The 540,339-nt window shown below is 40.1% G+C and overlaps 5 protein-coding genes, 3 long non-coding RNA genes and 2 other non-coding genes across 25 annotated transcripts in view; 3 read left to right on the top strand and 7 right to left on the bottom strand.

Annotated features, from left to right (window-relative positions):
• Positions 1-38,733, bottom strand: part of SPTBN1 (spectrin beta, non-erythrocytic 1) — a 213,146-nt gene extending 174,413 nt beyond the window's left edge. Inside the window, exons 1-2 of one of the 6 annotated variants that reach the window (XM_061432377.1) lie at positions 37,411-37,615; positions 36,679-36,721 (exon numbers count right to left, since the gene is read on the bottom strand). The gene's annotated coding sequence lies outside the window, so the exon portion shown is untranslated. Of the gene's footprint in view, positions 1-12,379; positions 12,664-20,768; positions 20,858-36,678; positions 36,812-37,410; positions 37,750-38,577 lie in introns of those variants that run through there. The other 5 variants (XM_061432375.1, XM_061432374.1, XM_061432379.1 and 2 more) reach the window with 5 other exon arrangements.
• Positions 36,845-38,581, top strand: LOC133257017 (uncharacterized). The gene is made up of 2 exons (XM_061432382.1): positions 36,845-37,372; positions 38,274-38,581. The coding sequence occupies exons 1-2, from the start codon at positions 36,845-36,847 to the stop codon at positions 38,316-38,318; spliced, it is 573 nt and encodes a 190-aa protein (XP_061288366.1). The 3' UTR covers positions 38,319-38,581.
• A 47,867-nt stretch (positions 38,734-86,600) lies between the features above and the next one.
• LOC133257015 (uncharacterized) lies at positions 86,601-221,623 on the top strand. Of its 2 annotated transcripts, none has more exons than XR_009739370.1 (4): positions 86,601-86,836; positions 212,138-212,277; positions 219,427-219,483; positions 221,421-221,623. It is a non-coding gene; the product is annotated as an uncharacterized LOC133257015 (long non-coding RNA). The 2 variants fall into 2 exon arrangements; XR_009739369.1 differs by lacking the exon at positions 86,601-86,836 and adding an exon at positions 189,052-189,292.
• Positions 112,002-119,134, bottom strand: LOC133256522 (uncharacterized). Its single transcript, XR_009739238.1, has 3 exons — positions 118,532-119,134; positions 115,042-115,156; positions 112,002-112,380 (listed from the first exon to the last, which is right to left on the bottom strand). It is a non-coding gene; the product is annotated as an uncharacterized LOC133256522 (long non-coding RNA).
• Positions 153,046-179,501, bottom strand: C11H2orf73 (chromosome 11 C2orf73 homolog). Of its 3 annotated transcripts, none has more exons than XM_061432362.1 (5): positions 179,341-179,501; positions 175,112-175,316; positions 167,688-167,841; positions 155,339-155,454; positions 153,046-153,566 (listed from the first exon to the last, which is right to left on the bottom strand). In XM_061432362.1, the coding sequence occupies exons 1-5, from the start codon at positions 179,364-179,366 to the stop codon at positions 153,198-153,200; spliced, it is 870 nt and encodes a 289-aa protein (XP_061288346.1). In that variant the 5' UTR covers positions 179,367-179,501; the 3' UTR covers positions 153,046-153,197. The 3 variants fall into 3 exon arrangements, with proteins under 3 accessions (XP_061288346.1, XP_061288347.1, XP_061288348.1); XM_061432363.1 differs by having other exon boundaries at positions 175,169-175,316; XM_061432364.1 differs by lacking the exons at positions 167,688-167,841; positions 175,112-175,316; positions 179,341-179,501 and adding an exon at positions 161,396-161,555.
• Positions 204,251-383,367, bottom strand: ACYP2 (acylphosphatase 2). 8 transcript variants are annotated; one of them, XM_061432369.1, is made up of 5 exons: positions 383,249-383,367; positions 367,610-367,626; positions 365,832-365,941; positions 208,017-208,121; positions 204,251-204,874 (listed from the first exon to the last, which is right to left on the bottom strand). In XM_061432369.1, the coding sequence occupies exons 2-5, from the start codon at positions 367,610-367,612 to the stop codon at positions 204,760-204,762; spliced, it is 333 nt and encodes a 110-aa protein (XP_061288353.1). In that variant the 5' UTR covers positions 367,613-367,626; positions 383,249-383,367; the 3' UTR covers positions 204,251-204,759. The 8 variants fall into 8 exon arrangements, with proteins under 8 accessions (XP_061288353.1, XP_061288349.1, XP_061288351.1 ...); XM_061432365.1 differs by lacking the exon at positions 383,249-383,367 and adding an exon at positions 382,989-383,216; XM_061432368.1 differs by lacking the exon at positions 383,249-383,367 and adding an exon at positions 382,989-383,223 and having other exon boundaries at positions 204,789-204,874; positions 208,017-208,098.
• Positions 240,218-240,345, bottom strand: LOC133257898 (U6atac minor spliceosomal RNA). Its single transcript, XR_009739756.1, has one exon. It is a non-coding gene; the product is annotated as a U6atac minor spliceosomal RNA (small nuclear RNA).
• On the top strand, positions 257,304-260,460 carry TSPYL6 (TSPY like 6; the record flags this gene model as incomplete). The annotated part of the gene is made up of 1 exon (XM_061431314.1): positions 257,304-260,460. A coding segment is annotated over one exon (1,176 nt), but the record flags the coding sequence as incomplete, so codon positions are not given.
• Positions 383,368-464,402: 81,035 nt separating the features above from the next.
• On the bottom strand, positions 464,403-509,976 carry LOC133257012 (uncharacterized). The gene is made up of 3 exons (XR_009739368.1): positions 509,715-509,976; positions 506,049-506,211; positions 464,403-465,017 (listed from the first exon to the last, which is right to left on the bottom strand). It is a non-coding gene; the product is annotated as an uncharacterized LOC133257012 (long non-coding RNA).
• On the bottom strand, positions 472,209-472,281 carry TRNAC-ACA (transfer RNA cysteine (anticodon ACA)). Its single transcript has one exon. It is a non-coding gene; the product is annotated as a tRNA-Cys (tRNA).
• Positions 509,977-540,339: the final 30,363 nt, after the last annotated feature.

The raw sequence follows: 540,339 nt of genomic DNA, 5'->3' as shown, positions 1-540,339 counted from the left end.
ACCATAGCCTTGACTAGATGGACCTTTGCTGACAAAGTAATGTCTCTGCTTTTTAATATGCTGTCTAGGTTGGTCATAACTTTCCTTCCAAGGAGTAAGCATCTTTTAATTTCATGGCTGCAATCACAATCTGAAGTGATTTTGGAGACCAGAAAAATAAAGTCAGCCACCATTTCCACTGCTTCCCCATCTATTTGCCATGAAGTGATGGGACCAGATGCCATGATCTTCGTTTTCTGAATATTGAGTTTTAAGCCAACTTTTTCACTCTCCTCTTTCACTTTCATCAAGACACTTTTTTAAAATTCCTCTTCACTTTCTGCCATAAGGGTGGTGTCATCTGCATATCTGAGGTTATTGATATTTCTCCCGGCAATCTTGATTGCAGCTTGTGATTCTTCTAGCCCAGTGCTTTTCATGATGTACTCTGCATAGAAGTTAAATAAACAGGGTGACAATATACAGCCTTGATGAACTCCTTTTCCTATTTGGAACCAGTCTGTTGTTCCATGTCCAGTTCTAACTGTTGCTTCCTGACCTGCATATAGGTTCCTCAAGAGGCAGGTCAGGTGGTCTGGTATTCCCATCTCTTTGAGAATTTTCCACAGTTTATTGTGATCCACACAGTCAAAGGCTTTGGCATAGTCGATAAAGCAGAAAAAGATGTTTTTCTGGAACTCTCTTGCTTTTTCCATGATCCAGCGGATGTTGGCAATTTGATCTCTGGTTCCTCTGCCTTTTTTAAAACCAGCTTGAACATCAGGAAGTTCATGGTTCACATATTGCTGAAGCCTAGCTTGGAGAATTTTGAGCATTACTTTACCAGCGTGTGAGATGAGTGCAATTGTGCGGTAGTTTGAGCATTCTTTGGCATTGCCTTTCTTTGGGATTGGAATGAAAACTGACCTTTTCCAGTCCTGTGGCCACTGCTGAGTTTTCCAAATTTGCTGACATTGGGTGCAGCACTTTCACAGCATCATCTTTCAAATAACTTGATGATTTGAAATAACTCAACTGGAATTCCATCACCTCCACTAGCTTTGTTCGTAGTGATGCTTTCTAAGGCCCATTTGACTTCACATTCTAGGATGTCTGGCTCTAGGTGAGTGATCACACCATTGTGATTATCTGGGTCGTGAAGATCTTTTTTGTACAGTTCATCTGTGTATTCTTGCCACCTCTTCTTAATATCTTCTGCTTCTGTTAGGTCCATACCATTTCTGTCCTTTATTGAGTCCATCTTTGCATGAAATGTTCCCTTGGTATCTCTAATTTTCTTGAAGAGATCTCTAGTCTTTCCCATTCTGTTGTTTTCCTCTATTTCTTTGCACTGATCGCTGAGGAAGGCTTTCTTATCTCTCCTTGCTATTCTTTGGAACTCTGCATTCAGATGCTTATATCTTTTCTTTTCTCCTTTACTTTTCACTTCTCTTCTTTTTGTAAGGCCTCCTCAGCCAGCCATTTTGCCTTTTTGCATTTCTTTTTCTTGGGGATGGTCTTGATCCCTGTCCCCTGTACAATGTCATGAACCTCTGTCCATAGTTCATCAGGCACTCTATCAGATCTAGTCCCTTAAATCTATTTCTCACTTCCACTGTATAATCATAAGGGATTTGATTTAGACCCATTTAAACTCAGAACACATATAGGCATATGGTTTATAGAATATAAAAGTAATAAGGAGCCTAGAGAAAATTATAAGAAAACTGCTCTTTGGCCCTATCTAAACTTCAAAGGATTGGGTTTTCTGGTAAATATTGTATTAAATATTTTGAAGATGCATTAAACTGAATAATAATTTTCTAAACATAGTTTTAAAAGAATCTGTGTATAAAAGCATAATAGAGATAAACAGAGTCTGACAGCTTTTATTATTTCTATTAACTCTGCTGCTCTAGTTGATATAAGCCAATAAATCTCATTCTTATTCCACATGAAAAGAAAGGAAACCCACCCAGCAGAAATTCAATTACATTTCTATTGGAGGCTAGGAATATCTTTGCTTGAGACATAAGACACTTGTCCATGTGTCCTCAGCATGAAAACCACTGATTTACATTGGGCTTCCCTGGTGGCTTAGAGGTTAAAGCGTCTGCCCGCAATGCGAGAGACCTGGGTTCGATCCCTGGGTCAGGAAGTTCCCCTGGAGAAGGAAATGGAAACCCACTCCAGTATTCTTGCCTGGAGAATCCCATGGATGGAGGAGCCTGATGGGCTACAGTCCACAGGATCGCAGAGAGTTGGACATGACTGAGCAACTTCACTTCACTTTACTTCTCCAGAAGCAAACCTTTTGGAGAAGGCAATGGCACCCCACTCCAGTACTCTTGCCTGGAAAATCCCATGGACGGAGGAGCCTGGTGGGCTGCAGTCCATGGGGTCGCTAAGAGTCGGACACGACTGAGCGACCTCACTTTCACTTCTCACTTTCATACATTGGAGAAGGAAACGGCAACCCACTCCAGTGTTCTTGCCTGGAGAATCCCAGGGATGAGGGAGCCTGGTGGGCTGCCGTCTCTGGGGTCGCAGAGTCGGACACAACTGAAGCGACGCAGCAGCAGCAGCAGCAGCAGCAGCCTGCTTAAGTTTGAAGGCATCTGCCACACAAGTCAGTCAGTCAACACAGGGGCAGTAAGATACCTGCAAGGAGATTACTGGAAAGCACAGCTTTAGAAACAGGTGTTAAATGAAACTCTTTAGTTTCAGCAATTCTTGTCTTAGGCATGTATGGGAAAAGCTGAATTTGGATAAAAATTTGAGTGCAATGATGCTCACATCTTGTACTTTTTATAGGGGCGAAAAAATTTGAAGACCACTTAAATCCCTAATAAGGGATCTTACAGTCACAGAAAAAAAGTTTTCAGAAAACATTATTAACATGGATACAACACATAATGTAACAAAATGAACACGATTTAAAAAGTGTTAAATAAGGACACAAGTGTGTGTGAGTAAGTTCAAATAAGCAAGACCAGGAAGAAGTATACTAAACTGTTAAAAGGGATTATAGAACTGTATTGCTATCATAATCAGAAGCTAATTTTAATTACAATATACCAGCAAAACAAATATTTTACCAGTTTTTTTAAGTTCTTATAGTACCATGTTATTTCTCTGGAAACATCTAAAGAAATACCTAAGTTCCCCAGTGATGCCAGATGTTAATTTCTTCAAGGGCCTGTAAACAAAGGCTAATTGGAAAATCTGGATTTAGACAAGAGAAAAATAGGAAGAAAATTACATAAAAGCGATTGTTTAAACCACAGAAGTTTCAAAAGGGTTAATTTAAATGCTGCACGTTCAGAGGGCACTTAAAACACAATGTTCAAAATTTTACTTCACGTACAGCTCTTTAGGAATATGTTACTCCAAAAAATCATTCTAACATAATACGACTAAAAATTTCTGACCAGTTCTTCACCAAGAACGTTGACTACTACAATAGCTCAAGTCTTAATATCTAGTAGGTGATGAAAATTTTTTCTACCTAACTCTACAGTAATCAGAAGAGAACACATTTGAAAATTCTTGAATCTTATTAATCATGTAGGAAAAATCTTCAACTTTTGAATATGGATCTGGAGACTCTTCATAATATAGGACTATGTGGGAGAAAAGGTCAAAATGGAAATGGCAACCCACTGCAGTATTCTTGCCTGGAGAATCCCATGGACGGAGGAGCCTGGCAGGCTACAGTCCATAGAGTCACAAACAGTCGGACATGACTGAAGCAATTTAACCCGACACCCTCACAGTAATGGACCATGATGCCCTGGGATACAGTTTTTCCTGTCAGTCAGGTTTATTATTAGCAATTTCTTTGGCTCCCCCCAAAATTATGAACTATAACCTTGACTTTGGTTAGAGCATTTCTTGACTTAATTATTGCTTACTCTGCCATTATGCCCACTAAAATTCATCCTCTTCCATACTGGAGCTCAAGTGAGCTTTGAAAAACACACAAACTTGCCTAAAATCTTTCAACACCCTCCCCCTTTCGTCTTTTGGGAAAAACTTCCTTTCAAGGTGTACATGACCTTATGTCTTGCTTCACTTCTCTTTATCCTCAACATATTCCCTTTGTTCTAGCTGTAATAGAGCCCTTTGACCAAAGCATACTATCTTCTTTCTCCTTCCTTTTATGCAGGGAGATCCTCCTCTGCTTGGGACCTCCCACACCCTTATTTTTCCAGCTAACACCATTCATTCTTCAAGAGTCATCTCAGGCATCATCCTTCTTCAGAAAGGTGTCCCTACACCTATCCATCACCTACCTGCCCAAGATACAGCAGTTCTGTGCCTGCAGTTTACACCGATCAGGACAAAGACTTATTACTGGTTCCCTGTTTCCTCCCTGAGCACTCGCCCCATAAGAGAAGAACTGTCTTGTTTCTGGGCCCAGGTGCCCGCACAGAGTCTGTAAAGGGAAGTACTCAACATTCTGACTGAAGCTCCACGTCCACCAATGACAGTGAGGCAGTGGCCCTACTAAGTCCCATAAAACACCTCTGCCACTCAGAGGAAACTCAGACACTGTCAGTTTATCACAGTATCCAGTTATCTTAAAGGGCTCATTCTCAATCCAAAATTTCTGGAGAAACTGCCTTTTGAAAGAACGTGCTTATCACCATTTCCGTGTTGAAGACTGTGCAAATGTCCTATTTTCCCTTTTTGGTGGCCCCTACCTGAATTAAAGCATTACCAGAGGAGACCCCTTAGATACTTCCAGAATTAAAAAGATCTGTTTATAAAATCTCCAAAGAGTTGTTTTCTATTCTCTGCATCATCAACCCAGCGAAAGTAAACAGATTTGGGGTGGCCTGAGAGATTATCTTGAATCTTGAATGAGGAATGCTGAGGTACTCTCATATTCCTATGGAAACACACAGCTAGGAATAAATATATTTTAGGCTTGAAGAATAATCACAGGTCCTCTCCTTGATCCAGAAAAATCCAACTAATTAAAGACCCCAGTGAAAAGATCATTTCAAAGAACATTATCTATAAATAACCCACATACTATTTTGCAAAAAAGTCCCAATTAGGGATTTCAGTATGCATGCTCTTTGCAAAAGCTCTTAATCATCTGAAAAATATCAGCTATCAAATCAGGATTGTGATTTTTAAAAATCAGTACCTTGGGGAAATGGAAGGGAGGTTCAAGACGGAGGGGACATATATATACCTATGGCTGATTCATATTGATGTTTGGCAGAAACCAAATAGAATTTTGTAAAGCAATTACCCTTCAACTAAATAAATAAATTTAAAGTTAAAAAATCAGTACCTTACATCTGTATATTGCCATGTATTTTTCAAGGTACTTTCAATTACGTCATTTTATTTGATCCCATTTTTGGCACTCACTTTTCAATGACAAATCCAAGGATTAAAATTTTTTGTTAATTTTCTATCTCTAGAAAATTGGACTGTTATTTTAACATCTGGTGTTAAAGATGTAAAAGAGTAACAAATTATGTAAAGATTCAAGAGTAACAATTCTCTTAATTTTTGCCAGTAAAATTAAATGCTGTATACAAGTGCATTTGTTCAGTGCTTAGTCTCTCTACAGAATGAGTCCTTTGTAAGATTAATAACTTCATCAAAATTGAAAGCTGGAAAATAATTCATGGAGAAAGTGTGAAAAATTCTGTTATTTTTTTCCCTATACAAAACATACCATCTGGAGTTATTTTTGCAGCCAAAAATATATCAGGAGATAGGACTTTTTATTTTAATGCTGAGAAGAAATGGTAAATCCCAAAGTGTCTCACTGCCACTGGGATGAGACAACGAATGACACTGAAATCTGAGAAAAGGGGTTCCAGAGATCACCCTCCAAGCTCACACCAGCTGTGTGACCACACAGGACCTATAACATGCCACCTTTTAAAATGAAGAGAAAAAAAAATAGGACTCTGGGAAGGAAACGGGAGCAGAATTCAAGACAGCCAAATTTTAAAAATAACGTGAAGTCAATTTCAAAAAGAAGACTACAGAGTGAGGTAGACATCACATCTGACTAAGGTGAAACTGGAGAATCACTGATTCTTGGGGGTGGTGGGGGAGACTTAGGAAGGTCCCTGGTCTTGTCATCCTTCTGGCTGCCAGTAACAACAAGGAAATCAGTTCACCTCCCTAGTCCTCAGATTATTCTTCTGAAAATGGAAGGAAATGGTTCTCAAACTTGGCAACTCACCAAAATCACCTGCTGCTGCTGCTAAGTCGATTCAGTCGTGTCCGACTCTGTGCGACCCCAGAGACGGCAGCCCACCAGGCTCCCCCATCCCTGGGATTCTCCAGGCAAGAACACTGGAGTGGCTTGCCATTTCCTTCTCCAATGCATGAAAGTGAGAAGTGAAAGTGAAGTCGCTCAGTCATGTCCAACTCTTAGCGACCCCATGGACTGCAGCCCACCAGGCTCCTCCGTCCATGGGATTTTCCAGGCAAGAGTACTGGAGTGGGGTGCCATTGCCTTCTCCGACCAAAATCACCTAGGAAATCACCTAGGAATTTTAAACACAGACTCCTGGGCCCATGTCTATAAATTCTATTCACCAGGGATGTGATGTGGTCAGAACCTGTGATTGTTTAAAAAGTTTCTCAGGTGATTCTGATGTACATGTCTGGAAACCACCAAACAAGAGGATCTCTAAGGTACCACCTCATCTTTTTAATTGCAACCTAACCTCACTGTCAAGAATCCAGGTCTATTTATTTTCGGAAGATTTCTCAGTGTACTTAGTACACTAAAAACTGAAAGGTTACAGTATTACAGAACACAAATTTTCCATAGTTTGGGGGTAAGTTTCCTACTTGCCCTTTAAAACTCAATTCTATAAAGACCTCTGAAATCCACAAGCAAAAGAGGACCAGCTGCACTCCATGAGTTACCAGGATGGCTTCCTACTACACAAGATATTGATGAATCAATGCTTGCTTTTCTATTAATCTTCTTAGCATTTATTTTTGGTCTTTCTAATCTACCATTTTCCTGCTTTTTTAAAAAAGTTAACATTTCCTTTCTAGCTCTCTGAGCTTAAGAAAAGAGAATACAGAAAATCAGGCAAAGTAGGTGTTGGATGGAGTTCAAAATAAAAGATGAGCATTAATAAAGTGTGTATAAACTACGGACAACGGGACAAAAAGAAAACATACCTCTTTTCCAACAGTCAAAGGCAGAGCAGACACATGAGCCCTCATTTTCACTGTAGCACCATTACAGAAGCCAAGACACGGAAACAACCAATCAACACAGGAATGGGTAAAGAAGTTTTGGTACCTATATACAATGGAATACTACTTAGCCATAAAAAGAAGGAAACGATGCAATGCATTTGCAGCAAGACCTAGAGATTATCCTCAGTGAAGTAAGTCAGAGAAAGACAAATATTGTATGATATCACTTTTATGTGGAATCTAAAATATGATACAAATGAACTTACTTACAAAACAGAAAAACAGCCACAGATATAGAAAACAAAATTATGGTTACCACAGGGGTAAGGTGGGGACAGGGGGCAGGGATAATTTAGGAGTTTGGGATTAACATATACACGTTGTTGTTGTTGAGTTGCTAAGTCATGTCCGATTTTTGTGACCCCAAGGACAATAGCCAGCCAGGTTCCTCTGTCCATGGGATTTCCCAGGCAAGAATACTGAGTGGGTTGCCATTTCCTTCTCCAGGGCTCTTCCCAGGGACCGAACCCTCATCTCCAGCATTGGCAGCTGGATTTTTTTACCACTGAGCCATGAGGGAAGCCCACAGATAAACATTATTGTAGAAAAAACAGAAAACCAACAAGGACCTACTGCACAGCACAGGGAACTATACTCAGTATTTTGTAATAATGTATAAGGGAAAAGAATCTGAAAAAGAATACATGTATGTATGTATGTATATATAAAACTGAATCACTGCACTGTACACCAGAAACTAACATTGTAAATCAACTATACTTCAATAAAAATCCTAAAAATTAAAAATAAATAAAATATTAACCCCTCCTCCAAAGTACAGAATGTAAGTAATGGGGGTGGGGGGGATGTCCTGACCACTTACTCCACTGGGGCAAGCAGGCAGTGCTGTGTGGTTATAATTTGGTAATACAGATATTTAGACGCAACCATGTCAAGAACACTTACCTGGCAAGTGTCCCAAAGTGAGGAAATGAGCCCTGTGACAGGCATTGACACTTCATCCTGATTTAACAGCAGACAATGACAAATAACACAGGAAAAACTCCAGTGACTCAGAGACCCTATTGACCCTATTGAGACACACACACACAACCAGGAACCACTTGCATTCTTTTGATTCATGTGTTATCAGAGTTCTTCCCGTTATCAGAGCTCTTCCCGTGCTTGCCCTGTGCCCATGAATACTTGGCATTTTCTTTTCAGTGGGCTCACAGAAACCAACAGAAATCTGTTCCTGGGGAGGTGCTAATGTCCAGAGAAACATGAGAGAGAGGGCTCAGGCTGGAGGGTACAGACAAGACCGCCAGCCTCATGGCAGCCTCTCCACCTGGCAGGTTTCCCACTCCTGCAGAGGACCTGCCCAAAGGGAGAGTGGTTTGGAAAATCCAAGCCTTTAGCGTCCTCCTCTTTTCCTCTATCCCTTTTCTTTGCCAGACCCTACCCGACTTGGCTGTCTAGGTGAGATGTCTGAATAAACGTGATTTCATTCTTCCCCATCCTCTCAAGCCCTATCTCCTCAATGCTCCAAGAACACAGGGGCCCACATGGAACTTTATTTCTCTGGAAATATGTGCCATTACCACCCTTCTCTCCCACATACTAGAGATGAGCCATGAGAGGCAAGGGACTGAGGCAGGTGTCTTTTGAACAGAAGGGACAGAAGTTACTCTACCCAGTTTTACCCCACATATCAGGCTTTGGTCCCTAAAAGAGCCTTTCCTTAGCTCTGCAAGAATAAAACTTACTTCTCCCCTCCCTGGCCCTGTACTCCCCAGGGCTCACATCTTCCTGCCCTCGGAGCTTACCACACCCCTTCAGGCTAGCCTGCTCTAAACCGGACCTTTCAGCAAGATGTGATACCTAATACATCGCACCAACTGTGGCAGGGCTTCTGGTGCCAAAAGACCATTGACAAAAAGGCTGCTAAAAATGTATGTGGCAATTTGGTACTGGCAAGTCCTGCTGGATTCGCTCTATTCCAAGCCTGTCCTTCCTGTGTCAGACTTCTCAAATGTTCACAGCTTCCCCACCCCCCACCCCAGTTCTGCTGACATCCTACGACAGCCTAAATGCAGGCTGTCTACCAGAACTTTCTACCATGCTGCAAATATTCTGCATCTGCAAAATCCATTACAGTGGCTCTCAGTTGTATATGACAACTGAGCATCTGAAACGTGGACCTGAGGCTTTCGTTTTCCTTAATTAATTTAAATATTAGTAGCCACACTAAGGCTCCTAGCTTCCCTTCCAAACAGCACAGATTACAGCCATAACTCTGAGGAGACCAAAGGCTAATGTGCAAACTTGGTTAGAATCACCTGAAAGTGTTAGTCGCTCAGTCACGTCTGACTCTTTGTGACCTCATGGATTGTAGCCCTCCAGGCTTCTCTGTCCATGGAATTTTCCAGGCAAGAATACTGGAGTGGGTAGTCATTCCCTTCTCCATGAGATCTTCCCAACCCAGGGACTGAACCTGGGTCTCCTGCATTGGAAGTAGATTCTTTACTGCCTGAGCCACCAGGGAAGCCTCAGGATTACCTGGGGAATCCTTAAAAGTCCCACAGTGCCCATTCTGCACCCCAGATAATTTAACCAAATTCTTTAGGGGTGGGACCCAGGTTTCTGCATTTTTAAAATCTCAAGTGGATTTCCAATATGGTGCCAAGATGGAGAATCACTGCTCTAAAAGGTGAAAATTCCTACCATGAAGAGCCAACCTTCATCCAATCAGACACCTCCAAGTACTAAGCCATTTAAACAACTAGGTCGAATATGCAAGCCATCCTGCAAATTAATTCTACTACAGTCAGATAAACCTCAGGCTTGTTGTAGCCTGAGAAGCAAATTCTGTCCAAAGGCAAAAGGCCATCAAAGGTAATGAGGAGACCAGCTCTGAAAGGAAAGAAAGAGTTGTTCCAAATAATCATCAGCATTCAAAGCCTAGCTAGCATGAGTCCTTACACATAAATAATTTATTTTCTGGAAAGCTACCAGTTAACGATAAAATCCACCTCAAAATCGGATACTCTGAACAAACAGCTCTATAATTGGATTTTTTTCTCCTTGGCTAACCCACCCACACACTATCTGTGCCTCAGAGTAAGCTCTCACCACTGTGCATTTTTCTTCAAAAGATAATCTGAACCCTGTGCTTTTTCACTGTGTATGTTAAACTTTTTAAATGGTAGCAATTAAGATGCCAGCATTGGTCCAAAACCCATTCGCTCTGCCTCACTGTCCTCCAGCAGACAGCGGCAACCTTCACTGGCCATTACTAATCTCACCCAGTGTATCCTTAACCAGGTGAAGCTTTTTCTCTGAGACTTGGCTTAACAGAGATATCATACCCAGAGTGCAAAAAAGAAAAAATACAAGACACTCAGGTTTCTGTGACCTCTAATCCTCCAATCAGTATTTCCCAAAGGTATGCAGGACCCTTCAGGTTGAATGCTAACAGAGTTCCAAGGCTGATGCAAAAACCTCACCAGCATTTTCTAGACAGCACTGCTGCTGCTGCTGCTGCTAAGTCGCTTCAGTCGTGTCCGACTCTGTGCGACCCCATAGATGGCAGCCCACCAGGCTACCCCGTCCCTGGGATTCTCCAGGCAAGAACACTGGAGTGGGTTGCCATTTCCTTCTCCAATACATGAAAGTGAAAAGTGAAAGTGAAGTCGCTCAGTCATGTCCAACTCTTAGCGACCCCATGGACTGCAGCCTACCAGGCTCCTCTGTCCATGGGATTTTCCAGGCAAGAGTACTGGAGTGGGGTGCCATTGCCTTCTCCAAGACAGCACTATGGGAAAGTAAAAAATCGGAAGAAGTGATTTTAATGGGAAGAGTATTTGAAGGTCACTCTTAACAGCTATTGCCTCTACAAGTGAAATATAAATGATCCAAAGTTAAATCCCTTTCCCAAATTATTAGCAAAGTAGTTCAATCTCAAACTAAGAACTCTCCAAAATCAGTCAAGACTTCAGTAAGTCACCTTAACAAATGGACTCCCCTCCAAGGAGAAAGAGCTGGACTGAGTCCACCCACACTCACAGCCAAGAAGTTCTCATGGAACAAATGTAATCCCTGAGGCTGTGGCAAACCAGACTGAAGTCCTTTTTGTGTTGGTCTTAGTGGATACCCAGCAGCAGCCACTCAGTAACAACTTCTCAACTGTCGTTTCCCATGGAGGATAAAAAACATGGACTTTTAAAAGCTGACACGGTACTTCTAATAGGAATGGGATTATACTTTTGTATACACATCTGAATGTGGGTTACAGGATAAAAAACCTTTCTCAACTATATAACTGAACTGCCAGATAAATGCAGGATGTCAAGTTAAAGGTGAATTTCAGATGAACAATGAACTTTTAGTACAAGTACACCCCATATATATTCCATGAGACATATTTCCACTAAAAATGATATGCTGTTTATCTGAAATCTAAACTTTAAGTAGTCTTGCTTGTTTTTCCTAAATCTAGCAACCCTACATATCAGTATGCTGGGAAAATTCAATTTGAGAGAGGCAAGGAAGAAGTCTAGTTTGGGAACTCAAGCACCTAACCATTCCTGTATCTCAAGGTCAACTGTGAAAACTGTGCCCTCTAGTGCAGCTACTAATTAGCCACCTTCTGATAAACAAGAGTCCTAATTCTATGCTTCTCTGGACCACAGATGCTAACTATATAAAACAGTGCCAGGGGTAAAGGGCTCAGATATAACAAGCCATTAAGTATGATGGTACCCTAAATGGAAGAAGTCATTAGTAAATGCTATTATTGATTAAATAAAATTAAAAGCAAAACTTGCTATGGAGAAATCACATGAAGACAACAGAAAGTAAACTGAATATATAAGGGATTATTATGTGAATTAAGCACATAACTTATTGAACTAACTCTAACTAACTCTATTGAACAATTACAATGTGCCAAACAACATTCCAAACCCCTTACATGCGCCAGTGCACTTAATTCTAATCCCCTAAGAAGTGAGTACTGTTATCACGTCCACTTTACAAGGTGAAGAAACCAAGACACAGAGATTAGGTAATCTGATAAGACTAGGGGGATAATATTTTCTAGCTTGCCTCAGACAGTTCCAGTTTATGCCCACTGTGCTGGTACAGTTGTTAAAATGCTCATGAATTACCCAGTGTGGATGATGGGCACATGGTCACTTACCAAAGCCCCACAGTCAGTAAGTAGCAAAGGCGGGGCTCCATCTAGGCAGTGCAGCTCCAGAAGCAGAAACTAGCCACTGAAACACAGGGATCCAGTCCTAACTTCCAGGAAGAGGATTCCAAAATGAGATGGGATTAACCTTTTCCCGTCTATCCATTATACCCTAGGCTTCCTACATGGTTACAAATCAACGTGGGGTAAAGGCGGGGGAGAGGTGAGGGTCATGTTTTTCACATCTGTCCCTTATCTGCCTTTAAATCATTGATAATACCCAGCAAAAATCATTTGTGAGCAGAGAGAATTCCTCAGCTAAGCTATATCCACATCACAGGGTCTGAAAATTTTTAAACTAACTTAACTAATCAGAGTAATATTTAACTAGATCTTTTTCTATTTTGGAATGACCTTCATCTTCCTTCAGCTGGGTCCAGGCAGCCAGAGCACGGTTGTGGCTATTTTTATTAAAACAAAGGTGAGCACACTGTTTGTTTAGTCGCTCAGTCATGTCTGACTCCTCTGCACTCGAATGGACTGTAGCCCACCAGGCTCCTCTGTCCATGGGATTGTTTAGGCACAAATACTGGAGTGGGTTGCCGTTTCCTCCTCCAGGGGATCTTCCTGATCCAGGGATGGAACCCATATCTCCTGCAAGTCTCCTGCACTGCAGGTGGATTCTTTACCACTGAGATACTGTGTGTGCTGGTTTTTAGTTCCATACACAATGAACTTCCTGTCTTTCCCTAATAATAAAAATTTTTTCTAATAAAATCTTCGATAAAACATGATTTTCCCAATAAATGCTTCCCAATAAACATTAATGCTAGTTTGACAGCATGAAGAAAGTGAACAGGAACTTTTATAACCTGTAGGCTCCCCTCATATACCTCATTGTGAAATGCATGACAAGTGGTCCCATTAAGGACAGGTAAGATGCCCCTCAAGGCTCAGGACAAGGAAATGGTCACAAGCAGACTGAGTGTTCCCACACAGTTGCAAATTCTTCACAAAAACTGTCACCCACTTAATGTGGTAATTTCAGCCCTTAACGCTTCAAGTTGTATGACTCCCCCTGGCCTCTCCCAGCTTACCTCCTCCTTATACAAAGGAGAGGATGGACTAAGGTCCACAGGGCCCAGCCTGATTCTGAAACTTCTGATTCTATGTGCTCCCTTCAGTCTTCCTGACCGTGTACTGCAACCTAGCAGTAGTAGTGAAGTCGCTCAGTCGTGTCTGACTCTTACGACCCCATGGACTGTAAGCCCGCCAGGCTCCTCTGTCCATGGGATTCTCCAGGCAAGAATACTGGAGTGGGTTGCCATTTCCTTCTCCACTGCAACCTACAATGTAAAAACTCTGCTCCACCACAGACTCTCCTAACATCTGGCTTCTCAGCTGGCCGGTCCACAAGGATGGTCCACGGAAGTACAGCATTACCTGGTGGCTCAGACAGTAAAGTATCTGCCTGTAATTCAGAAGACCCGGGTTTGATCCCTGGGTTGGGAAGATCCACTGGAGAAGGGGGATCTATCCACTTCCATATTCTCACCTGGAGAACCCCATGGATAGAGGAGCCGGGTGGGCTACAGTCCATGGGGTCGCAAAGAGTCGGACACAACTGAACGACTAACACATTCCCTTTTTTCACAAGTCCCCAAAGGTGAGGAAATCAACACTCCTCTCTTAAAAGCAGACTTAAACCAAAGTTATTTTTGTGGAAAGCCAACACAAGCATCTGAGGGGGTCAAACACCTTAAAGACCATAAGAGATGGCAGTCCTGTGACCTGGCCCGGGAGCAGCCTTTGGTAAGCAGTTATGTTCTTGTGTCTGTCGTACTCGCTGATACATTAAGCCTGACTCCGGTCACCCCCAGGCCATGTGAAAAATGGTTTCCAATGTTTATTTTTGTGACGGGTCATGAATGCTTTTTCTACAATGACAGTAAAATCAACAAAAAGGACAAAGCTAGGAATCATGGCTCCAAAGCAGCTTTTTTCCTCCTGCCTCAAATCCTCCCAAGTCACCTTCAAAAGGCATATACACTGGTCAGGTCCTAATTGTAACAGGAGTGGGAAAGGGCTGGGGCGGGGCCTGCTGATTCAACTGATAGAGTTAAAAGTGTGTTTTCTGTCACGTAACAGCAATGGCCCTTCATGTCTTATCACTCACAAAAGGAAAAAAAAAAAAAAACAGAAAATAAAAACTGAATTCTCAGCCTGGATTTCACATGATTTTTTTTCACAGAAACTGAATTCATTACTTAAAACAACCCATAAGCTCAACGCTCTGGGGAGTTAGTAATGATAAAGTTCTACTCACGCATAGTTATGAAACAGGAGGAGCACCTTCTCACCCGAAGTTTTACCACATGAAATTTACATTTCAGTGAAAACTTGCTTATTGAGATTTGTTACATTTGCAGGCATAAAATCCCTGGCAACAAGCATCATGTTTAAACTAAACCAAAGCCTTCTGGTTAAGAAATAAGTAATACCTCTTGACAAAACCTGTCTCTCTGCTTCTTATCAGAGCCCTCATTTCAGTAGTGTTGAAACTTCCAGAAAATTTGTATTGGAAAGTCAGAGAGAATCAAGAAAAATGCAGAAACCGATAAACAATTATATATGTTTAGGCCATCTGCTCAAACCAATTTAGGCTTTTATCACCACAAAGACGTGTGGTCGCGGTTTGTTTACCTTTCTCTTTTCAATGGTATGTTTAGAACACAAAAGCAACTACATGAAAACAAAACCTTACAGATTCAACACAGGCATGGAATCAATAGACTAAAATTTTAAAACAACACTGCCTGTGATTTGACTCATAGTAGCAGAAATCAGACTCTTCAATCAACTCTTCTAGCAAAGGATAAAAACAAAGCTTCTTCTCAGCATATGTAATAATTAAAACATGATTCTAGTAGCTTTGCTTTGTAGGAGAACAGAGTAGACTAGAGCATCCCAAAGTATATCCTATGAAACCCTGATCTAAGAGAAGCTATGAAAAAAAGAAAAAAGAATTCCAAAGTCAGTGAAGTCTGGGAAACATACATCATTCTTCTTTCTACAACGCCTATTTATAAAGGGTCTGAGAAAGAAACCCATTACAGTCTGTTTCGCCTGGCATTCTCTTTTTAAATAACACGTTAACATACTGCAAAACTAGTACTTCGAAGAACTTGATAAGGAATGCCAAATTAGATCATACTACCTACACTATCATATACTATTGGTCAGAAACTTTTAATGCCCACACATACCCAATCTCTTCTCTTTCTGGTCACATGGGTATCCATATTACACTTGCCTTGCTCCCCTGCACCTGGGCAAGGTCATGTGACTAGTTCTGGCTACTAACTCATATGGACCCATCAGTCAGAGTTCTTGAGGGAGAAAAAATGGGGGAGAGCCCCCTGCCATCCTATGATGGGCATAGAGTATGAATGAGGAATGCACCTCTGTGTCACTGAAATTTTGGAGATGTTTGTTACTGCAGCACCAGTTAACTTGCCTAATACACTTTGTGGGGAGACGCGGGGGTGGGGGGTGGATTTTCTTAAATCAATGAGTTGACTTAAGAGACAAGATACATATAGAGATAGAAATATTTGAAGGATGGTAAGGTAGATATAACAAGAATGCATCTTTAAGAAGGCCACTTTGGTCTACAGAATCTTAAGTCAAGAACAAAAGATCAGTGAGCTAAAAGTAAATACCATGGCATGGACTAAACTGAAGTGGCCAAGTTTAGTTTGCCTGCAGTTTCGTTTGTTGGTACAGGTGGGAGTGAGAGCAGTAACATCACTCAACCAGTGCCCATACTGTGCCAGACTCAGAAACAGTGTACAGACTGCTACTTTTAATCTTGATTCTGCGATAGTTGGTAGGTAACTTTTCACATCATCTCCCTTTCACATGAGAAAACGAAAACTCTACTAATTTGCCTAAGATCATACCACTAATAAATGGTATTTATAGAACTATAGGTGTCTATATTCTTTTTCTTATATTGCTAGTCTGAATTAGTAGAAATATCTAAATCAGGAAACTTAAAAAAAAATAATTTGGAGTATCATTACTCTAATGCACCTTGTAAGAATGTAAAAGTATTATAGAATCAAAAAGGCCCAAACTTTCAAATGAAAGACCTTGAGCTTTTAAAGAATAAACAGGATGTACTTATAATCAACATACTAACTGCTTACTAAGGATAACAGGCACTTCTCAAAAGAAAATTTTTTTTTTCAAATTATAAAAGAAAGATGTACTCACTGTAGAACAGTGGAAAATACAGAAAAGCACTGACACAAAAGCAAAAATCACAAGTCACCCTATCACTCTCCCCTCAAAATTAATATTTGCATTTTTCTTATCTCTTTTCCTTTGTTTTTTTCTTTTTTTCTTTGTTTTTCTATATAGTTGGAATCACATTATATATAAGGCTGTGTTCTGCTTTCTTCCCCTTATTTTAAAAACTTTTCCATGTTATTAGGAGGTTTTCAATAATAGTATTTTTATCAGTCTAATAAGAACTAATAGCTACTTATTTGCCAGGTATTAGACTAATCGCTTCACTTATATTAACATATTTAATCCTCACAGTAACTCTCCAAGGTCTGTACTACAACTGACCCCATCTTACAGATGAGGAAACTGAGACAGAGTACGGTTAACGACTTGCCCAAGGTCACAAAGTGAATCCGTGGTAGAGTTGGGATCCAGACCCAGGCAGCCTCTGGGTGAGCACTCTAAACCACTATACTGTACTGTCTCCATAATATTCCTTCCTCTTATTTACCAATGACAGACATCTGGGTTATCACCATTTTTTTCTAATATAATAATGTTACAATAGACATTTTTATAGGCATCTGAAGCAGTATTTTATCTAAGCCTATTCAGACAGCCAAATTCTTCCCATTTCAACAAGTTCAATTTATTTTCAGCTGACAACAGCTGTAGAAACATCTAAGGCAGCTAGCATTTCATAAACCAACTCATTGCTCCACCTACCCCTGGTATGAACTTCCATGTGGTCCTCACCTGTCCACCCCACTGCCATCTACAGCAGATGTCTGTAATGTTTCCATCTGCCTTCACAGGGCACAAAGAACCAATTAAAACCATGGGTATGTTCTGTGCATCTCCCAACATACATAAGCAAATGCTTGTAAATTTTTATGTCTGCAATACTTTAAATGCTAACCTTATTTGTTCCTAGTCTTATAAGCTCTGACAATACAAGGCATACAGAGAGAGATAAAATGCAATATGCATGTATAAAATTGAAACGAATAATTTTCTAATTTAGACCATAACCCAGAAAAGGGATATTCAAATACTTTCCTTTTTGCTTGCTTTTCACTGTTTACAGAGAATAACTGAACTCTTCTGCCATATTAAAGGAATGATTTGAAATGAAAACAACCCAAAATGGAATCTCGCAAGCAGATCAGACTATGGTGTACGTAAAAAGGGAAGGTTGCCGGCTCTGGCTCACATTTCACACCTTCTGAACTCAACTTACCAGTAAGGCTATTCAAGAGCATGTTTTAAAAGACACGGAATGTGTAAAAGAAGGGAAATGAAAAAACTAATTTAAAAAATTTAGAAATCATAAATTTTCCAATATGTCAACCATATCACATAGAGAATTCATTTGTCATTTAAGAATTAAAAAGATCAATACTTCTGAGAAGTATCTCCACAATTTCTACAAAACTTTTTCATGTTGTAAAAAACCAAAATGTTCTTCAAAGATTCTGAAACCACCTAGAAAAGCAACCCTAACTCTATTAACCAAACGCCTAAGAATTATTAAGTATCTGCCTCTGTATGAGGCACCTACATAGAGCCAGAAATGATGTCTCTATACAAGGAGAAGCCCTCTGAAATAAATGTAAGATACTAAAAGTGGCAAAGCAAAATTCAAAATATAAATCTGAAGATGGCAACATAAAAGAAACAAAGCCATTTGCACGGTGCCCTAGAAAGCTATAAAACTATTACAATTAGTTCTAAGTCCAGACTTCTAATGGCTTTTAAATTAGAGAATAATTAAGATATCTGTTAAAACAAACCTTTAGAAAATTCTTACTAGGAACTTGGTTTGTATATAAGCCCTTTAAGATAAAGTTCATTCACTGTTTTCATATTATATTTAACATCGAAATCCTCCATTTTTATTTCCACTCAGTAATCCAAATATTGTATCAGAAAATTTCATCTTCATGGAACCCAAACTGATAGGTTGTTCAGATTATCCACACGGGCAGCCCCCTGCCTTCATCCAGCCCCCTCAGCTCCCCCATATGTGCTGTTCATGTCACCATCAGGCTCCAAATGACCTGCACAGCAAGACTGCACATCTCCACCCCACACCCACCTTGTTTTTATCATGTTGACTTAAAAAAACAAGACTTTCAATTAAAAAAAAAAATTGAAAGACTACAGTTACAAAGCACATCAATACACATAAGAATCAGGTACTGCAGACAAATGGCCAATGAACAAAGTCAAAAAGTGAGTAATCAAAGAAAAAATAAAATTTGCAGGTCAGACATGAGGGAGAAACTTCACTTTCACTTTTCACTTTCATGTATTGGAGAAGGAAATGGCAGCCCACTCCAGTGTTCTTGCCTGGAGAATCCCAGGGACGGGGGAGCCTGGTGGGCTGCCCTCTATGGGGTCGCACAGAGTCAGACACGACTGAAGTGACTTAGCAGCAGCAACCAATGCCTTTTGCTTTACTTCTACAATGTTTTAGCATCCAACCATCAATAATTCATATCCAAATGATTATCAGATATATAAAATATAGGAGTTTTTTTTTTAACTTCAGGGTCCCAATTTTCATTCAAACCACAAAGATTGCATATTTTGCCTTGAGTGGAAAAGGTGGGGTAGAGGATGCTCCACATGAGGTCTCATTAGTCCAGGGAAAACCACTCAAGATTTGATGTTACACAGAAATATTTGCCTCCATATCATCACAAGATTTAAGGTAACTGGAACAAAAAGATAAATCAGTAAAAATAAACCTTGCTAAACTGAACATGAAAGCCACCACCTCTGTTTCACTTATTTGCTCAAGTGAAATGACAAGTTTCAAGATATTTTGTTAAATGGTGGCTATTTTAAGACAGGACAAAGACGCATCAGTGCTCGTCACACAGCTTGCTCCTAATCTTGGCAGTTCTCCAACACATTCCAACTTTTTATGCACAGTTTTGCTGGAATCTCACCCCACTTAACTTTAAAGACACACTAAGTAAAATGTTGCCACATTATACAACCAACCTGCCATTTATTCCCATCCGTTCACTTTGCCCAATGACAACAAAAAATCAGACCACCATCTGCGTGGATGCAGCTAAATCCACATGATCTAATTCACATGGGTTCCCAAAAGATGGATCAGAATATTATTCAAACTGGGAGGAAATGCTGTGTGACAGTGTTCTGAGGAAGGCTGATTACACACTAGCCCAGGAGGAGAATTGATACTGTAGGACAAAAGCAAGTTCAAACCCTGACTACAGATGTTAGACCCCAGGCATGCTGCCACTGTCTACATTTTGAGGCAGATTATTAATCAGAGTGTATTTTAAAGGATAATCTCAGTATTTAATGAGTCCTATTACCTCCATAAAAAGAATGATTTAACATAGCATTACATTCTCTAAGTCAATGTACTCTCTAATTGTTCATATTTGGCCAAAAAAAAAAAAAAAAGTCCTCTTCAAAAACAAACTGGAATGGTTAACCACACGCTGTTACATTCCATTCTTGCTTAAAAAAAAAAAAAATGTAATTAGCACATTTGATCCTTATGCTCTGCACAGCTGCACAGCATTCCAGTGATAGGCCAGCTATCGACACAGGCTCTACATGAAATAACTACTCACTTCAAAAGTTGAGAAGACTGTGAAGCAGTTCTCAAGCATGACCCACTAAAGATATATTTATTTCATGGGAACAAGTTCATTTCTACAAGGGTATAGTCCAAAGGAAATCTATACTATAATTTAGATTAAAATATTCATGTAAATGTATACTAACAAAATCATCCTTCAGAGCTGGAAATATATATTTATAAATATATGCATATAAATATATATAAAACTCAACTGACAGACAAGAAACAGTCTTCCCCAGGAACAAGACAATAAATTAGCCTGATCTCTAATTAAACTTTCATCCTTTCTGAATCAGAGGAGATTTTCAGAACTAGGATGAAAGCTGATGTTCTTACTGCGAGGAACATATACTTCCAAAGCAAAACAATCCTTTCAAAATGAGAAATCACCCTGATTATCAGGGAAACTCAGGAACTCTTTTAGCAGCGGATCCCAATGTAAAACCAGCAAACACACACACACACAAAACCCACCTTAAATAAAACAGAGAATAAAACACAAAGTGTGCCCTGGTTTCTCCTCTGCTCAAATGGCACACAAATGTCTCTGCTCCAGGTTCAGGGTGCTTCCTGGACTCCGCCCCAGGAGATAAGATGGGTATTTAAGGACAGCTGGCAGCAGAGTTGTCAACCTCACTGTGAGAAGGACCAGACCCCTCTCAGAGAAGTCACCCGACTGATATCGCTGACCAATACCTTCTAAAACAGTGTCAGGCATGCTCACCCAGTCAGAGGGCCAGACAATGCTACATTCCAGCCTCCTGCTCTCCCCACCCTGGGGTACCAGGGCCAGGCTCTGGGCGCTGTCTCCGCTCAATGCCTCCCCTCGTGTCAAGACTCAATGTCTGTAGCTGCCTGTAGGTCAGCTGAGATCCCTCCCAGCTCCACGCTTCGGTCAGCCCAGGCACATTAACCATCAAGCATTTGGCCACCCTCAAAGAAAATGGTTCCCATCAGTTTGGGAGTTTCTGAAGAATTCCTCATTTGGAGAGAGTTAAGTTCACACAATGTATCTGAGTTCCATCACCCAAACTTGCTCCATCCATCTACTCACCCCCATCCATCATTGGGCCCAGCTCAGATCTCCCCTCTAAATTGCACAAGGAGCTACCACTGGCCTTAGTGTATAAACATGGGAAGAAGGTCATTTGCCACTTTTCCTTGGGGCCAACCAACCCAAGTGAGAACCACAAAGAACCTCACAGAAATTGATGGCAAAGGCTTTCTTTCTCTTCCAATGAAAGGGCATTTCTCCCCTCTTCTCACACCCTCATTCCCTCAGCACATGAAGAAATCATTTTACCACCTTCTTCAGGAGTTCAAGAGGCCACCTACTAGAATTAAGGCAACAGAGAAGCACCAGCGAGTCATCCGCATCACATCCATCCATTGGCTGCCCCACGACTCAAGGAACAGGTCTGCATAATCAAGTATGCAATACTGCCTTTTCTCCTATAAATAGATTCTGGATCCAAAGATAGAATTCTCAAGAGTTCAGCTAACAGAAAGACCCTAGGAAAGCGGAGCCCTACTGTGTGCCTTCAACAGCTACCACCAAACCCAGCCCCGTAAAATTTATTACATTTAAAACCACCTCCATCCTATCCACCACACTTTCTAGGGTAGCTGTTTCAGACCCTGAAATCTGAAGACAGAAATAAAATCAGTTGTTGTCTGAAGCATAGAGGGATCTCGCTCAAGGGAATTCATGCAACTCTGATGGGAATTCCTCTCAAAACAAAACAGAAAGCACACAGTATCTAATGAGAACTTGATTTCTGGTACTTTTCCACTGTAAAACAATTTTTAAAGAAAGTATCTATAATAAACACATGTGGGGTTCTCTAAATCTTTGCCATTTTCCTTAACACCTTCACCACTAAAACAACTCGGGGAAACCGACAGTATCCATAAGCCAGTTTTAAATGTGAACAGTAACAATAAGATATTATGTCCTGTCATGCTTTGTGTACAAACTGGAAAGGTGATAAACACCAAGGGATGATTTAGACTGTGAAAAATTCACATACTGAGCTTAAGGTCTGAGAATTGATCTTCATTTATGAGATGAACAAATACGTACAGGGGGAAAAGGGGTTTAAAAGACAAACATCAAAATGACAACTGCATGTTTCTGGGGTCACCAAATGGAGTCAGTAACTTTAATTTTCTTCTTTGTGTTTATGTTTATTTTCCATATGCTCTACAATATTTGTTATTTTGCTAATAAATATTATTTTGAAATTTAAAAAAATATTTATTGGGCTGCATTAGGTCTTAGCAAGAGAGTTCCAGAAAAACATCTACTTCTGCTTCACTGACTAAAGCCTTTGACTGTGTGGATCACAACAAACTGTGGAAAATTCTGAAAGAGATGGGAATACCAGACCACCTGACCTGCTCCGGAGAAACCTGTATGCAGGTCAAGAAGCAACAGTTAGAACCGGACATGGAACAATGGACTGGTTCCAAATCGGGAAAGAAGTACAGCAAGGCTGTATATTGTCACCCTGCTTATTTAACTTATATGCAGAGTACATCATGAGAAATGTCAGGCTGGATGAAGCACAAGCTGGAATCAAGATTTCCATGCTATGCTATGCTATGCTAAGTCACTTCAGTCGTGTCCAACTCTGTGTGACCCCATAGACGGCAGCCACCAGGCTCCCCCGTCCCTGGGATTCTCCAGGCAAGAACACTGGAGTGGGTTGCGATTTCCTTCTCCAGTGCATGAAAGTGAAAAGTGAAAGCAAAGTCACTCAGTCGTGTCCGACTCTTAGCGACCCCATGGACTGCAGCCTACCAGGCTCCTCCATCCATGGGATTTTCCAGGCAAGAGTACTGGAGTGGGGAGATTTCCGTGAGAAATACCAATAACCTCACATATGCAGACGTCACTACCCTTATGGCAGAAAGTGAAGAGGAACTAAATAGCCTTTTGATAAAAGTGAAAAAGCAGAGTGAAAAAGCTGGCTTAAAACTCAACATTCAAAAAATGAAGATCATGGCATCTAGTCCCATTAGTTCATGGCATCCAGTCCTATTAAAATGAAGTCGCTCAGTCATGTCCGGCATTTGCGACCCCATGGGCAGTAGCCTGCACCAGGCTCCTCAGTCCATGGGATTTTCAAGGCAAGAGTACTGGAGTGGGTTGCCATTTCCCTCTCCAGGGAATCTTAGATGGGGAAACAATGGAAAAAGTGACAGACTTTATTTCTTGGGCTCTAAAACTGCTATAGATGATGACTGCAGCCATGAAATTAAAAGACGCTTGCTCCTTGGAATAAAAGCTATGACCAACCTAGACAGCATATTAAGAAGCAGAGACATCACTATGCCAACAAATTTCTGTCTAGTCAAAGCTATGATTTTTCCAGTAGTCATGTACGGATGTGAGAGTTGGACCATAAAGAAGGCTGAGCACCAAAGGATTGATGCTTTTGAACTGTGGTGTTAGAGAAGACTCTTGAGAGTCCCTTGGACTGCAAGGAGATCGAATCAGTCAATCCTAAAGGAAATCAGTCCTGAATATTCATTGGAAGGACTGATGCTGAAGCTGAAGTTCCAATACTGTGGCCATCTGATGAGAAGAGCCAACTCATTTGAAAAGACCCTGATGCTGGGAAAGACTGAGGGCAGGAGAAGGGGACAACAGAGGATGAGATGGTTGGATGGCATCACTGACTCAAAGAACATGAGTTTGAGAAAGTTCCAGGAGATGATGAAGGACAGGGAAGTCTAGCCTGCTGCAGTCCATGGGGTTGCAGAGTCGGACATGACTGAGTGACTGAACAACAGCAGCAAAGGTCTTCGCTGTGGCATATGGATCTTCACTGCAACACAAAGACTGTTACCGAATTTTGTTACTATGCGGGGATTCTCTAGTTGTGGCACCAGGGCTCAGAAGTTGTGGCACCAGGGCTGAGCTGCTTCGTGGCATCTGAGATATTAGTTCCCCCATCATAGACTGAATCTGTGTCCCCCACACTGCAAGGCAGATTCTTAACCACTGGACCACCAGGGAAGTTCCTGACATTTAAAAAATTTTTATTTTGTGGTGACTTTATGCTAATTTACATTTTTTTGAAAGTATATATTCTTCATAAATTGTTCAGAAAAAACTATGCATACTGCATAAATTAGCAGACACTGTCAAAAATTCAAGGATTCTAAAAAGGTGGAAAAAATGAATATTTTAACTTTTAAGACAATTGTACTATCAGAGCACTGCCATGCTACAGGTTAAAAAATACAAAGGAAAATGTTTAAACATCACAGAGAAAAATAAATAAAAATTGTCTTAAGGAAGAATCTAGGTTTTCCTTCCCCTTTAAATAAAAGGGGAAAAAAGCCGTAAAGCAGAATAAAAATATGTATTGTTCCACCCCGAAGTCTCTGTATAGCTGGTGAAGAACATTCCAGAAAAATGTGCAGTCCATGAATATTTAGATTTGGCTTTGAAGCAAACATACCTGGACAAAAATTATCCCTGAAACAGCCACCCAAGAGGGTAGGAAAACAACAAAAAAACATTTCATCCAGAACCAAAGGCTTGGCCTTCAGCCAGAGGATGCTCCTATCACGCTCCCCTGTGGCCCAGTTTCTACATCTTTTCCCACACTCTACAGAAATGGCAAGGCTCTAACAAATTGCATATTTAAATGAGGAATGGAAAAATCTTTTCAAAACTTCAGCATTCTTTACACCTTCAGTACTATGAATGCTGCATTTCTGAAAGCCCCAGTAGAAACAAATAGGGCATATATTTAGCCAATTAATTATTTCATTCATTAGTCTTTATCCAGCTAAAATGAGGTTTGTTACAGGAAGTGTCAGGATGTTCTTGATAAAGGCCAAAAGTTTATTGCTAAGTATTTTCCAAAATATGCAGAGATGAAATTAGAATTCCTCCACAATCCCATACCCAGAGATAATCAATGTTAGACTAATGAACTTACTAAGCAGAGACATATTTTATTATACAAATTAAACACTGAGCATACACACTTCAAAAGAATGAATTCTAATTATATACCATTCTAAATTTCCTAGTTTATCTGTTGGGTAAAAAAAATTTGTAGTTATATTCTGATACAAATTTTATTGACTAGCTAATGGCTTCAAGTTAATGTATTAAAAGATCAGAACCAGCAAGGCACTCCAGATTCTAAAGCAGAGATGCCAAATGGTTCTAAAGCCATTTGGGTGTTTACTTGTACTGTTAAGAGTTCACAAAGAATGGAACTATGATGCCTATGTACATGGGCCAATGTTATAGCAATCTTGAAATTATAACATCTTACTTTCATATCTCAAAGCACACTTCACCTGAAACCCTTCTCAATCAATCATTTAAAGTTCAAGGTGGAAAAAACACAAAATTCCTGAATGTAAACTAAGTTCATTTTTCTAAGCTACAATTTACAAAGTAAAAAGCCTTTGACTGTGTGGATCACAATAAACTGTGGAAAATTCTCAAAGAGATGGGAATACCAGACCACCTGACCTGCCTCTTGAGAAACCTGTACGCAGGTCAGGAAGCAACAGTTAGAACTGGACATGGAACAACAGACTGGTTCCAAATAGGAAAAGGAGTATGTCAAGGCTGTATATTGTCCCCCTGCTTATTTAACTTATATGCAGAGTACATCATGAGAAAAGCTGGGCTGGAGGAAGCACAAGCTGGAATCAAGATTGCCGGGAGAAATACCAATAACCTCAGATATGCAGATGGCACTACCCTTATGGCAGAAAGTGAAGAACTAAAGAGCCTCTTGATGAAAGTTAAAGAGTGAAAAAGTTGGCTTAAAAGTCAATATTCAGAAAACTAAGATCATGGCATCCGGTCCCATCACGTCATGGCAAATAGATGGGGAAACAGTGGAAACAGTGGCTGACTTTATTTTTCTGGGCTCCAAAATCACTGCAGATGGTGATTGCAGCCATGAAATTAAAAGACGCTTACTCCTTGGAAGGAAAGTTATAATCAACCTAGACTATTAAAATATAATTAAAATATAAAATATTAAAATAATATGACCAACATAGCATATTAAAAAGCAGAGACATTACTTTGCCAACAAAGGTCCATCTAGTCAGGGCTATGGTTTTTGCAGTGGTCATGTATGGATGTGAGAGTTGGACTGTGAAGAAAGCTGAGCACCAAAGAATTGACGCTTTTGAAGTGTGGTGTTGGAGCAGACTCTTGAGAGTCCCTTGGACTGCAAGGAGATCCAACCAGTCCATCCTAAAGGAGACCAGTCCTGGGTGTTCATTGGAAGGACCGATGTTGAAGCTGAAACTCTAATACTTTGGCCACCTGATGCGAAGAGCTGACTCATCTGAAAGGACCCTGATGCTGGGAAAGATTGAGGGCAGGAGGAGAAGGGGACGACAGAGGATGAGATGGTTGGATGGCATCACCGACTCGATGGACATGAGTTTGGGTGAACTCCAGGAGTTGGTGATGGACAGGGAGGCCTGGCATGCTGCGGTTTATGGGGTCGCAAACAGTTGGACACGACTGAGCGTCTGAACTGAACTGAGTACATTTGAGGGCTTGGACCATAAACCAGAAAACATTAATAATATTATTTCCTCTCTAACATTTCCCTCACCGGCTAAGGACAAAGTGACTCATTTCTGGGATTCACCTTCAAACCACTATCCCGATAAAATTCCCCACTTAAAAAGTCTTAAAATAGTCCTTTGTCTCCCTTCATGGCTGAGGATTTTCAATCACACACACATCTCTTTCTCATTTATGTGACACACAGACAAAAAGATATCATTATATGCATACAGAAATATCATATATAACATTATATAAGAATCTCTTTTCATAAAAAAGGACAGTATTAAAATTCATTCCTCCTACTCTTAGACTGAATATTCTCAAAATGCCAAGAAACCATTAATTGGAAGAAAATCTAAATCGGAAGTCATATTTATCTTAACATTTTCACTTGGATTTTTTCTGCATTTCTGACCAATTCCAATGAAACCTGATGGTCTAATGGTTACAAAATGAGTTCCAGCAGTAGTGTTTGGGCTTCTGCAAGTGAGAACAAATATGTCACAGAATTCCACTGCTCTCTTCGAGCAACTGTGCAGTTTGGACATAATAAGAGAAACCTGGTCTTCCCCACTCTTTAAACTGATGCAGACTGTGAAGTCAAGCTAGCATTCCAGCATATGTGAATGTTCTAGCCCTCTCAAACTCATTCAGAAGTGACTTACACATGCTGATGTTCTCCCACTGCTCCACATAAGAGCAGAAGACAGATATGACAATCCTTTGGAATCTTAAACTATTCCCTAACAATAATCTACAACTGGCCAGGCTTACTTTTTTCTTTCTTTTTTTAAAAATTAAAGGGTTGATTGATTTTTTTGGCTAAGAAAAAAATGATCCTCATGGTAGTCTATTATTTATTGCACTCTTATTTGTAAAATATTTTAAAACTCCAAAGGAGAAACATTAAGTCATAGGAATTTCCTTTCATACAAGAAAGGAAATCATCCATCAACCTACCATCCAAAGCAAACCATTAACATTTTCACGTATTTCCTTCCAGGCTTTTATTTAATATAACAAAATAGGAGTTACACCATATTATACAGCTTTGCATAGAGATATTTCCACTGAATATTATATTATTAGCATTTGCCCTTTTCAGTAAGACTCTAACAAACCATTCAGTACATTGAATTCCATCCTATGTACTGCTCCATAATATATTTGACTATGCCACATTTGCTTTTTCACTATTAATATTGCTAAGAAAATTCTTGTTTAAAAACCTGTCCTTATTTTTAATTTTCTTTAGATTACAGAACTACAAGGGGAATTTCAGTCCAAATGGTATAAACTTTTATGTTTTTGGTTATATATATATATACATATAAATACATGTATATTATTATTACTGTACTAACAATTGTATCGGAGAAGGCAATGGCACCCCACTCCAGTACTCTTGCCTGGAAAATCCCATGGACGGAGGAGCCTGATGGGCTGCAGTCCATGAGGTCGCTAAGAGTCGGACACAACTGAGCGACTTCACTTTCACTTTTCACTTTCATGCATTGGAGAAGGAAATGACAACCCACTCTAGTGTTCTTGCCTGGAGAATCCCAGGGACAGGGGAGCCTGATGGGCTGCCGTCTCTGGGGTCACACAGAGCTGGACACGACTAAAGTGACTTAGCAGCAGCAACAACTGTATTAATCCAAATATTCTTCCAACAGGTGATGCAGAGGTCCAATCTCACAGCATCCCAGAGAGCATTACCTATCTACCAGTTTAAGTGAAAAATTAACTGTTCTAGTTAATATTTCATATTACTGCTGAGTTTGAACAACTGAATATGGTTATTGGCTTCGTTGTTACCTTCTTTTATAAACTATGTTCCTATCCTTTCCCTAAGCACTAGGGTTTTAGCATTTTCTTGTTTATTAAAAATAAGTATTAATTAGGTTTTCCTTTCCTATAATTTAGACATAGGGACAAGTTTAATATAGACTAAACTTAGCATTATTTAGGTGCAAGATGGTATTGCTTATGGGAATGTATCTTTTCTGAATAAATCAAACTACTTATTTGCAAGGAAGCATAAAGGTGACACAAACTAAGCAAAACTTCCACATTTTATGACAATTAAAATGTATTGTGATGGGCACTGGATTATTCCACTCAACTTTCTTAGTCCTTTGTGACAGAAACTTAATGCTACCATTTTGCAAATGAAGATACTGGGGCTTGAAGACAGGTCAAGGCAGCTTGCCCAGGGTCAGTGGATGGAGTGATCTGGTGGAGGAATTCCAGGGCCTAAGGCTTGGGACCCCCGCATCCAACAGCCTCTCACCAGTCACCCTAGCCCTGACCTGTCTCCTTCAGTTTCTCAAACATTATCTCCACTAAGAGTTCTTCCAGAGCCTCAAATTCAGCACAGTTAAAGAAAACTGATTTTCTTCCCAATGAGATATCCACTCTTCCCCTTCACTTGTCTATGTCTCTCATCGTGATGACGACCATGTTCTTTGTCATTATTCAAATATGAACTCTCTATTTTAGCTCTCATCCACTCAGGACCACTCCCATCCAGTCATCCTACAAAGAGTCAGCAAAGGATCCAGTCTTCACAACCTTTCTCCCAGCCCTCCCCTCCTCATTCTCTCAGCCTCCAATCATCACTTGCTCCCTTAACCTCTGGACTCACACCATCACCTCGTTCCTGTCTCCCTGCTTCTAGCTTCTGTTCCATGTGTTTTGAACATGGCTGAAGTGTTGTGTTATTCAACTATCATCACAGAATTTTAGATGTACAGGATCTTAAAAACTAAGTAACAGATACGATCAGCTGGTAGTTCCGGATTCAAACACTGTGTGGAGAGTTTCTGGAGCTCTAGATCAGCTCTGTGGAAAGAGTGCCCTGACTGATTTTCTATGCCGGCTAGGGACACAGAGAGTGGTGCCCTTGTGGCAGATTTTAACCTTCACTATGGAAGATCCCCTGGAGAAAGGAATGGCAACCCACTCCAATATCTTGCCTGAAGAGTCCCATGGACAGAGGAGCCTGGCGGGCTACAGTCCATGGGGTCACAAAGAATAGGACACAACTGAGCAACTAACACTTCATTTCTTCATGATTTCACCTAAGTTTTTCATTTTATAAATTTAGATCTGAGACCAGAAGGATTAATGGCTTGCTGAAGTCATATACCTGGTCAGTAAAAGATCTTTTATCTTCTACACATACAGAGCATATTCTTTTTTTTTTTTTAAGTTGAAGACTTTATTGCATGCAAAAGGAAAGTACATGTTGGAAAACTCCATCGTGGGAACTTCCTGTACCCTGAAAGGCAATGCCAAAGAATGCTCAAACTACCGCACAATTGCACTCATCTCACACACTAGTAAAGTAATCCTCGAAATTCTCCAAGCCAGGCTTCAGCAATATGTGAACTATGAACTTCCTGATGTTCAAGCTGGTTTTAGAAAAGGCAGAGGAACCAGAGATCAAATTGCCAACATCCTTTGGATCATGGAAAAAGCAAGAGAGTTCCAGAAAAACATCTATTTCTGCTTTATTGACTATGCCAAAGCCTTTGACTATGTGGATCACAATAAACTGTGGAAAATTCTGAAAGGGATGGGAATACCAGACCACCTGATCTGCCTCTTGAGAAATCTGTATGCAGGTCAGGAAGCAACAGTTAGAACTGGACATGGAACAACAGACTGGTTCCAAATAGGAAAAGGAGTATGTCAAGGCTGTATATTGTCACCCTGCTTATTTAACTTCTATGCAGAGTACATCATGAGAAACGCTGGACTGGAAGAAGCACAAGCTGGAATCAAGATTGCCGGGAGAAATATCAATAACCTCAGATATGCAGATGACACCACCCTTATGGCAGAAAGTGAAGAGGAACTCAAAAGCCTCTTGATGAAAGTGAAAGTGGAGAGTGAGAGAGTTGGCTTAAAGCTCAACATTCAGAAAACGAAGATCATGGCATCCGGTCCCATCACTTCATGGGAAATAGATGGGTAAACAGTGGAAACAGTGTCAGACTTTATTTTTTTGGGTTCCAAAATCACTACAGATGGTGACTGCAGCCATGAAATTAAAAGACGCTTACTCTTTGGAAGGAAAGTTATGACCAACCTAGACAGCATATTCAAAAGCAGAGACATTACTTTGCCAACAAAGGTTCGTCTAGTCAAGGCTATGGTTTTTCCTGTGGTCATGTATGGATGTCAGAGTTGGGCTGTGAAGAAGGCTGAACGCCGAAGAACTGATGCTTTTGAACTGTGGTGTTGGAGAAGACTCTTGAGAGTCCCTTGGACTGCAAGGAGATCCAACCAGTCCATTTTGAAGGAGATCAGCCCTGGGATTTCTTTGGAAGGAATGATGCTAAAGCTGAAACTCCAGTACTTTGGCCACCTCATGCGAAGAGCTGACTCACTGGAAAAGACTCTGATGCTGGGAGGGATTGTGGGCAGGAGGAGAAGGGGACGACAGAGGATGAGATGGCTGGATGGCATCACTGACTCAATGGATGTGAGTCTGGGTGAACTCCGGGAGTTGGTGATGGACAGGGAGGCCTGGCATGCTGCAATTCATGGGGTTGCAAAGAGTCGGACACGACTGAGCGACTGAACTTAACTGAACACCAGTGTCCAAACCTGCTCTTCTGTAAGAGCCAGGTTGTCTTGAGGCCGGCGACTGTCACAAGGCGTCTAGCCCTCCTCCCGGCTGCCCTGTGACCTCCTCAGCCTGGCTCAAGATGGGCAGGGTCCTCCATCACAGCAACAGGGCATATTCTATACAGTAGGAGTATACAGTCCTTGGATCAGAACTGATTCTTACTCAACTGTAGGTCAGCCCATCATCCTAACTCAATCACAAGTCTTGGCAAGAGATAGTACTCAATAATTATTTACTGCATTAAAAATCATACTGGAAAGTAACTTTAGAGTAGGAGCAAAGGCATTACATTCATATAAATGCTTCTTGGTAGAAGAAGAAGCACTCCTTTCAAGAACAGGAAACTGAACTGAACTGACAAAGGGTTTTCACTAAGTGGTCTTGCACAGCCTGTGTTAATCAATATAAAAATTCCACTGGTAACAGAATATTTTAAAAAATAAAAGAATAAAGCTCTTTTGACATAAAAATGTTAAGGTAGTTTTGAGAAAACACTCCAAGAGGGGGTTAGTGGCTTGTACAGCTTGTAATACAAAGAGAAAGGAATGGAACTGTTATCAGCTAAACACGTACTAGGTGCCCAGGACTGTACGCTGCTGTCTCACAACTGTATGAGGAAGTATTATTCCCTTTTTACTTATGAGGAAACTGTGGTTTCAAGAATAATGAACTAACCCAAGGACCTAGATGTGAGCACATGGCTGGTATATAACAGCATTTAGGATTTGAGCCCAGATTGATTTGACTCTAAAATCTAAGTTCTTCCCAAACTAAGGGAAGTTATTCTGTAATAACATAATCATCCCCACAAACCTTAAAGGACAAAACCTGATTATGATTCTCCTGAAATTATGAGTGATTGCTCATCAAAAGAAACCACAGTTTAAAACAAAACATAAACTGGGAAGTAGTTTTTACAACGCATGAAATCCACAACGGATTATAAGACAATCTATATTAAATCAATCAATAAGAAAATAGCTAAAAGAAATACAGACAAATGACTAAATCAGGACTTCACAAAAGAAAGAACCCAAAAGGTCAATAATACATACTTAACTTCCAATAATCAGGGAAATTTCAAATAAAGAGCTTAATGAGATAACATTTCACAAGTATTACTGGACAACATTTTGAAGTCTGGCAAGGTTGTAAAACAACTATAACAGCTATATACTTCTAGTAGGAATATAATCAGTACAATCACTCTGGCATTATCTAGTAAGGTTGGTGATACACATACCCTATGATCTGGCAAATTTCATTCCTGAGAAGGAGAGAAAAATAACATGTTTGTGTGCATATGCATGTACGCCTACATACTTAATAAGAGACATGCAGAGGACCCATTCATAGCTGTCCTTTTATAAAAGAAAAAAGAAAAAAACTAGAATCAATCCGAATCTCCATCTACAGTAGAAAGAATAAATAAGTCATGATGGAATACTACACAGCAATGAAAATGAATGAACTACAGCAACGAAATGAATGAGTCTCAGGAATGTTAATCTAAAAGGACAAGTCACAGAAGAATACATAAAGTATAATTTCATTTATATAATATAAAGTTCAGAAACATACAAAAATAAGTAAGAATTTTAAAAAGGATAGCCCATAAAGAAGATCAAAGGAATGATAAACACAAAATTCAGGGCTGTGGTTGTTTCAGATGGGATGATAGGGGGGCACATGGGTGACTCTGAATGTATGACAGTTTCTTCTTCTTGAACTAGGTGCTGACTGCCTGTGTGTTCACTGGTTTATGATTCAGTAGCATCTTTGATGAGCATTATTCTGTATATACAAATCACTTAATAAAAAACAACTGTAAGGGGGGAAAAATGAGCCAGAAGGTCAGGATATTGAATATACCAGGAAAAACCGCTGATAAGAAAAAACAAGATGCCAGAGGTAGAGCTCAGGGGTTTAGCCTCCTGGACTCCAGTTTTGCTGTCTCAAAGCTAACACCATCTTCTGGAGAAGGAGGAGAAGATTGTTTTTTTCAACTTTAGAGGTGTTTTAGAAAAGAACCTAAAGAAATTGACTAGTCTAAATAAACATAATATTAATAAATAGAACTCTTCCACCTAAAAGTTACAGAAGAACTTTAAAAAGTATTTCTGTATTATATATAGTATGTGTATCAATTTCTTAATGATGCAAGGGGGGAAATGTGCTGATACTTCAGCAAAAGAGAAGTAAGATACTAGAAGGAACCTTTTGATATGGAGGTCCCTTAGCTGAAGGTGTAGAGCAGTTTTTTTATTTAATGTGCATACAAATCACTTAGGGGTCACGGTAAAATGCAAATGCTATTTGGGAGGACTGGGCCTCTAAGAATTTGCATATGCAACAAGCTCCCATTTTGTAAATGATCCTGTGCTGAACCTCAGGATGACAGTGAGACATCATGAAAATGCCTTCTCTGGTGATGTTTAAAAATGTAAATATAAGAGTAGAGATAGTTTCATTCTGCCCCCAAAGTAGAGACTGATGACGTTATTCCTACATTACAAAAACTTGGATACAGGACATCTCTATCCAAAAATCAAGAATACTTAACTAGGTCTTTTGCAAAGAAAAGGTGCTTTGGGAAAATAGCAAAGACTGAAAATTTACAAGAGAACTCCATGAGAGGTTTTACTCACCTCCAGAGATCTAAAGAAGTAGCTCTTTCAGCCTAGGTATTAGCTCTTTTCTTATGGAATAATGGTTTACATTCCCAACAGTCTCAATAGAAGAAACCAGGACAACCATAAACGATATTCACAGAGCATTAATTAAGCCTTGATTATGATGCAGATAGTGGTGGCGAGAACAACACAATTATGGAGCATCACATCACTGCATGTAAAAAATATATATGTTGGGCTTTAAAATTCTAAGAGTATGCTTTTAAAATGAAAAGTTTACTATCTCAATAAAAATATCAAATAATTTCCACCTGTCATGTCTATGTTTGTTTAGTAGTACTTAAAATCCATACAGCAAGACAAAATAACCACTTCAATACTCTTCCAGGGAAACTCTGCCACTGTCAAGTCTCTGCTAAGGATGTGTCTGTCACAAGGGGAGCCAGGTCTTGTCCCTTGCTCCAACAACATCACAGACAGTTGTTACTACTCTCATCCAAGGGCTGCTCTTTACTGAAAGCCTGCACAGCAGGAGACCACCAAGTGACAGCATTTTCTTCACTGGCCTGATGCTTCTCATTCTCTCTGATGAAGGTTCTGGTCAGACCAGAGCCAACAGAGCTACAAAGAGCTTGACCTAACAGAATTCTGCACCTGGTTAAGTCAGAACAGCTAAACCTCTGGTGACATCAACACAGGATATATTCTTACAACATAGTAAATCCAAAATGTTTGGATAATCCATGGAAACAATACTCCCAAACATTTCAATGCAACATGATTTTATACAACCAGCACAACAACGAAGCCCAAATCTAAAAAATTCTATATTTTAATGGCCCTCTATTACTGAAACTCAAAATGAGGCACGTAAACCACACAGTCTGCAGTAGATTCTACTTCTGTGACTGGTCTACAGAAAATCAAATGCCATTAACCTAGACTAATCAGAGATCTAAAAAATAAAAGCAGACACACCCTTGCTTTGAAACACTGATCTTCCCTTCCAGTTAGCATACTGAAATTCCCTTTTCACCTCTACATTCTAGAAAGGGGAGGGGGGAGGGGTGCACAATCTGAAATGTATCCCGTTGGCCATCCCACACTGAACTGTAGAAGTGGCATTTAGAAGGGAAATTCCTTGTGTACTACCCCATACTAAATAGACAAGGACGCTGGAACGTCTCCTTCTAACCAGATAGAGCCACACAGGCCTTAGTGGTCTGCCCTTCTCCACCCGGTCCCCATCTGCAAAAAAAAATGTGCATAAAAATATACATACATATAAACAAACAAACGCAGTCAGTTACTACCACAATCCCACTATTCATGACGGAAGACAACCCGTCTATTAAAATCAACCTGAATACCAATGTACCATCAATCATAACACTCATTTACTAAATAATCCTTAATAAAGAATCCAAATATGTCATTGTATTTGAATACAGAAAAAGCAAACGACTAAAACAAAGCAAATACAGGTTAAAGAAATCATTTACCATCTGTCAAAAACGTATGTAAATTCCTTTTAAAACAATCTACTGCATGTTAATATCTTTTAAAAATATCTCAGGGACATATGAACTAAAATATATCAATTGTTTCATTTCAAAAAATGGTTTCCTATAGGAAAAATTCATACTCAGTGTTGATCAAAGAGGTACTGTAATCCCGTAGCTGTAACGCTTCAATTAATAAATATCAACTTTCCACATATGATGAAATTGATGGAGAATTGGGTTGTGGTTTACGGATTACAGGTGATCCACCAAAAGACGCTGAGACTCCCAATATAGAGTGCACCATGGCCTCCGCACACCGCTGGGGCCGGGTCCTCTCCGCAGCCCCTCCCTACCGAGGCTGAGGTCCCTCGGTTAGAGATTACATTCCGGTCCGCAGCCGCAGGCCGACTCCCTCTGCCCCGCATTAGCACTGCAGGACACCCCTTCATCCCAGAACGGCCAACAGGCGAGGCAGCCGGGGGTCACCCCAAGAGAAGCCTCCCCCCCCCCCACAGCTAGGTGACCTGGTCCTCCTTACGCTCCATCCAGCTGAAGCAGCATGACAAGGTAGAAGCGGCTCCGGGTCTCAGCCAAGGGCAGCCCTGGGCCTGGGTGGGGCCGGGCGGGGGCCGCAGGCGCCCAGTGGCCGTGCCAAGCCCCGCCAGCGAGAAGCAGGGGAGGCTGCGATACTGCTGCATTGTGCTGCATCACGGCGAAGGCAACGGGAGCCATCCATCTTGCCAAAAAATCACATCCCCGTCCAGATAAACCCTACTGAATCCATTTTCCTCCTCCGCCGAAGCACCCCCCACACTCGCCCTCTCCTCACTCACTATCTCGCCCAGCTTTTGACTGGAAAAATAACGGGCACAGCTTGTGTACCGAGCCCCACAACACTCCTCCTCCCCCCCACCCGTATCTGATGGCAGGCACTTGGCATCTTTCCTATCACAAAAACAAAGGGAAGGCTCCCCGCAAAAGAGGGCCGCGGGCGTGGTGTGAGGGCTGATGACCAGAGGGGCTTTCAGCTCACCTCCCCAAAGTCAGGCCCGGAGGGTCCCCGCGTTGGCACAAACCTGTTGAAGAGAGGGTGGCAGGAGCTGAAGGGCGGGCGCAGCGGCAGCTCCGCGCCCCGAGGCGGCTCCCGCCCAGCCCTGGGAGAGCAGGGACCGCAGGGAGGGCGGGGGGCGGGAGTGAAGATGGGCGGGAGTGGGGGCGCCGGGCCGCCGCCTCCGGTTCAGCTGCAGCGCGGCGCAGCCGGGACCACGCCTGGCCGCATCCCCCGTACCGTTACGCTCAGAGCCCGGCCCTGTCAACGCCGCCCCCGCTCGCCACCAGCCGGGGCTAGAGGGAGGGCACCTGAAAATATACCCTTGCGTCTGCCCACTCCGCAACCACCCCCGCGCAGCGGCCCCCAGCTGGAGGGAAGAGGCGGCGGAGGGAGGAACGAGGATTCGGCCCCGGGGATGAGGCTAGGCGGCCGCGGTGCGCACCGCAGATGTGCAGCCACCTCACTGAGAAGCCCGCCGACCCCCGCCCCGCACCGCCCGAGTACTCAGAAGCACTGGGGACCCGGCTCCCCGCGCCGCCCCCGCCCGGGTTCTGCAGTTTCCCTGCCCCCACGCCGCTCCCCGGGCGTAGGGCAGCGGCGGGGCAGCGGCGTCCTCCCGGCCTGGGCCCGCGCCCCTCCTCCCGCCGCCCCGGAGCCAGCCCGGGAGGCAGCCCCAGTGAGTTGGCATCTTCCAGCCTCCGGCCCCCTACCTACCTCCCGCGGATAGGGGGGGTGGGGGCGCCGGGGTCCCGTCCTCCTCCCGCTCCTCGGCGGCCGGGCGGGTGGGCCGGGAAGCGACTCCGCGGGGCTGTCCGCGGCTGGGGCCGGGGCTCACAGGACGGGACCAGTGGGCGCTGCTGCGCGGGGCTGCGCGCTCGCTCCGGGCGGAGAGGCGGCCGAGGGAGGGACTGGAGGAATCCGCAGCCTGCACGGCAACAGCTGCACTGATTCCGGGGGCTGGGCTGGAGCGCGGGGCGGGGGGAGGAGGGGAGGGAGCTGCAGGGAGGGGGCGAGGGGCGGGGAGAGGAGCGCGCGGACGCGGACGGGCGGGCGCCGGGCGCGCGCACACACGCGCGCTCACACGTTCTCTCCCGCACACCCTCCACCCCGCCCCTGCGCTCCTCCCTCCTCGTTTGCTCGCTAGCGCCGGACCTCTGCGCTCGTCCAGAGCCCCGCAGTCGCCCACCCGGCGCCTGTTCCGCGCGCGACCCGAACCTCGGGCGCGTCCACGCTCTCCCCGCGGAGGCTCTGCCCTGGCCAAGCGCCAACCTTGTCCCCTGCCGCCGGTACTGGCCGGGGCTGGCCTGGGCAGGGTGGGCACAGACGCCGCGCTCTCCGAGCCAAGGGACGGTGGTGGCTTTGTCCCCACAGCCGGCGAAGTCCAATTTCACGTTTCATTTGAGGCTAATTCGATTATCGCCATGGAAAGGGGCAGCCTAATTTTCTACGTGACTTGTGCAGCCTCTTTTCGCCCGCGACGTTAGCGTTTGAAACGCGATGGAGAGAGCGTGTGGAGGGAGGCTTTGAAAAGTCGTTTGGTTGGTTTAGTTTTAGATCTAGCTGGTGATGCCTTATAGGTTCTGCCCGGCCTGATGAAGAGCGATGGTGACGAACCTGGGTGATGGAAGGAGAGCGGTTGTTGCTCGGCGAAGTCAACATCTTCGTCCTTCATGAGTGATTTTTCACCCTTTCCCTCGCGGTAGCTGTAATAGACCCCACAAGTGGTTCGTGCAACTCTTGCCTCCCTCGCCTGACGCCCCAACGCTCACTTTAGCCTGGTTGGGTGCCCTTCCCGAGCCGCTCCCGCGGAGTGGGGGCGTCCCCGGTGCACTGGCGACCCGGCGATGGCGGGAGGGCTGAGTTCTCCTCTTACCCACATACCGTGAGACGGACACCGGACGTTTCCTCGAGATTCGGCGAGTGTGCGAGCAGGTTCTCAACCAGTTTGCTCACCCTGTCAATCCCTCGGGCTATGTAGAAATTCTGGAACCGCCACTATTGAGGAGAAAAGATGGTGTCATCACCAGGACCACAAATAGAAACGCTCTTCAGAAAACAGTCTGGAGAAACTGACTTTCTGCCTGCTCTGTAAGTGCCCAAGGCGGCAGTGTAAGCCTTCCGAGGGAAGAGGCCTTTCTCCATTGTTTGTTTTTAAAGCCTTAAGGCTTTTCTCCTGAAGATATGACCCTCAAACCCTAAATTAAAAAAAAAAATTTTTTTTAATAATAACAATAATAATAGACCATGAGAGATCTATAAATCAACCAGGTCCACTGATTTGCGATCATGCTTATATCTCAAATCAGTGGACCTGGTAGATTTACTATATTTTTGTATGTAGTTTTAATGAATATTTAAAAATAAAACTAAACAAAATCATCTCAGCAAAGTGAAGATGATCCTTCCTTTCAGGCCTTCACCATATGTTTGAATGTTTGACCAAAGTTTATATTTGAACTGTATGAAAAAAATTGAGGAAGGCAAATAATTTAACATTTTTCTCACAAGGCTGATCACCACAGCCAGGTGAACTCTCAAAGGGCAGGTTTCTTTGTCCATTGTTTATACATAGTAGGCATTTAAAAGGTACTCAAAAAATACTTGTTGAATTGGACAGAATCAACATGTCTGTGGCTGCCCTTATTAGGTAAGGCGAAATCCGACTAGAAATAAAAGTTGTTTCCCTTTCACTTATTTTGTGCCAGAGCCCCTAGCCCCTCCCCCCCCCCCCCCACACACACAATGTTAATGAAATACCAAAGAAAACAATGGCAGTACTGAGAAATGCCTGTTTAAATTCTTTCAGTGTTATTCTGAAATTGTGACTCTCAACTGTTTCCTTTATCACAGATAACAGTATTCGAATAAATCTTCATTTGATGGATGAGTCACCTGCCGTACCCCAGTCTACTCCCCCTTACTTTAAAATTTTTTCCTTCAGAAAGGGAAGCCAGACATATCTTTAGCAAGGTACTCCAGTAAAGTGGCAGCAAGTATTCAAAAAATGTGAAAGACAAGGATTTAGAGTTTCACTGTAAATACCTGATAGCAACCTTTGGTGGGAAAAAAACATCACCCAGGAGAGCCCAGGGTATCACTGACCAGGAAAAATTAACATGTCCCCCATCCCCAAAAAAGTCAATCTGGAGAGATCACTGAAGAAGGCACATATCTCTGTAGAAGGACAGAACCGAGAAAAAGAAAAAACATTTAGGCAATAATAAAGGTAACTCAAAAGGATTATTCTTAAGTATCTCAGATGCAGCTTTGAAGTCTTTCCTCATATTAGACTTAAGGTTGATTTAAAGGAACCTAAAACTCATCAGTGTCCTCTCTGTAACTTCCTACTCTCCATTTTCAAAACCTTGTGAGTATATATGGCTTTGTCGCCAGGCATTATTTGTCTCCAATAAAGTGGATATAGCACTTTATTTCAAAAATTTTTTACAGATATATATAGTTACTTTAACTTTCCATTAGAAATGTAAGGGGAAATCTTGTCAACCTACTTATTAGTATAGACTAGGTTATGATGCTGTAACACCCAGTCCCCAAATCTCAGTATAATATGCTAGTTACGAATCAGCAAAAACTTTGTTGCTTGTACACAGTCAACTGTGGTTCCAAGAAACTCTGAGGAAGCTGTCTTCCAAATGTCAGCTCAGCATTCTGGAATACTTAGATGCTATGGTACCTTCATATCAGAAATACTTCTGCCCAGAAATGGCACAAAGTTTTCTCCACTTGCATTTTACATGACTTGCTTTGTCAGGTGACTACAACTAAAATCAAAGATTGATGAACAATAGTGATGTCTGCCACCACTTGTTTTATTTAGAAAAGAGGAAATGGTACTTTATTTACTTGATTATATTAGCCCAACTAATACCTGTATACCTACAAACTATTATGTATAAAATAAGCTACAACGACATATTGTACAACACAGAGGATACAGACAATATTTTAAAATAACAAAAAAATTATTAAGATTATAAACTTTAAGTTGTATATATTTTACCACAATAAAAATTTAGAAAAAGAAAGCCCATCTTTTATTGTACTAATTAACATGCTAAAATTTTAAAAGGACACATTTTGAAAACTTGAATAAATTTTTTTCATTTCTAATATTCTTAAACTTGACTTCCTTGTCACGCTGAACTAGTCTGAGAAGTCTCCTCATATTAGAAATGTTCCATCTGGTGATTTACACATATTTATTTTGCACTGGGGAAACCTCCAGACTTACATGTTTCAAGTATCATTACCATTAATGAATAGTTTCTGAGCACCAATAGCACATTTATTGCTCAGTAAAATAATTCATTCTTTCAATTATTCAAGAAATATGTATGCCTTAATCTGTTCTGGGCTGTGAAATAAAGCAGTGGGCAAAACAGTAAAAAAAAATCACTGCCTTCAGGGAGCTTCCATTGTAGAAGAGGGTATGATCAATAAGTACAATATATGTATGATTATTAATCTGACTATATGGTAATATAAATGTTTAGAAACAATATTTATAACATGATCAGAATAAATAGTCTCAGCTTTCTATATAGGATCTTCAAAATTTTCTGTTAACAATGGTAAGGATCATGTGTGTGCGTGCTAAGTCACCTCAGTGGTGTCCTACTCTTTGCAACCCTATGGACTGCAGCCCACCAGGCTCCTCTGTCCATGGGATTCTCCAGGCAAGAATACTGGAGTAGGTTGCCATGCCCTCTTCCAGGGGATCTTCCTGACCCAGGGATGAAACCCGTCTCTCTTGTTTCCTGCACTGGCAAGTGGAGTCTTTATCACTAGCACCACCTGGAAAGCCCAGTAAGTAGCAACTATAAAGTACTTTCCAGTTTGTACAGTGTTTTAGCAAATAACACAGAGAAGGCAATGACACCCCACTCCAGTACTTTTGCCTGGAAAATCCCATGGACAGAGGAGCCTGGTAGACTGCAGTCCATGGGGTCACTAAGAGTCAGACACGACTGAGCAACTTCACTTTCACTTTTCACTTTCATGCATTGGAGAAGGAAATGGCAACCCACTCCAGTGTTCTTGCCTGGAGAATCCCAGGGACCGGGGAGCCTGGTGGGCTGCCGTCTATGGGGTTGCACAGAGTCAGACACGACTGAAGGGACTTAGCAGCAGCAGCAAATAACATACTTTCTTGTCCTTTTGTCAGTTCTGTGAGGTAGATATTAACCCCATTTTATAAATGAGAAAACTGAGACATAATTTGAGTTTCTAAGTTTACACAAGTGCTAAGGACAGTGATATCTACTTAGAAACTAGTACATCAGAGCCGTGTGCTTGAGCATTGCATATTAATTATTAAAAAGTAGTTCTCTTTTCCAGATGAAAAAAGTTCTAGAGATGGATGGTGGTGATGGGGGCACAACAATGTGACTGAACTGATGACATTGAACTGTACATTTGAAAATGGTTAAAGTGCTAACAAATGGATAAAGATGTGATACATATAAACAAAATATTACTCACCATGAAAAGGAATGAATTTGACTCAGTGGTAGTGAGGTGGATGAACCTACAGCCTGTTATACATAGTGAAGTAAGTCAGAAAGAGAAAAATAAATATTGTATACTAATGCGAAATAAATAGGGAAACAGTGGAAACAGAGTCAGACTTTATGTTTTGGGGCTCCAAAATCACTGCAGATGGTGACTGCAGCCATGAAATTAAAAGACGCTTACTCCTTGGAAGGAAAGTTATGACCAACCTAGATAACATATTCAAAAGCAGAGGCATTACTTTGCCAACAAAGGTCTGTCTAGTCAAGGCTATGGTTTTTCCAGTGGTCATGTATGGATGTGAGAGTTGGACTGTGAAGAAGGCTGAGTGCCGAAGAATTGATGCTTTTGAACTGTGGTGTTGGAGAAGACTCTTGAGAGTCCCTTGGACTGCAAGGAGATCCAACCAGTCCATTCTAAAGGAGATCAGTCCTGAGTGTTCTTTGGAGGGAAGGATGCTAAAGCTGAAACTCCAGTACTTTGACCAATGAAAGAGTTGATTCATTGGAAAAGACTGTGATGCTGGAGGGATTGGGAGCAGGAGGAAAAGGGGACAACAGAGGATGAGACGGCTGGATGGCATCACCGACTCAATGGACGTGAGTTTGAGTGAACTCTGGGAGTTGGTGAGGGACAGGGAGGCCTGCCATGCTGCGATTCATGGGGTCGCAAAGAGTCGGACACAACTGAACGACTGAACTGAACTGAAGGCATATATATGGAATCTAGAAAAATAGTGCCGATGCAGGGAAGGAATGACGCAGACATAGAAAATGGACTTGTAGACACGGTAGGGGAAGGAGAGGGTGGGACAAATGGAGCAAGTGGTGTTGACATATATAAACTATCATATGTAAAAGAGACAGCTGGTGGGAAGTTGCTATATAACACAGGCACCCTAGCCTGGCGCTCTGTGATGACCTAGAGGGGTAGGGTGGGGGGAGGGGAGGGAGGCTCACAAGGGAGAGGATATTTGTATTATTATGGTTGATTCAAGTTGTTTGGCAGAAACTGACACAACATTGTAAAGCAATTTTTTCTCCAATTAAAAAACAAAAAGCAGTATTTTTTAAAATGTTTAAAATTATTTTTAGTACTTTATAGACTCTTTTGTCCATTGACTGTTAGTCAGCAAACGATGAAGACATATCAAAAAATAAATAAAAATGGTTAAGATGGTAAATACTATGTATATATTACTACATTTTTTTTAATTCTTAAAGTAATTCTGAATTTAGATTTCTACTCTGGAATAGTAGATTAGATGTTCTCAACGATTCTTCACTTAACCCACATGTTAGATTACACTGTTTACTTGCTGTGTTGTATGCACACTGATGTCTATGGTACAATAAACACACCCTGCTGGAAGGCTTTACTCTTCTATATCTGTGTATTTCAGTTCCCACCAGTTGTGTTGTGTATTTACCAAGGCAGTTATGTCTCTCCTCAAACTTGTTTACGCCAGTTATACTTACTATACCTAATAATTACATTTATTATAATTAAGCATTATATAAACCAATTAAATATGCGTATGAAAGAGTTCTTTCAGTGGAAACGAAGTGGTGTATTTTTGAAATGTCTGATGAAAGGCTAAAAATATTACCATCAGATTATGTGTGGTCAGTTCCATTCAATTCAGTCACTCAGTCATGTCCGATGCTTTGCGACCCCATGGACTGCAGCCCTCTAGGCTCCCCTGTCCATGGAATTTCCCAGGTAAGAATATTGGAGTGGGTTGCTATGCCCTCCTCCAGGGGATTTTCCCTACCTGGGGAATCAAACCCACGTCTCCTGCACTGGCATCTGAATTCGTTACCGCTGCTACACCTATGACACCAAAAATATGAACAATAACAAAAATAGACAAAATTGATTTTACCAAAAATAGGCAAAATGGAAACTTTTGTGCACCAAAGGACGTATAAAGAAATTGAAAAAAATCTACAGAATAGGAGAAAATATTTGCAAATCATACATCGGATAAGGATGTAGTATTCAGAATATATAAAAACCTTTCACAACTCAACAACAAAATGACAAACGACCCAATTAAGAAATAGGCAAAAGAGTTGAGTAGAATTTTCTCCAAAGAAGATACATGAATGATCAACAAGCCTGTGAAAATATGTTCAATATTATTAGTCATAGGGAAATGAAACCACTAGGATCGAGGGTAGCTTTAATTAAAACAACAACAAAAAAAAGTAAAATGAAAGAGATGAAATTTGTGGTCACGAGAGATGTTGGATGTGGGGAAGGTAGACAAAGATGATCAAAAGGTACAAATTTCCAGCTATAAAATAAATAATGTACAACATGATGACAACTGCTCCAGGATGTGTGTGAAAGTTTTTTTTTTCTTTTTTTAAATTTTTTAAATTTTTTTCGTATACATGTGTTCCCCATCCTGAACCCTCCTCCCTCCTCCCTCCCCACACCATCCCTCTGGATCGTCCCAGTGCACTTTCTGCGTCCCAGAAAGTTTTTGAGACAGTAAATCCTAACAGTTCTCATCATAAGACAAAAAAAAATTTTTAATTTTGTATATTTAAGAGATGATGGATATTAACTAAACTTGATATTTACATAATCATTTCAGGACACATGTAAGTCAAGTCACTACGTTGTATACCTTAAACCTATACAGTGCTATATGTCAATTATATCTCAACAAAATTAGGGGGAGGGAACAGAAAATAATCATTACTGGTGAGAATGTGGAGGAATTGGAATCCCATGCATTGTTGGTGGGAATGTAAAGTGGTATAGCTGCTGTGGGAAACAGTTTGGCAGTCCTTCGAAAAGTTAAACTAAATTACCATATGATAATTCCACTCCTAGCTATATTCCCGGAAGAATTGAAAACAGGTACTCAAACACCTGGATACAAATATTCATAGTAGCACTATTCACAATAGCCAAAAGGTGGAGACGATGCAAAAGTTCATCAGTGGATGGATACTGTGTTGGATACACACAGTGGAATACTACTCATCCATGAAAAGAATGAAACACTGGTACATGCTACAGTGTTTTGGTACATTGTACACTTAGCATATGAACCCTTAGCATAAAATGAAAAAAGCCAGGCCCCAAAGTCATATGTTTTATGATTCCATTTATATAACATATTCAGAATGGGTAAATCCATACAGGAGAAAACAGGTTGTGGTTACCAGGGCCTGGTGGAGGCATGGGGATGAGAATGGGATATAACTGTTTAATGGGTATGGAGTTCTATTTTGGAGTCATGAAAATGTTTTAGAACTAGATAGAGGCAATAATTGCATAACAGCAAATATACTAAATATCGCTGAAACAGTTGCTTTAACATGGACCAGTTCAGTTCAGTTCAGTTGCTCAGTCATGTCCAACTCTTTGCAACCCCGTGAATCGCAGCACGCCAGGCCTCCCTGTCCATCACCAACTCCTGGAGTTTACCCAAACTCATGTCCATCAAGTCGGTGATGCCATCCAGCCATCTCATCCTCTGTCGTCCCCTTCTCCTCCTGCCCCCAATCCCTCCCAGCATCAGAGTCTTTTCCAATGAGTCAACTCTTCGCATGAGGTGGCCAAAGTACTGGAGTTTCAGCTTCAGCATCAGTCCTTCCAATGAACACCCAGGGATGGAACACCCTTTAGGATGGACTGGTTGGATCTCCTTGCAGTCCAAGGGACTCTCAAGAGTCTTCTCCAACACCACAGTTCAAAAGCATCAATTCTTTGGCGCCCAGCTTTCTTCACAGTCCAACTCTTACATCCATACATGACCACTGCAAAAACCATAGCCTTGACTAGACAGATCTTTGTTGGCAAAGTAATGCCTCTGCTTTTTAAAATGGATACCTTTATATTATTTGAATTTCATTCAGTTTTTAAATGTAAATAAAAATTGAAAAAAAATTTATTCCCCATTTAGCATCATTTTTAACAACCAACCAACCACTTGTCACATCAGGTGAATGGGCTTCTGCATATTCTTTAACACTTTCCTGCATGCTCCTCTTGAGAAAGGGTTTATCACAGTTAACCTCTCAGATATAAACTAGTTATTCCACTTGCATATTTTCAGGCAGCTTGATTGTAATTATCCCACCACATGAATATAAAAGCGATTCTGAGTCCTTATTGTTTGAATAAAACTAGAAATTTTAGAAAAGAGTTTCTTGGAATCTCCTTTTGGTCAGTAGCAGCTGAGAATGAGGAGGGGAAGAGAGCAGAGTGCAAAGGCTCCAGGTAACAACCTGCACTTTTCTTCTTCTTCTCAACCTGCACCGTCCAGTACAATAACCACCAACCACACATGGCTCGGAGAAGGCAATGGCATCCCACTCCAGTACTCCTGCCTGGAAAATCCCATGGACAGAGGAGCCTGGTAGGCTGAAGTCCATGGGGTCGCCAAGAGTCCAACACGACTGAGTGACTTCACTTTCACTTTTCACTTTCATGCATTGGAGAAGGCAATGGCAACCCACTCCAGTGTTCTTGCCTGGAGAATCCCAGGGATGGGGAAGCCTAATGGGTTGCCGTCTATGAGGTTGCACAGAGTCGGACACGACTGAAGCGACTTAGCAGCAGCAGCACACATGGCTAGTGAGCACTTACATTTTATGAAATTTGTATACATACTAAAATCAGAGACTTAGTTTTTAAAAAGTGGAAATATCTCTGTTTTAAAAATATCAGTTGTATGTTGTAATGATACTATCTTGGATATGTGCTGTGCTTAGTCGCTCAGTTGTGTCTGACTTTTGCGACCCCATGGACCATAGCCCACCAGGCTCCTCTGTCCATGGAGATTCTCCAGGCAAGAATACTAGAATGGGTTGCCATGTCCTCCTCCAGGAGATCTTCCCAACCCAGAGATCGAACCCAGGTCTTCCACATTACAAGCAGATTCTTTACCATCTGAGCCACCAGGGAAGCCCAAGAACACTGGAGTGGGTAGCCTATCCGTCGTCCAGGGGAACTTCTGGACCCAGAAATTGAACTGAGATCTCCTGAAATGCAGGCAGATTCTTTACCAGCTGAACTACCTGGGAAGCATCTCAGGTATAATGGGTTAAAAGTTTTTTAAATTCACCTTTTCTTATTTTTTTTCAAATATAACTATTGCAAAATTTTAAAATTATGTATATGGCTCACATTATAATTCTATTGAGTAACTCTGTTCCAGACATTTTCAATAGGGACCTCAATCACTGGCATCCTGACTATTTAAGTTTAGGAAACTGAAGAAAAGCAACTAGAATTTGGAATATGCCACAAAACAAAGACTCCAAAGTGAGGTCGTTTCCAACTCCCAGGCTTCCCATAATGCCTCCATCATAACGGCCTTGGTATCTGTGGGCAGCAAGCCATGATTCTTCTTGAAAGCAGAAGGTAGGCATGGCTAATGCCTTCATGACTGGTGTCATTCTTTTGGAAAGTCCAAAGATGACCTTGGCAATGACATCATGCCATTGCCTCAAGATAAACCGCCCACCCACCCCAATTTGACATATTTTACCAGCCTATGTAAAGGATTCCAGAAGTGGACTAGATTCGTGCCTAGAATTCATTCAAGAAATGGCAAAAATTCATAGGCTGATGGATGAGGATTCCTGGGTTGGGAAGTTCCTTTGAAGAAGAGATAGGCTACCCACTCCAGTGTTCTTGGGCTTCCCTGTTCCCTGAACAGTGTTAAGTGTTCTTCCCTAAAGAATCCGCCTACAATGTGGGAAACCTGGGTTCAATCCCTGGGTTGGAAAGATCCCCTGGAGGAGGGCATGGCAAACCATTCCAGTATTCTTGCCTGGAGAATCCCCATGGACAGAGGAGCTTGGCGTGCTACAGTTCATGGGGTCGCAAAAAGTCAGACACGACTGAGCGACTGAACTGAACTGATGGGTGAGGAATGAGAAACAGAGAGAAAAACCACTTCCCTCCAGAGGTCAGAGAAGTCTAACATGTAGCTGGTCTGAGGGGAAACTCTTTGGTCTGGATTTTGTGATTGGATCTTGTCCCCCTAATCACACTTCTGACATCGGGGCATCCTTATTTCCCATCCTGTGCCCTCAGATACTGGGTGAGTGGGGATGTGAGGTTACAGCACAAATGTTACATCTGATTCTCAGAACATGACAAAAACAATATCTGAACATTTGCCTTAGAGGCAATGAAATTCTGACCTTGCCTATTCTTCATGGTATGCAGACTGGTTCTGGGTTCTTTATTTTACACACATATTGGAAATAAGAGTTCAATTTTAATAATAAACCTTCATTTAAGACTGAAACTGAGGCCCTTAAAAAATCACAAAAAGAAATATTTGCTAAATTTCAGTTAATATGCATTTTCCTCAAATGCGATAAAAGGTATAATAATTTTTTGTTATCGCTTTAACATTATTATTTTTACAATGTATTTATAGGCATGGGTTTCCCTGGTGGCTCAGCAGTAAAGTATCCATCTGCAATGCAGGAGACTTGCAGATGTGGATTTGATCCTTGGGTCAGGAAGGTCCCCTGGAGAAGGAAATAGCAACCCACTCCAGTACTCTTCCCTGAGAAATCCCATGAACAGAGGAGCCTAGCAGGCTACAGTCCACTGGGTCACAGAAGAATCATAGATGACTTAGTAACTGAACAACAACAATTTATAGGCACTCTGTTAAGTACTTTACATGTACTTATTTAACCCTCACAACTAATCTATATGGTATGTACTAATTGTCTCCATCTTATTGATGAAGAAACTGAAGCACAAAGAGGTTGGGTTAGTTGCCTGAGGTCTTAAAACTAACAGGTGATGAAAACAGAATTCAAACCCAGGTCCATCTGACACCAAAGCTGTTTCCAAAAGTTTGAAAAGAGAAATAGGATCTTAGTCATTTTACTACAGGCTTTAAAAGCAAACAGTGATTCGAGATACGTGGTCAAAGTCATCTTAAAAAAAAAAAAACTGACATAGTTCTAATAAAACGTTAAAAAGATATTTTTCAGGCAAAGGCTGTAAGGATGTGTCTAAGTTTGAAAAAATGTTAAGCACCTGGATTCTTGTGCTTATGTTTCAAAGTTCACCCAACTTGAAAGTCATCCGTTCCTTAATAAGTGCTGCCAATGTGGAATAAGAAAAAAATACTTGAAACAGAAAACCCCCCTGTGTTTAGTGAACAGAGCTGTATTGTTGTTTGTTTTCTGAAGGGGACAGGAGGATGGAGTAGAGGTGGGAGTGTTTGTTTTTATGAGGTCTGCTTTGAAAAGCTCTTCTGAAGTCTTCCCAGGAGCAGCCAGGCGGGATGCTGGGGTTTGATACGGTACCTGCTGGGTCAGTATGGGCCCTTCTCAGCTGCAAGTAATTGACACTCAGGAGTCTCTCCAAAGAGGACCTGAGACCAAAGCAAGCTGAGAAAAATCATATACTGGATTTCTGATTGCTGCGGGACTCTGGTAGGAGCAAAAATATTTTGAGGTCTAAGTTTCTTATGGTGGTGGGCTAACTGAATTTGAGAACTGAAGATTTACCCAGTTGGTGGGAAGATTTATGCAGAGGGGTAGATTATATGGGGAGGTTATCCAAAAGCTTTCTCTAAATTATGTTTTGGTTATCAGCAGGTAGGTGCAACTGTCTCCTGTCCATGAGAGAAGAGCCGACTCCAGTCATAAATTCCTTTAATTTGCCCTCCAAGTGGACCTGAGAATTTGCTTAGACTGACCCTGTCCCCCTCCTTAACTGAATTCTCCCACATCTTCCAGAAAGGGTAGGGGTGCTGATGCTGGAGTCAGGGGCCTTTCACACAATGACTGGCCACACCCCAGACAGCTGAAGGCCTCTGGTTTCCGAGCATCTGTGTCAGAAACTGGACACATCATGTGGCTCACTGGAGAAAAAAACTCCAGGAACATATCAACTGCCAAAGTTTCTTCTTTCCAATGACAAGCTTGCCATAGGGATTTATACCCCAGTACAAAGCTGTGGCAATAAATTGGTAAATCATTCCTTAGTTCCTTCCTAGCCTCACTGAAAACTGAAAATCAACAAGATAAATATCTGGTTTTGTTTAAAATACAGTCACAGTCAGAGTCTTCTCTTTTAACTCTAGCTTTTTCTTTGCCAAAGCAATACAGTCACATTTTAAAATAAACAAAATGGTATTGAAAGGTATAAAATGGTATTGAAATTCTCTCTCTCACTCTGTCCCCACTCACCTCACAGCCCCACCTCCATTTCCCATGGGTAACCACTTTTATTTTTTATTTTTTTTTCAGACATAATCATTAATCATATTATCCTGAGTTATCCAGGAATATTTGTAAATCTTTCAGATTTTTTTTTAACTTTACAATATTGTATTGGTTTTGCCATATATCAACATGAATCCACCACTGGTATACACGTGTTCCCCATCCTGAACCCTCCTCGCTCCTCCCTCCCCGTACCATCCATCTGAGTCGTCCTAGTGCACAATCCCCAAGCATCCAGTATCCTGCATCAAACCTGGACTGGCGACTCATTTCATATATGATATTATTCATGTTTCAATGCCATTCTCCCAAATCATCCCACCCTCTCCCTCTCCCACAGAGTCCACAAGACTGTTCTATACATCAGTGTCTCTTTTGCTGTCTCGTATACAGGGTTATTGTTCAGTTCAGTTCAGTTCAGTCGCTCAGTCATGTCCGACTCTTTGCAACCCCATGAATCGCAGCATGCCAGGCCTCCCTATCCATCACCAACTCCTGGACTTCACTCAGACTCACGTCCATTGGGTCAGTGATGCCATCCAGCCATCTCATCCTCTGTCATCCCTTTCTCCTCCTGCCCCCAATCCCTCCCAGCATCAGAGTCTTTTCCAATGAGTCAACTCTTCGCATGAGGTGGCCAAAGTACTGGAGTTTCAGCTTTAGCATCATTCCTTCCAAAGAAATCCCAGGGCTGATCGCCTTCAGAATGGACTGGTTGGGTCTCCTTGCAGTCCAAGGGACTCTCAAGAGTCTTCTCCAACACCACAGTTCAAAAGCATCAATTCTTCGGCACTCAGCCTTCTTCACAGTCCAACTCTCACATCCATACATGATCACAGGAAAAATCATAGCCTTGACTAGACGGACCTTTGTTGGCAAAGTAATGTCTCTGCTTTTGAATATGCTATCTAGGTTGGACATAACTTTCCTTCCAAGGAGTAAGCGTCTATTAATTTCATGGCTGCAGTTACCATTTGCAGTGATTTTGGAGCCCCCAAAAATAAAGCCTGACACTGTTTCCACTGTTTCCCCATCTATTTCCCATGAAGTGATGGGACCAGATGCCATGATCTTCGTTTTCTGAATGTTGAGCTTTAAGCCAACTTTTTCACTCTCCACTTTCACTTTCATCAAGAGGCTTTGTAGTTCCTCTTCACTTTCTGCCATAAGGGTGGTGTCATCTGCATATCTGAGGTTATTGATATTTCTCCTGGCAATCTTGATTCCAGCTTGTGTTTCTTCCAGTACAGCATTTCTCATGATGTACTCTGCATATAAGTTAAATAAACAGGGTGACAATATACAGCCTTGACGTACTCCTTTTCCTATTTGGAACCAGTCTGTTGTTGCATGTCCAGTTCTAACTGTTGCTTCCTGACCTGCATACAGATTTCTCAAGAGGCAGATCAGGTGGTCTGGTATTCCCATCTCTTTCAGAACCATCTTTCTAAATTCCATATATATGCATTTGTATACTGTATTGGTGTTTTTCTTTCTGGCTTACTTCACTCTGTATAATAGGCTCCAGTTTCATTCACCTCATTAGAACTGAATCAAATGTATTCTTTTTAATGGCTGAGTAATACTCCATTGTGTATATGTACCACAGCTTTCTTTTTTTTTTTTAATTTTATTTTATTTTTAAACTTTACATAATTGTATTAGTTTTGCCAAATATCGAAATGAATCCGCCACAGGTATACCTGTGTTCCCCATCCTGAGCCCTCCTCCCTCCTCCCTCCCCATACCTCCCTCTGGGTCATCCCAGTGCACCAGCCCCAAGCATCCAGTATCGTGCATCGAACCTGGACTGGCGACTCGTTTCATACATGATATTATACATGTTTCAATGCCATTCTCCCAAATCTCCCCATCCTCTCCCTCTCCCACAGAGTCCATAAGACTGATCTATACATCAGTGTCTCTTTTGCTGTCTCGTACACAGGGTTATTGTTACCATCTTTCTAAATTCCATATATATGCGTTAGTATACTGTATTGGTGTTTTTCTTTCTGGCTTACTTCACTCTGTATAATAGGTTCCAGTTTCATCCATCTCATTAGAACTGATTCAAATGTATTCTTTTTAATGGCTGAGTAATACTCCATTGTGTATATGTACCACAGCTTTCTTATCCATTCATCTTCTGATGGGCATCTAGGTTGCTTCCATGTGCTGGCTATTATAAACAGTGCTGCGATGAACATTGGGGTATACATGTCTCTTTCAATTCTGGTTTCCTCAGTGTGTATGCCCAGCAGTGGGATTGCTGGATCATAAGGCAGTTCTATTTCCAGTTTTTTAAGGAATCTCCACACTGTTCTCCATAGTGGCTGTACTAGTTTGCATTCCCACCAACAGTGTAAGAGCGTTCCCTTTTCTCCACACCCTCTCCAGCATTTATTGCTTGTAGACTTATGGATCGCGGCCATTCTGACTGGAGTGAAATGGTATCTCATAGTGGTTTTGATTTGCATTTCTCTGATAATGAGTGATGTTGAGCATCTTTTCACGTGTTTGTTAGCCATCTGTATGTCTTCTTTGGAGAAATGTCTGTTTAGTTCTTTGGCCCATTTTTTGATTGGGTCATTTATTTTTCTGGAATTGAGCTGTAGGAGTTGCTTGTATATTTTTGAGATTAGTTGTTTGTCAGTTGCTTCATTTGCTATTATTTTCTCCCATTCTGAAGGCTGTCTTTTCACCTTGCTAATAGTTTCCTTTGTTGTGCAGAAGCTTTTAAGTTTAATTAGGTCCCATTTGTTTATTTTTGCTTTTATTTCCAATATTCTGGGAGGTGGGTCATAGAGAATACTGCTGTGATGTATGTCGGAGAGTGTTTTGCCTATGTTCTCCTCTAGGAGTTTTATAGTTTCTGGTCTTACATTTAGATCTTTAATCCATTTTGAGTTTATTTTTGTGTATGGTGTTAGAAAGTGTTCCAGTTTCATTCTTTTACAAGTGGTTGACCAGTTTTCCCAGCACCACTTGTTAAAGAGATTGTCTTTAATCCATTGTATATTCTTGCCTCCTTTGTCAAAGATAAGGTGTCCATATGTGCGTGGATTTATCTCTGGGCTTTCTATTTTGTTCCATTGATCAATATTTCTGTCTTTGTGCCAGTACCATACTGTCTTGATAACTGTGGCTTTGTAGTAGAGCCTGAAGTCAGGCAGGTTGATTCCTCCAGTTCCATTCTTCTTTCTCAAGATAGCTTTGGCTATTCAAGGTTTTTTGTATTTCCATACAAATTGTGAAATTATTTGTTCTAGCTCTGTGAAGAATACCGTTGGTAGTTTGATAGGGATTGCATTGAATCAAAAAGCTATATATGACAAACCCACAGCAAACATTATCCTCAATGGTGAAAAATTGAAAGCATTTCCTCTAAAGTCAGGAACAAGACAAGGGTGCCCACTCTAACCACTACTATTCAAGATAGTTTTGGAAGTTTTGGCCACAGCAATCAGAGCAGAAAAAGAAATAAAAGGAATCCAAAGTGGAAAAAAAGAAGTAAAACTCTCACTATTTGCAGATGACATGATCCTCTACATAGAAAATCCTAAAGATTCCACCAGAAAATTACTAGAACTAGTCAATGATTATAGTAAAGTTGCAGGATATAAAATCAACACACAGAAATCCCTTGCATTCCTATACACTAATAATGAGAAAATAGAAAGAGAAATTAAGGAAACAATTCCATTCACCATTGCAACGAAAAGAATAAAGTACTTAGGAATATATCTACCTAAAGAAACTAAAGACCTATGTATAGAAAACTGTAAAACACTGGTGAAAGAAATCAAAGAGGACACTAATAGATGGAGAAATATACCATGTTCATGGATTGGAAGAATCAATATAGTGAAAATGAGTATACTACCCGAAGCAATTTATAGGCAACCACTTTTAAAAATGTCTGTGTACTCTAGGGATTTCCTTGGTGCTCCAGTGGCTAAGACTCCATGCTTCCAATGCAGGAAGCATGGGTTCAATCCCCAGTCAGGGAACTAGATCCTGCATGCCTTAGCTACAGATCCTGCAACTCAGACTCACTGCAGCCAAATAAATAAATAAATAAATTTCTATGTATTCTAACAGGGAACCTCTCTCTCTAAAAGAGATACCTGCTCAGCATCTCTTTGTGCTATGTTTAGTCACTGAGCCACGTCTGACTCTTTGTGACTCCATGGACTGTATTTCGCCAGGCTCCGCTGTCTGTGGGGATTCTCCAAGCAAGAATACTAGGGTGGGTTGCCATGCCCTCCTCCAGGGGATCTTCCCAACTCAGGGATCGAACCTGGGTTTCCCACATTGCAGGCGGATTCTTTACCATCTGAGCCACCAGGGAAGCCCAAGAATACTGGAGTGGGTAGACTATCCCTTCTCCAGGGGATCTTCCTTACCTAGGAATCAAACTGGGGTCTCCTGCATTGCAGACGGATTCTTTACCAGCCAGAGACCAGGGTCTCTTTAGGCGTGTATAAATAAGACTTGCCCAAGATTACAGAGTGGTTGTTCTGGGACCAGATTCCAGATTTCCTGATTCCCATCCTGAAGTTGCCCCTGATAGATCACACTGTTCAGTGCTCTCTGTGTGTGTGTGTGTGTGTGTGTGTGTGTGTGTGTGTTGCTCCTCTAGGAGCATAAAATTCCCTGGATCCAAAGTGAACATGACAAAAGCCACTAGAGAGCTATGAAGCCCTGAGGAGAGTCCTTTGAAGAGGAAGATAACCAGGTTAAGGGAAATCTGGCAAAGCTTCATCAGGAAGGTAGTGTTCATGGTTGGGTCTGGAAGAATGGGTAGGATTTCATCAGATAGAACAAGGTTAAGAAGGACATTCCAGGTGAAGAGATCAGCAAGAGCAAAGACCTGGATGTGGGAAAGCATCAGGGGTAAGTTTGGGTATCCAAGAGCCACATATGTCTGGAATATGAAATATAATTAGAAGATAAAACTACTGTAGCTTGAATGAGATTATTGAGCACTTCAGTTCAGATCAGTCACTCAGCTGTGTCCAAATCTTTGCGACCCCATGGACTGCAGCACACCAGGTGTCTCTGTTTATCACCAACTCCTGGAGCTTGCTCAAACTCATGTCCATCGAGTCAGTGATGCCATACAACCATCTCATCCTCTGTTGTCCCCTTCCCCTCCTGTCTTCAATCTTTCCCAGCATCAGGGTCTTTTCCAATGACTCAGTTCTTCACATCAAGTGGCCAAAGTATTGGAGCTTCACCTTTAGCATCACTCCTTCCAATGAATATTCAGGACTGATTTCCTTTAGGATTGGCTGTTTGACCTCCTTGCAGTCCAAGGGACTCTCAAGAGTCTTCTCCAACACCACAGTTCAGAAGCATCAATTCTTTGGTGTTCAGCTTTCTTTATGGTCCAACTCTCAAATCCATACAGGACTACTGGAAAACCACAGCTTTGACTAGACAGACTTTTGTCGGCAAAGTAATGAGCGCCTTACACAAAGTATTATTCTGAGTGCTTTATCAGTGTGCTTTAATCTTCACAATGCTTTGAAGCAGTTACCATTATTAGCTCCATTTTCCAGGTGGGAACACTCAAGCAAAGACAGGGTAGGTAACTGGCCTTAAATCACAATTCATGCAGCTAGTAAGTTTACATTCTAGACAGTCTGGCTTTAAAAGAGTGATAATATTTATTCCTGTTACTGGGAAATGAGACTGAACAAAAAAGTGGTTGTTTTAGAAAGGATATTGGAACACTTGTTGAAACACAGATTTATTCTATCATGAATTACAAAGAAAAGGAGGTAAATGTTTATTAAATATACACTATATCTTCAAAATATGACAGATCGATTTATTTTCTTTTTTAAATTAAATTTTAAATTAATTTAAAAAGAAAGATCTTAGGGAGCCAGCAATGCTACAGAAACACAGGATTAAAGGCTTACCTGGAGAAAGACCCTAGTACTGGCAGAGAGATTAGAGGGACTGTGAGTTTAAAGTCTGAGATCTAAAGAGAAAAGAGTAGACTAGCCAGTGGTTACCCTCCCAGGCCATGCTTGACCTCTGCTTGGGTTCATTCCAGGAGGAAAGAAAAGGGCAGGGAGGTAGGGGGCTTCTCAGCAAAGCTGGCTTCAGCTCTAGTCGTCTCACTGCTGCTGCTGCTAAGTCGCTTCAGTCGTGTCCGACTCTGTGCGACCCTAGAGATGGCAGCCCACCAGACTCCCCCATCCCTGGGATTCTCCAGGCAAGGACACTGGATTTGTCTCACTACCCACCCCGTTTAAGGAGTTCCAGATTAAGAGTTTAACAACATATGGCACCTAGTCTGTCAATCAGGAGAAGGGAACTCATTCCAGGTTCCCAGAAATCTACCTCAGATCTGAGAGTGTCCAGGGCTACAGTAGAGCTCCTCTGGCCAACCAGCAGTCACTTGGTCGGTCGTGTGACCTTGACCCCATTTCCAGGATGGGATTTAGCCAGAGGGAGTACAGGGATCCCAGCCCCAAGCCTTTTGAGGTTCTATTAGACAGACAGGGCAAGAGGGAAACCGGTGGGGGCAGCAACTCTGGCTGGACAGAGTGAAGGCTAGACACAAAGCAGAACCATGGTGTCTAGAGCATCTAGAATTGCTCCCCAGCCTGTCTCAGCTTAGCCTGGATCTCGTCTTCACCTGGATCTCGTCTGCTCCTGAGCTGTCCCTGTCATGGCAAGTCGATCTCTGGCCCCACCACCAAAGACCCAATGTGAGTCAGGCGGACAAAGTTCATTGGTTTGTTAACTGTAGTACAGTCAATCTGTCACCTCTTCTTCAGCAGGGGTTTCTCTATATATGTCAGCCCAGTTTGTCCCCAAGTTCACTCATCTTCCCATTTGGTTACAGGTTCACTCCTCTGCCTGAGTCACAGAAGGCTCTTGCTCCGGCGCCTTGACCACCCACTCCTCACTTCCCTCAGGTGTAACAACATCCCAGGTTTACTCAGCTGGATGGGTTCTTGAGCCTTTAACTGAGCAGTGAAGGTCAGCATCTCAGATCCTGAGACACCAGCAAGGCCAGAGAGCAGGGCAGAAGGGCAGGCAGGAGGTTATTTATGTCTTCCACAGACTTGGAATCCTGTGCTACTTGGACATCAGGGTGTCTGAAGGCAGCTGGTGCCGGCTCCACTGGGTGTCCACCAGCATGTGGGTCCCAGGTTCACTCCTTGGCACTGTGGTGGAGCCGAGGGCAGGTGGGCAGAGCTAGATTTATTCTCTACATAATTTAAATGGGAAAACTAGGACCCTAAGAGGGTCCATTCATGCTAAGTCGCTTCAGTCATGTCTGACTCTGACCCTCATGTGTGACCCATGGACTGTAGCCCACCAGGCTCCTCTGTCCATGGAATTCGCTGGGCAAGAATACTGGACTGGGTTGCCATGCCCTCCTCCAGGAGCTCTTCCCGACCCAGGGTTCAAACCCGCGTCTCTTGTGTCTCCTGCCTTGAAGGTGGGTTCTTTACCACTAGTGCCACCTGGGAAGCCCCTGAGAGTGTGAATTATTCAAATTCTCAAAGTTGTCAAGGGGCAGAGAAAGCCTTTGAAGACCCCATGTACCAGCAAAAGCCAGTGCTCTTGCTCATCTAAACATAGCCCACAGAATGCTAGTCCAGGGCCTAGAGAGGAATGGGCTTCTGGGGTGAGCCTGGCTTGGGAAACGCTCAGATGATCCAAAACAGACCTTAATACAACTGCAGATTTTCTCAGATGTCAATACACTACCATACTTCATAAGGTATATGTCTCACATTTCTGAAGCTAATTTTATCATGATGTCCTCCTCTCCCACCACTCCCAAGCCCTTTGTTCAGATCACATTCAGTGGAAATGGCCCTGGGAGGTCACTGACTAGTTTGGGAAAGCCTACATAGAGCATCCCGAAGAAAGGAAGGAAAGGTGTGTTTCCTGATCACCTGGGTCTGTGGCCTCTCTTCGTAGATACACAACACTGAAATACAAAGGGCACTTGAATCTTACTTCCTGAGAACTGCACAGAAAAGACCTTATCTAAACTTCCACATCTCAGAAACCCAGTATGTTTGGGTTTTTGTTTTTGTCTTTGTTTAATTGTTTGCTTTAGGGATCAAAATGGAAAAACTTGATATGCTTTCTATGGTAGAAATCTCCCAATTCCTAGTCTAGTTTTTTCATACTCTAAGTAAATGTGTTTGGATGTCAGAAACCAAAAAATATATGTAGATCATGCTGGATTGGGTTATCCCTGTGAACTTAATTTCCAATTAGCTGGTGGTTTAATATGTAATCCACGGTTGCTCTCTTATCACTATAGTGATATGATAACATGTCCAAAAAAGAATACCTTCACCCTCTCCCTTCTGAAAATCCTCATAAAGTATAAAACTTACACATGGCATGACTGAACTAAGCAAAATTTTAGGCATTAAGAAAGGATTCTGTCAATCTTAAACACTGTGAAAATAATACTCTTTGACTGGCTACACATTCTACCTATCAAAGGACATTTTTGTAGGCAACTGTTAATACATTTAGTAAGTTGGGTGGAGTTTCCTTTTCAATTTTGGTAGTATTTTAAGAATTTGGGGAAGGATTGTTGGAATGACCAAAATGCTATTGATGGTGGTTTTATTACCCAATGTGCATGAATGCTAAATCGCTTCAGTCGTGTCTGACTCTTTGTGACCCTATGGACCATAGTCTGCCAGGCTCCTCAGTCCATGGGATTCTCCAGGCAAAAATACTGGAGTGAGTTGCCATTTCCTCCTCCAAGAGGATCTTCCCGACTGAGGGACTGAACCCACGTCTCTTACGTCTCTTATATCTCGTGAATTGGCAGGCAAGTTCTTCTACTACTAGCACAGCCTGGGAAGCCCTTGTTACCAATAAGCTGACCTAATTTTAAGAATAAAAAGGCTACTTAATAACATTTGTTCTTATTTTGAAAGCTGGGGTGTGGGTTTCAAATTTTTGCAAAAACTTATAGAATCACTTGTAGTGTTATTTTGTAGTCTAGGGGATGTTTGAGAGTGATCAGTTTAGGTATAACAACTGTGCATGTGTGCGTGCTTAGTCGCTCAGTCGTGTTCAACTCTTCACAACCCCGTGGACTGTAGACCGCCAGGCTCCTCTGTCCATGGGATTTTCCAGGCAAGGATATTGGAGCAGGTTGCCATTTCCTCCTCCAGGGGATCTTCCCGACTGAGGGATTGAACCCATGTCTCTTATGTCTCCTGCTTGGCAGGCAGATTCTTTATCACTGAGCCACCTAGTAAGCCCCAAGACAGAACTGAGTGTTCTTTTTGTCTTATAAGAAATTTTTTGTAATAAGTAGTTTACTGCTGCTGCTGCTACTGCCACTAAAACTTAATTTTCACCACTCAAAGCTGTGAAGTCTAGGCTCCCTTTTTTATCAACTGCATTATTACTAGAAGGTGGGATGTTGAGGTTTATCATCAGTTCATTTTTTATCCTTAGCTTATATGAGAAAAGGAGCCCAAAGGAAAATTCAAATTAAAAAAATGTGTTCATTCATAATCTTTCTTAGGCCAAAGTGAATAGTATATAGTAAAGGAAATGCTGCTGCTACTGCTGCTGCTAAGTTGCTTCAGTCGTGTCCGACTCTGTGCGACCCCATAGACGGCAGCCAATCAGGCTCCCCCGTCCCGGGGATTCTCCAGGCAAGAACACTGGAGTGGGCTGCCATTTCCTTCTCCAGTGCATGAAAGTGAAAAGTGAAAGTCAAGTTGCTCAGTCATGTCCGACTCTTCGCGACCCCATGGACTGCAGTCGACCAGGCTCCTCCGCCCGTGGGATTTTCCAGGCAAGAGTACTGGAGTGGGGTGCCATTGCCTTCTCTGAAGCAAATGCTAGTGAAGCAGATTGGAAAATGGAACAGGAACTGAGGATAATGCTAATTGCAACAGAATACAGATCCATCCCTAACCTAATTAATTACCACTATAAATATCTTTTTTCTCTTGGAAACCATATCAGATCAGATCAGTCGCTCAGTCGTGTCCGACTCTTTGCAACCCCATGAATTACAGCATGCCAGGCCTCCCTGTCTATCACCAACTCCCGGAGTTCACTCAGACTCACATCCATCGAGTCAGTGATGCCATCCAGCCATCCCATCCTCTGTCGTCCCCTTCTCCTCTTGCCCCCAATCCCTTCCAGCATCAGAGTCTTTTCCAATGAGTCAACTCTTTGCATGAGGTGGCCAAAGTACTGGGGTTTCAGCTTTAGCATCATTCCTTCCAAAGAAATCCCAGGGCTGATCTCCTTCAGAATGGACTGGTTGGATCTCCTTGCAGTCCAAGGGACTCTTAAGAGTCTTCTCCAACACCACAGTTCAAAAGCATCAATTCTTCAGTGCTCAGCCTTCTTCACAGTCCAACTCTCACATCCATACATGACCACAGGAAAAACGATAGCCCTGACCAGACGAACCTTTGTTGGCAAAGTAATGTCTCTGCTTTTGAATATGCTATCTAGGTGGGTCATAACTTTCCTTCCAAGGAGTAAGCGTCTTTTAATTTCATGGTTGCAGTCACCATCTGCAGTGATTTTGGAGCCCAGAAAAATAAAGTCTGAAACTGTTTCCACTGTTTCCCCATCTACTTCCCATGAAGTGATGGGACTGGATGACATGATCTTCATTTTCTGAATGTTGAGCTTTAAGCCAACTTTTTCGCTCTCCACTTTCACTTTCATCAAGAGGCTTTGTAGTTCCTCTTCACTTTCTGCCATAAGGGTGGTGTCATCCGCATATCTGAGGTTATTGATATTTCTCCCAGCAATCTTGATTCCAGCTTGTGCTTCTTCCAGCCCAGCATTTCTCATGATGTACTCTGCATATAAGTTAAATAAATAGGGTGACAATATACAGCCTTGACGTACTCCTTTTCCTATTTGGAACCAGTCTGTTGTTGCATGTCCAGTTCTAACTGTTGCTTCCTGACCTGCATACAAATTTCTCAAGAGGCAGATCAGGTGGTCTGGTATTCCCATCTCTTTCAGAATTTTCCACAGTTTATTGTGATCCACACAGTCAAAGTCTTTGTTCGTGACATTGTACAGGAGACAGGGATCAAGACCATCCCCATGGAAAAGAAATGCAAAAAAGCAAAATGGCTGTATGGGAGGCCTTACAAATAGCTGTGAAAAGAGGAGAAGTGAAAAGCAAAGGAGAAAAGGAAAGATATAAACATCTGAATGCAGAGTTCCAAGGAATAGCAAGAAGAGATAAGAAAGCCTTCTTCAGCGATCAATGCAAAGAATTAGAGGAAAACAACAGAATGGGAAAGACTAGGGATCTCTTCAAGAAAATCAGAGATACCAAAGGAACATTTCATGCAAAGATGGGCTCGATAAAGGACAGAAATGGTATGGACCTAACAGAAGCAGAAGATAGTAAGAAGAGATGGCAAGAATACACAGATGAACTGTACAAAAAAGATCTTCACGACCCAGATAATCACGATGGTGTGATCACTGACCTAGAGCCAGACATCCTGGAATGTGAAGTCGAGTGGACCTTAGAAAGCATCACTACGAACAAAGCTAGTGGAGGTGATGGAATTCCAGTTGAGCTATTCCAAATCCTGAAAGATGATGCTGTGAAAGTGCTACACTCAATATGCCAGCAAATTTGGAAAACTCAGCAGTGGCCACAGGACTGGAAAAGGTCAGTTTTCATTCCAATCCCAAAGAAAGGCAATGCCAAAGAATGCTCAAACTACCGCACAATTGCACTCATCTTACACGCTAGTAAAGTAATCCTCGAAATTCTCCAAGCCAGGCTTCAGCAATATGTGAACTGTGAACTTCCTGATGTTCAAGCTGGTTTTAGAAAAGGCAGAGGAATCAGAGATCAAATTGCCAACATCCACTGGATCATGGAAAAAGCAAGAGAGTTCCAGAAAAGCATCTATTTCTGCTTTATTGACTATACCAAAGCCTTTGACTGTGTGGAAACATATACATTGGAATGTTTCTCAAGTATAGGCTATTGGGATCCACAACCCAAGAAACATACCAGCCTAGTAAAAAAAAAAAAAAAAATCCTCATTTTAGGAATCACAGGAATTGGAACTCTGTACAATTCTATTGATTTCTTGTTATGGAGGTGGGTAGGCAGTACTCTTGCCCGGAAAATCCCATGGATGGAGGAGCCTGGTGGGCTGCAGTCCATGGGGTTGCTAAGAGTCAGACATGACTGAGCGACTTCACTTTCACTTTTTACTTTCATGCATTGGAGAAGGAAATGGCAATACACTCTAGTGTTCTTGCCTGGAGTATCTCAGGGATGGGGGAGCTTGGTGGGCTGCCGTCTAAGGGGTCGCACAGAGTCGGACACGACTGAAGCGACTTAGCAGCAGCAGCAGGCTGTTTTCAAGATATTAGATGAAAGGAAAGTTGACATGTCATCCTGAATTGTAACCTTGACACCACCCTCCTGTGAGCTCAAACAAATGACTTTATCTCTTGTGCCTGTTTTTTTTTTTTTTTTCAATCTCCCAATTTCTCTTCTTCTTTTGTATCCAGAGGAACATGTCATCTGAAGCCTTTGCCACTTTGCATAGTAAATCAGGAACAAATCCAGGAGAGAGTATGAGACAGAGACCAGTACTTGGTTTCTGCATGAACTTTGTGCTAGGTTTGATGACCCTATGGTAATGAATAATATTTCATATACTGCCCTATGTCTTATCCATTTATACTTTTTCTCTTGACTCTTGGAGAACTGAAGTCTCTGTGGAACATTCCATGAATGATCATCAGCATTACATTCTACTAAAATAACTGAGACCTATTTATAAACCACAGGAAATTGTTCTTGCTCAGGATACAGTCTGAATAAGTAATTTAGAAAATGGAAAACAGTCAGTCATCCATATGTTTTCTTCATCTACTATTTTCCAAGCTGGCCCTGAGCGTTCCTATCCCTACACCTTTGCTCATGCTGTTCTCACAGCTTAGAATACCCACTCCACTTTTCCTCCTCGTCTCCTTTAAGGGTCAGATGCCACTTTTGAGGGGGTACCTTTTTGACATGGCCCCTCACCTCCATAGCCCAGAGATCTCTTTCTTTTCTCTTGCACCTGTGATTCACTTCTAGACCCTCACACCTAGCACTTACGTGCTACCCTAGAGCATTCTCTCCTTTTTGCCATTAGAGAAAATGGAAATTTCCAGAGAGAATATAAACTCTTGGAGGAGAGGTTTCCACATGAATAACTAAGATAGCATCTGACACCGAGCTGAGAACATAGACGACACTTAGTGCTGTTGGTGTCAAGGGGTGCTTTTCAGGTGATCTAAAGCCAAATGAAAGAAAATCACAGAAACTCATTGTGCAAAACACACTCAGGTTGACCTACTGTGGTAGAAGTGGAGGTAAAGGTGGGTACTTTGGCATCCGGTCTGCTGGCTCCACTCTCCGCCTCCTCCAAGCAAGCTCTGGAGCATGCCTAGGGTGCAGCCTCCCTCTGCCTCCTGCCCTGTTGGTGCCTTCTGTTCTCAGGCTGCCATGCTGGAAACTTTGCCTTCCTTGGAACCCAAGCTTCCTCCATTCCATTCTCTCCAGGCTTATGCATGACTGTCTCTTGGCTGAGCTGTTAAAGCTCTTGAGTGTGTGCTGATGTTCCCTATCCTTCCCAAAGCAAATGCATTCTCACAGAGTTTTTCTAAAAAGAACACCTTGGCTTGACTCACGGATCCCCAACCAGTTAGTTGGAAAACTCAGTGAGGCTGATCACGGGGCAATCCTTCTGGCTGCATTCCCCATTTCCTGCTGTCCCAGCAGATTCCAATAGGAATGCCTGCAGGATCAAAATTCTGGAATTCTTTTTGAGACAAATTTCTTGTCAACACTAACATACAATCTTCCCCATAAGCAAACATGTCCTTTCTCCTTCACACTCTCAGTTAATTGCCAGGAAACAGAGGAAACAAATATTCTGGTAGAACTTTTGATGGCATAAGACGCATCGCATTTAGAGCAGTAGGAACAGAATGGAGAGTGGCCGTACCATCCACCCTTTGATTCTGGCATCACTCTAACCCATCCCACCCCAGCGCCATGTGGACATCTCCAATACTGACAACCTTGGCTGCTTCCCATTGGGGCTTTCTGCTTCCATTCCTACTCCTCCTTTGATTTGATTATTGGAGCAGCAATGGGTTTATCCTTGAGTTTACATCATGCTGATCCCCTTTTCTGTGGGGATCCAGTTTTTGTTCCAGACCCTAATGCAGGCCCTGGTGCTTTTAACTATTGTTCACTGACCAGTGATTCTTCCAAGTCCACCTGATCCTGTTTCAAGACACCAGGTCCTGACAGTCACAGCTGGTGAGCCATGTATGCCAGATCAAACCTGGGACTGTTTTCCAAAAAACCTTGCCTGGCTCTGAACTGTCTGTCCTACAAGCCCACTTCCATTCAGTTCCAAACCCTTGAGGCAGCAAACCCAAGCTCAGTTGACTCCTGACTTGACTTTGTATATGTTCTTCCAGTTATTTGACTTGGACTTCCCTCTACAATTGTTAGCTTGGTCCACCTGTGTGCTCTCTGTGTCATCTAGAGACTTTTGCCTGACTCACGCCAGTACCTGCCCCCCTACAAGAAGTCACAGTTCCACCACCACCATTGTGGGACTCCTGGAGAGGATAAGCCAGTCAGGGAAATAATTTTATGGAGAGGAGCTTTTTGATTTTCTTTAATTCACCGTGTAGGTCAGGAGATTATTTCTCAGAAGGAAATATAAAATAGGGGATGTAAACCTGGAGTCTTGGTCTAGTCAAGAAGGAGGTACAAACATTTTAAAGAGAAAAAGTGATTTAATCTCTCTCCTATCATTCCGCCAGATGGAATGAAGTCCTCTGGGAATGTCGTGAGGGAAACATTTATCAGGAGGATAGTAAAGGATTTAGGATTATTTTGTTATCCACCTTCTGTAAGCAAGCACTTCTTTTTGCTTTTGTATTTTTTTTTTTTAATGGAGAAAAAAAAGTGTTGGGTGGAACTCCACGTGCTTTCTTATGTAATAAAAAAGTCAAGCAAAGGGCATGTCTTGGTTCGTCTTGGACTCGGCAGTCTGCCGACATTATCACAAGTGCTGGGAGGTGGAGGCTCTATGCGCTTTGGGGATTATCACGCAGTTTCTTTCTAAGTGTTAAGCCTCTTTCTATGCAGAAAGGGCCCATCACAGGATGGACCATTATGATCCCTAGTCCCTTGTTGATGTTTCAGCAAGAGTTCAATAATTCTACAGGGTTTTATTTAAGTGTACTCAATTACGGCAAGATTTCCAAAACCAGTTTTCCTTCTGAGTATGGGTACCTCATAGCCCAAATGGGTCCCTTTTTTCCATCCTTAAAAACCATGAAAGTTGGCCATGTCATCTGAAAGACACCTTCTAGCTCTGAAATTCCCCAAGTGTTCGATCTCAGTAGTGTTCAACTTTCCAACCCCATGGACTGTAACCTGCCAGGCTCCTCTGTCCATGGGATTATCCCAGCAAGAAAACTGGAGTGGGTTGCCATTTCCTCCTACAGGAGGTCTTCCAGACTCAGGGATCAAACCTGCGTCTCCTGCAGCTCCTGCATTAGCAGACAGATTCTTTACCACTGAACAAATCCTAGCTGGCATGTAGGCACTAATTGGAAATCTGTAAACCAGTTAATATATTCTGGAATTGAATCTATTGGTATCCCTTGGAAGTAATAGTAATAATTAAAGTTTTAGCTCCAATAGGAAGTATCTTCCTCTCTTGCAAGATAATATATCCATGGGACCATCTGGCATTTACAGGCCACCAATACATTTCAGTTAAAGGGGCATCTCCTATACTAATATTTCCCAAAATATAATTCTAGAAATCCTATTCTTTCACTTGGATTCACCACAGCAATTGTGTCCTGAAAGGTCTTTTATAATATATTTTATGCATGCAGGATCCAATCAAAGATCACAAACTGCACTTGGTTATTAGTTCTCTTTATTCTTAATCTAGAAACAGTTTCTTCCTATTTTTCAAAACACTGATAAATTTGAGGAGTCTGGCCTGGATGTCTTGTAGAATATTACATAATCTGAATTTACGGGATTGTCTCCTCAAGTTGAGATTCAGATTTAATATTTGGCAGAAAAATGACTTCAGTGATGTTCATACTGTTATTTTAAAAACTTTTTTATTTTACCTTTTAGATGAGATCAAATATTATAGAAATACATAAGGAGAAATGGAAGGTGCTACAAAATGCCACTCCTAGAAATAACCAGTATTTATATTTTAGTACATATGCCATTAGATTTCTTTCCTTTGGATATAACAAAAATGGAACCATTTCTATGTCATTTTTGTAACTTTCTCCTTTTACTGGTTGCCATATCTTAGAATACTTTCTGTGTTCTACGTATACCTCATTTTTTTTTTTTTTAGGGTTTGTTTCTAGCTTCTGGCTATAAGGAACTATGCTGCAATCATCATTCATGTATATTTGTGTACTTATGTGAGTGTTTCTGGTTACCTTCCTAAGAGTAAAATTTCTGGGTCAACTTTGATATTGCAAACTTGCCACCACACAAACAGTACCCCAATCAATACTTTCACCAACAATGCATGAGAGTGATGGTTTCCTCACATCTTATCCTGGTATTACTACTCTTTTTAATCTTTGCTAATGGGAAGTAAAAATTGCTATCTCATCACCATTTGAATTTTTAAACTATGAGCGAAGTTGAGTAAATATTTTTACATGCTTATTTCCTGTTTTTGTTCCTTTCCCTGAACGATCTGTATATATCCTTTGCCTATTTCCCTACCGAACTGTTTTTTTTACTTATTGATGTCTAAGACTCATTTTTATACCAAGGAAATTAACCATTTGTTTTCTGTATGTATAAATAATTATTTTGTCCAGATAATTAGAATACTTCAGTAACATCCTATGAAATGTGCTCCAAAGAATATGCCTAACTTAGGAAGACACCATGTTTAGATCCTTCTCTGTGAACTCTCCACATAGGGAAAAGAGCCTGAACAGCCATTTGATTTAAATCTCTAGTGTGAATAAAATAAATGTTATGTATTCATCTGAAGAAGGGAATGGTAACTCACTCCAGTATTCTTGCCTGAAGAATCCCATGGACAGAGGAGCCTGATGACCTAAGTCTGTGGGGTCACAAAGAATTGGACATGACTGAGTGACTAATATTTTCACTTTTCACTATGTATTTATACACATACATATATTATATGTATAATTGAAAGTGGGTAATGTTTTCTCTGTGGTCAGTTTCTGTCAAAAAAATAAACGACTTTAGATTCTTTAAAATCGTGCTGTGGTGGGTTATAAGGTAGAAGCAGAAATTGCTCTGAAGCTGGAAATAGGATGCAAGGAATTGAATCCAATGTCCACAGATGGACAAATCCCCTCTTTCCCCCTTCCCCCCACCCCCCTGCAATGGCTGGGCATAGTTTGGAAACCATCACTATGGAAGGTCTCAGAAAGCTCTGATAAGATGAGCACCCTCTAGAAAAGAAAAAAAAAGAAAAAGACAGCATCTTCAGAAGGTAGACTCTGTCCATTTAATTTTCTGCTGGGTTTGGTTCTGGGGTGGCATTATAGCAGCCTGCAGATCTTGCTGTTAGGTGCACCGTAGGCCTAAGATTAATCTTTAGAAATCTTTCCAAACAGAAAGGACATGTGGACCAAAATTTTGTTGCTTTCATTTTGTCTTTCCTATCCCAATCAAGTTGGAATCCTTTTCTCACAATTTGGATCATGTCATTGCATTTCCTGTGAATAAGATTGTTAGCTTCAGAGATGCCTATATTTGGGATAGTGAATTATGGTCAGCAGTTTTCACAATGTTCTCCCTAATCATCTCTCCCGGTCCACTGGAGGTGCTGGCTCTGTGCCCAGTACACAAATTAAAGGTTAGTTAACTGGATGCACTAGGCACATGGCCGCCAGCTCCATTTAGGACACGTGATTCACTCTTACCTCTCCTAAGTGCTGCCTGCCCTTTTCTGCCCTAAAAGTAATGCAATTCTTTCTTGTTTAATACTATTGACTCCTTTATAGAAAGAAACAGAAAGGGGAAAATCTCCAACTTTGGATATCTCAGAGCTGGATTTGTCAGCAATCAGAAATACATTCAGTCTCCAACAGTAAAATATTTTCGTATGTCATCTAGAGGGAGTTAGAATATGTTACTTCAGAATTTGATTTCACATATGTAGGCAGTTCATGGGGTGGCAAAGAGTCGGACACGACTGAACAACTGAACTGAACTGAGGAGGTTCATGAGGGCAAAAGTAAGAAAACCACCCCCACCCCCAATACAGCCACAAAATAGGAAACAGAGAAATAAATACATACAGCCAAGGAATAGGAAATAAGGAAACAAACATACTTTCTGAGTGATAAACCATGAAATCAACACATAATGGCACTGGGCCGAGACAGTAAAATCTCTTTAAAGGGACAGAAGTCAATTATCTAGCCTATGCCTTTAAGGCTTGACTCTGTCCACTCAAGCCTAAACACATATTCAAAGAAAAAAATGCACATTATTTGTAGAAGGAAATATGGAAATGTTACACAGCAGCCTTTTCGGTTGTTATATAATATGGACATATTAATTTTGTCTCAACACTGCTATTCTTCCCATCTGCCTTTTTCCCCACGGGAGACACTGAAATAAAAATATTTTCCCTTTAATTTTTTTTTAAGTGCTCTACTTGCTAACATAGCTTCAGGGCTGTAATTAAACACATTCATCTGACTCTGTTGGGATAGAGCCTCCAATACCTTCTCAGTTTAAGCTACAGCTGAAATATTTTGATAAGAAAAAAAAGGAAATTGCTTTACAAATAAACAAAGGTACATTCAGGATGGAATAAAAACTTTTCCTTCATGGGAAACAAACTAGCAATATCTCTGTGTTTTTGTTTTTTTTTTTTTTACAGAAAAGAGCTGGTATAATATATAGCTTATAGTACTATTGTTAAATTTACTCTAATTAGGTCTTATGGATGAAACATGCTAATGATCATATCCTTTGGTCGGACTTCTCACACTTGATCTTAGCCAAAAGGCCGAGAAGCAATGGTCGGACTTCTCAACAGCTGTTCAACAAATTAGGCTTCATAAACAGAATATTGAGAAAAATAATCCTGCTGCTTCACAGACACACCCACGACACACTCGTACAATGGTCTCCCCACACCCTGGCCTTACACACACTCTGTGGTATACAGCAGTCAACAATCAAATACATGTTGTTGTGATTGTGGCACAAGGACATCCATCCTAGCTAGTACTCTTTGGGGGATCTTTATCTCTTAAAAACTTTTAATTGTCAGAGATTTTGAGACTGAATTTTGACAATCAGATTCAATGTTCTCCTATCACCTCACCAGTTAAAAGAAGGAGAAAAAAACACAAAAAACCCAAAATCGACTGCACTCCTCATCCTTGTGATTTGAGTGATTGTGCCATGATGACTTAATATGCTTTTCATACTTTGTGGAGCAATTTAAATAGCTCAGATGTTTAACTCTTGAAAAAGTGGTTACTAGTCATACATAGCAACTACTTCCTTTAAGAAATGTCACAAAGATGCTTATAATTTATTGCTGGACTCATTCAGCATAGCATGCAAATCAACTTACATATTTACATCCAGCTTCAAATTGGATCTTAAATACACTGCTCAAGCCAATGAAATCAGGTACTTCCATTGGCAATGCTTTACCTCTCTCTAACATTTTCCAAGCTATTCAAATAATCCCATTCCTATGATGTAGCAGTGCATGTATGTGGTCAGAACCATCCAACACAATCAAAGGTGGTCTAGGCACCATTCCATGACTGTCCATAGAGCTCAAAGTTGTTGACCTAATGTGAAGCGAAGTTCAAAGCAAAGATCTTGCTGGAAACCATGGCCACTGGTCACAGCTTATAGGCCCTGGGGAATAGTTGTAATACTGCCCCCTAACCACAGTGATGTCAGTGATATTGTGGAGTGATCCCTAATATAATACCTGAAAGTTAAAATAAAGAAGCATCAAGACTGAATAAATGGATCCTGAGATGAGAAGGACTTTGGAATAGGCCTGTGGTTCCCCAGGACCACTAATGTGATAATAACCCTCTCTAACTGCTAACTGCTGTCTGAAATCTCCTTATTTCTTTGGCTTAGGGCATTCCTAAGTCTTTCTAAAATGAAAATACTTGAAATAGGTATAATACTGTATGCTGTTCTGAGTTACTCATCTCTTAATATGAATAAAGAATAGCATGTTGCTGAGATAAGTGTACACAGAGCTCAAGGATATAGGAAGAACCTGCCTGCAATGAACATTTGGGCTCCTCCCGGTACCCCTTGTAAGTTTCATTCCCATGCAGAGCACCAGTGTCTGAGCTGCCTCTTGGGTCGATGATCCTTCACAAAGCTAAAGCAGAGTGAGCTGCCTGGGTCTTGAGCAAAAGAAAGAGCTGCTACTTCACAGCAGCAGTGTTGTGTAGGAGTAAGAAATGGGACTTGCAGGTGGGAGACACTTTTGTAGCTTACTCTAGCTTATAGCTTCTTCCTATACAATCAAGTCTCCTCCTCAGGAAGATTACCCCTCTCTAGATATTTACAAAACTAATATTTTAAGTTAATTCCCAAAGACAGCCTAGCCCTGAGTGCCTGCCAAAACAAGGGCTGAAGAAACTCGTCCATAGCGAGGAATGGTAATCTGTGGATTTCAGGAGAGGGGTCAATGTCCCACCCCATTCTTCACTCACTGCCACCACCGTGTCTCTGCCCAGAGACTTAAGATTTATTTTGCACCTTTTTGAGTGGATCTCAAAGCCCTTCACAGAGAAAAAGAAGGGTTATCCCAGGACAGGACTCAGTTTGTATTCATCAGATTACACTTGGCCAAAGTAACAGTCCCAGTTGGAGGCAAGAACAGGCTTCATGCTTCCTAAGTCTGGTAGGGATTTTGAAATCACAGGATGAGTCTGGAGTATGAGGCAAGTCTCAAAGTAACTAAAAACTGTGCCAGAGGCGTGTTTCACTATGACCTACAAACGGCATATGCTGTTTCCTTTAATCCCGTCATGGGCAGTGGATAATAATAACAGTAACAGCTAACATTTACATAGCATTTACTATGTACCAGACACTGTTCCAAGACTTTGGTACGCATCAACTGATAAACACCTATAAGACAGGTAGGAATAGTACCGTCCCACCTGGCAGATGAGAAAACTGAGGCACAGAGAGAGAGTAAATAACTTGCAAAGGGAATATAATAATAATTAAACTAACTACATTTTAAATTCTCAGAGTAACTATTACTAATACTGCCTTTATTTTGCAGAGAAGGAAGTGGAGGCTCAGAGGCAAGTAACTGATTAAAGATCATACAGTGTTGAAGTGGTGGCAGAGCCCACCCCTAACATTTGGAGGATTGTAGCAAAAGTACAATTGGGGACTCATTTGTCTAAAATTAAATAAAATGTGTTCTCTTCTCTTGCTTTGAAAAATAAGTCTCTGAAACAATCTGGAAAGATCAGATTCAGATTTAGTTTTCAGACTTCTTGGTTTGATCCAGAAGAGGTGGTGCAGAGAGTTAGATTTCAGTCCTTGGCCTAGTGCCCTTCTCTTCTCACCGCTGAAACTCACATACAGATTCTCCAGCATCCATGACCTACTCCTGTCCATACTCTACAAACAGCTGCCCCTAAGGCATCCTGAAATCTAGGTGATATGACCCTTAGGGAGGACACACCTGGAAGGAGCCTGCCCAGGTCCTGGAAGCAGGCTCATGGCTACTGGCAGGGAATTCTGGTGTTTATTAAGGTCTAGAGCCGGGGATATCGGCTCTGGGGGGCATATTTTTTGACCTGCATTTTGTCCTTCACTCTATGAGATGAAGCACACCTTGAGAAGGGCTGCAGTGGAGCCCTCTAGAGCTCATGGCCCAGAGAAGAGGACCTGCTTGTCTGGATCTGACAGTAGCATTGGTCATAGTACCAGAGTGAGAAATGGAGTATTTCCTGCCATATCAGTAAACAAGGCTGTCACAGTCATCATCCATTTTGGCCCTCCAAATGTGAATTTCTGAGCCCTAAGGGCAGCTGGGAAGGAGAATAATACCTGTTATCCAGCAGCCATCAGGTTGCAGCCACTCCCTATAGTGAGCACTGAGGAAAAACTGCAGGATACTGACCCCAGATAGTGGAGATGCATATGAAAGGAATGCTTTCAGTGAGCCCAGACTCTTGCATCTTCCCACACATCAGTTTAGTTCAGTTGCTCAGTCATGTCTGACTGTTTGCCACCCCAAAGACTTCAGCACGCCAGGCCTCTCTGTCCATCACCAACTTTCAGAGTTTATTCAAACCCATGTCCATTGAGTCCGTGATGCCATCCAACCATCTCATCTTCTTCGTCCCCTTCTCCTCCTGCCTTCAATCTTTCCCAGCATCAGGGTCTTTTCTAACGAGTCAGCTCTTCTCATCAGGTGGCCAAAGTATTGGAGCTTCAGCTTCAGCATCAGTCCTTCCAATGAATATTCAGGACTGATTTCCTTTAGGATGGACTAGTTGTATCTCCTTGTAGCCCAAGGGACTCTCAAGAGTCTTTTCCAACACCACAGTTCAAAAGCATCAATTCTTCAGTGCTCAGTTTTCTTTATAGTCTAAGTCTCACATCCAAACATTGACTACTGGAAAAACCATAGCTTTAACTAGATGGATCTTTGTTGGCAAAGTAATGTCTCTGCTTTTTAATATGTTGTCCAGGTTAGTCCTAGCTTTTCTTCCAAGGAGCAAGTGTCTTTTAATTTCATGGCTGCAGTCACCATCTGCAGTGATTTTAGAGCCCAAGAAAATAAAGTCTGTCATGGTTTCCATTGTTTTCCCATCTATTTGCTACGAAGTGATGGGACCGGATGACATGATCTTAGTTAAGTGCTAAATTCCTTAACTTGAGATATCTGGTTTTCTTTAATTCACAAAAATTCTTCCGATGTTCAAATTTCTTGCCGTTTGTTGCAAACTTCTATATAACCTGACACCCTCCTCGTTCTCTCAGGGTTACTGGCAATATTGTCTCCCAGGCTTGAAGTCCTAAAAACTCCGACAGAATAAAACATAACTCTCAACCTTTAGGTTAAGACTATTTTTAAGCTGACAAGGGCTCCAAACACGTCTGCCCAGTTCCAATGTCTTTACCCTACTCAACCACCATTAATGTCTCCCCTCTGCCTCTGAGACCAATTTGTAACTGGAAGCTGAAGAGGAATGCTGTGAGAAGCAGGGAACCCTAAGAGTAGGAAGCACAGAGATTTCCCCTCACCCGCACTCACGTTTCCCCTTTTCCACTGGGTCCTGTCTGGCAGCTGGCCGGGTTGCATAAACATCACCCAGAGCAAATCCAAATCCTGACCACACCCTTTCCTTGTTTATGGACACCAAGCCTAGAAAGAATAGGCACCGCCTAGAAAATGGTTCTTTCAAAAACTGTCCATTCTCTCTTACTCTGGAAGATAAGACTTCTGAAAATATAATTTGCTAGAGAAAGTCCTTTCTCTTTCTTCAGATTTTAGGACAGCCAATGGGCCTGCTGGCCTAGCCAGTCCCTCTAAGGAAGTTACTTCCTGGCACCTGGCATAGGCTGTTTACATGGATCTAGGAAGGATCCTGTCAATCTGTCCAGGCTTCTAAATTTAGTCTCCATACATAAATACAATTTCCTGTGTCAGTTATCTTAATTAAAATTTTCCACAGGCTCAATCTTGTATTGTTGATGCTCAAATGTCAACATTCATAATGCCTTGCTCCTTTTTTTAAAGAACCACAGTAACACCCCGACAAACCAGCAGTTTGGAAGCCCCAGCGCTCAGAGCTAAAACTCCAGCCAGCAGTGGCTGTGGATCTAGGCTCATTCACACCATCTCTCCTTTTCTGAAAGCACTGGGGGAGTGAAGACAGACCTACCCAAATACCAATGCTTGTGTCCTAGTCCTGGAACCTCAGAAATCCACCCACAGCAGCATGAACAAAACGTGGTATTTTGTCGAAAAGAGCAGGCTGGACTTGCACAGGGGATATATCAGATCTTTCCAGAGGCTTGGAAAAAGAAATAGGAAAGGTGTCAGGAACTGATCTTTCTTCTTGCCAACCACTCTCCCGCCATGATAGTTTATTGTATCTCTCCCTTCTCTCTGCAAACCACTTTTTCTGCTTCCCCACTACCTCACACTCCAAATAGCAGGGCGCACGGTTCTGCACATCCTCTGGCTTGGAGCCCTGGTTTAACTGCAGCTCAGTTCCAAATCCAGAGCATCTTATTGGTCCAGCCTGAGCCAAGTGACCATGTCTGGTCCTATCAGCTGGTAGCTCAAGAGGATGTATAGAGTAAGGGATAGTACACATCAGCCTTTAGGGGGATCCTTGGGGTGGAGAGGGTGAGAAGTCCTTGCGAAGAGCGGGTGGGTAAATGACCTAAGGGTAGGCCGAGGTTCACTACCCAGATTGTACATTTATTAAAATAGTTCGACTCCTACCTCTTTACCTTTGCCGTAACATTTTTGGATGACAAGCAGTTGGGTTCCCACCTGTGCTTGTTGTTGCACTTTGTGTACCTTTATTCACCACAAATCGTCGTCATGGCAATTTCTCCATCATCCCACCTGTCATCACTAATGCCTTTTCTGGCTTTTGATTATGGAGACTTATGAAGCCGAATCTGTCACCCAAGCTTGAAAGTAAAAAGGCGCACTGTTATGAATCAATATAATCACTGCTTGGCATTTTGCTTGGTTTAAGTCTGTTTTAAACTTGCACAGAAAATGACTGTTGTCAACCAGGTTCGCTTTTTGGGCCCCCAGCCCAATCACAGCTTTCTCTGCATTTGCTTGACTTGTCTAATACATAAAACAATAGCCTGTTCTACACTCTAAAATATTATAAACCTCTCAGTCCATAAATCCCAGACTGCGTTATCTGAGGAATTTTTGGCAGATCCACCAAGCAACATGGCCAATCTAGATGTCAGAGGAATTTCTTGAGTTTCAAGCCAACCAAGAACATTAACACTTCACCCATATTCCAGAGGAATGCAATCATTTTGTACAGTTGGACAGTCTTTAGGGAATGAGCAATATTACTATTATATGTTTTAAGAAACGTGTGTTTCGTTTCCCTGACATGAATGTTCAAAGGGAACAAAGAAGTCGTTGTGAATGAAATTTTGGGCAAGGTGTAATCTATACCAAACTAGTTTTTCTTTCTTTCTTTCTCTTTTTTTTTTTTGTTAGAATGACTGAAGAAAAATTCTGTGCCCAAATGAAGATGCAAGGGGAATTTCATTAATCTTTTTATGAAGTCATTTGCTGTTCACTGGGTATTTGCTATGTGCTGGACACTATTAGATGCTGCAAATGCAGAGATAAAGGACACAGTCCTTGGTCTCATCACACTCACAGTCCAGCAGTGAAAACAGATGCATAAACAATAAATGACAGTGCCATGTAGTAAGGGTGTACGTACATAGAACGCTGAACGAGGACAGAGCAGGGGCTCCTAACTCAGCGTGGGTTGAGTGGAGTGAGGAAAAGCCTCTGAGTGGAGAATGAGGTCTGAGCTGACTTTGAAAGTTGAGAAAGGAGTTAACCAATAAACGAAGTGAGGAGAGTATGAAGGCAGGGGGAGAGTGTGAAAGAGGGAGAGCATCATGCCTTGTGTGTATTGATGATGGCTTATTTAGGCTGGAATTTAGGCCCGGAGTAGAATAGATAGGGCTGGCGAGGTTGGCCTGGGACCAGGTCACAAAGGACTTTAGGCCAGGCTTCCCAGATGGCACAGGGGACACAAGAGACGTGGGTTTGATCCCTGGGTTGGGAAGATCCCCTAGAGTAGGAAATGGCAACCCACTCCAGTATTCTTGCTTGGAAAATTCCATGGACAGAGGAGTTTGATGGGCTACATACAGTCCATGGGGTTGCAAGCATTGGGCATGACTGAGCATAGACACAAAGTATTGTAAATTTATTCTGGGTTGAAATGGAATCTTCAGAATATTTCTTTTTTCAAAAAATTTTTATCGAAGTATAAAATATGTGCAGGAACACGCACATATGACAAATGCTCAGATGGATGAATTTTTACAACTTCAACACAGTTTTGTAGTCAGAAACTAGGTCATAATGTAACCAGAACCCCTGAAGCCCTTCTTGTTCCCTTCCAGTCACTATTTCCCTCTTGAAGGGGGGCTACTGGCCTGACTTCTAACATGAGAGATTTGTTTTGCCTGTCTTTGAACATTACTTAAAAGAAATTGTAAAATATGTTGTCTTCTGGGCTTCCCTGGTGGCTCAGATAGTGAAGAATCTGCCTGCAATGCAGAAAACTTGGGTTTGATCCATGGGTTGGGAAGATCTCCTGGAGAAGAGAATAGCAACCCACTCCAGTATTCTTGCCTGGAGAATCCCATGGACAGAGGACCCTAGTGGGCTACAGTCCCTGGGGTCACAAAGAGATTGACATGACTGAGCGACTAAGCACATACGCATGTGTTTCCTACCAGCCAGCATGATGTTTCTGAGAACCACCTGTTCCATTCTATAGAGATGTGGTTCATTCAGTCTCATGGTTGAACAACACCTCATTTTATAAATTTGCCATAATTTTATCATTTCTATTATGTTTCAACATTTGAGTACTTTCCAGTTTTAGACTATTACGAACAGTGCTGCTGTGAACATTCTTGTCCATGTCTTTTGGTGAGTATATGTACTCATTTCCACTGGATAAAATACCCAGGAGTGGAATCTCTGGGTCACAAGCTGAGTAGATATCCAGCTTAATTGGATTCTTCTGGCTTTACAAAGTGGTTGGACTAATTTAAAACCCCAGCAGCCGTGTATGACAGTACCAGCTGTTCCAGTTTCCAACAATTGATATTGTCCTTTTCATTTTAGCTATTGTGTGCGTGTGCATGTGTGTGTAATTGTTATGGGCTGAATTTTGCCTCACCCTCAAATTCATATATTGAAGCCCTAATCCCCCATTGTGGCTGTATTTGAAATTAGAACCATTATAAAGGTAATTATGACTAAACTGAGTCATAAGAGAGGGGCCCTAATATATAATAGGACTGGTGTCCATAAAAGAAGAGAAAAAGACTCCAGACACCTCTCTCTCTCTGCACACACACAGGCACAGACACACACACACACACACACACACACGAAACGCCATGTGAAGACACAGTGAGAAGGCAGCTGACTGCAAGCCAGGAGGAGAGTCCTCATTAGAAACAAACACTGCTGGAACCTTGATCTTGAACTTCCAACCTTCAAAACTGGGAGGAAACAAGCATATGTTGTTTAAGCCACCCAATCTGTGGTATCTTGTTATGGAAAGCCAAGTTGGCTAATAGAATAGTGGCATCACATTCGAGTTTTAATTTATATGTTACTCCTCAAAGTTTTTTAAATAGGGGAGGGAAGTTATCAGATTTGTACTTTAGTTGCAGTACTAGAAATATGGAAACTAATCAGAATGCTACAGGAATAATCTCGGCAAGAGTTTAAGAAAGCCTGAACAAACTTAGAACCAGCGGATAGGATAGGAGGGGTTGTGTCAATAAATGAGAAAGAGATCAAATTGGCAGATCAATGGGGAATAAGGAAAGAGAATTGCCAATATAGCTATTGTCTATAAAAACAATAACACTATAAAAATATAGCGTTTTGTCTAAGAGTGGAGCTGAAGTCAGACTACATGAATCCAGACACATCATTTCCTAGCTGTGTGACCTTGAGCTACATATTTTATCATACTAAACTTCTATTACCTCAACTATAAATTAAGGAATTAATAAAAACAATAACTTCCTTTTAGAATTATTATGAGAACTAAATGAGCTAATAAAAAGTACCTATTTGGAAAAAAGTTCATATAAATCCCAAATGGGTTTCCCAGGTGGCGTTAGTGGTAAAGAATCCACCTGCCAATGCAGGAGACCTAAGAGACTCGGGTTTGATCCCTGGGTCAGAAAGATCCTCTGGAGGAGCGCAAGGCAACCCACTTCAGTATTCTTGCCTGGAGAATGCCATGGACAGAGGAGCCTTGTGGGCTACAGATCATAGGGTTGCAAAAAGTCAGACATGACTAAAGCAACTTAGCATGCACACAAAAACCCCAAATATATTTGATTTAGCCTTAATTAAAACTCAACACTCAAAAAACTAAGATCATGGCATCCGGTCCCATCACTTCATGGCAAATAAATGGGGAAACAGTAACAGATTTTATTTTCTTGGGCTCCAAAATCACTGCAGATAGTGACTGCAGCCATGAAATTAAAAGACGCTTGCTCCTTGGAAGAAAAGCTATGACCAACCTAGACATCATATTAAAACGTAGAGACATCACTTTGCCAGCAAGGGTCTATATAGTCAAAACTATGGTTTTTCCAGTAGTCTGTACGGATATGAGAGTTGGACCATAAAGAAGGATGAATGCTAATGAATTGATGCTTTTGAACTGTGGTGTTGGAGAAGACTCTTGAGAGTCCCTTGGACTGCAAGATCAAACCAGTCAATCCTAAAGGAAATCAGTCCTGAATATTCATTGAAAGAATTGATGCTGAAGCTCCAATACTTTGGCCACCTGATGCAAAGATCTGACTCATTTAAAAAGACCCTAATGCTTGGAAAGATCAAAGGTAGGAGAAGAAAGGGATGGCAAAGGATGAGATGGTTGGATGGCATCACTGAGTCAATGGACATGAGTTTGAGCAAGCTCTGGGAGTTGGTGATAGATAGGGAAGCCTGGCATGCTGCAGTTCATGGGGTTGCAAAGAGTCAGACAGGAATGAGTGACTGAATAACAACAACAAAATTAAAGTTAAAACCAGAGGATACAATTTATTTATCATTAAAATGTATTTGTTTATTATTATTATATTTGCAAGACTGAGAACAGTTTTAAAAAGTCTCAGCACTTATTTTCTATCATTTTCTTTGTGAATACATGCAACTGTGGAATATGTATAAATATTGTATCATATTCTAAATGCAGTATTTTAGAGAATATGAACATGTACTTTATTGAAGATGATAAGATTACATCTTTCAGTTTTCTTTGCCCATATTTAGTTGATAAAAAATTTGGGAGAAAATATTCAGAAAGTCTTTAAAGCTATAGTTAGAACAGTCCAGGACAAGGGGACTAGTAAATCAAAGGTACTACTAAGTGACAAGTATTTTGTTTTGATTTGATCCTTATGAAATAAGTTGACTAAATGTACACATATTCTATATTGTATCATAAAGTTGAGATTTTCTCATAAATAAAATGAAAGATGATTTTAATAAATATCCTCTAACACAATGCAGGATTTGTATTTTCCTTGACATTAACTCAGAGCAAGGTAGGCACTAGGCATCAGGAAACTTTACTGCCATCGTCATCATCGCCACCATACCACCAGCAGTAGTAGCACATTATCATTATGGAGGTATCTAGGATTACTTCTGTGGTAGAATGAAAAACTACTGCACTTCTATATCGCTCTACATTTCTACATCACTTGTAATTTGACTTTGCAGTTTCTGCCATCAAGAGCTGATGTGCTCCATCCCTTGCGCTTGGACTGGCTTTGTGACTTCGGTCAATAGAATACAATGAAGGTAATGGTGTGTTCATTCCTGTCTTAGGCTTCCAGAAGCCTTGAATAGTTTTGCTTTCTCTCTTGGAACTCTGCCCGTCTGCCACGTGAATAAACTGAGGCTAACTTGGTGGAGGGTGAGAGAGCATGAGGGCCCAAGTTAGTCCAGTTGTCCCACCCAAGCCTCCAGACACAACAGAGCCCAGCCAGGATCAGCTGAGTCTGGTTCCAGTCAGCAGAAATGCCCAGCTGACCCATAGACTTATGAACAATAATAAATGACTACTGATGACTATTGAATTAAGCCATTGTTTGGGAGTGATTTGTCAGGCAACAGTAAATAACTGATATGACTTCCAAACAGATATAAACTGGGAGAGAGGATATAGGAGGGCAAGCCCACGTGAAGGTCAAAGAACTCTGTTTGAGACACATCAGATCAGATCAGATCAGTCGCTCAGTCGTGTCCGACTCTTTGTGACCCCATGAATCGCAGCACGCCAGGCCTCCCTGTCCATCACCAACTCCCAGAGTTCACTCAGACTCACATCCATCGAGTCAGTGATACCATCCAGCCATCTCATCCTCTGTCGTCCCCTTCTCCTCTTGCCCCCAATCCCTCCCAGCATCAGAGTCTTTTCCAATGAGTCAACTCTTCACATGAGGTGGCCAAAGTACTAGAGTTTCAGCTTTAGCATCATTCCTTCCAAAGAAATCCCAGGGCTGATCGCCTTCAGAATGGACTGGTTGGATCTCCTTGCAGTCCAAGGGACTCTCAAGAGTCTTCTCCAACACCACAGTTCAAAAGCATCAATTCTTCGGTGCTCAGCCTTCTTCACAGTCCAACTCTCACATTCATACATGACCACAGGAAAAACCATAGCCTTGGCTAGACGAACCTTTGTTGGCAAAGTAATGTCTCTGCTTTTGAATATGCTATCTAGGTTGGTCATAACTTTCCTTCCAAGGAGTAAGCGTTTTTTAATTTCTTGGCTGCAGTCACCATCTGCAGTGATTTTGGAGCCCAGAAAAATAAAGTCTGACACTGTTTCCACTGTTCCTCCATTTATTTCCCATGAAGTGATGGGACCAGATGCCATGATCTTCGTTTTCTGAATGTTGAGCTTTAAGCCAACTCTCTCTCTCTCCACTTTCACTTTCATCAAGAGGCTTTTGAGTTCCTCTTCACTTTCTGCCATAAGGGTGGTGTCATCTGCATATTGAGGTTATTGATGTTTCTCCCGGCAATCTTGATTCCAGCTTGTGCTTCTTCCAGCCCAGCATTTCTCATGATGTACTCTGCATAGAAGTTAAATAAACAGGGTAACAATATACAGCCTTGACGTACTCCTTTTCCTATTTGGAACCAGTCTGTTGTTCCATGTCCAGTTCTAACTGTTGCTTCCTGACCTGCATACAAATTTCTGAAGAGGCAGATCAGGTGGTCTGGTATTCCCATCTCTTTCAGAATTTTCCAGTTTATTGTGATCCACACAGTCAAAGGCTTTCACATAGTCAATAAAGCAGAAATAGATGTTTAGAGTTTACTATACCTAAGAAACACAGTGTAGAGGTGTTGAGAGGTCAAGTTTCATCTGAAGGGAAAGATTCAACAGTATTCAGCATTCGATGAAAGCAGATGCCCCAGAAATGAGTTTCTTTTTCCAGGATGAGAGAAAAGAGAACTGAGGAAAGAACCCTGGGGAAAATCAATATTTAAGGCATCTGTAGAGGAGGACTGAGCGACTTCCCTTTCACTTTTCACTTTCATGCATTGGAGAAGGAAATGGCACCCACTCCAGTGTTCTTGCCTGGAGAATCCCAGGGGTGGGGGAGCCTGGTGGGCTGCCGTCTATGGGGTCACACAGAGTCAGACATGACTGAAGTGACTTAGCAGCAGCAGCAGCAGTAGAGGAGGAAGAAAGTGAGAAGAAACAACCAGAGACGTAAGAGGAAAACCAGAAGAGAGTGGTATTGAGTTGGCCAAAAAATTCTATCAAGTTTTCCATAACATCTTATGGAAAAATCTGATCAATTTTTTTGGCCAACCCAATATAGTAGAAGAAAGGCATGAGAGTTTTGCCCACAGTTTTTCATTTCTAAAAACTGAGATAACATTGGTTTATAAGTTTCATGTGTACAACACAGTATTTCTACTGTATACTCTACAGCATGCTCACCACCGAATATTTAGTTTCTGTCTGTCACTATACAGTTGATTGCCTTTACCCATTTTACCCTCCTGCTCACCACCCCTTTCCCTCTGATGACCACTACTCTGTTCACTGTTTCTATGGGTTTGTTTTTGTTTTGTTTGTTTTTTATATTTCATGTGAACGAAATCCTACAGAATTTGTCTTTCTCTGTCTGACTTATTTCACTTAGCATAATATTCTCAAGGTGCATCCATGTTGTTGCAAATGGCAAGATTTCATCTTTTTATGGCATACATATACATATATATGTATATATATATACACACACCATATCTTCTTTATCCATTCATCCACTGATGGGCACCCAGGTTGCTTCTATATCTTAGCTATTGTAAATGTGGCAATGAACATAGGTGTGCATATATCTTTTCAAATGAGTGCTTTGTATTCTTTGGATAAATATCCAGAAGTGAGATACTGGGTCATATGGAAGATCCCTTGGAGGAGGGCATGGCAACCCACTCCAGTATCCTTGCCTAGAGAACTCCATGGACAGAGGAGCCTGGTGGGTTACTGTCCACTGTGTTGTGAAGAGTTGGACATGACTGAAGCGACTTAGCACATGGTGGTTCTATGTTTAAATTTTTGAGAATCTGTATACTATTCTTCATAGTGGCTACACCAGTGTGTACTCCCACCAACAATAAAAGGCATGAAAGTTTAAAACCATATTATTACGATAAAAAAAAAAAAGAAGATAGGGCAAAGGTCCAAAGTTCTCTCCTACCTAGCTGACTCTGTGTGAAAGAGAGGAGAGGGGAGGATGACCGGAGCTGAGAAAGACTATCAAGGATCCCACACACCAATCCAAGGTGTCTGGATTTTATGCTGAAGGATTTTTAGCAAAGGAGTGACTTGAACTGGTTTTTGTTTGAAGATCTCTCTGTAGCAATGTGGTAGATGGCCTGATTGGAAGAAGCAAGATAGAAATCGGGGAAGCTAGTTGGGAGGCTTTCAGAGAAATCCGTGTGAGAAAGGTTGAAGGCCTGAATGAAGGAATGACTGTGGGCACAAGGATGGATTCAAGAAAATGGTGATGGCACTGCCAGCACTGTGTGACTGATTATCCGTGGTGGGTTAGATACGATGCAGAATGATACCTAGTTTTGAGGCTTAGGCATTGGGGTAAATGGTCTGATTTAGATAAAAATAAACGTAATCCTGAAAGAATACGCTGGCCCCACTAGCCTGTGGAAAGTGATTTTTTCCTTAGTCTAGCTAAACCCCTATAGCAGAGTGCCTGCCCTGAAACCACTTGCTAGAAACCAGCTCCTGTCAGAGGGCCTTGTTTGTTATTTCTGACTGTGTCTTTAAGCGCCTCTCAGTTGAGTCACAGAGCAAGTCTCTTGGGTTCTTCCCCTCTAACCTTCTAATCTTACTGCTTCATTGCTGCTGCTACTATTCATGCCCTTCAGAGATCAGGACTTCAGGATCAGATGACTTATGAGTATGGCTGCCTGTGGACCCCCATTCCAGCCAAGGAAATGGGATGTGCCCTCCAGGGACTAACTATGTCCACATTTGCTGCCTCAGTCTGGCAGTCTGCCTCAACTTTCCACAAGTTGCCCCCCAACCCCCACCTCCCCACCATTCCTCCTCCTCTTCTTTGTTTGTTTGTTTGTTTTGCATTTCCAGCCTCCACGTTACTGCTAGCTAAGAGACTTGATGTTAACATTCACTGCCTCCATGTCACAGCACCAGTTACTCTGCTGGTGCTAGTGAAATGACTCTGGACTTCTCTGTATCTGAGGTTCAGACTCAGTTGATCTTAAGTCCTATAGCTTTGTTTCCTCTTCCAGTTCAAAGTATTTCCCCTGTTCCTATTTCTTGTCCTAAGAAAAGCCAGTTCACAGGATGATGGAGAAAAAAACATCCATTCTCTCCTGAGGGAAACTCCATATCTACCCACCAGCCTGTGGTTGTATTCTATTATTGCTCAAAAGATGCATTCACACAAGAGCTTAAGGCTAGCATATTTCCCATAGGCTTGGGAAATCATTCTTAATCACAGTTACCATAGGAAGAGCTTCCCTGATGGCTCAGATGGTAAAGAATCTGCCTGCAGTGCAGGAGACCTGGGTTTGATCCCTAGGTTGGGAAGATGCCCTGGAGAAGGGCATGGCAACCCACTCCAGTATTCTTGCTGGGAGAATTCCATGGACAGAGGAGCCTGGTGGGCTACAGTCCATGGGGTCACAAAGAGTTGGACATGACTGAGTGACTGAGCACAAACCATAAGAAACATGGAATATGGGAAAAGTTTTACAGGAAGATTGTGTGTCCATTTTGCCTTTGATGATGTTAAAAAGATATGACATTCAAGTAGATTTGAGTTTGGTACCAACACAAAAGAGAGAGGTTTGAGCCTGTAGGTGGTAGTTAGCACTGGTGGTGCAGTGGTGTGTTGGAGCGGACTCATACAGACGGGAAGGGCTGACTTTGTGCATCAGTTCCCAGCTCCACAATGATTGGTAGCTTGGGAGGCCTGGCATGCTTCGATTCATGGGGTCACAAAGAGTCCGACATGACTGAGTGACTGAACTGAACTGAACTGAACGGAATCAACGGTGGAGAGAGAACGCATGTACGCTACAGAAATCAGCAACCACTACAAATCTGGGCTTTTTTTTTATCCTCCTGGAAGAGCTGCTTGTTAACATTTACCACACACTATTGTGGGTTGAGGGTGAAATCATCCAAAGAAGGCAAATACAACAAGAGAGGAAAAGTTCTGAGAAGGAGCGCTAAGAAAGTAATATGTAGGGAGTGGGCAGACAAAGAGGCGTTGGAAAACAGAGCAAGAAGAAGCATCCAGGATGCAGCAGAAACGCTGTGCTCTAGGGGAGAGTTTACAAAATAACCATGTGGGACTCGTGTCTCAAGATATCCATGAACAAGATCAGATTATGTGATGGAGATCAATGGATTGCTGTTCTTTTTTTTTTTTTTTTTAAGCTATCTTAAGCAATCAAACAGAGAAGGCAATGGCAACCCACTCCAGTACTCTTGCCTGGAAAATCCCATGGACAGAGGAGCCTGGTAGGCTGCAGTCCATGGGGTCTCGAAGAGTTGGACATGACTGAGTGACTTCACTTTCACTTTTCACTTTCATGCATTGGAGAAGGCAATGGCAACCCACTCCAGTGTTCTTGCCTGGAGAATCCCAGGGACGGCGGAGCCTGGTGGGCTGCTGTCTGTGGGGTCACACAGAGTCGGACACAACTGAAGTGACTTAGTAGTAGTAGTAGTAGTAGTAGTAAGCAATCAAATGGGCTTCCTGGGTGGCTCAGACAGTAAAGAATCCACCTGCAATGCAGGAGACCTGGGTTCGACCCCTGGGTTGGGAAGATCCCCTGGAGGAGGGCATGGCAACCCACTCTAGTACTCTAGCATGGAGAATCCCCATGGACAGAGGAGCCTGGCAGGCTGCAGTCCATGGGGTCATCAAGAGTTGGACATGACTGAGCGACTAAGCACAACAAAAAGAAGCAATCAAAAGGACTGCTTCATGGTCATGTCTGTACTGCAGGCAGACACTTTACCTTCTGAGCCACCAGGGAAGCCATGGTCATGTCAGTGTTACTGAAATAATCGACCAAGCTTTTTTTTTTTTTTTTTTTTAAATCTAGTTATCCTGGTCATTTCAAATAACTGAGTGATATTGCCAATTTATTCTTGGGCAACAGACCTGTTCAAACTTTGTGTCCAATCACACAGTTACAAACATCAAATCATATCATTTTGGAACTAGAAAGAATCTTAAAGATCACCAAGGGACTTCCCTGGTGGTGCAGGGGTTAAGACTCCCAATGCTTCAGGCAGGGGTTTGATTCCTCATCTGGGAACTAAGATCTGGCACGCATGCCACAGTGTACACAAAAAAGACAGAGAGAGAGAGAGAGATCTCAATACCCTAATTACCCAGCCAAGGAACGGAAAGTACAGTGAAAGTAAGTGACAAGGCCTGACCACCACCACTAGCCTTGCTTGCTGGTCCAGGCAGACCAAATCCAGGTCTCCTGACTCCTTCTCTCTCCTGTCTTCCCTCGCTGGTCACAGAGACTCTCCAGGTGAGTGAAAGACTAACCTGAGTTCAGCTGAGATGAATTTTGGAACAAATGATAGAAATCTCTGAAACCTTTTTACTAAAATTCAAATAGGTCAGGGTCTTTGGGTCTGTTGTCTTCGGCTTGGGAATATATTGGGTTGGCCAAAAGGGTCATTCGGGTTTTTCCCCTTAAGATCCAAATGAACCTCTTGGCCAACCCAATGTCACGGACAGTACGCAGTATTGAAGCCCACGAAGCGCACTGACTGCGGTAACCAAGGGAAACCAGAAGGTCTAGGAGCCATTTTGTTTTCACGCTGTTTCCAGGGGGAGCACCCAGGGCGGAAGGTCTCTGCTCCAAGAAACTTGGTACCAACTGTTTGTCCCGAACAGCAGTAAAAGGCTTGCCTCCTTGTTACGTCAAAAGGTAAGATTTTGAATTTGCTTCTAAGTCACAAATGTAGTAGTACAATGTTTATTTAAAATACAATTTATACTAGAACTAAAGAATTGCTTTGGTGTTTGTTCTTGGGCGTTCCAATCTATCTTCTGGTATTATTTTCCGCTTAAGCTCTTCGGGGGACGTGTGGTTCACAGTATCAACTTACTGAATAGCCTCATTTCCTGACTGCTGTTCAGCTCAGAAGACACCCCTACGGCTTAGAGAGTGTGTGGGAGAAAATTCTCCTCCTTTCCCGCATCCGAGGGGGCGGCGAGACAGCTGCTAATTGAGTTTTCTTACTTCTTGACTTGAGTGGATTATGCGGCTGCTCCTGCAGAGCTGGAGTTACATATCGGAGCCGTTATTCCTCTTATTATTTTCTGTTATTGTTGTTATGTATCTAGATAGCCAGACACCTAGTCCCTGCTTACTGCCCTCCAGGAGCCGTAGGTCAGTGAAGTAACCAGAACACGTAGTCCTTATTGTTATTTGCTTATTTGTTTGGCTACAGTCACCCAGTGCTCCCCTGAGCCTGAATAATTCATTTCTTAAAGTGGCATCTCGTGCGCTGTGACACTGGTCCCAGCCACCCCTGCTTCTTTCCTGCACGGGCTTGGCCGATGCCTCCTCGCCCCAGATCTTTCTCTCCTCCTCCCCTTCCAGTTTGTTTCTGTTCACTGTCATTTGTGTCCTGCATATTCTCTGCAATCAGCTTTTTCTCTTTTCATATAAACTAAATCACCTGAGGAAATTATTCATATTTCCATTTTCAAAATATATTCTCCTTCTCATATGAGTTTTTTATTCCTGGAGAATTGGTTCAGCAGTAAATGTGAAGAACCCTTGAGATAAATATATATATATATATATATATATATATTTTGCTTGTCTCTGTTATGTGCTCCTTTTAATCTTACTCTTTTGAAAAAATATTTATTTTAAAAACAAGTTACAGTAAAATGAAAGAAATTCTATTTTGTATTTTATGTAATGGAACTATGATCTGAGATGTCTTGGTTATTAATTTAAGTAGATCTGCTGATCTTTTTTACGTATTACCACTATTGATCCACCACCAACTTCTTTATACACACATGCACACTCACACACCCATGCAAGCACACTCACATATTCATTTATTTATTTCAGATACTTTCCTTTTTTTTTTTCGCATGCCTGCCCCTATCATTGGTTAAGGTATGAGAAAAATTCTAAGTAACATTTCAATGCCAAGTTTCTGAGGACACATGCACATTACAATGCCCTAGTAGAGAATATTTATCAGAGAGCTTTACTTAGCCAGAGACATGTCGACAAGTACAGACTTGGGAAACTTCCCAGTGATTCCTTATTGATCTTAACCAGTCATTTAAATCAGTGTTTCCCCACAGTGTCCGTGGTGACCTTTCCAAAGGACCATAGAGCAATGAGAGAAATAGTCAATATAGAAAGTTTACATGAAACCAAGTTTATTCAGCTTGAAAAAAATGTGAAATTTACATCTTTTCTACTCTTTGGAAATTAAATGTCCTTTATTTTATGACAGTGGTGGTGACAGTAGATGATAACGTTTCCCCTTAATCATTTTACTTGGCAAAATAAATAAAATGATTATGTCAGTCTCTTAGTTTTCTGGGCCTTTAGGAATTATTGGAATCTCAGAGTCTGGAAATTGAACAATTCACTTCCTTGTGTTCTGTTTGCTCCCCCCTCCTCCCTTCCCCCTACCCCCACACACATCCTCTGCTCTCCTCATCACCCCAATGGCATTTACTAACTCTGAATCAATTTAGAAATTCAAGGTCATAACTGTACTGGTATCTTCTTCCTTCTCAGTCATCATGCATGCTTTTTGTGATAATTACGCTCCAGTTTTCCGGAAAAACAGATCTCTAGAAGTGCATTTTTTGCATGTGTGTATGCATACAGTAACAATTTATTGAGTTCCTAGGTGTTGATAGAATAGCAGTGACTAGGACATATGAGTCCCACCTCGCAGAGGCTCATTTTCTGTTGAGGTGGGGGCAGAACTTGGGGGCAGGGGTCACAAGTCAACACTTAAGTAACAGATGTCCATATGGTGATAAATCTGAGGTTATGGAGCAGTTTCCAGGTCATCTCCAAGACTGCTGGAATGATCTGTGCTGGGGAAGGGAGAGCTGCTTCAGATGGAGGCTCAGAGGCAGCTCCCTGAAGGAAGTGATGTTTGGACAAGATCTGAATGAGTGTTCCATGAATGATTGTGAGAAGTCCGTTCCAGGCCCAGGGAAGAGCCTATGCAAAGGCCCTAACCTGAAATTTGTTCTCTAGGGGACAGGGGTGTGGTGTGAAAATCAGAACTCTGTCCTGAACATACTCATTTTAAGTTGATCATTGGCATCTGATGGAGATTTCACATATGCAACTGGATATATTAGTTCTAAGTTCAGGCAAGAGGTTGAGGCTGTTGGGAAGCCTTAGTCTATGAATGACTTTTAAATCAGGTAGGGGTGAAAAGATAGGGCCAAGGAATGAATGACTCTTGTGTGAATAGACACTGAGGAATTAGGGGCAAACAATCAGGAGACTGAGAAGGAACAGCTAGAGAGATAGGAGGAAGTCCAGGGAAATTTGAAGACAAAAGAATTGCACAAATGAGGGGCCATCTGTACCAAAATGCAGTGTCGGTGAAATTTTTAAAATACCAAAACCCCTCTTCATTTATGTAGTTTTAATAAACCCACAGTTGTAGTACATGTACAGGTAGTTCCTCTTACTTGATTCAGGCACTGCTTCATCTAAATTAACCCTGGCTCCATGCTCTCCCCTGCTTGTGCTTCTGCCTTCCAGAAAGGCCTGGGCCTCTGGTCTCTGAGCAACATGCTAGGTTTGGTTACTTTCCGGGTTGAGGGCATTACAGCACGTTCAGTCCAGTGGCACAGGGATCGTTCTCAATTACCCTCTAATTCTGAGAGCTTACTTTCCTTTCATGCCGAGAAAAGAGAATATAAAATATTCAGAGATGCTGAGTCTGCTTAAATTCCAAGATAGATTCAACTCAGTCTCCCTCCACCTAATCAATATAGATTACCTTTATGTTGCATAGAATAGTTTTGATTTTCCACTCACCAGTTTAGTGAAATATCAGATTTCCCACCTTATCCCTTTGCTCGACCATTGCTGTCTTGTTAAAGAGTGTTCTTTTCCTCTACAAGTTTGAAAATCATTTAGAAAAGTGGAACATTTGAAAGCAGCTTCACATGGTGTTTCTCACATTCCTCTTTGATTGAGTGATGGCTGTGAAGATAGCCTGGGAGCTGCTAAAGCCTGAGAGAGGAGGCCTTATATTCTTCATTGTTATTGTCCTATCTTCATAAATCATTTGCACAAAGGCAAAAGATAGAACAAAAACTACAGGACTGGAATTTGAGAAAACCAAATTCTGCTCCTAACTCTGGGCAAGTTGAAATCACTTTTGAGTTTCAGAGTTCCTCAGTAAATGGGGCAGGCCTGTCTGAATTAGTTAGTATGTTACAATATAAAAGGGTAAAACCGTATCTCTCAGTCAAATATCATATGAATACATGTCAAAGATTTTATTTATTGAGGGAACATTAAGATGTTAAAACTGGCTCAAAGAGCATTAGAGCTATGTGTACACACACATAGCTCTAATTTAATTAAAAATAGATTGCCAAGTTAGACACAAAACAGGTTAATGTCCAACATGACAATGAACTGTAATCTTTGTGCTTATCTGCCCTATTAAACAGAAATTATTTGCATCTTTGGACTTCCTAGGGGGCTCAGTGGCGAAGAATCTGCCCACAATGCAGGAGATGCAGATTCGATCCCTGGGTTGGAAAGATCCTCTGGAGGAGGAAATGGCAACTCACTCCAGTATGAATCGCATGGACAGAGAAGCCTGGTGTGCTCTAGTCCATGGGGTTGCAAAGAGCTGGACATGACTTAGTGACTAAACAACAACACAACATTTGTATCTTCACCTTCATGTTAGCCTCTGCACAGCGGAAAATCAATTCCATTACTGCCCTGAAAGAAGGCCCAATAGTCTCTATTTTCGAGTGAAGTCACTTAGTCATGTCCGACTCTTTGCGAACCCATGGACTGTAGCCTACCAAGCTCCTCTGTCCACAGGATTTTCCAGGCAATAGTACTGGAGTAGATTGCTATTTCCTTCTCCAGGGGATCTTCCTGATCCAGGGATCAAACCTGGGTCGCCTGCATTGTAGACAGACACTTTACCGTCTGAGCCACTAGGGAAGTCCTCTATTTTGGAATGCTAGATAATTTTTCTGACAAGCACATGTAAAAATAATACTTGGCTAGTGTTTCTTAAGCACTGACAATGTGCTGGGCAACACTTGACATGTATTATCTCTTTGGATGCTCACCACAGCTCTGTGAGGTAGGTACTTTTATTATCCCATCTGATGGGAGAGAATATTGAGGCTAAGAATGGTTAACTAATCAGCCCACGGTCATACAGTTCATAAGTGGCCAAGGTGTCAATCAAACTGAGGTCTTATTCCAAAACTTTGGTTTGACCTGCCTATTATAATTGTTATTGTTAAGTGTCAAAAAGAATAATAAATGTGTACATGCTTTAAAAATGGTTAGTGTGCTTTAAAATGAAAAGCATTATTGTTACATCAGGATCATTGTTAAAGAATAAGGCAGTAAGACTTATTGCCAGCCCAGTGCAGAGGGAGATGTGTCAATTATGGAAAAAGTCTATTGTTCAAGGAATGCCTCTGAGACTTTATCTTAAATCTGTTCCCTTGTATTGAATAGATTTAACTCAGCCCACTCTTTCCTTCCTCTTTTTTTTTTTTTTTTTGAGGATGGATTTTATTGAGAGGGTTTCTTAGTCCATTTCTTATTATGTACCTGAAGAGGAATCCACTCTGAAACCTGTCCTCACTTCTCTTTCTGTTTTCTGTTTTGCTTCCTAGCAGAAGTGGAAAGAACAAGGTCTTAGGACTGGAGAGACCTGAGTCTAAATTTCAGCATTGTGATTAACTCAGTGTAAGACTTTGGACACATTACTTAGCCCAGCTTGTTGCAGAGCCTGTCCAACTGCACTGAAATCTCTTGGAGGAGAGGGGAATTGCTCAGCCAACATACAGGAGAGGGTACTGAAGAGTCTGAAATTTCAGGGCCCCATTGGTGAGAGGGCAGTAGCGGCACATACCTTGGAGGCAGTTTTGAGAAGTAATATCTAGTAGGATATCAGAAATGTTCCCTTCTTCTCATCTTTTTTCCAAAGAAGTCTCATTCATTTGCCCTTCTTCTCTGCTCCTGTTCTCTCCATGGTTCTGTTCCGTCCACTCCATTCCTTTCCTCTCCCCTCCTGTCCATCTGTCCATCCTCTGTCTCTCCTCTTGTCCCCCATTTCCTGTGCCTCCCCTCCCTTTCTTTGTGTCTTTCCCCATCCCCTCTCACCCCCTTTCCTTCCATCACCTCCTGAAGTTCCCCTCCCTTCCCATGTTTTTTGTAGGTCCCCTCCTCTCCTTCCCCTCCCCTTTTTTCTCTTACAAGGAGCCTGAGACCAGATGACTCCTAAACAGAAAGGCCTGGTTCTCAACCTTACTAATTTAGAGAAACTGTGGAATTTCAATTAGTAGCAAGTCCTGTGGGCTCCTTCTATTCCAACCCTCACTTTATCGGTGAGGGAACTGAGAGCAGAGGCTACAGCCAGATCCTGATTCCTGGGTCAGTGCTCCACCTGCCACATCAGCAGGTTGCCTCTGTGACTGAACTTGTAACACCGTGTTTCACAGTTACCAGGAAACTGGGCGGAATGAGGTGATAAACTATTCTGTTGTTTGTTTGTGAAGAGTAAGGCCTTCTAACCCCTGGGACCACTTCCAACGTTTGAGACACCTAGTGACAAAGAAGTCAAACTTCACCATCAAATATAGTGTCCTCCTTAACTGGTCAGGAGAACACGACAAACCCAAATTGCAAAGAAACTCATCTGTGGTCATTTCCACAGGGCACTAGAGCGTTTACACTCAATGTCACCAAGAAAGGAACAGAACAGTGTCCTACAGGAGATAAGGCTGGAGAGGAAAAGAGTTAATCACTTAGGTGAAGGCAGCCAGAGGCCAAGCCGCCCCATGAAGCATGCGGCCTCCTGCAAGTGCCAAAGTAGAAAAATGAAAATGTACCGTGTGTTTCCTTTGTGTGTGTTAGCTCAGGATGGTGTGCTTCCTGCCCTGCCCTCGTTTTCTTCTCATGCTGGTTTTCACTGGTCCTGCTCTCTTGGCTCTTGGTATATAAAGAAGGAAGCTGGGGGTGGAGGGGAAGCTAAGCTGATGCTCACCTGAGGGAGAAGGGGCTCAAGTTGGCTTATGACCTTGAGCGCCCCACAGAGCAAGCTAACTCTTCCGGTGGCAGAGTCTTTAGTTTCACTTGAATCCATGTTGAATTCCCCTGTAGTCTGTCTGAGGCTTTAATGGATGGTGTTTACTTATGTTCAGTCAGCGGCACTCCGGGGAGGGCCAGCACATCAAATAGATGTTGCCCCTGGTCACCAGGCCTGGGGAGAACAGCAGGGGTTTGGGAGGCTACTCCAAGGGCAAAGTGAGGAGGAACAGGCAAGTGTATAGACACAGGAGGTAGGTCAGTGGTTGCCAGAGGCTGGAAGGAATGAGGAGTGACTGCCGATGGGTTCTTTTTTCAGGTGATGAAAATGTTCTGGAATTAGTGGTGAATTTTGCACAACTTTACGAATATATTAAAAGCACTGGCTTGTATACTTAGAATGAATTTTATAGTATGTGAGTTATATTTCAATTTTAAAAATTGAGGACAAAAGGGAGAAAGGGGAATTTTGGAGCAATGCTTAGGGCTGTCGAGGCCAGCCGCTCTCCCCTAGGTATCCTGCCTGCATATCGTAAATGTTTTGAAGTGTCTTATGTATTTTTCATGTGGGATAGTGGTCCATTGTGTATCATAATTCATTAAGAGATATTTCCAATGTTGGTGATTTAAGAATGTTCCTTTTTTTTTTTTTTGGCGATTACAGATGTTAAACAAGGGCAATAAAATTCTTTTTCCACTCCGTGCACAAATCTTGGTTTTCCACAAACTTCTTCCTGGAATCTCTGTTCCCATAGTACTGGACCACTCATTGTCCCTGTGTTAACTCTCTTTGCCATTTTGACTGGAGTTTCACCTTGTCCCCTTTGTAAGCCTTTGCTTAACCCTGCCTGCTCTCTGCTCACCTACCTCACTCATCCCCATCATAAAAGTCTAGCTTACCTGACAGCACCTGTGGGTTTTTTGCTGGACTTACTGAACCATTTTGTAATGCAGCTATTTGCCTACGTGCCTCCTCTGCCAGACTATGAGCCCCCTGAGGTCAGATACGGTATCTTATTAATTTCTGATTCCCTGTTGCCTCTGCTTGGCAGGTGGAAGGTATAAAATATATGCTAATTGAATTTAATTGAATCACCAAGGCTCTGAAGAACAGTGCTGAGGGTGTTTCTTTGCTTCTGTCAAATTATGCTCCTTAGTACTAATTAGAAAAACTGGAATTAGCTGGGTCAAAAGGCATGAATGTTTCTCGTGTTGCCATAGTGCTTTGTCAAAGGCAGTACGAGTTTGCATTGCCACCTGAAATGAATGAGTGTGCCAATATCACTGTCACCTTGCCAGCCCATCTTTTTTAAAAATAATAATTTAGTAGGTGTCAAATGATATTTCAAGGTTGCTTTAATTTGCATTTCTTTGATTATTACCAGGGCTGAACATTTTCTCTTGTGTTTATTTACTGTTTTTCTCCTTGGGGGAATTGCTGGTTTATGTTCTTTGCCCATTTATCTATCAGAGCAAAGATATATAGCTAATACATTTAAATAAACTCCCTTTATATCTTATTTATGACCCAGTCACTTGTTACCTATGCTATAGATTTTTCATATTATGTATTTTTTATGTTTTTAATATTTTTTATTGTCTAGAAGTTTAAAATTTATATGTGAATATGCCTATCTTTTTCTGTTTGTGATTCCTCATAAAGTTTTAAGGAAAAAAGTCTCTTCCTCACAGATTTGCTAAATCTTTATTTAAATGAACTTCATGTTGTAGATCTGAGACTTGCCTACCTACTTGTTGATCTAATCTCACCTCTATCAGTTAGGCTGGGTGTGATTGTAGGTATCAGAAAACGCAAGCCAAACTGCCCTAGATAAGAGAGATTCACATCTCTGAGGTTAGTTCGGCAGCTCTACCAGGTAGTAAAGGGTTTAGTTTCTTTTTAGTTCTTCAGTCTGCAGGGCCACATAACCTTCCTGCTGAGGCTGGTGGTCCTTGTGGTGATCAGCGACCAACAGTATTGATTAAACACATGCCTTTCTTTATTTATATCCATTAAAGAGGAGACAGCGTTTCTTTTCTAGACCTTTCCCCATTTCTCCCCTCCTCTTTTCCACAACATCTTTATCAGTCTTACTGGCTTAGCTTATGTCTTTGTTCACCCCTGAACCAATAACTGTGGTGAGGTCAGGTGGATGGGGATGAAGTGAGGTTTGAGTTGGAGCTTTGGAATTGTTCCCCCAAAGCTTGTGGATACAAATATTACTCCACTCCAGCCAAATTAGAGCAGTTACCAAGGGTTAAACAATAGATGTTCAGAAGGCAACCATAATGTCCACCACACTTTAGATGTCACTTCCCAGGACACCTGCCCTGCCTCCCTAAGTAAGTCCAAGTTCCAAGACACTCTATGATCTTCTACATACTACAGTAGATCTGCTTGTTTACTGTTTTCTGTGGGACCAAGAAAAAATAATGTATTTATAATCCTCTGCTCTTCATGACCCAGATAACCATGATGGTGTGATCACTCACCTAGAACCAGACATCCTGGAATGCGAAGTCAAGTGGGCCTTAGGAAGCATCACTACAAACAAAGCTAGTGGAGGTGATGGAATTCCAGTTGAACTATTTCAAATCCTAAAAGATGAAACTGTGAATGTGGTGCATTCAATATGCCAGCAAATTTGGAAAACTCAGCAGTGGCCACAGGACTGGGAAAGGTCCAATCCCAAAGAAAGGCAATGCCAAATAATGCTCAGACTACCGCACAGTTGCACTCATCTCACATGCTAGTGAAGTAATGCTCAAAATTCTCTAAGCCAGGCTTCAACAGTACATGAACCGTGAACTTCCAGATGTTCATGCTGGATTTAGGAAAGGCAGAAGAACCAGAGATCAAATTGCCAACATCTGTTGGGTCATCGAAGAACAAGAGAGGTCCAGAAAAACATCTACTTCTGCTTTATTGACTACGCCAAAGCCTTTGACTGTGTGGATCATGACAAACTGTGGAAAATTCTTCAAGAGATGGGAATACCAGACCACCTGACCTGCCTCCTGAGATATCTGTATGCAGGTCAAGAAACAACAGTTAGAACTGGACATGGAACAAGAAACTGGTTCCAAGTTGGGAAAAGAGTACGTCAAGGCTGTATGTTGTCAGCCTACTTATTTAACTTATATGCAGAGTACATCATGAGAAATGCTGGACTGGATGAAGCACAAGCTGGAATCAAGATTGCCGGGAGAAATATCAATAACCTCAGATATGCAGATGACACCACCCTTATGGCAGAAAGTGAAGAGGAACTAAAGAGCCTCTTGATGAAAGGGAAAGAGGAGAATGAAAAAGCTGGCTTAAAACTCAACATTCAGAAAACTAAGATCATGGCATCCAGTCCCATCACTTCATGGCAAATAGATGGGGAGACAATGGAAACAGTGAGAGACTTTATTTTTTGGGTCTCAAAAATCCCTGCAGATGGTGACTGCAGCCATGAAATTAAAAGATACTTGCTCCTTGGAAGAAAAGCTAGGACTAACCTAGACAACATATTTAAAAGCAGAGACATTATTTTGCCAACAAAGGTCTGTATAGTCAAGGCTATGGTTTTTCTGGTAGTCAACGTGTGGATGTGAGAGTTGGACTATAAAGAAAACTGAGCACTGAAGAATTGATGCTTTTGAACTGTGGTATTGGAGAAGACTCTTGAGAGTCCTTTGAATTTTTTTTTTTTTTTTTGAGTCCTTTGAGTTGTGAGGAGATTCAACCAGTCCATCCTAAAGGAAATCAGTCCTGAATATTCATTGGAAGGACTGATGCTGAAGCTGAAACTCCAATAATTTGGCCACCTGATGTGAAGAACTGCCTCATTGGAAAAGACCCTGATGCTGGGAAAGATTGAAGCCAGGAAAAGAAGGGGATGACAGAGGATGAGATGGTTGGATGGCATCACCGACTCAATGGATGTGAATTTGAATAAGCTCTAGGAGTTGGTGATGGACAGGGAAGCCTAGCATGCTGCAGTCCATGGGGTTGCAAAGAGTTGGACATGACTGAGCCACTGAACTGAACTGAATCCTCTGCTCATCTTATAAGGAAGGGTATCTTGCTAATAAGAAGACCTTTGGTACTGGAGATGTAAGACTTAACTAGTTTGCATAAGGAAGGAGGAACCAGGGCCTGTCCCTGGGCTGGGAGGCTGGGGGTAAAGTAGAGTTGGGTGAGTAGGTTTAGGGTTGATCCGGTGGAAAAAAACAAAGAGTTTGTGGGGGACTTATGGAGAGAAATTCTGTGTGTTATGCAATGTAAACTTCTTCCCCTATGTGTTCTCCAGTCAAATATCCTTTTCTTCCTTGCCTGATAGAATGGATTTCTTTTAGGAAGATGAAGAGAAGGGAAAAGGCTTGCATTCAAGGTGACAGAGCAAGAATGGGAATATAATAACCTTGGGTTTTACCCGACTGTATTCCTGTCTATGCTCCGTATCCTGTGAGGACAGGGAACAGGTCTGTCTTATTCTCCTCTTTGCCTAACTCAGTGCCTAGTACACAGTAGCTTAGTTAGTACTTGTGAGTGAATGAATAAATGAATGAATGAACAAGCTTGGTAAAATCAGAGAAATCTTTGTCATATCCCAAGTCTGCCACTTTCTGCTCTGTGGAATAGGGAAAATGGCAATCACCTTGTAATCTTGCTGTGAAATTTAAGTCCAACTGAATAAATGGCAATCGTGATCATGATAATCAGCTCTTTGCAAATTCTACCAGCTAACCTACAGATACTAACAACTGCTAACATCTGTTGAACACATTCTTTGAGCAAGACCCTTGAGCAAGCACTTCACACATGTTACCTTTTTAAATATTAATCCTTTCAACTACCTTGTAATTATCCAGGTGTCATTTCTTCCTCCAGGACTTTTCACATGCCCAACATCCAGCCATATCTCCCATCACTCAAAGGCAGCAAAATCTAATGAGGCAGAGAAGGAATCCTTTGCTGGCCTGTTATTTGCTACTCCACTCTAGAGATAGCACAGCTCATCTGCTCTAACAAGATTGGGCCAATGTAAGTGACTGGCAGTTTCCTTATAACAGCGATGGATTCATGGTTGTTGTAGCAACAGAGACCCCCTGACCTCAAAGGCAGGCAGAAGCTGAGCCTGAGGTCACCAGAGATGGGAAAAGTTGAGGGTGGATTTGTAAGCATCAGGAATCAGTGGGCTTTATTTTCTGGCAAGGCCTATTCCTGGAACAGCTGAAAATCCTGAGGGCTAAATTCAGACTCCAGGATGAGAGACTCAAAGATTGCCTGATGAGAGGGCAAAGGGAGAACAGGACTTTGTTCTTGTTCATATAGGTCCTCTGGGCATATTAACATGTGAGGATGTTAGCTTTCTCGTTTCTAGAATAGGAATAGTAATATCTGATTCCTCATCTCTCATAGGAGTCTTTAGGTGTTTAATGAAGTGATGTTCAGAATCTCTCTACAGAAAAATGCTATGGAGACACTTTCAATAACTAAATATATATGAGCCTCATGTGTACTCTGAAAAACTGAAAGATAACACAGACTCATTTAAGATTAATTTCTCCATGAGTTTCAGATCTGTGTTGTGCACTGAAATTTCCATGATAATACACTTACAAATCTACATATACATATATAATATAAATAAATGTACTCATAACGTGGATACTCTGAGATGCGGAATCATGTGGTTGTTGCTGTTCTTAACTCCTTAGATTTGTCTTTTCAGAAAATATCAAGTGATCACTTTGACAATATTCTAACACTATCATAATGAAGTTGTCACTTGCTTTATAAGTCAAAGGGATCGCTCAAAGCTTAAAGCAGCTGGTAAAGAAATGAGGTAACAAGAAAAGCTCCTCTAAGGATTTCAGCTCTTTTAGGCTAAAATAACTCCACTCTGCAGAACTGTTTTAATCAAAAGCAGTAGAAGATTTTAAACAAGAGTGATAAATGATGGTGATAATGATTGTTAGTAAATTTCCCTGGTTAAAAAGAATAAGCTTTAGCTATCTGAGAGAGATCCCCTGGAATGGAATGTTCAGTTTTCTAACTGTAAGCTTTACTCTAATTCTTAAGAATTTGGCATTCGGAGACCTGTGCTCTGGTTTAAGTCTTGCCACAGATTTGGTAGGTGACCTTGAGAAAGTCACCTAATCTTTGTGGATCTCTGTTTTCTCATCTGTCAAGTGAAGAGAATGGAGTGATTAATCTCTGTAGCCCTTTCAGCTATAAGGCATTGTGATGACTTTCAATCATCTCCAGAAAACTTAGGGCTTATATTTGGAAGACTGCTAAGCAGTGGCCTGAAATGAGAGCCGAACATTAGGTGAGACTCACCAGGGTTACAGTAAGAGTTCACACTGATAGTGTTGGGTGATTACAATGTGCCAGACCTTGTGCCTCATGCTTTGCATTTACTGCCCCTTTAATCCTCTCAGAATAACCTCAGAAATACCAGAGCGTTCATCTCCAACAAGGAATTACAGCAACTTGTGGGAACTTCCAGCTACCAGCCAACTAGTCCTTACTTACATAAAGACAGATCCGAATCCTCCCAGTGTTACTTTGGAAGCATCTGGGGAGAGGTGGTTCCTGGGGTTGCTTTTCATGCTTTGATCCACCTTGGGCATGTGGGAGTTTACCTAGCACTGGAACATCACTCGCTGCAGATCAACATTTAGTCTTCACCTCACTAGACTTTTTGGTAGCATTTGACATGGTTAATTGCAATAGTCCTTGAAGTAGTGTCTTCCTCTGGCTTCCAGGACCCTGAACCCACCAGTTCTCTTCCCACCTCTCTGGCCACTCCTTAGTGACCTTGGCTGGATCCTCCTGGTTGTGCCAGGCCCCATGTGACAGAGAGCTGCTTCTCTTCTCCACCTGTACTCACTCCCTAGGTCATCCCATCTGGGCTCTTGGCTTTAAATGCTACCTATACCTGATGATTTTGAAATTAAACCTCCAGTCCCAGTTTCTGCCCAGGACACCAAAGAAATATATTCGACTGCCAGCTCAACATCCTCAATGGAACTCCTAATCTCACACTTAAGAGAACCGAGCTTCTGATTTTCTCGTCCATACCTGCCCCTCCCTCAGTGTTCTAGAGTGCAGTACAAAGGACTATAGATTCACCTGGCCAAGAACCCAGGAGTCACACTGGATTCCTCCTTTTCTCTTGCTTGCCACATTTAGTCCATCAGCAAATTCTGGCCGCTCTATCCTGAAAAATCAGGAATCTGACAGCTGTTCACTAGCTCATCACCTCCGCCTCAGTCCAAACCCCTAGCTCCTCTCACCTAGACTATTGCAATAAGTCTCAGCTTTCGTTTTTGCCTCCAGCATCCCCCACCCCCAGTCTAGTCTCCAAACAGCACCCATGCATGGTTCCTTTAAAATGTAAGTCTTTGCAAACCCGACTACTTTTCCCATACTGGGAGCACAATCCCAAATTCCTACCTTGGCCTGTGAAAGCTATGGGATCTGGCTTCTAGGTTTCTCTCCAGTCACATCTCTTACCACTTTCTCCCTCACTTACTTGAACACATCCAGTTCACTCAGATCTTGGGAGTGCTTTCCGCTCGCTCGCTCGCTCTCTCTCTCTCTCTCTCTGTCTCAGTCTGGAAGACCATTTGCTCAGGTATTTGCATACCTATTTTCTCCTTTCATCCAGGTCCCTTTCAAATGTCACCTCTTCAGAGAAGCATTCTTGGACCTGCTATATGAGAGAGAGACTTGCCTCTTCTGCCAGACACGCTCTATACCATTGTCCTTCTTTTCCTTTCTTTGTGACAGTCAACCTTCCTCTCTGGTTAGGGACTTTATGTCTGTTGTCTTTAATACTGCATCCTAGCACTTACCACAGTGCTTGGTGCATAAGGAGTATTCGACAAACATTTGTGAAATGAATGAATATAATTACAAAGGCAGGTTTTAGGATGTGAATAGATAATTCAGTCAAGAACAGTAACAGTAAGAAGACGCGTAGGCAGTAATCGCAGGTACAATTTGCTCTTCCTTCCATAGTCTAAAGATCTGGTTTGTCTTCTGCCTTGTCTCAGAAGCAGCTGTCCCTAAGCCCTTGTTTCTAGCTTCCTGACTGCTGATCTGGACACTGGTCTGTGTGGACTCCCCAAGCCTTGGCTGTATATCCCATCTGTGTATTCTTAGGTTCTCCACGTTCTGATGACTTGTTTGGACTCTTTTCTTTGCTTACACATCTATGACAGTGCTGTCAAAGTTTAACTCATTGAAAGTGAAATAATATATTGTAATTGCTTAAATACATATAAAGTAATTCTCTCTCTCTCTATATATAGTGTAATTAGAAAAAAACATGGCAGGAAATAAAAATCAGACAAAATTTCTCTCACATACTTTTCAGAAAGATTCAAAAGATTTTTAGCATTTTGGTTTAACTTAGCTCTGGGTAAGAAACTGTCTTGCTCCAAAGGTAGTCAAATAAGATCTCGCTAGCTTAGTTCTCTGGTCTCCCTGTCAGAAAAAATGAAAATAATGGAAATAAAATATAGTGTTAACATTTTATAGTTGGTGAATCAGTGATCAAACAAACAAGCATCTAAATAATGATAGCACCATGTTAGGCTGTGATGAAATTTGCATATGTGTATATATATAATTAGTAGTATTTTAAATTTGAACAGTCATTCAGATTGAGATTATGACATTTTAAAAGTTATAAAAATATTCATAGTTTTTGAGGCACAGTTGATATATAACATTAATTTCTCATATACAACATAATAATTCTATATTTGTGTCTATTACAGAATGATCACCACATTAAGTCTACTTAACATCTGTTACCATAGATAGTTAAAATTTTTTCTTCATGTGATGGAGTGTTTAAGATTCACTCTTAGCAACTTTCAAATTTACTACTATTTTAGACTATAATCACCATGCTATACCTTACTCCCTATGACTTTGTAGTTTTTTCAACACTTAACCTCCTTGCACAGAAATGTATGCACAGAAAGATGCTATTGCACTATAATCTATATTAGCCACAAAATGAAAAGTCAACTGAGTTCAATAATAGGGACATGGTTAAGTAAATTGTGATGTATATTAGATCTTATAAAAATTTATTTTTACATTAAAAATTATAATTATGAAAAATATATAGAAAAATGGAAAATAATTATGATGTGATAGTAAATGAAAAAGTACAAAATTAGTTTGTAAAAAGGTAAAAATGTTTATAAGTAGACTATGGGCAGTGAATATAAAATAATACACAAAAAGGAAATCTTTGTAACAAGGATAGAATTATGGGTGATTTTTCTTCTATTTTTTTCAAAGTACTATTTGAATATATTTACTACCGTTATAGTTTTCATTTTTTTGTTTTGTTATGAAAGGACACAGAGAGCAAATAAAATATGAATTGGTGATCTTTAAAGGCTTATACTCTGTGGCACATGTTTGTGGCCTCCCCAGCAGCTGTTTCCAATGCCCTTCCTCTTTGCCCGTCTCCTATGCACAAGGTTGAAAATGCCATGTTGGATTTTCCAGCCCCCTTTGCAGCCAGTGTGTGCCATGTGACCCATTCCTGGCCAATGAAATCCAAGAGGAATCCTGCTAGGCTGCTCTTGTGAAAAGTTTCCTCCTTGATAAAGAAGTGAGACCCATAAACAAAATCCTTTTTGCTTTGTCTTTTTGTTTATGCGGACTGATTCTGGAAGCTGTGGCAGCCATTTTGAAACATCTCCAACTGTTTGAGGAGGGTGGTGCCGGATGATAGAAAGATCCTTGATACATGATGTTGTCTTACAGCATCACCGAGTCACTGAATAAACTCCAGGACAGACTGCCTTAAGACTTCTTGATAACAATAAATGTCCTTGTGGTTTGAATCACTATTAGGTTTTCCGTTACTTGAAACTCAGTGCATTCTAAGTGATGCAGCCAGACAAAACTAAAACCTATTGGCACACAGAGCTAACTGTATAGAAACCACACAAGAACAGGAAACATCACAACAAATATACAGATTAATTTGAAAAATGTAGTTCTCTTATAGAAGGAAGTGAAAAACTAATAACCTGGTAAGAATTTATTTGTTGCAAAGCTCCCTGGATCTGTTAATATTTCCTGATAGAAAAAAATATATATTATTTTATATTTCTACTTATTATAAAACAAGCATCCAGACACCTTTTTGGCTTATAATCTTTTTCAAGTTTGTACGTGTCAGGAAGCAGCCTCTTAGAGCATGAGGTGGTGGTGGTTTCTCTCCCTCCCTGCATCCTCCGACCTCTTTGACTAGCATAGAATACTGCTGAGTTGTTAGATGGCACTCCCTGGGAATTGAGGATACACCACTTAAGGGGTGAGAATATGATTTCTTTATTACTCTATAATATCAGGAAACTCTTTAACTCAGCCTCTGCCTCTACTCAATACAGATCTGGTTTTGAAGGTAACAATTTTGGAGGTTTTTTGAGAAAGCAATTGGTTGTCCAAAGCTGGAGACGTTGGTGACCAAATAACTTATTCTAAATGGACTCTCTGTTAGAAGCACCATTTCAAATTACCCCGTTTTTTCTAAATGGTAGATGACTTAGCAAGTTAGACGATTTTTGGTTAAACAAGAAAGCCAGGACAATGGACTCTGTGATCACTGTCAGTGAGGTGGTGGCTTGGTATAGGCAATGAAAGTGGAGTTTAAATATGTGGGTGACAAGAGTGAAGAAAAGGGCTCTGCCCCACAGTGTAATTGAGTGAGGATGGGGTGGGGCTCAGGCGGCCACAGATTTCATCCCTGTGGTCTCCCGTGTTACTCTGTGTGCTCTGCTGGCTGAGTGGTAGAGGGAAGGGAGGGTGAGGTGCCTCCTTCCTCCTTTACTGCTTTCATGAAATTCTCTCCTGAAGCTGCCTGGGAAAACAGCTGCTGTTAGTTCAGATTACAGTTATCTGCAAGTAACAGAAAACAAAAAACCATCTCAAAGTGTCTTACACAAATGTCTTTCTGTCTTGATTTTGTTTTCCCACAAAATAGGAAACACAAAAGTAGGCTGAAACTTGTTTAGCACAGCTGATCACAGTACCACCAGGCACCTAGTATCTGTCACACCATCCTTAATGTGCCAGTTTTCATCTTCATCCTTGGCTCTTTGTAATTGCAAGATGGCTACAAATCTATCATTTCCAATCTGAGGAAGAAGGGAGTGGGAGGAGAGCATGCTAATAGCTTTCTCTCTCTCTCCCTCTCTCTCTCTCTATATATATATATATATATCTTTTAAGTTTGAAATATTTCACAGAAAAACTCAAGAGACTTCTGTTAATGTGTCATTGGTCCAAATTGTGTCACATAGCCATCCCTTGATGCAAAGGGGCTGGGGAAGACTATAGTTAGCTTGTTATATTGCCTACCTGAGCAGAATTGGAATTGTGTTAGCAAGATGCTGCCACTAAAGTCTACAAAGAGTAGATAAATTCTCTCCTGCTTTGAGGAAGATCATGGGGTTCCTTGACAGCTCCAGAAGTTCTGGTGGAACCTGGTAGAAGACTGAAGCAGAGCTCAGGAAGGGTGGCAGTGTCCCAGTGGAGGAACTTCCCTAGAACAGTATCTTGGTCTCTCTCCCTACCCCTTACTCCACTATCCCCGCGAGAGAAGTAGACTCCTCTGATGGGGGATTTTTGGTGGAAGAACTAGGCGTGCTCAGCTCATTCCTGCATTCTCTTGGGATCTCCTGACTCATGTATTCCTGATTATGCAGGAAGCTTAGTGGACAGCCTTTGACCCTGTGCTTGAGGACTGAGGTTGTCCAGCTGTGCCTTGACTGGGACAGCATGGAATAAGCCTACTGTTGCACAACCCAGCTGTATCCTCTAACTTAGACTTAATCAGTGATGAAGCCAGTAATTTTATTGTTATTTTTTCTGAGACCTGTGTCTAGTTCTTAATTTTTTTTTTATTGAACTCAATTGGGTAAAGATATTATGTGTGAAAAACCCTAAATGCATGAAATCCTCTATATCCTCAGCCTGGTATAGCCTGGGGACACTCAAGTTTCTAATGACCCACACTGTTAAATTTGAATATGGAGCTAGCATCAAAAGATGTAGTCCCATTTATTTGGGTAATGTTTGACTTCCATGTCTATTAACTTTTTCCTGCCAGAATCATGTAGTTGAACATGTATAGGCCTAGCTGGACTGATTTTAGTCTTTTTTCATAAGCCATTTTATTTTATTCATTTTTTATTGATTTACAGTATTATATTAATTTCAGGTATACAGCCTGGTGATTCAGCTTTTTCAAAAATTCAGGCTTATTTTGCAAAAATTCAGTGATTTTTTTACTATATATATATATACATATATATATATACTTCATTATAGGTTGTTACAAGGTACTGTCTGTAGTTCCTTGTGCTCTACAGTATATCCTTGTTGCTTATTTGTTTTGTCCAGAGTGGACTGTATTTGTTAATCCCATACCCCTAATTTCTCCCTCCCCACTTCCCTCTCCCCTTTGGTAATAACAGGTGTGTTTTCTGAATCTTTGTTTCTATTTTGCATCTACATCCATTTGTATTATTTTTTAGATTTTACATGTTAAATGATACCATGCAGTATTTGTCTTTCTCTGCCTGACTTATTTCACTAAGCATAATATGATTTTAGTCTTTTTTCTCGAACTTACACAAAATGAAGCAAGCATCATTTAGCTAAGGTGTAAAGATGATTAAGGCAGTAAAACTACCTGCAAATTATTTCAAGGATGGATATTTGGAGTTAACAAAAAAATAAGTCTTCATTCTGGGATTGAGTGAAAAACAAACTCCAGGAGGAAAGAAAACAGATTTCTGAAAATATCCTTTCCTTCCCTTCATAAAAAGAACATTGGCAATCTTCTTTGTCAAGCAGCTGTGTTTGGGAACTGCCCTTATTCATCTAGGTTTGAGATTATTTAAGATCCAGTACGAGTCATGACCCATGCACCTAAGTGGATCCAGAAGAAACTCTTGTTTATTAAAAAAAAAAAGAAAAAAAAAAGGCATTCAAGAAAGTTCAGCCATGGGAACAATGCTGAGAATTTCCTGAAGGGTTTTCCAGATCCCACCAACTCTGTGCATAAACACACATATAACCAAAATGTATTTTTGTGGCTTTGGGGCAACGCTCTTAATTTAAAACATATCCTTTAAAATCAACAGAACCACCCACGTAGAAGAGTCAAATGAATTCTCACTGCTTGGCTACCAAAGGAGATTACTGTTTTCCCTAAGAAGCCCTCTTCTTAACCCATCCTGTAATGTGGGGAGGCTTATTGGGCAGATCAGAGGGCCTTGTGGTGCCCTGAACTGCCCAGCCTCAATAAAAGACTGGCGGCAGGACACTCCCAGCAGTCAAGATTATACTTGGGCCTCTCAGTACTCCACTACCCATCCCAGAATCGTTCATGTCGGAGAACCTAAAGAAAAGTTGCTGGGAAAAAAAACATTTAAAATGTTCTGAGTACTGGAATGGAAGCTCAACTACATCCAAGCCTCCAACGCTGGATACAGGGGGCCTGCAGGATAAGCTGGTACCCTCTCTCACAGAGAAGCATGGACTTGGTCCTGGAGTCAGAGAAGTTGACCCAGGAGACTTAGTGGGATCCAGAGGAGCTGTGGGCCAGGCCACTGCCCCACCCCAAGCAGTGGGACCAGCGCATCTGCGATGACACCTGTGAGGGGCAGTCACACCCCACACCAACATCAGCCCAGTTGAGCATAAAAGAATATGGCTGCCTCATTCCCACTTTCTGAATCCCAAACAGAGTTTCTCTTCTGACCCAAGCCAACTGTGTAAGGAAGAGAATTTCTGGGACATGTAGTTCAAGCTTAGCTACATGGACACAATACACATTCACCACAGAGAAAGGCAGCTGAGTAGACTATAAAAGCATTAGTGTCCTGCTTGTGTTTCTACACATGTTTCTATAATGTGCCTTATAGTCAAGCAGCCAGCTCAATTGATGGTGGGAAAATGTGAGCATTTTCCCTTGACATGATAAAAAGACTCTGAGATGGAGCATATAAAACTAAAAGCCCAGCATAAACTATTCAAAATACAAAAAGATGAGAAAATTAATAGACACCTGGAGTAGAATAAGAGTGGTCAAGGCACACAAACTGCCCTGGGGGGAAAAGAAGTTTCCTTGAGTCATCTCAAGTAGCCAGAGCAATAAGAACTCCGGCTGAAGTTAGGTCTTCACTGACTTCCTCGAGGTGGAGAGAGGGGATGTGCAGGAGAGAAAACCAGGGAGTTTCTTTGCTTTAAAACTTCCGCTGAAGGAAAGTTCCCTGTTGGCCAGCACTTTTGGGTTAATTCTGTGACTCTAGAGAAAGTGCCTCTGCTAAATCATCCTAAGGGGTCAGGTGAGGCAAAACACACGATACATGATCTGCCATTAGCAGCCTGGGTGCCCAAGGGTGCGTTTATGACTGGGCTCCTGGACTTCTTGTCTGTCTCTCTCTCACACATACCTTTTTCAACCCATATAATTTTCTCTAATGGGAAACTAGAGCCTTCATTCACGTCTAGATTGGTAGAATGAACCAGCGACTCACTTCTACAAAAGGATGTAGTAGTTCTTTAAAACCATCACTGTGGTAACTGCTAATGACAGACACACTAAACTGTTCCAGGGAAATTTGGAAGATGTATATTTAGCTAGAGAGGCTTATGGTATTTGCAGCTGTCACTTTATCATTAGACACTGCATCCTGCTAACTTCACACATTCAGTCACCCTCAAGTGCGTTTACCCTTGACCTGCCCACATTATAATTATTTCAGATCCATGTGCTCTTCTCATCTGAGCTGTGACTTATCCTTCCATCTCTGAATTGCATACCAAGTTGCTCCTCACAATTTGATCAGAAAGCTAGAAAGCATTATATTTGGGGTTTTTAAATAATATTTTAAGGATAGTAGAATTTTAACTAACATGAATGACATAAAATATAATGATTAGACATTTGAAAGGGAAATTAATGTCTTGAAAATTTAAGGTAAGAGGGAAAAATAAAAAATGCATGTTTAATTGGTAAAAAGATAGACTTTCTTGTTGACCATGTAAAGAAACAAAATCTTTCCCTGAATATCCTTCATTACCCTCAGAATGTTATTTTTAATGTTTGGTAGAATTTAGGTCTCTACATTTATAAGATACAAGTGCAGTTTATATTGACTATATGTCATTTCTGTAATTTCTGACCAGTGTGAAATGGAAACATCTTTCAAGCACAGAATATGTATTGATTATGGAACATCCCAGCAACATGAAAAATATTGAAATAACATTAATATACAGATTGTAGTGTTTAACCAGAGTATTCCATTGATTTTTTCAGGATCTGTATAGTTCAAATTCATTTCTACCCAGAGATACATGTAGTGACCCTTCTAAGGTTTGAAAGTTTTGACACTAAAAACAGCATTTTAAATAAGAGCGCATAAGAAACAGAGCCTTAAATGCTTGTGTGTGTGTGTGTGTGTGCACACGTGTGTGGATGCATGTGCTCAGTCATGTCTGACTCTTTGCAACCACATGGACCAGCCAGGCTCCTCTGTCCATGAAGTTTTCCAGGCAAGAATGCTTAAATGCTTAAGATCTCTAAATTGAAAGGGATTGAAATGTGGTGAGTTCCATCAAAAATGGAAGGTCCCTGACAAGGTCCAGAAAGCCAAAGACCTGCCATTTGGTGTGGAGGGCCCTGTGTTTAAGGACAGCTTCCTTTCAGTAATTGAATGCTCACAGACCCCTCGGTGTGGAGAAGTCTAAAACACAGGTCAGCCTCAGAAGAAATCTCTACCTAAAGCCTTCATTAAAGTAAGTTGGAGGTGGAGGGACAGGTAAAGGTTGTAGAGGGCAGATGTGGTCAGATGAGGAATTAACACTTTCTCCAGAGATAACGTCCTAGTGACCTCCTTTCTTAAAAAAAAAAAAAAATATATATATATATATATATTAGAACAGGCATGTCTTCCTCCCCACCCCCACTCCTCTTTTCCTTCCTCCTGACAAGCAAACAATGAAATGGCCATTTGAATGAGTGCTTTGAATGCCTCCTCTCTCACCTTTATATATTACCACCTGGATGGGTGCAGCCCATTGTTCTCTCCCTCTTTTCCTAGCTCCTCACTGAAAGAACGCTGATACAAGTGCTGATACATTATTCAGGAGGATTCAATACCCAGCCTGTAGTTTAATAGATTAGAGCAGTTTCCTCTCTGGGTAAAAGCACGGCCTTGTTTGAGTTGGAGAGGGACTCAGTCTCTTTCTGGCAGCTCCACAGAATCAGTGAAGGCATCTTGATGCCAATGTGGGTTTGGGTGGCGGTGGGGCCTGGAAAATCCATGCCTGTGTAGCTGGTGTTCTCCAGCAATCTGCTCTCTGTGCTACCCTTGGCTTTGAAGGGCTTGACTGAAGATCCTGGACAGTTCCTCTGGATGCCTTAGGTTCCAATGGAACACCTTTCTCGTTGACTTAGACACCATATGGACTCTTTTATTTTAAATTTTATTGGGAGGGTATATATAGACTCCTGAGAGTCACTTGGACTGCAGGGAGATCAAACCAGTCAATTGAACAGGAAATCAGTCCTGAATATTCATTGGAAGGACTGATGCTGAATCTGACGTTCCAATACTTTGGCCCTCTGATGCGAAAGCTGACTCATTAGAAAAGATCCTGATGCTGGGAAAGATTGAAGGCAGGAAAAGCAGACGACAGAGGACAAGATGGTTGAATGGCATCACTGACTCAATGGACATGAGTTTGAGCAAGCTCTGGGAAATGGTGAATGACAGGGAATCCTGGAGTGCTGCAGTCCATTGGTTGCAAAGAGTTGGAAATGACTGAGCAACTGGCGACTGAACAGCAACAATAGTTGCTTAACAGTGTTGTGTTAGTTCTGCTGTACAGCAAAATGAATCAGCTACACATATACATATATCCCACCTTCTTTAGATCTCCCTCCCATTTAGGTCACTACAGAGCACTGAAGAGAGTTCCCTGTGCTATACAGCAGGTTCTCGTTAGTTATCTGTCATATACATAGTAGTGTATAGGCACCATATGGACTCTTCAGTTCAGTTCAGTCGCTCAGTCGTGCCCCACTCTTTTCGACCCCGTGAACCGCGGCATGCCAGGCCTCCCTGTCCATCACCAACTCCTGGAGTTTACCCAGACTCATGTCTGTTGAGTCAATGATGCCATCCAACCATCTCATCCTCTGTCGTCCCCTTCTCCTCCTGCCCTCAATCTTTCCCAGCATCAGGGTCTTTTCTAATGAGTCAGCTCTTCACATCAGGTGGCCAAAGTATTGGAGTTTCAGCTTCCACATCAGTCCTTCCAATGAACACTCAGAACTGATTTCCTTTAGGATGGACTGGTTGGATGTCCTTGCAGTCCAAGGGACTCTCAAGAGTCTTCTCCAACACCACACTTCAAAAGCATCAATTCTTCTGTACCCAGCTTTCTTTATAGTCCAACTCTCACATCCATACATGACCACAGGAAAAACCATAGCCTTGACTAGACAGACCTTTGTTGACAAAGTAATATCTCTGCTTTTTAATATGCTATCTAGGTTGGTCATAACTTTTCTTCCAAGGAGTAAGTGTCTTTTAATCTCATGGCTGCAATCACCATATGGACTCTTGCTGCTGCTAAGTTGCTTCAGTCCTGTCTGACTCTCTGCAACCCCATAGGCGGTAGCCCACCAGACTCCCCCATCCCTAGGATTCTCCAGGCAAGAACACTGGAGTGGGTTGCCGTTTCCTTCTCCAATGCATGAAAGTGAAAAGTGAAAGTGAAGTCGCTCAGTCGTGTCCGACTCTTCGTGACCCCATGGACTGCAATCTACCGGGTTCCTCTGCCCATGGGATTTTCCAGGCAAGAGTACTGGAGTGGGTTGCCATTGCCTTCTCCGATATGGACTCTTGGTGGCCCTTAAATCACCAGAGGCCTCTAGTTTCAGAGAGAATCACAACAGAGCAGTGTGATACCAGCAGTCCCCAGCTCCAACAGAGGACTGCTAGTCACAGTAACACATTTCTTAAGCTTCTCCTTTCCCTCTAAAAGCCCCTAGCAAGTAAGCTAGGGCCTGAGAAGCAAGAGGCTGGCGGTGTCAGAGCCAAGTCTTATCCCCCACACCCAACACACACAGACACACACACACAGAAGTACACACTCCAAGCCTATCCTGGGGAAGGAGAGAAGAGCTTTGAATCCCTTATGAGATTAGTTTGGAGAGGTTTTAATATCTAAAAGTGATCTGAGAGATATCAGATTTGCTTACAATGACACTAAGGGATGGAGAGAATGATTGGACAGGACATGGTTGAAAGCAGTAATAAAAGGAGATATCAAGCCTTTTTCTTATGTATCCTTCAGTTTGAGGGTTTTCAAATAAACTGGTTACCTAAAATGTTTATTTAGCGCATAGTTTCTGTAAATTTTAAGTGTAGAAATAAAATAACACCATGGAGGGAAAAAGATATAGGCAAGAAATTTCACCTTTTTCTAGCTTTCTCCTCTGAGGATGTTTCGTCTGTCCCTGAAAAGGACACCTTGGCAGCCCAGGGTCTCTGAGCACTTGGCAGGGAGGCATGAACCCGGGGCCCTGGCTGCAGCAGTGGCTCAGCTGCAGGCTCTGTGAAGCCCCCTGCCTCTATGGTCTTGGTTTCCTCTGCATCATTGGCATCCCAGGTGCTCCCAGGGTCCCCTCGACTTGCTCGTCAGTGACCCATAACTGATCATGTGAAACACATCAAATGTAGGTTCAATACAACTCCAGTAATTTTCCCACATAAAACACTGGTTATGTAAGTAAGGAGAGTCCTTCACTCCAGAGTTTGTGTTTCTCCAGAGGTCAGATTAAATCTCTCTTACGTTCCAAAGTGGAGAATGGACATAGATGATGTAACAAGAGCCTGGTGTGGTGGCTGTGGGATGGGCAACCTGGGAGCCCTGAAGTCTCCACCCATCAACCAATGGATCCTGGGAGCTGGCAGCAGGCTTCTTCACCACAGCTGTTTCGCCATCTCAGTATTAAAGGATTCGAGGAAATACACTGAAGCTCCTGTTGAAGGAGATGCTTATGGCTTCTTTATTTGCTCCTTAGAAAGTTTTTTAATAGCTAATTATTAGAAGAAAAATAATAAAATTTTTTTAAATTAATTATTCAATATTTTCCATGTATGATAAGATACAGATAAAACTAGAACAGCACTCATTTACCTATACTCAGGTTTTTAAATGAACATTTGGCCACGTTTGCTTCCAATTTAAAAACAATTAAGAAAAGGCAGGCAGGGAGGCAGGAAGGCAGGTAGAAAGAAGGGAAGGAGCCAGGAAGGGAAGGAAGAAGGGAAGGAAGCAAGGAAAACATCTAGTTGCAGTTGAAATGCCTTCCCAATCTCATGTGAGAAGATAATTACCACTCCTCAAAGGTAGTAACTTTCTTATTGTTCATGCACGGTTTTTCCTGCTCACATTTTTATATTCTTTCTACATATTTGTTTATCAGTATATATATATTGTTTGTGTTTTAATATTTTCCATAAAGGGTATCCTACTGAAAACGATTTTTTGTAACTTGTATTTTTCATTCAGTGTTACTTTTTAGATTAATCTGTGTTGAAATAGGTAAGTGTTATTTATTCATTGTAACTGGCCAAACTATTTCATGTATGGTGATGAAACCACAGTTCTCTCTTCCACTCTTGGAGGATGGTAACCTTCCAACCTATTCACATTACAGCGAATGCTGCAGTGGACACCCCTGTGTTGTATTTCCTTCAGTATCTGAGCAGCATATACCTGAAAGGGAAACTGACTTCTTGAAGGGTATGCGCGTCTTCTACATTACTATTTAGCAGATATTAAAAACTGCTTTTCTGAGTTATCGTGCAGGTTTATACCCCAACAAGTAATAGAGCAGAGTTCTCGTTCCTCAGCATCCCTGCCAACTTTTGGTATTACCAAACATTTGGATTTTAGTAATTTTGCTAAGTGTGAAATGGTATCGATCTCATTTGTGATTATCGTTGGCATTCCCTGATCACTGTCAAAGTTGAAGATCTTTTCATATATTTATTAGTTTATCAAGGCTACTCTTTAAGTAGCTGTTTATAGCCTTTGCTCGCTTTTCCATTGGGTTGTGGCTATTTTCTTACTGATTTGAATTTCGAGCTATGAATGCTCTCTTTGTTGAAAATATGAGTTGCAAATATATTGTTTATTCCGCTTCCTGCTGGTAACTGTGGCTGTCCTTCTTGTTGGAGTGGTAACAACTGAGACTTGGGTTCAGATATGGGGATGGAGAGAGAGTTAGCTCTTACTTGGCTTTGATTTTTGGTTGTTCAGGTGTATGCCAAAGCACTCATCACTGGCTCCAGCCCAGCTCACTACAAGTACTGCAGGGAGACTCGGGGCCCAAGCTGCTGGTAAAGAGTTATCTGTTTTTGTTTTCATCTCCGTGTACCTCATAGGAAAGGTAGTACTGTTTAGGAGAGCTTGGGATCCCAGTATCTGTGTTTCATGGCTCCCTGCATTAAAATCACCTGACGAAGTTCTAAAAATAATATTTTGGCCTTACCATAAAACCATTTAATCAGAATTTCTGAGGCTAGATTCCAGGAATCAATGTTTTAAAACTTTCCAGGTGATTCTAATGTGCAACCAGGGTGCCGAACCATTGCCTTAGACAGATACCATCTTCACCAGGTCCCATGAGTATTTCTAACACTTTGAAGTCAAGACACCTGCCCTCATTAAGACTTATTAATTAGCTTTGGGGATAGGTTGAGTTCTTTATGCAGATATGAAATAACTATTAACACATGTGTTTTTAAATGCCCAAGAGACTGATTTTTATGTGATCCAACAAAGCTTCCAGATCTCATGCAGTGTCAAGGTCAATAAGCTAGAGGGTCCTGTATTCCCACTGCCCACCCCCTCCATTATTTGATCTTTGTTTGGTCTCCTTGAAAGACAAAGATGCTCAGTCTGTAGCATTTTTGCAGCTGGAAGGGTGGTCCCTGGAGCCTGAACACTTCATTTTATTCTGAGGTTTGTAGTCATGACCCTGCAGGATTTACTGTGTTTTTGTGTCCTAATTACTCCCTTCTCTATTTTCCAGTGGATCCATCAACTCAAAATCATTTCCACTGTGTTTTGCTGTGTTTTGGTTCCATGGAGGATCCTTTGGCTCTGACTACCTTAGATCCCATTCTCCAGGGCACCTATGAGCTCCCCTCAGCTGCAGAGCCTTCTTGAAGGTTAGGCCAGAGGCCTCCTGCACACATCACAGGGGAACGGATGTTCTTGGGTGATGCTGGTTCTCCATGGACAAACTGTTGCCACATTTGCCTCTCAGTCCACTCCATCCCTTTCTCTAGGGCAAGGGACATGGTTTCCTCTTTGCATTGGTAGACTGTTCAAATGCAGTCCCAGGGCTCCTTGGGGTACATGGGCTTGAGATAACTGGACTGTTTCTAAAAAGACGTGTGACTAAACCCTTGAAAGGAAATGTCTGCCGATGGGAACGACTAGGCTCTCCCTCCATACTGTTTGACACTGCCAGGTTGATTACAGGAGGCCCACAGGGTCACTTTCCCCACCAGCCACCTTCCAGGTCTGCTGACTTAGGGTCTATTCCTCCCTCAACAGCATTAATTTAAAAATTCTACTCAGCCACACTATTTAGCCTCTTCCCATGCTAGGGGCTTTTCCTTGATCTCGTTTTCCACTTCATTTGTTTATTTTTTTCTTAAAAAAAAAAAAAGTTATTCTTTACCTCATGCTAATTATTTGCTTTGAGACTTGAGTTTCCTTTAAAATTTTTTCTCGATACTTCCTTCAGAAGGCTTATCCCACTCTGTAACCATTGGTGTTGCCTCAGAAGGATGGATCTGGAGGGGATAACAAGATTTTCACTTTTTATTAATAAAACCTTTTTTAATATGGGCACATATTACTTCAGCAATTAAAATTATTTAAAAAATCAATTCAGTCATGAATAAAACTTAAAGTGCATCCTTTGGAATGTATGCAAACCCGTAATATATACGTTTTATGATAAACGTATATGTACATATATAAATACATGCATATAAATATGTTCGTGCTTATAAAGCACTTAGGACACCACTGAGCACCTAGTAAAAACAAATGTGTGCCACCGTTTAAGGAAGCAAAGTGAAAGTGAAGTTGCTCAGTCATGTCTGACTCTTTGTGACACCATGGACTATAGCCCACCAGGCTCCTCCATCCATGGAATTTTCCAGGCAAGAGTACTGGAGTGGGTTGCCATTTCCTTCTCCAGGGGATCTTCCTGACCCAGGGATTGAACCCGGGTTGAACCCGGGTCTCCTGCACTGTAGACAGCCACTTTTACTGTCTGAGCCACCAGGAAGGCCCAAGGAAACAAACGGTTTGCCCAAATCTGTATGTGAAAGGAAATTTTGAGATAGGGGTGAAAATACAGTGCTTAGCCCAGTATGAAGCCTGTCATACTGCTGACGTATACATTCCGATGTTTTCTTTGTTCTCATTTGAGAAACTGGAATGAGTTAAAGTCAAGGAGCATGCTGAGGTTTAACTCATAACATAGTTCCAAAGTGACACAAGGCATGATTTAAAGCCAGACAGCCTCCCCAGGTTTTTAGTTCTTAGTGGAAGTTGTCATTCTTTGATTGATGACACAGGACTAGGGGTTCTGAACACCCATTGTGACCGACCCAGGGCTGAATGCAGCCAGGCAGATAGTTTGCTGTGTTCTCCATACTTTTTCTGGTCCCAGTTTAAACCCTTGAAGTTAAGTAGCTATGAGGTTGATCTAGGATGAATCCATCATCCACTGCTCTGGCCCCGAATCATCTGGGCTATTTCCAGGCCAGAGCAGAACATCCTGAACTTTGAGAGTGACAGTGGGCTTTGGGCCTTGACCAGAGCTTTGGTCACGTACAGAACTGGAGTTGGGCTCTAAGCTAAGATTCATTGGAGGTGGGAGGCAAAGTCACCCTGGAGCAGTCACAGGTGGGTTGGTCTGAATCAGACAGATTTCTGCTCAGACTACTGCCCAGCAGGGAGGTCAGGCTGGACCTGCTCTGACCCCAGCTTGGTGAGTTCAGCAGACTCTGAGTCAGCTGTTGTTTTGGCCCAGTTGAACTGGTATCAGTGTGGCTCTTCTAAGTTAGTTTTCCTTGAAGGCAACCAAAAATAGGATAAAATTGCATTTGCAGTATATTTTTTGCAAATAGATTTTTCTGTTCTTTTACTAATACTCTTAGCTGCATTTCTTTTTTATTATAAAAATTTTCTGAATATTAAATAAACAAAAAACTGTATTAAGTGGTTACTTTGGAAATGGGGCTCTTGCAAAATTAACAAAAAAAAAGTGTAACTTGCCTTTTTTGGAATGAGAGATTCTTCAGGGACTTGTGAAAAAGTACAGGGTCTTCTTTCGTGTTCATAGGCACTAATTCAAAGAATTCAAATGTTCATGGATCAATAATGCTACAACTATTATAACTTCTGAGAGAATTCACCCTGCTGGGGTTTCTTTAAGGGAGAATATTTTTATGAGGCTTTACTTCGATGGGCGAGAATTAAGTGTGGATTCATGATTGCTTAGGGAGGGGTAGTTTGGGAACTTTCCTGATGACTGCATTCAGAGTGAGAAGCCAAGTCCAGCCCCTGGGGCCACAGAGTCATGTCCTTCCGGCTGTTCTAACTGTGGAGGGAAGTCCAGGAGCACCTCCCGTCCCTTGACAACTGGTAGGGTGGGGACCAGTCAGAAATACAAAGCGAAAGTACCAGAAGCTCCTGCCATCCATGTCCCCGGCTTAAATTCTTACTTGGCTTGTTCAGTTTCTTTTAGCCCCATGGGTTCCCTTTGAGGATCTGGCTTTTCTAAAGGGATAGGAGTTTATTTATAATGACTTTAGGACAAAATCAGTCATGCTGGAAGTGAATTGTATGTAGGTTTAATATATAAGATATTTAAGTATGTCAGTTTCATTCTCATTTCATGTAAGTTCTCCGAAGACATATCCTGGCCAAAATATTGATTGTAATATTTCCACATGGCCTGAGTACTTCTATTTTTTATTAAGAACAGATGTGCTCCTGGTTGGAGTGTGAGTCCCCTTATTTATAAGCTGTGTATACTTGATAGCATAGCAGAAATTCAACAAATATCTGTTAAATGAATAAAGAATAAAGGATAGATTCCATTGTGTTTTGAAGCATTTATCAAGTGCTTGTGTGTCCGTGTATCAAGTGTCTTGATCAGACACAAACAGCTACCCCTAAATCTGGCCAGTCTCAACCTCATGCATGGTATGTCATCCAAACAGGAGAACACCATTCTCCTGGCTCCTATTCTAATGAGTTATTCTTGAGCATGACTTTAGGGTGTATTTCCATATTATACAATGGAGTTATCATATCTATATCAGGGTTTCTCATCCTGGGCACTATTGGCATTTTGAACCAGATAATTCTATGTAGAGGGGACTTTCCTATCCACTTTGGGATGTTAGCAACCTCCCTGGCCTCTATCCACCAGCTGCTGGCAGGACCCACCTCCCTAGTTATGACATCCAAAAATGTTGCTAGGTTGCCAGATTTCCTCTGGGGAAAAATCAACCTGTTAGAAACCATGGATCCGTATAAAAGAGTAATATATGGTTGTACCACCTTAAGCAATATTAAAATCACAGGAAAAACCCCAATAACCCTTTGTTGTTGTTCAGTAAAGGTATTCTGTAATATTCTGCTGCAAGAAACACACTCAGTGGACTTTTCTCTGAGAAGCAAGGCTTCTGTTTAGGGAAACAAAAAAGTGTTAGGACAGAGATGTGTAGTTATGAAACTTACCCCCAAAAAAGCATATTTGACTTCTTTTGAAACAAGTAGAAAAATGAAGACCCAAAAAGTTATGAATGCTTCACATTAATAAAATTAGTAATTAATAAAATAATAGTTGAGTAATGAATATGAGAAGGTAAGAATAGAAAACAGATATCTCTGTCTTTCTGCTCCAATCTCCCTTTCTCTTCCTAGAGCCCACCACTTTCAACATTTTTCATTTCAAGGAAGAAAATAAAAGTTTACAGTAAGGAAAGTTTAAGCTTTACTTAGGGAGAATTGGAAAAGACAAAAGTGTGAACTCAAGGTGGCAAACAGGGTGCCGACTTGCAGTTAATGCCAGTTCCAAACAAATCAGAAGAAGGCCTGGGCTTTGCTTTCATGAAGAGAGTTTGAGACTATTTCTTACTTACCTCCCCTCCCTAGGAAGGCAGAATCTTCTTTTCCTCATGGTATACTGGCTACATATTTTGGAGATTGAGCTGTTTTTAGTCTAAATCTGATTGAATTTTCTCTCCTGGAGGGAGCTTACTGTGACGGGTTTTTTTGGCCAACAGCTCTGTCCCGCCTTTGTTGAGGCTGACCTGTTGTGGTGATGCCAGGGACTCATTTACAGCCTTTTCCCTCGGAACACAGGGCGCCCACTCTTCACTGCACTATCCCGTTGTTCTGGAGAGAACAGTCCGGCCTTTGTCCTGCTGCTGAGGTCCCTGAATGGATTCGGGTTTCTGGTGAAGTGGGGGCCCGTTGTTACAGTAGTTACTGTCCTCTCCTTCAGAGGTGCGTGCGGATTTCAGCTGCTTTGCTTACTGAGTCGGCTCTTGAGAAAAGTCCTCAATGTGTTTGATGTCCTGAAGCTCTTGTGGCTCTTTATCTGAAAATGTAGACATTCTGAAGAATTTCTTAGCCTTTTCTTAAGCAGGCTTTTTATCCACTGAATGACTCTCTTTATGTGTCCCAGCCACTAACACCCTAAAGTTCAGAGGCATACAAGTAAAAAGAGACATTTGTATGAGGAACAAAATATTTCAGGACAACAGAATTTTTCATTATTTGTGACCTTTCATGATATTTCCCCTCTTACCGTATTTCCATTTGTTTCTTAACTCATGTAGCTGCAGGCATTAATTAAGCAACAGCTGTATACACAATACTTCATTGGGCATAGTGTGGGATACAGGGGTCCCTGGGAGGAAGGGAATCACAGTGGCCAAGATTTCGAATTTGGGGATCTGAACACGTGCTGGGATTTAGAAAAGGCAGAGGAACCAGAGATCAAATTGCCGAATCATCAAAAAAGCAAGAGCGTTCCAGAAAAACATCTCCTGCTTTATTGACTTTGCCAAAGCCTTTGACTGTGTGGATCATGACAAACTGTGGAAAATTCTTCAAGAGATGGGAATACCAGACCACCTGACCTGCCTCCTTAGAAATCTGTATGCAGGTCAAGTAGCAACAGCTAGAACTGGACATGGAACAACAGACTGGTTCCAAATCGGGAAAGGAGTACATCAAGGCTGTATATTGTTACCCTGCTTATTTAACTTATATGCAGAGTACATCATGAGAAATGCTGGACTGGATAAAGCACAAGCAGAAATCAAGATTGCCAGGAAAAATATCAATAACCTCAAATATGCAGATGACACCAGTCTTATGTCAGAAAGTAAAGAACTAAAGAGCCTCTTGATGAAAGTGAAAGAGGAGAGTGAAAAAGTTGGCTTAAAACTCAACATTCAGAAAACTAAGATCATGGCATCCAGTCCCATCACTTCATGGTAAATATATGGGGAAACAATGGAAACAGTGAGAGACTTTATTTTTGGGGGCTCCAAAATCACTGCAGATGGTGACTGTAGCTATGTAATTAAAAGACTCTTGCTCCTTGAAAGAAAAGTTATGACCAAACTAGACAGCATATTTAAAAGCAGAGACATTACTTTGTCAACAAAGGTCCATCTAGTCAAAGCTATGGTGTTTCCAGTAGTCATGTATGGATGTGAGAGTTGGACTATAAAGAAAGCTGAGTGCCGAAGAATTGATGCTTTTGAACTGTGATGTTGGAGTAGACTCTTGAGAGTCCCTTGGACTGCAAGGAGATCCAACCAGTCCATCCTAAAGGAAATCAGTCCTGAATATTCAATGGAAGGACTGATGCTGAAGCTGAAACTCCAGTACTTCAGCCAGCTGATGCAAAGAACTGACTCACTTGAAGAGACCCTGATGCTGGGAAAGAATGAAGGCAGGAGGAGAAGGGGAAGACAGAGGATGAGATGATTGATGGCATCACCAACTCAATGGACATGAGTTTGAGTAAGCTCTAGTAGTTGGTGATGGACAGGGAGGCCTGGCGTGCTGCAGTCCATGGGGTCACAAAGATTTGGACACAACTGAGTGACTGAACTGAGCTGAACACATGTCAGCTTTGCCTCTTCTGGGCTATGTAATCTTGAGCAAGTCCTTTAACCTCTCTTAGCCTGAGTCCACATCTGAAATATCAGAATACTAACAAAATCTACTTTATTGAGTTATTGTGAGAATTAATTGAGATACGCTGGCAAAGCACATACTGCCACGCGTGAGCATCTTTTCATTGCTCATTTGATACTAATCTTGAAAAGAAAGCAACTTGTGGACCAGAATAGAAGAAAGACATTTATGCACAGAATTATATCATGTGGTAAAGAACAATACATTCTAGGAGAAGTAGAAAGGAGGGTATATCAGTAGAATAAATAACACTAGCTACTATAATGTATAAGCCTCAGGCCTGTGGTTTTGCATGGTAGGGATGGCTTTCCTCCAGGGGACTGGGTGGTCCTTGCTTCTTCCATCTTGTGGTCTTCTAGAGCTTTCGAATGATTCACTTCAAGGTACATAGGAAAAAAGACAAGGAAAGTAGAAAGGTGGGAAGGGAAAAGGAGGGTGTGTGCATGTGAGATACTGCTTGGGATGTTTTGTGGCTAGGTATGTCTCTATTGACGTGTGATAAATTGTTCCAAGTTAAGTAGCTTAAAACAGCACATTATCTCTTTGGTCAGAAATTCTGGAGCAGCTTAGCTGTGTGGCTCTAGCTTTGGGACTCTCACATGTCAAGATTTGGCTGGGTTGCAGTCATCTGAAGACTTGAATGAGGTTGGAGGAGCCTCTTCCAAGACAGCTCACTCACATGGCTGTTGGCAGATGGTCTCAGTTCCTTGCCATGTGGACCTTTCCATTAGGCTGTTTGAGAGGCTGTTTGAGAGGTCTTACAACATGGCAGCCGGCTTTCCCCAGAGCCAGGGATCTGAGAGAGAACAAGGAAGAAGTTCTTATGCCTTATGATCTAGTTTTGGCAGTCCCATCCTGCCATTTTTGCTATATTTTTCACTAGAAGAGAATCACTAAGTCCAACCCACACTCAAGGGGAGAGGAATTAAGCTCCAGTTTTTCAAAGGAGTATTGAAGAATTTGTGTACCAAATATATAAAGAGCACAGAGCTCCTGAAACCCTTGGAATTTGCTAAGTGATAAGAGCAAAGTGAAAGGAATGTCTTTTATTTATAAGAAGCCCCTTTCAACTGCACCTGAGCTTATTTTAATTTTTAATGTGGTGTGGTTTTTTTTGAAAGCCTCTGAGGATGAGGGGCTGGTTGCCAGGGGAACCAACTTTCAGCCTCATTCCTTTCAATCTCCAGTCAAGGGAGAAGGGCTAAAGGTTGTGTTAATCACCAATCATGGCTATAGGATGAAGCCTCCATAAAAGTCCCTAAATTATGGGGTTCAGAGAGCTTCCTGATTGGTGAGCACATCCATGTGCTAGGAGGGTGGTACAGCCCAACTTCACGGGGACAGACACTCTGATGCTTGGGACCCTTCCAGTCCTTGCCCTATGTATCTCTTGATCTGGCTGTTGATCTATTTTGTTTATAATATTATAAACTGGTAAATGTAAGTAAGTATTTCTCTGAGTTCTATGAGTCATTCTAGCAAATTATCAAACCTGAGGAGGGGGTCATGAGAACTCCAGTTGATAGCCAGTCAGTCAGAAGTGCAGGTGATAACTGGGACATGCAGTTGGTGTCTGAATGAGGGGGGAGTTTGTGGGACTGAATGCTAACTCCAGGTGGACGGGGTCAGAACTCGTCAAACTGCAGGATGCCCAGCTCTTTTGGGATAAAACCCACACATTTGGTCACTGCTGCTGCTGCTAAGTCGCTTCAGTCGTGTCCGACTCTGTGCGACCCCACAGACGGCAGCCCACAAGGCTCCCCCGTCCCTGGGATTCTCCAGGCAAGAACACTGGAGTGGGTTGCCATTTCCTTCTCCAGTGCAGGAAAGTGAAAAGTGAAAGTGAAGTCGCTGAGTCTTGTCTGACTCTTAGCGACCCCATGGACTGCGGCCCACCAGGCTCCTCCATCCATGGGATTTTCCAGGCAAGAGTGCTGGAGTGGGGTGCCATGAAAGCAAGTTTTCTTTAACAGCTTCTAATACCTTCTTTGCTCCTCAATACCTTTGTGTCCTTGGGCAACTTAGTCTGTTTCAGCTTCAGTTTCTCCATCTGTATAATAGGAACAATAATATCTCTTTGAATAGGTATTAGGAGGATTTGAGAAAACATGCATAAAATATTTAGGGCAGTAAATGGTAGCTCCAGTGGTCAATGGAGCCTTTTTATGGTGAAGGAAGAAACAGGCTGAGAGAGTTTTTAACAACTTGTTCCAAATCACATAGTAAATTAGGAACTGGATTAGAAACCCACATTAGAACCTCGCATGAACAAAGGCATAAAGGTCAGAAATATCACCTGGGCCTGGACCAGAGGTGGCAGAGGAAGGTTTGGGCAGAGTGGGGCAGGGCAGCACCAGCCCTTGAAAGCAGGAGACCAGCTTGAGATGGTGGAGAAAGAAACAGCAACGCACTCTAGTATTCTCTGCTGGAGAATCCCATGGACAGAGGAGCTTGGCAGGCTACAGTCCATGGGATCGCAGGAGTCTGACACGACTTAGCAACTAAACCACGCACCACCACCAGCTTGAGATGAAAGCTACTCAGTTCTCAGGCAGGGTGGTGGTTTATGCAGACTTACTCTGAGGTTGGGTTGCAAATAGATGAATGATATAATTAATACAATAGATTTTGAATCAGGGCTAGGAATACAGTCATTCAGCCACCATACTCAGTGGAGAAAGATCTACTGAACAGCAACCAGAGTCTTTTCATCATTCTCAATCTGTAGTCAGGGAAACAAGGAGACTAAAAAAGACTACCAAAGAAACACTGTTTTGAAAATATCCATAAAGGAAAGAGGGGAACTAGCTACGTATTCTGTGCCCATGTTCCCATGGCAGCACATGTCTGAATAGGACATTACACCCCAAAGCATGGGCATAATTGTGTGTGTGTGTTTGTGTGTGTGTCAAGGCAGGTATGGACAACCCACACCCAGCTCACATGAGTTGCAGTTGGGAGAAGGGGTGATAAGCATGTGGTCCCCTGTAGTATTCCTTGTGGGTGAGGAATCCCCAGGAGCTTTTATTTTTCTTCTAAGACCCCCAAATGTATACTCAAACCCAAACTTCTTTTCTGAGCTCCAGACCTAAATCCGACCTGCTTAGCAGACATTTTTATTTTCTTTAAATGTCACACAAACATCTCAAATTTCACATCCAAATCCAAAATCATGATTAAGAGCCCTTTTCTTATTAAACTGATTTATTTTTATTTTTTATTGAAGTATGGTTGATTTACAATGTTGTGTTAATTACTGCTATACAGCAAAGTGATTCAATTATGTATATATCATTCTTTTTAACGTTCTTCCCCATTATGGTTTATGCTAGGATACTGAATATAGTTCTCTCTGCTATACAGTAGGACCATGTTGTTTATCCATTTGAGACATAAAAGCTTACATCTGCTAACCCCATCCTCCCACTCCATCCTCCCCAAACCCCCTCCTTGGCAACCACCAGTCTGTTCTCTTAAGTCCATGATTCTGTTTCTGTTTCATAAATAGGTTCATTTGTATTGTATTTTAAAATCCATATATAAGTGATATCATATGGAATTTGTTTTTTTTCTTTCTAACTTACTTCACTTAGCATGATAATCTCTAGTTGCATCCATATTGCTGATGATTGGCATAATATTTCATCCTTTTATATGGCTGAGTTTAAACTGATTTTTAATCTAGTCTTCAGTATCTTATTAAATGACACCACATCCATTCAGGTATTCAGTCCAAATACCTGAACATCATTTATGTTCTTCCTTTTACTTCACCAAGTCCTATGTTCTTATACCCCAGATATAAGTGGCCATCTTCTAATAATCTAATCTCAGAAGTGACATACCATCGCTTCTGCTGTGTTCCGTTCATTAGAAGTGAGTCAGGAAGCCCAGACCACATGCAGGGGAGGGGGATTCCACGTTTGGGGGCCATTTCAGAGGCTGCCCACAGCACTCCACCACTGTTGGAGCAGGTTCTAACCCTATTGTGCTCCTCCAAGCCCCACCAGGATCTTCCTTCCCCTCATCCATGAGGCCTGCTGGAAGTAGGGTGAATACTTCTTTTGGAGTCCAGTGGTTGGCAAAGGCCTTAACAATGCTCTGCTGAACTGAGTTGAATTGTCCTCTCTAAGCCCTGGTCAGAGTGTATAAACTGTGCTGATTGTTGGGACTAAACTGAGGAGCTTCTTGAGCTTGTATCTCTTATGGCAAATGAGCTGTGGAGTAGCATCTCAGAAGTCATTTGGGGTGAGTATAGGAAACAGCTGGAACCTGGGGTCTTGCATGTGAACAGATGGAAGGTGTTTTGGGTGGGGGTCAACTGTGTGTTGTCATGGAAGGAACTGAGGACATGGAGTCAGCTGAACTCTGGAATCACAGTACTCACTCACTGAGGGACCTTTGGCAGTTTGTCTTATCAATACATGAGCGTCTGAGATTCATCACTGAAAGAAACGTAAGATCTACCTTTACTGTTGTGAGAATCAAAGGAAGCATCTGGCATGTGGAGGCCACACATTTGTTTTCCTTCCCTTCCTTCTCTTCTCAATCAGAGAGTCTCAACCTTTAGAGTCTCAACAAGCTGCCTGGGAGATTGCCAGCCTTACTTCACCCCCAAGAATCTGATCCAGTAGCCTGCAAATGGGACCGGGAAACCAGCATATTTAGATAGGGCCCTGGTGATCGATGAGGTGACCCAACAACCACACCTTGAAAAACATTTTTCTGGAGGACACTGGAACTAGAGAAAAAAATAGAAGTCAAAGGATGAGGTCTCAGATGAATAGCAGGGGTCTTTTTCTGGCTACTTTATTATCTGGGTGGATGAGGAGAAGTTGTTAGGAGCAGCCAGGCTACTTTCCAGGGATGTCGGTCACAGTGACCTGAGGCCAGAAACCATGTTTATAGTAGAAGCCTGGTTTTTAAGCTCAGTCAATGCAGTCTCCTTGTGTAAGGCCATAGGAGGAAACTGAGGGCCCCGGAAGTTGTGCGTTACCCAAGTCCAGAGGTGTTCATTTGTGGCTTAATGTGTTCACTTATTCATTCATAAAATGAATGGCCTATTACATTGAAGCTTATATAAAAGTACAGTACAGGTTCTCTGCCCTCAAAAACAGATGTTATAATATAACAATTTGAATCTCTATAAAGGATAACAGTATAGAATGGAGGAAAATATAAACCGGGCAGTAGAAGGAACAAATTATGTAGTTGCAGGAATATGGGAGTATGAGTGCTTGTGTGCTTAGTCGACTCTCTTCTTTGCGACCCATTGGACTGTAGCCTGCCTTGGCTTGTCTCTATATCCATGGGACTTTTCGGGCAAGAATACTGGAGTGGGTTGCGTTTCCTTCTCCAGAGGATTATACCAACCCAGGGATCAAACCTGAGTCTCTTGTGTCTTCTGTGTTGCAGGCAGATTCTTTACCCCCAGAGCCATCAGGGAAGTCCCAGAACACAGAAGCTGTGGGTCCAAAAAAGATTTACTAGAACCCTCGGCAGTCAGCATGAGACTTGAAAAGGGGATTTGATTTGAGTAGATAGTGAGACGAGGGCATTCCAGCTTTCCACTTTCAGAGAATACCTCTTTCTTGTGTATTGTTTTGTGAGTTATTGCATATCCTTTTGGTCTGTTTTTATATGTGTTACTACACGTTGTTATTCAAACTTTACTGGTAATTGTAATATGTTCTCTTTTGGGAAAAAGCTAGGCGCTGCTGTTTTTTTTCTAGACAGTATTTTTTGGAAATTTCACCTGCATGTTTTCCGAAGTTAGAGTGAATTTCTAATGTTCTAAAAAAAATTTATTAGCATGTATAAAGCTTCTGACATGACCAATTAATTAAGGAAGAATTAAAATTGCAGTATATAGTTTTCCTCTTCAAAAACTTTTTAAACTGCTTCCAGGCCTGCTTAGGTGCCGGCCCAGCACGCTGGATAAACTTGTATAGCCCCAGAGCATGTGAGGTGAGATTTTCCTCAAGAACGAGTCACACTGGCTATCCGGTCTTGGTGACCCAGAGGAATATTATCACCACAAAGCCAGGAGAGTTTTATCTCTAGAACTTTCTGCCACACAATGACAACCCTAATTGACGGGATTAAACTACAGACCGTTGCCAGGCACCAGAATGATAAAGTCAGAGTGTCTCCCAGCCTGATTTTCAAATCAGGTAAAAAGAAAGAGAGAGCCAAATTCAGCCTGTCTGCGTCCTGACGCCGCCCGACTCTGCAGGTCTCTGAAGAGCTTTGGTCAATTACATGGGGCTTCATCAAGATGTTGTTAAAGAGAAAAAGGACTGACGTGTTTATCTCCTGGTATGTGCCAGTTGTTCTACAAATGTTAGTCCTTAAACCATACACCTGCTCTGTGTTTAAGTATACTCTTCCCTTCTTTACCTCTTCTTCCAACGATCCCATGGGCAGTACATATTCTTAAATTAAGAGTTAAAGGTTAATTGCACATTGACACAGAGCAGTCATTGATCTATATGACTCCAAGGTCCATGCCTTTCTTCATCTACTACACCATTCAGCCCTAACACCAAGCCCAAGATGGCACACATCAGTGTACAGATATAAACATACATATAGATTGTCCAGAAATATTGGGAGATACGCACTTCCATTGAGGAAGTAATGACTATGAGTTTTCCAGGAGAAAGAATACCCATAAAACCTTGCAATGCAGTGGTCTTAGGAGTGAGCTGGAGCTGTCTTGTATTGGCTTGCTAGACTTGTTGTTTCAGTTTTCAGGAATTTAGTGAGCAAGTTGTTAAACACAGCCATTATTAGAAATATATAACCATTAAGTAGATCTTATTTTAAAATGTCATTGTTACAACTCAGTGCTTCCTAATATTTTATTATATTCACTGTTACCTCTGTTCTTGAGGTAGAAATACTGTATAATGGTATCCTGCTGTGTACACTTCTTCCCAACTGATATGCAGTGATATTTGTTGATAGCTTAAAGTTGGCTATGGGAGTTATACCACACTATGGAAATCAGTAGATATTGAGTTGGCCAAAAAGTTCGTTGGGGTTCGTAACAGGTTATGGAAAACTTGAACAAACTTTTTGGCCAACCCAGTATTATAAACCAGGGCATAGTTTCTCCAGAAGCCAGTTGTTATACATTCACCAACCACGGGGCAGTAGCCATACAGGTGTTGTTATGAAATAAAAGATCCATAAGGACTAATGAATATCATCTGCTGGCCACTCAATAGAGACCTGGTTGGGAAGTCAGAAGAACAGAAAGTCTGGAAAGTTGGTGAGCTGAGTAGTAAAGACTCCTTATATCAGAAGAGCACTTGGTCTTTCACACAACTGCAGCACAAAGATGCTTGTGTGAGCTTGATGGTGGCCCTGAAAGGGAGAGCCTGTGCCCTCAAGGAAAAGCAAGCCTCATTTCTTGTGCTTACAGTAACAAAAGCCCTGGAGTGTGTTTAATATTCTGCTTCCTGGGCCTCAGTGCTAATGGACAAGAAGGGGCAGCCCTGGCTGGTGAGGTGTGTGGACACATACTCACAGCAGGTTGTAGAGCATGGTTTCTGGCTGGCTTTCTTTAGCTCACTGTGTTTGGCTCCTGATGCTGAGCACTGCCAGCCCATTGCCCCAAAGTATGTGCATTGGTTTATTCTGGGTAACTGTCACCAAAGGTCAGATTTAAACCTCCATGGAAATAAGGTATTTGGAAGTGAGTAAGTCAGAATAATTGGGAAGGGATTCAGAAACAAAACTCATGGTCTCAAATGTAAAGTCATCCCTATACTCTAGTGCCAAGAGAAGGGACCATAAAGTAAACTTGAAATTTTAGGGTAAATATGGTCTTGGTTGTGGTGGTGGTTTAGTCGCTAAGTCATGTCTGACTCTTGCGATCCCAAGGACTGTAGCCTGCCAGGTTCCTCTGTCCATGGGATTCTCCAGGCGAGGATACTGGAGTGGGTTGCCATTTCCTTCACCAGAGGATCTTCCCTACCCAGGAATTGAATCCTGGTTTCCTGCACTGCAGGCAGATTGTTTACCAACTGAGCTATGAGGGAAGCCCCAAATATGGTCTTCAGATCAGATCAGATCAGATCAGTCGCTCAGTCGTGTCCGACTCTTTGCGACCCCATGAATCGCAGCACGCCAGGCCTCCCTGTCCATCACCAACTCCCGGAGTTCACTCAGACTCACGTCCATCGAGTCAGTGATGCCATCCAGCCATCTCATCCTCTGTCGTCCCCTTCTCCTCTTGCCCCCAATCCCTCCCAGCATCTTAGGGATCCTCAAACTTAGTAGGTAGATCCCCATGACAGGAACGTAGGTAAGATTTCTGTGGATATTATTTCTCTTCAATTACTTTTGTAAAAAAAAGATTACAAAGTGACTCACATCACTATAAAAATTTTGAACAATATTTGAGATTATAAAGCTGAAAGGGAGTTGCCTCTTTATCCTAGCTTTCCTGGAATAATCACAATATGTATCCCTCCAGAACTTTATCTACACACACACACACACACACACACACACACACCACACACACCCTGCTATCTACCTACATAATTTGAAAAATTTTAGGTAAAAAATAGGATCATACTGTCTCCATAAATATTGGATAGTTTGGTGACTTGTTTAGTTCACAGTATATCTTAGAGGATCGAACCCATGCTTTTGGTGTGCATTAGAGAATTCAGTCATGTCAGTGTACCATAATTAAAGAGTTCTTTATTGAAGAACATTGAAGTGTTCTTCAATGATATACAGTTAAAATAATATAGTCGATAAGCATCCTTATAAATATGTTCTTGTTTATAGTATAGTTATTTCTGTAGGATAGCTTCCAAGAAATAAAATTGTAGGGTAAAACTTTATGTGCATCTACACTTTTTATTTTGTCAAATAGCCCTTCAAGAGAGTTGTACCTGTTACATTCCCACAACCTTATAGTGAAATATCTACCCACCCCCCCTTATCCTCACCAATATTTTATATAAACAGTTTTAAATTTTGGCCCAACTCAGGTGAAAACTTGTGTGTTATTCTTATTTTACAATTCTTTGACAAAATATTTGTCCTTTGAATTTCCTGTTCATGCCCTTTGGCTTTTTTGTATTTATTTGAATATGAAATATTCATTTTTGAATTTTATTTTACTGATTTGTATGAGTTCTTTATATAGAACTTTTAATATCTATGTATTAAGGAATATATTAATATTTTGTTATATGCTACAAATATTTTCTCTCTGCCATTTATCTTTTATCTTTAGTAGAGCTATATTTTTGGCCATATTAGCATTTAACATTTTTTTGTAGAAAAATCTCATCTGTTCCTTCTGGGTTTGGGGGCCTTGTTTTGGATTTTTTTTTTAACGGCTGATAAGGGGAAGCCTTAAAGTCTCACTAAATGAATGTCATAAAGTAATAGCCAGGATTTACTTAATACTTCACTAGATAAACCTTAAAAAAATGTTTTCCAAGTAAGATTAAGAAATGTTTTTCACAGCTCAGGGAAGAAAATGCTGAGTAGAAAGCTGCACTGAGCCTTCTGTGCATGGGAGTGGAGCGAGGGAGGCAAACAGGACCCAGAAAGGTGTCTTGGTATACGCATTTCATCTCTGGAGCCAATATTTAGCACTGGCGTATTCTGTCTTTCTTTGGCACATTAAAAGAAGAGAAAGAGAATGAGAAGTCTGTCAAGTGCTCTGCATTTGAAAAGTGACCACTCTTTCAAGGCCAGGCCCATCCCAGTTTTCTCTTTCTGACACACAGTTGAGGATAATGTATGACATCCTTCTAAAGGGACCAAATTGGAAACTGGTTGATGTTTCAGTCCAGTCCAGTTGCTCAGTCATGTCTGACTCATTGCTTGCCCATGAACTGCAGCACACCAGGCTTCCCTGTCCATCACCAACTCCCAGAGCTTGCTCAAACTCATGTCCATTGAGTCAGTGATGCCATCCAGCCATCTCATCCTCTGTTGTCCCCTTCTCCTCCTGCCCAATCTTTCCCAGCATCAGGGTCTTTTCCAATGAGTTAGTTCTTCACATCAGGTGGCCAAAGTATTGGAACTTCAGTATCAGTCCTTCCAGTGAATATTCAGGACTGATCTCCTTTAGGATTGACTGATTTGTTCTCCTTGCCGTCCAAAGGACTCTCAAGAGTATTCTCCAACACCACAGTTCAAAAATGTCAATTGTTTGGCACTCAGCTTTCTTTATGGTCCAACTCTCACATCCATATGTGATTACTGGGAAAACAATAGCCTTGACTAGATGGACCTTTGTTGGCAAAATAATGTCTCTGCTTTTTAATATGCTGTCTAGGTTGGTCATAACTTTTCTTCCAAGGAGCAAGTGTCTTTTAATTTCATGGCTACAGTCACCGTCTGCAGTGATTTTGGAGACCCAAAAAAATAAAGTCTCTCTCTGTTTCCATTGTTTCCCCATCTATTTACCATGAAGTGATGGGACTGGATGCCATGATCTGAGTTTTCTGAATGTTGAGTTTTAAGCCAGCTTTTTCACTCTCCTCTTTCACTTTCATCAAGAGGCTCTTTAGTTCTTCTTCACTTTCTGCCATAAGGGTGGTGTCATCTGCATATCTGAGATTATTGATATTACCCCCAGCAGTCTTGGTATTCCAGCTTGTGCTTTATCCAGTCCAGCATTTCTCATGATGTACTCTGCATAGAAGTTAAATAAGTAGGGTGACAATATACAGCCTTGACGTATTCCTTTCCCTATTTGGAACCAGCCTATTGTTCCATGTCCAGTTCTAGCTGTTGCTACTTGACCTGCATACAGGTTTCTCAGGAGGCAGGTCAGGTGGTCTGGTATTCCCATCTCTTGAAGAATTTTCCACAGTTTGTCATGATCCACACAGTCAAAGGCTTTGGCAAAGTCAGTAAAGCAGAAGTAGATGTTTTTCTGGAATTCTTTTGCTTTTTCTATGATCCAGTGGATGTTGGCAATTGATCTCTAGTTCCCCTACCTTTTCTAAACCCAGCTTGAAATTCGTAAGTTCTTGGTTCATGTATTGTTGAAACCTGGCTTGGAGAATTTTGAGCATTACTTTGCTAGCATGTGAGATAAGTGCAGTTGTGCGGTAGTTTGAACATTCTTTGGCATTGCCTTTCTTTGGGATTGGAATGAAAACTAACCTTTTCCAGTCCTGTGGTCACTGCTGAGTTTTCTAAATTTGCTGGCATATTGAGTGCAGCACTTTCCCAGCGTCATCTTTTAAGATTGGAAATAGCTCAACTGGAATTCCATCATTTCCACTAGCTTTGTTTACAATGATCCTTCCTAAGGCCCAGTTGACCTTGCAATCCAAGATGTCTGATTCTAGGTAAGTGATCACACCACTGTGGTTATCTGGGTCATGAAGATCTGTTTTGTATAGTTCTTCTCTTCTCAATATCTTCTGCTTCTGGTTGGTATTTAAATTCTTTAAATGGAAATAAACAATGTTGTTATTTTGAAAGGAATTAGTCTCTGAGAAACATAGGGCATATATATTGGTTCTCCTAGCATTATTTTGCCTTTACTTAAAATATTAAAATCCTTATGCTCCTTTTTCCCTGGGATAGTTTTTCTTTTTACTTGAAATCATGACCAAATGAGAATGTACCAGCAGTTATTAAATATCATTTCTCAAGTGGATAACTCAAATCTAATTACTCAAAATGCCTTCTATTAAACAGGGCTCCCAGTAGATGGGTATATAATTGCTGGAAATATCTCGTAATAGAATGAGAAAGAAGAAAAGACATTCATTTTCAACATTTTAGGATTGTATCCATAAGAATTATAGTGTAGAGCAAGAAATGCTTAGTTTAGACAAGACTATAAAACCAGTTACAATAGAGGATAAGAAAAAGAAAAGAACATTGCAGGAGGCATGTTGTATAGTAAAATACAAGTTAAGATAATTGGAGAGGAAGCGAGAAACACTATATTTCTGATGCCAGGTGTCTGTATGCCATTGCCTAAGCATTGAGCAGTAAAGAAAGTGAACTTGCTGTCTTGCACCCAGAATGAAGTAGGACCTCATGGGTATTCCTGAGACTTGATGTGGAAACTCAGTGACAGGAATGGAAGGACAAGCATTGCCCAAGAGAAACAGACTATTAGGAAGATAAAATAGGAATAGAAATTTAAAAATCGAGGACAGCACCGTGCTGATGAATGTCTGAGTACAGACAAGGGGAGGGAGGGTTGGTCAGAAGCAGCCCAGAGGTTGGCAGCACCCACCCAACTTATTGGGCAGCTTCAACTGTTTGATTATTTTGCTAAGTCTCCTTAGTCCATAGACATATGTGTAGGTCACAGATGCCATACTAAGGAGTTCTGTCTTCATTTGGTGAAGAGCTGCCTAAATTTCTGAGGAGAAGGTGGCCTGTTGGAGTGCTGTATTTAAGAAGACAGAGTGGAGATGATTCTTTGAATTAGGGCAGCAGCAGTGGAAATCCTAGAAGCACTGATAGAGCACCTATTGTATGCCAGGCAGGCTACACAGTAGGCCCTGCAGATGCAGAGTATAGAGACAGACACCAAGTATGAGCTACAAAGTGACACCCAAACTGGAAAACAATGGGATGTACAGGAAGGAACAGTTCGTTCTGCTGGGAGTTGAAGGGGGAGCCTCAGAGAGGGTGATAGCCGAGCTAGGTCTAGGAGGAATCAGAAACATGTTACAGACGTGGGGGAGGTGAGAGGGCGTGGACAGTCCAGGCCGAGGGAAGTGTGAATAAAGGCACAGAAGCTTGAACATTCCTGGCATATTCTGGAAAGAGCGAGTAGCTCCAGGTCTGAGTGCAGGGCTCTGGGCTGGGGGATGGTTGGATGGGGAAAGGCTACCTGGCTGTGAAGATCCTGTAAGTTCTTCTGGCAGCAATGGGGAGCTTGTAGAGGGTTTTTAGCAAGGCCGAGACTGATCAGAATCTGCAAAGACCAAACCTGGCCATAGTGCAGAGTATGTGCAGGGTGTGAGAAGCTAAAGACAGGCAGATCAGTTAGGAGACCGTTGTCTTTAGATGAGTGAGCGGTAGATCCTGAGCTAGGAAAGGAAGAGGCAATGGAAATAGAAGACAGGAAACAGATGAAATAGAACTTGGTGACTAACTGGAGGTGGAACATGAAAGTTTCTGACCTACTGGGTAGCCGATTTTGCCGTTCATCTAAAGGCAGAAATAAGGGACGGGGAGCATAGGAGGCAGGGACAAGTCTGAGTTGGGACATGGTGGGTGTTCCAGTTATCTGTGGCAGTACGGTGAAGGAATCCAAACACGGTGACACAGGATAACGATCACTTTAATGTATAGTTATACGTGGCTCATCTGCTCCTGATCTGCGGCCTCCGCTGGAGACTGGGGATGACTCAGATGATTGGGACAGGAAGAGCTGGAAGGGCAGGAGCCACTTCCAAGATGAGCTTTCTCCTGCTGTTTCTGGCACCTTAGTGGAGGAGACTAGAAGGCTGGCCTCAGCCCAGGCTGGTACAGTGCCTGCATGTGCCCTTCACGTGGCAGCCTCGGGGAAGTGACTTCTCACCTGGTGGCTCACTGTGTCAGTAGACAGTGGGCTTTAATGACCTAGCCTTGGAAGTTTGATGTCATCACTTCTATCTTGGTCTGTTGCTCTAAGCAGTCACATGCCCACTTAAATTCAAGGCGAGGGGCCACAGTCACCTCTCAGTAGGGAGAGTGTCAAAAAGTTGCAGGCTGTGTTTTGAAACTAGCTCAATAAATTTGAGAGAAAAAACAAAAGGACAAATGTGAGACACTGATGGACTCTACAGATCTCAGCAGCTGGTGGAATATTAGGTTAAGGAGGAAGGAAGCCTTAAAGCTGAATATGCACGTCAAAATTTCCCACATTATAACATCATTGCTAGAATCAGAGGGCAGATTGGAATCAGACTACCCAGGTTTGAATACCAGCTCCATTGCATGTTAGCCATGTGATCAGAGACAAGCTAATATCCTTGTGCCCCATTTTCCTTATGTTATCCCATTTTAATGGGTGTAATAATAGTAACCTACTTCAAAGGGTTGGTGAGGATTCCAATAAGACCTGTGAAGTTCATGGACCAGTATCAGGCACATAGTACCAATGCATGTTAGCAGTTACTGTTTATGAAGCATTCCACATGCATCATCTCACTTATTCCTTACCAGGACCGTCTGATGTATCTGTTCACATTATCATTGTTTAACAGCTGAAGGTGGGAGAGGTTAGGTGACATTTGCAAGGTCACACAGCTGGCAAGTGACTGAGCGGTAACTCGGAAACCTGCTTTCCTGCTTGACTGGAGTTGGCTGTTCCCAGGCAGCCAGCACAACTGCTCCCCAGGCAGAAGCCTCAGGCCCACTCCTGCGCCCACCCACACTGTGGGATTCGCTTCCTGGCAAAGCCACTGTGTTTCTGGCATTGATGTTGTCCTCCTGGGAGAGGCCATCGTGGCTGCCTAGGCCCTCACCCACCGCCGGCATGTCTGATATTTACTAGAGGCGAGACGCAGACAACTGTGACAGCAGGTGTGACTCCTGCTGCTTGAAGACTGCTTAAAGTCTCCAGACTGTTGCATTTGCTCTGGAGTCAGAGTGGGGTGGGGTCAAGCCAGTGGGAACTGGTAACTGGACGCTTCAGTGTGCCTCTGCTCCCTCTGAACCCAGCACCAGAGCAGATGCCGGGCCCAGATGTTCCTGTCGCCTTTCTGGGCACAGATGGCTGTGGAGGTTGGGGGCTCCTAAATAAGATGGGCCTGCCTTTCCCTGAAAAACCCAATACAAGCCAGCACCCTGGGGAAGGCTGGCAGCCTCCAGCGGCGGTCTCAGCTGGGTGGTCCCTCTCATGCTTTGGAGTCTCTGGCCTAGCTCAGGCCTTTTCTTAATCTCAACTTGCCCCATCTTCCTTATTTGGGGGGCTCAAAATCAAACAAGGAAATACTGAGGACAGTGGTGGGTTTTTTCTTCCTGCTTGAGCAGCCTAAAACATCTATGAGAAAATGAATCTTAGCCCATCAGAGACCCTGAAACTGTGGGGAAAGGAATAACAATGTCCCCTGCTTCCTGTTAAAGGTCGCCCTCCAGGCCCTGAGGAATTTTTCCTGAATTACAAAGGAGGAGCAGATCAAATGCCTGTCATAACACTCTTCAGAAAACAAGGAGCAACCAGAAGTTTCCATTCATCTAAGGAATCTTTGAAAATCCTGCCTTGGGTGGAGTGACATTTGGTAACAATAAAAACAGTCCCCTTGGCAGAGGCCCAGGGCACAGCCGGAGCTGACCAGTGGCCTGTTCCTCCAAGGGTGGGGCCTCACCTCTTCATGCTTCCAGGAAGTTCCCAAGAACGTCAGGAACCCTGTCTGGTCTTGCTGGGTCCCAGCCCGCCCTCCACCCAGGCTTCCTGTCCACCCCCATCACAAGAGAAGGCACCTTCAAACCAGTGCTTTCCTCTTCTAAAGGCCAGCGAGGCTTCACCTCTCCTCAGTGTAAGCAGACTGGAAGGAATCACCAGGCACAGCGCCTCACAGATTCATATTTTCAACAAGTTATTTGGGTTCCAGCCCACTTCAGATCCTGAGGGGTGGAATCCTAGATGGCAAAACCAAAAAATTACCATGTCAGCTGTGTGGCAACTGGTCTGAGTGAATACACTTGCTACTCTTCTCTTTATGGTTTTTTTTTTTTTTAAACAAAGCTCTGAAATAACAACTAATATTTCAAAACAAAGTATGTGCTTTTAAATGAATATGCAAAGTAATTTTTATAATTAACATCTCGTGATTCCTACAACGTTTTTGTGGAGGTAATAGGAGATTTTATGTCCTTTTCCTCCTTCTCTCTGAAAAATGTAATTTTGCTGTCTTTTTATAGCTGGCAGCACTGAAATATAAGACTGAAGTAGCATAGAATTACCAGGTGTTTTTGTACTGTTGAATTTACTGGTAGTGATGTTAGAAGCAAAATGAATAAAGGAACTTCCCACTTGACCATCCAGCAGTGGGACACCCTCCTTGCCATCACTGAATTCTTTTGTCTAGCAACTTCGGCATGATTGATGTGATGAGAAATGTCAGCATGACACTGATGTAAAACACTCTGTGGCCTAGGAAGGAATGTATTTCATACACACACACACATATATATGAAAATATGCATTCAGAAGTATTCTTTTTCTCCTTAAAACAATGCTCCCCTGTAACCATGGAATTGTTCCTAGTTATTTAAACAATTTTTATTTGCCCGTTAAAATGTTCATAAAATCATGACTTCAAAGTTGTGATAATGAACCTCACATCTGTCTGTCACTTCACAAATTTTAAAGCACTTTCCAATCAATTTTTAGTGGAGGTGCTGGAATTCCAGTTGAGCTATTTCAAATCTAAAAGATGATGCTATTAGAGTGCTGCACTCAATATGCAGGCAAGTTTGGAAAACTCAGCAGTGGCCACAGGACCTATGAGAGTGGAGAAATATCAATAACCTTAGATATGCAGATGACACCACCCTTATGGCAGAAAGTGAAGAAGAACTAAAGAGCCTCTTGATGAAAGTGAAAGAGGAGAGTGAAAAAGCTGGCTTAAAATTCAACATTCAGAAAACTAAGTTCATGGCATTTGTTCCCATCACTTCATGGCAAATTAGATGGGGAAACAGTGGAAACAATGGCAGACTTTATTTTTTTGGGTCTCCAAAGTCACTGCAGATGGTGACTGCAGCCATGAAATTAAAAGACACTTACTCCTTGGAAGAAAAGCTATGACCAACCTAGACAGCATATTAAAAAGCAGAGACATTACTTTGTCAACAAAGATCCATCTAGTCAAGGATGTATGGATGTGAGAGTTGGACTATAAAGAAAGCTGAGTGCCAAAGAATTGATGCTTTTGAACTGTGGTGTTGGAGAAGACTCTTGAGAGTCCCCTGGACAGAAGGAGATCCAACCAGTCCATCCTAAAGGAGATCAGTCCTGAGTGTCCATTGGAAGGATTGATGCTGAAGCTAAAGCTCCAATACTTTGGCCATCTGATGCAAAGAACCGACTCATTTGAAATGACCCTGATGTTGAGAAAGATTGAAGGTGGGAGGAGAAGGGGACAACAGAGAATGAGATAGTTGGGTGGCATCACTGACTCAGTGGACATGAGTTTGAGTAAACTCCGGGAGTTGGTGACGGACAGGGAGGCCTGATGTGCTGCAGTCCATGGGATCACAAAGAGTCGGACATGACTGAGCAACTAAACTAAACTGAAGGGGTATGAACTGTTTTTTTCATTATGCTTTTGATTTGCACTAATTATTCAAGATGTTAAGAATCCTTTCAAGTGTTTACCGGTCATGTATATAGCTTTCTTGGAGAAATGCATATTTAGATCCTTTGCTCATTTTTTAAATGGGCTGTTTTTAATTGTTGAGTTTGCAAGTTGTTTTGGATAAAAGTCTCTCAAATGATTTGCAACTATTTTCTACAGTGAGTTGACTTTTTACTTTCTTGATGGTGTTCTCTGAAGCACAAAAGTTTTAAAGTTTTATTAAATCTGACTTGTCTTTTTTCTTTTGTTCCTTGTGTTTTGGTGTCGTCTGTAAGAAACCATTGACTAATCCAAGATGATAAAGATTTATACTTATGTTTTATTTTTAAGAGTTTTATAGTTTTCACTGTTAAATTTAGGTCAGTGATACATTTTGAGTTGATTTTTGTTAGATGTAAAAAAAAAAGGGGGTTCACTTTTATCCTTTTGTATGTGGTTATTCAATTATATCAATAACCTCAGATATGCATTTGATACCACACTTATGACAGAAAGCAAAGAAGAACTAAAGAGCCTCTTGATGAAAGTAAAAGAGGAGAGTGACAAAATTGGCTTAAAACTCAACATTCAGAAAACTAAGATCATGGGATCCGGTCCCATCAATTCATGGCAAATAGATGGGGAAACAGTGGAAATAGTGACAGACTTTATTTTGGGGGACTCCAAAATCACTGCAGACGTTGACTGCAGCCATGAAATTAAAAGTCACTTGCTCCTTGGAAGAAAAGTTATGACCAACCTAGACAGCATATTAAAAAGCAGAGACATTGCTTTGCCCACAAAGGTCCATCTAGTCAAAGCTGTGGTTTTTCCAGTAGTCATGTATGGATATGAGAGTTGGACTATAAAGAAAGCTGAGCAGCGAAGAATTGATGCTTTTGAACTGTGGTGTTGGGGAAGACTCTTGAGAGTCCCTTGGACTGCAAGGATATTCAACCAGTCCATCCTAAAGGAGATCAGCCCTGAATATTCAATGGAAGGACTGATGCTGAAGCTGAAACTCCAATACTTTTGCCACCTGATGTGAAAGGCTGACTCATTAGAAAAAACCCTGATGCTGGGAAAGATTGTGGGTCGGAGGACAGAGGATGAGATGGTTGGATGGCATCACTGACTCAATGGGCATGAATTTGAGTAAACTCCAGGAGCTGGTGATGGACAGGGAGGCCTGGTGTACTGCAGTCCATGGGGTCACAAAGAGGCAGACATGACTGAGTGGCTGAACTGAACTGATCCAGTTATCTAGCACCATTTGTTGAAAAGACTAGTCTTTAAATTGTTTTGGCACCTTTCTTGAAAATCAGTTGACTAGATATCTAAGTTTATTTCCGGAACCTCAGTTCTATTCCGTGAGTCTGCATGTCTATCCTTGTCCTAATGCACACACACCATTTTGATTTACTGTAGCTTTGTGTGAAGTTTTGAAACTAGGAAGTGTGACTACTCCAACTTTGCTCTTCTTTTTTAAGATTGTCTTGCCTGTTCTAGCCCCCTTGCATTTCCATATTGAATTTTGGTATCAGCTTTGATTTCTTTAAAAACAAAACAAAACAGGCACCAGGGATTTTGAAAAGTATTGTATTTTCTCTGTAAACCAGTCAAGGTATTTTGCATTTTAACAATATCAGTTGTTCCAGTCCTTGAACATGCACTGTCTTTCCACGTATTTAGATCCTCTAATTTCTTTCAACAATATTTCATAATTTTCAGTTTAAAAGACTTGCAGTCTTTGAAACACTTATTCCTAAGTGTTTTATTCTTTTTGAGAGTGGGATGGAAATAGAATGAGTTAAAATACCATAGAGCTTACTGTTCTCACAGAGATTGTCATTTTTTTTTGAATGAATGTTCTTCTGGTTATAGTAAGCTTTTGGTTAATTTTCAAAGTTTTGAAGTAATTGATATCAACCACTTTTGCCAGTGTCTCATTTCTTTCATGGAGAAATAAATTTTCCTGAAGTCTTTTCTACCAGAAATCAGAATTATTATTTATACCACTGCCTTATTTTGGTTAACCTGCTGGTCTCTGTGGAAATTTGAGACAACAGAGACAGGTGACTCAAAAAAGAGGTATGAAGCCAAAGTTTATTGGGTCACAGGGCATCTTGGAGGCTTTATTAACAGATAAATTGGGTTAAAATTGCCATTACTAGGACCACAGAGTGGTGTAACTAAGACGTGGTATAACTAGACGTTGTTGCTCCATGAACCAGAAACGAGAGAGCCATCAAGTGTCCAATAATAAGGCATGTTTCTTTGTACAGGTTCAAACCAGGAGGAATATCATTACGTCCAAAATCTAAGGATGACAAATGTATTTTAAGTGTCAACTTTAATCAATTTATAGTTATAACCTGGTGTTGAGAAGATTCTGTGATCATATGTGACAGTGCCTATCACTGTATGAATCTAGTCCAGCTAGAAAATAATGACCACTGAAATAGGGTGAATGTGGAGAACAAAGGGATAATTTAGGAAGCTGTGGGCAGAGTTAAATGAAGTTAATAAGGAGCACACTGTACCATAGCCAGAAATAGTGATGACCACTTTAAGGCCAAAAGGACCTTTGATAGGATTGATTAAAGAAATGAGAATTTTATTGACTGATACACAGATCTTCTTTTTTGCCATTTCTTTACCACAACTGAGATTAGTTGTAGTAAAATCAAGACTTTGTCCTTTAAAATTTCAGAATTTCTTCTTGAAAATGCTTCATTATACTTTTAGAGCTAAATAAATTAAATTATTACATTCTTCTGTCAAACATTCCAACTCTATCTAATGTAGTGAGAGGTGCTATATTACCAGGCAATTTCTCTATAGACCTAATTATCTTGCTTAATCCTTACAACAGTATTGCTTTGTTTGAGGGCCTCTAAGATTGTTCTCACTTCTGACACTAACTGCAAGTTCTAGGGTCCCCAAGATCACCTTTTGTTGTTCAGTCATGCCTGACTCTTTGTGACCCCATGGACTGCAGCATACCAGGCTTCCCTGTCCATCACCACCTCCCAGAGTTTGTTCACACTCGTGTCCATTAAGTCAGTGATGCCATCCAACCATCTCATCTTCTGTCCCCGCCTTTTCCTCCCACCCTCAATTTTTCCCAGCATCAAAGTCTTTTCCAATGAATTGGTTTTTCTCATCAGGTGGCCAAAGTATTGGAGCTTCAGTTTCAGCATCAGTCCTCCCAATGAATATCCAGGGTTGATTTCCTTTAGGATTGACTGGTTTGATCTCCTTGCTGTCCAAGGGACTCCAGAATTACAGTTCAAAAGCATCAGTTCTTCAACATTCAGCCTTCTTTATCATCCAACTCTCACATTCATACATGAGTACTGAAAAAACCATAGCTTTGACTATCTAGACCTTTGTCGGCAGGGTGATATCTTTGTTTTTTAATACAGTGTCTAGGTTTGTCATAGCTTTTCTTTTAAGGAGCAAACGTCCTTTAATTTCATGGCTGCAATCACCATCTGCAGTGATTTTGGAGCCTGAAAATAAAATCTGTCACTGTTTCCATCTTTTTCCCATATATTTGCCATGAAGTGATAGGACTGGATGCCATGATCTTAATTTTTTCAATGTTGAGATGTTGAGTCCTAAGTCAGCCTTTTTACTCTCCTCTTTCATCTTCATCAAAGAGGCTCTTTAGTTCCTCTTCACTTTCTGCCATTAGGGTGGTATCATCTGCATATCTGAGGTTGTTATTTCTTCCAGAAATCTTGATTCCAGCTACTTCTTCATCCAGCCTGGCATTTCGCATGATGCTGCTGGTGCTGCTAAGTAACTTCAGTCCTGTCCGACTCTGTGCGACCCCATAGACGGCAGCCCACCAGGCTGCCCCATCCCTCAGATTCTCCAGGCAAGAACACTGGAGTGGGTTGCCATTTCCATCTCCATTTTCATGATGCACTCTGCATATAAGTTAAATAAGCCGGGTGACAATATGCAGCCTTGATGTACTCCTTTCCCAGTTTTGAACCAGTCCATTGTTCCCATGTCTCGTTCTAACTGTTGCTTGTTGACCTGCATACAAGTTTCTCAGAAGGCAGGTAAGGTGGTCTGATATTCCCATCTCTTGAGGAATTTCCTACAGTTTGTTGTGATCCACCCTTAGGTCTAATAATTTGCTAGGAGTCACAGAATTCACTAAAGCTCTTATACTCATGGTTACAGTTTATTACAGTGAAAGGATACACATTAAAATCAGCAAAATTAAAAGGTGCATAGGGCAGGTCCAGGAGAGATCCAAACATGAGTTTCCAGTTGTCTCCCCATGGAGTAGTGGACAGAACTAACTTCTCTCGGTCCTATGTTAGAGACACATGAAATATTATCACCTGGGATTTTGTGTCCAAACTTGGGTTTTGGTGTCTAGAATTTTTATTGAGCTTGGTCATACAGCCATGGTTGACTGCCTCCATGGCTGACCTTTGTCTCCAGAGCCTATAGTGGTCAAACTAAAACTGCATGGCCCAGGACCCACCCCCAAATAATCATATTGTTGCATTGACTATCTGGCATGGCCCAGGTCCTCAGGTCAACAAAGACACACTTATCAGTCAGGGTATTCCAAAGTCTTAGAAGTGACCTCATAGGAGCCAAGGGTAAAGGTCAGTCCTCTGTTTAGGCAGGGTTAATACTTTATTATACAAACATGTAGGGTTATAGAATCCTGATTTTAAAAACAGAATGGAGGAAACCCTTAAGGCAGGCAGACATCTGATCAAGATTTTTCTTTTGTCCTTATAGCTCAATGATACTTTAGTGTATATAAAAATTACTATACCACAAATTTCATGTTCTAGACATCCTAAATGATGTGAAGGACTTTCAAAGGACTTTTTACTTTACAGCTTGACTTTTAAAAATACCTTCTCATTATACCCAGCTCCCACCACAATGAAATACTGAAGCCTCTAAATACCAAAGCAGAAATAAGCATAAAGAAACAGAAACAACCTAAATAATGAAATTGGTTTTTTTTTTCAGAAGTGCTTAATTTGGAAATGCAGCATCCGTTAGAGCCGCAATTAAGATTCTAGCCTTAAAAACTCCATTAGGTAGTAGGCTTCTTCAACTCATTTGCTTGTGATTGTGAAACAAAGAGCTGAGAACTCTGGGCATCATTTTTGGCATGTTTCCTTCTAGTGCAAAGCTGACTAGAGAATGAGGAAATGTGATTACCTAAGAGTAAAATGTTAGGCATTCTTTATTTACAGAATTTAAAAAGATAGTTTACAGAACCATTTGAAGAAAGTTTTATAATAAAGAAGTTAATTGGGCTTCCCTGGTGGTCCAGTGGTCAGGAATCTGCCTGGCAATGCAAGGGACACCAGTTCATCCCTGGTCCAGGAAGATCCCACATGCTGCAAAGCAGCTAAGCACATGTACCACAACTACCGAGCCAGCGCTCTGGAGCCCACAAGGTGCAACTACTGAGCCCTCGAGCTGCAAGTACTGAACCGTGCACCTTAGAGCCTGTGCTCCACCACAGGAGAAGCCATCACGATGAGAAGCCTATGCCCCACAACTAGAGAGTAGCCTGTGTGCAGCAACTAAGACCCAGTGCAGCCAAAAAATTGAGTACATAAATCTTTTTTCTTAAAGTTTCCCAAAAAAGTTAATCACCACAAACAAGCAAAAAGTAATAGGAGGAGAAGGGGATGATAGAGGATGAGATGGTTGGATGGCATCACTGACTCAATGGACATGAGTTTGAGCAAGGTCCAGGAGTTGGTAATGGACAGGGAAGCCTGGCATGCTGCAGTCCATGGGGTCATAAAGAATCGGACATGACTGAGTGAATGAACTGAACTGAAAAAGTAACCTATTTTCTCTCTTCCTCACAAAGTTCACTCTTTCAGAGGTGTGCAGTCTGGTTATACATCTTTGACTTTGTTGTACATATAACAGCACTGGGCTCTGCCTTCCTGGATGAAATACTATAGATCATCTTGATATAATTTATCAGCCAATGGCATTCTCTCCATAAATCTTAATAAGTTAGTAATGAATTTCTGTGGTCGAAAGGGCTTTTTTCCCTTCCTTTTTTACATTTTGATTTATAGCATGCCCTTTCCTGGGTGATTCTCCCTAATAGTTACATGTAGCCTGTGTCCTCTTTACACCATGAATTCAAATACCCAGTGAAATATCCTCTTACTAATAAGTATATTTTTTGTATAACATATTGGTAATTAACTTGGCTAATTTGCTTTTTCAAAAAACAAACCTTTGTTGCACAATAGATTAAACCAATAGTTTCCAGACTTCATGATTTCATAGACTAGGAAAATTCCCAAAGTTTTTTCTGGGGGAACTAACATAGAGTTGTCAAATATTTTCTTTTGCCAAGTAAAGACTCTACAAGGAAAAAAAAGATCCCTAAAATCTAGTATCAGAATTATTTTACAAAAGAACATTTTTGTAGTTAATATATGAGTTACTCAATATGATTTACTGATTTGTCTTATTTTTCTACTTACATCCTACTTTTTATGTCCAGGTTCAAGATCATTCTTTTAGTAATAATTTCAGGGAAGGTCAGTGGGTAATACAGGCCATTACTGTAAGTGATTAAAACCATGGACTCTGGGGAACAATGCCTGTGCTTGCAGCTGAATTCTACCAAAAATTTAGAGAAGAGCTAACACCTATCCTACTCAAACTCTTTCAGAAAATTGCAGAGGAAGGTAAACTTCCAAACTCATTCTATGAGGCCACCATCACCCTAATACCAAAACCAGACTAAGATGCCACAAAAAAAGAGAACTACAGGCCAATATCACTGATGAACATAGATGCAAAAATCCTTAACAAAATTCTAGCAGACAGACTCCAACAACATATTTAAAAGATTAGACATCATGACCAAGTGGGCTTTATCCCAGGGATGCAAGGATTCTTTAATATCCGCAAATCAGTCAGTGTGATACACCATATTAACAAATTGAAAGACAAAACCCATATGATTATCTCAGTAGATACAGAGAAAGCCTTTGACAAAATTCAACATCCATTTATGATAAAAAAAAAAAAAACCCTCCAGAAAGCAGGAATATAAGGAACATACCTCAACATCATAAAAGCCGTATATGATAAACCCACAGCAAACATTATTCTCAGTGGTGAAAAATTGAAAGCATTTCCCCTAAAATCAGGAGCAAGACAAGGGTGCCCACTCTCACTGCTACTATTCAACATAGTTTTGGAAGTTTTAGCCATAGCAATCAGAGAAGAAAAAGAAATAAAAGGAATTCAGATTGGAAAAGAAGTAAAACTCTCACTGTTTGCAGATGAGATGATCCTCTACATAGAAAGACTCCACCAGAAAATTACTAGAACTAATTAATGACTATAATAAAGTTGCAGGATATAAAATTAACACACAGAAGTCCCTTGTATTCCTATACACTAACAATGAGAAAACATAAAGAGAAGTTAAGGAAACAAATCATTCACCATTGCAATGAAAAGAATAAAATACTTAGGAATAAATCTACCTAAAGAAGCAAAAGACCTATATATAGCAAACTATAAAACACTGATGAAAGAAATCAAAGAGGACACAAATAGATGGGGAAATATACCATGTTCATGGGTTGGAAGAATCAATATAGTGAAAATGAGTACACTACTCAAAGCAATCTGTAGATTCAATGTAATCCCTATCAAGCTACCAACAGTATTTTTCAGAGAACTAGAACAAATAATTCACAATTTGTATGGAAATACAAAAAATCTCGAATAGCTAAAGCAATCTTGAGAAAGAAGAATGGAACTGGAGGAATCAACCTGTCTGACTCCAAACTATACTACAAAGCTATAGTCATCAAGACAGTTTGGTACTAGCACAAAGACAGAAATATAGGTCAATGGAACAAAATGGAAAGCCCAGAGATAAATTCATGCACCTATGGATACCTTATTTTTGATAAAAGAGGCAAGAATATACATTGGAGAAAAGATAATCACTTTAACAAGTGGTGCTGGGAAAACTGGTCAACCACTTGTAAAAGAATGAAACTGGAACACTTTCTGACACCATACACAAAAGTAAACTCAAAATGGATTAAAGATCTAAACATAAGACCAGAGACTATAAAACTCTTAGAGGAAAACATAGGCAAAACACTCTCTGACATAAATCACAGTAAGATCCTCTATGATCCACCTCCCAGAGTAATGGAAATAAAAACAAAAATAAACAAATGGGACCTAGTTAAACTTAAAAGCTTTTGCACAATGAAGGAAACTGTAAGCAAGGTGAAAAGACAGGCTTCAGAATGGGAGAAAATAATAGCAAATGAAGCAACTGACAAAGAATTAATCTCAAAAATATACAAGCAGCTCCTGCAGCTAAATTCCAGAAAAATAAACGACCCAATCAAAAAATGGGCCAAAAAACTAAACAAACATTTCTCCAAAGAAGACATACAGATGGCTAACAAACACATGAAAAGATGCTCAACATCACTCATTATCAGAGAAATGCAAATCAGAACTATCATGAGGTACCATCTTACACCATTCAGAATGGCTGCTGTCAAAAAGTATACAAATGCTGAAGAGGGTGTGGAGAAAAGGGAACCCTCTTACACTGTTGGTGGGAATGCAAACTAGTATAGCCACTATGGAGAAACAGTGTGGAGATTCCTTAAAAAAATGGAAATAGAACTGCCATATGACCCAGCAATCCCACTGCTGGGCATACACACTGAGGAAACCAGACTTGAAAGAGATACATGTACCCCAATGTTCATCGCAGCATTGTTTACAACAACCAGGACATGGAAGCAACCTAGATGTCCATCAGCAGACAAATGGATAAGAAAGCTGTGGTACATATACGCAATGGAATATTACTCAGCCATTAAAAAGAATGCATTTGAATCAGTTCTAATGAGGTGGATGAAACTGGAGCCTATTATACAGAGTGAAGTAAGCCAGAAATAAAAACACCAATACAGTATTCTAACACATATATATGGAATTTAGAAAGATGGTAACGATGCCCCTGTATGTGAGACAGCAAAAGAGACACAGATGTAAAGAACAGTCTTTTGAACTCTGTGGGAGAAGGCAAGTGTAGGATGATTTGAGAGAATAGCATTGAAACGTGTATATTATTATATCTGAAATAGATCTCCAGTCCAGGTTCAATGCATGAGACAGGGTGCTCAGGGCTGGTGCACTCAGATGATCCTGAGGGGTAGGATGGGGTGGGAGGTGGGAGGGGGGGTTCAGGATGGGGAACACATGTACACCCATGGCTGATTCATGTCAATGTATGGCAAAAACCACCACAATATTGTAAAGTAATTAGCCTCCAATTAAAAAAAAATGCATGTGCTTGAATCCCCATTTGGTTACTGACTAGCTATGTGACCTTGGGCAAGTTACTTAACCTCCCTGTGTATTAGTGTCATCATTTCTAATATGGTAAATATAAATAATATCTTAAAGTGTTATGGAGATTACAGAGTGAAAACATACAAAGCACTTAGAATAGTGTCCTATAAAATTGTTATTACATAGCACTTGCTGTTATTATTAATCTGTATATGTTAGAAAATGTCCATGTTTTGTCTTCATTCTTGAATTACAGTTTAATTAACCATGAAATACTATGTTGACCTTTATTGCTTTCAGCATTTCAAGATACTACTCCACCATCTTCTTACCATCTGTTGTTGTGAATGCAAAGTCTGTTGCCATTGCAATTGCCTTCCCTTTATAGGCAAGAATCTCTTTTCTCTATTTGCTTCAAAGCCTTCTTTCTTTATACTTGATGTTCTGTGGTTTCATTATTATGTGTTCATGTGTGAGTTTAATTGCATTTTTCTACCTCAAAATTATTTGCTCCTACAAATTGAAGATTCACGTCTTTCTTCAGTCCTAGAAAATTCTTAATCATTGTGTAAATTAGGATGAGATTCTGCTGCAAGTGACAAAAGCAAACCAAAACACCCAGAAAAACTCGGAATCAGAGTAACGTATATGAGATAGAAGTTCCTTTCTCACATAAATTAGGCCTTTCAGGTGGTGTTTGATGATGCCAGGGGCTCAGGGACCCTTCTGTTTAATTGTTCCACCGTGCTCCACAAGTAGATTCTCTGCTCAAACCTTAGCATCTGCATTCCAGTTACTAGGAAGGAAAAAGTATAAAGAATGGCCTGCCTCCTCCCTTTAAGTATATTTCTGGAAGCTGTTCTGCTGTTTCAGTTATATCTCAGAAGATAGTCATATGGTCAGTCCAGATACAAGGGAAGCTGGAAAATACTGTCTTTAGTCTAGGCAACCAAATTCCCAGCTGAAAATGGGTAATTCAATGAATAAGGCAGAGGGAGAGATTGGTTACTGGAAACAAGTTAGTAGTCTCCCTCATAGCCATTTTTCTGGTTGCAGATTTCTTACGTATTCCCTCTTTTATGTCCTTCTGGAACTCTCTGTAACATTACATTCTGACTAACATTCTGTTCTCTTTGCCTCCTTCTAATATGTTTTAATCTTTTTGTGTTATATTCTGTGAGATTTATTCAGCTTTATCTTCCAATTTACTGGTTTTCTTTTGAGCTATGTTTTGTCTACTGAGTTAAGTTTTTTTTTAATGATATATATTTTATTGAAGTATAGTTGATTTCCTATATTATATTAAATTCAGGTGTACAGCATGGTGATTCAGTATTTTAACAGTATACTCCATTAAAAGTTATTACAAGATAATGGCTATAATTCCTTGTGCTACACAGTATATCCTTATTACTTACCTATTTGATACATAGGAGTTTGTATCTCTAAGTCCCATACCCCTAATTTGCCCCTCCGCATTACCTCTTTCCTTTGGTTACAGCTAGTTCTTTTTTTTTTTTTTTTAACAACTAGTTGTGTTCTGTATCTGTGAGTCTGTTTCTGTTTTGCATATGCATTCATTTATATTAGTTTTTAGATTTCATATATAAGTAATATCATACAGTAGTATTTATTGTTCTTTGACTTACTTCACTTAGTATAATACTCTCTAAGTTCATCCATATCACTGCAAAAAATGATATTTTTTTATCTTTAGAATTTCTATAACTTTTTCCCTGAAATATGCCTGTTATTTTTTACTGTATAGTTTTTATTCTTTTATGTCTCAGATCATTTAAGTGTACTGTACTTACTTCATAGTCTCTCTGCCCTACTGTCTGTAATTCTTGGGGGAATGAATTCTCCTAACTTCTTCCCATAAAATAGACACACACACATGTGTGTTAGTCACTGATAGTCATAGTGTTAGTCACTCAATCTTGTCCAACTCTTTGCAACCCCAGGACTGTAGCCTGCCAGGCTCCTCTGTCCATGGAACTCTCCAAGCAAGAATACTGGAGTGGGTGGCCATTCCCTTCTCCAGGGGATCTTCCTGACCCAGGGATTGAACCCAGGTCTCCTGCTTTGCAGAGTCTCTACCATCTGAGCCACCAGCAAAGCCCTGTGTGTGTGTATGTGTTTTCATCTCATCTCGGGCATTTCTTTCTATACTGTCTCATGTATCTAGGATTGTAAAGGGTTACTATGGAGCAGTTTTGTATTTGTCTCTGCCTGCAGCCTTCAGGTTTTCGTGGTTTGTGCCAGCTTTTCTATTGCTACCTCTGTTTCAGTTTCCTGCACTATTCATGAATGCACATTTGGCCTACACACCTGTGCACAGTTCAGTTTGGGAGATACATCATGTGGGTAGTAATCATTCTGTTCTCTCCCCTAATTCTCAGGCTAATGAGAGGAGATATTCTAGAATACTTTTCAAAGCAGCAAATCTCTTCTGGAATCCTGGCTGTATGTTAAGCCCAACTCCACTGCTTGGAATCTCAGCTCCCTTTTCAGCTCAGATATTAAAATCCCAGCCCTTAAGTTCAACTTCTGATTCTACTTCTTCAGTTGCCTCTTTAGCCTCACCCTTTACTCACCACTTTTTAGCATTCTCTTTATTTCTGGTATTTGAGAATTTTAATTTCTTGTTTTAGTGCTTAGTTGTATATTTCAACTTTTGAAATATATTTTATTGAGCTTTATCTGTGTTAGGAATGATTGGTGTTTTCCATATCAACTTAGTCCATCATAGTGATAAAAAGTCTGGCAAAGAGAATTTTAAACCCCAAAGCAATAGAATGAAAATCTTTCAATAAAAGTGTTGAAATTATTTGCTTTGATACTTCTTATACTGTCTTTGTTTACTCATTTGTGATGGGCCAGCATTGCCCTGTGGTTGACATTTCAGAATTAATGGACAAGAGCATTGGGATTAGATTTAGGTCCTCACTCTGTTGCTTGCTAATTGCAGTCTTGGGGAAATTACTTAAATTCTCTGAGCCTATGATTAGCTGTAAATTTGACATATTATTATTTGCCTGCTTCATAGAAGTTTTATAAGGATCAAATGAGATATTAGACTAAAAAATATGTTAAAGCTTAAATCACATAATGTAAATTTATGATATTATTAATAGCAGCGTCAAGGATTGAAACCATTAACACATTCATTAAGACGGTTTTAAAATATTATGTGAAGAATTATTGTTTGATTTGTTATTGTTATTTAGTTGCTGAGTTGTGTCCAACTCTCTGTGACCCCCATTAATGAAAAAAAAGATCCTGTTTCCTGGTAAAAGCTATCATTCTATGAAAATACCTAATAAGGGAACTACATGGAAACATTCAAATATTCTGGAAAAATTTAAGACCAGCACTTACACTCACAGGCAGTTATAAGTTTAATAGACTGTGGAATTCATTGTGGAGAGAGAAACTCTTAGCAGTTAAAAACAGAGAATTGAACCTGAAAGTCATCACTGCATTTTGTTATTGTTTATTCAAACAATGAATACTGAAAGTCCAATTACTATTTTGTGCGGAAACATAAAATCTTTATATAATGCAGAAAAGATGTCCTCATACTTGAAAATATTGAAAATGACAGACCTAGCCTATGGAAGTAGTCCACTAACTGGATCCAGACCCTCTATCCTTCACTAAAGCCTATTGTCTAAGGCAGAAGGACTGTAGCAATGCTCAGTGATTATCAGTCAACTGCGAGGTCTATCTCAGAGTATCTGTGGTCTACTCATAATTAAAGTACTAAGTTTACAAGTGATTTACTTAAAGAAAATTAAAGATTGACTCAAGATGGCAGACCGATCATACACCTCTATCACTGCATACTAAATCTCATGTGTGTGAGAGTCACTCAGTCATGTCCAATTCTTTTGCAACCCCATGGTTGGGGCCCATCAGACTCCTCCATCATGGGATTTTCTAGGAAAGAATACTGGAGTGGGTTGCCATTCCCTTCTCCAGGTGATTTTCCCAACTCAGGGATTGAACCCAGGTCTCCCGCTCCTGCATGGCAGGCAGGCTCTTTACTGTCTGAGCCACTGATTTGGGCTAAATCTCATAAAAATAGTTAAATATTGGAATTCTTTTAGTCTGCCATGTAATGCGACACCGCTATTCCAGAGTTCTGGCTTTATGCAAATTTCAGTTCCAGCTTTCTACTTTGGAGGCTATAAGGTTCCAACTCCGTTCCAATGTGAATTAAAATTCAAGTCCAAAGCCTTTAAAAAAAAAAAAAAAGTGTATGCTTTAACAAATTTTTTTTCAAGTCCATAGCCTTTAAGACCTCTCTCCAAATCTGCTAACAACCTCCATTCCTTTCCCCAACACACAATAATGAGGTAGTCTACAAATAAACTTATTTACAAAACAGAAACAGATTGACAGACAGAAAAAAACAAACTTATGGTTACCAAAGGGAAAAGAGGGTTGGGTAGGGGTAAATTAGGAGTTTGGGATTGTCAGATATGAACTATTATATACAAAATAGACAGGGTCCTCTGGTAAAGGGAAGTATATTCAATATCCTATAATAAACCAAGATGAAAAAAGAATATGTACATGTATGTATAACTGAATCACTTTGCTGTACACCAGAAACTAACACAGCTTTATTATAAATCAGCTATACCTCAATAAAAAAATAATAAGGTAGTTTACATGTGTTGACAAGGAGAGATCTTCAAGATAGGAATTGATACATAAAATAAGCAAGTTCTCTGTTTTGGAAATGCGGATTTCTCTGTTTTGTGAGCTGGGCTATGAATTTTATTGTTCCATTTTATTCAGCATTTCAACATATTTGTAATGAAAAGGATTCACTATTTGGTTTAATTTGCCATGTTGTAAGAAGCAGAAGTCCCCAATACACAAATATTTAATAATGGCATTTGGTTGTTTGCAGTCTATTAAAATGTCTTTAGTGAGGGAATAAAGATATACCTAGAGTCTTACCAGTACTATAGATAATAGAGTGCAACTGATAAGTTCCCCTGGAAAGTTGTTGTGTACGTAAATACTCTTTTAGGCATCAGAGGAATACTTTACCTACTTCCACTTGTGTGCAACACAACACAGCAATACAACAAGCTTATAATAGATACATTTTTTGGCACAAAATGTATCAAAGAGAATAACTGGAAGAATTAACCATACCAAACTGAGCCAAAAAGGCAAAGAGTGAGTTAGTGCTAGAAATAATTTAAGTAAAATAGAAATCAGTTTAGGAAATATTTTGATATTCTAGGTACTCATGCCTTTGAATTAAGTGGGTATGTTTGTGTATCTTTTACTGGGAGGAATGTTTTTAGTTTTCACACTGTTAACTGTGCATAAAAGGGTTCAAAATTTTAGAATAAGGAGGAAAATTCAAGCATATGGGAGAATGTTATCCTTAAATTTAAATTTTATTTATAGTAATAGTGATGATGTGGTTACATTGATCACTGATCAGTGTGCATAATCTCATGCTTAATATCCTTATGAAGTTGCTATTATCCTAATTTTATAGATGAGGAAACTGACTTCTAGAGAGGTTAAGTAATTTATCCAAGGTCACATCGCTTATATGTGCTGGAGCCAAAATTTCAACCCCAGTTTGATTCTAAAGCCATGATTAACGACTATCTAACAAAGCCTCTCATATTTGTTAATTACATCCATTGTTGTACAAAACAAAGTTGTTATATTTATAAATATGACATAGAAATATGTCTCATGTCTATCACTCATTGAAGACCACACTTGAATTTTTGGTGTATTTTATTATCCCTTTTTCATTTTCCCAAATTGTAATTTTTGAGGTTATTGATCAAAGAAAAAACAAATGTGAGGGCCTGTATGATGATTCTGAAATTTCTGTACATTCAAAGGTTTATTTTTTTTTTCTGAAGAAGGTAATTTATCCTGATTTGTCTTGACTTTTTATTGGTGGACTTAAAGGATCATGCCTGGTGAGAAGAGCATTTACTACAGCTATTTGAAAGACTTTTGCAGTCTTCTCCCTTTTCTCAGGCCTTCTGGGGGAGGCATTGGCTGCCACTCTGATGTCTGTTTCTGATAAGTGAGTTTTAGTCTCTAACAACTCCTGGGAATTTTGTCGGCAGAGACCGGGTGAGATCATTTTGCTTTCCGCTGAGTTTCCTTTCTCTGTTTTTTTGGACTGTTCTGATGAGCATGACCCTGAAGCATTCAGTAATACCTCTGTTCTCTCAGGAACTGTTGGCCTACTCCCTGGTTTTATCTCTGTCTGCACAAAAACTCCATGTCTCTGGAAAGGAAAACAAAGTTGATGTTAACCAGGGCATACAAGTTGCTGGAAGACGCAGCTGTGACCTGAGTTCATGTATTAGCTCAAGTCCTGGTTGAAACAGGCTCTTACTTCTCTGCCTGTTCATTAGCTGTTACCTTAGTCTGAAACTGTAGACTGCAGCAGCATAATAATTATTGGTGAACCATTCAAACAAAGTATGAACAAAGGTGCACCAGAAAATGAACAGGAAAGAAAAAACAAAGTCAGAAGAACATCTCATTACCTCTCATTCTCAATTTTTCTGTCATTTGGATTGTATGAGACTATTCATATCAAATTTCCTTTCTTGCTCTTTGGGTTGCTATGGAAACAGTAGAAACTGCGGTTTAAAGACCTAAGGATTTATGATTGCATCACAAACATCTATTAGTTCCAACAACTAATAGTTGTTGTGAAATGTTATTATTAGCCATTGTGAAATATGAAAACAAACATCTGTAGTTGGTTAAAAAAAAATCCAGCAATTGGCTATTACATTACTGTTTCAATTTATAAACCTGATATGCATCCCCCTGCTACACACATCAAAAATTTATCAAATTGCTTTGCTTTCAGTTCAGTTCAGTCGTTCAGTAGTGTCCAACTCTTTGCGACCCCATGAATCACAGCACACCAGGCCTCCCTGTCCATCACCAACTCCCGGAGTTCACTCAGACTCACGTCCATCGAGTCAGTGATGCCATCCAGCCATCTCATTCTCTGTCGTCCCCTTCTCCTCCTGCCCCCAATCCCTCCCAGCATCAGGGTCTTTTCCAATGAGTCAACTCTTCGCATGAGGTGGCCAAAGTATTGGAGTTTCAGCCTCAGCATCAGTCTTTCCAATGAACACCCAGGACTAATCTCCTTTAGAATGGACTGGTTGGATCTCTTTGCAGTCCAAGGGACTCTCAAGAGTCTTCTCCAACACCACAGTTCAAAAGCATCAATTCTTTGGTGCTCAGCTTTCTTCACAGTCCCACTCTCACATCCATACATGACCACTGGAAAAACCATAGCCTTGACTAGACAGACCTTTGTTGGCAAAGTAATATCTCTGCTTTTTAATATGCTATCTAGGTTTCTCATAACTTTCCTTCCAAGGAGTAAGCGTCTTTTAATTTCATGGATGTAATCACCATCTGCAGTGATTTTGGAGCCCCCCAAAATAAAGTCAGCCACCATTTCCACTGTTTCCCCATCTATTTCCCATGAAGTGATGGGACCAGATGCCATGATCTTCGTTTTCTGAATGTTGAGCTTTAAGCCAACTTTTTCACTCTCCTCTTTCACTTTCATCAAGAGGCTTTTTAGTTCCTCTTCACTTTCTGCCATAAGGGTGGTGTCATCTGCATATCTGAGGTTATTGATATTTCTCCCGGCAATCTTGATTCCAGCTTGTGCTTCTTCCAGCCCAGTGTTTCTCATGATGTACTCTGCATATAAGTTAAATAAGCAGGGTGACAATATACAGCCTTGACGTACTCCTTTTCCTATTTGGAACTTGCTTTACGTTAAGTGAATGATTTTACTAATTTGAACCAAATTCCAAATATTGTGATCCAAAATGATGACATCATTCTTTAGTTTTGATTATGACATGTGTTTAAGATTTTCATCCTCCTAATAACCATATTAGTTTGTTTAAATCAACTTTGAGAAAGATGATTGTGACTTGAAAAGGCTTGGAGTTCTAGCATAAATCTATCCCCCATCATAAACTATTAAATAATTGATTCTAAACACTGTCTCACCTTTCCCCGAATGGGCTCATTGGGTGTTTTCCTGGCATCATATTGATGTATAAAGGAGATGTGTTCTTTAAAGTTCCTTTGAAGTTCTGCTGATGCATCAGGAGAGACAAGTGGAACTAAGGGGGAAAAAGATTTTGTAAAGGTCAGGATACATTAGATTTGTATATGGAAACATAAGTATAATATTTTGCTTTATAAAAAATGCAAATGAAACTAAATTGTTTTAAGTATGCAAGGTTACCTAAACACATCTAAATAATACTATGATAGATTTATCATTCTTTGTCTATGAGAAGAACCAAATCAAAACAACCAAATTAGCCCCACATGTGGAATTGCTAGTAATTTTAAAAGCTAATATTAATGCAGTGCAGTTCAGTTTAGTCCCTCAGTTGTGTCCAGCTCTGCGACCCCATGGACTGCAGCACACCAGGCTTCCCTGTCCATCACCAGCTCCTGGAGCTTGCTCAAACTCATGTCTTGAGTTGGTGATGCCATCCAACCATCTCATCCTCTGTTGTCCCTTCTCCTCTTGCCTTCAATCTTTCCCACCATAAGGGTCTTTTGAGTCAGTTCTTCGCATCAGGTGGCCAAAGTATTGTTGGAGTTTCAGCTTCAGCATCAATCCTTCCAATGAATATTCAGGACTGACTTCCTTTAGGATTAACTGGTTTGATCTCCTTGCAGTCCAAGGGACACTCAAGAGTCTTCTCCAACACCACAGTTTAAAAACATCAATTCTTTGGTGTCAGCTTTTTTTATAGTCCAACTCTCACATCCATACATGACTACTGGAAAAACCATAGCTTTGATGGCTTTTAAAAACCTACTGTTAGATCTGCTTCTTGTACATATACCAACCAAAGTGCTAGGAAAAGCATAAGTACAATTTATTTGTTGGTTTTTTTTTTTTTTTTTTTACTACTAGAAAGGTTTTGAGAAATTTATGCACAAATTGCTCTCAGATAGCGCTGACAGATGAACTGGAAGATTCCAGGGCTGTTGCACCTACAGTTGAACACATAATTCTTTTCATTTCCCATTTACAGAGGCTCTGAAAATTTGCAAGAGTATTAAGCTCTCTAAAAATCACTTTAAAATAATCTTTTAATGTGGGTAATAGCTATCTATGTAGGGGTTCATTATGTTGGACTCTCAATGTTAAAATTTTTTAATTTTTAAAACTCACTTTATTTCTGCTTTTAGCACACACTGTTATATAAGGAGTCAGAGTAACACCCAGTTTAGTGACATAAAATTCTGTCAAGGAAAAAATTAAAAATTTCTCCTTTTTATAGAATAGCATTGAAACATGTATATTATCATATGTGAAACAGATCGCCAGTCCAGGTTCGATGCATGAAACAGGGTGCTCAGGGCTGGTGCACTGGCATGACCCTGAGGGATGGGATGGGGAGGGAGGTGGGAGGGGGGTTCAGGATGGGGAACAGATGTACACCCATGGCTGATTCATGTCAATGTATGGCAAAAACCACTACAATATTGTAAAGTAATTAGCCTCCAATTAAAATAAATACATTAATTAAAAAAATTTCTTTTTATAGAAAAAACATACATAAGGTAATTACATACATATCACTACCATATCTATGGAGTGATAACAAGAAACTGATAACAGTGGTTGCTGCAGGAGGAAGGAGTTAGCTGACTGGAGGATGGAGGTGGAGAAAGGTGGATTCACTTTCACTCTTCATCCTAATGTACCATTTGAATTTTGTACCATATGCATGTATTTACTATTAAAAAATAAAATTTAATTTTTTAAAAAACATGCCTTTAAAATTAGGGAGTGCATATAAAAAGGAAAAATGTTAGTAAATTTACATTTATCAAATATTCACAAATTCAATTCAATAGACATTAATATATACTAATTTTACTAGCAGGAATGAAGCATTCAAACATTTATGTATTACATGATGTGAGATGCCATTCTTTTCCAACTACCAGGAAAAAATGCTAATTGATAACATTTCCTTGATTTCTAATTGAGATCAGATACTCAAAACTCATTTTCTACCTAATCATTACCTTTCCTTTAGGATTTGCTATCACACAAAAGAGAGCAGGTGCCAAAAATTTAACAAAAATTTGTGGACAACGACTAAATGGAGAAAATCCTAACCATAACATATTTTTCTACCAATTTGGAAAAGACTGTCAGTTTTGGGGTAAATGTCACAGTGCAGCTCACAGAATGTCAGTGTTTCCAGGAACATAGTCTGATAACTTTGTGAATAAAATGAAGCTCTTCTAAATTGAGGCATTAATTAGGTGGGGTCAATGGAGTATCCAAAGCATGGGCTTTGGGAAGAGATAGACGTGTTTTCAAATTCCAGCTCTCCCACATATCCCACCTGTGTCACGTTGGACAAATCACTTCTGTCTCTAAAATGAGGATAATAATACTTCCCTTTCAGAGCTGTGAGGAATAAGGACAGTGTCTATAATGTCTCCAGGATGATGGACCAAATTAGAAAGGGATTTCCAAGTTAGGCAGCAGGAGAGCTCTTTCGTATCCTGACAAAAGGGAAACCATCAAGCACGAATCCAGTGAACTATCAAAAGACCGTGAGAAAACTGAAGAGTTTAGTAAACCGGTACGAAGGGTTGGTGGCAGCTTGGGCTGGAGGATAGGGAGATCAGAAATAGCCAGTGGAGAATAGGTTGAAGAGAGCTTTTCAAATCTGCTCTTGACTTTCCCATACCTTACCTTAGGAAGATCACTATTTGCCTGAAGGCAGCAGAAACTGGCAGCAACAGTCTCGCCATCTGTTATTGACTTAGTAACATCATTGAAACAGCACAGAAATCCCTCCAGGGTAAGGAGCTGATGAAAATGGACGCATGCAGCCCTCTTGGGCATTTCCTCCTCCAGCATTCCCCTAGCAACTGTCAGTGCTGGTGGATTAAAAACATCAAGAGCTTTCTCTCAGTGATGCCTCTTTTTAGGAGTTTAAAGGAGAAGGGAGTGGAGCCCTGACTAGAGCATTGGTCTTAGTAGGGACAGAAAATAGAGATGGTCAAAACTGGTTTTGTGGGGCCTGACGTACAGCTGGCCCAGCCTGACCTTCATCTTCTTGCCTTAAATTCACTGGGAGGCACAAAATCCAAGCTCTGGTCTTTAGCCTTGCCCTCACAGAGCTTGATAATTCCCCTTGTGGAATATGACCTAAAGTTAAACTAGAGAGACACTGTAAAAGAAAGACAACAAAATTTAAAACATGTATTATGTGAAGGAGAATTATTAGAACCTATGCACCAAGAATAGAATAAGCATAACAAATATCCTCAAAGATATAGAAGGTATTAATATAAAGCAAGAATGAGAACATAAAAAAGAATCATGTAAAATATTAGAAATGAAAAATTAATAGTTTAAGTGGAAATGATGAGATAAATAACAACATTTATGAACTAGAAAGTCAGACTGAGATGCTCTCCTAGAAGACATCTGGAAAGGTTAAAAAAATAAAAATTAAAAAGCTAAGAGACATGGATGATAAAATACCAATACTAGAATTCAGGAAATCTAGAAGACAGAAAATGAAATGTTTAAAGTAAGGATGATAAATATATCAGAATTAAAATCCAGAGGCCTCAGATTGAAACGGGTCACAGATTAGCAAACAGGTAGCAGGGTGAGAAGTAAGATGGAGCAGGTGAGGCCCATGGGATGCAGATTTAAAGAGGCACTTGCACAATGCTGGGAGTGAGTGCCTCCTTACATTTTGCACCCTAGATCTCTAATTTGGCTCACACTCCTCCAAATCCTGCATGGTAGATAAAGAAAAAAAACTTATCTTAGACATTTTATAGAGAAATTTAAAGTCATGTGAGACGAAGAAAAAATTTTAAATGTTTTCAAAGAGAAGAGGTAGATTACCTACAAAAGAGTAAGAAGCAGATTTATATCAAACTTGATAACAACAACATTGGACACATGATAACATTAATATTTTTTAAATATTAAAGGGAAAAATCTTTAAGCCTAGATTTTCTATATCCAGCCAAACTGCCATTTAATTATGAAGCCAGAATAAAAAATATTTGGAGGCAAAGAAGGCCTCAGAATATTTCCCTGTAAAACAGATCACTTCAAAAAATTTCTAGAGGAAGAACTCACGAAGAGAAATAAATCAAGAAGGTTTATGTTTAAACCCTTATGTGCCTAAGGTTTATGTTCAACTTGAGTTTAAACCTCAAAGAATAAGTGAAAGTTACTATCTACTATTATATTTAAAAATTAAAGGCTTAAGGAAAGAAATATCTTTAAATTTATAATGTTTAAACTAGAATATTAATTTAAATCATAAGTAACTATAAACTCTTTCTGTACACAAAAACTCCCTTAAAACATAAAAAAGATCTACTGAAACATGAGCCCTTCAAAGGATTAACAACTGGTTTACTTGTACACTTGACATAACAATAGAATCCAGATGACAGTGGAATAATACCTTCCTGGTGTAAAAGCTAAGTAACTATGGATCTAGAATTTTATATCCAGCTATACTTTCATTCATTAAAGAGTGAGGGCAATTCAGTTTAGACATTTTCAAAGAGAGGTGAAGAGTTGGCCATTCCTAAATTCTAATGGAAAGAACTATTTAAAGACATTGAACTAATGTGTTACATTGATGGCTCCAAAGAATCAGGCCTTCCAGTATTCACATCCTTGCACAGTCCCTCTGTGAATGTGAACTGGACTTGTGATTAACTTCAGCCAATAGGATGAGGCAGAAGCAATATCATGCCAGTTCCAGGCATAAAGTTTAAGAAAACACTGCATTCTTGAGAGCCCTGAACTGCCATGTAAGAAGTCCATCTACACTGCTAGAGAAACCACATTCAGAGACCAAATGCAGAAGGAGAGGCCCAATCATTCCAGCATCCTAGCTGAGTCCAGTCCTCAGATGACCTGTCAACTAAATTAAGCCACTTAAGTGCCCACCGATAAGACCAGCCAAAGAACTGCCCAGCTGAGCACAGCCCAGATTGCAGAATCATGAGCAAATAAATAATTGTTGTTTTAAGCAACTAAATGTTGGAGTGACTTGTTAGGCAGATAACAGCCAGAAAGACTTCAGAAGGAAGTTAATTAAATCAATTAAAATAAATCATCTTTTATATAAGACCTCCCAGAATCTTAAAAGTAGTAACTTTAAAAAATATCTTCATGGAGACTTATAAAGGGGCAGGGAAGGCAATCTAGAGTACAGAAAGAAGTTCCTTACCCAGACACTATTAAAAGTAGACATAACTACCATATTCATTTATGCAAATATATGAGATTTTAAAAGAAGCCCACAATAGTGAAGATCATCTAAGTGGGAAAACATCAAAGAAGATATTCAAGTTCTTAGTGGTTACTTAAGAATTCAAATTGGACCCAAAATAATTACTTAAAAGAAACCTTGTTAGATGAGGCTTCCAAAAGTAAGGCAAAGTCTATGAAAAATATTTGAAATCCACTCTCTGTTTCTTGGAAACTTCTAATTAAAATAGGAATTTTCCAAACAAGTTGGTGTCTAGCCATCTATATTTTATCAACAAAGGCAGGATTTGTTCAAGCACACAACTTGCTCCTCATATTAATGGGAACTTAGCAGTTTTTACTTTGAAAATTTTTCTAAACTTTTTGTTTGTATCTACTTAAGAAAGCATTCCTCAGTATAATTTTTCTATTAGAAACCCCATTCTTCAAAGTAGGATTTATTTTCATCTTAAATAAAAGATTATTAATGTAAAAACAACAGTACAGATTTTCAAAATACAGTGGAAAAAAAAGAAACTTGGATACAATTATAGCAAGAAATCATTGTTATACCCTGATACAAAAGAAGCAACACAAACTAAAACCTATTTTAGAAAAATATTTTTAGCACTGTATCTGAATTTGCAAGAATGTTAAAATATCAAGTAATTTATAACCAGTCAAAATTTCATTTAAGTTCAAAACACCTCCCTTATAAACTAGATCAGCTTTTCCAATTTATAAAGTTTTATTATATAAAACCAAAAGTGAACACTTACTCCTACAGCAACTGGGATATGATGGAGTATAGCCATTTGTTGAACTGACCATGGATGGCAGCCAGGAAATTGTGTGGTGGTACAAGACATAAAGGGCACTTTCATTATCAGCACAAGATGACATTACTAAAATGCCAAAAGCCATGCGTAATTAAGTGGGCTGATGGAAAAGAATAACTATGAGATGACTTTTATTAGTAATGCATGTTTATATACACATTTTCTGTCTGTATGCATGTATATAAACATGTACACATGTATATATACATTAAAAATCTGACATACAGACTGGTTTATATACACATTGTAAAATGTTACATAAACTAAAATCATTCTCATCTAGTATCCAAACACCATCTAAACTATGAATAAATTGCAGGTTTATATTATGTTATTAGTTTAAGTTATATTATGACTTTAAAATAAATAATCTACTGAATAATATGAATTATCATTTAACTTAATCAATAAATAATTGTTGAGTCTGGGCATAGTGGTAGGACCTGGAATATAGTAATGATCTTGGCAATGAGAAATACCAATAAAAGAACAAGAGAGAGAGGAAGAGACAGAAAGAGGAAAAAGATAGTACAGTGATAGTAAAGAAATTAAAATGTCTTAAAGCCTTAAGGAAAAAAAAGAGAACTAAATATGAGCAAAGATACTAACAAATTTGGAGGTTGGAAAGCAGATGGATAAGTGGCAGTTGACTTGAGTAGATCCCAGAAAACTGGAAGCTAAGTGCTTGTGGAGGAGGAGGTGGGGTGAAAATTAATCTAGTTCCTGCCCCAGTGTTTGGCATCAGATGCTTCTGAGGCCAGGAGCGTGCAAAGTGGTGCAAGTTGAAGCTGCACCCTCCCCTACTCCAGGCAGAGCTTGGAGGATTCCTCTTTGAGAAAACTGACAGATCTATAGACAGTGATTATGGTTGTTCCTTTACGAAATGGCCAGGTCCTGCTTGTTCATCCTAGAACAAAGCCTGTCTCTCTGTCTCGTCTTCCACAACGTCCCTTCTTGAACCAGAGAAGAAATAGCTGCTCCCAGAGAAAGTATTGGGACCGACTGGTTAGCTCACAAAAAAGTCAATAAAGGCAAAGAATCACAGTCAATGATGAAACCATATCTAGATATTTTAAGCAGTCCATTTACCAAAATTTTATTGAAGTACAAAGGCATTTTCTTTGAGGAAGTGTCTGTTTGGAATTTCACTTTGTATTTCTTGTACAAACCACACCCTGATGCATCACAGAATGGAAACTTAAGGAAGCTTTTGAAGGAAAATGAGTACATCGTCCTTCAAGATTTAAAAAATTCGCTCTCTCTCTTCTTTTATAGTTATTTTACCCACTCTTAATTAGCATTTTTAAGTTAGTGAATGACCTTTTAGCAAGTCTTTTCTAAAGCATACAACTTTGAATGTCTTCTAGAAAAAACTACTTAAAAAAAAAAAAAAAACTCAGATCCTTGGAAGGATCTTTTTAAAACATAAATGATATCACTCTCCCCGTTTAGAGCCTCCAGTTATTTCTCATTGTTTGTAGAATACATTTCAAACTCTGCTGTGGTCTACATGATCCTATTTGACCTGCCAGATCTACCGATTTTATCTCCTGCTGGTCCTGATATCATGGTATGGGGATTTAGAGAAGGAGTACATAACTCAGACCAAGAAGGTAGAGAATACTCTTTAAAAGTCATGTCTATTTCAGAACCAATCTTCGCCTGTGTACTTGGTTCTGAAACAAACATGACTTTCAGGAGATAAGTAGGTAGTGTCTGATCTGTGTGTTTGTGTTAGTCGCTTAGTTGTGTCCTACTCTTTGTGACCCCATGGACTGTGGCCTGCCAGGCTCCTCTGCCCATGAAATTCTCCAGGCAAGAATACTGGAGTGGGTTGCCATTTCCTTCTCCAGGAGATCTTCCGAACCCAGGAATTGAACCTGGGTCTCCTGCACTGCAGGCAGATTCTTTACAGTCTGAGCCACCAGGGAAGTGTTAAATTTTCTATGTTGTGTCTATAGAGTGATGCTAAAAGTTGAAGACTACTATATAGTATTTACAGTATATTAACAATTATATGAATTTTGTTCATTTAATGACCAAATATTGTGCTAGTACTACATTTCTTTCTCATTTGATCCAATGCCCAGTGCCACTAGGGGTTAAAAGTTCTAGTGTACATGTCAAATAGAATCCTCTTTGCTAGGTTAAAAATGATTTCCCCTGAGATCTTTAAAGACATTAACTCCATTGTGCTCTTCCAGCAGTGTTAATTCCATATACTTATTCTTTAGGTGGTGACTTGGTTTTCTTTTAATGGAAACTTTTAGAATCTTTTTATAATTGTGGTTTTACAGTTCCATAGTGATGTGTAGGTGTGTCTCTTTTTTTTTTCCCTTCATATTTTGAAGTACTCAGTGGACTCTTTCAGTGGCTTTCTTTTAATTGGGAAATTATTATTATTTTAGAGGCCGTGTAGAATACTGGTTATTTTTAATTTAATATTTGCTGCATGGCATATGGGATCTTATAGTTCCCCAATGAGGGATCTAACCTGTGTCTCTTGCAGTGGAAGTGCAGAATCTTAACCACTGGACTGCCAGGGAAGTCCAAGTACTGGTTATTTTTACAGGTACTAGAGTCCGAGTGAGTTCAGACACCAGTTTTTTGCTGTGTAGCCTTGGGAAAATTATTTTTTTTAAACTCTTAAACTCTGGTTTCTTATCTGAAAAATGAGAATATTAATAGTATTGTGCTCAGTCACTCAGTCGTGTCCAAATCTCTGTGACGTAGCCTACCAGGCTCCTCTGCCCATGGAATTTTCCAGGCAAGAATACTGGAGTGGGTTGCCATTTCCTGCTCCAAGGGATCTTCCCAGCCCAGGGATTGAACTGCCTTGGCAGGCGGATTCTTTACCACTAGTGTCACCTGTACTATTAATATTACATCCATTATGTTGCTGTGAGAATTGAATGAGCTAACATTTAGAAGGTTCGTAAAGTACCTGGCAGATAGTATCTGCTTAATAAATGTTTAGGGCTTCCCCAGTGGCTCAGATTATAAAGAATCTGCCTGCAATGCAGGAGACCTGAGGACACGATTGAGAGACCAACACTTTCACTTTCAATAAATGTTATGTGTGAATAATTCTCTCTCTTTTATATTTACTCTTTTCTGGAGCTCCAGAAGAGTTGGAACTCCAAGAATGATTCTCTATTTTTTTAATTCTCTTATATTTTTTATTCTCTTATATTTTCTAAAGTTTTTGTTTTTTTATGCTCTGTGATATTTTCTTGACTTTTTGCTCCAAACTAAAGAATTTATAATTTGGCATAATTCTAATCTTTGGTTGTCCATTCATAAGTTAAGAATAGGAGAGAAGACCAGTTTGAAATACTGAACTGACTAGTGTGGTAGTTGACATCTGGCTGAAACACTGGACTCTAGCAGCCAATGTGGGGAGAGGGTACAGTGCTCATGACTGGAGAAGTTATTTGAATAACCCTCTAATTCTCCCTCCACACTTTGCATTTTGCTTTGTCTCCTGGCTGAGCCTTCAGACACTTCTGTTTTTTTTCAGGCAGATTGTCTCTTCTTTGTTGCGTCTCCTTCTGTATATTCTAGATTATTGCTTCTTTGCTGTCTTTTATCCATCAACAGTCTTCCATTCCTCCTCACATGTCAGAAAGCTCTTCCTTTCATTCTTCTCACTTTTATGGGTCTTTTGTGGGTTGACTGCTTTGGTATCATGTAATAGGGTTGTGGGAGGCAGGGGATTTAGATGTTTCTGCTCAGTCTACCATCTTGAATTAGAAGTGGAAACTTTATTACATTCCTAAAAGAGACACCATTGTTATAGATTATCTCATGGTTTGCCCTCCCTATTGATTGCCTCTCTTGAGGTAGAAATCATGTTAAATATGACCATTTTCTAATATCTGACCTTCAGTCTAGCTGCTTTTTGTATTCTTAACTAGACTGGCCAGTCACTGAGGCCAGAAGGCTACAGCTGAGGAACTGTTGACCTCAAAGCAATCCTTCACTGCATACTGTTGTGTTCAGAAAATTTAATATGTATCTTGTGAACTTTTGTATAGGGTGAGAACAGAGAGGGTACTCAATAAATACATTTTTGTTTGGACTTGATCCTGTACTTCTATTTGTTGTTAAGTCACTCAGTCATTTCTGATTCTTTGCCACCCCATGGAATGCAGCACACCAGACTCCCTTGACCTTCCCCATCTCCCCGAGTTTGGTTAAACTCATGTCCATTGAATTGGTGATGCCATCCAACCATTTCATCCTTTGTCGTCCCCATCTCCTGCCTTCAGTCTTTCCGTATCAGGATCTTTTCCAGTGAGTTGGCTCTTTGCATTGGGTGGTCAGAGTATTGGAGCTTCAGCTTCAGCATCAGTCCTTCCAATGAATATTGAGGGTTGATTTCCTTTAGGATTGACTGGTTTGATCTCCTTGCTGTCCAAGGGATTCTCAGGAGATTTCTCCAACACCACAGTACAAAAACAAGAATTCTTTGGCACTTAGCCTTCTTTATGGTCTAAATTCCACATCCATACATGACTACTGGAAAAACCATAGTTTTGACTATACAGACCTTTGTCAGCAAAATAATGTCTCTGCTTTTTAACATGCTGTTTAGATTTGTCCTAGCTTTTCTTCCAAGGAGCAAGCATCTTTTAATTTTGTGGCTGCAGTAACTATCCACAGTGATTTTGGAGCCCAAGAAAATAAAGTCTGTCACTGTTTCCATTATTTTCCCATCTATTTGCCATGAAGTGATGGGCCAGATACCATGATCTTTTTTGACTGTAGAGTTTTAAGCCAACTTTTTCACTCTCCTCTTTTACTTTCATCAAGAGGCTCTTTAGTTCTTCTTCACTTTCTGCCATAGGGGTGGTGTCATCTGCATATCTGAGGTTATTGATACTTCTCCTGGCAAGCTTGATGCCAGCTTGAAGACTTGCTAAATGGGGAAGGAAATGGCAACCCACTCCAGTATTCTTGCTTGGGAAATCCCATGGACAGAGGAGCCTGGCGGGCTACTAATGCAGTCCATGGGGTCAAAAAAGAGAATTATTAAAAATTGTATTCCCAAATAAACCCTTAAACATACATAAACTGCAGTTTTTTTTTATTGGAAGTATTCTAGTTAATTAATACTGATGAAGATTCACATTCGGGACAAGAGAAAACAGAAATGGTTCTTTCTTTATAGGTAATTACCTAGGCTCTTCCCAGACCATGGTAAACTGCCACTCAGCCTTGAAAATGTGAAGCACTATTATCTCTAAACATGTATTGATATTAGTGTCATTGATCAAATACAATTCACTTAAGTGAAAGGACTCAAGTGAATTTTTTTTTTTTTTGGTAGTCATTTGGGGGAGGAGGGAGCCATGTTTTACTTCATTTCACCAGTACAGTCAATTGACCTAGACTTTTTTAGTTGGCTTGGAAAAATAGAAATCATTTCTTATTATGATAAAAGTAAGTTAGTAAATGTGGGGAAAAAAAAAAAAAGGCTTGCTAAAAAATCCTACTCCTGTGGCAGAGATGAGTAGAACTGGGTTGAGAAACAACTTGAATAAATGTGAAAGACTTAGATATGATAATGATGCCATCAGGTAAAACAAATTTTAGATCTCAAAATATATGAATAGTGTATAGAACAGTATTTCCTTAATTATGTTTTGTGAGATACCAGTCATGTAGATGATCTTCTGAAAAGGATGAAGTTGTCTTTTAACATTCAAACATAGCATACTTCATTCCTCTTCTTGGAAATTTATTATGCTTATGCTTAGAATAAGGGTTTTAAGAGTTCTGTAGTAAGACAAAAACTGTTTAACTTTCTAAATTCAGTTTTTCCCTGTTTTTTTTTTTTTTTTTTTGAGCAGTATCTATAAACATCAGAAAAACTAGTGTCCCTCAGTGTGCACTTTGAGAAATACTTCTTGTTAGAGTTGCCTCCTATTTTAACAGTTACAGTTTTAAAAGTTTGCTGGCAATAATGTGCAGAATGCCACTAAATTTCTGACTTGGAGGCTAGTGTTATCAATGATCATTACAATTTTCATTATGTTATATTAAACATGTTTAGAGCTAAATCGTCCACCAGGAAGGGATGAGAAACAAACTTGTCAAGGGCTGCACTTGCTGCATGTATATTTTCAACTCCTGTAGAGGACTGTTTTTCCCCAGGAGGTAAAAGCACATCTAATACATCTTAATTTGATAGCAGTAACTTGAGACAATGGAGACGTGCTAACCTTACCTATTCCGTAAGAAGGCTTTTGCAACTTGCTGTGTTTGACTGGAGAAACCAATGGGCATGTTGGCTTCTTAAAGTCACTCCTCTGGGTGCTCTTAGTGTCATAAGGTGGTTGGAAGGGATTTTCCAGCCCTTTACCATGTGGCCACCAGTCACCCTTCATGGGAAGGAAAATGGAAACATAACATTGGATATTATAAGATATTTTCATGTGCTGTTTGATGTCTGTGAATGTTTAGTAATTTGATTCAACAAGTTACTGGATTTTTCTAGTCCTAAAATACAGTTCTGAAATCTAGGAATAAATATATTGAGTATTTTCACAAAGGCTATATTTCTTAAAAGGCATCTAAAAATGCATTATCACATACTGTTAGCTAAAATACAGCAGCTAAGTTCTTAAACTACCTTATATCCACAGATGGAGTGGTAAAAATCAACAGAATAGTTATGTTTCTATGTTTTGTACTATTGTTATATATATATGTACACATGTATGCCTATGTATTAACATAGTAAACATGATTTAACCTAAAATTTACATTCTGTTCTTTTCCTTTCAGCAATACAAATAATGTATTATCATCTAAGATAATGGTTTTTTAAAGTTTTTAGTCCATGACCCCTACCACAGAATACATTTTATGTCATGCAAGAGTACCCACTGCATACGTTCACATAAAACTAGGTTTCACAAAACAATACTTACTTTTATGACATGCAGTGCACTTGGCTATTTTTTTATTATATTACTTTTTTATTTTCATTTCATAAAGCTGGTTGCAGTTCACATGGATTTATAACTCACTAATGACTCAGTTTGAAAAATTTTGTTCTGAGCAGAAATTTCTCCAGTGTTACTGAATTTTTCATAATAAAACATGACCTAAGTATGAAGCAAGTGAAGATTCTACATTAGCCCATTTGATAATTTGATCTCTTAGAAGCTGAGAAAGCAGTGAGGTGAATTGTTACTTGTCTTCAGTTCAGTTCAGTTCAGTTGCTCAGTCGTGTCTGATTCTTTGCGACCCCATGAATCGCAGCACGCCAGGCCTCCCTGTCCATCACCAAGTCCTGGAGTTCACTGAGACCCACGTCCATCGAGTCAGTTATGCCATCCAGCCATCTCATCCTCTGTCGTCCCCTTTTCCTCCTGCCCCCAATCCCTCCCAGCATCAGAGTCTTTTCCAATGAGTCAACTCTTCTCATGAGGTGGCTAAAGTACTGGAGTTTCAGCTTTAGCATCATTCCTTCCAAGGAACACCCATGGCTGATCTTCTGTCTTAGAACTGACTAAAAAAATTTTCATCTGGTTGATCAGGTAGAAGAGAACCTTGGGAAAAGGGAACTGTGATACCTCAGAGTTCTTGGATATTAGAGAATGAGAATAACCTTGGGTATATTCAAACAGCTACCCGAGGCTTTAAAGGAAGAGATCATCCTTTTAAAAAATGAACTGTTATTGCACAGTCAGAGACTTTAAAATATGATTCAAGGGCGATAAATATGAAATTCTAGTAAGTTAAATTCTGAAAATACAATTGAAGCTGCATTGATTTAAAAAAGAAGGAGGCATCTAAAGAAACCTATATGGCAATATTAGGGAGTTAACTTTCAACTGAGCTTTATTTCCAAAGAGACCTGTATGTATAAAAAGGTGCACAGTAGCAGATTCAAAGAAAACATACTCTAATGGAGTCGTCTTGTCAGGATATTGTCAAGAAGCTTAGATAGCAGAAAGTTACGAAAATACCAAAGGAAGGAAAAGTAGGGTATTCTGGGGAAGGAAATCTGTTATAGCAAGAAATCACGGAAAGGCTTAGAATTTGGAGTAGTGTACCTTGCTTAGAGCTGAAGTCAGAGCTATTCAATCCAAGGTTCTTCCTTAAGAGAAATTATCTTCAAACTGAAAAGACGGGATGGGGACTTCCCTGGTGGTCCAGGGGTTAAAATTTCACACTGCCAAGGTAGGGGGCAAGGGTTTGCTCCCTGGTTGGGGAACTAAGATCCCGCATGCTGTTCGGCATGGCCCAAAGATTCAATTATTTGTTTGTTTATTTTTGACTGTGCTGGGTCTTCATTGCTGCGCTGGCTTTTCCTTAGTTTCAGCAAGCAGGGGCTCCTCTCCAGTCGCAGTGCACTGGCTTCTCATTGCGGTGGCTTCTCTTGTTGTGGAGCACGGGCTCTGGAGAGGGCCCTCTGCTCACGGGGTTCAGTAGTCGCAGAACATGGGTTCAGTAGTTGCAGTTCCTGGGCTCTAGAGCACAGGCTCAGTAGTTGTGGTCCATGGGCTTTGTTGCTCAGTGGCATATGGGATCTTTCCAGATCAAGGACTGAACCTGTGTCTCCTGCATTGGCTGGCAGATTCTTTACCACTGAGCCACCAGGGAAGCCCCCAAATGATTAAAAAAAACAAAACAAAACAGGATAGGATGGACGTGGACCAAAGACCATGTGCATGAACTAAGCCCTGCACAGTTGAAAAGAGTTAGACCTCCCTTTGCAACTGGTAATGAGGGCCAGTAACAACCTGTAACCAGAGGTAAAAATGAATACGTTTGCACAAATCAAAGAATTTTGGAAAGTAGGAAAAACCGGCTAATGCCTCATTTTTCAGAATGAACTTAAAGGTAAATTGCAAAAAAGACTACTTGATGTGGATCCTAGGAATTCTAGAACAGATCACTACACAGATGGCATCTTCTAACTCCCTGGCTCAAAATAGTTTCGTCTTACTGTTGTCAGAGTGCCTGCTTCTTGCTCTTCTCTACTCTGTGATTACTGTGGTGCTTATGTCCCAGGGTCTAGGCCTTCTCTCCCTGATTCTCAACACAAGGTGCTGAGGTGTGTACCAGTTCTACCAGGTGTGTACACACACTGTACAGATGAGAAACTGGTGGCAGATGAAGTAACTTCTCCAAGGTGTATCTCCACCAGGTAGCAGAGCTACACCCGGTTCTGCCCCCATCTATTGGTGTGAGCCTCTCATTTCTGTGCTGCACTGCTATCGCAAGTCTGCTGTGGAAGGCAAAGCCAGACAAACACCAAGTTATTTAAATTATCTCAAAAATAAAAAGAGGCTCTAAGTAAATATCTTGAGAAAGATCTTCTATGATAAGGTTTTTTTAAAGATTATTATTATTTTATTTATTTTTTTGGCTGTGCTGATTGATGCTTCATCGCTATGCTGGTTCTTCATTGCTGTGTTTAGGCTTTCTCTAGTTGTGAACGAGTTGAGAGCTACTCTCTAGTTTCAGTAGGTGGTGGTGGCTTCTCTTGTGGCACCCAGGCTTAGTTGCTCCACGGTATGTGGGATCTTCCCAGCTGCTGCTGCTGCTGCTGCTAAGTTGCTTCATTCGTGTCCGACTTTGTGCGACCCCATAGACGGCAGCCCACCAGGCTCCCCCGTCCCTGGGATTCTGCAGGCAAGAACACTGGAGTGGGTGAATCTTCCCAGACCAGGGATCAAACCTGTGTCTCTCACCCTGGCAAGCAGATTCCCAACCACTGGACCACCAGGGAAGCCATATGATAAGGTTTTAAGGTATATTCTTTATATCACCTTCTGTAGATCAGAAATTTATTTTGCTAATATCCAAGTTACTAGAGAAGTGACTCTGGAATGAGTGAACCACTATGTCTGGTAGACTTCAGTTTTTTTCCTTAAACCAGAGTATAGCGCAAAAGCTAGCCTTAATGCAGAGATTATTCACCTTTCAAGAAAACTTGAATTTAGAATTTTACCAAAATGGTCTCTCTGGTTTCACAGATGCATATAAGGAAAATAATGAGCAATTTTTCCTGTTGTAATTGATGATTTTAAGACCCTTGGAGTTGGTGAGTGTTCTGATTAGTGTCATCATTTGGATGAATCCTCACTTCACAAGAATGAAATCCTACAGTTCAAAAACTTTTTTTAATCTTTTCTCTTTCTGGATAGTTTGCCCTATGCCCCAAAAGTCTGGTTCCTTCCTAGAAGACTGAAAACATGCATGCACCCAGATACACATGCATGCCCTTTTGATCCAAGCATTTGCTCAGATTATAAAGATTAAAGGTAAAGGTGGAGGCTTATTTTCTTTCCTTTACTACATGCTGAAGGGGAGGACTAAGGATAAAACTTTACCACTCTGTGTACAATCACTTACATTGGATTGTGAGGGGCTGATGTGGAGTTATTTATGATAAAGGAGACTGGAAAAGGCCCTCTCTGTAATTGCTTCGTTTAGGTTTTGGGGGTCAGACCACAATCCTGCAGATTGTAGAGGGAGTTTTGCCTAAAGAAAAAGTTGTTCCCCAAACTTTGGACCCAGAGAGAGGATGAAATCCTCCCTTCCAGCCCAGGGTCCCTGCCCCAGGATGACCAGCACTGGGGCTCCATGGTAGGAAGGTACCTGGCGATTCCTAATGACAAGACTCACTATGATGCCGGCTCCTGGAATGCCCAAGAGCCGTTGTACTGCAGGCCTCTTGGCTACCCTTGGAAACCACTGTGAGGCCATCTCTGCATTATACTTCTGTCATCCCAATATCTTCAAAAATGCATCAGTAAAATTACTTCCATTCTTTGAGAAACTAAGGGAGAATCCTGGGGGGATATAGTGAAAGCAAGTGGGATATCTTGGAGAAACTAGTTAAGAGAATGTTAGAGGTGGTAAGCCAAGCTCTAGAGCAGCCTGGCCAAGATGACTGCTGGTGATGATGGGGGTGTGGTGATGGGGGTGCTGTCTGCAGAACAAAACATTATACTGTAGGGATTCCTAGGGAAATACAGACTTTTGACAACAACTTACACATAGATAATCATATGTTTTTTAGTAGACCTCCGTGGCTTTAAAAAATTTGTTATTAGAGTTACATTGTATCCACATTCCTCTGTATTTTGTTGTGGATCAGAAAGAATGCTGAGAAATACCTCTCTTTAAGCAATTCATACTTTGCTCAATAACAGTTACTCTTTTTTTTTTAATAGTGAAAGCTTTTATATTTGGAATTAGCCAGCTGGACTCAGTTTAAATGATCCCAATTTTGTTGGCAACATGCAAAGCAGCATGTCAGGAGGCAGTCAAACATGCACCTTCTCCTCTCCATCAGGCCTGCGTAGGGTATCGTGCTTAGCCATGTCAATGTCATAGAGCTCCTGTTTAGTTTGTCACAGCCTGTTTAGTTTGGTGCTGGGTGGCCTCGACAGCCGCAGTGAACTCCAGCGTGTTGCTGTCCTCTCTTTTCTTCACAGCTGACTCGGTGGTGAGTGGTCAGCGTTGTTTCTCCTGGGGGCGCTCTTCCAAGGATATTTGGGCTGCCTCCTGAGCCGCAGTGTTTTGGGCCGTTGGAAGCGGGGTGACCTCCAGATCTTCTTTTGTTTGTGGCTGTGGACGCCTTTCAACACTGCTTTCCTGGCCTTTGCTTTGGCTTTAGCTTTGAGAGGGGCAGGGGCTTCCTTCTTTGCCTTCGGCACCATTTTTGGGAAAAGGCAACAGTTATCCTTGAATTGTGTTCTGTGGAATACTAGTTCTGCAGCATGTTAAGTATTATATAAAAGAGGTTTCCATAGTTAAATAGATTTGACAAATAAAAAGATAAGCAAGTTAAACAAGTTTACCACAGGATTTCCCAGAACCTTTATCTACTGATGTGAATTGTGAAGCTCTCAGAAGGGTATATAAAAATACAGCTTTTCCACAGCATATTTGAGTGTGAAGCTTTATTTTGTTGAGCACATAGCCAAAGGTTAGTGCTCCAAAAAATACAATTTGTAAAACACTGACCTAGTATAATTGTCTTTGAAATATCAATATTTACCAATAATTAAAACAATAAGACAACCAAGTTAGTTTTCATTGGAACTAACAGAGCTGAAACTTGTTTTTACTTTTTCTAATATCACCAATTTGATGTCCCTATGTAGAACTATATAATTTATTATTTAATTTAAAAATCTTGCAAATAAGTAAAGTCAACCAATCTGGTATGCTAAAGACATTTTCTTAAAAAAATACATAACAGATATATGTCAATTTAAATATTTAGGTAACTTTATTTTCTTTATTCATTTTAAAGCCATTATTACTATAAACCAGTTAATTTTTAAAAACCAAGGTAAACTTTATTTATCTATTTATCTTATTATTTATTTCACATTCACACACAGGGCTGTGGTGTGCTGTTTCATGACATGAGTAGTTGATGTTATCTGTGTAAAGAGAGCTCGCGAAAAGCAATCTCCACTGAAATGTTAAATTAAATCAAAACTACACCTAACCTTCCCTGGAGTAGGAAATGGCAACCCACTGCAGTGTTCTTGCCTGGAAAATTCCATGGACAGAGGAGCCTGGTGGGCTACAGTCCATGGGGTGGCAAAGAGTTGGACATGACTAGGCACACCTAACCTTACATGGCAAAGGGGCTTTGCGGCTATGACTAACGATCTTGGAAAGGGGAGATTATCCCAGATTATTTTTTTCTAAGGATCCCAGTATAATCACAAGGGTCCTTAGAAGAATAAGGCAGGGAAGTCAGTCAGAGATTTGAAGATGCTATGTTGTTGGCTTTAAAGAGGGGTCTGTGAGCCAAGGAATGCAGCAACCTCTAGAAGGTGGGAAAGACAAGGAAGTGGGTTCTTCCTTAGAGCCTGGTGAAGGAATCAGCTCTGCCGGTGGCCAGTGAGACTGACTGTGGACTTTTGAGCTTCGGAACTGTTGAGAATAACTTTGTGTTCCTTTAAGCTGTGGTTTTAAGTTTGTGGTAATCATTAACAGCAACATAGGAAACTAATACAATAAACCTCAACAAACCTGATTGTAAAAAAATGATAATGGAATATATTTAATATAATAGTGAATGAAAGTGTGATTTGGCTAAACTGAGAGTCCTGGGTCAGAAATGTGACTGTGACATTTGCTTACTATGTAATCTCAGGTTATGTTAATTTACTATATTAGAGCATGTTATCACTAAACTATTTCCAATAATATCTCCTAGAAATAGTTGTGCAGATTAAAGGATATAATTTATATGAAACTCTTAGCTCATTCCTAGCACATCGCACACTTTCAATAATTGGTAGCTATTATTTTATAGAAAGTATTTGAATTACTGAGTATCATGGAAAATTTTATAATATCTGTCACACATACAATATTTTAGAAGAGATTTCTTCAATAGCCCCTCCTCTCCCTAAGCACCACTGAGTGACTGTGATCCAGTTGAGAAAAACAATTATTTGGATTCCTTCTATAAACACACACATCGTTTGTATGCAAACATTATCTGCAAGTATTGTTCCAGATTACTGCTTTTAACTATTGGATCATAAAAAGTATTAGTCTGAGATATGTCACATCCTTTAAGTAGTCTGTGACAAAATGATCCTGCAAAACATTTCTGAATCTAAATCTATATTTGTATGTAATGAACATCAATCCAACCTGATTTTCTGGCTCTTTGACATCTATGTAGGGAACTGGTTCATTGCATGTTCTTACATTTGTGTTAATGAATTTAGCATAATATACACGTCCTCTCCCAACACATGGTTTTGAATGTTGAATACTTTTTCCAGGTTTTTTTTCATGTTTGAATTCTTCTTTTTCAGTTACATACAGTATACCAGCATCTTCTATTTTATGCTGTCTGAAAAACAGAATTAAATTGTATATCCTTTATTCCAATGAACATTTCAGTGCTCATTCCAATGAACATATCATTTTATATGATTGATAATCATATAAAATAAGATTTAAATATATTTCGGGTGTCAAGAAAATTTAGGCTTTATTAATAAATATTAGGGGCTAGTGCAATTAAAATTTGAGAAGGTATCCTCTCATTTGAAATCATATAAAAGATAAAGATATTTGTTTTAATCATGATTCTTTATTACTATTATACCAATGCAGTGTACAGACATTTGCTTGGAGTAAAGAAAGAGTAGTGATTTGATCATTCTTACAAATCATGTTTACAGTATTTATTCAGGTGCCTATGTCACATGCTAATTTTAATTCATCTTCTTTAAGTTAGTTATGTAGTAAATTTAGTCATCTGGAGGAGGTGACAAAGCCATCTGTTTAATTTTAAAGGCTCACCTAGCAGAGTTACAAAAGCTACCAAATGAGCACTTATTTATCTTTTCAGTAAGAGACCACTGTGCAGACATCAGAACAGCTAATTCAATCTCATCATTTTTTGCTTCTAATGACTACCCTGGAATAAAAATAAAAATTACTGATTTTTTCAAATGTTATAAATAAAAATATTTTAAAGTAATAGTTTATTAAAGTTTTTCTCCTTTCAAATGAGTAATAGACTTTATAAAAGGTGCTTTTTAAAAAATTTCAGATACTTGAAAAATAAAGGTAAGAACAAAATATTGAGTTTAGATACTTTTTATGTAGGAAAAAATCAAAGCCCTGACCCATGGAAGGTGAGTGAATAATATTCGAAATTTATTGAGAAAGTGAGTAGTTCTGTTTAGCCTTGTCCATGGCCCTACCTTACTTCAAACCAAAGCCAAGTCCGTCCCTTCTATCTTGTCAGTTTTTCCAATTAAAACCCTCCAGTGGCACTACAGCGGAGAAGGCAATGGCACCCCACTCCAGTACTTTTGCCTGGAAAATCCCATGGGCGGAGGAGCCTGGTGGGCTGCAGTCCATGGGGTCGCTAGAGTCAGACACGACTGAGCAACTTCACTTTCACTTTTCACTTTCATGCATTGGAGAAGGAAATGGCACCCACTCCAGTGTTCTTGCCTGGAGAATCCCAGGGATGGGAAGCCTGCTGGGCTGCCGTCTATGGGGTCGCACAGAGTCGGACACGACTGAAGCGACGCAGCAGCAGCCCCAATGGCTTTCCATTGCATTTACGATAAAGCACTTCATCCTTATCATAGCTCTGAGACCCTGTGTGACCCTGCTCCCGCTAATCTGTTCAGCCACTCAAGCCATTCTCCCTTCCCTTCTGCAGCCAGACTGCCTACCTTCAGTTCCTGGAACACACTGGTCTCCTCTCCCCTCAGGGCATCTGCTGCCCGCCCCGCCCCCCGACCCCCCGCAGCTCCCTGCACAGCTCCTGACTCATTACCCTTTAGGTCTCCAGCTGAAAAGTCGTCTCCTCAGAAGCTTTTGGGCTTCCCTAGTGGCTCAGTGGGTAAAGAATCCAGAAGCTTTTCCTAGACTTCCCCTTCCCACACCATGTATTCTCTGTTTTAGTACTTTGTTCATTTCTTTCATAACGCAAACTACGATTTATCATTTATGTACCTATTTTTGTTTAGTTGTTCTAGTAAGCACTACAAAAATGTCCTTTACAAGCCATTAAGTTCCATGAAGGTGATGACTGGGTTTCATTCATCATTATGTACCCAACATCCAGACAAGTATCTTGCCACTATACTGTCTACACATTTCTGGTGAATCTGCTGGACTTGTTTGTCACTCTGGCTTTGTGTTAGCTGTTACACACCCAACCCTCACCCAGAACACATACAATATTCAGGACCCTTGGATTCCAGTTCCCTGTGTCCCAATAGAAGTTGCTCTCTGTGAAGGGTTTGGAAAAAATGATTACCGGTTAAGTGTAAATCACTTCAAAGGCTTTTCCTGTTATCTTTTCAGAAATGAATTTATTTAAAGGCCATTATTTATCATCTTAGACTTCTGGCATCAGTTTTTTCCATCTGCTTCTCATAGTTGTAACCCAGCAGTGCATTTGTACTAGAATCAGGTCCCTAAGGAAAGGACTATGGCTGTTTGCTCACATACTGATGCAGTCATTTTATTAAGTATTTGTGGTCTGAGTGGCTCTAGATTGACTCATAAATGTGAAATATGGAGTTCTTAGTTATCTCTTACTAGAAAGAAAGCACAGTTAAAAATACTGCTGCTGCTGCTGCTAAGTCGCTTCAGTGTGTCCGACTCTGTGCGACCCCATAGATGGCAGCCCACCAGGCTCCCCTGTCCCTGGGATTCTCCAGGCAAGAACACGAGTGGGTTGCCATTTCCTTCTCCAGTGCACGAAAGTGAAAAGTGAAAGCGAAGCTGCTCAGTCATGTCCAATTCGCAGCAGCCCCAGGGACTGCAGCCTACCGGGCTCCTCTGTCCATGGGATTTTCCAGGCAAGAGTACTGGAGTGGGGTGCCATTGCCTTCTCCGGTTAAAAATACTAGTGGGCTCTGAAGTAAGTTAGACCTGGGTTGGAATCCCAGCTCTGCCAGTTACTATCTGAGCTTTGGTTTCCAATTCTTTGCATGGTAAGGACAATAATACCTATCATAAGACATGTGAGAATAACATTAAATAATTCATTCTTTCAATAAATGAGTTATATGCTCTGTGCTGTTTGAGGCACTGAGGATAGAGAAGCAACAAACGGAGCTTACATTTTAGGAGGTGAAGGCAGTTGAGAAATAAAAAGTAAAGTATATAGTCTGTTAAGTACTGAGGACAAAAATAAATCAGGGAATGGGGGAAAGTCCATGTATATGGGAGGTAGGTGGCATTTTTAGATAAGGTGGAGGCTGCATTATGAAGATGGCAATGAAGAAAGGAGAGAGGGGAGAGAGCTAAGTGGGTATTTGAGGGAGTGCATTCTATCAAGGGAACTGTAGCTGCCAAAGCTTTGCAGCAGAAGTACCTGACCTTAGGATGGTGCTTTTTCAAGTGAGGTTCCTGGAGTAGCAGCCCTGGCATCAGTTGTCAGTTTGTCAGAAATGCAAATTCAAGGGCCCCCTCCCTAACCTACCAAATCAATCTTTGGGGCAGGTTCCCAGGAAACCCTATTATTCTTATATACATTGAAATTTGAGAACCACCATTTTAGAGACAAAAATAACGGACTTTGGAAGCAAATAACCTGGCTCCACGACATAACAAGCTGTAACAAGCTGCTTGATTAAATAGTTCTCAAAATTTAGGGTCCATCAGAATCACCTGGAGGCTTTGTTAATACCCAATTATCATGCTCTTATAGAGTTTCTGATATGGTGCATCTGTGGAGAGGAGGGGAACCTCTCCCCACCCCCCAGAATGTGCATTTTGAATAAGTGCTCAGGTGATGCTGACGCTGTTCTGGGGACCACACTCAGAAAGTTACTGCAGATGTAGCAGGGAGGCCTCAGTGCTGGAGCAGAACCCTGTCAGAGGCAGGCAAGTGCAGACAAGGCCAAGGAAGGCAAAGGACACATTGTGTGGGCCCCAGTGGCCATTGTAGGAGCCCTGCCTTTTCCTCTGCAGTAGCCAAGGATGAACAGGAATCTAAATTTATGCTGTAAAAAGACCACGCGGAACGCTGCCTTGAGTGGGAATGACGGTAGAGATGCTGGATCATGGTGGAGTCTGCATTTATTTTCAAGGTAAAGCCTACTGAATTTGCTAATGAATTAGATGTCAGAAGGAATGGATGATTCAAGATGGTATTGTGTCAAGAATTTTAGGCCAAGCAATGCATGTAAAATGCCTGATACATTGTAGGCGCTCAGTAAACAGTGCGTTTTAAAAAGTATTATTGCACTCAATACTAGAAGTTAGAGTAGGAAAGGGGATTGGCAGAGGAAACGCCCTGATGGCCTGAAGACACCCTTCAGATCTCACTTAACCCTCCCCACAGGGAAGAAAACATTTTCGGAAGGGGAAATAGAAAACCAATGCTCAGCACTTACTGCTGCTTATCCTCCTTTCCCTCCATGGGCTCCTACGTCTGACTCGAGGCAATGAGGAGCCTCACGGGAAAACCATGGACTAAACCCTGCCAGGAAAGGGACGCGCGGAGAAACCGCGACTGTGACTTGTGCGTTGCTAAGCGACAGCAAGCTGGGTAGAAGGCCTCGGAAAGCGTGGGAGTGGCGGGACTAGGACTGCGCAGGCGCAGTAACCCTGTCGGCTCCGCAGCAAGAGGGTGAGGCTGGTGATGGGGAGGGAGTGGCTGGCTGGATCTGACTGTGTACTTCCCAGACCCGTTGCAAGCTCCGCTGCCTATATCCGGCCGGGCGGGATATTTATCAGGGCCCAGTCTGTCTTTTGGGATCATCAAGGAGCGATTCCGGAGCCTCCCGCTCGGCCCTTGTCCCTGGGTGAGGTGCTGAGTTATTCGCGTCCCTACATCGCCCGCCCTCTAGAGCCCCTCAGGACGCCACCCCGGTTTTGCCCATGTCTGCCAGAGCTGGTTCCAAAAGGGAAGGCAGGCAAGAGAGAAGCTTGTTTTCCCATGATCCATTAAATACTGTGCAAGTCATGATTTGCTGTTCCTGAGTTGCCTAGTCTTTGCGTGAGAAAGCTTGGCTGTCGCTGTTCTCCATGATTTCTGACACATCCTCCTTACCCTGGCTGGCGGCAAACAGTAAAATAAAGCAAGGGAACACTCATCTCCTACAAATGAGACTCCCCGCATTGTGGGCATCAGCTCCAGACTGAGAGGGGTTCAGAATCAGGTAGAGGGGGCTGGAGGCTGTAGCAGCAGATCGTGGCTTGTACATATAGCCCTTATCCAAAAAGAACAAGCCTCCTGAGAGAAGCAGCTGATGACTTGCGTCCACTTTCAGGCCCTGGAATGTCTTACCTCATTTCACCATTGCTTCCCAATTTCCACTACCAGAGCCAAATGTCTTTGGTATTGCTTGGGCATCTCCCTAGATACTGGGAAGAGAAGATTCCTTTTTGAATTGAATTCTGCTGTATATTGGACTATGCATATGCATATATTTTGTAACCCAGCCTCAGTCTTAGTATGTGTTTACATTTACCTTGAAAGATATGGGACAGCAGAGGTTTGTTGAGGTAGGATCACAGGAATCATTGTACAGAAACGAGCTTAAGTCCTAAGAGGAAGAAAAGTAAATGAAAAGAAGTTTGATACATAGTGGGCTTCCCTGATAGCTCAGTTGGTAAAGAATCCACCTGCAGTGCAGGAGACTCCAGTTCAATTCCTGGGTCGGGGAGATTCCTGGAGAAGGGAAAGGCTACCCACTCCAGTATTCTGGCCTGGAGAATTCAATGGACTGTACAGTACATGGGGTTGCACAGAGTTGGACAGGACTGAGCAACTTTCACTTTCTTTCACTTTCATTACCTAGACACCTGAGTGTGGATCTTGTTGATAAAAAGACGGGAATGTGTGTGAGTATATGGTTATGTGTATGTGTACTCAGGGAGTCAAGGAGAAGATGAATAAATATGTATGAGGCGAGTGGGTTGAAATCAAAAGCAGGGAATTAACAATAAGCGAACTCCTGCTTGGGAGCCCAGTATTTGCTCTGCACTGAATTAAGTGCCTCATACTCATCTATTAACTTAGGTTGTATCCTAACTATTATAAACTATGGTTGGGAGCATAGGCCTTGGCAGACATCGGTGTTTGAATTCTGATTCCATTATCAAGTAGCTGGTTCAGTTGAGCGAATGTTCTGACTTCTCTGAGCCTCAGTTTCTTCACAGAATAGGGAAAGAATAACAAGGTTTTGTGAAGTTTTTTGCAAATTTTCCAACAAACTGTGGAAAATTCTTCAAGAGATGGGAATACCAAACCATCTGACCTGCCTCCTGAGAAATCTGTATGCAGGTCAAGAAACAACAGTTCGAACTGGACATGGAAAAACAGACTGGTTCCAAATCGGGAAAAGAGTACACTAAGGCTGTATATTGTCACCCTGCTTATTTAACTTCTATGCAGAGTACATCATGCGAAACGCTGGGCTGGATGGAGCACAAGCTGGAATCAAGATTGCCGGGAGAAATATCAATAACCTCAGATATGCAGATGACAGCACCCTTACAGCAAAAAGCGAAAAAGAACTAAAGAGCCTCTTGATGAAAGTGAAAGAAGAGAGTGAAAAAGTTGACTTAAAACTCAACATTCAGAAAACTAAGATCAATGGCATCTGGTCCCATCACTTTATGGCAAATAGATGGGGAAACAATGGAAACGGTGAAAGACTTTATTTTTGGGGGCTCCAAAAGCACTGCAGATGGTCACTGTAGCCATGAAATTAAAAGATGCTTGCTCCTTGGAAGAAAAGCTATGACCAACCTAGACAGCATACTAAAAAGCAGAGACTTTACTTTGCCAACAAAGGTCCGTCTAGTCAAAGCTATGATTTTTCCAGTAGTCATGTAAGGATGTGAGAGTTGGACTCACATCAACTCATGGACCCATAAACAAAGCTGAGTGAGGAGGAATTCATGCTTTAGAACTGTGGTGTTGGAGAAGACTCTTGAGAGTCCCTTGGACTGCAAGATCAAACCAGTCAGTCCTAAAGGAAATCAGTCCTGAATATTCATTGGAAGGACTGATGCTGAAACCGAAACTCCAATACTTTGGCCACCTGATGCGAAGAACTGACTCATTGGCAAAGACCCTGATGCTGGGAAAGATTGAAGGAGGGAGGAGAAGGGGACAACAGAGGATGAGACGGTTGGATGACATCACTGACTTGATGGACATGAGTTTGAGTAGGCTCCAGGAGTTGGTGATGGACAGGGAAGCCTGGCATGCTGCAGTCCATGGGATTGCAAAGAGTTGGACATGAATGAGTGACTGAACTGACTTTTGAAGTGTAGATGATTTAACTCAGGAGCATGGAGAGGAGAGCCAAACATGTACTAAGTCCTCAGTTATTATTATTATTTTTATTGAGAAATTTGATCTGCATATGCCACCAGCTGTGTTAAGACTCAGTCAACTCTCATCATTCCATCTACTTTCTATTCCAGTCCTCACCAATCTCTTGAAGCACCTAAATCCCCTCACCGTCAGGGACAATCTCAATTGCTTGATAGGAAAAAAAAAGTTTTCTCAACTTTCTGTCTCTCCAAATAACATACTCACCTGCATTCATACAGGATGACAGTTGTTTGATTCTATTTTGAATCATATAGTATTAGTCTAAAATATAAATGTATTTATGTCAGTCTCTTTCCAGCTGTTAAGTAGTTCATGTATGTGAAGGTTTATTAAGGGGTATAAAAAAGATTGTTTAAAAAGAAATTGTGCCTTTTTTCTGGTGTGTTTCACTTTTTCTATTTCTATTCAGTGCTTACATTTCATTTAGTCTATGTTTTCCAGTTTCTCCATCTCTTCTTGCCTTTTTTTTTTTTTTTTGATGTTCTTTCTCAAGCCTTTATCAAGCACAGGTCTTTGTATACATATATATAGTGTATGTAACCTACTATATATATTTTAGAAAACTTATGAATTTTTGCCTAGCTAAAAAATCTATGACATTTTGATTCTACTTGTTTAACTTAGTATGAATAGAATGCTAGATTTCTAATTAAAAAAAAAACAGATATGCAACAAGCAACAAAGGTTTGCTATATAGCACAAGGAACTATAGTCAGTATCTTGTAATAACATATAATGGAAAATAATGTGAAAAGTAATATATGTGTATGTATATAACTGAATCACCTTGCTGTAAACCTGAAACATTGTAAGTCAACTATCTTTAATTATATATATATATATATATATATATATACACACACACACACACACACATACACATACATATATTGGAGAAGGCAGTGGCACCCCACTCCAGTACTCTTGCCTGGAAAATCCCATGGGCGGAGGAGCCTGGTAGGCTGCAGTCCATGGAGTCGCTAAGAGTCAGACACGACTGAGCGACTTCCCTTTCACTTTTCACTTTCATTGGAGAAGGAAATGGCAACCCACTCCAGTGTTCTTGCCTGGAGAATCCCAGGGACGGGGGAACCTGGTGGGCTGCCATCTATGGGGTCACACAGAGTTGGACACAGCTGAAGTAACTTAGCAGCAGCAGCATATAAAGAAAAAAAGGTATTCTGCCAACCAACAGGGAAGTCATAATCTATTTATGGATACAGGAAAAAATTCTGAACCACGATGATATTACATAACTCATAGTCACAAATTTTCAATTTCAGTACTGATAATAATACAATATTATAAAAATGTGCTCATCATTTATTATTGAAACATCCTCTGCAGGACACTGAAAAATAATATGGATTTTTATAATAACTATTGACATTTTTATGTAGAAAAAAGTACTGAAGTACTATTAGTTTTTTCTACCATCAACTAGTTAACCTGACCTAGCAGAGACACTTAAACCTCTCTGCTGTAGATTATCACTTTTAAAGAGAGATAGTCAGATTAGATTGTCCTTATGATCCATTCTAGCTGTAAAATACAGGATTCTGTTGGAAATTTTTTGTCTGAAATCAATGAACACACGTGGAGCTTTCTCATTTGTGTTAGGTAATTTGGACACTTGTCAGCGAAGAAGAATTCAAAGTGGTATACTTAAATTGTGCGAGATAAAAATACCAGTGCTATTTGAGCTAGAGCACCATATGTGAGGAAACACAATAGGATGCAAATTGCTCATCCAAAATGTTATAGATGCAGAAAATTGTCAACACTTTTTTTCGAACCATAGGAAAATGCCAAAAATAACGAAGGTGCGGTTGTATAACCTGATGGGAGCTGAGGCTCAGGAAGCTCCTGCTGCTTCTCAGTTCTTTCTTCAGTGATGGGATACAGGTGAGGATCTCAAGAAGACGGCAAATAAACAAAGCTATCTCTAATTTTATTTATTGTTTTAAAGGTAGGTTTTTTTCTTTGCCTCATTTACATTTGTTGTAAGGATTAAATTACAAAATACATGCAGATAACTTATCCTCATAAGTAAAGTGAAAAAAATATGAAAGTGTTAGTTGCTCAGTCGTGTCTATTTGCAACCCCATAGACTGTAACCCTCCAGGTTCCTCTGTCCTTGGGATTCTCCAGGCAAGAATACTGGAGTAGGTTGCCGTTCCCTTCTTCAGGGGATCTTCCCGACCCAAGTCCTGCATTGCAGGCCAGTTCTTTACTGTCTGAGCCACCAGGGAGCATACATTAAAAACTGGCTGTTAGTATTCTTCCTATTTTTATAGTTAATAGGATAGAAAATTCATGAAGTACATGCATTACATTGTCTTTATTTCATTACCTTAGACTATAAGACCTTTATTAAGCCAAAATACACATTAATTAATTTGAGGGCAATGGGAATGAGAAATGTTAGTGTTAGTTTTGTTTATCTTTGAGGATGGATAAGTTTGGATGAATTACAGATATGAAGTGAAGCGCTCAGTTGTGTCCGACTCTTTGTGACCCCATGGACTATACAGTCCATGGAATTCTCCAGGCTAGAATAGTGGAGTGGTAGCCTTTCCCTTCTCCAGATATGAAAGGGACTGTTAATTTCCCTCTGGTCCAAGTTCAAAGTCAATTGATTATATAACAAGTAAGAAGTGTTGTGTCTCTTAAAAAGTAAAGATGTCTAGTATAAATCATATAGATCACTCCAATATAAGTGACCCTGGATGTATTCATGAGTATGGATTTATTCATGTAGATGTATAATTTAAAACCTTAATTTTATGAAATTTCTTGAAATAACTAAAACAATTACAGCCTGGGTTACTCAAAATCATTGTTAGAAATCAATAATTAGGTAATTCACCTGACTGAAGGAAGAAGACTATATTTTATAAATTTGAAGGGTTCTATAACTTCATAATTCAAGATTCATTTTTAAATAATCCAACTGTGGTCATTCATATAGAAACTGTGTAGCCAAGGATGAATGAAAGGCTAGTCTTGGGTGGCTAAAATAGTAGAGGGCCATTTTGGTACTGTTTTAAGTAGAGTGATCACGTAGCTAAGATTTGTGAATAGTTGTGGACATATAGGCAACTTCACAGGTGACTCAGTGTAAAGAATCTGCTTGCCAACTCGGGAGATGCAAGAGACGTAGGTTCGATCCTTGGGTCCAGATGATCCCCTGGAATAGGAAATGGCACCCCACTCCAGTGTTCTTGCCTGGAAAACTCCATGGACAGAGAAGCCCAGCAGGCTGCAGTCCATAGGATCACAGAGTTAGACATGACTGACATGCATGCATGCACACACACACACCACACACACACCCTGGCATAGAACCTCTTAAGGAAGGAACAATGCAAAATGAAACATGGTTGGGTGTTACCATTATCAAAAAGTTAGAAATCACTAGTCTAAGCTGTCATTTTGATGGTTTTCTGTTTTCATCTAGCTGCTTTTTAAGGCTATTTCCCTTTGTCTATTTGAAGACTTTCAGAGATACAGTCATTTTCCTTGCATGTTATTACCACATCTTACCTAATTATTGAGCTATCCAATATATATTGAGCTCCTTGTATATTCTGGCCTGTTCTCATAGGACCATGAGATTTTAGTCTATTCATGTGAGATTCTCAGCACCTAGAAAAGTACCTTGCAAACAATACACCCTATGAGCAAGCTTGCCCCAGAAAAATTCTTCGTTATATAATACAAACTGTACATTACCTTTCATTTTCAAGTGTTTTATAGATACAGATTATAATTGCCCAACAAATTCCTTAGAGAATCTTGACATTTTAAAAATGGTAATTAAAATCACCTTTAAATTTAAAAGTTTTTTAAAACTGAAGTATAGTTGATTTACAATGTTTAAAACTACTTATTAAGCTAAGCAACTTATATTCTTCAACTCCTGCCCATAAAAAAATCTATCTTTGATCCTTTGGATGACACAAATTGCTATTCTCTGTGTTTTCCCTGGGGTAAAGAACGAATATTTATTGAACTTCAGAGTTAGTAGACCTGAGTTTAAATCCTAGCTCTGTGATTAAAGCCCTATGGTTCTGGGTAAGTTATTTAAATTCTTTGAGGTTTAGATTTTGAATATGCCTCTTATTAATCTTTAAAAAATAAATGGATAAGAAAAGATCCTGAAAGATTAGGGATAAAAGCTTTTCTCTTGTAGGATTGTTATGTTAAATAAGATATGCATAAGGCATCTGGCACAAAGTGGGTGCTCAGTAAGTATGATTTCCCACCACTATTCTCCATCTTTACCCCTTGTGGAAGATTACCCAGCTAGACAATGATACAGCTGGGATTTGGTTTCAGATCAGTCTCTTTTTTTATACTACATTGCCTCTACATCTAGTTTCTCTACCTCTTCCTTTAAACCACAGCAGTAAAAATTGAACATAAGACTCTAAAAAAGGTTTTCCTAATGTCATTATGGTATTATGAGAGTAGGTAAAAATAACTGGGAAGGGTAAAAATTGGCCAGTGTTTTAGAAGTGGAAGCCTCCCAGACAGGAAGCTGCGCTTGGGGAGGAGACCAGGATAACCACTCAGTGGTGGGGGAAGGGGAGTGAAAAGTGGACGTTTCCACTATCAACATGTAAAATGTCACCATACACAGTGCGTTCTGGCAAGTGTGCAGCAGCTAGAGCTGATGTTTCGGTTCCGTGGTTGGTAAAGCAGACCATAACAATCCAAGAATAAGCACACAATCACAGATCACCACCACTCCATGTAAACTCATGACTTTACGTGGCGCCACAATTTCAGACTATGCCAATGAACTGCTAAACAATAGTAATCATTTTTATATGGATGGATGGTCTATCTTATAGACCTATGACAGATTAAAAACTACTTTCCTTCTGTACCAAAAGTGAAGAGTTAGGGGCTAACTTAAAGCTTCCATTTTTTAAAAAATGAAGGTAGGATATACCTAAAAGAAATCACAGTTGAGGTTGTAAATAGGAAACTCACTTTAAAAACACTTTTTAATTAATAAGGGTTAGTTTAGTTTACCTCAAATACCTCCTTCAGTTCAGTATATACAGGCAAAGTCATGCCCGACTCTTTGTGAGCTCATGGACTGTAGCCCTCCAGGCTGCTCTGGCAAGAATATTCTCCAGGCAAGAATACTGGAGTGGATTGCCATTCCCTTCTCCTAGACCTGTATCATTCCTTTCAAAGTGGTATGGGGGTGGGGGAAAGTTGGTATGGCAAATGACCATTTCACAAGTCATCACTCTTAAACTATTATTCCAACATATCCTTTTCCCCTTATGTAACTATAATGGTATTATATGCTTCAAGCTGTATTTAATTATTTCAGTATTTATAAGATTTGCAGGAGTTTGGGAACTTAACCATGTTTTTATCCTCTTATAGTAAGCCTGGGAGCAAACTATTTACCTATTTATCTGATTTAAGCTTTCTCTCTGCTTCTTTTCTTTCTTCCTTCCTTTCCTCCTTTCCTTCCTTCCTTCCTTTCTCTGCCAACCTCTGAGGCTTTAATAATGGGTTGTAAGATTCAGGAAAAGAAATTTCACTGTATTTTAAGAGAAAGTAGGCAGCATTGCAAAAAATTTTTTTGCCAGGTAGAGAATAGATATGGGAAATATCACAGTCTTTACTTAATATTTGGACAATGGCTACTCAAGCCCATGAGGACTGCAGGGAAGACTTTTGAGCCATTGTTGAAGGAAATGAATTACCACAATGAACAAGGGCCTGGGCTTCCTTGTTGGAAACCAAGATTGGTCAAGAGTAACCTTTCTGAGCCTCTGTGCCTTTGTCTGTACACTCAGATACTAACACCTACCCTACATGCTGCCACAGGGTTAAAGGCACATTTATACATGAAAGACCTTTGTTGAGCTTTTCTTTATTAAGTGTATCAGTTGGGCCATGCTGCTGCTGCTGCTAAGTTGCTTCAGTCGTGTCCGACTCTGCGCGACCCCATAGACGGAAGCCCACCAGGCTCCCCCATCCCTGGGATTCTCTAGGCAAGAACACTGGAGTGGGTTGCCATTTCCTGCTCCAATGCATGAAAGTGAAAAGTGAAAGTGAAGTCGCTCAGTCGTGTCCGACTCTTAGCGACTCCATGGACTGCAGCCTATCAGGCTCCTCCATCCATGGGATTTTCCAGGCAAGAGTACTGGAGTGGGTTGCCATTGCCTTCTCCATAGTGGGGTCTTAACCTCACCCTCTTGGGGTTAGTTTCAAAGGATGAAGCAGCTCCCTGTGTGTTAAGTACAATTTGTCTCAGCATGTTCTTTGGCAGCAGCCTCAGCTTAACTTTTGCTTGTTTATATTTTAGGCACTGTTTGTTTGTTGAGCCTGCTATTAATCCTCTATTTAAGCTATATTTTATCTGTGTGAGAATATTGGGCTGAGAAGCTCATACACAAGGTAATCTGCTCCAAACTCCTATTTCTCCCTCTACAGACAGGCCAGAATAGTACAAAAGACAGGACCAAATAATTACCTTTAGACATTTATTTTAACTGGAATATGAGTTAATTAGATTGGATGAGAACAGAAAGTCTCCCTTGTGGGAAAAGAGAATGATTCTAAGTATGTTATTTCCCTAGTGAGTGGCTGAGGTTACATAAAATAAAATATAGAGAAGCTATGTAATTTTATCTTGGATATACTTCATGGGGTTATATCCCAAACTTTATTTTCTTCCTGTCATTTTCTCTTCATATATAGTAATGTGAGACTTGTGATTTTTTTTTCTTATGGTGACTCTCTTTAAACTTTTTATTTTAACCTTCTCTAAGAATTTTTTATACTTTTTTACGTAGATCTATTACACTTTTTTTTCCCCCGAACTGAATACAAGTGGGACTGAAATTCTACTTCCTATTTTTAATATTCTCTTTCCTCTCATTCAGTATTTGAAGGAATATAGCACAGTGGTTACATACTGTGTCCTGGAATTGAACCATCTCTTAGCAACATGACTTTGAGTAAGTTTTATTTTTCTGAACCTTAATTTCCTCATAGTAAAGTGGTAATAATGGCCCTCCCTGCTTTCCTCATAGTGTTTTTGTGACACTAAAATTAGACCATCTGTAATATACTATCTGCCATGTGGTTGATGCTCAGACACTAGTTATCTATTAGCATTACCATCAGGATATAAACGCCTCCAGAGTTGAAACTGTCTCATCTTCCCCCTACCCCCAGGCACAGTACTTGGCATCTGGCAGATTCTAAGTAGATGCTCCTGAATGAGCAGCCAAAAAGTCCATAAGTTTTATGTAGTCCCTGCTCTTTCTCTTCCAGTCACTGGTTTCTCCCTGCTTCTGTAATCCTCTTAGTTATGGGTATCAGAGGCTGGACTCTTGGAGTATCCAAGACCTTCATATTTTTGGAGGTATAGTTGATATAAAATACTATATAAGTTTTAGGTGTACAACATAGTGATTCACAATTTTTAAAGGTTGTATTTGATGTATAGCTTTTATAAAATGTTGTTTATATTCCCTGTGTTGTATAATATACGCTTGTAGCTTACTTATTTTATACATAGTGGTTTGTACCTCTTAACCTCCTGCCACTATCTTTCCCCTCCCCACTTCCCTGTCCTCACTGTTAATCACTGGTTTGTTCTCTATAGCTATGCGTCTGATTTTCTTTGTTGTTATACTCACTAGTTTATTTTTCTGATTACACGTTTAAGTGATAACATACAGTATTTGTCTTTCTCTGTCTGACTTATTTCACTAAGCATAATACCCTCCGGGTTCATCCATGTTATTGCAGATGGCAAAATTTCATTCTCTAATGGTTGAGGGGTGTGTGTGTGTGTGTGTGTGTGTGTGTGTGTGTAGCATCTATGTTATCCATCTATTGATGGACACTTTGGTTTGCTTACATATTTTGGCTATTGTAAATAATACTGCTTGAACATTGGGGTGCATGTATCTTTTTGAATTAGTGTTTTTGTTTATTTTGCAGAGAGACCTTTGTGTTTGATTGAGCAAGAAAGGTTTTTTGTTTTAATCAGACCATATATTTTTCCTTGGGTGTTATTTCAGCTGTCTCTTAGCTTTGGACTTCACACTCTCAGGAGGAATGAATCTTTGTCTTAGCACTGGCTCCATGTGCCTCACAGCCCCACAGTTTTGATCCTTTGGTCTAAATAGTGTATTCTTTTACCACAAACCATCTTCATTTCTGCTTTACTCTGTTTTGTGGATGTAGTTATACTTATGTGGTTATACTCCTCTTCCTTTGGGGAGAAGGAATTTATTTTCACCTTTGTCTGTGGGTTAGAAGGAAACTGTTGCTGCATTTCTGGCACCCCACGCTCCACTTGCTTTCATTGCCCTGGAGAACAAACTTGCTCAGCAGACTGTCAGGACAGGACCTTGACCGGGAAAGTTTTACTAGAGGGCGGGTTCACTGGATTAAAGGTCCGTGCTCGGGGTGGCACCTGCCCCTGCCCTCTCTTGTACTTCCTGTCTCCAGGAATTGGACCAACGAGACACGGTCGGTCTTAGCTGGCCTGGCCACCACAACCCTCCGTCTTCTACCTGTAGCTGGATGGACCTGACGCAGCAGTCATCCATGACCATGCAGCTATCTGGAGAGCACACAGAATTCAAGGGAGAGGGCATTGGAAGTAAGAGGGCTGACTTTGGCTTCCTGCTCTAAATGATTTTCTGTGATCCAGCTTTTACTTGTAATCCACTTTTAGGTCCTTGTCCAGTTAATAAAATCAGTATTTTGTTTGCTCTTTGGCTGTGGTTTCTTGGCTGCATGCTCCTTCAGCAGAGAATTGCAGAAATGAGACCAAAGCCACATGCAAAACCAAATTGTCAACACCATTCTCCATCCAGTACAGCCTACTTCGCAGAACCCTTTTAGACAGCATTGTAAGGATCTTTTTCTCAACTGGGTCTTTTTACAGCACTGAGGTACATAGCCTGTTCTAATCCCTTCCCATTCATGTTGTTGACAAAGGAGAGAGTGCTGTCCTGGGGTTATGGGGACGGCTGAACACATGACCCTGGACACGGGACAGGACACATGAGACTGGCAGCAGTTTATTAGCCACATACGCTGGACTTTGCGCCATGCAGGACCGATGGGAACAGAGTGGACAACCAGAGGCTGTGGGAGGCAGGCCTTCAGTGTCAAAAGAATGAGATCGCCCCTGGTTTCCACTGGAGGATGAGGCTGGCTGGTTTGAATAATTTTGCAGGCTGGCAGGGAACTGAAACTTGTTACTCAGGGATAAGCAAGAAGTGCATCTGGTCTCTTGTAAGGAGGGTTGTTTTTCTACATGACCCTTTTCCTGGGAGCAGACTAGCAAAGAGAACTTAAGATTTATAGGCTATTTGAGACCCTCCTGATTTCATCAGATGTCAAGGAAGCACATAACATTGGGCCTTAATTCTAGGATTTACACCACAAAGACTATAGTACTATAACATTACTAATTACCTCAGAATTTCACTCTAGATGTGTGTTTGTAAATATCTTGTTTCCTATTGAAATTGTGAGCTACTCAGGGACAATCAGCATTTCAAAAACAGTTCAGGTTATGATTTGGGGAAAAAAAAATTTGCATTAAAATGGTCTTTTGTCACATCTCAAAGTGCTATTTTCAAATTTAGTCACACAAATACCATTTAATACACCCAAGCTTTGTCTTTAGCATGGTTAGATTTTTTTAATGTAGCAAAACTTAGTAGTGAGGGACTTGCTGTGTAGAACTTAGACTTGTTTCTGTTAAGAGTTTGAACTCAGTCTGGCAACAATGCCCACATATACACAGATTACTGAATTAAAGACATGTGATATGCCATGGATTGACAGCTCTAATCATTTAGTTACCCACGTTTGCTGACATTTCAGAAAAGTTAATGGGTTTTTTCCCACTCTCTTTTCAAACAATGGGCGAAACAATAAAATGAATGGGACATTAACATTCTTTTAAAAATCAGAGTTAAGCTACAGCCTAAACACCAGAATGCTGATGTCTCAAATGTATTATTCAGACAGCATATTGTAGGCATGAATGGGGCCCATTAAGAGGTCTTATTGTTGCTAAATTGAAGTAGATTGGTTTGAAGAAGGGAATGTAAGGACGTCATAGACAGATTGGAAGAATTTATAGTATATTCCCTCAACTTTCTAAAAACATCCAATATTAAATCAAATATTAATTTTATTCATCTCAATTTAGGTCCATTAAACTAATTTTATTTTCTATGATTATGAAAGTATTTATTAAAGTTTATACAACCTAAGTGCAAATTCTTCCCCTTTTAGTTATGATATACAATTAGACAAATGACTGGAAGTTTCAACATTTAATTGATTTTTATATTGTCAAATCCATGATGTCTCTGAGATAGAACATCTTTTCTTATATTTCTTACAAATAATCCTATTGAGATCCATCACAGTACAAACAAAATATTATTAAAGAAGCTACTGATTTCACTTTAACGTGAAAACTTAAAACTGAACTCCTTTAATTAAAAAGAGATTTCCATTGCTAAACTCTGTTGGCATAGAAATTTCTACCCAGAGATTAAACACTACTTTTAGAGATTAAGTGCTAATTCAGTTTTTAAAGCATTAGAATTTAATTCTAGAAACTTTCTGGTGAAATCACTGCTTATCAGTCCAAATTAGGTATTAGGAATTTAATGCATACATTTTTAAATGGATGTTTTCATATTATAAAAGGAATGCATACTTATTCTAGAAAAATTTGATGGACATATATATAAATCAAAATCTTACAAGCTGGAGTCAACCACTGTCCAGTTTCAGTGGATTTGTTTCCATTTTCCCCCATCAATCTCGGGCTGTGCTGTCCAATGTGGCAGCCGCTAGCTGCATGTAACCTAGCCTCCCTGAGCCCCATTCTCTCTCTCTGCTCTTTAGCAAGGCATCCGGGTGCTGTTTGAATTCCCTCTTTCTGCTCCTGCAGTCTGGAAATCACCTGTAGGCAGAAATTGTGGCAGTTTTAGGACTGACTTCATTTGCTCCTCTTTTTCTCAAGGATCACAGTCGTATGCTGCCTCTTGTCCACTGTCTGACAACAGTTCGTCCAGTGTTCTGGTTGTTTACAAGGGAAGGTTAAGTCCATAGCTTTTGTCACTTTATTCTATGTGTCTATTACAATTGGCATATGTTTGGCTTATGTGAGGACTTTTAATAAAGGAATTTAACCTATTTTTTATATATTATCATGAATATATGGTGGCATGAGTGATAAAGAATCTGCCTGCCAGTGCAGGAGACATAGGAGTTTAATCCCTGGATCAGGAAGATCCCCTGGTGTAGGAAATGGCAACCCACCCCAGTGTTCTTGTTTGGAAAGTCCCATGGACAGAGAGCTAGGCATACTAAATCCATGGGGTTGCAAAGGGTCGGACATGACTGAGCACACACACACACGTCGTGAATATGCAGTCTTAAAACCGTCATCTTAGTTTAAGCCCTGGGAGGAATATTTCTTTTCTTATATTTAATTCAACAAGTACTATTAAGTGCTTACTATGGCCATTCATTATTGTAGATGCTGCAGATAAGGAGATAAAGTAGGGTACAAACTTACACAAATTCCTGCCTTAATGTAACTTACACTGTGGTGAAAGAAAATAAGTATTAATAAAATATGGAATAGTAATTAGTTAGATGGTAAAAAGCACTATGAAGATAGTAAAGAAGAGCATTAGATAAGGAGTTCGGGGAGTGAGTATTTGACAGTTTAGGGAAGGGAAGGGAAAGATTCACTGATAAAGTGACATTTACCCAGAGAGCAGAAGGAAGTGATGTCTGTGGATGTCTGGGAGAAGAACATTCAGTTCAGAGGAGACAGTAAGTAGAAAGACATGGGGGAAGAGGGTGCCTGGGCGTTCAAGGAACAGCACAGAATTCCGTATGGCTAGAGCAAGGAAACATGGGAGAGAGTAGCACGAGGTAAGGTCAGCCGAACAAGGCGAGGCTGGATTATTTAGGGCCCAGGAATGATTTTGGTTTTTACTGAGAGTAAAGTAGATTACTGTCAGAGAGTTTCGAGCTGAGAAGTGACATGATCTGATTTCCATTTTAATAGTATCTCTCAGTGTTGTGTTGAGTTTGGACAGAAGAAGGGAAAAGGTGGAAGCAGGAAGTTCAAGGAAGAGGCTATAATATGGTGACTGAGATCAAGGGTATTGCCTTAGAGTTAGAGATACTTGGATTTGAGCTTAAATTGTTAAACTTTTTACTATGTAAAATGTAAACAAAAGGAGAGGGAATGGTCTGAGGATCTCCTATGACTCACTAAAGAGGAACTAAAGAGCCTTTTGATGAAGGTGAAAGAGGAGAGAGGGAAAAGCTGGTTTAAATCTCAGCATTCAGAAAATGAAGATCATGGCATCTGGTTCCATCACTTCATGGCAAATGGATAGGGAAAAAAATGGAAACAGTGACAGATTTTATTTTTCTAGGCTTCAAAATCACTGCAGATGGTGACTGCAGTCATAAAATGAAAAGATGCTTGCTCCTTGGAAGAAAAGCTATGACAAACCTAGACAGCATGTTAAAAAGCAGAGACATCACTTTGCCGACAAAGGTCTGTATAGTTAAGGCTATGGTTTTTCCAGTAGTCATGTAGAGATGTGAGAGCTGGACCGTAAAGAAGGCTGAGCACTGAAGAATTGATGCTTTTGAACTGTGGTGCTGAAGACTCTTGAGAGACCCTTGGACAGTAGGAAGATCAAACCAGTCAATCGTAAAGGAAATCAGTCCTGAATATTCATTGGAAGGACTGATGCTGAAGCTGAAGCGCCAATATTTTGGCTACCTGATGTAAAGAGCCAACTCATTGGAAAAGACCCTGATACTGGGAGAGATTGAAAGCCGGAGAAGGGAGTGACAGAGGATGAGATAGTTGGATGGCATCACTGACTCAATGGACATGAGTTTGAGCGAATTCCGGGCGAAGGTGAAGGATGGGCAATTTTGGTGTGCTGCAGCCCACGGCATTGCAGAGTTGGACATGACTTAGCGACTGAACAACAATGACCCATTTTAGTGGTTGTCAACTCATGTTTAATCTTGTTTTACCTATAGCTCAATCCACTTCCTGGTCCGTCCTTCCTCCCGCTGGATTATTTTTAAGTAGATGATGGACATTTGAAGACAACAACAGAAAGAAGCTGATGATTTTTTTTTTTTTTTGCCCTGAGTTTTTACCTTTAAGCATCTCAAAATAAAGTGTTACCACCATCTACAAAGGTGTAGAGTTTGAAGGAGGAGCCATCGGCTAAGGTGGAATAAGTCGATGGGAGAAGTAAATTTGGAACTCAGTTTGGGACATCAAAATTTGAAATGCCTAATAGAAGTCCAGTCGGAAATGTCGAGTAGGCTCTTGGTTAGATGAACCCTAAGTTGTGAGAATAAGCCTGGATGTGACATGTCAGTTTTGTAGTTGTCAACATGTACATAATACTTGAATTTATGAGACTGGGTGATATTGCCAAAACGATAAGTACAGATTCAGAGGAGGAGATGTCCAGGGCCTGAGTTCTCAGATTCTCCAAAGTTAAGAGATTGAAGAAATGAGAAAGAATCACACAGAAGAAGACTGAAAGGGTGTGAATACTGAAGTAAAAGGAAAGTCAAGTCAGTGTGTGATGTCCAGGAAGCCAAGTGAAAACAAGTGCTGATAGTTAAAGAGGAAGACAGAGAACTGACCAGTGGGGTTAGAAACTCTGAAATGAAGTCATGAGGAATGTTGGTTGACAGGTTGGGGAACATGGTGGGAACAGATTCAAGAATGGCAGGATTCGATTACAGCAGGTATAGACACTGATTTTCCGGGGGGTTGTCTGTAAATGGAAGAGGTATGTGATTGTAATTCCAAGAGTCAAGAGAGGGAGAAATGACAGCACTGTGTGTCAACTGCTGGGAAAGATTCATTCAGTGGGAAACAAAAACTGATGATGCGAAAGTGAGAAGGGCAGGGACAGCATCCTTGAGGTTATGGCATCCAGGTGTCCAGACAGTTCACCTGTGGTAACAGGAAGGAAACTAGAAGTACTTGGGCACAAACGTGGGTAGGTAAGTAAATGCGTAGGTAAGTAGGTAAGTCAAGTGGTAGAAGCTTGTGGAAGTTCTCTTCTGCTGGAAACAGAAATCAAAACCAAGGCTGAGTAAGGAGTGTATGGACAGGTTGTCTAGGAGGGTGGGAGAGTGAATGGATTAGAGACACAGAACAGGTACTGGGCAGCAAATAGGTCCTTTCTGAAGTGAATACTAGAGGGTTTTTCTTAATAATTTTTTACCCAGGCTTTATGTATGGGGCCTCTTTTCAGTAAATTTTGCTTAAAACCTAAGTTGTTCTTAACAGTTTAACTTTATACTGTATAGTTTATAGTTATATATGATAACCCAAGAAAGTTTTCTTCTATCATAACTGATTTTTCCTTTTGTTTCAATTATTCTGGCTTTTCCCCCATGAATTTCTATCATTGACTTTTTGATGGGCTCATTGATCTGCTCTCTTTTTTCTATATTAATAATTTGATTTTTCACATTTTCATCTCTTTTTCCTGATGAACTTTCTAGATTTATTCTCTAGACCAGCGGTTCCTAAAACTGCCAGCTTATCAAAATCACCCGGGTACATTTTTAAACATGCAGATTCAGGGACAAAACCCATAGAAGTCCTAAGTAATTCTGACAAGCAGCCAGGTTTGACGGACACAGGTCTATATCACTATTGAACTTCGCCAGTTACTAATTCCAGGATGTATTACAATTCTCCTGTTCCTTTTTGGGTTTCCTATAGTCTGTTCATGGCTTAGTGTGTGAGTATATGTGTGTTGCTGCTTTTCTTTGGAATATAATTTTTATATTCGATCAGTCGTGTCCAACTCTTTGCGACCCCATGGACTATACAGTCCCTGGAATTCTTCAGGCTGGAGTACTGGAGTGGGTAGCCTTTCCCTTCTCCAGGGGATCTTCCCAACCCAGGGATCGAACCCAGGTCTCCTGCATTGCAGGCGGATTCTTTACCAGCTGAGCCACAAAGGAAGCCCAAGAATACTGGAGTGGGCAGCCTATCCCTTCTCAAGCGGTCAGATTCCTGACCCAGGAATTGAACCGGGGTCTCCTGCATTGCAGGTGGAGTCTTTACCAACTGAGTTATCAGGGAAGCCCTTAGATTCAACTAATTTTCCTTAATCCATATCTTTTATTTTAATTTGAACATATTCTCCCCAATGGCTCCCTGCTCCTCTTGCAAAGATCAACATTCATTATATCCTATTGAGGACATATGCAGATGTTTCCTTAAATTTTATTTTTTCCTATAGTAACACTGAGATAGGTACTTCCTCTGACTCTAAAGACTGTTATTCCATTTACCTTGGCTATAGTGCTTTTTTGAATTTCAAGGCTGACTTTTTTCCCCATTTATTCATCTTTGAATGAAAAGAGTTTGGTTATACACTGGCATTTGCCAGAAGATGGAGTGAATCCCTCTTGGGTCTAAAACCTGAGAATGGTTGATCTGCCCTAATCCAGTATTTTATTGTTTTGCTAAGAGATTTTTCAGAAACTTTAAATTAAAAAAAAAATGATGAGATACATCATAGATACAGGATATATAAAATCATGTATAAAGTCTGAATAATAATAAAAGGAGCCCTTGTAAGGTTACCTTTCCTTGGCTTCCTTGTACTTCCTTTCAAGTAAAGGGACTACCCAGTTAGCTACTACCTGTTCCTTCTCTCCTATGTGTGCTATGATTTAGTTTTGTTATCCTAAATAATGGAGAAGGAATAGTGGTTGGGATGAGAGAAGGGAGAGAGGGGTGCATTCTTTTTTTGCTACCCTGGAAAATAATACCTGAGCAGAAGGATTTCTGTGTCATCTTTTTCTGATTGGTGTAGATGTTGTATCTTGGAAATAATTGTACATACCATCTACCACTTTATACCAATTTCCTGGCTAAATATTGCAGGCATGATTCTTCTTAATCCAGATTCATATGCACTGAATTCAGTGGAAATTCGGCCTTAATGCAAATGATCGAATGACTGACTCTGATCCTGCTCTTTAGAATAGTTTTGAAACAGATACTCCATTTCCAATACGATGAATTTCATGCATCTTTTCCTTCTCTATGTGTCCTCTAGTATTAAAAAAAAAAAAAAAACTAGAAGGAAAAACAAAAAGATGCCACAATTAGAAACTTGTGTTCACTGATTCTTGCATAGTTCATGGTGGCAATATGGAAAATAAAACTAATGAAAGAAAAAGGTAGTTTGAGGATGAAATAAGTATCTTGGGCATTCAACCAAGAATGTTTATCCTCCTTTCAGCAGAGGAGAAGTTGTAAGTATTGCTCTCTAGAAGGGGCAAGAACCTACCTTATAGAAAAATCTGCTAGTGAGATCACAGAGTAACTAGACTTTTTAATGCTAAAATTTTAAATTTTTATCAGACTTTGGTTTTATTAGAAACCAAAGAAAAGGCAAATTACCTTTTATACATAATTCCAAGTGTTAGGTTGACATCTCCAAGATATCCTTATAAAGTTCGTTCAGTACAGTTCAGTTCAGTTCAGTCCCTCAGTCGTGTCCGACTCTTTGCGACCCCATGAATCGCTGCATGCCGGGCCTCCCTGTCCATCACCAACTCCCAGAGTTCACTCAAACTCATGTCCATCGAGTCGGTGATGCCATCCAGCCATCTCATCCTCTGTCGTCCCCTTCTCCTCCTGCCCCCAACCCCTCCCAGCATGAGAGTCTTTTCCAATGAGTCAACTCTTCACATGAGGTGGCCAAAGTATTGGAGTTTCAGCCTCAGCATCAGTCTTTCCAACGAACAACCAGAATTAATCTCCTTTAGAATGGACTGGTTGGATCTCTTTGCAGTCCAAGGGACTCTCAAGAGTCTTCTCCAACACCACAGTTCAAAAGCATCAATTCTTCGGCGCTCAGCTTTCTTCACAGTCCAACTCTCACATCCATACATGACCACTGGAAAAACCATAGCCTTGACTAGACGAACCTTTGTTGGCAAAGTAATGTCTCTGCTTTTGAATATGCTATCTAGATTGCTCATAACTTTCCTTCCAAGGAGTAAGCATCTTTTAATTTCATGGCTGCAATCACCATCTGAAGTGATTTTGGAGCCCAAAAAAGTAAAGTCTGACACTGTTTCCATTGTTTCCCCATCTATTTTCCATGAAGTGATGGGACCAGATGCCATGATCTTCATTTTCTGAATGTTGAGCTTTAAGCCAACTTTTTCACTCTCCTCTTTCACTTTCATCAAGAGGCTTTTGAGTTCCTCTTCACTTTCTGCCATAAGGGTGGTGTCATCTGCATATCTGAGATTAATAATATTTCTCCCGGCAATCTTGATTCCAGCGTGTGCTTCTTCCAGCCCAGCGTTTCTCATGATGTACTCTGCATAGAAGTTAAATAATCAGGGTGACAATATACAGCCTTGATGTACTACTTTTCCTGTTTGGAACCAGTCTGTTGTCCGTGTCCAGTTCTAACTGTTGCTTCCTGACCTGCATATAGGTTTCTCAAGAGGCAGGTCAGGTGGTCTGGTATGCCCATCTTTTTCAAAATTTTCCACAGTGTATTGTGATCCACACAGTCAAAGGCTTTGACATAGTCAATAAAGCAGAAATAGATGTTTTTCTGGAACTCTCTTGGTTTTTCAATGATCCAGTGGATGTTGGCAATTTGATCTCTGGTTCCTCTGCCTTTTCTAAAACCAGCTTGAACACCTGGAAGTTCACGGTTCATGTATTGCTGAAGCCTGGCTTGGAGAATTTTGAGCATTACTTTACTAGCATGTGAGATGTGTACAATTGTGCAGTAGTTTGAGCATTCTTTGTCATTGCCTTTCTTTGGGATTACATTAAGCCACTAATTATATTTTTGTATTTCCTCTTGCATCTTTTTTTATTTTGGCAACATCAAAATAGAAAAGACAACAGAACATTAATTTCAGAAATATTTTAACTACTTTGGACCTTTATGGAGGCCCCTACGAAAATTAAAAATTTATTTCTAGTACTCACTCGTCACAATAGTGAAAATGTCTGCAGGTCAAGTACACCTACCACACTGACATGACAAGAGTGATCAAGAGAATGGGCAATGCATTTGAGTTTGGCACTTATAAAGATTTAGAAAAGACCCAAGGTACTAGATTTGGTGTCTTTGTTGTTTCTTTGTTTGAGGCAGAATTAATCTCAAACTATGTCTTCTGGAGAATCCTAATATAGGAAAGAAAGTAGAGTAGGGCTGCTCTTCTTGGAGCTCTCAGCTGTCCAGCTTCCTCATTCCTCTTCAGTAGCTTTCCTTCCACCTCCTGGGAGGTCTCTGTCTTAATGGGAATCCTGGGAGAAGTCCCAGTTCAGTCCAACTTCTTGACTTTGTGATTGAGGGCACCTAGGCATACAGTTAATCCCTGGGTGGGCTGAGCCCAGAATGCAGGTCTCCTGATTCCTAGACCAGAATACCCTCTACCATACCATGGTGCCTATTTTCAGTTCCTGAAATGAGTTCCAGACATGAAAATCTTGTCCTCTACTATATGGAAAATATTTCCAAATACAAGCTAATTTTTAAAAATGGATTGTTTGTTGTCTATGTGAGTTTAGAGACATGTGCTTCTGAAAGATCCCTTTGATAGAGTTGAAAATGTTTCATTGTAAAAATGGTGACCACCTTCCAGCAAAGTCAAACTACTGAGGGTTGTTGCCATATCCACACCCATCGCTTAGTTTCCCCTTTTAGTGCTCTTTGTTACCACAAGTGCCTACTTTTGAAGCACGGGCCTTCTTCAGGCTGCAAGGAATTCCCCTTTACCTAGAGATTCCCAGTCTTTGATGAAACTTGAATTGCTTTTTCTCAAGCTTAGAAGCCTAATAGCTTTCCTAATAGAAGAATCTCCCGTTTCTACCACACCCTTATTGCTTCTGTGTGCCCAACTTGCTAAAGGATCCATCTTTCACATCTTTCCTGGTAGCTTAGCTGGTAAAGAATCTGCCCGCAATGCGGGAGACCTGGGTTCGATCCTCAGGTTGGGAAGATCCCCTGGAGAAGGGAAAGGCTACCACTCCAGTATTCTGGCCTGGAGAAATCAATGGCCAGTATAGTCCATGGGGTTGCAGAGTCGGACAGGACTGAGCGACTTCACTTTTCAGTTTCCAGTCAAGAGCTTTACTTTTCAGATTAGCTTTTAAAAAAGGCATTTTTATATAAATATAAAACATAGTTACCTGCTTTAACAAATCATATTCCCCTAATTCCAGTGTGTTGCTTCTTGAGGAGGGTATTGGCATGTGGAGTGTAGAGACTCCCAGGTGACAGTCACTGGAGTAGAAACTCATCTTTTGCTTAGTTGTTTTATTCTTCCTTTAAAAAAAAAAATGCCCAATTTTGGAAAAATTAAAGCTATCAAGGTTTGTTATGAAACAAAATATATGTTTAATATGATAAATTATATAACATATTAAGATAAAATATGGTATGTAAATGTAAAAGTTCCTGCATGAGTTCAGTATGAAATTTGCCATATTAACTTCACTGTTAGGATGTGCTGTCTGGTCTCGATAACACATTTTTAAAATTGCTTTACCTTTTTTCTCTTTCTATCCACTCATAACCACCCATTTTTAATCATTATCTACAACATTTTTCATCCAGTAATAGAACTTAGTTCTGTATTAATCATTAAGCAGCCTTGACTAATGTGATTCACTTTGTGCAGTCAGAAGATTGTGCTAGCAGAGTGTGATTTTCTCAGGAAGAGAGCAGGGAAGGGAACTACCAGAGGAAATCAGGGTAATAAAAAGTGACATATTGGTGTCACTTCTGAGATTGCATTTTTCTAAAAGCATTTAGCCTTTCTATGTGTAAAGAGATACAGATTTCATTTTCAACTTGACTGTAAGAAATGTCTGTTTTACTTTAAGTCAAATTGAGCCCGCTTCAAGCCCCATTCTGGCTGGGAGGTGGGAAGTTGAATCTTTCATCCTCAAAAGGATCATGTAATAAAGAGTCTAAAGTAAACAGAACGTTGAGGAAAGACTTCTCTGGTCTCTTGTCCATACCAGTTCCATGACTGCTTTCCAGGCCACCGTGTTTTCTTGTAGCCAGGATGTCTTGCAGCACCTGTGGGGTAGCAATCTTGCTAGGGCTGGGAGCCCCTGCGCCTTGCATCCAGCTTCTCTGCGTGGACCATAGCTATTCTCTTCTCGGTTTTGGCCATCCCCTCAGAGGTGCTATTGGGGAGATAGAGGAAGGTCTCCATCTCTTGGGAAATCCATTGCCTTTAAAGTCTTGGACCATCTCCTTGTCCCCTTTGCTTTTGGCACTTCTGCTTTTCTTGTACCTGCTAAAGGGGTAGTGTTTGTCTTTTTCCTCAACTCACAACATAATGCCCCCTTTAAAATGAAATCTTGGAAGAAAAGTTGTCTTCAGGGGATCTGGCACCAAAACCCGTCTTGAGACAAAGGAACTCAATGACTTGTCTACCTTCCTTGAACCAGGAGTAGCGAAATAGAGCAAAACCCAAGTGAATAACACAACAGAGTATCCTCTACATGATGAGGATATTAAAATAATAGGAAAGCTCTTTATTCCTTTAAGGGTATTTAGAAAGTTAAAAAAAATCTTTGTCATTCTCTAATGGCATGTTCTCTTATGTACACTTGATATTGGTATTATCATTAAATTAATCATTGTGAGTGAACAAAGGCAGCCCATGCTTCATCTCCTTAATTATAACCTTGCAGTGGATAGAGAAGAGTGGCCTGAAGTCTTTCTCTATGCCATGGAGTGTAGCAATAGAATTTTGCTCCATAGATAGAAGAATGGCTTCTAGTCTGCATTCCCAAGGCATTTGAAATTATTGGACAATTGCAGGTGACAAGATCCAGGAAGCAAAGTGAGACCAAGCGTTCAGGGCTCCACAGAACCCCATTTTCAGTCATAATGGTTGCCCTTTTCCACTTGCTCTATGTATTAAATTCCATGCAAATTGGTTTAATGGATTCCATTGTTACAAAAAATTGGAAATCACTGAAGAAATATGTGAATATGTGTGTTAATCGCTCAGTCATGTCAGATTCTGTGACCCCATGGGCTGTAGCCCGTCAGGCTGCTCTATGGGATTCTCCAAGCGAGAATACTAGAGTGGGTAGCCATGCCCTTCTCCGGGGGATCTTCTTTACCCAGGGATTGAACCAGGTCTCCTGCACTGCAGGCGGATTCTTCACCATCTGAGCCACTAGGGAAGGCCCTATGTAAGTATATATTGTACCTATAACATTTTAAATTCCCCAGTATTTGAGTTAAAGGTCTCCATTTCTCCAGAGTATAATTCTGTGGTGTAGAAATAAAACTTTCCGTTAAAATACTATGTGGCTTAATTATCATCTGTATGTGAGAATCCCCAGATGACAGGCCAAATTTCGGGGATATACTGTGCTGTGCTAAATCGCTTTAGCGGTGTCCCACTCTGTGTGACCCCATGGACTGTGGCCCACCAGGCTCCTCTGTCCACGGGACTCTCCAGGCAAGAATACTGGAGTGGGTTGCCATGCTCTCCCTCCTCCAGGGGATCTTCCCAACTCAGGGATTGAACCCACGTTTCTTAAAGTCTCCTGCATTGGCAGGCGGGTTCTTTACCACCAGTGCCACCTGGGAAGTCCCCAAATTTGGGGGAACAGTGTGATTTATTTAGACTCTCAGTCCCTTTTCTGGTTCATAGGGCATCCATTATGGGTAGTTGCAAATATAAACCTTGCTGCTTGCTGTATACTACCATTGTCATTTCTTCACTCCTCTGTTCACCATACAGAAGAATATGGTTCCTAGAAAGCATTAAGTAGCTCCGATAGAAGTACTGAATCATGTTCTCATTCAACCAGAGTTTTTAAAGTTAACTCTTTATTGATTTTAAGGCTATGCTGATCATCATATACATTTATATCAAACTACTGGTTATTTTGCTGTTGTTAAACAAAGTACTCAACTTTAACAACAAATTATTATTCAGAGGTTTTAGAACTCAATTCAGATAATACCCCAAAATAATTTTTAAGTGGTTAACTTATTATTTTATGTCCAGCCAAATAACATGTATGTCATAATATTCATTAGAATTAAAGATTCCATGAGACAAGTTTAAATAAAATATTCATATTCAGTATTTTGTAATGACATTTAAAATTTTAGAATGCTAAATTTGGCTTGTTAAAAACATTGTTGAGTAAAACTATTTCATTGGCAAGCATTTTTAGTAACATAATGTTGCAGCTTTTGGAACAGAAAGTTTCTTTTTTTATCCTATTCTGCTACTGTCACTCTAGTATGCAGACTTAAGAATACAGTCTATTCTATTGTACAGTATAAGCATTACAATTTTAATTTAACTCCTATTAGTATCGAATATTAAAACTAGAGTATTCAAGTTTAGAGATGGTTTTTTCATTGGAAAAGTTCGTGCGGTCAATGCGAGAACTAGGACTTCCAACCTTGCTCAGCCAGGACTTCCTACAAAAAATAAATAAATAAAAATTAGCATTTTAGTGTATATGGACTAGCTGAAATGATCCCACAATGACTGTGATCCCACATAAACAATGGGAGTGTATGTTTAATAAGCAACTTTTGCATGTAATATAAAAGATATACATGACATCTCTCTCTCAAAGTTGTTCAGTCATGTCTGACTCTTTGTGACCCCATGGACTGTAGCCCACCAGGCTCCTCTGTCCTTGGAATTCTCCTAGTAAGAATACTGGAGTGGGTAGCCATCCCTCCTCCATGGGATCTTCCCAACCCAGGGATGGAACCTGGGTCTCTCACATATACATATATATATGTATAATTATATACACAATATACATTTTATATCAAAATATCATAGAGTTTAACATATAATCAAATGTGGGCAAAGAAGAGCTAATGACCAATTAAGCATAGTCAACTCCTGATGATTTCATTGTGGAGTAATTTCCCTCCTTTTAAAATATCCAAGGTCATTATTACTGAGCTGTTATATGCAGCAACATAAAAATATTTTTTATAAAGAATAAAACAATTCACCATGGGTTTTTCTTACTACCCAGCACGTGGTAGATTATATATGCAGGATGAGAGAGAGAATAAAAAATGAATGTGATTTTTCTGTAAATATTTGAACAAAATTAGATGAACATCTTTTCTTAAACCATTTTGAATATATATATATATATATATATATATATGCGCAGGATGAGAGAGAGAGAATAAAAAATGAATGATTTTTCTGTAAATATTTGAACAAAATTAGATGAACATCTTTTCTTAAACCATTTTGAATATATATATATATATATGCAGGATGAGAGCAAGAGAATAAAAAATAAATGTGATTTTTCTGTAAATACTTGAACAAAATTAGATGAACATCTTATCTATTCAAAAACCATTTCATATCACATATTAGCAAAGTAACTGCATTAAAGAGACAAATGTTCTGAAATTTCCTTTGCTTATATAGTACAATATTTTTTCTTAATTTAGTAGTGATATTGTTTGTCTAATTTATACATTTGAGTACTTACCTGAGATGCTTCATATAAAATAAGATTACTGTAATATTGTTGACACCTTAGATATTTTAAGGATATTCAAGAATCTTTCTACCTATTAATAATTAGTTGGGATGAAAATTAAGTGGGACTACAGGTTAATAATAAGCATTTTTGTACAGTTGATAGCTGTTATCCCAGCTGTTGTAGAAACAGTAAGTTTCCTGATATCCCCAAAGGCCTTTGAGGCTGTGAAACTAGTGATGTGTATAGCTATGCAGTATTGTATGTAACAATCTCAGTAACCTTGAATTAAAAATACTTCCTAAGCTACAGTTGTCTGATTAGCTGAAAATTACTCTTAACAGGCTGGAGACGAATTCCAGTGATTCAGATTGCCCTATGCTATTTAGGTATTTTTATTTTTGGGGCTGTACTGGGTTTCCATTGCTGCACGGGCTTTTTTCCAGCTGCAGGGAAAGGGGGCTACTCTCTAGTTGCGGTGCACTTGCTTCTCACTGCGGTGGCTCCTCTTGTTGCAGAGATGGGCTCTAGGATGCGCGGGCTTCAGTAGCTGTGGCTCTAGAGCACAGGCTCAGTAGCTGGAGCACACAAGCTTAGGTGCTCCGCAGCATGTGGGATCTTCCTGGACCAGGGATCGAACCTGTGTCTTCTGCATTGGCAGGTGGATTCTTTACCACTGAGCCACCAGGGAAGCTTGCCCTTTTGCTACTTAACTCTTCAATTACTATTGGAGTATAGTTGATTTACAATATTAGTTTCAAGTGTACAACACAGTGACTCAATGTTTTTATAGACTAAAGTTTATTATAAAATATTGGCTATGTTCCCTGTTCTGTAGATTAAATCCTTGTATCTTATTTATTTTACAAATAGCAGTTTGTTGTGACCCTCTTTTTGGTTCTTACTGTGACAGTTTTTCTGGGTAAGGTGAATGTTTACTTCTTTTTCAGAAGATAAGCCATCACCACATTTTCTTTTCTTCAACTCATTTAATTGAAATCTCAAAAATCAAAATTGCACATGTTGAAAAATAAAGTTTAGTTATTATGAAAAGGGCTTATGGCTTCAATTTTCCCAAATTTCCTTGAAATCCTCTAGAACAGAAAGACCAGTAACAATAAAAAGCTAACATTAATGAAGCACTGCCTGTTTGCTCAGCACTGTGCTGAATTCTTTACTGTTTCCTTTAACCCACACATTAACTCTATAAGCTGTAGTCCATTTTCCCTATTAAGTTATTGATAAGGAAAGAGACACAGAGAGTTAAGTAACTTTCTCAGAGTAGGAGCCGTGTTAGTGTTGACAAGGGATCAGATTCTGGATATATTGACTGTGAAGGTATAGTCAATAGATTTGCTGACACACTGAATGTGGGTACCAGAAAAAGAAGACTGAAGGATGATACTTGGGTTATTGGTTTGAAAAGCTACTAGAATAGGATTGTCATGTACTGAAATGGAGAGACTGTGAGAAGGGTAGACTGGGGGGAAAGGTGAGAAGTTCAGTTTTAGAATGTTAAATCTGAGATGTCTATTAAACATCTGAATAAGATGCTGAGTAGGCAGCTGGACCCTGAATCTGGCTGCAGAGATAAAATTTGAATTTGTCTGCAGATAGACAGCACTGAAAGCCATAAGAATGGATGAGATCACCAAGAAAAGGAATGTAGACAGAAAAAGAAAGAGGCCCACAAAGTATACCATAGGGCATCCCAATGTTAAGAGCTCAAGAAGAAGAACCAGCAAAGGAAAAGAAAGAATCCAGTGAGGCAGGAGAAAAACTGGGAGAGCAGCTGTGTCCTGGGAGTCAAATGAAGCCCTCAGGGAGCAGGAGAGATCAGTCTGGGCAATGATTCTGGCAGGTTAAGTGAGGTGAGAACTGAGAGTTGACTATTGTGTCTAGCAACATGCAGGTCACTGATGACCTTGACGAGAACAGTTTTCATGGCGTGAAAGCCAGATCTGAATGGACTCAGTAGAGAATAAGAAAGGAACTGGAACCAGCGTGTGTGTGTGTATGAGACAGAGAGAAGTGGAGGGGCCCTCTATGCCATGGCTCCACACACGCCATCCATGTTGCCTGACCTGCCTACTTACCTAGGAGTGTTCCAGTCGTCTGTTCCTTGGAAAGATGTGCTCTTTATGTGCTGCTCTTGCCCTTGATAGGGGTGGCTCAGATCTGTAAATGGCAGAGGTGTTTTTCTAGACAAAAAATAACCAGTCACAAATTTTTATCTAATTAGTGAGGATGAGATTGGAATGTCATAGTTTTGCAATCCCCCTTAATGTGAAAAGGAACCACATAGTCCAACAGTACCCATTAATTCATTTCAATAAATAACACTGCATGAAAGGTATATTCTAGATACTGGGATGCATACGTAGATATTTAAAATGGGGTTCTTTCCTCAACCTACCTTACATCTAAAGCAATTAGAGGAATAAGAACAAACAAAACCCAAAGTTAATAGAAGGAAAGAAAACATAAAAATCAGAGCAGAAATAAGTGAAATAGAGACAAAACAGCAGAAAAGATCAATGAAGCTAAAAGCTGGTTCTCTGGAGGAAAAAAAACAACCCAATAAAAAAAAAATATTCAGAAGACCTACATTTTCTCCAGAGAAGACATACAGGTGGCCAAGAGGCATATGAAAAGATGTTCAACATTTCTAGTTATTAGAGAAAGGCAAATAAAAATTACAATGAGATATTATCTTATACCAGTCAGAATGGCCATCATCAAAATGTCTACAAACAATAAATGCTGGAGAGGGTATAAGGAAAAGGGAACCCTCCTGCACTGTCGGTGGGAATGTAAATTGGAAGGAATGATGCTAAAGCTGAAACTCCAGTACTTTGGTCACCTCATGCGAAGAGTTGACTCACTGGAAAAGACTCTGATGCTGGGAGGGATTGGGGGCAAGAGGAGAAGGGGACGACAGAGGATGAGATGGCTGGATGGCATCACTGACTCGATGGATGTGAGTCTGAGTAAACTCTGGGAGTTGGTGATGGACAGGGAGGCCTGGCGTGCTGTGATTCATGGGGTTGCAGAGTCGGACATGACTGAGCGACTGAACTGACTGACTGACTATGGAAGTTCCTTAAAAAAGTAAAAATAGAGCTACCATGCTGTGCTTAGTTACTCAGTCACGTCTGACTCTTTGGGACCCCATGGACTGTAGCCCACCAGGCTCCTCTGTCCATGGGATTCTCCAGGAAAGAATATTGGAGTGGGTTGCCATGCCCTCCTCCAGAGGATCTTCCCAACCCAGGGATTGAACCCATGTCTTCCACATTGTAGGCGGATTCTTTACTGTCTGAACCACCAGGGAAGCCGTATGACACATCAATCCCACTCTTGGTCGTATATCAGAGAAAACAATGGTTTGAAAGTATATATGCACCTGTGTTCATTGCACAGTGTTGTCTACAAGAGCCAAGACACCCTAAATGTCAAGCAACCCTGAATGTCCACTGACAGATGAGTGGTATTCCATGTCATGTGTGTGCATCCTCCACACGTGGTTGTACTTTCGTGTACTTTACAGTACTTTGGCTGTGCCACATGAGGAGCTTCCTAATGAAGACCTGATGGAATTGGAAGCCCAGAGAAAGGACAAAGAGGCACAAGGAAGAAGTAACTGAAGAATCAAAGAGACTGAGGGTGCAGTCCAGTGCTTTCATGTCATCCATGGCAGGAAAAGAAGAGCTACTACCCAGACACCACTGGTTGTTTCTTCAAGAGGACATGTAGAATTGAATCCAGCAAGGAACCAGAACCTGTGCCATCAGCATCAGGTATGAGTGACACTGCAGCTTGCCCTCCAGCTTCTAGTGCTGATGACCCTTCAGCTCTACCATCTCCCACCTCCTCTCTCTCCTCCAATCAGTAACTCTTCTTGCCTGTTCACTTGATGCCAGCCCCTGGATGCCAGCTGTTGTACCGTATTACTGTATTTTTCAAGATGCTGTACTGTTAAGATTTAAAAAATTTTTTCTGTTTTATATGTATTATTTGTGTGAAAATTATAGTACAGCATTATATAGCCGATTGTGTTAGTTGGGTAGGCTGTCTTTGTTGGACTTCCGAACAAACTGGACTTACAAATGCCCTCTCGGAATGGAACTCACTCATAGGTAGGGGAAAGTGAAGTCCCTCAGTTGTGTCCAACTCTTTGTGACCCCATGGACTATAGAGTCCATGGAATTCTCCTGGCCAGAGTACTGGAGTGGGTAGCCATTCCCTTCTCTAGGTCTCCCACATTGCGGGTGGATTCTTTACCAGTTGAGCCACCAGGGAAGCCCAGGTAGGGGATCTACTATAATACTATTTCCAGCAACATGGATGGACCTAGAGATTGTTATTCTAAGTGAAAAACAGATGTCATATGATATTGCTTACATGTGGAATCTAAAAAAAAATGATACAAATGAACTTATTTACAAAACAGAAACAGACTCACAGACTTACAGAATGATTTATGATTACCAAAGGGGGACTGTTGGAGGGAGGTAAAGTAAGGAGTTTGGGACTGACATATAAACACTGCTATATTTAAAATAGATAACCAACAAGGATTTACTGTATAGCACAGGGAACTCTGCTCAGTATTCTGTAATAACCTAAATGGGGAAAGAATTTGAAAAAGAATAGATACATTTACATGAATAACTGAATCACTTTGCTGTATACCTGAAACTAACACTGTTAATCAACTATAGTCCAATATAAAATGAAAAATAATTTTTAAAAGTTATATATATTAAAATTATTCAGTATTGACTTTACTTTTCATGAATATTTATGAATAAAGGTGAAGTATTAAAAATGAATAAAGCAAGCAAATTCAATAATTGAATAATTTTTATTTATTTCTCACAAAGAACTGAGTGACTTGACCTCCCCTTTCAAAGATGCAATCTGCTGATCAATGTTTCTCAACTCAGGTCTCCCACATTGCAGGCAGACTCTTTACTCTCTGAGCCACCAGGGAATCCCCCAAAATCTTCATGATACAGTGTTATCTATAATGACTCTTTGCGACCCCGTGGACCCATTGAATTCTCTAGGCCAGAATACTGGAGTGGGTAGACTTTCCCTTCCCCAGGGGATCCTCCCAAGCCAGGAATCAAACTGGAGTCTCCTGCATTGCAGGCAAATTCTTTGCCAACTGAACTATCAGGAAAGCCCTTATTTCTCATAAAGCAAGACAAAAAAGAAATCTTTGTAGACTGCTTTTAAAAACACACTTGGAAACCAACTATAGTAAATTAAACCAAATTATGTTTTTATAAAATATGTTCTCTTGACTGATGCTCTTGCATTACTTTGAAAAATTATTAAACTTCAAGAGTCCTGTATAAAAAAATAACTGTTTTGTCTACTTTTGTTCAAGTGTTTATGTTCCTCATTAAAATTTTGTTTGCTTCAATTCATACCCTGTATATTTCTTGGTAAGTTTATACTTAGATATGTACTGTTGTTTTGCTGTTTTGAACAAGATGCTTTTTAATTATCATATTTTTAAACTGGTACATACAGAAACTAGTGATCTCTCATGTTGTAATCAGATACCTTACTGAACTTCCTTGGTGATATAATAGTTTTTTCCTTTTCTTTGGAATGCCTAGGTTAACCACCCCATGTATTTTTAAATTCATTCTGTCAACTTTTAACACATTGACAGGATAATTTCAAATTGCTCTTTATTTTAGTCTCTCTAGCCACATTTTGGTGGCTCAGATGGTAAAGAATCTGCCTGCAATGCAGGAGACACAGATTCAATCCCTCAGTTGGGAAGATCCCCTGGAGAAGAGAATGGCAGCCCACTCCAGTATTCTGGCCTGGAGAATTCCATGGACAGAGGAGCCTGGTGGGCTACAGCCCATGGGTCGTAAAGAGCTGGACACAACTGAACAACTCACACTTTCACTTTTTTTTTTAAAGCCATATTTTGGCTATTTACATGCCATTCAGAGAACTGCTACAGAGAAAAACTGAATTATGAACAGTGCACCCAGCCAAGAGGCCAGCAAGATCATAATATACTAATACATGCTCTAATTCCAGCATATTTTACCTATCAGTTTTGTAGACTACATAAATACTGAATGGATGGTTGGATGTCTGGGTGAGTTATGCTTGCTTGAAAGAGATTGAAGTCCATTATTTCTGCTGTAAATCTGAGTTGGCTTTGTATGCATATATCTTTCAGATATTTTTGTTTAAGCAACATGATCCACTGGCAGGCTTTAAAAAAACAAAACAAAATGAAAGAAAGGATGTAAACTGGAAAATTCTATTGATAAAAGTCATGTTACTTGAAAACCATGTCCTCTCTTCACTCTAATACAAGTAAGTGCCTCATATAGAGATTTTGAAAATGAAACTCATTTTTGTGAAGTTTAATTCTCTTCCCCAAATCGAGGAAATAATAGAAGGAATTTTATTATGGATACACTTTCTTACATGGTTGATGAGAACCATACACAGTTGTGAAAACAATTTTTTATGAAATAGCAAAGGACAATGATCTTGTACATATTACATTTAAGTGTTCTGCAGGCCATCTTTGCATTAAAAAGAAATTAATAAAACAATGCTGATAAATATTAAATGACCAAGGAAAAATCTATTCGTTTAATAAATTAAGAATGCTGTGTTTTTCTGTTCCTGTTCAGAGAGTCGCCAACTCTCAGTCCCCTCCAGGTTTCCACAGCTTTGTCTCTAATTCGTGGGTGCAGATGGCACACACTTAGCCATCAAGTACAGTAAGTGCCACATATTTATGGCCTTGGCAGCCAGCAAAGAGACCAGCTGTGGCCTTCTAAAATGCACTTAGGTGTCTGCCCTCCCAGAGACCTTTCTTTGATGGTCTGTAGCTAAAAAGGGCCCCACTCCCATGCTGTTGTGAGCATCACGGGAATTAGCACATTCTATAATTGCTATGTTTATATGTTTATGTATTCACTACCTGCCTCCTCCGCAGTAGACTGCAAATTCTAGGAAGGGAGGATTCCCACCCTCTAGCAGGATGCCCAATGAGAGTGGGTCCTCAATATGTATTTACTGAATGAATTGAGTCTCTGTCACCTTTCTGCCCTCCTCAGGTCTGCCTTCCATGCATGAGAGGAAGGGGCATTCCTAGGGTCTGTGGACTCCACACACAGAAAGGAACCCTGAGCATGACCTGTTAACGCTTTGATTTTTATCTCACACAAAACAAAACCCTCGTGTATTTTTTTAAAAACTCTTTGAAAGGTAAAGACATAGTTGCTTTTATTACAGAAAGTGAATAAATATTTTGCCTGTGGCCGTCTCCTATGAAATAACTCAAATAATGACGATATTCAGTCTCTTAAAGGAAGTTAGAGGCCTATGAAAGTGAAGTCGCTCAGTCGTGTCCGACTCTTTGCAGCCCCATGGACTCTAGCCTACCAGGCTCCTCTGTCCATAGAATTTTCCAGGCAAGAGCACTGGAGTGGGTTGCCATTTCCTTCTCCAGGGGATCTTCCCAACCCAGGGATCGAACCCGGGTCTCCCACATTGCTGGCAGACACTTTACCATCTGAGCCACCTAGGAACTGACCTAATAACCTGAATATAAGCCTGTGAACAAAGTTTACTCGTGCAATCTGTCCATGTATTTTTGCCAGTCCCTAAATTTTACGGTATTTCTTGTGACTGTGAGTTTACTCACTATATAAATAAACATAGTCACTGAACTTCACTCAGAGTTCACTGACCTTCACTCAAACTCTGAGTGAAGTCAGTTACTATTTGAACACCACAGGAGGGCCAAGTCCATCCTGCAAACCCACTCACGTAACATGCCACCACATTAGTCAGATTCAGCGCACAGCTGGTTGTATATGCTCATACATACTGTGATGATCCTTAGACATTTTCTTTATATCCCAAGTATGTAGACACCTACTATTTATGTGCTGTATTAATTTTAAAAATTTATGCTTCTTTAAAAAAAAAAAAAAAGAATCTTCCCAACATAATCTTGCCCCAAAGCTTAATGCTTATAGCAGGAGTGAAGTGCTTCTTTGAACAAGGGAACAGTTGGGGTGGGGGTGGGTGGTGCAGAACCCCGCCCCTCACCCCAGGCCTTTTTTTCCACCAACTGCACCTCAGGCACCGCTGGGAAATCCTAAGAGCTCTGAAGAGTACCGTTTGAAAACTTCCCTATTAACCTGTCACTGAGCAAGGATACAGAAGCATGGCATGGAGGGAGCTCCATCACAGGTAGAGGTGGAAATCAACAGAGGACCGTCTGTTCTGCAACTCAAGCCAGTTAGTGCTTCCTGCAAAACATAGTAAGCTTCTGGGGTGGGGGGGGAAAAATCCCATCTAACAAATATCCTCTGAAACAAAGAGGTGAATGATCAATAAAGCATTAGAAAGCCAATACTATTAATAATTCATAGCAGTTCTATTTCCTAGGACTAAAGTGGGGCAGCATAATCCTTTCGCATATCTCTGCAGCACCAGTATAAAATGTAGACCATAGCAAGAAAGCAGACAGTAGGAAAAGACAGCTAATGAATTAAAAGCTAACGTGATACATGCTGGAAAATAGAGTTGTCTGCTCATTTGAAGCTTTCAAACTAACATTAATAATGGAAAGACAGCATATAATATTTTTGCTATTCTCCTTATTTAGCAAGTTTCATTATTCAGTTACATGTGGACAAATACTACATATTTATTATCAATACAAGCATTTTGAAGGCATTTTGATATAATGTCTAGAGTTTCTGTTAGGTATTAGTGAAGAGTTCAGTGATTATCAGGGGAATCCTAGAATATACATAATTAAGCTGAGACCAGATTCTTCATCTTTAAAATAGGATAATACCACTTCTCTGCTAGTGAAAGGATTAAAGAGAATGTATATAAATTGCCTAAGGCAATGTCTGACACCCGGCAGGCCCTTAAGAGCAGTTATGTTACCGTTCTCTGCCTTTGCTAAAGACCATGGACAGCCTGCTTGGCAAACTGTGACCCTCCAGGGCACACACTGCAGTGCAGCTCCACTAGTGAAAACTCTTGTTCTTGGTGGAGCTGCTTCTCAGCTGCAGTGGGAGATGGCATGTCACTCAACCTCCTCATTTTGAGGAGAGTCTGCAAGAACTACCCAATATGAGCTATGCCCAGGACACTGAGAACCAGCCAGCTGAATCAAGGGCCTAGATGCAGAGAAGGCAAGAGTGAAGGCATGATCGAAACCTCCAGTTTTTCTGCCACACCACAGTTTCCAGGTCCACAAAGTGATAGGTGTGCTCATGTGTTTCATTTAGTGGCAAGAAAATCATTGCTGGAGCACAGTGGTGATGGAGTGGACTTTAGGATCATTCTGCTTGGATGTGAATCCATCTACCATTTCCCAGCTGGTCATCCTGGGTAGGTTTCTTAAACTCTCAGTGCTTCATCTGTGAAAATGAGAGCATGTAGCCTACCTCAGAGAATCGTTGTGAAGGTTAAACAAGAGAATCTGTGTAAATCGTTTGAAAGGCTATCTAAAGAATACTCTTCCCTGGTGACTCACTGGTAAAAAAATCTACCTGAAATGTGGGAGACGTGGGTTTGATCTCTAGGTTGGGAAGATGCCCTGGAGGAGGAAATGGCAACCCATTCAGGTATTCTTACTTGGAAAATTCCATGGATAGCGAACCCTTGCGGGGCTACAACCCATGGGGTCACAAAAGAATCGGACATGACAGCAACTAAAGAACAAACGACAACAGAAGCACTTAATAACTTTTAGCTATTATATCAGTCAGGTAATGAAAACCACCTTAGCTAGTTTACATGGAGTTTAATATAGGGAATTAACTCCTTACAAAACCACTGAAGGGCTAGAAGAACAGATCTAAATGGGCCTGTTGGAGCAACTCCATAGCATTGGCTGCTAAAGTATAAGCTTTTAAAACTGATTCTCATGCAAATACAATATGATGTGTCAAAGATTTCTATTCAGTACATTAATGAGGGAACCTGGAAGATTCTGATTCAAAGGAGAATTTACATTTACAATACACATACATGTATATATTCATGCATACAATCAGGAATGCTGAATGTAACTTGCTAATAGATGCAGAACTTGTTAAAATTATACAAGGTGGCACTGTCCAACAGCTTCGTAATGTGAGCCTCATGTATAATTAAACATGTTCTAGGATCCACGTTAAAAGTAAAATAGGTGAAATTAATTTTAGCAATGTTTTATTTAGTCCAGTATATCCAAAATAAAGAGATATAATCTATATAAGTAATAAATGAACAAGCTCTTTTACATACTTTTATGTCAAGTCTTTGAAATCTATTTTACGTTTACAATTCATCTCAATGCCACATTAAAGTGCTCAACAGCCACATGTGGCTAGTGGTTTCTGTATTAGTGTAGTCCTAGAGGCTTTCCAGGGGGCTCAACGGTAAAGAGTCCACCTGTCAATGCAGGGGACTTAAGAAATGCAAATTTGATCCCTGAGTTGGGAGGATCCTTCTGGAGGAGGGCATGGCAACCCACTCCAGTATTCTTTCCTGGGAAATCCCATGGACAGAGGAGTCTGGTGGGCTACAGTTTATGGGATCACAAAGAGCTGGACACAACTGAGTGAGTATGCAGGCACTGCTGATATTCAGTTAACAAGAACTTCATGTACCCTACACTATGGGGTACAAAAGATTAGAAATATATATATTTGTTTCCCTTGTCCTGTATGATAACAGTTTTGTAAACTCTCTCTGACCCGGAGTTCTTCTTACCACTAGAACAGAATCCCAAGGAAAACCTTGACGGGCCAAGTGGCCCGTCAGAAGCACATAGAGGACAGGTAGAAAGAGTTACCAAAGAAGAGGGAGATAACCATGAAGTGTGGTGGTAGTTTAGGGAACTGTTGACCAAAACCTCCTGCCTTGGCCAGGCATGATGAACTGTCTCCTGATAGGAGGTCCCAATAAGGAACATGGTGGTAGAGAAGGATGCCAGCCCATAATATATCCTACCAAATTCCCAGAATCCTTCACACCAGAACCCATCTTGGCTGAGATATGTGGATGCCACCAGGAAGGACCCTGAGTCAGACCAATACTGGGCCAAGCAAGATGACTGGCCAGAGACAACCTGCGAACTAACTCCATTACCATAAATCCTGAGCTAGGTGGCTGAGCAGGACTCCTGACTTCCTTTACCTTGTTGTTCTCTGCCCAGATGCCCCTTTCCAATAAAGTCTTTTGCTTTGTCAGCACATGTGTCTCCTCGGACAGTTCATTTCCAAGTGTTAGACAAGAGCCCACTCTTGGACCCTGAAAGGGTTCCACTTCCTGCAATATTGGAAAAGCTAAGTATACAGAATATTCTTAAGGAGAGAGATGTCAACTTCCAAATGCTCCTGAGACCCAAGTGAAAGATGAACTGAAGGATACCTTGCAGACCTCTCCAGGATCAGCTTCAGTCATGTGGTGGTGTAGAATCCTGATGAGAGTGGATTTAGGAGTGAGGGGGAAGCGAAGAAATGAAGATGGCAAGAACAGATCAGTCTCTAGAGCTGTCAGATTATGGAGAAGAAGAGAGACACAACAGCTTCACACAATGTTAAGGTTCTGTTCTTGGCAAGCCAAGCCTGCCTCTTCTCTGAAGTCAGTGTCTTCCGATATTTACAAGCATCTTGCCTCAGAACAATAGTCGAGGAGTGCTTTAAGGACACACAGTCTAGGATGTTTTCTATTCCGGATGTGTTCAAATCTACTTCTACATGGAGCCAAATTAGAAGGGAGTTGGCCAGACTCGCCTGTATTCCACCCCCCCACCCCTCACCCTGACCTCTCCACTCCCCCAAAATGCTCACAAGCAAATTGAGTTGTTGGGGCGATGCCATTGGCTGATAGGCTGATAGTTTAGAGCCAAACTGTGACCCACCCAGCGCAGAGCCCATTATTTCAGACATTTTTAAAAGCTTTGTTGCTGGCTCTGTTTTATGTCCCCACCCTTGTTTTTTTATCCTTTCTCACTTGTAAATGTGCACTCTCTTGTTACAGTTTTACATAGCCTTACAAATCACTTCGAGTTGTATTGGGAACAAAGTGAAGTATTAATATAAACACACAAAGCTGTGAGGGTTGTGTTATGTTTTTTTCTTTTTCTCCTTGATGCTGTTCCCTTGATTTTTATGAAGGAAATCTTTGGAAGGGGGTGTGGAGATTTATTTACAGAGTTTTACTTTACAACTGACTTTGCTAGATATGTTTTCCATTACAGTGAGACACACATCGTTCTGAGGTCATAAAAACATATATCTACAGGGCAGCCTTCTCCGAAGCTGCCCTCCTGACCCTGGCCTTGAAATTGGGACTGTGGGGGACAGGGGAGGGCGGAGGGGGGTTCTGGTGCTGCGGTCCTCCACCTCCAGGGAAAGTAGGGCTGATGGAGATTAGAGAATGTCTGGTATTAGAATTAGAATGCAGTTTAATTAATTACATTTCTCTCTTTTGAACTGAAGGGCTTCCCTGGTGGCTCAGATGGTAAAAAATCTGCCTGAAATGTGAGAGACCCAGGTTCAATCCCTGGGTCAGGAAGATGCCCTGGAGTAGAAAATGGCAACCCACTCCAGTATGCTTGCCTGGAGAATCCCATGGACAGTGAATCCTGGTGGGCTATAGTCCACGGGGTCACAAAGAGTCAGACACAACTGAGCGACTTAGCACTTCACTTTCTTTTGAACTGAAAGCGACGTACATAGTAAGCAGCTGTCATATTTCGTTTTCCAAGTGACTTTTAGATGAGGCTATTCAAAGTAGGCATATAAATCCAAGCTCAGAGTGGGATGTTTGCATTTGAATAGCATTAAAAGTTTCTGAGGTCTCAGAAGTTAGAAGCCAGAAGATGGGTCCTGCTGTGAAGGAAACCAGACTCCTTGATACTGGGTCTAGAAAGCACTATTTATCCTGGCAGTCAGCCAGGTGAGGACTCAGGTTTGGGAGCCTCTTCTCTTCACACAGTATTTCCTGCTACAGCTAAACCTACATCAAAGACAGCAGCTAGCTTCCTGTAGACTCCTATGAGGCATCATTACATTGGTGGAGACGCCAGTGGTCTTCAGTGGTCTAGGAAATTGATCTTAAAAGCTTTCTCTGAAATGATCAAGTTCAGGGGAACAAATGCATAGTAACCAAATTCATAGGTCAATTTATAAAAATGTAATACCATGTATTCATTTATATTGGGTGCTCTATTTGTCAAATATATCATCTTATCTATACAAGAATTTTCCATTTGGGGAAGCACACTAATGAGATAGAATTACAATAGATTGTTCTTTCTCCAGTTTAGGTGTATTTTGGCCTAGGAAACATATGTTAAAACCTTCTTCCCTAGAAAACACTGAAATGGAAATATTGATCACCTTTTAAAGAACTCTGTACCACCCACTGCTTTTCTCTTAATACCTCATTGCCTCACACAGGTTAATGAGACTGTGGTTTTCTTTACAGTTCCTTTGTTCCTGAGGACACTCTCTCTTCACTTGGACTATACGGAAGCATATCCTAGTAAGTCCTTGTTTCTAGGGCGGAGACAAGAAAAACCTACCACTTACTGTCCCGTGTTTACAAACCCCACCTTAAGGCAGTTCGCTTGGAGAAAGAGGTGATTTGTTCCAATTTTGGAAGGCAAAAGATTTCCTAGATTTAAGAAGGGTAAAGGAAGTGAAGGCCTTTCTAGCCAGTGGCTGCTGGAGTTGTAGGTCCTCGCCACAGAGAGAATTAGCCAGAAAAGGAATGTGCTGAAGGCTCATAATATTCTCCATGGTGATCAACCAATAATAATCGCATAGCAATGTATAGCCAATGTTCTAATTAGGGAATGTTCCCATTACTACAGTGGCTTCCTCGATGAGTCAGCAGTAAAGACTCTGCTGCAGTGCAGGAGACACAAGAGACACAGATTTGATCCCTAGGTGCAGGAAGATCCCCTGGAGGAGGAAATGGCAACCCACTCCAGTATTCTTGCCAGAATCCCAAAGACAGAAGGAGCCTGGTGGGCTATAGTTAATAGGGTTGCAAAGAGTCAGATACACAGCACTTTTTAGTATAGTTGCTACCCTCAAGCCTAGAGACTTAAAAGAATATCCTGCTTACAAGTCTACAGTGTGGATGGAATTTAGCAGGGAGAACTCATTTCTGCCATGCCTGTTGTAGAGGGTGGCTCAAAGCCTGAGGACTGGGATAACTGGATGGCTTACTCACTCACAGGTGTGGCGTGGCATCCTGAGAGAACTCAGTCACCTGGGGTTTGGCACAGCTGAGGCTCCTCAGGCATCTCTCTCCATGCCTGTGTGCCCTTCCCAGAATGGTGCTTCAGGGTAGCTACACTCCTTAAACATCTGTCAGCTTCAGGGGTCCAAAGGCACAGCGTCCAAGAGAACGAGCCAGCCAGGCGCAAGAGGATTGTTTATTCTAACCCAGACTTACTCCTGGGAAGGAAAGTTATGACCAACCTAGATAGCATATTGAAAAGCAGAGACATTACTTTGCCAACAAAGGTCCATCTAGTCAAGGCTATGGTTTTTCCAGTGGTCATGTATGGATGTGAGAGTTGGACTGTGAAGAAAGCTGAGCGCTGAAGAATTGATGCTTTTGAACTGTGGTTTTGGAGAAGACTCTTGCGAGTCCCTTGGACTGCAAGGAGATCCAACCAGTCCATTCTAGAGATCAGTCCTGGGTGTTCTTTGGAAGGAATGATGCTAAAGCTGAAACTCCAGTACTTTGGCCACCTCATATGAAGAGTTGACTCATTGAAAAAGACTCTGATGCTGGGAGGGATTGGGGGCAGGAGGAGAAGGGGACGACAGAGGATGAGATGGCTGGATGGCATCACCGACTAAATGGACATGAGTCTGGGTGAACTCCGGGAGTTGGTGATGGACAGGGAGGCCTGGTGTGCTGTGATTCATGGGGTCGCAAAGAGTTGGACACGACTGAGTGACTGAACTGAACTGAACTGAACCCAGACTTGGAGGGCTCTAGGGGAAGCTGCACTGCATTCTATTAGAATCCAGTCACTAAAGCCAGTCTCTCTTCAGGGTAGAGGGGAATGAGATCCCACTTTTAGTGAGAGGAATGTCAAAGAATTTGTGGACTTGTTTTAAAATTACCACAATATGTAGGTGAAGAATTATAGGAAAATACACCATCTATTTATTTACACATTCATTCAACAAATACTTATTGACTATTACCATACACTAAGTGGAGAAGGAAATGGCAACCCACTCCAGTAATCTTGCCTGGAGAATTCCAGGGACAGAGGAGCCTGGCGGGCTCGAGTCCATGGGATTGCAAAGAGTTAGACACGATTGAGCGACTAATACACACAAACACACACACTAAGCATTGTTTTTTAACATTTAAAAAATATTTTAGATATTCTAGCTCGAGACAGCTCCCATTTGGACATGATTTTATGCATTGAGAAGCTTTTATTTTAGGCCTAAAGGACTCAAACCAGCATAAAGTATCAGATGATAATGAATCATACATTTCAAGAGGAGTATCATCTGAATAGCACAAGCAAGTTTTTATTGGAACTCATTAAAAGCCTGAGCTAACTGGTATAAATCCTAATTGATAAACAGACTCTAGAAAAGGTATTTGTGGAGCAAATTTGTATAAAAGCAAATCATCTTTCCTACCAGCTTTATACTTGTAGTGATTGACAGAAGAAGAGTTTTCCTTTACTTCCAAAATATTTCCAGTTGGCTGTGTGTGAATGGATTGGTTGGATAGACAAAGGGTTATCAGAGACCTCCAAATCCAAAGCATATTTTTTTTCCCTCAAAATATTTTCAGTTGGCATTTATCCTCTCCATCTTGGCTTCTAGAACATCATCTTTTGTCTTCCTTCTACCTCTCCAGGGGATCCTTCTCAGTGGGCGTTCTCTTACTTTGTTCAGTCCTTACTTGGTGATCTCTAGTTTTCTGCTCTTAGTCCTCTCCTCTCCTAATCTCCATCTACTCTTTGAATGAGTTCATCCTAGATTTAGCACAAAAGCTCCAGATTCATATAATCCACTGTCTATTCAGTCTCCACACTTGATTGCACCACACCCACCTCCACTTATGCCCTGTATCCCCTTCCCACCCATACCTCTCTCATCCAGTGTGCTCGTCCTCCTCATTCTGAACTTTGACAGAATCTAGAGTTCTAGATGCTCAACATCCATGCACAGTCGACCATAATGTCCCACTGAGTCTAACAGTCTTTCATCTCTTCCATCCTTATTGCTTTTGGTCTACCTCAGGCCCTTTTCCATTTGTCAGGAATATAGGTCAAGGTCAGCTCTGAGGTTTAGGGCCTTTATTTGAAAAATATTTGAGATTTTTGCCTTCTATCAATAGTATTTCACTCTGAACACCTCCAGTTGATGGGTCTCAGTGATTGGGTGCAGGGGTGGGGGTCCTTTGTCAGGAAGAGAAAATTACAGATCATAATGTTTGCTTTTATCTTCACAATAGTTGAAGTTTATCTTAAAACAGCCATGGAAGAAGATGAAGTGACAAAATGAAAAGCCCTGAGCACATGGTTATTAGATATCCGTTGTGTGATCCGGCTACAGAGACAAATGCAGCATGATCCCTGCCCCCAGTGGACTCACAGTCTAGTGGGAGAAGCAAACGATTACAATTCAGGATGATAAATGCAATGATGGAGGAATGTGTGAGGTGTTGTTTAAGGAGAGTTTTCATTGTCTTCATTATCGTAAACCTGAAAGGCAGTGGAGGAGGGAGTGATACCCTAAGAAGATAAATGGGGCTTCCAGAAGATGTAAAACTGCTCCCTCTTAACAAAATCATGACAGCTCTGGACCCTGACACTGGGAATTTGAGGAATTCTGCCAGCTGTTCTCTCAAGTTACTCAACCTATTTCATTCCCAATCTCCACATCTCTAAAATGAAAAGGTTGGTTTAAATCAGAGGTTGGCAAACTTTCTCTATAAAGGGCCAGATAGTATATGCTTCAGGATTTGTGGTCAGTATAGTCTGTCATAACTATTCAGCTCTGCTCTTGTAGTGCAAAAGCAGGCACAGACAATATGTAAACAGATGGACCTGGCTGTAATTACAGTACAACTCTTAATTACAAAAACAGGCAGTGGGCTGTATTTGGCCCATGGGATGTAGTTTGCCAATGCCTGGTCTAAATGATCTCTAGGATGCCTTCCAGACTTAAATCCATTGGTTCATGAAAAGGCAGTTCTCAAATACCTGACATACTTTATGTTGTTTTTTAAATTTATTTTTGTTGTTGGTTAGTTGTTGACTGGTTAGCTCAGTAAAGATGAACATGGGATTTAAAATTTAAGGTTTGGAGTTTGAGTCAGTGTGGGTCAGTTAGCTTCATCTCTGTTCCATGACCACAAACCACACCACAGACTTCAACACATCCATGCTCCTGCTTGGAGCTAGGTAATGGTGCATGCCTGGACACGTGCCATCCTTTCCTACTTCTAACACAGCTCCTGCACTTGCTCCCCTAATGATGGTGCAGCACATCCTTTTTACATATATCCCAACATCATGGAATTGTTTTCAAAAGAGCATCGTATTTTTAAGGAAATTTGTCAATTTAATAGCAAGCGTTAGGGAATCCCCATGAACGGAAAAGCCTAGGAGGCTGCAGTCCATGGGGTCACAAAGAGTTGGGAACACATTGGGAAATCTATAGGTAAACAGAAATGTCTCATCACCTTTTAATAAATCAAATGGGTTTTTATGGCTACTAAGCAAAAGAATCCTACAAAAGCATGCTGCTGTGCTTATAAGCAAAAGCAGAATCAAAAAACCACATAACGCAAATGCCAACAATTCTCCCCACTTTCCCTGTAGTTGACATTGTTTGTCAGTCCTAGCACTTTTCCACACAGATCCTGGATGTGCTCTCGGTATCCCTCCAAGCATACTGAACCAGGAAGCTACACTGAGTTGACCGGCATTCCTGTGCTAGATTAAAACTATTGTCCTATGCAACAAAAGTTACTATGCCTTATTTTTCCCATCACTTTCCGTCCCTACCACCAAGTTGCTGCTGCTGCTAAGTTGCTTCAGTCGTGTCCGACTCTCTGTAACCCCATAGACAGCAGCCCACCAGGCTCCTCTGTCCCTGGGATTCTCCAGGCAAGGATACTGGAGTGGGTTGCCATTTCCTCCTCCAACCACCAAGTTACTCTTATTTTAAAAGATATATTGAGACATATAACACTGGATGCAGCAGCTATAAAATTCATCTGTACAAAAATGAATATAAATCTCATCTAGATGGGAACATATATCAGTAAACTTTCATAGAGAAAAATGGCATTGTTTATTAAAAGCCTACATACTAGGTGGGTACTTGGGGCTTCATTATTCTACTTTTGGGTAGGTTTGAAGCCTTCTATTAAAAAGTCTTGGGAGAACAAGATGGCGGAGGAGTAGGTGGATGTGGAGTACATCTCTCTCCATGGATACATCAGGAATATACCTTCAGACACAGAAGTATATGCAGAACACCAGCTGAGAGTGGACAGGAGTACCTGACCAGAGGAAAAGAATATACAGAACCACACAAAACTCAGTAGGACAAAGGAACTAGGGGGAAAAACAGGAGTGTTTGTAGGACTGGACCTGCCCTTGGTGGGTCGGGGAACTGAAGCAGGGGTCTGATCCCCACACTGGGGCAATTGTCTGAGTCAGAGGAGAAACATTTAAGGCTGAGAGTGAAACAGCTGATCTGTGCAGCCTAAATGGAATGACAATCAGAGGGTCCTTGCTGCAGCCATACATACCCTGGACAGGGACGAGGGTCCCTGGAAGGCACAGTGGGCTGGGAGCTGGAGTTTGGGGAGTGTGGAGCAATTCCAGGGCGAGGGCTGCTGTTGACTCCAGAGAAATGGATCGAGCGAAGGTGAGGGAGGTGATTGTGGTGGGAAATGCCTGTGGAGAAAGCCGGGTAGCCATGGAAGCAAGGTGATACTGCTCAGTCAGGTGTAGGGGGTGGAGCCATCACCATAGCCTCTCTCTCCCCACACACCAGCATCAGCAGCTGAACAATAGAGAGGCTGGCCCATCAAACGCCTGATGCACTGAACTACAGAGGAGGACCCCACCCAGGGTGCCCCTTTAAGTGCCTGACGCATAGATCTACAGAGTAGGACTCCAGCCAGGGGGGCCCCTCTATGTGCCTGACACACTGAACAACAGAGAAGGACCCCAGGCAAGGCAAGGCAAAGTTGCTCAGTCGTGTCCGACTCTTTGCGACCCCATGGACTGTAGCCCACCAGGCTCCTCCATCCATGGAATTTTCTAGGCAAGAGTACTGGAGTGGGTTGCCATTTCCTTTTCCAGGGGATCTTCCCGACCCGGGGATCGAACCCGGGTCTCCCACATTGAAGCCAGACGCTTTACCGTCTGAGCCACCAGGGAATCCCCGGCAAGGGAGCCCTCTAACTGCCTGAATGGGTGAAGCTACGGAGAAAGACTGGCCAAAGAGGCCTTCTGATCGCCAGCTACAAGAGGCTAGAAAAAGACTCTGATAGGGCCAAAACTCCTGTGGTGGAAGCAGTCCCTGTCCCTGCACACCTGGTGCAGCCAGGGTCCCTGTAAGCCAAGCAGCTGCACCACCTTCACGATCAGCTCTCACTGGGGCAGAGCTGCCACAGGCAAAAAGTCTTACATCTATGTATGCAGGGTCGCTTCAGTAGTGTCAGACTCTTTGCGACCCTGTAGACTGTGGCCTTCGAGGGAACTTTGTCAGGGAGGGGGGTTCTCCAGGCAAGAATACTGGAGCGTATTGGCCAACACTAGTTGCTGTTTCCTTCTGCTGCTGCTGCTAAGTCGCTTTAGTCGTCTCTGACTCTCTCTGTGTGACCCCATAGATGGCAGTCCACCAGGCTCCCCCGTCCCTGGGATTCTCCAGGCAAGAACACTGGAGTGGGTTGCCATTTCCTTCTCCAATGCATGAAAGTGAAAAGTGAAACTGAAGTCGCTCAGTCGTGTCCAACTCTTCACAACCCCATGGACTGCAGCCTACCAGGATCCTCTGTCAATGGGAATTTCCCCGCAAGAGTACTGCAGTGGGGTGCCATCACCTTCTCCGGCTGTTTCCTTCTAGAGCACTGTATTTCCTGGTGCCCTAGTCGCCAACTCCCTGAGTACCTGGTGCTGCCAAAACCCCTGTGACCCAAGCAGCTGCACCACCTCCACACCTGGCCCTCACAGGGGCAAACCCAAGTCCTCCAGGGCAGCCTCTGAAGCAAACCCCAGTGGATGACCCATATGCAGAGGTGGAAATAAAAACACAATTGAAACCCAGGGGCAGTGTGACTAAGCAAGAAGATCCAAAATCTTCCACATGATCAACTAGGCAGACTCTGTGTCTATGGAATATATAAAAGGTCATTGAGAGCTCCCACAAAAGAAAACACACTAGTTTTGATAGCTGTGGACAGTGGAGGCAAGAACACACAGGAGTAGGACCAGATTAGAATCTCAGCTGCCCCCATAGCAGGTCCAGAGATCAGCACAGTGTTGGAGGGCATCCTAGGGAGGTGAAGTGGACTGTGACTCCCAGCAAGGGAAAGGACTCTGATAGCAGTGACTCAAGAAAAACATTTATTATTCTTATGTCTTGACTTGCTCTGTAGATTCTTTTGGATTTTTTTCCCTCCCCCACCCCCGCCCCCTGCCCTGTTGTAGTTGTCAGTTTTATTGGCACTATGAAATCTAATTAAGCTTTTGAGCTTTCTTTTTTTTTTTTTCTGTCATATTTTTTATTGCTATTATAAACCTCTGCCTCTACCTTGGGCCTTTGCAATTCTGTGGAGTTTTGCTTTTTATTTCTCTTTTTTTAATTTTAATTTTTTAAACCTATTATTATTTTGTCTACATTTATTCCTTTGTTTGCTTTTCCTACTATATGTTTCCCTTTGCAGTTAATCTTTAATGTATATAAATCTTTATCTACCTCTATTTAACTTTGCATATCTATTCTCTTTCTTTCCTTTCCTCTCAACGTATTTGTTAGTTTTGCCTTCATTGTTTTATTCCCCACTTTGCACCGTGCTCCAGTTTTGTTTTCCAGTTTGTGTTTTAGTTAGTTTTGTTCTGATAGATATAATTTTTGGTTTCCTTTGTTTGCCAGGTCAATCTATTGTACTTTATTTTTGTTGGACTGTTTCGATTTTGCTTATGGGTGTATTTGTGTATATTCGGTCACACTTTTTATTGTTGTTACAAACCTCTGCCTCTGTGTTGGGCTTTTGCAGTTCTGTGGCGTTTTCCTGTTTTTTTTTTTTTTCTTTCTCTTCCATTTCTTTTTCCTTTTTTCTTTTTTATAATTTTAATTTATAATTTTGTTAAACCTATTGTATTTTTTCTACATTTATTCCTTTGTTTGCCTTTCCTACGGTTCTTTTCCCCTTGCAGTTAATCTTTAATGTATATAAATCTTCCTCTACCTCTATTTAAATTTGCATATCTATTCTTTCTTTCTTTTCCTCTCAACATTTTGTTAGCTTTATTTTCATTGCTTTATTCCCCAATTGGCACCTTGCTCCAGTTTTGTTTCCCAGTTTGTGCTTTGGTTAGTTTTGTTCTGGTAGATATAATTTTTGGTTTCCTTTGTTCACCGGTTGATCTATTGTGCTCTATTTTTGCTGGACTGTTTTGATTTTGCTTATGGGTGTATATGAATATGTGTATATTCAGTCACACTTTTTGTTGTTGCTGTAAACCTCTGCCTCTGCATTGGGCTTTTGCAGTTCCGTGTTGTTTTCCTTTTTTCTTTCTTCCATTTTTTTGTCTTTTTTTATAATTTTAATTTGTTAAAAAACCTATTATATTTTTTCTACATTTATTCTATTTATCTATTTATTCCTTTGTTTGCCTTTCCTATTGTTCTTTTCCCCTTGCAGTTAATCTTTAATATATATAAATCTTCATCTATCTCTATTTAAATTTGCATATCTATTCTTTCTTTTCTTTCCTCTTAACATATTTGTTAGTTTTTTTTTCATTGCTTTATTCCCCACTTGGCACCTTGCTTTAGTTTTGTTTTCCAGATTATGCTTTAGTTAGTTTTGTTCTTAACTGGTAAATATAATCTTTGATTTACTTTGTTTGCCGGGTCAATCTACTTTGTACTTTATTTTGTTGGACTGTTTTCCCTTTGCTCATGGGTATATATGTATATGTGTATATTCCATTATCTTAAATATTATTTGCCTGATTCTGTAACTGCCATTTGTTTCTTGTTTTTGGATATTTGTTTTAATCTCACTTAATGCCATAACAAACCACTTGTGGAATCCTTGTTCCTGACCAGAGATCAAGCACTGAGCCTTTGGAGTGGGAGCACTGACCCCAAGACCCTAGACGACCAGAGAACTAACTTGAGGGGGTATCAAATAGTGAGAACTCACACAAAGGAAACTACTTGCATACAAGACCTGGCATCACCCAACCACCAGTGGCACCCTGTGCAGGATGCCTCATCTAAACAACAAACAAAACAAAATACAAACCCAGTCATCAGCAGACAGGATTACCACCTCACTCAGCCTTGCCAATCAGAGGAAAAACAAACAAACAAAAACTCAGCACAAATCTCACCCTATAGGAAGCTTACACAAACCACTGGACCAACCTGAGGAAGGCAGAAACCAAAAGGAAGAAAGAATTCAACCTTGAAGCCTGGGAAAGGGAGACCCCAAACACAATAAGTTAAAAAAAATAATGAAAAGGCAGAGAAGTACTATGCAAATGAAGGAACAAACTAGAAACACAGAAGTCCAAATAAATGAAGAGGAAATAGACAAACTACCTGAAAAAGAATTCAGACTAATGATAGTAATAAAGATGATCAAAAACTTTGAAAACAAAAAGGAGAAAATGCAAGAATCAGTTAACAAAGTCCTAGAAGAATTAAAGAATAAACATACAGAGACAAACAACACAATTACTGAAATTAAAAATACTCTAGAAGGAATCAACAGCAGAATATCTGAAGTAGAAGAACAAATCAGTGAGCTGGAAAATAAAATGGTGGAAACAACTTCTGAAGAGCAGAATAAAGTAAAAAGAACGAAAAGAACTGAGGATAGTCTCAGAGACCTCTGGTACAATATCAAATGCACCAACATTTGAATAATAGGGGTCCCAAAAGAAGAGAAAAAGAAAGGGTATGAGAAAATTTTTGAAGAGATTATAGTTGAAAATTTTCCCAACATGGAAAAGGAAATAGTCAATCAAGCCCAAGAGGCATAGAGTCCCATACAGAATAAACCCAAGGAGAAACACACCAAGACACATACTAATCAAACTAACAAAGAGTAAACACAAAGAAAGAATATTTAAAGCAGCAAGGGAGAAGCAACAAGTACCATACAAGGGAAACCCCATATGCTTAACAGCTGATCTTTCAGCAGAAACTCTGAAGGCCCGAAGGCAATGGCAGGATATATTTAAAGTATTGAAAGGGAAAAATCTACAACCAAGATTATAGCACCCAGCAAGGATCTCATTCAAAATTGATGGAGAAATAAAAAGCTTTTCAGACAAGCAAAAGTTAAGAGAATTCAGTACCATCAAACCAGCTTTACAACAAATGTTAAAGGGACTATTATAGTCAAGAAATACAATAGGAGAAAAAAGATCTACAAAATCAACCCTAAACAATTAAGAAAATAGCAATAGGAACATATATATATCAATAATTACTTTAAATGTAAAATGGATTAAATGCTCCAACCAAAAGACACATACTGGCAGAATGGATACAAAAATAAGACCCATATATATGCTGTTTACAAGAAAACCACTTCAGACCTAAAGACACATATAGACTGAAAGTAAGAGGATGGAAAATATATTCCATGCAAATGGAAAGCAAAAGAAAGTTGGAGTAGCAATCCTCATATCAGACAAAATAAACCTTAAAATAAAGAAGATTATAAGAGATAAGGAAGGACACTGCATAATGATCAAGGGATCAATCCAAGAGGAAGACATAACAATTATAAATATCTATGCACCCAACATAGGAGCACCTCAATACATAAGACAAACACTAACAGAAGTAAAAGGAGAAACTGACAGGAACACAATAATAGTAGGAGACTTTAACACCCCACTTACACCAATAGACAGATTATCAAAACAGAAAATTAATAAGGAGACACAAGTCTTAAGTGATACATTAGATGAGATGGATCTCATTGATATCTTCAGGACATTACATCCAAATGCAGAAGAACTCACCTTCTTCTCAAGTGCCTGTGGAACATTCTCCAGTATAGAAAACCCAGGGTCACAAATCAAGCCTCAGTAAATTTAAGAAAATTGAAATTGTATCAAGCACTTTTTCCGACCACAACACTATGAGACTAGACATCAATTATGAGAAAAATACTGTAACAAACACATGGAGATTAAACAATATGTTTGTAAATAATGAACCAGTTACTGAAGAAATCAAAAGGGAAATACAAACATTCCTAGAAACAAATGACAATGAAAGCACAACTCAAAACCTAGGGGATGCAGCAAAAGCAGTTCTAACAGGGAACTTTATAGCAATACAATCCTACTTCAAGAAACAAGAAAAACATCAAATAGACAAAATAACTTTACACCTAAAACAACTAGAAAGAGAAGAACAAAAATCCCCAAAATTAGCACAAGGAAAGAAATCATAAATATCTGAGCAGAAATAAATGAAAAAGAAATCAAAGAAATAATAGTAAAGATTAATGAAACTAAAAGCTGGTTTATCTTTGAGAAGATAAACAAAATTGAGAAGCCTTTAGCCAGACTCATCAAGAAAAAAAGAGAGAAGAATCAAATCAACAAAATTAGAAATGAAAAAGGAGAGGTTACAACAGACAATGCATAAATACAAAGGATTATAAGAGACTATTATGAACAATTATATGGCAATAAAATGGATAACCTGGAAGAAATGGACAGATTCTTAGAAAAGTTCAATCCTCCAAGACTGGAAGAATTTCTCCAGGAAGAAATAGAAATAATGAGTAACACAATTACAAGCACAATTGAAGACATGATCAAAAATTTCCCCCGAAAAACAAAAATCCAGGACCAGATGGCTTCACAGGAGAATTCTATCAAACATTTAGAGAAGAGCTAAAGCCTATCCTAAAACTCCTTCAAAAATTGCAGAGGAAGGAACACTATCAAACTCATTCTACAAGGCCACCATCACCCTGATACCAAAACCAGATGAAGACAACACAAAAAAGAAAACTACAAGCTAATATCACTGATGAACATAGATGCAAAAATGCTCAACAATATTTTAGCAAACAGAATTCAACAACACATCAAAAAGCTCATACACCATGATCAAGTTGGGTTTATTTCAGGAATGCAAGGATTCTTATATATATGCAAATTAATCAATGTGATACACTATATTAACAAATTGAAAGATAGAAACCAAATGATCAGCTCAATAGATGCAGAAAAAGCTTTTGACAAAATTCAGCACCCATTTATGATTAAAACTCTTCAAAAAATGGTCATAGAAGGAACCTACCTCAACATAGTAAAGGCTATATATGATAAGTCTATGGCATACATTCTCAATGGTGAAAAACTGAAGCATTACCCCTAATATCAGGAACAAGACAAGGGTGTCCACTTTCACCATTATTATTCAACATAGTTCTGGAAGTCCTAGCTACAGCAATCAGAGAAGAAAATGAAATAAAAGGAATCCTGATTGGAGAAGAAAAAATAAAGCTCTCACTGTTTGCAGATGACATGATACTGTACATAGAAAACACTAAAGATAGTATCAGAAAATTACTGGAGCCAATCAGTGAATTTAGCAAAGTTGCAGGATACAAATGCAATACACAGAAATCACTTGCATTTCTATATACTCACAATGAAAAATCAGAAAGAGAAATTAAGGAATCAATCCCATTCACCATTGCAATAAAAAGAGTTAAATATCTAGGAATAAACTTACCTAAGGAGACAAAAGAACTGTACAGAGAAAATTGTAAGACATTAATGAAAGAAATCAAAAACAACATGAACAGATGGAGAGCTATTCCATGTTCCTGGGTAGGAAGAATCAATATTGTAAAAATGACTATACCACCAAATGCAATCTGGAGATTCAATGCAATCCCTATCAAATTACCAATGGCATTTTTCACAGAACTAGAACAAAAAATTTCACATTTTATATGGAAACACAAAAGACCCCACACAGCCAAAGCAGTCCTGAGAAAGAAGAATGGAGCTGGAGGAATCAACCTTTCTGACTTCAGATTATACTACAAAGCTACAGTCATCAAGACAGTATGGTACTGGCACCAAAACAGAAATATAGACCAATGGAACAAGGATAGAAAGCCCAGAAATAAACCCATGCACCTATGGGTACCTTATTTTTGACAAAGGAGGCAAGAATATACAATGGGGCAAAGACAGCCTCTTCAATAAATGGAACTGGGAAAACTGGACAGATGTGTAAAAGAATGGAATTAGAACACTTTTTAATACCATCCACAAAGATAAATTCAAAATGGATTGAAGACCTAATGTAAGACCAGAAACTATAAGACTCTTAAGAGGAAAACACAGGCAGAACACTCAATGGCATAAATCAAAGCAATATCCTCTATGACCCACCTCCTAGAGTAATGGAAATAAAAGCAAAAATAAACAAGTGGGACCTGATTAAATTTAAAAGCTTTTGCACAGCAAAGGAAACTATAAGCAAGGTGAAAAGACAACCCTCAGAATGTGAGAAAATAATAGCAAATGAAACAACTGACAAAGGATTAATTTCCAAAATATACAAGCAGCTACTATAACTCAATGCCAGAAAAACAAACAACCCAATCAAATAGTGGGGAAAAAGACTTAGACATTTCTCCAAAGAGGACATACAAATGGATAACAAACACAGGTAAAGATGCTCAACATCGCTCATTATTAGAGAAATGCAAATCAAAACTATACCAGTCAGAACAGCCATCATCGAAAAGTCTATTAACAGTAAATGCTGGAGAGGGTGTGGAGAAAAGGGAACGCTCTTGCACTGTTGGTGGGAATGTAAATTGATACAGCCACTATGGAAGACGATATAGAGATTCCTTAAAAAACTAGGAATAAAACCACCATATGACCCAGCAATCCCACTCCTAGGCATATACCCTGAGGAAACCAAAATCGAAAAAAACACATGTATCCCATTGTTCATTGCAGCACTATTTACAATAGCTAGAACATGGAAGCAACCTAGATGTCCATCAACAGATGAATGGATAAAGAAGTTGTGGTGCATTTACACAATGGAATATTATCCAGCCATAAAAAGGAACGTGTTTGACTCAGTTCTGATGAGGTGGATGAACCCTGGAACCTGTTATACAGAGTAAGTCAGAAAGAGAAAGATAAATAATCGTATTCAAATGCATATATATGGAATCTAGAAAAATGGTACTGAAGAATTTATTTATAGGGCAGCAATGGAGAAACAGACATAGAGAATAGACTTACGGACATGGGGTGAGGGGAGAAGAGGGTGAGATGTATGGAAAGAGAAACATGGAAACTCACATTACCATATGTAAAATAGATAGCCAATAGGAATTTGCTGTATGGCTCAGGAAACTCAAATAGGGGCTCTTATCAATCTAGAGGGGTGGGATGGGGCGGGCGATGGGAGGGAGGTTCAAAAGGAAGGGGATATATATATATATATATATATATATATATATATATATACCTATGGATGATTCATGTTGAGGTTTGACAGAAAACAACAAAATTCTGCAAAGCAATTCTCCAATAAAAAATTTTTTTTTAAAGTCTTAAGAGTGTCCAATGAAGATAAAACTATTAACAGTAGTTGATAACTGATATTATATATAAGTAGGCTTCCTTGGTGGCTCAGCAGTAAAGAATGCAACTGCCAGTGCAGGATACACAGGTTCTATCTCTGGGTTGGGAAGGTCCCTTGGAGAAGGAAATGGCAACCAATTCCAGTATTCTTGCCTGGGAAATCCCATGAACAGAGAAGCCTGTTGAGCTACAGTCCATAGGGTCCCAAAGAGTTGGACATGACAGAGCAACTAAACAACAAAAGTTATATAAAAGTATAATCTAAATTAAGTGATAATGTAGAGCTCAAAATTCTCCAAGCCAGGCTTCAGCAATAGGTGAACCGTGAACTCCTAGATGTTCAAGCTGGATTTAGAAAACGCAGAGGAACCAGAGATCAAATTACCAATATCCGCTGGATCATGGAAAAAGCAAGAGAGTTCCAGAAAAACACCTACTTCTGCTTTATTGACTATGTCAAAAGCCTTTGACTGTGTGGATCACAATAAACTGTGGAAAATTCTGAAGGAGATGGGAACACCAGACCACCTGACCTGCCTCTTGAGAAACCTGTATGCAGGTCAGGAATCAACAGTTGGAACTGGACATGGAACAACAGACTGGTTCCAAATAGGAAAAGGAGTGTGTCAAGGCTGTATATTGTCACCCTGCTTATTTAACTTATATGCAGAGTACATCATGAGAAACACTGGGCTGGAAGAAGCACAAGCTGGAATCAAGATTGCCGGGAGAAATATCAATAACCTCAGATATGCAGACACCACCCTTATGGTGGAAACTGAAGAAGAACTAAAGAGTCTCTTGAGGAGAGTGAAAAAGTTGGCTTAAAGCTCAACATTCAGAAAACTAAGATCATGGCATCTGGTCCCATCACTTCATGGGAAATAGATGGGGAAACAGGGGAAACAGTGTCAGACTTTATTTTTCTGGGCTCCAAAATCACTGCAGATGGTGACTACAGCCATGAAATTAAAAGACACTTACTCCTTGGAAGTAAAGTTATGACCAACCTAGATAGCATATTAAAAAGCAGAGACATTACTTTGCCAACAAAGGTTCGTCTAGTCAAGGCTATGGTTTTTCCTGTGGTCATGTATGAATGTGAGAGTTGGACTATGAAGAAAACTGAGTGCTGAAGAATTGATGCTTTTGAACTGTGGTGTTGGAGAAGACTCTTGCAAGTCCCTTGGACTGCAAGGAGATCCAACCAGTCCATCCTAAAGGAGATCAGTCCTGGCTGTTCTTTGGAAGGATGATGTTGAAGCTGAAACTCCAATACTTTGGCCACCTGATGCAAAGAACTGACTCATTTGAAAAGACCCTGATGCTGGAAAAGATTGAGGGCAGGAGGAGAAGGGGATGACAGAGGATGAGATGGTTGGATGGCATCACCGACTCAGTGGACATGGGTTTGGGTAGACTTCGGGAGTTGGTGATGGACAAGCAGGCCTGGAGTGCTGCGATTCATGGGGTTGCAAAGAGTTGGACACAACTGAGTGACTGAACTGAACTGATAGAGCTCTAACTCAGGTGGTAAAGAATCTGCCTGCAATGCAGGAGACCCAGGTTCAATTCCTGGGTTGAGAAAATCCCCTGGAGAAAGAAATGGCAACCCACTCCAGTATTCTTGCCTGGAGAATTCCATGGACAGAGAAGCCTGGCAGGCTACAGTCATGGGGTTTCAAGAGTTAGTCACACTTAGCAACTAAACCACCAGCACAGAACTGAAATCACTCAATGTCACCTTATTGTAGAAGGTTTTGTGCCTATGATTATCTAGCATATATAAAATTATAAAACAAATTTCACTATTGAAACCATTTTACTAACCATTTTACTATGCATACTAGATGATGTAAAAGTTTATAAATGAATGAAATATTTCTGTGAAATAAATGAAGATTACTAAAAGTACTACCCCACAGAAGGGAGAAGAATATCTAGAGGAAAAGCAATAGGGAGACTTATTTTTCACTGAATATCCTATTGTTCCTTTAGAATTTTTTTACATCTAGCATGTATTGTCTAATTAGATAAATAAAATGTGACAGCCTCACACTGGTCAGAATGGCCATCATTAAAAAATCTACAAACAATAAATGCTGGAGAGGGTGTGGAGAAAAGACAACCCCCTTACAGTGTAAATTGGTACAACCATTATGGAGAACAGTATGGAAATTTCTTAAAAAAATAAATACAGAACTACCATATGACTCAGCAATCCCACTCCTGGGCATATATCCAGAGAAGACCATAATTTGAAAAGATACGTGCACTCCACTGTTCATTGCAGCACTATTTTCAATAGGCAAGATATGGACGCAACCTAAATGTCCATTGACAGAGGAATGAATAAAGAAGATATCATACATATACACAATGGAATATTACTTAGCCATAAAAAGGGATGAAATGGGGCTTCCCTGGTGGCTCAGTGGTAAAGAATCCGCCTGCTAGTGCAGGAGACACAGGTTTGATCCTCAGTCTAGGAAGATCCCACATGCTGTGGAGAATCTAAGCCCATGTGCCACAAGCTACTGAGTCTGTGCTCTACAGCCCAGGAGCTGTGGCGCAGGTACTGCAGCTACTGAAGACCGCCTGCCTAGAGCCTGAGCTCTGCAACAAGAGAAGCCATCACAATGAGACGCCCATCCACTGCAACTAGAGAGTGGTCCCCAGTCGCCACAACTAGAGAAAAAGCCCATGTAGCAATGAAGACCCAGCACAGCCAGAAATAAATAAATAAATAAGGGGCAAAATAATGCCATTTGCATTAACATGGATGGACCTAGAGATTGTCATACTAAGTGAAGTTAGGTAAAGACAAATATGTGATACCATTTATTTGTGGAATCTAAAATTTTTAAAAATGTCCAAAAGAATTTACTTACAAAACATAAATAGAGTTACAGATGTAGAAAACAAACTTATAGTTACCAGGCAGAAAAGGAAGGGGAGGGATGAACTGGGAGAGTAGTATTGACATACACACTACTATATATAATACTGATAACTAACAAGGATGGGCGGCATCCTATTCTCCTCAGTACTCTATAACAATCCACATGGGAAAAGAATCTTAAAAAGAATGACATATGTATAACTGATTCACTTTGCTGTACAGCAAAAACTAGCACTGTAAATCAACTACACTAATAAAAATTACTTTTTAAAATGTGACTCAGTGATTCTCATCCTAAAGTATCATTGAGGATATCAGATCAGATCAGATCAGTCGCTCAGTCGTGACCGACTCTTTGCGACCCCATGAATCGCAGCACACCAGGTCTCCCTGTCCATCACCAACTCCCAGAGTTCACTCAGACTCACGTCCATTGAGTCAGTGATGCCATCCAGCCATCTCATCCTCTGTCGTCCCCTTCTCCTCCTGCCCCCAATCCCTCCCAGCATCAGAGTCTTTTCCAATGAGTCAACTCTTCACATGAGGTGGCCGAAGTACTGGAGTTTCAGCTTTAGTATCATTCCTTCCAAAGAAATCCCAGGGCTGATCTCCTTCAGAATGGACTGATTGGATCTCCTTGCAGTCCAAGGGACTCTCAAGAGTCTTCTCCAACACCACAGTTCAAAAGCATCAATTCTTCGGCGCTCAGCCTTCTTCACAGTCCAACTCTCACATTCATACATGACCACAGGAAAAACCATAGCCTTGACTAGACGAACCTTTGTTGGCAAAGTAATCTCTCTGCTTTTGAATATGCTATCTAGGTTGGTCATAACTTTCCTTCCAAGGAGTAAGCGTCTTTTAATTTCATGGCTGCAGTCACCATCTGCAGTGATTTTGGAGCCCCCAAAAATAAAGTCTGACACTGTTTCCACTGTTTCCCCATCTATTTCCCATGAAGTGGTGGGACCGGATGCCATGATCTTCGTTTTCTGAATGTTGAGCTTTAAGCCAACTTTTTCACTCTCCACTTTCACTTTCATCAAGAGCCGGGTTAGTTCCTCTTCACTTTCTGCCATAAGGGTGGTGTCATCTGCATATCTGAGGTTATTGATATTTCTCCCGGCAATCTTGATTCCAGCTTGTGCTTCTTCCAGCCCAGTGTTTCTCATGATGTACTCTGCATATAAGTTAAATAAACAGGGTGACAATATACAGCTTTGACGTACTCCTTTTCCTATTTGGAACCAGTCTGTTGTTCCATGTCCAGTTCTAACTGTTGCATCCTGACCTGCATACAAATTTCTCAAGAGGCAGATCAGGTGGTCTGGTATTCCCCTGTCTTTCAGAATTTTCCACAGTTTATTGTGATCCACACAGTCAAAGGCTTTGCATAGTCAATAAAGCAGAAATAGATGTTTTTCTGGAACTCTCTTGCTTTTTCCATGATCCAGTGGATGTTGGCAATTTGATCTGTGGTTCCTCTGCCTTTTCTAAAACCAGCTTGAACATCAGGAAGTTCATGGTTCACATATTGCTGAAGCCTGGCAAAGAGAATTTTGAGCATTACTTTACTAGCGTGTAAGATGAGTGCAATTGTGCGGTAGTTTGAGCATTCTTTGGCATTGCCTTTCTTTGGGATTGGAATGAAAACTGACCTTTTCCAGTCCTGTGGCCACTGCTGAGTTTTCCAAATTTGCTGGCATATTGAGTGCAGCACTTTCACAGCATCATCTTTCAGGATTTGGAATAGCTCAACTGGAATTCTATCACCTCCACTAGCTTTGTTCACAGTGATGCTTTCTAAGGCCCACTTGACTTCACATTCCAGGATGTGAAGATCCTGGATCACTGGCTCTAGGTCAGTGATCACACCATTGTGATTATCTGGGTCATGAAGATCTTTTTTGTATAGTTCTTCTGTGTATTCTTGCCATCTCTTCTTAATATCTTCTGCTTCTGTTAGGTCCATACCATTTCTGTCCTTTATCGAGCTCATCTTTGCATGAAATGTTCCTTTGGTAAATCTGATTTTCTTGAAGAGATCTCTAGTCTTTCCCATTCTGTTGTTTTCCTCTATTTCTTTGCATTGATCGCTGAAGAAGGCTTTCTTATCTCTTCTTGCTATTCTTTGGAATTCTGCATTCAGATGTTTATATCTTTCCTTTTCTCCTTTGCTTTTCTCTTCTCTTCTTTTCACAGCTATTTGTAAGGCCTCCCCAGACAGCCATTTTGCTTTTTTTGCATTTCTTTTCCATGGGGATAGTCTTGATCCCTGTCTCCTGTACAATGTCACGAACCTCATTCCATAGTTCATCAGGCACTCTATCTGTCAGATCTAGGCCCTTAAATCTATTTCTCACTTCCACTGTATAATCATAAGGGATTTGATTTAGGTCATACCTGAATGGTCTAGTGGTTTTCCCTACTTTCTTCAATTTAAGTCTGAATTTGGCAATATAGGTAAAGATTTTGCCTCAAGAATGTTCATTGTATGTAACAAGGAAATAGTTCAAGCAATTTAAATGTCCAATAATTAGGAATGTAAGTACATGACTGTATTTCCATATGAAGGACTACTAGCTATTACAATTATTAAGATGAATTTTTTTGATAAAGATGTTTGTAATATGGAATTGTTTTATAAAAGCAAGTTGCAAAACAAGATGTATAGTATGACCTCACTTTTGTAGGAAAATATACATGGAAAAATATCTGAAAGATGTACAAAGTGGTAATGATATCTCCTGAAATATGGGCAGTTTTTTTTTTCTTTTCTCTTTGCTTGTTTTCAAATTATTTTCAAAATTCTCCAATGGATATGTATCAATTTTAAATTAATAAAAAGATTACAAATGTGTTTGAAAAATGCCTAAGAGAATAAAAACTTTTTTTCCCTTTCCTATGGGAAAGAACAATCTGAACACAGATCAAAATATAAATTGTGATCAAATGCTGAAATTTTATTGGCAATGTCTCTTCTTGGGAAGTAATGACATCCAGAGATAACTACTATGCAATATTTTACCAATGGTGTTGTCTCTCTAAAGGTGTGTTATAGGTAAAGATGTGTGTTAGTCGCTCAGTCACGTCTGCCTCTTTGCGATCCCATGGAATGCAGCCCTACCAGGCTCCTCTGTCCATGGAATTCTCCAGGCAAGCATAGTGGATTAGGTAACCATTCCCTTCTCTGGACATCTTGCCCACCCAGGGGTTGAACCTGGGTCTCCTACATTGCAGGCAGATTCTTTACCATTTGAGCCACCACGGAAGTACCCATGTTAACTCCAACATGGTAATACGGAGTGATTTCTCCCTGTGTGTAAATAAGTTTTATAATGTTGAAAAACTGTTAGACTAACATATTTACGATGTGTTATTAACAAAGGAAAATAGTAGCTAAAGTACCCAAACTAACAACATGGAGACACCAGACATTTTGAGTAGGAGACTGTTTTTTCTTTAAACAGTGGTTGTTAGATGCCATGAAGTAGGTGGCAATGCCTTAACCATATGGATGCTGTGAGGCCCAAGGGCCTCTTCCATTCTTGTCTAGGAGAGTGTGCTAACCTTCTCTCCTTTCATACAACACAAGTGGGAGATTCTTATAGATTAAAATGGATTAGCGAGGCTGTGGCTAGATGGTGGAGGGTCTTGTACAGCTTGCTGAGGACATAGAATTTTTTCTGTAAAGATGCGAACCAAATTGTATTTCTGAATGAAGACTCAAGCTGTCTGTAGAAGATAGATTAGAGGGAGTAAATACTAAAAACAGTATACCTAGATATTTATAATTTCTTTAAAAAAATTTCTCCTATGAAGGATAAAAAAGAGCAAACATGTAAGCTATTTAAGTTTCAGCTTCAATTTTTTTTTCCAGAAAAAGATGTATGATATATATAAATACAGAACCCATAGCAACTGCTATGTAAACTGCTATAATGAATATAGCTAGTAATATGCTTAAAGTTGCATTTGACTTTGACTAAATATTAATAAGAAGTTACATTAAATTGGAACTGACTTTGTCCTTATAAATACTCTATTAGACAAACCAGGCAGGGCTTGGGTGTTCATTATAAAACAGCACAGGATGACATGCCAAATTCTCCTAAATGGAATTCACTTAATACACTAGATTCTATAAATCTGCTCAGTCATTTTCCAGAGCTTGGTATCCTTAGAAAGAGGATTGTTATTGTTAAATCCCTACATGGCTGCTCCACACTCTGAGAGCCGTCAGCCTCTCCTGGTCAGAGCCTCAGGAAGCACTTGCCAAAATAAAGCACGAGAAGATGTCCCTTTTCCTATCTTATTCCAAGATTTTTAGGGAAGATGTTTTTAAAATGGTTTTCTTTCCTGATCTAAAATCAGAAGTTAAAAATAGTCAAGTGGTATTAGTTTACTTACAAAATTTAGATCTGTTAAAAATATATTTATGAGAGTGCTACCTCTGTCACACAGTCCCACAAAGCTGATCCTCAGTTTCCTGTGGTTGGGAGTGACATGGTGAGATACACGACAGATGATGAAATCCAAGTAGCCAGATGTTACTGAATAAGTAAACTCGGATCCAGGTTCACATTGGCCTGGCTCTCTTTTAGAGAATATAGCTGAGCTCACATAATTCAAGGGCTGGTCTGAAATTTACCTCAAGTAAATAAAGAAGAGCAGCCCCATTCAAGTCAGCCAGTAGAGCTGGATCCTTTTAACTCAAGGTCAAAATAAACTCTGTGTGTGTCCATCGTTCAGTCGTGTCTGACTCTATGCAACCCCATAGACTGTAGCTCTGCCAGGTTCCTCTGTGCATGGGATTTCCCAGGCAAGAATACTGGAGTTGATTGCCATTCCCTTCTCCAGGGCATCTTCCTGACCCAGGAGTTGACCCCTGTCTCCTGCATCTCCTGCGTTGCAGGCAGACTCTTTACCATCTGTAGTGTTTTGTGACTCATAAACCTTCCCACGGTTATATATACACAGTCATGAGCCTCCTTAAAATTTTTTGAAGTGACTTTATCACTTTTGCACAGTATCATCTGGCAGGATTCCAATGGAGAAAGGGTGGGAGGGGGAACTAGACAACCACTCTAGAACTTGGAACAGGAAATCCTGGAGGCCTGGTGGAGTCACGCTGTTCTAGCACAGAGATAAAATTTATCGGTATATTTATTCAGATCAAGGTTGCTTAGATGAGGAGGTTTTTTTTTCTTCTTTCATATCTTACCTTGCACAGAACTTTAATATTAGGAAGCCTGAAAGAAGTCTAGAGAATTCAGGACCATCTCAGTTCAGGTTGCCATGGCATTTTCTATAACTGAGCCCTGTACCTCTTCTTGTTGATGATGAAAAATTATGCATATGATGAATAAGTTACTACAAAAATTTAATTAACTTGATGTTTTCCTTTTCCTGTTCTGGGACAATAAAACTAAACACTATTACAAAGTGTAATATGTAAAAAAAAAAAATGAAAGTAAAGTCATTTGTGACTTTATTGCCTGTTTCTCAGGTTACAACTAAATGCAGGTATTTCGATTTAGTTAAAGGATATGGAAAGCACCATCAATGATCTTTACTGTGGCAGCACAAACCTGCTGCTATGACATCATTCTCCTTTGTATCCGTGTTAGAGAAACTGGTCTGGTCTCTGTAATGGTTTCTTTTCCAGCAATACTGAGGCTCATAAAAAACTGACTCCTTATAGCTTTTCCCTCCATATGCTTCCTTTTATTAATATATAAAAGCTTAGTTTAAAAAATTTGACATTTCAGTAATTTTTGACAAAGATATTTCATTTCCCTAGATTTCTCTTTTAGTCTCAGACAACAGTAATTCTATAGTTCAGTATGATGCTGGTCTTTGTGAAGCTCAAGAGACAAAGCCACACACGTGTGCATACTGCAAACTCCTGTTTTTCTTCCACAAATAATCTTTGTAACTATTGGCAGTATAGGTCTCCTCTCCCTCCCCTCTTTGGCTGGGAATGGAGAGGTGGCAAGAAAGTTGTTGGGACATCTGCTCAGAAGTTTTCAGACATAAAGATTTAGAAATATTAACTAATGACTTCAATGAGATTTTAAGTTTAACATCAGTAATTACAAAATCCACAGATTCTATGCCTCCCGAAGGCTGGGTAGCTTCCTTTGGAATTTTTTTTTTTTTTTGGCATAAAAAGAGAACATGCTATTAATTAATATGCAAGTACTATAATTGTATCTTTTAAGGGTACATCTGAAACACTGTGTTTAAATTACAGGAACATAATATTTAGTAATTTTCTATTGCATGCCCAGAGATATTAAGATTTGTTCCGCATAGTTCATCATTTATTCAAAATTGATTTTGGACAGGCTCTAGTTTGATTACATTTGAATAGTCACAGTTTTGTCATACTGTTGCTAGACAGCAGCACAAAGATAAAAACAGCCAAAACAGCTTTGTCAGAGGACAGTCTACTTACCACAGTTCCCAACCTGAATCCTTTCTAGGCTTTCTGCTTTCCTCAACAACCTCAGTTGTTCTTTTCAGATGAAGATAAGCTGACCCCTGCTAAGCATCTTCTTATAAAGAGGTTCATGACAAATGCTATCCTTATAAAAAAATTCCACAATTGCAGGGTGAAATGACCCTACAGGAACCTGTGTTCTAGCACTGAAGATCTCCTGTGAGAAGAGCAATAAGACTCTTGTCTTCAGTTGATTGATCAATACATTCATTCTGCATCAACAAATATTCATTGAGCATTTGTCATGTGCAAAGTAATAACAGTGATTCAAGAACATGCAAAATATAGTCTGTCCTTGAGGAATTTACAGTCTTGAAGAAGAGTAAAAGATGTATTCAACAACAGTTTGCCTGTCAGAACCAGATCATTATCTGACTTTTGCATTGTACAGATGAAGGAATTATGGCAGAAAGGTGAAATGACCTGCCCAAGCCACACCCCGGGCATAGAATCACTGGGAAAATGGCAAGACCACTGGCTATGGAGCAAGTCACTTATCCATTACTCACTGATGATACTGGACAAATTACTTAACCTAGTGAGCTGAGCCAGACCTCAAAAGGCTGATCTGGGTTGAAAGGCTGGTGAGAAGAGGAACACAGACTTCCTCCAGGACTGTTTTCACTCACGTTTACTGTGTGACCTGGAAGTAGGAAATGCGAAGTGTACGTACAAGATAAGGATGAAAGCAAGCTGATGCAGCTTCTCCATGCCTCCCTAGGGCCTCCCAAGGGCGTCCAACTTCAGGCCCTTGGCTGAAGTTCCGTTGCCAGGGCTCCACAAAGAGTGAAAAACCTGCCAGGTCAAGGACTCCAGAACCACAATCCATGGCCTTTCACACTCAGACTACCATAGACACTTCCATATTCCATTTCTCAATGCTCTTGGGGGCCTAGCACAGGCCAGCCTTCTATACCTGCTCAACTTGAGCTCCCTAACCTATGATATTTAATAGTATATCTATTCTAAGCCTAAGGCAAGATGGACTATGTAAAGTGCCTACCTAGTATGGTGCCTGACCCACAGAAGGTGCTTGCTAGATGGCTCTCTTAGTTGAGGAATTGACAGTAGGATTCAAGTCTGATAGAAGAATTCAAGTCTCTCTCTCAGCCTAATGCTCAGCCATTTAATACACAAATGGAAACTGCTATTTAGGAAACTGTTATTCACTTTCGAATGATACATTAAAGGGAGAGATAAAACATTATTTGCAGAAAGCACTACATGTATAGATGTCCTAAGAAATCTGTTTAAATTTATTATCCCATGAGTTTATCAATGTGATCAGGTTTATAATGAATTTACCATAATTAGATGCTTTAAGTTCAATAACTTAACAGCCAGTTCAATAACATAGTAAAAAGGAAATAAATTCCATTCCAAAAAAAGAAAAAGAGATGGGATGGATAAATTTAACAGAATTGCCTATGACATTTATAAAGAAGATTTAAAGACTTATGAGCCATATATAAAGAAAACTATAAAGGTATATTAGAATGTATAAAACAAGATGAGCAAATTGAGATATATATTATCATAGGCAAACATTTTATCAAGTAAAATTTACTATTTGTTAAATGTTAAAATTCTGCACTAACAAGCCATAAGTTATGATGCTGATCTAGTTCCCAGGAAATTCTAAAACAAAGTATAATAATTAAATGATTAAAGTAAAGAAGTGTGGGACATATAGAAATAAATTTAATGTATCATATAACTATCATAATTAAGAAAGATAATATTTATTTAATAATTGCCTAATTCTATTTCATAATTGCCTAATTATGCTTTAATAATTGCCAGGATAACTGGCAAACAAACAAAACAAAAAGTGATTTAGATAAGCTATTACAACACATTATAAGAGTAAGCCTCTAGTGGATTAAAAAGTAAATATTAGCTTTAATTCTTAGCAGAGCTATGAGGAAAAAAATCAAATATTATTGAAATCTTTAGAGGAATAGTATCTTTGAAAAGCTTAGGGCAGTAAAGAAAATCACAAAGGAAAAAATAAATAGCTCAACAACATCAAGTAAAACAATGGTTCTAACATAAAAAACTAACAAAATTAAAAGAAGAGAAACATAATTGGAAGTATCTGTATTGATCATGATAGAACAGTAGTATATATAATATATAAAGAACTTACTCAAATTTTCAAAAATGTTAAAACCTCAAGAGATAAACAGTCAAAGTATATAAACATACAATTCACTTGTGAAGAAATACAAGTAAACTGTATACATTAATCACTTCTTAGAAGGATATTTATAATAGCAAAATACTAAAAACAAAAAAAATGCCCAATATAAATAACAATTCAATAGACCGTTATATAGTTATTAGAATTGTAATTATGAAAACTTAAAAATTTAATGGTGGAAGGAGTCAAATAAAAATTCTGCTTTATAATACACATCAAAAAAGGCAACAATGGAAATCACTATTGACAAAGAATAGTGGAATCATGGATAATAATTTTTCTGTAAATTGAGAAGGAATAAGGAAACCCCTATACTAATAGGTGAACAATACTAATTATTAAACATTATAGATTCTAACATTGGTTATATTTTTCAACAAACAGATGAAAGCACAGTTAGAAGAAACCAGGAGTATTAGTGTCAAATGCTAAGTTATTAAGCTTCCTACAGTAAGGATCTTCTACTGCTCTAGAACCCTACAGAGAGCACTCATGTTTCCCAAAGGCACTAGAGAATGTGAGGCCACACCTTGAGAATCGATTGTGTGATTCTGCCACACCTTTGTCTGCGGAGCCTTGTTCTGTGCTGTTGATACTGTTTGTCTTCCTTATGCTGTATTTTCACCATAATACTTGCTTTAAAACTTTGCCTGAATTTGGACAAATGTCTCCTTTTTCATGTGAATTTACTTTTTGTAACTTCTGGTATGTTTCTATTTATTTTTATAGTCCTTGATCTTCTCTTTCACAGCCTCCCGTGTATAAGGCATAATTTAGATTTCAGTTCAGTTCAGTCGCTCAGTTATGTCGGACTTTTTGTGACCCCATGGACTGCAGCACACCAGGCTTCCCTGTCCATCACCAACTCCCGGAGTTTACTCAAACTCATGTCCATTGAGTTGGTGATGTCATTCAACCATCTCATCCTCTGTTGTCCCCTTCTCCTTCCACCTTCAGTCTTTCCCAGAATCAGGGTCTTTTCAAATGAGTTGGTTCTTCACATCAGCTGGCCAAACTATTGGAGTTTCAGCTTCAGCATCAGTCCTTCCAATGGACTGATCTCCTTTAGGATGGACTGGTTGGATATCCTTGCAGTCCAAGGGACTCTCAAGAATCTTCTCCAACACCACAGTTTAAAAGCATCAATTCTTCGGCACTCAGCTTTCTTTATAGTCCAACTCTCACATACATACATGACTACTGGAAAAACCATAGCCTTGACTAGATGGACCTTTGTTGGCAAAGTAATGTCTCTGCTTTTTAATTTGCTGTCTAGGTCAGTTATAACTTTCCTTCCAAGGAGTAAGTGTCTTTTAATTTCATGGCTGCAGTGACCATCTGCAGTGATTTTGGAGCCCAAAAAAATAAAGTCTGACACTGTTTCCACTGTTTCCCCTGTTTCCCCATCTATTTGCCATGAAGTGATAGGACCAGATATCACGATCTTCGTTTTCTGAATGTTGAGCTTTAAGGCAACTTTTTCACTCTCTTCTTTCACTTTCATCAAGAGGCTTTTTAGTTCTTCTTCACTTTCTGCCATAAGGGTGGTGTCATCTGCATATCTGAGGTTATTGATATTTCTCCCAGCAATCTTGATTCTAGCTTATGCTTCATCCAGCCCAGCATTCTGCATGATGTACTCTGCATGTAAGTTAAATAAGCAGGGTGACAATATACAGCCTTGACGTACTCCTTTCCCGATTTGGAATCAGCCTGTTGTTCCATGTCCAGTTCTAACTGTTGCTTCTTGGCCTGCATACAGATTTCTCAGGAGGTAGGTCAGGTGGTCTGGTAGTCCCGTCTCTTGAAGAATTTTCCATAGTTTTTTGAGTTAATAACTCAGAATAACAGACATGGATTTGAATCCTGACTCAGTTATGTGACTTTGGGCAAATTGCTTATTTGTAAACCTTGGAAATTTATTTTATATATTAGATGGAAATAATAATACTTCATAAGGTAATTATGAGGTTTACACTAAAGGAGATAATTCATGTAATGTACTTGGGTGTTATACCTACTTGGAACACTGTAAACTCCCATGTAAAGACATATAAATATGGTACCTGAAACACTAATCAAAATTTCAACTTTAAAAAAAAAAACTACAACTCACAACCTTAAAATGACTCTATTTCTTTCAATACATTTGATAGGTCAGATCTTGTTATCAGAGAGTCATGGCTTAATTGAAAAAAGGAATTTCCCTTATTTTTCTGTCTTGTGTTTGCCTTTTTAAAGATGCCTTAAATCCCTTATGGATCGGAGTCATGTATAAATTGATAGAGATACCAAGTTTCCTTAATCACAGCACCTAACTGAAATTTTTTATTTACTAAAATTAGAGAGAAGACAGAAAAAAATGCATTCATTCCATCTTGGCTTTATGAGTTTAGTAGTCTAACCACCTCATTTCACTACTGAAGGTTGTGGAATCATCAGAATCAAAATACCAAACTATTTGATACAGTTCATATTTAAACTTCTGCAATGAAAATGAATCTCAGTTGAAAAGTTCAAGTAGGGAAGAAGGGGCATTTTAAAGGAATTAAAATGTGGTGGCGCAGGTTCAAAGTAGCTATGGTTGGCAGAAGACCACAGCTTTCCAAGTTGGGTCTTAGTTGTCAGTGACTGGAGTATAGGTTTTCTGTATATGTGTTTTTTAACACTCCTTGAAATTGATAAGTATAGCAAGAACATTACTTGGACTTTATTTGATTTTATTTGAATTTCAACAGCTACCAACAGATGTGCTTAGAATGAATAGGCCCTGATTCCCAAATAGCACAGTATTTCACATCTATTTTAGACTATGAAATGAGAGCCGACTCCAGGAAGACAGCTCTGAACCTTTTTTCCAGCTGCAGAAATAACTCCTCTTGCTGCCCCCTGACCTACACCAAGGGAAGCTGCTTGAGAAGATATTCTTTTGCCAGCGATCATTCCACCATTGCAAGCCACAAATGGAAAAATAAACTAATGTGTTCTCTTCAAAAAACTTATTCTCACGGCCCCCAGAACCAGGTAGATAAATAAGGAAAACCATAGATTTATTTTTAAATTCCCTTCTCATTTTCCAAAATGGTATTTTTATTACCTTAGAAAATGGGGCTTCTTTTCTGTACAATAGAAACTAACACAACATTATAAGGCAACTATACTCCAATAAAAATTAATTTAAAAAAAGAAAATGGGGCCTATCAACTAACAGGTCACTGTTAATCTTCTCCAAAATAAGTTAATTTATCCAAGAACACCCCCCACCCCAGATTCCTTGGGACTTTGCTCCATTGTTAATTCCCACTTGCCTCAACCAACACGCTGTCCCTCCCCTTGGTTCTCAGCCCTTACTTCAAGATGTACAAGCTCTACTCACTGGCAAGTAAAAACCTGTAACCTGAATTCTCCTCCAGCTGTTCCCCTAGCTTATTTCTTCCCTTTGCACCTGAGCTTCTGGAGATGACAAATCCCTATTGAGTTAAATGGAAACTCTGACTTTGTTTTCAGACATAATAATGACTTTATTGGGTGCCTCTCTGTGCCAGACACTCTGATAGGCCTTAACATATTTTTCTTGATTAAAAAATACATGAATAATTCATGCTCATTATAAGAAATTAAACAATTCAGAAACTGATAAAGGCAGCAACAACATCTTCCCTACGCAAGCTCCACATTATAATTGTTACAACCACCACTAGAGAGAAGACTTATTGACCATATTTCATAGATGAGAAAACTGAGGCTGAGAAAAGTTCAGAGTATACCCTGTAGTGTTTAACAGAAAGAGCTTTAGAGTCTGGTTATCTGGGTTCATTTCTCAACTTTGTAATTTACTATATGTCTACTGATGCTTTCGAACTGTGGTGCTGGAGAAGACTCTTGAGAGTCCCTTAGACTGCAAGGAGATCAAACCAGTCAATCCTAAAGAAAATCAACCCTGAATACTTACTGAAAGGACAGATACTGAAGCTGAAACTCCAATACTTTGGCTACCTGATGCAAAGAGCTGACTCATTGGAAAAGACCCTGATGCTGGGAAGGATTGAGGGCAGGAGGAGAAGGGGACGACAGAGGATAAGATGGTTGGACAGCTTCACCAACTCAATGAATATGAGTCTGAGCAAACTGTGGAGATAGTGAAGGATAGGGAACCCTGGTGTGCTGCAGTCCATGGGGTCGCAAAGAGCTGGACACAACTGAGTGACTGAACAACAACAACAATGTGTCTGTGAGCAAATTACTTGTTATTTCTGTGCCTCAGTTTGCCTATCTGTAAAATGAGGCTAATAATAGTATCTAGTTCATAGGATGCAGTGAGGATATAACATGCTAAAGCATAAAAACATCGCTGTTCCTTAAGAAAAAAATAAACAAGAGAAATTATTTTAAAATAACAGCTAAGAAGAAAATGCTAACAGCAATTAGAGCAAAACTCTGTTCACCATTCTGCAACTAGTATAGAGTCTGAGTTTTTAAACCTGATGGAAATTTCAACCCCAAAACTACACTTGTATGGCAATGATGACACCATCAGTGGACTTTGCTCTTTAAAATCACACTATTTTTTAAAAGATCCAATAAAATTATTTCAATTTTCATGATTAACTAAATTTCATTCATTTGTTATAGTATCAGTTTCATTATTTTTAATTTATCTCAGGCTAGAATGATTATGTATGTTTAACATTTAGATATTATTAATATTTTATATAGTGTTTTGACTCACATTTTAAATTTTTGAAATGGCTCTGTGTGTCCCTGGCTGATTTGGTTCCCCCTGCCATCTAGCTCTACCCGCCACCGTACACAGACCTCAGCCTCTTTACAGTTTCATTAGGCACTGGAATGTATATTTGCTGTCTGTCAGTGCTATAATGGTAGAAAACTACTAAATCATAATAATTAACTTTCCCAGGGTAAATCATTACCCACACCCTGTTAACTCAGATATTTTCTCCCTACTTCTCTATATTTATATGCTGGTTCTAAGAGGCAGCAGAGATGACCGCAGCTACAAAGCTACTTGGTTAATCACTCAAAACTTCTTTTTTACCATGTCCTTTGCAAACACAGTTTAAAGGTCTTTCTCTGGGAAACAGAGGAAATTAACAAAGTGTACATCTCCTCTCTTGTGTACCAACACTCTTTTGAGTCTTTAACATAATGCACTGATGCCCTTGGCTTTCTACACTGGGTGGCCTAGCCTGAAGGACAATATTTCTGTATGTTAAGTCACTAAACAAACACACTTGTTTAAAGAATTTAGGTCAAGAAAGAGATTCCTTTCAAAACAACTAAGAACCAAACAACAATATTTGAGGAGTCAAAGAAAAATAAGACTATACAATTCACAGGCTCTCTTCATTCATCTTGTATTTAGTTTTTTGAAACATCATGCTGTTTCTGTTTCCCAGAAAATTTAAATACTTCACAATTCGATGATCTACAGATTTGTAGCTAAACTGTACTCCCCTCAAAAAGCCACCTTCTTTCTTTACTCATGTTTCTTATTTTCTATCCTTTCTCTTCTCCACCCCCCGCCCTTTCTTCTTCCTGTCTCTAGTTAAGATTTTGTCCTAGCTCTCTTTGTTGTTGTTTAGTCACTCAGTCACGTCCGACTCTTTGCAACCTATGGACTGTAGCCCGCCAGGCTTCTCTGTCCACGGGATTTCTCAGGCAAGAATACTAGAGTGGGTTGCCATTTCCTTCTACAGGGGAATCTTCCCGACTCAGGGATCAAACCTGTGTCTCCTGCTTTGGCAGGCAGCTTCTTTATGAGCCACCAGGGAAGCCCACTAGCTCTCTTTACTCATCTTAAAAAAAATTTTTATAGTCAGAGTGTTTCAAGCCCCCCCAAAAATCATATTTTGTTCTTTTCAGCAGTTTCTAGTCCATACTGCAAGACACAAGAAAAATAAAAGACCCCCAAAGAGAATAACATTTCACACTGAACTCAAAGAATGTTATCACTACTAATTTTCCAATTAAAAAAAATACACATTTCTTATTTTTGATCAGCTAATACATGTGACTTTCTTCTGAACACTTTAAGGAAATATATATAATATAGGCTCTGTGACATTAATATGAAATTCTAAAGGTACCTGCTTTCTAACTAATATAGCCAAAGGTGGTGATGTTAGATAATTAATCTTAAAATACAGACCCAGCTTTAAATCTCCTGACATCAGTTTAGATCACCTAATGCCCTGCATGCTTGCTGCTCATGTCATTCCCCCTCATTTCTCAAGGATTCTAGCTACTGGCTTATTCTCACTTCTTTCAGTGATTTCAGTATGCACATTGGTGATCCTTCCCACCCAGGCCTCTTGGGTCACTGACGTCCTCCCCTACAATGACCCTGTCCTCAAGGTGCCTCATCAGAGGCCTAGTTGGATGGAGGAGTCAAGTCCTAACCATCTCCTGCAGTCCACTCTCAGACCACTATCTCTCATCCTTGTAGCTTCCTTTGGTACTTGACCCCAGGGACCCTTCGATTCCCTGGGTATGGCGATCCACTGATCAGGCCACCTTTTCACTGCCTCCACCCCTATGTCTTTTATTGCTCTAGCTTAGATTCTCAGATCTATGATTGTAATCATTCTCTTGCCCTTCATGCTTCAGTTCTAAATCCAGCTCTGCTTCTTCATGCTGCACCTGTAAACTGAATGTGGTTGGCAGAAAAATTCACAACTGCACTGATGTGCCTCATTCAAATTCATGATCTTAATGCTGTTTGACAATCACAGCACATGTCATCGTCCTGTCACTCTTTGATCCTCCAGACAACTATTTCCTACTTGTCTCTTCCCAGAATCCTTCTGCCCCTTACCTCATCCCCTCTCTCACTTGAATTGAATCTTGCTTTCTCCTTTACTGAGTACACAGAAGCAATGTGAAGAGAATTTCATCGATTCCGTCATCACTTCTACCCACCAAACAGCATCTACACCCTCATACTTTGCCTTCCTGCTGGTTTCCACAGTGACCTTGTCATGTTCCTACTAAAGGCTGACTTTTCCTCCTCTACTTGGGCACTAGATTCCATCTGCTCTCACCTATTCAAGGACATCCCTCCAGTGATTCTCCTGTCTCTCTCCTACATCATTAATTTTTGCTTGCTGCTGAATTGCTCACATCAGCAGGCACACTTGTTTTTCTCCCATTTTAAAAACCTTTTTTGGAACCACTTTCTCCACCATCCATCATCCCATTTCTTTGGAGCAAAACTTCAAGAGTCATATATACTTGCTATTTTCACTTTCTCCCTTCTGAATTTTCTCTTAAAGACATCACAGGGCATCCCTGGTGGCTCAGTAGTAAAGAATCCACCTGCCAGTGCAGGAGATGCGGGTTCAATCCCTGGTCCAGGAGGGATTCAGACCCACATGCCTCAGATCAACAAAGCCTGTGGGCCACAACTATCGAGCCTGTGCTCCAGAGCCCACGAGCTGCAACTACCGCAGCCCGTGCACGTGGGAGCCTGTGCTCTACGATAAGAGAAGCCACTGCAATGAGAAGTCTGCGCATCACAACCAGAGAGCAGTCCTTGCTCAGCACGATGAGAGAAAAGCCCATGCAGCAGCAAGACCCAGCATAGCCAAAAAATAAATTAAAAAATGTAAAAAGCCATTACAGCCAAGCTGTCACCCCACCACTCCTCCAAAACAGTTTTTGTCAAGTGATGACTCCATTTATTTCCCTTTTGGGCAAATTCCTCAAAAGAATATCAATATTCACTGTCTCCAATTTCTTTCCTCCCAATCCCCTTAAAATCTATTCTGACCTTCATCACTTTTGTTGTAAAATCCATTGGTCAATTCTCATCTTACTTGACCCATCAGCACCACATCACACAGTTGAACTTTCCTTTACACGTTTGGCTTTCAGCATACTGCACGTTTTCAGAGTCCCTTCTCCTTCATTGGTCTCCCCTTAGTCTCTTTTGCTGGTTCTTCCCCTTCTTCCTGACCTTGTAATTTTGGAGCCCCTAGGGATTGGTCTGGTGGCTCAGAGGTTAAAGCGTCCGCCAGCAATGCAGGAGACCGGGCTTTGATCCCTGGGTCAGGAAGATCCCCTGGAGAAGGAAATGGCAACCCACTCCAGTATTCTTGCCTGGAGAATCCCATGGATGGAGGAGGGCTACAGTCCATGGGGTCGCAAAGAGTCGGACACGACTGAGCGACTTCACTTTCATTTTCAGGGCTTGGTCTATTGCTACTCACATCCTTAGTGATTTCATCCTGCTTTAAATATTGCTTTAAATATGTGTGCTGATTACTTCCAAGTATGTATCCCCACCCTAGACCTCTCTTGTGTTCCAGTCTCATAATGCCCACTTGTTATCTCAACTCTCATCCAAAGTCATCTCAAACTTAACATGTCCAAAAGCAACTTCTGATTTTCCTGCAAAGGTCTCTTCTATCATAACATGCCTTATATCTGCGTCTGGCAGCTTCATCCTATCAGTTGCTCAGGTCAAAATTCATGGCATCATCCTTGACTTCTTTGCTTCTCTTATACCCTGTATCCAGTTCACCATGAAATCGTGCCAGCTTTACCATCATACTATATGCACTACCCAAGTCCACTGTGGAATATCACCTTCACCTTGATTACTTTGATAGCCTTCTAAAACATCTCCCTATATCCATCATTGTCCCCACACAGTCTATTCTTCACTCAGGAGCCAGTGATCCATGCAAAATGCATCCAATTTTGAGTCCTCTGCCCAAAATTCTATAGTGGTTTCCCACATCACTAAGAATAAAACCAAACTTCTTACAATATTATGTAATATCCTGCTTGATCTGGCCTCTCTCATTCACCCTGCTCCAGTCACACTGATCTCCTTCTGGTTATCCCCTGAACACCCTAAGCATGTTCCTGTCCTAAGGCTTCTGTTTAGCTCCTCTTTCTTCCTAGAATGCTCCTCTCCAGAATATCCACTGAGCTAAATCCTTCCTTCTTTGAATCTTTGCCAAAATCTTTTCAGTGAGGTTTCCTCTGACTGTGCTCAATCACATCCAACTCTTTGTGATCCCATAGACTGTAGCTTCAGATATGCAGATGACACCACCCTTATGACAGAAAGTGAAGAAGAACTAAAGAGCCTCTTGATGAAAGTGAAAGAGGAGAGTGAAAAAGCTGGCTTAAAACTCAACATTCAAGAAACTAAGATCAATGGCATCTGGTCCCATCACTTCATGGCAAATAGATGGGGAAACAATGGAAACAGTGAGAGACTTTTATTTTGGGGGGAGGGGGAGCATCCAAAATCACTGCAGATGGTCACTGCAGCCATGAAATTAAAAGGTGCTTGCTTCTTGAAAGAAAAACTATGACCAATCTAGACAGCATACTAAAAAGCAGAGACATTGCTTTGCCAACAAAGGTCCGTCTAGTCAAGGCTATGGTTTTTCCAGTGGTCATGTATGGATATGAGAGTTAGACTATAAAGAAAGCTGAGTGCCAAAGAATTGATGCTTTTGAATTGTGGTGCTGGAGAAGACTCCTGAGAGTCCCTTGGACTGCAAAGATATCCAACCAGTCCATCCTAAAGGAAATCAGTCCTGAATATTCATTGGAAGGTCTGATGCTGAAGCTGAAACTCCAATCCTTTGGCCACCTGATGCGAAGAACTGACTCACTGGAAAAGACCCTGATGCTGGGAAAGACTGAAGGCAGGAGAAGCAGGGGACAACAGAGGATGAGATGGTTGGATGGCAACACCGACCCGATGGACATGGATTTGGGTAGACTCCGGGAGTTGGTGGTGGACAGGGAAGCCTGGTGTGCTGCAGTCCAGGGGGTCACAGAGTGTCAGACATGACTGAGCGACTGAACTGAACTGAGACTGTAGCCTGCCAGGCTCCTCTGTCCATGGGATTTCCCAGGCAAGAATACTGAGTGGGTTGCCATTCTCTTCTCGAGGGGATCTTCCTGACTCAGGGATTAAGCCCGCATCTCCTGCGCTGGCAGGCTGACTCTTTACCACTGTGCCACCTGGGAAGCCCTTTTCTCTGACTACCCTCTCAAAACCACAGTCTGCTCCCAGTTCCCTACCCCCACAACTCTCAATCCCCTTACTCAATACTCTGTATTGTTTTATCCATAGCACTTATCACTTTCTAATATGTTTTACTTTTTTTAATTTAAATTTATTTTAATTGGAGGCTAATTACTTTACAATATTGTCTACTTTTTTATTATTGTTTTTTCCTCTGCTAGAAACTCCAAGAGTGAAGAAATCTTTGTTCTGTTTAATAATATATATCCTAAGAGCCTAAAATAGTAGTAGGCATGCCACAGACACACAGTCATGTGTTCCTTGAAGGTTAAGGAAGTATTTGTCTCAAACCGTTTAGCCTCATGCTCATTTTGTAGGAAGTTTTTTGTTTTTTTTTAACCCTTGATTCTGTTTATTTCCATGTCTATTTAGTTTTTTTCACTGCATTTCAGTGTTGAGTTATATTTCCATAAATTCATATATTTCATCCAAGTTTGAAAATGTACTAGTGTAAGTTTGTCCAACATGTTCTCTTATATTTCCTTAAATCAGTACTGTGACTATATTTTCCATTCCAAATATTGTTTACTTATTCTCTCTCCTTTTATTATTAATCTTTGGTTGATACTTTCTATTTATTGTCTTTCATTACTTTCTCCTTTTATGTTCATCATTACCTTTTCTCTCCTTTCTTTGGCTAACTCTGCTGGTCTTGTACACACTACTCACCTTAGAGTCTATGATGAGTGATACAGTGCTCACCAGTATTTTCAGCTTCCTTCTCCTTGCAGTCTCAGGCAAGGTTTTACTTCTCTGACCCCTTAAAGTTAGGCAAGGCCATCTGACTAGCTCTGACCAATCACATATGTCACTTTTAATGCAAACATTTAAAACCCTATGCATGGGGAAAGGATGTTCCCTTCAATAAATACTGCTTGGTCATTCAGTCATATGGGGGGAAAATGAATCTTGACTCCTATCACACCATTGGCAAAAAGCAACTCCAAATGGACTGCAGATAAATGAGAACAATAATAGAAAGGCAAGATTTCTTAACAGGGCACAAAAAGCACTGATCTAAAGGGGAAAAATGATAAACTGCAATATATGATTAAAGACTTTTGTTCATTAAAAGACATCACTGCTGTTGCTGCTGCTCCTGCTGCTAAGTCGCTTCAGTCATGTCCAACTCTGTGTGACCCCATAGACGGCAGCCCACCAGGCTCTGCCGCCCCTTGGATTCTCCAGGCAAGAACACTGGAGTGGGTTGCCATTTCCTTCTCCAAGATAGTGAAAAAGCAACTCAGAGGGGAAAAGATATTTGCAATACACAGATCTGAAAAATGATTTGTATCTAGCATGTACAATGGATTCCTACAACACAAAAAATACAGAATACGCAATAGAAAACGTGGAGCAAAGACTCTTAGACTTAACACAAAGCGGATATCCAAATGGTAAAATCAAAACCACGTGAAAGATTCTCAATTCCTCAGACATTAGGTACATGCACATTAAAACCACTGTGTGACAATATCACACATGCACAGGAATACTGAGAATAAAAAGGATGGCAGAACCTATAGAACTAGACTAGATGAGGCGGAGAGTGTCTACAGACTGAGGGGTGAGTATCGGGAAGCTAAAGGGTGGGTCTCCTGAGACTGCAGGGTGGGTGGCGCAATCCCCTGGTTTGCATGAGTGAGTCTTTTGTGAGGAAAACAGATGCCAACAAACAGCTGGTCAGGCTGGCCTACATGAGCGTCCCTGTTAGAGCCAAGGGATCCTTCCTCCCTAAGCCCATACCTTCACTACTCCTGACCACGCCCTGGGAGAACCGGACCGCAGCAGTCCCAGAAGCTTCTAGAGGAAACCCAGGTGCTGGTGGAGGTGAGTGAGGGGAGCTTGGAAACTGTTGCGCTCCCACCGCTCCAGCTTCCGGAGGAGGGGGTTGCACCCCAGGCCCCCGCGGACTCCAGCCCTACTCCCCAGCTCCCAAGTGCTGGGGCTCACAGTCGTGGAGTGGCCCGAGTGGGACTAGAGGAGGTTGGGCCACCCAGGGAGGGCAGGGAAGCAACCTCTGCCTCTGGGGCAGCCAAGGGCAGCCTGGAAAATGGTTTTCAGTGTGAAACTGGTGGGGAGAAGGCCCTAGAAACCTGTGACACCGGGAGATCAGAGTCTGAGCTGACGGCTGGACGGAAGGCTGCGGAAGCAAAGACCGAAAGGGGCCCCATCTTCTCAGAAGCAGCGAACCAGGAGGAGAAGGTTGAAGTGGAAAAGCAGGTGGGTGAGGAAAGGGAAGCAGTGGAGAAACACAGAGGGGTAAAGGAGGCAAAGGACGACGCAGGGCCCCCAACCCAGAGTGAGGGTCTCCACCTGAAGGCCCTGGACTCCAACCAGCTGGAAGTGGACGCTGGGGACGCTCAGGCTGACCCGGCCTTCCTCCAGGTGGAGCGCAGGTACAGGCGCGTGCGTGAACATTACCTCCAGTGGAGGAAGCACGTCATTCGGCACATCCCCGGCTTCTGGGTCACTGCCTTTCGGAACCACCTGCAGCTATCTGCCCTGATTAGAGGCAGAGATGCAGAGATATTCAGCTACTTAGCCAGTTTGGAGGTGAAGGAGCTCAGACATCCTAGGATGGGCTATAAATTCAAGTTCCTTTTTCGAAGAAACCCATACTTCAGAAACAAGTGGCTTGTGAAGGAATACGAGGTCACACCCTCCGGCCAAGTGGTCTCCCTTTCCACTCCAATCATATGGCACCCGGGTCATGAAGCCCAGGTCTTCCTTTATAGGAACCAAGACCTCATGTGTGGCTTTTTTGCCTGGTTTTCAGACAACAGCCTTCCAGAGTCGGACAGGATTGCTGAGATTATCAAAGAGGACCTCTGGCCAAAGGCACTGCAATACTACCTATTGGATGAAGCGCCCCATAGAGCTAGACTTCTCCAGATAAGGGAACCAGTGGAGACCCCCAGGCCCCCTGGGTTCCAATCTGGGTAACCTTCGCTCTTGGGAATACTCCCACACAGGTCCCCTGCCACCTCCTGCCCGACCTGGGCCTTGGCTACAGCAAGGGTATGCCTTTCACTGGTTTTGTGCTGACCTTTCTACACCTTCCGTGGACATTCAGTTCTCTTAGCTTTCACGACTGAGACCTTCGTGGCCACGCTGCTCCACTTCCCCATGGTCTTCTTGATGTCCTGTGTTAACACTACATGCGGTACCCTGGTGGCTCACCTTCTTCTAAGTCAAACAAATGTAGATTTCTCTGCCTTTGTCAGCACTGCTTGGACACTGTTCCCAAGGCTTCTGGTCTGGTTACTACCACCTGGATTTTCAGCTATGTTTAAGAGCCTGTTTTACTCATTCTGCTTTGCACATGGCCTGTGGACAACTGCTGGGCATTAAATCAAGTCAAGAGAGAACAGCAGTGGGCTGCTTGGTCTCTGATTTATGCAACCCCATCGCTCTTCCTGCTTCTCTGATAACCTATTGCTGCCTGCAACTGGATGCAACGCCCACCCCCTTAGGCTGCCCCCTGCTGGATGAACATTTTCTAGACCTTGTTAGGTCCACTTTCTAGTTTTTGGTAAACAAGAATCTTCAGAATTGGTGGTAGACCCAGGTTTCCTGCCAGCATGTAAAAGACCTTTCTATTTCTCCTCTGGGCTTTGCTGGTGGCTCAGATGGTAAAGAATCCGCCTACAATGCGGGAGACCTGGGTTTGATCCCTGGATTTGGAAGATCCCCTGGAGAAGGGAACGGCTACCCACTCCAGTATTTCTCCTCTAAAAGAACTCAATTCCTCACCATCACTCAGGAACCCTACTTTTACCGTCAGGCAAGTGGTTGAGGGGATAAGTTAGACTCATTTACATGGCAAGGGTAATGATGGTGTCCTTGACAAGTATCAGGTTTTCTCAGCCTCAACCAGTAAAGCCATACAAAGGTTAGATACTTTCATTTGTCTCCCTTCTTCATCCTGAACATGATGAAGAGCCAGCAGTGCCAGGGCAAACAGTTCCTCTTCTCTTTCTCCCTCTCTTTCTTATATCTGTCCTATCTCTTTTTTTAAAAATGGTAGCTCAGAAACATCTGCAGAAGCAGGATTTGCGGTTTAACTTGTGTGCGTGCTTAGTCGCTTCAGTTGTGTCTGACTCTCTGTGTCCCCATGGACCATGGCCTGCCAGGTTCCTCTGTCCATGGGATTCTCCAGGCAAGAATACTGGAGTGGGCTGCCATTTCCCTCTCCAAATCTGACCTGAGACAAGCCAAAATGACCACCACAAGGAGGCAGTTTAACTTGGGTCTTTACTATTTCAAGAGGCAGAGAGATGGTCCTGTAAGGAGACTACCAGAGCCCTTACTCCTCTCTGCCGTCTTCCCAGCCATCACCCATCCTAGCAATACCCAGACAGTTGGAAGAAAGGTAGATGTATATGGAATGAATGGATGGGAGAACTGAAGAGACTGGGGCGACTGCCCGCCCTAAGAAAGAAAACTGAACAGACGCCCAGAGGCAGAAATGACCCAGGGAAAATATGGGCCTAGAATGAAAACTGGATTGACTGAGAGCCTGCAAGGAAGGGTATCTTCTCTTGTCAGTGGTGATGGAAGGAGAAATATTTTTCTCAGGATTGGGATGGGAGAACTGAAGGTAGTTGAAATACTAACTATGTTGCTGAAAGATGGGTTCTTTAAAGAAATTAAAACAATGCAATTATGTGGAAGATTAATACTATGTCCTTAATTTCACTAGTATTTAGTAAAACCTATTACTTTCTCTGTTTCTGTTTACTGGGAAGATGCGGCTGTATAGGTTTTCTTTTGCTTTCAGTTGAGAACATTTGAAAGGATGCTAATCTCTTTCTTGTACAATATGGAAATTTTTGTGAATATTCATGATGATTTTCAACTTGTTTCTGTTAAAACTGTATCTTTAGAAGTAAAATTGAATAACTTGGTCTTGCCAGACTCTGAAGACTTTGGAAATGATTGTCTTTATGGAAAAATAACACACAAAAATTTGTGGCTCTGACTGTCTTCACAATTTATCCTGGTAACAACTTAATAATTGATATATCTCTCTCTCTGAATGGCAGAAATACTTGGGAGGTTTCTCTGTAAAATTGGAAGTGTACCACTGGCATATTTTTCTTTCCTTATTTGCATGTTGGTAAAATAAAAGCATGTCAGTATAAAAAAAATAAACTAAAAAGAAAATAGCAAGGGTGGAAAAATACACAGAAAAATCAGAATGCATGAACACTACTCTTGGAAGAGTAGCTTGGTACAAATACTTTAGAAAATTGATTGGCAGCATCTATGCACACCCTCTGATCCAGCTCTGGGAACATACCCAACAGAAATACATACATATATATTCACAAAGACATGCATGGAAGTGTTTATAACAGCACAGTTCTAATAGAGGGAACTGCCCCCAGAATCCATCAACAGCAGAAAAAGTAAGTTTTAAAATAGTCACATGATGGAATGCTATGAGAAAAGTTTAAAACCTTGCTTATATGAAATATTACAAAGGGATCTCACAAACATGAGCTTGGATGAAAGAAGCTAGATATAAGACTGCATGGATGCCAAGTTGCTTCAGTCATGGCCAAATCTGTGTGACCGTATGGACTGCAGCCCACCAAGCTCCTCTGTCCATGGGATTCTCCAGACAAGAATACTGGAGTGGGTTGCCATGCCCTCTTCCAGGGGATCTTCCCAACCCAGGGATTGAACCCGGGTCTCTTATATCTACCTGCATTGGCAGGTAGATTCTTTACCACTAGATTTCTTTACTTAAGCCATCTGGAAAGCCCCAGACACAGGAGTACATGCTGTACAATTCCATTTATATATGAATTTTAAAAACAGATAAAACAAATCTAAGGTGGTAGAAGTTGAAATAGTGATTCTACAAAGAACAGTGAAGAGTCTGAGATTTTATTCTGCTTACAAACTATTATTTTAGTCTGCCTAGTTAATGGATGCTGAGTCATAGACAAAGAACCTTGCAACTCAAAAGTCTATGTCAATAGACTTCTTGACCCCTACTTCCTAATTATGCAATGTGAAGAAAGCCAGGTGACACCTGCACACATACTGGGCGGCATTACAGAAGAGGAACCTGAGTTTAGGTCACCACAGTCTTTCATAATGGGGAGTGAACATGCCTACCCTTTGCACTGAAGGGACACATCTTTAATTCATTAAACAGTATGAAAGTGTTAGTCACTCAGTCATATCCAACTCTTTGTGGTCCCGTTGGACTGTAGCCCACCAGGCTCCTCTGTCCATGCAATTCTACAGCCAGTCCTTTCTCCAGGGGATCTTCCTGACCCAGGGATCGAACCCGGATTTCCCACATTGCAGGCAGATTCTTTCCCATCTGAGCCACCAGGGAAGTCCCATCAAGCAGTATAATAAAAGACAATAGTAAGAGATACAACTTTTCTATATTTTCAAGACTTAAGCAAAACTGCCCTTTCCTGTAGAGAAAAACATTCTCTGTTGTCTTTCAAGGCTATCTAAATAAGCTTGAAGAGATACTCTGAACAAAGGCAGGCAGTATCTCTGCTCACAAGATAGGCAGAAATATCAGAGACCCATGATCACTGTCTCCCCAACAGCTGCAGAGGATGGAAGGGCTGGTATCCCAATGACTGGAAGGGAGTGTGATGGTAGATTCTGAAGGGCTGGAGATGTCTGTCTTGATCTGGATGCTACATACATGCGTATATTCAATTTTCAGTGCTTCTTTGAGTTGTGCACTTGTGAAACATATTTTTCTATATGCATATTAATAAAATAAGCCTACTTAAGAAAAACAAAAATTGAAAAGAAACCCAAAGTAAGCAAAGAAAAAAAAAAAAACCCATCATTTTTCTGGAACTTTAATGTGAGAAGATGATTGGCCAATTTAAAAGTATGTTTCAGATTTTGGGGGGGTAGGCTTTATAGCCTATAGTCCATGTATTAGATTTCTAATAAGATCATTTTCTACACCACAAATGGTTAAAACCCATTTCCTGGGAGTAAATTTTTTATCTTGGTATGCGACATCAACCTTTAGTATTTATATTGCTCCTGCTCATTTTGTCAACTGACTTTTATCAGAGTTGAGTTGTAAACAGTTGATTAATCATGACTTGTGATAGTTCATTTTCAAAGCTTGGTTCTTCCATCTAAATAAATGATAAAATTCACATATTACTTAACTCTGTTGTTCAGCAAAGATGATGCTATTTCTGAGACTTGGCCCCTTCATATACTTGCTTCTTAAAATGGTCTGTATCAGTTTCATATCCTTTCTTCTAAGCCCTCCCTTTATTTGAGATATAAATATTTCACTGAGTTAAAAACAGAGTTTCAAACTATACCTTTGGCACATGCCATAGAAGACAGCAATATTAATAGCAACAAAATCTTCTGCAAAACTAAAGAAAGCATTTAGTTTGGCTTATTTGAACAAAATCTTTCCATTTCTGTATATTACAAGATATATTGGGACAATAAGGATACTTCAGAGCTTAAAATGGCAGATTTTTTAACATGAAGGATATAAAAACATGTAATAATATATAAGATCAACTAACTGCCTTTGAAACATAAGGTAGATTTAATTAGACTTTTTACAAACTATCAATTCATATCACACATTTTAATTTTAAATGGCATCCACATGGATGGCTCGCCCTGAATTTTCCAATGGCAAAATTTTCTCTTTGCTATTGGTAGCTGGAAGCAAAAGAGACATAGGATTCAATTTCAGAATCCTAAAATTCAAGTTTAGTCTGTCTTACCAAAATAGATGAGTATGGAAGAGGCGGTGGGTCGGATTTTTCAGTTTGGCATTAAACTAGGGTCTAGAGTGTTAAACGAATAGTGCACTGAGTTGTAAGTCGGACACCTGGTACCTGGGTTCTAAAGGGCTCAGCCATAAACTAGTGCTGTGCTAAGTGCCAGTGCTAAGTCGCTTCAGCCATGTCCTCTGTCCATGGGGACTCTCCAGGCAAGAATACTGGAATGGGCTGCTATGTCCTCCTCCAGCCGAGCTTCCTGACCCAGGGATTGAACCCGGGTCCCCTGCATTGGTAGGCGGGTTCTTTACCACTAAGCCACCTGGGAAGCCCCCAAACTAGGCAAACCAATTAATTCTGAAGACACAGTTTTCCTCATCTTTTCAATAAGTTTGAAATGTCTTTTCTTCTAAATCTGGATTTACTTACCCTTAAAAATAAGCCAAGGTTCTGTAGCCTCCCCAGCTTACTTTATCTCTGCTCTCCCTAGGTGACCTTAGCCACTTCCAGAGCTTCTGCCATCACCTTTGAGAAAAGGACTCAAATTGGAATCTCCAACCCTCAGTCCAAGACCAGGGTCTGACCTGTCCATTTGCACAGTGTTTCCAGAATTGCTCTCTTCCTTTCTCTGTTTTTACTTCAACATCTCTTGTCTATATTATTAGAAATCTCCAGGCTTCCCTTCTTGAATCTGATCTTTGTCTTCCCATCATTCACACTACTGACAAAGTGATCTAATCCCTTTTGCACAAATATCTTTGCACCACTGTGAAGGAGACATGGGTTCGATCCCTAATCTGTAAGATCCCACATACCACTGAGTGAGTAAGCCCATGCGCCACAGTGATTGCGCCTGTGCTCTAAAGCCTGGGAACCACAACCCAAGTGCCGCAACTCCTGAGGCTGCGTGCCCTAGAACCTGTGTCCACCACCAGAGAAGCAACTGCAGTAAGGCCATGGACTGCATGCAACTAGAGAGCTGCCTGTGCTCGTGGCAACTAGAGAAAAGCCCACACAGCAACGCAGACCCAGCACAGTCAGAAATAAAGTTACAAGACAAAAACACCACTGCCTACAGAAGACAGTCTTAACACCTTATAATTGCATTCAAGGGCAGTTCCAGTCAAGCCCCTGCCCAACACTCTTGCCAGAGTCCACTCACATCGGAGTCTGTGCTGTTCCTCAAGCAGCCCATACGCAGTCCTGCCTCTGTGCCTTTGCTCATGATGTTCCCATCGTGGATTCTCTTCCTCACTTTCTTATGTTTGGAAATCCGACCATTCCTTCTGAATTCAATTCAAATGCCATCTCCCCTAAATAGCCTCTGAAACCTCCTACTTCCCATAGAATTTATTTCATACAAGTTTATATCTGTTAGTTCTTTATATGTGTTAGCAGTTTATATGCCCTTTTTCTCAATTTTAAGGGGCAAGATCATGTTTAGCTATTTTTTTTTTTTCTGTGATGAGTAATACATGGTCCCTGTCCTCAAGTAGCCTACAGTATTGCATAGAAGACAATGTACAGCATAAAATACTAAAATAAGGGCAACCATAGGGTTCCACAGGACTGTGCAAGAGCACTATTTCCCACACCAAAAGGTTAGGGGTACTAAGGAAGGCATATATTATATGAAGGTGGCTTTTAAGTGCCTTCCTAGATACCATATGGTAAGCTTCTTCACAGTGTGGAATTTATTTTTTCATCTATATATCCTTAAGGATACATATGTTTAGGAAAAATTACGCACTCCAAAATTACTTAATGATTGTGTAAGCAAAAAATGCCTGAGTCCTTTTTAGCTCTAATGTGTAGAGTATGCATCATATTAGTCTTTTGTACTAGTTTATTCCACTGAGTGGACAATGAGAAAAAATTAATTGGCTACTGAAAACCTAATTTTAAAAAGGTAATAACATAATTTTAGGCTTGATGTTTTAGGTTAAGTGTTAATTTCCATACCTGTCCATATAATTCCCAAGAAGCAAGAGCCAGGGCAGATTTCAGTCAAATCCTCACAAGTGTCTTAGTTCTAAATCTCAGAAAGGAGGTTATGTTGATAACTGAGCTGTTCTGCAATTATAGATCAATTGAGTCAAAATTGTTATATTAGTTCCATGACCTGTAATTTTATGTAATTTAAAGAAAAACAGCAGGCTTTATTATAGCCCTTCAGTCCAGTTCATTTCAGTTAGTTGTGTCCAACTATTTGCGACCCCACGGACTGCAGCATGCCAGGCTTCCCTGTCCATCACCAACTCCCAGAGCTTGCTCAAACTCATGTCTATCAAGTCGGTAATGCCATCCAACCATCTCATCCTCTGTCATCCCCTTCTCCTCCCGCCTTCAATCTTTCCCAGCACCAGGGTCTTTTCCAGTGAGTCAGTTCTTTGCATCAGGTGGCCAAAGTATTGGAGTTTCAGCTTCAGCATCAGCCCTTCCAATGAATATTCAGGACTGATTTCCTTTAGGATGGACTGGTTAGATCTCCTTGCAGTCCAAGGGACTCTCAAGAGTCTTCTCCAACACTACAGTTCAAAAGCATCAATTATTTGGTGCTCAGCTTTCTTTATAGTCCAACTCTCACATCCATACATGACTACTGGAAAAACCATAGCTTTGATTAGATGGACCTTTGTAGGCAAAGTAATGTCCCTGCTTTTTAATATGCTGTCTAGGTTGGTCATAGCTTTTCTTCCAAGGAGCAAACGTCTTTTAATTTCATGGCTGCAGTCACCATCTGCAATGATTTTGGAGCCCCAAAACATAAAGTCTTTCACTGTTTCCATTGTTCCCCATCTATTTGCCATGAAGTGATGGAACTGGATCCCATGATCTTAGTTTTCTGAATGTTGAGTTTTAAGCCAACTTTTTCACTCTCCTCTTTCACTTTCATCAAGAGACTCTTTAGTTCTTCTTCACTTTCTGCCATAAGGGTGATGTCATCTGCATATCTGAGGTTACTGATATTTCTCCCAGCAATCTTGATTCCAGCTTGTGCTTCATCCAGCCCAGCATTTCTCATGATGTACTTTGCATATAAGTTAAATAAGCAGGGTGACAATTTACAGCCTTGATGTACTCCTTTCCCGATTTGGAACCAGTCTGTTGGTCCATGTCCATTATGTTTTTCCATAATGCCCATGTCCATTATAGCCCTTAACAACAGGCTATACTAATAACAGTTCTCATTCATTAAGGGCTACATCATAGTTTCACTTTCCTAAGCACTTCATGTACATTATTCTCTTAATCCTTATAACACTCTACAAGGCATTCCTGATTCCATTTTGCAGATTAGGAAAATGGGACTCATTTAAAGCCAGGATTCAAACCCAAGTCTGACTCCAGAATCCAGTAACTATACACAGGTAGAAATGCTACTAATATCTTTTTTACAGTAGAAAATAATTTGCCAAATGGATACGATTTTTCCCATTTGTATACAAATTTTCTTGGCATATAAAATGTTTACTAATTTTGATGTTTATTAATGAAAGTTATGACACATCAAAATCAGAAGTACAATACTTCTGATTGTTTTTTCCTTTAAGGATTGTAAACATGTTATGACCTAATTTCCTCAGCAATATGAATACCGCCTACAAATGAATATAAGACACAGTGGCATTTTTTGACATATCTGTTGGTTCACATCTCTTTGCTAAAGCCACTGTCACAGCTGAAGCATATTTTCAGGTGTTCAAGTGGCTCCAACTAGCTTTTAGCCTTAATTCCAGGAGTAACCAGAAGTATTTGGAAGACAACACACTTTGTTCAAGAAGACCAAATAGCAGAGGTCTTCTGAGTAGGGAAGGGATTATGTCACTGTCTAAAAATCCTTAATAAACTTGGCTCCTTGGCAATGGGGAAGAATGCAGAGCCAAAGCACATATGAGATCCCAACAATATGATGGAAATAAAGGGATAAACAGGAAAATCTCAAGCAAAATGTACAACAGAGGAGAAAAATATTTATAAAAATTTTTCAGTGTTAATTTTGTGTATCCAAAAGAACACTGGTGTGAGACCAAAGATAAGATGATTTTTAGTTCCAGCTTGTTTTCTAGTCTAATTTTGTGACTTCTGGAGGAAGTGATTAAAATTTATTACTATGATTCAGTTTATTACTCATGATAGGATTGAGGTAGACTAAAAAGTCTTCAGTTTCCTTTTAGAACTTTGATCTTATCATGCTAGGGAGACTGCAAATACACACCCCTCAATGGCACCCCACTCCAGTACTCTTGCCCGGAAAATCCCATGGATGGAGGAGCCTGGTGGGCTGCAGTCCATGGGGTCGCTAAGAGCCGGACACGACTGAGAGACTTCACTTTCACGTTTCACTTTCATGCATTGAAGAAGGAAATGGCAACCCACTCCAGTGTTCTTGCCTGGAGAATCTCAGGGACGGGGGAGCCTGGTGGGCTGTTGTCTATGGGGTCGCATAGAGTCGGACACGACTGAAGTGACTTAGCAGCAGCAGCAGCAAGGCTTTATTATTTAGAGATAGGTTTAAACTTAATAAAGAAATTAGATGGACACTTTCTTATCTTGATAAAATATACCCTGGTCTTAAAGTGATCCATCATGACTACTGGGGCAACAGTAGAAGCATTCCCACTAAAGTCAGGAACAAAGAAGGATGTTCGCTTGTCACCACAATTATTTAACAGACCATATTGTTAATAAGAGAGAGAAACTAAAAGTATAGAAACTCAGAAAAGGAAATAAAATTTATCACAATTTGTGATCATTATGGAAAATCTGACGTAGTCAACTGGAAAAGTACTATAAACAAGGAAATTTAGTTAAGGTAGCATGATACAGAATTACTATATATAGATATCAATACATTTCAGATGAACAAACATAGTGAGTTTAAAAGTGAAATGGGGAAAGACTCCATTTGCAATAGCAACAGTAAAAGATGAAATATCTAAGGAAAAAAATGTAAGAAATATGTAAGATTTACGAATACAATTTTCAAGCATTCCTGGAGGAGACAAAGAGAACAGCATACCAAGTTTTTAGATAGGATGTTTCAACCTCATAAAGTTATCCTTCCTAAACTAATTTAGAAATTTATTGTCATTACACTATGAAGGCCAAAAATTGAGAAAGGAGTGAGGGACAGACAAGCATATTTCAAAATACAGTTTTAAAAAATGGCAAGGAAAGCCCCCCAAATAAATAGAAATGAGGGGTTTAGACATTTTAATGTAAAGCTACATACAAGAGTAAACGAATGAATGAATAGGATGGAACAAGAAGTCTAGAAATAGAGCCCAGTGCATAGAGAATATGGTATATGATAAATACGGCGTCTGAAATCAGGGCAGAAAAGAAAACAGCTCAAAAAACTGTCTTCAGACAGCTGGAGAGTCATCTGTAATAAAATTAAGCTGGATTCATGTCTCATGCTACACAACCAGGTAAATTCCCAAAGAGCAAAGACTTAAATTTTAAAAATATAAAATCCTAAAAATACTATAAGAACAAAGGAGACCTTCTTTATTAACTTGGAGTGGGGAGATCTTTCTATTATGTAAAATCTGGAGGCATAAAGGGAAAATATTGATAAAATTAAATTGAAAAAGTAAAAAGTTTTTAATCTACACGGTAAGGATAAAATCCATAAGAAAGTCAAAAGAAAAATCACAGACTAGAAATGCATAAATTCATAACAAGCAGATTTGTAGAATGGTGAGAAAGGATGTATACGAAAGGGCTGCAAATTACTGATTCAGAGATTTGCCAAAGAAGGAAGTTAACTTCAGATTATGCAGTTGGCCATCCGTATCCATCAGTTCTACATCCAAAGAGTCAACCAACTGCAGACTGAAATATATATTTAATTCCAGGAAGTTCCAAAAGCAAAACCTGAATTTGCCATGTGCCAGCAACAATTTACATAGCATTTGCATTGTATTAGGTATTGCAGGTAATGTAGAGATGGTCTAAAATATTCAGGAGATTGTGCATAGATTATATGCAAACACTACACCATTTTATATAAGTGCCTTGAGCATCCTCAGATTTTGGTATCCACAGGGAGCCAATCCCACTTGAATACTGAGAGCTGAATGTATACTTTACCTAAAGCACCAAGTATACGTCAGATACAATCCTATTTCCCATATTAATGGAAGAAACCAATAATCACACCACCCCTGGGGTAAAATGAGTAGCAAGCTTGCAACTGTCTCAAGGACATCAGTGATGGGCCGGGTCACCTCAGGATTACTAATTCTGTAAACGTATTCTACTTATCAAAACCTGGTGGTTCCATCCTGTTTGGTACTATGCTGTAATTGCTGCAGACTGCAATGACTGCCCTGCGAAAGTCACTTCTGCAGTAGTATGTGTGCGTTTGCACAGATTAACTCAAATGTTATGAATATGGCCAACCAGCCATTATGTTCACCAAGCGTGCAATGTCGTCATGGTGCCTGCACTTCTGTTGGGCCTGTTAAAAATACACAGGTAGCTTCTCTCATATACTATTAGCTCATCTGAAATAGCTTCATACTTCTAACAGCAATACATTTGATGAATAAATCGGTACTATATGATTTATCTCTTGAACAGAAATTTTATTTGATCATTCAGGAGAATATAACTACTTCCACTCCTCCTGACTTAAGTCTCTATCTCATAGAAGAAAAAATGTAAAACCGCAGAACTTTTTGCAGTATCTTCCCCCGTGTGACTTCATGTAGAAACAACACAATAATATCAGAGGTTTCAATTAAAGAAATTTGAGGGAAATCCCAGGGTTGTTGCACCTGGAATCTTTTCAGTTAATTTTTTTCAAGCTAGGCCTACCTCTTGAGCACCTGAGAACACATTTCAAATACGTTTTACTAATAGAAGGTTTCTTAGGTTCAATATCACATTTAAAGCAGCTGGAAATTTTAGAACAGTCCAAGTATATACTTGGCTATTTCCATGGAAATTTGGACGAGGGTCAGCTGGCATATGTCATAAATAGTTTCCCATGATATGCCAAAATTACAGATTAATTCAATTTATAATAACTGAATTGACTTAATTAAAAATCTTTCACTGGAAGGTGTTTGCTCAGAGGAGGCAGAGTGCTCCACTTTGGGACTCCTTGCTCCAAGGGTGAAAAGAATATAATCCATGGGCCATGTCTATGGCCACTTGTTCCCCAGCTAGCCAAAGGCAAAGAAAAGAACAAAAATAAAGTGAAGTTTTTACCAAGAAAAACAAAAAGTTGTGAAACCTCTTTACTTCAATAAGAATCAAACTCATCCCTTCGGCCTGAATGTTTTCTTTCCAGAATTATTAAAATAAATTGCTAAATCTGGATTCCATGGCAAAGGTAAAAGAGATCTCATTTCGCAGCTTAAGCCGTTGAAGTCAGAAAAACACAGTCAAGGTCAGGCTGTTAGGTAGTAAATCCCTAGGTCTAGCCCTCAGGCTTTCTGACTCCTATCTCATTGTGTCCCTCAATCCATTTGTGGAAGGGCTGCTCATTTCACAGAGATGCTCATCTTAATTGCAACCATTGTGAGACTTCCCTGGTGGTCCAGAGGTTAAAACTCCAAGCTCCCACTGCAGGGGGCACAGGTTTAATCCCTGGTCAGGGAACTAAGATCTCGCATGCTATGTAGCACAACCAATGAGAAAAGACTGCATGAATTTGAATGTTCTCTGGAGAAACCCAATGCTCCATAACAACTATAAATTGCACCCTTATAAGCTTCAGTCTTGGGAATTTTTACTTGTTACGGTATTGATGAGGGAGGGAATGCTGAAATGACATTCCCTTATTGCTGAGGTTCACTAAAAATGGGAAAACTAAAAGTTAGAGAATGAGAAAAGTATTTATGTCTTTAAGTGTGCTATAGGAGCTCTGATTAGAGACAACTTTTTCAAGTTCTTAGAAAAAGAAACATCTCAACAGTGGACAAGGGAGTGATTTCTCCAGGCTACAAAAGTTATGAAGTGTTACTTTTTGGGAAAAGGCAATTTTCTTGTATGAGTCTCTGTTTGCCATATCTTGGAATGCATGCAGGTTGACTGCTGAATGAGGTGTGTTTTCCACCATAAATTAATAAACTGATAATCTACTTTTTCACTCTTAGTTCAAAGATTGTGGCTTCATTCCTCATGTAAAATTTAGCTTATAAAAATACACTACTGAGATATGGTGACACACTCCTTACCCGCTACACTTCTGTGGGTGTGCTCAATCCTACCCACCTTCATTACAATAACCCCAGACCCCTCTCAACCATCCTTGGGGTCACTCGGGTAGGAATACAATTTTATCTTCATTCTGAGAAGAAATTCCCACCTCTAATGACAGAACTCTCAGCCCCTGGGCTACTGGGGTTACACTTTCTTCCGGGGAATGCTCGTCATTTTTAATTGGTGAGTAAATGTACAATTTTTTATATAAATGCTTTAAATTTGGGACTTATTTTTAAGGTACATAGTTCTCACAGATCAGATCAGATCAGTCACTCAGTCGTGTCCGACTCTTATAAGTTCATATGTAAACATATGACTATTTAGAAATATTTCCCAGTTTCTTCTTCCCTCTTCCACCATGAAAACAGCTTTTTGGCTTTCTGGTGAGCCATGACTAAGCTCCTCTATTTAGAGCTTGTCTGCCATCCCACCTTCTTAGGTCACCATGGGTGGTAAAGTAAGAATCATATTAAATTTTAGCTCAGCTGTGATAATGCTGTGTCCCTTTCTAACCCTGGTGGCTTAGACAACCCCCTGGGGTTTCTTAGTCATTATGAGCTCAGTGCTTCTAACAGGGACAGATGGCACAGCCCCAAACACTCCTCTAGAGCAGAGCAGATGCTAACAATCCTACTTCAGAGGTGAGGAATGAGAGGAGCAGTCAGGTGCTGGATGCTTTCCTCCTCAACTTTGCCACGAAGCACTTATTCACCTCATTATTCTAGACTAGAAAATACATGGGCAGTAGGGGAAGTTCTGAGTTGATAACTGTCGGTTCCATTTCTGTGTTGAAACTGACTGAAAGCACAAGCCAGAGGCCATGCTCGCTCTCTTTATAGGCAGCGAATGTGAGAGTGTGGCTTCTTTTCTTTCAGGCAGGATCCCCTTGAGACATTCCTGGAAGAGCAGCATAGGCCGTGAACATCAGGAAGACATGCTGATCTCAGGCTAGAAAAATACTGGAGGTGCCAGTGAGGCAAAAATATTACTATTAGAGGAGTCAGTTCTCCAGCCAAGGAGCTTTGACCTACACTACGATTCTAAGTAGCTATAATGACAGCATATGGTGTGTAGGTCTAGGCATGGTAAGTAGATTTGTGATTTATTTAGGGAAATAAATTTACAAAAGATAAGTAGAAGATCAGAGTTAGGTTTTTGGCCTATAAAAAATGATGTGTTCACGTGAGTCCCTAAATAGCTACATAATAAACAGATACCTCGACAAACCACAAATGAAGTAATAGCCCAGGCATTACCCAGGTGCTGGCCAATTTAGCCTTTGTACTTACAAGCATTCACAATATTTTGCAAAAATAATTAAGTTTTTTATGTGCATTTGCTGTAATTTCACTCTAAGACAAATACTTGAAGAGTTTTGAATGTACCTATTCATTAATTCACTGGAAAATAATGCATATTATTTGGTAGGTGCTATGAACACTCCCGGAGAAGGCAATGACAACCCACTCCAGTGTTCTTGTCTGGAGAATCCCAGGGATGGGGGAGCCTGGTGGGCTGCCGTCTACGGGGTCGCAGAGTCGGAACGACTGAAGCGACTTAGCAGCAGCAGCATGAACACTTCCAAAATTTGTACGTTGAAGCCCTAACTTCACTGTGATGGTATCTAGACATGGGGCCTCTGCGAGATAATTAGGTTGTATGATATCAAGAGCTGGGTCCCTAATGGTGGGATTAGTGCCCTTACAGGAAAAGGAAGAGACACCAGAGCTTGCTCTCTCTGCCACATGAGAACACAGTAAGAAGGCAGCCACCTGCAAGCCAATCCTCACCAGACCATGACCATGCTGGCACCCAGATCTTAGATTTCTAGCCTCCAGAACTTAGAGAAAATAAGTCTCTGTTGTTTAAGCCACCTAGTCTATGATATTTTATTATGACAGTCCAAGCTGCCTAATGCAGTAGGTTTAATTTTCTTTCATTAAAAGCCTTTAAAAATTTATGGAACATACGTCTAAACTAAATGATGAGACACCAACTAATTTAAACTAATAAAAGCAATATTTCCAAACATGCTTATGTTCCATTTTGCTCTTTTAAGTGAGAATCACAGAAAGAAATGTGATCAATGACACTATCTTCACACACAAAAGAACAAAATATGTTAGAATACTTGCTTAGTTTATTTCTCCTTGTCTGCTTTCTTCACTATCATGAGAGAACTCGATCTTCTTATATTCATCATCCATTAGTCATTCATTTGTCCCATAGTTGTTTATTGAGCATTTAACTCTACTTCAGATACTATTCCAAGGATTGCAATACAGCTGGGAACAAAAAAGTCTCCTCTCTCATGGAGTTTATTTTCTAATGAAAGGAGACAGAAAATAAACAAATACATGTTAAATATATACTGTGTCATATTTAATAAGTACTGTGAATAAGCTGAAACCAGGTAAAGGATTAGAGCACAATGTGGGTAGAAGAGGAGGAATCTAGTAATAATTTTGAAAACATGATCAAGGAAAGCCTCTCTGAGAAAACCACATTTTACCAGAGACCTGACTCAGGCAAAGGAATGAATCTCAGAGGGAAACATCAATAACCTCAGATATGCAGATGACACCACCCTTATGGCAGAAACTGAAGAAGAACTAAAGAGCCTCTTGAGGAAAGTGAGAGAAGAGTGAAAAATCTGGCTTATAAGTTAAACATTCAGAAAACTAAGATCATGGCATCTGGTCCTATCACTTCATGGCAAATAGATGGGGAAACAATGGAAACAGAGGCAGACTTTATTTTTTGGGTCTCCAGAATCACTGCAGATGGCGACTGCAGCCATGAAATTAAAAGACGCTTACTCCTTGGAAGAAAAGTTATGAACCTAGGCAGCATATTAAAAAGCAGAGACATTAGTTTGCCAACAAAGGTCCGTCTAGTCAAGGCTATGGTTTTTCCAGTAGTTATGTATGGATGTGAGAGCTGGACTATAAAGAATGCTGAATGCCGAAGAATTGATGCTTTTGAACTGTGGTGTTGGAGAAGACTCTTGCGAGTCCCTTGGACTGCAAGGAGATCCAACCAGTCCATCCTAAAGGAAATCAGTCCTGAATAGTCATTGGAAGGACTGATGCTGAAGCTGAAGCTCTAAGACTTTGGTCACTTGATGCAAAGACCTGACTCATTTCAAAAGACCCTGATGGTGGGAAAGACTGAGGGCAGGAGGAGAAGGGGATGACAGAGGATGAGATAGTTGGATGGTATCGCCCACTGAATGGACATGACTTTGAGTAACCTCCGGGGTCTGGTGATGGACAGGGAGGCCTGGTGTGCTGCAGTCCTTGGGGTCACAGAGTTGGACATGACTGAGGGACTGAACTGAATAACTAGATCTAGGAAATCTTAACCTTTGGAAAGAATATACAGTTGTATAGTTTTTAGGGCTGTTATAAAATATGGAGGTAGTCGGATAAACACTACTTGCTTTTTATTTTTTTCCTCCATGAAATAAAAGACAGGACTAGCAAATGAGAACTATTTAAATAAATGATTTTCCAAACTGAATATTCACTGTGTCTTCTAAGGATACAAATCTAGAGCTCCTCAAATTACAGATATCCTCCAATAGTTATTATAAACATCAGAAACAAGTAATATGAATAATTAAACAATTTCGTATTCAATTATTCTTCCTAATAATCTTCCAAATGGCTTAGCAAAATCTACAATCAACAAATTACATAACATACTATGGTTTTTAAAAAATAATAAATAAGAGTAACAATTTTGATTATGCCATAAGACATATGTGAAAGGATTCTATTGAATTTTTCAATTATGGTATGAAAATTCATCTCCCTGTTCCACAGTCCTTGAGTATTTCAATGTCATTGCTATATGACCTCCCACCATCTCCCACAGAAGCAGGGGCTGCTGTAGTGGAGAAATAATATTAGTAAAATTAGCCTCTTGCCAGGAACTCTAACCCAGTTGGGTTAATTTGTAATGGCCTACCTGGCTCCCTGCCCCTGCTTCTTTCCGTCTGAGCCGAATCTATTAAATTAACCTGACTCCAAGTTATGCATCTGACTCCAGGGCCAACTCCAGCCCTCAGCAGGGGAGATAACATGAGAAAACCTCTGTCAAGATCTTCCTGCCTCTGCCCTGAATTACTGTTTCTCTGATTTTTACTCCAGTGCACCATGACCGGGTCCTTGTCTTGGATCCCAGTTTCCTGTGGCTGGGTTTCTCACTGCGAAGTCTTAATCTCTTGGTTACAGGTCCCTAATACTTAGTGGGAGACTCCAATACCAAAGTCCTTTGGGATGAACTTTTTTTTAGGATTACCTTGATATTTAAGGTATTTGTGCCACTTCCTAAAGAATCTAGAACTTCGCCTCTGTTGGGACCATATTCCACCAATCTGCACCAAACCCTCCCCATTAACACTTACGGATGGTCTAGACTTTCAGATTCATGGGAGGCAGTATGGCATTCTGGTTAACGACATGGTTTCTGCAATCAGGTTCCCTGGATCTAAAAGCTAGCAGAGCTGTGAATGACCTTAAATAAGACTCTTAATCTCTTTATACCTTGATTTCTTCATCTCCACAATAGGGATAAAGACAACATCTGCCTTGCAAATGGATATCTAACCAATAGATAATATATATTACTGTATCTAATAAACATTGAGCACTCTTTAAATATTGTTGTTGTTTAGTCATTAAGTCATATCTGACTCTTTGCTACCCCATGGACTGCAGCCCTCTGGGCTCCTCTGTTCATGAGATTTCCCAGACAAGAATACTGGAGTGGGTTGTCATTTCCTTCTTCAGGGAATTTTCCCGACCCAGGTATCAAAGCTAGATCTCCTGTATTACAGGCAGATTCTTTACCGCTGAACCACTTGGGCAACACTCTTTAAATGTTAGCTTGTTGCTATTATTATGGTTCTTATCTACCCATTTATAGAATTATAGTCTGTATTATTATTTTACTCCCTGTTTAATGCTGAAGATCTGCCTGATCCTATATGTCTAATATTTTCTGATCTATTCTATACTTTATGTAAATTTCTCCTTCCTAATTTATAGCAAATTTGGAAAACTCAGCAGTGGCCACAGGACTGGAAAAGGTCAGTTTTCATTCCAATCCCAAAGAAAGGCAATGACAAGGAATGCTCAAACTACCACACAATTGCACTCATCTCACACGCTAGTAAAGTAATGCTCAAAATTCTTCAAGCCAGGCTTCAGCAATATGTGAACCGTGAACTTCCAGATGTTCAAGCTGGTTTTAGAAGAGGCAGAGGAACCAGAGATCAAATTGCCAACCTGCGCTGGATCATTGAATAAGCAAGAGAGTTCCAAAAAAACATCTATTTATGCTTTATTGACTATGCCAAAGCCTTTGACTGTGTGGATCACAATAAACTGTGGAAAATTCTGAAAGACAGGGGAATACCAGACCACCTGACCTGCCTCTTGAGAAATCTGTATGCAGGTCAGGAAGCAACAGTTAGAACTGGACATGGAACAGCAGACTGGTTCCAAATAGGAAAAGGAGTACGTCAAGGCTGTATATTGTCACCCTGCTTATTTAACTTTTATGCAGAGTACATCATGAGAAACGCTGGGCTGGAAGAAGCACAAGCTGGAATCAAGATTGCCTGGAGAAATATCAATAACCTCAGATATGCAGATGACACCACCCTTATGGCAGAAAGTGAAGAGGAACTAAAAAGCCTCTTGATGAAGCTCAACATTCAGAAAACGAAGATCATGGCATCTGGTCCCATCACTTCATGGGAAATAGATGGGGAAACAGTGGAAACAGTGTCAGACTTTATTTTGGGGGGCTCCAAAACCACTGCAGATGGTGACTGCAGCCATGAAATTAAAAGACGCTTACTCCTTGGAAGGAAAGTTATGACCAACCTAGATAGCATATTGAAAAGCAGAGACATGACTTTGCCAACAAAGGTCCATCTAGTCAAGGCTATGGTTTTTCCAGTGGTCATGTATGGATGTGAGAATTGAACTGTGAAGAAAGCTGAGCGCCAAAGAATTGATGCTTTTGAACTGTGGTCCCTTGTCTGCAAGGAGATCCAACCAGTCTGTTCTAAAGGAGATCAGTCCTGGGTGTTCTTCAGAAGCACTGATGCTGAGGCTGAAACTCCAATACTTTGGCCACCTGACGCGAAGAGCTGACTCATTGCCAAAGACCCTGATGCTGGGAGGGATTGGAGGCAGGAGGAGAAGGGGACGACAGAGGATGAGATGGCTGGATGGCATCACCAACTTGGTGCACATGAGTTTGGGTGAACTCCAGGAGTTGGTGATGGACAGGGAGGCCTGGCGTGCTGTGATTCATGGGGTTGCAAAGAGTCGGACACGACTGAGCAACTGAACTGGACTGGATTTATAGTAAATGTGATCTCTTTCCCTAAAGAAAGTAATAAGGCACTGAAATTCATTACTTCCATCTATCTTCCTTTCCTTTAAAAGAGGAAGGGGCTGTTCTATTGTTCAACCAGTCTGAGTGTGTCCATATTTCTCTTTATCTATGAGATTCTACTTTCATAGCCACTCTGGCTTATCTTGAAGAGCAGCTGGGGTTTAGCTTTCTGAGAAGATGATTTGGAAGTTTTGCAAAAATCAAACCATAATGGTGGCAGCTTTGAGTACTGGCCTGTTTCATTCGTATAAGGCCACTTAGATCCTCAGTCCTGGAGATTTTTAGCTCTGAGCTCAGAGGTGGAATCTGAAAACAATCATGTGTGGAACTCTGCACCTCACTTCATAGTCCCAAATATTTGTGGAATTTTTATAAAATATGAAAAAGAATAAGGATTAAATGATACAACATCCATTTACACAATTCTGTTCTTATTCTACGCAATGTTGGTACCAGTATTCATGCACATAACAATACCTTAGGTTAACAAAGTCATAAAATATCACTATTCCAGATATTTTAAAACTGTATCATAAAGAGTGTTACATGTGTGACAGTTTCAGAAGCAGGGGAGCCAGAATAAGTGTGCATATGCTATAAGTCAAGTAAGAGAAATAAGAGATAGAAAAAAGGATTTACTCCAAACTCCTAAAGAAGAATCAAACAAAAACCCCAGTCCCTAAACATCTAGTACTAAGCTAAACTGCCCCAGATTAGGGGGTTGAGGAGGAGATTGTTACTCATTCTTTGAAAAACAGATACTCTAAACACACATAAGTATTAAGGCTGGATTTAAAACTGAATGTATCCTAATACTAAGTCCAATCTGAAACTGTGAAGCATTCAACTTCCAACTCAGTCCTTATTCAGTATTTGTACCTAATGGCTTGCAGATAGATCTTCACATATATGTGCCTTTACCAAAATAACAGGCTGTTACCCAATTTCATAGACATGGGCAGTTTATCATTCTTCCAGCGAAATGTATTGATAAAAATTCTCAATCAGTGTAGAAAAATTGTATTGCATTTCCTTAAGCATCAAAATGAGTGTGCTACAAAGAGTTAGCCGGGGTAGTAGGAATGCTGCATACTTTTCAATGGTCATTTCTGAAACTCTAATGTCGGAGTAATTTTTATCCTGTGCTCTCATAGTTACTGATCAGTGTTGATTCATTATAAGGGAGTGGCAGGGCTTAGAGGAGGGAAGTGGCCTCTGCCAAATCGAAACCTGGGGCAGGAACACAGAATTGTAAAAGACTCTGTGTTCTAACCCAGGGCTGAACTCTGTCACCTCCTTCAGTATTTACTTCTCCTCTCTGTGGTTTCACTTAGGGATCGATTACTCAAACTCATCTTGTGACCTGCAGCCCATGAATTACCCCACTGTTACTTTTCAGGAGGAGATCACAGAAAGTACATTCACAGCTGTTTAAAATTAACACTTCTTCCTTATCAGAAACGGCCCCACTCTTTTCCTGACATCAACACATTATTGAAAATTCTGTACTGTAATTCTTTGTCTTTCCTGACTCTGCCCTTTATTACTGCCTACGGCCAGTAATAACAACAGATTGTCTGTCAGAGGAAACTGTGGCCTCACCGAGACACATAAAAATTCCAGGCGCTCAACATCTTTAAATGATGGGTCCAGACTTAGCTAGGAGAATCCGTTTTTACTCACTTGTATATTAAAATATTTTTGGTTTTGATTATTGAATGTGCAGTTGGCTGCCATCTCCCAAAGCATCCAGGACATCATGTGAATTTACAGTAATGCTGAGTACATGGGTCGCACTGGACTGACTGGGGTTTCTGCATAAATACAAACAACTGAGACCAGTGTGTTTAGACAAGACTTCATTTTCTCACAAACTTTCCTGTATTTTCTCTAAATGTTTAAGTTAAAGTAGGCACCAAAGTGGCACTCTACTGGAATAAAACATTAATTAGATACAGTGGAGAACTTAATTCAACACCAGATTCCCCACCCTCCCCTTCCCAGCCTCCAGATTTTCTGCAGTGAGTTTTTAAGCTGAGGTTAGCTTCCCTGTATTACTTGGCATCTTCTGGAGTATGCTCCCCCTCATTGTGCTAGCCTCTGAAAATGTTCTATTGTATTATCTGTCTAAGAAAGAAATAAGTAGGGAAAAATCCTTAAAGCATTCCAGAGCCAAAAATGATTACCACTAATTGGGAGGAATCTATATCACTGGATCCTCACTCATACGAATAACGGAGTATCCACTTGTTTCCTTTAAAAACTGTCAAAGATAAAGATCACTAGCAATTTAACTTTTGAATACAAAATATGAAATTAAAATGATGCCGGAAGACTTGGTGTCCTGTAACAAGAATACAAACAAGCAAAAGAGTAGTACCTCATGGTGAGGACAATGTCCCTGAAACCTAAAAAGAGCATTTAAGAAACCTGAAAGGGGATAACCCTATACAAAAGCAGTGGTCCTGTCACTCCCCGTCTATTAAAGGAAAAAAGGTGTTACTACAAGATGTTGTTTGTGACCATTTAAACACCCGTACACTTTTTCTTTTCTGTGTGATTTAAACAGTTAAACATATAAATAATGGAAATATCTAGAAACAAATAATGAAAACATGATGACCCGAACCTATGAGATGCAGCAAGAGCATATTTCTAAGAGGAAAGTTTATAGCAACACAATCCTACCTCAAGAAACAAGAAAAATCTCAAATAAGCAACCTAATCTTGCAGATAAAGTAACCAGAGAAAGAACCACAAGCAAAACCCAAAGTTACTGTAAGGAAAGAAATTATAAAGGTCAGAGCAAAAATAAATGAAATAGAGACTAAAAATAAATTTTAAAAAAATCAGTGAAGCTAATTGCTGCTTCTTTGAAAAGATAAACAAAAGTGATGAACCTTTAGCCAGTCTCATCAAGAAAAAAAAAAAAAAATGGAGAGGACTCAAATCAGTAAAATTATAAATGAAAAAGAAGTTACAACTGACACTACAGAAATACAAAGGATCATAAGAGACTACTAGAAGCAACTATATGCCAATAAAATGGACAACCTATTAGAAATGGACAAATTGTTAAAAAGTAAAATTTCTTGAACGAGGAAGAAATAGAAAATATGAACATATCAATCTCAAGTAATGAAATCAAAATGGTGATTTAAAATCTTCCAACATTATTAATGATTAATAATGGAAAGAGCATGCAAGATGGAGTCACAAGAACTAGCTTCTTCACTGCTCCAGTCACACTATGCCCATCCTTCTCCTGGCCCAGCCAGAGAGGCAGAGCTGTGTTGTCCACAGAGGGACTGCAAAGTTTTGGAAGGCAAAGGACTTTATCTTGTCATACTGTGTGTCCCTAATAACTAACATGGTGCCCAGCACATGGTAAATACTCAAATATTACCTGAAATGATAGGGAATGATTTCACAAAGGCAGTAAAGAAGCCCTGTCAAGGCTGGGCCTCTGGCTGGTAGTCCCCTTCCTGGCCATCTTTCAACCACTGAGGATTTGAGGACTATCCCTTTTCAAACACACTGCAGGAATACATTCAAGAGCAACCTTCTTTCTCCTCCTCCATCCTGCCAACACTTTTGCCTCACAAACATAATCACTAATGTCTATAGGTTCTTTACAAATCACTTTCACATGCAGTGTTTTATCTAACCCTTACAACAACATTCTGAGTTAAGTAAGGGCTTCCCTGGTAGCTCAGCGGTAAAGAATCCACCTGCAATGCAGGAGACTCGAGTTCTATCCCTGCATCAGGAAGACCCCCTGGAGAAGAAAATGGCAACCTGCTCCAGTATTCTTGCCTGGGAAATCCCATGGACAGAGGAGCCTGGCGGGCTACAGTCCATGGGTTGCAAAGAGTCAGACACGACTTAGCTACTAAATCACCATCACCAAGGCAGACATAGTCCCCAACTAACACATAAGGAATGAAAGGTTTAGGAAGATTAAAGAGTTTGATCAAGGTCACATAATGATAAAATGCTCTTTTTTGCAACCTCAGTATTAAGACTAGACTAACAGTAACAGACGGAGAAGGCAATGGCACCCCACTCCAGTACTCCTGCCTGGAAAATCCCATGGATGGAGGAGCCTGGTGGGCTGCAGTCCATGGGGTCGCTGAGGGTCAGACATAACTGAGCGACTTCACTTTCACTTTTCACTCTCATGCATTGGAGAAGGAAATGGCAACCCACTCCACTGTTCTTGCCTGGAGAATCCCAGGGACGGGGAGCCTGGTGGGCTGCCGTCTATGGGGTCCCACAGAGTCGGACACGACTGAAGCGACTTAGCAGCAGCAGCAGCAACAGTAACAGAACTTAACCCCAGTGTTCGTATGTGGACTCCTGAGACATCCCACTTCCAAAGGCCTCACATTTGGGGTCTGCCCCATCTTTCACTGACTTTCCCTTACAACTGCTTACATGTTAGAAACACATTCTAATGCAATGCTTTGCTTAATAAAGAAAATAATATTTGCTAAATAAAAAACAGCGCCACTATAACGGAATATAAGGAAACACGAGTTCCTCAAAACACCACTAAGGCAGTATCTTCAGTAAGGTTTGACTTAAAGGAACAAATGCCTACCAAATTACTAGGGAAACTGCTTCCTAAATAAAAGATGAACCAATTAAAATTACATTAGAAATGAGTGAGAATTAAAGTTGTTTTGGTCAGTGGGTTTTCAGCTTTCTCCCCTTTAAAATAATTCCAACAGGAATTAAAACTTTAGTGGCACATTGTGTAAGACAAGACAGTCTGGGCTGGATAGAAGCCGAAAGCAGTTCTTCAACCATTTCTAACATAGGGTTGTACAACCAAGTGCTTCAGACTATTTAAATTTATACCAGCATCTATATTCTGGGCTCATAAACAAACCAAGCTCTCAAACTCCTGAAATTCGCTCTGAATAGCTAAAGGAAAAGTGGTCTGGAAAAAAATCACAGAAAAAGCTTACATCCAGATTTATTCTGTAATTTTTGTAAATCACATTTTTGGAAAGAGGTAGGAAGTAAGTAAAATTCTAAAGATAGCCTGTTTCTTAGTTATGTAAAGTATTTTATTCCTAATCTGAGAAAAATAGCTCTTTCTTGTATTAGATGTTTTCAGTTCTCACCATTTAAGGTTAGTTGAACAAAATTGTTGATGTTGAAATGTCAATGAAATTCAAGTTAAAACAGAGCTAAATGAGGGCTGTCAGACTAATTCCAAATTTTGTTTTTCCAAGAGAAGCTCATCATTTTTGCTTTTAATGAGATAGAGACAAGGAAGGCACACACTAACACTCTAGCTTGGGGGAGAGATGTGACCCCCAGAGTTGTCAGGTACCTGGAGTACCATGGTTTCAAAGGAAAGGGAAACCTATTCTACAAAATAGATGGAGAAGAATCTGGGGGCAGGGGGATGGGGAGGGGAGGCAGGGCATTACAATTAAGGGGCAAGGCTAAGAGGGAAAGGACATCAAATGCTTAGTGAAGGCATGTGCTGTAGAAGCTGGAAAGGATGGCTTTACACCCAGATTGACATGGCAAATGGAGGTGGCCTCCAGACAAATACAGAAGGGGGATCATATGAGTATAAGACATGGGAATTAGATATCGTAGGGAGAGTTTCAGGCTTCCAAAAGCTATAAAACCACTTGGGTCTAAGCTAATTATAGAGAAAAGACTGAGGCAATTTCCAGGTGATATCTGATATAATACAGCAACTGATTATTAGGAATTGCACATCAATACATATTAGGTATATCAGTTTGTAAATGCTATCTTTTCTTGCACTTCTACTCTTCCAAACATTAAGAACCCAGTGAGGATAATCATATCATCTCTCAAGTCAGACAGACAAGTCAAATCCTAGCTCCACCCTTTCCTAGCTGTGAGACTTGATCTAGTCACTTAACTTTTCTGAGCCTCAGATCGACAAAAAATAGGACATTACAAAATAAAGACTTACAAGAGACAAGAAAGGACATCACATAATGATTAAGGATCAATCCAAGAAGAAGATGTGACAGTTGTAAATATTTATGCACCCAACATAGGAGCCCCTCAACACACCAGGCAAATGCTAACAGCTATAAAAGGGGAAATTGACAGTAACCATAATAGTGAGGGACTTTAACACTTCACTTACACCAATGGACAGAAAACTAATAAGGAAACAAAAGCCTTAAATGAAACATTGGACCAGATAGACTGAATTGATATTTATAGGACATTCCATCCAAAAGCAGCAGAATACACTTTCTTCTCAAGAGCACACGGAACCTTCTCCAGGACAGATCACATCTTTGGGTCACAAATAAAGCCTCAGTAAATTTCAGAAAATGGAAATTGTTTTCTGATCACAATTCTATGAGATTATAAATCAATTATAGCAAATAAAAAAAGAAGTCAGTTACAAGAAAAAAAAACCTGTAAAAAACACAAACACATGGAAGCCAAACAGTAATGCTACTAAATAAGCAATGGATCGCCGAGGAAACAAAAAAATATCTAGAAACAAATAACAACAAAAACATGATGAACTAGAACCTGTGGGATGCAGCAAGAGCACTTCTAAGAGGAAAGTTTATAGCAACACAATCCTACCTCAAGAAACAAGAAAATCTCAAATAAGCAACCTAATCTTGCATATAAAGTAACTAGAGAAGGAACAACAAGCAAAACCCAAAATTAGTGTAAGGAAAGAAATTATAAATGTCAGAGCAGAAATAAATGAAATAGAGACTAAAAAACCAATTTAAAAAAAGATCAATGAAACTAACTGCTGCTTCTTTGAAAAGATACATAAAATTGATGAATCTTTAGCCAGTCTCATCAAGGGAAAAAAAAAAAATTGGAGAGGACTCAAATCAGTAAAATTAGAAATGAAAAAGAAGTTACAACTGACACCACAGAAATACAAAGGATCATAAGAGACTACTACAAGCAACTATATGCCAATAAAATGGACAACCTAGAAGAAATGGACAAATTCTGAGAAAAGTACAAACTTCCAAGACTGAACCAGGAAGAAATAGAAAATACGAACATATCAATCTCAAGTAATGAAATCCAAATGGTGATTAAAAATATTCCAACAAAAGTCCAGAAACAGAGAGCTTCATAGGTGAATCCTATCAAACACTTAGAGAACAGCTAATACTTATCCTTCTACAACTCTTCAAAAATCATTGCAGAGGGAAGAATACTCCCAAGCTCATTCTACAAGGCCACCATCACCCTGATACCAAAACCAGACAAAGATACCACAAAAAAAGAAAATTACAGGCCAATGTCACTAATGAACATAGACACAAAAGTCCTTAATAAAGTATTAGAAAACAGAACCCAATGACACATTAAAAGGATCAAACACTATAATAAGGGATTCATCCCAGAGATGCAAGGATTCCTCAGTATAAGCAAATCAATCAATGTAACACACCATACCAACAAGTTGAATAAAAACCATATGATCATCTCAATAGCTGCAGAAAAGCTTTTGACAAAATCCAACACCTATTTATGATTAAAACTCTCCAGAAAGTGAGCATAGAGGGAAGCTACCTCACGTAATAAAGGCCATATACAACAAAACCAGAGCAAACACTGTGAAAAATGAAAACCTTTCCTCTAAGATCAGGAAGAAGACAAGGATGCTCACTCTCACCACTATTATTCAATACAGTTTTGGAAGTCCTAGTCACTGCAATCAGAGAAGGAAAAGAAAAGGAATCCAAGTTGGAAAAGAAGAAGTAAAATGTCACTGTTTGCAGATGACGTAATATAATGCATAGAAAATTCTAAAGATGCTACCAGAAAACTACTAGAGCTAATCAATGAATTTGGTAAAGTTGCAGGATACAAAATTAGGTATAGAAATCTCTTGCATTCATAACACTAACAACAAAATATCAGAAAGAGAAATTAAAGAAACAATCCCATTTACCTCTGCAACAAAAAGAATAAAACACCCAGGAATAAACCTACCTAAGGAGGCAAAAGACTTGTACTCAGAAAACTATATAATACTGATGAAAAAAATCAAAGACCACACAGATGGAGAAATATACCATGTTCTTGTATTGGAAGAATAAATATTGTGAAAATGATGATATTATCCCAAAGCAATCTTTACCAATGGCATTTTTAGATTTGAGCAAAAAATTTTACAATTTGTATGGAAACACAAAAGACTCCAAATAGCCAAAGCAATCTTGAAAAAGAAAAAGAGCTGGACAATACAACAAAGCTATAGTAATCAAGACAGCATGCTACTGGAACAAAACAGAAATACAGATCAAAGGAAGAGAATAGAAAGCCCAGCGATAAACCTACACACATATACTCATCTAATCTATGACAAAGGAGGAATGAATATATAGTGGAGAAAAGACCGTCTCTTCAATAAGTGGTGCCGGAAAAAACTGGACAGCTCCAAGTAAAGAATGAAATTAGAACATTCCCTAACACCATATAAAAAAATAAACTCAAAATATATTAAAGACCTAAATGTAAGGCTTGGACACTATAAAACCCTGAAGAGGAAAACAAAGGCAGGACAACCTTTGACATAAGTCACAGCAAGATCCCTTTTGACCCACCTCCTAGAGTAATGAAAATAAGAACAAATGTAAACCAACGGGACCTAATTAAGCTTAAAATTAAACTCTTTTGCACAGCAAAGGAAACCATAAATAAGACAAAAAGACAACCCTCAGAATGGGAGAAAATATTTGCAAACAAAGCAATTGACAAAGGATTAATCTCCAAAATATACAAATAGGTCTTGCAGTTCAATAAAAAAAAAAAAAAAACACCTAACCCAATCAAAAAATGGGCAGAAGACCTAAATAGGCATTTCTCCAAAGAAGATATGCAGATGGCCAAGAGGCACATGAAAAGATGCTCAAATCAAAACTACAATGAGGCATCACCTCACACTTGGCAGAATGGCCACCATCAAACAATTTATAAACAATAAATGCTGGAGAGGTTGTGCAGAAAAGGAACCCTCTTGCACTGAAGGTGGGAATGCAAATTGATACAGCCACTATGCAGAACAGTATGGAGGTTCCTTAAAAAACTAATAAAAGAACTGCCATATGACCCAGCAACACTACTCATGGGCATATGCCCAGAGAAAACCATAATTCAAAAAGATACATGCACCCTAATGTTCATTGCAGCACTATTTACAATAGGCAGGACATGGAAGCAACCTAAATGTCCATCAGTGGAGGACTGGATAAAGAAGATGTGATACATATATACATTGGAATATTACTCAGCCACAAAAAGGAATGAAACGGAGCCACACGCAGAGATGTGGATATGCTTAGAGACTGTTATACAGAGTGAAATGAGTCAGAAAGAGAAATTTGCATAATATTACTTATTATGTGGAATCTAAAAATAGTTAGAGATGAATTTATTTGCAAAGCAAATATAGAGACACAGAGGTAGAGAACAAAAGTATGGATACCAAGGTAGGGAATAGAAGGTGAGTGAATTGGGAGATTGGGATTGACATATATACACTGCTATGTATAAAACAGATTAACTAACGAGAACCTACTGTAAAGCACAGGAAAGTCTACTCAATGCTCTATGGTGACCTAAATGGGAAGGAAATCCAACAAAGGGATATATGTATATTTACAGCTGATTCACTTTCTTAACAGCAGAAACACAGCATCATAAAGCAACTATATTTCAATAAAAATTTTAAAAACCCAAACAAAATAAAATTAAAACTCTTTCAAAAATAAATAAAAGAGTAATACCTTACTTTAAAAAAAAGGACAATGCACCTTGCAACATCTGGCATATGGTAAGTGCTCAATAAATATGTGTTTACTGATTGACAGGTTTGCTATAAAAGAAGATGTGGTATGAATGTCAAGCACATGTCTGGCCAGGCCCACAATAAATGTTAGCTGTCACTCCTATAATCATTCCCTTTAGTGATGACCTGAAGTACCAACCAAGTCTGTAAAAAGGAAAGTCTTCATATCAGGCATTTTACTTAAAATTTGCAATGGCCACTAACCACAAGAAACTCCCAATTGATTAGTATTATATGCTATTATTTTGCGACTAATAAAGTAGGCAACTGATAATCTAATCATATATTATTATGCATTTTCTTAATGAAAAGATAAGGACATATTTTTTATAGACAGTATATATCAGCTACTGCCACAATAATCCTACAGAATAAAGCACCTCAAACAAAATGCTGGTTTATCCTCATGCTCACGGGTCTATGTGTTACTGGAATAAGGCTGGTCCAGGCTGGGCTTGGTTAGGTGGCTCTGCTTCCAGCTGTGGGTTGGGCTCAGGTTCATTCCACCTGTGTTCACTCTGGGACCAGGCTGAAAGGACAGCAATTCCCGGGGAAAGCCCTTCTTATGACAAATTACCAGTGTGAAAAACCAAAGCCCAATCATGAAAGCATACTTAAAAGTTTGTGTCACATCCACTAACATCCCATTGACCAAAGCAAGTCTCAAGGCCAAACCCAACATCAGTGGGTGGGAGCTGAACAACAGTCAAAAAGTATCCAATAATGAATACGGAAATTTTAAGTAGTTGGGTGTAATTGCATTACAGTGATATATCTGTACTTCTACATGGATTTAAATTCATATTAATGGGCTCTAAAAAGAAAGATCTTATGGTAATTAAGGAGGAGATTCTGAAGAGATGAGGTACTAATGATGAAAATTTCTGATATTTCAATTACTAAATAAATGAGGTAATTCAAGCTTCAGATGTTCATTTATAATTACACAGGAAGTATTTCAAGCATGTTTTATGTTTCAATTGAATCAGTCTTTTACTCAAACTGCTATGTCAAACCATTAAAAGTAATTGATATTATTAAAGTAGAAGATAACATATCCTCCTATGTTGTGAGATTTACAGTTGAATAAATACATGTCATTTTTTAGAATTAATATCTGTCATTTAAAAAAATTCATGAGTATATCTAGGGAAAGCTCTAACACACCTCAATTATTCAAAAAAAAAAACCTTTGCAAAATGTATTAAGATTGATTTTAAAAGGAAAATAAAACATTGAGTCAACATAATTGCTTTGAAGTTTAAGCATTTTCAACAAATTAAAAATTTTGGGGTGAAGAAATAGACAACAAAAATACACTTAGCCAAAGGAGCGCCAATCTGTTTTCAATCTACATTTTATAAATTATTCAGTGCAGGCTTAGAGAAATGATTTTAATTAAGAAAGATTACACTTGGGTATTAATATGATAAAATATTCTGACATAATATTTTAAATCCATGTGAAGATAACAGAAACAAAGAATTTCTTGGCAATATAAAAAAATAAGTTTAACAGAAAATTTGAATTTTAGAGCTCCATTGTTCTGTATCTGGGGCTTCAAGTGAAACAGTATTAAATGTCCATTTTAGGTATTGGAGCCTCCTTAGAACCAACTGCTTTGGTAAAAAATGCTATGAGCTATCTCAACTACTGGATAGCAAGTATGGCATTATATATTAATTACTTCTAATTTACTAATCTGTGAATTACTCTTTTAAACTCTAACATGTTATCATTTCTATTCTACTTTCCCTTATGATTCCTCTTTTCAGAAATCCCCAATCGATCAGCTGATATGCTGCTGTTGCTGCTGCTAAGTCGCTTCAGTCGTGTCCGACTCTGTGCGACCTCATAGACGGCAGCCCACCAGGCTCTGCTGTCCCTGGGATTCTCCAGGCAAGAACACTGGAGTGGGTTGCCATTGGCTTCTCCATTGTGTGAAAGTGAAAAGTGAAAGTGAAGTCGCTCAGTTGTGTCTGACTCTTAGCGACCCCATGGACTGCAGCCACCAGGCTCTTCCATCCATGGGATTTTCTAGGCAAGAGTACTGGAGTGGCTTCACATCGGCTGATATGAGCAAGTCTCAAATCCACGCTCCTCATGGTGGCACACATAATCCTCCGTTATGTTGTCCCAACATATTTTCCATTGCCCCTTGGTATATAGGCATTACTCCTGCCAAGCTGGTCTAGTGATTCAAAAGTATTTTAAGTATATAATTCCTCACTTGCATAACAGGCATCTAGTACCTCTGTATAATATTTGACCCATCTTTTACTTCATTCAAGGAGAACCAAACAGTCTATTCTAAAGGAGATCAGTCCTGGGTGTTTTTTGGAGGGACTGATGCTGAAACTCCAGTACTTTGGCCAACTCATGTGAAAAGCTGACTCATTGGAAAAGACTCTGATTCTGGGAGGGATTGGGGGCAGGAGGAGAAGGGGACGACAGAGGATGAGATGGCTGAATGGCATCACCGACTCGATGGACATGAGTTTGGGTGAACTCCGGGAGTTGGTGATGGACAGGGAGGCCTGGTGTGCTGCAGTTCATGGGATTGCAAAGAGTCGGACACGACTGAGCAACCGAATGAACTGAACTGAACTTACTTCATTCAAGTTCCACCTCTTATATTAAAGATTTCCTAGTTAACTCCATCTTGCAGGGAGCTCTTCTACCTCTAACCTTTGAAAGCATTTTATTGCCTGATTGTATATATGTAATTTATCACATAGGAGCCTTAAACTGTTGAACTTGTCACATGTATCTTACCATCCTTTTGTAGATTATAATGGCTTTACGTGTAACTTCCATAACCAAGACACAGACCCATCCAAGATTCATTCTCCTTTTTCTACTTATGAATAGAACACTATTTTTCCTTGGATGGCAATGCACTCATTTAAAAATACTCACCTTCCAAAATCCCTGGTAGATGGAAATATGCCCATGTGACCCAAGTGCTGGCTAAAGAAATAAGGCCTCTATTTATAGAGGTCTCCAGTGAAGATACTGTTCATGACAGAAAGGGACATAAACATGAATATGAGGCTTGGAGGTGGAAGAGCCTCATGTGACCACAAGGGCAAGAGCTATACCTAAGGACCAAAAAAACCTGCATCACTGACGACTTCATGACACCACTGTAACAGCCCTAGACTGTCTACCTCTACCCTTCTCATTACTTGAGAAAAACAACTGTTGGGTTCAGTTCAGTTCAGTTGCTCAGTTGTGTCCGACTCTTTGCGACCCCATGAATCGCAGCACACCAGGCCTCCCTGTCCCTCACCAACACTTAATTGGATTTTCACTACATATGGCAAAACATGTAGCTTTGTGTAAGAACATTTGAGATATACTCTCTTAGCAACTTTCAAGTGTAGAATATAGTACTGTCAACTATAGAAACTGTATTTTATATTTTTGATGAGAAGATATAAACATGTCAATCTCTCCAAATTAATCTTTACATTTAACACAATTTTAAGAAAAAAATTCAAGTTATAAAAAATGATTGAAACTTGACAGATTATTCTCACATTTGTTGATCTGGAAGATGACCAACTGTCAGACTAGCCAAAAAATTTTAAGAGGTTTGGCTCAACCAGACATCCACTGAAGCATACTATAAACACTCAATAATTAAAACAGTATGGATCTTGCAAAAGAATGGAATAAATCAATGAAACAAAACTTTAAGGCCTAGGAACAGATCCATTTATTTATACAGATCATTGTTTATGACAAAACTGGCAGAGGCATAACTTATTTAAAGGATTTAGAAATAAATAGATTCCTGTCTCATAATATGTAAGATAAATTCTATATTGGTTTTAGTTTTAAAATAGAAAATACCAAAGTACTAAAAGACCACAGAAAAATAAATAAATAAAAGAACACAGGCCTGAATAATTTTAAAATATTTGTATTGTGAAGGAATTACTAAGCATGATCCCAAAGGCAGAAATCATAGTGAAACCAACAGACTGGATTCATAAAGATGTAAGAATTATGTATGGTACAAACTCCAACATAAGCAATTATCAAACAAGTTTTTAATGGCCTAATTTTTAATCATCTTAGCTTTGTTAAATTTATTTTATAATCAAAACAACGGCATGTCATAAGCTATTAGTAATAATGATAGGGGTATATATATTTACTGACACAAAGATATTTACAAAATAATTATACCTAATTATGTATGGCATGCTTCCAGTTTTATAAAAAATTGTGTACCTCATCATAAATTTACATATTTTATTATGTAGTTAAAATTCTGGAAGAATACATATCAAAATCTTAATATCAACTATCTCTAGATGGTATTTAATGAGTATTCTTTTTATTTAACCTATATCATCTAATTTTTCTAGAAGTAAATTTATATTACCCAGATAATTTTAAAAAATGTATTTAAAAATTTTTTCGTGGTGAAAATAGCCAAGACATAAAAAAGAGATAGTTTCTATTAAACTGTGGTTATTTCTAGGTGGTAGGATAACAGGTGACTTAAATTTTCCTCTTTACATAAAGTTTTTGAATATTTCTATACAGGAATATATTTATTCATTTAATCAAAATGAAATGAACTTGATTTTTCAAATGCATCTGACTATTGTGCAGCTACAAATTATACAACTATTGTATAAAAGGAAATCTGCTAACCCAACGGGGGAACTGACTAATGAAGAACGCAGCACATGAGCTCCTCAGTTTCACACTTATCACCAGGGTCATATGGAATAAGCTGTGTGTGCCATGTCAGAAATAAAGCCATTTTCTTTGTACTCTTTTAGTGTTTTCACTCCTGTTTTGATGCTGGAAGCAGGGAAGTAGATAGTAAAGGCCTACAATGACAAACCACTATTAACATGATCATAACTGGGTTATTCCAGCCCCAGTAAAGCACAGAGAAATTAATTCAGTCAGCAGTCCAAGGAAAAAAGAGATTACATCTGAGGCTCCAGGATGATGGATGAACTCAAACTAAAATTAAAAAGCAAAACAGTAGAAAGTCTATGCGCAATTTGATGCATTATCTATGACAACTGTTTCCTCTAATATGAAAGGCAACCCATCCACTACAGTTATACAGAGATCATGCTCTCCCTAAGTGTCATTAGCCAGAGGAATTAACAAATTTTCCAAGATTTCAACATCTCCAAAAATAAATAAAAGCTTAGGTAACATGAAGATCAGTTAACAACAACAAAAAAAAGTCTCCAGCTTCAAATGGAAAAACAATCTAAACCATGCCCTGCTAAAAATCTAACATGGTTACACCATCGCCCCTCTTACTACACCGAATACCAAATTCATTCATCATTCATTCATTTCTTCATTTGTGTATCTCTTTATTCACCTACAATGAATACCTACTATGTGCCAAGTTCTAAAGCAGGCAGTAGGTGCAGCTTACAACCATCCCTTTACCAAATGTAAACATGTTAACACCCCTGGTTGAAATCCTGCCATATATAAATTAGCTAAAAATAAAATAGAAAACAAAAAAGGACTAAAACAAAATTCCTGGCATCGTGAGAGATACAGGTTTACTCTAACTAAATTTTCAAGCACTGATTGTTCTACCCTTCAGATAAATTAGAGATAGAAATAATGAATTTTAAAGTTGTAGAAGAAAGACAGCACTGTAATGTAGAGAAGTGGTAGATGTAAAGGGTAGGGGAAAAAAACTGGTGAGCCTAGAGTTAAATTTATTCTTTAGTAAGTGAGTCACTTATAATATCTAGGAATTATATATAACCAGTAGAACCTGGAAATTGAACATCATGTCTTCAGAGTAAAATAAAAATTATATTCTCAAACAGAGAAGTAACAGCACTGCCCATAGCCTGGTCTGGTTATAGAAGACATCAAAGACAGTCTTTATAGTCAGTCTTTCACCTCAGCTAAGCAGAGCATAATGCTCACAGCCTCCATAGAGCAAGAACTTCCCCTAGTTAGGCTTGTCTCAAAACCTAGGACATACCTAAATTCTTTGTATTTCATGTCTGGTCCTGGACATCAAATGTAAATAGCAGTGTAATGTTGTACTTTAATAGTGGATCTAGAATTGAGAACCTATTTACCAGCATACGCAGATAGAAATCTGGTTCTCCCCATCAGGAACTGCTGAGTACCCGATAGCAGTATTTCTCAAACTAAGGTCTATGAATATTATTATTAAAGTCTTATGATATTAAAAAATTTTTTTTATTTTTATGACCATTAAAAAAAAAAAGAAGTTTTAAGGATAGTCTGCCTTTCTGGGATGACCCTGTGCAACTGTGTATTGCTTTATGATTTTTATGCAGTAGTTTGTATGTGCAACTGAGTTGGTTGATTAACATCTAGGAAAGCTATAACTAGAAGGCTTTATATAAGCAAAGAGGTGGAAGAGACTAGCAACATCTCTGACTGTGTCAACTCATATCAATTTACTAGAAATAAGTATGGTCTTCATTTTCCAAAAAGAGTTTCTGTACCCCTGATCCTTAGCAATAGTTGCATCAGATACTAACATAATGAACGTATCAGTTAGGCTAGCTTTTTTCCCAAGTAATAAAGCTTTACACAGTGGCCAAGTGATACATCTTTAATGTGCTGTTTCAAGACTACTCATTGGCAAAGGTGAGGTTTGGTTTGCCTAAGTTCCAATCAGAGACATAAAGCTTTTAATATTGTTTGAATAACATACTATGTAAACAGGCATTTGCTGAGTAAGTATTATCAAAATCCAAATACAGAAAACAGATGAACCATGGAAGCACAGTTAGGGTGACATCTTTCTGCTAAAATTCTCTATATCAATACTGTTTCAGCAAAGCAGTGTCACCCATCTCACTAAATCCATGTTGATTTAAACTCAATTATAATGTTCATCTGAACTGTAATGGTGTTGTCATATTTAATTTCTACATTTGTTTTGATTTTATTTAGCATAAGTTATAAGCATAAAATACATGTGTGCACGCTAAGTAATATATTCTGTGCATACTAAATAACATAATACAAGAAAAATGAGCAATTTAAGTAATATTGTAATAGTTTCAGTTTATACAAGAAGTCCACAGCAGTTTTATTCTTCAAGAAGATAGGATACGTCCCTCAACTTGAGGAACTCTGCTTCATGACATAGGTTAGCTTTATCTAGGATTTAATAGAAAAATAGCATAGTACCATGGTTCTCTTTTTTATTTCAAATGAAGTTGTTCTGCATCCTTGCATCTGTTTTGTTTCCCAACTTCCAAGCTCAAAGTGGCAGGCCATCTGGAGGTGGCCAGAAACGGACACCATCAGGAAAAGAAACCCTTTTGTAACAGTAACTATACTGAATATAGCTGCTGTCATTTTTGTCTAAACTGTCAATTTCTGTAGAGACAGGATGGCGTCAGAGCCTGTCACAACTGGAAGGCTTAATAAATGTTTGCAAAATGAAGGTCATTTTCTCAGCTCTTTTTACTCCAGTCTGGTTTAAAGAAACTGTGTCAGAACCCTGTCTTAATATAGTTACTTTAGCTGTGTAAGAAATACTCTACAAGAAGAGGATAATTTTGTTGATGGAACATATAGTCACAATCTAATAGCAAGTATTGATATCCTTAGAGACTAACCTCTATAGAAGGCTCTCTGAATGATAAGAAACAATTCTAAAATGATGCAAATAGTACATTCAAATTTTCCAGAGAAAATAAAAACATGAGTAACTTTTACCTCCTTTCCATAAAAACCATTAACTGTGAAATAATAAATTCCCCAAACAAGTCAAATCTTCAATATGGAATGAAAAAAGCAGTATATTCAAAGACAGTATTTAAAATACCTTATTTAAATATATTTTAAAAATCTACTTAGCCAGAATAAATGAAAAAATTCCCTATCTCCCCCACAAAAAAAAGAAATATTTTAAGAAAACAGATTTTTTTAAATTCCTGGGTGGTACTAACCTGGAAGCCAGCACACATTCCTAGCTTCGTTCTTAAGAACTGATGAAATACATCTGCAAAAATAAACAGCTTGAAAAAGCTGAGCTTGCCCAAAGAAATTAATTAAAAAATAAACCCAAAACTTGTTTTTGTCATTTCCTCAATACTTTTCTCTAATAATGGAGAAATCAAAGTATAATCAACATATACAATCACAATAGGGTATAAGGATACAATCTTACAAATGACTAATCCTATAAAATTTGATTTATGAGACAGAGTATTGCTCAATACTATATGAAAGTCACATTTTTTTCTTTTTACTGTTCCCTGTAACTGGGATCTATTGCAAGACCTGGGGAAAAAAAATCTCTTCTTCCTTTCCAAAGTCTAAACATAAATTCTTATCAGCAGGCTTCCTAATGAGTTAAGTCAATCACTAAGCTATTTCAATTTGTGTTTCTGCAGCAGAGCGGCTTTGGAGCTAAGAAAATCACTTCTGTTGTATCCTGCTATTTTGGACAAAAACTAATTTCCTGCCCAACCCTGGGAGTCACATGATTCCAAGCTAATGGAAAGTCTGCTTTCCATCATAAAATGAAAAGTCATGTAGAGATCAAGCTCCAACAATTAAAAAGATACACACACACGCTTAACTTCCATTCACCATTCTAGGATTTAATAACAACATCGTAGTATTCTCAGGGAAAACAAGACTGTCATATAAGTTGAAAATAAGAAGTCCAAGATTAAGGACAGTATATTATTAATATCAGGATCAGCACTTAAAGAGAAAGAAGAAAGGAGACAGAGAGAGATCCACTCTAGGGCTACAGGGGAAAAAAATAACTAAAACGATTTTTAAGTGAATTAAACTATGTAAGAGAAAGAAAAACTTAGAGACAAAAATAAACAAACAAAAATATTAGAGGATGAATCCAACTAGACGACCTCCAACTGAATCATGCAAGGTCAAACAAAAAGCAAGCTCGACATCTCTCCAAGTTGGAAGCATACACCAACCACAGGAGGAACATAGCCCAGAAGATACATTTTATGGATATGTGTGAGGTCCTGGAACATTTTGTGTTATAATAATTTTAGGATTTCAGAAATTCCACAGGATAGCAAGTTTTTCAACCTTCTTTCTCTAATCCACATTTTGACCACTATTCTAATTATGTGTTCAACAATGCCCAATTTTGAATGCACAGAGAACTTGAAAGCTAAGCTTCAAAGGACAAACTGAAATAACACTATTATAGATTACCTCAAAAAATATTACGGAAAAAGTCCAAACTGAAAAGAAGGATGGTTTATAATCAACAAGGATATATTGTACAGCACAGGGAACTTTATTCAATCTTCTATAATAATGTATTTGAAAAAGAATCTGAAAAAGGGAATGGATGTAGATATGTGTATAACTGAATCATTTTGTTGTATACCTGAAACTAACACAATATTGTAAATCAATTAAACTCCAATAGAAAATAAAATTTTTAAAAAAAGAAGGATGGCATGACTTGTATGTTTTATGTTCCACCCACTCAACTTTGGAGTACTAAAATATACATTTGAACCTTTATTACTAGAGAGTTGTACTAAATTTTGAGTCCAAGCTACTCCAAAAATCCAGCTACTATTATCTTTAATTGTGATTCATACCTACACTGACAAAAATGTATGCAAGATGCTACTGATAATTAATTTTATGTGTCAACATGGCTAGACTATGGTGCTCAGTTGTTTGGTTAAACACTTGACTAGACGTTGCTGTAAAGATTTTTAAGATTTGATTCATATTTATAATCAGTTAACTTTAAGTAAAGCAGATTATTCTCCATAATGTGGGTGAACCACATTCAATCAGTTGAAGACGTTAGGAATGAAGACTAAAGTTTCTGAGAGAAGGAATTCCGCCTCCAGCCTGTGACTTAACTATTTTACCTGAATTGCCAGTCAGCCTGCCTACCCTACAGATTTCAGATCTGCTAGCTGCTACAATAATAAACATCTTTCTCTTTTTCCATATATACACACACATATGGATGCCCATGAATGCTGTGTGCATTGTGCGTATATACATATATTAGTATACCACATACACATACTATAGATTCTGCTTCTCTGGAGCACCCTGATTAATGCAATGCCCAAAACCATAATAAAAAGTAAGTTTATTGCATTTACTCTAACATTATGCAGATTTTATAACTTGAGGAAAACACTGGCTATCAAACATACAAGATTTTCAAATCATTTGAATAACCTGTGTTAATATGGAGGAAGCCTCTGAATGTTCCCTCTATAGTGCATAGCTCTCATTACACATACTAAGAGTTTAAAACAGATTGCACCCCCTACAGGGGAGCATTTAGTTTGCATTTCCAAATTACATTTCAGAGTAAGTGAATTTCACTTACTCTACAATTGTGGAAAAGATCACAAGAGGATTCAATTGAACTAAAGTAAATGGATTGGTACACCTGTTTCAGGAAACAAAGACACACCAATACTATGGAGAATTTATATAATGCTAATAGGCAGCAGGTATAAATAAAGGATATCATTCGTGAAAACTACGAGTCTGAGGTCTGTCAAAGCACAGAGGATAAACTATCTTGTTTTCAAAGTGCCGTTTAGTATGTTCATTTTGAGCCAGACAGAATAAAGGAAGAATTTACTAATTATACCTTTAGCAAAGTGACAGACAACTTAATTAGATGAAAACATATAATAATATGTTTGGGATATAAACATTTTATAAACATCACAAGTCTTGGGGAAAAAAAACTTTTTAATTAGGTAGGAAAACAATTCAAAGTCACTCTCTAAGCATAGCCAGCAATGATGGTAAATAACAGATCTAAACTGCAATTCATGACATGTGCCTTTAGTTCACAACATTATCCATCATAAATGTTTATGAAAAATATTTGCAAGCAAATCGATTGCAATGACATCTTGAGGCCAAGGTCCCAAACTTAAAAGCCAAATGTGTTCAAGGAGAGGGGATTTGACAAAAATGTGGGAAGTGTCAGGTGTAAGAGAGGTATGGTGGGGGGCAGGGTTTGCATGTCCCATCAAAAGGTAAGCTTATATCTGGGACTTCCCTGATGGTCCAGTGGCTAAGACTCAGAGCTCCTAGTGCAGGGCGCCCAGGTTTGTCCCTGGGTCAGGGAATGAGATTCCACATGCTGCAACTAAGTAAGACCTAGCACAGCCAAATAAATACTTTTTTAAAAAAAAATGAAAGGTAAGCTTACATTAAAACAATACAACAGCTTTATTCTTTCCCAACAGTATGCATCAGTCCCAGGTAAACTTCAACAAACTGCTGCTACCATGTGATACTTGAACAAGAACAGAAGTAAATTAGAACAGTAAATACATAAATTAGTTAAAGAGAATATGACCGTAAATATCTAGAAAATTATCTTCTAAAAGGGAATTTGCTTGATTAGTACATTATTCATAATTATTTCGGAGAAGGCGATGGCACCCCACTCCGGTACTCTTGCCTGGAAAATCCCACGGACGGAGGAGCCTGGTAGGCTGCAGTCCATGGGGTCTCGAAGAGTCGGACACGACTGAGCGACTTCACTTTCACTTTTCACTTTAATGCATGGGAGAAGGAAATGGCAACCCACTCCAGTGTTCTTGCCTGGAGAATCCCAGGGACGGGGGAGCCTGGCGGGCTGCCGTCTATCGGGTCGCATAGAGTCGGACACGACTGAAGCAACTTAGCAGCAGCAGCAGCAAGGACAAGAACGAACAGCAGTCCTCCCTGTCAAGAATGGAGGTTTCTGCCCCTCACATGGCCTATATGCTTCTCTTTAGCGTTACCTCTTCAATTCTGACTAGTTCCTCCTGGTTCTTCATCTTGCCTTTGACTAAAATAGCCTCTTTACACCCCGATGTGTTTCAGTTTTTGAGCTCAGTTCCTGTGGGTTATTGACAATATCCACTGTGCCCCTACAGACTTCACCACACCTCAGGAGCTGTTAGGAAGAACACACTCCTTTGACCTAAAGAAGCAAAGAAACTTCATAGACATCTGATAGACTACATAACAGCTCAAACTAGGGAAACCAGAATGGACAGAACACGCACCTTCTACCAAGGCCAAGTCAATGCAAAAAACAATAACAGTGTAAGAAGAATGTTTAAGAGGCTACCCAAAGAGAATAACTAAAAAATTTTGGAGGGGCTTAAAAAAACATGAAAGCTGGGGTTAAAATTCCAGTAGAGGAAGAAAAATGGCTAGTGATGAAAACTAAACTAGTAAACTGGAAAATGAAGTAAAGGAACTATTATATAATAAAGCAAAAAATACAAAGAAATATAAATTACTGGTAAAAATATGAGTCATTCAAGACACATGCAGAAAGCCTAATATGCAAATATTCAGAAAAAGCAAAAAGAACAGAAGCAATGATCAAATAGAAAAACTTCTGTGCTGAAGAAAGAATTGAATTTTCAGATCAAAGGAGTTCACCAAATGCCAGGTATTTATAATTGGGGCAGGGGAAGACACATAACTGACAAATTATGATGAAGTTTTTGTAGTTTAAGAGTAATAATCAAGTCATAAAGAGAGCGAGAAAAGACTACCCACAAAGGTAAAAATAAATACACTGCCACTGGATCTTTCATAAGCCACTCAGGAACCTGAGAGATGTATGTAGGTTTTAAAGAAAAAAGGACTGTATTCCAAGAACCCTATATCCAGGAAAGATATAATCTATAATGCAAATGAAAAAAATTTCAGACTTATAAGGAAATTCATAAAACAAATCACTTTTTTTTTTTTAAGGAAAAAGCATTGCAAGAGTACTCTAAGCTGATTCATGTTGATGTTTGGCAGAAACCAACACAATTCTGTAAAGCAATTATCCTTCAATTAAAAAATAAATTAATTTTTTTTAAATATTATTTTTAAACTTAACAATATTGTATTAGTTTTGCCAAATATCGAAATGAATCCGCTACAGGTATACCTGTGTTCCCCATCCTGAACCCTCCTCCCTCCTTCCTCCCCATACCCTCCCTCTGGGTCATCCCAGTGCACCAGCCCCAAGCATCCAGTATCGTGCATCGAACCTGGACTGGCAACTCGTTTCATATATGATATTTTACATGTTTCAATGCCATTCTCCCAAATCTCCCCACCCTCTCCCTCTCCCACAGAGTCCATAAGACTGATCTATACATCAGTGTCTCTTTTGCTGTCTCGTACACAGGGTTATTGTTACCATCTTTCTAAATTCCATATATATGCGTTAGTATACTGTATTGGTGTTTTTCTTTCTGGCTTACTTCACTCTGTATAATAGGTTCCAGTTTCATCCATCTCATTAGAACTGATTTAAAAAGACAAAACAGAGTACCCTAGGTTCAATGTATTTTTTATTTATTTTTAATTGGAGGATAATTGCTTTACAATATTGTGTTGGTTTCTGCCATACACCAACATGAATTAGCCATAGGTATACATATGTCCCCTCCCTCTTGAACCTCTCTCCCACCCCCCACCCCTTCCCACTCCTCTAGGTTCTCCAGAGCACTGGGTTTGAGTGCCCTGTGTCATACAGTAGATTTCCACTGGCTACCTAATTTTACATATGGTGATGTATATGTTTCAGTGCTTCTTTCTCAGTTCATTCCTCTTCTTTCCCTCTGGTGCCCACAAGTCTGTTCTCTACATCTGCATCTCCACTGCTGCCCTGCAGATAAAGGGCATCAGCTGCTGCACTGCTCTGCACTTCCATCTCTCTAGATGCTGTATACATGCATTAATATATGATATTTGCTTTTCTCTTTCTTACTTACTTCACTCTGTATCTAGGTTCATCCACCTCATTAGAACTGAGTCAACTGCATTCCTTTTTAAGGCCTGGTAATATTCCATTATATACATGTACAACTTCTAAAATCAATGCAATACATTATATCAATAGAAAGAAGGAAAATCAAAACACCTGACCAATTCAACAGACACAGAAAAATGGGTGGACAAAATCTAGCACCCTTTCATGATTAAAAGCCACTCAACAAAATAGGAATAAAAAGGAGTCTTTTCAACCTTCTGAAAGACGTTTATAAGAAACCCATAGCTAACATTATTCTTAATGGTGAAAGATTTCCCCCTAAGATTAAGACGAGATATCTGCCCTCACTACTACTTCTACTCAACCTTGTACTGCAGGTTCTAGTCAGGGCAATTAGGCAAGAAACATAAATATAAGACACCCAGATTGATAGCTCAGTTGGTGAAGAATCTGCCTGCAATGCGGGAGACCCCAGTTCAATTCCTGGGTCAGGATGATCCGCTGGAGAAGGGATAGGCTACTCACTCCAGTATTCTTGGGCTTTCCTTGTGGTTCAGCTGGTAAAGAATCCACCTGCAATATGTGTGACCTGGATTCGATCCCTGGGTTGGGAAGATTCTCTGGAGAAAGGAAAGGCTACCCACTCCAGTATTCTGGCCCAGAGAATTTCATGGACTATATAGTCCACGAGGTCGCAAAGAGTCAGACACGACTGAGCGACAGTCACTTTCACTTTCAGATTGGAAAGTAAGAAGGAAAACTATCTCTATGTGCAGATGACATGATTCTGTAGACAGACAATCCTAAGAAATCCACTGAAAAACTATCAGAACCAATAATGGGTTCAGCAAGGCTGCACAATACAAGATCAAATCCAAAAACCAATTGTATTTCTGTATATTTGGCAATGAAAAAATCTGAAAATAAAATTAAGAAAACAATCCTATTAACAATAGAATCAAAAGGAATAAAATACTTAGGGATAAATTTAACAAAAGAAGTGCAACACTATGCACTAAAAACTATAAAACATTGTTGAAAGAAATTAAAGAAGACCTAAATAAATGAAAAGAAATCCCATGGTTATTAATTCCAAGACTTAATATTATTAAGATGTCAATACTCCCAAATTGATCTACAGTTTCGGTAAAATCTGCATTAAAATTTCAACTTCATTTTTTTGCAGAAATGGACAACCTGGTCTTAAAATTCATATAGAATTGCAAGGAACTACAAATAGCCAAAAACATCTTCAAAAAGAAGACTAAAGTTGGAGGTCTCACAGTTTCCAATTTCAAACTACTATAACCAGTAATCAGAACTGTGTGGTCCTGGCATATGAACAAGTTATGGACCAACAGACTAGAACTGAGGGTTCAGAAATGTGTCTATGCACCCATAGTGAATTGATTTTCTACAAGGGTATCAAGATTATTCAGTGGGGAAAGAATAGTCTCTTTAACAAATGTTGCTGGGAAAACTGGATACCTAAGTGCAAAAGGATAAAGTGGGATCCCTAACCATATACCATATGTAAAAATTAACTCAAAGTGAATCAAAGACCTAAATATAAGAGCTCAACATATAAATGCTTAGAAAATAATAGGTATAAATTTTCATGACTTTAGCTTAAGCAAGATTTCTAATATGTGACAACAAGAGCATGAGCAGCAAAAGAAACATGAACATCATCAAAATAAAAGAAGAGTGTGCTACAAAGACACCATCAAGAAAAGGAATCCATAGAAGGGGAGAAAATATTTGCAAATTCTATATCTGATAGGGGTCTAGTATGCAGGATGTAAAAAAAAAAAGAAAGAAAGAACTCTTACAACTCAACAATTAAAAAGACAAATAACCTAAACGTTTTAAAGACAGTCAAGAGATTTGGACAGAAATTTCTCCTAAGAGTATATACAAATAGCTAATAAACATATGAAAAATGTTCAACATCATTAATCACTGGGGAAAAGCAAATCAAAACCAAATGAGATATCACCACATGCTCACTAGGGTGCCGAAATTAAAAAGACTGGAATAAGCATTAGTGAGGTTGTGGAGAAAACTCTCATATACTGCTTTGTAAAATGGTACAGTCACTTTGGGAACCAGTTTGGCTACTCTTCAAAAAGTTCAACATAGAGTTACCAAAGGACCCAGGAATTTTAAGAGAACTAAAGACATGTCCACATGAAACTATGTCATGAATGTTCATAACAACGTTATTCATAATAGCCAAGAAGTGAGAACAATCTAAATGTCCGGGAAGTGATGAATGGGTAAACAAGATGTGGTGTATTCATATGATGGAATATTATTCAGTCACAAAAAAGAATGAAGTATTCATACATGCCACAATGTGGATAAGTCTTGGAAAACATTATGCTAAGTAAAATAAGTCAGTCACAAAGGACCACATATTGTAAGATATCATTTATATGAACAGGCAAATCCATAGAGACAGAAAGTAGGTTAGCAGCTGTCAGAAATTGAGGGTACAAGAGAAGGGGGAGTGACTTATATAATGGATATAAGGATTCTTAATGGGGTGATGAAAATATCCTACAAAAAGATAATGGTTGTACAATATTGTAAATATACTAAAAACCACTAAATTGTTCTCTGTAAATGGCAGAAGAGGACATCAGATTTGAAGCACAAAAAAGGATTCAATGCATAGTTGCTGGCTTAAAGACAGAGAGAGCCACAAGGCTCCTGAGAGTTGAGAGTTAACCCCAGAAAATAGCCAGCATGTAGGCAGAAACCTGGGCTTCCCTGGTGGCCCACACAGTCTACAAAGCAGAATCTGTCTACAGTGCAGGAGACCAGGGTTCAATCCCTGGGTTGGGAAGATCCCTTGGAGAAGGGAATAGCAACTCACTTCAGTATTCTTGCCTGGAGAATTCCATGGACAGAGGAGCCTGACAGTCTACAGTCCATGGGGTCACAGAGTTGGACACGACTGAGTGACTAACATAGACACACACAGAAGCAGAAACCTTAGTCCTACAACCACAGAAAACTGAATTCTGCCAACAACTCAAAAATGCTTGGAGGTGGGTTTTTCACCAGTGCCTTCAGATGAGAACTCAGCCCATTCAACATCTTGTTTTCAGCTTTGTTTTGCCCCAGTCAGAGAATCCAGCAATGCAATGTGTATGATCAGGCCACCCAAGATGGCTGTTCTCTTGTTCTCTGCACATCTCCTACTTGACCAGTCCCTGCTCCACCTACATCCTACTCACATGATTGACCTACGTTCTTAACCATAGAGCCTAGTCAGTTAGTGCCTACACACTTGTCCCAGCCCCAGCTATGATTGTTCTAATCTGTAGATGAGAACTTCCCTATGATAGCTTATCAAAGGAGTGGTGAGGGGATGTGTTCCTCTGGTTTCCCTGGTAACTGATGAGCCAGCCTGATGATGTCAATTCCCTCCTCCTTCCCCAATCCCCTCACCCGACATCCTGCCCACCATCTGCTACACAGGGTGGGGTATTGCTCTAGGACCTTGCTTCAGACATGTAAGCTCCCCCCATCCATTAGACCACTGATGTCTCTGTTGCTGATTCTGGGCTCTTTCTGTACTCTTGAGGCTGGGCAAGGACATGACTTGAAGGCCTGTGGGGTGCAGTCCAACACCATGTCAAACATCTGACTGCAACACTCAATGAATAAATGCGTTTTATTAATTTTGTCAGTCAGTTCAGTTCAGTTGCTTAGTCACGTCCAACTCTTTGCGACCCCATGGACTGCAGCATGCCAGGCTTCCCTGTCCATCACCAATATCTAGAGCTTGCTCAAACTCGTGTCCATCTAGTTAGTGATGCCATCCAACCATCTCATCCTCTAGCATCCCCACTCCTCCTGCCTTCAATCTTTCCCAGCATCAGGGTCTTTTCTAATGAGTCAGTAATTAATTAACTTTGTAGTAATTAATGAACAAGTGTTATTTTAAGCTATTAATTTTGTAGTAATTTGTTACATAAGGATAGAAAACTAACACACTCCCCACGGAAAAAGTGGCTGGGTCTTTGTGAACACCGTTCATCACTTTTATCAGTAAAGGCAAGGGAGTTTTTAGTCCCCCTGGAGAAAACCAATGGGACAGTCGGTGGAGAAGTCTCCCAGCTTCTCCCCAGCCTAGGGAATGGGGAGAGGGAAACTGTCCTAGAGATGCATTCTTCATGGTTCTTCAGAGGGTCCTCAGAGACACAGTGCCCCTGGCCCTATGGTAACAGAGCCCAACTCTACAGCAACCCTTCACTGACTTTTCTTGCTTTCCTATTTCACTCTCCCTTCTCTATTATTCTGCTTCCTGGGATCACCTCCCAGATAAATGGTCCACACCCAAGCCTGGATTGCAGACTCTGCTCCCTTGGGAATTAAGTTATGGCAGAAGTCTCTAGATGGCCCATATATACACATTCAGCCCCTTTTCTGCAGTAAGAGAACCCTAGTTTTACTTGACATGGCAATATGCCCAGCTAAAAGCATTTATTTACCACCCTTTCCTGTGACTAATGAAGCACAAGTCACTGAATGGAGCTCCTAAGAAATTGCTTTAAAGGCAGATGACCCAGTCAGGCAGGAAGCAGGTCCCTCTCTTCTTTCGTCTTGCTGCCTGGACTGTGGATGCTAAAGCTGGAGCTGTGGAAGCCACCCTGCAACTATGAGGAGACACAGAACATGAAGTCTGGGTCCTTGTGACTAGAGAACTGCCACGTGAGCCTTAACTGTATCCTCAGGACATCTCTTACGTAAGAGAAAAACAAATCTGTGTTTTCTTTCAGCCAGTATTACTTGGGTTTTCTGTAACTTACAGCTAAACCTATTCCTAACACTTACTCAAGAAATAAAATCTATGAACCACACAAAAGATGACTAAATGTCAAAGAAGATGTATGTTAGAAGCACTGAAGGAACTGACAATAGCAACATTCCAAAGGAACTAAGAAAGCTAACAGCAGAGAAATGCCAACTTGTAGAGTGATGCACATACTATTTTTGAAAATAAAAACCTGCCCCTGAAAATTTAATTAAAAACAAGAGAGTTATACAGCTTAGCCACTTTTGAGTTTTGAGGTCTCTAGTCTGATTTAGTTTGAGGTCCCCAAAATAAGCAAATGCATGTGGTTCTCTTCTCCTGCTTCCACTTGAATATTCATTATCAGAAAGCAAAAAAAACCTAAAATAGCTTTTAGAGTTTTCACTAGTGATACTGACTGAATATTTATACTTTAAGTAACATCACAGTCAAATGACCACCTACTGCATGGATAGCATTTTAATTAGGTGTAAAGGTGTATAAAAGAAGAAGATAATTCATTCCTAACCCAAACAGTTTTCATATCTAACTAGGGACTGAGTCCTTTACCTGTGGAATCTGATTCTATTCCAGGAGATAGTGTCAGAATTGAGCTGAATTGTCAGACACCCTGCTAGTGTCTTTTCACTGTTATACAGTGTTCCCCAAAGAAAATGCTGATGGGGTGAAGGATAATCTGTCTTGAGGATTATATATATATATACACACACATATATATATATACATATATATATATATATCATGCCTATTTATTTTAAAATTTTATTTTTAAACTTTACAATTTGTATTAGTTTTGCCAAATATCAAAATGAATCTGCCACAGGTATACATGTGTTCCCCATCCTGAACCCTCCTCCCTCCTCCCTCCCCATACCATCGCTCTGGGTCGTCCCAGTGCACTAGCCCCAAGCATCCAGTATCATGCATCGAACCTGGACTGGCAACTCGTTTCATACATGATATTATGCATGTTTCAATGCCATTCTCCCAAATCTTCCCACCCTCTCCCTCTGCAACAGAGTCCATAAGACTGTTCTATACATCAGTGTCTCTTTTGCTGTCTTGTACACAGGGTTATTGTTACCATCTTACTAAATTCCATATATATGCGTTAGTATACTGTATTGGTGTTTTTCTTTCTGGCTTACTTCACTCTGTATAATAGGCTCCAGTTTCATCCACCTCATTAGAACTGATTCAAATGTATTCTTTTTAATGGCTGAGTAATCCTCCATTGTGTATATGTACCACAGCTTTCTTGACCATTCATCTGCTGATGGGCATCTAGGTTGCTTCCATGTCCTGGCTATTATAAACAGTGCTGCGATGAACATTGGGGTACACGTGTCTCTTTCCCTTCTGGTTTCTTCAGGGTGTATGCCCAGCAGTGGGATTGCTGGATCATAAGGCAGTTCTATTTCCAGTTTTTTTAAGGAATCTCCACACTGTTCTCCATAGTGGCTGTACTAGTTTGCATTCCCACCAACAGTGTTAGAGGGTTCCCTTTTCTCCACACCCTCTCCAGCATTTATTGCTTGTAGACTTTTGGATCGCGGCCATTCTGACTGGTGTGAAATGGTACCTCATAGTGGTTTTGATTTGCATTTCTCTAATAATGAATGATGTTGAGCATCTTTTCATGTGTTTGTTAGCCATCTGTATGTCTTCTTTGGAGAAATGTCTATTTAGTTCTTTGGCCCATTTTTTGATTGGGTCATTTATTTTTCTGGAGTTGAGCTGTAGGAGTTGCTTGTATATTTTTGAAATTAGTTGTTTGTCAGTTGCTTCATTTGCTATTATTTTCTCCCATTCTGAAGGCTGCCTTTTCACCTTGCTAATAGTTTCCTTTGATGTGCAGAAGCTTTTAAGTTTAATTAGGTCCCATTTGTTTATTTTTGCTTTTATTTCCAATATTCTGGGAGGTGGGTCATAGAGGATCCTGCTGTGATGTCAGAGAGTGTTTTGCCTATGTTCTCCTCTAGGAGTTTTATAGTTTCTGGTCTTACGTTTAGATCTTTAATCCATTTTGAGTTTATTTTTGTGTATGGTGTTAGTGTTCTAGTTTCGTTCTTTTACAAGTGGTTGACCAGATTTCCCAGCACCACTTGTTAAAGAGATTGTCTTTAATCCACTGTATATTCTTGCCTTCTTTGTCAAAGATAAGGTGTCCATATGTGCATGGATTTACCTCTGGGCTTTCTATTTTGTTCCATTGATCTATATTTCTGTTTTTGTGCCAGTACCATACTGTCTTGATGACTGTGGCTTTGTAGTAGAGCCTGAAGTCAGGCAGGTTGAGTCCTCCAGTTCCATTCTTCCTCGATAGCTTTGGCTATTCGAGGGTTTTGTATTTCCGTACAAATTGTGAACTTATTTGTTCTAGCTCTGTGAAGAATATCGTTGGTAGCTTGATAGGGATTGCATTGAATCTATAAATTGCTTTGGGTAGTATACTCATTTTCACTATATTGATTCTTCCAATCCATGAACATGGTATATTTCTCCATCTATTAGTGTCCTCTTTGATTTCTTTCACCAGTGTTTTATAGTTTTCTATGTATAGGTCTTTAGTTTCTCTAGGTAGATATATTCCTAAGTATTTTATTCTTTCCGTTGCAATGGTGAATGGAATTGTTTCCTTAATTTCTCTTTCTGTTTTCTCATTATTAGTGTATAGGAATGCAAGAGATTTCTGTGTGTTGATTTTATATCCTGCAACTTTACTATAATCATTGATTAGTTCTAGTAATTTTCTGGTGGAGTCTTTAGGGTTTTCTATGTAGAGGATCATGTCATCTGAAAATAGTGAGTTTTACTTCTTTTCCAATTTGGATTCCTTTTATTTCTTTTTCTGCTCTGATTGCTGTGGCCAAAACTTCCAAAACTATGTTGAATAGTAATGGTGAAAGTGGGCACCCTTGTCTTGTTCCTGACTTTAGAGGGAATGCTTTCAATTTTTCACCATTGAGGATAATGTTAGCTGTGGGTTTGTCATATATAGCTTTTATTATGTTGAGGTATGTTCCTTCTATTCCTGCTTTCTGGAGAGTTCTTATCATAAATGGATGTTGAATTTTGTCAAAGGCTTTCTCTGCATCTATTGAGATAGTCATATGGTTTTTATTTTTCAATTTGTTAATGTGGTGTATTACATTGATTGATTTGCAGATATTGAAGAATCCTTACATCCCTGGGATAAAGCCCACTTGGTCATGATGTATGATCTTTTTAATGTGTTGTTGGATTCTGATTGCTGGAATTTTCTTAAGGATTTTTGCATCTATGTTCATCAGTGATATTGGCCTGTAGTTTTCTTTTTTTGTGGGACCTTTGTCAGGTTTTGGTATTAGGGTGATGGTGGCCTCATAGAATGAGTTTGGAAGTTTACCTTTCTCTGCAATTTTCTGGAAGAGTTTGAGCAGGATAGGTGTTAGCTCTTCTCTAAATTTTTGGTAGAATTCAGCTGTGAAGCCGTCTGGACCTGGGCTTTTGTTTGCTGGAAGATTTTTGATTACAGTTTCAATTTCCGTGCTTGTGATGGGTCTGTTAAGATTTTCTATTTCTTCCTGGTCCAGTTTTGGAAAGTTGTACTTTTCTAAGAATTTGTCCATTTCTTCCACGTTGTCCATTTTATTGGCATATAATTGCTGATAGTAGTCTCTTATGATCCTTTGTATTTCTGTGTTGTCTGTTGTGATCTCTCCAGTTTCATTTCTAATTTTATTGATTTGATTTTTCTCCCTTTGTTTCTTGATGAGTCTGGCTAATGGTTTGTCAATTTTATTTATCCTTTCAAAGAACCAGCTTTTGGTTTTGTTGATTTTTGCTATGGTCTCTTTTGTTTCTTTTGCATTTATTTCTGCCCTAATTTTTAAGATTTCTTTCCTTCTACTAACCCTGGGGTTCTTCATTTCTTCCTTTTCTAGTTGCTTTAGGTGTAGAGTTAGGTTATTTATTTGACTTTTTTCTTGTTTCTTGAGGTATGCCTGTATTGCTGTGAACTTTCCCCTTAGGACTGCTTTTACAGTGTCCCACAGGTTTTGGGTTGTTGTGTTTTCATTTTCATTCGTTTCTATGCAAATTTTGATTTCTTTTTTGATTTCTTCTGTGATTTGTTGGTTATTCAGCAGCGTGTTGCTCAGCCTCCATATGTTGGAATTTTTAATAGTTTTTCTCCTGTAATTGAGATCTAATCTTACTGCATTGTGGTCAGAAAAGATGCTTGGAATGATTTCTATTTTTTTGAATTTACCAAGGCTAGATTTATGGCCCAGGATGTGATCTATCCTGGAGAAGGTTCCACGTGTGCCTGAGAAAAAGGTGAAATTCATTGTTTTGGGATGAAATGTCCTATAGATATCACTTAGGTCTAACTGTTCTATTGTATCGTTTAAAGTTTGTGTTTCCTTGTTAATTTTCTGTTTAGTTGATCTATCCATAGGTGTGAGTGGGGTATTAAAGTCTCCCACTATTATTGTGTTATTGTTAATTTCTCCTTTCATACTTGTTAGCATTTGTCTTACATACTGTGGTGCTCCCGTGTTGGGTGCATATATATTTATAATTGTTATATCTTCTTCTTGGATTGATCCTTTGATCATTATGTAGTGACCTTCTTTGTCTCTTTTCACAGCCTTTGTTTTAAAGTTTATTTTAAATGATATGAGTATTGCTACTCCTGCTTTCTTTTGGTCCCTATTTGCATGGAAAATCTTTTTCCAGCCCTTCACTTTCAGTCTGTATGTGTCCCCTATTTTGAGGTGGGTCTCTTATAGACAACATATGCAGGGGTCTTGTTTTTGTATCCATTCAGCCAGTCTTTGTCTTTTGGTTGGGGCATTCAATCCATTTACGTTTAAGGTAATTACTGATAAGTATGATCCCGATGCCATTTACTTTATTGTTTTGGGTTTGAATTTATACACCATTTTTGTGTTTTCTGTCTAGAGAATATCCTTTAGTATTTGTTGGAGAGCTGGTTTGGTGGTGCAGAATTCTCTTAGCTTTTGCTTGTCTGAAAAGCTTTTGATTTCTCCTTCATACTTGAATGAGATCCTTGCTGGGTACAATAATCTGGGCTGTAGGTTATTTTCTTTCATCATTTTAAGTATGTCTTGCCATTCCCTCCTGGCTTGAAGAGTTTCTATTGAAAGATCAGCTGTTATCCTTATGGGAATTCCCTTGTGTGTTATTTGTTGTTTTTCCCTTGCTGCTTTTAATATTTGTTCTTTGTGTTTGATCTTTGTTAATTTGATTAATATGTGTCTTGGGGTGTTTCACCTTGGGTTTATCCTGTTTGGGACTCTCTGGGTTTCTTGGACTTGGGTGATTATTTCCTTCCCCATTTTAGGGAAGTTTTCGACTATTATCTCCTCAAGTATTTTCTCATGGTCTTTCTTTTTGTCTTCTTCTTCTGGACCCCCTATGATTCGAATGTTGTAGCGTTTAATATTGTCCTGGAGGTCTCTGAGATTGTCCTCATTTCTTTTAATTCGTTTTTCTTTTATCCTCTCTGATTCATTTATTTCTGCCATTCTATCTTCTAATTCACTAATCCTATCTTCTGCCTCTGTTGTTCTACTCTTTGTTGCCTCCAGAGTGTTTTTAATTTCATTTATTGCATTATTCATTATATATTGACTCTTTTTTTATTTCTTCTAGGTCCTTGTTAAACCTTTCTTGCATCTTCTCAATCCTTGTCTCCAGGCTATTTATCTGTGATTCCATTTTGATTTCAAGATTTTGGATCAATTTCACTATCATTATTCAGAATTCTTTATCAGGTAGATTCCCTACCTCTTCCTCTTTTGTTTGGTTTGGTGGGCATTTATCCTGTTCCTTTTTCTGCTGGGTATTCCTCTGTCTCTTCATCTTGTTTAAATTGCTGATTTTGGGTGTCCTTTCTGTATTCTGGCAGTTTGTGGAGTTCTCTTTATTGTGGCATTTCCTCATTGTGTGTGGGTTTGTACAGGTGGCTTGTCAAGGTTTCCTGGTTAGGGAAGCTTGTGTTGGTGTTCTGGTGGGTGGAGCTGTATTTCCTCTCTCTGGAGTGCAATGAAGTGTCCAGTAATGAGTTATGAGATGTCTATGGTTTTTGGGTGACTTTGGGCAGCTTGTATCTTGAGACTCAGGGCTGTGTTCCTTTGTTGCTGGAGAATTTGCTTGGTATGTCTTGCCCTGGAACTTGTTGGCCCTTGTGTGGTGCTTGGTTTCAGTGTCGGTATGGAAGCGTTTGATGAGCTCCTGTCAATTAATGTTCCTTGGAGTCAGGAGTTCCCTGGAGTCAAGGTTTGGATTTAAGCCTCCTGCTTCCAGTTATTGGTCTTATTTTTACAGTAGTTTCAAAACTTCTCCTTCTATATAGCACCATTGATAAAACATCTACGTTAAAGATGAAAAGTTTCTTTACTGTGAGGGTCACCCAGAGAGGTTCACAGTGTTACATGGAGAAGAGGGAGGAGGGAGTTAGAGGTGACCTGAATGAGATGAGGTGGAATCAATAGTGGAGAGAGTGGGCTAGCCAATAATCACTTCCTTATGTGCACTCCACAACTGGACCGCTCAGAGATGTTCACGGAGTTATACAGAGAAGAGAAGACGGAGGAAGGAGACAGGTGGCCAGAAGGATAAAAGTGGGGAATGAAAAGGAGGGAGACAGATCCAGCCAGTAATCAGTTCCCTAAGTGTTCTCCACCGTCTGGAACACACAGAAATTCACAGAGTTGGGTAGAGTAGAGAGGGGTTAGGGAGGAGACACAGCCAACCTGGTGGAGAAAGAGGAGAGTCCAAAGGGAGAGAGAGCAGTTAAGCCAGTAATCTCGTTCCCTAGTGAAAAATGGGTACTGAAGATTGGGTTCTTAAAGGTACAAAATTGGTAACAAATATATAAAAGCAAAAATTAAAAATCTAGAGTAGAGTTTGGAATTTTAAAAATACGATGTTAAAGAAAAGAAGAAGGAAAAGAGAGAAAAAATGAACAAACAAAAACAAACAAGGTCGTGAAAATTATAAAGAAAATATAGGTACAAAATTGATAACTAATACTAAAAATCAAAAGTTAAAAATCTAGAGTAGAGTTTGGAATTTCAAAAATACAATGTTAAAAAAAAGAAGAAAAAGAAAGAGAGAAAAAAAATGAAACAAAAAAAAACAATGTCACAAAAATTATAAAGAAAATACAGGTACAAAATTGATATCAAATACAAAAAAGCATAAATTAAAAATCTAGAGTAGAGTTTGGAATTTCAGATATACAATGTTATATAAAAGAAGAAGAGAAAGAAACAGAAAAAAAAAAAAGTCACAGAAATTATAAAAAAACTATAGGTACAAAATTGATAACAGATACCAAAAAGCTAAAATTAGAAATCTAGAGTAGAGTTTGGAATTTCAAAAATACAATGTTAAAGAAAAGAAGAAGAAAAAAAAAACAAGGTCAAAAAATTATAAAAAATATATATATATGAAGTTTGCTGAAGAAAAAAAAATAGGGTCTTTCTTTTGTAAAGTAATAGGTTATAAAAGTGAAAATTAAAGGAATAATAGAGGACTTAAAATTTTTTTAAAAAATTAAAAAAAAAAGAAGGAAAGAATGATCGTAAAAATAGTAAAAATATATCGAGGACTTCCTCTGGTTTTGTTGTGAGTATTGTGGGTTCAGTTCATTTTTGGCTAGTTCCTTGGTCCGACTTTTATTTCTCAAGATCTATAGGCCCCTTCCTATGTAGTCGGTAGTAACCACGGGGTTTTAATCTATTGCCTATAGCTTCCAAGGCGGTTCCTTCTGTTATAGCTTCTTCCGTTTGCTGGTCTCTTCAGTGTCTGGTTTCTACCCTGACACAAAGGGGACGGTGGAGGACACTTTTCTTTTCTTTTTTTTTCTTTTTAGGCTCACTTGTTCAGTCGCACTGTGGGGAGGGAGGGAGGGATGCTGCAAACAAATAACACTGGAGTGTGCTCACAGTGTCTCAGCCTCACTGGGTCTGCCCCAGCTCACGGCGCGTGTAGCCTCCCTGCCCACACTGCTCAAGCTCTTGGTTGTTCCGCCGGGAACCATCCGTGGCCTGCCCTGGGCTGCCTGCACCTCCCAGGTCCAAGCCACTCAGGTTCAGGCACTCGGGTAGTCCTCAGAGGCACAGACTCGGTTGGGCCTGCGTTTTGTGCCCTTCCCAGGTCCGAGCAGCTCAGGTGATGAGGTGTTTAGCGAGTGCGATTGCTGCGACTTATCGCCTCCCCGCCGCTCGGTTATCTGCGTACAACCGGCGCACCTTCTCAGGGAGATGTTGACCGTCCAGACCCCCAAGAAGTTTTAGTTAGCAAAGAAGCCTGCTTACACTTTTATAGATAATGTCTCTCTGGGGCTGCGATTGCCCCCTTCCGGCTCTGGCTGCGTGTCACTGGAGGGGGAATGTCTGCAGCCGGCTATCTCTGTTCAGTCCTTTGTTCCGTGCGTGGGCCTGGCGGTGTCTTAGGTTAGTGCTGGCTTTTCACCTGATAGATATCCCACAGTCTGGTTTGCTAGCACAGATTATTTCGCTCAGATAGTGCTCAGGGTATTCAGGCCAGGTCCTTACTCTAAGCGATGCAGCCCGCGCCGCGCCTCCCTGCCCAGCCCCGGCTTGCTAATGGTGTGTGCAGGCGTCTGCACTGCTTCTCCGCTGGGGGAGTTACCGTAGGGCTCGCAATCTGTGAGTTTTAATTGTTTATTTATTTTTTCTCCCTGTTATGTTCCCTCTGTGCTTCCAAAGCTCAGCACAGATTTGGCAGTGAGAAGGTTTCCTGATGTTTGGAAACTTCTCTCTTTTTAAGACTCCCTCCCCGGGACGGAACTCCGTCCCTCCCTCTTTGTCTCTTTTTTTGTCTTTTATATTTTTTCCTACCTCCTTTCGAAGACTTGGGTTGCTTTTCTGGGTGCCTGATGTCCTCTGCTGGCCTTCAGAAGTTGTTTTGTGGAATTTACTCGGCTTTTGAATGCTCTTTTGATGAATTTGTGGGGGAGAAAGTGTTCTCCTCGTCGTACTCCTCTGCCATCTTGGCTCTTCCTCCTATCATGCCTATTTAAAACTCTGATTTTCAAATATTTTTGAACAAAGTACAAATAAAATCAAATGAATGTGTGTAGTGAAATGCAGTGAGTTGTGTATAAAATCCACTTTGGCTATGGGATAGACCTAATTCTTCTCTGTAGAAAAACAGCATGGCGTATTGCTCTAAGATGTAACTAATACACCCAACCAAGTGGACAAGAAGATGAAAAATTATATCTTTTTGAGCCATATTCTTAAAAAAAAAAATCAAATGAATGAATTATTTTACTCTATAATTTAAAACAAATTAAGTCAACCATAAATCACAATATTTCTATTTCCTCCCAATTCATAATGTCAACTACTTTCTAACATATTACTTTTGTATTTTTATTGTATTGTATTTTGTATTATTATTTTTGTATTTGCAAATACAAAGAAAATACCCTAATTACAAAACACATAAATTGCTGCCATTACTCCACTAGAATGGACTTTCTGTGAGATAATAGTTGTCAATCATTACAGACTACCTTCCAGACAATAGTGTAGGTTAAAAAATATAAGGTTGATTTTTATCATTAGTATAAATCCACATAATTATTAAATGAAAATTTGACCTTTTAAGCAAAACAAGAACACACTTGAAAGAAAGCAAACAGAAAGAAAAGTTTTGTTTTACCTTGAGCACTAATTGTGACTGTGTGCCAGATTCAGGAATTATGTACATGATTCAGACTCATGGTGGAGTCAGCCCTGGCAGTGCATTTCAGTTCTACAATCTACAAGTGATGCCCGTCTCAAAAGTTTCTTCACCCTCCCTACTCTTCAGTTTCCTCAACAGTTAAACTTTAATAACCACCATTTTAGAGAGTTAGACTTGGAATTAAATGAGATAATAACTGTATTAATGTTTTAACAAATACATAAGCATTCAGCAAATGATACCTATTATTTCTACAGCTCCAATACTTTGGCCACCTGAATCAAAGAGCCCACTCATTGGAAAAGACCCTGATGCTGGGAAAGACTGAAGGCAAAAGGAGAGGGGGCGGCAGAGAATGAGACGATTAGATAGCATCACGGACTCAATGGACATGAGTTTGCGCAAACTCCAGGAGACAGGGGAGGGCAGAGGAGCCTGGCATGTTGCAGTCCACGGCGTTGCAAAGAGCTAGACAGGACTTTGTGACTGAACAACAACAAAAATTATGTTATAATAAAGCTTAAATGCGCATTATTTGATAAATGGAGAATGTGGACCTTATTTTCTTTAAAGGACAGCAAAGACCTCAATAGATTAAAACTTAAACCAAGTCCTTCAACCTGAAACCAAGTGTAGGTTATGGGAAAGGCTTTTTGTTTTCATGCCTAAGTCATATCTCTGATACTTTTATTCATAATATGACCTAGTAATTGAAACCTAGATTTCTTCTTCCATTTAAAAAAAATATTCTAAATCTCTATTTTTTTAAATAACAGGCAAATATAATGAATACAGTGCCAGCAAGGGTTTTTTATTAATAACACAACTTCCCAGGTTTTTGCTGGAGTTAAAACCTGATATCAATAAAACTGGATATGTTATCTACATTTTTATTTGGAGCCATGCTCAGATTTTTGGATTTCACCAGAAGAGTAATATTTTAAAAATTTTGAGAAGCATCATAAGTTGACAACATTTTATATTTCAGAAATATTTTAATTAAATAGAGATAGGATATTTTAAATTAGAGCAATAAAAACAGGAATACTAGGGGAAATTGTAAACTATAATCTCCTATCTAAAGCATTTAATTAAAAAAAGAATAGTTGGACACTCTAAGAGGAAAAACATACTTTTGAGTTAAGAAAAAATGTTCTTTCCCAAACAAGAATAGCTGGCCTCCCTATACTGATTTATATATGCTCTGTGTGTTTATGCTAATTTGCCTTATTTCTCCAAAGATTAGTTCTTGGATTTAAATTTGGGAATCTTCAATTCAAGTACTAACAAGATTTGACAGATTTAAGATCTTTTGTCTTTAACTGCACATGCCAGATACTATTAGCCAGAATGATTCCCAGCTCTCCTTGGAACCTACATTCTAGTGGGTAGAGATCAATATCAAACAAATTAACAAACATGTTCAGATATTGATTGGTTTTAAGAAGAAAAATGAAGCCGGTTAAGACACAGAGACAGAGCGGAAGGAAATGTATTCAGAGAAATCTTCGACTAGGGCACATCCAAGTAGAGATTCTAATAAAATGAGGGAGTGAGTCATTTGGAAACCTGTGGGAATAGTGATGGTTAATAGTCATAAAGCATTTTCTCCTGTGCCAGTCAGTATCCTAACTGCTTTACACAGGTAAACTCATTTAATCCTCTTAACAATTGCATACAGGTACTATTATGATCCCTATTTTACAGAGAAGGAAACTGAGGCTCAGAGAATTAAGGTAACTTGTGTAAGTCACACAGCTAGTAAATAGAAGGGTTGAACTGGGAACCCAGAGAGTCTGACTCCAAAATCTTTCTCTTAACCATCATCACTATACTCTGCCTCTCAGGAACACCAGGGGCAAAGACCCTAAGGTGATAATGCATGTGTCTGGCATGCCCCAGAATCAGCAAGGAGAACCCAGAGTGGCTGGAGTTGGGGGTAACAAGAGGGACTGAAACACATCAGACCAGAGAGATGGTTGGTACAGTGGAGGAGGGGACCAGTTTATGTGGGACCTTGAAGTACACCATAAGGACTTTGGGTCTTATTCTGAGTGAGATGACCAGTCATTGAACCATTTTGAGCAGAGGAGAATCAAGACCCAACTTGTGTCTTGTAAGGATCACTTTGGCTGCTATGCAGAGAGGAGACTATATTGACTGTGCTGTGCTGTGCTTAGTTGCTCAGTTGTGTCCGACTGTTTTGTGACCTCATGGACTGTCGCCCGCAGGCTTCTCTGTCCATGGGGATTCTCCAGGAAAGAATACTGGAGTGCGTTGCCACGCCCTCCTCCAGGGGATCTTCCCAACCCAGAGATGGAGCCCAGGTCTCCCGCATTGCAGGTGGATTCTGTACTGTCTGAGCCACCAGGGGACCCCGACTATACTGGGGACATAGATAAAAGCAGGAGCCAAGTCTAACAGCTCTGCAATAATCCCAAAAGATAAGTGGTGGTTTGGACTTATGTGATCACTGAAGTGGGGGGAAGATTATGGATCTATTTTGAAAGAAGAGAATTTAGTGATGGATAGGAGATGGGAAGAGAAAGAAACAGAGGAGTCATGGATGACCAAGGTTGTGACCTGAGCAAGTAACTGTTAAGAAAGGGGCTGGCATTGCTTGTATAGGAAATACTGGCTAAGGAACAGGTTAAAGTGAAGATGCTGATTCAGGAAGTCAGAGTGGAGCCTGAGAATCTGTACTTCTAACATGTTCCCAGGAGATGCGGACGCTGCTGTCCATGGAGCACACTTGTGAACAACAAGGCTCTACACTTTGTTTTGTTAAACAATTTCTTCCTGATTTTAAGAGAAAAAAGTTCATCTTAAAAATATGAAAATTACCATAAAATAATTCTATACCCAGAAATACTGTTAATATTTTGAGGTACATCTTTCCAGGTTTTTTGATGTTTACATGTTTATGTACATAATAGGAAATACAATTTAAGAAAATTAAAATCCCATTGTACCCTACCACTTGTTTTTTAAATATAATGAACACCTTCCAGTTTCCTTAAACATTTTAAACTATTATTTCAATCAGATCAAAACATACAAACTAAAAATATTTAACTTTATTGAGTTTCTGTGCCAGACTGTTTCTTGCTCTATAGCTCCCATCTCTAGTAATGGTGAATGGAAAATGTTACTTTTTAAAGTAAGTGGCATTTTAAAAAGAGGCATTTAAATATTTTCAAAATATTTTAAAGACTGTGTTTTGGGTAAACATGCTATCATTTTAAGGCTCAAACTCTACTGGGACTGTGTTTCTCTCTTCCAAAAAGCTCCCTTCCCATTCCTTTTTCCCCCAAGATGGCACCTGACGGCAAGGCAGAGTGTGTCCTGTGCTGGTGACCGAGGTGGAGAGCCTCTGGCCCAAGGGCGGCCCTGTGGGCCCTCACCAGCCTCCACTGAGATGCCCCTTGACCCGCTGGCTCACCAGGCAGTGCTGCTTGCTGGGAAGCAGCTGGTTGCAGGACTAGGCGGGCACATGTAGGCCTTGGACCCTGCCTGCTGTTTCTGGTCTTTGGCTTTCTCATCCTTCCTCGGTTCTCTAGCAAGTTACTTATTCCCTCAGCTTTTCTGTAGGCAGCCCCGCCCAGCCTCGTGTGCTCAGGTTGTGGGCCCCCCAAGGCACGTCTCAAGCCTGCCACCCAAACATCTCCCTCCAGCCCTGCATTCCCAGGATTTGGGCTGCATCAGGGAAGTCCAGTACCATTCCTGTGCTCCCGATACTCCACGTCCTGCTTCCAGGTTTTTAACAAGAAGGCAATAGACTCTCCCATCTGAACCCCTGCTCCTCTCTGTACCCAGCGCGATCTGAAAGGCTTCCTTCCTTCCTCCTTCCCTCAGATGGGAAGAGCACCTACATTAGATCAAGTGCTGGCCTACTTTCTGGCTTAGAGTAAAACTATTCACTCAGACTGCTGCGTTTTTCTCCTAAGACAAAGAGGCGCTTTTGGAAATTAGAAACAAAGGCTGACTTTAAGATGGTTCCCTATGGATTAAAGAGCAATACTTTGAAATTTAAATAGCCCCTTCGTCTTCCTTTTCCCATGGTGTAGTATCTCAAAAATATTATTTGGTTATATGACTTTTAGTGAGTGAACAATATTTCATTATACCGATACTATAATGTAATCCTCTATGATTGAACACTACAATTGGAATTTTCCCCATTAAAAATAACTTTCTTATACATAAATCCAAGCACATCTAATTATTTCCTAGGTGTATATTCCTATAAGTGGAATTACAGACTGAAAGGAAAAGGTATGATCACTTTCAAGGTCTTTTTTGGTACATACTTCTAGTTTATCTTCCAGAAATATTTATACCAAAGCAAACTGTAGTGGCTGAGAAAGGCTATATCTCCACATACTTCCCATACTAGATACTATCATTCTTTTTTTCTCCCCTCTTTCAAAATTGTGTTGAATTTCACAAAAAGTCAATCATTTTACTCTTGCCTGGAAAATCCCATGGATGGAGGAGCCTGGTGGGCCGCAGTCCATAGGGTTGCTAAGAGTCAGACATAACTGAGCGACTTCACTTTCACTTTTCACTTTCATGCATTGGAGAAGGAAATGGCAACCCAACTCCAGTGTTCTTGCCTGGAGAATCCCAGGGATTGGGGAGCCTGGTGGGCTGCTGTCTATGGGGTTGCACAGAGTCAAACACGACTGAAGTGACTTAGCAGCAGCAATAATTTTAAAGTGAACAATTCAGTGGCACTTAGAATATTCACAACATTGTGCTGGTATTCTATTTAATCTTTGCCAATTTGATGGTTGAAAAAACTTTAAATTTACTAGGGATGTGAAACATTTTGCATTTATTTGCTAATCAATGTCTTTTCTTTTTTGTGAACTACCTGGCTATTTTTTTCTATTTGTATTTGGGGGTGCTGTGTTTTATGCAAATATTTATTATATATACTTACAACCTATATAATGCAACTATATTGACAATTTACCTTTTGACCATAAATTTTGTTTATGCTGTCCCTTAGCATATAAATTTTTAAATACTTCAAAATCATTCTGCATTTCCTTCACATTTTATTCAACTTTATCTATAAAGCCCTCACTAACTCCAAGATTTGATATCTATATTTTCTTCCTGTTCTTTAACAGTTTCACTTTGACACTGAACTCTTAATCTGGACAGGATTTATTTGGTAGGAGGGAGGAAAACTTATGTTTCTAAATGGTCTCAACATTGTTTACTAAACAATCCGTCTTGATCATACAGTAATTACATAAATCAGGGTCTGTTTCTGAACTTTCTGTTCTATTTCATTGACCTACTTGGCCTGTATTTGAACTATAATGTTAAAATTACTGTACTATTTTAAATTCTCTATTCTTCTAAATACGTTTTAAAACACTCTGCTGTTTCTCTAAGAAACATTGCTGGGAGATGATTAGTGTATTAGCTAAAAAGTGCTAAGCTGCAAAAAGACTAAAAGTCAACTCAAAGAGGCTTAAACAAAAATGAAATTGACTGGCTTTCAGCTGAATCCAAAAGTAGATCAAATATGAGTGTTGCTTGAAACAATGGCTTATCAATGTCATTAATAACCCATGTATTTCCATCTCCCATTTTCCAGCTCTGCTGTCCACTGTCTCAACTTCACCCCATAGCTAGGTCTCCTCATAGTGTAGGATGGCTGCATTGTATCCTCACTCACATGTAGCAGAAGACTGGAAGCCACTAGCAAACTGTTTTTTGTGTGTCCTGTCACCAATTCTTTTTTAACCATTCACAACTAAGAAGGACAAGATTAAAATTATTTGCTTGTATTAATTAGGGGCAACCACAGATCTGGCATGGAATGGTGTTGGAAAGACAACAGTTTTTATTAAAATTAGAATTTCTTTAAATGCATTAATTTGAAATGAACTGGTATCTTTATAAAATGAACTGGTATTTTTATTGGCATATAATTGTTGATAGTAGTCTCTTATGATCCTTTGTATTTCTGTGTTGTCTGTTGTGATCTCTCCATTTTCGTTTCTAATTTTGATTTGATTTTTCTCCCTTTGTTTCTTGATGAGTCTGGCTAATGGTTTGTCAATTTTATTTATCCTTTCAAAGAACCAGCTTTTGGTTTTGTTGATTTTTGCTATGGTCTCTTTTGTTTCTTTTGCATTTATTTCTGCTCTAATTTTTAAGATTTCTTTCCTTCTACTAACCCTGGGGTTCTTCATTTCTTCCTTTTCTAGTTGCTTTAGGTGTAGAGTTAGGTTATTTATTTGACTTTTTTCTTGTTTCTTGAGGTGTGCCTGTATTGTTCCCCTTAGGACTGCTTTTACCGTGTCCCACAGGTTTTGGGTTGTTGTGTTTTCATTTTCATTCGTTTCTATGCAAATTTTGATTTCTTTTTTGATTTCTTCTGTCATTTGTTGGTTATTCAGCAGCGTGTTGCTCAGCCTCCATATGTTGGAATTTTTAATAGTTTTTCTTCTGTAATTGAGATCTAATCTTACTGCATTGTGGTCAGAAAAGATGCTTGGAATGATTTCTATTTTTTTGAATTTACCAAGGCTAGATTTATGGCCCAGGATGTGATCTATCCTGGATAAGGTTCCATGTGCGCTTGAGAAAAAGGTGAAATTCATTGTTTTGGGATGAAATGTCCTATAGATATCACTTAGGTCTAACTGGTCTATTGTATCGTTTAAAGTTTGTGTTTCCTTGTTAATTTTCTGTTTAGTTGATCTACCCATAGGTGTGAGTGGGGTATTAAAGTCTCCCACTATTATTGTGTTATTGTTAATTTCTCCTTTCATACTTGTTAGCATTTGTCTTACATACTGCGGTGCTCCTGTGTTGGGTGCATATATATTTATAATTGTTATATCTTCTTCTTGGATTGATCCTTTGATCATTATGTAGTGACCTTCTTTGTCTCTTTTCACAGCCTTTGTTTTAAAGTCTATTTTATCTGACATGAGTATTGCTACTCCTGCTTTCTTTTGGTCCCTATTTGCATGGAAAATCTTTTTCCAGCCCTTCACTTTCAGTCTGTATGTGTCCCCTGTTTTGAGGTGGGTCACCTGTAGACAACATATGTAGGGGTCTTGTTTTTGTATCCATTCAGCCAGTCTTTGTCTTTTGGTTGGGGCATTCAACCCATTTACGTTTAAGGTAATTACTGATAAGTATGATCCCGATGCCATTTACTTTATTGTTTTGGGTTCGAATTTATACACCATTTTTGTGTTTCCTGTCTAGAGAATATCCTTTAGTATTTGTTGGAGAGCTGGTTTGGTGGTGCAGAATTCTCTTAGCTTTTGCTTGTCTGAAAAGCTTTTGATTTCTCCTTCATACTTGAATGAGATCCTTGCTGGGTACAATAATCTGGGCTGTAGGTTATTTTCTTTCATCATTTTAAGTATGTCTTGCCATTCCCTCCTGGCTTGAAGAGTTTCTATTGAAAGGTCAGCTGTTATCCTTATGGGAATTCCCTTGTGTGTTATTTGTTGTTTTTCCCTTGGTGCTTTTAATATTTGTTCTTTGTGTTTGATCTTTGTTAATCTGATTAATATGTGTCTTGGGGTGTTTCACCTTGGGTTTATCCTGTTTGGGACTCTCTGGGTTTCTTGGACTTGGGTGATTATTTCTTTCCCCATTTTAGGGAAGTTTTCAACTATTATCTCCTCAAGTATTTTCTCATGGTCTTTCTTTTTGTCTTCTTCTTCTGGGACCCCTATGATTCGAATGTTGTAGAGTTTAATATAGTCCTGGAGGTCTCTGAGATTGTCCTCATTTCTTTTCCCACTGCTGGGCATACACACTGAGGAAACCAGAAGGGAAAGAGACACGTGTACCCCAATGTTCATCGCAGCACTGTTTATAATAGCCAGGGCATGGAAGCAACCTAGATGTCCATCAGATGAATGGATAAGAAAGCTATGGTACATATACACAATGGAGTATTACTCAGCCATTAAAAAGAATACATTTGAATCAGTTCTAATGAGGTGGATGAAACTGGAGCCTATTATACGGAGTGAAGTAAGCCAGAAGGAAAAACACCAATACAGCACACTAACGCATATATGTGGAATTTAGAAAGATGGTAACAATAACCCTGTGTACGAGATAGCAAAAGAGACACTGATATATAGAACAGTCTTATGGACTCTGTTGGAGAGGGAGAGGGTGGGAAGATTTGGGAGAATGGCATTGAAACATGTAAAATATCATGTATGAAATGAGATGTCAGTCCAGGTTCGATGCACGACACTGGATGCTTGGGGCTAGTGCACTGGGACGACCCAGAGGGATGGTATGGGGAGGGAGGAGGGAGGAGGGTTCAGGATGGGGAACATATGTATACCTGTGGCGGATTCATTTTGATATTTGACAAAACTAATACAATTATGTAAAGTTTAAAAATAAAATAAAATTAAAAAAAAATGAACTGGTATTTTTATAATATTAAATCTTTTAATCCACATTGCATCTCCCCTATTTAATCAAGTTTTCTGCTTTTCTATCATGTATTTAAATAATGGCTTCTTTACATATATTTTATACATGTGTCTATTTATTCCACAAGTCTATTAAATTCTTGAGCATTTTATTTAAGGTTCTATCATGAATATGATCTTATTTTCTATTATATTTTGTACCTAATTGTATGATTTGAGACCTATTTCTTTTTTTAGTTTTAGTTTAGTGTCCTTCCTTCCTTTCAGTTTAAACTAGCTTAAGCGGGAAAGAAAGTTACTGGGTTATATAACTGGGACATCCTAGGCAATACTGCCCTTAGGCCTCAGCAAAAGTCCCCCAGCCCTGGGCTCATATCCTATAGCGCCCCCACATACAAAAAGACAAATAGATTTATTGCAGAATGAAAGAGTAGCCTCTGTTACTCAGGATATGGCACTTTAGTACTGCAAATGCAACTTGTAATGTTGAACATTCGCTCTCATGACTAACATTGTTCAGGCCCCTGGAATGTTTCTCTCTATTTCTTGCCCTGTGTCCTTAAGAAATGGTTATTTGAAAATACTGTCCCACTGTGACCTTGGAGACAGACCCTGATCCTAATTAAGAACAGTTTCATTGAAAACAAACTTATGGTTACCAAAGGGAAAGAGGGGAAGGGATAAATTAGGAATTTGGGATTAATAGATACACACTACAATATATAAAATAGAGAACAACAAGGACCTACTGTATAGATGGGAACTATACTTAATATCTTGTAATACCCTATAATGGAAAAAAAATGTTTAAAAAATATGTATAACTGAACCTCTGTGCTATACACCTGAAACACAACATTATAAATCAAGTACAAGATTAAATTTTCAAAGGATTAAATTTTAAATCTTCAAATTTAAGTAGTTTTCAAAAAAAAATTTTGTTTTTTTTCTTTTATTTTCTTTTATTTTTTTTTAATTTTATTTTATTTTTAAACTTTACAATATTGTATTAGTTTTGCCAAATATCAAAATGAATCCACCACAGGCATACCTGTGTTCCCCATCCTGAACCCTCCTCCCTCCTCCTTCCCCATACCCTCCCTCTGGGTCGTCCCAGTGCACCAGCCCCAAGCATCCATTGGAGGATAACTACTTTACAATATTGTATCGGTTTCTGCCATACATCAACTTGAATCAGCCATAGTTTTATTAAAATTTGGTATTAATTATAATGGTAACTCATCATTTTAAAGATTTTAGAAGTAAGCAGCATTTTGTAAAATATTTTATAACATTTAGTCTTTCAAATTTTTGCAATTACTTTAACTTACATTTTTGCTGAAATATATTCAAATTAGGTATATTTTTAAATTCTCTTTATAAATTTTTAAATATTTTGTATTACTACTGTGAATAAAGCAAAAATTAAGTGAATAAGTTTATTATAATACTATCAGTGATTTTGCTGAAATGGAAGCAGGGAAATAAATTTTAAGGAATGAATTATGACATTATTCTATATTACCACTTATCCTAAACTTCTGGCCCATCCTCAGAATGCCTAGGTTTATATTGTAAAACTCAACATAAGCGTTCCCTGGTGGTCCAGTGGCTAAGGTCCTGGTGCTCCCAGTCCCGGGTCTGGGCAGGGAGCCCAGGTCTGATCTCTGGTCAGGAAACTAGATCCCACATGCCACAACTAAGAGTTCCCATGCCGCAACTAAAGATGCTGTGCGTGCAACTAACACCCGGCACAGCCAAATAAATAAGTAAAAATAAATATTCTTGAAAAGAAAGAATAAAATTCAACATATAAACATAGAGTTTCTGGACTTTCATTTTTACTCTTACCCAGACCCTGTAATAATTAGGGGAGGACTGACCCTTAGTTTATGTAGCCTATTCATGGGTGGTTCCAAGGATTAAATGACATTGTCAAGGTAGGACGTCTTCTCACAGTCAAGTCATATCCCAGGCCAGTAGAAAGTGGGCTTCTTTCTCTCAGTGTTTGTTGTTAATCCTGCTTGGACCACCTGCTCATCCACCAGATGAACCATGGTACTCAGCCAAGTGGGGCCACGATCACAAGAGCTTCTCAGCTGGTGCTCTGTATCTGGAAGCTGGGGGGCTCATGGAGTGGGAAACGGGTGATTTCTTAAAGATGCTGGCAGTTAAAATTAAGTCCATCACATTGGAACCTAAGGTAGGTACTTAATTTTGCAAATTTATTTTATGGCGTCCCTCTTATCAAACTCTCTTACTAATTCTAACAGCTTTTCTGTTGGTTTTGTTGGTTTTCTAGGTAGATAATGTCATAAAATACAAATAATGATAATCTGTCTCCTGCTTTACAAGATTTTATTTTGCTTTTATTATATTGCCTTAAACTGTCAAAGCAGGGTTCAATGGTGGTGATGGCAAATCAGTTCAGTCACTCAGTTGTGTCTGACTCTTTGTGACCCCATGGACTGCAGCACGCCCGGCTTCCCTGTTCATCACCAACTCCCAGAGCCTACTCAAACTCATGTCCATCGTGTCGGTGATATCCCTACCTTATTCCTAACCTGAACTGGATTTGCCTTTAGCATTTCAGCATTAATGATGTTTTCTTAAAGATACTCTTTGTTCTTTCCATGTGGGGTCTTTGCAGAACTTTATGGCCAGGTCCACCTGCCAAGTTTTGGGGATCCCAGGTCTGTGGGCACTGCTACTGTATATAAATAATAAACCAAGAAAAAAGAAACAACTCCCAACTGGATAAAAAAACTGCTCTAAGTTGAGTCATTGCTAGTCATGTAAATTTGCATGACTAAATCTCTACTCCTCCAAACCCAAAGCAATCCAAAAGAAAGGCTGTCCAAACACCAAACAGAGGTCATAAGCCTCATATTCTATTTTTCTGCTTCCTTTGTTACTGTTAGTAGAGGAACTGTAGAATTTTTTAACAGGCACATAAATAAGCATTTGGGGGGACTTCCCTGGTGGTCCGGTGGCTAAGACTGTGCACTCCCAATGCAGGGGGTCCAGGTTCCATCCCTGGTCAGGGAACTAGATCCCACATGCCACAACTAAGAGTTTGCATGCCGCAGTGAAGATCAGAAGTCCTGCGTGCCACAACTGAGACCCAGAACAGCCAAACAAACAAACAAAAGCATCTGGGGCTCTGTAAGAGAAGGCTCAGATTTTAAGATTTATGACCTATATTTTAAGCACTTTGTACATGTTTATTTTATTTCACAACAAAAATTTAACATAAAATGTCCTTACTAATGGGGTGAAAAGTTGTTACCACTAGTCAGAAAAACCAATGGCAAGAAATGGCTTGTGAGTCACAGCCAAATAAGATTACTAAGTGAACTCTGACAAAGCAGGATGGTGTCCACTTTACTCACTATGTATATTACCAAGGGCTGGCACATAGTAAGTGCTCAGTAAGTATCTCATTAGTTAAATTGATCATTGCATAATGGGCATCATAGAATTCAGGTTATATATAATTTTAAGACAAGAATACTAATTGTTTAATTTTAAGACAAGGATACTAATGTGTATTTGTGGCCTGGTAGAAAGTAATGCTTACAAACTAGGAATTTTCTCTGATTCAATTCCACAGTTACTGCAAGTAGTGAGCATTATTGTCATCTATGCTCAATCTGATGAAAGTGAAAGAGGAGAGTGAAAAAGTTGGCCTAAAGCTCAACATTCAGAAAACGAAGATCATGGCATCTGGTCCAATCACTTCATGGGAAATAGATGGGGAAACAGTGGAAACAGTGTCAGACTTTATTTTGGGGGGCTCCAAAATCACTGCAGATGGTGACTGCAGCCGTGAAATTAAAAGACGCTTACTCCTTGGAAGAAAAGATATGACCAACCTAGATAGCATATTCAAAAGCAGAGACATTACTTTGCCAACAAAGGTCCATCTAGTCAAGGCTATGGTTTTTCCAGTGGTCATGTATGGATGTGAGAGTTGGACTGTGAAGAAGGCTGAGCACCGAAGAATTGATGCTTGTGAACTGTGGTGTTGGAGAAGACTCTTGAGAGTCCCTTGGACTGCAAGGAGATCCAACCAGTCCATTCTAAAGGAGATCAGTCCTGGGTGTTCATTGGAAGGACTGATGCTGAAGCTGAAACTCCAATACTTTGGCCACCCCACGCAAAGAGTTGACTCATTGGAAAAGACCCTGAGGCTGGGAGGGATTGGGGGCAGGAAGAGAAGGGGACGACAGAGGATGAGATGGCTGGATGGCATCACCAACTCAATGGACTTGAGTTTGAGTAAAATCTGGGAGTTGGTGATGGACAGGGAGGCCTGGCGTGCTGCAATTCATGGGGTCGCAAAGAGTCGGACACGACCGAACAACTAAACTGAACTGAACTGATGCTCAGTCTGTGCTGGTGTTCAGAGAGGTTAAGGAACTTGTATGAGCTGAGCTTCACATTTACTCCCTCCCTCTACTACAGAAGGCTACCTTCCATATCACACAACATGAGGTGTATATTTACCCCTTACCTTCCAATGTTAAGCGCTCTGCCGCTTTTATTTTCACCATCTTATTTCCTTCTAGTGAGTGAAGTGAAAGTCACTCAGTCTTGTGAGCCCATGGACCATAGCCTGCCAGGTTCCTCTATCCATGGAATTCTCCAGGCCAGAATACTGGACTGGGTAGCCGTTCCCTTTTCCAGAGGATCTTCCCAACCCAGGGATGGAACTCAGATCTCCCACATTGCAGGTGGATTATTATCTGTGCCACCAGTTTGCATGATTATCTTGTTCATTTATTCATTTGTTAATTATCTGACTCTCAAGAGACAGTGCTATAAGAGTAGGTAAATTATTCAACTTGTTCCCAGCTATATCCTGGTGCCTGCAGCACATAGTTAAGTGCTCAAAAAATATTGAATGTGTTGAATGAATGAGTGAATGAATGAATTGACTGAAGTACTTATAATTAGAGAAAAGTTAACTTAAGTAAAGAAACCTTACATGAGGCCACCAAATAATGAAGAAATCTAGGAGAAGGCAATGGCACCCCACTCCAGTACTCTTTGCCTGGAAAATCCCATGGATGGAGGAGCCTGGAAGGCTGCAGTCCATGGGGTCGCTAAGAGTCTGACACAACTGAGCGACTTCACTTTCACTTTTCACTTTCATGCATTGGAGAAGGAAATGGCAACCCACTCCAATGTTCTTGCCTGGAGAATCCCAGGGACGGGGGAGCCTGGTGGGCTGCCGTCTATGGGGTCACACAGAGTCGGACACGACTGAAGCGACTTAGCAGCAGCAGCAGCAGCACCCCAGAGTTTTAGAATTCACAGTTACTTTGTTCCAGTCTCATAGTCCTTGATTAAAACCCTACTGTCACTCTTTTCAACTATGGTGCTATTCTTATGCAAGCTACATGGTGATCAAAACTATATTCTCCTTCCAATTCTTTCCACTAAATGATTTATATTTTTTCTAGAATTATGAGCACATAAGCAACATAAAAGTGTCACCTAGTCTATTTTGCAGTATCCAAGCAAAGCCTGGCCCAGAAAACAGAAAAGTAAAAAAAGTAAGTAAAACTGTTGTTTATACCAGCTGAACTGTTTTAAGAGCCCAGAACTAAGGACACTGAGGTTGTGGATTTGAACCACAACCTTGCTTTAGTCTATGGGAGCTACAGAGCAAAGCCAGCCAACCATCTTGAAAATACATTTCCTTTGTCAGTATAAACACTATATAAAATAAATCAGATGAATTAGAAAAAAAAATCTCCATCACTACTGAATAAACAACTCAAGGAACATGCTCTACCTATACATAATATAGTGGTTATTTAAAAATTTTTTACTGGGAGTTTTTAATGGCATTATAAACGCTTTGATCGGAGAAGGCAATGGCACCCCACTCCAGTACTCTTGCCTGGAAAATCCCATGGACGCAGGAGCCTGGTAGGCTGCAGTCCATGGGGTCGCTAAGAGTCGGACACGACTGAAGCGACTTAGTAGCAGCAGTAGCAAACGCTTTGATATGTTAGGATTAAAAAAATCAATAAAAAATTATATATTTACTCCAACAATAGAGAATTGTTAAAAAAAAAAAAGCCACTGGTAAGTTTATATGATGGAATTGTATGTGACAAATAAAAATCACATTTTAAAAGAACACTTACAGGAGGGGAAAATGCTTTCAGTTCATCTTTGTATCGGTCATGGTGCTGCCAGGAAGCAATGGTACATTCAGATGGGGTGATTGAGAAGAGTAGCCATTTACCAAGGATTGGGCAGGGATAAAGGAAACAATTGAGAGATGATGAAGCACCCCAGGGTGCTGGCATCACTGGGGAGTCATCACCATCCAAAGGATGGAAAGGAAGGGAGGGAACCATTACCTGAACACAGTAACACCTGTAGCTGTCCAAGAGGGCTTTGTGGCAGGACCTATGGCTTCAGGTAGAGAAATGATGACCCTTCCAACCCACAGCCTGGCAAAGAGGGACCTAGGGAATAAACACCCAAGTCTTTCTATCCCCCTCCATTTCAGAACCCAACTGGAAGGTAGAGACTAAGGGAGCCCACCGATGGAGTCCACAAAAGTCAGTTTTCCAGAACAGAGCTGGATGGGACAGGGTGAAGCATGGATCTGAAGGAATAAATGGAAAACATCCAGCATAATATTCAGTGAAAAATCAGACTGCAATACAGTATTACAGGGTAATTCCAAAATTGTAATTATATACATAGGTCAGGCTCCCCAGCAAACAGACTACGATTTGCCTGCAAGAAGTCTGCTGTGGAGTGCTCTTGGGAATGGTTGCTGTGAGTGGGGACAGAAGCAGGGTGGGCAGAGGGAAGAGGCTGAACTGTAAGACGGTTACTACAGAGGACTCTGCTGATCATAGAAGGAACGCTGGAGCTGGGATGGCCCTGAAGAGTGGTCCCAGCTGAGGCAAGAAGGCTGGGCTGTGTAGTCCCTCAGCAACTGATTATTGAATACAGGCTGCCCTGTGAGGCCAAGGGCAGTGCGTGGACAGAGCCATTAGCTAACCTGCTGCACTGAGCGTGCATCCTCCTCAAGGGGGTGGGGTGGGGGCAGGTAGGGAAGGCCACCATGTCCACTGAGATCGCAGTCAACAGTGACTGACTCTGGGTCAAAGAACTATGGATAGTTTCTTGCTCTGCTTTTTGGGTTTTTTAAGTACTTTTATGCTGTTCCAAATGTTCTAAAATCTATTACAATATGTACTAGTTTGATACTCAGTAAATTTTAGTTTGGAAAAAAAGGAAGTACAAGTTATTGCTGTATGATAATCTGCATATTCCTAGAAGATTTAGAACAGAATTTGTCTTCCCTTGTAATTCTTATAATTCCCAGTGTGATGCAGATGTATGTGAGAGAAGGTTGGTACCTGTGGTTACACACTTCATAGCACGGACTAAGCACTGAAGTTAGAGGCGACTGTTACACTGTCTATTAATACTTGGTTGACCAAAAGGTTCCTTTGGTGAGTGAGCATACTGTTTATTAAAGTTCTCGGTGAAAAAGAAAAATGTCTTATTTGTACTTAAAACCAAATGAACTTTTTGGCCAACCCAATACTTCAGTGTCATCAGTGTGATATCAAGTACACGCCAGTCAGTTTAACGTTTAATGCTGGGAATGGTCAGGTAACTTGCTATCAAGAATCACAATTCAGAATGGTCAGTTGGCATTATATAAAAAAGGCAACATTCCAGAGGCAGCTTCTACAGATCTTTCTGCCGTTCAACGAATAACACTTAGCTATTACGCTATTTTATTAATAGGATTTTATTCTTGGATTAGCGGCGTATTAGCACAATGTGTTCAAAATATATTATTACTGGTGAAATAAAAATATTCAAAGGACTTCCCTGGTGGTCCAGTGGCTAAGACTCTATGCTCCCAATGCAGGGGGCCAGGTTCAATCCCTGGTCAGGGAACTAGAGCCCATATGCTACAACTAAAAGACCCCAAAGATCTCGCATGCTGCAAGTAAAACTTAGCACAGCCAAATAAATTTTTTTTTTTAAGTATCCAAAATATGTGGATTGGTTTAAATGACTTGGAAACACCCCTCAATCACCCTTGTACAAACATAAGAATCTAGCAATTACAACGTGTGCCATTAGAGACATTAGGGGGTTGATTCTTTAATTGGTCCCATATCTAGCTACTGGCTTTAGAAAGAATTCTGACTGCATGGCTGCCCTGTCTTTCTCCAGTGGATTTTGCATAGAGGATGAAGTGTAAACACTTAAAAGAATCCCACAGAGCAGCAGAATTCCTTTGAGTTTACAGAAAGTCTGAATGAACTGCTTTGAGCCATTTGTTAATAAATATTTAGTTAATAAATACCTTTTGTGTCCCTGAGCTTTGCCTGAAGCCTGCTTTTATTATTACCTGGTAGCAAGTGTGCGAGAGAGTAGCTAAACACACCACCTCCTTTACAGTTCTTGCTGCTGCTGCTAAGTCGCTTCAGTTGTGTCTGACTCTGTGCAACCCCAGAGACGGCAGCCCACCAGGCTCCCCCGTCCCTGGGATTCTCCAGGCAAGAACACTGGAGTGGGTTGCCATTTCCTTCTCCAATGCATGAAAGTGAAAAGTGAAAGTGAAGTTGCTCAGTCGTGTCCTACTCCTAGCGACACCATGGACTGCAACCCACCAGGCCCCTCCGTCCATGGGATTTTGCAGGCAAGAGTACTGGAGTGGGGTGCCATTGCCTTCTCCGTTACAGTTCTTACTATTCACCAAAAAAGCCATGCATGTCTAAATTGGCTTAGGCTTATTTTGCAACATGTACTCTACTAACCAGGCTGAATACAGAGGACATCAAAAGAGGATATTATTATCCTTCTGGAACAATCTACTGATTCAAGAATACTGTCACATTCTGTTTTTAGGAGTAAATATATCGACTTCTTCATGTAATGATTCCTCTCTTTCATTCTATTAATTAACTCATTATAAGCTGTTGGTAAGTTCCAGCCAATCAGTATTCTTAATCAGGAGTTCATGAACTACAGCCCATAGGTCAAATCTGTCCAGCTATCTGTTTTTGTACAGCCCACAAGCTAAGCACAGTTCTGAAGTGCTAAAATGGTTAGAAAAAAATGAAAAGAATAATGTTCAGGTCATGTAAATTATGTGAAATTCAGGTTTCAGCATTCATGAAGAAAGTTTACTGGAACACGGTTTCATTCATTAGTTTACATATCATCCATGGCTGCTTTTATACTACGGTGACAGAGTTTGGTAGTGACTGAGACTATTAGGCCCATGAAGCCTAAACTATTTGCTATCTAGTTCTTTACAGAAAAAGTTTGCTGATGGCATACATTGTTGAACAAGTCAGGATATAGGCTCAATTCTCCTATGAGTACAGGTTCCAGAGGGAGACGGAGGACAAGCACAGAAATACCCAAAGGCAGGAAGTGCTATGGGAAGTAAGAGTGACGTGATAGAGACTGACACGAGGTCCACTGACATGGAGCCCAGCTGAGTCCTCTCCGAGGAAGTGACGTCAGAGAGGAACTGAAGGACAAGAAGACGGCCATGTGAACGCGAAGACCCCTCAAGCTTGAACTAGGGAAAGGAAAAAAGGGCAAATGGGCAGGTGTGTGGACAACAAGGGAAGAGTGACCACAGAAGCGTGGTATGTGCTTCTCTTCTTTCTAAAGCCTGTCAGCAACAGTAAGAATCTCCCTGGAAGCTGGTGACAACAGCTGAAGAGTCATTCATAACTACTTGGTCAACATAAAAAACTGTCAAAAGGGCAGACAAGCTGAGAGATTCTACCATTTCCCTCAGTTCACAGCCCCAGAAGAGGCAGCAAATCATCTGTGAAATTCCCCTCCCTCCTCCCACTTTTCATCTGCAACAAGGTGAGTGAGGAGAGGAAATCAAAGTAACAGAAACCTCTCAACGTCAAGGTGCAGGAGCTACAGACTAGAGCAGGAGCGAGAGACATACCTGCGGCTCAATTTCCTCCCTTTCCTTCCCCCATCCTCACACTGCTCCTACTCCAGGTGAGGAAGCTAATTGTGTCTCCACACTCGTTTACAGCCATAAGTTGTACACACTGTTGTGTGGTTGAAGATCTGGTGAAATGAAGGAAATTCAATCTTACTTGTTACAAATGTGTTCACAAATCATAACACAGGATCACTCTGAACAACTTCAAAAGCTTTACATAAAGCACCTGACTTTTGTGCTCTCTCTTTGCAAGCATTTATATGTATTTTTAATGACTATGGTTGGAGAGAATATGAATTTTTAAAAACTGATATTCCTATTGATACAAGTAAAGAAGTCAGCACCTTTTTAGAGAAAAACAAGCCTCTCCAGAGGGGAGAAAGAAATGTAATTAGAAATGTATTAAGGTTTAAAAAGCTGTTTTTAACTTGTTTCCTAAGAAACCAAAAATAGAACTGACAAGTACAACTTCCAAAGAAGCTTAGATCTACTTACTCTATTATTAAATTTTCCACTTCCAATTTTTTAGAATAACTAATTTGAGGTTAAAAAAAAAAAAGCTCTTACATGAAATAAAATTAAGTTCTCCAGTTAATTGTGTTTGTGAGTCTTTTACTAGAGAAAATTGACCTCCATGAACAAAGAAATTGCCAGGGTTGCTCTCAAACAGGTTAATAATGTATTTTGCAATCATTGTAATTTTGAAATAACCATAACTGCCACCATCGTCTGCTGAATTTGTGCAGTAATTTCCTGGCAGCTGAATTTATTTAATACGAAAGTAAATTAAAACTTAGTAGAGAGACAACTGTAAAGTCATTCTTCTATAATACCATTTCATCCCATTCAGTGTCTTCAGTATGAGAAAAAACGTGATTGAAAATTGAGCTCGTATTTATTTTTAAAGTCCTAAGTAGTTGCATGACATGAAAAGGTCCATATTTGGGCCTGGACAGAACAGACATGAAAGAAGACCAGCAGGGAACTGAGAATACGTGATCAACCCAGGAGCCTCAAAAGTCATGTGCTTAGCCTCTTGTGCTCAGGCCCTAGGACTGAGCTGAAAAACAGCAGCCATAAAAATTTAGCCATGAGTGAGAACCCTCTGCCCACATTTGACTGCCTAACTATGTCCCATTCCAGAAGCTCCAGGGCTTCAGATAAAGAGGTCAAGAGACCAAGAGTCTAAAGCATATTCTCCTATCTTTTGCCTGTCTGAATCCTAACCTTTCTTTTTCAAATTCCCTCTTTTTTGTGAAGGCACATTCACAAATCCTGATCTTCAATCTAACCAGAGAAATGAACAGGCTTCCAACCATCTAAGGGACTGTGTCTGTTCTGATGAAATATTGTAATAAAGTGTTACAGGATTTGGGAATAAAAGTTTTCCTCCTGCATAGAATTGACAACCAAGTATTATCATCATCAAATTCTGAAAGGAGAAATGAACAATTGGAGCCAGATTGCTCCTTGGAACCTTAAAAGGAAGATGAGCAGTTCTGGACCTGCAAAGGCAGCCTCCTAAGTGCCATGTTCTTGGGGAGTACACTACCTCACTCAGTGGTAAACACAAAGTTCTAAGAATATAAAAACTGGCTGCTAATTTCATTTAACCAGAAGTCAGGTGCAACCATACTGGGGAAATGAGGGAAGGAAAGTGTGGTATAAGTAGTAAAAGAGTTACATCTTCATCTATCATAATAGAAAGTCAACAGATAATGCCTAAAATTAATGATTTAAGAGACACCAGTTTGAGAGTATTATTTTGAAATCAGGAGGCATGCCCAAAGAAATCACTAAAACAGTGATTGAGGAGTAAGAAGGGATGGGTTGGAGTGGGGTGCCTACCTTTTCAAAAAAAAATATTTTAGTACTAGTAGACTTTTTCAGCATGTGCAGGTATCAATATTATTTTATTAAAAAACAAAATTAACATATAAAAACATTTTATTTAAGGAAAAATCTAACAATTTTTTGTGGATATTTTCTGTGTGCTATTTGTCAAAAATGCCTAGGGTAACATGGGTATATCTGATAGATCATAGTTGGTTTTAAATTCCTACAGATTGAAGTTTAGTGAGTATTCTAATGTGGGGGCCAAATTAAGAGGAGCATATCTGTATATATGTCAGTAGAGCCCATAGATTAGAAATCAAAGTAGGAGTTTGGGGGGCTGGAAGGATGTCATGGACATGCTCCAAGTCACAGAAGCAGATAAAAACCAGGCAGACCTACCCAAAAAAATAGAGAAGAATAATATTCAGGGACACAAGAGCACAGTGGCCATTTGGCGTTGGCACAAATGGTGCTATACATCTTAATTGGCCTTAGAAGATTCATTGCTAAAATTACAGACAGAAATCGTCACCAGGGGAAGGTTAACTTCTGCTAAATAGCTTCCAGTTTTCTTCCAAGAGAAAAAAGGACGAGAGGAAAATACTTTGGAGAAAGAATACCATGTAAAATGGTTTAGGTAAAAAAAAAGAGAGAGAGATTTTTTTCCTGTAAGATTCCTATTTGGCTCCTCATGCAGAAAAATCAAGTTTTACAAATCCCAACAAGTTTAAAGGAGTGAAAATTGGCACCAAAATAGAGCTTTGGCTTATCTTAACGTTGGTCACTCAGGTTGATCATTTTATATGGGATTTAAGTGAACATATGCAATACAAATTTTGCCTTTATCATCCTTAGCTATCCAGAAAATGACAATACTTAAAATTTTATTTCTAAGTTATTATAGACACTCAGACTATAGAATTAATATCTCATCTATAATAATCATACTCTACACTAGCAGTATCTTCTTCTTACTCACTTTACACTTTCCCAAGAGATACTTTATATTCATTCTCACAGCTCTTCCTCTTTATTAACTTGAATTTCTCCTAATTTAATTCAATGATTACCATATACATATTTTTAAATAACTCAGCCAATATAAAACAATAGTTGACTTCTACTATACTTGTCTAAATATTATCCAATAGTGTGTCTAAAATTATGTTAATAACTATTCCTTTGGTAATATCCAACTGCTTTTCATGGTTCCTAAGTCATCATTCATGTTGCTTTTATCCTTTATTGGACAATCTGATGTAGGACATTTGACTCAGTGGTTTCGCCTGGGGCATGTTCTGATAGAGCAAAGAGGAATATGGACATTTTGACAAAACGCTTTTGAGAAATCTACACCAAAATATAGACACAGTTTTTATTATAAATTATAGTAACACCAGTGGTGGAGAAATGGGATGGAATGAGGCTCTCAGATGGCAGGGGGCCCAGGATCAGGTGAGGATCCTGATTTTGCACATTGCATGGTAATTTTTAAAAGTTGGCTTGTTGTTTAGAATTTATTGAAATATTCTATTCTCAAAACAATTGCATCAGCATACACTGACAAAGACCATTTAGCTGTTATTCTGATTCTTTAGATATCGCCTACCCAACTTTCTTCCCATTGGATTTTCACAACAATCTCATGTAGTATAAGATTACAGACATCACTTTTCACCCAAATAATTCAGAACACTGAATTTTAAAACACATTTTCCTACATAACCATGATGTTACTACTAGACCTAACAAATTTAGCACTAATTCCTTAATGTTCTTTAATACCCAGGCCATATTCAAATGCCCCCTATCAGCACCTCAAATATTTTTTATAGCTGGTTTGTCCCAACTAGGTAAAAAATCTGTTTGTGACAGAAATATGGAAAAATATTACAACTGCAAAATCTAGATATAGATGTTCATTATGCTATTCCCTTAATTTTGCGTGCATTTGAAAATTTTCATAATGATGTAATTCTTTTAGACATTCTATCTTTGCAAATATGTCTATATACGTGAACAAGGTGGGAAGTTTCTAACTCATGCTACTGAGCCTTGTCCTGTTTGATATTGTCATAGTTGGATAATTATATAGAAAGGATATTTATCATGTCTCTTAGTTGATGTGTGGGGAATAATGAATGTGTTACATAGCTGAATCAAGATTCAAAAATATAACAAAGACTAGTAAAGAAATGATTGGTGATACACTGGGTATATTTTTGTTAAGTAAGAGTCAGAGTAGAAGGTCACAGGTCACTAGATATAATGATGAAGAAGGGACCTAAGGAATACCATCTAGCTTTTGTGGCAGCTAGAGCAAATGGAATTGTTGCAGGTATTAACAAAATAGGGTTTTTCCTTTATTAAGAGGGGCTGGTGCCCTCCCTGCTTATGAGCTGTATCTGTGTTTTGTCAGAAGATGCTACCATGGACACTGCTCCCATGAGCACTCGGGTGGTAAACATGCAAGTAGGGAAGGAGTGGGAGTGACATGGCAAGTGGGGCTACAAAAGCCAAACTGCTATAGAATCTTCAGTTTCCATTGTTGTGGAAGGCAGAGACTATATTACCTTTATATCCACAGTTTCCAGCACTCTGATATAGCAGATACTTCACAGTGTTCATAGAATGAATGAGTGCTTTCTTACAGGCTACAGGCAATAATCTATTCATCAACAGATGTAGAGATGCATAAATAGACTTAGCCATCTGGATGCTCTAAGGCAACACCATGGCCACATGGAATATACACACCTTGGTCTCTTTGGCTGCAACCAAATATCATGTCAATAATTGAGGCTGTACCCAGAGAAGAACATCAACAATGAGGCACCACTGGCCCAGGCTCTAATTTTACTGGATGACTGTCTAAACCAGAATGTAAAGCCACAAACATCACAGCAGAGAGGGTCACATGAGTGTGTTTTGGCATTAAGACATTGTGTTTTCTACAACAATTTAAGTTGAGTGGTTCAGACTCTAATACCCTTACATGGGTTCCAAGGATTTGGGGAAAGATAATATTTTGCAAAATGGCCAGTATGTGTAAACTCATAAGCCTCGCAGTTAAATCCTTACCAGTCTGGCTCTGGCTCACTTTTAAAATCTCTCCCAGTCAGAAAGTCTAAACTCCATCGTGGTGGTGGTGTTCAGTCACTCGTCACGTCCGACTCTTTGCGACCCCATGGGCTGCAGCATGCCAGGCTTCCCCGGCCCTCACTATCTCCCAGAGTTTGTTCAAACTCATGTCCACTGGGTTGATGATGCCATCCAACCATCTCATCCTCTGTAGTCTGAACTATTTCCATATTCCCATGTGGTTCACTTCTGGAAGTTGCACCCTGGTCCTACCACCCTGTCTTTTATGAAGCTCCCCCTCCACTTCTTCACTCTGCTCTGAATATCTAAATTCTACTCACCCCAAAGTCCAAATCAGACTCCATAATTTTAACCTCCTTTGATCTCTTGAGGGTCTACCACACTTCTCTACCATTTAACAGAATGCTCTCTGTATAGGTAATTAAATTTCATAGGCAACGGTTTTATTTCCTCAGGTAGATTATAATCTCAATGCCAAGAATGTTTAATTTCCCGACATGCCTAGCACAATGCTTCGCACGGGAGGGGTGCTAAATAAATACGAAGCACTCAGTGAATGATTCCAAACATTTGTGAACCACTTCTTTTTGTCTGAAACTTTGTCTAAAACAAACTTCTAGTCTTTATGGCTTCATCATGCCATGAATAAATTTCTCAGCTAAAAAAATAACTCAATCCTCAAGTGTTCCTGCTGCTGCTATAATAGAGGGTCTTGGAGACAGAACCTGGCAAACAATACCCTCTTGTCACATTTAATAAGGGTGAGTCACTTTAAACTAGACAAGCGAGCACTGTATTCCAGAAATTGTCTCTTCCCACTGTGACTGAAAATATTCATTGATTTTAGATATATTAAACTAAAAACACCCTCAGAAATAATAAGTAACTTTCATATGTGTGTATGAGGATGGTTGATACCCTCCATACTCAAAATGTGCTCCATGGATAAACAGAATCCATCTCACTTGGGAGCGTGGATTAGAAATGCAGAGTATCAGGCTCTATCTCAAACTTACTGAATGAGAATTCCTGTTTTTTAACAGAAACCCTAGGTGATTTTAAAAGCCTTGAACAAGCCCCAAATGGGCAGAGCTGATTGCACTGGAGTTTGTTATGTAGGCTCCCGAGAATATAAGCTTTCTGTCCTTTCGAAATAGTCTATACCCATGGTTCAGCACTTGCCGGACCCCACTGCCAGGGTTTCTCATTTAGTAGGTCTGGGATGGGACCCCAGAATCTCCATTTCTAACCAGCTTCCAGGTGATGCCTGTGGTGATGCTGCTGGTCCAGGAATCACAACCACTGACTCACATCACCTAAAAATCACATGTTGCATATTCAGGGGATTCTGCTTCAATTGCACTCCCAGGAGAAGGGGGAATATTAAGATAGCAGAGAGAAAAGAGCAAAAGAAGTGGCAGCAAAACGTTTCATTTGTGTTACAGGAAGATAGCAGTTAAACGTTCCTTTGTACACAGTGGGGTAAAAATAGTTGAAGAAATTACTATAGCAACAGCTGTGTTATCCTCTAGGTTTTTCTCTACTGACAATTCAGAAAAGGAAGCCTGTCTTCCCATCTTATAGAAATTGTTTAAACACTGAGCCTTATCAAAAACAAAAGCCACAGGAAACAGATCCCATTCGTTAAGGACTATGAGGTAACAATACAGATTTAAGATGCATTTGAAAATGACTCTGAGGCCTGGATTTGGATTCTTTGGTCAAGCAGTGAAACAAAAGTCAGTTTTTTATATCTATGACTCTAAAACCAGAAAAGGACAGCAGAACGATGTTGAGAACATCTTACCAATTTTTAAACTTTAAAAATAATCTCAGTTCCTATTTAAGAGTCTCAAAATTATAAACAAAACAATGTATGTATGTATAAACCAAAGAGCTCCACCTAGAGTTGAAAAAAAAAATATTACTTAGTGCACACAAATAGAAAAGCTCCATTCATCCATATCTTATGTATAGTCTTTTTTGTTGATGTTGAAAATAACTATTTTTATGAAATCTTTACAAAAAGGATTACTTTCTGAAATGTGAAATACTGTTAATTAAAGGAGAACTGAGTTTCAAATAATGCTGTAAACTACTTACTTCTAAAAATCTGACAGTAATATTTGTTATTATGGATGATTTAGAAGCCATTGTCTTAAAGCAAAGTATTTGAAAGTTGGGATCATGTTTAAAGCATCATAAAGAAGATTAAAAAATGGATTCTTACCTGAACTTGCTGTGTGACCTTGAGCAGCTCACCTTCCAGCTCTGAATTTTCTCACCACTGAGGATTAAACAAGATCAGTGGTTCTCAGCCTGACTGCACTTTGGAAGTATCTGGGAATATCAAGAAATCGATGCCTGGGTCCTACCCATAGAGATTCCAATTTAGTTGTCTACTCTAGGGCCTAACCTAGTCGCCTTTGAAAAAGCTCCTGGGTGATTCTAATATGCACAGAGGCTGCTTTGGATCAGCTTGCTCGATTGCACCCCCCAAACCTATTACTCTAGTTAGTAGTTCTTATGCTTCAAGTACTTCAGAGTCACATGGTAGTCTTGTCAAAACACAGATTGCCAGACTCACTGACAGCTCCCCCCAGCCCCCGCCCCCTGCGGCTAGGGCTTCTGATTCTGCGGCAGCCCAAAATTTTGTATTTCTAACAAGTTTCCAGGCTTCCCTTGTGGCTTAGCTGGTAAAGAATCCCCCTGTAATGCTGATACTACTAGTCCAGAGTCATAGTTAGAGAATCTGTTCTACATGGTGACCTCAAAACTACACTTCCCTAACTCCCCAGATTATTATTCCTCTATTTTATCAAACCACGGTATGATATTGTTAATTAGTCTCCCCGATTCCCGCCTCTCTACCTCCAGTTCTTAGCCTACACTACCAAGTTAATATCCTAACCCCCAAATTCTGTGCTGCTCCCTGACTGAACTTTTTCAATGACTCCCCAGTGCTGAAAGAAGACGAGACCAACTAACACAACATACAGGATTTTCACAGTTTGACCCCAAACTTCCTTTCTAATCTCAGTTTCCAATAGTCCCTGACATTTGCCTGTGCTCCAGTCACTTGTATCCAAACACACACAAAGGCTCAGTGACTTTGTGCCTGGTATTCCCTTCTCCTGGCATGTCCTTATCCCACTTTCTCTTTTCGACATGCATATTCTGTCTGTTCTGTGTGCCAGGACCTGTGCTAGGCTTGGAGAATTCGGGGAGAACAGGAAGACCCCTTCCCTTCCGGAGTCTTGTGATGTGGTGGGCATTGTTGAGCAGTGAACCCACACCATTACCCACCCCCTCTTCCACTGTATATTTTCTCTATATTATGAAGTTTTTGACATCTTAATAAAACCTTTCTGGCTGGAGACAGGCTGCCCCTCCTGGAGGCTTGCCAACTCTTAGAGATAGCCCTGAGCTTGTCTTTAATGCAGTCTAACCCCTCTGACCCCTACCCCCTCCACTGGGCCCCGCATCCCAACAGGCAGTAATCCTTTCTCTTAAATATCCCTCAGGCTTCCCAGGTGGCTAGTGGGAAAGAACCCGCCTAGCCACAAAGGAGACGCAAGAGATGTGAGTTCCCTGCCTGGGTCAGGAAGATTCCCTGGAGTAGAAAATAGCACCGCGCTACAATATTCTTGCCTGGGAAATCCCATGGACAGAGGAGCCTGGCGGGCTACAGTCTATGGGGTTGCAGAGAGTCGGACAGGACTGAGCAACTAAGCACTTACTTAAACGTCCCAGGGCCAGATTCCAGGCAGCTAGGGACAACTCTACAGTCCAAAGCCCTCCACAATGATTCCAACAGCCAACCCTAAACTTTTCACCTGCCCTGCCTTGCCTTCCTACAGATACCCCCAACAAAGGCTCTGGCCTAAACCTTCCCCTCGCTGCCTCCTGATTCCCCTGCCATTGTCTCTTTGACTGTGCAAGGCATGCCTACCTAGCCTTCTGTCTCCAGGACCTGTGAGCATAGTAAACTTTTCTGTGAACTTTAAATAGGTGGCCCCACCAAACTGACCATCTCATAAAAGAACACTCACCTTGGTTACCATGGCTGGGAAGCTGGTTTCAGCTAGAGATGGCCCATGTTGCACACACGGAAATGCACTGCAGGCTGGTGGGGGCAGGCAGAGGTGGCAGGGAGGTGCGAAGTTTGCTTCCCAGATAAAAGGGAATTGACCCAGGGCCATCCCCTCCCTCCAGCCTTCAGCCACGGTGCTGGAAGTTGGAGTAGTCCTTTTACAACCATGAGGAAAAAAGATAAGAAAACCCCACAGACCCAGGCCCTGACACTGAGGACCAGCACACAGAATGCAACATCCACTGACCTCCAAGCCCCTTTATATCTAAGAACAAACCCCCTCACCTGTTGGAGCCACTCACTTGCTTTAAACTCGCACTACAGCTGAAAGCATTTTCTGGGGGCAAAGATAGGGGATAGCAAGTAAGTAATTCCTAACAGCTGTGCTAAGCGATGTGAAGAAGCAGAGCACAGGGTGGGTGAGAGTGGAGAGCAGATAACAGCGTGAGTGGGGGGTAATCAGCGAGGCTTGGAGGTAAGGAAGGCAGAGGGGAGAGCATCTGAGAGTCCTAAGAGAAGAAAAGCATGGTATGGAGGAGACTGAAAGGCCAGTAACAGGGAGAGTGGCTGATGAGGCCAGAGAGGCAAACCCAGGCCCATCCCCTCAAGGTAGGAGGGAGCACCTTCCACCGGGCACCCCAGCTCTCCAGTCCCAGGCTCCTCCCTTGTATCTCCCAACCTGTGCTGAATTCACCTGCTTTCCTCTTTCCCCCAGACAGTTTGGACTTTTCACAATACCTTTAATCATTTTGTATTCTCAGCAGGGAGATGGAAAGACACTGAACATTCACTGAATGAAAAAATTATCATGATAGGCTACTGTAACTGTTTGATCCAGTAAGAGGGCTAATGTATGACTGTTTGTGAGGCCCAGTTCTGCAGTCTAACCCTACCACCCACCCAGGCTGCCATTTGTACGTGACCGGATGAGATGCTTGCCCCATTTGAACTTATTGCTGTTAAACTATTAGGTGACCTTCAATGAGCCGGTCAGCTCTACAATTTCCTGATTTTCAAGTATTTTTTAAAAGCACAAAGAGCTTGATGTTAGCACCCCAGCCAAAGAAACAGAAATACTTCTATTAGGCATTGAAATATTATCCATATTCGTTTTTAAATAGCAGGTTTGGAGTAGCTTTATTTAATTTCAATTTCTTAATTTTTATAATTGACTTGATTCACTTAAAATCAGTCCAATTGTTTACTTACAAATTACAGAGGCAAACAAAACTTTCTCATCCATGAGTCCTTATTTGACTCAGTATTTATTTGAAAAATACTTCACAGACTATAATAGAAAGTGAATCACCAAGTTTAAATTTAAAACGCACTCATGTTTAGGAATCAACAGTTTAAAAATATTGGGCAAAGCACACACTGTGGTCGGGGAGGGCAGCAGGGAGCAGTATTTTAATGGTCTGTGTGCTAAGGCACTCAGTCGTGTCTGACTCTTTGTGACCCCCATGGACTGTAGCCCGCCAGACTTCTCTGTCCATGGGATTCTCCAGGCAAGAGTAGTGGAGTGGGTTGTCATTTCCTTCTACAGGGAATGTAAACCATAGGCTTTAGTTAATAAAAATGTATCAACACTGGCCATCAACTGCAGCGAATGTATCACAGTAATGCAAGATGTTAATTACAGAGGAAGTGACTTACGGAGAGATATATAGGCACTCTCTCTACTTTCTGTTCAATTTTTCTGTAAACCAAAAACTGCTCTAAAAAGTAAAGTCCATTAATTTTTTAAAAATGTGTTGCATTGTGCGTTTATTAAATATGATGAACTAAATTCACATAAAGTGTAAACTTTAAAGCAAAAGTCATGCATCTAAGTACTTTTAATAAAGATGTTATATTACAGAAGAAAAGCAATGACTTAGAATTTGAGGTCTAAAACCTGATATTAGAACTCTCACTCTACTGTAGATATTTTTCATGTTTCTAGTTTTCCAACAGAGTAACTGATATCAAATAAGTTACATTAAATTTTTTTTCCAAAATTACATCTTCTCAGTGAATTTTTGTTCTTCTGAAAAATGTCTGTCTTCCATATCTCCATAGAACATGTCATGAAAAACACACACACACAGATAGAACATCTAATGGAACTTTCTTAATAACACTGCTGCTGCTGCTGCTAAGTTGCTTCAGTCGTGTCTGACTCTGTGCGACCCCATAGCTGGCAGCCCACCATCCCTGGGATTCTTCAGGCAAGAACACTGAAGTGGGTTGCCATTGCCTTCTCCAATGCATGAAAGTGAAGTCGCTCAGTTGTGTCCGACTCTTATCGACCCCATGGACTGCAGCCTACCAGACTCCTCTGCCCATGGGATTTTCCAGGCAAGAGTACTGGAGTGGGGTGCCATCGCCTTCTCCATCTTAATAACACTATCAGTTTGTAAAAGGATTTAAATGAATAAAGTATAAAAATACTAGCAAAGCATTTTGAGATTCTCAGATGATAAAGTTAGGAAAAACTAGCAAGTCTGTTAACAGAAATTCATGCCACTAATGGTCTGTCAGAGAAAAGTTATTTTTACAAATATTAAATAACTTTGAATCTGACACTATCTAATGATTCATGAAATCCATTGCTTCATTCCCATCCACTTCCGTAACCGCTAGAAATTTAAAACAATGGCATTTCATAGTCAGAGCAAAAGGCTGTTATTATTTGACATTCCATACAAATGCTATTTGTGAAAAAATAAATACAATTATATCAACGAATACATCTATTCTACTTCTGACTCAAACTAAACACATTTAAAGTATATATATATGTTATCAACTCTGTATTGAACCATAGAATCTTAGTTGGACAGATCTTTGAGGCCACCTGTACTAACTTAATGCTTCCCAGGTGGTGCAGTGGTAAAGAATCTGCCTGCCGATGCAGGAAATGCAGGAGACTTGGGTTTGAGCCCTCGGTTGGGAAGATCCCCTGGAAGAGGAAATGGCAATCCACTCCAATATTCTTGCCTGGAAAATTCCACGGAGGAGGAGGAAAAGTCCAGAGGAGCCCGGCAAGTTACAGTCCACTGGGTTGCGAAGAGTTGGACATGACTGAGTGACTGAGTACACACACTCACAGCACATACTACCTTACTATCCAATGAGTTAGATCTTCTGTAACACCCTTGACTCTTCTCTATACCAGGAGTCTGAAACACTTTCTGTTAAAGGCCTGATAGTAAACACCTGTTGTCCATCCAGTCTCTGTTGCAAATACTCATCGCTGCCTTTGTAGCACAAAAACAACAGCAGACAAAACAGGAACAAATGGACATGGCTGTGCCCCCAATAAACTTTTATTTATAAAACAGAGAGTAGACCAGATCTGGCCAGAAGGCCACATTATGCCAATGCCTGATAGAGATCCCTCCCAGTTACTGATAAAATTCCATTAGATACGTTTGACGCCTTCAGAGGAAAATTCTCTGCTGGGGTGATTGAAATAAGCAAATTCACCCATTGCTATAAATAAATATTGCCTTCTGAAACAACACAGAACATCTATCCTTTGCCTTGTATCAGTCCTCCAAGTACTTGAAGTAAACAATCACAATTCCCTCAAGTAGTACTTTCTTCAGTCTAAATACCCCCATGCCGTCAAGCATTCCTTCTATTATGACCCAGTTTTCCAGACCACGTGACCAACTGATCATCCTGTTGTATACATACCCGAGTCCATTACCCTTTGAAGTGCAGAGTAGAGATACATGACATATGGTTTTCAAAATACGCAGTAATCAAGATGGAATTTTAATTTTAGAATTTGGCTCACTGTCTCCAAATACAAATGTTTTTAGTTTCCTGGGGGTTTTGTTTCGACAAAATTACTATATAGTCTTTAATAAAAATATATTTTGTGTAGATATGGCCAAAGGTTAATGCCCAGTGTCATAACTCTATATATTAATTTTAAATGATTACCAAGAAATAGAAAGTATTTTTTGTTTCATTTTAAAACCAAAAAAAGTGGGCTTAATAAAGCAATGAATTCGAAATAGTTCCTACACATCAAAAAATGTTGGCAGAACTTACCTCTACAATTGGAATCATAGTGCAATTTACAAAAGAAAACCATCAGTCATTTTTTCAGAGAAAATGAAACACAGAAGAGGAAGAAAAACACACACACAAACACACACATCTGCAGTGTGTCCTTGGGTGTTTCTGGCCTGTTAGCAAGAACAGGACATGGTTGCTATAGTCAGAGCCAGGATAAACCTCTAAATGATGGTCCTTGTTTTATTTCACATTTCAATAACTTTGGAAGAAAACATATCCATGTTTTAAAAGACAATTTAGTTCTAATTTCCATGACTTATTATCATAGCATTCTAAAAAATGTTTTAATAACTAGAAAAAATAATTTCTTATTTATATAGCTATAAATGTACTACATTTGGTCTGACTTTATCATCCATTTCTGTAACTTACTGTACTTTAATTTTTTGATCATTCAGTACCTTAAAAAGTATATTGCACATAGTAGATGCTAGAGGAGTAAATTCATTGTTTAAAGTATAAATATTTTTATTTGTACCAACATCACAATTTATGTTTGTTAAGTCTGATTTAAACTCTCTGGTGTCTGCTTCCTGCTTGCTTTATCATCACAAAAGCTCTCCCTGGGTAATCCCATCCATGTACAAGACTGCAAACACTATCCACATACAGATGACAACCAAATTTGTTTCTCCAGCCCAGTTTCTCTGCAGGGATGACCCACATATCTGAGAGCCTAGTGGCACTTCCACCTGGCAGTCCAACCGCCACTAAGACAGTGGGAGCAAAGATGGAATACCCTGGGTGATCTCATGAGTGTGTGCTGATTACTCATGAGGTGCCATGTGCTGTGCTCAGCGCTTCATACAGATTTTCTCACTTAATCTTCACAGTGCAGTTAAACATGGCATTTCCTTTTACCTGAAACCCCATTCAAATGATAGCATCCAAAATATGAAATATGTAACCAACATCAGTCATTAACTACGTAGTACCCATCCCCTTGCCCTTCTTCCTGGACGAATTGGAACAACAATTTGTTCAGAGCATCAACATGTCAAACCAATTTCTTAGCCTTCTTTGCAGCAAGGACTAACTATAGGACCATATGAGCCAGTCTGTTTTGGGAAGTTCAGGAAACAACACAATCCTTATCCTTTCCTTCCTTCCTCCTGACTTAATAATGGATATTATGTTCAGCTGCACTTTTTCATTTTTTTTACCATCAGGGAAAGGCCAAGAGAAGCACAGAGACACTAGCCTTCATATCACTGAGCTATTGAACCAAGGCCAGTAACCATCTACCTCCATACTTGTTATGAGAAAAATGAACTCCTGTATGTTACAACCATTTTCAGTATGGTTTTCTACCAACTTTGGGTTTTCTACAGCCCAAGTGTTTGCAGTGTGTTAGTTGCTCAGTTGTGTCTGACTCTGAGACCCCATGGACTGTTGCCCACCAGGCTCTTCCGTCCATTGGATTTCCTAGGCAAGCATACTGGAGTGGGTTGCCATTTCCTCCTCCAGAGAATTTTCCCAACCCAGGAATCAAACCAATGTCTCCTGCACTGCAGTCAGATTCTTTACTGTCTGAGGCACCTGGGAAGCAAAACCATCAGAAACAAGTTGACTTACTTCATAGAACCCATGGAAGACTGGGGATTTGGAGGCACCAAGGCACCAAAGTGCTTCACTCAATATGCCAACAAATTTGGAAAACTCAGCAGTGGCCACAGAACTGGAAAAGGTCAGTTTTCATTCCAATCCCAAAGAAGGGCAAAGCCAAAGAATGTTCAAACAACCACACAATTGCACTCATTTCAAATGCTGGCAATACTCAGAATCCTTCAAGCTAGGCTTCAGCAGTAGGTGAATCAAGAACTTCCAGATGTATAAGCTGGATTTAGAAAAGGCAGGAATCAGAGATTAAATTGCCAACATCCACTGGATCATAGAAAAAGCGAAAGAATTCCAGAAAAACATCTACTTCTGCTTTATTGACTACGTTAAAGCCTTTGACTGTGTGGATCATAACAAACTGCAAAATTCTTTAGGAGGTGGGAATACCAGAACTCCTTACCTGCCTAAGAAACCTGTATGCAGATCAAGAGGCAACAGTTAGAACCAGACAGGGAACAACAGACTGGTTCAAAATTGGGAAAGGAGTACATTAAGGCTATATATTGTCATCCTGCTTATTTAACTTATATACAGGGTACATCATGTGAAATGCTGGGCTGGATGACTCACAAGCTGGAATCAAGATTTCTGGGAGAAATATCAACAACCTTAGCTATGCAGATGATACCACTTTAATGGCAGAAAGTGAAGAGGAACTAAAGAGCCTTTTGATGAAGGTGAAAGAGGAGAGTGAATAGGCTAGCTTAATACTTTACATTCAAAAACACTAACATCATGGTATCTGGTTCCATTACTTTATGGAAAATGTAAGAGTGGTGGAAGAGTGGAAACCATGACATATTTTCTTTTCTTGGGCTCCAAAATCACAGCAGATGGTGACTGCAGCCATCAAGTTAAAAAACATTTGTTCCTTGGAAGAAAAGCGATGACTAACTTAGTGTATTAAAAAGCAGAGACATCGCTTTGCCAACAAAAGTCCATATAGTCAAAGCTATTGATTTTTCCAGTAGTCATGTATGGATATGAGAGTTGGACCATAAAGGCTCAGCACCAAAGAACTGATGCTTTCAAACTGTAGTGCTGGAGAAGGCTCTTGAGAGTCCCGTGAACTGCAAGGAGATCAAACAGGTCAATCCTAAAGGAAATTAGTCCTAAATATTCACTGTAAAGACTGATGCTCAAGCTGAAGCTCTAATACTTTGGCTACCACATGTAAAGAGCTGACTCACTGGAAAAGACCCTGATGCTGGGAAAGATTGAGGGCAAGAGAAGAAGCGAGTGACAGAGGATGAGATGGTTGGGTGGCATCACTGACTCAACAGACATGAGTTTGAGCAATCTCCGAGAGACAGTGAAGGACTGGGAAGCCTGGTGTGCTGCAGTTCATGGGGCGGTTGACAGCCAGTCATGACTTAGAGATTAAACAACAACGACAAGGACTGCAGAAGACAAGACCTAAAGATTTAGCATTTGGAGCTCCCCAACAAAAAGCCAGCTCTCCATCAGTCACCACCATTCCTCAAGTCAACAAGTCTGCAATTACATGTTTGAAAATTTTCTTAAAAATCTGTTTATTCTTGGCTGTCTGTTCATATTTATGAGAAAGTCACTGAAATATAATTGTAGGGGAAGGCTGCATATGAAAGAGAGAAGCAAAACAATCAGAAAAAAAAAAAAAAGACAAGGAGGGGTGAAAGGAAAAAAAGAGAAACTTAGAGGAAACAAAAACAAAGAAAAAGCAGAAGAAAACTGCAAAATCACATTTTCCTCAGAGAAATATGAAAACAAAAACAAAAACCAAGAACAAGGCGCTATGAAGTAGAACAACCAAAATATTGCAGCAGAAACAAACAAAATTAATGGAAGTTTGGAAGATGAAGTTGAGACAATTTCCCAGAAAATGAAATTTGGAGACTAGGTAAGAAAAGTCAAAAATTAGAAGATTAGGGCCACATAGAAATCTCAAAAGACAAGAACCATGAAGTGAGAGAGAGGAACTTCCCTGGAGGTCAAGTGATTAAAAATATGCCTTCTAATGCAGGGGACTTGGGTTCAATCCCTGGTCAGGGAACTAAGATCCCACATGCTGTGGGGCAGTTAAGCCTGCATACTGCAACAAATGAAGCCCACAACTGAAGAAAGCGTGCATGCCACAACGAAGACTCAGTGAAGCCAAAAAAAAGAAAATTTTAAACAGTGAGAGAGAAAGAAATTGTCAAAGGAAGACAATTCTTCTCTAAGAGCCCAACATCTAAAGTGGAATTAAAACATTCATGAAGGTAGATGACTGAAAATGCAGAAAAAGAGGAAGAAATTGAACATCTAAAAAGTTTTCTGATAGGAACAAACAGGTGTGGCTCCCAAACCTTTGTATGAAAATGACATCAAATCTCTCAACACAAGAAGTCACGGAACTATGCCTTCATAGTTCTGAATGGAAGATGATTTGGGGCATAAGATTTTATAACTCCAACAACCGAGTATGAGGGCAGATGAATGCAGGCAAAGACAAAAACTTTTTGTCTCTCAGGAACCTTTTGGGGGGAAGCATAGGAGAATTAGGTTTCAACAAAATAAGGGACTAAATCACTAAAATAAGGGACTAAAGGAATGAAAACACATGACTGAGGAAAAGAGAAACCCACTCTATGAAATGGGCAAGGCACTAAACACCAGAATGACTGCTGTTTAGGAAGAGAGGAAGACAAGCTTCTGGGGAAAAGTATAACTGATAGGTTATAAGATGCACTGGGATATTTGGAGGTACATCTTCTCTGGGGGTTAGAAAAATAGTTTGATAGGTATATGGAGTTTCTTTTAGAGAAAAACAGTAAAGTGTTAGATTGAACAACATGAAATTTAAGTTTTGTAGTTCCAAATTTTGTCCAACATTGGCTATTTTATATGGTTCAATGTAACTTACAAGTAAGTAACATGATGCAGGAAATCTGCATCAAAAACTCTAACAATAACAAAAGAAAAGTTGGAGGAATATGTGAAATAAGAATGTCAGATATTGTTATTGAAACTCGGTAACAGACACACGGGGTTGGTTCATTGTCCTGTATATATCTGAACATCCCATAAGAAAAAGGAGTAAAAACAAAAGAAAGAAAGAAAATCATGACAACAGAAAATGTGCAAAAGTTCAATAATCTTTTAAACAGCTGGAGGGATTTCCACTTAGCAATGCTCAGATGAAATCCAGTTACGGGACCACTGGACACAGAAAGAAAATGTCAATGAAGGCCCATCTACACTAGACCGTCACTCACAGTGGGTCAGGCAATGTCAGGGATGTTTCCCATCCCCCATTCCATCCTTGAGAGCGTCCCAGGTGGCACAGTGGTAAAGAATCTGCCTGCCAATGCAGGAGACATGGATTTGATCCCTGGATGGGAAAGATCCCCTGGAGTAGGAAATAGCAAGCCACTCCAGTATTCTTGCCTGGAAAATCCCATGGACAGAGGAGCCTTGCGGGCTACAGTCCACAGAGTCTCAAAGAGTTGGACATAACTTAGCTACTGAGCATGACGGTGGCAATTCCACCCCTTCCTTTATGTCTTGACTCCAGTGATTCTAGGATTGCTCTGCACAACTTAACAGTACTGACAGCTTAGATCTAACGTTGAATAAGGCAATCATTTTTCACTGCCCATCAGTTTCCTCCCAGTCCATTTCTCTTCTTGTCCAAACCAGATTCCGGGATACATCATTCTATGCATACTCTGTAAATACCTTTAAGTCTTGGCTCTCTCATTTCTGGTCTTTGTAGCTAGCAACAACCAGACCTGGAATGAACCCTACCTCCTGCCTTCTCTGCATCTGTACACAGAGAACTAAATATTACTGGAGAAAATCACTTAAAGCAATTGACAGGCTTAATGTTATATTTATTATTGCAGATCATATACTGGCAAGTTTACTCTTGTTGCTGTTTTAAATGCACCTACGTAACTTGAAACAAAGTATAAAAAAAGAAAGAAAGTGTAAAACCAACAGCCAATCTCAAAATAAAGCAATGGATGCCAAAATACTGTCATGGCATCCACAAGGAACTGAAAAAATAAATGGCAAGTTAGAATTCTACTCACAGCAAAGATATTTTTCAAGAATGAAGGTAAAATAAAAAAACATGGAGACAAAAAAAATCTAAAACAGTTTTGAATCACCAGCAGGCCTAAATTAAATAAAATACTAAAGAACATTCTTTTGGCGGAATGGAAATATTCCTACACAGATGCCCAGAGAATTTAGGAGGGAAAGGAGCAATAAAAATGGCAAATATATGGAAAAATCCCCCAAATACTGACTTTTAAAAATAATGTCTTATGAGATCTAAAATATAAAAATTAAAATATACCACAAGAGCATCCAAATAAACAGGAAGATAAATGGACATAAAAGTTTCTATAGATCTAGCATGGTTGGAAAAGAGAATAAAGATACAAATTAATATCAAATTTTGAAAAAAAAATATATCAAATTTTGATAAGTTATACTTGTATGTTGTATCTACAGGGAAAGAACTAGTAAAAGAAATAGAATATACAACTTCTAAACTAATAGAGAAAAAAAGTAGAATATTAAAAAACAGTCAATTCAAATGAAGGCTAGGAAGAGGAAACAACACAGAACTGATAAAGCAAGTGGAAAGGACATAGTAAGATACAAATTTAATTCTAAATATGTCAGTAATTCCATTAAGCTTAAATGGACTAAATAGCCTAATTTTAAAACAAAGGTTATATGACTACATAAAGAAACAAAACTCAACAATATGCTGTTTACAATGAACACATATAAAACATAATGAGAAAGAAACATTGAAAATAAAACAATGGGAAAAATTCTTTGCGAATACATTTAGAAATTAAACCCATATAACTCTATTAATATCAGGCAAACACACACACACACAAAGTAACTTTAAGGCAAAAACATGATTAAAGATAGAAACACTTTACAATGATAAAAGGCTTAAGTCACCAGGAGACTACAAGTCTAAATTCGCACATGTCAAATATTGACAACATGTACTAAAAATACTATACATTTGTGTATATATAGTATTCTGTCAATTTATATATATATCAGTTTATATTTTTGTCAATATATTTATAAATATATCTACCAGAGAATATATATATGTGTGTGTGTGTGCATATATATATATATATATATATATAAGTTTAGTTGCTCAGTCATGTCTGACTCTTTGCAACCCCAGGGACTGTTGCCTGCCAGGCACCTCTGTCCATGAAATTCTCCAGGCAAGAATATTGGAGTGGGTAGCCATTTCCTTTTCCGGGGGATCTTTCCGACCCCGGGATGGAAACTGGGACTCCTGCATTGCAGGCAGATTCTTTATACTCTGAACCACCAGGTAAGCTCCAGTATACTAATATTTAAATATACGTAGTTTATGGGGTTGCAACAGTCAGACATAACTGAGCAACTAAACAACAAAAGTAGTACCTACAAAAAACCTTATATCAAGTGTACTGTTTACAAGTAAAATGTTGAAAGTGTGATATCAGAAACAAGACATAGATGCCAGTAATCACTCCTGCTTCTGCTCAATATTGTACTTAAAGCCCTAATCAGTTTAGAGAGCAAAAAAAGAAATAAAATGTGAAAGAATAGGAAAGTAAAAAATAAAACTCTCATTATCCTCAGATGATAAATATACAAAATTCAAAAGAATCTTCATGTAAATTATTGCAGTCAACAAGTAGGTCTAGAAAAGTCTCTGAAAATAAGGTAATACACAAAACTCAATTATATTTCTATATATTAGCAACAAACATAAAAAATGTTTTAAAAGGTCACATTTATAATAGCATCAAAACTACCAAATACCTCAGGAGGAAATATGTAAGACCTTTATGCAGAAAATTATCATATACTATTGAGAGAATTAAAGAAAAAATAAATGAGAGATTTATCATATTTATGACATAAATTTTAACTAAATTTATCTAAAATTCAGTGCAATCCCAGTCAACAAGTTATTTTGTGGAACTTGATCTAAAACTTACATGGTAATGAAAGGCACTGAAATAGCCAACACAAAGTTGATGAAGCGTGAGTTAGAATAACTTGTCTACCAGATGCCAGGACTTAGGAGAAAGCTACAAAAACTAATATGGCAAGGCAGTGATGCAAAGATAGATAAATAGGCCAATGAAACTGAATAGAGAATCCTGAAACAGACCCATGCATATGACCCACGGACACTTGATCCAAGGTGATACTACAGGAGAAAGAGATTTCAGTTCAGTTCAGTTCAGTTCAGTCGCTCAGTCATGTCCGACTCTTTGCGACCCCATGAATCGCAGCATGCCAGGCCTCCCTGTCCATTACCAATTCCCAGAGTTCACCCAGACTCTTGTCCATCGAGTCAGTGATGCCATCCAGCCATCTCATCCTCTGTTGTCCCCTTCTCCTCCTGCCCCCAATCCCTCCCAGCATCAGAGTCTTTTCCAATGAGTCAACTCTTCGCATGAGGTGGCCAAAGTACTGGAGTTTCAGCTTTAGCATCATTCCTTCCAAAGAAATCCCAGGGCTGATCTCCTTCAGAATGGACTGGTTGGATCTCCTTGCAGTTCACGGAACTCTCAAGAGTCTTCTCCAACACCACAGTTCAAAAGCATCAATTCTTCAGCGCTCAGCCTTCTTCACAGTCCAACTCTCACATCCATACACGACCACAGGAAAAACCATAGCCTTGACTAGACGGACTTTTGTTGGCAAAGTAATGTCTCTGCTTTTGAATATGCTATCTAGGTTGGTCATAACTTTCCTTCCAAGGAGTGTCTTTTAATTTCATGGCTGAAGTCACCATCTGCAGTGATTTTGAAGCCCAGAAAAATAAAGTCTGACTGTTTCCACTATTTCCCCATCTATTTCCCATGAAGTGATGGGACTGGATGCCATGATCTTCGTTTTCTGAATGTTGAGCTTTAAGCCAACTGTTTCACTCTCCATTTTCACTTTCATCAAGAGGCTTTTTAGTTCCTCTTCACTTTCTGTCATAAGGGTGGTGTCATCTGCATATCTGAGGTTATTGATATTTCTCCCGGCAATCTTGATTCCAGCTTGTGCTTCTTCCAGCCCAGAGTTTCTCATGATGTACTCTGCATATAAGTTAAATAAGCAGGGTGACAATATACAGCCTTGACATACTCCTTTTCCTATCTGGAACCAGTCTGTTGTTCCATGTCCAGTTCTAACTGCTGCTTCCTGACCTGCATACAGATTTCTCAAGAGGCAGATCAGGTGGTCTGGTATTCCCATCTCTTTCAGAATTTTCCACAGTTTATTGTGATCCACACAGTCAAAGGCTTTGGCATAGTCAATAAAGAAGAAATAGATGTTTTTCTGGAACTCTCTTGCTTTTTCCATGATCCAGCAGATGTTGGCTATTTGATCTCTGGTTCCTCTGCCTTTTCTAAAACCAGCTTGAACATTAGGAAGTTCACGGTTCACATATTGCTGAAGCCTGGCTTGGAGAATTTTGAGCATTACTTTACTAGCATGTGAGATGAGTGCAGTTGTGTGGTAGTTTGAGCATTCCTTGGCATTGCCTTTCTTTGGGATTGGAATGAAAACTGACCTTTTCCAGTCCTGTGGCCACTGCTGAGTTTTCCAAATTTGCTGGCATATTGAGTGCAGCACTTTCATAGCATCATCTTTCAGGATTTGGAATAGCTCAACTGGAATTCTATCACCTCCACTAGCTTTGTTCATAGTGATACTTTCTAAGGCCCACTTGACTTCACATTCCAGAATGTCCGGCTCTAGGTCAGTGATCATACCATCATGATTATCTGGGTTGTGAAGATCTTTCAACCCATACATTTATATATTATGCATTTTTCTATGTATGTGTTATAGGTGAAAGTCACTCAGCTGTGTCCACCTTTTTTGCAACCCATGGACAGTAGCCCCCAGGCTCCTCTGTGATGGGTTTTCTCCAGGCAAGGATACTGGAGTGGGTTGCCATGCTCTCCTCCAAGGGGTCTTCCTAACCCAGGGATCAAACCCAGGTCTCCTGCATTGCAGGCAGATTCTTTACCAACTGAGCTACCTGGGAAGCCCCTTGTATGTGTTATAGTTCACTATAAAAAAAAAAAAAACACAAGCATATTGATGATTAAAAGTAATGATAGTAAAGTAATACAGAAGAATAAAATCGCTACAAACTACTATTACACTGCTGCTGCTGCTAAGTCACTTCAGTCGTGTCCGACTCTGTGCGACCCTATAGATGGCAGCCCAGGCTCCCCTGTCCCTGGAATTCTCCAGGCAAGAGCACAGGAGTGGGTTGCCATTTCCTTCTCCAATGCATGAGAGTGAAAAGTGAAAGTGAAGTCGCTCAGTTGTGTCTGACTCTTAGCGACCCCACGGACTGCAGCCCACCAGGCTCCTCCATCCATGGGATTTTCCAGGCAAGAGTACTGGAGTGGGTGGACACTGCCTTCTCTGACTATTACACTAAATATAAAGAAACCAAGTTAGTGTATAACCAATTACACTAAATTTGAAGCACTGAATTCTACCACTCAAAGAGAAAAATTTTCAAAGTGTGTTAAACAACTAAACATAGCTCTATGTTGTTTATAAAAAGCACCCTTAAAATGATCAAGAAAGGATAAAAATACAAAGGTAAGCATAGAAATACGAAAGAAATGTAAATTTAAAAGAAAGAAGGGGTAGCAAGGTAGAAATTAAAAGCATTAAAATGTATAAAGACAAGCAATACATAATGAAAAAGACACTGTTTATGAAGATGACACAAGTTATAAGTCTGTATGTATCAAACACAACAGCAAAAAATATAAAGAAAATTAAATTGCACTGATAATGATGAAAATAGTTATACAGAAAGAATTTGATACACTTCTTTCATGGGAATTCCTTGTCAATCCAGTGATTAAGACTCCACACTTTTACTGCCAAGGGCCTGGGTTTGATCCCTGTTCAGGAAACTAAAATCCCACAAGTCCCATGGTACGAAAAAAAAAAAAAAATACAAATTTTTCACAATTAAATGGATTTAGTTGTCAAAGAATGGAATAATATAATCAACACATTCACAGATAAAGAGATAACTAGCTACCTACATAGATAGATAGACAGACATAGAGATATGAAATCTTTTCAGGTCTTTCTTACAGCCAGCATTGTTAGGTGTCTCCCTAACAGCCATTCCTGTCTTCCTTTTTAAAAAGATAATATTTATTTATTTATTGGCTGTATTGGGTCTTCACTGATGCTCGGCTTTTCTCTAGTTGCGGTGAGCAGAGGCTACTCTTCATTGCAGTGCAGGGGTTCTCACTGCAGTGGCTTCTCTCGTTGCAGAGCACAGGCTCTAGGTACACGCACTTCAGTAGTTGTGGCTCATGGGCTCTAGAGCACAGGCTCAGTAATTGTGGCGCACAGGCTCAGGTGCTCAAAGGCATGTAGAAATTTCCAGATTAGGGATTGAACCCATGTCTCCTGCACTGGCAGATGGATTCTTTACCACTGAACCACCAGGGAAGCTGTCTCTTCCTTCTTGATACCAAATCCTACTTTTTAGAAGGAAAGCTAAAAATGCTAAAGTGAAAGTGAAGTCGCTCAGTCGTTTCCGACTCTTAGTGACCCCATGGACTGCAGCCCACCAGGCTTCTCCATCCATGGGATTTTCTCGGCAAGAATACTGGAGTGGGTTGCCATTTCCTTCTCCAAGGGAATCTTCCCAACCCAGGGATCAAACCCTGGTCTCCTGCACTGCAGGCAGACTCTTTATCACTTGAGCCACCAGGGAAGCTAGATAAAGATGCTAGATACTTCCCTAACACCACTTGCAGCCAGGGCACAGGCCTGAGACCTTGCTCTGTCCAGTGGGACCTGTAGGGAAATGTGCCAGGGTCTTTTAAGAATATTCTCTCTGAGAAGAGAGCATCACGTGATGAAAAAGCCTCACATGCCTTCTGCTTTGAATTGGTCCTGTGAGGATGCCAAGGACTTGCAGGAAGGCAGAAGAGATAGAAAGTTTGCAGGGTCCCAGAGAAACTGACCCCAGAACCCTAAAATAATGGAGCCACTGAACCAGCTGTGGAACTACTACCTGCCCCAGTCTTTTTGGAAAGTAAGCAGAATCAGCCCCTTCATTAAACTACTTTTAATCAGATATTCTATCTCCTGCAGCCTACGGCATCCTAACTGGATCACCCATTCTAACTGATCTATCCAAAATAAATCATGTCATAAGAACGGTTTAACAATTTTTTAAAGTAGAGATCTTTTAGGCCCCATTCTCAGATCTTCAGCAAATAACAACAGACATATGTAATAAAAGGCAACTAAAAAACATAACCACTGGAGACTTAAAAAAACACATAAACTGAATGTCATTGGATATTTTCTCAGAGAAAATAAAACATGAAATTACAAACTATCCAGAAAACAATGAAAATAACACTTTTTAACAAAAACTATGGAACAACACAATGTGTTTAGGTGCGTGCTAAGTCGCTTCAGTCGTGTCCAACTCTGCAACCCTATGACTCTGCTAACCTATAGAAGCCTGCCAGGCTTCTTTGTCCATGGGGATTCTCCAGGCAAGAATACTGGAGTGGGTTGCCACACCCTCCTCCAGGGGATCTTCCTGATCCAGGGATCAAACCCACATCTCTTTTGTCTCCTGCATTGGCAGGCGGATTCTTTACCACTAGTGCCACAGAAATGCCTGCGTGCGTGCTTTAGTCACTTCAGTCGTGTCTGACTCTCTTTGTTCCCATAGACCGTGGCCTGCCAGGCTCCTCTGTCCATGGGATTCTCCAGGCAAGCACACTGGAGTGGGTTGCCATTTCCTTCTCCAGTGATAAAGTAGGAAGTGAGTGAAGTGAGTGAAGTGAAGTCACTCAGTCGTGTCCGACTCTTTGTGACCCCGTGGACTGTAGCCTACCAGGCTCCTCTGTCCATGGGATTTTCCAGGCAAGAGTACTGGAGTGGGTTACAGAAATGCCTAATCACCATCATTAACCTAAAAAGACTAAAACTAAAGGCAACTGCCACTCATGTTGAAGACTTAGAGGCCAAGCAACAAAGAAGTAAAAAAGAGGGAATTAATAATAAAGATAAAGGTTGAAATTAAGGAAATGGAAAACCAAAAAAGTAGAAGTGATTAATAAGTCCAAAAACTGTTTTTCAAGATATACCAACAAAATAGATAAATTTCTTCTGAGACTGATTAAAAATGAAAGTGAAAGTGAAAGTCACTCAGTCGTGTTGGACTCTTTGTGACCCATGGACTACACATTCCATGGAATTCTCTAGGTGAGAATACTGGAGTGGGTAGCTTTTCCCTTCTCCAAGGGATCTCCTCAACCTAGTAATCGAACCGGGGTCTCCTGCGTGGCAGGTGGATTCTTTACCAACTGAGCTATCAGGGAAGCCCAAAGAAAAATGAGGAGAGAATAAAACTTTACAAGATTAGGAATTTTCGAAGGAGATATAAACACAGATACAAAAAAGATTTTTAAAATTATAAAATCTATGACCACAAACTTGAAACCCTAGAACAACTGGATAGTTCTCTAGCAAGATATAAATGAATCTGGGAACAAGTGGCAAACCCAAATACACCAACTACAATAGATTGGAAAGGCCTATTATTAAGAAGGAACTAAGACTGAGTGATTTCAGCTAACCTAACAACAGTAATTCAGCATTATTTAAATTATCTTAGAATGAATGAAAAGGGAAACGTAATACATTTCATGAGTCAGCAAAATTTTTAACACCAAAACCTGATACGGTAACCACCCTACACCAAAAAAAGGAAACTATAATATTACTTTTTAAGTTACAGATGAAAAATTTCCAAATAAAACATTGGGAAGCAGTATTTAGGAATGACTCAAGACAATAACACAATATGACCAACCAGAGCTTCATTCAAGGAATACAAGAGTGAAAGTCAATGTAATGAAGTATATTTACCAAAAATCAACAGCACACATCAATATGCTTAGTGAAAAAAGAAAACCATTTTGAATAAAATCGGAAATCAGACAGGAATGCTTGCTATGGCTATTATTATTTAACACTGTCATGAGGAGGTCTGGAAAATGAAATAAACACTGGAAAAATGATATACTATTTTTGCTAATTACAGAACTGTATACTTAGGAAATCCAATAGACTGTAGTTTACAAAAAAAAAAAAAAAAACAGCAAACAGTCATATCTGGTAAAATTAACAAGAATATTTGATAAGGTAACTCTATGATACAAAATAAATTTACAAACATCATTAGGCTTTTCATATTCTGGCATAAACACCCAGAAACAAAAATGGGGAAAATATTCCATGCACAATAGTGAAACAAGCAATATAATATTGTTATAGACTGAATGTATCCTCCCCAATTCACAGGTTAATAACTTCATTTCCAATGTGACAGTATCTGGAGGTGGGGCCTTTGAGAGGTAATTAGGTCATGAGGGTAGAACCCAAATAAATTAGATTAGTGTCCTGATAAGAACAGGCCAGAGAGTTAGCTAGCTTTCTTTGTGCCAGTGGAAGGCAACAGTGAGAAATCAACTGTCTGCAACCCAGAAGAGCACTCTCACCAGAACCCAACCATGCCTACACCCTGATCTTGCACTTCCAGCCTCCACGACTCTGAGAATTTCTGTTGTTTATAAACCACCCAGTCTAGATGCTTTGTTATAGCAGCCCAAGCTGACTAAGACAAAGAGGAATAAACTCTGTAAGAAAAGCATAAAACCTATATGATGACAACCATAAAATCACACTGAAGGGTAAATTTTAAAATCTGAGCGTATGAAAAGATATCTATATTCTTTTTTATATATAATTAAATTTATTTTTTTAATTTATTTCTTTTCAATCCAAGGATAGTTGCTCTACAACATTGTGTTGGTTTCTGCCAAACATCAACATGAATCAGCCATAGGTAGATATCCATATTCTTAGATGGAAAGATTTAACATCAATTCTCTTAATATCATAAAAAATGTGCAATTAAAAAGCAAGTAAGATATGGGCTCCTAAAAGGGAAAAGAGACATTAGGTATTACAAAAGCTGAGGAAGTTAGAATAAACTATGGACTTTACTTAATACCAGTGCATCAGTACTGGCTCATTAATTGTAATATATTTATCATACTAATATAAAAGGTAAATGGGGAACATGTGAGGAGTACACAGAAACCCTCTGTACTATCTTCACAATTTTTCTGTAAATCTAAAACTGTTTTTAAAAATAAAGTTTTATTTAAAAAAGATTTGTTAAGACAACTAAGTCTTTTTTACAAAAACCTATTCTAATTAAATGGATAAAAGCATCTAAAAGTTTAGAGAGAAAATAAATGCCTAAGAAAGCAAAATAAGAATGAAAAAGAATAATGAAAGAAAATATACTATAAAGTCCCTGTAATTAAATCAATATGGAATGTTAGTGTAAGAATAGATACATCAAGCTATACTTGGTCATCTGATGCAAAAAGCTGACTCACTGGAAAAGAACTTGATGCTGGGAAATATTGAGGGCAGAGGGGAAATGGGGTGACAGAGGATGAGATGGTTGGATGGCATCATCGACCCAATGGACATGAGTTTGAGCAAACTCAGGGAGATAGTAAAGGATAGGGAAGCCTGGAGTAGTGCAGTCCATGGGGTCCCAAAGAATCAGACACGACTCAGCGACTGAACAACCACCACAACATTGAGATATATCAATCAGTGGACCAGAACAGAACACCCAGAAAAAAATCCAGTTTATATGAGATTTTAATAAATGACAAGAATGTATTTCAATTCAATGGGGAAAGAGTGACAATTTAATAAATGGTGCTGGCACAACTGGTAAGCCATCGGGTAGAAAACAGTCTTCACTCTTATAAATAAAAAACAAATTCCAGATGGAATAGATGCCTATTGTAATAAATACAGCATTAAAAAATTAAAAGGAAAGCTAGGAAAAACACTTACAATCTGTTTTCTAAACCAGAAAGAAAAGACAGCCATATTTGAGTTTATAAAAATGAAAAACAATTTATGTGACAAAAGCTTTTATAAACAAAACTAATAGGCAAATAATAGATTTAGGAAAATACTTGAAAAAGAGATAAGAGATAATGAGTTAATAGTCGTCACCAATATACAAAATGCTCTTAAAAACTGGCAAGAGACAAACAATCCAGTGGGAAAATTGGTAAAAGATCGAAAATGGAATCTATAAGAACAAATCCACACTGCATGAAGATGCTCCAACTAACCAGCAATTAGAGACGTGCAAATTACAGTAAAAAAAAAAAAATACATTCCTCCACACCCAATCAGATAAAAGAAAATTGAGAGAGCAACAACCGTCAACAGGATAAAGAAAAAAAAATTTGTTTACCGCTGTTCTGAAAAGCAGCTGGGCAAATATTTTTAAATTAAAAGTACACTGACACTTCAACCAACAAATCACACTCCTGGACATCAATCCCACAAAAACAAAATCACAAATAAAATGTTTATTACAACATTGTTCTTACTGCAGAAAAAAATAAAAAGTAACAAAATGAGTTCGCACTATAAGGTAATAGATAACGACCCATTTATACTGTGGAATGTTAAGCAGCCATTAAAAAGAATGAATTAGTGGTATATCTTTGACTTGGAGGGATTCTCCTGGGAGTATTTTTAAATGATAAAGTCGAGATGCATAGAGGTGGATACACCGTGATCCCATTTTTAAACAGTAAACATTGAACAAAACCCCCAAAACATATGTGCACCTGAATGTGTGTGTGTGTGTGTGTGCAAGCACGTGTGTTGTGTGAATGTGAATTTGGAGACAAACATGGAAGGAAACACACAAGTTGCTAACAGAGATGACTGACAGTGTGGTGAGGAAGAAGGGTTTCTGGGGCTGAAAAGGAAAAATGGGCAGAATATATGCTATGATTACATTGATATTAAGGAAGGTAACGAAAAACTTGCTACAACATGGATTAGGGTACATCATGATTGGCATGAGTGTCCATCCTCCACATGGTCCCCATTCTCAAACTATTTCACAGTCATCTAGCATTTTCTCATTCATTGAACTAAAAAAAAATATTAGTTCTGCATGTCAGCGGTAAAGAATCTGTCTGCTAATGAGGTGGGTTCGATCCCTGGATTGGGAAGATCCCGTGAAGAAGAAAATGGCAACCCACTCCAGTATTCCTGCCTGGGAATTCTCATGGACAGAGGAGGCTGGCAGGCTACAGTCCAAATGGTCACAAAGAGTTGGACACAACTTAGCGAATAAACAACAATAACACAATGTAAGTATCATAGTCTTCTCATTTGTGCATTTTGTGACTACTGAAAAATATAATTTTTCCGTTAAACATTACCCCACATGTTATCAAATTGAACTTTGGATCCCACTCTTCAAGTTGAGGTATGGTTTAAGCACAAATGCAAATATGTACTTATATATAAAGAAATTGGAAAAAATAAGGAGTTGGTAATTATATATTTCCTGATTGTTGAACATCCATATAGTAAAAAAAAAAAAAAGTAGTAACAGAAAAATATGCATAAAGCTTCCTATTTCAGTAAAAACAAGCAAAACCCTAATTATAAATGTACAATTAAATATTTTAAGTGAAAAAGAAAGCTTCAGAAAGGATTCACAAAGTCAAGGGCCCAGGTTACATAAAAAGGAGGGAAGTAGAGGGGAGGGGGCGATTACTAGCTTCGCTTTTATACCTGTACGCATTTTATTAGTTCATTTACTACAACAAGCAAAAAAGTATTGCTTTTGAAATCTAAAAATATTACGTAACTAAAACAAAAATAAATTGCAAACAACAAAATAAAATAAATTGGGTATTAATGAGTACCTATCTTATAAGATCTATTGTGTAGATTAAATGAGATAACCCATGTAAAGTATTTAGCATATTACCTAATATGTTGCAAATGCTCAATAAATAGGAGCTATACTACAAAGAGCAGTGAAAATCAGGAAACTGAAACGATAAGGTCTCTGAAAATGACATTGTGTGCACAAGACACTTTTCCTCTATGACTGAATCTGATGCCCTTTGCACTCCAAGGACTCTTACTATAGTAACTATACAGCTCATCAAACATAACTTTAATTGACAGTACAAATAAAATTACAATTAGACAAATAAGATAATTAAATAATACAAAGGAAATGGCAACCTTTTTGCCTTGCAGGTTCTTTAAGAACTTCAAGAATCATTCAGAAGCACTACGCTCCTGCTCCTGTCACAACCACTTAAGATGAGAAACACTTGACCCTGGATGTCTCCCTTGGATGACAGGAGACTGACAGAACACAGTTCATACAGATTGGAGAATGATGCTACAGTCTTTTCTGAGGGTCTGCCCAAGTGGGAAATCCATTCCTGAAAGTAGAAATTCCACTCTCAACTCTAAGAATTTCTTTGCTGGTCTGTGTCAAAACATGTTAGTTTAGTTAGCTTTGTTCTACAAACGAAAATTGGTCCATCAATTCTATTCTTATTGTCCAACCAAACACTGAAGTAAGTTCATAAATCACACAAGTGTGTTACTAGTCGTATTACTTACATGGAATTGACTTTCTCTTCAGGGCCTTGCACTTGGCCTGTCACAGTGCCTTTGCTGGTATTCTTCACCCAGCCAACCACTCCAATTTTCCTAGCCTCATCTTCAGTGTACTGGTTTCAGGAGAAAACAAGAGAGACAAAGTTCAGCGTCACACTTGATCCTAACTTTCAAAAAAGTATGGTCACAAAAAAGCTGATTATTTTTTTTCTAAAATATAGTCTATGCCAAAAATTATGTAGCTAACCTCTGGTAATACCTACATTTACAAGAACCTTCATTTAAATGGTTTTTGTCTTGTTTTGCTAAATTCCACATTCAGTAAAGACAAGCACGTTGTGAGAAAATAAACTGATGGTGGGAATTATTTCAGAAAACAATATCCATGATTCTTTTGGAATCCATAAAACTCAGTTGCATTGCCCTCACAATCTCCTAATGCTAAGCTACTCTGTCAATCTGGGTTCCAAATGATGATCACTCCAAGATACTCAATCACTGAGGAAAAATATCTAGTTACAATCAATACAAAGTACTGAAAGAGAAGATTCCGACGTTTTCTCTTGACTCTGTACTTGCCAGAAATATTATAATTGTCTGAGTAAATTTATTTCTCCAATCATTCTTTTTTAAAGTTCTTTTCCCCAATTCCAAATTTAGTTATGCTACTGGCACATGAAAACACAGAAACATTCTGATTTTGAATTACTTTAACTACACCACAACAAAATTCTGTGGAACCAGTCTACTAGCACTTTTTAGAAACATGTTTTTCTCCTCTTTGGAGGCCAGAGTGACCAAGAGCTGTGCATTTTGTATGCCCAACTAAATGAAGCAATACAAATCAAGATGATTACAGCTAGGATTGCTTAAGGGCTGGTTCTGAAAATAAGTCTTCCCAGAGAATAATGAAAAAGGAAACAATCTGAATTCTAGGGGAGGGTCTATCTCAAAATATAGAGACTCAACTTATGGCAACCTGTTCAAACTCTCAGAGGTTAGGAAAAATAGATATTCTTAAAGTATTTTAAAACAAGTAGATATTTTAAAATAAATATTTAAAGACAACAAGGGGTTTTAACTTAAAAAACCTAGGGGCTTCCCTGGTGGCTCAGACAGTAAAGAGTCTCCAGTGGAAGACTCAGGTTCTACCCCTGGGTCAGGAAGATCCCCTGAAGAAGGGAATGGCCACCCACTCCAGTGTTCTTGCCTGGAGAATTCCACAGACAAAGGAGCCTGGTGGGCTCACAAAGTGTGGGGTCACAAAGAGTCGGACACAACTGAGCGACTACCACTTTCTTTCACCTCGGAGTCACTTCCTTACTCAATGGGCATTTTTCATTCTGCATTTCAAGATGTGCATCCTTGTTCGGAGAGATTCTTCCATCCAGGACAAGTGGCAGATCCCACAATTTGTATGAAACATGTGTGTGTGTTTGCTCAGTCACTTCAGCATTAAGCATATATAACCAAAATGTTTAACTGGATCACCCCCAGAGAGGTACTTTTGAAATCCACAGAAATATTAATGAAAAACTAGGAAGGCTGTAATGGACTGCCAGTTTGTAACTAGTCTATTTTTTAATAGACTGCTTTTAAAAGACAGTCTTCATAAAAATCTCAGCCAGTAATTTGAAAGAAATACAAATATTTCTTCATTTGCGGCCAAGGATAAGATTAGAACTAAGTATATAGATAACTGCTCTGTCTCTGTAACTAGAAATAACAGTGGAGGGAAGGCAGAGATGGCAGAAGATAATAAACAGATTGTACTGACTTACCATCCTGAAGCAAACACCTGTATGAAAGAAAGATGAAAAAAAGAAAAAGAAAGAAAGATGAGAAGAAATGTTAGTTTGTCTACCTTTAAAAAATTTATATATTTCCTGACTTAGCTTTCTAGTTTATTAAACAGTAAGTAAATGAAATAAACAAAACCTTTAATATCTGAATGCCTTCAGAAAGTGCTTTTTAAAAAAATTCTTTCCTTTTAAAACAAAAAGAGAAAAGGAAGACTATTTTGGAGAAAAAGAACAATGTTCTGAAACCAAAGTACAATGAAATGCCAAACTGCATATCATTCTATTAAAGTGCTAAATAAAACCAAATAATTACTACAAGAAGAGTTGAGTATGCCGGCATAAAGTTTACCCACCCTCAGCTTTTAGAATGATCTCCTTAAATGCAAGGACTAAATTCCAGTTTACATATAATAAAACATTTCTATTTTAATTCCACATTCTGGAAAAGACAAAACTACAGAGACAAGACACTGATCTGTGATTGCCAAGGGCCAGGAGTGAGGAGAAGAGGGGTGCCAGAAAGGAGCACGAGGGAACTTTCGGGGGTGATTGGACTGTTTTATATCTCAGCTGTGCTGATGGTGCTTACATGACTTATTCATCTATGAAAATTCATTCAACTGTATACTAAAAAGGGTAAATCTTACTGAATGTAAATTATACCTCAATTATTAAAAATTAGGAAAATTAGTGGCAAATCACAGGGGATAGATCAAATCCATTTCAGAGAGGTCCATTGCTTTTCCAAACAGCAATTGAGCCTGGTTAAAATGATACAGAAGATGAGCTCAGTGGCTTAGATAATTGTATATAGTTTTGTAAGCGGATTTATAACAAGGAGTATTATTTGCTTCCTGAGGGGAGTGTACTGTGGTACCAGATGAATATGAAAGAAAAGAGTAGTGGTGCAATAAAGACTGAGTAGTATCATAAATGAAATGTTTATGGGGCTATAAAAAAGATTTTAAAAGAAACCTATAAAATGTGGAGGAATGATGAGTGAAGAATACTGATTTGAAGGAGAATCAGAAAGGCAATCTATTATATAGATGGAGGGAAAGACACAAGTTAGTAGATATATTTAAAAAGAATGGGTAAAAAACTCAAGAGAAACTTCTGGTCAACCAGACCATGTAAACTAGAGAAACAAAACAGGCAGAACTGTGGAGAAGCATGCAGTCATTGCATCCTAAGAGAGAGGGGATCCCAGAAGATGCTGACTGAGCAGAGTTGAAGGTTTGGGTCCAGGCATATTGTGCGTATCCCTTCTGAGTTTCTCAACAGTGAACAGTCCCAGATAACGTTAGCGCTAAGAAAAGAAAGCACATGCAACTAAAGTAAACAGAATCTGGAAACACAGCCCAGCTCTTTCCTACTCAAAGAGTGGTCCAGGAACCAGAGGCCATAGCATCCATCACCTGAGAGGACTTTTAGAAAAATCACTTTCTCAGGCTTCTCCCCAGAACTAAAGAAACAGAAACTCTGCAGGTTGCATCCAGGAATCCAGTTTCAACATGCTCTCCAGGTAATTCCTTTGCCCACTACAGTTTAGAGGTTGCTGCTGCTGCTGCTAAGTCACTTCAGTCGTGTCCAACTCTGTGCGACCCCAAAGACAGCAGCCCACCAGGCTCCCCCGTCTCTGGGATTCTCCAGGCAAGAACACTGGAGTGGGTTGCCATTTCCTTCTCCAATGCATGAAAGTGTAAAGAGGTTAGCTCCGCCTTAAAGGAAGGTCTGGGAAAGGCTTGAAAAGGATTTATATTGCTGGTAAGGAATTGTATCACAAAGGGGAAAACTTCAACCTTGCAGAGTACTGCGGATCTGATGCGTTCCCCACTAATGTTGTTCAAATTCGTGTTGGTAATAAATCATATACCTGCATATCAACATTGCTTCAGCTACTTCACAATGCAACACTACATAGAAGAAACTACAGACAAAGAAAAGGCAAGAAATCCCTGTGCTGTACTCTAACTGGACATGGTGTTGGAGCAGAGCAGGCATAATCTATCACTCAGGTTGCTCGCTCCACCCTTAACCTCTTACTGCCAGAAACACAGGAGCTGCCAGAAAGGGAGTAACAACAAGCTGCCCATTCCCAAGCCCCACCCCACCCCACCCCCACTCCTGGTGAAGAGCTACATCCTTTCAACATTTATGAATCCCCAGCAGCCTTTCCACCAGCTATCTGTAAACAGATGACAAAAAGGCCATTTTCTTAAGGTGAGAGGGTTTGAGGAATTTTTCTAAGAGGTATCCAACACAGTGCAAGGTGAAGGAAATTACCTACTCTAGTCTGTTAATGAAATAGTCTTTTCACACAAATAATGTAAGAATTCGGCAACTCATAACAGGCACACTATTAGACATTCTAATTATCCACTTAACAAATATTCATTAATTGTCTAATTCTAAATGTGGAGAATGAGATGAGTAAATAAGATAGTCCCTGGCATCTAGGAGCTTACAGTCTAGTGGGAAAGACAGACAAAACGGCAATTAAAATGTAGACCACAACAGATCCAAAATTTCAGTTATAAAATCATTAAGTACTAGAGACATAATATACAACATGATAAATATAATTAACATATGAAAGCCATGAAGAGAGTAAATCCTTAGAGTTCACATCACAAGGAAAAAAATCTTTTTCATTTAATTTTGCACCTATATGAGATGATGGGTATTCACTACTAAACTCACTATGATAATAATTTCATGATGTATATGTCACATCATTATGATGCATACCTTAAACTTATACAGTTGTTGTTGTTTAGTCTCTAAATCATGTCCAACTCTTTGCAGCTCCATGGACTGTAGCATGCCAGGCTCTTCTGTCCATGGGATTTTCCAGGTAAGAATAGTGGAGTGGGTTGCCATTTCCTTCTCCAGGGGATCTTCCTGACCCAGGGATCAAACCTCTGTCTCCTGCATTGGCAGGTGGATTCTTTACCACTGAGCCACCTGGGAAGCCCCCCAAAATGTATACAGTACTATCAACTATATTTCAATAAAAATGGGGGAAATTTTTTAATAAATAAAACAGAACAATTATGAGTTGTAAAATGCATAAGTCAGGATGCAAGTGGGAGTTCATAGGACAAACAAATGACAGTCCTTGGGTGATTTTAGGGAAGGCTTATTGAAAATATGCTTAGAGTTGAGACTTGGATGATGAGCAAAATTTAGTATGATGAGACTGGAATAACATTACAAATGGAAGAACATGTGCCAAGTCCCAAAATCAAGTACATGGTTTATTTGGATACCATACATGGTCAAATATTCAAAATCATGTCATTGCACTCATTTTACCAATTATTTCTAGCCTCAAATTTCGTTTAAGATTTGCTAAAAAAAAGTTTCTGTTTTGACTGTTTCTAGAAAAATGGATAATAATGTCTTTACAGCCTAGTCCTAGTTATCCTAATCTCTCAACTGACCCACAGTAATGGCCCCCTACACTAGTCTCTTTACATCTAGCTCTGCCCTCCTACAGTCTAGTCTCCATAAAGCAGCCACAGTGGTTTTCTTTCCTTAAGTGAAATCACTGCTTCCACACCTTAAAACTCTCTGGTGGCTTCCCATTATACTCAAATATAGTCTGGTTACCACAGCCTCCAGGTCCCTTTCTAATCTTTGTCTCATCTCTTAGGACTCTCCTTTGCTCATTCCATTCCAGCCAAATTTCTCTTTGTGCTCCTCAAAATGCCAAGCATATTCCTGCCTCAGAGCCTTCGCATTTACTGTTCCCTCTGCCTGAAATGGTCTTCCCTCTGCTCTCCTCATAACTGGCTCCTTCTCATCGTTCATGTCTCTGCACCAATGTCATCTCCACAGAGAAATATTCCCTAACCAATTTCTCTATAACAGCAGTGCACCCCTATATGTTTCTGGGATATGCATAACACCAATTACCATATGATATTATTATGCATTTGTTTACTTTTTAAAATTTCCTGTCTACGCTGTCAGTTATATTTGGGCCAAATTTTCTCTGTCTCATTCACCACTGTGTCCCCAACATCTAGACCAGACCTTTGCACATAGTTGTTGAATAAATGAAAACAACATAGTTGTTGAATGATAAAACAACTAGCTGATAAATATTTAAGTGAAATGTTTTATTGTTATTATTAACATTGCAAATATATATGCAACTATATTGATTAGAATTTAAATTTCATTTCAAAGTGATGATGATAAATTTACTGCACTCGAGGCTGGAAAAAAATTATAAGAATTCTGTGTTGATTCTAGTATAACTTTACTACTTTATCTAAAGGATTATATAGAGTGTTTGGTGTATGGGTCTGTGTATTTATATACTATATACTATAAAGGGTAGCAAAAAGTCACTAATTAATGCTTAAGTTGACAAATCAAGAAATACTAATATGAGTATGTTGCTTATAAATCACGGCTTAATGACCATAAAAATTGAAAAAAGAAATGTCTTAATTAGTTGTCTTATAGAACTTAAGAGGCCTTGGGACTAGGAGACTAAAGTAGGATATGGTGACTGTATTTGTAATCATGAATGGTAAGGGCACAAACACATTTACTAAACAAATCCTAATACAATAGAACTAAAGGACTGTCCTTTACATTTAAGAGAATTGTAGGCTAAGTTCATACTGCTTGACAAATTGGGTAGATAATACAAGTGTTACCCAATGCTTTAAGCAGTGGTTCAACTGAAAAAACATAAGACTGAGATAAATCATATATGAAAGATTCAATATGTTCAGTTCAGTTCAGTCGCTCAGTCGTGTCTGACTCTTTGCAACCCCATGAATCGCAGCACGCCAGGCCTCCCTGTCCATTACCAACTCCCAGAGTTCACTCAGACTCATGTCCATCAAGTCAGTGATTCAATATGTACTTAACAGAAATTCAGGTTGTCTTGGTTATAAATGAAATGTCTTGAGACTGAGACCGTGGAGATCAAAGGCTTTCTGAAATATGTCCTTTTGCATCAAGACTTGAAAAATAATACCAAATGTAATTACTATGCTGTTAAATGTAATTAATATATGAATATCCGTGGCAGACACTGTTAGTTGCTTACACAAAATCCACTTTCCCCTTCTCTTCTAACAGAATTTTTATGTTACTTTGGGGCAACAACATGCTCTTCTGCATTTCCCAATCTTCCTTCTACAAGGAGGGGCCATGAGATGTAAGCTGAGGCATCGGCTGAAGCTTTCAAGAAAGCTCATTGACAAGGGCTGACTCAGCCAGGGGTCCATCTTTGTATCCTCTCCTCTGACTATATGGTGAGCGTAATGACTGGAGCTATAACAGCCATCTTGAAACCATGAGGGAAAGCCCAAGGAAATCACAGAGACCTTGGCCATGATATCCCTGAGGGATGGGGAAGGTGAGGAGTAGGGAATGAAAGGAACTGTGGGGCAGGAATTCTTTGGTGGGGGGTGATGGAAATGTTATAAATTACATAGTGATGATAGCGGCAAGTGCTTCCCAGATGACTCAGTGGTAGTGAACCCGCCTGCCAAAGCAGGAGATGCAAGAGATGTGGTTCAATCCCCACGTCTGGAGGATCCCTTGGAGGAGGGCATGGCAACCCACTCCAGTATTGTTGCCTGGAAAACTCTATGGACAGAGGAGCCTGGCAGGCTACAGACCATGGGGTTGCCAAGAGTCAGACATGACTGACCTACTGAGCATGCACACACGTGCTGTAGATTTTACAGCTTATTTCTGGAGGAGAAAGTTTCTTTGCCCTTATAATAGTGCCTTTAATGAGGATAAATATCCATTCATGTGTCACTCCTGGCCACTCTTTACCTGTTCCTGACTCCTCGTTGGGGACATGCAGTCCAGTGGGTAAGTTTGGAAGGAGAAGCATACATAGGCCAGGTGCTTCCTCCTTTTCTTTCTGGGAACTAGATACTCAAAGGAATCACCCCTTCTGCTCCGCCCATAGATGAAGCCCTGCTGGTGTCTGGGGTGCTGTGCTCAATTCTGCAGTATAGATCATTATAAAGTTCACTTGCCTGAAGACTGACACCACATCCCCAAAACTCTGCCTTACTCATTGTCTTGTGTGTGTGTGTGTGTGTGTGTGCTAAGTCATTTCAGTAGCATTTGACTCTATGCGACCCTATGGACTGTAGCCCGCCAGGCTCCTCTGTCCATGGGATTCTCTGGCCAAGAATACGGGAGTGGACTTGTCAATAATTCACATAATGAAAAGTGGTGTTGTTTACTGGGCCCCTCAACCACAACCCTTATTTTAAAGCCTTAGAAGGAATGTGTATCAAGATGTGTCAGGACCTCCAGCCCATTAGCTTTCTGAAGCAGTGAACCATGCAGAAACTAACTGTTCAAATACACTTGGAATTTTCCCAGAGTCTTTCTGAAAATCCTGATCCCTAGTTTGAAGTATGCTGTGTAACAGAGGGAGGTCCATATAGAAAAAAAGTGAATGTGGCCACAGTTGATCAGCATTGGCTGGAACTGAGCACTCTCAGGACTGGGCTTGTATTGGAGATGATGCTTCCATGAACTTACATGGCCTCTCTGCACGCTTCCACCCTGCTTGCTAAAGAGAAGGGAAGCTGATGTGACACATGCAGGATTTTTACAGACACACTACTCTAGAAACTGGGACAGACATCAGCCGCTTCAGTCATGAGTGACTCAAATACAATATGCCACTCAGTCCAGGCTCAATCAGCTACAACCGGACCTTGCTTTGTGAAAAGATGTGTCAGGCAGGAACTCTGAGGTGAATATTTGCAAAGCAAATCATACTTTCAATCCACAAAGAAACATTAGTATTTAAATAAACCATATGATGGATTTTAAACAGCAGCGTCATTTCATGAAAAATCAAATTTTCATATTAAACTGTACCCCCTTCATCCTGGGATTTGACTGCGTGTGTCAATTTTGAATGCAGGAAGCCATGCAGTCATTACCTTACAAAGTAGCCCGTAATGACTTTAAACATCTTTAACTGTTAGAAAGGTCTTCCTTCTATGGAATAAAATTCTGCCTCACCTCCACCTTTCACCATCCATCTAGGATCTGTCCCCTGGAGCTACACACCATGGGATGTTTCAAATAGTCTAAACAGCCATTATACTACTGTTTCTTCTCTAAGCCAACTATCCACAAGCACTTCAATTTAATTTGAGATACATGGGAGTCCATATCAGAAGCACAGCCTGCAGGGGATATAAAAACAAGCTAGCTTGACCTTTAAAATACCATCCTTATTGTCTCAGAGAAGGAAATGGCAACCCACTCCAGTATTCTTGCCTGGAGAATCCCAGGGACAGAGGAGCCTGGTGGGCTGCTGTCGATGGGGTCGCATAGAGTCGGACACGACTGCAGCGACTTAGCATGCTTGCATGCATTGGAGAAGGAAATGGCAACCCACTCCAGTATTCTTGCCTGGAGAATCCCAGGGACAGAGGAGCCTGGTGGGCTGCCGTCTATGGGGTCTCACAGAGTCGGACACAACTGAGGCGACTTAGCAGCAGCAGCAGCCACCTTATTGTCAAGTGAGAGACACAGATATGTGTATACAAATAAGTATAGTTGAAAAAAGAATGGATTTGGAGAAATAAAAAACAAGAAATAGAACAAAAATAAAAATCAAGAAATAGAACAGAATTACAAATGAAATGCTATAGGGAAAAAAATGAGAACGATAATTAATAATATTTCTTGACTTTAATGTATTAAAACTTTTAACCACTAAAACCCAACTTTTCCACCTACCTGTCTACATAGGAAAATCATGTACACCTAAATCATGTGGTTTCTAACCAAACTATTCAGTCAGATCAGATCAGTCGCTCAGTTGTGTCCGATTCTTTGCGACCCCATGAATCGCAGCATGCCAGGCCTCCCTGTCCATTCAGTAATTCATCTCAATTTTCATTTTAAGAAATCTTAAAGAAAATTACTATTTATTGTTGTAGTCCAGTAAGGTACTCCCATTCTAATCTGAGTCAACACCATCAAAATGAACTGTTGAATTTCTAATGTACAGGTAAACTAACATATTGCCACAATCCACTTCTACAAGTGTTGTTAGTACTCACCTGAGCATTGGTAAAGCATCTATATACACTGCTTAATCAGTTCCTCATTCAAAGTTACAGGTTATATTATTCTAAATAACTAATTATGTATAAGAACATAATAAACCATGCCATAGAGATGAACACTCTAAAAACACAGGTCAGTCCCCTACTCCCCTGTCCCTCATCCTAAAGCCCCCAATGCAGCGGAAGTTGACGGGAAAAAACATGGAGCTTCTTGAGAATGTGTAAATAAAGTAAAGGACAGAAAGGGAGGTGGAAAAAAAGAGTAACTTAAGAGTGGACAAACACTGTCTCAGCCAGGTGATCAAGGTTTTAACATCAACAGTGGTAAGTCATGTGGGTAGTGTGTACATTTGATACAGTGTGAAGAGAAAAGCACTTTACCTGTGGTCTTCCTCCTGATAACCCACAACCTTGGTCTTATAACAAAAATACTAGACAAATCCCAGTTTGGGAGCATTCTACAAGGTACCTAGCCTCAAACCACTCCTCCAAAGCACCAAGGTCATGGAAAACAAGGCAAGTCTGAGACACTATCACAGCAGAAAGAAAACTAAGAGGACAAAATGACTAAATGCAATGTAATAGCCTAGATGAATGCTGAACCCAAGAGGACTTTAGAAAACAGACTTTAGTTAAAAATAATATATCAATGTTGGCTCACCAGTTCTGACAAAGGTACCATACAATGGAAGAAGTTTACCACAGGGGAAACTGGATGTGGAGTATACAAGAATTCTCTGTAATATCTTTCTAACTTTTCTATAATTCTAAACTGCTATAAAACAACAAAAAATTATTTTTTTAAAAAAAGGGAAGGGATGGAAGTTCGGCAATGGAGGGCAGCTGAAGCCTGATGGAAGAAATGCCCACATACTGAAGTATGGGGAAGTCATGCTGGCTCATCCAAGAGTTACCTTGACTTCTATGCTAACTAAAACAGTCTATTTGTGGGTTATCAAACATACACTGTATATGTGCTTTAACTATTAAGTAAAAGGGTGTATTACCAAGAAGTAAAGTATATTCATGTTAAAAATAAAGATTAAGGGACTTCCTTGTCCATCAAGTGGTTAAGACTCTGCACTTCCACTGCAAGAGGCATGGGTTACATCCATGGTTGGGGAACTAAGATCCTGCATGCCACACAGTGTGGTCAAAAAATAATAAAGATTAAATCCCTCCCTTTCTGGGACACCAGTGCTGGTGGTCCTTTGATGATAAGACTTTCTTCCCAGGTGCTAAGGTTAGTGACTCACTGTGTACATGCCAATCTATTTCTTTGAAATCTTGAAGGAATGAATCCCTAATTTGTTAGATGTTCTTTGCTTCGATAAGATATAAAACTGTGCTGGAAATCATGCTTCTCCAGAGCAGTTCCTCAGAATTATCTGAGGGACTGTCTCCCAGGCTATAGTCCTTAGTGTGGCTGAAATAAGACTCTTTCCAATTCCTATTATAGATTGCTTTTTGATTATTTCTGTCAACAAGGCTACAGCTCTATGTGTAGACTTTGCAGAAGGGTCTGAGAAGTAAACCCACTATTTGTAATATTATTTCCATAAATAATTTTCCTGAGTTTCAAACAACCAACTTATAACTATTTCTTGAAATGCAATCTGTTTGCAAATTAGGGTATGTATATTTGAGAACAAGGAAGAGTATATTTGACTTCTGGAACATTTTGACCACCATTTTGTCACCAAGGATGATTTAAATTCAAACATTCTAAATATAAATATTACAGCACAAATTTTTGGCTAGAAAGTATTTTCTGTCATAAGCTCCATCAAGCTAATTCATTGATCAATTTTCTATCAGGACAGGACAGTCATTTTCCATTTTTTCCATATTAATTTTTATATAATTTAGGGAATTTTCATTAATAATAGTTTCATTTAAATATTTTAATGACAATTTATCAGTCTATATTTTGTCCATTTTACATGTCCTTATATCTTCCTCCATGGTAAATTTACTTTCATAACCATTATTTCTAACAAGCCAGTATTCACTAAGATTTTTATTATTCTACACTTTTAAAAGATCTCTTTATTTTTCATTTTATATTATTAAATTCATTTTTTAAGTTTTTATTATTTACTGTCAATAATCTCTACACTATTATTATGACTCAGACAAAAAGCTAATAGTTTGTATTTATTTCTTAGGTAAGCCACTAGAAAATTGTGAGCAGTTCTGTGAGACACAGAGGGACACAGGCTGGTGACACTGCCAACAAGTAACAGAGAGAGTCAGAGACTGCAGTTCTGAATGAGCTGACTGCTCACTGACCAGGTCAAATGTCCTTGGAGCCAAAATGACCATAAAAACATCCTTAGGGTCATCTGGAATAATCTAGATGTCCAGGTCCAAATGTCCAACATCAGTTTATGTACATGCTCAGTGTGTAAGTTAGGAGGAAAGCAAAATAAATATGGAAAGGGCATCGAGAGGAGGAGCAATAGGATATAGTGACTAAGAGCATGGGCTCTGGTCGCGGTTCAAATCCCACTGCCACCACTTAACTCACTGTAACCTGGAAGAGTTATTTCACTATGTCTTAATTTCTCCATTTGCTAAATGAGGAAGCTGCTTGAGGTCATCGGGTTGAGGATTAAATGAGTACAGAGCTTGGCACATCCTAAATCCTCAGCAAATGTCAGTGTATAGACGTGCAAATATGTGACTATGGGTTTGTCCCACATACTAGGCCTTGATAAGCCAATAGTATGCATGTACTCTCACAACTTAATGACTGAAAAACAACTCTCTTCCATTTAATACACTGTAAACAACAGAGGTCATTGCACTAAATCTGATTTTCAAACCTGACTGTTTATGTATGGGGCTTCCCAGGTGGCGCTAGTGGTAAAGAACCCACCTGCCAATGTAGGTGATGTAACAGACTCAGGTTCAATCCCTGGATCAGGAAGATCCTCTGGAGAAGGGCATGGCAACACACTCCAGTATTCTTGCCTGGAGAATCCAATGGACAGAGGAGCCTGGCAGCCAATGGTCCATAGGGTCACAGAGTCAGACACAAACGACTGAGCCCACATGCAGTAGGATGCTCAGCACAGGGAACACTCTCAGTAAATATCATACACGTGCGTGTGCACACACACACTCAACTACGCCCGTATCTGTCTAGTAAACAAAATACTTTGTCAAGTGATCTTTGTCAGCATTTTCATATTTTATGTCATATTTTATGTGCTTCAATGACTCTGTGTCCATTGTCAATGTAGATTACCACATCCCTGGGTGCACCAAAGACACGGTAAGGCATGAGGGGTACAAGGCATGAATAATTTTAAGTAATCAATTTCTTTATCTTCAACTCCCATATATATATTTTTTCCCCTAAAACTGACCTGCCTTGAGGAGACAAGAGTAGTCTGTCTTTCTTTTCTTTTCTTATGTCCCTTTCCAGTTACCCTTTGAAAAAAGGGCCTATTTCTTTACAAAAGACATACTTTCACCCATTCTTTAGCTTATTCAGGTACATTGCCCCAAGGTGCAAAAACCTCTAAGTACCAAAATACAAAGATAATTTAACCCTCTAATCAAGGTTTCATAAAACACCCCCAGCTTTCTCCTGAAGACATGAATTTCCAAATAAAATTACCTTCTAAATAATGTTTATCATACTTTTAAATGTACTTATATTATTTTCATCAAATGTATTCTAATAAGAGTCACAATAGTAACTTAAGCCAGAATTTAAAAAAAAAGAATAGAGCTTTATGATCAAAGGAAATTAAGAAAATATATCATACACACATATATATGTATATACATACTGCAGAAAAGTTCAGTGGGTCACCAATCAGAACCACTCAAGCATAACACTCAGGTAAAATTCTGTGGGGGAAATTGAATGGAAATCAAATTCAAACAGAAAAAAAGTATGATGCAAACTTGGGTGCAATCTCAAAAACAACAAAATGATCTCTGTTCTTTTCTAAGTCAACAGTAATCCAAGTCTATGGCCCAACCAGTAATGCTGAAGAAGCTGAAGTTGAAAGGTTCTATGAAGACCTACAAGATCTTGTAGAACTAACATCCCAAAAGATGGCCTTTTCATTATAGGGGACTGGAATACAAAAGCCAAGAACTACCTGGAATAACAGGCAAATTTGGCCTCGGAGTACAAAATGAAGCAGGGCAAAGGCTAATAGTTTTGCCAAGAGAACGCACTGGTCATAGCAAACACCCTCTTCCAACAACACAAGAGAAGACTCTACACATGGACATCACCAGACGGTCAATACCGAAATCAGATTGATTCTTTGCAGCCAAAGATGAAGAAGCTCTATACAGGGAGCAAAAACAAAGATCAGGAGCTGACTGTGGCTCAGATCATGAACTCCTTATTGCCAAATTCAGACTGAAATTGAAGAATGTAGGGAAAACCACTAGACCATTCAGATATGACCTCTATCACATCCCTTATGATTATACAGTGGAAGTGACAAATAGATTTAAGGGATTAGATCTGATAGACAGAATGCCTGAAGAACTATGGACAGAGGTTCCTGACATTGTACAGGAGGCAGGGATCAAGACCATCCCCAAGAAAAAGAAATGCAAAAGGCAAAAATGGTTGTCTGAGGAGGCCCTACAAATAGCTGAGGAAAGAAGAGAAGCTAAAGGCTTCTCTAAAGAAGCTAAAGAAGAAAAGGAAAGATACACCCATCTGAATGCAGAGTTCCAAAGAATGATAAGGAGAGATAAGAAAGCCTTCCTCAGTGATCAATGCTAAGAAATAGAGGAAAAAACTGAATGGGCAAAGACTAGAGATCTCTTCAAGAAAATCAGAGATACCAAGGGAATATTTCATGCAAAGATGGGCACAATAAAGGACAGAAATGGCATGAACCTAACAGAAGCAGAAGATATTAAGAAGAGGTGGCAAGAATACACAGAAGAACTATACAAAAAAGGGAGGAGGGAGGAGGGTTCAGGATGGGGAACACATGTATACCTGTGGTGGATTCATTTTGATATTTGGCAAAACTAATACAATTATGTAAAGTTTAAAAATAAAATAAAATTAAAAAAAAAAAAAAGAAAAAAAATATTTTCATGACCCAGTTAACCACAATGGTGTGATCACTCACCTAGAGCCAGACATCCTGGAATGTAAAGAAAATGGGCCTTAGGAAGGAAGCATCACTACGAACAAAGTTAGTGGAGGTGATGGAATTCCAGTTGAGCTATTTCAAATCCTCAAAGACGATGCTATGAAAGTGCTGCACTCAATATACCAGCAAATTTGGAAAACTCAGCAGTGGCCACAGGACTGGAAAAGGTCAGTTTTAATTCCAATCACAAGGAAAGGCAATGCCAAAGAATGTTCAAACTACCACACAATTGCACTCATGCTAGCAAAGTAATGCTCAAAATTCTCCAAACCATACTTCAACAGTATGTGAACCATAAACTTCCAGATGTTCAAGTTGGATTTAGAAAAGGCAGAGGAACCAGAGATCAAATTGCCAACATCCGTTGGATCATCAAAAAAGCAAGAGAGTTCCAGAAAAACATCTACTTCTGCTTTACTGACTATGCCGAAGCCTTTGACTATGTGGATCACAACAAAATGTGGAAAATTCTTAAAAGAGATGGGAATACCAGACCACCTTACCTGTCTCCTGAGAAATCTGTATGCAGGTCAAAAAGCAACAGTTAGAACTGGGCACAGTTAGAACTGGGAACAACAGACTAGTTCCAAATTGAGAAAGAAGTACATCAAGGCTGTATATTGTCACCTTGCTTATTTAACTTATATGCAGAGTGTATCATGCAAAATGCTGGGCTGGATGAAGTACAAGCTGGAATCAAGATTGCCAGGAGTAATATCAATAACCTCAGATATGCAGATGACACCACCCTTATGGCAGAAAGCGAAGAACTAAAGAGCCTCTTGATGAAAGTGAGAGTGAAAAAGTTGGCTTAAAACTCAACATTCAGAAAACGAAAATCATGGCATCCAGTCCCATTACTTCATGGCAAATGTATGGAAACAGTGAGAGACTTTATTTTGGGGGGCTCCAGAATCACTGCAGATGGTGACTGCAGCCATGAAATTAAGACACTTGCTCTTTGGAAGAAAAGCTATGACCAACCTAGACAGCATATTAAAAAGCAGAGACATTACTTTGTCAACAAAGCTAGTCTAATCAAAGCTATGGTTTTTCCAGTAGTCATTATGGATGTGAGAGTTGGACGATAAAGCTGAGCGCCAAAGAATTGATGCTTTTGAATTGTGGTGTTAGAGAAGACTCTTGAGTCCCTTGGACTGCAAGGAGATGCAACCAGTCCATCCTAAAGGAAATCAGTCTTGACTATTCATTGTAAGGACTGATGCTGAAGCTGAAACTCCAATACTTTGGCCATCTGATGCAAAGAACTGACTCACTGGAAAAGACTCTGACACTGGGAAGGACTGAAGGCAGGAGGAGAAGGGGATGACAGAGGATGAGATGGTTGGATGGCATCACTGGCTCTATGGACATGAGTTTGAGCAGGCACCAGGAGTTGGTGATAGACAGGGAAGTCTGGCAAGCTGCAGGCCATGGAATCCCAACGAGTCCAACAGGGAGAGTGACTGAACTGAACACTTTCTGTTTTGAATGAATGATGACAAATATTAAATCACCACCATATTTATATTACACTGGATAAATTTTTAGTGATTTTTAACATTTTAATTTAGAAATAATGGTAGTTACAACAAGCCAGACATTACATCCTTTGCAACGATTTAAACTTATGACGGAACAAAAAGAAGATAACAATAATTCTTTTAGGAGCTACACTGGCAAAAGTATTACCATCCTACAAAAGGAAGCCTCCAACACCATCTAGGAGTCTATTCTGAAACAATTTTACCACAGTAGTTTCAGTGGCAAGTAACGGGGATCACTAGTTCACGGACCCTCCTCTTTTCCTCCCCCACTTCAGTTTGCCTTCTCCATCCGGACCCCTCGCACTCCCTTAGATGGCCCACTACCAGCGCCCGGCTGTTCCTCCTTTTCCCGGCCTTTCTCCCTGAGGCGCCTCGGCTCTCCTCCCCCGTCCACCCCGGCTCTCTTGCGCATGCTCCCTTGGTCTCCTTCCCGCCCGCTGTGCTGTGTCATGGCCGGGCGGAAGTCACAGTCACAACGGGGCAGGGGTTCCTAAAGATGGGCTGTGGTTGTCGCAGCTTTCTAGTCTTCCTCCCCAACACCTCTTTGATCTCCCGCTGTAGGGTGGTCCCATACCCTGCACTCTCCCGAACACTTCGTAGTCCACGGATTTGAGTGGCCTGCCGGTAGACATGGCGGCGGCGAGCCCTCTGCCGAGGAGCCGGAGCGGGGATCGGGGCGCGGTGACTGCGGCGGCTGCGAGAGGGAGGGGGCACATGGGACCGCTTGGCGCACCCCGCGTCTGACACCGGCCCGGGACGCGACGCGCCGGGGTCACGCGTTGGGAGGTGGCAAATGAGACGGCGAGGACTGGGAGCGAGGGCAGCCGGGGATACCTGGAAGACAGAGGCCGCTGGGCCCGCGGCGGCCGGAGGGCTCCTTTCGCCCCCCGCTCCCTGCTGGGGGAACCGGGCTCGCTTCCCGGGAGGGACGCCCGCTCCGCGGCCCTGCGGCTTAATGGACCGCGGCGCTCCTTCCTCTGTGTTTGTAAACAAAAGCCGGAGGCTCGGCCCAGATGTTCGTAGTTTGGTACCCTAAAATGATTGCTTCTGAAATGAAAGATCTGCTAGCCCAGAATTTCAGAGTACTTGGTTAGTAAATTTTTATTAAACCTTTAGGTAACTGCCACAGTGATTTTGAGCCGTTCTTAGGGTGGCAACAGCATCTGCTTCTCTAAAGTCAGAAAGGCTTTGGGCCTGAATCCATATTCTAAATGGATTCTGATATATTCTAGGACAAGAAACTTTAAAAACCTAAACCTTTTAAACAAACAAAAAATCTTGTCTGTTGTTAACGGATATAGCTTTTTTTTAAGGTCTCTGTTCAGCAACAACCCCAATTGCCTGGAAGGTTAAAGCAGTATATACTTTAGAAAATTTTACTTCCTGGTGAGACTGTTATGTCTTAAAGCAACCCACCACTCTAAAGAATGTGGATGCAGCTATTGATAATCTGCTGCCTTCTAGAATTACAAATCCTTTTACTTTTGAGAATTTGCGTTTTCAACGTATTTATTGGTTTCAATACTTTGAATCTGCCACAGAGTTAAAACAATCTTCTGCAACCTGGTTCAACAGTATGTGCTAATTCTATTAGTACCAAAAATGATCTAAAACTTGGTTAGAATGTGGTTAAACCATTTTAAAGTTAAATATATTCTGGAGGTGCTAATCCAGGTAATTTTATGTAATGAAGATCATGGTTTGTTGCAGAGTCCTCAAACTTATTCTTCGTCTCATCTCCCTTTCAGTTCATTCCATGCAGATCCTAGAATCAGTGTAGGTCTCATGTCCATCTTTTCAGTGACATATCTTCAAAGTCTTTACAGTGCATTTCAAATAAAACCGTCCCATTCAGTGGACATGAATTTGAGCAAACCCAGGAGAGTGAGGGACAGAGGAGCCTGGTGTTCTACAATTCATGGGTTCACAAAAAAGTCAGAGAGGACTTAACGACTGACCAACTTCAGCATCCACTAATCTCTTATTAGGACTTCCCTGGTGGCTCAGACGATAAAGCGTCTGTCTACAGTGTGGGAGACCTGGGTTCCATCCCTGGGTTGGGAAGTTCCCTGGAGAAGGAAATAGCAACCCACTCCAGTACTCTTGCCTAGACAATCTCATGGACGGAGGAGCCTAGTGTCTATGCTATGAGGTCGCAAAGAGTTGGACACGACTGAGCAACTTCACTTTCACTTTCACTTTGAATCTCTTATTACCTGCTTCTACCCATCCTGTAAATAGATGGGGAAACAGTAGAAACTGGCAGACTTTATTTTTGGGGGCTCCAAAATCACTGTAGATGGTGACTGCAGCCATGAAATTAAAAGACGCTTACTCCTTGGAAGAAAAGTTATGACCAACCTAGATAGCATATTCAAAAGCAGAGACATTACTTTGCCAACAAAGGTCCATCTAGTCAAGGCTATGGTTTTTCCAGTGGTCATATATGGATGTGAGAGTTGGACTGTGAAGAAAGCTGAGCGCTGAAGAATTGATGCTTTTGAACTGTGGTGTTGGAGAAGACTCTTGAGAGTCCCTTGGACTGCAAGGAGATCCAACCAGTCCATTCTGAAGGAGATCAGCCCTGGGATTTCTTTGGAAGGAATGATGCTGAAGCTGAAACTCCAGTACTTTGGCCACCTCATGTGAAGAGTTGACTCATTGGAAAAGACTCTGATGCTGGGAGGGATTGGGGGCAGGAGGAGAAGGGGACGACAGAGGATGAGATGGCTGGATGGCATCACTGACTCGATGGACGTGAGTGTGAGTGAACTCCAGGAGTTGGTGATGGACAGGGAGGCCTGGCGTGCTGCGATTCATGGGGTCACAAAGAGTCAGACACGACTGAGCAACGGAACTGAACTGACCCATCCTGTAGGTTTTATTGCTGTTTAGTCGCTAAATCATGTCAGACTCTTGCAACCACATGGACTGTAGCCCGCCAGTCTCCTCAGTCAATGGGATTTCCCGGGCAAGAATACTGGAGTGGGTTGCCATTTCCTTCTCCAGGGCAATCTTCCCGACTCAGGGATGGAACCTGCCTCTACTGCCTTGCAGGCTGATTCTTTAATCCTGCAGGTTATAGGTAGCCTATTTTAAAGACACTGGGATTATTCTGCTCTCTGAACACACCCTGACTTTTGAAAAACACAAAAAACCTTTGCTCTTGGATCTATTTTATCGGGAATAAAATAGATTTAAAAACTACCTACTCTAGTTCCCAAATCTTCCCCTAGCCCGTTCAGTAGCCTATGCAAGTACTTACCATATTTCATCCTAATTATTTGCTATCTTGACCACTAGTACTTTGCATTCTAAGAAGTAAGATCTCAAACTGGGTCCTATTCCTATCACTGATCTTGTCACTGACTAGAAAGGTGGACATTTTCCTTAATCTTTTACTTTTCTCCATGTTTACCCCAAAGTACCCTTCCCTGCCAATTATTTTGTAGCTGTATTGTAATTTTAGAAGTGCAATGGCAACAACTGACATTTGCTTAGCTAAAAAATTGACTGTGTCTGCCAACAGCTGAACATTAGTAAACAGAAACTATGTACCATTTCAGCGTGGATTGCCAATGATGTGTGATTCTAAGAATAAAAATTTTAAGTAAATGTTGCTAATGCTTAAGCTAACTTTAAACAATAAAACATTTGTGCATAATTAGAGAAAATTTTTAAAATAGAAGGAAAAAATCCATAACCCTAACACAACTTTTATCATTTTTGTATATTCTCTTATATTTGTGTTTTAAGTAGTTAAAAATCATAGTATAAATTCAACTTTTATTCTTCCTTTTTCCCTATTATAGTTTTTCCAATGAATATTTTAGTAATTTCATGAGATTCTATTAAGTAGGCATCACCATCTACTTGCCTGTTGTTACATACTCTGCCTCTAATTTTTCACTACCTAAAAAATACTGTGAAGGAAATATTCCTGCACACAGCTTTTTTCCCCATATTTAAAAATTATCTAGGGTAAAATGTAAAATACCAATTCAGAAGGTACAAGCATGTATTCTCCCTGATGCACATTACCAAATCAGTTTTCAAAGGGCTGTACTAACTGAAACGTATCATTGCCAACACTGTGTAAGTATATGATTATTTGGCTTCTGATACAAACAAATGTAAGCAAGCTCTTCACATACATGATTAAATTAGGTAAAAAGTTTTAATTTTGTAACCTCAGCAATAGCTTTGGAATAACTAGGCTTTGTGTTACTCTCAGTTCAGTTGAAAACTTAGTCATAGCATTCCCTTTTTGAACCCTTTGTGTGTGATGTAGATTCACGTTTAAGGTAATACACAGAAAAGGAAAATCCTGCCTGTGTGATATGCATGTAAAAAATGACTAGGTCCCAGAACCTGTGAAACAGGAACAGACAATACAGTCTCTGGGTCCAAATGACAACTGAACTGAGGAGGTGTCATCTGTAAATGACTATAATTTGTCAGAACAGTCAGTGGAGAGATATTCCTAGAGTGATTTCTCAGAAATTTGGTATTGAGATATAACTGATATCAGGGACGATGAAAATTACTTTATCCATGCGGACCCTAGAATCAACATAGGTCTCGTGGGCATTCTTTTCAGTGATGTATGTTCAACATCTCTATAGTGCATTCCAAATAAAACTAACTGACTCAATGGACATGAATTTGAGCAAACTCCTGGAGAGAGTGGAGGACAGAGGAGTCTGAAATGTTTTTGTAATTTTCCAGTAGTCATGTATGGATGTGAGAGTTGGACTATGAAGAAAGCTGAGTACCAAAGAATTGATGCTTTTGAACTGTGGTGTTGGAGAGACTCTTGAAAGTCCCTTGGACTACAAGGAGATCCAACCAGTCCATTCTAAAGGAAATCAGTCCTGAATATTCATTGGAAGGACTGATGCTGAAGCTGAAACTCCAATACTTTGGCCACCTGATGTGAAGAACTGACTCATTTGAAAACACCCTGATGCTGGGAAAGATTGAAGGTGAGAGGAGAAGGGGATGAGAGAGGATGAGATGGCTGGATGGCATCATCAACTCAATGGACATGAATTTGAGTAAACTCTGGGAGTTGGTAACGGACAGGGAGGCCTGGTGTGCTGTGGTCCAAGGGGACACAAAGAGTCGGACATGACTGAGTAACTGAACTGAACTGAACTGAGCACTGAAAGAGCAGGATCTAACAGGATACAAGCAATTAACTGCTGCAGTTGAATCAGTTCAGTTCAGTCTCTCAGTTGTGTCTGACTCTTGTGATCCCATGGACTGTAGCACGCCAGGCTTCCCTGTCCATCACAACTCCCAGAGTTTACTCAGACTCATGTCCACTGAGTCAGTGATACCATCAAACTATCTCATCCTCTGTCATCCCCTTCTCCTCCTTCCTTCAATCATTCCCAGCATCAGGGTCTTTTCAAATGACTTCTTCGCATCAGATGGCCAAAGTATTGGAGTTTCAGCTTCAGCATCAGTCTTTCCAATAAATATTCAAGACTGATTTCCTTTAGGATGGAATAGTTGGATCTTCTTGCAGTCCAAGGGACTCTCAAGAGTCTTCTTCAACACCACAGTTCAAAGGCATCAATTCTTCAGTGCTCAGCTTTATAGTCCAACTCTCACATCCATACATGACTACTGGAAAAACCAAAGCTTTGACTAGACAAACCTTTGTTGACAAAGTAATGTCTCTGCTTTTTAATATGCTGTCTAGGTTCATAACTTTTCTTCCAAGGAGCAAGCACCCTTTAATTTCACGGCTGCAGTCACCATCTGCAGTGATTCTGGAGCCCCCAAAAATAAAGTCTCTCACTGTTTCCATTGTTTCCCCAACTATTTGCCATGAAGTGATGGGACCAGATGCCATGATCTTAGTTTTCTGAATTTTGAGCTTTAAGCCAACTTTTTCACTCTCTTCTTTCACTTTCATCAAGAGGCTATTTAGTTCTTCTTCGCTTTCTACCATAAGGGTGGTGTCATCTGCATAGCTGAGGTTACTGATATTTCTCTCCGCAATCTTGATTCCAGCTTGTGCTTCTTCCAGCCCAGCGTTTCTCATGATGTACTCTGCTGCCGAGGACCAGCCCCGGCTGATCCAGGGTATTCGAAGGGGAGACGGCGTCGGCGACTATTTATATGCTAATTAGAGATATAGAGAACAATAGAATGAGGATAGCTCAGTAGGAAAATTCAGTGGAGAAAAGAAGCTGAGTAGCTTGGTTTACGCGGGAGACCAATAAAACTTCAAGACAAGAAGTTTGCACCACTTACGTAGGCTGCAGGCGCCCTCTCGAATAGCGGAAGGTGTCTCACCCTAGACACCTTCTCGAGTGGGTCTTAGAAGCCCAGGCATGATTAGTAAGCGTGGTGGGTTCCGCGCTCCAGATGGAGACTCAGCTGGAAGTTAAAAGAAAGAATGACATGGGGAGACCAAGCATTGGTGAGCAAGGCCCATAGCTTTATTTTTAACAGGGGCTTTTATACCCTAAGTTACACATAGAGGATAATAGGGGATGCAAAGTCAGCAGTCTTTGATTCTTATCAAAAACCAAGGTTTCTTTCCTGCAAATTTATCGTATACAAATGGTTTAGGTGATTTACATCATCTTCTGGCCAGAAGGCCTACTAACATTTTATGACTCTTGACAAGGACTTATCAACAAAGACTTACTTTCTCTAAGAGTAATTATTTTAAGGTTTGGCACCATCTTCCAAAGATAAAATTGCATTCCTATAGGGCGGATGTGTAATGGGTTTACAACAAAGGAAAGAATTTATTACCTTAAGGGTCTAAAGTTACTAACACCAAGGCCACTACTTATTTTTTCTACATACCCACTATTAATTAATACATATTCAAGGATACAATTCAGGGGATGTGAAAACTTGGCAACAAACATTGACTCATCAATGAAATCCTTTACTAGTTTATTCTGACAGTTTTTAACTCTCTGAGAGGCTCTAAGCTATTTGAATATCTTAAGCTTCCCATGCCTCTGGAGGCTAGGAGACTGTAAACAATCGTATGCATAGCTGCAGGAGTCCGGGTAAACTTGTCAGGCGAGTTAGAGAGCCATCTGAGGGGTTTGGATTTAAACACTCCTAATTGCCCAGGAACTTTATTAATTGGAGTTGTAAGTTAACTCTTTGACAGAGAGAGAGAGATGGTGGTAGGGGACAGCCCCCAGTAAAGTCAGAGGTGAGAGCACAAAGCAATAAAGTAGGCAGACTCTGGTTTTTTGGGGGAAAATGCTCGAGAATATCCGGGGGGACTCCTGAGGCTTGATCCCGCCTTTGCGTATGCCGAGCTTCCTTCCTCATGACCTTTGTCACGAGTGGAATGCCTCACCGGCTCCCCGCACTCTGCATCTAAGTTAAATAAGCAGGGCAACAATATACAGCCTTAACGTACTCCTTTTCCTATTTGAAACCAGTCTAGTGTTCCATGTCCAGTTCTAACTGTTGCTTCTTGACCTGCAGCAAGATTTCTCAGGAGGCAGGTCAGGTAGTCTGGCATTCCCATCTCTTGAAGAATTTTCCACAGTTTGTTGTGATCCCACAGTCAACAGCTTTGGCATAGTCAAAAAGCAGTAGATGTTTTTCTGGACTCTCTTGCTTTTTCGATGATCCAGTGCAGGTTGGCAATGTGACCTCTGGTTCCTCTGCCTTTTCTAAATCCAGCTTGAACATCTGGAAGTTCACGGTTCATGTACTGTTGAAGTCTGGCTTGGAGAATTTTGAGCATTACTTTGCTACCGTGTGAGATGAATGCAATTGTGTGGTAGTTTGAGCATTCTTTGGCATTGCCTTTCTTTGGGATTGGAATGAAAACTGACCTTTTCCAGTCCTGTGGCCACTGCTGAGTTTTCCAAATTTGCTGGCATATTGAGTGTAGCACTTTCACAGTGCCATCTTTTAAGATTGGAAACAGGTCAACTGGAATTCCATCACCTCCACTAGCTTTGTTCATAGTGGTGCTTCCTAAAGCCCACTTGACCTTGCATTCCAGGATGTGTGGTTCTAGGTGAGTGATCACACCATCGTAATTATCTGGGTCATGAAGATCTTTTTATATAGTTCTTCTGTGTATTCTTGCCACCTCTTCTTAATATCTTCTGCTTCTGTTAGGTTCATACCATTTCTGTCCTTTATTGTGCCCATCTTTGCATGAACTGTTCCCTTAGTATCTCCAATTTTCTTGAAGAGATCTCTAGTCTTTCTCATTCTACTGTTTTCCTCTATTTTTTAGCATTGATCACTGAGGAAGGCTTTCTTGTCTCTCCTTGCTTTTCTTTGGAACTCTGCATTCAGATGGGTATATCTTTCCTTTTCTCCTTTGCCTTTCATTTCTCTTCTTTTCTCAGCTATTGTAAGGCCTCCTCAGACAACCATTTTGCCTTTTTCATTTCTTTTTCTTGGGGATGGTCTTGATCCCTGCTTCCTGTACTGTGTCATGAACCTCCATCCTTCGTTCTTCAGGCACTCTGTCTATCAGATCTAATCCCTTGAATCTATTTGTCACTTCCACTGTATATCGTTAGGGATTTGATTTAGGTCATACCTGAATGGTATGGTTTCCTAGTGGTTTCCCCTACTTTGTTTAAGTCTGAATTTGGCAATAAGGAGTTCATGATCTGAGCCACAGTCAGCTCCTGGTCTTGTTTTTGCTGCCTGTATAGAGCTTCTTCATCTTTGGCTGCAAAGAATATAATCAATCTGATTTCAATGTTGGCCATCTGGTGATGTCCATGTGTAGAGTCTCTTGTGTTGTTAGAAGAGGTGTTTGCTCTGACCAATGTGTTCTCTTGGCAAAACTCGATTAGCCTTTGCCCTGCTTCATTCTGTACTCCAAGGCCAAATTTGCCTGTTACTCCAGGTATTTCTTGACTTCCTACTTTTGCATTCCAGTCCCCTATAATGAAAAGGACATCTTTTTGGTGTGTTAGTTCTAAAAGGTCTTGTAGGTCTTCATAGAACCATTCAACTTCAACTTCTTGAAGGATTCCCTTGCGGAACCCATCTTTGCATGAAATGTTCCCTTGGTATCTCTAATTTTCTTGAAGAGATCTCTAGTCTTTACTATTCTATTGTTTTCCTCTATTTCTTTGCCTTGATCACTAAGGAAGGCTTTCTTATCTCTCCTTGTTATTCTTTGGAACTCTGCATTCAGATGAGTATATCTTTCCTTTTCTCCTTTGCTTTTAGCTTCTCTTCTTTTCACAGCTATTTGCAAGGCCTCCTCAGACAACTAAATGCCTTTTTGCATTTCTTTTTCTTGGTGATGGTCTTTATCACTTGATCATTTTTATCATAGTCCAACTTGATATGCAAAACTCAGGAGTTCATTTTGCCTTAAAGCTGCTTTCTGCTCCCAGGTTGGGACTGCTTATGCAGGGATAGGAGACTCAGGCGTGGTTGATTCCTCCCCTCGCCTTACTTCTTCCTAGATGAGAACTGGAGAGAACTGGAAGGAACAGGTATGTGTTGATACTTGGAGTTCCCCACGAATGGTAAATATTCAAAACTGATCAATTCTTTTGCAGCTCCTTTCTGGTAGGGGGACTCTGGTAGAGCTTTTCTTCATGAGAAATTCCTGAGTTTTGTTCCCTTGATAGACAAGTGCCTGCACTTTAGTTATTCACTCACGCCCCATCCTAGCTCTGTATTGAATGCTGCACCTCCATCCTCTTTCCTATGAGATAGACTAGCCCCCAGGTAGAAGGCTGCATGGGAGGGATTTCTTTAAAAATGATCACAAGACCAGAACCTTCCTTCCCATCATATCTAATTATGAGGACTCATATCTCTGCCCTACTGTGAGAGTTGGACTATAGAGAAAGCTGAGCACTGAAGAATTGATGCTTTTGAACCGTGGTGTTGGAGAAGACTCTTGAGAGTTCCTTGGAATGCAAGGAGATCCAACCAGTCCATCCTAAAGGAAATCAGTCTTGAATATTCATTGGAAGGACTGATGCTGAAGCTGAAACTCCAATACTTTGGCCCCCTGATGCAAAGAACTGACTCACTGGAAAAGACCCTGATATCAGGAAAGATTGAAGGTAGGAGGGGAAGGGGATGACAGAGGATGAGATGGTTGGATGGCATCACCGACTCAATGAATATGAGCTTCAGTAAGCTCCAGGAGTTGGTGATGGACAGGGAAGCCTGGCATGCTACCGTCATTGGGCTTGCAAAGAGTCGGACACAACTGAACATCTGAACTGAACTGATATCTCTGTCCTACTATTGATAGAAGTCACAGTTTGCTCTGAATTCAACCATCTCTTTTTGCTTCACTTGGTAGGCATTATTCAGGTCATAGTCAGCCTCTTTACTTTCCGTAAGTCTGGCCAGTCCATTCTAGCTTCAAGGAGTAAAGGCCAGGCTCTCAAAGTGGTTCTTTTAAAGACCTTCTCCCTAGGCATGCAGTGAAGGGAAAACACCCCATTTCTCTCTCCCATGGTGCGAGAGGGGCAAAGAGGGAAAAACCATAGCTTCCCTGAAACTTTTCTCAAAAAAATCCTCTTGAGCCTGAGAAGGGTGCTGGGCTCAGGACCTTAAAATCAGTTTTAAACACTCCTTTTGGACAACAGAGGTAGTTTAGCACCTCATAAAGTGGGATTTCCCTGGTGGCTCAGACGGTTAAGCGTCTGTCTACAATGTGGGAGACCCAGGTTTGATCCCTGGGTCAGGAAGATCCCCTGGAGAAGGAAATGGCAATCTACTCCAGTACTCTTGCCTGGAAAAATCCCATGGACAGAGGAGCCTGGTAAAGAGTTGGACGCGACTTCACTTTCACTTTCAAAGTGGGTGTAACTATTGTTTTAAGTCTCAGGTCTCAGATAAAACTGAGACAAAAATCCTCTTTTTCAGATCAACAGAATTCAATATAAACTTTGGATCCTCATTTGAATTTATAAGTTTAAGACATTTGTGAGACCATTGGGTGGAATTTGAGCACAAGCTGACTGTTAAATATTACAGAATTATTTTTAACTTTGTTGTGGGTATATTTTTTGTAACAGCCCTGTTAGAGGTATGTAAGTGTTAGAGGTATCTATGAAACTGTATTTGGGACTTGCTTTAAAACCCTCAGGGTTGGGCGTAGGATAGAGTAGATAGAATGAGCTTAGTAAATTGGTACTAGTTACTGAAGTTGTGTCAGGGGTACATGGGGATTTACTATACTATTCTCTAATTTTTTTATGTTTGAAATTTTTATGTAAAGTTTTAAAATAAAATTTAAAAGGTAAGGATTCATTTTCATTCTGCAAAATATGTGACAAGTAATCTTCAAAACTGTCAAGATCAAGAAAAACAAAGATGTCCTGAGAAACAATAACAGGAGTCTCAGGAGACATGATGACTAAATGTGTATTCTGGATGGGGTTCTGAAACAGAAGAATGGACTTTAGGTAAAAACTGAGTAAAGCTGAATAACGGATGAACTTTAGTTAATAGTAAGGCATCGATATTGCTTCATTAACTGTGACAAAAAAATGTACCACCCTAATGTATGACATTAATAATGGGAAACTGTGTGTAGGTGATTAGGGGAACTCTCTGTGCTAGCTTCATAATGCTTTTAGAAATTTAAAACTGTCCTAAAATAAAAAGTTAACTCTTCAAAAGTTCATTTTAGTATCTTGTTATATACATAATTAACATTTCAAAATAATTTCTCACTGTAGTGCATGAATAGCATGATTGATTTAAAAATATTTTTAAGTATTTCAGTGTATGGGACATGATTTAAATTTTTGATGAACATGTAAGTCATGCTCACACTAAGGATTAAACAGTTGATTTTCAAAGCATTAAAGCAGATCTTAACTAGATGTGTTAGTCACTCAGTCACCTCTTACTCTTTGTGACCCCATGGACTGTAGCCCACCAGGCTTCTCTGTCCATGGAATTCTCCAGGCAAGAATACTAGAGTGGGTTGCCATTTCCTACTTCAGGGGATTTTCATGACCCAGGGATTAAACCCATATCTCCCACATTGCAGGCAGATTCTTTATCAACTGAGCCATCAGGGAAGCCCTTCTTAACTGGATAAAGAAGCACAAATAAATAATTAAATATATAAGCATACCTCGATTAATGAAAAGAATGTATTACAGAAACTGTTTATTTCTAGAAGAAGAAGTTATATAAAATGCAAAACATATTGGAGAAGTGAGGAAACTATAGAAAAGTATCATTTTGCTTAGCACTGTGTACTTTAGAAAACATGAAATATGCATCTAGAGGTCTCAAGTAACAGAAGGATAAAGTTAAGATTAGCTCAAGAGGGGACTAATCAGAGATACTGCTGCTTGGACACATTGCAAAGGCAACAAAGAGCAAAGGCAAGTTTTAAACAGAACGTGCCTAGGTTCTGCTATAGCGCCAAAGACAAGGAAGAGAAGAAAGGAAAAGACACTAACTGAAAAAATTAGGCAACACAGACCCTTCCCCTCCTAATATCTCCCAGGCACAGACTTACAGACTTGAGCCAAACTCAGGTTTTCCTATGGAAGCAAGAAGCCTATCTGGGGAAGACGGCCCTTAAGATTCCTCTTTAGAATGTGCGCGTATGCGGGTGCGCGTGCACACACACACGCACGCACGCACGCACGCATGTACGTTTCCCTTCAGATTCCTTCTTAAAGTACACACACACACACACAAACGCACACACGGAAGTTTATTCCCTGAGAGGTATAAATTACATTTACTCTCAGATCTGATCTAGTGTGACATCAAGGCTTCTCCAGTATTTAAAACAAATCATCTATTTCATGATGCTTTTGCTAGATCACAGGATGTATACACAGCATCCATCCCAATCTCTAGCTTGCTTTCCTATTCTCTAAAGTTGGACAGTTTAAAGTTACATCCTTGCAATAAGGTACTTTCTGTGATAGAGGATCAGACCATGCTAGATATGGAGGTGGGTGTGAGCGAGACTGAGGCCCTCTGCTGCTGGTTCTGTGATAAGCACAATGGAGGAGTTTAGTTTTTTTGTGTCATTAACTGAGGTCACCATGACTGCAGCCTCTTGGCACTGAGGGTGCAGGACATCCATTTGACTGGTTAGTATCACGTACCAAGTTCTGGAGTAGCAGTTTCTTGGGTGTGGCAGAACGTGGCAGCTTCCTAACGGTGGCAGGAAAGACAGTTTTAGAGCCCTCAGTTTCTCAATTCAGTACGTGGTTTCTTTTTTTTTTTTAATTTTATTTTATTTTTAAACTTTACATAATTGTATTAGTTTTGCCAAATATCAAAATGAATCCATCACAGGTATACATGTGCTCCCCATCCTGAACCCTCCTCCCTCCTCCCTCCCCATACCATCCCTCTGGGTCGTCCCAGTGCACTAGCCCCAAGCATCCAGTATCATGCATTGAACCTGGACTGGCATCTCGTTTCATACATGATATTTTACATGTTTCAATGCCATTCTCCCAAATCTTCCCACCCTCTCCCTCTCCCACTGAGTCCATAAGACTGTTCCATACATCAGTGTCTCTTTTGCTGTCTCGTACACAGGGTTATTGTTATCATCTTTCTAAATTCCATATATATGCGTTAGTATACTGTATTGGTGTTTCTCCTTCTGGCAGTACGTGGTTTCTAACTGCAGAAGAATCATTTGCCCACACCCCCCGCCCCACCACGACCACCCCCCCACCCCCCGCCACAGTGGTCCAGTTCTGCTGGGAAGTAGATCCTAAACCATCAGACTCAAAGTGGTTCTCAACCCTGGTTACACATTAGAATCACCAGGGGACCTCAGTAATTCTACACATGCCCTGAGGTTTTCATCTGCAGGTTGGGAAAATCTCCTGGAGAAGGAAATGGCAACCAACTCCAGTACTCTTGCCTGGAAAATCCCATGGACAGAGGAGCCTGGTAGGCTACAGTCCATGGGGTCACAAAGAGTCGGACACGGCTGAGTGACTTCACTTCCTGAGGTTTTCATTCAATATGTCTGCCATGGATTCCAGAATCTACATTCCTAAAAACAACCCAGACGCTTGGGGCACAAAGCTAAGGTTGAGAACCACTGATTCAAAGATTCTTTCAGTAGTTCTCGCAATGATCCCATAAGCTACTTAACTGTTGCTGTTTAGTCGCTAGGTTGTGTCTGACTCTTTTGTGACCCCATGGACTGTAGCCCATCAGCCTCCTCTGTCCATGGGATTTTTCAGGCAAGAATACTGGAGTGAACTTTACCAAATGTGATGTATAGGGGCAAAATCTTCACAATAGGAGTAGATCAAAGTTTAAGCAGAATGCAAGTTCAAATATGCCATCCCTCTCCTGCTCAATAAAGAAGCATTAAAATTTTCAGTGCTTACAAAGAGAATAAATAAAGATTGTAAGCAAAAAAAAAAAAAAAAAAAACAAGCCAAGAATGGTAATAAAGCCTAGAATTTTGAAAAAGAAATTGCTGTTGAAAGATTATAGCATAAAGGCTAGGTAACTTAGAGTCTATAAACTAGTTTCATCCTGCTTATTTACTTTTATTGTCTAGTTGCTTTGCAGCTATTCTGTTTTAGTCTGAAAAAAATAACAAAATGATAACATTAAAAAGAACACTTCCAATGCCCTGATTTGTTAAACTAACCATAATTTCTGGTCTGTTGCTGCCCCCTACCAACTATCCAAGGCAATGCAGGTCAGGTGGATATGATTACTATTCCAGTCTTCCCAGAGTGCTGTTCAGTTCTGCTCAGTCGCTCAGGTGTCCAGCTCTTTGTGACTCCATGGACTGCAGCATGCCAGGCTTCCCTGTCCATCACCAACTCCTGAGGCTTACTCAAACTCATGTCCATCGAGTCAGTGATGTCATCCAACCATCTCATCTTCTGTTGTCCCCTTCTCCTCCTGCCTTCCATGTTTCCCAGCATCAGGGTCTTTTTTAATGAGTCAGTTCTTCACATCAGGTGGCCAAATTATTAGAGTTTCAGCTTCAACATCAGTCCTTCCAATTCAGGACTGATTTCCTTTAGGATTGACTGGTTTGATCTCCTTGCAGTCCAAGAGACTCTCAAGAGTCTTCTCCAACACCACAGTTCAAAAGCATAATTCTTTGGCACTCAGCTTTCATTATAGTCCAACTCACATCCATACATGACTACTGAAAAAACCATATCTTTCACTAGATGGACCTTTGCTGGCAAAATAATATCTCTGCTTTTTAATATGCTGCCTGAGTTGGTCATAGCTTTTCTTCCAAGGAGCAAGTGTCTTAATTTCTTGGCTGCAGTCACCATCTGCAGTGATTTTGGAGCCCCCCAAAATAAAGTCTCTCACTGTTTCCATTGTTTCCCCATCTATTTGCCATGAAGTGATGGGACCTGATGCCATGATCCTAGTTTTCTGAATCTTGAGTTTTAAGCCAACTTTTTCACTCTCCTCTTTCACTTTCATCAAGAGGCTATTTAGTTCTTCTTCACTTTCTGCCGTAAAGGTGGTGTCATCTGCATAGCTGAGGTTATTGATATTTCTCTCGGCAGTCTTGATTCCAGCTTGTGCTTCATCCAGTCCAGCATTTCTCATGAGGTACTCTGTATATAAGCTAAATAAGCAGGGTGACAATATACAGCCTTGACATTCTCCTTTCCCAATTTGGAATCAGTCTGTTGTTCCATGTCCAGTTCTAACTGTTGCTTCTTGACCTGCATTCGGATTTCTCAGGAGGCAGGTAAGGTGGTCTGGCGTTCCCATCTCTTGAAGAGATGGAGTGCTTACAGGGGATGGTACTAATAGGAGTGCTGTTATTACCACCTAAGTTCTCTCTTATTTCAGTGTCGTACTTCTAGAATCATTTGAGGTGTGCACTAAATCCTTAAATAAGCATTTTAACTTTTGTTAGGGATCTTCACTGAACAATTCACTAATATGAAAGTATCTTGACTTTCTCTAAGCAAGAGTACTCGAGTGGGTTGACATTTCCTCCTCCAGGGTATCTTCCCTACCCAGGGATCAAACGTGTGTCTCTTATTTCTCCTGCATTTGCAGGCAGGTTTTTTACCACTAGTGCCACCCAGGAAGCCCCATGGATGGCACAGGAAAAGCAAAAATTACAATAAAATTCATTCAGTAAATGCTGGTTGAACTCCCACTTCATCCAGCCCAGTGTTATGGCTGACACTATATTCATCAACTGCATCCTTTAAAAATTAGCCTTTTTAAAAATCACATGCTTCAGAGATATCTTCATAAATAAGATGGTGATTGTTTTGCAATATAAAAAATTTTCATCTAGAATTATTTACTTTTCATTGCCATTTATAAAACTTTATCTTAAAAAGGTTGATAATGATGATGAACATAGTAAAGTGTCAATAATTTAAAACATATTTTGCTCACTGAATATATGTGATTTCCTTCTGAATCAGTGAATAGTATACTAACTCACATTTGCATAGCTTTTTACATTATTAAGACCTTTTTACATATCAACTCCAATCTGATGTTTACAGGATTCTGTGAATGCCATAGGCAAGGTGCCATCTCTATTTGAGAGGCAAGGCAATAGCCTCAGAACACTGAAGAGATTGCCCAAGATTACCCAGGAAGAGACCCTATCTAGAATCTGGCCTTATGAGGTAAACTTCAGAGTTGCTTCCACTATGCCACACTACCTTCCAGCAGTCTTTCATTCACTCATTCAGTAAACCTCTCAAGAGCTTACTGGGTGCTATGTGTGGGTGCTGGGGAGAAGGTGGCCTCTAACTTAGAGATGAGGTTGCACGAAGCATGGAGAGATTGTCAGGGAAATTCTCTGAGGAAGTGATACCTGAAAAGTGTCTAAGGAAACAGCCAGGAAGAAAGTGGGAGAATTTAATCCAGGCAGAGGGAATAGGATGGAGAAGGCCTGAGTTTTCCACGTAGGAAGAATTGAAAGAAGGTTAGCATGGCTGAAGCATTATTAAAAAGGGGAACGTGGCCTTTAATAGGGCCGTCAGTTCAGGCAAGTAGAAACAATGTTCACCAGGCTATGTAAGCCGTGGTGAAGAGGCTCATCTCTGTTCCAAGAACAGTGGGAAGCCAGGGAAACGTGGTTGGCTGTGTTCCATGCTGCAAGTCGAAAAACATCCCCAAGTGTGAAACATCACGGTAAACTGTTCAGCTCACTTCAGTGCATTTCCATTCTTTCCCAAGATCTTGTCATATAAAGTCCTGGATGCTCTAGTTCCTGTCCCATTCTTCAAATATCTGGATCTTTGGTTTGGTTTGGCTTTTATCCAGTTTTGGTAGTTGTCCTCAGCTGGTATTTGGTCTGATACAAGCTCACCTGAAACAAAAGTCTTCTCTCACTTTCTCTGAAGACTACAGGCATACCTCAGAGGTAGTGTGGGCTCCAGACTTCTGCTATAAGGTGGATAGCACGATAAAATGAGTCGCACACATTTTAGTATATAGAAATTATGTTGACACTATTCAGTATTCTAGTAAGTGTGCAATAGCATTATGTCTAAAAAATGCACACAATTTAATTTTTTTTAATGTGGAGGGGGAGAGGCCAAGTAGAACAGGAAGACCTGGAGTCACATCCTCCCACAGACTCAACAAATTAGCACAACTATTGGTGAGAAAGGCCTGAAGAAGAGCAGGAAAGTTCTTCTACAGCTCAAGGTGTAAAGGAGGAACCATGGAACAGGTAGGAGGACATGGTTCAGTGTCCATATCCATGGTTCCAAGTCCATGGTTCCATGTCCATAGAACCATGGAACAGCAGTCTAGTCAAGACCCATACAGTCAGGTAGGCAACCAGCATTTGAGAAGTGAGCCTTACATTTGATGTGGCTTTTGCCCTTAGGATGTTTACCAGGTCTCAGGCTGTGCAATGGTGAGATGGCAAGAAACCAAAAACTAAAGATGCACAGAGCTTTCAGAAATTTCATGGTACTGGGTAGAGAAAAATTACAGTTTATTATTATAGTTTATCAAGGAAGAAGGGCCTTGATAGTGCTCCAGCTTTCTGTGAACACTCCTCAAGACAAAGGACAAATAAAAATAGACCAACTCTCACAAAGCCTGTAAGAGCCTAAAATTACCTCAATCCTGGAGAGCATCAATATGATCTGGCCCCACTCTAATTGCTGACAAAAAGAAGGTTTAATCCTTTTCGGGGAAGACAGCATCAACCAGACCAGAGAAACAGGGAGAGATAGATCCAGATAGATAGATATTGGAATTTAAAATAATACCAGTCTTGTTGAAAATTTGATTAACCATCAAGTTGAGAATAAAAAAGAGAATTTTATTCAAGCCAAACTGAGGATTATAACCCAGGGGACAGACTTTCAGAAGTTCTGAGAACTATTCTACCTATTAAAGTTGAAGGCACAGTCATCCACATTTTTGAGACAAAGGATAGAACATCAAAATGGCATACTGACATTTTACATAAAGTTCACCAAAGATAAATAGTCCAGATAAATACGAACAAAGAGAACAGAAAGCCACCTGACTCCCACAGACTTCGGGAAAAATACTAATCTTTTAAGAAGTGACATTGCTAGTGTCTGAAGAAAGGGAAAATAAATGAATCTTTATGGTCGGGCAGGCACTCTCATCTTTGAGGAGGTCTGGTTAATGTGTAATTCAGATGCACATTGCACATTAGAGAGAGGGGGAGGAGGCCCACACAGACAGAGAATTTCATGTCTAAACTTTCTTGTCCTGCCTTAAAATACAAATTTTATTTCATCACCAGGAAATAGGACTAAAAGACAGAAAAGTAAGAGAAAACTAGGCAATAAAAACAGACCCACAAGTAACCCAGATATAGCAGTTATCAGACATGGATTCTTTTTTAAGTGGGAGTATGAGCCTACCTGATAGCTCAGTTGGTAAGAATCCGCCTGCAACGCAGGACACCCTGGTTCGATTCCTGGGTCCGGAAGATCTGCTGGAGAAGGGATAGGCTACCCACTCCAGTATTCTGGCCTGGAGAATTCCATGGACTGTATAGTCCATGGGGTCACAAAGAGTCGGACATGACTGAGCAATTTTCACTTCACTCACTTTACATGAGTTTATGACAAAAGTATTATGGGATTACCAGCTACACAAAATGTTTATCTGAGATTGAAAATGTCACAAACTTATGTTGATGCCAATCTCCTCAGTTGTGTGGTTCCCCGGCCCCCAACAATGCCATCCTACCCTTTGGACTTCCAGTGAGCCTTAGCCCACTTCTAACAAAGTCTCTAGCCCTGTGCTTAAGAATTCTTTACTCCAGAACTGTCAGAAGCCATCCTTGCTGCTGGGCTCACAACAGGCCTAAAGTGCTTCAAATAATGATTCTCAGGAAATGGTGAATAAAAGCCAAAGTAGGACAGTTCTGAGGTGTGTGTTTTGCACTGTTTCCCCATGGAAACTACTTAGGTGGCTGGCTTAATAGTACATCCTGTGCTGGATGTGTTCTCTCCCTTCACTTCCCATTTCTCAGCCAGTATAATCTATACTCCCCAAATTAACTCCTTTAACCCAAATCCTTGTTTCAATGTCTGCTTCTGAGGGAGTCAAAACTTAAGCTCTCACATATACTGGTGCAAGCTCAGAGAAATATGTCTAGAGTTGGAGTTTTGCCAGGTAAGTACAACCGAGAGAGGGAGAGGGGAAAGAAGCATTATTATAAATTTAACAGAAACTTGGGGAAAAGAAGAAAAAAGTATAAAATCACCATTGGATATATCCAATTTTCATATCAACTCCCCCCATTTACAAAATGCCCTCTCTTCACCCCCATTGCCAATTGAGGTCATCTCAACATCTGTGGAATATCTAAATTTTAAAAAATAACATTCAAAAATACCTAAATACTATAAAATTCTTCCAGAAACAACTAGAATTGTGTGGTTTTGGAAGGGAATGCTTGAATTATTCTCTGCGCCTCCGTTTGGCATGTTACACTGTGTAAGCAAATTTTCCCTAAAGATCTCTGACTTTCAGAGCTCACATTTTGTGCAAGGCTCTATCAGCCCTTTTAACCAAGCTGCAGGTTATTATCACTTGGGGAACATTTTTTACTACCTCCAGAAATTTTAATTTAATTAATGTGGGTTAGGGCAGACTTCAGCATTGTCTTTAAAACCCCTCAGGCAGTTCTAATATTTAGCCAGGGTTGTGAATCATAGATCTAAGGGATTGTGATAAATGACGTTTATGTAATATTTTTTCCTTTTCAAAGTGATTTTCATAAAGTGAAGCACAATCAAACTAAAATAAGCCCAAAACAGTGGTCTGCACAGGAAACCAAAATGCTTATCTGGTTGGCCACTCAGGCCCCAGAGCCTAACCACTTCAGAAAACTGTCTATGACAATACATGGGAAAGTTCTATACAAAGATGATAAAAGAACTTACAAAGCATGATTAAGCTCAACTTTTGAGATATCTGCATTTCACTATTTGTTGTTGTTTAGTCGCTAAGTCATGCCTGACTCTTTTGCAATGCTGTGAACTGTAGCCTGCCAGGCTCCTCTGTCCATGGGATTTCCCAGGCAAGAATACTGGAGTGGGTTGCCATTTCCTTCTCCAACATTTCACTATACATTAATATAAAAACTGGGACTTCCCTGGTGCTCCAGTGACTAAGAATCCACCTTGCAATGCAGGGGACGCAGGTTTAATCCCTAGTCCAGGAAGTAAGATCCCACATGCTACAGAGAAACTAAGCCTGTGTGTTCCAGCGAAAGATCCCACATGATGCAATTAAGCCTCAATGCAGTCAAATACATTAACTAATTAATTTTTAAAATACATTAAAAAATAAAGGTCTGTGATCAACTACCAAAAGTACCTAGAGGAGGAATCTGAAAATAATTTCCAGTTCTTCCTCATTCAGGAATTTATGAAAACCCTTGGTCATTGTGATCAAAGGCATAGATTCTTATCCAGTCTTGATTCTGTTTTCCAAGACTCTGCTGCTCTTCTTCATGTATCAAACTACTCTAGTCATAGAGCAGATGCGTGAGAATGTATCTTGTGTCAGAATCCTAATTCTACTTGCAGAGAATTCTCAATCTGTATGTCTGGAACTGTTTAATGTTGATTTTAAGTGCCAAGTCTTTACCACCAAGAGAAGCTGTCCCCACAGTTACATCAGGAAAGACTGGCTGCCTGCTTTCTTGTTCAAGCTGGGGCTGGCTTTGGTCTGTTCAGCTTAGCCCTATAGCCCTGGAGCTCTCTAATTTGCAGGCTCTGACATCTGTGTTCTCTGCAGCTGAAAGCATTTCCCTCTGCCTGCTCCATGTCCTGGCTGGCTCAGAAAAAGGGAGAGAGTTTATTCTGCTCTATTAGGCAAGAGGAATAACTTCAAGCTGTACTTTCTACTGGACACTTGTTATGGGATACCATTAAATATCCTCTGGCAGCATTGACTCAGAGCATTGTTCTCTAATATTTTGTATCCACTATCTTGAGATCTATACTTTGAAATAAATTAATGCTATTTGATAGTCATACAATGTTAGAGGTAAAGGAAGAAAAGTTATTGCTCATTTTGCAGATGAGGAAACTGGGCAACAGAAGCTAAATCAGAGTAAGACACAGAACTGTTTAGTGCGAGAATTAGGATTAGTAACAAGCACAGCAAATTGCATGGATTCAAATGCAATTTTAATTGTTTTCTTGTGTAAAAATATACATGACAGGGACTTCTGTGGTGGTCCAGGGGTTGAGAATCCACCTGCCAATGCAGGGGCCGAAGGTTCAGTCTCTGGTCCAGGAAGATTTCACATGCTTCGGAGCAACTAAGCAGCCGATGAGCCACAACTTCTGAGCCCCTGCTCCAGAGCCCATGCCCCACAATAAGAGAAGCCGCCACAGGAAGCCCGCACCCCAGGGGCAGCCCGTGCGCAGCAACAAAGACCCAGAGCAGCCTAATATAAAACACATAATTTTTTAAAAAAAGGTACATACCAGAATTAAGAAATAAATGATGAACTGGGGAAAAGATTCACAGCATGTACAACTGAGAAGGTTTAACACCAGTATGTCAGGAATTCTTGCCAATCAATAAGATAAAAGTGCTGCCCTCACAGCAAAATAGAAAGCTCATTTAAAAAACAAATACAAATGGCCAACAAGTATATGAGCTGATGTTTATTAGCGAATACAAATTTAAAACGATGATTGGTGGATATTTTTCACTTTTTAATCTATGCAGTATTCCTTCTCCCCTTCTACTTTTTTTTTTTTTTTTGCTTATTTTGTTTCCACGTATATTTAATTTTTTAAAACCTTTTTGTTTTGTATTGAGGTATAGCTGATTAACAGTGCTGTGATCCTTCTCCCCTCTTTTTGATATAAAACATCTTTGTCCCAGATTCCAACTCTGTGGTTCTGGGAGGGCTGATGACACCTATAATAGACATCTGTTCCTTTTGTTGGTACATCATTCATCCCCCCTCCCCTGTTTCTCTTTTACAAACCCTTCACCTCTCCTGTGAGTCGTTCTGGTTTTGTTGCTGGGGCTAACATCTCCCTCCATCTTTGTGCCTGGGTGGTATCTGACCCAGTCCTAACTAATCAGAGTTTTCTCATCCTCCCTGCCACCATGATTGGCTTAGGCATAAAATGCAATATCCAAGTCAGGTCAACCAAAGTCTTCCTTAGAACCTTTGCTGCAAACGTCAAAACTGAGGCACATGTATAGAACAGTCTTATGGACTCTGTGGGAGAGGGAGAGGGTGGGAAGATTTGGGAGAATGGCATTGAAACATGTAAAATATCATGTATGAAACGAGATGCCAGTCCAGGTTCGATGCACGATACTGGATGCTTGGGGCTAGTGCACTGGGATGACCCAGAGGGATGGTATGGGGAGGAAGGAGGGAGGAGGGTTCAGGATGGGGAACACATGTATACCTGTTATGGATTCATTTTGATATTTGGTGAAACTAATACAATTATGTAAAGTTTAAAAATAAAATTAAAAAAATAATAAAAAAAATTAATTAAAAAAACCCCAAAAAAACAAAAAACTGAGGCACAGCTGGTCATCAGTAATTGAGTTTGACACCCGAGGATTCAACCAACTGAATTAAATATATTTGGGGAAAAAAAATTCCAAGATGTTCCAAAAAGCAAAACTTAAATTTCCTGCATGCAGACAACTGTTTACATTGTAATAGATATTGCTTGTAATCTAGAGATGATTTACTCTCTAAATTGGGAGAGGGGAGTTTAAATATATAAATTATATGCCAGTACTACACCATTTTACATGAGGGACTTGAGGAGCCTCAATTTTGTAATCTGCAGAGAGTCTTGGAACTAATTCTCCTTGGATACCAAGGAATAACTGTATACCCTCTTTGAGACTCATGAGACTTCTGAGTCATTTAAGTCTGGAGCTGCCAGGAACCATTTTGTCAACAGGCAGATAAAGTTTATTGAGAATGAAGCCCAAAACACGAGTGGGATGAAAGGTAACCAATTAAGTCCTGATAGCATTGTATGAGCCCGTGGATCTTGTTGTTCCTGAAAGCAACACTCTTTTCTAGACTTTTCAGTTACATGAACCAACATATTCACATGTTTTGCTTTAATCAACTTAAGTTAGATTTTCATAAAGGAGATCAAATAAGCTCTGCTTAATGTAAAACTAAATAAAAAAGAACAAAGATTTCTCTTTCCTCCAGACCTCCTAGACTGAAATGATGTAAGCAGCTGCCTGCAACTATATCCCCCTCCTTAGAAAAAACTGTGTTCAGTAGAAAACCAATGAGGATAGCTCATTCTTAGACATCAACTGGGTTCCTTAATCAGGTCAATCCTGAGGTCAACATCCTGATGAATGATGTTCATTAATCTCATATTTTGCTTAAGCCAGCTTGTATAAATTCTCTATCATTGTAGCCAAGAGTCCTAACAATGATATCTTACTTGTATTTGTCCTAAAAAAGAGAGATATCAATTTCCCTAAAATCAAAAATAACAATAACCAATATTATTGATGATGTGCCAAAATAGGGATTCTCATGCACTGCTAGTGTTTGAACACAAACATTTTGTACAGTAATTTGACTATAGATCTGGAAAGCCTTAAAACTTACACATCATTGGAGGAAGGAGAAAGGGATAACTAGGTATAAACTAAGGTATTTTTAGGGCAGTGGAACTATTCTCTATGATGCTCTAATGGCAAAAAAAAGACATCATATATTTGTCAAAACCCATAGATCTGTACAATATAAAGAGTAATGATGCTGATAAAAGCTGTGGATTTCCGTTAATAATAATGTATCAATATTCTTTCATTTATTGTAACCACAAAGGTACCACACCAATGTAAGACAGTAATAGGAGAAGCTGTGTGGGCACAGAGATGAGTATGGAAGCTCTCTATACTTTCTTTTCTACTGATGTCAAACCGCTCTAAGAAATAGCCTATTAATTTAAAAATGAAAGAAGAAAGAAAGACAAAAAGAAAGGAAGGCAGGAAAGGAAGGAATGCACATGGTTTATCCAGCAGTTCTGCAACTATAAATTTCTCCCAAGGGGAAAAAAACGGGCAAGGATGCAAAGAATATAAATAAAACAATCGTCATGGAAATGTTTGTTATAGTAAAAAACTGGAACTGGAATCTATTCAAATATCAATCGGTTTTCACAAAATGCTAAATAAATAATTCATATGCAGTCTAAGAGAATGAGGGTGTTGATCAGGGCTTTTTACCTAGGTCCAGGGATGAGCTTCAGGGGTTCAAATGCTGGCTTTCTCATGGAGACATTTGCAGGGTCTTTGGATGCCCTGAGGGGCCCTCTAATCACACAGCTCCCTGACATGGTGACACTACTGGGACAACCAGTGGGACTCTGGACCTCGCCCTGGCAGGTCACCCTCTTTGGGAAATTCCTTTCAAGAAAGCTTGAGTCCAAATACCTTGCACTGCTTAAAAACCCTCAAGAGCCTCCTAGGACCTACAAAGTCCACACTTCCTAGCATGGTATTCAATGGTATTCAAGGCCTTCTATTATAGGGTTTGAATTGCTCATTCCAGTCCCACTTCTCACTCAAAGAGAATTACTTTTTAAAGTCTAGGTGCTTTGCTCTATCACTGTTCAAAACCATAGTCCCTTATGAATCACATGATGATGGAAAGATCAATTCAAATGACAGTTTCAATTATCATTCCTGGCATGGACCAAATATAAAGCAAATTAAACTGGCATGATTTTGTACAACAGGTAAAGTGATAAAAATTTTAATGTGACACTAAAGACATTCTCCTTTGACTAAAAAGGGTTCTTTTATTTACCTCATAAAGAGGAAACCAATGTAAAATAGATAAGCCACTGAGAATTTGCTGTATGAAGCAAACTCAGGGAACTCAAACTGGGGCTCAGTAACAACCTAGAGGGGTGGGGTGGGGAGGGAAGAGGGAGGGATGTTCAAGTGGGAGAGGACATGGATAAACCTATGGCTGCTTCATTTTGATGTTTGGTAGAAACCAATGCAATACTATAAAGCAATTATCCTTCAATTAAAAATAAAAAATTTTTAAATTCAATATTAAAAAAAAGAAAGAGAAAAAAAAAAGGGGAAACCAAAGGGTAATTGTTGGTTCTGCTGCTGCTGCTGCTAATTCGCTTCAGTCGTGTCCGGCTCTGTGCGACCCCATAGAGGGCAGCCCACCAGGCTCCCCCGTCCCTGGGATTCTCCAGGCAAGAACACTGGAGTGGGTTGCCATTTCCTTCTCCAATGGATGAAAGTGAAAAGTGAAAGAGAAGTTGCTCAGTCGTGTCCGACTCTTAGCGACCCCATGGACTGCAGCCCACCAGGCTACTCCGTCCATGGGATTTTCCAGGCAAGAGTACTGGAGTGGGGTGCCATTGTTGGTTCTACAGTGAACTAAATCTGATAAGCCACAATAACATAAATGTTCATATACTATTTTTTACAATTTTAGAATAAACACAAACAAATAACAGAAGACTAAATTATTACACTTGAAAAACTTAAAACTAAATTTGCAACTGACAGAGGTTGAAAAGTGAAAAGGGAGAAGAGCAGGTAACAGGGAACATCTGAGCACAACTGTCCTCAACAGGAGATGCTCTCTTGGTTGAAGGAACAGCAACTACAGGTTCAAGGATATTATCTGGGACTTCAGTGGTTAAGAATCTGCCTGCCAATGCAGAGGACACAGGTTTGACTAAGCCTGAGGGCCACAACTAGTGAGACCGAATTCTAGAGTCCTCAAGTCACAACTACTGAAGCCAAGTGCCCTAAAGCCTGTGCTCCCCAACAAGAGCAGCCACCACAGTGAGAAGCCCCTGCACCGCGATGGAGTAACCCCTGCTCACCGCAGCTAGAGAAAAGCTCGAGCAGCAAGGAAGACCCAATACAGCCAATAAATACATAAACAATTTTTTAAAAGGATATTATCTGAAATCTAAGTGTTGACTGGTAGAGGAAGCAGAGATTAGTGACAAAATTATGTTGGGAGGAGGGAAGTGGCAGAGGATGAGGCAGGAAAAGTGACCTAATTTGCACCCTATATAGGCGTGACAGCTATATCAAGAAACAACACATTTAGAGCTATCAAGGTAATCACAAAAAGAACTAAAAACAGAAACTGCTAAAAGTAGTTACCTCTGGAGAACAAGTTAAAAGGACATCACAAGGAAGCAATCAGTCAGGTCCAGAAATGGGACATTCTACTAGACGACTGACCTAGATTCTCTAATAAATCAATGGTGTAGGGGAAAAGTGAGTAAATCACAGGAGACACAACAATTGAGTTCAATGTGGAGACTTCATTTGGGACCTCTATTGGTAGAATTTTGAAACAGAAAAATTGGATTATTAGCTGGATATAAAATGATGATAGGAGAAACTGTTAATTTTTTAGGTATCATAATGGCATGTAGGTTAGATTTTAAAATGTCTTTTGTAGTTAGAAGTATAGTGGAGTATTTCAGGAAAAAATAACATGATGTCCGGGATTTGCTTTTAAAATACTTTAGTGCCAATCCCTCTTACCCTTGGAACATAAAGGGATAGAGAGAAACAAGATTGGCCAAAGGTGATAACTGTAAACGCTGGGTTCACAGGGTTCACTGTACCATTGTTTCTGTCTTTATGTATGTTTGGAATTTTCAAAAATAATAGACTGTTTAATTAAAAACAAAAAGCAGGTGCCTCTGGGGTGTGGGATAGAGCTTGGGGAGCAGCAGTGCAGATAAGATTGTTTTATGTTTTTCATTTATTCAATGAATGTTTATTGAGTCCCTATAATGTGTGAGGCACACTTTAGGCACTTTGGGGATATAAATAGAACAGATCAAAATTTCTCTTCTAGCGGAGCTCACATTCCAGTCAGGGGAAAGAGACAATAGTTCATAGACATAAAAAATTAGTTTGATTTGTGGTTGTTTAATTATACCTATGGACTTTGATAAAAATAATTGAAAAAAGATAGCTTTAAAAAATAAAATAAAATCTCCCTCCTTTTCATTCCTCTATCTTTACCTATCAGAATTCTCCTTTATTCTCCAGGTTAGCTTCAAGTGATCAGCTTTAACAAGGTCTCCTTCATCCACAGCTAGAATTAACTGCTGTTTTGTATTTTCTTGTACATCACTAGTAATGCTAACATGTATTTTATTCTCTCATATGACTCTTTATAGCTTTACTAAATGGTTTTATATTTCATTATTTCATTCATATAATAATCTTGAGTGGTTTTTATTTCAATATTATTATTTCCACTTACCAGATGAGAAAGTTAGAGCTTTGAAAGAACAATGACCTACATCAAATTAGTGAGAAACAGAGATGGTGTCTGAAGCCTAAATCATAGTCTCCAAATGCAAATGTTACTCCACTACCTCTCCATAGTTAGTGGTTTCTAACAGTCTTTTTCTTGTTAAAATTGATTTGAATCAAGTACTCTTAACAAATGATATTAAATCAGGTAGTTCAGAAAATCTTGGGAGGAAAAGCAAGTCTCCCACCTCATCAATCCCCAGTCATTTTACAAGAGCAATATTTTTTCATCATTTTCGTTTTTAGCTCCTTTGGTGGTCATCTGTGTAACTCTAGAGAATACATTCACATCTCCAAGTATTGATCATTATCACCTTTAGATATTCTCAGCTGGCTGTCTCCTATAAAGGCGGAGGACTTAGCCATCTGAATGGCTTTCATGTCTTGGGTTAGGTTTCCCAACACGCTGACTCTGAGACAGAGGCTCCAGGGACAACCCTGGAGGAGTGAAAGCAGCAGAACTGAGCTGCAAGAGGAGCTGACCTGCTGAGCAGAAGCCTGAGCCTGTCCCAGGAGCTGGGAAAGTCCTTCATAGCTGTCATGAACTGAGACAAGGGGGCTGGGCCTCCATATCCCATCACTGACCATCAGCCAGTCATTTAAGTTGGAGAACATCACATTAGACAAGATACCTCTCCTCAGCTGAGACCCAATTCCAGAAAAAGGACTCAGAGGTAAGTCGGCAGCAGCCAATACTTGCATAACCAGTGGAGAATGAACGTCTCAGCCCTGGTGTGGGAATGTGAGTAGACACCCACTACATGGCTTGGATCCATTTACTTCTTACAGCAAACCACCCCATTTGAAGTTCAGTTCAGTTCAGTCACTCAGTCGTGTCCACCTCTTTGTGACCCCATGCACTGCAGCACGCCAGGCTTCCCTGTCCATCACCAAATCCCAGAGCTTACTCAAACCCATATCCATAGAGCCGGTGATGCCATCCAACCATCTCATCCTCTGTCATCATCCCCTTCTCCTCCTGCCTTCAGTCTTTCCCAACATCAGGGTCTTTTCAAATGAGTTAGTTCTTCCCATCAGGTGGCCAAAGTATTGGAGTTTCAGTTTCAACATCAGTCCCTCCAATGAACACCCAGGACTGATCTCCTTTAGGATGGACTGGTTGGATCTCCTTGCAGTCCAAGGGACTCTCAAGAGTCTTCTCTTGAAGTTCAAAAGCATCAATTCTTCAGCACTCAGCTTTCTTTATAGTCCAACTCTCACATCCATACATGACTACTGGAAAAACCATAGCCTTGACTAGATGGACCTTTGTTGGCAAAGTAATGTCTCTGCTTTTTAATATGCTGTCTGCTGCTGCTGCTGTTAAGTCACTTCAGTCGTGTCCGACTCTGTGCAACCCCAGAGACCACAGCCCACCAGGCTCCCCCGTCCCTGGGATTCTCCAGGCAAGAACACTGGAGTGGGTTGCCATTTTCTTCTCCAATGTATGAAAGTGAAAAGTGAAAGTGAAGTCGCTCAGTTGTGTCTGACTCCTAACAACCCCATGGACTGCGGCTCACCAGGCTCCTCCGTCCATGGGATTTTCCAGGCAAGAGTACTGGAGTGGGGTGCCATTGCCTTCTCCAATATGCTGTCTAGGTTGGTCATAACTTTTCTTTCAAGGAGCAAGTGTCCTTTAATTTCATGGCTACAGTCCCTCTGCAGTGATTTTGGAGCCCCCAAAAATAAAGTCTGATACTGTTTCCACTGATTCTCCATCTATTTGCCATAAAGTGACGGGACCAGATGCCGTGATCTTAGCTTTCTGAATGTTGAGTTTTAAGCCAACTTTTTCACTCTCCTCTTTCACTTTCATTAAGAGGCTCTTTAGTTCTTCTTCAGTTTCTGCCATAAGGGTGGTGTCATCTGCATATCTGAGGTTATTGATATTTCTCCCGGCAATCTTGAGTCCAGCTTCTGCTTCATCCAGCCCAGCATTTCGCATGAGGTACTCTGCATATAAGTTAAATAAGCAGGGTGACAATACACAGCCTTGATGTACATTTGGACTTAACCCACCCCAATTTCTGTTTGGTTCCTTTGTTTGGAGAACCTTACAAGTATGTTGGTGAGCCAATTACTGCCCTTGCCTCTGCACATGCTCTCAAAACCACATCTGAGACTCACTACTTCCCTCCTCTACTACCAATTTCAGACTCCCTTCTCTCAGCTAGCACATCTGCTGGTCTAGGTGGCTCAGCTGGGGCGGGGATGGGGAACCCTAACCTCCATTCCTGAGGAGTCTGAGTCTATGGTCAGCAAGCCTCCTCAGGTTAGGTTGGCTACACTGTCCACTTACCATCAAAACTGCGTGTGTGAGAAAGAAGAGAGGCTCTGCTGGATAAGCTGGATGCCAAACATATTCTTCCCCGCCCCACCATGAAGCTGAAATCTCATCCTCTTCTGATGATTGGCATCCATTATTCCTGCTGGGATGTGGTTCCTTTCCCTAGGCTTCTCTCCTTCACATCTCACATACTTGCACATACCTCTAAGACAGCTCTAACTCACTAATCCTCAGCACAGCAAGTTCAACATCTTCACAACTAAACTGATTTTCTTCTTCATTCATAAACATGTTCTTTGTCCTTCTGTCCAGCTCCTATGCTGAAACCAGGTTCATTCTGGGTTTTCTGCCTCCTTCACCCTGTAAATATACCAAGTTCTATAAATTCTCCCCCTAAATAGCTTCTAAATTCACTCTTATTCTCTGTACCTCCCCCACACCCCCTGCAATAGTCACTTTCCTTGCTCAGGTGGACTTTCTCACCTGGACTATTACAAAATCCCCCAAATGTTCTTCCTTTCTCCAGTTTCCCCAATAGTCCTCCCACCCACATTATACCACATCTTTTAAAAAGTATGCCCTTTCAGTGATTAAAACTCTTCTAATGTTTAGGCTCTTCACAACTTGGCCCCTTCTTCACTCACCTCCTCTCCACTCCCCCTGCACCTACTTGTTGCTCGTAGCTGCCCAAAGGTGACAGGCTCCCTTCATGTGTGCGTGCCAAGTTGCTTCAGTCGTGTCCAAATCTTTGCAACTCTATGGACTGTAGCCAGCCAGGCTCCTCTGTCCATGGGATTCTCCAGGCAAGAACTAGAGGGGTTACCATGCCCTTCTCCAGGGGATCTTCCCAACCCAGGGATCAAATCTGCACCTCCTGTGTCTCCTGCATTGGTAGGCAGGTTCTTTACCATTTTGCCACCTGGGAAGCCCGGCTCCCTTCATGTGCCTCATGCCTTTGCCTGTTCTTCCTCTTGGCCCACAGGCCTCCTGGTGGACTCTACTTCTCTTTGGAGATTCACTTCATTCCATCTCTGACCCTTCCTGATAGGTAGAATGGGCTGCTTCTAGCCTCATGGTCACACTGCAGTTCTTCCATACCTTTATTAAGACTCTTATCACATTATGTTCACTAATTTGTCTTACACACATAGTTGACTGAAATATTTTTTTAATCAAAACGGTTTTGTACCATTCAGTTGTGAGTCCAGTGCATTGTATTACGTTCACAGTTCCTAGAAACAGTAGATAATCAAAAGATGTCAAATGAATGAATGAAATACACAAATGTTGTTCAGGGCATGATGTACCTGTCTCACCATCAGCAGCTGAGCAGATACTTCGCATCATTTCCCAGTACTGTTAACTGGATGTGTGCTGACTGACTGTGGGGCCTGACCTCAAGAGGACTGCCAAGATTTTCTGTTCATAGCCTAAGAATGCAAAACTCTGTATGTTCTCCCTGGACAATGACTCAATGGCTGTGAATCTGTTTTAGGGAAGGGATGCAAAAGCTAACAAAGCGAAGCAGGCAGACTGAAGCAACACTGGAGAAAGAATCACCGAGTTGATGAGGGCTTAATCATCTACTACTTACTGATCCAAAGTCTAGAACCATGACTGAAATATGGTAGGCATTCAATAAATGTTTGTTGAACAACTAGAGAAAGATGAGAAAGGAGTAACAAATGATGCCCTTGGAAGTGATGCAGAACCTGTAGAAAACTGTCAGGATGGAGAGAGATGAAGTCAGATTTTAAACCATTAAATTGTAAGCTGTTTACACTTAAGTTTGAATCTGGATATATCCTAAAGGTAGAAAAAGAAGACAAACTAAGAGATCCAGAATTGGAAATGTATCTGTTTAAACCAAGGCCATGAAATGTGCACCGAGGGAGACTTAAATGAAAAGATATTATACAGAAAGAGGCAACCATTTCCTGTACTTTTTAATCTCTTCTGTTATTTACCTTCATGATCCTAAATAATATATTTACACTGCTATTCTGTTGACTTTTTTACATTTTAGAAATTATATATTGACTCCCCACTACCATGGAGGATAAAGATACCACTTTCTTTCTGTGTCCCCCCACACTGAAATACACATTCTTTCCCCCATCCTCCAATACAGTTCTATTACAAATGTACAAAACCAATATTTGGTGTTTGCTTTATTTGTTCATTCATCCAGTAAACATGATTTTGAATTACGTTGAAAATTTTAATCAGGGTATATGATAACATTTGTATTTTCAGTAATTCCAGATAGCCTCTTCTGGGTGTTGCCTTTTGAAAAACATTAGTACAATTTGTCTGCCTATTTTAAAATATAAAATCAATTTTTAATCAATAAACCAACTATGTCAGTGTTTATTATGTCCAAAGCAATGTGAGGGAGACCAAGATATCTAAAACAGCTGCTGCTACTGCTGCTAAGTCGCTTCAGTCGTGTTCGACTCTGTGCGACCCCATAGATGGCAGCCCACCAGGCTCCCCTGTCCCTGGGATTCTCCAGGCAAATCTTCACTAAAATATGTGTCTTAAAATGTATATGAGCGTGTTTTCTAAAGTCAGACTTTCCCATAGATTAATATCATTATTTTTATTTATTTATTTTTAAATTTTATTTTATTTTTTAACTTTACAATATTGTATTGGTTTTGCCATATATCAACATGAATCCGCCCAAACCCTCCTCCCTCCTCCTTCCTCGCACCATCCCTCTGGGTCGTCCCAGTTCACCAGCCCCAAGCATCCAGGATCGTGCATCGAACCTGGACTGGTGACTCGTTTCATACATGATATTATACATGTTTCAATGCCATTCTCCCAAATCTCCCCACCCTCTCCCTCTCCCACAGAGTCCAAAAGACTGTTCTGCACATCAGTGTCTCTTTTGCTGTCTCGCATACAGGGTTATTGTTACCATCTTTCTAAATTCCATATATATGCGTTAGTATACTGTATTGGTGTTTTTCTTTCTGGCTTACTTCACTCTGTATAATAGGCTCCAGTTTCATCCACCTCATTAGAACTGATTCAAATGTATTCTTTTTAATGGCTGAGTAATACTCCATTGTGTATATGTACCACAGCTTTCTTATCCATTCATCTGCTGATGGGCATCAAGGTTGCTTCCATGTCCTGGCTATTATAAACAGTGCTTTGATGAACATTGGGGTACATGTGTCTCTTTCAATTCTGGTTTCCTCCGTGTGTATGCCCAGCAGTGGGATTGCTGGGTCATAAGGCAGTTCTATTTCCAGTTTTTAAAGGAATCTCCACACTGTTCTCCATAGTGGCTGTACTAGTTTGCATTCCCACCAACAGTGTAAGAGGGTTCCCTTTTCTCCACACCCTCTCCACCATTTATTGCTTGTAGACTTTTGGATCGCAGCCATTCTGACTGGCGTGAAATGGTACCTCATAGTGGTTTTGATTTGCATTTCTCTGATAATGAGTGATGTTGAGCATCTTTTCATGTGTTTGTTAGCCATCTGTATGTCTTCTTTGGAGAAATGTCTGTTTAGTTCTTTGGCCCATTTTTTGATTGGGTCATTTATTTTTCTGGAGTTGAGCTGGAGGAGTTGCTTGTATATTTTTGAGATTAGTTGTTTGTCAGTTGCTTCATTTGCTATTATTTTCTCCCATTCTGAAGGTTGTCTTTTCACCTTGCTTATAGTTTCCTTTGTTGTGCAGAAGCTTTTAAGTTTAATTAGGTCCCATTTGTTTATTTTTGCTTTTATTTCCAATATTCTGGGAGGTGGGTCATAGAGGATCCTCCTGTGATGTATGTCGGAGAGTGTTTTGCCTATGTTCTCCTCTAGGAGTATTATAGTTTCTGGTCTTACGTTGAGATCTTTAATCCATTTTGAGTTTATTTTTGTGTATGGTGTTAGAAAGTGTTCTAGTTTCATTCTTTTACAAGTGGTTGACCAGTTTTCCCAGCATCACTTGTTAAAGAGATTGTCTTTAATCCATTGTATATTCTTGCTTCTTTTGTCAAAGATAAGGTGTCCATAGGTGCGTGGATTTATCTCTGGGCTTTCTATTTTGTTCCATTGATCTATATTTCTGTCTTTGTGCCAGTACCATACTGTCTTGATGACTGTGGCTTTGTAGTAGAGCCTGAAGTCAGGCAGGTTGATTCCTCCAGTTCCATTCTTCTTTCTCAAGATCGCTTTGGCTATTCGAGGTTTTTTGTATTTCCATACAAATTGTGAAATTATTTGTTCTAGCTCTGTCATTATTTTTAAATGCCTCATTTTCACTGAAGAGTCACAGTGGCTCCCAGAACTCTTACTGGCCATTCCTTCCCATACTTTACATAACATAATGTGTACAAAGCCTGCTTTTGAGAGAATAATTGTTTCTAGGTTTTCATTTAATAGCAATAGAATTTCTTAGAAAATATTATTGTATGATTGTTTTAAATTGCTCTCCTAGTTGCATAATGGTGCCTATAGCATAATGTTCAATAAGTATCCCGATAAGTTTGGAAAATCTTATACTAAAAAGTCTTTAATAAACTACTGTGCTTTGAAGCTGAAAAAAACAATATAATACACAGTGTTTCTAAACTTATTTGATCACAAAATATTTTTTTAAATATGATTATAGTTTAGGAAACAGTGATTTCATCCACTCCCTTGATGCAGTCTCCACTTGATTCAAATGTCATGCAAATGTGCATGCATGTGTGTATGCAACCCCCCAACACACACACACACACACACACACACACACACACACACACACACTACCTGTCTCCCCCAGTAGAAACTGCTAGGATGGCACTTCCTGCTTTGGGGTGTAACAAGTGGCTCTTTGAAACCAGGATTATGTTCTCAGGCAAAAGTTATAATTAATGATGTGGCAAAATATAAAAAAGAAAACTATATTAACTCCTAAACACCTTATGTCTTTAGATAATTCTTTGTGCTTAAAACCACCTCCCACATCCACCAGTGAGACCAGTGAGCCAATGGACCAGCCATCCCAGACTCTCCCTCTGCTATCTGAAGTCCTGTCCATAGCTGACTCTCTTGTTCCTTTTCTTTCCAGTTTTTAGAGGGGTAATGCCTGAACTAACTAACACCTAGATCACCAGATGCCTGGTGTAAAGGCCTTTATGAGTGTCAGTCTTCCACTTCTGAAGAATATGTAGAAGCAGTGCAAAGAAACTTCTAGTCACCAGAGGTCAGGGATTACATATTCTTTTTATAATTTTTTCACAACATTCATTTTTAAAATTTTCAACCCATCCAAAAAATGCAAAGAGTTATACAATTAATACCCATATAGTCTTCACTAAGATCATATCATTGTTAACTTTTGCTGCATTTGCCTATCTCTCCCATGCCCCTCACCTTTCTCTATCTTTCTTTCTCCCCCTCTCCATTTATGTTTTTTTTTTAAGTATGCTGCACATATCAAAATATTTCACCCCTAACCTAAATATTCTACATGCCTCATCTAAGAATAAAAACATTCACCTATATAATCATAATACTACTGTCGCATCTAAGAAAACGGACATAAATTTAACAGCATCATCTGACATACAGTCTATATTTAAATCTGCTCAATGAGGGATTCTCTAAATATTGCCCCTAAGGGTACATAGATGGCAGAAAGAGGGCAGTAAAAGGCTAGCAACTGACTGTGTAGCGAAGTTCCTGGCAGCTGGAGCCCATTTTTGCTGACTCTTGTAGTATTCCTTTCCTAGGGAAATTTAATTAATATGATTAAATGGTTAGGAGTAATTAAACCTCTCACTTAAATGATTGTGAATGTTACTTTGTTATTGTGAATGTTACTTGTTATTCAGCAAATCCGTAAGAAGAACATCAACTCTGCATGATTTATAACATAAGAGCTAAACCAAATACTAAGATTTGGATCTAATCCTTGGATAGACAGTCCTAAAATGTATATATATTCTCCAGGCTTTTAAGGATGCTGGCATATAAACCATTCTTGTATTTTTTGCAGTAGGAGGATTTAATTCATCAGGTGCTCCTTTCACCTAGAAAGTGGAATTTGCTTTTTGTTTTTTTTAAGGGTATTTTTTCCCAGGGTCTAGGAGGCTGTTTGAGCATATTCTGTCCAGATTGGGGCTCTACAATTACCAGCAGGATCCTGGAGCCTCATGCCAGCTTATTCACAGCAGGCCAGACTCTTCTAATAGAGAACGTCATTCTCCATGATGTGTGTCTGGTTCTTTTCACCCTCCTAGATTCATTACACATTCTTTCCTACCACTCTGTTTACTACTGACCCTCTCCACCAGTGTCTGTTCTCTATAAACTGAGGACTTTGATTTCTTTTGAAAGTAACAACTCACTGGGACTTGTCTCCTCGAACACTTCGGGTTAACTGTGGGATTAAAAACCTTTACAGATGACAAGTAAATGTAATTGAACAAAGAAAGACAGGTGTGCTGCCGTAAGAGCTTCAGGTATAATGGGAAAGGAAGATAATGCGTCAGTCTCATATGGGCTTCTTTTGCTGTGGTCTCTGTCTAGGAAACTAGTGTATTTATTGATTAGTCCTCAAAAGAGACATCATTCACAAACTGACCCTTGGCTTGTGGCAGGAGATGAACATTTGTGTTAGTTTCAATAACCGTATGAACAAATTCTGTTGCTGGGAAGTCACAAGCAATTGTTGCCTTGACAACACAGCATGCAAGTCTCTAGTTCCCTCCGTAATTCCCTGAGAAGATGGTGATTACTTGTTAGTCCTACCTATGAAGCTATTGCAGAAGGATTCTTTACCATCTGAGCCACCAGGGAAGCACTACGTCTTGCCTACAAGATGAGAAATGTTAACCTATAACTAATTTGCTGGAGGTTTGTCAATACCTGAGAATTTCATCAAGATTCAGGTACACAAAGCCAACATGAAAGGCCATAATAATGTAGAACATTAGGTTTAAAACTTGATTATTGGGGGCAAAGCATCTTAATTTATTAAGAAAGCATTTTTGCTATAAAAGGATATATGTGTCATGGAGGCTAAACAATATGATACTAAACAACTGAAGGATTACTGGAGAAATCAAAAATGAAAATAAAAAGTACCTAGAGACTAATGAAAATGAAGACATGATGATCCAAAACCTATGGGATACAGCTAAAGCAGTTCTAAGAGGGAAGTTTATAAGGAATCCCCGGGCAGTCCACTGCTAAGGACTCCACACTTTCACTGCTGAGGACCCAGACAGAATCCCTGGTCGGGGAACTAAGATCCCACAAGCCACACAGCAAGGCCAAAAAAAATTTTTTTTAAGAGGGAAGTTTATAGCGATATGAGTTTACCTCAGGAAACAAGAAAAATCTCAAACAAACAACCTAACATTATACCTAAAGAGAAAAAAACAAAGCCCAAAGTTAATAGAAGGAAAGAAATTATAAAGACTGGAGCAGCCATAAATGAAACAGAGACTTAAAAACAAGCAGAGAAGATCAATGAAACTAATAGTTGCTTCTTTAAAAAGATAAACAAAATGGATAGTCCTCTAGCCAGACTCATGAAAAAGGGAGCGGGCCAAATCAATAAAATCAGAAATGAAAACGGAGAACTTCCAACTGACACCACAGAAATACAAAGGATCATAAGAGACTACTATGAGCCACTATATGCCGATAAAATGGACAACAAAGAAGAAATGGACAAGTTCTTAAAAAGATATAAAAAGATATAGTTTCCTAAGACTGAATCAGGAATAAATAGAAAATATAAATAGGCAAATTATCAGTAGTGAAACTGAATCAGTAATTTAAAAATTTCCAACAAACAAAAGTCCAGGACCAGATGACTTCAGAGATGAATTCTATCAAACATTCAGAGAAGAGTTAATGTCTATTCTTCTCAAACTATTTCAAACGTTTCAGAGGAAGGAACACTTCCAAACTTATTCTATGGGGCCACCATTGCACTGATACCTAAGCCAGACAAAGATATCACACAAAAAGAAAACTACAGCCCAATATCACTGATGAACATAGATACAAAAATCCTCAACAAAATACTACCAAATTGACTCCAACAATATACTAAAAGGGTCATACACCATGATCAAATGGGATTTATTCCAGGGATACAAGGATTTTTCAGTATCTGCAAATCAATCAAGGTGATACACCATATTAACAAATTGAAGAACAAAGCCATATGATCACCTCAATAAATGTAGGAAAAGCTTCTTATAAAAATTAAACATCCATTTATGATAAAAAAATTTACAGAAAAATGGATATATAGCGAACATACCTCAACATAGAAGCATAGTAAAAAGCAGAGACATTACTTTGCCAACAAAGGTCTGTCTAGTCAAAGCTATGGTTTTTCCAGTGGTCATGAATGGATGTGAGAGTTGGACCATAAAGAAAGCTGAGCACTGAAGAATTGATGCTTTTGAACTGTGGTGTTGGAGAACACTCTTGAGAGTCCCTTGGACTGCAAGGAGATCAAACCAGTCAATCCTAAAGGAATTTAGACCTGACTATTCATTGGAAGGACTGACGACGTTGAGGCTGAAACTTCAATTCTTTGGCCACCTGATGCAAAGAACTGACTAGCTGGAAAAGACCCTGATGCTGGTAAAGATTGAAGGCAGGAAGAGAAGGGGATGACAGAGGATGGTTGCATGACATAGCCGACTCGATGAACATGAGTTTGTGCAAGCTCCAGGATTTGGTGATGGACAGGGAAGCCTGGCGTGCTGCAGGCCACAGGGTCACAGAGTCGGACATGACTGAGTGACTGAACTGAACTGAATATCAACATAATAAAGCCCATTTATGACAAACCCACAGCTAACATCATACTTAACAGTGAAAAGCTGAAAGTATTTCCTCTAAGATCTGGAACAAGACAAGAATGCCCAATTTCACCACTTTTATTCAACATATTTCTGGAAGTCCTTGTCATGGCAATTAAAGAAGAGTAAATAAAAGGAATCCAAATTGGAAAAGAAGAAGTAAAACTGTCATTGTTTGCAGATGACATGATGGTTTAGAACATAGATAGGTCCTAAAGATGCTACTAGAAAATTACTGCTGCTGCTGCTGCTAAGTCGCTTCAGTCGTGTCCGACTCTGTGTGACCCCAGAGATGGCAGCCCACCAGGCTCCCCGTCCCTGGGATTCTCCAGGCAAGAACACTGGAGTGGGTTGCCATTTCCTTCTCCAATGCATGAAAGTGAAAAGTGAAAGTGAAGTCGCTCAGTCGCGTCTGACTCTTGGCGACCCCATGGACTGCAGCCTACCAGGCTCCTCCATCCATGGGATTTTGCAGGCAAGAGTACTGGAGTGGGGGCCATTGCCTTCTCTAGAAAAAGCTCATCAATGAATTCAGTAAAGTTTCTAGATACAAAATTAATACACAAAAATCTCTTGCATTCCTATACACTAACAATGAAAGATCAGAAAGAAAAATGAAAGAAACAATTCTATTTACCATCACATCTAAAGAATAAAATACCTAGGATTAAACCTACCTAAGGAGGGAAAAGACCTATACTCCAAAAACTGCAAGACATTGATGAGAGAAAGAAACTGAAGACAACACAAACAGATGGAAAGATGTACCATGTTCTTGGATTGATGAATCAATATTGCTAAAGTGACCATACTACCCAAGGCAACCTACAGGTTCAATGCAATCTCTATCAAATTACCAATGGCATTTTCCACAGAACCAGAATTATTTTTTTTAATTTGTATAGAAACACAAAAGACCCAAAGTAGCCAACAAAATCTTGAGAAAGAAGAACAGAGCTGGAGGAATCACATGCCCTGACTTCACACTATACTACAAAGCTATAGTAACCAAAATATATGGTACTAGCACAAAAACATACACATGAATTGGTGGAATAGGATAGAAAGCCTAGAAATAAACCCACACACTGGTAGTCAATCCATCTATGACAGAGGAGGCAAGAATATACAATGGAGAAAGACAGTCTCTCCAACAAATTAGAAAGCCATCTGTAAAAGAATGAAATTAGAACATTCTCTAAGACTATACACAAAAATAAACTTGAAATGGATTAAAGAAAATGTAAGACCAGATACGACAAAACCCCTAGAGGAAAACATAGGCAGGACACTCACTGACATAAATTGTAATGGTATTTTTTTGGATGTTTCCTAAAGGAATGGAAATAAAAGCAAAAATAAATACATGGTACCTAATTAAACTTAAAAGCTTTTATACAGCAAAGGAAACAATAAACAAAACAAAAACAAAACATACTACTCCTATGCAGTAGGAGAAAATATTTGCAAACAATGCTACCAACAAGAGATTAATTTCCAAAATATATAAACAGCTCATATAGCTCAACATAAAAAAACAAACAACTCAATCAAAAACTGGGCAGAAGACAGAAATAAATTTTTTTTTCAAATAAGATATGCAGATGGCCAACAAGCATATTAAAATATGCTCAATATCACTAATCATCAGAGAAATTTAAATCAAAATACAATGAGGTGTCCCCTCACACCAGTCAAAAAGGTCATTATTAAAAAGTCTACAAATAATAAATGCTAGAGAGGGTGTGGAGGAAAGAGAACCCTTCTACATTGTTGGTGGGAATGTAAATTGGTACAGCCACTATTGAGAATAGTATGAAGGTTCCTTAAAAACTGAAAGTAGAGTTATCATATGATCCTGCAATCTAACTCCTGAACTCCAGAGAAAACCTAATTTGAAAGGATATATGTATCCCAATGTTCACAGCAGCACTATTTACAATAGCCAAGACATGGAAGCAACCTAAATGCCATCAACATTGAATATTATGAATATTTCTTAGCCATAAAAAAGAATAAAGTGATGCCATTTGTAGCAATATGGATGGACTTAGAGATTATCATACCAAGTGAAGTATGATATTACTATATATGGAATCTAAAAAACTTATACAAATCAACTTATTCACAAAACAGAAATAAGACTTACATACATAGAAAACAAGCTGGTGGTTACCAGAGGGAATAGCAGGGGCAGGAAGATGTATAAATAAGGAGTTTTGGATTAATATATTGGAGAAGGCAATGACACCCCACTCCAATACTCTTGCCTGGAAAATCTCATGGTCAGAGGAGCCTGGTAGGCTGCAGTCCATGGGGTCGCTAAGAGTCAGACATGACTGAGTGACTTCACTTTCACTTTTCACTCTCATGCATTGGAGAAGGAAATGGCAACCCACTCCAGTGTTCTTGCCTGGAGAATCCCAGGGACGGGGGAGCCTGGTGGGCTGCCGTCTATGGGATGGCACAGAGTCAAATACGACTGAAGCGACATAGCAGCAGCAGCAGCAACCACTATATACAAAACAGATATAAGCAACAAGGACCTACTACATAGTATGGGGAACTATACTCAATATCTTGTAATAATTTATAATGAAAACAAATCTATAAAAGAGTATATTAATCATTTTGCTGTACACCTGAAACTAACAACATTGTAAATGAACTATACTTCAATTTTCAAAATGGTTTAAAAAAAAGAACCGCATATGTATGCAAATTATGTATTCTGACTGAAAACTGATTTATATTTTCAAGTTTGGCTCCAGCACTAGAGATCCTTTAACTTCATATGCCTCCAGCTAGTTACTGTAATACACCTGCTGGGTTGGGGTTAGGGCTCTGGGAGAACAGCTTTAAACAGCAGCAGTGTAGAACTCAAGTATCAGAAAGGGTTTGTAAGGCCCGTGTGGTGCCAATCCGAGACGCAAGTAGACTTGAAAACTGCTAGTGCCTTAGAGCTTGTGCTCTCTCATGGCTCTTGGAAATGAGACTGCCCCATGAAGAAGAAGCCCAAGCTGCTTCCTGGAAGGTGAGAGACCCGTGTGCTAATCATTTGCTGTCTCTGCTGATAGCAGCACAGAGAGGTCATTCTACATTGTGCAGTGACCACTCAACCCAGCATTGATCAATGAACAACTGAGCTGACTCACAAAAGAGGAACCATCTCGCCAACCAGACCCTCAGAGGCATGAAAGCGTAAGCAGATGGCTAGTCAAGACAGAAACTCTCTCTTGTCAGGAATATACTTAACAATGCAGCATATATCATTTAAAAGGCACCAGGCTTTTTGGGGTTTTGTTTTTGATGGGAATCATTTGAGATAGAATTTATCAGAACCCCTGTGCTTATAGCACGTAAAGCAGAGAAGTACTATAAATAAGAGTGAGGGAAGCCACATATATGCAAGCTTCCCCAAGATTCTGGTATCAATGAAGATAAGATAAAATTAATAATCTGCCACTACAAACAGGACACTGAAGACAATTGGAAATTACATGTGGTCAACTCAAAGTGCACTAGGTTTACACTTTTGAGATTTACAATGTAAGAGTATTGTTACTCAAGAAAACTTGGAATGTCCTGAAATCTTATAAATCATGTATGAAATGTTATAGAGTATTTCTCAAACTTGACAAACGTGTACTATTTGCATGTCATTAAAAATATGGTGCAGGGAGTTCCCTGGTGACCTAGTGGTGAGGATTCTGGGCTTTCACTGCTGTGGCCTGGATTCAATCCCTGGTCAGGGAACTAAGATCCTGCAAGTTACACAGTATGGCCAAAAATAAGTGTGTGTGTGTGTGTGTGTGTGTGTGTGTGTGTGTGTATAACATAAAACTGAAATAAACTTTTTTGTTATTGAAAGAAAACAAAACAAGTTTTGATCAACACTGGGTTCTCTATAAGATTACAAAATCTTTCTAATGCTATTATCTTATGAAGAGCACATTGTCTTATGAAAAGAATATCAAAGAAAGTGGATCCCAAAAAGTAGGTTAAAAAAGTTCCATAGAGATGTATCAGGCAGATAATAAAAATATTGTTCTTTTAGGTTTGGGAATATTTGTGACATTTGTCAGCTTTTTAAAATTTGTGTTGGTGTGATTTCTTTTCTCATTCTAATCAAATATTTACATTTTCACATAATTCTGCATTTATGATCTTGTATTCTTTTTTCTTAAAGAGAACAAAACTGTATAACCTTCAAGCCACTCCAAACTTAGAGCTGGATCTGCTTCTGGTCAGGATGTAAAGATAATTTGATGGGAATCACTTGACATATACTCAACAATGTCATTAAGGATTTTCTTTCTTTCTATCCTCTGCTTTGATATCTATGATGTCAATATCATCTCAATGCTTGCTTCCTTCATGGTGACAAAATGGCTGCAAGAGTGCCAACCTTCCATCTGTATTCTACTCTATTCAGGAGAGTGACAGCTGCCTTTCCACTGTTCCCTCAGATGAGAAACTTGAAACAGAAACCCCCTGTCTACTACCTTATTGATTACCTGCAGGTTCCTGAATCCAGGTGGCTTAGGTTTGGATTACTTGAATAACTCACTGTAGTAAGGTGGATGGAATTACTGCAAAGGGGTTAGTCTCCTCTCAAAACTTTTGGCTGGTACACAGTGAGAGTGAAAATGATTCTGAGGAGATGCCCACACACATGTCCTTTGGAGAGAAGACATGAGAAGGGTAAAATGGCTATTTATTTATTCAGCAACCATCTCCCTGGAACATACCATGGACTCAATTCTATGTTAAGTGTCAGATATAATGAAGATAAACATAAATAAGAAACAGATGCTTCCTGGCTCCTCCTAATTGGAGCAGATACTTCATTTTTAAAAATGAATTTAGGATATCTGATTCTAATACTACTACAAAATGAATTTAGAAACTTCAATAAATTCTACTTTTAAGTCTTCACTTATTCAATAAACACACAGTACATGACTACTGTATACTCATCATGGAGTGGGATGCAAAATGCAGTTTCTGACATCATGAGTTAAAATGTTTATTGAAATGACCTAAACAAATGAAAAATTTAAATGATAAAATGTTTAAATAGCTAAAATAAATAACTATCTGTTCAAAAATGGCAATAGAAGAGATGATCCAAGATAGTACAAGAATAGCTTCTGATGACTGGTACAGATGGTAATGAAGCTACAGGAGTTAAAATTTTTTTAAAATATCAGTTCAGTTCAGTCTCTCAGTCATGTCCAACTCTTTGCAACCCCATGAACTGCAGCACGCCAGGCCTCCCTGTCCATCACCAACTCCCGGAGTCCACTCAGACCCATGTCCATTGAGTCAGTGATGCCATCTAACCATTTCATCCTCTGTCATCCCCTTCTCCTCCTGCCCTCAATCTTTCCCAGCATCAGGGTCTTTTCCAGCGAGTCAGCTCTTCGCATCAGGTGGTCAAAGTATTGGAGTTTCAGCTTCAACATCAGTCCTTCCAATGAACACCCAGGACTGATCTCCTTCAGGATGGACTGGTTGGATCTCCTTGCAGTCCAAGGGACTCTCAAGAGTCTTCTCCAACACCACAGTTCAAAAGCATCAATTCTTGGGTGCTCAGCTTTCTTCACAGTCCAACTCTCACATCCATACATGACCACTGGAAAAACCATAGCCTTGACTAGATGGACCTTTGCTGACAAAGTAATGTCTCTGCTTTTTAATATGCTATCTAGGTTGGTCATAACTTTCCTTCCAAGGAGTAAGTATCTTTTAATTTCATGGCTGCAGTCACCATCTGCAGTGATTTTGGAGCCCAGAAAAATAAAGTCAGCCACTATTTCCACTGTTTCCCCATCTATTTCCCATGAAGTGATGGAACTAGATGCCACGATCTTCATTTTCTGAATGTTGAGCTTTAAGCCAACTTTTTCACTTTCCTCTTTCACCTTCATCAAGAGGCTCTTTAGTTCTTCTTCACTTTCTGCCATAAGAGTGGTGTCATCTGCATATCTGAGGTTATTGATATTTCTCCTGACAATCTTGATTCCAGCTTGTGCTTCATCCAGCCCAGCATTTCTCATGATGTACCCTGCATCTAAGTTAAATAAGCAGGGTGACAATATACAGCCTTAATGTACTCCTTTTCTTATTTGGAACCAGTCTGTTGTTCCATGTATGGAGATAGATATATATATAAATACATTTTTATATATATTTATATATATATTAAGGAAGCTATTCATTCTGACTGAGAAAGTAGGTGGCAGGCATTGGCCTAAAGTAAGTATTTGAATTTTCACTTTCAACTACTAGGGATTGTTATCAGTGATTACCTCCAAGCTAGGTGATAAATAGGAAGCAAACACAAACATGCACTTTGACCTGCTGTGTTACTCTCAGTACTCAGTTCTCTTGTTAAGGTCATACTTCCCCAAGTCAGAGGTGAGACAGAAAACACCACAGACACCACTACAGTAGGCTAAGAGGGATTTGCATTGAACACTCTGAGTCTAGCACTTCATGACATTGTCTGTTAGTTTCTAAAGAAGGTGAAGTGATATAATGGAAAGAATGTTACTCCAGGGACTGGAAGAATTGATTTCTATTTCCAACTCTACTTATTCACCTGATACCTTGGGCAAGTGATAGTCTTTCTGAGCCTTAGTTTACTCAGAGCATAGACCAATTTTCGATTCTGATCATTCCCCTCTTCTATACTATGTAGGCTCCTTAAAGGACTGCTTGTCTTGTAGGACCATTTTGCTGGACACTCTGACATTCAATTCATCTTCACAGAAATTCATCTGTGTAACTGCCACTTCCACTACTCAGAAACCCTCTTCATTGTATTGGTTGCTTTTGTGCTTGTTAGTAATTATTTGCCCACCTCCAGCAGTTATGCTCCATGTCCTAAGAATTGTCTAATCTCCATTACCAGCTTTGCATTTAACCTCTGTATTCATTTACTGCACAAATATTTATTGGTGGCAAAAAAAAGTAACTGAAAATTAGGATAGGTTATATTATTGAAAAATTTACTTATATGTGTATGTGTGTGCTTAATAAATTTAAATGCTGGTTTGTTTTGACTGAAGTCTAATTAACATACAACATTATATTAGTTTCTGGTATATAACATAATGAGATGATATTTGTATATACAGCAAAATGATCACTACAATAAATCCAGTTAACATCTGCCTTCATACATGGTTAAGATTTTTTTTATTCTTGTGATGAGGACTTTTAAACATCTCCTCTGTTAGCAACTTTCAAACATGCAATACAGTATTATTAACTACAGACATCATACTGTACATTAAATTCCTATGACTTACTTATTTTATAATTGAAAGTTTGTACTCTCTGACCATCTCGCATTCATTCATTTTACCCATCCTGCACTGCTTATTTCAGGCAACCACTAATCTATTCTCTGTACCTATGAGCTTGTTTCTTTCATATTTAGTGTATAAGTGAGATCATATAGTATTTGTCTTTTTCTGTCTGACATTTCACTTAGCAAAATACCCTCTAGATCCACCCATGGATCTAGAATGTTGTCAGAAATGGCAAGATTTCCTTCTTTTTTTATGCCTGAATAGTATTGAGTTGTACATGTGTGCAACATCTTCTTTATCCTTTCATCTAGTGATAGACATAGGTTGCTTCCATATCTTGGCTATTGTAAATACATCTTTTCAAATTAGTGGCTTTGTTTTCTTTGGATAAATACTTGGAAATGAAATTACTGGATCATGAAGAACCTCTATACTGTTTTCCATAGTAGCTGCACCAGTTCATGTTCCCATGAGTAGAGTACAAGGGTTCCCTTTTTTCCACATTCTCACCAACATGTTATTTCTTTTCTTTTTGATAATAGCCATTCTAACAGGTATGAGGTGATACCTCATTGTGGTTTTGCTTTGTATTTCTTTGATGATTAATGATACTGTGAGCATCTTTTCACATACCTGTTGGTATATCTTCTTTGGAAAAATGTCTATTCAGATCCTCTACCCAAGTGTTACTCATACTGCTATATGAGTTCTTTCTATATTTTGGATATTAACCCCTAACTCATGTGATATGCAAATATTTCCTCCCATTCTGTAGGTTGCCTTTTCATGTTATTGATAATTTCCTTTCCTGTGCAGAAGTTTTTCAGTTTGATGTAGCCCAACTTGTTTATTTTTGCTTTTGTTGCCTTTGGTTTTGAAGTCAGATCCAAATAATCATCACCAAGACTGATGTCAAGAAACTTACTTCTATGTTTTCTTTTAAGAGTTTTATGGTTTTAGGTCTTACATTCAAGTCTGTAAGAGTCAATTTTTGTGTATGGTGTCAGCAGTCTACTTTCATTGTTCTGCATGTGGCTGTCCAGTTTTCAGTGTACAGATCTTTCATACCTGTGGTTAAAAGTATTCCTTTTTGAAACTATTGTAAATGAAACTGTTTTCTTAATTCCCCTTTAGAAAACACCCTGATGCTGGGAAAGATTGAAGGCAGGAGGAGAAGGGGATGACAGAGGACAAGATGGTTGGATGGCATCACTGATTCAATGGACAAGAGTTTGAGCAAGCTCCGGGAGTTGGTGATGGACAGGGAAGCCTGGCGTGCTGCAGTCCATGTGGTTGCAAAGAGACGGACACAACTGAGGGACTGAACAACAAAAATAATAGTTCATTATTAATGTATAGAAAGAAAACTCATTTTTTATACTGATTTTGTATCCTGCAATTTTACTGAATCCATTGATTTGTTCTCACAGGTTTTTGGTGGCATCTCTAGAGTTTTTTAATATATAATAACAAATTATTTGCAATAGAACTGCCTTATGATCCAGCAATCCCACTGCTGGGCATACACACTGAGGAAACCAGAAGGGAAAGAGACACGTGTACCCCAATGTTCATCGCAGCACTGTTTATAATAGCCAGGACATGGAAGCAACATAGATGTCCATCAGCAGATGAACGGATAAGAAAGCTGTGGTACATATACACAATGGAGTATTACTCAGCCATTAAAAAGAATACATTTGAATCAGTTCTAATGAGGTGGATGAAACTGGAGCCTATTATACAGAGTGAAATAAGCCAGAAAGAAAAACACCAATACAGTATACTAACGCATATATATGGAATTTAGAAGGATGGTAACGATAACCCTGTATGCAAGACAGCAAAAGAGACACAGATGTATAGAACAGTCTTTTGGACTCTGTGGGAGAGGGAGAGGGTGGGAAGATTTGGGAGAATGGCATTGAAACATGTGAAATGTCATGTATGAAACGAAAAAAAAAAAAAAAGGCAGATCTAATAACTTAATTATTTTGTCATAGAAAGTATAAACCTGCTTTGAGCAAGCCCATTCATTCACTCTAACACTACCCACTGCATATGAATAGTGTAAACAGTGTTACAGGACAGCTCTTCATACTCTTGAACTCTGGTACTTTGATGCCCTCTTTTCTTTATTTAAAATTCCTATGGATACATTCTGACTTATCAATGTACAAAAAAAAAAAAAACAGTGACAGTTTTATCTCTTCCTTTCCAATCTGAATGCTTTTTATTACTTCTTCCTCTTCATTGCTTTGGCTCAGACTTCCAATATTATGTTGAACTGGAAGTGGAAGAGTGGGCATCCTTGTCTTGGTCCTGACCTTAGAGGGAACTATCAGCTTTTCTCTGTTGAGTATGTTATCGGTGGTCTTATCATATGCAGTATGGCTTGTATTTTGTTGCCTCTATACCCGTTTGTTGAGAGTTTTTAATCATACATTAATGGTGAATTTTGTCAAATGCTTTTTCTATATCTATTGAGATGATCATTTTTATCCTTCCTTTTATTAATGTGGTGTATGACATGACTGATTTAAGAAAACTAGACTATCCTTGCATCCTTGGAGTCAATTTCCTTGATCATGGTATATGATCCTTTTAATGTATTGTTGAACTTGGTTTGCTAAATTTTGTTGAGAATTTTCACGTCTATATTCATCAGGGATACTTGCCTGTACTTTGCTATCCTTGCTGTGTCCTTGTCTGGTTTTGATGTAAAGGCAATATTGATTTCATAAAATGAGTTTGGAAGAGTTCCCTCCTCTTTCATTTTTTGAAAGAGTTTGAGAAGTGCTATGTACTCAGTCGTTCAGTCATGTCTGACTCTTTGCGGCCCTATGGACTGTAACCTGCCAGGCTCCTCTGTCCATGGAATTCTCCAGGCAAGAATACTGGCCTGTGTTGCCACTTCCTACTCCAGGGGATCTTCCTGACTGACCCAAGGATAACACCCGTGTCTCTTGTGTCTCCTGCACTGGCAGGCAGATTCTTTACCACTAGCACCACCTGGGCAGTGCACAGTTTGAGAAGGATTGGTATTAATCCTTCTTTGAATGTTTGGCAGAATTCATCTGTTAAGCTGTCTGGTCCTGGACTTTTGTTTTTTGGACAGTTTTTGATTACTGATTCAAAATCCTTCCTAGTAATCAAGCTATTCAGATTTTCTATTTCTTCATGATTCAGTCTTAGAAGGTTGTATGTTTCTAGAAATACATCCATTTCTTCTAGGTTGTCCAATTTGTTGGTGTATAATTGTTCATAGTAGTCACTTATAATACTTTGTATTTCTGTGGTACCAGTTATAATGTCTCATTTTTTCATTTCTTATTTTATTTCTTTGCGTACTCTCTCTCTTTTTCCTTGGTGAATCTAGCTAAAGGCTTATCTATTTTGTTTATCTTTTCAAAGAACCAGCTCTTTTTTAATTAATCTATTGTTTTTCCAGTCTCTATTTCATTTATTTCTGTTCTGCTTTTGTTATTTCCTTCCTTCTATTAACTTTGGATTTCATTTGTTCTTCTTTCCTGGTTGCTCAGAGGGTAAAGCATCTGCCTGCAATGTGGGAGACATGGGTTCGATCCCTGGGCCAGGAAGATCCCCTGGAGAAGGAAATGGCAACCCACTCCAGTATTCTTGCCTGGACAATCCCATGGATGGAGGAGCCTGGTGGGCTATAGTCCATGGGGTCGCAAAGAGTTGGACTCAACTGAGCAACTTCATTTTCTTTTCTTTCTTTTTCTAGTTCCTTGAGATGTAAAATTAGGTTCTTTAGAGATCTTTATTTTTCTTAATATAGATTTTATTGCTATGAACTTGCCTCTTAAGAGTTGCTTTTGCTGCATCCCATAAATTTTGATATATTGTATTTCCATTTTCATTTGTCCCAAAGTATTTTTTAATTTTTCTTTTATTTCTTTGTTAACCCATTGATCGTTCAGGAGCATACCATTTACTGCTGCTGTTAAGTCACTTCAGTCATGTCTGACTCTGCGACCCCATAGATGGCAGCCCACTAGGCTCCCTTGTCCCCAGGATCCTCTAGGTAAGAATACTGAAGTGGTTTGCCTTTCCCTTCTCCAGTGGACCACATTCTGTCAAATCTCTCCACCATGACCCTCCCGTCTTGGGTGGCCCCACGGGCATGGCTTAGTTTCATTGAGTTAGACAAGGCTGTGGTCCTAGTGTGATTAGATTGGCTAGTTTCCTGTGAGCATGGTTTCAGTGTGTTTGCCCTCTGATGCCCTCTTGCAACACCTACCGTCTTACTTGGGTTTCTCTTACCTTGGGCGTGGGGTATCTCTTCACCGCTGCTCCAGCAAAGTGCAGCCATTGCTCCTTACCTTGGACAAGGGGTATCTCCTCACCGCCGCCCCTCCTGACCTTCAATGTAGGATAGCTCCTCTAGGCCCTCCTGCACCCGCGCAGCCATGGCTCCGGGTAACTCCTCTCGTCGCGGCCCCTGGCCTCGGGCGTGGGGGCGTGGGGTAGCTCCTCCCAGCTGTCGCCCTGCTATCTCGCTTACCCTCTATTTGCTCACACTCCATGAAAGCCATGTTTGATCACCTGTAAGGGATCCTCGTCTGTGCACTGCCTTCACTCCAGGCCTAGCCAATGTCTGCTGTACCCTCCCTCTCTCCTTGACCCATCTCTCGGCCCACCTTCCTTCAAAGACCCTTCTCCAAGGCAATCTGGTCTTCTTTCTGCTGACTCTGAAAAATAAAATTAAATGTATTTGAAATCTACATATTGATATTCTCTGAAATATAAGGTGTCAAAACTGTATCACATTAATCAGATCAGATCAGATCAGGTCAGTTGCTCAGTCATGTCCGACTCTTTGTGACCCCATGAATCCCAGCACGCCAGGCCTCCCTATCCATCACCAACTCCCGGAGTTCACTCAGACTCACGTCCATCGAGTCAATGATGCCATCCAGCCATCTCATTCTCTGTCGTCCCCTTCTCCTCCTGCCCCCAATCCCTCCCAGCATCAGAGTCTTTTCCAATGAGTCAACTCTTCGCATGAGGTGGCCAAAGTACTGGAGTTTCAGCTTCAGCATCATTCCTTCCAAAGAAATCCCAGGGCTGATTTCCTTCAGAATGGACTGGTTGGATCTCCTTGCAGTCCAAGGGACTCTCAAGAGTCTTCTCCAACACCACAGTTCAAAAGCATCACTTCTTCGGCGCTCAGCCTTCTTCACAGTCCAACTCTCACATCCATACATGACCACAGGAAAAACCATAGCCTTGACTAGACGAACCTTTGTTGGCAAAGGAATGTCTCCGCTTTTGAATATGCTATCTAGGTTGGCCATAACTTTCCTTCCAAGGAGTAAGCGTCTTTTAATTTCATGGCTGCAGTCACCATCTGTAGTGATTTTGGAGCCCAGAAAAATAGAGTCTGACACTGTTTCCACTGTTTCCCCATCTATTTCCCATGACGTGGTGGGACCGGATGCCATGATCTTCGTTTTCTGAATGTTGAGCTTCAAGCCAACTTTTTCACTCTCCATTTTCACTTTCATCAAGAGGCTTTTTAGTTCTTCACTTTCTGCCATAAGGGTGGTGTCATCTGCATACCTGAGGTTATTGATATTTCTCCCAGCAATCTTGATTCCAGCTTGTGTTTCTTCCAGTCCAGCGTTTCTCATGATGTACTCTGCATAGAAGTTAAATAAACAGGGTGACAATATACAGCCTTGACGAACTCCTTTTCCTATTTGGAACCAGTCTGTTGTTCCATGTCCAGTTCTAACTATTGCTTCCTGACCTGCATACAAATTTCTCAAGAGGCAGATCAGGTGGTCTGGTATTCCCACCTGTTTCAGAATTTTCCACAGTTTATTGTGATCCACACTGTCATTAATATCATCCTGAAAAAAAGATACTTGAATACATATTTCAGTTGTTCCCTATAATACAAATTAACATGAAGAACTAAAAAATTGGGAAACTGCTTTACAAAAGACAATTGTGGAGTGCTGATACTAGGGTGTTTTCATAAATTATAAAAAATAAAATTACAAGTTTGTTTATAAAACAACACAATCAAAATTATTGAAATACTATATAATTTAAAAATACAATAATATTATTTTAAATGTTAAACAATAAACTTACTTAAAAATAAGGAAATCAGGACAGATACATTATTTTTTATTGCTATTTAAGTAATAAGTGTATATATTCTTCACATCAGTTTTTAATATAATTTAAATGAGTTTAAAGCCTCCTTTGTACTTTCTACATTTTCTCAGTCTTAGTTCTTTTTTCATCTCCTCATTATTATCACTTTGCTATATCTCTTCCAGAACTCTTTCCTTGCATTTACATAATCTTTCTACAAGGTTTAATATTTTACATGTAAAAAACTAAACAGCTTTTGTACAAAGAAATAAGAGCTGAACTTCTGTTCTAAGGTATAATTTTCCAGGCAGGAACATTTTCATTTCTGGGCTCTAGTGAATGTTGAAGAAGCAATGTTAAATCTAAAATCAAAACACTTTTAAAAATGCAACATTCAACTATCTGCTACAAGGAACTCACAAAATGTAAACATTAGTAAAAAGAAATGTCAACATGAATGACATTTTAAAACCTTTAGTTGTGCAAAAAGTTTAGGAAAAAGAAAACTTTTACAGGCAGAAATTATGCCAGTTTATTACTAGGAATTATTTTTGTCATCCCATTATTAACTCTATTAATAACCTAATTAGTCTGTCAGGCACATACTGTCCATTGTACTTTTATTATGCACAGTAAGCTATATCTAGAGCTGCTTTTAAGGCAAATTAGCAATGCTGTGTTTCAGTCACTCAGTTGTATCTGATTCTTTGTGTCTGATTCCATGAACTGCAGTACACCAGGCTTCCCTGTCCTTCACTATCTCCCAGAGTTTGCTCAAACTCATGTCCGTTGAGTTGGTCATGCCATCCAACCATCTCATCCTCTGCCACCCACTTCTCCTCTTGCTTCAATCTTTCTCAGCATCATGGTTTTTTCCAATGAAAGTCAGCTCTTCGCATCAGGTGACCAAAGAATTAGAGTTTCAGATTCAGCATCAGTCCTTCCAAAGAATATTCAGGGTTGATTTCCTTTAGGTTGACTGATTTGATCTCTGTGTTGTCCAAGGGACTCTCAAGAGTCTTCTCCAACACCACAGTTCAAAAGCATCAATTCTTCAGTGCTCAAACTTCTTTATAGTCCAACTCTCACATTCATACATGACTACTGGAAAAACCGTAGCTTTGACTATACAGACTTTTGTCAGCAAGTGATGTGCTTGTTAATATGCTATCTAGGTTGGTCATAGCTTTCCTTTTAAGGAGCAAGCATATTTTAATTTCATGATTGCAGTCACTATCCACAGTGATTTTGGAGCCCAAGAAAATAAAGTCTGTCAGTGTTTCCATTTTTATCCCCAACTATTTGCCATAAAGTGATGGGACCAGATGTCATGATCTTTGTTTTTTGAACACTGAGTTTTAAGTCAGCTTCTTCACTCTCCTCTTTCACACTCAACAAGAGGTTTTTCATTCCTCTTTGCTTTCTACCATTAGGTTGGTGTCATCTGCATATCTGAGGTTATTGATATTTCTCCTGGCAATCATGATTCTAGCTTGTGATTCACGCAGCCTGGCATTTCACATGAAGTACTCTTCATACAAGTTAAATAAGCAGGATGACAATATACAGCCTTGTCATACTCTTTTCCCAATTTGGAACCAGTCCATTGTTCCATATCCGGTTCTAACTGTTGCTTCTTGAGCTGCATACAGGTTTCTCAGAAGACAGGTAACGTGGTCAGGTATAATAGAAAGACAAAACAGATAGACAGACACACACACAAAAATAAATAAAGGAATCCAAACACTAAAGGTAGTCATCAAATCACACTGGAAGAAAGCAAAAGAACAAAAAAGAACTCTGCTGCTGCTGCTGCTAAGTCGCTTCAGTTGTGTCCGAGTCTGTGCGACCCCAGAGATGGCAGCCCACCAGGCTCCCCCGTCCCTGGGATTCTCCAGGCAAGAACACTGGAGTGGGTTGCCATTTCCTTCTCCAATGCATGAAAGGAAAAAGTGAAAGTGAAGTCACTCAGTCGTGTCTGACCCTCAGCGACCCCATGGACTGCAGCCTACCAGGCTCCTCCGTCCATGGGATTTTCCAGGCAAGAGTACTGGAGCGGGGTGCCATTGCCTTCTCTAGAAACCTCCAAACAAACAACAAAATGGCAATAAGTACAAATCTATCAATAATTATTTTTTGAAGTAGAACTGACTTACAATGTTGTGTCAGTTCAATAAGTACTTTAACTGTAATAAACTAAATGCTCCAATTAAATGACGTAGAGTTGCTAAGTGGATACAAAACAAAACCCAAATATAATCTGCCTACAAGAGACTCACTTCAGATTGAAAGTTCAGAGACAAAAAAAATATTCCATGCAAATGGAAATCAAAAGACAGTCATTGTGGTAATACTTAGGCAAAAACTGTAAAAAGATACAAAGAAGAATATTACATAATCATCAAGGGATAAATCTAAGAAAAAGATATAACAATTGTAAATATATATGCATCCAACATAGGAGCACCTAAATACATAAAACAAATATTGACGTAATGGGAGAAACTGACAGTAACACAGTAACAGTAGGTGACTTTCAAACCCCACTTATATCATCCAGACCAAAACTCAATTAGGAAACACTGGCCTTAAATGATACATTAAATCTGATGGATATATATATATATATATATATAGAGAGAGAGAGAGAGAGAGAGAGAATATTCTAAACAAAGTCTCAGTAAATGTAAGAAAACTGAAGTCATATCAAGCATCTCTTCCAAGCACAATGCTATGAGACTAGAAATCAATTATAAGGAAAAACACAAACTCATAGAGACTAAACTATACGCTAGTAAACAACCAATGGATTACTGAAGTAATCCAAGAAGAAATAAAAAGACTTGGGAACAAACAAGAATGGAAACACAATGATCCACAATTTATGGGACATAGCAAAATCACTTCTAATTCTAAAAAGAAAGTTTATAGGGATACAAGACTACCTCAGGAAGCAAGAAAAATCTCAAATAAATGACCTAACCTTACACCTAAAGTAATTGGAAAAAAAAGAACAAACAAAACCCAAAGGTAGTAAAAGGTAATAAATCATAAATATCCAGACAGAAATAAATGAAATGGACTTTAAAAAAACAGAAAATACTAATGAAACTAAGACTTGCTTCTTTGAAAAGATAAGCAAAGTTGTTAAAGCTTTAGCCAGACTCATCAGAAAAAAAGAGACAGGGCCCAAATCAATAAAATCAGAAATGAAAGAGAAGTTACTATTAACACCACAGAAATACAAAGAATCATAAGAGATTACTAAGAACAACTATATGTCAATAAAATGGACAATCTAGAAGAAATGGGAAAATTCCTAGAAATGTATTATCTCCCAATACTGATCCAGGAATAAATTAAAAATACAAACAGATCAATTACCAGTTACAAAATTTAATCCATAATTAAAAAAAACTCCCATCAAAGAAAAGTCTAGGACTAGATAGCATTATAGGCCAGTTCTGTCAAATATTTAGAGAAGAGACAACACTTATTCTGCTCAAACTATTCCAAAAGTTTGCAGGGGAAGTCACCATTACCCTGAAACCAAAACCAGATAAAGATACCACACAAAAAGAAAACCATGGGCCAATATCACTGATGAAGATAGATGCAAAAATCCTCAACAAAATATTATCAAACCAAATCTAAGAATACATTAAAAGGATCAGAGGCCATGATCAAGCGGATTTATCTCAGGGATGCAAGGATGGTCCAGTGTCCACAAATTGATCAATGTGATATAGCACATTAACAAACTGAAGAATAAAAATCATATGATCATCTCAGTAGATACTGAAAAAGCCTCTGACAGAATTCAGTATCAATTTGTGATAAAAATTCTCCACAAAATGGGTATAGAGGGAATATACCTCAATATAAAAAGACCATATATGATAAGCCCAGAACTAACATTATACTCAGGAGTGGCAACTTGAAAGCATTTCCTCTGAGATCTCAAACAAGACAAGAATGCCCACACACTGCTTTTATTCAGCAAAGTATTGGAAGTCTTAACCACAGAAATAAGACAAGAACAAAAAATAAAAGGAATTTAAATTGAAAAGGAAGAAGTAAAACTGTCAAAAACTGTTTGAAGATGGCATAATACTATACATGGACATCTGTGTTAGTCACTCAGTCCAACTCTTGGTGACCCCATGGACTATAGACCACCAGGGTCCTCCATCCATGGGATTTTCCAGGCAAGAATACTTGCCAAATGGAGTGAGTTGCCATTTCCTGGGCTGCCGTCTATGGGGTTGCACAGAGTCGGACACAACTGAAGTGACTTAGCAGCAGCAGCAGCAGCTCCAGGAAATCTTCCAGACCCAGAGATCAAACCCAGGTCTCCTGCATTGTAGGCAGACTCTTTACCATCTAAGCCACCAGGGAAGATAACACTATACATAGAAAATCCTAAAGATGCCACCCCAAAACTACTAGAACTCATCAATGAATTCAGTAAAGTTGAAAGATACAAAATTAAGATACAGAAATATCTGTTGCATTCCTGTACACTAAAAACAAACTATCACAAAGAGAAATTAAGGAAACAATCCCATTTACAACCACATCAAAAGAATACCAAGGAATAAACTTAACCAAGGAGGCAAAAGACCTGTACTCAGAAAACTGTTAAGACACTGACCTGATAAAATAAACCAAAAGAGACAGAAACAGGTGAAAAATTACCACGTTCATGGATTGAAAGAATTAACATTGTTAAAATGTTAAAATGACCATACTACCCAAGAACAGATTCAATGCAATCCCTAACAAAATATCAACGGTATGGGAACACTCAGTCAGTTCAGTTCAGTTCAGTCACTCAGTCATGTCTGACTCTTTGCGACCCCATGAATCGCAGCATGCCAGGCCTCCCTGTAAATCACAAACTCCCGGAGTTCACTCAGACTCACGTCCATCGAGTCAGTGATGCCATACAGCCATCTCATCCTCTGTCGTCCCCTTCTCCTTCTGCCCTCAAACCCTCCCAGTATCAGAGTCTTTTCCAATGAGTCAGCTCTTCGCATGAGGTGGCCAAAGTACTGGAGTTTCAGTTTCAGCATTCCTTCCAAAGAAATCCCAGGGCTGATCTCCTTCAGAATGGACTGGTTGGATCTCCTTGCAGTCCAAGGGACTCTCAAGAGTCTTCTCCAACACCACAGTTCAAAAGCATCAATTCTTTGGCACTCAGCTTTCTTCACAGTCGAACTCTCACATCCATACATGACCACAGGAAAAACCATAGCCTTGACTAGACGGACCTTTGTTGGCAAAGTCATGTCTCTGCTTTTCAATATGCTATCTAGGTTGGTCATAACTTTCCATCCAAGGAGTAAGCGTCTTTTAATTTCATGGCTGCAGTCACCATCTTCAGTGATTTTGGAGCCCAGAAAAATAAAGTCTGACACTGTTTCCACTGTTTCCCCATCTATTTCCCATGAAGTGGTGGGACCGGATGCCATGATCTTCATTTTCTGAATGTCGAGCTTCAAGCCAACTTTTTCACTCTCCACTTTCACTCTCATCAAGAGGTTTTTTAGTTCTTCTTCACTTTCTGCCATAAGGGTGGTGTCATCTGCATACCTGAGGTTATTGATATTTCTCCCAGCAATCTTGATTCCAGCTTGTGTTTCTTCCAGTCCAGCGTTTCTCATGATGTACTCTGCATAGAAGTTAAATAAACAGGGTGACAATATACAGCCTTGACGAACTCCTTTTCCTATTTGGAACCAGTCTGTTGTTCTATGTCCAGTTCTAACTGTTGCTTCCTGATCTGCATACAAAGTTCTCAAGAGGCAGATCAGGTGGTCTGGTATTCCATCTCTTTCAGAATTTTCCACAGTTTATTGTGATCCACACAGTCAAAGGCTTTGGCATAGTCAATAAAGCAGAAATAGATGTTTTTCTGGACTCTCTTGCTTTTTCTATGATCCAGAGGATGTTGGCAATTTGATCTCTGGTTCCTCTGCCTTTTCTAAAACCAGCTTGAACATCAGGAAGTTCATGGTTCACATATTGCTGAAGCCTGGCTTGGAGAATTTTGAGCATTACTTTACTAGCGTGTGAGATGAGTGCAATTGTGCAGTAGTTTGAGCATTCTTTGGCATTGCCTTTCTTTGGGATTGGAATGAAAACTGACCTTTTCCAGTCCTGTGGCCACTGCTGAGTTTTCCAAATTTGCTGGCATATTGAGTGCAGCACTTTCACAGCATCATCTTTCAGGATTTGGAATAGCTCAACTGGAATTCCATCACCTCCACTAGCTTTGTTCGTAGTGATGCTTTCTAAGGCCCACTTGACTTCACATTCCAGGATGTCTGGCTATAGGTCAGTGATCACACCATCGTGATTATCTGGGTCGTGAAGATCTTTTTGTATAGTTCTTCTGTGTATTCTTGCCATCTCTTCTTAATATCTTCTGCTTCTGTTAGGTCCATACCATTTCTGTCCTTTATCGAGCTCATCTTTGCATGAAATGTTCCTTTGGTATCTCTGATTTTCTTGAAGAGATCCCTAGTCTTTCCCATTCTGTTGTTTCCCTTTATTTCTTTGCATTGATCACTAAGGCTTTCTTATCTCTTCTTGCTATTCTTTGGAACTCTGCATTCAGATGTTTATATCTTTCCTTTTCTCCTTTGCTTTTCACTTCTCTTCTTTTCATAGCTATTTGTAAGACCTCCCCAGACAGCCATTTTGCTTTTTTGCATTTCTTTTCTATGGGAATTGTCTTGATCCCTGTCTCCTGTACAATGTCATGAACCTCATTCCATAGTTCATCAGGCACTCTATCTATCAGATCTAGGCCCTTAAATCTATTTCTCACTTCCACTGTATAATCATAAGGGATTTGATTTAGGTCATACCTGAATGGTCTAGTGGTTTTCCCTACTTTCTTCAATTTCAGTCTGAATTTGGCAATAAGCAGTTCATGGTCTGAGCCACAGTCAGCTCCTGGTCTTGTTTTTGCTGACTGTATAGAGCTTCTCCATCTTTGGCTGCAAAGAATATAATCAATCTGATTTTGGTGTTGACCATCTGGTGATGTCCATGTATAGAGTCTTCTCTTGTGTTGTTGGAAGAGGGTGTTTGTTATGACCAGTGCATTTTCTTGGCAAAACTCTATTAGCCTTTGCCCTGCTTCATTCCGTATTCCAAGGCCAAATTTGCCTGTTACTCCAGGTGTTTCTTGACTTCCTACTTTTGCATTCCAGTCCCCTATAATGAAAAGGACATCTTTTTTGGGTGTTAGTTCTAAAAGGTCTTGTAGGTCTTCATAGAACCATTCAACTTCAGCTTCTTCAGCGTTACTGGTTGGGGCATACACTTGGATTACTGTGATAGTGAATGGTTTGCCTTGAAAACGAACAGAGATCATTCTGTCGTTTTTGAGATTGCATCCAAGTACTGCATTTCAGACTCTTTTGTTGACCATGATGGCCACTCCATTTCTTCTGAGGTCTTCCTGCCCGCAGTAGTAGATATAATGGTCATCTGAGTTAAATTCACCCATTCCAGTCCATTTCAGTTCGCTGATTCCTAGAATGTCGACATTCACTCTTGCCATCTCCTGTTTGACCACTTCCAATTTGCCATGATTCATGGACCTGACATTCCAGGTTCCTATGCAATATTGCTCTTTACAGCATTGGACCTTGCTTCTATCACCAGTCACATCCACAGCTGGGTATTGTTTTGGCTTTGGCTCCATCCCTTCATTCTTTCTGGAGTTACATTCTGTCAAATCTCTCCACCATGACCCACCCGTCTTGGGTGGCCCCACGGGCATGGCTTAGTTTCATTGAGTTAGACAAGGCTGTGGTCCTAGTGTGATTAGATTGGCTAGTTTTCTGTGAGCATGGTTTCAGTGTGTTTGCCCTCTGATGCCCTCTTGCAACACCTACGGTCTTACTTGGGTTTCTCTTACCTTGGGCGTGGGGTATCTCTTCACGGCTGCTCCAGCAAAGCACAGCCATTGCTCCTTACCTTGGACGAGGGGTATCTCCTCACTGCCGCCCCTCCTGACCTTCAATGTAGGATAGCTCCTCTAGGCCCTCCTGAGCCCACGCAGCCACGGCTCCAGGTAACTCCTCTCGTGGCAGCCCCTGGCCTCAGGCATGGGTTGCTCCTCCCGGCCGCCGCCCCTGGCCTCGGGTTTGGGGGTGTGGGGTAGCTCCTATACTTATGGTCAATTAATCCATGACACAGGAGGCAAGAATTCACAAGGGTAAAGATAATCTCTTCAATAACAGTGCTGGAGAAACTGGACAACTACCTGTAAAAGAATAAAATTAGAACACTTTCTCACATCATATACAAAAATAAACTCAAAATGGATTAAAATGTAATACTGGAAATCATCAAATTTCTTGAAAAAATATAGGTAAAACACTCTTTGATGTCCAATGTAGCAATGTTTTTGTATCTGTCTCCTAAAGCATAGGAAATGGAAACAAAAATAAACAAATTGGACCTAATTAAACTTAGCTTTTGCACAGCAAAGGAAACCATCAACAAAATGAGAAAATATTTGCTAGTGATATGCCTGATAAAGGATTAACATTAAAATATATAAACAACCTATACAACTCAATCTCAAAAAAAAAAAAAAAAAACAGAAACCCCAAATGTCCCCAATTTAAAAAGAAATACCTGGAGTAACAGGCAAATTAGGCATTGGAGTACAAAATGAAGCAGGTCAAAGGCTAATAGAGTTTTGCCAACAAAACACACTGGTCATAGCAAACACTCCCTTCTAACGACACAAGAGACAGCTCTACACATGGACATCACCTGACGGTCAATACTGAAATCAGATTGATTATATTCTTTGCAGCCAAAGATGGAGAAGCTCTATACAGGCAGCAAAAACAAGACCAGGAGCTGAATGTGGCTCAGATCATGAACTCCTGGTTGCCAAATTCAGACTTAAATTGAAGAAAGTAGGGAAAACCAGTAGATCATTCAGGTATGAGCTAAATCAAATCCCTTACATTTATACAGTGGAAGTGACAAATAAACTCAAGGGATCAGATCTGATAGACAGAGTGCCTGAAGAACTATGGATGCAGGTTCATGACACTGTACAAGAGGCAGGGATCAAGACCATCCCAAAGGAAAAGAAATGAAAAAGGCAAAATGGTTGTCTGAGGAGGCCTTACAAATAGCTGTGAATAGAAGAGAAGCGAAAGGCAAAGGAGAAAAGGAAAGATATACCCATTTGAATGCAGAGTTCCAAAGAATAGTAAGGAGAGATAAGAAAGCCTTTCCCAGTGATCAGTGCAAAGAAAGAGAGGAAAACGATAGAATGGGAAATTCTAGAGATCTCTTCAAGGAAATTATAGACACCAGGGGAACATTTCATGCAAAGATGGGCACAATAAAGGACAAAAATGATATAGACCTAACAGAAGCAGAAGATATTAAGAAGAGGTGGCAAGAATACACAGAAGAGCTATACAAAAAAGAACTTCATGACCTAGATAATCACGATGGTGTGATCACTCACCTAGAGCCAGACATCTTGGAATGCAAAGTCAAGTGGGCCTTAGGAAGCATCACTACGAGCAAAGCTAGTGGAGGTGATGGAACTCCAGTTGAGTTATTTCAAATCCTAAAAGAGGATGCTGTGAAAGTGCTGCATGCAATATGCCAGCAAATTTGGAAAACTCAGCAGTGGCCACAGGACTGGAAAAGGTCAGTTTTCATTCCAAAAAGAAAGGCAATGCCAAAGAATGCTCATACTACCACACAATTGCACTCATCTCACATGCTAGCAAAGTAAGGCTCAAAATTCCAAGCCAGGCTTCAACAGTATGTGAACTGTGAATTTCCAGATGTTAAAGCTGCATTTAGAAAAGTCAGAGGAACCAGAGATCAAATTACCAACATCCGTTGGATTGTCGAAAAAGAGAGAAAGTTCGAGAAAAACATCTACTTCTGCTTTATTGTCTATGCCAAAGCCTTTGATTGTGTGGATCACAATAAACTGTGGAAAATTCTGAAAGAGATGGGAATACCAGACTACCTGATCTGCCTCTTGAGAAATTTGTATGCAGGTCAGGAAGCAGCAGTTAGAACTGGACATGGAACAACAGACTGGTTCCAAATTGGGAAACAAGTACATCAAGGCTGTATATTGTCACCCTGCTTATTTAACTTCTATGCAGAGTACATCATGAGAAACGCTGCACTGGATGAAGCACAATTATAATCAAGATTTCCAGGAGAAATATTAATAACTCAGATATGCAGATAACATCAGCCTTATGGCAGAGAGTGAAGAACTAAAAAGCCTCTTGATAAAAGTGAAAAAGGAGAGTGAAAAAGTTGGTTTAAAACTCAACATTCAAAAAACTAAGATCATGGCAACCAGTCCCATCATTTGATGGCAAATAGATGGGGAAACAGTGGAAACAGTGAGAGACTTTATTATTTTGGGCTCCAAAATCACTGCAGATGGACTGTAGCCATGAAATTAAAAGATGCTTGCTCCTTGGAAGAAAAATTATGACCAACCTAGACAGCACATTAAAAAGCAGAGACATTATTTTGCCAACAAAGGTTCATCTAGTCAAAGCTATGGTTTTTCCAGTAGTCACTATGGATGTGAGAATTGGACTATAAAGAAAGGTGAGCAATGTAGAATGGAAGCTTTTGAACTGTGGTGTTGGAGAAGACCCTTGAGAGTCCCTTGGGTTGCAAGGAGATCCAACCTGTCAATCCTAAAGCAAATCAGTCCTGAATATTCATTGGAAGGACTGATGCTGAAGCTGAAACTCCAATACTTTGGCCACCCGAAGTGAAGAACTAACTCATTGGAAAAGACCCTGAAGCTAGGAAAGATCGAAGGCAGGAGGGAAAGGGGACAACAGACGATGAGATGGTTGGATGGCATCACCAACTTGACAGACATGAGTTTGAGTGAACTCTGGGAATTGGTGATGGTCATGGAAGCCTGGTGTTCATCAATCCATGGGGTCACAAAGAGTCTGACACGACTGAGTGACTGGATCACCATGTGATCCAGCAATAGCTTTCCTGTGTATGGAAGACAATGAAAACACTCATTTATAAAGATGCATGTACCCGAAATGTTCATAGCTGCATTATTTACAAAGCCAGGAGATGGAGGCAACATAAGTATGCATCAACAGATGAATGGATAAAGAAGATGTTTATATGTATAAAACTATAGAAAATATATGGTTACACATAGAGTATATATAAAACTGAGTAAAATTAAAGAAGAAGAATGAAATTTTGCCATTTACAACAACACAGACAGAGCTCGAGGGTATTATGTTTAGTGAAATAAGCCAGATAGAAAGATGAAGATTACACTTTTATGTGGAATCTCAAAAATAAAACAAACGTTTATAACAAAACAGAGAGAGGAAGGAAGGTGAGACAGGATAGGACTAGGGGATTAAGAAGTACAAACTATAATGTATAAAAAAATAAGCTACAAGGATATTGTACAACACAGGGAATATAGCCAATATTTTATAATAACTTTATATGGAGTATAATCTGTAAAACCTCAATAACCTCACATACACATATGATACCACCCTTATGGCAGAAAGTGATGAGGAACTAAAAAGCTTCTTGATGAAAGTGAAAGAGGAGAGAAAAAACACTGGCTTAAAACTTGACATTCAAAAAACTAAGATCATGGCATCTGGTCCCATCACATCATGGCAAATAGATGGGAAAACAATGGAAACCATGACAGATTTTATTTTCTTGGGCTCCAAAATCACTGCAGATGGTGACTGTAGCCATGAAATTAAAAGAAGCTTGCTCCTTGGAAGAAAAGTGATGACCAAATTAGATAGCATATTAAAAAGCAGAGACATTACCGTGCTGATAAAGGTCCATCTAATCAAAGCTATGGTTTTTCCAGTAGTCATGTATGAATGTGAAAGTTGGACTATAAAGAAAGCTGAGTGCCGAAAAATTGATGCTTTTGAACTATGGTGTTCTAGAAGACTTTTGAGAGTCCCTTGGACAGCAAGGAGATCCAACCAGTCAATCCTAAAGCAAATCAGTCCTGAATATTCATTGGAAGGACTGATGCTGAAGCTGAAATTCCAATACTTTGGCCACCTGATGTGAAGAACTGACTCATTGGAAAAGACCCTGATGCTGGGAAAGATTGAAGGCAGGAGGGGAAGGGGACAACAGACGATGAGATGGTTGGATGGCATCACCGACTCGATGGACATGAGTTTGAGCAAGCTCCAGGAGTTGGTGACGGACACGGAAGCCTGGCATGTTGCAGTCCATGTGGTCACAAAGAGTTAGACACGACTGAGCAACTGAACTGCACTGAACTGCATCTATAAAGTTTTTGATTCATTATGTTCAGTTTACCTGAAACAATAGAATATTGTAAATCAACTATATCTCAGAAAAAACTCTTATTGGCCCACTTGCATATCATCACTGGTCATGTTTATTGTGCTTCTAAATATGGTGGTAACACATTAATCTTTGCATTCATTCTATTTTTTGCTTCATTTGGGCAAGGGGAGATGTTTAAGCAAGTTGGGAAAATGGAGGTGGGGAATATCAGGCAAATTATCCCTATATATGAAAAAGTCAAATCACATTGTCTTCTGGTTTGGTAATATAAATACTTAACCCCTTTGGTTACTGGTATTGGGCACATTTTGAAGCTGACCATTTACTATCTATAGGCTGGCAATGGCAAATACAGTTCAATGGAATTCCAAGTCAGAATTTAGCTGATTTACAATTTCTGAATCTCCATGTACTCTGGAGTAGGAACTATATCTTTATGATCCCTATATTCCCTGGATGAATATAATTCATGTTAATGAATGAAGAGACAAATATCACCTATTTACTCATAACATAAAATAAACCGTATTATTGACAATAAGAATTGCCATTTTATATAATTCTGTAGCTAATAAGAAAACATATGATTAAGTACCACATTTATTTTCTTATTTCCTTATTTTAAGTATTTCATAGATATTCCTGACAAGGTTGGACAGATTACTCCTGATCGCACAGTATGTGCCATCTATCAATATTTGGTTAATTGTTCTCACTAACTCAAACTGTTTTCTTCCACAAAACAAACAAAAACAAAAGTCTCTTTAGTTAAAATATATTCCTATACTCTAAAACCAGCCAGATTTGCTTTAAAATGCCCCATTTGAAAAATAAATGAATAAAATGCTCCGTTCACATGGCTATATTTCATGCTCTCTTTCCATATTAAACTGTTTCATAAATTAAACAAGGATATTTAAAATAAAATTTCATTACACCACCTAAAACTGGCTGTACCAATAAATACATGTAGAGCCTCTTTCTCAAACAGCCCGTATAAGATTATTTATTCTATTAGCCACAACTAAATAACATATTTATTACTTTAAGTACATGTAGCAGAAAACAACTAGTGCTACTTTTAGCAAAAACCAAAAGTGAATGTTGTAATTATAAGGATACAGGCATCTCATAGAACCCAATGTCAGGAATTCAACCAGGTCCCAGAAAAGAACTGAAAGAAAGAACTAAAAGGTCATCAGAAGCCAGGCAATTAATTCTCCCCTTTGGACCTAGCTTATCCTCCTTTTTCTGCAGGATAGCTTTTTCTTCTCAATCCACGTAGAAGGTTTAACCTAAAACAAAACACCCAGTTGCTTTCCATCCAAACAATTATAGTTGGGAACAGTAAAGAATTGCAATTTGAGATATGCAGATACAGTGAACCACATGCAAGTCTAGTAAAACAAAAGAGAAGAGAAACTTGGGGATGGGGCTACTATAAACAAAAAGTGCATTTGATGAAACTGCGAGTTTGAAGTATAGTGGCTTTTTACTGGGGAGTTGCAACAATCTCAGTAGCTGAGCTGTTGCCAGGCAAGGAGAATTCTTTCTTCCTCCAGCTGGCAGTAGGGCCACTTTTTGCTGGAGATGCCAAATACATCCCTTCCTGTTGCAACAGGTATTGACAGAATGGTGTGGGAGAGAGAGCTCTCCCTTCTGGCCTCCTGACTCCATTGTAATGAGGTTTCCCTTTATTAATTTTCACACAGGAAAGCAATGGCCATATCATCACCAGACTGACTGACCATCTTTATTCAAATCCCTGGAGAGGAACTCTCATTGGCCCAAATTCACCCACCTCCACTAGTAGCTGGAGGTGAGCATTCTGCTGTATGCAGTCCCTCCTTGGAAGCAGGGAAGTATTAAGAGGTTTTTTTGTAAGCTAGGAACACATATCACATAGTGTATACAATTGTATAGTATGCTGTACTGCAAAAGGATAGGACTATACAAACCCCCTTCCTCTCTCAAACTCAACAAAACAATGTCATCCCTCCTCTCCTGGAATGAAGTCACTAAAGGAGTAGAGAAAAGCCCAAGATTACTAAAGAAATCAGTGTCCATCCACATAGAAATACCAGTTACAGGTAAGAAGAATCTAAGCCAGCTTGTCAGTGAAGCATTCAACCAGACAACTTCCATGTCAAAACAGCTCTATAAAATGAAATGTCACATTGAACAATGTGCATTCACTCTCCTTTCCTTAATGTTTTACTTAAATCCTATGTGTTATATGAACAGAGCTAAAAATACTTCATGCTTAAGATAACCAAAGAACTCAGGCTAATAATAAAACAATTGCTGCCTACAGCTTCTATTTAGAAAAGGCAAACAACTTAGACATTCACTGTAAAGAGTCACTGAGCTGATAATTATCTATTGTTTTGTTAAGTTTTACCTTCTCCTGAACGTTTGCTAGTCCACTACGTGGATATACCAGAAAAGATGAAATATCTTGCATAGGAAATAATAAAGCATTTTCAGATATAAATTCAAAATTGAGATGCTTTAAAAAGAATTATAGGTATAGTTATCATAGATTTTTCCCTGTAAATGATGAATAATTTTGCTAGACTGAGCTCTAGGAATACCTGAAACATACTTTTCTCCCCAGCAGATAAGAATTCATATTAGGTAGACTCCTTCTCTAAATATACTCTTTTAGTCTCATCTTTTCAACAGTATCTGCTAAATTTAATCACAGATGCTTAAGATACATTTTTTTCCATAAATGGTACTAAGCAAAAGTATTCTCAAAGGGGGAAATACAGTGTAAGGTAGAATTAAATCCTAATTTTATTTCTTATTCTCTCTCTGACACTGGAGGTCTTCACATTTTGGCTTCTTGTTCTGTAAATTTTATAATGCTGCAATGCCTCACAGCACTGTTGTAAGAAGGACATAAAATGTGAAAATTGAGCAAATATAATCATTGTCATGATGGCTGGTATTATTGCTAATAATGCTGCCCTGCTTATAAGAACATGGATATCATTTCTTATAGGAACACATCATTTACACTACACCTGATTTTCAGAGATTTAACCTATAAGGCCTCAAGTAAGTTAACAATTAATACCTGCACTTGTATAATGCTTTATGGTTTATAAATAATTTCATGAATAAGGAACATTTAATCCTCACATGTGTTGTGTAACAGGTGTATTATCATCCAAGGAATCAGTGGCTCTTAAATGTCAACTGATTTACCCAGATTTGAATTCAAAGCTGGGATTCAAACCCTGTCTTTTGACTCCAGGTATCATATTTTCCTTTTATTGTAGAAACTTGTCTGATTTTTTTTTTTTTAAAGCTTTCTGATTCTATTTCTCACCTTAACTTATAACATAGGTATATGAAGGAATCCACTGAAAACTGTTCCACTAATTTTCCAGGACTGATCAGAGATCCTGATGATTTAACTACTTAAAATGTTCAGTTCCTTTAACTACTTCTTTAACTTCTCACCCTACTTTCTTTTTTCCTTCTTCCAGTTTTACTGAGATACAATTGACACGCAACACTGTGTAAGGTTAGGGTGTACAGTATGATGATTTGACTTACATATATCATGAAATGGTCACAACAGCAAGTGTAGTGACCATCCATCATCTCATATAAGATTAAAGAAACATAAAAAATGTTTTTCCCTTGTGATGAGAATTCTTAGGATTTACTCTCTTAAAAACTCTCATATATAATATACAGCAGTATTAATTATACCTATCTTGTTGTATTATGTCCCTAGTATTTATTTATCTTATAACTGGAAGTTGGTACCTTTTGATTACTTTTGTCTGATTCCCCCTCCTGCCTGTGATAATCACAAACCTGATCTCTTTTTCTGAGTTTGTTTGTTTTTGACATATAATTGACCTATGCAACTGTGTTGTATACAACTAACACTGTGTTGTTAGTATACAATACAGTGACTTTTTATTTAATACTTTTCAAAATGATCACTGGGATAGGTCTAGTTACCAGCTATCCCCATACAAAAATATTACATAATTATTGATTATATTCCCCACACTGTACATGTCATACCCATGACTCATTTATTTATTTAACTTAAATAAAATAGTTAAATTACTATTTTAGTAGACTGTATACCTCATAATCTCCCTCATCTGTTTCTTTGCTCTCCCCAACCTTCTCCCTTCTGGCAAAACCTCTTGTTTGTTCTCTGTATCTATGACTCAATTTAGTTACATTTGTTCTTTTTTTTTTAGATTCCACATATAAATTAAATCATATGGCATTGGTCTTTGTCTGACTTATTTCACTTATTTGCTCATTTACTTTATTCACTAACTTACCTGACTTATTTCACCTAGAGCATAGTACCCTCGCGGTCCATTGACGTTGTTGCAAATGGCAAATTTCATGCTTTTTATGGTTGAGTAATATTTCATAACCATATATTTATATACATACACACACCACATCTTCTACATCCACTCATCTATTGGTGAGTACTTAGGTTGTTGCCATACCTGATTCTTTTAAATAATGCTGCAATAAACATTGGGGTGCATGTATCTTCTCACCCTACTTCTCCACTATTTATTTGTCTTTGCTTTTATTCTGTATTAGAATGCATTACATAAAGTCTTCAGTTTCAAAATAATACAATACATTTGCGGTTGATACCACTGAGGGAACACAGAGTAAAGGAGAGGAACATACAATAAGTAAGATGATTTTGTGGCCCAGTGATTTGCATGGGCCCAGTAATACATATCTGGGTTCAAATCAGGGTTTCAAAATGTGCACCTCAACTCCCTTATGTGTAAAATATGGTCAGTAATACCTATTTCACATGGTTGTGGCAAGAGCTAAATAAAAACATGGTGTATGTGAGGGTGTGTAAATATACATTTATTAGTGGTTGACAACGATTGGTACAAAATAAGTGTACGATAAATGGAAATTTTATGCCTTTGGTTGGGGAAAGTTGTAAATAAGTTTGAAAGAGGTATTAAACATGGCTTGACTCATATTGAGGAGGCTGTGGATACCAGTAAGCAACAAATAGCTTTCACAACTTCCAGTTGTTACGTCTTAGTGTATATGCTGATGATAGTGAACTTTAGGCAATAATTCACTCAACTAAGAATGCATAAACAAGCCTAGAAGGATGTTTAAACAATGTCCTTGAACAGAAAACAAAATTTAGAGTTTTATCATGAATGGAGATGCTGCATATCCCTTTCCAGATAGGTACCGCCTGTTAAATGTTTTATTCCCCAGTCATGCACAAGAAGCAAAGCCCAAACACAACAGATGGCAGCCCAATTCTGGCTTCTAAAATGGTCTGCCTCCTACTCATAAGAGCCCAAGAATATGTTGACTCAAGGGTTGCAGATGAACCTTCAGTACAAAATGCAATTTCCCAATGTGACTCAGACTGACTGTGTTTCTCATTGGTGATAGCCAAGCTTAGAAACATGGTCTGAATTCAGAGTCTGAACCAGAAAACAATTTAGGTGGAAATTGGCACCCAATTCCAACAAGTTTATGCATGCATATAAAGCATAAAAGGATGGAAAAATAATTTCGATCAGCCATTAAGTCTGAGTAGCAATCATGAATTTAAAAAGTAGTTGAATTCATCTAGGCAGTCAATACAAGTTCAGGAAGCAGAAAATGGAGCATAACCTCGATGCCTCCCTTTTCCTTAACCTTCCCACATCCTATCATAGAAAGTTCACTTGCGATATTGCCCTTACATCCATGGACTTCTGTCTCCACTGCAACTCCTCTTTGTCTAGGCCGACAGCACCCATTTCTTGGTCTCCCTACATTTAATCTAGATCTTCTTGAATGCAGTCCTACAGATTTCTCCACAAGCTTGCTCCTGTCACTGCCATGACTCCATTCCTACTGCTTAAATACCTTCAATAGCTTTCTTTTGTTTCTATGACAAAGGTCAAAACACTTATAATGGTAATTAAAGCATACTGTTCTTAGTTACCACAATGTACGTCAGTTATCAGTGTTCTTAGTTATCAACAACAGAAATTGACTCTGGCTGATTCAAGGAGCAAAGGAGCTTATTAAAAACATATTGCCACTAGGAAGAAACTGACTCAGAGGAGAGAAACTTATAAAAGAATGTGAGCCATCCATAAGGCTAGGGACCAAGCTGAGGAAATGGATGCCACAGCTGGCACTGTCAACATTCTGGAAACAATTATTGGAGCCACTGCCTCACTTACCAAAAGGAAAAGGGAATTCTTCACTGTTTTCATCTGGCTCCTGATCCAAATACTGGTAGGGTCCACTTGATTGGCTTAGGCTGGGTCATGTGACCACATATAGCTGCCTGGAGCTGAGCCTCTCTAACAGGAAGTCAGCCCACCTATCATTAACACAACTAAAGTGAGGGATTCCCCAAATACAGGAAGGAGTTTCAAATGCTGAGCAGTCAAAATAAAGGGAAAGAAAAGAAAAAAAAGAATAACATCCACTACAGCCTATGACCCATGATTTGGCCTTGTCTCCACCTCCAGCATCATATCACACACACACCCCACACCCTCCCTCCCACCCCCATGCTCTAACTACTTTGTCTTTCCTTCAAACATTTGTTTCTTATTGCTCCCATCACATTCTGTTTCCCTGGTGGCTCAGAGGTTAGAGTGTCTGCCCGCAATGCGGGAGACCTGGGTTTGATCCCTAGGTCAGGAAGATCCCCTGGAGAAGGAAATGGCAACCCACTTCAGTATTCTTGCCTGAAGAATCTCATGGACGGAGGAGACTGGTGGGCTACAGTCCACGGGGTCGCAAAGAGTCAGACACGACTGAGAGACTTCACTTTCACTTTCACTCTGGTTCAGGCTAGTGTAAAGGTTCGGGTACTGTTAGAAAGATGAAGGCACACTCACAGGTGAGTTCAATGAGACCATTTACAAAGATGTGGGCTGTGTTAAGGGAAGCCAGCCAGACCAACTCTAGAAAGCATCCTTGGCTAGTAACAGTGGGAAGCCCTAATCACCCCTCAGTTATAGCAGTAAAGGATGAGAGGGAGGGTTCCTGGAACCTAGAGAGAATAGCTGTGTTCTCCAGCAAAGAAATGAAGTCAGTTTACACTGGCAGGGTGGGGAAGCTAATGGCCTGGTTTCACTCTGCTCACACCCTCTAACCTCCTGCTGATGCCTCTTATTGGCCAATCACAAACTGAGACCAGAGGGATGGCATCAAGGTAACCTCCCAGAACACAGGGCAGGGTCAAGAAAGATGGATGTTGGATACAGAAAGGCTACTGGAAAAAAAAACCCAGGGTAGTCAGTATCCTTTGTTTTAGGTTCTTTTCTTAACAGTACTTTAAAACATTTTTAAATTGTGGTAAAATTGACATACAATATTTTATTGGTTTCAGGTGTATGACATAATAATTGGATATTTGTATCAGTGTATGTTGCAAAGTCCTTAACAGTTCTCACCTCTATGTGTAACTATATTATCATAAGTGGTTTTAAAATTACTATTAATACCTAATACTTCCTTGTGGTGAGGGATTGTGCCTGCATTTGTTCACCACTGTTTCCTCAGAAACTAGCATAGCCCTGTCAGGGGAGTGTGTAATTTCCTTGGTTCTGTCTCACTGCAGCAAAGATTTGAAATGGTGGACCGGTGCTACAGCTCAGAGTTTTATTCAGCAAGCAAAGCAAAGTACACCCTTGAGGTGTAAGGGTGGGCTGACCCCAAAGGAGAGGCTCAATCCATCTTGGCTTCCTCCTTTTATATATTTGTCTCCCCACCTCCCCTTGAGCCTATGCAAATTGGGCTGGCCAAGAAGGGGGCGTGTTTGTTTCACCTGAAGTTCTCACTCCAGTCCGTGGATTTTCTTTTGTTCCGTTTTCATGGGTTTTTCCCTTTCTTTGTCTTTTAGCCACCACCATTTTGAACTCCTTTTTCCTGTTCTAACTACCTAACATTCCCCCTTCAAGAGATGGGAGGCCCAAGTCTTTGGGAATAGGAGCATCGAGGTCTCTCTGGCTACTCCCTGCTGAGCTAGGACAGCAAGGGGCATTGGGCCTCCCCTTCTTGGTAGTCTCAAGCCTCAGAGTCCTTATAGTGGTGTCCATCTAAGGGTGAGTGATATTTTCTATGGTCGGGTATAGTTTTACATATCCTTGTTGAACTAGCACTGTATTTTGTAGCTTGTTGACCAGGGCAGAGACAAAATGGGTTAGACAAATGATAATACATGGAACAATATAAGCAGCATCAATATGGTGATAACCGGGTTAGTAGGGGCATTAGCCAACTTCAAATTGCCTCTCACCAGGAGAAGGATCCCCCAAAGAGAGATTGTAGCCACACTGAGGACTTTCCAGATGTTCTTTGAGATCCCCTAGGACCTGAATGTTTTCCCTGAGGATTGTGAGATTTTCTTTAATTTAGCTTGGAGGTATTTACCCAGAAACAATGTCTCATTCAAGATGGCTCAAGTCCTTCCTTGTTCAGGGATCAGGAGATCTATCTCCTGTCTATTTTGGAGTACAATCCCTGCCAAGCTGTGTTGGCTCTTTAGAGCTACCCTGAGAAATCTTATCCCCAGAAACCAGATTTTTGGGATGTTCATTAGAATGGCACTCATTTGTAGTTCTGAATAGGTGTCTGAGATCTCCCAGGGGCTCACAGGTGTATTGAGTGTCCTCTTCTGTTTTCTTCCATGGCTTGACTTGTGAGTAGTGAAGCCAGGAGTCATGTCCTGGTACCTTAACTGCTGTGGGGGTATAAAGTATTACAGGGTAGGGGCCCTTCCATGTGGGCTGGAGTTGAGCCTTTGGGGACCCATATTTCCAGACTTTAATTAGGACTTGAGTCCCTGGAGCATATAGTGGTGGCTCTTTAGAATCTTTTGGGTCCTGGTTGACACCCCACACGCATATATTCTGTTGGAATTGCCCAATGGCCATGGTATAAGACCAGAGGGACTGAGCCTCTGGATCTAGGAAGAGGTTATTGACATAAACAAAGGGTCTCCCATATAGCATCTCATAAGGATTAAGATGAACCTGTTCCTTAGGGGCAATACGAGTGCAGAGGAGAGCTATTGGTAAAGCCTCTTTCCATCTGAGGGAGGTCTTCTGGGTTATCTGTTCTATTGCTGATTTTGAGAATTGGTTGGCTCTTTCTACTTTTCCTGAAGACCTGAGGTCTCCAGGCACAATGGAGATAAGAAGTAGTCCCCAGTGCTTTAGAGATCCCTTGGGTGACCTTAGAAGTAAATGATGTCCCATTGTCACTTTGGTCTGTCACCTGGGCAGACCAAATCTTGGAATGACTTCATGGAGCAGTATTTTTACCACCTCCTCAGCCTTCTAAGTCCAGGTGGGAAAGACTTCAATCCATCCTGTGAATGTATCTATCATGACTAATAGGTATTTATACCCTTGAGAAACTGGCATCTGGGTGAAGTTCATCTGTCAGTCCTCTCCTGGGTAGGTCCCACATCGTTGGACAGGCTGGGCCAGCTGGGGTCTTCAAGCTCCTTGGGGGTTGTTTAATTGGCAAGTGGGACAAGAGGAGACCACTTGATTTATAGTCATTTGGAGGCCTGTTCCTCTGAAGGACCTTTATAGTAATCTTTGGAGGGCCTTCTCCCCTAAATGAGTGGTGGCATGTAAGGAGTTAACCAACTTCCATTGGAGATTCCCAGGCAGAAAAAGGAGTTCCTCCTTTTGGAACCACCCTATATGATCTTCTTGAAAGCCCTCACTCTTAGCTTTAAGAGTCTCACCTTCAGTATATGAAGGAGTTTCTGGCAAATTAGTCTGTGGAACTAAGGTGGCAACCCCTATTATGTCATGGTTCTGTAATGCTGCTCTCTTAGCTGCCTGATCAGCTGCTTGGTTCCCTTGTGCCACTTCTGCACTCCCTTTTTGGTGTCCTTTACAATGGGAGACTGAAACCTCAGTGGGCAGATGGACTGCCTCCAAGAGCCTAAGGATTTGATCACCATATTTGATGGGGGACCCTTGGGTGGTCAAGTGGCCTCTTTCTTTCCAAATAGCAGCATGTGCATGTAGCACCAGAAAGGCATACTTGAAGTTAGTGTAAATGGCTACTCTTTCTCCTTTCCCAGCTCTAAAGCTCAAGTCAGGGCTATGAGCTCAGCTAATTGGGCTGAAAGTACCTGGTGGCAAAGGTTTAGCCTCTATGATCTCAAAATTGGAGACTACTGCATACCCGGCTCTTCTTTTTCCGTCTAAGACAAAGCTGCTTCCATCAGTGTATGAGATTTCCTCAGGATTGGTCAGAGGATCTTCTGACAATTCCTCTCAGGGTTTTGTCCAATGGTCCAAAGTTTCTAGGCAAGAATGAAAGGGGAGAGAGCCCTCGGGGGTAGGCAGGAAGGTAGCTGGGTTAAGAACCTCACAAGAGGATATAGTCAGTCCTGGACTTTTCATCAGCACTACTTGATATCTGAGGATCCTTTGATCAGACATCCATAAACAGCCTCTCCCATTCAGGAGTTGTTTCACTTGGGGGCTGGTAAAAATAGTTAGTTTGCTCCCAAGAGAGAGTTTTAAAGCATCTTCTATCAGGACTGTCATAGCTGCAAGATTTCAAAGGCAGGGAAAGGTCTCTTACCAATAAGGGAGTAGGACACTTAGGGACCACAAGAAACTGGTGGGAAAGTATTTGTTCATCCCAGCAAAAAAGAAGTGCTTGGGTGAATCTTTTTGTAATTGTTTTTCCTGTAGCACCCAAAATGGTACAGGTTTGGGAGGAGAAGGCTCCAGAGTAGAAGGTCAGGACAGAGTAGGTAGCCCTTGTGTCAACCAAGAAATTCTTGGACCTACCTGCCACATGCAGTTGCACCCTTGGCTCCAGACCCATGATGGTTATCTGTGAAATGTGGGCTGGCTGGAGCAGGCCACTTAAGTCCTGTTGAACCATCATGAGGGAAGGCTTGGCGCTTGACTTTGAGGCTCTTCGGTCCCCAGGGCAGCATGCTGCCCAATGTCCCAATTGATGGCATTTGTAGAAAGCCGTTTTAGGATACTTGTCATGGTTTGGGCACTCTTTGGCCCAATGTCCTGCCTGTCTACAGATTAGGCATTTGCCTCATGCCTTGTCCTTCAAGGACTTGGGGTTTGCCATAGGGCTTCTCTAGAGGGCAGCCAGTGTCTGGGCATGACTTATTTTTATCTCTTTCCTTCTCTCCCTTTCCTGGGCCTTGGCCTCCCTCTCCTGTTCTCTGTTATGAAAAGTATTGGTGGCTGTCTGGACCATCTCATCTAAAGAGGCAGGAGGGTCCTACTGCTGTAGCTGTTGTAACTTTGTCTGATGCATACTGGGATAGGAATTTGTCCTTTAAAATCTCCTATCCCTCATAAGAGTCTAAGTCCAGATTGGTAAACTCTTAGAGGGCCTCTTTTAGACTTTCCAGAAAGGAAATGGGATTCTTGTTGGACTCCTGTGTTACTGCTGAGACCGGGCACAGTCCCACAAGTAATAGGCTTTCTTCTATTCCCATGGGTGGACTTCCTTATGGGTGAGTCTTTTGCAAGCTTATCCTACCAAGTACTGTTGCAACCTGAGAGCTGGGCGTCCCCCGGTCAGGGTGCAGATCCCCAGGCAGGCTGAGGTGTGACAGCCTCCTGGAGATTTAATCCCCGGGCAGGTCAAGGCATGTCGACCTCCTGAGAATTGGGTCCCTGGGCAGGTCGAGGCAAGCTGACCTCCTGGAACCCCTGGACTGGCAGATCCCCGTGCAGGTTGAGGTGTGACAACTTTCTGAGGACAAGATCCCTAGTCAGGTCAACCTCCTGACACCCCAGGCTGCAGCTGGGCATCCCCAAGTTATCCAGTGTAGCAAGTACTGGGTAAGATCAAGGGGTTGTGATCTTAACTCATTGGTGGTTTGTCCACCACAGATGGCAATAGATATCATGATGTAAAGCAATCCAAGCCTGTGCCCTGAGACTGGGAACCTGGTGAAATAGCCACAAGCCTAATCCTCTTATTGCTCTGAGGGAATGTAAGTCACTGATTTCCTCCCCTAGTCCTCCATAAGAGCAGTTTAGTGTGTTTCCAATGGAAAACATTTCATTGTCTTAGACACATTCTAGGTAATAACAGAAGTAATGACAAAGAAGTGGGTTATCTGGTCCTGTTAGGGGCATTAAGAGTATTTTAATAATAAGCTGGGTGGAGAGATGTGGTGTATAAGGGGGCAGGGTCCTGGTTGTAGGAGTTAGTAAGTGGCTTAAGGACAAATTGATAAGAGGCAACAGACCAGATATTCCATAAAAGTGGAGTGGAGATTTGATCCAGGGGATATGTTTGTAGCTTTAGAAGGGTGGTAAGGGTTTGGGTCCAAACGGCCTACAGGGCTAACTCCTGAAGTGGCAAACATTGTCCTTGGAAGCCCAGTTGCCCTTGAAGGGATGCCACCAACAGATGGACTTCTAGCAGGCGTTGTGTGCCTGTCACCCACCCTAGTGGGTCCACTGAGAGGTGCTGTTGTTGCACAGGTTGTGGGAAACATAGAAGATGAAGGCCTGAATCTCTAGAGGAATGGATATTATACAGTATTTCCCTCCCCAGGGGCCAGCTATTTTCTGGTTGTCCTGCCAGAAGATTGTAGACACAACATTGTGGGCCCGGATGGAGTTGAGGAAAAGAGCATGAAACACGAGAGAAGGGGGCAGGGAATAACTATTGAAAGAATGACATAGCCCAAGCACATAACATAAACAGATTAAAATCAAATGGGCCCAAGATGGCAGATTTCCCTGGTGGCTCAAACGGTAAAGCGTGTGCCTACAATGTGGGAGACCTGGGTTCGATCCCTGGGTTGGGAAGATCTCCTGGAGAAGGAAATGGCAACCCACTCCAGTATTCTTGCCTGGAAAATCCCATGGAGGGAGGAACCTGGTAGGCTACAGTCCATGGGGTCACAAAGAGTTGGACACGACTGAGCGACATTTACTTTAAGATGGCAGAAAAGTCAAATTCAACTAAACCTTGATCCTCAGTCTGCAAGCTAAATGACACACCCAGAGGCACCATGACAGTTCTGTTCAGTTCAGTTCAGTCTCACAGTCATATCCAACTCTTTGCAACCCCATGGACTGCAGCACACCAGTCTTCCCTGTCCATCACGAACACCTGCAGCCTACTCAAACTCATGTCCATTGAGTCAGTGATGCCATCCAACTGTCACGTGAGTGTATGTTCCTCAGTTCTTTGTCTCGTCACAACAAAGATTTGGAGCGACGGACATTAAAGCCCTCAGCGCGTCACAGCTCTTGGGTCTTGGACAAACCGTGCTACAACTCGTAGGCAAATCAGTGTTACAGCTCTATTTTATTTAGAAGATAGCAGGAGAATCCAAGACTGGAAGAGAAGAGAGTGGAGGAGTGTGCGGGGGAGGGAGAGAGAGAGAGTGAGTGTGAGAGAGTGAGTGAGAGAGAGAGAGAGAGAAAGAGCGCACGCACACAGGAGAGAGAGTCCATGAGAAAGTGCTTTGGCTCCTCTTATATGTTTTTTCCTCCACCTGGGCCTGGCCTATGCAAACTGGGCTTAGCCAGGAGTGCTGTTTGTTCTGCCTGAAGTCTTCACTCTGGTCCTCGGACCTTCCTTTGACCTTCCTTGTTTTTTAGCCACCACCATTTTGGACTCCTTTTCCCTATTCTACCTACCTAACACAACCATCTTAACCTCTGTCACCCCCTTCTCCTCCTGCCTTCAATTTTTCCCAGCATCAGGGTCTTTTCCAATGAGTGAGTTCTTCACATCAGTTGGCCAAAGTATTGGAGTTTCAGCTTCAGCATCAGTCCTTCCAATGCATATTCAGGACTGATTTCCTTTAGGATGAACTGGTTGGATCTCCTTGCAGTCCAAGGGACTCTCAAGAGTCTTCTAGAACACCATAGTTCAAAAGCATCAATTCTTCAGTGCTCAGCTTTCTTTATAGTCCAACTCTCACATCCATACATGACTACTGGAAAAACCATAACTTTGACTAGACAGACCTTTTTTGGCAAAGTAATGCCTCTGCTTTTTAATATGCTGTCTAGGTTGGTCATAACTTTTCTTCCAAGGAGCAAGCACCCTTTAATTTCATGGCTACAGTCACCATCTGCAGTGATTTTGGAGCCCCTCAAAAAATAATGTCTGTCACTGTTTCCACTGTTTCCCCATCTATTTGGCATGAAGTGATGGGCCTGGATGCCATGATCTTAGTTTTCTGAATGTTGGGTTTTAAGCCAACTTTTTCACTCTCCTCTTTCACCTTCAACAAGAGGCTCTTTAGTTCTTCTTTGCTTTCTGCCATAAGGGTGGTGTCATCTGCATATCTGAGGTTATTGATATTTCTCCCAGCAATCTTGATTCCACCTTTGCTTCATCCAGCCTGGTGTTTCTCATGATGTACTCTGCATATAAGTTAAATAAACAGGGTGACAATATGCAGCCTTGATGTACTCCTTTCCTGATTTAGAACCAGTCTTTGTTCCATGTCCAGTTCTAACTGTTGCTTCTTGACCTGCATACAGATTTCTCAGGAGGTAGATCAGGTGGTCTGGTATTTCCATTTCTGGAAGAATTTTCCATAGCGTGTTGTGATCCACACAGTCAAAGGCTTTGGCGTAGTCAATAAAGCAGAAGTAGATGTTTTTCTGGAACTCTCTCACTTTTTCAATGATCCAACGGATATTAGCAATTTTATCTCTGGTTCCTCTGCCTTTTCTAAAACCAGCTTGAACATCTGGAAGTTCACAGTTCACGTATTGTTGAAGCCTGGCTTGGAGAATTTTGAGCATTACTTCGCTAGCGTGTGAGATGAGTGCAATTGTGTGGTAGTTATGACAGTTCCAAGGTACTATCACAAGACCAAGGAGTTGGAATGATCCTCCCACTCATTAGCATATGAAATCACCCAGCTCACAAAAACTAACCAAACCACATTTCATGGCCACCGTACTCGCCCTCTGCAATGGCCCACACTCTGTGGGGTGTGCTTCTGTCTGAATCTGAACAAATCCACCTCTTACCTATAGCTTTGTGTTTCACTGAATTCTTTTTGCAATGAGACATCAAGAACCTGAGCTTCATTAGGTCCCAAAACCAGGCACTGTGGGTTTCGGCTGGGCTCAAGTCCCAGTCAGATATGACTGAGTGACTAAGCATAGTACAGAGTTCCTACCACGTGTGTTTGAGTCCCAATCTTAGGTAAATTGTTTCAAATACAACTTTCAGAAATGGAAAGATGATGACCTGCCCAATCAAACAATGGCATAGATGGAGAGAGGAGCTGAAGGACAGGAGGAAAAAGCAGTAGGAAAAATGTGCTGAGGAATCCCCTTCATAACCTGCCATCAGTTCAGTTCAGTCACTCAGTCCTGTCCGATTCTTTGCGACCCCATGAATTGCAGCACGCCAGGCCTCCCTGTCCATCACCAACTCCCAGAGTTCACTCAGACTCACGTCCATCGAGTCAGTGATTCCATCCAGCCATCTCATCCTCTGTCATCCCCTTCTCCTCCTGCCCCCAATCCCTCCCAGCATCAGAGTCTTTTCCAATGAGTCAACTCTTCGCATGAGGTGGCCAAAGTACTGGAGTTTCAGCTTTAGCATCATTCCTTCCAAGGAAATCCCAGGGCTGATCTCCTTCAGAGTGGACTGGTTGGATAACCTGCCATACAATCTGCTAAATACCTGACCTGTGCTCACAGTTTTCATTGGCTTGATCCTTGGCACAAAGATTAAGGACAGAAGAACCCTCATCTGCTTGGGCAACAGCTGCTAAGGCACAGCAGATAATAGAATCTTTGGGACACACTGGGGAGTAACCCCTGCCAGAATCCCTCAATTGCACCCACTGCCACTTGCCTGTTCACAGGGGGTTCGAGGAAACAAGAGATGAGAGACTGTAAAGGAATTAAGATTTTATTAGCTATATGTACTTCCAACCATAGGGGCAAGAACCTCCTACCTTAACCGGAGGTCTTCTGGAATCTGAGACTGAGCTTGTATGAGCTTTCTGCCAAGTTTGTTTTTGCTGTCCTGGTTTCCAGCATGCTGGGCTTTTTGTCAGTTCCACTGCACTGGGTTTCCTTTGCGTTCAGCTTTCACCACGTGAACTTTCACCAAGTTGGGCTTCTGCTGTACTTGGCCTCTGCCTTGTGAGGGCCAAGCCAAGGTTGTTTCAGCCAGGTTACATCGGGGTCACGGCATCAGGTATGTCGGGGGAGTATGTAATTTCCTTGGTTCTGTCTCGCCGCAGCAAAAATTTGAAATGACGGACCAGTGTTACAGCTCAGTTAGAGCTCAGAGTTCTATTCACAAGCAAAGGAAGGTACACCCTCAAAGCGTGAGGGTGGGCTAACCCCAAAGGAGAGGCCTCAATCCATCTCGGCTTCCTCCTTTTATACATTTGTTTCCTCCCTGCCTTAAGCGTATGCAAATTGGGCTGGCCAAGAAGGGGGCATGTTTGTTTCACCTGAAGTTCTCACTCCAGTCTATGGATTTTCCTTTGTTCCATTTTCATGGGCTTTTCCCTAAGCCACCACCATTTTGGACTACTTTTTCCTGTTCTAACTACCTAACAGTACCTAAAACACAAAAGTTACTTGCTCAGTCATGAGCAAATGTTACTTGTTCAGTCATGTTAGACTCTGTGTGATCCCATGGTCTGTCCGTGGAATTATCCAGGCAAGAATACTGGAGTGGGTTGCCATTCCCTTCTCCAGGGGATCTTCCCAACCCAGGGATCAAACCCAGATCTCCTGTATTACAGGTGGATCCTTTACCAGCTGAGCCACAAAGGAAACCCAAGAATGCTGGAGTGGGTAGCCTATCCTTTCTCCTGAGGATCTTTTCGACCCAGGAGTCAAACAGGGATCTCTTGCATTGCAGGCGGATTCTTTACCAACTGAACTGTCAGGAAAGCCTAGAACTCAAAAGGGCCTCAGTAAATCTCTAATTAAAGGAAGTGTCTTCAATATGGGATATATTGAAAGTTTCTTTAATACGGGAAAGAGCCTAATTCTTGAGCCTTTAATAAAGTGAATAGGGAAGTTATGCCTTCCTTCTTCTGGTCAACCAGACTTTTCCCAGTTTCTTCTTTGTCCACCTAGTAAAATGGCATGTAATTGCAAAATCTCTGAAGTCCTGCTTAGATTGAGATAAAATACTAATAATTTACTTTTATTTTGCCTAAAGTTTCTCCTGTTCAGTTAATTTTTCCAGGTAATTTATTGAGAGCTCATTCTATGAAACAGACAAAAAAAAGCTAATTTACTCAGGCTTCTTGATTATCAAAAAGTTCAAACCACAATGCACAGCAAGCATTTCAGTTTAAACCTTTTTGCCTTTGTGCTATATTAAACTATGCCTTGAAACGGGCATAAGACCATATGGTGGATAACATATGGTACCCAACAGTCGCTATTCATATGGAAAATATGCTAATGATATCCTGTACAGGAAGTAAAAGTGAAACCAGATTTACTTTCTCTATAGAGGTTTATCTGGATTCAGCATCTAAAACTACTGATTTCCAATGTCAAGGAGGAGGTGATTCAGAGGCTGAACAGAGATGGCTGGTTTTCAAGGTCAGTTACAAAGTAACGTGTTGGAGGAAGTAATAATCTGGTGGTCAGAGTCAAGGTAATGTAGAGGGCTAGTAAGAGGTGTCTAGAGAAGCCCCTGAGCCTTATCAAGGGAATCCTTCAAGGCTCAGCTCTTTCCCAGGTCCAAAGAACTCATGCCAACCTTCGGGAAACAGGCTCAGCATCCCCTAACACTGCTTCCAGTAGTGGATTGTGCTTGTTTTTATTGGCCAGGCTCTACTAGACCCGATGCTCCCTCTTTATAACACAGGTTTATAATGCTGCCTCTGAGGTCCTGAAACAGACACATAGGTAATATTATTTATACAAAATATTTTTAAACCAATGTAATACTCTAGTTATAAAATAAATGATAAACAAAATACAACAAAGTAATATATATCAGCATGTAAACCCTTAGGCACTCAGAGATTTACACCAGCGGGCAGAATCACTATGATGTAACAACCACAAATGCAGATCATGTTGTACTGGAGACTCAAATGCCATGAGCAGCACCGTTGTCAGGCACATGATTTTCAAAACAGAGAATGACTCTTGGTAAAGATCCCCAGCAACAATGTACAATCTTCTCTTGGCTTACACAGTAATTACATACCTGGAAAATTCAGTGATCTTTAAAATATGGAAAAACTACTTAGAACTTTATGTAAAATGGAGCTGGGTTCTAGGCACAGATACTTGCAAATTTTATACCTACATGAAATATTCCCACAGAACATTTCAAAGTCTCATCCAATTCACAGAATAATTTTTTGATGTATGGGTTAGTCTTCTACATTGCAAAATACCTCTGGTCCCAGCCCATGAAATGCCAGTGCATCCTCCAATTATTTTAGCATTTTAACAAGACAAAATGGGTCTACAAGTTTCCAAAATGCCATAAGGGCATATAGTATCTTCTCTGTTACAGAGAATTACTGGGCTAGAGGACTCAGCAATCAGTTTTCTGACTGTGATAGTAACACTGTGATGCTATCAGCATTGTAACATTCTAAACCTTCCTTTGGCTGGTACAGTTCCTTCCAGCAGGCCCAGAAACAAAATCCTTCTAACTTAAGGGGAAAAAGTTATGAGCAAGATATGGGAGCAGCTCACCCAACAGAAGAAAGAGCTGAATAAGAAAACCTCAGTATATCATTTAAAATTAAGTTCCACTAAACATAATAGAAAACCCGAAGTAACAGTGGTTTAAACAGATAAAATTCTGTCTCACAGAAACTGAGCCTGGCAGCAAGAAGTCCAGAGTGGGTATAGCACCTCGGCTCCATGAAGTCCCCTGGGACCTAGGCTCATTCAATTCACTCTCTGCCATCCTTAGGGTGTGGCCCCTGCTCTCATGGTCCAAGGTGGCAGCAGAATGCAAGAAGGAATGAAGAACCAGGCAGATCTCAACTATCTTCTAAGGAAGGTTCTCAGAAACTGCCACAAGACAATTTCACTTAAACCTCATCATCCAAAACTTACAGTCACATGGATATGCCTAGCTGCAGGAAGACTGGGAAAGTGTTTATTCTGGGTGCTTATGGGAAGAGATGAAAAGTCTATTAGAGAATAGACGAGAATGGATATTGGATGATAAATTAAAAGTAATCAGTGCCCCCACTTGAGCAGAAGACGAATCAGGGCAGCTCTGGGGCCCCAGTGGACAGCACTGTTTGTGCATACTCAATGTTGGGAGCAGTGAGGATTCAAGATTGTCCTGTGCTGTAACCCAGCTGCGTTCTTGGCTGTTGAGCCTTCGTTGGGGTGGTGGGCTGAATAATGGTTATGTCCTACTTCCTGGAACCTATGAACATGTTATCTTACACGGTACAAGGAACTTTGAAGATGTGACCTAAGGCTCTTGAAATGGAGATTATAATCCAGGATTACTTGGGTGGGCCTAATGTAATTTCAAGAATCCTCATAAGAGGGAAGCAGGGGATCAGAGAGAGAGAGATGTGTTGACAAAATCAAGAGGTTGGAGGGATGTGAAGGACAGCCTCTAGAAGCTGAAAAGGGGCGAGAAAACAGATTATTTCCTGAAGACTCCAGAAAGAACAGCTCTTGCTTTACACTTGCAACATCCAGAACTGTAAGAAAATAATGTGTGCTGTTTTAAACCACTGCATCTGTGGTAATTTGTTACAGCAGCAGTAGGAAACAAATAGACTTGGTAATTGATTATTTTCTGAGTAGGCTCTAAAATCAGGTTCAAAAACCTCATAAACTTCACAAACTACCCAAAATGGTCCCATTAAATCCCTTTCCTGCTGAAGTTAATCAGAGTTGGTTTTTAATGATGCCCAATGAAGGACCCAGGCTTATATAATGAGACCATTCCTCTCAGTTCAGTTCAGTAGCTCAGTCATGTCGACTCTTTGCGACCCCATGAATCACAGCACGCCAGGCCTCCCTGTCCATCACCAACTCCCAGAGTTTACCCACACTCATGTCCATCGAGTGGGTGATACCATCCAGCCATCTCATCCTCTGTCATCCCCTTCTCCTCTTGCCCCCAATCCCTCCCAGCATCAGGGTCCTTTCCAATGAGTCAACTCTTCGCATGAGGTGGCCAAAATATTGGAGTTTCAGCTTCAGCATCAGTCCTTCCAATGAACACTCAGGACTGATCTCCTTCAGAATGGACTGATTGAATCTCCTTGCAGTCCAAGGGACTCTCAAGAGTCTTCTCCAATACCACAGTTCAAAAGCATCAATTCTTCAGCGCTCAGCTTTCTTCACAGTCCAACTCTCACATCCATACATGACCACTGGAAAAACCATAGCCTTGACTAGACGGACCTTTGTTGGCAAACTAATGTCTCTGCTTTTGAATATGCTATCTAAGTTGGTCATAACTTTCCTTCCAAGGAGTAAGCGTCTTTTAATTTCATGGCTGTAGTCACCATCTGCAGTGACTGTGGAGGCCAAAAAAATAAAGTCTGACACTGTTTCCACTGTTTCCCCATCTATTTCCCATGAAGTGATGGGACTAGATGCCATGATCTTCGTTTTCTGAATGTTGAGCTTGGAGAAGGCGATGGCACCCCACTCCAGTACTCTTGCCTGGAAAATCCCATGGACGGAGGAGCCTGCTAGGCTGCAGTCCATGGGGTCGCTAAGAGTTGGACACGACTGAGCGACTTCACTTTCACTTTTCACTTTCATGCATTGGAGAAGGAAATGGCAACCCACTCCAGTGTTCTTGCCTGGAGAATCCCAGGGACAGAGGAGCCTGGTGGGCTTCCGTCTATGGGGTCACACAGTTGGACACGACTGACGCGACGTAGCAGTAGCAGCAGCAAGCCAACTTTTTCACTCTCCTCTTTCACTTCCATCAAGAGGCTTTTTAGTTCCTCTTCACTTTCTGCCATAGGGGTCACCAATAAGAAAACTCAGCACCATCAGCATTCTGTCTCCACTTGCTTCTGTTCAGGAGTCATATTCCCCAAAGAATAAAACCATTTTCCAGATTAGATCATGTACCCATCCCTGTGATCGGGGGGCTGAGGTCCTATGACTAGCAGCCCCACCAGAACCACTTGGATTGTAGAAGGGGCAGTTCATTCAGAGTAATGAGGCAACTGGTCTTACAAGAGGCAGGAGGAAAATAACACTGGCCAATCAAAACCAACTTAATTTTTATTAATCTAATAGTTCAGAGACATAAAGGAAATCTTCATATCTAGTAAGTCAGATTGCTAAAATAAAAAACTAGTAAGGGGCATCTAGTTGAGTATCACACATTAATTACATGTATTTGTCTCTTTTCTGAAATTGCATCAAAAAATGGTATGAATCTTAAGAGCAAATAGGTAATAAACATCAGCAGACAAAAAACAACATTTTTATAAAAAGATATATTTATTTGTTTATGGCTGTGCTGGGGCTTTCTCTAGTTGTGGGGAGCAGGATTTACTCTTAGTTGTGGTGTACAGGCTTCTGGTTAAGGTGGATTCTCTTACTGTGGAGCACAGGCTCCAGGCCCTAGGACTCAGTGGTTGTGGCTCACAGGCTCTAGAATGGTAGCTCAGTAGTCGTAGCACATGGGTTTAGTTTCTCTGTGGCAGGTGGTACCTTTCTGGAGCAGAGATCAAACCTATGTCTCCTGCACTAGCAGGCGGATTCTTAACCACTAGACCACTAGGTAAGTTCCAAAAAACAACACTTTTTAATGCTAGGAAACAGATGGAAGAATGGTAAAGACATTGTTGAGCAAAAGAAGGTAAAGCCAAAGTATCCAAACAGGTGGATACCAAAAAATAGGCAGTCAGTTTACCCTGCAGACGTTCAGAAAGGCTAAGCACTTGGAAGCATGGGCACTTCCTGTGCAAAAACAGCATTTAGTGCCTCATTAAATGCGGGTGTATAGAGAACTTGATTAAAATTCTGCCTTGTAAATATAAAAGATGTCAGCAAATAAATTCATATACTCTACTCATCTCTAGAAAAAAAAACTGTTAGATTATTAAAAATATAAGTATTTAACCAATGACTACAAGGCATTTGGGGCTTCTGAAAATTCTTAAAGAGATGGGAATACCAGACCACCTTACCTGCCTCCTGTGAAACCTCTATGCAGGTCAAGAAGCAACAGTTAGACATGGAACAACGGACTGGTTCCAAATTGGGAAAGGCTACATCAAGGCTGTATATTGTCACTCTGCTTATTTAAATTATATGCAGAGTACATTGTGAGAAATGCCCGGCTGGATGAAGCACAAGCTGGAATGAAGATTGCCAGCAGAAATACCAATAACCTCAGATATGTAGATGACACCACCCTTATGGCAGAAAGTGAAGAGGAACTAAAGAGCCTATCGATGAAAGTGAAAGAGAAGACTGAAAATGCTGGCTTAAAACTCAACATTAAAAAAACGAAGATCATTGCATCTGGCCTCATCACTTCATGGCAAATAGATGGGGAAATAATGGAAACAGTGAGAGACTTTATTTTCTTGGGCTCCAAAATCACCGTATATGGTGACTGCAGCCATGAAATTAAAAGACGCTTGCTCCTTGGAAGAAAAGCTATGACAAACTTAGACAGCATATTAAAAAGCAGAGACATTACTTTGCTGACAAAGGTCCATGTAGTCAAAGTTATGGTTTTTTCCAGTAGTCATGTATGGATGTGAGAGTTGGACCATAAAGAAGGCTGAGCACTGAAGAATTGATGCTTTTGAACTGTGGTGTTGGAGAAGACTCTTGAGAGTCCCTTGGACAGCAAGATCAAACCAGTCAATCCTAAAGCAAATCAGTCCTGAATATTCATTGGAAGGACTGATGCTGAAGCTGAAGCTCCAGTATTTTGGCCACCTGATGCAAAGAGCTGACTCTTATTAGAAAAGACCCTGATGCTGGAAATGATTGAAAGCAGGAGGATAAGGCGGAGAAGGCAATGGTACCCCACTCCAGTACTCTTGCCTGGAAAATCCCATGGACGGAGGAGCCTGCTAGACTGCAGTCCATGGGGTTGCTAGGAGTCGGACACGACTGAGCGACTTCCCTTTCACTTTCCACTTTCCTGCATTGGAGAAGGAAATGGCAACCCACTCCAGTGTTCTTGCCTGGAGAATCCCAGGGACGGAGGAGCCTGGTGGGCTGCTGTCTATGGGGTCACACAGAGTCGGACACGACTTATGTGACTTAGCAGCAGTTAGCAGGAGGATAAGGGCATGATAGAGGATGAGATGGTTGGATGGCATCACCAATTCGATGGACATGAGTTTGAGCAAGCTCCACACGATAGTGAAGGACAGGGAAGCCTGACAGGCTACAGTCCATAGGGTCACAAAGAGTCGGACACCACTGAGCAACTCAGCACCTGACACAAGACATTTGAGGAAAACTTCCAACATCAACAACAAATCTCAGAGGAAACAAAGATAAAGCAAGGAACAGAACAAAACTTTGTTTAAAAAACCCCTGTAATTTATATCATCAGAGAGATAAAAGAATGTATTACATTCATGTAACAAAATGAGGATGATTGGTTTAATAAAGGAATTATCAAAACAAGAATAATTTAATAGAAATTAAAAATATGGCTGCAAAATAAACAAAAATGCTCCATTAAAGGGTTAGGAGATAAAAGCAAGGAGATCTTCTAAAAAATAAAACCGAAAGATAAAAAGATGGATAAGAGGGGGAAAATAAGACATTTAAACAATCATTACAGAATGTCCAACATCTGACTGACAGGCACTCCAGAAAGAGAAAAGGCAGGGGGTGGGGAGGGTGGGTGTGGGGAAGATGGAAAGAAATCATGAAATAAATCAAGGAAAATACCCCAGAGTTTAAAAAAAACTTGCAATTTAGACAGGCAATCTCAGATTTAAAAGTCCCACTAAGTACCCAGCCCAATGAATTTTTTAAAAAAGGCACCAAGTTACAGAATGAAATATCAGGATACTGTACTAAGAATAAACTTAAAACTTCTAAGGAATTGGGGGAGTAGATAATTACATAAAAAGTATCAGTAATCAGACTAGGCATCAACTTCTTAAAGCAATGGAGGAGCTCAGAAAACAACATAGCAAAGCCTTTCCAGTTCAGAGGAGAAGCTATTTTCATCCTAGAATTAAGTAACAATCAACTAGGCCGGTATATAAGGAAGCACACCCATGCACCCTTTCTCAGAAAGCTAATGAAGAATGGGGTCCCAGTAAAATGATGGACCTAACAAAAAAGAAGAAAACATGAAAGCTGGGAAACAAGCAATGTCATACCTAAAACTACTAGAGGTACTAAAGTTCTGGGATGACAGTCCAGGTGGCAACCCATCCAGACAGGAGCAGGAGGACAGAGACAAGCAACAGTTGATCTGAAATGTTAAAAGTAGGATGGATAAGCTTCTAAAAATCTAATTAAACATTTGGTTAGAATAACAGAAAACTGAAATGATGAAAAGCTAGGCAATTCTTAACTCCAGGAAAATAAGCAGCTGTACCATGAAGGAAAAGTAGTCAAAGTACATTTAATTGGCTTACTAATAAGCAACACTTACATAATAATGTTGGAAAAGGCAATGGCACCCCACTCCAGTACTCTTGCCTGGAAAATCCCATGGATGGAGGAGCCTGGTGGGCTGCAGTCCATGGGGTCGCCAAGAGTTGGACACGACTGAGTGACTTCACTTTCACTTTTCACTTTCATGCACTGGAGAAGGAAATGGCAACCCACTCCATTCTTGTCTGGAGAATCCCAGGGACAGGGGAGCCTGGTGGGCTGCCGTCTCTGGGGTCGCACAGAGTTGGACACAACTGAAGCAACTTAGCAGCAGCAGCAGCACATAATAATGTAAATACTAGATACTGAACTAACTTGAAATTAGATTAGGATTATATTAAGAGGATTATATTAAGTCGTGTCCGACTCTTTGGGACCCCATGGACTGTAGCCTACCAGGCTTCTCCATCCATGGGGTTTCCCAGGGCAAAAATACTGGAGTGGGTTGCCATTTCCTTCTCCAGGAGATCTTCCTGACCCAGGGATTGAACCTGGGTCTCCTGCATTGTAGGCAGACGCTTTACCGTTTGAGCCACCAGGGAAGGCCTATATGAAGAGGATAGGGAAAGGGAAGTATATGTGCATATGGAGTTAATAAAGCCTAAAATTTATAAATCAAGAAATAGCAGTATAGCTATAGGCATATTATATCAGGAAAAACTGCTAAAGATTTAAAAGCCTCCCCAGAGGTGAAACAGAAAGCACTGCTTTTTCATTTTTTTAATAAAACTTTGTAGTGTTATTTAATATTTTGTATGATTTTGATTTAAAATATTTATACTGCCCTGAAGAAAAGAACCAGTAAGAATAAATTCAGAGATAATTCATATTTTAACTTGTATCATGCATTAATACCACACTCTACTTAGTTCAGATTCTCTTCAGAGATCCAACATGTGCTGACTTTTAAAGAAGCTCATTGCTCCATATATCCTGTCTCCCTCAGCGACCAATATTTGAATTTTAAAAGACTGTGTGTGAAATACTTCAAATATTACTCACAATGGAAGAAAACATTGTCCTCTAGTTTCTGTGTGTGATTAGTGAATGTCCCAAAGCATGAAATAGGATTTTAAAATATTGTTCTCTCAGTGTTCATTTATTCTTTGTATTTACTACATCACTTCTATATGGCATTTGATAGCCAGATGAAAGCTTCCCTCACTCTGCATTGTCTTAGCTTGGTCCTCCCTTAATCCTTCTAGGACCCTCCATTACATCATTTAGGGTCTTCTCTGCTCTACCTCCCAATTGATGTAATTCTTATATTTTACCTTATAAATTGCCAAACATTCAGTATTCTATAAATGACAGGTTTGTGCATATTTTTGCTAGCAACAAATATACCCACATTACAGTAAAAAAAAAGTTTATAAATTCAGAACCTATTAACAATCTAGAGTAAATATACTTTGAGCATAACAAAATGTGTTTTTCTGAAGACTATGTGACAGTAAACAACTATCAGAATTGAATTAATCAAACATAGACTCAATGGAGAAGGCAATGGCACCCCACTCCAGTACTCTTGCCTGGAAAATCCCATGGATGGAGGAGCCTCATAGGCTGCAGTCCATGGGGTCGCTAAGAGTCGGAAACGACAGAGCGACTTCACTTTCACTTTTCACGTTCATGCATTGGAGAAGGAAATGGCAACCCACTCCAGTGTTCTTGCCTGGAGAATCCCAGAGACGCGGGAGCCTGGTGGGCTGCCGTCTCTGGGGTCTCACAGAGTCGGACACGACTGAAGTGACTTAGCAGTAGCAGCAGCAGCAGACTCAATACCCTTTTTTTTTTTTTTTTTTCATTTTTAAAAAAACATTCTAGGGACTCCCCTGGCGGTTCAGTGGTTCGGAGCTTTCATTGCTGGAGCCCAGGTTTGATTCCTGTCAGGGAACTAAGATCCTGTAAACCACGTGGCATGGCCAAAAAACAAAAAACTTTACATGAATATTCTCCTTCGACTGTTTCTAACTGGTAAATTCTGCCACAGCGAGGATAATTTTATATACCAAATCCTTCTGAGGAACAATAAAGGTGACATATTCATTAAAATTTAGTGTTTATAGTGAAGACTCACTTCAGCAAACTGCTGATTTTAAGAAAGTGGTTGAGGAGCAAATACAATTTTCTCCGCCCACTATTCTTCACTCATGATTATGAACTGGCAAAAAAAAAAAAAACTCTGGTACTGTATGAATTTGTTGCTGGAAAATAATGTATGAGATATATGGCTAGAAAACCAAATGTAAGAACAGTGAGAAAAATTTCAACACTCAGAAACCCCAAGGGGCAGGTGGCTTAGTTATCTTATGAAATCAATTAATCAAATAGTATAGTTTATGGTCCAAGTTTAAAGTTCATATGCCTTTCCTGCCAGCCAACCTATATACTGAGGGGAGAAGGGGATACACTAGAAAGCAATTTTACCTGTATTATTTGGATAATTTCCATTTGATTTTGGAAATGGAATTTCATTTTTCAGTGTATGGAGAGTTTTGTGTCAGACACTGCTTCCTTGTATGCTTAATGTAGGACTCAACAGGTAGTTTAGTGGAAAACAAAGAACAGGTGACAGATGGCGAGTAAAACGCCTGCAGGCACAGCATGCAATATACTTACTATTTTATGAAAAAAAAAATCTAGACCAGACAAGCAGAAACACTTTGGGAGGAAAATAAAAAATAACTTGAAACCAAAACTGTTCCAGAAAATCCAAAACGTGTCACTGAAAATACACACCATTATAAATGCAGGGAGAGACACCATTCAAAGAATACCCTGAGGGGCCATTCAATATTCATTTAGCCATCTAGAATTCAACTGCATATACTCAGCAAAAAAAAAAAAATTTAAGAGAAAAATGTAAGTCGTACAGGCAATTGTGTTTCTGTTAAACTCAGTGAACATATGCCCCTGCTAGTGGATGTGATCAAACCTGAACTAGACTATCAAACCTGAACTTGACAAGCCTGTGGGGACAATGTATCATTTTATTTGAATGGAATCCGTGACCATGGGTAAGAAGGTCAGAAGCAGGGCTTCCCTGGCGGCTCAGTGGTAAAGAATCCACCTGCCAGTGCAGGAGACATGGGTTTGATCCCTGGGTCAGGAAGATCCCCTGGAGAAGGAAATGGCAACCCACTCCAGTATCCTTGCCTGGGAAATCCCATGGACAAAGAAGCCCGACAGGCTAAATCCATAGAGTCGCAAAATCAGACTTAACGACTGAACAACAATAACAACAACATTACCCATGTCACCAGGCCATGAGTAGTGATGTCTTCTTTGCTGCCTATCAGATCAACAGATGACTAGTTCAACCAGTGGAATTCTGTAACAATACACTGGTTCTACTCTCTAATAATACACTAATCCTTTTCAAAGCAGGGTGTCATTCTGTGGTCAAGCTGGTAGAAGAAAGCCAGTTCTTTTCCCTGTTCTCTGAAGAACTTTGACAAACAGATACCTCTCTTGAAGTTAATTACATTAACCCACGAAAAACAAACATTTCGGAATCAGAGGGCTCTGGATTTAGATAATTTACTTAACTTCCTTGAGCTTCAGTCTCTATGTCTATAAAATGAGAAAAACAATAATATCTATGTTTTATATATATACATCTATACATATATATCTATATATATACAGTAATATATCTTGAGGGTATTGTATACCTGTGTGGGTATTATATACCTGTGAGGGTATTATATAGAAGCCTGTGTGCTTCTCAGAATACCTGCTATAGAATACATATTCAAGTTGAGTTTGTGCCCACTCTTTCTCTACTTTAGAATTAGACTCATGCCTGGAACATTTAGAAGCTTTGTTCTCTCTGCCAGATGAACCTCTGGGTGCATATAGTTAGTTGAATAACAGACATGCTTAATATGTCTTTGGCTATTATGTAGTATATGGAGGAGAGAATGGTTCCAGGTTTTGGAGTCAGGCCTGAGTTCAAATTCAACCTCCACCACACACAAACTATATGTCTTTAGGAGCATCAATTAACCTTACTGAGCCTCTATTTTTCATTTGCAAAATAGAGCAGTACCTTTTCCTACCTAGCTAGCAAGGATTTCTGTGAGATTGAAATTGGATAATATATGTCAAAATGGTTCATAAGTAATAAAATATTATGATATATGTTTATTATTTTATTATCTATATTATTATAATGGAATTATAAATAATACTTAATTTTTATTATTGATAGATGATTTAGGAAAAAAGAAGTTATCTCATTCAAGAAAAAATTAGTTATTGTATAGTCAGCTTTTTCTTATATTGAGAAAAAGAGAAAGTTAAGATATATATAAGTAAAGAATACCAGCCAGAGAATTAGAATACAACTGATAGTCTGAGTGCTAATACTAACAACTTCCTGGACAAACCTCCCTAACTTATTTAGCTTGGCTTTCTTATCTCTAAAGTAATTCCTGCCTCAGTATATTACTGTGAGGATACATACAGAAAAATGACGGGAGAAAAAAAAAAAAAACAATGGGAAAGATGTCAAATCCTTTCAATAAAAGTCTCAGATGAGTTATTTGAACCTTCTTTCTTTAGGTATGTGGACAATCACCTCATCTTATTTATACACCTGTTTTATGAGCAAAACTGCTACAGACATAACCTTCAGAGATTTGTAGACGTGGTAGAAGGAAAGGAAAGAAGATTAAAGGAAATCTTTAAGAAACATTGGCAAACCTCAGTTTCACTCTTTAATTAGGGCGTGGTTAATAAGTGGGCCTTAGGAAGCATCACTACAATCAAAGCTAGAGGAGGTGATGGAATTCCAGTTGAGCTATATCAAATCCTCAAAGATGATGCTGTAAAAGTGTTGCACTCAATATGCCAGCAAATTTGGAAAACTCAGGAGTGGCCACAGGACTGGAAAAGGTCAGTTTTCATTCCAATCCCAAAGAAAAGCAATGCCAAGAATGTCCAAACTACTGCACAATTGCACTCATCTCACATGCTAGCAAAGCAATGCTCAAAATTCTCCAAGCAAGTGCTCAACAGTACATGAACGGAGAACTTCCAGATGTTCAAGCTGGTTTTAGGAAAGGCAGAGGAACCAGAGATCAAATTGCCAACAACCATTGGATCATCAAAAAAGCAAGAGAGTTCCAGAAAAACATCTACTTCTGCTTTATAGAACACATCAAAGCCTTCGACTGTGTGGATTCACAACCAACTGTGGAAAATTCTTCAAGAGATGGGAATACCAGACCACCTGACCTGCCTTCTGAGAAATCTGTATGCAGGTCAAGAAGCAACAGTTAGAACTGGACATGGAACACTAGACTGGTTTCAAATCAGGAAAGGAGTACGTCAAGGCTGTATATTGTCATTCTGTTTATTTAACTTACATGCAGAGTACATCGTGAGAAATGCTGGGCTGGATGATTGCCAGGAGAAATATCAATAACTTCAGATATGCAGATAACACCACCCTTATGGCAGAAAGTGAAGAGGAACTAAAGAGCCTCTTGATGAAAGTGAAAGAGGAGAGTCAAAAAGTTGGCTTAAAACTCAACATTCAAAAAATGAAGATCATGGCATCCAGTCCCATCATTTCATCACCAATAAATGGGGAAATAATGGAAACAGTGACAGACTTCATTTTCTTAGGCTCCAAAATCACTGCAGATGGTGACTGCAGCCATGAAATTAAAAGATGCTTGCTCCTTGGAAGAAAAGCTATGACAAACCTAGATAGTGCATTACAAAGCAGAGACATTACTTTGCCAGCAAAGGTCCATCTAGTCAAAGTTATGCTTTTTCCAGTAGTCATAGATAGATGTGAGAGTTGGACCATAAAGAAAGCTGGGCACTGAAGAGTTGATGCTTTTGAACTGTGGTGTTGAAGAAGACTCTTGAGAGTCCCTTGGACAGCAAGGAGATCAAACCAGTCAATGCTAAAGGAAATCAGTCCTGAATATTCTTTGGAAGGACTGATGCTGAAGCTGAAACTCCAATACTTTGGCCACCTGATGTGAAGAACTGACTCATTGGAAAAGACCCTGATGCTGGGAAATATTGAAGGCAGGAGGAGAAGGGGACAACAGAGGATAAAATGGTTGGATGGCATCACCGACTTGATGGACATGGGTTTGAGTAAGCTCCAGGAGTTGGTGATGGACAGGGAAGCCTGGCATGCTGTAGTTCACAGGGTCTCAAAGAGTCAGACAGGACTGAGCGACTGAACTGACTGAAGAAATAGTACTGTTATACTTTCTCTCTTGTAGAAACTGCCTCTAGGCTAAGCTGAAAGAGTTCCATGTCCTGGACCTCTGAATACAGAATCCAGGAGTCTAGCTTGAAACTGGAGTGACATCCTCAATACTTTCATGAACTCTTATCTCGATACTGATTAAACGTATCTTGAATTAGTCACCTCATCTCTTTCTCCATTGCCAATGCTCCAGGCTAAGCCCCTCACTGGCTCTCAGATGAATTCCTGCAAAGTTAGCTACCTGCTGACCTAATCTCCATTCCCTCCTGATCAACCCATCTCTGAACTGTCAACAGAGGGCTGTTTTTAAATAATTCCATCAAGCGACATGTCTGATAAAAACAATGACTCCCTGCATCACTCCCAAAGAAAGCTGCTGCTGCTGCTGCTGCTAAGTCGCTTCAGTCGTGTCCGACTCTGTGAGACCCCATAGAGGGCAGCCCACCAGGCTCCCCCGTCCCTGGGATTCTCCAGGCAAGAACACTGGAGTGGGTTGCCATTTCCTTCTCCAATGGATGAAAGTGAAAAGTGAAAGTGAAGTCGCTCAGTCGTGTCTGACTCTTAGCGACCCCATAGACTGTAGCCTACCAGGCTCCTCCGTTCATGGGATTTTCCAGGCAAGAGTACTGGAGTGGGGTGCCATTGCCTTCTCCGCCCAAAGAAAGCTAGAAGTCTTTAACCTGCAAAGCAGACCCCTTAATATTCTGACCCAGGCTAGCTCACCAGTTCCATTCAACACCACCCCTCCCACTCAGTTGCTTAGTGAAGCAATATAGTATAGTGTCTATAGCTAATGCTAAACAATTATCCACTTCTTACTTTCAGTAATGGAACCCTTGAGTTTCAGCTGAACACAAGGACTCCCTAGGTATGACCATGTGATTTGACTGTAACCAGTGGGATGAAAGAGAAAGTGTTGTGTGCTTATTTTTGTTTTGTCGTTAATATGAAACTTCTAGGTCAAAAGAAAGAAAGAAAGAAAATTACTATGTTAAGAGTATTCAAACCACAGCCAAGTAAAATCCAGAAACTAAAATGACCCATTATCTGCCAAATAAGAGAAACAGAACATTTAATACATTTAAAGCAAGAACAGTCTGTCAGCAGAATTCAAACTTCCTTTTCAGACCCAGGAAATTTTCTTTAAAAGAGAAACTTTGAAATGCATTGTTGGCAGGAATCAGAAAGAAGCAAAGAATCTTTTTTTTTTCTTTAATTAATACATACCTAATCTAGAAACTATGTGGCTACTATGCCATTTTTAAGTGCCAAGCTCAAAAAAAGAAACTGAATTTTACATCTCACTGTACTGCTCTCAGAATAATTCATCTAATTCCACTATAGGCAGTCTAACAAATGGTTTGAATCTTTATCAGTTACAGGTTATAATATGCACTCATCAGTGTCCTTTATCATATAGGAAGCTCCCTTTTTCAGAACTCTACTTGGAGCTTCAAGTTAGGATCTAAGGTGTGGGGCCTTGAGTTACTGGTTAAGTAAGCTTCCTATATCCACTTGATCCTCTACTTAGAGAACCTGGGCCAGTATCGTCATCAAATTTCCTGACAGGAAACTGCTTTATTCTTTCTTGAAATGAGAGTTAATAAAAGACCAAGCACACCTGTGTCCTCTCCCTGTGCGAGCAGACTTTAATTAGTCACAATCAGATCAAGAGCAGAAACCACAGAGTAATTTAAACAGGAAGAGCTGACTATAGAGCATTACTGAGCAATGATAGGAGAGGGACTATAAAGATGGGATGAGAGCTCTAAAGGGTGCCAAAGAGCTGAGGGAAAGAACCAACAGAGAGGAACCTGGAGGAGGTCAGACTTCAGCATTTGTTGATGAAGGTATGGTCAAAGTCCACTTGATGCAGAGAAGTTACCTAAGCCAGAGATGGCCCAAAGTTGCCAGGAAAGCAGAAACAACCTGCTGGGCACAGGCCAGCCAGAGCTGGTTGGCAGACTGGGTATGCAGAAGGAAAGAGGTGCAGAGAGTCAGGAGGCAGGTGAGTCAGCGGGCCACTGCAGGTGAGGCCTGGGATGCTCAGTGCCCATGTCGGGACAGTCCTGGAGAATGGTTCTGTGGGGCACGGGTGAGATGACGCTAAGGGGTGTGTGCACAGAGGGAGCCGGACTGCCGCTGTGGACACTTCTGGGACCAGGACCTCGAGGGGCCTCCCTCTACAGGAACCTGGCACATCTCTGTATTTGGCTGGGGACGGAGCAGCTCCCAACAGGACAAAGCTTAAGCATCTTGCTCACTAGACAGCCAGCTCGATGAGTCCCAGCATGCCCACACAGAGCAGCAACCTGGGCTGCAGTGAAGGTTGTACTGTCTGGAGCTCCCAGCCACACTTACTTACAAGATCTGAAGAAAACACACAGAAAAAGCTACACACTACAGGACTTAAGCAGTGAAAAAGAAAGCATGCTCTTCAGGCTACCAAGAGAAATCCCTCTTTCTCCTTCAAGTGTGTTTCTCTCTCCAGTGACCTCTATGACAAAGCAGTGTGCCAAATGTCAAAGGAAAAATATTTACAGGGCCCAGACCCATTCAAACAGGTTAGTCGATGAAGGGAGCTGACAGGCAATGAATTAATAATAAGCACATTCACCCTCTGACTGAAGCCCTCCATAGAAACAGAGCTGCCCAGTGAATTGTTCTCTCTGCTTTCCCCTAGAATTTAACTTGTCCCCAGGTGCCACCTGCTCCCATCAATCCCCCAGTAACTCTGATCTTCTAACCTGCCCCTCTAGTCATTTACAGGTGGCTATGTCAAAAGTCTCTCTACAGCCCCTGTTGAGGGTAGCTCATAAGTGTGATATGGTTTTGTACAGCTCTTTAAAGCAATTTGATAAAAGCAATCCAAAGTCAAATTAGAGATTAGGCCATTTTTAGAGTCATGGGATTGTTCTGTATGGCTCTGAGGTAGTGTATATATGTGACTATGCATTTTTCAAAACCCATAGAACTATACACTACCAAGTGTGGACTTTAACGAATGCAAATTTAGAAAATTAACTAGGATGTTAGAGGACCCTAGAATGCAATACAGACTGTGAGAAATAAATCTAACTCTATTACAGACGCATGACATAACCTTTCTGAAAGGGATAGGGAAAGAGCTGACCTAAAGTAACTTTGGAAAATGGTATTTAGACTAGATACTCTAAAACTAAAGTTTAAAAGGACTGTATATAAACACTGTACTATAGTCTGCAAATTAGTTTCTTACAGGGATACCAGATAAGAATTCTGAAAGTACTGTACATCTATACTAGAGTTGAACAAGTGATAACTAATAGATAATATGAACTAAGTTCCTCAGAGTTAAAGGAAAAAGTTAAAAATAAACAAGGGAGAGGCTAGACTAAGCCCTGTGATAATAAGTTAGAGTTGGGGACATCAGTATAAACTCATGCCTAATTTATGTACTTTGAGTAGATAGATGGTAGAGAAATAGATAAGTATACATAATGTGTGTATACATGGGAATACGTATGTATATTTCCTAGCTCTGTCCACTGAGAAAGCCTAGAAGTGTTTCCCCAATAGCAGTGAGCACACACCCGTGCCAGGATCTTGGTTTCTAAAAACCATTTTCCAATAGAAGGAACCAGGGCTTCTTGGATAAATGGCTGATTCTAGGGTGCAGGCAGGGAAGATATAAGAAGTTTGGAGAGAGTAAGTCTAGTGCCAGAAAGGAAGGAAGGGCTCAGACAGCAAAACGGACACTGGAACCAATCTGAAAGAGCTCTCAATGGTCAAAGATGGGAAAATCTGAACAAGCATGTTATTCTGAGTTGTGGAGATGAATTTTTTAAAAAAATATATAGTGAAAAGTAGAAAGTAAGTGATTGCTCCTGGGGAGTAAGAAGCAGCATAGGGGCAGGGACTGTTTGTTGTTAAAAGCCTTAGAACACAATTTGACACTTTAAACCATTTCCATATTGGCTTGTGTAGCTTTGAAGGAAAAATTCTAACTACATTAAAAAGAATACACACAAAAGAAGTTAGAATATGAGGCAATCGAGGGAATATTTTGATGAGAGGGTTTTGTTTGGTTGGATTGGTTTCTATGTTTTATTAAAATAGGAGACACTTAGCTAGTTTATATATAGATAGAAAACCAACAGACAAAAAGAATAAAACAGGGAAGAAATAGAGATAACTGACTAAGGTAAGTGAGGAGGGGAGGCAATCTTTGTTAGAAGGATTTACAGAGGACTGGGCTTCCAGGTGGCGCTAATGTTAAAGAACTCACCTGCCAATGCAGGAGACATAAGACACAAAGTTTCAATCCCTGGGTTGGGAAGATCCCCTGGAGGATGGCAACCCACTCCAGTATTCTTGCCTGGAAAATCCCCATGGACAGAGAAGCCTGGCAGGCTACAGCCCACTGGGTTGCAAAGAGTTGTATAAGACTGAAGCGACTTAGTGTGCGGATGGCACTAATCAGCTCATTATTTCTAACCTATCCAAAGAGTGACACATGCAGAATCTCAAGGAAACCTCTGTCCTGTTTCCCTCTTGCTTCTTGCTGAGCCCTGAGGTGCACCCACTCTTGCCTGGTATGGGGTGCTCTCTCACAAGCTGCAAAGGTGCACTTCCTGAAAACGCCAGGGGCAAGTCTGTCACTTCCTTGTCAGTGTCTGCACTAATTATTTACAGAGATTTGGCAACAATTATGCAGACTTACAGGCTTCCCAGGTGGTGTAGTGGTAAAGAATCTTCCTGCCAATAGAAGAAACACAAGAGACGTGGGGTTGATCCTTGGGTTTGGAAGATATCCTGGAGAAGGAAATGGTAATACACTCCAGTATTCTTGCCTGGAAAATTCCATGGACAGAGGAGCCTGGTAGGCTACCGTCTGTGCGGGTGGCAAGCTAAGAGTCATACACAACTGAGCACACACACACACATGTGCAGATTTAAGCTAAAGACCTCTTTTTTAAAAAAGAAAGATATGTGAATACACTTAATGACACTGGACTATACACTTAAAAATGGTTGCAATGGTGGGACTTCCCTAGTGGTCTAGAGGCTAAGACTCTGTGCTCCCCAAACAGGGTGGGCCCAGGTTCGATCTCTGGTCAGGGAACTAGATCCTACATGCTTTAACTAATACTCAGCACAGCCAAAAAAAAAGAGAAAATGGTTGCAATGGTAAATTTTGTTATATAGGTTTTACTATCACAAAAAGTTTTTTTAAAGCGAGACATAAAATTAGGGAGAGGGAATTCCCTAGTGGTCCAGTGGTTAGAACTGCTAAGGGCACAGATTCAAGGTCTGCTTGGGGAACTAAGGTCCTGAAAGTTGTGAAGCAATGGCCAAAAAAGTGAAAGAAAATAAAATTAGGGAGAGTCATTCCTAAATGTACAACTCTGTACTTATCAGATCTTTAGTGACGGAGTGAACCCCAAGGTTAACTGTTTAGAAAGAGGTGGAAGTCCAAGTTTACCTTCACAAGCAACTATGGATGAGCCTTTGTTGAAAAGAAAAGAACTCACTTTCCACATCACAGGAGCAATTTTGTCTTCCTAATGACTGAAGAGTGCTCTTCTAGAACTATGACTCAATTCTTGAGGGGAGAGTTCCTTATCATGGTATGGTAGCTGAGGTATTTCTACTAAGTAGAAGGCTCATGACATATTTCATATATTAAAACCTTTTTAAAGAAATCCATTTCACATTTAAAAAATTTGTTCTCAACTTCAGAAATAATTTTAAAAGGTCTACCAAAGACTACTTTTAATTATAGTAATAAGCAAGGAACTAATAGGGGGTATTCAGTAAAAATGGGAGAAAACACATCTACTCAGCCTTATTTTCACATTTCATTCCTCACTTAGCCCAAACCATATTCTAATACAATACAATCAATGTGCTCATGACAAGGTGATAATTAGTATGTAGTCCTAGCGAAATGGGCCTGTGATATTTTTGATTTGCATCTCCTTTGTTTGGGAATATTGCCTTAAATAACTGAAAGGCAAATAAAATGACTTGGCAGGCCCACACAGAGAAGGAAGTTTTCTTAATAGCGAGTTGCCTTTATATGGGCATATTTCTACTTTCTAAAATAATGTCTCCATTATCTTGGTTAGAGTTCAACTCTTTTAAATCTATAAGAAATATGTGAGGCATGAGTATATGGGATGATTCATAGATTTGAAATAACACCTACTCTCCTTTGGTTCTGGCACAAAATGTGTCAGTGAAGCCTGCAATTAAGAAAATTACCTTGGGCTGTCCTGCCACAAGGATGGCGATGTCAATCTACTCATCCAGAGCAGAAGTGTCTTACAAAAATGAGTTTAGAAAACAATTCTACTCTAGTGATGACTGTGTCTTGGTGCCTTTGCCATGCCATCTAAATTTTTGTCATTAATAATAAGATTAATAATATTTACTAAATATTGTTATGCTATTTCTTGTAGTCATCAAAACAGCCCTATGAGATAGATACTATGATGGTTCCTATTTTACAGATGAGGAGGGGTTAAATAAGGGGACCAAGATCATACTTTTAACCAGTGGTAGAGCTTGGATTTGAAGCCAGATCTCTCTGACTCAGATGTTCATTCTTTTGATCAAGACTAGTTGCATAATTTGAAAAGCCCAGTACAAAATGAAAATATGGGGGGCTCCATTCAAAAAGTATTAATAATCACAGGGCCCTGTGTGACTGCACAGGTTGTATACCCATGAGCTGGCAGTGCTCTCAATCATGCGCTCTCAATCACTTCCCTCCACCAAGTCCTTCCTCTCCAATATCTCAACCAAATTTAGCAAACATTTTGTCCAATCCACAATGCTACTGTAAGAAGTCCTATGTGAATTCCTGAGAGACACAGGTCCAGTCTGGAGACATTCATTTCTCAGTTAATCCTTTTACATGCCTAAATTTCACATTATGTTCAACAGCAGAAAGTATCCTTTGAATATCAATCTTCTCTTTGGTTGGTCCCTAACACCTTCCTTTTAATCAGTCTGCTTCCCTCTTTTAAAAAATAAATAACTTCACCATTTCCATTTTAAGCATATAATATCACAGTGTCAGTACTGTTCCTCCCTGCTGTGATATTTGCAGCTGCTTCACCCCGATGATGGGAAAAGGCCTTGGATCCTCGTAATTGTAGGGTCCTGATTAATGAACCCTTTGCCTCTCTGCATTTCCTTTTGAAGATCTTTCCAAACCTTTCACTTGGCACCTTCACTTAAGTGGAATGTCTGGAGCTTGGTGGACAGCATGTTTTGGTGTAAACCTTTTACCATCCAACACATATCTTGAGAACAAAGGAAGTCTGTTTGCAGTGTTTATCGAGTAATTGGGACATGCAAGTTACATTTCTAGGGAAAGGAACCAGTTGTGTGTGGACAGCTACGGTGGAGGAGAGTTTGCAGGCGGACTAGGAGACAGAGAAGATGTTATCTCTGCCCCGGTGGGGATTCCCACCTAACACGATGTCTAGCCCCAGACTACCTCATCCTTCATACATTTTCACTATGATTTCTTTTTCTACAAGAAATTAGGACTGTTCCTGTCTTCATTTCTTCCTAATATGGGGAAAGAAGGGAGGACTCACAGGCAGCCTCCACCTGAGACTCTTCTGACTTTAGGACTTAAATGTGGGCTCCTGATTGATGCCGCCTTACTTCCTATGGATAAAACTGAATGAGATTATAGAAAATTTGTCATTGTGGCATGGAAAGAATAAGGCACAAGCAAATATTTAGAAGAGTAGTTTTCAACTGTATCAGACCCACTATCCCCTTTTTATAATGAAACATCCCTTCATTGTCCTGAAAGGGAATTCATAGTATAATCTACACATATACAGGGGAAAAAAAAACCATAACTCATTTTAATTGACATAATGCTTAAATTGTGATACAAAACAGAAATAAAACTAGAGTTAGGGTTATGTTCAGATAATTATAAATAGCTTTTCACCCACATCAGTGCCTTAAAGGACATTTGATAGTAGGGTGGGACAATTTCTATGTCCTATGGAACTCTTCCAAACATCTGTCAATCCTGGCCCTCAGCCACCAGATACCAGTTAGCATGCCTTCAATCATTGTAATAACCAAAAATGTACCCACAGTTCCTATAACACATCGTAAAAGGTGGTACTGCCCCTGCTGAGAACTACTGGTCTATGTGGGAGTGTCTCTGTATTAGATTTCTTTAGATTCTCCCTTGGTTAGGGGTTCTATGTAATAGAATACGATATACTTGCCATACTCCCAGACTAAGAGTTCCAGGGCTTAACAAGCCTGAGCTCAACCAGCATGCATTTTCTATTTGTACACAACTATTTTTAGGACACTAGTTTTAAAATAGTACCCACATACACACACACTCCACTATCACCAAGGTCCCTGACCACAGAGTCACGTGAGGGAGTGGCCATGCTATGTATGGACTGATGGTTATACAGAGTGAAGCAGAGAGAGCCTTTATTTTGTGTCCTATGTAAAACTTAGGGAGGCAGAATTGAGGATGTGTCAGTGTGGTGCATGGGTTGGCCTTGTACCTTTTTCTTGGTACTCTCTGCCCTTACCTTGGGTTAAAGGAGACTCTGTATTGTAAACAAAGGTTGTCTCTTGTTCTGCCTGCTGAATACAAAATTGAAGCCAAACAGGGACCCAAAGGGAATAAGAGTCCCCTCACCCTCATGCCCCTGGACACATACTCCTAATTAGGATCAATCAAAACATCATTCACCAAATACTCAGAAAGATACCGAGATCTGGCCCAATTGAAAAAAAAAAAGAATGCTTGTGGAAACTTCTCTGAGTCACACTCTAGCATTTAGCAGAGGTCAGTGTTTTCCCACCAGAACAAGTTAAAACTTGAATGAAATAAAAATTCTAGATTACCTAAGGGAAAACTTAAACAGCAAAATTCCTCTACACCAAGACCCATGATAAAACATTTGCCCCCTCTTAAATCATGCTCATTCAAGAATCTGTTTAAGCACAGCATGCTTTCTGGGTGGTACAATTCTTACATGGGCCATTAAGAAGAAAGAGGTTTTGAATCAATGAATGCTAGAGGAAAAAATGTGTTGCAACTAAGGAAAACATTCATTCATGTATAAGCCTAGGTGTTGGTCACTCAGTCGTGTCCGACTCTTAGTGACCCCAGGGACTGTAGCCCACCAGGCTCCTCTCTCCATGGAATGCTCCAGGTAAAAATACTGGAGTGGGCAGCCATTCCCTTCTCCAGGGGTTCTTCCCAACCCTGGGATTGAACCCGGATGTCCTGCACTGCAGGCAGATTCTTTACTGTCTAAGCCACCACAGAAGTCCCCATTCATGTATACAGTCACTTGTTTCCCTTCTCAGCTTAATTTCTCCTATTATACATTGCAAGTACCCTTAGTGTCCTTCCCCCCAACACTTTGAGAAACTCACTTGATTCCACAATGATCTACTACAGGCAATACACCCTGTAGTCCATGCTTACACCTGTGCCTGGTGAAGAACCAAACCATGCAGAGATCTCACTTTAAATTTATGATCTTAAACCTTGAGTAGGCCCTTAATCCTGCCAGCAATCATACTATATTCCCCAAGTCCTTCTATTATCCCTCTTTCCCTAGTGGTATTACATACCTTCACCTCTGTCCTCAAACCTCAAACACCTACTCACCACCTATTCTCATTTCACATATTCTCATATTCACATATTTCACTGAGGAAATAGAATGAGTCAGAAGAGAGCTCCCACAAACACCCACCAACTGCATGAGTGCCCAAGTCCTGGGTTCTTTCTTATGGCTGTAGATGAAAACTTCGTGCCCCCACAAAAGACCAGTTGCTCTACTTGTAGCCTAGATGCCCACTTACTGTCACCTCCTCAAGGACTCACTCCAGCAATTCTGTTCTCAATTCTTCCCTTTTCACTAGATCTTTTCCATCAGTTATGGACATTATTTCTCTCACCTCTGAAAAACCCTGTCTTGACCCCACTTCTTCTTCCATTTACTACTCCCATTCTTTTTCTTTTCTGGAGGTTGTCCATAGTCATCATCTCTACTACCTCCAAATCTCCCTTCCCAGTCTCTCTTAAACCTAATACAATCAGTATTTATCCAATCCACTCCAACTAAATTGCTCTTATCAAGATCACTTCAACCTCCCTGTTGCTATATCCAAAGGCTAAATATTCAGTCTTCCTCTTACTTGATTGGTTAGCAGAATACAATCACTCTCTCCTCCTTGAACCACTTTTCCACTTGGTTTACAGAAGGAGACATATCTGGTCTTCTACCTATATCTCTGGTTCCTCCTCAGTCTTCTTTGTTGGGTTCTCTTCCAACACTCTGACTTCCAAAACTTGGGAGTATTCCAAAATTCAGTCCTCGAACCTTCCCTCTTTATCTTCTTCACTCACTTATTAGGTGATCTCATCTAGTCTCATGGCTTTAAATACCACCCAATATATGTTTTGTCCAGCCTGCATTTCTCCCCTGCACTAGACTCGCATATCCAGCAGCCTCCTTAAACCTCCGCTTGGATGACTAATAGACATCTCAATTTAACAAGTCCAAAACTGAACTCCTGACCCCCTCTCACTACCTCCCTACTGCCGAACCCTGTGCCTCTTCTACTTTTCCCCAGATGCTCAAGCCAAAACCTAGAAGTCATCCTTGATGCCTTTCTTGCTCTCATTCCCCACATTTGATATGTCAACTCAACTGTCAACATATGTGTAGAATCTGACCACTTGTCATCATTCCACTATCACTGTGTCTCACCTAAATTAGTGGAGGAGACAACTAGTCTTCTACCTTCCATTTTGACTCCATTCAGACTTCTCAACACACAAGTCAGAGTGATGCTGATAAAACATAAACCAGAGAAGGTCACCCTTCTGTTCAGAAACTTTCCAATGCCATTTTTAGTAAAAGCTCAACTCCTCAAATTCCTTCAAAGCTCTTCACATTCTGCCCTTGGCTCATTTCTTTTCCAACTTTGTCCCCTATTTCCTCATCCTTCACCTCTTCCTTTCTAGTAGGAGTCTCCCTACCCTTTGCTGTTCCTTAAACCTTCTAGGCACCCCAAGACCTTTGTGCTTACTGTTCCTGGGATGTTCTTCCCCCAGACATGACTCACTCACTCACCTCCTTCCCTCAGATATTTCTACCTCAGTGAGTCCTTCTCTGTTACACATCTGTGATGGCTCATTTTAGCTGTCAATTTGATTGGGTCACAGGGTGCCCAGACATTTGGTCAAACATTATGCTGGCTTTAAGACTTAGACTGGAACCACACTACTGGCTCTGCTAGCTCTTCAGCTTTGCTGACTACAGATCCTGGACTTCTCAGTTCCTCTATGGGCCTTCTTCTCAGCCTCCATAACCACTGAGCCAATTCCTTATAACTAATGGGGATTAAATGACTGTATATTTATGCGGTGCTTGGAAGAATGCCTAATATAGTATTATAGTAAGTGCTATATTAAGTAAAATAAATAAATAACTGTATACATACATATATATATATATATATATATATATTCTTTCTCTCAAGACTTTCAGATAGTAGAAAGGAAAACATATCTATCAAAAGTACAGAGTACACAGTGGTAGTACAGAAGATAGTAAGGGTTAACTTCCCCTTAGACTCAAGGAAGACTTCACAGAGACAGTCATATTTAATGTGAATCTTAGAGAATGAAGAAGTGCTTCCTAGACCAACAAGAAGGGCATTCCAGGCCAAGGACACAGAACAAATGTTTAAATCAGGAGGCTCAGAGATAAGAATAAATCTGTCCTCCCACCTTCCAGGAAGTGGTTATCTGGAGTTGTCTCAATAAATCCAACTTGTTTTTCCTAATTTATCCTTTAATTTCTTTATTATGTAAGGGAAAGTGTTGGTAACACTGAATATTAAATTATAGTCATTTCACTGTGTGGGAGAGAAAATTTTAGAGATTGTTACACTCTCAGGCAATGCTTACCCCAATCAATTCAATGCATCGAGTGAAAAGAATTTGCTAGTTCTAAGTCACCTTAATATTCTCAAAAGAATCTTTTGTTGATTGATATTTACCATATGTTGAAAGAATCTTTCATCGATTGGTATTTACCATATCTTATCTGCTGATATGATCACTGATAACCATTTTTCTTTAAAATGTTACATTAGAATTCATTTGTTTAATGAATTTCGATTTTTCCATTGCTTTATTCATTTACTACCTAACTAAAAGTATGTTTTGTTTATTGTCACATTGTCAGAGATATTAGTTCAGTTCAGTTCAGTTCAGCCGCTCAGCCATGTCTGACTCTTTGCGACCCCATGAAACTCAGCATGCAGGGCCTCCCTGTCCGTCACCACCTCCCGGAGTCCACCCAAACCCAGATATTAGCTAATAGTATTAAAAAAAAAAAAAAAACCCTAATGTCCATTAAAATATTTTCTAATTTTTTTCCTACATTACAAAACATGATTTAAGGACAACATTACTTCACACACCTTTGACTAACTCCTTTCAAGTTAATGATCTAGAAATCAGTGGAGAAGGAACTTAAAGGGAAATGGTCAAGGGGTCATCCAGGAAGGCAACAGGAGTTGGGCAGGATTGATTGAAACACCACAATTAGATCCAGCCACTTTTCAGGATCTGGCCCAGAAACTCACTCCTTGCAATGCCCTAGGTATGAGCCCCAAGAGGCTGACTCATGCAGAGATAGAAGTAGATATTCAAATGCCAGTTTATTCATTTGCAGTGAGAAATTAACCTCTCACATGGACCAGCATGTTCTCATTGATTCCTTGAAGTCAAGGCAAAGAGAATTCATACTAAGAAAGTACTTACTAATTTGCCATGGGAAATCTCTGCATAGGGACAGAAACTTCAGTGTCTGTATGATCTGTATATTTTCTCCCTAGAGATAGCCTACCTGGGAAATCAAACCATAGTCAGAATATTACTCAGTAATAAGAATAGAGAGATGAACATGTGTGTGAGTGTGTGTGTGTGTTCAGTCATTCGGTCATGCCCGACTCTTGTGACCCCAGGGACTGTAGCCTGCCAGGTTCCTCTGCCCATGGGATTTCCCAGACAAGAATACTGGAGTGGTTGCCATTTCCTTCTCCAAGATGAACATACAGAACTAGACTGAAAGACTGTGGCAGACAGAATAAAGGCCCCCCAAAGATGTCTACATCTTAACACTCAGAACCTGTGAATATGTTACCTTACACAGCAAAAGGACTTTGCAGGTGTGATTACATGAAGGATCTTGAGATGGGAAGATCATCCCTTGATGACTGAGTTGGTGAAGTGTGATCGCTCAGTCCAGTCCGACTCTGCTACCCCATGGACTAAACAGTCCGTGGAAATCTCGAGGCCAGAAGACTGGAGTGGGTAGCCTTTACCTTCTCCAGGGGATCTTCCCAAATTGGGAATCAAATCCAGGTCTCCCACATTGCAGGCAGATTCTTTACCAGCTGAGCCATCAGGGAAGCCCAAAAATACTGGAGTGTGTAGCCTGTTCCTTCTCCAGGGAATCTTCCCGACCCAGAAATCAAACTGGGGTCTTCTACACTGCAGGCAAATTCTTAATAAACTGAGCTATCAGGGAAGCCCAATTACTGAGGTAGGCTCAGTATAATTACAAGCTTCCTTATGAGAGAGAAAAAAGAAGGTCAAAGGCAGTAGAAAGGGCTGTAATGATGGAAACAAGAGGTTGGAGTGATGCCAGCAGGGGGCTATAAGCTGAAGAACACAGGCAGCCTCAAGAAGCTTACAAAAGCAAGGAAGTGGATTTCCCCTTAAAGACTCCAAGAAGGAATGCAGCGCTGCTGACACTTTGATCTTAGCTTAATGAGATGCATTTAAGATCCCTGATCTCCAGAACTATAATAGAACACATGTGCATTATAGTAAGCTATTCACTTCAGTTCAGCTGCTCAGTCGTGTCCAACTCTTTGCAATCCCGTGGACTGCAGCACACCAGGCTTCCCTGTCCATCAGCAACTCCCGGAGCTTGCTCAACTCATGTCCATAGTGTTGGTGATACCATCCAACCATCTCATCCTCTGTCGTCCCCTTCTCCTCCTGCCTTCACTATTTCCCAGCATCAGGGTCTTTTCCAGTGAGTCAGTTCTTTACATCAGGTGGCTAAAGTATTGGAGCTTCAGCTTCAGCTTCAGCATCTGTCCTTCCAATGAATATTCAGGACTGATCTCCTTTAGGATTTTCTGGTTGGATCTTGCAGTCCAAAGGACTCTCAAGAGTCTCTCCAACACCACAGTTCAAAAGCATCAATTCTTCAACGTTCGGTCTTCTTTACGGTCCAACTCTCATATCCATACATGACTACTGGAAAAACTATAGCTTTGACTAGACAGACTTTGTCAGTAAAGTAATGTCTCTGCTTTGTGATAACGCTATCTAGGTTTGTCATAGCTTTTCTGCCAAGGAGCAAGCGTCTTTTAACTTCATGGCTACAGTCACCATCTGCAGTGATTCTGGAGCCCAAGAAAATAAAGTCTGTCACTGTTTCCATTGTTTCCCCATCTGTTTTCCCAGCCATGAAGTAATGGGACCAGATGCCATGATCTTAGCTTTTTTTGAAAGTTGAATTTTAATATTAATCTACTAGGTTATAGTAATTCATTCAGCAAAAGGAAACTAATACTGACTCTGAGGCAGTAATTAAGATTACATTCAGCTGTGAGAGGTAGAAATCCCCACATATAAGTAGCTTGAACAAAGTAGACTTGAACAAGTTATGACCTCTCACAAAAATGAAGTCCTGATTAAACAGTCCAAGACTGGTAAAGCAGATCCACCATTACCAAGTACCCAGGCTTCCACTATCTTGTTACTCTCCATACTCAACACATGGTTTCAACTTCATGAGAGCTCAAGATAGCTGCTTAATCTCCAGCCATCACATACATATTCTAACAGCAGGAAGAAAGAAAAAGTAAGGGTAAAGGAAAGCATTCCCTTTTCTTATGGAAACTTCTGAAAGTTGCACACACCATGTCAGCATGCATCTCATAGACAAACAATTGGTCATAGAGCCACACGTAGTTTCAAAGGAAGCTGGAAGTACCATCCTTATTCTGGGTAACTTAGTGCTCATTGAAAAATAAAGCCTCCTATTTCCAAGGAAAAGGAAGAAAAGAAATAAGGACAACTTACAAAACCTAATAATGACAACTTACAAAGCCTTATGAAACATCACTTCATTCACGTTCAGTTCTTTTCGACCCTATGGACTGTAGCCCACCAGGCTCCTCTGTTCACGGGATTCTCCAGGCAAGAATACTGGAATGGGTTGCCATGACCTCCTCCAGGTTTCCTGACCCAGGGATTGAACCCGCGTCTCTTGTGTCTCTGCATCAGCAGGTGGGTTCTTTACCACCAGTGCCACCTGAGAAGCCCTGTAACCCTTGCATTCACCTCTAATCAGAATCAGAAACATGCAAGCTAAGATTTCCTTTCCTAATCTGAGTTGGATGGATACTGCCAGTTTCGCCTATGTGTGTTTTTTTAAATCTAGGAACTGAACACCAATCAATCCTTTTTAGACTGATATCTTTAGGACATATTAAAATATCTTCAATTAGGTTACTAACATTTTAGCTGGCCCAAGTCTGTCCCTTTCAGGTAATTATATATTTTTCTGCCATGATCCTACAATTTATTCTCAGAGGACCATTTTATTTCCTCATTCACAAGTCCTTGGAAGATACTTCTCCATGCCCCTAAAGGATGATAACAAATTATAAAAGCATTGAGTTAAAGCCTGGTAAGTTTCACTCTCTTCCATGGCTGCTAATCATACTCAGAAATTCCAATCCTAGAATTGTCTGAAATTTGTCCCAATATGAAACAAAATGTGAGCATGTAGATAGTTGAGATAAGTCCAAAACCACTACTTGAAAGATAATTATGTGATGTGCCTCTGAAACTCCTTTTAGCTAGAGTCAAGGCTGGTCTAATAAGTAGGTGAAGTGAATACTGATGCTCATGGAATTACAACATGGCAGATGCAATTAATATCCCCGTTTTGCTAATGAAGTAACTGAGGCCTAGAAAAATTAACCAAATTTTCCCAAAGCTAGGGCTATTCAGTGTCAAAGCGAGGACTCAGACTTCTTAACCAGAGTCTGACTCTAAATTATTGCACTATTGATATAATTCAAGAAACCTGGGTAAATGCCCTGCTGCAAAATATTTCTTCATTATTTTTAAAAATACCTCAAATTTCAAACGCTATTTTGGTCCTGAAAACGAATATAATTGCATAAGTAAAGCTGTTTAGAGAATCCAGGGGAAGATACCATTATGTTCTATCTCCATGACCAATACCTTATTTTACGACACCATCATCTACTACCTGGATTACCAAAATTGCCATCCAACTGGTCCATATTCTGCCAGGATGGCTCCTTCCAATCTATTCTCCACATTATAGCCAGAATCATCTTCCCCAAATGTACATCTGATCATGTTATTCCCCTTTTAAACCCTTTCAGGGATTCTTCATTGCCTTCGACATAGTCTATACTAGTGGTTCTCAACCCTGTTAGGAAAAATTTTATATAACAAATAATTTTCATCAAATTTACTACCTCCTTCCCTTACTATCCAGAAAGGAAACTCATGTAACATTAGTCCAATTTTTAAATGTTTGGCCATGATTACATTTAGAAAGTGAATTCTGTAAGTTGCAGGACAGTGGAGACAGTACTACCTCCTCCCACTACCCACCCTGAGAGATAACTGCTGGTCTAAACCCTTTGATGTGATTTGTTAAGTATTTGTGTTCTGGACTCCTCAAGCTCCAACCAACACTATCACTAGTCAGTCTGTCTTGGCCTTAAGTCCTCATAAACTACCTAAATGACCGATACACACGATGGTCTTTGTCACTTACTGTTCTGTAGAAACCACCTTCTTTACCTGGAACTCTCCATCATCCTCTCTCCAGCTTTATCTGGCTAATTCCTCCTCACTCAGGTTTCTGCTTAGAAGCAATTTCCTCCATAAAGCCTTCTCTTGTTACATCAGTGACACATGGCATCCTGAACTTTCCTCTATTATAGCACATGTCAGTCCCACTGTTGCAATGATCTCTTTACTTCTCTAGCCACTCCCTGAAAAATGAGTTTCTTGAGGACATAGACTATGTTGTGGCCACTGTTACAGCTTGTTATACTTGTTAGAGGAAAAGGAAGTTGGAGAGCATCGAAGACTAACTTAGCAAAACTATCTTATATTGGGAGTATTACGATCAGCTATTATTTTTTAGAAACACATTGTTTTGGAAATGCATAAAAAGGAAAAAATACAAAATACATTTTGAGAAAAAAGTATAACAAACCTGACAAACATTACCTCCACCAGGTTATTAAGGTCAACATCAACAGGGATTAGTCATGTGATAGTATGTATCTTTGTTATGATGTGATAAAAATGGCACTTTAAACTCTATAGTTTCCTCCCCCAAACCATAATACCAGCATAATCAAAAGAAAAATAACTGACAAATCCCAATGGAGGGACATTCCACATTCTAAAAATACTTAATGAGTACTCTTCAAAATTATTAAGGTCATCAAAAACAAAAAAAGTCAGGAACTGTCATAGCCTAGAACAGCCTAAAGGACAGGATGGCTAAATGTAATCTGATATCCTAGATGGGATTCTGAAACAGAAAGAAGACATTAGGCAACACTTAAGGGAATATGAATAAAGCATGTACATTAATTAATAATAATGTAGAAATACTGATTCATTAATTGTAACAAATATTAGCATGCTAATATAAGATGTTAATAACAGAGGAAACTGGGTACAGAGGATATGGGAACTCTCTATACAATCTTGCAATTTTTTGGTAAATCTAAAATTGCTCTAAAATTAAAAGTTTATTTTTTTAATGGGCAAAATATTTAGACACTGTACCCCCTCAAAATTATCTATAAATGCAATATGAAAAAAATTCAACATGCTTAGTCATAAGGCAAATGCAAACTGTCATAATGTAATACCACAAGAGACACATTAGAATGGTTACAATGCAAAAGACTCGCAAAATCAAGTATTCATGAAGATACAGAGCAATTGAACCACTGATTATGGTTATGGAAATGCTAAAATGACAATTACTCTTTAAAAGTATGGAGGTTTTTTTATGAAGTTAAACAAACATTTTTCACGAGATCCAGCAATTCCACTCCAAGTTATTTACTCAAGATTAATAAAATATATGTTCACACATACATACATAAAATGTAAAATGGTATCATCATCCACAAAAATAACAACACAATAAAAAACACAATCACTTGGAAATTCATGGAAACTTTTTGAAATAACCATAAGGTTATAGTCTCAGGTTATGCATGCTAAAGTATTTAAGGGTAAAATGTTATATCTACATCTTATTTTCAAATGATTCAGCAAAAAAAAAAAGGAAGGAAAGAAGGGAGAGAGGAAGGAAGGAAAGGAGAGAGAGAAGCAAATTTGACAAAATATTAACAACTGATGATCAAGAAAAAGAGTATAGGAGTCTTGTTATTCTTGCAACTTTTCCATAGATTTGAAATTTTTCAGAATAGAAAGTTGTGGGGAAAAGCAAGCTTAATAATAGCACTAGTAAGATGACATAAATTTCTCTAGGGGTCAATTTTTATTTTTCACTTTGCTCATTGGCCAAAGGCTAGCCAACGTATTTATGTAGTCTGAGCACTTATAATGTGACTCTCTTCACAAAACAGTCTGTGAACTGTTTATTAAACTGTGAACTGTTGATTAAAGTTTCTCAGATGGTCAATTAAATTCAGAGTTATATGTTTATACCAGTACACCTCAGCTGTAAAATAAAAAGTTCTATCATACAACATCTTTTGTACCCTAGATAATGTGCAAGTTATTTGTTCAGTTATTTTGGAATCAGGTAGACATTTTTATCCAGGATTGATTTTTTTTAAAAAGAAGGCAGAATAGGCAATAAAGGAAAGCTAATTTTTAATTTAAAAGAATAATTCTCTATATGTTTATTTCAATAATGCTCAGACATTCTGGGAATCCCACTTTGGTTCTTCAGAGCCTAGTTATAAATGAAATCCTTATGAATTCTATGGCCATTAAACCAGGTTGTTTTTTTTTTTTTGATGTTGAATTGTATGAGATATATATATATATGTGTGTGTATATGTACACACACACGTATATATATGTATTAGATATTCTTTGTTGGTCATATCATTTACAAATATTTTCTCCCATTCAGTAGGTTGTCCTAATGAAATCATTAAAAAATAGTTTAAATACACTCACATTTTATTTTGGACAAAATGGCATCAGAACATGTGATCACTCAAATTATTAAACTTTCTTTTTTTCAAATGAATTTTTGGCATTTTCAAAAGATCAACTCTACCTTAACAAATTAAAAATTGCCATCATAAATATTACATGGGAGGCCAGGAGTTGGTAAACTTTTTCTGTAAAGGTTCAGATAATAAACATTTTAGGCTTCATAGGTCATATGGGTTCTGTCATGTGTGCATGCTAAGTCACTTCAGTTGTGTCCGACTCTGCAACCCTATGGACTGTAGCCTGCCAGGCTTCTCTGTCCATGGGGATTCTCCGGACAAGAATATTGGAGTGGGTTGCCATATTCTCCTGGGAAACCCATGGGTTCTGTCACAACTAATCAACTCTGCAGCTATAGTGTAAAAGGAGCCAAAGACACTTCTATAATAAATGAGCTTACCTGTACTGCAATAACATTTTATTTACAAAAATAGTTGGTGAAACAGATTTGGTCCTCTAGTTTGTTGATTCTGGTTTTAGGTAATAACAGAATAACTGAAATAACTATGTTGCTTTCTATCATGATGGCAACTACTAGGACGTATTGTTTTTGGCTTAAAAAAAAGTTTTTTCCACCCACTGGTTTATAATCAATAGTAAGGTATTTTAAGGGGCTTCTCTGGTGGCACTAGTGGTAAAGAGCCTTCCTGTCAATACAGGAGCCATAAGAGCTGTGAGTTTGATCCCTGGGTCAGGAAGATCCCCTGGAGGAGGACCTGGCAACCCACTCCACTATACTCTCCAGTACTCTCAGTACTCTAGCACACACATGCACACAAGGTATTTTAAGGCCTTGTTTAAAAGCAATATTTTCATTTACCATAACATCAACAAGAACAAAATGTACAGGAATAAATCTAACAAATGATATAAAAGACCTGTATTCAAAAAATTATAAGACACTGATGAAAGACATTGAAGATGACACAAACAAATGGGAAGATATTCTATGTTAATGGGTTGTAAGAATTAATATTGGTAAAATAACCATACTACCTAAGGCAATCTATAAATTCAATGCAACCCCTACCAAAATACCAATAGCATTTTTCACAGAACTAGAGCAAATAATTCTATAACTTGTATGAAATCACAAAAGATCCCGAATAGCCAAAATAATTTTGAGAAAGAAAAACAAAGCTGGAGGAATCATGTTCCCTGAGCTCAAAGTACATTACAAAGCTACAATCACCAGAACAGTGTGGTATTGGCACAAAAACAGACACATACATTAATGGAACAGAATAGAGAACCCAAAAATAAACCAACACACTTATGGTCAATTAATCTATGACAAAGGGGGCAAGAATATACAGTGAGAAAAGGACAGCTTCTTCAATAAACTGGGGAAAACTGGAAAGCTACATGGAAAAGAATCAATCTGGAGTACTCTATTATATCATGCACAAAAGTAAATTCAAAATAGATTAAAGACTTAAATGTAAGACCTGAGACCAAAAAATTCCTATAAGAAAACACAGACAGAACCCTCTTTGGTGTAAATCATAATTTTTTTTTGTTTCTGTTTCCTAAGGCAAAGGAAACAAAAGCAAAAATAAACAAATAGGTTCTAATTAAACTTAAAACCTTTGGCACAGCAAAGGAAACCATAAACAAAAGAAAAAGACCATCTACTGAATGGGAGAAAATATTTGTAAATGATATGACCAACAAAGAATTAATATCTAATACATATATATATATATATATATATATATATATATATATATATCTCATACAACCCAACATCAAAAAAAAAACAAAACTGGTTTAAAAGTGGGCAAAAAATCTGAATAGACATTTTTCTAATGAAGACATGAAAATGGCCAATAGGTACATGAAAAGATGCTCAACACTGTTAATCATTCGAGAAATGAAAATTAAAACCACAATGAGTTATCATCTCACACCTGGTCAGAATAGCTATCATCAAAAAGACCACAAATAATAAATGTTGGTGACAATTTTGGAGAAAAGGGAATGGAGAAAAGGGAATCCTTATAAACTTTGTGGGAAGGTAAATTGGTACAATCATTATGGAAAACAGTATGGAGATTTCTCAAAAAATTAAAAACAGAACTATCATATGATCCAGCAATATAGGAAAGATACATGAACCCTTATGTTCACTGCAGCATTATTTACAATAGCCAAAGCATGGAAGCAACCTAAGTGCCCATCAATAGGTGAATGCACAAAGCTTGTGTGTGTATATACAATGGACTATTACTCAGCCACAAAAAAGAATGAAATCTGATCATTTTTGACATCATGGGTGCAGCTAGAGACTATTATGCTAAGTGAAATAAGTCAGACAGAGAAAGACATATATCATATGATTTCACTTATATGCGGAATCTCAAAAAAAAACAACAGATAAATGAACAAATATAATAAAACAGAATTACAGATACAAAGAACAATCAGGTATTTGCCAGAGGGGAGGAGGAGGAAAGAAATAGTTGAGGGAGATTTCAGGTACAAACTTTCAGTTGCAAAATAAATGAGTCATGGGTATGAAATGTACTGTAATATAGGCAAATGTACTGGGTAATACAGGCAATAACTATAGAATATCTTTGTATGGTAACATATTCTAATTAGATTTATTGTGGTGACGAGTTTGAAATGTAGAAATACCTAACCATTCTGTTGCATAACAGGAAGTAACATTCTTTTGTAGGTCGATTATATTTCAAAAGCTAACAAACATAACAAAAGAGATCAGATTTCTGAATAGCAGAGGTGGAGGGTGGGGGAGGGGGAACTGGATGAAAGTAGGAAGTAAGCAAAAGTTACAAATTTTCAGTTATAAGACAATTAAGTGCAAGGGTTGTACTGTACAACATAATAAATACAATTAACACTGTTGTATGTTATATAGAAAAATTGTTAAAAGAGTAAATTCTAAGAGTTCTCATCACAAAAATTTTTTTTGTATTTCTTTAATTTTGTACCTATATGAGATAATGGATGTTCACTAAACTTATTGTGATAATAACTTCATGATGTATGTAAATCAAATCATTACTCTGTATACCTTAAACTTATACTGTGCTATATGTCAATGATATCGCTGTAAAACTGGAAGGAAAAAAAATAAAAGCATAGTTTCAAACAGCATTTGTGGAAAGTATTGCACTGATATTTCCTCTCCCAGAGGGGAAGCAATCACAATACAATTAGAGTTTTATCATTCAATCAGCAGGAGCTGTATTTTGACTTTTAAGATGATCATTAAAAATAAAAACCCAATACATCATCCCACTGCTGTTATAGATTTCATTCTTCGGAAAGTCATCTGAGGTCAACTCACTTAGTATCAGTATATCTTGGTAAAAATCACGGAAAAAAAAAATATAGATAAAACACAGCAGACACAAAAATATTCAATGGCAAAACAATAATGTGACTGGACTTCCCTGCTGGTCCAGCAGTTGGGAGTCCACCCGTAAGCGCAGAGGACATGGGTTTGACCCCTCGTCTGGGAGGATTCCACATGCCACAGGGCAACTGGGCCCGTGTGCCACAACTACTGAACCCACACTCATACTGAAGCCTGCACGCCCCCGAGCCTGTGCTCTGCCAACTAGAGAAACCACCACAACGAGAAGCCTGAGCACCACGCTAGAGAGTACCCCTGCTCACCACAGCTAGAGAAAGCCTTCACGCAGCAATGAAGACCCAGTGCAGCCAAAAATAAATGAATAAATAAATAAAATTAAAAAGAAAATAGGTGACCAATACTCAATTGGCAAAAAAAATCAGCTTATCCAAAACATCTATGAGAACACAAGATGAAAGCAATCTACAGACTACTTCTATCATCGTTTACTAATTTCACTGTCGTATGAAAACAAACATATTTCCTTCGCATTCACAAATTTTAATAAATAAAACTAAAAGTCTTTCTCAGATAGACATTGATGTTTGCAAACACTTGCTATAAAGAGCAAAAAGGATAAACGCTTCTATTTAATAAACAACTGTGCTTTTTGTTCATTTAAAACCTGTTATTTGAGTTAATGTTACAATTTTCAGACCTTCAAGAAGGACCTAGATGAACAAATCATACTTATTCAGTTTTTTTCCCTTTTTATATTTTTCTCTGCCTATATTAGTGATTCTCAAATGCAGTCCCTGAACCAGCAGCATCAACTAGGAATCATCTAAAATCTGTTAAAAATGAAAATTCTTGCTGTCTCCCGGCCACTACTGTGGAGGCAGAGGCTCATGTGCATTCCAGATGAGCAGTACCCATAATCTACTGCCATGGCCAAGAAAGTACCCATAACCTACCGCCATGGCTGAAGAAGGCATTGTTGCTGGAGGTGTAATAGACATTAATCCTGCTTTACAAGAGGTGCTGAAGACCATCGTCATCTATGATGGCCTGGCACGTGGAACTCACAAAGCTGCCAAACCCTTAGACAAGTGCCAAGTCCATCTTTGCATGCTTCCATCCAACTGTGATGAGCCTCTATGTCAAGTTGGTGGAGGTCCTTTGTTTCTTTGTTGTTTTTGTTGTTGTTGTTTTTTAATATTTCCCAGTGGAAACAGTGTCAGACTTTATTTTTCTGGGCTCCAAAATCACTGAAGATGGTGACTGCAGCCATGAAATTAAAAGACGCTTACTCCTTGGAAGGAAAGTTATGACCAATCTAGATAACATATTCAAAAGCAGAGATATTACTTTGCCAAGAAAGGTTCGTCAAGTAAAGGCTACGGCTTTTCCAGTAGTCATGTACGGATGTGAGAGTTGGACTGTGAAGAAGGCTGAGTGCTGAAGAATTGATGCTTTTGAACTGTGGTGTTGGAGAAGACTCTTGAGAGTCCCTTGGACTGCAAGGAGATCCAACCAGTCCATTCTGAAGGAGATCAGCCCTGGGATTTCTTTGGAAGGAATGATGCTAAAGCTGAAAGTCCAGTACTGTGGCCACCCCATATGAAGAGTTGACTCATTGGAAAAGACTCTGATGCTGGGAGGGATTAGGGGCAGGAGGAGAAGGGGACGACAGAGGATGAGATGGCTGGATGGCATCACTGACTCAATGGACGTGAGTCTCAGTGAACTCCGGGAGTTGGTGATGGACAGGGAGGCCTGATGTGCTGCAATTCATGGGGTCACAAAGAGTCGGACACGACTGAGCGACTGAACAGAACTGAATCAACTTGTGCCACAGTCAGCTCCCAGTCTTGTTTTTGCTGACTGTATAGAGCTTCACCATCTTTGGCTGCACATATGCATCTTTGGTTGCAAAGATCTTTGCATCTTTGGATGCAAAGAGCTGACTGTGGCACAGACCATGAACTCCTTATTGCCAAATTCAGACTTAAATTGAAGAAAGCAGGGAAAACCACTAGACCATTGAGGTGTGACCTAAATCAAATCCCTTATGATTATATAGTGGAAGTGAGAAATAAATTCAAGGGATCAGATCTGACAGACAGAGTGCCTGAAGAACTATGGATGGAGGTTCATGACACTGAACAGGAGGCAGAGATCAAGACCATCCTCAAGGAAAAGAAATGCAAAAAGGCAAAATGGTTGTCTGAGGTGGCCTTATAAATAGTGTTTTTCTCTTTTGACTGCCTTGGGTCGTAGCTGCGGCATGTGTGAGATTTTAGTTCCCCAACCAGGGATCAAACCACTGCCTGCTGCGCTGGCAGGTGGATTCTCAACCACTGGACCCCAGGGACATCCGTCCCTCTGTAGTCCTTATTTGTGAGTCTCAAATTCTGGGTTTACTCCTGGACATCGTGTGACCTGGGGCGGTCACTTTCCCACAGACAGATGGCGTCCTTGACGCTGTTTATCGAGGAACAGTGCTGACCTGAGTTTCCGCTCTCTTGTAGTGAATGCATAGACCCAAGTGAGTCTGTGTTGAGATCCTCTTTTCATTGATAAATTTAGGTTTTTGTAAAAATTTCATTTATTTTTAATTGGAGGATGATTGCTTTACAATTCTGTGTTGAAAGGCAAAGGAGAAAGGGAAAGATAAACCCATTTGAATGCAGAGTTCCAAAGAATAGTAAGGAGAGATAAGAAAGCCTTCCCCAGTAATCAGTGCAAAGAAATAGAGGAAAACAATAGAATGGGGAAGTCTAGAGATCTCTTCAAGAAAATTAAGAGTTACCAAGGGAACATTTCATGCAAAGATGGGCACAGTAAAGGACAGAAATGGTATAGACTTAACAGAAGCAGAAGATATTAAGAAGAGGTGGCAAGAATACACAGAAGAGCTATACAAAAAAGAACTTCATGACCCAGATAATCATGATGGTTTGATCAACAACCTAGAGCCAGACATCCTGGACTGCAAAATCAAGTGGGCCTTAGGAAGCATCACTACGAACAATGCTAGTGGAGATGATGAAATTCCAGTTGAGCTCTTTCAAATCCTGAATGATGATGCTGTGAAAGTGCTGCATGCAATATGCCAGCAAATTTGGAAAACTCAGCAGTGGCCACAGGACTGGAAAAGGTCAGTTTTCATTCCAATCCCAAAGAAAGGCAATGCCAAAGAATGCTCAAACTACCACACATTTCACTCATTTCACATGCTAGCAAAGTAATGCTCAAAATTCTCCAAGCCAGGCTTCAACAGTATGTGAACCATGAACTTCCAGATGTTCAAGCTGGTTTTAGAAAAGGCAGAGGAACCAGAGACCAAATTGCCAACATCTGCTGGATCATCGAAAAAGCAAGAGAGTTCCAGAAAAACATCTACTTCTGCTTTATTGACTATGCCAAAGCCTTTGACTGTGTGGATCACAATAAACTGTGGAAAATTCTTCAAGAGATGGGAATACCAGGCCATCTGACTTTCTTCTTGAGAAACCTGTATGCAGGTCAGGAAGCAACAGTTAGAACTGGACATGGAACAACAGACTGGTTCCAAATAGGAAAAGGAATACGTCAAAGCTGTATATAATCACCCCGCTTATTTAACTTTAATGCAGAGTACATCATGTGAAATGCCAGGCTGGATGAAGCACAAGCTGGAATCAAGACTGCCAGGAGAAATATCGATAACCTCAGATATGCAGATGACACCAGCCTTATGGCAGAAAGCAAAGATGAACTAAAGAGCCTCTTGATGAAAGCGAAAGAGGAGAGTGAAAAAGTTGGCTTAAAACTCAACATTCAGAAAACGAAGATCATGGCATCTGGTCCTATCACTTCATGTCAAATAGATGGGGAAACAGTGGAAACAGTGACAGACTATTTTTGGGGCTCCAAAATCACTGCAGATGGTGACTGTAGCCATGAAATTAAAGGACGCTTGCTCCTTGGAAGAAAAGTTATGACCAACCTAGACAGCATATTCAAAAGCAGAGACATTACTTTGCCAACAAAGGTCGATTTAGTCAGAACTATGGATTTTCCAATAGTAATGAATAGATGTGAGAGTCAGTTATAAAGAAAGCTGAGCACCGAAGTATTGATGCTTTTGAACTGTGGTGCTGGAGAAGACTCTTCAGAGTCCCTTGGACTGCAAGGAGAGCCAACAAGTCCATCCTACAGGAAATTAGTCCTGAATATTCATTGGAAGGACGGATGTTGAAGCTGAAGCTCCAATACTTTGGACACCTGATGTGAAGAACTGACTCACTGGAAAAGACCCTGATGCTGGGAAAGATTGAAGGCAGGAGGAGAAGGGGATGACAGAGGATGAGATGGCTGGATGGCATCACCGACTCAATAGACATGAGTCTGAGTAAACTCTGGGAGTTGGTGATGGATAAGGGAGGCCTCACGTGCTGCAGTCCATGGGGTCACAAATAGTTGGACATGACTGAGCGACTGAACTGAACTGAATCAACTTGTAATTAAATTACAGATAAAATTAACATTATATGTTAATGAAATAGTAAATAGCTGAGACTGCCAATAAGAAATCAGTTGGCTTTTTTCCACATGGAAACTTTTTCCACATTGATAACAGAATATTACCCCTTAGAAAAAGAACGGCAGCTTGGCTTTCTTTAGAATTGTAGGGATATGAGCATTTGCACATAGATTCCTGGAAATTGCTTAGCATTCCAAGGCACTTATTTAAATCCTGTGAGAAGTCTGATAGTGCAGGTGAGAAAGGAAGCACACCAATTCATTCCTTTCACACGTATGAGAGAGGCTCCTACTCCCTCCCCACCAGCCTGGGACTTCTCTCCCCATGCACAAGAACTGGTGGAGGCCTCTGTGCTATACACCAAATCAATGCAATTAAGGCTGATGACAACAAGAAACTACGGGAATGGGTTGTTGTTGTTGTTGTTTAGTCATTAAGTTGTGTCTGACTCTTTTGTGACCCCACGGACTGGAGCCTACCAGGCTTCTCTGTCCATGGGATTTTTCAGGCATGAATACTGGAATGGGTTGCCATTTCCTTCTCCAAGGGATCTTCCCAACCCAGGGATCAAACTCACGTCTCCTGCATCCGCAGGTGGATTCTTTACCACTTAGCCACCAGGGAAGCCCCAGAGGAATGGGTAGATTCTCTTAAAACTGACTGAGAGGGAAAACCCAGTAAAGTGGTTGGTTGCATCTGTGTGGTAGGTAAGGACTATGGCAAAGAGTCTCAGGCACACGATGCCATCAAGGAGTACTTCAGATGCAAGAAATGAACAGACAAAAAACGTGGCTCTTATTTCTTAAAAAGAAAAGGAGGAAAGAAACACAAATGTGGGGGCCTTACCTCAAAACTTCTTAAGTCAGAATCACTGGAGTGGGGCCCAGTAATAGCTCTCCAGATGGTACTGATGCACATGCAGTTTTGTGGACCACACTCTCAGTTATCAGGTCCCAGCACAGGCACATCTTGAGTCTTTTCAGCTTTTTCATGTTCTACCAGCTCAGATCTAAAGGAGAGGAGAGTGAAAATGGCTTACAAATGGAAGCCTATACTCACTCATATCTGCTTCTCCTTCCACTCATGACCACCTGCCTAAGTCGAACGTAGACTTAACATAGTAGCACTGAGGCATCTACACTTCCTTACTCTGCTAATGCTCAAGGATACTGCAAGATGGAGGTAGAGAGGGATACTGTTTTTCATAAGAAGAATTACAGAGCAATTGACTCCTAAATTATGTGTACATACAACATCAACTGCAATATTTCAGATATATTTTAAAAAGAGATCCATTAAAACTTTCCCTTATACAACATGTGCTTATATAGGTCCCATCTTTGTATAATGATGGGGAATAAAAATGTCACAGAAATAAGTGCACTCTCAGAGTGTGATGAAAATTTACATCCAAATACAAAAGGGAGTGAGCACTCTGCTTTCAGTTTCTTTCTGTTTGGACTTAACCCCTGCTTGGTTAAAGAAATTAGAAAAATTAGAACTGTATACAGTAACAAGTCTCTTCCCAATTAAAAGCCATTAAAAAAATAAAGATGTAACCAATGAAGAGAGACACTGGTATATGCTTATACACCACATTGTGGTAAGCACTGATGAGGGAGGAGAGCCTGTAAGTATAAAAAATACAAAAATACAACAAACAAAAAACTACCCTAGAATAGCTACTGTAGAGTTACAGATGATCAGAGGATGAAACAACAGTGTGAGCTGAAGTGAGATGCAGAAACTGAACCGGTCTTTCAAGGAGGGATGCAGAGAGATGGGAAGGAAAATTCCAGACAGGCAAATGTCATGAGCAAAGTCCCTGAATATCACACTTGGCATATTTGGAGAATAACCAACTAGACTGATTTAGCTGGAGTGGACATCCATATAAGAAAGATTAGAGACACAGATGAGGTTTGTTTAACTGTGAGTGTCAGACGGGGGCATTTGACTTTTCTGAGAGCAACGAGGAACATTTAAAATTCTAGGGATATGATGAAAGCAGTATTTCAGGAAGACTGATTTGACCAGTCATTGGAAGGACTGATGCTAAAGCTGAAACTCCAGTACTTTGGCCACCTGATGCGAAGAACTGACTCACTGGAAAAGTCCCTGATGCTGGGAAAAATTGAAGGCAGGAGAAGAAGGGGACAATAGAGGATGAGATGGCTGGCTGGCATCACCAACTTGATGGACATGAGTTTGAGTAAGCTCCGGGAGTTAGTGATAGACAGGGAAGCCTGGCGTGCTGCAGTCCATGGGGTCGCAAAGAGTAGTACACGACTGAGCAACTGAACTGACCTGATTTGACCAAACGTGTAGAGTAAATTACAGTTAGGCTTCACAAGCTGTCAAATGCGTATGAAATCACCTGGGATCCTATGATTCAGTAGATCTGGGGAGGCCGAGATTCTGCGTTTCTAACACTCCTAGTGATGCCTAAACTGCTGGTCCTCAGACAGTACTTTGAGTAGTGTGGGATTATGATATGTTTTAAATTCAAAATATCCACTGAGGCATACTAAAGAAAATGTCATACAGAAAAAAATAATCCTTTACAAATTTATTATTCTAGTCTGTTCCATTTCTTTGCAAGGAGCAGTCATTTCTCACTCAACCAGCTGATATAAAAAGAGAGACTATAAAAAAGAAAGAACATAAAAGAATCTTACAGAAACAAATGCAGACAGCATGGTAGAATGTCTCCAGGAAATGGAAAAGCAACAGTCACTGCTCTCCCCATGTCTCTGGCTGTATGCCTTCCTGTTTGCTTCTGCTTCCTTCTTCTGTTTACTCACCAGTTCATCCATTAGGACTCTCAGTCCTGATGCTAAATAACTCTGAGTTCAATCATCTACTACCATCGTACTACAGGTTCTTAAATCTCAGTTCATATTGTCAGGAGAGAACCAGAATGGACCATCTTTGGATTCCTCCCAGGGTTAGGAGTCCATCTCTAGTTCAGTCATCTGTTACTTGGACAGAGAAGAGAGTCTTTCATATATTTCAGGGACTGTGAATGAAATGAAGAGGGTGTGTTGGGGATGGAAGGCAAATTGACCAACAAATCTAAAATGAGTGGTGGGAGAGAGTCTCAGGCTCAGTTGAGGCCTCTGCTGTTTGCACAAGATGTCAAATACTTTCCATGCTCTAAAGGCAGGTGCTTTTCTGAACATGTTAAAACATTGAGACACAAGTTTTATCAGCGTTAAGTTATGATCCACCTCCAGACTACTCATTTGAAAAGACCCTGATGCTGAGAAAGATTGAGGGCAGAAGGAGAAGGGGACAACAGAGGATGAGACGGTTGGATGGCATCACCGACTCAATGGACATGAGTTTGGGTAGACTCCAGCAGTTGGTGACAGACAGGGAGGCCTGGCGTGCTGCGGTTCAGGGGGTCGCAAAGAGTCGGACATGACTGAGCGACTAAACTGAACTGAACCAGACTACGTGAGTTGGTGAGAAATTCACTGAGGCTGAAGAAGCAAGTGGTGAGGTAGGTCCCCAGCATTTCTGTACATTCCTGCCCCTACCATCCAATACAGGAGACGGGAGAGGTGAGTTCCTACCCCTCAAATAAAGAAGTTTTTAAGAGAATCATTTGAAGAGCTTAACTTCTATCTCCTAGAATTTGGGGGTACATAGGAAAGCTGGTCACACTTTGAAAAGTCTGAAGTGAAAGACTGTGGCTGTATCATTTAGAGATGGCAGAGCAGTGGAAGGGAAGGAAAGACAGAAGTAGAGAGATGCCATCCCAGGAGTAAACTACATTCACACTAATATGGAGCAGGGAGTAGGGCTTGAGCAAAGTGGGATCCTGCAGGAGGAAACTGTCCTGATGAGGGAGAGATATAAGAATTTTCACTTCTGTAAAAGCCACACACAGTTTATGACAGACTGGAGAATGGAGAAGCTAGCTGAATAGTATCACACAGTTTGAGATCATCAGGTAAAATGCAATACCTACAGCTTCAATCTACCTTAGTTAAACTAAGTAAAGATGAACATGACCCCAGCCCCACCCTTATCTTCACCAAAGGAACCCAAAAGGGAAGGAAGGAAGCCAGCCACACAAAGGTTTGAGTTCTCAGGTGTTTCCCACCTGTCTGCATTCCACTAAGCTTCTTAAAGTTTCCACTGTAAGCACAATCACAGATTCTTATCCAATGTCCCAGGGATTACTTTGTTTAGTAAACAATTGTCACTTCTCATTGTTGTTGTTCAGTCGCTAAGTTGTGTCCAACTCTTTTCCACCCCATGGACTGCAGCACACCAGGTTCTCCTTTCCTTCACTATCTCTTGGAGTCTGCTCAAATTCATGTCCTTTGAGTCAGTGATGCTATCTAACCATCTCATCCTCTGTCACCCCCTTCTCCTTTTGCCTTCTCTCTTTCCCAGCATCAGGGTCTTTTCCAGTGAGTCAGCTCTTCGTGTCAGGTGGCCAAAGTACTGGAACTTCAGCTTCAGCATTAGCCCTTCCAACGAATAGTCAGGGTTGATTACCTTTAGGATTGAATGGTTTGATCTCCTTGCTGTCCAAGGCATTCTCAAGAGTCTTCTCCAGCACCACAGTTTGAAAGCATCAATTCTTCAGTGCTCAGCCTTCTTTACGGTCCAACTCATATCTGTACATGACTACTGGAAAAACCATAGATTTGGTTATACTATACTCACTTCTCATGCTAACTGCTAAATTTACTCATTCTTTTTTTTTTCTCTCTCATAGAGACTTCTCTGTGTCTGACACTATTCAATCAATAAACTCAAACTCCAAATGAAACTTATATTTGAGCATGTGGCAGTACAGGTAATAAATAATATACCCATTAAAATATATCAGAGGACAGTAAATGATATATGAATAAAACAATGGCAGGGAAAAAGAACAGATTGCTTTAAGAGTGTAATTTAAAACAGAGGGTCAGGGGGCTTCCCTGGTGGCACAATGGATAAGAAACGGCCTGCCAATGCAGAACACATGGGTTCAATCCCTGGTCTGAGAAGATCCCATATATTGTGGGCCAACTAAGCCCGTGTGCCACAAATATTGAGTCTGTGCTCTAGAGCCTGGGAGCCACAGCTACAGAAGCCCTCACACCCTACAGCCCATGCTTTTGCAAGAGAAGCTACCACAATGAGAAGCCCTCACCCTGCAACTAGAGAAAAACCCGCACAGCAAGGAGGATCCAGCACAACCAAAAATGAGTAAATAAATTAATTAAAATCATTAATAAAATAAAATAAAATGAGGTCATGAAAGCCCATGGTGGTCCAGTAGGTAGGACTCCACACGTCTACTGCTGGGGGCCTGGGTTCACTCCTTGGTCAGGGTATTACAATCCTCAAGCCTCGCATTCCCCCCCGTCCACCAAAAAAAAGAGAGATAAAATAAGAGGTCAGAAAAAAATAGTAAGGGCTCAGAGAAGGCTTCCTAAAGGTGACATTTTGAGCAAAGAAAGAGCCCAGGCCAGAGATGATGAAGGCAATGACTGTGGGTCAGGTTGGCAGCCAAGGAAATAAGGGTAAGTAGATAGGGCAGAGGGTCCCTGGAGAAAGAGAACCAGGCATGGCTTTCTTGACATAAGAGAAACCATTTTTTGACCTAAGCTAATTTGTGATCTAAGCCTAGCCATGATGTTTGCCTTTGAACAGGTCAACTCGATGGACATGAGTTTGAGCAAGCTCCGGGAGTTGGTGATAGACAGGGAAGCTAGATGTGCTGAGTTCCTGGGGTTGCAAAGAGTCGGACACTACTGAGTGAATTGACTGAAGAGAACAAAAGAATGCAGAAACAAATGACTGTTATCAGGCAAGAGATGGCATCATGGACTCAATGGACATGATGCTACTGCTAAGTCGCTTCAGTAGTGTCCGACTCTGTGCGACCCCAGAGACGGCAGCCCACCAGGCTCCCTGTCCTGGGATTCTCCAGGCAAGAACACTGGAGTGGGTAGCCACTTCCTTCTCCAATGCATGAAAGTGAAAAGTGAAAGCGAAGTTGCTCAGTCGTGCCCGACTCTTAGCAACCCCATGGACTGCAGCCTACCAGGCTCCTCCATCCATGGGATTTTCCAGGCAAGAGTATTGCCTTCTCTGAAGAGAGACAGTGCTAAGCTTTCATTTGGCATAGGAAAAGCAGAAAGGCAACTGCAAAATAAATTCAACAAACTAACCTATTACGGGGAACTGAACTATTTATTTCAGGAGTGTTTTAAATCAGTAAAACCTTTAGGTACTTTTCAAGTTCAAAAACTTTCAGGTGTAGATATTCTAAAAACCAGAACAGCCTTGAAACCATTTAAAACTCAAATCAAATTCTCTGAAACTGTTTATAAAAATGACAAAGGATTTTACTCAAAGAGAAAATGCCCTAGAAGGAAAAAACAGATCAGAATTGTTTTAACACATCAGAAAATAGCTGAAACACATAGAAAATAGTTGAAAATACACCTAGATGTCACATGTCAGGTCATCATCTGATGTTTCCAATAAAGATCTAGAACCAAAAGTATAAAAGCTCATAAGCTAGCTCATTGCTAAATGACACAGTCCATTCTCCAGTGAGGAAAGGACAATCAGCTGAAATAAAGAGGGACACAAAAAAGCAAACTACAGCATTAAATGCTTGTGACTTTAAAAGAGATTAAGAACTGCATAGTAGAGATCTTCCTATTATAATTATCATCACTATGAGAGAGAGCATTCCAGAGAGAGATTACAAAAAAATGCTATGAATTCATGAAGGATAAGTTAATACAAATCTGAGAATGGGGGTGCAGTGCTTAGTTGCTCAGTTGTGTCCGATTCTTTGCAACCCCATGGACTGTAGCCTGACAGGCTCCTCTGTCCATACAGATTCTCCAGGCAAGAATACTGGAGTGGGTTGCCATGCCCTTCTCCAGGGGATCTTCCCAACCCAGGGATCGAACCCAGGTCTCCTGAATTGTAGGCAGATTCTTTACCATCTGAGCCACCAAGGAGCAAGAGATTTTTGAAAAAATGTCATCAAAACAGTGGCAATGAATATAATTTCTGCCATGTAACAGCACGAGAATATTTTATTCAAGAATATCCAAGGTAATAAAAATTATATTTAAATGGCATGTATATCAGATAAATCCAGAAATTTTAATGAAAAATAAGAAAGCAGCTTCTGTGAATAAAAGTATTATACTTTTACCTGGGAATAAAAGTCTTATATTTCTATTCTAGATATTTCTCTGTATATTCTCATAGTAAATGATTACTTAGGTATACAATAGCTTGATTCTCAATGTTAAAATGAGACAAGCCAAACTACAAAGATTTAACAAATTATTGAGACTTTATATTTCACATTGTTATCAACTAGCCATAATTAATAGCAATGCAACACATCTCTTAGCCTTTGTTCATTCTTCACTTTTTTCCAAAGTAAAATTAAGGGGGTCGCCTGCTCTGCAAATTGAGAGGCGGGGGAGCAAATGAACAAGACATACTTTGTTTTGCAATGTTTACATACCCTCTTCCCTATCAGATTTGTCTACCAGCCTTGGGGCTGGCCCTTTTGTTCCTTGATAGCTTCAGGAACTTCCCTTTTTCTCATTACAATGATATCACCCCTGACAAAGTTAACATGACTTTTGCTCTCTATGACTTTTTTGTGCTCTCTCTGATTTTTTTGACAACCTGACCTCACAGTTTCTCAGCCTTACTGACTTCTTTTTATTTATTTATTTGGCTGTGCCAGGACTTAGTTGCGGCATGTGGGATCTAGTTCCCTGACCAGGGATGGAACTCAGGCCCCCTGCATTGAGAGTGAGGCATCTTAGCCACTGGACCACCAGGAAAGTCCCTCAGCCTTACTGATTTCTTGTCACTTAGCTTCCTTGGATACGGAAACTGCTCAGCCTCCAAGATGTTAAACTGAAATGTTCATCCCCAGCTATCACCTCTTGCTTGTTACTTCTCCATTCTATTGAACCTGGTTTTTGTTCTCAGGGTAACATATATTCCATCAACCATCAACCCGTAGTATTGGGGTTATGACTACAGATTTAATTAATTAGCTTGTTTACTACTTCTATTTATTTTCAAGACTACAGATTTTATCGTCAAACTGCCTAAGTTTAAATCCAACTCTGCCTTTCACTAGCTGAATGACCAGGGATGACTTACTTAATCTGTCTATGCCCTAAATTTCTCTCAGGATTCCTTTGAAGGTTAGATGAGATAATCCACATAAACCTGGCTCATTTTAAATACGTGTAGTATCAGCATTTCATTTGGCTTGACTAGAGCCTAGTCATTACAGTCATCCTGATTATCTCTCAGTCTGGTTAGTATGACTTCCTTCTAGGGACTTCCCTGGTGGTCCAGTAAGTGATTAAAACTCTGTGCTTCCATTGCAGGGGGCAGGGTTTTGATCCCTGGTGGGGGAACTAAGATTCCGCATGCCCTATGGCCAAAAGAAAAAAAACAGATTAGTCCTTTCCATTATTCACCTTTCTTCATCCCAGTTCCCTGATTCAAACTTCCTGGATCTTGTTGGACCATCAGGGATATTCAGGAATTTTTAAAATAATTAATTTCTCCTTGAGTTCTTATTCTACACTCTACAATCATTATTCTAAACCATTCTGTACTTTCCTCAAGTTCCCCTGTCTTCCCCTGCCTGAAATATTTTTAAGACATAAATACTTTTATGTCTTCTAATGCACTGAGAGAGACCACCTTTTAGCAGAAAACATTTCTCCTACACTCTTGTTTCTTCCCATGCAGAGAGAATCCAATTAGTTTACCTCTTGGCTTTTTTGCCTCTAAATCCAATCTATCTCATGGAAAGAGGAATGGCTTACTTGATTGGCAAATTTGTGGAAAATAAACCAGCATTCTCTAACCAACTTTTAGATCACCTGGTAGCCAGTCAGCCCACATAGCCTGAATCAATTGCTCTCTCCCTGAATATAAGATGCTCAGGAGACCAGCTCTACCCATGCAGGGCCTGGGGAAATCTGCAGTTTAAAAGGGAGTACAACCCTAAATTTTGAAGACCTCCAATCAGACAGATGTTAAAGGATACTGAAAAATCAAGACTCAAACTGGGAATGGAGAGGAGCTACATAAATTTATCAGTATGAGTAAACTTTAGGGTGTGGTCAGAAATGTTTTGACCTTGGCAGTTGTATGAGCTTTTAACTGCTGTAGTCTGGAAAAGAAACTGTCTCAGAGTACGCAGTACTCTAACCATAGGAAGGGACTGTCATTTACGGTGGATTGGTCCATACGTGAGTGGTTATTTTTATAAAGGCAGGCTCAGCAAAGTCTCAGGAACTGTAAGACCCTTGTCTTGGGCACATGACCTGCAAGTGGTCTCTGCATTCTCTGAAAGGTGAAGCCACATAGGTAAACACTGTGAACTTGCAAATGCTAGATGGTGGCAGAATTAGATCCTTTTAGGCCTTAGCTGTTTTTTAAACCAGAAGCCAAGTTCTGGATGCCCCTCAGGAAACAAAACAAGTTCTTCCAGTTGTTGCTGGCGTTCAGGGCAAAGGACAAAATTGAAGGGACTAAAGTTTATGAACTTGGCTTGTCCACAGATTCAGGAGTAGAAAATACAGTAAGAAGTGCTGGCATAGACGGGCATGCAGGAATTTCTGTGCCTTGTGGTTTATGAAATTCAAAAACAGAAAAAACAGAGTGTCCCACAGAGAACCTGGCAAAGGTGTTGACACTCACTGCAGCCTAGAGTCCTAGGCTTTAGAAACATGAATAGCAATTTTGGAATCTGCTATTGCTGATTATGCAGCTGAAAGAACTACAAGAATGAGACAAAAGCCTATGTGACTCTCAGTGAACTAAGAATAGAGGTAAACTTCCTCAACTTAATAAAGAACATCTACAAAAAACCTACAGGTAACATCATTCTTAAGAGTGAGAAACCACCTCATGCAGCTCAGTTAAAAAAAGAAAAACAAATAGCCCAATCAAAAAAAAAAAAAATGGGGATAAGCTCTAAATAGACATTTCTCAAAAAAAGACATACAGATGGCCAAAAAGCACATAAAAAGATGCTCAACATCACTAATGGCCATCATCAAAAAAATCTACAAACAATAAATGCTGAAGAGAGTGTGGTGAAAAGGGAATGCTCCTACACTGTTAGTGGGAATGTAAATTTGTATAGTCACTCTGGAGAACAGTATGGAGGTTCCTTAAAAAACTAAAACCAGAAATACCATATGACCCAGCAATCCCACTCTTGGACATATACATGGAGAAAATCATAATTCAGAAAGATACATGCACCCCAATGTCCATTGCAGCACTGTTCACAATAACCAGGATCTGGAAGTAACCTAGATGTCTATCAATAGAGGAATGGATAACGCAGATGTGGTACATATATACAGTGGAATATTACTCAGGAATAAAAAAGAACAAAATAATGCCATTTGCGGCAACATTGGATGGACCTAGAGATTCTCATATTGAGTGAAATAAGTCAGACACAGAAAGACAAATACATGATATTGTTTATATGCGAAATCTAAAACAAGAGGGGATACGAGTGAACTTATTCACAAGACAGAAGCAGAGTCACAGATAAAACACATTTATGGCTACCAGGAGGTAAAGGGTGAGGGATAAATTGGGAGATTGGGACTGGCATATAACACTGCTATGCATGAAATAGATAACTAATAACAATCTGCTGTATAGCATAGGGAACTCTACTCAGTACTGTGTAATGACCTATAAGGGAAAAGGATCTAAAAAAGAGAGGCTATATGCACATGTATAACCGATCCACTTTGCTGTACACCTGAAACCAACACAACATTGTAAATCAATTACACTCCAATTTAAATTTTTAATTAAAAATTTTAAATTAAAAAATATTTATTTTTATAAATATATTTATAAATTTATAAATAAAATTTTTTAATTAAAAAAATTAAAAGTGAGAAACTAGAAGCTTGCTCACTAAGATCAGAAACAAGTCAAGGATCTGCTCTCTTACAACTCCTTTCAACATCATACTGGAAGTCCTATCTAATGCAATAAGAAAAGGAAATAAAAGGTATATATGTTGAGAAGGAAGAAGTAAAATACTTTTTGTTCACAGATGACATGATTGTCTATGTAGAAAATCCAGAATAATCAATAAAATAAGTTCTGGAACTAATAAGTGATTACAAAAAGGTTGTAGGATACGAGGTTAATTTATAATAGACAGTTGCTTCCCCATTTAGCAGCAAAGTAAAATTTGAAATTAAAAATACAATATTATCTATATTAGTATCCACTAAATAAAATAAAATACTTATGTATAAACCTAACAAAATATGCACAAGACCTGTTTAAGTAAAACTACAGAATTCTGATGAAATAAAACAAAGAATTAAATAAGTGAGATATACCATGATCATAGGTAAGGAGACTCAATATTGTCAAAATGTCAGTTCTTCCCAACTTGATATATATATTCAACACAATCCCAATAAAAACCCCAGCAAGTTACTTTGTGTATACTGACAAGCTGATTCTGGAGTTCACAGGGAGGCAAATGACACAGAATAGCTAATTCAACATTGAAGGAGAAGAAAAAAGTCAGAGGGCTGATACAGCCTGATTTCAAGACTTACTCTCAAGTTAGAATAATCAAGACGGTGTGGTAATATCTCAATTATATTTCAATAAAATTAAAGGAAAAAAGACACTGTGGTACTGGCAAAACAATTCTAAAAGTAGATCAATGAAACAGAATATTGAAAGCTAATATTCAAACCAGAAGTTCAAAGGAGTTAAAAGCTTTATGTTCACACAAAAACCTGCACACAGATATTTAGAGCAGCTTTATTCATAATTACCAAAACTTGAAAGCAACCGAGATATCCTTCAGTAGGTGAATGAATAAACAAACTATGGTCCAGTCAATAGGATATTATTCAGAACTGAAAGTAAATAAGTTATTAAGTCAGGAAAAGACATACAGATATCTTAAATGCACAGTACTAGTGAAAGAAGTCCATTGAAAGGGCTACATGTTGTATGACTCCATGTATAACTTTCTGGAAGAGGCAAAACTATGGAGGCAATAAGATCAGTGGTTGCTGGGAGTTAGGGAGAAGAAAGGGCTGAATAGGCAGAGCACAGAGGAGTTTTAGAGCAAGGAAACAATTCTATGATACAAATGGTGGACAGACCTTTAGAATGTACACCACCAAGAGAGAACCCTAAGGTAAACTCTGGAATTTGGGTGATGATGTGTCAAGGTGAGTTCATTCATTATAGCGAATGTACCACTCTGGTGTGGGATGTTGATAGAGGGGCAAGTTGTACATGTTTGGGGTTAGGGGGCATATGGGAACTCTCTGTACTTTCCACTCAATTTTTCTGTGAACTTAAAACTACTCCCAAAATAAAGTCTATTAAAAACACTTATGGGACTTTCCTTGTGGTACAGTGGATAAGAATCTGCCTGCAAATGCAGGGGACAAGGGTTCAATCTCTGGTCTGGGAAGAGTCCCACGTGCTGCAGAGCAACTAAGCCAGTGTGCCACAACCACTGAAGCCGGATGCCTAGAACCTGTGCTCGGCAATGAGCAGCCACCGCAGTGAAGCCCATGCACCACAACAAAGAGAAGCCCCACTCACTGCAGCTAGAGAAAGCCCACGCACAGCAACAAAGATCCAGCACAGCCAAAAATAAAACAGAGAAACAAATGAATGAATAAATAAAGATAATAATTTTAAAATGTTTTTAAATAAAACCACTCATGTCAGATTTCTTTGCCTAACAGGGTATTTTTTTTTTAATTCGTGGGCTTCATTCCAAATCTACTGAATCATTTCTTTAGGAATAGGACATAGGAATCAGTATTTTTAATAACTGTACCCAGTTATTTAAAAATTGTAAGCACCCGGGTGATTATTTTGATCAGATAAGTTTGGGAAACATTGGTGTAAGCTATTCTATAGCTGGAAGCAGTCACAGCAACTGATGGCCAAGGAATTAACTTTTCAGCTCACAAGGTATTACACAAGCAGTATTAGTAAAGAGGTCACTCTAAATGTGGCAATGAAAGGGCAAGAACTTGCAGTTCAAAGGCAAAATTATCCTTCCTGTTCCCTTTGAAGGTAGAAGGCCACATAACATGCTTTAGCCAACGGTATGTGAATGAAGGGCTTCCCAGGTGGTCAGGGGTAAAGAATCTGCCTGCCAATGCAGGACACCCAGGGTTCAATCCCTGAATTGGGAAGATCCCCTGGAGAAGGAAATGGCAACCCACTCCAGTATTCTTGCCTGGAAAATCCAAGAATGAGTCAGAGAGATGTGCAGTACTTCTTGGCAGGGATTTTAAGAGCCAGGTCAACAATTTGTCACATTTACTTGTCCCTATTGTGGTGATCATGGAAAAATCTGTGGTGGTTGTATCATCCTAGTTCCTTAAGTGGATACAGATTGAACAGAACTCCCTGCCAATTCATGATGGATATGTAGTATGACTAAAAAATAGACTATTGTTGTTTCAAGCCATTAAAATTTTAAGCTTGCCATTGCAACATAATCCAGCCTATCAGGACTAATCCAATCTTCAAGCTCCACAAAATTTTAAGCTTCACAAGAAGATAACAGTATGTACCTCAAATGCTACTCTCTGAAGGAAGAGTTAATATGGATAGCAAATTACCCCACTAGAAATGGAAAATTGAAAGTGCCAAATTTGACATCTCCAAATTATGTTCATAGGACATGGATTCCAGAAACTTCTATCAGATCAACCATCTTGGTAAAGCTAAAACTGAAAATTTCTCTTCTTTTCATCCCTGACTCCTCTGAAACCCTGGGCTTCCCTGGTGGCTCAGATGGTAAAGAATCTGCCTGCAATTCAGGAGACCTGGGTTTGATCCCTGGGTTGGGAAAATCCCCTAGAGGAGGGCATGGCAACCCACTCCAGTATTCTTGCCTGGAGAATCCCCATGGACAGAGGAGCCTAGCAGGCTATGTCCGTGGGGTCACAAAGAGTCAGACACAACTGACCAACTAAGCACAATTAATGGGCTTTAAGAAGACAAATTTGCCTGGAATAACTACACCAGAGACTGAGGAATAGCTCTTTCTAATTTTAATGGATGCTGGGCCAGTGCTGTAATAATTTTGTGTCTTACTGATTTTTTTGACTCTCTAGAAACTCAATGGGAGACAATGTTAAACTAATAAATTTCTGTACAAGCTACAACTGCTTACAAAAACTTCTGACCCTATCTGAGTCTTAAGCACTCTTCTAAATAAGACTGACTAAAATATGAAGTGAAAAGAATGAATTCTGGACCTTAATTTCTTTGAAGTTTAAATCTCAAGGACAAGATAATTTGACTTTAGGTGTTAATTTCTTTAGGCTATAATTTGTAAGGGGTTTTAATCTTCAGGCTTTAATATTTCCTAGGCATTTGATATTGGGAGAGAATTCATGGTCAAATTGGGAGGATCACTATGTTGACTGCATTTTATTACTGAAGTACCTTAATGGTGCCGTGTATCTCATTGTAGGGCTTCCTTGGTGGCTCAGCGGTAAAAAACTTTCCTTCCAAAGCAGGAGACTCAGGTTCAATCCCTGAGTCAAGAAGATCCCTTGGAGAAGGAAATGGCAAGCCACTCCAGTACTCTTGCCTGGGAAATCCCATGGACAGAGGAGCCTGGTGGGCTACAGTCCATAGCATCTCAAAAGAGTTGGGCAGGACTTAGTGACCAGACAACAACAACAAAAATCTCATTGCAAGCCCTCTTGTATGTAACATTGGGCAATATTACTAAATGTAATTGGCATGGAAATAAATGAAGGGATGAATTTTCAGATTTGGAGTTTCTATAATTAATACCATTTGAGGTAGTTATAAAATGTGGCCTGTTTTAAGTCCTGTCGTAGTAGATTCTCTCTGGAAGGAAGCTCAGGTTGGTTTCAGGAGTGTATAAAGCCCAGATCATTCTAGCACCATCTGACCTTCCCATAGTTCCCTCATGCTCACCTGAGAAATGGAGCCCACAAAGTTTCTCACCAAGTTTGAGTGCTACCCTCTGATGAACTCTCTAATCTTTATATGCTAAGTGGGACTTCTTTTTGCAGGAGCTGCTGCTGCTGCTGCTGTGTCGCTTCCGTCGTGTCTGACTCTGTGCGACCCCATAGATGGCAGCCCACCCGGCTTCCCCGTCCCTGGGATTCTCCAGGCAAGAACACTGGAGTGGGTTGCCATTTCCTTCTCCAATGCATGAAAGTGAAAAGTGAAAGTGAAGTCGCTCAGTCGTGTCCGACTCTTAGCGACCCCATGGACTGCAGCCTACCAGGTTCCTCCGTCCACGGGATTTGCCAGGCAAGAGTACTGGAATGCGGTGCCATCTCCTGGTAATTTGGCATTGTGTTTTGGCTCCCTCTGCATCTTCCCACGTGAACCTTTTGCTACTATGATGTATCCCCACCAGTGTATATACAGGAGCTCATAACTGGCTACATAAACTTGTTATTCATGCTTGTGGGCTTCAGGTTTTGAACCCAACTTGTCGTATTTTTGTAGGAAGATGAAATGAGAGTGAAAGTTGTCAGTCGTGTGACTCTGTGACTGGATGGACTATACAGTCCATGGAATTCTCCAGGTCAGAATGCTGGAGTGGGTAGCCTTTCCCTTCTCCAGGGGATCTTCCCAACCCAGGGATCGAACCCAGGTCTCCCACATTGCAGGTGGGTTCTTTGCCAGCTGAGTGACAAGGGAAGCCCAGTAAGAAGATATGGGGATATTAAAAAACTATGCCGTTTCCAACTTCCCAGAATTTCTTTTGCTTTTTTCTGGATCCCTTCATGTAGCTACATAATTATATGCTTACCAAATTTATTTTCCTATTTCTTCCATATTCCCTGCCCCTCCCTCCAATTAAATGTGACCATGAGACTAGTTCTGGCTAGTGAAACATGAGTAGAAGTAACAGGTGTCACTTCACAGTAGCGGCTGTCACATCCCTCGGTATGAGGGACCGTTCTCTTCTCCAGCCATAAGCCTGTTTTCCAAAGACTCGAGCAACATGGGTCAGTGCATTTTGGCATAGAGGACAGCAGTCTACAGCAGAGTCTGCATTAGCAAGAAATAAACTTTTACGTTTTAAGCCACTATTCTTTTGGGATTGCTGCCACAGCATAAACTCCGACTACCAAGACACTTCTCCACCTACTCCCTTTAATATTTATTCCCTTTACATGTCTTCTTCTTTAGATATGCTCATGTACCTCCTATCCTCTCTCAGAAACACCTTCCCTGATCCACCTGTTCCTCAGATTGTCATAAATCTCCCTTCTTATTCATGGATATATTTCTGGAGGTATATATGCTACCTCCACTTCCTCACCACCCATTCACTCCTTAATTTCTGGGAATTGGGCTTCTGCTTCTTTCATTCTGTAGAAAAAAATTTTTTAAGATTACCAGTGATCTCCTACTTGCCAAATCACATTCAACCTGCATGACCTCTCTCCTACTATGGCCACAAACCCTGGTCAAGTGGTTTTAAATATTTTTATGATCACAGACCCCTTTGAAAACCATATCATATAAAAGCTATGGATCCTCTTGCCAGAAAAGTTACATACACATGTATACAAATTTTTATAAATTTCACAGAGTTGTAGATCAGGAAGCTACCCTAAAGCCCACCCATAATAGCCTAGAGAGCTCTGTAAATTGGGTAAAGAATCCTGCCCTGGTCGGTACCTAAGAAAGAGTGTCACCCATCCCCACAAAACAGTCACACAGAGTAGGATTTCACTTGCCAGTGCATTTTTCTACATCATTCTGAAGTTCTGACTCTCTTCTATTACTCCCATTTCTGTGGTGGCTTCTTACCATCTACACACCCTCATTCACGGCTCTCTTCATTCAATCATGGAGCACTTGCAGAGGAGAAAACAACATTATGCTCCTTTTATCCCATAGGACATGACAGAATAGGTAGAAAAGAGACATACGAACATTAAAACATAAGCAATAAAATAGGGAAGAATATGAATAAGTGGGATACATACTGAACTGTTTTCAAGGAAGGGTCAGACATTGCTTTCTATAGAAGAGGGAGTATAAACTGGGCCTTGAAAGATGAGCTGGGTTCTGATAGGCAGATAGAAAGTGGACTGGTGTGTCAAACAGGAATAGAAGGTATTATGTGAGCAACAAGAAATATGTAAATATGAATGAAATTCTGGGGAAATCACTAGTAGGCCCTACATGGATTGACTAGAAAGGACACAAAGATAAAAGCAGAATGGTAGATTGGGGCTGATCTTGTGTAGGCCTTGAGTACCACGCAAGAGTCTGGGCTTAATTTTGTTAATAATAGAGAGACAGGGAATATTTTTGAGCAAAAGACTGATAGGATAAAAATGGCCTCTTAAGAAGATTAATCTGCCAACAGTGCCTAATTGAGAGATGAGGGATTGGTGAAAAGGAGGAGAGTTGCAGACTGTGCTACAAGCCATGATTTGAACTGCAGAACTGAACTGTTTAAAGAGGGCAACACTAGCAAAAGAGGTACAGCTGGTGCCCCTGGCACAAAGAGGCCTTTCCTCGCTTGGATCTCCCTTCAGCTGGAAGAATGCAGTCAGCTGACAGCTTCCAGCTACAGCACCTTTGGAACCTACCACAGCAACATGCAAGCTGAGGTCATCGTCTTCCCAGTGCAGCACCCACCCCCCAACACAGTGACTGAGCACGGCAGGGCTACCGAACCTCGTTACTTCTACTCAGTGCAGAACTTTTCTATCAGGCGAGTTTTGCTCTGGAGCTTCCCACTGGGTTGACTGAGACCTCGCTAGATCTGCAAACTCTGCTAGGCTCTCCTTGTCCAAGTCTGTTTCCTCCCCACTTTGCTTTCATGAGTGTCAGATCATCATCCAGGTCTGAAGCCTTTCTCTACTCAATGCTCCTTCCTCACTTTTGCCTACTAAGGTGTTAAGCTCCAATCATCAGTTAACATAAAAATACTTTGGAAATACGTGCTAAGTTACACATTGTAAAATTCAAACAAGTAAAGATTATAGCACTGAATTAGTTGCATCTAGGAAAGGCAGATTCTGAGCTTAATGATTCCATGACCTAGAAAACTGAGTCAGGCGATAATGATTTATGCATTGAGAAAAGCACCGAAGTCACAGAAGGCAGCTTAAAGGAGTTTTTTACGTACGGAAATCTTTTTTTCTGATTTAACCTGAGATTAAATAAGCGACTAAATTAGCTACTTGAATATTTAATTAGAGGAATCGATTTAAAGAGAAAATTTTCACCTCACAACTGAAAGTAACAATGAGATAAACGGGAGGAGTGGAGTAGTTCTCTGACAAGTGCTGCAGCTGGAATTCAACAAGTGTGAGTCAGTGTACGTACTATAGTATTCCCTTCAGGTAGCCAAGATTCTCGAAGCTTCTTTTTTTAAAATTAATTTTTATTATAGTTGATTTACAGTGTTGCATTATTTTTTTGCTGTACAACAGAGTGAATCTGTTATACATACACATATATCCACTCTTTTTCAGATTCTATTACCATATAGGTCGTTACGGAGTATTGAGTAGAGTTCCCTGTGCTGTACAGCAGGTTCTCATTAGTCATCTATTTGATATATGGTAGTGTGTATATGTCAATCCTCTTGAAATTTCTTTTTTTTTTTTTCCAAACATCAAACTTTTTATTTTGTTCTGGGATATAGCCAATTATCAATGTTGTGGTAGTTTCAGGTGAACAGTGAAGGGACTCAGCATACATATACCTGTATCCATTCTCCCCCAAAACCCTTTCCCATCCAGGCTGGATTGAGCAGAGTTCCATGTGCTGTATACAGGTCCTTGTTGGGTATCCATTTTGAACATAGTAGTGTGTACATGACTTTCCCAAACTCCCTAACTATTTCTTCCCTCAGCAACTGCATGTTCATTTTCTAAGTCCCTGAGTGTCTGTTTCGTAAGTTCATTTGTATCATTTCTTTTTAGCTTTCTCATATAAGGGATGTCATACAATATTTCTCCTTCTCTGAATTACTTCACTCAGTATGACACTCTCTAGGTCCATTCATGTTGCTGCAAGTGGCATTATTTGAAGTTCACGAGACACTTCCATGAAAATGAAAAGACACTCCTGTAATAGCAGTTTGAAAATCTATATATTATAAATAACTTCATAATCCACCAACTTGATATTCAGAAGTAATGGAAACTCTACATGACAGACCATCTAACACTATCAGCTAAATATAACCACTCTTCCCGTTGTGTTTGATGGGGAAAGTAATAGCATTATGTTAGAGGTATTCTTTGTGTGTGTCTGGGGGCCATTAGTTGGTCACTGAGTTTCAGCTGTTCACTGGTAATTTAGGAATGAAACTGTTACCTTTCGTAATTTAGGAATGAAACTGTACTTTTTGTCTGTTCCTACTAATGTAGCTTTAGACTAATAAATAAAAAATATTTGGTTCTTATTTTTAACTGCTACCTAAAACAATAGTTTCCTTTTGAAGTAAATCTTGGTAGAGGTTGAAACATTCCAATGATATAAATACAATGTATTGCCTTTCATTAATAAAACATTAAGAATATAAGTCTGGCCTCTTCCTTATCCCCTGACATGACCTCTCTCCTGCAAGCTCCCCAGCTTCTACATTCTTTTTCCTAAATTGTTTTCCTCCTTCCTCTAGAAATCCCCAAATTTCCTCTTCACCTCACCTCTTTTGCATTTTTTCCACGACCCTGCACTCTCAGTTGAGGAGACTGCCTCATGCTTCTCTGAGAAAATAGAAGCCATCAGAAGTTGCTTATCTTCTGCAGATTTACAATTCTACCTGCACCTGTGCCAAATTTTCTCCTCCTCCCCCCTTGTTTCAAAGGGAGGATCTCCTCCTATCATTTCACTCCTGCTCTGGATCTAATCCCTCTCTCTCCATGTCATCTTCTCTCCCTTTCTAATGAACTATGCTGACTGCAAACAAACACGTACCGGTACCTTTCGTCTGCTAAAAACCTTTTTTGCTGTATATCTTCTTTAAGCTGCCTTTCTTTCTTTTGCTTCCTCTCACAGAAAACTTTTTGAAATATCCTGTGTCTACATGTTGTTTCCACTCCTTCATCCACAAGCTGCTCCTTTTATTTTTTTGATGTGTACCATTTTAAAAGTCTTTATCGAATCTGTTAAAACATTGGTTCTGTTTTACATTTTGTTCTGGCTGAGAGGCATGTGGGATCTTAAGCTACCTGACCAGAGATGGAACCCGTACCTCCTGCATTGGAAGGCGAAGTCTTAACCACTGGATGACCAAGGAAGTCCAAACAAGTCACTACTGAATCCTCCCTGATCCAGTTTCCCTGTCCTACTGTACCTCTGAAATTGTGTGTCAAGGCCAAAAACGACCTCGACATTGCCAGCTCCACTGGCCACTTTGGTCCTTATCTTAGTGGTGTCTTCAGCAGCATCTCTCTCCCTAGAAACATTCTCCTATCTTCTGTGATGCCAGTCTGTACAAAATAGTTAACATAGCAGACCTGAGCCTGCCAGCTTTTGAAGAGACTTGCTAGGCTGGCCGTTGGCTAGCTATTGGGAACTTCATTTTGAGGAGTGTTTCTACTGTTCCCTGAGTGATATCACTATGGTTCACTGTGCCTGCACTTTATAAATAATGTGGTTTATGCTGAACACCTGCTTTCCTTCTGAGAATCTGAAATTTTGTAAGCAGAGGGTGCCTATATGACCTGACTACAATAAAACTCTTGGGTACTGATTCTCCAATGGGCTTTCCTGGACAGAAATACCATACACGGGTTTTTCCTTTTCTCAGACTCTACTAGTTTCTCTTGCTCTGTCCCACTTAGAGTCACAAGGTTTCACTCTCATTTCTATCTATACTATTTTCTAGGTGATCCCCTTAACATTACAAACAATATCATGTATATGCTGACAATTTCCAAATTTATAACTCCAGCCTAGTTCCTACCACTAACTCTAGAAACTGATACCCGAAAGCCTGCTTGAAACTTCACGTAGGATCTTGTAGGCAAACTTAATATTGCCAGTACGGAACTCATGATTGCTTTTCTCAAACCTGGTCCTACACTGTTCATCCCATCTTAAGGACCTACCATACATGCATTACCAGAGACAGACATTTTGGAGTCGTCTGTGACTCTTTCCTTCCTCTCACACCACACTCTATAATCAAATCTTGTTAATTCTACCTCAGAATATTTCTCAAATCTGACCAAGTCTCATTTTCTCAGTCTGAAACAAGCCATCATCTGGACTGCTGAACGGCCTCGTAATTAGTCTCCCTATTACCATTCTTATCTCTGAATAATCTATTCTCCATTCAGGGTCAGAAAGATCCCTTGAAAGTTTAAATCAAAGGATGTCATTTTCGTGATTAAAAACTTTTCTACTGATACCCATTGCACTTAAGAGCAAATCTAGATTCTTGGCCCACTTATTGAGTTAGAGACAGAGTAGATTTTCTTGCATTGTGAAAAAGCCTATCTTGATCAAGAAACTGTGTGAAGGTCAGGGTACTTGGAGTAGAATGGGCATGGGGAGAGGGGCAGGGATCAAGATATGAGATAAAATATTAAGAGAGGTAGGGGGTGTTTCTTGCAGGGCCTTGTTTTTGAATATTTGTTACATAAATCTGTGCTGGCATATGGAAGCAAAAGTTATACAACACTAAAATATTCTCTAGCGAATTTGATCATTTATAAAACAAGCCTCTACTTAAATATTTTTCCATACAAAACTCTAGTGCTTATTTTCCCCACCCTAGCTCATTCAGTGGCCCTTCAGTTGACAAGCTCATTGTTTGAACTTTGAGGTTATGGTAAACATCCAAAAATATCAACCAAACAAATCAAATGAATCAAAAAGAATTCAACTACAGATTCTGCAATAGGTACAAGATTTCATGAAGTTTATGAAAGTGATATTAGAGAATTCTTCAAATCATATACAATGCTATTGGTAACTGAGGCTCCACAATCATACCAGTTAACAATGGAAGCAGAGAAACAGAAATGTGTTTCCAAAAGGCATCATTTGAATATCAAGCAGTGAAGGGAGGTCGTTAGAAAAATTGATGAGGCTCTTGATAATTTTTGAAGAAATGACTTTCTCTGCATATGAAGAGAATGAAGGAAAATAAAGGGGCCATAGACTGGGAAAAAATATTTGCAAATCACATATATGATACAGAATTTATCCCCAGAATATATAGAGAACTATCAAAACTTAATAATGAAAAAACAAAAAGGGGGAAAATATTTTAATAGCTGCTTCACCAAGAAAGATATATGAATGCTAAATCAGCATGCAAAAAGATGCTCATTGTTATTAGTTATTAGGAAAAGGCAAATTGGAAGCACAAGGAGATACTACTATATTCCTACTAGAAAGGCTAAAGTTATTAATAAAAAGACTGACCATAAAGTGTTGGGAAAACATAATATGGCATAACCACATTGGAAAACAGCTTGAAGTTTCTTAAAAAGTTATACATATACCTACCATATGATCCAGCCATTCACCTCCCAGGTACTTATCCCAAAGGAAAGGAAATAAATGTCAGTACAAAGACTTATGTATTAACATTCACAACAGCTTTATTTGTAGCAGACAGAAACTGGAAATAACTGAAACATTTATTATCAGATGAATGGATGGGCACATTGTGGTATTTTCAAACAATGAAACAGTAATCAGCAAGTGTTTGAGAGAAAACATAAAATCACACTAACCTTGAAGAAGACTGTGCGGTCACTTGATCATCGGCATCAGTGGGGATTTGTTCAAGTGCAAATTCTCAGGCTCCACTTTACACCTACTGAATCAGAAATTCTGGGGGTGGGAGCTCTCTAAACCCTGCTTTAGGCTCATTTGCTGAAAGTATCAGTGAAGGTTCCTAATATGTCAGTGTTCTTTATTGTCAGTAATCTTCTCTGGGCTAATTAAGTTGAAGATAAATTTATTGGAAAGCATCAGATAACTCGCAGATTTGACAAGAAATGATAAGGAACAGTCTCAGACAAGAGACCAGGGTCAAAGGAGTCAGGGTAGTGAAACAGACTGCTTGAGATGCTGCTGACACCACCAATGTATGCCATATATTCTGTTTGACACAGTGGTCACTGTAGATGGTCACTGTTCCTGAAGGGCTGAACACACAGCCACGAATGCCAGGCTGCCTACACTACAGCTACCACAGATCGATCCATCATCCCCTCATCTTGGCATTACTTGCTCAAGATTCAAAGTACATGGTGGCCAAACCTGGATCACAAGGCTGTCGGGGAGTGATCAGAGGGGGACTCCTTAGGCTTCTGAGGGAGGAGCTTATTTCTCACCAAGACCTATGCAATGGGGCGGGGCGGGGGGGTTGCAGTTTCCTAAATCTAGCACATGGGTTCAGATGCTGCATAGTCAGACAGTTACAGATGCCCACTACTTTAAGTGTTCTGAATACAGTCAATTAGGTGTATTTTTCAGATAGTTCAGTTGCTCAGTCGTGTCCGACTCTTTGCGACCTCATGAATTGAAGCATGTCAGGCCTCCCTGTCCATCACCAACTCCCAGAGTTCACCCAAACTCATGTGTATTGAGTCGGTGATGCCATCCAGCCATGTCATCCTCTGTCATCCCCTTCTCCTCCTGCCCCCAATCCCTCCCAGCATCAGGGTCTTTTCCAATGAGTCAACTCTTTGCATCAGGTGGCCAAAGTACTGGAGTTTCAGCTTTAGCATCATTCCTTCCAAAGAACACCCAGGACTGATCTCCTTTAGAATGGACTGGTTGGATCTCCTTGCAGTCCAAGGGACTCTCAAGAGTCTTCTCCAACACCACAGTTCAAAAGCATCAATTCTCCGGCGCTCAGCTTTCTTCACAGTCCAAGTCTCACATCCATACATGACCACTTGGAAAACCACAGCCTTGACTAGAAGGACCTTTGTTGACAAAGTAATGTCTCTGCTTTTGAATATGCTATCTAGGTTGGTCATAACTTTGGCAGGACCATATTCTGGCAGAATTAGTCAAATATGTCCTTTGTATTACTAATTATGGACTTAAGAACTGTCCAAAATATTTCCTCCTTATTTCTGGAAAGATATGTCTTTTCATACAAGTATTGGCTCACAGTGGTCTACAAGAGTAGATGGTGCCAGTATGTACCTTTCCGCTGCATGTTTGAGTGAACACTATGAAATAAAATGATTGGGTATAGAACACTGCCACTTTGACTAAACTCTTAGTGGCCTTCAAATAGTGTTATTTAAAACTGAATTAATTGGACATTCACAGGCATACCTCCCACAAATATAACTCAAAATGGATCATGGATTTCAGTTCAGTTCAGTTTAGTTGAGTCGCTCAGTCATGTCCGACTCTTTGCGACCCCATGAATTGCAGCATGCCAGGCCTCCCTGTCCATCACCAACTCCCGGAATTCACCCGAACTCATGTGCATCAAGTTGGTGATGCCATCCAGCCATCTCATCCTCTGTCGACCCCTTCTCCTCCTGCCCCCAATCCCTCCCAGCATCAGGGTCTTTTCCAATGAGTCAACTCTTTGCATGAGGTGGCCAAAGTATTGGAGTTTCAGCCTCAGCATCAGTCCTTCCAATGAACACCCAGGACTGGTCTCCTTTAGGATGGACTGGTTGGATCTCCTTGCAGTCCAAGGGACTCTCAAGAGTCTTCTCCAACACCACAGTTCAAAAGCATCAATTCTTAGGCGCTCAGCTTTCTTCACAGTCCAACTCTCACATCCATACATGACCACTGGAAAAACCATAGCCTTGCCTAGATGTACTTACATACAAAACATAAAACTATTAGAAAAAAATCTTTGAATCTATGACAAGGCCAAGTTCTTAGATTTGACGCCAAAGGTTTGAACCATGAAAGGAAAATATTGACAAAATGGACCCTATCAAAATTCAATGCTTTTAGTCTGAAAAAGGCCCTATTTAAGGGGCCTCCCTGGTGGCTCAGTGGTAAAGAATCTGCCTGCCAATGCAGGAGACACCAGTTCAATCCCTGGCCCAGGAAGATCCCACATGTTGCAGAGCAACTAAACTCTTGCACCACAACTATTGAGCTTGTGCTCGAGAGCCCAGGAGCCACAACTACTGAACCCATGTTCCCCAGCTACTGAAACCCGCATGCCCTAGAGTCCCTGCTCAGCAGCAAGAGAAGCCATCAAAATGAGAAATCCAAGCACCGCAACTAGAGAGTAGCCCCCTCTGCAACTAGAGAAAAGCCCCTGCAGTAACAAAGACTCAGCACAACCAAAATAAAATAAATGAAAAAATTTTAAACAGACCCTAATAAGAGGATGAAAAGACAAGCTACACACAAGGAGAAAATATCTGAAAGTCACCTATCTGACAAAGGAATAGCAATTGGGATATATAAAGAACTCTCAAAACTCAACAGTAAAAAAACCAAGCAATCCAATTAGAAAGCAGGCAAAAAACACGAGCAGAGATCTCACCAAAGACATGCAGGTGGCCAAGAAGCCCACGAAAACACGCTCAGCAACATTAGCCAAAAGGAAAATGCAAATTAAGTCCACAATGAGACATCACTTGCACGTATCAAAATGGTTAAAATAAACAGTAACAACACCAAATGTTGGCAAGGATGCAGAGAAACTGGATTACTCATACATAGCTGGTAAGAATGTAATATGGTACAGCTACTCTGGAAAACAGTTTGGTAGTTTCTTATTTATAAAACTAAATATGCAATCCAGCATGACCCAGCAATTGTACTTCTGGGCATTTATCCCAGAGAAATTAAGACTTATGTTCACATAAAAACCTGTAGACAAATATTCATAGCAGCTTTATTTGGAATAGGCAAAACCAACCCAGATGTCCTTCAACGGTGAATGGCTGAACAGAATACGGTACATCTGTACCATGGACTGCTATTCAGCAATAAAAGGGAACAAACTATTAGTACATGCAACAACCTGGATGAATTTCTACGGAATTATGCTGAGCAGGAAAAGACCCAATCCCACAAGGTTACACCCTGCATTGTTCTATTTATATTAACAGCCTTGAAATGATAAAATTATAAATTTAATTATAAATGATAAAATTATAAATAGAGGACAGATTAGTAATTTTCCAGGCATTAGAGGCATGGGAGGGGTCAGGAAAGTGAATGGGAATCTTAAGGGCAACAGGAAGGATTTTTGTGATGATGAAAATGTTCTTGTCTTGCTTGAGAGTATTGATGTAAATATCTTGATTTTGACATTGATCACAAAAAATACCAGTTTTGGGAAACTGGGTAAAGCATATAAGGGATCTCTCTGTATTATTTCTATGACTATATAGGAATCTACAAAATAAAATCTCAAAATAAAAAGATTAATTTATAGGAATTCTCAGGCAGTCCAGTGGTTAGGACTTAGCACTCTCACCAGCAGGGGCCTGGGTTTGATCCCTAGTCAAGGAACTAAGATTCTGCAAGCTGTGGTATGCATCAAAAAAAAAAAAAAAAGAGAGAGAGAAGAAAAAAAGATTAATTTACAAAACAAAGCAAGAACTCAAAACAATGAATTAGATTCTGAGTCCAGAAAAGCAGCCCACTGTCTGTGAATGGGAATGCGCTAACACTATTTCCGTCAACACCACCATGCACAGGTCATGACTTCGTTGCTGTTCTTTAGTCACTAAGTGGTGTCTGACTCTTTGCAACCCCACGGACTGTAGCCCACCAGGCTCCTCTGTCCATGGGATTTCCCAGGCAAGAATACTGGCGTGGGTTGCAACTTCCTTCTCCAGGGGATCTTCCCGACCCAGGGATGAACCTGTGTTTCTCGCACTGGCAGGCGGATCCTTTGGAAAGGCAGTCTACTCTCTGTGGGTGGGCATGAGCTACTACCATCGTCACCGTCATACACAGACACATGGCTACTTGTTACCTATTATCAGCTTACTGTTTTGCCTCTTCTTTTGCCATTATCCACCCTTTCTGTGCTCTTACCTCATTATACTCACTGCTCCCTGGCCTAACTGGGCTTCCTGAAAACACTAGGACTTTCTGCATAATGACGACTCTGCCTGGGAGAGTCAACCTATCCAGTTGACTTCAAGACCCTAACAGCCCCCATTCAGGTCCTCCAAATATTTGGTTACTTCCCGCAATACTGTATTTGTATATCTCAAATAGCTTTTAGGATAAAGTCCAAAATTCTTAACCCAACTTACAAGGTATTACATGATCTAACTCTGCTTGCATCCTTAGCCTTATCTGCCACTCTCACCTTCTCTCCTAAGCACAGTGATCTTTTCTGAGTTTCTCAAGAGAAGTTCTTCCCCCACCTCAAGCCTCCCTTCATACTGTTTTTCTAGTCAGATCATTTCTATTATCGGTCACAACAACTCTTCATTCACCAACTACTACTTTTTCAAAGAAATCTTTCTAGGCCTCCCAGTCTAGGCTAGGTCTCTTTGTTTTACACAATCAGAGCAGCCTTTATTCTATGAAAGCATTTAACAAAAGTATAATTAAATACCTACAGAATGGATTGTTTACTGTCTGACTGCCCCATCAGACAGTGAGCTCAGTAATGTCAAGGGCCACACAGACATAGATCTTTTGGGAAAATATTTTACATTAAATTTTAAGTTGTGTGTATTCCTAGCATATAAATTCCTTGAACCTGTTTCCATTTAATGACACACACAACACACACACACACACACACACACACACACACAACCTTGTATGAATGGTTGGAGGTATGGAAATTATGGAAAGTAGATAGCAGAATTCCATATTTGATTTAAAGTGGTACTGGGAAAGGGACAACAGAAGCCTTGTAAACAGAAGTAGTTTAGCAGAGGCAAAAGTTTAGAGCTGGGAATGACCATAAATACAGAAGCCTCCATCCTCCAAAACTGAGCAGAACTATTGGATGAGGCATTGATTTCTCACAGTCTATAGAGAGGTTTATGCTACGCTCTGCTCTGCTAAGTCATTTCAGTCATGTCTGACCCCACAGACGGCAGCCCACCAGGCTCCCCCGTCCCTGGGATTCTCCAGGCAAGAACACTGGAGTGGGTTGCCATTTCCTTCTCCAATGCATGAAAGTGAAAAGTAAAGTGAAGTCGCTCAGTAGTGTCCAACTCTTAGCGACCCCATGGATTGCAGCCTAACAGGCTCCTCCGTCCATGGGATTTTCCAAGCAAGAGTACTGGAGTGGGGTGCCATTGCCTTCTCTGATAGAGAGGTTTACATGAGTTTTATCTAGAGCTCTTAAGAGATAGAAAGATCACAGATGACATTTGGTTACAATTTTAATTTACCTACTTACTTGTCTGTCAGCCCACTAGATAGTGAGCCCCTTGAGGACAAGTACTATGTCATTCATCTTATGATCTCAAACTTGGTACTCAAGAGGCACTTAATAAATGTTTGCTGAATGAATGAATATATTGATATAATTTGTTGGGGGCCAGCATGAGGCACTCGCCCATGGCAAAGGTCATGAGGAAGGAGGCTCGACATACGCAAAGGCGGGATCAAGCCTCAGGAGTCCCCCTGGAAATCCTCGAGCATCTACCCCCATAACCAGAGCCTGCCTACTTTACTACTTTGTGCTCTCACCTACACCTCTGACTTTACGGGGGGCTGTCCCCCACCACCTCTTTTGGAGAAGGAGTTAACTTAGAGCTCCAGTTAATAAAAACTCCTGGGCGTGACAAGAGCATTTTAACCTACAAACTCCTCTGAAGGTTCTCTAGCCTGCCTGACAGGCTTGTCCGGCCACATGTGATTGCTCACAGCCTCCCAACTGTGAGAGGCATGAGATGCTTTAAACCTTCTAAAAACAGGTTCCTTAGAAAAGTTAGAAAACCATTAGTATACGTATAGTGGGCTGATTAGAAATTGTATTGGTGAAGGGTTTTTCATTTGTTGAGCCAATGTTTGTTGCTAAGTCTCCACATCTCCTGCCCTTACACACATTAATGAATATATAGAAGAAATAAGTATTAACCTTTCATATAAACCACGTTAGACCTTAGGCTAAGTAAACTCTTTCCTTAACTAAAACCCACTACACCCTCACCCTATAGGAATGTAACTTTATTTGGGTGGCGTCTGTTTTAAGAATAATCACCCCTGGAGAAATAAATGTCCTGGTTGACTGACCACTGTCACAAGGAGAGGGTCATAAATTGTCAGCAGGCCCCCTGGCCAGAAGATGATGTAACACCCCTAAGACCTCTGTATACATTTGTATGAAGCACCTGACTTTGATAAAAGTCAGGACTGCTGACCCCGCGTGACTTTTGCATAACATCTCAGTGTATAAAAGTAGACCATGGAAAATAAAGAATCGGGATCAGTTCCTTGAAAGATTGGTCTCCCCATGTCTCTCTCTCCCTCAAACTCTGGCTGAGTCTCCATCTGGAGCACGGAGCCCGCCATGCTTACTAATTATGCCTGGGCTTCTAAGATCTGACCGAGGAGGCCTCAGTGTCTCCTCTCCTTCAGGAGAACGGAAGAATGCCTGCGGCCTACGTAAGTGGTGCAAGCTTCTTGTCTTGAAGTTTTATTGGTTTCCCGCGTAAACCAAGCTACTCAGCCTCTTTTCTCAACTGAATTTTCCTGCTGAGCTATCCTCATTCTATTACTCTTTGTATCTCTAATTAATATCTAATTGAAGCTATTGTATCCTGATCCTTGCTGATGCCGTCCCCGCTTTGAATACCCTGGATCAGCCGGGGCTGGACCCCGGCAATAATTCACTATGGAGAATTCAAGATTTGTTACAGTACCCCTCTTATGAGTCTGTAAATTTCAAAAGTGATTCTTCTTAGTACAAAGTAAAAGACTGCAAAGGGTAGCATTCCAAGTATACGATAACATATGAGTGTCTTGCTGGTATTCATATTATTCATGCAGACAATCCCATTCTCCGTCCATGAGCAAGGACTGTTCTATTTATGTTAAAGCTGAGGTAGGTGGAAAGAGTGTACATCCTCTTTGTGCATTAGTTATTATCTCTCCAATGACTCTATTGTTAATTTCTTCAACTACTATTAAAAAGTACAATACATCTCTTTACTATATTTGATCATGAGGGAAGCTACGACCTCCTATATTATTCACAGCTTGTCAAAAAAGAAGAAAACAAAGAGCTTCAGTTTGTTGAAAAACCCTTTTTTGCATTTAAATATCAAATAGGTTTTTTTACAAATAATAAAAAATAGATTATTTTTAAATTATCAATAAATAGAGCTGATGGATAGGTATCATCAATGGCCATTTATGTGATATGAGGATTCTAAAAAATGCTCTCGTGCCTGTGTGTATGCTAAGTCATTTCAGTCGTGTGCGACTCTTTAAAACCCTACAGCCTGCAGCCCGGCAGGCTCCAATTACCCATAATTACTCTCTTCTGTGGCTTCCCTGGTGGCTCAGTGGTAAAAAATAGGCTGCAATGCAAGAGAGGCAGGAGAGGCAAGTTTGATCCCTGGGTCAGGAAGATCCCCTGGAGAAGGAAATGGCAAAGTACTCCAGTATTCTTACCTGGGAAATCCCATGGACAGAGGAGGCTGGTGGGCTACATTTCATGGTCACAAAAGAGTCAAACACAACTTAGAGACTAAACAACTTCCTTTTGCTCCCATGATGTCTAATATTTTAGAGTAGAAGTTCATTCCTTAAAGGTCTCTAGTTCCAGTAGCATGGCAGACTGAGTTAATGCAAAACCCCTCTTATACAGGAATGGTATATTAAACATAAAAGTAAGTGATAACCATAGATAAGTTCATGCACAGAAAAGGAAAATCTCTGGATGCTGAAACAAAGAAGAAAGGAAAGTCAGAGTGACAAGTGTATGAGTTAACCCTGCATCAACTTTGGGGTAGTTATTTGATCTGGAAACAGCAAGTGAATTGGGCTTTAATACCCACTGAAGGATAGAAGTTAAAGTCTTGAACCTAAGGGAGTTGGAAGTGAAATAATGCATAAAAACAGAACTCTCCATAATGTTGAATTCCCAGGCCTGTAACTTGCATAGGACAGAAATCCAAGTTAATACTAGCTGGAAAATGAACATATATATTGGTTAGTACAAATCTATGATACTTCTGTGGATCTGGTATAAGCAAACAAAAAATCACTCTGGGTCACATGAGACTCCCACAGGGGGGGGTGGGGGGACGGAAAGGGGACAAGCCATTTGAAGATGATTTCGAATATAAAAAGTTATAAAACACAAGTAAATGAGCCATCATGACCAAAAGTCAGCAAACACACAACACATTATTACTAGAAATAATAGAAAGAACGTCCAAATAAGATGGCTCAGTGGTAAAGAATCTGCCTGCAATGCAGGAGACGCAGATTTGATCCCTAGGTTGGGAAGATCCCCTGGAGGAGGGGGATATGGCGACCCACTCCAGTATTCTTGCCTGGGAAATGCCATGGACAGAGGAGCCTGGTGGGTTACAGCCCAAAGGTTGCAGAGTTGGACATGACTGGGCATGGAAAATTATTAAGTATGTCTAAAATGGTTAAACAGAGAAGGCAATGGCACCCCACTCCAGTACTCTTGCCTGGAAAATCCCATAGACGGAGGAGCCTGGTAGGCTGCAGTCCATGGGGTCGCTAGGAGTCGGACACGACTGAGCGACTTCACTTTCACTTTTCACTTTCATGCATTGGAGAAAGAAATGGCAACCCACTCCAGTGTTCTTGCCTGGAGAATCCCAGGGACGGGGAGCCTGGTGGGCTGCCATCTCTGGGGTCGCACAGAGTCAGACACGACTGAAGCGACTTAGCAGCAGCAAGATGGTTAAAGTAGTCAGTCAGTGAAGTTGCTCAGTCATGTCCGACTCTTTGCAATCCCATGGACTGTAGCCTACCAGGCTCCTCCATCCATGGAATTTTCCAGGCAAGAGTACTGGAGTGGGTTGCCATTGCCTTCTCCAGGGGGTTTTCCCGACCCAGGGATCAAACCCAGGTCTCCCGCACTGCAAGCAGAGGCTTTACTGTCTGAGCTACCAGGGAACCTAGTCGTTGGAACCATAAAGTAGTCCAAAGTAGTCACAGTTCCAAAGTAGTCACTGGAACCATAAAGAACAAAACTCAATGAAAAACAAAATAGGATACCTGAAAAAGAACTTAGTAGAAATTCCAAACTTTAAAATATAATCTTTGGAATTAGAAGCTCAATGGAGAAGTTAAACTGCAGATCAATACAAATGAACCAAGTTTGGGACTTCTCTAGTGGTCCAGTGGTTAAGAATCTGCTTTCCAAGGCAGGGGACACAGATTTGATCTCTTGTCTGGTAACTAAGATCCCATGTGCCTTGGGGCAACTAGACCCTGTACCACAACTACAGAGCCCATGCAAAGCAACTACTGAAGCCACCATGCCCTACAGCCTTTGCTCTGCAACAAGAGACAAGAGAAGCCTGCTCACTGTAACTAGAAGTTTGTGCATCGCAATGAAGACCCAGCACAGACAAAATAAAATAAAAAATAAAAACAAGTGAACTAAGTTGTAAGAATTATAAGTAATAGATATGATAAAGTTAAAGCTCAACATTCACAAAACTAAGATCATGACATCTGGTCCCATCACTTCATGGGAAATAGATGGGGAAACAGTGGAAACAGTGTCAGATTTTATTTTTTTGGGCTCCAAAATCACTGCAGATGGTGATTGCAGCCATGAAATTAAAAGACGCTTACTCCTTGGAAGGAAAGTTATGACAAACCTAGATAGCATATTCAAAAGCAGAGACATTACTTTGCCAACAAAGGTTCATCTAGTCAAGGCTATGGTTTTTCCTGTGGTCATGTATGGATGTGAGAGTTGGACTATAAAGAAAGCTGGGTACAGAAGAATTGATGCTTTTGAAGCGTGGTGTTGGAGAAGACTCTTGAGAGTCCCTTGGACTGCAAGGAGATCTAACCAGTCCATCCTAAAGGAGACCAGTCCTGGGTGTTCATTGGAAGGACTGATGCTGAGGCTCAAACTCCAATATTTTGGCCACCTCATGCAAAGAGTTGACTCACTGGAAAAGACTCTGATGCTGGGAGGGATTGGGGGCAGGAGGAGAAGGGGACGACAGAGGATGACATGGCTGGATGGCATCACTGACTCAATGCACATGAGTTTGGGTCAACTCCAGGAGTTGGTGATGGACACGGAGGCCTGGCATGCTGCGATTCATGGGGTCGCAAAGAGTTGGACATGACTGAGCCACTGAACTGAACTGAACTGAAAAGTTGTCTGGAATGAGGTAGAGAGACAAAGACTTGCAAAACATTGAGTAAGAAATTTAACACCAGAATGAAAAGTACAACACAGGTCTAATGGAATTCTATAAGGAGAGTCCCTTGGACTGCAAGGAGATCCAACCAGTCCATCCTAAAGGAGACCAATCCTGGGTGTTCATTGGAAGGACTGATGCTGAGGCTGAAACTCCAATACTTTGGCCACCTCATGCAAAGAGTTGACTCATTGGAAAAGACTCTGATGCTGGGAGGGATTGGGGGCAGGAGGAGAAGGGGACAACAGAGGATGAGATGGCTGGATGGCATCATTGACTCGATGGACGTGAGTCTCAGTGAACTCCGGGAGTTGGTGATGGACAGGGAGGCCTGGCGTGCTGCGATTCATGGGGTCGCAAAGAGTCGGACACGACTGAGTGACTGATCTGATCTGATCTGATCTGATAAGGAGAGAAGAGGAACAAAATGATTGTGAAAATAGCTGAAAATTTTGCATGCCTGGTAAACCATAATAATCTTTTATGAAACAAATCCACGGCAAGATAAATTAAAAAAAAAAACAAAAACAACCTACAGCAAACTCCATTGTAGTGAAATGGTAAAATGTCCAAGAAACAGAACAACTAAAATAATCACGGGAAAATTCATTGTTAGCTGTGATTGCCTTCTTATTAAAAATTGAGTTCTAAATATACTCTAATTAGTAAAATGGGTATTATGCGTGGATTAGAGGGTTTTTGGCTGAAAAATTCAAAACTTAAAAATCATATAGGTACTAGAGGAAAAAAAACCCCTCATTTCTCAAATCCAATAATCTTGTGACTTTAATAACTGTTGCACGACAGGAGTTTAGGTATTTGATTAGAGTCTTTCTAATAGAATTCAAATATTTCTAAGTATTATGCTCTGACAACAGAGATTCATCTATTAATACCTGTCAAAATACCCCTGCCCCTGGTCCCAAATACATCATATACAGAAAAAACCAAGGCAGGAGAAGGCGTGAAACTAACAACCTGTCATTTTTGTTCACTAATAAGTGGTTGATCATGTAGTGGGCCAGCAAGTACATCCATGTCATAAATATCTGATGATAATTATCCCTGCCAAATCCTCCAGCTTGAGGGGAAGCCTCTCTCTTTAGAATGTTTTTCATGAAGGGCTACTGCACTTTCGAGGTCTTCCAAGAAAAGTGATCACAGTCTGTTTCCTAGAGGAGTCTGATAAGAAGTCAGAGTCTCCCTCTGTGGAAGGTCTGGCTGAAAGCATACTGAGTTGTTATCCTTTGGCAGAGTATCCTGAGCTCTAGGAGATAAAAAATGCTTGGGAGTTGGTCTGAGAAGAGAAAATTAACTCCAGACTTTGCATACCATCTCTAATGATGAGTAGCCTTGGTCTTCTGGAGAAACTTAAGGTCTCCTACCTTTCTCACCTGAAGGGGTCTGAATGGTGTTTTCTATTAAACTTCACATAGAATAACAGGGACTTCATCTTTTTTTGCTCCAATAATTCTTTTGATCTTTCCAGTTCAGACATCCATTCCCAGGGAAACTGAGATCACCTGGAACCACTGCTTCACCTCTTCTCTCTTCTTAGACTTCAACCAATTTAGATGTTAACCATTCTCTTTCAAATATTCTCAACTCCAAGATCTCTTCTTATTCAATGAGATAAAGAGGATAAAGCACAGGCTGAGGGAAGTGCTCAAGAAATGACAGCTAAAACCACTACCATCACTACTGCTAACATATATAACCTCTTGCTTGTCATTCGATCATATCAGCCTGTATAGCATATAATCCTGGACTGTTAA

The sequence above is a fragment of the Bos javanicus genome, chromosome 11 (assembly GCF_032452875.1).
Source record: "Bos javanicus breed banteng chromosome 11, ARS-OSU_banteng_1.0, whole genome shotgun sequence".
Taxonomy (NCBI): domain Eukaryota; kingdom Metazoa; phylum Chordata; class Mammalia; order Artiodactyla; family Bovidae; genus Bos; species Bos javanicus.
This window is presented reverse-complemented; position numbering and strand designations above follow the sequence as displayed.

What these genes read in the sequence shown, in the direction of transcription:
- ACYP2 (XM_061432365.1), bottom strand. Translation starts at nt 383,130, where the DNA reads ATGTGCCCCCTCCCTCTCGCAGCCGCCGCAGTCACCGCGCCCCGATCC. An exon ending in GAAGAGAAAGTCAATTCCAT is followed by an intron (nt 208,122 to 365,831) that starts GTAAGTAATACG and finishes TTTTTTGTCTAG; the next exon opens with AAAAACACCTCTGCCATTTA. An exon ending in GACGACTGGAACACTCCTAG is followed by an intron (nt 204,875 to 208,016) that starts GTAAGTAGGCAG and finishes TATTTTTTGTAG; the next exon opens with GAAGTCCTGGCTGAGCAAGG.
- C11H2orf73 (XM_061432362.1), bottom strand. Translation starts at nt 179,366, where the DNA reads ATGGAGGGAAAGGAGGATAAGCAGCA. An exon ending in AAAGCCTTCTTACGGAATAG is followed by an intron (nt 155,455 to 167,687) that starts GTAAGGTTAGCA and finishes TTTCCCCCTTAG; the next exon opens with TTCCACTTGTCTCTCCTGAT. An exon ending in ATGAGCCCATTCGGGGAAAG is followed by an intron (nt 153,567 to 155,338) that starts GTGAGACAGTGT and finishes TTTCCTTTCCAG; the next exon opens with AGACATGGAGTTTTTGTGCA.
- LOC133257017 (XM_061432382.1), top strand. Translation starts at nt 36,845, where the DNA reads ATGGGCGGGAGTGGGGGCGCCGGGCCGCCGCCTCCGGTTCAGCTGCAG. An exon ending in CAGCCCGGGAGGCAGCCCCA is followed by an intron (nt 37,373 to 38,273) that starts GTGAGTTGGCAT and finishes GATGCCTTATAG; the next exon opens with GTTCTGCCCGGCCTGATGAA.